This window comes from Rhipicephalus sanguineus, chromosome 5, assembly GCF_013339695.2.
Source record: "Rhipicephalus sanguineus isolate Rsan-2018 chromosome 5, BIME_Rsan_1.4, whole genome shotgun sequence".
Classification (NCBI taxonomy): domain Eukaryota; kingdom Metazoa; phylum Arthropoda; class Arachnida; order Ixodida; family Ixodidae; genus Rhipicephalus; species Rhipicephalus sanguineus.
This window is the reverse complement of record NC_051180.1, coordinates 6,524,085-7,061,066: the sequence shown is the minus strand read 5'-3', so window position 1 is coordinate 7,061,066 and position 536,982 is coordinate 6,524,085. Positions and strand designations below refer to the sequence as shown.

Genomic DNA, 536,982 nt, shown 5'->3' with positions numbered 1-536,982 from the left:
AACGAACACTAAAGTGAAACAATGGATCAGTTTAGATTGGCAAATTGTACACTGAGAACTCTAACGCCGTTAATTTCACCATCATATGTTTATTAATAGAGGAGAAAAACAAGGTCTTAGTTTAACTTTTGAATATCGCGCCGAAATCACCGCACGTGACGTCACGAATTTCAAAGTGTCTTTGTCGTATTTCGGCGAGATTGGCTGAAGGAAATTTCCTGAACCTTGGCATGTGAAGTCGATGGCCCCCTCAGAAGACAATGTACTATCGGCGTCAAATAAAACGCGAACAGCGGAGCGCGTGGCCCAAGCATTAAGGCCTGAATACACGTGCGCGTTGCAGTGCGTCAGCGCGTGATTTTTTGACGCGGCGCCGCGCCCTCTCTCTATGAAGAGAGAAGGCGCGCAGCTTCGCGTGATCGCGCGCCCGCTCCCCCCATAGGGAGAGGGCGCGACGCCGCGTCAGAAAGTCACGCGCTGAAAGTCACGTGCACATCCGGTTTGGCAGCACTGTGCGATCCCCTTATTGTGGGATTTTTCGCTTCTGTCGTAGTTATGACATGGTGATAAAGGGGGCGGGCGTGGGCGTGCGTGGCGCTTTTGGCCGTTTCACTTTTTTGTTCGCTTGTTTCGCGCTATTTTACACGCTTATATTTTTCTATTTTTTCCTCTCAAGTATCAGAAGTAGAAGAGAAGCCAAACTGTTTCACTATAGGGGAATCGCGCAGTGCTGCCACACCGGATGTGCGCGCCTTTCAATCGTGGTGACTGGACGGCGAGCACTTAATACCGTCGCTGATGCTTGTGGCACGTGCTCCGCTGTTCGCGTTTCATTTGACGCCGATCCTTCATGTTTACTGATTAGGAACTACGTAGGACCTAGTAGACGCTGTTAAAATCTGTGACGTCACGACATTTTCGCACCCGTTCTTTTTTTTCTTTTTGTGAGTTCTCATTTACCAAGCGTCTTCTCGCAGCAAGCATGGGGATTTTGGAATCGTGAAAGACTGATTTAATAGTATGAAAAAAATCCATTTTCTCTTTAGTGTCCCTTTAACACTTAATTTACGGCACATCTACGGCACCTGCTCTACTCCGCCGAAACAGCACTTGTTTCCCCATTCTCTTCTTTGCTTGCTCTAGCGAATGAGCCGAGAGGAACTGTTTGACACACTATACGTCACCGCTGACAACTTGACTGATTTATTATTTCCTCCCTTTCCTTCCTTCAACTAAGAGTGACCAGGACGATTTTGGATGTTCGCATAGCGCTGTATTTGCTCATAAGCCCTGACGAAGACCGGTCCACCGGTCGAAACCGTTGGCAAATAAAATTAGGATAACCGCTTAGTTGTGTCTCTTCTCTTCCTATATATATATATATATATATATATATATATATATATATATATATATATATATATATATATATATGGTAAAGAACTTCTTCTGGCTACCGTAACCAAAATTGTGGAAAACTTCGTACTATATATAGGAAACAAAACAAATATTTATTTTATCCTAACAGTTTCGGCTGGCCGTCCAGCCTTCTTCGGAGGATGTAATTGAAAACATCATCCGAAAACATTTTCAATTACATCCTTCGAAGAAGGCTGGACTGCCAGCCGAATGCTCTCATACGTTGGAGTGATCTGCGCCAAGCGTTGCTAACGGTCTTTGCGGGTGAAACCCGAATACATCAAAATGAAACACGCGTGGCAATATGCTGGCGCGGCCAAAGTACGGCTTCCCGCTAAGCGGAAAGGCGTTCCGCTGTCGCGTGGCGGAACAGTCGGGCCCGCCGCGTGGTTTTCCGACCGCAGAGAGCGGATTTCCAGCGCGTTTAGCCGCTTTCGCCTCCTTCGAGGCCAAGAGCGAATGCCCCCTCACCGCTTCGCATAACATCACGACTCCCACCACGAAGCGTGAGGATTCTTTGCTTTTTTTCGGTCCTCCCTTTCTTGCTCGCCCTTCGTGCATTTTACGAAGTATGTTAGCTGTTCCATTTTAGATGAAACTCAAGAAAATGCCACCGGGAGGCGGGCTCGTCGTGCGGGCCGCACTCGTTGCGCGTCGCAAGTGGGCGCTGGTGCGCGCGCCTGGGATCGATTCGCACGCCAGCGACGTCACGTGTCAATGCCGGCGAGACTCCGTTCAGCAATGGCGCAGCACGCAAGCCGGGCAGCAGGCGGCTACTCGCGGTGAGTGCACGCTTCGTTACTGCCGCTCGTCACCGTCGCACCATCCTTCCATCGCTTTCCATCGCACCACCCAGCTTCAAAGTCAAGTGGCAGAAGAACGAAATCGCGTGTGACACCACCGTATGATGCTGCACGTCGATAGGCCTCCGACACGACGAACACCGAGCTGCAAGGAGGCTCTGATGCCATCTCCGCTCAACAAGAACGGTGTTCATTTATTCCTGCTACCCTACACAGTCCCAGAGCAGCATTGAGGAGGGTTTTACAGTGTAACAAATGAGGCGTAAGACTGAACCGCACTGAAGGTGGAACAAAGAAACGCGAACATTGGAAGGAAAAAAGAAGCACCGTATGCTATATTGCATTATGTAGTGAGAGGCAAAACGGGAAAAGCGTCGTTATACAAAGTCAAGGGAACACACGCAGTTCGCGAAATTTAGCAGGATTTGTTTATCGAAACAATGTCAACTGGAAGGTTATTTCATAATGCCTTGGCGCGCTGCGGTGAGAATTAATGAATGATTCTGTGAGGCCGAAAATGCGCCTGAAACTGAGATGATTACGAAGTCAACTAGATGTGAGTGAAGGAACTTGAAGACGACTAGACCACGAGTTATCTCTAAAGAATGCATAGAAGGGCTACAAAGCGGAATGAATACGATAACGTGGCGCCGTACACACCCGAACAAGTACAATAATATCGATACGGTTTTATACGCGCCAAACCTACGATTTGATTATACGAAACGCCGTAGTTGGGGGGCTCCGGATTAATTTCGACGATTTGCCGTTTCTTAGCGTGCTTACCTAACGACAAGTACGCGAGTGTATTTCGCCGCCTTCGAAATGCGCGCGCCGGGGACGGAACCCTCTAGCTGTATACACAGTTGACCTGCGGGTGCCCGGACATGTGTATACACACGCACGACAGTGTTGCGGGGACAGTACATTTAAGCAACAACTTGATAAATATGCATGACAGAGTAGAACACACCGACGTGCATGCGATGTGAAGTATGAGCGATCGATGCGGTCGTGCTTCTTCTCAACGAATGTGCCGCGTCCAGTTCATTAAAGAAGACCAGTCAGAATGATGGAAAGTTGGGCGCTTGCATTTTGGAAATAAACAACGCAAAAAGAAATCAAATGCAGACAGAGCGGGAGAACACGCGACGAGTGCTGAATCACAACTGAATTGAATAACAGAAGAAGGATGACGTATACACACCCGGTTGGGTGCTGCAGTTTTCGTTCGTGCCGCAGCAGTGGGCTGCGCGTGGCAGTCGTGTCGATGAACCATGTCCTTTTCTACGTTGGGCCGAGCACGGGAATTAAGGTTTCACTAAAAAAATATTTTCTGAGCCAGCAGAAATAGTTGCGGTATTATTAAACGATTGTGTTCTCGTTGAAAGCGCCGGCACCCACGCAGGGACTTTATTGAGGCGTAAGCCTTATATGCCTCGTCAAGCGGGAAAAGTGACCGTCGGTGACAACAGACCGAAAATCGGACCGAGTCATACGAGATGTCTCAGATCGGCGAAATTTGTGAGGTCGTCATGACACACGGCGACCTAACATCCTCACTTGGTCAAAGGCGATCCCGTAACACCACCTGAGACACTGCTTCAGGCATCGACTGAGAAGAAACGGCCTTCCAGTCGCGTTATTCGATTGCCTGCCATAGTTGCTATACTTTAAATTTACTCCAATGACTAAACCATGAACGAAGATTACAGCCAAGCGGACAGGCTTTCGTGCCTCACTGCAAATCCCAGGGCTATCGGTTTCCTGCATGTTCAGAAGAACTGTGCGGTTGTTGCGAGAGGCAGTGAAAATTATAGAGACACTTTTTTTAATGACTGAGAACACTATAACGAGCATGTCATGACATATCTTGCAGCACTGAGGTGGTAAGAGCGGAACCTGAAGGATATCGCTTTAACGGAGGACGATAAAGCACTTTGAAATAAGCAGCATCGGGATTCCGCTCCCAAAGTGCGCTCCTTTACATCGAGCGAGAAGTCTGAAAGTGCGGTTCAAAGATGGCCCGCCCCGAAATTTGCCCCCGGTAAAAGCGGTGGCTTCCGATATCATCTTTCCGCAGGTCAGAAAACATCGCTGGCGGGAAGTGACCGCGTCTATTTAAAGAGCGCCGCTGGTTGGCCGTTTGAGTTGGCCGCTGCTTCGAAGCCACCAAGGCAAGGTCGATTCAAATAGGTCGCGCAGCTTCGGGCGAAAAGCGGTTCAGAACCTATTGCCAGGAACATCAGCAAGGGGAGTTAAGGGTGCTGCGATTGAAGCGCGACTATGTGTGGAGGTAAGAAGCACTAATAGCGAAAAAACAAGTTTTATTCAAGGGCGAAGCAATCTTAATGTTTTACAAATGACATATTTATTTCCCGAACAATATTATATAAAATCAATGCGAAAACATTTTATGACAGTGTCCAAAAACCTTTTTTTAGCGCCCTCTGAAGAGAGGTGCACGTCATTATTGTTCAGTGCAGCCCTTGCGGTGTTTGCAAAGGCGTGCTCGTAAAGTTCGACTGCGACGACACGCCCTTCGTGTGTTTTGGTGTTCCACACTTGCATGCGTTCTCTGAATTATTGTGGTGAGAACCTAACTTTTGATGTGCGTGGAGTCGTGAGGTGCGTTTCATTGTTAGTGAACGTTTTCCGGACGGTGTACAACGGGACGACGCGGCTAACATTTAACGCCGAGTGCTTGCCTCCCTACACGCGGAAACGACGTGCTGTGCAAGGATGCAATGGCAACACGCCTGGTGACCCATGTCTTCTAGATAAGAAACTGGGACAACGGTTCGGAATACTGTGCTCGCTGGATTTTCGTGAATCAGTATTCATGTGGCCCAGTTCCCTTCGCGAAAACGCAGTGCCTACTATTATTCCTGCTATCGGTGAGCAGAGCGCCAAGTTATCTATCGCGTCACAATTCGCATGCCTGTATACAGGCATGCGAATTGTGACGCGGTAGATAGGAGCAGAAGGCAAAACATAGTGCACGTAGTGTCCGCGCACTTAATGTACTACTTATTACGACACTTGGTGCTCATTGTCTGCAATGTCATAAAATTGCGTTCTTGTGACCATTGAATAAAACAGAAATGTCATCATTTTGGAGTGACTGGGAGTCACTTTTTTTTTTTTTTGTTAGAGCTGAAGCACACAAGCAGTGCGCACTTTAAGGAACCTGCGTAAATACCGGATGTGGCTTCACATCCGCTTTATTTTTTGTTCCGCGAGAAGTGTTCCCTCCTTACACAGATGGTGCTAAGCCCCATGAGCAGCTGATGAGCCGCCATTCTCTTAACGTGTGGGCTTCCATGGAGGCTTCGCTACCGGTTACATTTACCTTGACCGAGGGTGAGAACGAAGGCACTGAAGCTTTTAAAGCGGCTGAACCTCGAGTCTTTGGAGAAGGCCGTCAGGAAGGGTGATGTGCTTTCTGCGGTCTTTTTTACGGTAAAAACCCACAAGCTTGAGTATCCCATGCGAACCATTTTCAGGGAAACAGATTCCTGGCAGAAATTAGTCATGAGGTTTCTACAACTATCCCTGAAGTCCCTGACCATTGATGATCCTTTTGGCATTGACAGTTCCAGGGAGGTGATTGATGTCTTGAAGTCGGCAGATATGACAGCGAACTCAGCGTTTTCGGTGGACATAGAGGAGCATGATTACTCCGTTCCCCATCAAGAGCTGTTTGTGGCGGTTCAGGAACTTATTGAATGCAATGAGGAGACAGCTGTTCAAAGTAGTTGCGGCCTGTCGCGTAGTCAGGTTTTTTTTTTCTTTTTTTCGGAAGGGGGGGGGGGGGCACTCCTTGATCTGAAGTGGGGGCCGTAAAGGTTGTATTTCAGCGCCCTGCATTTTGGCCAGCATATGCAAGCGCGTTGCGCGACATGGGGCTAGTAGGCCCAGGTGTAATAGTGCGCATTTCACTAGATTCAGCAGGTGCGACACGTGCATTATCTACAGTATTCCCTTGACCTGCGGCAAAGAATATATTGGTCAATCGGGCAGGTGTGTTAATGATAGGATGCGCGCCAATTTACTCCCTACGGGCACGGGTGGAAATCTACCGATTCACTGCAAGGTGTGCGGTTGTGCCCCTCTATTCAGCAACGTTTCGGTGACTGGAAGGGCTGAAACACAGAAAGAGCGTGAAATTCTTGAGGCGTTTCAGATCTACAAACTTGGTCCTGATAAGTGTGCGAGTGCGCCATCTGTGGTTTTGAATGACAAGGAGGTCCGGTTTCTTGAGAGTGATTCTATGGGACCTTTCAGTGTGATTGCTTTTTGCGTGCATGCTCATATCGGTTTCTACTGTTCGCGTTTTCATCGAATTAAAGTCAGTTGATAGTCCAGCATTCTTCCTGTCCCGGTCTCTTTTTCTTCTCTCGGTTTCTTCTGCTTTCTTTTGGGACTGTTGGCATTCCCTTACCAAGAACCATGTACCTACTTGCCAAACAAGCCACCCTAATAAGAAAGCTCTAGTCAAGCGTAGCGCGAATGCGCTTACAACCGCTACGTATGATATTCGCATCACCGCCCCGTAGCGTGCACTTCGTGGCGATGAAACTGATGTCTCTGCTCTAACATGAGTGCCGACGTTATCGGGCCACGAGCTACCCTTTACACGCCAGTGTACTCGGCGCACCTGGTGAGGAAACGATATGCGCATAACTGCCGAGTTTACACGAAGACGTCGAACCACCTCGTAGCGCTTGGCTCGAGGCCGAAAATCCGGCATAGGCTGCTATACTCGCTATCTGCTATGCAAGAAATTGATTCCCACAATGCGTGGGTTTTACGTTTCGTTTTTAGGCTGAGTAATCAATGAAGATGCTTTCTACCTTAGAAATAAGTAAACGCCTTTATTTGTACGATTACCAATAGCTTGCTCTGGATCGCTTAGCGCATCTTTGTTTTCGTATTGTGGCCTCCGCTGTTATACAGTTCCTGTAGCGTGCAGCCGGAGCCAATCGCGGAGGCCACGTTTACAATGACGAAATCCAAGCCCGAGACGCGCGGACTTTCACATTTCGCTGACCGAACTTCTTGCATAGCTTCCACAGCGTTGGGCCTGATCTATGAAACGTAGTAATTGCGCTCTAAACACATTCGCACGTGTAAAGTCCCTCGCGCAGAAGCGGAATTTTCCGAGGCACACATTTGTATTCGCGCTTACCGTTAGCCAGGTGTTTTGAAGGTGCGAGCGACGCGCTACCGTGTTTATCACTCGATCGCAGCGAACGCTGGAGTCGCATTTTCGACACGCTTGTCCGTCTGTTATCACAACCGCCATCTGACAACGCGAGCTTGGAAAGAGTGCACACGTTGCTGGGGGACATGAAAAATCACAGCATATCCACGGAGTGAATGATGATGAGTGGGCGAAGCTGCGGAGGTTCATCGGTAAACCGTGAATCTTCCGTGAATTCTGCCCAGTACATCATCACCGACGTGAGATCGGGCGCGTTTATACTAAAGGTTCGATGAGAGTTATGACGACTTGCAGCTCACTTTAATTTTACATGTACGCTGTGAAGTTTCATTGTTTAGAAAACCATTGCTTTAGAAAACATCTGGCGTCTTTCGTTAAGCAGCTGGCGTCTTTTCGTTTTGCTTTAGAAACATCTGGCGTTCTTTCGTTCTGCTTTTACAAAACATCTGGCGTCTTTCGTTGGTTTATTTCATCAATCAACGGCGTTTTGAACAAAATTTTTATTGTTTAATCACGTACAGGAGAAATCTCACCAGGCACTACCTTGGAGGTAAACAATGGCTGCTAATGGGAATGAGGGACAGAAGAAGTCGGCTTTTAGCTAACACTTACACTTCTACTTCTACTAACGTTTCCTACTGGAACATGCCAATGGCTGCTAATGGGGAATGAGAGACAGAAGAATTCGGCTTTTAGTTAACGACACTCTGCGAATTTTTTATTGTTCAACAACGCACAGGAAAAATCTCCCACTGGCACCACCTTGGAGTTCAAGATCTGGTACTAGCGTTACGACTGGTTACGCACTACGACTACGAGGGACGAACGGGTGCCGCTTTAAAGGGGCCCTGCAACACTTTTCGAACATGCTCAAAAAGCGCTGCCGATCGGTAGTCGAGGCTCCCGAGAACACGCGAGCCAAATATTACAGCGATGCGCACGGCCTGGAATTTACAATAAATTCGCAAAGTCAGCTGAAAATCGCTCCCTCTTCTCTCGACAAATGATGTATTAGTCCGCAAAATATGACGCGATTCTCGGCAGTTCCACCATTGGCTGATGTTATAATCACGATAACACCCTCATTATTACTTTCGTTGTTAATTTTGAGTTCAATAAGTAGATAATATGTATGTTTATATTCTGTTGTCGCGTTAAAAACACCGAACAAACATTAATACTAGCACTTCCGGTCTCACCGACAGCTCGCCTGCTCGTAGTTGCGTGGTTCCGTTTTCTTCGCCATGCGCAGTGCCGAAAACGTGAATATTTCTGTACTTTTGACCATCGCCGGTTGCCGTTGAGAGTGGCAGCCGTTCGAGTGTTGCCTCGTCAGCTGAGAACTGCATCGTCGGCACGTTCTCACGACCGACCGAGGCAGGGGCGCAGCGTGTCTCCAATAACAATGCCGGCGTCCGGTAATGGCGGCGCTTCGGGGTCGTCTGCCAGTGCCGTCTTACGAGGCGGTGTATCGGAGTATGGGCCGAAACCGATCTCAGCTGTCATTCGTTCCAAACTAGCGCGCAGGTTTGCTTCCATGGTTGGCAGAGCGATGAAAACACTACGGCGTTCGAGGTGCACACCCAACATTACCAAACCGACGCGCAGTTTTCAAGCACGCGCGATATCGGCTCCGCTCGACGAGAACGACGCAAGCCGACCGGAAGTGGCGGCAGAGACCACGTGGTTGCGCCCAGACGTCAGAGAGAAAAAAATGAAGAAAAAAACTCCGCCGGCGCTCTTGGGCGGAGCCTCGCTCCTCTGCGCTGCCTCCCTCGACTAGCTGCCTAGCTTTCCGCGCGCTCGCGGCGTTGAGTTGAGGGAGAAAGCTGCGGAACGTGACCTCTATAATTTGGTAACACCACTTAGACTTGACGGATTCGAAAAATTTTTGCGGCATATGACTCGTGAAGAGTCATACGTCAATAATGAGACTATTCCAATATAACTAAGAAAGGTGTTGCAGGGCCCCTTTAAGGAGCTTCGCCCCTAAAAGCGTCACGAAGTTTCCATGAACGCGCCTAAACGTGCGGCTGTGGCGTGCAGAGCACCCCTGTCGTAGCCAGGACGGTGGGTTCAGCCGGCCAAACTACCGACTACAGCACACACCATTGTTCGCGGATTTAGTGCAATTGAAAATTATTCCTCCGGTGCAGGCAGCACCGAAAGGGGGCGGTGTTCTAATGGAGTTGCGCATTCAGCTGTCATCCAAGAAACGCATTTTCAGCCAGCAAAGATTTCGTTCCCACAGTCCATCCAAATGACTGCGCGTGATTATGTGCCGCCCACATCGAAATGCGGCCGTGAATCAAACCGTGACCTCGCACACCACAGCAATGGAAGAGGAGTCACACGAACCACTGCACATGAGACTTCAATGGCAATGGAGTGGTTATGGTGCTCGGCTGCTGACCCGAAAGTCGCGGCTTCGATCCCTGCCGCGGCGGTCGCATACCGATGGAGGCGATATGCTAGAGGACCGTGTACTGTGCGACGTCAGTTCAAGAACAGGTCCACATTTCCGGAGCCACCCACTGCGGCGTGCACCGCGTAATTGCACCTAAAACATCAGTCATTATTATTATTATTATTATTATTATTATTATTATTATTATTATTATTATTATTATTATTATTATTATTATTATTATTATTATTATTATTCACCTCAGGTTCTCTGAACATTCGCTTCGATTATATGTAGCCTGCACGTGCATTCTGAGCAGCGTACAGGCTCACTTGTGTGAACGATGTCGGGCGCTTTGTTTCATATTCACGCAGACCTGTGTCGTAGCATGACATTCGATTTACTGCTTACGGGAGCAGCCCTGTAATCAGTGCATCCAGGCGGAAGCCTCACGCACCGCTGCGTTCGGTGGCACCGGCGGAGCCTTGCATAAGCGGCTATCGCTGCGGCGCACTTGCATGTTGTTACGATCGGCCCCTGCGCCGAAAAGAAAGCGGCGTCGCCTGTCCTTTGAACCGGGCGCCGAAGCGCTGCTTGCTTTGACAAAGGTTCAAGCGTTTGATTGTCCTCCCGAGATGGGACGTGAGGCGCCTTGCAGTCCGGCCCATCCGGGTTCGGCCAGACGACCATAATGGTTTCCTGTCGCCAAATCTACCTTGACGAGACAGCGGCGTCCGCGCGGTTGACAACCAGCTCCACTAATTGATCGACAAGGTGCTTCGGAGCTGCAGACCTTTTGTGTCCGAGCGTGGGACCCATCGCCCTACGGCCTTCACATGGCGGGGACCACTTGTTGCACCCTTTGGTGCAACAGCAGCAGAGTGCAGTGGCCACACCCCAGTCGACGACGCTGACCTGGGCGAGTGTGGGTGGCACCCTCATTAGTGTTGTGTGGGGCGCGATTGGACCGTCCCAACTTGCAGAAATTCCCCCATCTAGGGATCTGGGGAAAGAGACCCTTTAAAACGAGCCCCGCGGGCTCATTCGAAGCGCAATCGTCGTCATGTAGACACGAAATCCTCGTCCTGTAGGACGAAATCGTCATGTTGAAACAAACTGCTCGCCCATGTAAATAAAACCTCTGTTAAGTTTGCCTTCCTCCAGCCTCTTCTTCCAGCCTCTTCCTCCGGAGTCTCTGGTGCCTGCAAAGGCCGGTCGCAACAATGTGCTTTCTACTAAAGCATCTGAACGCAGTCGCTGCACCCAGTGCCGCGTTTGTGAAGATTGCAGCTGAACATTAAATTAGGCAGGAGGCACCCCGTCACAGTATGTCGTCCACTGCCAGTGGTCGACACACTGTGATGTTTCGTCCCTCACAACTATACATGTTAAAGGAACGCATGGGTGTGAAGGCCAGTCAGAGTCGACAAAATCATTTAATTATGCATCTAGACTTTTGTCAAGAACGACTGGTACAAAGGGCGATAGACGAATAATATGCTGCACTACAACAGGTACGGTGACTGCGAAAAAAAAAGAGGCCGTTGCTTGTTATAAGGCATTATTAACTGCATAATAACTCCGCTACTGGCAGCACCGGTATGCACATTACGCACGTGCGTAGTAAATTGCGAACCAGTGTGTACAGCATGGGACGCCACCTTTTTCTACTTGTGTAAATTCACAATAACCACAGGTGTGCGCAGGGTCCTCCATTAAGAGTTCCTCCCCCAACACTGGCCGCCGAGTTCGAAAGAAAGCAGGCTTCGCAATGGATGCGAAACTGAAAATGCGCCTCTCTGCCTTTTTAGCGGCCGTCACACAATACGAATTACGTAACTAGTGTGTCGTTTAAAGCTTCCAACCCATTACAAAGGATCAGCCATAATTCTTCATCGTCATCAACCGTCGCATCAACAAAGTGCACATAACGCCCTACAGATGGTACCTCGCTTCTCCGCAGAATGACGAGTAATGTCGTGGTGGGTGCTTCCCAACTTCGCAAAAATTATGATTTATAGTGTAGTGTGTACGTTGCTAATGTACTTTTACTAGTAGCCCCAACGGAATTTATAACGAGCTCAAGAAATGACGCTGTTCCAGCTTTCGCTGTGACTGTGCTGCGTTTTCCGCGCAGGCCTGGCGTTTTTTCTTTCATGGTATTTATTATAATGCGTATTTGAAATTATCACAAACGCTATGACGTAGTGATGCATTCACTTAGCGACAATAATTGCGCAAGCACTGCACAAGCATTCAAAGGCTTTCAAAGGCTTTCAATGCACAAGCATTCAAAGCATTCAAAGTGGTGAACGCGGAAGGAAGGAAACGAGCTGTAGCGTTAGGCACAGAAACAAATTTGTGGAATGCACAGAAGGCGTTGTTTACGGCATTCCCCTCTCCTGCAATAGGAACTACATAGGCCAAACGGGGAGCTGCATTAATGAGCGACTAAAAGAGCATAATTACGCTGTATCGCTGTTGACACACCCTGGTCATTTGGCTTCCCACTGCGCAGAATGTAAATGCAAGGCGATGTTCCCTGACACAAAAGTTTTGGCACGATTTTTCGACCAGACAGAGAGGGAAATCACCGAAGCATTTTACATGCACATCAGCGAAGGGTGCGTTAGCACACCCTCGATCGCCCTTTCTCAAACAGAAATTAACTTTTTGAAGGAAACCGTATTACCGCACGCGTAATCTCTTGACACGTTTCGGTGATACTGTTTAAAGCCATCATATGTTTATTTTTCTTGTTTTTTGTGTCATACTGCCTCATCACTGAATCACCTCCCCCCACCTCGTCATTTAGTGTGCCTTCTTTCTTGTACGTACATAAGGCTGTACGTTATCGAAATAAAGTAGTTGTGAGTTTGCGCATCATCTTGTGTTGTTTTCCTTGTTTCTTGGTCCGTGTCCTCCGGAAGCGCACTACAAGTATGAATACGTACCGACTAGCCCCTGTTGCCGCCCTACTTACATGCCTATATACTGTGCAAGTCCAGAGAAACAGGAAAAGTTCTTCGAAGCTTGTCACACAGGGAGGCTGGTAAGGATGAACACCTCATCAAGATGAGCTGCCAGTCTGGTCTGATATTAAGTTCTTCGTAAATGTCCTTTAGATGGAGGGCCATACGCATCAAATGCATACTTGAAACAGTGGTTAGTTCTGCATTACGGTCTCGCATGCGCGTTTTCCACAGACTGTGCAGTCCCATAAGGAAAAACATGTCGAAGGGCACTTCATCAAGAGACGTTGGGAGAAGGTAACGTGTAGTATGTGAATTAATGTTAAAATATTTTTTAACTGTTCGTTGAAGAATGTCCCAAAGCAGAATGGCATCTTTGCAGCTAATAAAATAGTGTTTTGTTGTCTCTGGAACATCGCAGAGACGACAGTTAACTGAAGTACCAAAAATACCTTTCCTCTGCAACCATTATTTCACCGGCAGTGTACCAGTATGGAATTTGTAAAAGAAGGTTATGGTATGAGGAGAAAGGTACATTCTCCGAACTCGTTTTATTACATCATGTCCTGGAAGGTCAGAATATAATGAGCGGTAAAGTGGAGGTGGAAAAAACATGGATAACAAATCCTTCTCTTGCGTGATACTGTGTGTAAGTATTCTATGGAAAACCGGACCTTGAGAAACCGAACAGCGATGAAAACTTCCTGCATAAATCCCCACAAACACGGGCGTACATAGAAATCTGAAGAAACAGTCAAGTCAGGTAAGGCATTAACAAATGTAATCTGCAAGAATTATCGAATTATGGGACGGGAACTGTCGCGAAAAAGTAGAACCGTGAAACAATTTGTCATAGGTATAAATGAACTAAACCCAGCCCTCCCTCCTTAACTGGCCTGAATCGGTTGTCCCGTCTCACTGGTTCAAAAGTCGAAGACCACAGGAAAGTTGCGAAAGTCCGTTGAAAGCGCTGTATGTAAGATCGAGCGCAATGAATAAGTTGCAATACATAGTATAGCTCTGTGGCTAAAAATGTATTGCAAGCTTCGGCTCTCCCAAAGATGGAAAGGCGATGTGGAACATAAGTCTGGCCCTGTCGTTCAAGCTTATAGGAACGCGTTCTTTCCAGTAACGTGCGCTGAATCTGTACGCATCTAGCGGCACACCGAGGTACTTAGGTGGAATACGAGTCCAATTAATTCCTGCGAACTTCTCCGGCATACTACTCCATGATCCAAACCATAATCCCAACCTTTTAGATGTGTTTAAACGAGCACCTGATACGATGCCGAATTACTTATTGTAGATACCACATTCTCAAAACTTCGTTTGTCTGAGCAAAAGAAAGCTACGTCATCTGCATAAGCCAATATCTTAACTTCATTGCCAAATATATTGAAGCCGCGAATACTGTTCGATCGTATTGTGCTCAGGCATAGCCAAGGGCGTCCGCAGAAATTTTTCCAGGGGGGTGCATCCATGGGGGGGGGGGGGGGGGGGGTAAGTCACTACTGTGACTTGACCGGCAAGGTTAGTCAATAATATGTAATAACGTGCAAAGTTGGCTGGCAATCTTGAAGGTTGTTTCACACGGATATGCGGACATTTTGTGTGCTAACGAACGTGTGCAGCTTATTGCTGCTGCCTAGAAAGATATCCGAAATTCCAGGGGGAGGGCAGCCGCCCCCAATTGCACCCCCTCCGGACGCCCATGGGCATAGCGGTTCAAGATAAAGTGCAAACAGCAGTGAGGACATTGGGCAGCCTTGCTTTACAGAAGAGCAAATGGATACCGGCTTTGACAGATGGCTATTAATAATTAGACGAGTTGAACAGTCATTGTAACAAAGTTTAACGCCTTCCAGCAGAATAGAGCCAACATTTGCATGTTCCAGAAGGGAAAACAGAAAGGAATGACTGACACGGTCAGAAGCTTTGGCAAGGTCTACCTGTAGCATAGCAAGCTGTCCTTGACAACTGTAGCAATACTGAAGAAATGTTCGAGCGATGTGTATATTTGTTTGTATGGAGCGACTCCTAATTCTACATGTCTGGTGAGAACCAATAAGTATTGACATCACAAACTGTAACCGATTTGATAATACTTTAGCAAAAGCTTTGTAGTCAACATTTGTCAACGCTATTGGCCTCTAGCCTTCAACGAAACGAAGTTTTTCCTTTTCAGAACTTTTTGGAATGAGACCAGTATGGCTTTTGCAAAAAGACTGCGGGAGAGTCTTCATGACGTAACTTTTTTCTAAATATATCCAGCAGAATAGTACTGAGGGTTGTTTTGAATGAGAATTGAAACTTGAGCTAGTTGGTACGGATTCATCATGATTTAAGTAGCGCACTGACGGACAGGACAGAGAAAAAGAAGGTGCACAACACGAGCGCTAACTCGCAACTGATTTTATTCGGAAGAACATGCTAATATAAGGTGAAGAACAACACAAAAAAAGGAACAGAAAACATATAAACTTTGTAATCATCTGCAGGTTCCGCTTAGGTATTGGAATTCCGCGTCACTTAGCGCGATAGATGGTAGACTGATACATTTTTTTCCTTTCCTTTGAATGTGGAACGCTTCGATGACTTCTCTTGCCATCTGTTGTCTATGACGTGACAGAATCATAGTGTCGGCGAAGAATGGTGTGCAGCCGCATTGTTTGCAATGATTGAATGATTTGTAAAATTCAGCAGGAATCCCATCAGGACCAGGTTTTTGACAAAGGTAGTTGATCAATGGCCTGCTTAATTTCCTCTAACGTGATGGAACTACTAATGATTGCGCAATCATCTTCGCTCAATGGGCTTAACAGAGAAACACAACTTGCTTTGTTTTCGCCACCATGGTCATCAGAAAGAGCACTAAACAACACCTTGTAGTACCTTTCGAATTGCAAGATAATGTCTGTTGTATATGTTAGAAGAGCACAGTTAGAACGCAGATCTGGAATAAACTTGGACATTGCGTGGCGCTGCTCATCAAGTAAAGCTTGGCGCGTCGGTAGCTCAGAATTCAAAGTCCTGCTGTACCGAGATCGAATACGTGCACCTCTGTAGCGAGCAGCATCATAATTTTGTACCTGGCATTTAATGCTTTCAATCTCATTAATGTATGCGCCTCGTTTTCGCATTCAATCTCGTAAAGGTTACAGAGGCTTTTCAATCTCTTTTCCTCGTTCTTTCGATAGTACGATTTGACAGATCCAATTTCTATAGCTAGTGCAGGAACCTCTTGCTTAAAAAGCTCCCAAGTAGCGAATACATGCAATACTTTAGAAAAAGAATTTCTCTCCGCCTCTTTAACTCTATTATCGAATTCCTGATCTCTTAGGAGGTCTGAGTTCATCTTCCAAAGTGCCCACTGTGGTCGGAAGTGAGTTCGGCGGCTTGCACCAATTTTTGCGATAACAATCCAGTGATCCGAAAATGAAACTGGCTCAGTGCTGCACGAAAGTTCCCGAGGTAGGAGCGATGAAGATACGTAAATTCGATCAAGGCGAGCAGAGGAGCTTCCCTGAAGTCGAGTATACGCGGTCATTTGACCGAATGTACCGATGTCAGTGAGCCTTGCATTATCTATGATACCACTTAAAACTTGACCACTGCTGTCTCCGTGACTATTAGGATTGTTGCGATCACTAGGATTGCATACACAGTTAAAGTCGCCATTAGTACAGTGAAATAATCACAGTTAATTAGATTGGACATATCTTCAAATAACTGAGCCCGTTTTGAAATCTCATTAAATGCATACAAGGTGATAAAACGCCACGGCACTCTACGCAACACAAAATCGCAGCATATATGTACCTCCCTTCACTGTCAACGTGAGTAGTAATTGCTGAACAAGGTAGACTCTTTCTCAGAAACAACCAGCAGACCGCAGACAGACCCTTTGCATGTGAAACGCAAACGTTATAATCGGACAGGAAGAACCGCAGGGTGTCTTCGTCCCTCTCGATCTTTGTCTCCTGCATGGCGACAAAGTCGAGTCGTTTCCCTGTAAAAATCCTGCGGAGCTGCGCCTGTTTTTGGAAAGGCCTAAGGCCACGAACATTCAATGTTGCAAAGAGAAGTCGCTCGGACTGCGCCATGATGACTACCAGCAGTATGCTTACTATCCCTTGTGATCACTTCTTTAGGTCGCCGCCGACGGTGATGCTTCTCTTGAACCCCCACCAGGCCTCCTCAATCGCGACCGTCGACAATTTCCGTTGTGTTTCGATGTTCGGCGACGGCGCGCCTTCCTATTCACACTCGTTTGTGTCGCTCTCCTTGCTTGAATCGGAGCTGTACGTCGCGCGGCGCTTGGGAATCGTCGCATCCACAGAAACATGCATGTAGTCTTCTGACACCGTGGCAGGATGAAACAGCTGCTGCGGAACTGTCGCGCTCTTATCTGGTGTTTCTTCACTGGAAATCTCTGAAGGTACGGCCTGTTCCTTAACAGGCTGGTCAGGACAATTTTGGTGCAACTGCTTGCATGGTCCACTCGGTTCTTCGTTTACCGCAGCTTTCCCGGACGCATCGACTGTTGTTTTCTTGCGCCTTCAGTAGGCGTTCTGCTTAATCCTGTAGCATCTGTGCTTGACGAAGTGTCCCTCGTCGCGTCGAGAACTTCTGTGGAATCCATGATATGCTCTTGCAAGTTCTCATCTGGTTGCCGCGTGCGTTGTCGTAGTTTTGTTGGCGTGAGTCATGACACATTCCTCAGCTGAATTACCAAAGCGTCGACAGTCGTCGCAGCTGGGAGTCCTGCAGTTACGACGAATGTGCCCTACCTTATTACAGCGAAGACAAAGTGGTGGCCGGCTAGGAATGAGGACAAGACTTTGAACTCCGCAGACTGTCAGGAGATGTGGAATGTCACCCACTCGGACTCCATCGGCAAGGGACAATACAACATCACGATTAAGAGTCCGCATTTGCTCCATGTCCGCTACTTTCCAGCTTTCTGTTGATGTTGACTTGATCTTCCCGAAAACATGCAGTGCATCTCGAATTTAGGTGTCTTCTAAACGCTCAGGAAGCAACAGGAGCTTCATCTTTACTTCTGTGGGTTCCGGGTCAATCACAGGGCATCGACAATTGGTTGGTCGGTTGATCCTCAGCTACTTGGCGCAACCCACCGTGGGGGATCGGCCATGAAACGGGTGGTACCTTACTTTAGAAATAAAATTGTTTTAAAATCCGAATATGTTTAGGAATGGATGGTATAAAAACAAATTCACTGGTCCAATCCAGATTTTCAAAAAAAAAAAGAAACCAATAGGTTAAAACAGTGAAATTGTACATAAGCTTAACATTCTATTGTTTTTGTTTCCTGTAAAAAATCGCACACGGCTTCGCAAACGTTCCTGTGGCTAAAGCCCATTTCAGTTGCACCAAAGGAAAGAACCACCGGAAGGGATAAACGTAAGCCCATTCTTCGGAGAGGTTGTTCTAGCAATCGTTTTCTTTGATTTGTGAACAATCTGCATGTTAAAAAGAAATGATGCAGAGATTCCCTCTCGTTGCAGTGGGGGCATAAGGGTGACTGTACCAGACCCGACCTGTGTAGGTAAGAGTTCAGAGGGGGAACTCGGCATCGTATCCTGGTAATTGATATTTCTGCCCTTCTAGAGCAGCACCAACGATTTTTTCATGGATACTTAAGGTGGGGAAACTCAGATGTTGCCAAAGCCGATTTGGCAAAGGTATCCGACGTGGCAAACTTTTCAAATCGCGCCGCTGAGACAAACGCCAACGTCGGCAAATAGAGATTATGGGACCATTATGTGATGCCACCGCAAGTGCATCTGCATATTCATTGAGGGTTAAACCCTTGTGACCTGGTACCCACACTAAGCGGATAAGACGATAATGTCTTGGGACAAGAGAATAAAATACTTCTAAGGCATTTGAGAAATTAGGTGCAGTAAATGCAGAGCAGATAGACAGACAGTCTGTCAGAATGACAGCTTCTGTATTAATAGGGGTAATTTACGTGAGGCTAGGACAATCGCAAGCAATTCCGCTTGATAAATAGGCGTAAAGTCGGGTAAACGAATTGAAAAAGACCAATCCAAAGCTGAGGGTGCAATTCCCACTCCGGCCTTTTCTTCACAAACTGAAGCGTCAGTCGCTATAACGATGTTTGTCGAGGGCTCTTCACGAGAAATTCACCACGTTTTCGTCATTGTTGACTTGCACGTTACCATCCATACGTGCGACATTTGGAACTGACCTATCAGCTGATTTCCTTTAGGTCGATAATGTTCCTAAGAGCATCTCTGAAGTCTTGAACACGGCAAGGCCGACCAGCCAAGTCCGCGTGTAGAAAACCGAGTCCACAACCACCTTACCGGTATACGAAGTAGGGGCAACACAACACGGTAGTCTTTACTGCTGGCTGAAGCCTGAGCAGCACCTCGGCTCAAGGTCAATATATCCTTTGAGGCGGAGAACATAAAAAACGCGACCTCTGCTTTTCTAATAAAGAGTCTCTCTCTCTCTCCCTCTCTCGCCACCGTTCGGTCCGTCGTCTTCGTCGTTTTCCCCAGAGCCACGCCGTTGCTTGAAACTGCTTTGAAAAAGACCCCATACAGGCGTCATGTCAGGCAAGGAATCGCGTTACATATATAATGTAGCGTGTCAGAAGAGCAAAATAACAACCAGGCGTCACACAATGCTAGTTGCGCAACGAGTGTGTGGCTTAAAGCTTCCCACCCACTACAAAGTGCTCAGCCATGATTCTTAATCGTCATCGGCCACATGCAGCATCAACAAAGTGCACATAATGCCTTACAGATGAGTAGCGGTACCTCGCTTACCCGCAGAAAGACGACGAATGACATATTGGGTGCTACCCTACTTCACTACTTCACAAAAATTATGTGATTTATGGCGTAGTGGATAGCTGGCACGCGGATACCTTGCTTGTTTTTTTTGTTTGTTTTTTTTTTAACACGAAAGTGTTTTATGCCGGGGTCCAACAAGTACATCCGTCACGGATATGACGTTGATAAAATGGACGCCAACGGGTGAGAAAGAAGAAAACCAAGAAAAAGATACCTAACTGGGAATCGAACCCACGACGTTGCGGCCGCGACGGCATGCGCCCGACGCCCTACCGACTAAGCTAAGTCGGGAGATGCTAGACACGGCGCGAACGCGCCTTATATCTTTCACACATTCTCTTTCGCGGCAGGCGGAGCGGGGCGGTGCCGCCGTCTGTGAGATGTGAAAAGAAGTAATGCTTCACGATCGACACTTACTAGCGCTTACTCCGAGATTGCACGCGATATCGGAGGTCATGGTTAAAGCGTCTCGATACCAGAGAGGTAGACTGGCCGCTCTGGCATCGCCGAGGCATCCTTGGCGCAGTTACGTTCTTTGCCTTTGGCTTCGTGTTAGCATGCGTCGGCTCATCGGAGTAGTGCAGCTTCCACGTGCACCAACGGGATTTCTCCGCCGCCGACTGCTTCAATTGCGAGAGCACCGACTAACAAAACTGCTGCAATACGCGTTGCAGAAAGGACGCGATTTCGACGGGCGAATGTCGTGCCTTGGTGGAGCGAGAGCAGCGCCTGCGAGACAGAGGCCAGCGGGACGCACGCGTTCGCGGCTCAGGCTACGAACCTCTACCTCCCGTGTTGCTGAAGCGCAGTGTGTGTTAGTGTGTGCATGAGCACAGGCGTCGGCTACCCATTACTAGAAAGCGCACACCGTGCCGTTTCTCTCCTTAATTGACGACGCTTTGAAGAAGTGCATACCGGGTACCAGTGTTGATTATGAGCTTGTTGATATCATCCTTACGCGGGATTCACGATTCGCTGTGTCCAAATATATGTTCACACCGTCAGCTACCACAACGGTTTAATCATGATCATGGGCGTTAGTCGTCGCGATAGAGACATGCTGTCAACATGGGTGCATCCACGTCAAACGCTGCTGTAGCTGCCAAACATGAATAGACATTGTACAAGCTCTCATATATCATTACACAATAAGCACTACTTCCGTGAAGACACGTTCCACTTTCGTGTTATAACCGATTCCTATGACAGAGGGATCAGCCATGTTTTTAAGATGCGTCCCAAGAGAGTTTAGAAGGGCTCTGAAAGGCCGCTCTTCTATTGCTTTCGCTGTGACTGTGCTGCGCGTTGCGCGCAGGTGTGGCGTTTCTTCTGTAGCGGCAGATATCTTATTATGACTATAGACATTAATTACAGCATTCATTATAGAAGCTAGAATAACTAATCTTTTAGGTAGAGGGTACAGGCGGTCCGGTCAAATGGGAGAATTCAAGTTCTGCGACGACGCCATTGCCGCTTCGTGGTTTCCAAAAAGCGGGTGTTGCAATTTTTTGCGGAGTGATGAAATACGACCAATCTCGCCGACTAAACTCAGACCGAAGCACCGAAGAGCGCGAATGCCATACCTCTGAAGACGTCCACCATGACCATGCATTTCCATTCTTTATGGTTGACTCTTCACCTGTCATGTGTGACACACGAGCTAATAAGCAGGACAGAGGCCTCTCTGGTATACATCGTATGGGTGGCTAGAATGGGTCACCCTTACGGAATGGACCACCCTATACCAGCGTGGCCCCAGATCAGACTTTCCGCGACGCCATTGCGCCCGTCTTGCAAGACCTGTGGTGATATTGAACATTATTTGTTTAAGTGCATTGAACTCGATAAAGATTGGCAATGTTTGTTTGAAGCACCCCAACGTTTAGGCTCGCCACATGACCGTGCGAATGATAGCGTGGTCACTAGACATTCAGGAAGGAGGCGTCGCCTCTACTTTTCTAGTTTTTAAGCGTTAAAGACCTCGCATTAACTGGTGACACTAGGTGTGGTGATATGCGGGCCCCGCACTACCGTATGCGGGCTAGCTCGTAGGCCACCGGCGTGTTCTTTGTTGCGCCTTTCTGGTAGCCAGCCCGCGCTTCGCTTTTCAAAAACGGACATATTTCATATTTTCAACACAACCTGAAAAGAGGATCCCGCGAATCTCGCAAGGCCAGGTCCGCAGGCAACCTACAGCATCCTGCCACAATGACGACACACCACCCGCCGGCTCGAGCATGCGGCTCCGCTTTGTGGAGAATGGCCCGTTGCGTTTCGATCCAGCGGCCGTGACCCCGGGGGGAAGGCAGGGGCGCTGCACTTCTGTAGAAGTGGCTATATCCCGCGGTGGGAACCTTTTTTTCTCGCGCCGGACCCGTTGAGAGGTCACGTGCGCGGATTGAACCGACGACAATGGGGACGCCTCGGTGACGAAAGGGGAGCCCTTCTGTTGTGTCGAGTATTGACAACGTCGCCGAGCCCGAGCGCATGTCGAGGTCGGAGGCGTCGCAGTTCCAAAAAAAAGGCACGTTGTGTGCCATCGGACGCGGGAGCACGTGCGAGTTATCTAGGCCTCGCTAGGCACCACATTTCGATGGGGCGAAATGTAAGGACAGCAGAGGCACAGAAAAAGTGATGACAACACACGCGCTTGTGCGCCTCCCTCTGTGCTTGTTTGTGCGCGCCTTCCGCTGTGCAACACCAACTCGCCCAAAAATCAGTGTTCATGCAATGACACCCGTGTACGTGCATAAATGAGAAGGATGGCACTGTATACGGGAACGATAGCAGTGGTGTCCCGCCATGCGCGTTACCATGACAAGCGCAGATCGACGCTTGCTCACTGTGTTCGTCTCCCAAGAGAATGGCAGTTGCGCTCTACGGCGGTTACGTTTAATGATAGGAGTTGATCAGGTCGCAAAAATTGCAAGGGCCCGCTTTTTGGAAATCTCAGTAGCAAGGAGTTCTTCACAGGATGGACTTCCCCGAGATGACCCGACCGCCTGTATCGCCTCATTAGGAGGCTAATAATTTAATTTCTGTAACTACCGTCGTAATTAACTTATTTAGCTTTCTTAATGCGCGCTGCGCCACAGAAAAGATGACCGTAAAGGTCGCGAGCGAATATCGCAGTTTCCTTATTCTTTAGGAATTTTTGGACACGCTTCACGAAACACCTCGTAGTTATCATGTTAAAGAGACAGGGCGTGAAAACACGGACACTATAGAGAAGTCAAGACACCACAAATGCCGACTGAAAAGCTGCACAACGGCGGAAAGAAAGAAGGCACGAAACTTATCTGCGCATGCCCATGCAATAGGCGAACCTATCAATCCGGCACGCGTGGTGGCCTACGTGAAAGATAACTGTTAAAGCATTTGATTTCTTCTTTATGCAGGTTAATCGATGGCTGGCTCATGCACGCGCTACCACTGTTATCGATATGCTAGGCCTCAACCATTAATACACCAATACACCTCGTAGTATTGTGGTGAACTCTAAAGGCTGCGGAAACTGTAAAGGTGAACCTGCTGCAAAAGGACACTCCTATCCTCTGCACAAAAGAGGAGGGAGAAAAGGGCTCCCCGCAAAGAGAAATATAAATGCGTGCAGCTTCGTCTCTTCGCCGACAATGGACCTTTCAGTCGCGCGCGCCACCATGCGTCAGCGCAATGCATCATGGGAAAAAAAGAGCGCTGCGAACTCCGTCGTCTGCGTTAGCTGCGGGCTCGCCGTCGCTTCACACGGCGTCTCCGGACACCATAACGCGGTTATCACGCGTTCTTACATCGTGCTTGTCGCAGTAGGCTACGGAGTAAACCACGTTCCATCTGTCAAGGAATATAATGCGGCTCAACTGAAGTTAACCGCAACAATGTAAGTAACCACTTCGCTGACAGCTTACGCCTTTCATGTGTGGCGTGAGTCCGTAGCTGCAGGAAACCGTTTGCTCGTAGCGCGTTCGCGCAGAGCGGGTTTATACAGGAAATGTATCGCACACGGACGATGCAGAGCTTGGTAGCATGAGTGTTTTTCATAGCCCACGTCTTCGTGCGTTTTTGCTAAACTTTCAATGTCGGACTTCGACTACATATATTGGTGGTAATGGCACTTAGAAGCGCAAAAAAAAAGAACGCGAACACAAGAGAGGAGAACCAGACGGGACTACAGCTATAGTCCTGTCTAGCTCTGCTTTCTTGCGTTTCCTGTGGTTTTTAGAACCACCATGAATCGTTACCAACTCGCTCGTCCAAGTAACTGCATATATATATATATATATATATATATATATATATATATATATATATATATATATATATATATGTTGCATTGGAACAATGACAAGAAAGTGAGGTACGTTTTTTTTTTTTGTACGTTTTATCGCAGTTTCCTAATCGGAATGCACTAACGTGGTTATACGTTCCCGTAGAATTTCTTGGCCGTATGTTATGTCTCTACGGGATGTGTTGCGGTGCGCCCGCAGAGCCCCCGTTTTGATGTAACGTATTAACACAAGCCACATATATACCATGCCTTTCTTCACAGAATGCGGTACCTACGTAACGATCCTTGTTTTCTTGTATACGCGGCGACCGAAAGCGGAGTTGGGATTTCGGTCGTCGGCGTGCTAGTTTTGACTACAATGCGCGGGCACCCCCTTCCAATCGTGCATTCTTCACTTCTCGCAGATATTAGGCAGTACCACTTTCCGCGCACAGCACTCGATAGCGCGATATTGGGTTTTAGTGCCGGAAACCTTAGGGTCACCGCGTTCTTCTAGCCACAACCAGGGAGAGTACAGCAGAACGCAAGAGCTCGTGTACACAAGGCCATCGGGGGCCCCGGCGCAAGCTATCTACACTGTAAAGGAAGCAAGGGAATATGCTCCTTCCCCGTCAGCGCCTTTAACTTCTCACTCTGATTCTCACTCTGAGCTCTCCGATTCTCTGATTCTCTGATTCTCTGATTCTCACTCTGAGCTATCACAGCGAGTGCAAATCACGGCTCGGCGAACCTTTCGTTTATTTCGCCATACATGGCATAACTATTTTGCAGGTGTGATATCTCGGCAAGGGCCATGACTCTTTTGTTTCCAAGGGTCCCTAAGTACGCCTGGAGACAGCAGATGACATATTGCCACGCGCGCTTCTTTTTTAATTTTTATGTAACCGGTCCGACCGTTACAAGTGTAACGGTCGTACGAGCAATACACAAGCGTGTATTGCTCGTACTTTGACTTTTCGTTCCCTGGGCACAAGTTCGCCCAGTAGAGTCTTTAATAGGCGGAGTGCCGGCTTCTTGACCGTCACGATCGACCACGTGACAATATTTTCCGTCGTCATTCTGCGAGGCCAGTGTTACTACCCACGAAGCCAGGCATGGCACAAACAAACACGCCATTTAAGGCTACGGGATTTGCCAAGCAGAGAAAGTAGAGGAGTGTCCTTGCCGGTTTATCCGCCACACACGTTCCCTCTTGTCGTTTTCAGAGAAATACTGTAGCGAAATGTGTGCATGCTTCATTGTGTTCTAATCACAACCTGGAAGACAGCCTGCCTCTTGAGGGAAGTGTATCACGATAGGACAAGCCAGTTGTGATCACGCGGCACAATAATTAATCAGAGGACGCGAACACACAGTAGGAACAACGTTGGGCGGCTCTCTCGTCTCCCGCGCGCCCGCGCTTTTTTAAATGCGAAGCATGTCTTAGCAAACCTTAGGCACTTTGAGTGTTTCTATCTACGTATCTCTCTATCTAGCCGCCTAGGTCTGGCTGCTCTCGTGATCGCCTCCTTAACTTGGTGTAGACCAAAATTGGCATGGGAGGGCAAGAGGATTTGACGAATATCTCTGTCGGGTCATGACATGAATAACGTGAAAATCCTGTCGCCTACGTCACACCCTTTCCTCCAGACACGTGCGGCACATACCCGTTTACCACGGGCCGCGGTGTACGGGTATGCGCCACAGGTGATGACTGTTTATATCCACCCAGGAACGGCGAGAACAGACAGGCGAGAACTTGAATGCGAGAGCGTTAAGAAAAACCGACATCGGCAGCGTTGACCCGACAATTAGAAAGAAGAAACATTAAGATCCCAGCAGGAATCTAACCCAAGCATTCTGCGTGGCAGCCACTATACTACCACAGAGCCACTCCAGGTCAGGAAACTGCTTTGGAAAAACAGCCTATGCGGGCGTAATGCCGGTGCAACGTCAATTGTGGTTGTGGTGCTGGCTATCTAATTTTATAAGAAAACAATAAACACTACATATGCACTCGGCGTCATATCAAATTAACGTCTGTGGTTCCAGTGTTGGCACCGCTTTTATAGCAGTCTGATAAACATTACATTTGTATTCTTATGATTCAGCAAGCTATACTGAAGCGTTGCTCGACCCCGGAGGAATACATTAAAGAAAGTTACGTAGGATATTCACATCACTGCACCGTAAAGTGCACTTAGTTCCGATAATACTGGCGTATGTGCTCTAACGTGAGTGCTGACGTTACGTCACACCGTGAATTACCCTTTAAACGCCAGTGTTGTCACCGTGCCTGGTAATCCCACGATGTGGACACAACTACCATACTTACAAAAGCACGTCGATCCACCTTCGTAACGCTTGGCTCAAAGCCATAAAATACAGCATAAAAGTGCTTGCTTACTGCTTCGCATGAAACCGATTCCCACAAGGCGTGGAATCTGCCGAATTTTTTTTTTCCCACAGGACCTTGCGCGCCCGCTAGAGAATAGCACGGCGCTGCGGTTTACGGAACGATCCATTGGTGACCCGAACATGGAGCAACATGGCGCCGTCACAAGCCCCTTAGTGGCCGTTCTGGATGTTAAACTGCCTCACTTTCGGACCGACGATCCGGCACTCTGGTTCGCCCCAGTGGAATTGCAGTTTGCTGCATGCCGCATCACCGCCAACACCAAATATCGCCACGTGGTGGTCAACATCCTGCCTGCGACAGTCAGCGAGGTGCGGGACTTTCTTGCGCCACCAGCAGAAAGCGCCTACCAGGTACTCGAGGTCACCCTATCAGAATCGGAGCGCCCCCAGCAGCTGGTACACGTGGCCGATCTGTGCGACCGCCGACCTAGCCAACTGTTGCGACATATGCAGCAACTGGCTGGCAGCACAGCAAGCGTCGACAGTCGCCTATTGCTAAGAGTAGGGGAGCAGGACCTTCCCAAGACGCCCGAACTCTGGAATAGACTCTAGCCTTCGCCACGCCGACTGTTGTATCACTATCAGTGCACGCCGAAGCGGCCGAAGCTCTACCTGCTCGAGATGCGAGAAGATATTTCTGGCCTAGCCGCCACCGTCGCGGCGCTTCAATCAGGCGGCAACCAACGCACACAGCAGCGTGCCGCACCACCAGAGCGACGGTTGCGCTTGTACTACCGTCATTTCGGCGATGTTGCACGGAACTGTGCGCGGCCCTGCGAGAATTCGGGAAACGTCTCGGGCCAGCACTGAGGGCGACCAGTGCCAACGCCTCACCGGAAAGTCTCCCATCGGTCTTCTTTCTGACTGAAAGGCGCCCGTTTCCTGGACGACATTGGGGCAAACGTCAGCGTGGTGCCGGCTTCGCCAGCCGATCGCAAGTGTGCGTCACCCCCGCAAGGTCTGAACACGACCATCAACGTATGGGCACCGCTCTCTCCCCCTAGACCTCGAGAGAACATCTTTTTTTGTGGTGGCTGATGTAAATTTTGCTATCCGGGGAGCGGACTTGCGCTTCTTCAGACTGCTTGTCGACGTATGCAACCGGCGTATCCCCTCTCGCACACAGGTACGCCTCAGCCGTGGTAGAGTAGCCGTGGTACCGCCGGGCACCGCCATTCTTCGCGAGCTCCCCGAGCTGACGCGGCCGCCACAGACCGGCGGTGTTGTCTAACACAACGTCTGCCACCCTATCGTCACCACAGGCCCACCACTTTACGCATGCGCGCGCAATCACGCGGCTTAGCTGTGGTTTCAAGCTCTGAGTGGAAGGTTGAGAAAGGTCACAAAAAATGTTGCAGTGGCTTAGCTCGGCTATGCCAGGATAACGTAGCGTTAGCAAAGGTTCAGCTAATTATTCTTAGCTTTCCTGATTGTCTAGGATTAGCTTGATTATCATGCTTACTGCCGCTCCAATGACACACACACGGTATACGTATTATGTGTCACATGTATATTTATTTTGCCAGGCAAACACTTCGGGGTCCGATGAGTTAAGCTTCTCCGCTCTTCTGCGCCGTTGAGTAGCATTTGCGCTCTCCTTCTCCATGGCTATACCACATTGGCAAACACCAGTCAGAGTCGCTATCCAGCAGCTCCAGCGCAGTGTCAGACGGCGACTGCACAGCGAAGGCGAATGAATAGCTGCGCGCGCGCCGGCGATAATACATCTGCCAAGGCTACGACGTCACTCCTCTGGAAAGCGCAGACCGGCGGCGGCGGAGTGCGCGGGAGCTGCCGGCTCCGTTGCGTGACATCACTGATCCTCGCGCATTCGCAGCACGGCTCTTGAGGATTCACGCGAAACTGGCTCGGTTAGGCCAGTGTAGCTAACGCGGCAAAAGTTTGATTCCCCATCGATCACTCGCTGCCGCTCCCACCGGTGATCCACCGCGAAGGCATTAGTGAGCTTTTCGAAAACGGCCGGTTTTGTGTTTTAGGAGCTTGCTCCGCTCGCGCCTTGTCCGTTGTCGCCGGCGTGTACACTCTCCGGTGATTTCATGGATGCTCACTAGATGGCGCGCTTTGTCCGTTGTCGCTAGAGTTACTGTATATGCTACAAAGGTAGCATATACAGTAACTATAGTTGTCGCTAGAGTTACTGTATATGCTACTTTTAGGTAGCAGAGTTGCGCCACTGTTTTCCGGACGCCGCTCGCTCTGCCTTCGATGATTCCAGCAACGCTATTCGCCGAGCGCCGTCACGTTGTCATAGGTGGCTCCTTTGCGCTGCGGAGAAGCCAATACTGCCAACACTTCGCAGGCGACGCCGACACTCCGTAGATTTAGACTTGTGCGCCGGACCCAAAATCACCGGCGGCGGCGCGCCGGCGTTTCCACCTCCGGCGGCGGCGCGGCGCGGAGGGGGGAGGTCGAAGCGGTGAATGCGATAAGTACACGCCTTAATGTTACATGAACGAAGGCTAGCAGCTTACTCTTTTTGCTCCGATCTCACTTAACTCTACAAAACGCTGGTGTATGGCAATGGCCGCTCCCGGGAGAGAAGCGGTTTTTGGTCAGTTTGTCTTATCAGTGGTCCGAGCGCGAAGCAGTGAGATCACAGCGCTGACAGCGCGTAGAAGGTATACGAGCCGTTCGGTGGGGAATGTCTGCCGAAATAGCACGCGTGCCAGTGTCTTATCAGTGGTCCGAGCGCGAAGCAGTGAGATCACAGCGCTGACAGCGCGTAGAAGGTATACGAGCCGTTCGGTGGGGAATGTCTGCCGAAATAGCACGCGTGCCAGCGCTCTCGACCGCGCCCTTATAGTCAAAGTTCACAATTGCTGCTCGAGTTACGCAGTCCCTCTCCCCAGACATCCCTTCCTGCTCCTTCGCCCAGCAAATGACGGGCGGGGCGTTTCCTTCTGCTTGAGGAGCAATCGAAAGCAGGACTCGCACGCGGGTTGTTGTTATTCAGTGTGACGGATATGGCCAGCTTGTTTTATCTCTGCTTTAGCCATGTTCCTTGCCAACGCTCGCGAGCTTTTACTCGCAGGTAGAACATACAATGCGCGGAGCGATGTTATCGATTTAGAGTTTATACGGAACATGAAGGCGACGGTGAAAACCTGTTTTGAGTGTCCATACAATTGCTGACGCAATAAAGAATATACAAAAATCGTCGAAGCGGGCTCGCCTTTTTCCTGGAAAGCTGCATCGTCTCCGCTGTAAAGAGTGCATCCGTTGGAAGAACCATATAATCCGGCGCCTTTTCTATTTGTTTCGTCCTCGCCTTCAATACCCTTCTTACAGGGGACATCTCCTCGCCACTTATTTCTTCATAAAGCACGCGTACAATGTCAGCACCAAGCGTTAAACCTATCATGATTTCGCGCTTGTCGGCTACAGTCTGTTATCTCTGCATGCGCGGTCGCAAACGCACAAAATGGAGCGAAATCAGTTAATCGCGCACGATAGTCGCGCGAGAGAAGCAAGAGCGGGTGGGCGGCTGCATAACAGAGCATATATGGGAGACGATTCACAACTGTCATTTCACGTATATGGACCAGGCGAGAGTATGTACCCTGATGATGTCACGTGAATCACTGTCGTGGCATCATGAAGTGCACCAAAAGACAAGAAAGGCCAAGAGAGAATAACGCGCTCGTTGTTTTTGTTTTTTGTTATATTTTCAGAGGCAGTTAGGGGCCCTTTAAAAAAACTCGCACCATCTCCCGCTAAAGGGGACCATGAGGCGATGTGAAGCAACGTTTCGGCTTGTCGAGCCCGCGTTTCAGAGGGGGGAGTGGAGAGGGAAATTGGAGAGGGGAAGTGGAGAGGGGGTAAGAGGAAGGGGTAGACAGTAGGAGAGGGGAAATGGAGAGGAGTGGAGAGGAGGAAAGGGAAAGGGGGTGGAGAGGGGTTAAGGTGAAGAGGAGGTGTGGGGAGAGGGCTTGCGCATGCGCAGTAACGGTGGTCACGCCGCACACCACCACCACCGGATTGAACTCCCCCATAAGATGCTTCGCATCTAAAGACAGGGCATGCAAACACGGACACAGGAGAGTAGTCAAGACACCAAAAACGCCGCTAACAACTGAAAAATCACACAGCGGCGGAACCGAAGGTAGACACAAATATTTATCTGCGCATTGCCACGCAAGAGGCCATACCTATCAATGAAGTGCGAGTAGTGGTCTACGTGAGAGCTGGCTGTTCACTCTCTCGACTTTTCGCTTATGTCCGTGTTTCCACGTCATGTCTTCTTAACATCCATACCTACCAACTAGCTCAGCTATATTGTAAGTTTGCCATTCTCTTTACTTCTGTATTTATTTAACAATTTACTCGAGTAAGAAAGAAACGAAAAAGTGTACTAACGCACCGAGATATATATATTACTTATCTATTTTATTAATTTATGCACAGTGTACTAGTTCCAAGACTCCAAGAATACGCTATCCAGCGAGTTGGGTCGTCGCCCTTTAAGGCTGGAGGACGCGGCAGCGTTAAATATTTCTGGAGAAGAAAAATATACTACAACTTCTGGGGAGCTATTCTCGATGCGGTCATCCAAAGGAGATGTCCACAGTCCATTTCGGCAGAGCGCATTCAGTGATTCGAAAAAGCGGTGAGCCGTGATGTCACCTCGCTCTTGACCACGTCGCCGCACCGAACCCGCCAGCACATTCCTAGCGTAAGAAGAGAGTGGACGAAATGCACAGAAACAGGAACTGTTCAAGTCTGAATTTGCATATGAATGTGTCCCAGATGTTTGAGAACGATGCAGGGAATGCGTACCGGCCTTACAGCTGCGTTAGACGAGCGGCAGCATTAAACCTAAATCGATGGCTAACACGATCAAAAGACATATGAACCGAAAAACGGATCTCTGAGGGCCGCGTTCATTGCATTGAAGCGCATTCCGTCCCTATCATTTGTGTCGAGAGTGTTTGAAAGCTTCGTGATGTCATGATGGCACTGCAGAACAAGAACCGGAAACAGGGGGCGTGCTTCTCGCCGAGCTCCCGCTATTCAGCGGCCGCTGAAAGGGATAGTTCATTACATATGGACACATCGAGAAGAGCTTCTCCGGCGAAGTGCTGTGTTTTATTTCCAGATTCCACGTGCGAATTAAAAGAAAAGAATAACGGCGGCGCACCGCAATTATTGCGCGGCGGCGGCGGCGGCGGCGTGATTGGCGTGATCACTCTTGGGACTTCGGCGGCGGCGCGGCGCGGCTCAAGGGCGGTTGACATCGGCGCTGTTGTTATTAGACAGTTATAGTTTAGTGTTAGCGTGATAGGGAGCGGGGGTTAAGGGAATATCGTTTCCGTGCCGCAAACGTTCGCTGTGGACAGCCTGTTTTAGTTTAGCGTGATAGCGTTTACGTGCCCAAGCTGGGACGGTGGCGCCATCTAGATGAGGGTGAATGCGTTAAAGAAAAGTGAACAGAAAAAACTGAGAATTCTCGCCTGTATCACCGCACAACGCATAATTACTACTCTTTTTCTGTATATTTGCTTGCGTTCATTGTTTTAGAATGTGACGAGTGCAATAAAAGCCCCATGAAGGTCTGTTTCCTTGTCCATGTGCATTATAAATTGTGAAGTACAAAGCACCAGCTGCGCTTTGTCCCTGTGTAATTGCTTAGTAATTGCATGCTATGGAGCGGGTGTTGATATAACTATTATTTACGTGAATTTAATGCAGCTTTCAAACCTTGAGCAAAAGGAATGTTGCAAGCGACAGGGCTCTTTAACCGCGCTGTCGCTGCCGCGGGCCGTGATTGTAAGCATGCGCGCATGATACGTGTGACGCACGACCACTTTCGATCGAGCCCTGTGCGCGTCTCCTGCCTTTATCGTGTGTTTTTCATTCCGTTTTTTTTCTTCTTGTTTTTTATTTGTTTTATTATTTTTTGTTGAGGTCAGGACACTGAGAGTGTTCCCCCGTTGCAAAGGGGCAGGCCGCCAACACATCATCGTCATCGGCGCACACCACGCTCGCGCATGCGCTAGTTAGATAGCTGACCGCTAGAGGGTCGCGCCTCTCGTTTGGCGCGCTTCCTTTTTCTTCGCCGAGAGCCCGCTCAGTGAACACTCTTCGTTGCCGCTCCGCAGCATGAACACCCCAGCCAAGGCGGTGTGTTCATGCTGCTGCGCGGCGGGCTCGCCGCCAAGACCCTGCGGTGAGAGCCCGGGAGGCCAAGCGAAGAGGGCTAATGCACATATAACAACGTTCTCGCGTCTATATAACGCCTAGTGCGCGCCGACGGAAGCGCCATAGGCGGCGAACTCAATCATTGCTCTCGGGAAAACAAGCAGACGGCCGCTGTGGTTTCCTGCGTCGTTGTACGTGTGTTTCCGCGTTGTTCACGTTTCCATAGTGAAATAAGCAACGTTCGTCGTATGTGTGGTGGCCGAAAATTCAAGGGATGTCGAATAACAATTGCTGTGGAGTGGAGTGCTCAAACACCTACAAAAACGCGCCCGGAACACGGTTTTACTCACTTACCGCAAGGCCTCCTGAGCAAGAGCGATGGAAGCAATGGATCGCCGCTGTTCGTTGGCAAAGACGAGCCGCTTCGTCATTGTGCGGGTTAACACGTCGCTTCTTGTTCTAATGCTTTCGTTCTGCCATATCGGTGCTCGCTGGATGCACTCGATCATGTTGACACTGGTAGACGACCAAAGTTATCAGCCTGAGCATGCGTTGGTTCGGTTCGGCCGCCGTGCATGGCACTTCGCTCAAACGTTCTATATTTCAGAAGTGTTGTAGTTCGGGCGAGTTGGTCATCCATGAACTTAGCTTGTACTAGCGCGGTACATGTACCGCGCTATTACAAGCTAAGTTCTATATTTATTATTTACAGAAACAGAAATGCAGCAATGGTTGACTTCAGAAAGAACAAGAAGTGATTGAGACGTCCCCTTTGTAAACAAAACAAAGCGGATGTTCACCACGAGCTGCACCTCATAGCTGGATCTTGTTACGCTGGTCTGCGCGACGCACCTTTGATATTCACCGGCATGACAATTCACTCCACGCGGACGTTCGTTCTCCTCCGCAGTCGGTCATCACATGTCTTCTCGGCGACCCTCTTCAAAACTTGTCACTGTCATCTCTTGATACTTAACTCACAGCACTAGATCATCAAACAACACGTCTTCTGCGGTCGAGCGAACGATGCTATCACTAGAACGACATAACTTCTACGCCGACTAACTCTTCACTGACTGACTCTGCCCCCGCGCGCTTGCTGCGCTTGCATTGCTTGCATCCTTGCATTGCCTGTATCGGCAGTATCGGCTCGCGCCTGGGTTCGGGAAGGTGCGTATGATTCGTCTGTAGCGAAAGCTAGGGAAAGGGCGAGATCCTCTCACCAATTCGTCTGCGGAATCAGACGGCGCCGCTGGCTCGGCTTTGCTTTCTCGAATATCCCGATCTTTCGCGTTCGTTGGCTGTGTCGGTGGCGTGTTCTGCGGAGAGGGTAAGAGGCGCGCGGGCGCGCTCCCGGCGCCTTTCTATACTTGTTTTTTCGATGCGCGCGCTCTGTCGCGCACGAACCGTCGGCGCCAGGCTTTCATGCCGTCGTTCGAAATCGGCGACGTGCGCTTAGTTAAGCGCTCGTTCGTGACAAACATCGTGCACAAGTCCACTTTCGTAGAGGCCCGCGCCTTTCCTGCAGCTGCCAGTGCAGAATTAGTTGTCTGGCAACCGTACGAAGGGGAAATAGCAGCCGCGAACTTCGTCCATCTCCTCGCAGCAAAGCTGTGCAAAGCGCTGTCGTCTGCTCAGCTTCCCGCACGTACTGTCGGCGGCGCTCGCTAGGTGGCTATCAGTGGCGCCTCTATAGGCGGTGCACAAGGCAGAGGATGGTAGAGGAATGTGTACGGAGGATTCGCGGGTTACCCGATCATCTCCGAGCAAGCTCCTCTAACATGATTCACTTCGTGAATATGGCGGTGATTTTTTAAATGATGCATCGCGATACATGGGCGAAATGTCCTATGGCGTCATCAATTACGTCATGCCGTGACGCCACAGATTGTCGTAATTTGTGACGTCGGCATGACGTCATGATCATGATGATGGAGTCATAACAGGGCATCGTCGCTTCGCGCAAGGATCCCGGAGGTAGTGCAACAACAGGTGAGCTGCAGAAGGCATCGAGCTTTTAAAAAAAAGTGCGATTGACTAACAACGTCGATGCAATATTAAATCAGAGAGAGGGATAAAACTTTTTATTGAGATCAGAGGGAAACTCGTCGGGTCCCTCACGCAATCGACTCGAAGACGAAAGCCATCTTCTTCTTCTAAGTCGACGCACTTAGATTTACTGCATATGCTACCGCAGGTTAAGATGCCAGATACAGTAACTCTAGATGTACGGAACCTCCGAAAGCTTTCTGCAACTAGCGTGGTTTTGCAATGCCTCCAGGATCGGAGGCATTGTAAGCTTTCTGCGCCTCATCTTGTTTTGCAATGCCTTAGGGATCGGTCCACCTTTGACCAAGCAATGATGTCATGGGATGAAGTCATAATCACGTCACAAATTTTTACGATCTGTGACGTCATATGGTGACGTCATCACGTGATGAATTTTTGCATCACTCGTGTTGACGCCGGTCAATTTTCGCGTTCGATGAGGCATCTAAGGCCTCATCGTCACACATTTTTAGCTTACTATTTTACTTTTTTTCTTTGACATGGCGTCGCCAAAAGATATCGCACATCAGAACGATGGCGCTCACCTGGCATTTTTACACTGCAATGCACGATCGGCTCGGAATAAGTACGATGAGTTCACCACCTTGCTAGATGAATTTTCCTTTAGGTTTGACATTATTATGGTTACGGAAACCTGGTACACATGCGAGGAGGAATTGTTTAGATTACCAGGCTATAATAGCTTTTACTTGAATAGATGTTCCCGCCGAGGGGAAGGTGTATTGCATTTAATCTCGGAAAAGCTATCTTGTAGCTTACTCACTGAATTTACAACAATCACACCGGATTACGAAGCTCTAGCACTAATCCAAGATAACCATGTTTATGTTGTTCTTTATCGCCCACCTGATGGGTGTGTTGAAAAGTTCTATGTCTTCCTTGAAAGGCTACTAACTTTTGTAGGCACAAATAGGCTGTTGTGCGTCGTAATAGGTGGTGTCTGTAACATCAACCTTTTACAAAGTAATGCAACGTCACGTTCATTCCAGCTGTTGCTTGATTCTTATGCATGTACAGTCACATTAAACGAACCAACGCGTGTCAGCATTCACTCTGAAAGTCTTCTAGACTTATTTATCACGAATAATAGAAACGACTGCGTGACATCAGGTTCTGTTATATCGGATATGAGCGATCACTTCCCTATATACATGATATACAAAAAGAATACGGTTTCTAGACAACTAAAACCAAGTCCTTTGGAACCCTATCAAATACAGCAAATCAACTCAAAATCTTTGGAGCAATTTAGACAACATATTGCAGTGTTAAACTTCAGTGCCCTGTATAACTGCAAAAATGCTGATGAGGCTTACGATACCTTGATGCATCTTTTAAAAAATGCATATCACTATTGCTTTAAGCTAAAGACTGTGAGAGCCTCAAAGAAAATTCGGAAGCCGGGGTTAACAAGCGAATGCCATGAAATGATTCGTAAAAAGAATGCTTTATATCATAGATTTATCAAAAGTAGAGACAGCAGTGATTTGGCCAAATTCAAGAAATTTAGAAACTCGTTAAACAAGACGTTACGTAACAAAAAGAATGCTTATTTTCTAAGGAAAAATTTTGCAGCGCGAAATAACACAAGGGCGAGAAGGGAGGACACAACACGTGCGCTAACTTTCAACAGAAAGGTTTATTTCAACCGAAGCACGAATATATACAGTGGTGATGCTCAAAGGCTACAGCAAACGCTACGCTACATCTGGCTGTAGCGTTTGAGCATCACCACTGTATATATTCGTGCTTCGGTTGAAATAAACCTTTCTGTTGAAAGTTAGCGCACGTGTTGTGCCCTCCCTTCTCGTCCTTGTGTTATTTTGCGCTGCAAAATTTTTCCTAATGTCTTACCAACAAGGCCGAATTTCTCCCCTTATTTTCTAAACCTATTTGAGAGGGCAAGCTCTCGTAGTGATGTTTTATGGCAGGAAATAAATCGTCTGATGCACTCTGGTACTCGCCAAACTAAAGAACCGGAGCTCGTAGTGCATAATGAAATACTTAGCGGTGAAAAACTGGCAAATAGTTTCAACAAATATTTCACGACTCTGGTCTCAAATAGCACGTCAAGTGTGAACAAACGCTCTATTTTGCAATTTATGGGCACATCAAATATGAAATCTGTGTTCTTAGAACCAGTAACTGAACAGGAAGTACATTCCACTTTTATAGGCCTCAAGAATAGTAAAGCGCGCGATATTGATGACATTCAAATTGGGCCAGTTAAACACGTACTTGACCTTCTAGTGCCTCCACTTACCTCTCTGTTGAACTTCTGTCTAGCCACAGGAGTTTTCTCCGAGAAAATGCAGCACGCTAAAGTTAGCGTGCTGTACAAACCGGGAAATAAGAATGATTTCTCAAATTACCGTCCAATCGCAATATTGCCTGTTCTTTCTAAAGGGCTAGAAAAGGTTATCTGTAAGCGAATTGTATCTTTCTGCGATAAGCATTCTTTGATTGCGTCAGAACAATTCGGTTTTCGTCAAGGTGTATCAAGTGAACACGCTTTACTAGCACAAAAAGAAATCATCTTAAAGGGATTTGAAGAAAAGAAGCTAACAATGGGTATATATATATTTATTTTTCTAAGGCGTTTGACAGAATATACCATCAAACTCTGTTTACTAAACTAGAACATTATGGTTTCCGGGGTGTAGCCCTAAATCTCGTAAAATTTTATCTAGGGCATAGAAGGCAATGTGTAAGCATTAAAGATAAAAGTTCTTCACTATTAGACATAAACACCGGTGTTCCGCAGGGAAGTGTGTTAGGCCCCGTGTTATTCAACATCTACGTAAACGACATAGTAAGAGTTAGCGAGAACGTCGAATTTTCAGTTTACGCCGATGACACAAGCTTGTTCCTCCAATCCGACGACGTATCTAATCTTAGTATACTAGCTCAAGACGCGCTAGAAAAGCTACAAAAAATGGAGTGAAGTGAATTCTCTTGTTATCAATGCTGCTAAAACAAAGGCTGTTCTATTCAAACCACCTAATAAAAAATATATAACAGCTTAGACTTACACCTCGGTGACAGAGAGATTGGGATTGTACAAGACGTTAAAATATTGGGGGTCACTTTCAGTGAAGACTTAAACTGGGATTCGCATATGTATGATGTTGCCAAAAAGCTTGCCAAGGCATGTGGAGTGCTTTCAAAATTCCAAGATATAGTTTCTCCAAAAGTTAAACTCCTTATTTATAATGTCTTATTTCACTCGCACGTCAATTACTGTACCCTCGTGTGGGGAAACACCACGCAAAAGAACAAACTAAAATTGATCAGGCTACAGAAGAAGGCGATACGACATATCGCAGGTGTTCCATACGACGCTCATACGTCAACATTATTCACAACATTTAACGTGCTCCAAGTAGAACAACTGTACAATTTCAATCTTCTTGCTAAATACAAACATGGTTTGAAAAGTAAAAACAATGTTCTGACACTGTGTCAGCTAAAAGATTCATCCGCAACACCTTACAACATAAGAAAAAGAGACACATGGCACATACCGTTTTCGCGAACGAATTATGGCCTTCAAAGTCTTAAGCATATCATGCCAAACTTTTTGAATTACCTGAACAACAAGGGCATAACGCCTGATACGCTGACAAACAAGCAGTGGAAAGAATATTTAATTAGAAGCCCCAGACATCGTCTCTGAATGTTATCAAGTAATCTCGAGTTCATTTTCACTATGTATTATGTGATAGTACTATATTCCATTTGATATTTTGTTTGATTAGAAGTGCATTTTTTTCTTTTCATATGTACATCTGCAAACATGAGCTGTTTCATGTACTTGTGTTTTCGTCATGCATACTGTTTCAAGGTAGTGTTTCTTGTATATATATAATTGTGTTCATTTCAGTTTTTTCTCAGATTATTCTCCCATATTTATACCGTATTCTTCAGTGTTTGCCGATTTTTTACATTACCTCTGCAGTTGAAATTTGCTGCTAATTTTGCTGATATTTTGCTTGCTTGTGTTATGCTTTCTTGTACTTTTCCTGTTTACCTGCTTGTATTTTATTTCTTTTTTTTTTCTACAGGACCACGTGTCTGCGGCCAATCTGCTTAGGGTCAGGAATCCCGTCAAGCTGCATTTTAGCAGCTTTTAATTCCTGTCCTTGCATCTTTTTTTTCTCACTTTTTTTAATCTGATTTGCATTTTGTTTTGTGTTGACCATCACCATTGTATGAAAATATTGAATTCATTGTACCTTAACATTGTACTTTAACATGATTGCTGAAAAAAAGATTGCTACATAAACTGAAACAGAAATATGGTGGGTCCGTCAGCACGGTCTTGCAGGGCGTCTGGTCAGAAGTTGTTCTCTTAGCGACTTTTTCTCGTTCGATAAGGGTGACCAGCAGCGGTAACGGTTGTGGCCTTGGTTGCAGGCCAGACGGCGGCTGTGACGTGCAAGCCGAAGATGGTCTGCTGCGGCTGCGCAACCCGCACCTCTCAAACATGGTCACTGATCACCTCTACCATCTAGCCCTAAGCACAGATACGCACGACCTGCAGCATATGTTTGGCGACCTCAAGGTGAGAAGACTGAGGCCTATTGCCCTGCGTCCCGCAAGAGATACGAAAATCTTCAAAAGTGTCCCGCATTGCACACCCTATTATTATTGCTCGGTAGTGCCTAGAGTTAGGCTGCATCTGGCCACGCTGTTAGCAGCAAGCACTCCTAGCTTTCGAAAAAGTCGGCTAGCCACGCGGTTCACGGCGGCGACGAATATTTCCAGCTCCAGCTATAGCCCTTTTCACAGGAGACAAAAAACGCCGCCATGCTGGACTGCGCACGGGAGTACAAAGGCTGACGTCACAGCCTCGGCAGTGCCGTTTTTAGAGGGTCACGCCTATATAGCGCAGCCCAGAGAGGATTACGGCGGCTTTAATTGCCGGGCTTTAATCAGCAACGCGCGGAAACTAAGCCACAGCTGTTGTAATAATATCTGGGGTTTAACGTCCCAAAACCACGATATGATTATGAGAGACGCCGTAGTGGAGGGCTCCGGAAATTTCGACCACCTGGGGTTCTTTAACGTGCACCTAAATCTAATACCCGGGCTTCGAGCATTTTCGCCTCCATCGTAAGGCGCAGCTGTTCTGTGAGTGACTATATTTTATTTGACGAATTTTTAAGCTTAACGTTAATAATGCAGTCTCGTGTCGGGGCATATTACAATTATGTATAAAATAGTTTCGGTTACACAGATACGCATTTGAATTTAAACTTGTATTAGTGTCCGTATTTCCACGTTTCAGAAATGAGACATAAATATTGCAAGAGAAAAATTCGCGCGACAAGTTAAAAAAAATAAAGTATTGTGGTTCATTTCTTATCGTGTTGTGTAAAAAAAAAAAAACCGGCGGCAAAGTTGTTCTTTCATGCACTTCCATTATTTTCCATTTATGTCATAATTACTACGACACAGTCACAAATAATGTCGCCTATACCTTCCATATGGCTTTATTAAGTTTCGTCTAACAAAGAAACGAACCCTCGATTCATCTTTTGTTTAATGATCGGTGATGAATGAGTCCCGACTGTCTGAATCCGCGATGTGTTGCACTCCGGAATCAGTCTTTCTCGTGACGAAATGTCCGCCCTCTTCCTGTAACGGGATGGCGTTCTGTATCGAGAGGCCGTCCGTTAGTCGTTGCATAGCAAAGGAAGAGGGGACAAATTTTGTGCAAAAGAGCATCGCACGGTCATTGCTCTCATTCTTTAGACGTGTAAAGGACTAAACTAAGTGCGTCGTAGACAACCAATCCAGCGGCTCTGTAGTCTGTAGACTACAGAGCCGTTACAATCCTTTAAACAACCCTTTAAACGTGACCGAAGTATGTACACTCGTAAATGGTGGATGCAACCTTTCCTTATGTTGGAATCTTTAGAGAGGCACAGTAGATAGCGTTTGTGTTCTTTACGAAGTGACGCCGGTCTCGCCTAGTCGTCTTCGCAGGCCGAAGCCATCGGAGTGGCACCGCGCGATGGGGAGCGGATGGATTGATGGCATCGGCTGGTGTTTACCGTTCTGAGATGAAGCCTTTGGTCGCACTGCGTGGCCTTGAGGAACACACCATGGCTCTCGCGTATGGGCAGTGCGAAACGACGCATTTAGGGCACGGAGGGAACCACCCATGACAAGTAGCCACAAATAAATAAACGCATTTTAACACTCGAGCGTCATGTTAAATGCAGAGTCCTCAAGTTCAGCGTCCGAGATGCTGAAGGATAAGTGTTGTGACAATTGTGAAGCCAGATGGGCCTTCGTGAACTGAAGTTGTCGATGACCTTGGGCTAAGTTGCAATCACAATTTCCCCAACTTTTTTGCATCACCTCGTGCAATTTCTTTATTCTTAAGGCGCTCTAGATAACGTACTTCCCGTCTCCTCGCCCTCACGCAGTTTGTGTGCATGGGCGGAACCCCAGCGCGGATGCAAGAGTTCGCGCACTTCGTCAAGCGTCGCCTGGGCATCCAGCTGCCGACGGGTGCTGAGCTGTGCGATATCAGCCACCGGTCGTACCGCTACGCCATGTACAAGTGCGGGCCCGTACTGTCGGTCAGCGTGAGTCCATTTGCTACATCCTCCATGGCGCACACTTTGCGGTAATCCAAGTACAGCAGATAAGACAAAATATATTGAAATTACCGTAACGTAACAGTAGTAATTCAAGCAACTTAATTCAAGGCTTTCAGTTCGAATGCTATGCGACTTTTCTGTGGGGCTCGCTCGTTCCCGTGCGTGAGGTCTGCAACTCGGGTTATCTTTTCTTTGTTATTAAGCGAAGCCTCTGTCATTTCGCTGGCGGCGGCAACAACGTACGCGGAAAGCCCGGCGAGTGACCAAAAATGCGGGTGAACAGAAATGCGGCCCTCGAAAGTGCGCCGGTCACACGCGCATTTTGTGCATGCGCCGTTTTCCAACAGATGGCCTCCCTCTGTCGTGGGCTTGTCGGCCGTTTGTGACGTGGCAGTCTCACTTGTCATTTCACCTTGCCATGCTTCATTGTTGCCTTTCATTGATACATCTAGTTGTTTCACGCATGACCATCGTTGTTGCCTGTAGCAACAGAAGTGTTGCATTGCTGAGCACGTGGTGCAATTTCCGGCACGGAGGAAGGAAAAAGCTACGATGGAGCATCGCACTATAGGAAGGACAGAAAAGAAAGAAAGAAAGAAAGAAAGAAAGAAAGAAAGAAAGAAAGAAAGAAAGAAAGAAAGAAAGAAAGAAAGAAAGAAAGAAAGAAAGAAAGAAAGAAAGAAAGAAAGAAAGAAAGAAAGAAAGACTTGGAGCTTCGCCTTCGAGAGTAGAACGCAATAGCGTAATCGGGCCCCGTGCGCATCGCCTTCAACCGTGCCGCAAGGAAAGGAAAGTCTGTGCGCATAACAGTGGCCATTTCAAGCTATCCTCGAATGCCTACTGCAAGTACAGTTGCGGAGTGCCCGCTACGCCACAATTCTTCCATTTCCCACTATAGAACATTCTTATAGCGTCTCAGCACTTTATCTGTTAATAATAAGAAAAAATGGATACTAAATGCACAAAAATAGGAGTTCAGTGTAGCCAGAAAGTAGCCACGGAGCTACACGAGGTCGTAAAGTAGCAAATTTGGCGCAAAGTAGCCACCAACGGCAACCCTGGCTTCGCTGTCCTCGGTGCTAAGTGCAACAGAGCAGAACAGCACAGTTGGTGCGGTCATTCATGGAGGTGTCCTCTCTGTATACGTGTAGCATGTCGAGGTTTTGACGGACGCCCGTCTGGTCGGGAAGTAACGCCATAAAAATTAAAAGAGCGACACTGACCACGCAAAGGAATGCGAAAAGAACGTTTCAGCTCCCCTGACGGGAGCCTCGTTCACAATGAAAACGAGGACGCGTGAAACTGTGTTTATGAAGGCTTTAAAATGTGGCATAAGCAACGGGTGTATGTATGAGGAAGGTTCACACGTTGCGGGACTAGTTGATGATACATTCTTATTTCAAATATTGTAGCGCTATACATTTGACGAGGACAGGACAGAGAAGTACATGACAGGACAGCGTCCGTCCTTTCATGTACTTCTCTGTCTTGTCCTCGTCAAATGTAGCGCGACAATATTTTAAATATGAAGAAGGGTTCCGTCATCTCAGTTCGTTAGTAGGGATTCGTCATAACAGAAGGCATGTGAGCAAGCACGGACACAAAAGAGAAGAGATCAAGACAAACGCCGACTATCAAATAAAAAATTACACCATCTCCCGCTAAAGGGGACCATGAGGCGATGCGAAGCCGGAGCACTTGCACGATCGCGTTCCGTTGGCGGTCATTGGGCATGCTACCGACCTCGCGTCGTGGAACGCGAAGAGGGACGCTACGCGCGTCGTATCTTCCATCTAGCCTGGCCGTTAATTCTCACAGGGCGAGCGGGGAACGCGGTCGACAGGCGGGCGAGAGGGGGGCAGCGTAGGAGAGGAGAGAGAAGGGGAGGGGACGCGCATGCGCTCGAGCTCATCGCGGCGTTGCGCAGGAGAGAATTTCGGCATGTCTAGCCCGCGTTTCAGAGGAAGAGTGGAAAGGGGGAGGGAGAGGGGAAGTGGAGAGGGGGATGGGAGAGGGTATGTGGAGAGGGTATGCGCATGCGCAGTAAGGGCGGTCACGCCGCACACCACCACCACCACCACCACCACCGGATTGAGCTCCGCCTTAAGATACTTCGCATCTAAATGGCCCACTGCGGCAGACAACAAACTATACGCATAAAAACTCATCCGCGAGAGGTAAGAGGCGTCACCTGTCAATCCGGCGCACGCGGGGTTCTACGTGTTCAGACATTTGCAAGATAATCGAAAGCTGACTCACGCATGCGCTTCCACTACTAACGATATGCCAGGCCTTGACCATTGGACGCGTTTCTTCAATATTGTGCCTATTGTATACTACTCGGCCTACGAATTTGGCTGAACAAAAGTATGTTACTACTACTACAGCTGTGTCGCACTTACTCCGTCGACATTCTCGTATCTCTTGTGTTTGCACTCGTACATTCTTTTGTGATGTACAAGTGCGCGTGTCTCATCGCAGCATGGCATGGGCGCTCCTTCCCTGTCCATCCTGATGCACGAGGTCCTCAAGTTGATCCACTACGCTCGCTGTCGTGACGTCGTGCTCATCCGCATAGGCACCAGCGGTGGAATTGGTGAGCTACTGTTTCTCCAGTATCTGTGCAAGTTTGTACGCAACAAAGCCTGCGATGTCATTGATGCATTCTTGCACTCTTAAATGGGTGCCGAAACACTTTTCCACGAAGTCATCGAATCACCTCAGCATCGAAGTTCATTGCCTCGCGAATCGATTGCAGCAAGCACATTTTAAAACATTCGAATCCGTCAACAAGGAGCGGAGATTATTCGCACGCTTGAGGCGCTCTCTCTCTCTCTCCTCTTTCCTCCCGACGAGCGCGCTGGAATCTACACGGAGAAGATGACACGGGGCCACATCAACGCGCGTCATGAAGCGCGTTCGCTCACTGCCCCCCCCCCCCCCGTGTGATTCCGGTTTGCACTAGTGTTGCTACTGTGTAATTAGCACACTATATAGAGCGCGGCGCAGGCACGGGGCGGCATCCTGTGGGAAGAAGCGCATCTGATACAAACGCCCTTTAGATTTCCCTCGGCTACCACGAGCAATCTACGCCTCTAATTACGAATTAGAGCCGACACCGGCGGCTTCGAAGAGGGCGAGGATGGGCCTCTGCACGAGGACAGAGTGCCTGAGAAAGTGTCAATCATACAAAATTTGGCTGACCTATTCATAGCAGCGTTTGCTGTTCGTCGAATTTTCACCAAGCCTGAAGGGTGTCTCAGGACGGAAATCAGCCACTGTTTCACTCATTCCGTATTTCATGTACACGTAATTGCTTCGAATTGCGAGCTGCAATGCGTAAAGGTTTCACAACGCTGGGCGGTTGTGCGTACAAGACAACAAGCATTGTGTTCGTCTACGTTTCAAAATTAGTGTTAAGCGCACCGAAGACGCAGACAATGGAAGTGGACAGGACAGCGCTTACACTCGCAACTGATTCTTTATTAGTCAGAAAAAAATTCGGCAGATCCCACGCCTTGTGGGAATCGGTTTCATGCGAAGCAATGAGCGAGTAGCTGTGCTGCATTTTTTGGCTTTGAGCAAAGCGTTACGAGGTGGATTGACGTGTCTTTGTAAGCGTAGTGGTAGTGTGCACATCGTGGCTTTACCAGGAACGTCGACTACACTGGCGTTTAAAGGGTAACTGATGGCCTGACGTAACGTCAGCACTCACGTTAGAGCACAGACATCAGCATTACCGAAACGAAGTGCACTTTGCGGTGCGATGATGCGAATATCATATGGAACTTTCATTAGCGTATTCCTTCGGGGTCTAGCAACGCTTCAATATAGCTTGCTGAATCATATAAGTACAAATGTAATGTTTAATATACTTCTATAAAAGCGGAGCCAACACTGGAACAACAATCGAAGTTAACCCGGCATGACGCCTGTATCAGGAGAACATATGTCATGTTTATTGCTTTGTTATAAAATTAGATAGCCAGCACTGCAGCCACAGTTGACGTTGCACCGACATTACGCCTGCATAATGTCTTTTTCCAAAGCAGTTTCAAGATGGTGTTGGGGCTCTGTGGCAGAATATCTGACTTTCTTAGCGAACCTTTCGCACTTTGAGCATTTCTTTCTTTCTTTCTATCTATCTATCTGTCTATCCGCCTACGTCTAGGTGCTCTCATGATCGCCTCCTTAACTTGATATAGACCAAAATGTCGCGTATAACCCTTTCCTCCAGACACGTGTGGCACACACCCGTTTACCACGGGCCACGGTGTACGTGTATGCGCCACAGGTGATTGACAGTTTATATCTACCCAGGAACGGCGAGAACGGACATAGGTGACTTAAATGCGACAGCGTTAAGAAAAACCGACTTCGGCAGCGTTGACCCCACAAATGGAAAGAATGAAATCAGAATCCCAGCGGGAATCGAACCCAAGCATTCTGCGTGGCAGTCAGGTATTCTACCACAGAGCCACGCCAGGTCTATAAACTGGTTTGGAAAAACAGTCTACATGCAGGCGTAATGTCGGTGCAGCGCCAGTTGTGGTGCTGGCCAGTGATGTAAATCATGGGGAGGGGCAGGGGCGTAGCCAGAAATTTTTTTCGGGGGGGGGGGGGGGGGGGGTTCAACATACTTTATGTATGTTCGTGCGTGCGTTTGTATGTGTGCGTGCCTATATACGCAAGCAAAATTGAAAAATTTCGGGGAGGGGTTTGAACCCCCCAACCCCCCCCCTTGGCTACGCCCCTGGGGAGGGGGGGTGAAATCAGGGGGGTCCTGATCCCCCTGGTGGTCGGGCTTGGTGGGACACCCCTTGCAAATGTCTCCCCTTGAGATGTAGCTTTCGAACATCACATTTTAATTACCTGACAGTTAAATACAGCACACTAGGCTATACAGCACAGTTCAATACAGCACTAGGTTATTCCTAAAAGGTATGCACGACGGTGAATGGAGCTGAAGTTAAACAAAAGCTGTACCCTAATGTGCTAGCATTTGCACTTGATTGTTTAACCCGAATGCCATGTTTACTAGAAATATTCCAGAGCCCGTTTAAGAGTTAATGAAAACCTCACTTCACCAACGTACGCTGTTTCTACTAGTGGCTGCTCATCAGGGGCGTAGCCAAGGGGGGGGGGGGGTTCAAACCCCCCCCGAAATTTTTCAATTTTGCTTGTGTATATATACACGCACACATACAAACGCACGCACGAACATACATAAAGCATGGTTGAACCCCCCCCCCCGAAAAAAATTTCTGGCTACGCCCCTGCTGCTCATTGCTGTTAGATTAAGCTCCCTGGCCCGGCGCCGAGGCCCATGCTCGCTTTATTTACTTTATTTCAAGGCATGACTTTAGTTTTTGCATAATTAAAAATAAAACCTATATTTCTAAAAAACAAAACGGCCGCCATGGCAGGATGTGTGTCTCCCCTTGTGATTTTTCTGGATTTACGCCACTGGTGCTGGCTACCTATTTTACAAGAAAGCAATGAACACCGCATATGTACTCCTACGATACAGGCGCCATATAACATGGACGTCTGTGGTTCCAGTGTTGGTCCCGCTTTCAGAGCAGTCTAATAAACATTACATTTGTATTCCCCTGATTCAGCAAGCTATACTGAAGCTCGACCCCGAAGGAATACATTAACGAAAGTTACGTGTGATATTCACATGATTGCACCATAAAGTGCACTTAGTTTCGATAGTACTGACGTATGCACTTTAACGTGATGGCTGACGTCACGTCGTGCCATAAGTTACCCTTGAAACGCCAGTGTTGTCGACGTGCCTGGTAAGCCCACGGTGTGCACACAGCTACTACACTCACAAAAACACGTCGATCCACCTGCTTAACTCAAAGCCATAAAATACAGCATAGAAGCACTCGCTGACTGCTTCGCATTAAATCGATTCCCGAAATGCGTGGGATCTGCCGAACTTTTTTATTCTTTGCATTCATCGGGTCAACGCTGCCGATGTCAGTTTTTCTTTGCGCTCTCGCATTTAAATTACCCATGTCTGTTCTAGCCGTTCCTGAGAAGATACAAACTGTCAATCACCTGTGGCGCATACCCCCTTACTGTGGCCCATGGTATACGGGTATGTGCCACACGTGTCTGGAGGAAAGGGTTTGACGATGTACGCGACGGGATTTTCACGTTATTCGTGACATGACATTCATATTCGTCAGACCCTCTTACCCTTCCATGCCAATTTTGGTCTACGCTAAGCTAAGGAGGCGATCACGAGAGCACCCAGACGTAAGCAGCTAGATAGATGGGTAGATAGAAACGCTCCAAGTGTATGGGGTTCGCGAAGAAATGCTTCGCATTTAAAAGCATATAGAGCAGACACATGAAACTTCGCACATGCCTAACAAAGCCGGACGCAAAAAGAAAAAAAAAGCATTCGTGTCAGAATTACCACAAACATTTTTTTTACGTTACGTATCACTTATTTTTCATAACAATCACTACGTGCTAGAAACGCGTTCTCTTTATCATGCAGCACAATCGGGGCTTGACTAACACAGTCAGCAAAATGCGACATTTTGTGGTTATCAAGATGTATCGTCAGGTGTCGCAGCATCTCTCGACTCGTGAGAAGTATCAAGGCTCCTTCACACCTGCGACTTGCACCTGTCGCGCGGCCATTTGCGACTTACGCACCCGTCGTCACACAGAATTCACGATCTTCTATAGCACTGACATTGCCCCGGAAAGTAAGCTGACCAGCTGTTCCTGCGCATGTGATTGGTTGGAGGTTTGCAAATGCAGTCAAAATAGTGATGCAGAACTATCGATGGTACTATCGAACTGTCGATGGTCGAAAAAAACATGGCTGATCCCTCCGTCATAGGAATCGGTATAACACGAAAGTGAAACGTGTCTTCACAGAAGTAGTGCTTATTGTGTAATGATATATGAGAGCTTGTACAATGTCTATTCGTGTTTGGCAGCTATAGCACCGTTTGACGTGGATGCACCCATGTTGACAGCATGTCTCTGTCGCGACGACTACGCCCATGATCATGATTAAACCGTTGTGGTAGCTGACGGTGTGAGCATATATTTGGACACAGCGAATCGTGAATCCCGCGTAAGGATGATATCAACAAGCTCATAATCAACGCTGGTACCCGGTATGCACTTCTTCAAAGCGTCGTCAATTAAGGAGAGAAACGGCACGGTGTGCGCTTTCTAGTAATGGGTAGCCGACGCCTGTGCTCATGCATATACCCAATGGGCCATGAATGTCCACCGGATATCCAGCGGACAACAATTAGTGGACATTTGGATGTCCTGCGGACATCCGCACATATCCTCCGGATGTACTACGGACATCCGTTGGAGCTTAAGGCGCAACCAAGGTGGCCATCCAGCGAATGTCCCATGGACGTCAAACATCCATGTCCCATGGACGATGGACATCCCTTGGACACATATTTTTGCTAATATTGGATGTCCGAGGGATATCGATTTTTTTAATTTGATTGGACGTACCATGCCGGCACCAGATGTGGTCGTCAACCTCTTGGGTCAGCGCCATATTCAATGTTGCTGCAGCATTTATGTGTTTTTACTGCAATATTTAATAAATGCTACAACACACAAAGAATTAAGGCATCGATCCTGAAGGAGACCTATCATACTGGTGCACAGCTAGGAAAAGACAATGTTACAGCTTTCATTTTTATTCACAGTAAAGCAAAAACAAGCAAAAAACAGTGGGATTTGGTCTTGTGTTATCACAGTACAACAGCTCCTGCATTCACAGAACAAGCACTGCAAAGCCTATCTCCAATGCTTAAGCCCAATAGCCTGCAAGTGGATGTAGTGTCACCAGCTCTAGTGCGTCTGAAAAAACCTCGAAATGTTGGGGGTGATCAGCAGATCAATTCAAATCTTTAAACATTTTCTAGGAAAGTATACTTTAGTAAACCTAACACAGACAATACCAAGTACTAAAAGTATACAACTGCAAAGCACAATATGATGAGAAACTTGCCTCTTGCCACCAGAAACAATAAATAAGGGCACTTTAATTCACAAACATAATGCCATGAATCTGTCACAGCCGTAATTCTTGACAAGCACAACAATATCCGTACAAATGGACATGGCTAAAATTCAATGGCTTCTACATATACAAATAAACCTCTAAAGCATCTAAAAGATGAGTGCATGAGACATACATCTAAAACATTTAAAGACATTAAATTTAAACATAAAGACCAGAAGCTCTGGAGCATCACAACACTATGACAAAGTGAGGGCATAAAACATCTAAAAGTTCAATCTGCTGCCATCAATATCCCCAGAACGACCAGGGAATCAGAAGCTGGGCCGTGGCGAAAGTTTCAGTCAGTGTCTGAAACAGCAAAAATGCCATGACAAAGACGATTGTCAGACGCTACTTGTGAAATGGGATTTTTATAGGCATCTACTGTGTAACATCTCATTAGCATGGTTTCAGTCGGCTGCTAAGTGGGAATATACATTTCTACACAACTAAGAACAAGGACAAACATGTGGACAAGGGCAGCAACAAAGATGGTAAAACAAGTAAGGAACTTTGGGGCCTTTCTTCCGAGCTAGTTTGTGCAGTGTACAGGAGCCTGGCTGAAGATAATACAAAGAGTATAAAGGTAGGTCACAAGCTCAACACAGATTTCACCATATCGACTGCTTAGAACACTTACACATTGGAATACAGGCACAACATACATTTTTGTGCACTGTTCAGGATTTTACATGATGCGACAATGTGAATTCCATTACCTGCTGCTTGCTCAAGTTGTCCTTGCTTTGACTTCTGAAACCTGGTGGCAAGGCGCTCGGGGGCATGTCGGAGCCACGATTTGATAGAGGCCTCAACGTCGGCAGAGGTTGCGTTTGGCGCTTTGCGAGCAGCATCTGAAATTTACAAGATTCCTTACTCAACAATAACAGTTGTCTTGGTGAAAATACAAATTTCAAGAGTCATAAACAGTCTGCTGAGCCTACAAAAAATTGAGAAATAAATTACTGCCTACTCGAAGTCCTTCCACACATAATAGATTTGTTATATTGAATAGAGTTGGGCACATCAGTGACACTTGCTTTTTCAAATGATAACGAGGCAGAACACGAGCCAAAACAATCAAATGATTGCTTTACATTTTTTATTTCGGCTGCTATTTCAATCACCTCACACTGCCTTGCACTGAAAGGTTGCACAGTGATCTTACACTTTATTTATGCCCTTCGCTTTTTACCAGACAAACTATAATATTTTAAGTTTTTAGCCTCTAAAGCTAAGCCTGGACCTTTAGAGTGCTACCAAATTGTAGATTTTTTACCATGTAGGCTTCTTTAGCCAACATTAAAATTTAAGTGCACAGTGAAATTGCAGCATCCTTGCAGTGCTGAAATATGCAACCAATAGCAATAGTGATAACTGACACTGCAAACTTACAAAATAGATAAACGGGTAGCACTTAAAAAAACAGACCAATGAGCATGTTTTTGTTTTTCCTGAGGAAGGCTAATTCTGTGTAAAACACAAAAGTAAGATGTATTATACAGCACACCTGTTATGGCTTTAGCAATCTTCAAGGCGGAGAAGCTCAGTTTTCCTTTTCGACCCCTCCAGGAAAATTGTGCCGCAACCTCGTCTGTGATGCAGTATGACAAGATTCTTTTTGTTGCCCAGTAGGCATCTTTCCCACCAAGCTGTGCCAACTCATGAACCTGTGTACAAAAGAGAAGAAATTCTATTCAACAAAGAAACTTGTTGGATGATGTGAATGTTTTAGAATACGAAAAAGAGTATTAAGTCATAAAGCAAGTAAGCAATGTACGAAAAACCCATGACATTCTTGATATTGCAAAACAGCAGTGTTTAACACCTTGAATATTCATTACGAGTTCGATGAACTGAAAAAAAAAAACATAACCCCCTTACCAGGATCTTAAATTTTCCAGCATCGAGCTTGTCGTCGAACTCTTGTAGTTCTTCAAGACTGCTTAGCGGATGGCCTAAGAGCTCTGCGCATTCGGTGACTGAAGAAGTGGGAAGCATATCGCACAACTTGTTCAGGGTGTCCGCTTGCTGTTCCAGCATGAAGCGAAGCGTGTTCAGCAGTCGTAGCACATGCCGCTGGAAGTCTGAAAAATATTGTAAATAAACGCTATTAAAACTTAGTAGGGTTCAAGAACATTTTAAGCAAACCATTTTACTGAAAACTGCATTCATATCTTTCAAAATGTGCGTACTCTTCTCTACACAACAATCATGAGGCGAGTTTCGTGGCCGTTCTTGCGCTGTCTGTTCACCTGAAAAGCACAATTTCAATTCATTAGTAGTTTGGAGTAACTGGCTAATGATTTATTTAACTTTGACCTCCCTTATCTGGCACATACCTTCATCAACAGTGTGGTTATTAGACGTACCTTGTGGCGAGTTTGTCTCTGACAACTGGGTCCCTGCAGTGTCGAAGAACGAGAGCAGTGAGCCACAAGAGCCGCTCTACTTGTTAGAATTTCTGATGTGCAACAGATAGTGACAAAGAGCCTAGCAGAGCAAAGAAATTACCGATAGCAAAGGTTTACTAGTTCAATTATAAAACTGAATTATGGAGGTTAACATATTTTGGTTCATCCACTTGCTTCTACAATGCTTGAGAATTCATTTATGCATGGCTCTTAAGAAGCTTTACAGCTATCTGTGGTTCTAACCTATAGGTTAGAACGACAGAAAGTTGCTAAATTAGTTACACACAAAAAATAATAAATACGCACGTAAATCGTAATTTTGTAACGAGACAGCTGTATATGTGTGAGAATACCTGCTGTGCCTTTGTCTCCCTGGCCAAATGTGGGCATACTTGTTGCTTCACTCGAGGTTATTCCTAGAAAGCAATACGTGTAGTCCATCACGTAATGATTCCTATTAGCATTAATCGCAGCCATACACTGGCTGTGGAGCACAGTATACTCCTATATAAAACAAACTTACAAAAGCTCCAGTATTTATACTGAACTTCAAAGCTACAATTCCACAGTTCATTGTTGCAGAATGAATTTCTTTTGTAGCAATCTGCTACAATTGCATGAATGTCACAATTCTATTCATGCTATACTCCATGATAAACATTTCTGGCAAGTGAATAAATGCCAGAGGGGCAACTAGCAAAGTTTCAGTGTACATGCAAGGTAAATACCTTGTTCACACTTGTCGAAAACAAGTGCTGACTAGACATTCAATGTGAAATTACCAGAAAAGCATTCCAAGCGTTGCATTTATTTTACTGTGAAGTTGGCAGTGCACTGCTGAAACACAGGGGAGAGCGAGATGGACGAAGCACTTCGTCCCATCTCGTCCTACTTGTGTGTTTCAACCGTGCACTGCCACCTTCGTTATGAATAATTACCAACACGCCCACTCGCCCATCATTTTAATTTCACTGTTTGGAAATATGCTTTGTAAATTTTAAAATCCTATTGATAAAGGAACATGAGCATTGTCAATAACAGGCTAGCTACGAATGCATCTAGCAGCCTGCTTTTCTCTTCTAACGAGGAGTTATTCAATGCTGGTATCCAAATATTCAATGCAGATGAAAGAAAGGAGGTGGTGCATTGTAACATCAGAGGGTTGAGAAAAAATTGGCCTCATGCACCAACTGAGTGCTTGCAAGGCTAAAGCTACGTCCTTAATGCAATGATCTTGAAAAGTAATGGCAAATACATTTTACAATACCAGATGGAAAATTATTTGGGATAGGTGGCAGTCCTGGCTGGCTTGTGGCAGAGTCTTCCTCCTCCTCTTCACCGTCAGAGTCACTCCAGACTGCTGGTGGCCGTCTACGCCTCTTCAATGGAGGCATTTCAGTTTCACTGGCCAGGTCTGAATCGAACTGAATGTCATTTAGCTTTTTCCGGGCATGTTCATAGGTAACTGAAACAAAGTGCAAAATGTGATCAATATAATCACCCCTGGCTTAAGGCGTAAGGTGACTGAAATGCGCTTACCGAACAAACCTTTCACAGCAATTTCATACTGCTTCCACCATGACTGTGGTGGATGCTGCTTCTTTGCCATTTTCCCAGCCTTCTCTGCTTTTACATTATGCGGCCAGACGCACACGCTCCCGGTGACCCAAGTAGTTGGCACAATTTCAACCTCTTTAGAGGCAGTGAACTCCACAATAGCATAGCTCATCTGGAAAAGAATTCTGAATTGTAGTGCCACCATTGCACAAAACAGCACTTCCTAATTTTTTGTCAAGAAAGCATTTTAACTTCGCAAACAATACAAATTTTCATTACTATAAGCACACTGTTGCTTCAAATAAGAATAGTACCATGGAAACTATGTATATAAGTGACCATTACATGCTCAATCATGATCAGGCTTTCACAATTACACAATAGCAGAGAGCTACTCAAGAATTAAGTTGAACATAGAATACACTGACCTGGCCTAGGAGAAGCATGTTTCAAAATAATTTTTCAAGCTTTGTCAAGCTATAGCTCTCAGCGTTTGGCAAGCTACAAAGGCAGACATCTGCTTATACGACAAAAATATAGTCATGTTGGCTGTTCAAAAATAAATTTTGTACCAAAATGCCTTCATCGCAACATGATAAAACCTTAAGTCAAAGCATCGTTGACAAGCCATAGGAAATGTATTTGCACATGAAGCCAGACATTTAGAATCGGGAGATGAAAGGTTTACATGTCAACAGCAGAAAACAAGCTCCACACTTCAACTTCAAAGTTCAAGTAATAACGCTGTGTTAGATACCAAAATAAGATGCTACATGACAGGCCACAACAGTTTTTATAGAACTGTTGTCAATGGTCCTGCTAAAACGCTTTAAAGGATCCCCACGTAAGATGCTTGGAAAACAATCTATACTCACCAACATTTCTTGGGAATCGAAACGAGCAGCTGTGAGCCAACAAAGGATCTACACATACTTTCGAACAGCTGCAGATGCCCAAATTCCTCAATATTGTGGCACGGTCTAGTGGCATGAAGAATTATTTTACAGCAGCCAGAAAAAAACTTCAGTAAGGCCTCTCATTCGCTACCACACTCATACAAGAGCTTGTGTGAAGGCAAATAAGAGTATTCAGGGAAAAGTCAGCACCAGAACAAGTTCCTCACTGCTACGAGGAAAAAGCACAGAACACGACACTAAAATGAGCTAATCTTGGAACACATACTAAATGGTATGCAACTCTGGCATTACTACAAACTGCGTCTTCCATGGGAGCTTGACCATTTTTCGCACATTGCTCACAGGCCACACTTTGAGGTCTGAAAGACCTGAAACAATATAAATATCAAGTCTTGAAGATTCAAAGGGGTGTGCGTAGAAATCTTTTTTATGCAAAAATTCTTGACCAATGATGCAAATCTCTTCTGTACCCCTCATGGAAGCAATGTTTCTTGCAATAATAATATGTTCACCCTGCATGCAGCAGTTGTCCGGCTCTTCTATGCCCAGCACAAAATTTTGATACTTCAGAGTTTTGAAGCATGGAAGGCAGCATGTAGGAAGGAGTGGACCATTTTCACAAGGTTGTCTGGGAATAAGATCATGTTGCCTGCAAGGCACTTCAGAAGCAGCTGATTGTGCCTCTGCCATTCTATTTGCAAGTTGTTGTAATGGTTTCCCATGTTTGTGAAGGTGTCTCTTTAATTGCTTCATATTGTTTTCAAAGGGAAACGCACTGAAGCAGTCCAATGCACCATGGCGTTTGACGTCATCAGACAAGTGTAACAAGCAATGAACATTGAACGACATGTGCTCTTTTCCATACAAATGGGCAAAACTGGCAACAAAATGTTTCAGGAGTGCCCCGGCATAGTCAGCATGTTGACTGCACAACTGCTTGTTAACCAAAATTGACAGCGAGGCATGGAGAAGCAAGAAATGTTTATAAATGTCATCTGCGAGAATGCCGTTGAGAAGAAGAGGCCCTGTGTAGAGCAGAAGAAGCCTAAATTCAACAGCCTTCCATCTATCTAACTCATCGACACCCCTAGGCCTACGTGGGAATTCACGCGGGATGTAGCGACGCAAGGCAGCGCTTTGCTGATTGAATGTATGACGTTGAAGTGGTCCCAGTCGAACATTTAAAGGACCTGAAAGCCACAGGGAAAAAAGCTTTTTCACAACACCTAACAGAACAACATGCATATAGTCGAGAGGAACATCGCACACAGTGTCAAGAGGCAACTCAACAAGAATTGATGTTCCTCTGTGATGCTCGGAGTCGTGCTGCTGCCTGAAGCTAGCATTTGTGCGGAGGGGACAGTCTGAATCGGGGAACACAACCTTGCCTCCAATGTATGCACCCTCAACACAGCACTTGGGACAGCCATTGTAGCCACTGTGGCCTTTGGTCATCATTACGAAAGACCGTGCTGGCGCATCACAAACAAGAGCCTTCAGACAAACCTCAATTGGCTTGCCATTCACAACAAGCCCATTCGCCAGCAAATACTGCAACTCATCAACAAAAGCTCTCAAAAAGGCATTGGATGAATGCGGCTTTGAAGGCCCCGCATAAGCCCCGATAACAAATGGCCCAAAGCCCTCACCACAGTTACTAACTCTACATTGTATAGGCCAAAGTTGCATTCTTGAGCTTTTTGCAAGGGGCAGACCATCTACATTGACAATGAGCGAAACAATACTAGGAGGGTCTTTCACGAACTTCAACGAATGTTTAAGCCCGGCAGCGAGACCAAAATGACAATATTCGCCCGGAGACAGGGCCACCACGGAGTACTCGGTGTTTTCTAGTCGCGGCGTTTTGAGGAGTGCACGCGCGTCATCAGGGAGGTCAAGTTCGGAAAAGATGCTGTAACGTTTATGCAGCTTCAATAGCTGGTTTAATGCTTTGCGCTTTATGTTATTCTCAACTGCCCATTGACGCAGAGCCTCTCGAAAGCTTTCTTTTTGCGGTGCTACTTCTTCTGATGAAAGAACGGGCACAGAAGAAAAATGCGAGTTTTGACATGAGGCTCCAGGCAAATCATCTGAATCACCTGACGAACTATTTGACGATTGTGTGGAATCGGCATCACGATTCGCAAAATGGGCGATTTCATGCGAGGCACTACTACATTCACTATGAACAGCTAAGTCATCATGTTTTGCAACTGCCAAACGTTGTGGCTCTCCTCTACATGGCTGGGTGGCGGAAGCCGCACACGCATTGTCTCCCAAACACTCCTGCACAGCGCACAAGGGTTCAATTAGCAGATGTGTCCTCCTTGCTTCCCGCGATGCCTTCTCCGTAACGAGCTTTTTGCGAGGCCTCTGCATGTTTGTAGAAATCCTAACAAAATTTGATAGTCACAACTGTCACATGGCTTCTAGCGACTACAAGCAAGAAAGCAGCTGGTTGCATACAAGGGATAACAGCCTTGACAAGCGCGCGGTCCCGCTCACCTTGGTCAAGTAATACTCAGACAAGGAGCTCGTCCACGGCCGCAAGTCAGACACGGGATCTCCAGTCGTGTAGAACCTCTATGGAGCGTGAAGCCAGGTACGCAGTTCTCGAAGAGGAAGTTGTTGAAAAGCCCGCTTCGCGTTACCAAGAAATCATACAAAAGAAATGGCGGCCGTCCCCTACAGTGTATCCCGCGCTACTGTGATGGCAGTGATGATGATAGACGCAATTTTAGTTTTAAAACGACATAAACGTGAGCTCAATAGTGTAATAACTCCACTGTGCATAATTTTAAAGTTATAAAATGTTGCGGTAAAAACAAATTTACTAGCAGCTGAAATGAAAAACAGTGGCGATTAAACAGTGGCGGCCTACGTTTATGGATGGCGGTGGCAGTTATAACAGTTGGCAACTATGATCAAGCAATGGCGGCGCGCAGCAACAAATTGTAAACACGCAAGTAGAGTGACCTAGAATTGGAGAGTGCCCGGAACGATCGAACAGCACGCATACAAAACCCCGCCGACGCATGCTTGACAGGCTCCGCTGTGCGCTCAAGGCTCATTCACACTAGGCCGACTCGGCACCGATTTTGGTCAGCCGACTGTGCGACAGCAGTCTACATGACGGAAAATGCTGTCGCCTACCTGCGCTACCTGCGCGTCAACTTCGGTGCTAAACTGAGAAAAATAAAGGTTAATAAAGCAGTAAAAATAGCGCTAATGGCACACGGTTGGTCAACTCATTATTTATGTTTCAGCCTTCGCGCGGTCATGCATAGTCAAAAGATCTGATGGCAAGCTGCGCTAAGTTAGACGACAAAATGCAGTCCCGTTCGAAAACGTAGACCTATAAGGCCATACAGATATATGTTTTCAAACATGCATGCGATAAAACGACGTACTCGGGTGCGACAGAGGCGACGTCCCTTGGCGGTCCCTGGGTTATCCGGGTTGAAAACATCCGCTATGAATCCAGTGAGGACATCCCTGGGACGGCCGAGAAAAGGACCAAACGGACGTTCGGAAATAGCCGAAAACATACATCCGCTCTATGTCCTACGGACGTCGGGTTTTGGACGTGGACGTTCGGCTTTAGACGGGACGTCCAACGGACATTCATGGCCCATTGGGTATGACACACACTGCGCTTCAGCAACACGGGAGGTAGAGGTTCGTAGCCTGAGCCGCAAACGCGTGCGTCCCGCTGGCCTCTGTCTCGCAGGCGCTGCTCTCGCTCCACCAAGGCACGACATTCGCCCGTCGAAATCGCGTCCTTTCTGCAACGCATATTGCAGCAGTTTTGTTAGTTGGTGCTCTCGCAATTTAAGCAGTCGGCGGCGGAGAAATCCCGTTGGTGAACGTGGAAGCTGCACTACTCCGATGAGCCGACGCACGCTAACACGAAGCCAAAGGCAAAGAAAGTAACTGCGTCTAGGGTGCCTCGGCGACGCCAGCGCGGCCAGTCTACCTCTCTGGTATCGAGACGCTTTAACCATGACCTCCGATATCGCGTGCAATCTCGGAGTAAGCGCTAGTAAGTGTCGATCGTGAAGCATTACTTCTTTTCACATCTCACAGACGGCGGCACCGCCCCGCTCCGCCCGTCGCGAAATAGAATGTGGGAAAGATATAGACCAGAACACAGCGAATTCCATGCGCATCGCCATATTTGCATCGCGCGTCGCGCCATCTATCGCACACGCGACGAAACAACATGCGCGGGCTGCCACGCCAGCAGACGCTACACAGAGCAAACGTGAAACTCCCGAAACTCAGCCCGTCGGAGAGCGTGTTTCGCGTCTTGTCTATCCGGGACATTTTGGCTGATTTTATTGGAACATCAAGAACAACTTGCTCATGCAAGTCCACAATGTATACAGTAAGTGCTGAGTGGGCTGCGGAAGCAACCTCGTCAGATACGTACGCTGTTACATTTGTAAAAAAACGTTCTCGCTGTAGTACGCGTGAATCGTAATTGCAGTGCAGCTCGAGAAAGAGTGAAACGATGTTTTGTTGCCCCATATTACAAGTTGTGCACAAAGTTTTGTGAAAGCTCATTATTTCAGCATGCATCGCGTAATAATTAGAGTACGCTTTACGGGTAGTTTCGCGGAACCTAATTTTTGTTTCACGAGCGCTCTTACAATAATGCGTCTTGCTCACAAAAGCGGGCTATCAGAGAGTATAACCTGCAGTATCGTTCAGCGATCCCTTTTGGAAGCTACCTGCGCGATTTATTCTTGTAACGATGGTGCTTTAGAAGCGAAACTGTGCTACTCTTAGTTAAGCCGGTTAGCTACGCCTGCGACGTAAAGGACACTGGCGCGAGTACGGCTTACTTACGTGCCAATATATGTATTATGTGCAGCTGAATGCCTCGAGTCCAGATAAATTTGGGGACATCAAACACTGAAATGAAAGGACGAAATTCTGGCAAGCTGTTGAGGAGCACCGTGCCATTTATTACCTTTTGAAGACGAATTCTCGAAGGCGTGGATGCCATCAAAAGCACTAAAGTTTAATACTATGCTGAAAATGGCAAAGCATGCTGATTGCTTGTGCATGAAAGCGCTACCTTGCTCCAGATTTTCGTCAAAGGAAACGCTCAAAGGTATGAAGTGCACCCCCACACAAAGCTCGCGGCTGCCTTCAACCCAGCTGCGTGTCACGCAAATTAGGTTCGCAAAATGAAATAGGTGGGCATCACACTGTAGAATACACGCAGTTAGTGTACTTACTCGCGCATTTTCACTCGGCTCCTAGTTTTTTTTTTTTTTTTTGCTTGAATCGCAGTAATCCACTCGTGGCGAAGCTGAAAACACCGCACCGGCACTATTTCCGTGGCACGTCGTAATCGTCGCAGACAACGCTAATATCCTCTTGTTGCGCTGCTTGTTTTGGCATCCAAAGACGGCGCAGTAGTGCCCAGACGAGCTCTTATACGCTGAAGCGGCGTGAACGGGTACTTTTTCGCACTTTAAAGCCTCAGAACTGCAGCTTGCCCTGTTTACTTGGTGCAGCCCGCGCGCGCCTTGGCAGCCCCGTCAGCCCGGCGTCTGGGTGCGAGATTATCCGCTCGGCTCGCCAGCAGCCTGGGTGCGAGACAGGCGGGCTCTGGTGTGCCTAGCATCTCCCGACTTAGCTTAGCCGGTAGGGCGTCGGGCGCTTGCCGTCGCGGCCGCAACGTCCTGGGTTCGATTCCCAGCGGAGTATCTTTTTCTTGGTTTTTTCTTTCTCGCCCGTTGGCGTCCATTTTATGAACGTCATATCCGTGACGGATGTACTTGGTGGACTCCGGCATAAAACACTTTCGTGTTAAAAAAGATGGCTGATCCCTCTGTCATAGGAATCGCTATAACACGAAAGCGAAGCCGAAGCGTGTCTTCACAGACGTAGTTGAGCGTTTGTGGTGCATTGTTTCGCCCCAAGCGCGAAGGAATAAATGCTACAGCATCAAATTGTAATGTTACGCGAAGAACGGCTAGCCGCTCGAAACTTGCAATGCGCTGCTCAAGCAGAAAGGACGCGTGGAACGAACATACACAGGATGAGCGCGAACTGACTGTCACATTCGTAACATTTCTGCGTGAGCACCGCGCTCCTTTCGCAAAAGCGGCTGCTGCAGTAACCCAAGTGATTTTCGTGCTCTCAACGCAATGCGTACAAACCACCGCGATCACCAGATAAACGCGCGCACTAGCGACCTCGCCCTGTAAAGGCGGGCGCTCGTAGCAACGGCGACGACCTTTAAAGCGCGCTCTTCTAGAGTGCTTACGCTCTTCGAGCCCTTCGCGCCACCTCGCTGGTGATGAAAACACGCTATGTAACACAGATCTCCGAGTACCGCCACCGGCAAATGGTGTATATAAATAGCTCGCCGTTAGCATGGCGGAGCGTGTGCCGTCCGTGGCCGAATCGTTTCGCGCTGCGCGCTGCGGAGCGAGGGATCGTGAGTTCGATTCCCGGTGGCGGAACTTTTTATTCTGGTTTTTTTCTTTGCCCACTGTTAGTCTTTATATTTTACAACTTCATATCCGTGACGGAAATACGTCAGTGGAGCCGTGGTGAACCCCGAAATAAAACACTTTCGTGGTAAAAAGTACTATCGATAGTGCTATCGATAGTAAGAAATTCGATGGTATTATCGATAGAGTAAAATCAACAGCGCGAACTCATTGCAGAATAAACTCGGTTCCCCGCGCGCGTGGTACATCGTAGAGCCGGAGGAGCAGGCTGAAGGGCAAGAAAGTTAACATGCTTGTGTTTTTCGCCAGAGTGCTGATACATGATCATAAAGTCAAACTGTTCAGCTGTAGCGGAAAAGAAGCCGTTACATGTGGTGGAACTGCGCGGCTTCAAATTTATATTGCATTTTGGGATTTCAAAATTTAAAAAATATCAAGAACTAAGTTTGTTATTTGTGAGGTGTAACTGGTTGCTTTTGGATATGAATTTATAGATGGACATATTCAGCCATTTTCATTGCGGAAATAATTTATTTCTCTCGCCAAAAATTGCTCATAAATTAAGCGACGCCGATGGCAGGCTATCGCAAATATTTTGGCAATATGGCCGGCCAGCAACAGCATCATTATTCACACCACTATCGATAGTATTGTCACTTGGTTGTGGCGGTGAATAATGCTGCAGCGAGACTGGGAAATACGGGGTTCTTTATTTGGGCGAACTCGTGCCCAGAAAATCAAAACTCAGAATAAAAGCGATACACTCGGCGCACTGGTAGCGGCGAGAACAGTCGTCGGCCGTCGAGTAATCTGATCATCGGTGGAACGCATCGTCTTTTATACATCAGTCATCGAACGTTCCAGCGTTATCGCTGGTGCTCGCGTAAGCTCTCGAATAAACTTGACTATTCGCGTCCGGCGCGTAATCTTAACAGAATGACCTCAAACAACGTGAAGCTTCTCAAACATTACGGCGCGGTCTGCGTCAAACGTTGCTAACAGTCTTTGTGGGTGAAACCCGAATACATCAAAACAAAGCAATAAACATGCGCGGCAGTAATACCGCTAGTAATATTAACGATGGTACTACTGATTGCGCTATCGATAGTTTGTTTACGTTATCGATAGTTTCAAAACAACTATCGATTCTGTCGACAGTCGATTTACCGATAGTTCTGCATCACAACTGCAAAATCGAGCAGCGAGCGACTGAGCCAAAGCAGTCGCTTTTCGACCAAAACGGCCATTTGCGACTCTTGGTCGCGGGTGTGAACGAGCTTTCAGGCTTTCGCCTTAATATGGAGACCAGTCAATTCCTGCTGTAATTCTTTTGTCTTGTTTTCTTCTGAACATGCGATCGACGCCTCGTTGACTTCAGGCATCCCGGCCGGTTCCGTGGTCGTGAGCACCGCAGCCGTAAATGGTCTGCTCAAGGAAGAGCTCGAGCTGGTGAGCCTCTCATGTCGTCAGACGTTTCGCCGCCGTTGCAGTAAAACGCTGGACACACGTGTTTTGCCGCGGCGCAGCACGTTCTTGGAGGGGTGGTACGGCGGCCGTGCGTGCTGGACGGCCGGCTGGCCAACGAGATCGTCGCCGTGGGACAAGAGTACATGGCCGGCACCAACGTCGTGGCTGGCAAGACGCTCAGTTCGAACGACTTCTACGAAGGTGAGGACCTCACGAACTGTGCGAGTGTACGGGGAGAGTTGCTTGTTTGGTAAGTCAGTCGAATAACGCCTCTAAAGCTTCGAATAAATCGAGAGGGCAGAGACACAGAGGTGGCTTGCCAACTAGTGACGTTTATTGCCGAAAAAAGATCGCTCCTCCTCAGGTCCGGAGAGAGCACGCGCAAAGCGTGCCTTAACTAAACCCACCTCTTATCTAAGCCAATCACGAGGCCAAGTTTCGAAAAGTGGTACCACTGAACTCCACCAATATAACTGGACGGCGCATCACCGCTACTCGAGGCACAAGCTTGCGAAGCCACACACAAGCTTGCGGAAGTTCCCCCGCTTGTCCTGGAAGCTGCCGACTGCAATGCGCGCTGTCTTGTGATTGCGTTTCTTTAGTTTTTCTTTCTTATTTTTTAAATACCACTAGCTTGAGGTTGCTAAGCAAGACAAGAGAGCATGCGACGGCTTCAGATGCAGATAAAGTTTTCGCTAAATGCACGTTTTAACACGAAACGATATATACATCGGTCTGAGTCTTTCTCGAAGTGCGCCTTTCTGCCAGACATGCTTGCACTTGACGTAGCAATTCCGTGCTTTGATTACGTTTATTTCTTTAGAATATGCGCAGTCATCGCAAGTTCACGACGTCTAGGTTTGCCGATTGCGTGTATTTCACTTTTGGTGCATAGCGTGGCGGTTCACTTTCGCCTACGACGGAAAGACTTCAGAAATGCCGCCCTGTCTGTCCCCAAGTATACACACGCCTGTATAAAGCAAGAGATAAATCGGAGAGTCGTGATTGACCAAGAAAGGCACTGTTCAGCTTCTGTGCGTAGATAAAATGTAGTAGGCAGGTGCCGAACAAATGCACTACCATTAAGACCCCTTTCGCAATCTCTATGACGACAGCACGTTTGTTTAAACACCATATCCATAAAGCCGCGTCTGGTCGCCCAACGCCACACTTTGCCTAGTTAGTGACAAAATTTCACACGTTCTTCTTCAAGCTCTTTCACTGTCATTGTGACACCAATCCGACGAGCAGAACGTGTACATGCTCACTTCTGTGGCTCGCGAAATGACGGTAACAGCGAAACGCGGGAAATTGCAGTTCGTTGTCTAATCCGCTACACGCACGCGCATGGTAGCCGCAGCGCGCTCCCTCAGCCAGTCGGCACGCTATTTATTAAGTTCGGTTTCTTTTTGAGCACACCTCATGCATAGCAGAAGATAACGGCTTGTGTAGACTACCGCGGTACTCACAATGCTGACAGACTTCTGTTTGACGCCTTCACTGAGTGCCACGTCTCGCAGGGCATCCGTCGCCTCGGAAACACAAAGCATGCGCTGTCACTTCGCCAACGAAAGCGAAGGAAGAGCCTCTCCTTTCTCGGGGAGGTCGTGCACGAGATCCCCGCTACTACCAGCCCGTCGTATCTCACTGCAATTTCCTAGCAAAATGAGCAATAATGAATACGATTTGCTTGTACCTTCGCTCTTCCCTGACATCATTTCCGATGGGCTTGTACAGTTTACAGTGCAAGAGGCAGGCATTGTTTCAAAAAAGGCTACCGCCAGTGGCAGACGGTATAAAGGCTCGTTCACACCGGCGACTAGCAACGGTCGCGCGACTAAGTTAGTCGCAAAGCGACTGGTCGCAAATGGCCGTTTTGGGTGCAAAGCGACTGCTTTGGCTCAGTCGCTCGCTGCTCGATTTTTCAGTCGCGCGACTGCAGTCGCAAACCTCTGAACCAATCAGATGCGCAGGAACAGGACGCCAGCCTATTTTACGGGGCAACGGCAATGCAAGCTGTGTACGAGCAGACGTGAATTCTATATGGCGACGGTTATAAGTCGCACGCAGGTGTGAACATCGGTCGCTTTGAGTAGCTTTTTGACTTCCAGTCGCAAACGGTCGCGCGACCATTGCTGTTCGCCGGTGTGAATGAGCCTTTAAGTAGCACGTGTCACACAATCTGCTTTTCTGCCTCTCGGTTTCTTCCTGTTTCCGAGTTTTAGTGTCTTTCTTCGAGTGTTCCATCGGCACGCTTTATGTGCAATTTGCATTTAGTACTAAGTACACCCTTTAGTGACTCCGAATATTCACATTTAAATTAGAAATGTCATATCTTAAGGTTTAATTTCGATGTCGTGAGCGTTTCTGCATTCTGTCCCCGTCGCACTGGCTGGGAACATACTTTATGTATGTTCGTGCGTTCGTTTGCATGTGTACGTGCATATATACACATGCAAAACTGAAAAATTACGGGAGGGAAAGGGTTCCCCCCCCCCTTCCCGGCTACGCCAGTGTTTAGCGCAATATCCCAACACTGTCGTTACGGAATATAAATTGAGGCCTGAATGAAGAAAGACAACAATGGAGAATGTGTAACCACAGGCGATTATAAGGGTGTAAAATCTCCTAACACCAGCTTGTTTTTCTATAGTCCTCTGGCAACCGTGTAATTTACACTTACAATTAACTGACATTCTCATCACAATAAACATCAGTCTTTCGAAAACGAACAACGATGGCGTGTGGCGTCTCTTTCGTCTCCCAATAGTTTATTTTTGGTGCCGAAACCCGGGAACTGAAGCGACCATCACTTCAGCATTACAAAGAGGCCATCATGCGTCGGCATTCCGACGGACTCTACCGTTAACACAACGATCCTTGGAGGTGCAACCGCCTTGCACTTCACGGTTCTAACAACGAGGCCTAACGACGCCACAAGCCACGCCCTGTGAAACCGAAAGCTAAAGCCAGCGGCGAAGAAAGACTACTTACCTCCGAGGTCAATCGTGGTGCTGAAAGCAACGCAACGACTGAGGTGCGATGGAACGACTTAAGAAAAAACCAAGCGCTCTGAGAACCCAAGCGACCAAGTTGACATCCGAGGCAGATTCATCGCTAGACGCACAAGCAGACGAAGCGACACTGAACGTGCTGTCAGCAAGACTCGGCGCCCTCCTAACACAGCCGAACGAGGTGGACGCTGCTGTCGAGCCGCTTGTGCCAGACGAAGAAGCCGAGGAGAACTACGCACGTACAATCGCGTTCAACGACAGAATAGTAACCTACGTCGCAAGGCTCAGCCAACAAGCCGGAGCTCAACGAGCGAACGCCTTCACAGCAGCGGAGGCGTCACGGGCCCCTCGCAGCGGGAACCTGAGAGCCAACGGTTCAAAGGTGAAGTTGCCGAAACTCGAGCTGCAGCGGTTTAGCGGCGCCGCCACGGAGTGGCAGCCCTTCTGGGAGCAGTACCAGCAAACCATACACGACAACGACGCTCTTTCCGACGGAGAGAAGTTTCTGTATTTGCAGTCGGCGCTTTCTGGGAAGGCAGCAGCGGCGGTGGCCGGTATACAAGCGACCGCAGCCAGCTATAATACGGTCATCGAGCTTTTGAAGGAGCGTTTCGGACGCACGGATGTGCTCATCCAGGAGCATCTTACGCAGTTGCTAGACCTCCCGGGCAGGAGGAAAGAGACCTACGTCGCCTCTATGACCACATGCAGTGAAATATAGCCGCTCTCACGGCACTTGGAGTTCAGACAGGCAGCTACGGGGCAATGCTCGCCTCCGCACTACGGCGAATTCGGCCAGGCGAACTAGTGGTAGAATATCACAAACATTGCTCTGCAGAGAAAAAAGAGGATAGCTTGTGCATTGCGAGTTTGCAATGTTTTCTCAAAAACGAAGTGGAGAGCCGGGAAAAGGCGTTGCAGGTTGGGCAGAGAGAAGGCAAAGGCAGTAGTACAAAACCACGTTTTGATAACGAAAGGTCCAGAGCTCCGAGGGCGTCAGCAGCTTCACTCTTAACGGCTAGTGATTCCAAACAGAAAGAGCATTGTGCGTTTTGTGCCGCTAAGGATCATGTGACGAAGGAATGCCAGACGCCGCTTTCTCTCGAAGAAAGAAAAGGGGCACTCCTCAAAGTTGGCAGATGCTTCCGCTGTTCTATTAAAGGGCACACATCGCGAGAATGTCGCAACAAAGGAGTAAAGTGTAAAATATGCAGTAAGAGGCACTTTACTCAAATGTGCAATCCTACGTGGAAGTCTGCTGCTAACACAGCAACCGAATTGCACTTTGCGACAGGTAGCAAAGATGAAAAAACGACAACTGTACTGCTGCAGACAGCTCAAATATGGGCAAAGGGTACCCAGCCAAGACTGCTCACCTGTGCACTATTTGATGGTGGAAGCCAGAGAACATTTGGGACAGAAGAACTGTCACGTCAGCTGAATTTGGAAGTAGTTGGTGAGGAAGACATTACCATTTCTCCCTTTCGAGGAGCAGACAGTGCCATTAAGAAAAAGCGCAGGCGAATGCGGCTTTGGTTGAGTCAGTATGACAGAAAAGAGCACTGTCTCGAGGCCTTGGAGATACCTGAGATCTGTTCTGGCGAGCTTCTTGTGCCAGAGAAGGTGATAAAAGAGGTTAAAATGAAAGTGGCTGACCTAGCTGACGTTACCTTGCCGCCTGCACAATTAGAGCAAAATGGCATTGGTATACTGATTGGCGCTGACTACTATTGGAGTCTAGTGACCGGCGCAGTGCAGAAGCTTCAGGGTGGCCTAGTTGCAATTAAAACACACTTCGGGTGGACACTGCAGGGCACAGCGCCGTACAGCAACACCAGTGCAACGGTAGCTGTCCTTCGAGCCGTTGTAGCGGAAAACATTCACATATTTACTGATGCAAGCCCCAAGGCATACGGAGCGGTTGCATACTTGCGGGTTTGTCGACTTGGCATTCCAAATGCAAATTTGATTTTGTCGAAATCGAGAGTAGCCCCACTAAATAAGCTTTCCCTTCCAAGACTTGCATTGATGGGCATGCTAATGGGTGCCCGACTGAAAGACTACCTGGCCCGATCATTTAAACTACAAGTGGAAGAGTGGTTTCTGTGGACGGATTCAACCATCGCACTTCACTGGGTCCGGGGCTCTGCGGGGCAGTGGAAACCATTCGTGGCTAACCGAGTGATGGAGATCCAACGGCTCACAGATCTAGACCAATGGAACCACTACCCAGGGGCAGAAAATGCAGCTGACCTCTTAACACGAGGAGTTTCACCTGAAGTGCTCAAAACAACTACGGTTTGGTGGCATGGACCTTCATGGCTGTCCCAGCCCTCTGCTGAGTGGCCACACAGCGAAACCGTCTGTGAAGGCATAACTGCGGAAGAAGAAGGAAAGCCACTTCACGTTCACACTGTTGCGCAGTCGGTGGAAAAATCAGCCTTGCCTTTTAAGCAATTTAGTTCCTTGACTAAACTGATGAGAGTTGTCCCATGTATGCAGCGATTTGTGCACAACTCCAGGTATCCCCGCGAGAAAGAGCAGTGATTTCTGACCGCCGAACAAATAAACAAAGCTCAGATATGTCTGATCAGAGAGGTGCAACGTGAGGCTATTCCCGAAGAACTTCAGTGCATTCTTCGCTCGGCAAGAATACCGAAGGGCTCACCACTACGTGATCTGAATGTATTCCTAGACAGTCACGGAGTATTGAGAGTTGGGGGACGTCTAAGAAATGCCGAAATGCCTTACGACACCAGGCATCCGATTGTGCTCCCGCCGAATCATCCTTATATTGACCTAATAATTGAAGGAACGCACAGACGCCTTTTACATGTTGGGCCTTTTGAAACGCTTACAGAACTAAGAGAACAGTTCTGGATAATGAAAGGCAGGCAGGTAGTAAAAAGGACGCTGAAAAGATGCGTGACCTGTGACCGCTTCAACTGCAGAGCCGCCACTGAAGTAGCGGCTCCTTTGCCTCCTGAGAGAGTAACAAAGGCGTTGCCTTTCGAGGTGACAGGCATAGATTTTGCTGGCCCGCTCTACACAAAAGATCAGGGCAGAAACAAGAAGAATTACATTCTCCTCTTTACATGTGCGGTCACAAGAGCGATACACCTTGAATTGGTAACAGACATGTCAATCGACAGCTTTCTCAAGGCGTTCAGAAGATTTGTGGCAAGAAGAGGATTGTGTCGAGTTATTTTCTCAGACAACGCAAAAACCTTTCTACGAGCATCTATTGCCACGGCAACTATGGAAGATGGGAGTGGTCGCCGAGGTGTTAATCGGACGTGACGGGCGGATCAGGGCCTGTATGGTGCGCCTACCAAGTGGGACTGTGATCCGAAGACCACTGCAACCTTTGCATCCTCTGGAATCTTTACGTGAATGAGCTAAGGCTCATTGGGGGGGTGTATGTAAAATCTCCTAACACCAGGTTGTTTTCCTATGGTCCTCTGGCAACCATGTATTCCGGAACTCTTACAACTGGCATTCTCATCGCAATAAACATCAGTCTTTCGAAAAGAACAACGATGGCGTGTGGCGTCTCTTTCGTCTCCCAATAGTTTCTTTAAAGGGTACTTGCTTGGGCCAGTTGGTATCTATTCACAGCTTGTTACGTTATTGCGCACCATTTTGAGGACGAAGACTGTTCGTGTGGTTCAGTCTTCGTCCTCAAGCGGTGCGCAATAACGTAACAGTGTACAGGAGATTAGAACAAGTAGGCCGTGATCATTCCCGTTTGAAATTCCAATACAGTTCATCATCATAGACGCGCAATTTGCTAATATGAATATCGTAATATTGCTCGTCTTTCAAAGAACAGTGCGAGTACTTTTGCTCTCTAAGTTTTAACCGTCATCCAAGGGAGCTATGTCGCGCACGTTCTGTGATAGGACGGAACGAAACGTCACGAGAGGGAGTAAACGGCCAATAGGCGAGCTGAGGGAATTCAGAAATGTTTTCAACGAATGAGGAAATATAGAATAATTATAGCTGCAACGTCGGTACTGGCAGGCACTGTTTTTCAAAGCTTAATATTGAAGAGCGCGATGACATTAACCATTAATTTTTGCTAATGTCTTGGTTTGACGCTAGGTGGTGTCACAATTTCTCGAGACGTTCGGTGGTGGGCACGGGGCTGGTGGCAATTTTCGCAAACTATGGGCGCGGGATTGGAGTAAGCCAGACACAAAGCAGGCTAATTCGATTCTCCGGAGCAGGCGCTTACGTTTCTATCCAATCGATCGAAGTCGTCCGGAAACCGTTCTGTATCCGTACTATCGAACAGAATGGTGTCTCCGTCCGTTGTGTGCCTGTTCTTTGCCAAAATGATTGACAGTACTGCCGTTTACGGTTGCTATTCCCACGTATTGTTATTCCCACGAGCCTTGACCAATCCCGTGCAACTCCGTCTCGTGACGCTTCGTTCCGTTCTATCACAGAACGTGTACAAGATTACTCCCCAAGCGTTTTTGCCGACTACGTCACGACGTGTCCCACTGTGCAACAGCAGCGGCCGGATGCACACTGAAACGTCTCCTTGCGCGGTGACCTTGAGCGTACAAAAACCCACGTGAAGTGGACAGGGAACGGCTTGGCGTGACGCCATCACTTGACGTACCGATGACGTCACCGACAGCCGAATTTCGACACGTTTTCACATGACGTCACATGAAGACGTCGTCGCGTGACATCGTCGCAGGTGGGCTGATCCCGAAGGTAGTGCAAGGAATGAGATCGACCGAGTCGTAATTCAACGCATGTCTCCCACACTGCGCGGCTCATTATGTCCGGTCCCCGCGGTTGTTGTATAAGTCAACGCATTACCAAATGTTCTGCCTTCAAGTGTTCGAGGATATCACATGCTGCTGAGCTTTTTAACCCGCAGGCCAAGCCAGATTAGATGGAGCTATCTGCCACTACACGGAAGATGAAAAGTTGGCCTTCCTCGTGAAGCTACTTCAGCTAGGTATCGTCAACATCGAGATGGAATCCTCGCAGTTCGCAGCAATGTGCCATCACGCCGGGGTCAAAGGTGAGAGACATTTTACCAAGCTGTCCAGTAAACTGAATTTGGCCACTCTTTTGCGTGCTTATACCACAGGCACGCCAGATGTCGTGGCCAGTGCCTCAGGTTCCAAGGAATGTCCAGCGAATCTAGAGGAAAATTACGGGCCGCAAGTTGTCATATGACGGATGGTGACGAATGGGTTAACATTGAAATGGGCTTCCACAGAGAGCTGCCGCGCTTGTGTTTGTCCGCTTCATCAATGACCACGCGCGATCAAATGATAAAGCGACGTCTCGCGTAAGAAGGGCCACGTGGTTCACCGACTAAAATTTGCCCAGTTTCCATCCACACGTGTCGGGCAAAGAAGGATGCTAGAGCACCCATATGGAACTTATGCAAAATTGCTGCCATCTGTCGGAGGTTTGACGAAGCTACCGATTCGGCGCCATGTTGGAGGCTTGTGTCCGAGCCTTGTATCGGCTTTGATAGAAATCAATCGGGGCATAAGAACATCAGGCAAGATCGTAAGGACCTTTACACGTTACCGGCATTTCCTAATGAGAACGAAAGTTTGTCACCGAGTCACACGTGCCGTCGTTGAGAAGGAAGCGATGTGCTAGGTTATAAACTTTGTTGTCAGTGTAGCGAGTGAAGCGTTGTTAGCTATCTGAATATCCTGCGTGTAGTGTAGGTTGGTTGGGAAGAGGTTTTATCGCGTTACACTACTAGGCGCAGCGATGACAGCAAGTAAGACAATGCTCTTCACCCGTTTCAAAGCGTATTTCATGAGGGATATCCTACGTCCTGGTGTATTGTGCATCTAATTAATTGTAAATAAAACGTTGTCCTTTTTTTTTACTTTAAGAAATATATATATATATATATATATATATATATATATATATATATATATATATATATATATATATATATATATATGTCGCTGCTGAAGTCACCCACGTAAGTTATGTGTGGAATTTCTGCACGATTAAAATGTAAAGTTACGCATCTCACGAACGTGAAAAGTGAACCTGAAAAGTGTTAGTTGCTTCAAGACGCAGGTACCGATCAGCTCGTATTCTATGCAAATCCTTCAGACATGTGCTTGTAAGTAACACAGTGTGCTAATATTCGCGTTCACATCATCGCTTTCGGGGCCTACTGGCGCCAGGGGCGTAGCCAGAGGGGGGGGGGGGAGGATCAACCCCCCTTCCCCGAAAAAATCTTCGTCTCTGACTCGCGCTTTACAAGTTCAGCCCGTTGCAGCAAGACAGTTTTACGTCGCTGACTGAACGCTTGCGAAACTCAGCATGTAACCATCAACAGCGCACTCACCGTCGAATACAACCCATTTTCCGGAACAGCATGTTTTAACTTTCATACCAAAAGTTCCACACACTTGAAGCATCTGTTAACGTTTCATAGCGCACAGGGGGAAGGGTGCAGCATTTTTCCAAAGGAGGATCAGCTTTTGGGAGAACCTGATATGTCTTCTTCTTGGGGCATAAATTTTAAAAAATTAGGGGGGGGGGGTTCAGGACATCCGGGCCACCCCTCTGAAGTTGGTTGAAAAATACGCATGGTGAAGCAATACGTGGGCAAAGCGCAGTGACTATTCTGTGGTCCAGACCACGGAATAGAGTGCGGCTTTATTCTGTGGACCAGACCACAGAATAGAGTCCCAATCTATTCTGTGGACCAGACCAGACCACAGGGTAAACTACAGCTTTGTTCTGTGAACTAGACCACAAAATAAATTGCAGCTTTATTTTGTGGACCACACCAAAGAAACTTGTGCTGTGGACCGTGCGCACCAGACATCGCTGTAGCCCAAACAGCCAACCTCTCTTGACGACGGGCTTCTCTCACAAGTGGGTAGGGTTTATTCTGTGATCTAATTCACAGAATAAGCACTGCGCCCTCCTCTCTTGACGACAGCTTCTCTCGCGAATGGCAATATTCGCTCGCAGCTTTGTGAATAAGTCCGGACCAAGGAGGCCATTTCCGGGCATAGTACGCGAGATGGAAGACACTTATGCGTGAAAGGTTCGAAATACGAAGGCGAAGCCCACCTTTGGCATGCTTGCTGGTCTGACATGCCAAAGCAGGTAAACTTGTCGTGAATTGAAGCAGCAAAAAGAAGGCGTATAATAACAAATGACAGCGGTTCTAAAAATTTCTGGACCTGATCTATCGAGTGCGGGACACTTAAGACACTTTCACCACAGTACATTTGTGTCATGCAAACAGAAAATGTGCACTAAGATCTGCAAGGGAGACTGAAATTTTGAGCGATCCCCCCGATTGTGCGAACACAGCCACAGATCTCCTTAAGAACAGCGTCAACGCCACTGCGAGAAGGGAATCATAACAACAAAGGGCGACACTACTAAAATACTCTGGCCCTGATCTCTCGCGTCAGGACACACTTCAGTCACTTTCACCGCAGTGCATTAATGTCGTGCAAAAAAAGTGCACTGAGATTGGCAACGGGCAACTTTAGCTGTTTCTGTAAAGTTTTCAGACGTTGACGATCATACAAGTACTCGTAATTATACGGCGAGTGCAAGTGCGCCTAATTAAGTGACAAAGTGTGCTGTATCCAGTGACAACTAGTAGGTTCTCGCCAATCTTATAGCGCTTTTTTTTTTTTGCTTCACAGGTGTACTGCGGCGAAAGTGGCTTAAGCGTGGCGTACTGAAGATCAAGGCCAGAAAATTTTATATACGCTGTCATTTGTTATTATTGTTTTATTTTTGCGGTGGCGTTAGCGTTCTTTTACGGGTGATTTATGGCCGCGCCCATTCAGAAGAATTGCTCAAAATTCGAGTCTCCCGTGCAAATGTTAGTGCACTTTTTCACATGACACAAACGTACTCATTCTAAAAAGACAGGGCGTGCAAACACGGACACAAGAAAGAAGTCAGGACACCACAAACGCCGACTAACAACTGAAGAGACGCACAACGGCTGAAAAGAAAGAAGGCACGAAAACTTATCTGCGCATGCCCATGCAACAGGCGAACATATCAATCCGGCACGCGTGGCGGTCTACGTGGAAGATAACTGTTAAGGCACTTGATTTCATCTTTATGCAAGTTAATCGACGGTTGGCTCACGCATGCGCTACCACTATTCTCGATATGCCATGCTTCAATCATCAGGCGCGTTTCTTCATTTCTATGCCGGTACAATACTGCGCATTCATCAAATTTTGGCGTGCACTTACAATCTCGACAATGTAAAGATAGATTAGAAGGTGAGCCTCCTGTTAGCGATCTCTTATGTTCCAACAATCTCTGGTTAATGCATCGGCCCGTCTGTCCTACGTAGAAGCGGCCGCAGCTGAAAGGGATCTTATATACCACACTCGTACGGCAATCAGTGAATTTTTTGGTGTGTTTTACGAAACAAATATCGGTCCGCTTCTTGTCTTTTACTCCCTCATTCTTCCTCTGCACAGCGGCACAAATCTTACCTAGCTTATTGGCAGCCGTGAAAACAACATTAACGCCATATCTACTTCCTACTTTCTTTAGCCTGTGAGATACGCGATGAATGTACGGTATACCTACCACACGTTTCTTCCTATCGCTTTCTACAACCATGCTCGGACTTAACACAATAGACTTCTTTAAACGTTCAGCGACCGTGGCCACTGCATCACGAGGATACCCTACATCTAAAAGACGTGCAACCTGTGCGTTAAAGCTATCACTCATTTTGTGCTCACACGACTTGGTGCATGGGCATGCGCAGATAAGTTTTCGTGCCTTCTTTCTTTTCAGCCGTTGTGCGTCTCTTCAGTTGTTAGTCGGCGTTTGTGGTGTCCTGACTTCTTTCTTGTGTCCGTGTTTGCACGCCCTGTCTTTTTAGAATGAATACTTACCAACTAGCTCAGCTCTCTGTTATTCTAAACAAACGTACTGTGGTGAAAATGACTTTAGTTTCCGCACGCGATAGATCAGGTAAACAAAATTTTAGAACCGCTGTCATTTGTTATCATTATACGCCTTCGTTTTGCTGCTTCCGTTCACAATAACAAGTTTATCTGCGGCTGATATCAATATTGGCATATGACAAAACATTGGAATCTTTCACGTATACGCGTCTTCAATAGCGATTCACAAAACGGCGAGCACATATTGAGATTCGCGAGAGAAGCTGTTGTCAAGAGAGCTCGAGCGTTGGCAAATCGAAGTCTTCATGGGGTGGGTTCAGTTCCTTCTGAGGGCATTAACAGTGCCTGTTCTGTGGACCAGACCACAGAATGAACCCTCGCAATTTGTGACAGAAAACCGTCGTCAAGAGAGGTGGGCTGCTTGGGCTACAGAACATTTCTGCACAGCCCACAGCGCGCAAGTTTATTGTGTGGTCCACAGAATAAAGCTGCACTCTATTCTGTGGTCTGCACAACAGAATAGTCACTGTGTGGGCAAAGCGTCCCACCAAACGCTACGTTTGTTAAACCAGAAGGCGGAAACTCCCTATACACAAATTTCACAAGGAGGCTGCCATTTTTAAAGCACTCCACCGCCGCAGCGCCGTCTATCGTCTGCGACGTTTCGCCGCCCTTCCGGTGTGTGGGGTTCCGCGGCGGTGTATGCAGCGTATGCGCTCGGTTCACAAGGTATTGCTGTTCTTCGCGGTACACGGGCAAAACAGGGCAACGCTTTTCGAGTGTAAAGGCGCTGATAAATACTCGCTAAGCTTGCAGCTTCAAAATGGCTGAAACAGCAAGCAGCGGCGGCCCACGAGACGTTCCTGCAGCAGCGCCGACGATGAGAATAATGCCAATGCAGTTCTTAAGCAGCATGTGTAAATTGGTAATTGCTTTGTATGTTTTGTTATAGCTGGCCGGGTGAGGTTCTTGGAATAATCACTATAAAAGAGCGTTAACACTTACGACAACTGTCGAAGTATAATCGGAGAAACGTAAATGGAGACGAGCGAACACGTAGGCCATTGTCTGGCTGCGCGCTAGGTGCGCGGATTAGTGTTTAAGATGGCTCCCGGGTTTCCGTGCCGTGATTATTCAAGTTCAACGTAACTCTAATCCCTAACAGACCATTTTGGTTCCGCTTGGCACGTTGCAATACAATGTTCACGGAACGACAGGAGCACAAACACCGATGCCTGTGTTTATTCGTGTCGCCGTCGTAGCTTGTGGCCTCTGATCGTTGCACAGGATAAGGAACAGAAGTACGACGGGTGAGCTCAAAGTTCGGCGTAGAAACAACGCCGATGATAAAATAAAAATAAGCCTGTTGCACATCTGGAAGCGTGGCATGGCGTGAGTTCGCTTCGGCGTGAGCCGCCGCCACTAGCGATACGCCGAAAGGGCGCTCGTTTTTGGTAACATTACTGTCAATTTGTTTTCTGGCGAGTATTTCAGAAGCATTACGACAAGCGCACGTGTCCAGGTAACGACCTGGCTTTAACGAACGTGGGCCGATTATACACGACACCCAGACTGCCGCGCGAAAAAAAAAGTGCGGTTGTCATAACGCTACCCCAGTTATTGTCACAAAATTGACAAGTCGAGAAAGAATGTGCTCTCGACGAAACGTTAGAAACGCGTACCTACGCCAAAGAACACATGTCATGCAGGCCTTTCTGTCATGTAGATTGAAAAGTGCCCATTCAATAATCTCGAAATTGCACGCACTAAGATGGAACATTTTCTAGCCGCAGCCATTGTAAATCATGTGCTGTAGCATAGAAATCGGAGAGGTTCATGAGAACAACTCTTGGCCAAGCATTTTGTGTATTAATCGTCAGCCTTGACATTGGTTCTCTTTGATGCAGATGATAAAGTGTACCAGCACCCAAGCACAATCACAAGCTGGTTTGGTGACTTGGAGAAATGGCCATAAGTGCAGACACCCCATATAATAATATACTATTTGTCGGAGAAGGCGTGCGACCTGGAGAAGCGAAGTCATTTAAAAACATAGTGCACTTCGCATGCCTTGGCTGCCAGTCTTTCAGGCTTCCGTAGCTGTTGCCGCAGCCAAACACAGCGCAGTGGTAGCTTGTCGACCTGTTCTCGTCCGACATTTCGATTTGCGGCAGCACAATTGTTTCAGCGCGTCGAAAAATGGAAACACGCTGACCTCTCACGCACCACGCAGTGCAAAACTCGGGAATCCGCACACACCAGCGGCAGCGGTCCGCCGAGGTGGAGAGAGAGAAAGCGGTGAAAATACACCGGTTCGAGGCTACGCTCCTCCTCTCCGTGAAAACGGTCTATAGACAATTTTCGGCAGCTGGTTTGTTCAATCAAAACTAGATGGCGCCACCGCACCGTGGCCGCCCTACCATGGCCTTTGGCAGCACTGCTCAATAAGTCTCCAGCCGCGTCGCGTCATCACGGTCCCCATAGAGTTTCTTACAATAATACCTAGAGGGGAATCTGGCGCTAGCGTCTACGCGTGCCCCTTGAGCGGCGCTTCAACCACCATGGGAATGATGGGAAGTACAGGCTTCGGATTTGCTTCGGATGGATTAGGTTCTTGAGATTCGCGACGCTTGTTTGCCGAGTGCAAAACAAAGCGAAATGAAGTTATTTCCAATTAAAACTTACTTCATTCTTTTGTACGTTAAATTGATTACAAAAAGTTTGCGTGACCGTGAGATGGAACTGAAACCTGGACAAATTTAACCACCAGGGTATGCATTGCTCTGCAATTGTGTTCCAGATTTGGCATCACAATATAATGAATTATTTTCTTTACACCAATTAAAACAAACGCGCTTGTGTTTCCCTCGAAAGTACGCAATATCTATTTATATAAATAACAGTACCGTATTGAGTGAGAAACACTTAACGTATCATCTGCTGCGATGCCAAGTGCGTCTGTCCAAGTGGCCTGCCTCCAAAGCATCTCTCGTTTTGTTGTGAAGTGAAGTCAGAGGATCGTGACGGTGCGTCTACTTAGCTTCGGCGTCGTTTTGCAGCCGATTTGAAAGAGTTTTGACAAGTAGCGCTCATAACAAAACGTGAACTCTATGCATTTCCTGCACTGGCATGGGACGCTACATCTATGCGCAGCGAGTGCACGACGCTTCGCTAAAACTGTCAAATACAACCTGTAAAGCTGCAACGTCGCAGAAAACCAAGAGATCTAGTGAACTTCAGCCTCTTTGAACAACAAAGGAACTGCTTGAGTGCTTTGCAACGCACCCCACTGCCCACGCCTCGCAAAGAACGAAACTGAAACTAGAAAAAGATTCGTAGACAGTTCGCTAGCTAACAAAATCCAATCCGAAGCCTTCCCATCATTCCCATGGTGGTTGAACGATCGCAGCGCCAGTTTCCTCTCTATGTTGTTGTATGAAACTCTATGACGGTCCCCATGGCGTCTGCGTGCACGCGAGTAAATGCGAGCAGACGGCAACGCCGGAAAAGTCAACATGGCGGCACCTGTGGATGCAGTTTCCTTCCGCCTCGCATTTATCACGTCGCCATCAATGGCCCGTAAGTTCGAATCCTACGCATTCACTTGCTTTGTATCTGAGTCCTGAAGCTTCGAGGGCAATGTATTCGTCGGTATTTTGCAGTGTTTCTATGATTCATTCTCATATTCTCGGAGACAAGGGTTCGCAGGCGTGGCTAAATAAACACAGCTGATCTCATTAATAGAGACAAAGATACCTGACGCTTTTTCCCCAGCGTGAGCTAACACAAAGCGATAGCCGATTTCACCATTTATTTACTGCTGTGAGGACAGTGGGCGAGTAGCGAGCGCGAGTTCGGATCGAAGCGGGCGAGCGCGTCTGCATGGGTGCTGCCATGTTGGCTTGTAACCCCAGCTACTGGCGGTTGCTAATGCAAGAAAGGCATACGTCATAAATGCGAAGTAGATTAAAGATATCACTTGTCGCTGTGGCGTGGTACGTACCGTTATCACCGCCGTTATCACTCACCGTTATCAACTTTGAGGCAATTACATGTAGAACTATGTTTTGCTGCGCAAGCATGTGACTTGCTTACACCCTGCTGCAACCAGCTTGTGTGGTACGGCCACGGCCGCTTGGCTGGCACAACGCTTTGGCTGGGCCGCTGGGGCAACTGGCTGGGTGAAGGCCAGTTATGATTACGTGATCAAACATGGCAGCGTTTGTGCCCCACTGCGGAAAGTTGTCTATACATACAGTTTCATACTATAAAACCTAGAGGGGAATCTGGCGCTAGTGTCTATGCGGGCTCCTTGAGCACCGATTCAACCACCATGGGAATGATGGGAAGCACGGGCTTCGGATCTGCTTCGGATGGATTAGGTTCTTGAGATTCGCGACGCTTGTTTGCCGAGTGTAAAACAAAGTGATATAAAATTATTTCAAATTAAAACTTGCTTAATTCTATTGTACGTAAAACTTATTACAAAATGTTTGCGTGAGTGTGAGATGGAAGTGAAACCTAGACAAATTCAACACCAGGGTTAGGCAGGGTATGCATTGGTCTGCAATTGTGTTCCAGATTTGGCATCACCAAATAAAGCATTATTTTTTACAACACTTGAAAACAAGCTTGCTTGTTCTTCCCTCGAAAGTACGCATTATCTATTTATAGAAATAACAGTACTGCATTGTGTGAGAAACGCTTAACGTATCGTCTGTTGCGATGCCAGGTGCGTCTGTTCAAGTGGTCTGCCTCCAACGCATCTCTCGTTTTGTTGTGAAGTCAAGTCAGAGGAGCGTGACGGTGCGTCTACTTAGCTTCGCCGTCGTTTTGCAGCCAATTTGAAAGTTTTGACAAGATGCTCTTATTAAAAAAAAACGTGAACTCTATGCAATTTCCTGCACTGGCATGGGACGCTACATCTATGCGCAGCGGTGAGAGCACGACGCTTTGCTAAAACTGTCAAATACAACCTGCAAGCTGCAACGTCTCAGCAAACCAAGAGGCCTAGTGGTCTTCAGCCTCTTTGAACAACATAGGCAGTGCTTGAGTGCTTTGCAACGCACCCCACTACCGACGCCTCGCGAAGAACGAAACTGAAACTGCAGAAAAAGATCCGTAGACAGTTCGCTAGCTAACGCAAACCAGTCCGAAGTCATTCCCATGGTGGTTGAACGATCGCAGCGCCAGTTTGCTCTCTAGGTTGTCGTAATTCACCTGCACCAATCGGAACCGGTTCACGGCGGTGCAGTTCAGTGGTGCAGGCACGGTGCTTCACTAGAAACGAATGACGAGGTGCCGACATGGTGCAGACCTTATTCTTGTTCGCTTAATTTACGTCGTCCACGTAACGTTTACAGGTGGCAAACCGCACGTGGACAGTCTATGAGGCTCAAACACTTCGGCAAAACACGTCTCACGTTAATAGAGGTGGGTACAGCGCCTACGCCTGAATTCTGCGTCGTCTGCTCAGCTGCTAGTGCGCACGCGCAAGACTGCACCAAGCCGGCAGTGTATATGGCCTCGAGGCAGTGGCGCACCGACGGGGGGGGGGGGGGGGGTTGTAACCCCCCCTGAGGCCGACCTGAACCCCCCCCCCCCCCTCCCGTAACTGCTTCATGGTCATTGTCACCGAGAATCCAACGTACACGTTCAGGTGGCCTTGTTAACGTTATCATTTCAATTCAAGAGGTGGTTTCAGGTCGAATTTCCTTCATTTAATGTGTTGTATTCAGTCATCTACTCCTAAACAGAAAGAGCGAAAACCGCAAGTTCTGTGACTGTGTTCACTTCCAGTGAAGCAATTTTGGACGAAAGAGAAGATGCTTTCACGGGTCGTCGGTTTGACCCCTCTTCTTTTCCTGCCCCCTCTGATTACTGCAATAGAGCAAGGAGATAGTTCGGAATCTTCGAAACAAGCTATTGTTCTTATTCTCGGGGGAAGTCTAAAACGGGACGGTGTACAATGATAATGCGTCGCGTGACTTAGCCACAGACGTCGGTGCACAGTGCATGTGACATCAAAAACTATTACGTATAGCAGCTAATCCAGCTGTGTACGCAGTGCTACATACATGTATGTCCAGAACAGGAGTTCGCAGTGTTGTTTACCGTTTATAACATTATTATCCGGTTCACACAGGTTCACACCTGCACACACGCCAATTATATTTGGTTACTGGGACGCTTCTAATGCAATTAGAGATTAGAATATCAAGTGCCTAAATAACATTAAATTGTCGGTGTCACATGGCTTGGTTTAATGGCCCTAATGGAGCGACGACAAAGTTGCGCAACAAGTATATGTTGGTTTTGCCTCGAATGTGCAACTTTTTCAAATTCTACGTCACAAAACTCATTTTATAGAAATAACAAGCGTTTTCATGTACATTCAATGCCTTGCTCCCTATGGAATCGAAACTCGCTTAAGCGTGACGAACATTTCCTGTTACGATGCCGATGGCATTGTCATTACTTTTTCTCAAATCCTTGATATTATAGTGAACACGAATTGTGTCCGTCACGGAGCACCTTTCTTTTCCTTTAAATACTCAACAATATACGCTCTCCTGCCGACAAACATTCTTTTTTCATCTAGATGGGTTCTACAAAACATAAAATGAAAATGAGGTGGGATAGCCACTTCAACCAACAAGACCACAATTTCGATCAAGCCAAACTTTACATTCTACAAATTTACGGTCACCACGGGAGAGGAAATACATGGAATCGTATTTGATACTATTTGATACACAAATTTCAATCCCTACACCCATCAGGAATAAATCTAGCTCGTGGTAATTTGGAATCACTAAAAGCCATAGCATGATTTCTATAATATTAAGAGACATAAAGTACGCTCAGCCTTCAAATAACCTGGACAAATATTCTATTCGCAACATAAAATCCCTACTAGCCTCCATCATACACTAACAATGTTCTTTTTTAAAAAATTTTCAAGTTCTCCGCGCCTTATTTCGACTGTACCCCCCTGCCTTTTTTTTTCTTTTTTTCCCCTCCTCCTTCTTCTTACTGGACAGCCGCCCAAGTTTTGAGGCCATCGATGACACTTGATGCGTATGTCCGCCAATGACTTCACCCATTAAAGGCCAACTCCGGCGATTTTTCGAGGTCGATGGATCTCAGTGAAATTCGCTGGGTACGTTCCTTTGCACGTTTCCGTCATTTATGCCAAAATACAGGCTTGAGACATGCGCAGATTGTTTCCAAATGAATTTTAAAGATTCTCTGCAAACGCTCTCCTGGCTTCCCACAATTATTGGCAACATTGCGTCTGTGACGTCAGTGTTGGCAAGGCGGCGGAAGTGACGCAGCCGAGGGCACCGCTAACTTCGGCGCTTAGGCCGCTACAGCGAGCGTCTGCTGTGCACAAGGCGACAGCGTTGGTTTGGCTGGCGCTTCGCTGGTCGTCCCGGCTGTCACAGTTTTCATACTCCGCGCCGGCGTGACCGGCATGCCTTGCACGACTTCCGGTTCGTTCGTAACAACGTCTACGTCATACGCAGACAGTACACTCGGTTGGGTTTCGGTTTCGGTGTTGCGCTTTTTTGCTTATTTAAAATTATTCTCCAATTTGCCGAGTATTTCTGCTATCGGGCCCGTAACAGGAGCGTCTCAGGAACATAAAAGCACCATTACTTTGACATGGCCGAAAAATCGCCGGAGTTGGCCTTTAAGCACGTGTGGGCTTCAAAAGTACACCGCCCACTTGCCCCACCGTCTTGTGCAGCCCTTTGTGAGTGCTAGACGCGCCGCCCTTTCCAAGTTGCTTCCTTTCCTGCAGCCTTTCCAAGTTGCTTCCATACTCCGCTCTTTTCTTTGTCGAGCCTTCTACGGCTCTCGCTTTGGTGCGGGGTGCCGAAAAAAGAAGGAAAAAGATAGGGTGCCGAAAAAAGAAGGAAAAAGAAACGGTCTTGTTGACATGCCCCCCCCCCCCCCCCCCCCGAGCGCGTGGCCCGCAGCCGACGACGGGGACGGGCGGTTCGTGAAAATGTTTTCAGCATTACGAGCACAATAGCGCGTTCTCTGCCTTCTCCAAAAAACTGGCCACCGGAAGAGCGAACCCGAGGCATCCTCAACAAAACTGCTTGTACTGGCTGCGACGCCCGCTGCATCAGCGGAACTGAGAACCTGTAAGAAAGAGGGGAAAGACGTCCACAATTTTGCAAAGATGCAGACCACCGAATCAATTTTCTTGAAACTGTAGTCCTCGCAGCTGAAACCAATTACCAGAAATATGAATGCTGGCAGATACAAGCTACCCAATCGTGAACCACGCTGCAGGCAACCCACACGTAGCGTCTTCGCTTTTCCCTGCGCAGAGCCTAAGAAAATAGAAAAAAAGATGTCTGCTTACAGCTCACACAGTCCGGCACTCCAAGTATCCCCCTTTCTCTGTCTCTCATCTAACAGTTTACCTCGACACATCCACACGCCAAAGGAGCTCCCCACCCCCTTTTACTCTTCAACTCATTCCCAACGGTCAAGCCCAAGCACTCCTCTATTCTTCTGCTGACGAGCACCGCCGCCTCCTGACTCACCCTTTCATACCGGCCGAACAAGAAAAGAAGCCTTCTTCGTTTGTCTCGCTCCCTCGAACTCTCAAGAAAGAACTCTATGGATTCCGAAACGTAGGGACAATGCTCACTCAAAGTTCCAAAGATAAGAGGCCGTCGGCGGCGCTTCGAAACAAGTGTTTTCTGTTTTCTTCGGGGCTTGCGTTTTGTGCAGGCAAATGGTGTCGCCAGCGGGGTGGTCGCGCATTTTTTCTTAACTTTGTTGACAGCGGACGGATGAGGTGCATTGGAGCGGCGAGAAGAAAGGCGACCTCGTAGTACGCGGCTCATTCGTCAAAACGACCGCAAACCCCGGAGGCCGTACAGCGTACAGCTCGAGCACATGACGATATTAGTTTAAGCACATACACTGTCGTACTGTCGTTCCTGCATTTCTGAGCAAGCCTTGGAGCAAATAGTGTGTGCGTCGCCAGCCATGCCGCAGTACTGCACACACGCAAGGACCCCAAGCAAGCACGAATGCTATGCGAAATCCATACGTTGCGAAGACGGGAGGAGTAAGACGACGTGGCAGAATGAGTAAATGTTTTGAAGGCGGTGGGACAAGAAAAAGGGCTTTGGAAAATGCGAAAGGTATATTGGGGTGCCACGTTTTCTTTCTTTTTTTTTTCAGTAGGCAACTCTCGCTCTCTCTCTTTTTACCACTTCTTTTTTGTATGTTGTACATCGGACGGAAAAGTCCGCTTTGCTAGAACTTGCTTCTGTGTCTGCTGCGCGAGTCTGCGTCGACAGTGACCTACCACACCAGACATCTCGATGACGTGTCAGTCGAACACGATCCTCACCTACTTCCCGACAAAGATTCCGTGTTCCATTTCAAGAGAAGCAGCAAAAACACCGGAATGCCCGATTACGGCCAAGAAGGAACCGATGACTCGGCACATAGCGCCTTCGGATGCGTCAATCGATCAGTCACTTATCAGAGGGTACTTCAGTCGCCGAACCTGTGCACCCGAATGACATGGCAAATCGGTAAGCGTGGCTACAACAGTTTATCCGTGAGCTGAGAATTGTATTGTACGTGTGCTGCACTGACCTGTGCATACTGTTTATAATCAATGCCAGAAAGTTTACAATCAATATTTACGATACACTTTCAGATTTGTAGTTTGGCGAGGCTCGAAGGAAGTATAATATAGGATGTTCTGCTCGCATTATGCACAAAATTCTCAGTTGCAGAATTTTTCAACTGCTAAAGTTGCCAATGGGGCTTGTTTGTATGACATTTCCTGATTACTGTGGCTATCGGACACAAGACACAATAAATGGAACACAAGAAAGGCACACGGCGCGGGGTGTCCTCGTGTGCTTTTCTTGCGTCCGATTTGTTTGCGCTACCATAGTAATCATTTGTTTTATAACAGCATTGTGCGATCGCCAGCCGGCCCGCGCGTCAGCACCCGTATCACTACATGGAGCTGAAAAATTTACAAAAACAAGTATTTGCCAGACACATTTGTTGGAACTATATTACGCGTTGGTTTATTCAATATGCCGTTTATTTTCTACGTGCGCTGCTTCACTGAGTGGTTTCTCGGCCCTCTCAAGTATTTTCAATATCTTGCTGCAAAACGCTGAAAGATCATCATCATCATCACATTTGATATTATTATTATTATTATTATTATTATTATTATTATTATTATTATTATTATTATTATTATTATTATTATTATTATTATTTGGTATCACATATTTCATTTGTCGTTACATTCCTGTAGTCTTCTCAGAATTTCAACCCCCCCCTGAGAGAAATCCTGGGTGCGCTAATGCCTCGAGGGCCACCACAAGAGAGACCGGCGCTGCTATCGCTATGACGTCTTAAACGACATCACTTGACTCGCCTTGCCGCCGAAAGCCACGCCAACGCTGCTAGCTGCATCTCATCCCCGAGGTCGAAGTTCTGTTTCTTGCTTCAGTGTGCTTTATTGCTCAGTGCCGAACTTATTTGACCTAGCCTGGTATGACTTTCCATGCCCCAAAACCAAGAAGCAGCGAGCTGCATGGTTGATAAAGTTGAGAATGGGGAAGCAACCCACCATTCATTATCGCGTGTGTAGCAAGCGCTTTCGCGAAGATTTTGTGTACTGCGTTGGAGCTAAACTGTTCGGTGAGTAGGACTGTACACATAGGAATTTACAATGTTCATTAACGCCAGGCCAGAAAGGGCGGGGAGAGTGATTTTGTCCTGATGCGGTTCTTCTGCGTTGCATACTCGAACGTGGTCGGCCTCATACACTGCCTCTCCTTCTGTTAGCAGCCCGTGATGTGCAGAGCTGCTGGTCCACGAATCAGTTGATACCAGAGACCGGCAGTGTCACTGAAAACGAGATACGGTATTTGTAATTAACAGTCGAGGAAGCGATGCACACAGATTGCAACGTGCTCGTATGATATCACATCAGTCAATACACCCCGCACAGAGAAGCACGTGTAGCGGAAGCGAAGCGTGGATTAAGGAGACAAAAATATACGCGGTTGAAGTTCCACTTATTAAAATATATCTGTTGTAAATCATCGTCCGGCAATAATTCTGGTGAAAGTGGCAAGCCGCACAAACCACGGTTGTTCGGAACAGTACTGTTGTTGCAGCAAAAGAGCTCATTGCTAGCTTTATGAAAGGTGACGCGAACTTAATAACCAAAGTCAAAGCATCGCTTGCGCTCGGCCATTTGATTACGCGCTCAAAACTAGGGCGATGTGTTGCCGTGAATCGCACGCGGCAGTCCACGCGGATCGAAACGTTACCTCTAGGCCGCGTGCCTTCCGCGCAAAAGCAAGCTTCAACAGGAACGCGCAGTCGCGCTTGCCTCAGTAAACATAAATGTACGCGAGATGCGAGAATGCTTCGAGTTACAGATTACTAGGCGAATTTCATAACTCACCTTTTACCAGAGTGCCTCTTCACGTTCGGCGTTCATGGCGCCACGCGCACGCTCTCCGTCGAAGGTGCACGACGCGACGATGACCACAAGTTGGCTCGCTAAAAACCTTTGTTGGCAAACACCCTAGGTTGTTTCGCAGCTAATACAAACACATTCAACGCTGGCAAAGCGAGAAAAGTCGTGAATGAACAGCCTGAATCACTGGAGACGCCGAACACTTCGTGCATTCGGTACCACGTAATGTCGTTTTACATGTCACAGAGAGATTCCGGCAGACGGTGTGTCCTCGCCGCCATCGTGAACCACCTCTCCTGCACCTTTTGAAACGAATGGCGTGGTTCAGAGGCCGCCATTGCTGCACTGCTGAAATGAATGGAAAGGTGCAGCACCTCGTGGACGGCGAATCGAACGGACCTTATATGCCTCCCATGGGGCGCTCTCGCATGCTGATACGCTGCGGCAGCGCCGCTTCCACCACTGGCGGCTGCCGGGTATCCAACTAGGAATAATCCACTAACAAAACATTGCTTTCATGACGTCACTGGTAAGGTTAGCAAATACAGGGAAAGGGCGCGAAACCGAGAGTAGGAGGGTTGCCAGGAAGCTCTCCTTTCCCACTTCGCATGCAAGCGGAATGTCCGCTGGCCGCTCGTTAAATTTAGTTCATTATTTCTTAAGTTTTGTTCGTGTGTTGTGAAGTGGACAAACTAAAGCTGACCGATTTCTTAATAAGACAAAACTCTATCAACTCAAGTAAAATTTAAATTTTTTAATCACACGTTTCGTACTAAAAAAAACACAGACGTAGTGTAAAAGTGTCAATCTGCAGTAGCAGCTTTAACTTACAACTGAAATATGCACATAATGAGCAAACATTGAACCCAGAATACCAACGCGAAAATTATTAACAATCACGAGCAGGCCACGTCGTACTGGACTCAATCACGTCTGTTATGACGGCGCACATATTTTTCTTACAGAACTTGAGTACCAAACAAGACAGAAGTTCAGGGGAAGAGGAAGAGGAGAAATTGTTGAACAGGAAATGACGCTGGATTTTGGCAAGTTGACTTGTCTTCGTCAGGGCAGCAGTATTGCCTTGACGAAGGAAAGACCAGTTGTCAAAACGTTGGCTCCAGTGACATTACTGTTAAACAATATCTCAAAGCATCAGTGAGTCCATTGCATGTATTTAAGTGAAAGTATTGGAAGTAAACACCCACAAAGTTTCAAACTGGCTACATGCATTTCCATGAACAGGAGGGAGGCTATCTAAACTACATGGCAAAAGTAAAAAGATGAACATACTGTGTAGCCGAACCAACACGCATTCAAGCCTTTCATTAAACGTATTTTGCCGTCAACAGGTAGGCTGTCGTCATGATGAATTATTCTAGAGACACTGCGCTTGCAGAGACTGCAAAGAACTGGGTTTACTCACGTAGTACTCATGCAAAATGAATATCTGCTCAAATAATGGACCCAAATACTTGTGCTCATCCGTTGTCACTCGGAAACCTGAAAAACCTTCGCGCAACTGAAAACCCCTGGGTTAACACACCACAGAGCCTCGCAAAACATGTGATGCCCCGATTTAGCCATCTTCGTGTAATGCATGGTTGGCCTGCTCGAGGCTTCCGTTCGCTGCACGCCATATCTAATGTCTTATCTTTCCCGTATTCATACTTGGCACGCAAACCGAGCGCGATTCAACTTGTGATATCGCTGAGCGAGTGGCAAGGGGGAGCAGAGGCTACGAACAAAAGAAGTCAACCACTTGCCGCGCTTCGCCCGATTTAACATTCGCTAAGTAAGGAATTAAAAAAAAGACAAGTAAACAAAAGAACAGCTCTTTACGGTTCAATCATACTTATTTATTTGTAAAAACTCGTGAAAGACAATAAATGCGAACATCAACCTCACTTCGTTCAATCAGATCTCAGGATGCCCGGCAACCGCTACGAGCGCGCATGTTCCTTGAAACCGAAACTGGCGCTCAGTTTCGGTTTCAAGGAACCCCAGAATCGAAAACAAACTAAAACAATGCGTTCCTGCACAATCGGTCCGTTCGCTGAGAATCGATGATGCGCACGAGCTACCCGTCTAACATGCAATCGTTATCGCAATGTAACAAACAAGGTTATTACGTCAACAGCAGTGCAGGGATGCACGAGTAGCCGCGAAGGAGCTTTGAAGCTCGTACACGAAGCCGCTTTGTCTGCGCCTGCAAGCACACGGCACGAAAACTGTCTCGTTCCAGCACGATACGAAATAGTGTTCTCATATGAGCGCCGATGTTGTCACATATCGCATCTATTAAGAACGGCGAACGTAAACACGGCGTTAGTCGTAAGCAGTAGCCGGAGCAACGGAACGATGTGCTGCTCCTCGTCGGCCGCGAGGAAATCTAATAATACGGAGGTTAGTTCCCTGCCAACCTTTCTTCAGCAACCCAATTTCCCCAACATGAGCACCACGGCGCACCAAAATATGTCGGCATTGCCGTTCCTATCAGCTGCCACACGTTGATATGTACAGTCGCGCTCAATATGACTTGCAACACGGGAGCGCATGGCCTCACAAGCTTTAAGATTACCCATGGCTCCCACTATTACTTATTTCCACAACTAAACACTTCTCATCTATCTTGGGGATGCTCCCAAATAAGAGAGTATAATTTAGTTGTGTAAATTAAGGCAAGTTGTAGCCATGCGCTATCCTTGAACTCGTGAGTCCACGCGCTCCCGTGTTGCAAGTCATATTGAGCGCGACTGTACGCTCTTTGTGCATACATTCAGAGCGCGCTTAGCCTTCAACATGGCAGCAGATTTCGCATAAGGTCTATATTTCCCATACCGGGGTGTTGCGCGCTGCGACGAAACAGACAATAATAAAATAACGTAATACCAACACGGACGAAAATATATTGTCACGTGGTTGTGACGATGAAGAATGCTGCACCGCAACTGGGAAATACAGAACGTTTTATTTGGGGCGAACTTATGCCCGGCAAACGAAAAGCCAACGTACAAGCTATTCACGCTGTATAGACTGATGGCGGCGAGAACAGTCGTCGGCCGTCGAGCAATCCGATCAGCTGTAAGGCGCGTCGGCACTTATAGTACATGCGGCATCGAAGGTTAATAATTGTTGAGGTTTAACGTCCCAAAACCGCGACATGATTATGAGAGACGCCGTACTGAAGGGCTCCGGAAACTTTGACCACCTGGGGTTCTTTAACATGCACCTAGATCTAAGTACACGGGCCTCTAAAATTTTCGCCTCCGTCGAAAATGCGGCCGCCGCGGCCGGGATTCGATACCACGACCTGCGGGTCAGCAGTCGAGCACCTTAACCACTAGACCTCCGCCACGGGTAGCCATCGAAGGTTACAGGCTTATCGTTGGTGGCCGCGTTAGTTCCAGAATAACCTGTGCTGTTCGTGTTGCGCGTTCAAGCTTATCAGAACAATCCAGTACAATCGGGAATGTTCGACATCCCGGCTCGGCGTGCGCAAGACAGTGGGTACACGTGCAACGGGCGACACCAGATTACACCGATATGGAAAAAAGAAGGGCGCGTGACAATATATCCTTAATATATGACCTATATTTGGAAAGCTGAACAGTTCCCGTGCCTTCCTTAGTGAATTGAGCCAAAATAGATGCAGTAACCGAAAAAGATGGTTGATCCCTCCGTCATAGGAATCGGAATAACACGAAAGTAAAGCGTGCCTTTACAGAAGTAACTGAATGTTTACTGTACATTGATATAGGAGAGTTTGCACAATGCATTGTGCAAACTCTCTTATATCATGTATCATATACATGTATATTGATGTCTGGCAGCTAAAGCACCGTTTAACGTGGATGCACCCACTTTGATGATTGGTGGTACATCTCCATCCCGACGACTAACGTCCATGTTAAACGATTAAACAAACCCTTTGGTAGCTGTAGTAGTTAACGGTGAAAGCGTAATCGGAGAACGAGGTTTGATAGCCAGAAGAGCGTCGTATATTGGACGCAGAACTTGATCGCCATCCCGCGGCATGTTAAAATGTGATTGAACACCACGGCCTGACTAGGGGGAAGCGCAAAGCGCGTCGTGCCGCCTCGGTAGCCCGGGGAACGCGGTGTTACAGCCAGGTGAGGCAGGCGCGCGTCGCAGAGCTATTTTTGGTTTGGATTGGCGTGATGCTACGAGCAAAGCCGACGCTTTTGCGACGCTTGGGCTAAGATCGACACCTCGCGGTGTGTTAAAGCTATAGTGTACTAGAATAGTTAAAGCATTGACAAAATTGATTTCTATTGAAAACGCGCTGAATGGGACGGACGTGTAACGCGTTGCAGGTGCTAATCGCGGAGGCCACAGTAATGACGAATTACTTTACTTTACCGCTCCCAGAGGGCAACACCACCTCGCCGACCGGGAGAGTGGTAGATATAAAAGGCGCGTTTGTAAAGCCTCTAGAGTCTGTGACCGTGCCGCAATGGATAGTGTGCCCGGCATCTGTTACGGACCGAGTCATCGTGGGTTCGATGCCCGTTGACGGAGCTTTTGTTCTTTGCCATCTGATCGTGTAAATTTTTTCGACGTCATTTCCGTGACGGAAATACGTCACTGAAGTCTTGGTGGACCCCGGCATAAAACACTTTCGTGTTAAAAAATACACAAGAAAATACCGCCACACTTTTACCAGTGGATTGGGATAGGATAGTTGCCTGTCCTAATTTTCTTTCCCTTCCTCGATGGTTGTACCCGCTTCTACGCCTTAACGCGTCGATCCTCTTTGCATGCAGGCGCAGTTGTGTGCGTCACCCTCCTCGACCGAATGGAAGGAGACCAGGTGACTGCATCCAAGGATGTCATGGCCGAGTGGCAGCGGCGGCCACAGGAGCTCGTCGTTCACTTTATGGCTCACAAGCTAGGTGTGACGCTGTGCGCCTGAACCTCATATGATGCGGCCTTCTCGTAGAAAAGCACACCACACCAGGGAACATGAGTGTTTATCGCCGTTGAGAAGGTTATCGTGTTTATAAAATGTTTGCTCAAAAAGTTTGCGTATTAAAATTTATTATTTCTGCCATTGTGAAAGTGGCATAATGTCTCTTGCCAAGTTGGCCGGCGGGCTAAGGGTTAAACACACCCTCCCTCGTCAGCACACCTATGCACCATGTGGCCACGGTTGCCAGGTTTGGCTACGTTGCGCCAATTTGGCAACTTTTCTAGGCCGATGGCGGCGGAAAAAACGTCTTGGTTACCTTCCCCCCTTACCAGAGCCAAATTATGAATACCTGGCGACGATGCAGCCGCTGTCGTTCCAGTATGAGGCACCAAAACATCGTGCCCTAAGTGTGTACCCTGCTCCCGAGATTAAATTTGGCCATAAAGAAGCAAAGGCTTTCGAGTGCGTGGCTGGAATTGAGTACGTTTACATGGGACCCGAATTTTCACACCACCTAATGCTCAATGCGACTTTAAACCGAATTTGGAAGTGAACAGGACAATCGTAAGCGCTCCGTATTCCCCACAGAGGGCGCATCGCACACAACGACATGTCCAGCAAACTGCTTGTGTAATTTCTTGGAACTAGGTAAGGACTGCGACACAGGAATACTAACCGCTTGGATTTCGTCATCACGCAAGAAATAATCCTGAAAGTTGGTTGTGGGAACCACGCGTCGGCTATGTCGAGATCGTGCTGCAGTGGCGGTGCGCGGTTTAAAAGGGGTGGCCCGCGTGGGGACTGGTTCCGTGGCTGCCCAGAAGGATGGACGCGAAGCCGGGAAGCGATGTCCAGGAGCCGGGGCAGCCGCGATCGGCCGAAGCGAGTGACAGCGTCCATCCAAAAATTGCCGGTGCGCATGGTTCCCACTAAATGAATACTACTAAATTTTGATTAAATCAGTAACTGTGAATTTCAGCACACTCATGGTGTACTTATTTTCATTGTCACCAGCAGGCTGTTAGTTGCAGTACTTTTCCGAAAAATCACGCAAAACGCGTAAACTATTGCAACAGCGGAAGACACTTCATTAGCCCTGAGAAGTTGGGGTGGCGCCGCCTAGCGGGAGGCTTGGGTGACGTCACGGCACGGACTCTTCGACGCCCGCCGTGACGCACCGGCATATCATGCGCTTGCTTCGTAAGCTGTTCCGCTGTTCGCGCTTGCTTTTTGCCTGTCTTAATCTTCAGAAGAATGACGAAAACAGCATTGATAATGTTCCGAAAACGACGAAAAGCTTTACATTTTTTCTTCACAGTTGCCAACGGTTCCCGCGCTCCGTCGTGCACATTGTTGTGTCGCGCTGCTAACCTCAGGGATGGATCTGATTCCCGACCACAGCAGCCGCATTCCGAGGGTTGTGAAAAGTAACATCCCTCTGCTTAGATACAGGAGCACGTCGAAGAATTCGTGGCGGTCAAAATTAACCTGCAACTTGCCTCACAATCATGTCGTGGTCTTATTGGCACGCAAGACACCTTACTCACATTATTAGGTTGCGTTGTTCACCGGCGATTCCTTTAAAAAATATGATGGCTTCGCCTCCACAAGTGTTATTTGCATCGGACGCATCCGCGATCTGCGGACAGCGTTTCTGCCGGTGTGCCAAGCACCGCTCACGATTACAAAAGAGCATGCAGTATTGAGTTCGCAAGACATTGCGAAAGCGCTCGCCTGAGAATAACGCCGCAGTTGTGTTTGTTTTTCTTGTGTATTCGCTCACTCATCATGTTGCTTACTTTCACGTTTTCCTCGCAATAATTTCGGGGCTTCATTTAACTACAAAAACAAGTTGGGGTTAATTGCGGAAACTTCTTACTGCTGTCAGATTGTGTCTTCATGCAGCATCGCTGCAACGGCGCTGTTACACTTGTATAAGTACTAGTTTAGATAGCCAGCTCATAAATTATAATTTTCCTTGTATTTGATTACCCCTGAGCATCATCAACCTTTATGCGGACATGACGTGCCAGACCATTCATTGACTCATCGAGGCGAAGGACGTTTGATACGCGGGCCACGTCGCTAAGAACGCCATCGAAACAGTTCAGAACGTTCATTTCGACTTTCAGGCGTTTGTTTTGCAGACGATTGCTATCAACAGTGCTCCCACGTGAATTTAACATTACCGCTTGTGACCCGGCTGTTGATCGGACCAGTAGTTCATGCAAATCGAGGTTTACGGCCACATAATCCCAGACGAGTGTTGAGAAGAAATGTTTACATAATCCAAGTATACTAACATCTTAGCATTTCCGAAACCATTGTGCGTGTGGCAGTATTATTTTGTTTAATGTTCCGAATGTATTTAGTGATTATTTGTGGTAAACAGATACATCTAAAGTCTCCTGTACACTGTAAACGAAAATATACCCAGCTGGGAGGTCTCGGGGCATGATACTCCCACTTAACTCTGGTGACCTCTCCCCAACTCGAACACATCGGAATGTATACCGGAGTATAGACGTTCATTCACCGCCGTTCTCCTACCGCGGGCGTTGGACGGAGGAAAAGGGGCCCATTCCCTGATTATACTCCGGTGCTCATGCCGCAAATACTCCGGCGCATCGCTCAGCGGCTTTCATTGGCTGCTGGAGGAGTGACGTAGGCAGCCGCGCCGGGCGCCGGTCCCCAGAAACTATTGCTAAAGATCTTCCCTTTCACCCGGACCGTCACGGGGGCTCTGACCGACACTTGCCTTCCCACGGTAGAGGTTGGGCGAGTGGGACCCCTGCGTATATGATCTGGGAACGGGATGATGACCAGACTTGTACCGCCCTTTGCTGGACTGGACGGTGCAGCTAACAGAAGGAGAGAGGGTGGCCGGCGCGGGGGGAGTCGGCCGCCGAGGAGTGAAGAGAGACGTTCAAGCAACGGTAGATGAAGGATCCTTGTTTAGCTCTCTAACAGTTGTAAACATGTAAATAAACGTTTTGTATCATTTGGAAAGCTAGCATCATCAAGTTATTGAAATCGAACCCTTTTATAACAACCAACATGGCACAGGCCAAGCCACCCGAATCGAAGTGCAGCGAGGATTGTGCGAAGCCTTCGGCCGCGTTCGGAAAAAGGAAACCGTTCCTGCACCTTGTGGACAATGCAAGCGACTACAAGCGTCAACGAAGGTTGTCATCGACAGCATCAAGTTGCGGAAACCTTAATCATGTGATGGTGCCGTGCAGCAAACAACATATTGTGATCTTGCGAGTGGCGAACAAGCGGACGGTCGCGGGTGCGGCGCAAAACTGCTGAGTGAGCTCTTTTTTAAATGCCTGCGTCATTTTTGTCGAAAAGTTCTAAAATTGGGTACTGTTATGTTGATAACCAAACAGGTTACCAAGACTAGGCTAGCATTACAGGATGGCAGTAAAAAAATCCAGCGGAAATTTGAGACATAGCTGACGCGGTTTTCACTCCGAAGCAGACCGAACAGACTGAGTTGAGCCACGTAAACTTTGAAAGCTGAAAAAAGCTAGGTGATCACAAGCTCCGCTGATGGCTCCAGCATTGCAACACTAGTGCAAGTTGGCCACATTTTTTTTTAATCGAGCCTTTCATGTCCGGGATGCGTGGCAACGCTTGTGGGTGTGATGAGTGACGTACGCGGGTGTTCAACGTGCGCGCCATTACAAGATCGAGTAGAAGTAGAGGACGACGAAACTAGCATGAGCGCTGAAAAGTAAAATGACAAAGAACAGAAAGACCCAATCAGAGAAGGCCACAGAGACCATGGAAAGCAAAAATTAGAATGCCTGAAGAGAGAAAGTCGCCAACAGTGAAAGTCCATGGGATGCGCGAGGAAGAAAGGGAGAAGCGTGGTGCCGAGATTGGGTGGACGAGAGGAGCACCGAAGAATACGGGCCACGCTCTCGGCTGTCGGGTTCCGGACCCGAGCCTTGGTGACCAGCTGAGCCCGGAGGGACCTGCCACGTACGAACAGGCCATGGCGGCGCGTCTCTGACGAGTTCCTGCTGCGTGATGTCCTGTGTCCGTGGACACGCTGAGCTGTCGGGCTTCGGGCGCGAGCTCTGGCGTGGTTGTCCGGCCGGGACGCAGCTACGGATTCGGTGCCTCCTCTTCGACGAGCAGCCTTTGAAGGCTAGTGGTCTACGCACTCCTCTCCGAAATCGGTCAACCACTTTGGACCTTGGTGAGACCAGCATTCGCACGTCGTCTCTCCGCTACAACTAGGAGCTGTTAGTTTAGGACTGATTTTACGGTTTAGTTGGGTATTATTATTTTGGGTTCAGTGTGATGTGTGCTCGTTTTCAGTGTATGTATTAAACGTTGTGTGCAAACGTCCTCGTCCTTTCGTGGGTGCCTGTGGCGACGTCTCGGACACTCCTTGAATAAGAACCTGCCCGTTGTGAAACATAACAACGTAACAGTGGGCATCATAAACGGGTATGCGCCAGAGACATTAGGTAAATCCCACTACTCACCACTGGTCCACTAAAAATGAAGGTAACAGCTAGCCCAACAAACTGATGTGTGCCACAGAAATCTCTGCGGCCCATCGGAGAATTATCATCATAAACGCGTATGTGCTACAGAAATTGGGTAAATCCCACTACACGCAACTTCCACTAAAAAGGAACAAGGCAAGCCCAACAGATGGCGTACGCGTTGCCACAGCCACATCAATGTCACGTGATACCTTGTGGTTATAAAAATGAGTGTTTAATAAAGAGCACTGGTAGAACCGGAAAATCCAGGGCAGTAACTAAGGGGCGGTTGAGGGGTTTCTGACACCACACCCCGAAATTTTCTCATGCTTTGACTTTTCGGGTGATACTAAAATACTTTCACGCCTTCACAGCGACCACCAGTTGCCAAAGTTAACTGTTCTACACACAAACACCCCCCCGAAAAGATTCCTGGTTACGGCCCTGGGAGCATCTTAAGCGAATGCTGCTCTGTAAACCTGTGCATAAGAGCGGTATGGTCAAGATGCAATAAAACTATACTACCGCCTCAAAGCTTAGCAAAGAGCGCTTAACAAAGAGCCGTGTGATATCGGAAAGACATGGATATATCCTGACGAAGGGAACGCCACCAGCTTCGCCGTTTCATCGGTGTTCGCGAAGCACTTGATTTTTTTTATTAGGGAGCTTACATAACCGGCCTATCATGTAGGCTCCCTATTTTTTATATTCAAAGAAGCTGTTACTTAGCATCCACAGCACGAAACGCTTGACAGTCACACCGGCACTATGAGAATCACGAGCTGAACTGGGACCTTCTCAGAATCAACAAGTTTGAAGCCGAGTTCGCGTGTCAATCAGTTTGATTGACAGACGCCCACGGCAACGAACGGGCCCGCCCACCGCGCGTGCTCTTGCCGAGGCGCAGTGCTCACGCCGCAAATCCAGCGAGCGGCACCATTCAGCTATGCGCTGAATCGCACGGACGCTGCACGCACGCACGGAGAACTAAAGGTTCTTTCATAACGCGGCTGGACCCTCGTGGAGGCCGAGGGGCTCGGCCTCTCTGTCCCGACGCGGGAGCGGCCCGCATCAGTCCCAGACTGATTCCTCAGGACCTCAATAAACCATACGCGGCTACGATGTCTCGCATTCAAATTCACCACTCTCATGACGTACCGCTCAGAGCCGCGTTGCCGCCACGAAGCAAGCGCTCTGGTGACATTCGCGGCAAGAAATGTTACTATTTATCTTGTTTGCGGAGACATTGTTTCTACCGATTCGTTACTGCTGAAAAATCTTCAGACGTCTATTGTACATGACAGTAATTTGTCCATTTATTTATCTGTAATATTCAATAGAAGCGAAACGAGCTGCACGAGGGTGCTGCGTGTGCACCTTTGTCGCCTTCGAGAGTGGCAGTTTCCATGCTCCAGGTGAAACAAAAGAACTTGTCTGAGGACAAACGCCCACGAACACGCCTGTGGGAGGCGCAATGTTCAGTTGGCAAAAAGGCAGTGCGACGCTGACGGTGCTGCACTGTTTCAAGGGACACTAAAGTAAAACAATGATTCGCTTTAGACTGATGAACGTTACTATGAAAACTCTAATGTAGTTAATTTCACCATCATAGCTTTAATAATAGAGCAGAAAATCAAGGTCAAAGCGTCATTTTTAAATTTCGCGCCGAAATCTCCACGCGTGACGTCACGCATTTTCAAAGTGCGTTTTTTTTTCATATTTTGGCGACATTGGACCAACGAACAACTCGGTGCGGCGGTGGCGTCTGTATGTCGGTGAAGAATATCATAGCATGTGATCTATTACAGCAATTTACGGCAATTTTGCTTAATGTGGAGTCATTGTGTATCCAGGCCGAGGGAATTATATTTGCTGTGCGCTATCGTCCACCTGACGGTATTGTTGAGGAGTTTCTTACTTTTGCAGACCGGCTGTTAGCATACGCATGTGAAAACCGGCAAAAAGTTATCATCGGTGGTGACTTAAATATCGATATGTGCGCAAGTAACACTAGACAGCACACTTTATTGAATATAATCGCTTCTAACGGATGTATAAATGTTATAGAATCAAGCACTAGAATCACACACTTCTCTGAAACTACATTAGACCTAATCATCACAAATTATGATCCTTCACTCCTTAAAAGCGCTGTCCTCAATGATCAAATTGGAGATCACAACCCAGTATGCATATTCCTTGACCGCGAATTACAAAAACCTATTAAAAAATTCGGCAGATCCCACGCACTGTGGGAATCGATGTAATGCGAAGCAGTCAGCAAAGAGCTGCACACATCGCCTTGTTTGTCTTTGAGCCAAATGAAATTATTGATGCCATGGCATCTAGTCCACCATATATCGCATGTGTGCCATGCACGCATGCATGCACAGTCTAGAGTACACCATGCCAATGAAACGCATATTCTGGTATATAAATGCATGACCTGCCGTTTATGTTCATCACGCACTCGTGTCATGCCATACCAATTTTGGTGTACATCTCGTTAACAAAACGGCCAGAAGCGCACCATGACAGTGGCATGTAAATCATACCGTACATGACATGCATAACATGATTCGCATGTTAAGACCTCTCATTTATGTTCGTCATACAGTCACATCGCGCAATACCAGTTTTGGTGTATATCAAAGGAGCGAAATGGCGGCGAGTGCACCATGAGTAGAGCATGTAAATCATGCCATACATGACATGAATATTTTGTTTTTTCATGTTACCACCTGTCACTAATGTTCATCATACAGTCACATCGCGCAATACCAGTTCTGGTGTATATCAAGCTATCGAAGCGGCCGCGAATGCACCATGAGCGTGGCATGTAAGTCATGACATACATGGCATGCATGTCATAGTTGTCATGTTACCACCTGTTATTTATGTTCTTCATACAGTCACATCGCGCAATACCAATTTTGGTGCATATCAATCTAGCGAAACGGCCACGAGTGCGCCATGAGCATGGCATGTAAATCATGTCGTACGTTTCATGCATGTCATGATGATCATGTTACCACCTTTCATTTACGTTCGTCATACAGTGGCGTCGCGCAATACCAATTTTGGTGTATACCAAGCTAGCGAAACGGCCGAGAATGCACAATGAGCGCGGCATGTAAATCATGACATACATAACCTGCATGTCATGATTTCCATGTTACCACCTCTCAATTACGTTCGTCATGCAGTCGCGTCGCGTAATACAAATTTTGGTGTATGTCAATCTACTGAAATTGCCGCTAGCGCATCATGAGCGTGGCATGTAAATCAGGTCGTACATGACTTGCATGTCATGATTTTCATGCTACCACGCCTCACTTACGTTCGTCATACTGTCGTGTCACGTAACACCAATTTTGGTGTATATCACGCAAGCGAAACGGACGCCAATGCCCCATGAGCGTGGCATGTAAATCATGACATACATGTCATGGATGTCATGGTTTTCATGCTACCACCTGTTATTCATGTTCTTCATAAAGTCACATCGCACAGTACCAATTTTGGTGTATATCAATCTAGCGAAACGGCCGCGAGTGCGCCATGAGCGTGGCATGTAAATCATGTCATACATGGCATGCATATCATGATTTTCATGTTACCACGTGTCAGTTATGTTCGTCATACAGAAATGTCTCTTCATACCAGTTTTCGTATGTATCCCTTCATTTAAACGACCGCGAGCGCCCCGAGACCGTGTCATGTAAATCATGCTGCACATGACATGCGCGTCATGATTTGCATGTTAGGACCTGTCATTATGTTCGTCTGAACTCTTGTCACGCCGTACCAATTTTGGTATACGTGAAATTAACGGAACGGCCGCAAGAGCCCAAAGGCCGTGGAATGTAAATCATGCTGTTCATGACATGCGTGTCATGATTTTCATGATATCACCTGTCATTTATGTTCGTGATAAGGCCATGTTATGACACACCAATTTTGGTACACATCCGATTAACGGAACGGCCAGGGAGCCCAAAGGCCGTGGAATGTAAATCATGCTGTTCATGACATGCGTGTCATGATTTTCATGATATGACCTGTCATTTATGTTCGTAATAAGGTCATGTTATGAGACACCAATTTTGGTATACATCCGATTAACGGAACGGCCAGGGAGCCCAAATGCCGTGGAATGTAAATCATGCTGTTCATGACATGCGTGTCATGATTTTCATGATATGACCTGTCATTTATGCTCGTGATAAGGCCTTGTTATGACACACCAGTTTTGGTACACATCCGATTAACGGAACGGCCAGGGAGCCCAAAGGCCGTGGAATGTAAATCATGCTGTTCATGACATGCATGTCATGATTTTCATGATATGACCTGTCATTTATGTTCGTAATAAGGTCATGTTATGAGACACCAATTTTGGTATACATCCGATTAACGAAACGGCCAGGAGAGCACAAAGTCGTAGGCGGCTAGATAGATAGATAGATAGATAGATAGATAGATAGATAGATAGATAGATAGATAGATAGATAGATAGATAGATAGATAGATAGATAGATAGATAGATAGATAGATAGATAGATAGATAGATAGATACGCTCAAAGTCGCAGAAGTTCGCTAAGAAATGCATGCTTCGCATTTAAAACACAACAATCGTATTCCAGGACGTCAATGAACATACTATGGCAGCTTTCCAAACAGAGTTACAGCAATTAAGTTGGGAGGACGTATTTAAGTAAAGTGATGTCGACAGAGCATATAATACCTTCATTGAGAAGTTCCTTGTAGCATATGAGAAACGCAGTGACTATTCTGTGGTCCAGACCACAGAATAGAGTGCAGCTTTATTCTGTGGACCAGACCACAGAATAGAGTGCAGCTTTATTCTGTGGTCCACACAAAAATTGGCCGCGTATCTGCGTGCTTCGCTGCAAATGTCGTGTAAAGACGATAGAAGAGGCGCTGTGTGAGATATGGACGCCATCTGGCAATACGTCGGGAAACATGAGTGCTGTGTTGCGTGCTGGTAGTCCCGGCGCAGCAGCAGGCGAAGACCTTTGCAGAGAAACGTCCGCACTCAACGAGTACTCTCCACACACTCTTTTATTTACACGTCGCCTGGGTAAAACAGGAACGCCAGAGCGGCGCCCACAACCGGCAGCCTGAAGGCCGCCCACAACGCTGCTTTTTCATTTTTTAAATATTTTTTTCACCTTCTTGGCCTTCTCAAAACTAAAGTTTTTCAACACCAACCCATGGCATTCGTACAGTACAATACAGAACCGAAACCGAAACACAACAATGAGCTCGTGCGAAGGGCACGGAGGAAGGCAAATTTCAGCGCAGTCGCATTTTCAGCTTTGTTGAAACAGCGCTCACTAGACGACGAGGAAGTAAAAGAAGGCACAGGACAGGCAGCACTGCCTTCTTTTACTTCGTCGTCGTCTAGTGAGCGCTGTTTCAACAAAGATGAACGCATACCAACTCGCTCAAGCTTCCATTCTTATGCATTTTCAGCGCAGCTTAAGAAACTAGGGTCCTTAAAATTACGTATGTATGCATTTTCTATTAAAGGAACACGCCACCTAATACTTACCTAGTGATGTTGCACCTCAGATATGCATGATATTTACTTTTTGATCGACAACGTTCACAAGTATGAACAGCCGTACCAGTTCAAGACGGCTGGCCCTTGGGCAAGTGGTCCAACTTTGGCCGAGTGGCTGAATCGAGGGACGTGCCGACAAACAGAAAGACAGACAGAAAGACAGACAGACAGACCAAAATTTCTGCGTTTAAGCAAGGGTCGGTTTCTTCGTATACCTCCCATAGGACGCGAAATTCAAACGCTCCGCCGACGCAAGCGCCGACAGCGCCGAGAGCGCTATTGAGTTACGCCCCTTGCAGAAGGCCGCCAAGCTCAAAGGGCGATGACGTAGAGATTACGTTGCTTACGTCGTCAGGGCAACAGTAACAACAGCCGCTCGCCTCCACCCCTCTTCCTCCCTCTCCGCGCGCCGTTTTCTTTCTTTTTTTTTTTGTGTGCGCTTGCTTTTTCTCCTCTCCCGTGCCGCGCAGCGTTTTTTATTTTGTACGCTTGCTTTTTCTCCTCTCGTATGCCCCGCGCCGGGACTTTTTTTTTTTTGTTCGCGTGCGCTCGCGCGCGTGCTGTGCTTGGCCGCGCATTCGTGTGCGCTCGCTGCCAGCATGTGCTAGAGCGTAAAGGATGAATCCACCTACAACATTTCTGTTACCTCTTTTACAGCGAAAGCTGTTATGAGATCATTTCTCCGGCCGTTTTTGGCGCCGTAGTTGTCCGCCGCCGCCGCCGCCGCCGCTGCCGCCGCCGCCGCCGGTGTCCGTAACCAGTATCGCTCGAAATAAGAAAAAAAACTAAATAAGAAAAAAATTTCAGGATGGAACGAGGTTCGAACCAGGGCCCTCTGCGTGGGAGCCCAGTATTCAACCTCTGAGCCATGCCGGTGCTTGAAACTGCTTTGCAAAAAGGTCCTATACAGGCTTCATGTCGGGAAGGAACCACATTAGCATATGCAATATAGCGTGGTAGAAGATTAAAATAAGCACCAAGCATCGCACAACGCGAATTCTGTAACCAGGCGTCAAACAATTGCGAATTGCGCAACGAGTAGGTTGTTGAATGCTTCCAACCCATTACAAAGGGCTCTGCCATAATTCTTCATCGTCATCAGGCGTAGAATCAACAAAGTGCGCATAATCCCTTACATGCGTTTAGCTGGTACCAACGCTCTCTGTAGAATGACGAAAATGGCACAGTGCCTGCTGCCCTACTTCTAAAAAATTACAATTATTTATAGCGTAGTGGGTTCCTCGCAAGTGCACTTGTATTGGTTGCCAAGGAAGCCCATAAGCGCATGATCCATTACCTCGGGGTCTCAATAAAGTTCTTCGCCCCCCCCCGTCTCTCTTCCACGTCAACGTATACAGCATGACGGGAGAGGGAAATAGCGACCGGGCGTCACCCAAGGCAAATTACATAACTGGTGGGCCGTTTAAAGATGCCAACCCATTACAAAGGGCTGAGCCATAATTCTTCATCGTCATCAGTCGTCACGTCAACAAAGTGCACGTAATGCCTTACAGACGTGTAGCTGGTGCCTCGCTTCTCCATAGAATGACGAATAATGGCTTAGTGGGTGCTTCCCAACTTCACAAAAATTTTGATTTGTGGCGTAGTGGGTACCTTTCTAGTGTACTTGTATTGTAGCCCCAAGAGAGCTTAAACGGGCTCGAGAAACGCCGCTCTTCCAGCTTTCGCTGTGACTGTGCTGCGGTTTCAGCGCAGGCCTGGCGTTTTTTATTGTTCTCTTTCCGAAACTCAAGATGTGCATGTAATGGGGCACGATACAAGTTCAGGAGAAGAACAGAAGGGAAGAATTCAGTGTGTGCATGACTGAACACAAAAGTTCATTGTAAAACTTAGAAATTAAAAAATCGAACACATTGAAAAGTGTAGGCCCTTTGACGTACACACATATAAGAAACACGATTTTCATTTGGTGCAATACTGAGCAAAGTGCAGAGGAGCCTCTGATGAGAGGTAATCATGTAGTTTAAAGAAATGTCAGTACATGACAAAAACATAACGAAGCGCAAAATATGTAACTATGAAATAATATTGCAATGATTTACTTATTAACCGTTGAAATGATACGAAACACACAACAACCACTTACATATTTGCATAGATTTTGCACAAATATACATGAAATGCTGGACACCTTCACCAGATAAACAAAATGAAAAAGATAAGATTTAGCACAGTAAGTAGTACATTGCGCTAAAAAGAGCAAGACACAATATATGGTACTTGAACACTACTTGAATGTAAGTTGGTGGCAACGGGATGCAGGCCATGGTCAGTTTATGCAGCAGCACATGACATTCGAAGAAAAGCATATTACTCAACGACCAGGTGAAATAAGCCAATACGCAGCTTTTCTTCCACCGCGAATAAAATGCCTAGCTGAATATAACGCCACTGAAGGGAGGACGTCATGTCGGGTACACTGAGCACTTCATTGTGATAAACACAAATAGTAAAATTCTGCATATAGGACATGTCTCATGCCTACACATGAATCTTTAGGGCGGTTTTTCCATAGGTAATAACAGAGACAATATATAAACACGCAAGCTACTTCTTCAGCCGTAAGTACATAGCATATTCACGCACCGAGAAGAAGCACGGGACAGAAAGCTGGTCCACTTGAGTTGCGGATCCAGACTTCGCAGAGAGCTGATTCTACAGCTGTGAACCCCTCCTTGGCAGAGTGTCGGAACGGAACGAAAACCGAAAACGAAAAACGAAAAAAACGATATTGTTGACCGGAACGAAAACGTAACCGAAACGTTATTTATTATTTCGTTCCGGAGTGAAACCGAAATTTTTTCAATCGTTTTTCGGTTCACGAGAAAATTTCGCAGTCCGGAACAACTGAGCTCATGCAATGTGAGCATATCTCAGGGTATAGTATTAGCGCGTACCTCAGACAGGAAATCCAAAGCAACGATATGTTGAAATTGTGCGAAAAACCAGAACAGTGGCAACCAGAGATGTTCATATTAACGCAAGTGGACTTTTGCGCGCCTGTCAAGCAGGCCAAAGTGGAGAGGGCATTGTCGGTGCTGAAGTTTGTTACAGCGAAAGCTGTTATGAGATCACAACAGCTGATTTTGGCTCCATAATTGTCCGCAGCCGCCGGAGTACGTGACCGCTATCGCGTGGTATAAGAAAAAATTAAATGAGAAACAAATTTCTAGGATCCGCGCCCTCTGCGTGGCAGTCGGGTCTTCCACCACAGTGCCACGCTGGTGCTTGTAACTCCTTCGCAAAAATACTCTATACAGGCGTCATGTCGGGCAACGAGTCGTGTTAACATATGTAAAATATCGTGGCAGAAGAGTAAAATAACAACCAGTCATCACACAATGCTAATAGCGCAAAGAGTGTGTGGTTTAATGCTTCCCACCAGTGTTGCGGAGTTATCACTCCGGAATTGGGATGACTCTGGAATCTTCAACATTTTCGCGACCCCGCAATGGAATGGGGACAAGGCTCGGAAGAATGGAATGGGAATGGAATTACGTCTTTTTCCGAAAATAGAGGATGTTTTCGTCTACGTGCTGTTTTTCAAGCTTCAAAAGTTAGTAAGTCAGAGCCTCGCAAGTTAACACTAAAGCAGTATTTTTAAAATGGCTTAGCTGATTACAAGCACGGTACATTCATAAGCAACGCGCCTACTACAAACGGAGAGGTTAGTGTACAAACAAATGCATTATCCCCATAAGCGTGCGCAGGGTTCCCCTTAAGGGGGGGCGAAGGTTCGTCGCAGCGCCCCCCTCCCTAATATGTCAATGTATGCGGCTGCCTTTGCGCCCCTCTTCTCGCCCCCCCTACAATGTATAGGGCTGACTTTGCGCCCCCCCTTCTCGCCCCCCCTGCCCCCCCCCCTGCGCACGCCTATGATTATCCCAGCAGATACCGAAGGGAGAAACAAATTACCCCTGCGCGTTGGTTCCCATTGATACCCCCACCCAAAAGTTGCGAATACTCTATGCACAGCCTGATCTTTATCTCACGAGCAGTTTAGTACCTGACACACGTAAATAACCTTTGCGACAAGCAAGACATTGCAGACCTGCGCACAGGCGAACACAGAAAGTTCTCCTCACCCCATCCATGCTTGCGAGGCGCGCTTGACAAGCGTGAGTGCTGACGGGCAGTGCGGCCCAGTGTTCCGTATTCGATGCAAAGGCGCTTTTGTCAGCATAAAAATGCGCTATGTCGTCATTTTAGCATTATCATATTTAAGCTTAAACAATATTGAAACACCACCATTCGTTCAAACATGTTGACCACGCAAATACTATCGGTAGCGGGAGAACTGCCCCTATGGGAATTAGTAGGGTGGTTGTACTGCACGATATATGTCACCAAGCTACTATTCCTCGACCTTGGCAACGTGTTTTGCGTACTTTTGCAGTTCTTAATGCATTTGATGACATCAACTTTATGGGGCGTTCATTCTTAACTCTATAAAACTATCAAGATGCCTTTCCTACGTTGAGGAATTACAGGAATGGAATCGGACTGCCAGGCCATTCCCTGAGTGCCAATGGGCTGTTTTTTTCATTCCGAGGAACTGAAAGGAATGGAAGTGCGGCAAGTTCTTATTCCCCGGAATGGAATTGGAATCGAATGGAGGCGCCCATTCCGCAACACTCCTTCCCACCCACCGCAAAGTGCTCAGCCATAATTCTTCATTATCAGCCACAGCACAAAGTGCAGATAATGCGTTACAGATGTGTAGCGGGTACCGCGATTCTCCGAAGCATGAAGAAAAATGGCATAGTGGGAACTTCGCTACTTCAGAAAAATTGCGACGATTTATGACGTAGTGGGTACGTTGCATGTTTACTTATATTAGTTGCCCCAAGAGATAACAACGGGCTCTATATACAAAGTCCCCTCTTCTAGCTTTTGCTGTGACTTGCTGCGTGTTTCACGCAGTCCTGGCGATCCTTTTATCACAACAGCGGTCTAGCACATCAGAGAGTACACTCAATGACGTGCTGCTTCTGAGATCGTGCTCACTCCCTTGACACAAAGAATTAAGCCAACTAAAAAAATTTTTATTTTTCTTGTGAGAAAATAAATACTATGACTTTGAAATGAATACTGGTGTGTGCTAGTTGGTAGGAATACGTGGTACAGTTACTTCCGCTCCTCTGAAGAACGTGTTTTACCCTTGTCCCACTTTCTTAAAACTACATCACAAATCCAATGCTTTTTTTTTAATGATTGCTTTACCTTTTTCATACTTTCTTTTTTTATACAAAGAAAAAAAAAACGTTACGAACCGTTACGGAACGTTTTTTTTTTCGTTCCGGAACAGAAACGAAACGGAACTTTTTGCGGTGAAACGAAACTAAAACCGAAACGAAAAACATTTCGTTCCGACACCCTGCTCCTTGGGCAAACGCATCAGTTCTTGCCTTCTCGGATACTCCGAAAACGTTTCCGTCCTGAAATAAAGCAATTGAAAACTATTAATTCCAACGATACAAATTACGCAGTCGCATGAGGCAAACGTAGTTTCGTCGTCTCGGTTCAGTGCAAGCTGCGATACATTAGGCAGTTTTAGAATAGCGTACGCTATGTTAGCGTTTGCGGCTCGCTCTCTCCGTCACTACGGGAGCCCGCAAGCGGTTAGCGTACGACGCATGCACAGTTGCGCGAAAAGCCAACGCAAAGCTTTTCGTACGCTATTCTAAAACTGCCTATTGAGTCTCAGAAACGCGTATTTAAACGATGGCGAGTGATAAACAGGCAAAAAAAGCAAAACGCACTTCCATCACGCAGTTCTGTCATAGACGCAAAAGTTAAACTATGAGTCTCAAGTGCTTTAATTTCATTGCTTCTAGGAACAGCGATATTAACTGCAACATCGTGCTCTTCACGATTCAGCCATATTTAAAAAAACAATAACTGTGTTGTCCAACTGCAACTCGTATATGTGTGGCTGCGAACGCAAGCCGCATGCTCACCTTTAGTTTTTCGGAACCTCGAAGAATCTTGCGGAACTCGGGCGGTCTTGAAGTATCCGTGCACCGTTGCATGATGTACGAATGGTGCGTGCCGTTAACCACAACGGCGGCAAGAGCGCACAACACGCAAACACCACAAAAACTCCACACGCCGGCCAAAGCTCGCTTCATGTAACGGAACATCACGAAACTTCATGTCAAGGCCAGCGACTAGGACGGGCTCCTGTATGGCGGCGACGGAGCACGGCTGACGTAACGACCACTCCGATAAGTCTCAAGAGCGAACAATGACCCGCTAACCACAATGGGAGACTTGCAGGTGTCCGCCAAGCGTAGCCTGCCTGCACGGCCAGCCTGGTGCCCGCTCTCAACACTCGCTTCGTGCTACAACGGAACTTTCGAGGAATTCAAAACTAGCGTCGCGGCGCGCGCGCGGCCTCCGCGGGGCGCACAGCTTTGCCGGCACGGCGGCAGGCTGCCATTGGCTGCTTTAATTTTGAATCTCCATGAACACTAGCGCCAATTTCGCCTTCAGTTACGGCCCCTTTTAAAAGGCCGCCGAACTAGCAAATTATTCAAGATGGTGTCGGTGACGTAATCATGACGTAATTCTTTGGGACGCCGGAGCGGCAGTGTTTCCGGGTATTGGTTTAAGTTCCCCAAGAAAGACTATCGTCTTTAATAAACTTGCGCGCTATGGGCTGTGCGGAAATGTTCTGTTGCCCAAGCAGCCCACCTCTCTTGACGACGGTTTTCTGTCACAAATTGCGAGGGTTCATTCTGTGGTCTGGTCCACAGAACAGGCACTGTTAATGCCCTCAGAAGGAACTGAACCCACCCCATGAAGACTTCGATTTGCCAACGCTCGAGCTCCCTTGACGACAGCTTCTCTCGCGAATCTCAATATGTGCTCGCCGTTTTGTGAATCGCTATTGAAGACGCGTATGCGTGAAAGATTCCAATGTTTTGACATATGCCAGTATTGATATCAGCCGCAGATAAACTTGTTATTGTGAACGGAAGCAGCAAAACGAAGGCGTATAATGATAACAAATGACAACGGTTCTAAAATTTCGTGAACCTGATCTATCGCGTGCGGAACACTAAAGTCACTTTCACCACAATACGTTTGTGTCATGTGAAAAAGTGCACAAACATTTGCACGGGAGACTCGAACTTTGAGCAATCCTTCTGAATGGGCGTGGCCATAAATCACCCGTAAAAGAACGCTAATGCCACCGCGAAAAGAAAACAATAATAACAAATGACAGCGTGTATAAATTTTCTGGCCTTGATCCATCGAGTACGCAGCGCTTAAGCCACTTTCGCCGCAGTACACCTGTGTCAAGCAAAAAAAAAAGCGCAGTAAGATTGGCAAGAACCTACTAGTTGTCACTGGACACAGCACACTGTCACTTAATTAGATACACTTGCACGCGCCGTATAATTACGAGTACTTGTATGATCGTCAACGTCTGAAAACTTTACAGAAACAGCTAAAATAGCCCCTTGCCAATCTCAGTGCACTTTTTTGCACGACATTAATGCAGTGCGGTGAAAGTGACTAAAGTGTGTCCTGACGCGAGAGATCAGGGCCAGACTATTTTAGTAGTGTCGCTCTTTGTCGTTATGATTCCCTTCTCGCGGTGGCGTTGACGCTGTTCTTAAGGAGATCTGTGGCTGTGTTCGCACAATCGGGGGGATCGCTCAAAATTTGAGACTCCCGTGCAGATCTTAGTGCACATTTTCTTTTTGCATGACACATATGTACTGTGGTGAAAGTGACTTAAGTGTTCCGCTCTCGATAGATCAGGTCCAGAAATTTTTAGAACCGCTGTCATTTGTTATTATACGCCTTCTTTTTGCTGCTTCAATTCACGACAAGTTTACCTGCTTTGGCATGTCAGACCAGCAGGCATGCCAAAGGTGGGCTTCGCCTTCGTATTTCGAACCTTTCACGCATAAGTGTCTTCCATCTCGCGTACTATGCCCGGAAATGGCCTCCTTGGTCCGGACTTATTCACAAAGCTGTGAGCGAATATTGCGATTCGCGAGAGAAGCTGTCGTCAAGAGAGGAGGGCGCAGTGCTTATTCTGTGAATTAGACCACAGAATAAACCCTACCAATATGTGAGAGAAACCCGTCGTCAAGAGAGGTGGGCTGTTTGGGCTACAGCGATGTCTGGTGCGCACGGTCCACAGCACAAGTCTAAGGTGGCTCTAACAAGTCTGTTTGGTGTGGTCCACAAAATAAAGCTGCACTTTATTTTGTGGTCTAGTTCACAGAACAAAGCTGCAGTTAATTCTAGCCACCCTACTACAGTTTACCCTGTGGTCTGGTCCACAGAATAGATTGGGACTCTATTCTGTGGTCTGGTGCGCAAAAACCGTCGTCAAGAGAGGTGGGCTGCTTGGGCTACAGAACATTTCAGCAAAGCGCACAGCGCGCAAGTTTATTGTGTGGTCCACAGAATAAAGCTGCACTCTATTCTGTGGTCTGGTCCACAGAATAAAGCTGCACTCTATTCTGTGGTCTGGACCACAGAATAGTCACTGCGTATCAGAAACATTTCACAGAGAAACAATATAAGCGAAATCATTCCGTAAACCATGGATAACAAGAGAGCTGTTGAAGAAAATTAAAAAAACGCGAAAAGTTGTATGCTAGGTTCATTAAAACTCGTGAACATGCTGACCTTAAGGAATTCAAGGTGTACAGGAATAGAATAAACAAGGAAATAAGAAAAACGAGAGATAACTACTTTCTGGAATCCTTTTCATTTTGTGAAGGGAACTCGAAAAAAGTCTGGAGGAACCTTAATAATATCATGGAGCGTACCCAAATGGCAGAACCTAAGAAAAAAATTCATGTAGACGGCCACTTATTATACGGTACTGATATGGTGAACGCGTTTAACGATTACTTCCTTAACAGAGAAACACAACCGCACATGAGCCCTGGAACCAACCCCTCTTTGTACTTAATCGCAAACACAATATTTTTTCACCCAACTAACGTTGATGAGATCTGCGCAGTATTCATGGCAATGAAAAATTCTAAAAGCTGCGATTCAGGTGGCCTACAGATCCGTCCAATTAAACGTGTTATTCATGACATAGCGCCTGTCCTATGTACACATCTATAACAGAGCTATTACTGCAGGTATCTTCCCGTCGGAAATGAAGACTGCCAAAGTCACACCAGTGTATAAAAAGCCTGACAGGCCCAACATTCAAAAGTGTCGCCCTATATAAATTTTGCCGCATATTTTCAAAGGTCTCGAAAAAATCATTTCGGCTCAAATGTCATCATTTTGTGAAAAACATCGTATTATCGCGAAAGCTCAATGTTGATTTAAAAAAAGAACAAGTCCACGCAATTAGCACTTTTAGATCAGAAAGATCACATACTGAGTAACTTTGAACAGAAGCTGCTGACAATAGGTATTTTTGTTGACTGCACTCAGGCCTTCGATCATATCAACCACAATATATCATTAGGAAAGCTCGCGACCTACGGCATCAGGGGTATTCCATTACAGTTCATTAAGTCCTATTTGCATGAAAAAAGGCAATATGTACAAATAAATAACTTCAAGTCATCAACTGGTAATATAAAAACAGGCGTTCCCTCAAGGTAGTATCCTATGTCCCCTGCTTTTCAATTTATATATAAATGACGTTGTCCTAATCTACAACAATGCTAAGTATATCATATATGCAGACGACACGAGTGTCTTCATTTCATCTCCATGTTACACTACACTAATGAAGAGCGTCAATGAGTTTCTCCGGAGCATGTTGACTTGGCCAGCAAAAAATCATCTAAAAATAAATTGTGATAAAAGTAAAGCTGTAATTTTTCACGCCAAAGGAAAAAAAATTCCATACAATCACACCCTGGTTACGAACAACAGAAACATAGCAATAGTTAATGAAATCAAAGTATTACGAACATATTTTTGCAGCCCATTAAACTGGGATCAACACATCGACTTCGTTACAAAAAAAGCTTAGCCGTATCCCAGGAATGCTTAATAGGAATAGATATCGCCTACCCACATCTGTAAAACTATTAATCTATCACTCGCTATTTGCAACTCACATCAACTATGCACACCTCGTGTGGGGCGCACCACAACTGAAACTAACCTTTAAAAAATATATCTGTTACAGAAGAAGATAGTGCGTATTATAGCAAATGTATCATACCAACATCACACTGAGCACCTCTTCATGCAGTACAACATCCCCACTATCTATTCCTTATACAATCGTTTCCTGCTTCGCGTACGGCACACCAACATAAACTCGGAAAATAGCGTGTTCGACGAAATAGCCAGCCTACATAAAAATACAGCTACCTATACTACCCGTTATGGTGAACTATGGTTTCTACCAATTTCAAAAACAAATTATGGCATGCAAATGATAAAACATAGATTACCGAGATTGCTGAATTCACTTGAAAATGCTGGTTTTCTAACCTCAAACAAAACACGGTCTCAACTGGTTTCGCTTATTCGATCACTTTCAACGATTTTTTTTTTGTTGGACATTTTTAGTTGAAAATTTGTAGAACATGTTTGTTGAGCACTTGTGTTGAAATGTCGGACATTTTTTGTTGAACATTTTTCTTGTTTTTCGAAGTTACCGCAACCTGTAAGAAGTGTATACTATAAGAAGTGTGTGATAATGCTGTGAAACCACATTGTCCGATAATCGACTCCTTCCTTACCTGTACTTATAACTATGCACTTTACATTATTTTGTAATTTTTTTTGCTTTTATTGTGTAATTGATGTCGCTCACTGTAGATGAAATCCTGATTTTAAAACGCAATCACGTCACCTATGCCACCTCCGCCACCTGCTGCCACCATATAGCACCGGGGGCTAAGAGCTTCTCAAGCTGCCTATAGCAGCTTTTATCTTAGCCCCTGCCATTGTGTAACGACGTTTACAATGGAAAGAAAGAAAGAAAGAAAGAAAGAAAGAAAGAAAGAAAGAAAGAAGAAAGAAAGAAAGAAAGAAAGAAAGAAAGAAAGAAAGAAAGAAAGAAAGAAAGAAAGAAAGAAAGAAAGAAAGAAAGAAAGAAAGAAAGAAAGAAAGAAAGAAAGAAAGAAATTTCCTGAAACTTGGTACGTTAAGTCTCTGGCTCCCTGAGAGTAAAATGCACCTCATTTTTACCGATTAGGAACAATGTAGATCCTAGTAGACGCCGGCAAAATCTATGACGTCAAGGCTATTGGTGCGGGAACATCAAGGTGGATCCGCATTTTCTTTTTGCACGTTTTCTCGCTTACCAAGCGTCTTCTCGTGGTAAGCGTGGATATTTTGGTATTGTGATAAAGTAATTTACTAATACGAGAAAAATCGGCTTTCTCTTTAAATGTTGACTGAGTAGAGGCGCTTACGCGTTCGCACGCGGTGTTCCTTTGAAAACCGCCGCAAATACCGCACATATATGTTTGTGACGCCCCATGCGCGTTCTTGCAGCCGTTTTTCTCAACGCTGCTTTCGCGCGCTCTGCACTGTCTGCCTTCACGACCGCCGTAGTGCGATCTCGGAGAAAACTCGTGTTCATGCTCGTGTTCGCGAGAAGCTCGGGCCATCCTGCATAGCACCCCAGCTCGCGTCGTCAATCAGGCAGGGCTTAAAGTCAGGAGGGGGGACCCCCCCCCCTTCATTTTTAATACGAAAGTGTTTTATGCCGGGGTCCACCAAGACTTTAGTGACGTATTTCCGTCACGGAAATGACGTCCAAAAATTTATGCGATCAGATGGCAAAGAAAAAAGTCCGTCAACGGGCATTGAACCCACGACCGCTCAGTCCGCAACAACAGATGCCGGGCACGCTATCCACTGCACCACGGTCGCAGACTCCAAAGGCTTTACAAACGCGCCTTTTATATCTACCACTCTCCCAGTCAGCGGGGTGGTGTTGCCCTCTGGGAGCGGTAAAGTAATTCGTCATTACTATGGCCTCCGCGATTAACACCTGCAACGCGTTACACGTCCGTCCCATTCGGCGCGTTTTCAATAGAAGTTCAATTTTGTCAATGCCTTAACACACCGCGAGGTGGCGATCTTAGCCCAAGCGTCGTAACAGCGTCGGCCTCGCTGATAGCATCACGCATATCCAAACCAAAAAAAAATCACAGCATATCCACGGAGTGAATGATGATGAGTGGGCGAAGCTGCGGAGGTTCATCGGTAAACCGTGGATCTTCCGTGAATTCTGCCCAGTACATCATCACCGACGTGAGATCGGGCGCGTTTATACTAAAGGTTCGATGAGTTATGACGACTTGCAGCGCACTTTAATTTTACATGTACGCTGTGAATTTTCATTGTTTAGAAAACCATTGCTTAGAAAACATCTGGCGTCTTTCGTTAAGCAGCTGGCGTCTTTTCGTTTTGCTTTAGAAACATCTGGCGTTCTTTCGTTTTGCTTTTACAAAACATCTGGCGTCTTTCGTTGGTTTATTTCATCAATCAACGGCGTTTTGAACAAAATTTTTATTGTTTAATCACGCACAGGAGAAATCTCACCAGGCACTACCTTGGAGGTAAAGAATGGCTGCTAATGGGAATGAGAGACAGAAGTCGGCTTTTAGCTAACGCTGCGAATTTTTTATTGTTCAACAACGCACAGGAAAAATCTCCCACCGGCACCACCTTGCAGGTCAAAGCGTAAGACTGGTTACATACTACGCTACGAGGGACGAACGGGTGCCGCTATAAGGAGCTTCGCCCCTAAAATAGCTTTGCGACGCGCGCCTGCCTCACCTGGCTGTTACACCGCGTTCCCCGCTCATGCGCTCACCCCGAGAAAAATCGCGGCCGGGCTACCGGGGCGACACGACGCGCTTTGCGTTTCCCTCTAGTCCGGCCGGGGTGTTCAATCACATTTTAACATGCCCGGGATGGCGACCAAGCTCTGCGTCCAATATGCGACGCTCTTTTGGCTATCACACCTCGTTCTCTGATTACGCTTTCACCGTTAACTACTACAGCTACCACAAGGTTTTGTGTCATCATTTAACATGGACGTTAGTCGTCGGGATGGAGATGTACCACCAATCGTCAAAGTGGGTGCATTCACGTTAAACGGTGCTATAGCTGACAGACATCAATATACATTGTGCAAACTCTCTTATATCAATGTACAGTAAACATTCAGTTACTTCTGTAAGGGCACGCTTTACTTTCGTGTTATTTTGATTTCTATGACGGAGGGATGAACCATCTTTTTAAATCATTTTATAAGGAGGGGCTCGCCCCCCCCCCTCGGCAGGTCAACTGTCACACTGCGGCACCCATTTGACAAGTGCTGGAGTCGATTTTTTTTTTTTTTTTTGCAGTAGTGCTTTGAGCAGAGGAATTACAGCTCACCCAATTACAGCTCTCACGACGTCATCCTGGGATGGGATTTTCTCTCCCGCCACGATGCCGTCATTCACTGCGCACCAGCCGAAATAGAACTCTCGCCGTTCTCAGATTCGACGCCGGCAGACAGTCCATCGGCTTCGAGCAGATTTCACTCGTCAAAGACGATAACAAAGTGCATCTAAAGTCGTCAACCAGGCTTGTAGCCAGGGGGGGGGGGGGGAGGCTAGCCCCCCCCCCCCCCCTGAAATTTTGGTGATGTAGGTGTTTTTACCATAAATAAATATTAAAAATAAGTGTTTTTCTGAAATAGTAAAGGTTTTCAGCAAGTGCCCCCCCCCCCCTCCCCCGGAAAAAAATTCCTGGCTACGGGCCTATCGTCAACGGCTGTGACAGCCCAGTGCGCCGGTCTCTCCGACACCGTTGCACTCCTTGCGCCATGTGACCGCGTTTGCACTGCAACCCATTCCTATAGATTGTTAGGTTGCTGCGAGGGGAATGTCTCGGCAGAGTGGAACCCCTCGAAGACGCACAAGTTATGGACGCACGCGATGATCGACACGCACTGTCCCAATTCCAGTACGTTCAGTGCTGTTTCCACGTCTCATATGCAGCTTTTCTGGACACCAACGGCCTAGTTCGCGTGAACGACACCACGTGGCGTATCGACCTTAAAGAATTCAAAAGTCCCGCCATGACGTATGCAGTGACGCGGCACTAAATAAAACAGAACAAAAAGAAACAGTACACACGCCCCGAGACTGTCGCTTCACCTCGGTGCGCAGAAAAGAGAGCGCTGTTTGTCGGCGTTATCTCGACGGCGACGACTGGCAATGAATCGGCAGTTTTTCTAGATGTGCCATGCCAAATATCTGGCCGTTATAGATGCGCCCACGATGCATGAAGAGAATCGTGTTTTTATTTGTTTGTTTGTTTCTTTAGTTTCTTGCGCTGCCGTACCGGTGGGATATTGGAGCAGCATGCTGCTTTCCGAGTTTCTTTTTTCAGCTAGTGGGAACCATTATGTTTGGGTACGAACAGAATATTGTGGTTGCATAATAAACCGAATTTCCTTTGGTGTACCACTTGGGTGATGCTCGTTTGCTCCTTGCGTTACCTCTAATTAGAACTGGATAAGTTTGAGAACGCTAGGAATGAGAGTAAAAAAAAGGAAGTTAAAGATAGTTTTTATTTGTTTTCATTTAGTTCTTATTGAAATGCGGCTGCCACCGCAAGCTTGGCGCCGTCTAAGCGGGTGTGCAAAAATGATACAGTCGTTGAAAGATGATCTTGTACACCGGAAAATGTGAACTTGGTTAGTTTTTTTTGTTAGGAATGAACGTATAGTAGAACATATACGACTGACGTGTTGTGTAATATTCTCTAGATCTGCCGTCTATCCCGCTAAAAAAGGCATTTATCTATCCTAATTGCATTTCTTCTTTCTCTTTCTTTCTTTTCCCTTTTTTTCTCACGGTCGACTGAGTCATATGCTCGAGGTGATTGTCTTGAATTCTGTTGGCGCAGATACACCAATAGGTTACTCTAATGGGATGGAAGCTCTCCTGAAGCTCTCCTTTCATGTTCTGTAGGCGCAGTCTCTTTCAACTTTGCACTTCAGCAAGCACAAAGTCGATCATGAATCACCTACTGGCCCAATCGTCCACTTTGATCAGCACAAAGAAATTCAGAAGAGCGAATTTTGGCGTTTTTGCGCTGACAACAACGATTGTTAATGCAACATAATATAGTAACTATTCCGACAATCTCTCAAAATCAAGTCTTTATTCTGTATCACTCCTGATGTAGAATACAAAATGCATTTGACTTGCTCAACAACTGGTCACAAGACACATCAGAGAAAAGCGAATCCTTTAATCCCCCCTTCTTTCGTCCACCCAGCATATGAAAATTTCTTCAGTTGTGAGTGGAGCTCCTTCTGTTGCCACGAAGATGTGCAGGCGTTCCAAAGGAAATCTTAAGCCTTTCTTTCCAGGAGGTTCCCTTAAGAGAACAATGGTGTTTATGAGCCCAGGAATTTTGATTAGTAGTTTTTCGCTCGTAGCAATGACTGAAAAATACCAGCCTTCAGCGAGATAAAGCCTAGCGAAATCTGCTTTTTCCCATAATATCTACTGCTTTTCAAGCAGCAGTCTTCTTCCTTTGAAAGCCCAACGGAAAATGACCCATTTCGAATAGAATGATTACAGCTCCGCTCGAGGGTCTTCAAAACCGGAGCTTTTTTTTGTACTTCATGATGCAAAATATCAGCCGCGTATTGAATCCTGGAATCTTCTGGCTTGATAGGAATGTCAAATCTGTGAAGACATTCCTGGTTGGGATTCTTTTTTGGCTCAAACGTGTAGGCCCACCTTGAAAGTCCCTTCCACTGTATCGGGTAGTCTTGTCTCTATTGTAGATAAGGAAATCATAGTAAAATAGATAGTAAGAAATATATAATTCAATATTAAATTTGACTGCGACATAAAAGTTGCAATAGAAATACGCGCGAAAGCGACTAAGAAAAATTAATAATACTTCAGAAGACACGATAACTGGCATGTGGCCTCGACTTTAATAATAGGGATATCTGCACACAGGTGTGAAGTCTGGTTAATGTGCATCCATAGCACAGTGCTATCATAGATGCACGCGTTTTAGAAAACACCCTCTAGACATGGTATTCCCTCTCAGCTTTGTCCGAGTGGAAATAGGTTCAAGAATTGAATTCCTGTCAATCTGATAACATGTTATTTTTTTTCTTAGATTAGGCCCCAAATCAGCCCTAAATGGTGGCTCTGCGCTGTACAGCGCACACGAGTGCTGTACAGCGCAGAGCCACCATTTAGGGCAGATTTTGTAGTGACGCGGAAATTACCTCCTTGATAGTGAGAAAATTCAAATATGTATACACAATAACCTTCTCAATATTCACTTATGGACAAATATTTGGGATCGTGGACCATGAGGAGCATGAGTGCATGAGCCCACGCCTTTTTAGAGTAAATACTTACTCTATCACTATATATATTCTCGATGTGCTTTCTTAAAGGGACTGACAACCGACCGAAATGCGTCACAAGACCCTGGCTGTGAATTACAGTGACATAAACGAGCTTTTTTTTCACCATATGATTAGGATTTGTATTGTTGAATTGCGCTTTGAAAGTCACAGCGGCATGTCGCGTTGCCTGACGGTCAAGCCTTCATATTGCACGAATGAGATGTGCAGAATGCTGTACGCAGTCCGCTGCTATTTACTAAAGAAAAAGATGCGTTTAAAATTAATCCGCACGTTATTACGCATTCTCGATTTATTCTGTGCTTATAAAAGAGTAAAAGGAGTTGACGTTGAGAGGTGGCGTTGCCTTCGCGACTACTAGTGAACGCATGTCTAGCAACGGCGCATGCGCGCGGCACTTTCTACATTGAATGAACTTCCAGGTAGCACACATCAAAAACCGGAAAAAATGCATTCCATAACGTTTGGGCTGTGGCATGGACTTCGCAAGACACTGAGGCGGTGTCACGGCTGAAACGTTAGTAAAGGCATCTTTTCTTTTTTAGTGAGTGCTACCCGCAAGGCATTCTCTACACACACGCACACACACACACTATATATATATATATAATATATATATATATATATATATATATATATATACATATATACATATATATATATATATATATATATACATATATATATATATATATATATATATATATATATATATATATATATATATATATATATATATATATATGTGCGAGGATGAAGTTCAATGGATCCGGTGGGAAATGCAGTCGAGAAAGGAAGACAAAACGTGCCAAACAAGCTTTACTAACGTTTCGGCAGGAGGACCTGCCTTCGTCAGAGTATATATATATATATAGTGCATTACCGACACGTTAGTCATAAACCTGAGGCGAACAAGCAAGGCGAGCTTGATGTGTTCATTAGTTTGATGAACCGTAATTAGGCTTGGCTCGGGAACACAGTGCGGAGGGCGGTCTAGTGAGCGTCGAATACTTGGCTCATAGAATCGGTAAGCAGAACTGTAAAGCGAAAAGCGCTTGTTAGTTTTGAAGTCTTCTTCCTCGCTGTTTTCATTCACTCTGTTGTACATTGCTGCTAATATGGGTACCTGTTAAGGGAAAGTCATCAGTAAAGACAACATGCATGTGAGCATGCCTGGACTTTCCTCTTCGTTACTCCCTCTTATTGCTCTTTCAACGGCGTGAAGTGGCGTTGCGGCAACAAAGGCAGTGTGTAATCGGCTAATATTCCCTATGAAATTACGTATGCTTTTCAGGAAAGCAGCGTACACTAAAGAACGTGTTGAAAGGGTGTCGTTTCGCCTCAAAAAACAGTCCTGATATTGTGCATGCCTCTCGATTGCATTATCACCGCGCGCCCTGCACTTCCAGGTCACAAATGGCATGCACGTTGTGAGCGTGAGACAGCATTCTTCATAGGCCTCCAACGCTCAAGTTTGCGCAGCGCCGTCCACCGCCCCAGCGGAGAGAGCGGAAACCTCCGGTAGCTCGGACGGGTCGCTCTTGCTTGATTTTCCCATTGCGCGCGCGGAGAACGTACTCCCCGGGGCTTTTATCCCGCATTTTTCACGCTATGGGTGCCGTTCCTTCGTTGTACTCGAAAGCAGGCATGCAGTCCTGCTGCATTGTGAACTGTCACAAAAGTTTAAAAATGACGAACAGCCGAAAACTGCTCGTCAAGTTCTACCGTTTCCAATGCGAGGAGCAGAGGAGTCAAGAGTGGATTATGGCAGTTCGCCGCGATGCTTTCGCGGTCTTCTCACGTTGAGGCAATTGAAATCGTACACAGTATTACGAACTATTAACGGGTAGAAACGCGATGATCGTGCTCATTTGAAAGGAAATTCGTTTGCGAACCGAAGTTATAACAAATAGACAGCCGCTGTACGTTTCAAGATTTCGCGCTGGCTTTCCGAGTCTAACATTTGTAATGTGACAGCAGCGGAGCATGTGGACTTAATACACCACAGTTTAAATAACGTACCGTGAGTACTAAGTGTTTAATTCAGCTGATTGCAGTATATTTCCCGTCGCGGCTCACTGTAAACAGAATTAAGCTTCATGTTTGCACTGAGTGTTTATATTGGCCTTGCATGCGACACGCCGTGATTGCTTAGCAGGCTGAAGCGTTGCGCTGCTAAGATCGTGGTCATGGGTTCGATTCACGCATACGGCAGCTGCATTTCGATGGGAGTGAAATGCAGTAGCACCGGCGTACTTGGATTTACGTACACGTTGAAGAACCCCAGATGGCCGAAATTAATCCGAAGTCCCCCACCACGGCGTGCCTCATAATATTGTCGTGCTTTCGGCACGTAATATATAGCCTTGCATGCGCGTGAGCTGCGGGCAATATACAGGTGCCGCTTTGGAAACGACCTGAAAAAAGATCCCAGGCGGCAATTAAATTTTCGATGGCTTCGCGAAATCCGACGCGCTTATCATCGGGCACAAATCTCGGCATAATCATAAACATGCGCGATCCCAGTGGGTATTGTATAGTATGATGCTGACCAAGCGAGCTGTCGAAACAACCAAAGCGACATTCGAATCGGCTTTTTTATAACACGGTGCGTGATCAGGCGTCGATATTATTCGAAATGAAACACACCTCTGCGAGAAACATGCATGGTCGAAGTGGGCATGAAATGTTTTTTTTTTGCGCGTATCATTATGCTGTCAAAGGGAGCTCCAAAAAAATCCAAGTGATATTAAACTTGCGATCCGACGTTATCATCCCATGCAAACCTCGGCAAAAGCGAAAATCCCACGAAACTGAACACTGCGGATTGCGATGCAGCCAGTGACTCAACAGGGCAGATGTAAATTTATGCTCTTCACACTGAGCTCATAATAAATTTAAAGCCGCACGACAAACTTGGCATCCAAGCAATCGAAAAGCTATCAATAGAAAACGCACGCGAAAGCGTGGTGGATGTTTGCTGACAGCTCCGAGTAGACACGACTGCCGCAACGAATGTGCGTTTTACCGGTAACATAATTACAGATATCGCGCAGTCACCTCCCTATTCATGTCAAAGAAATGTGCCCGTTCAGCATCGGCACGCACGTAGCCCTCGTACAAACAGCATTGTCCTTGACGACCTGCTCTGTCCCGAAAAGGTGGTCGATCAACCGTCCTCCTCTGGTAAGATTTCCACCGTTAAAACGTTTTTTTCCATCTCTGGGATCTTTCTAAACCTTCAGAGCAAGCGACACGTGAAGCTGCACGTGCACGGCGAGCAGAGAACAGCGCGTGCAGGGTGCGTGAACGTGCTGAGACAGCGCTGTCAAAAGGCAGGCGCGGGGAAAGGAGCGACCGGTTTTTGCAAGAAAGGCGGCGGATGGATGGATGGATGGATGCTATGAGCGTCCCCTTTATAACGGGGCGGTGACATGTCTGCCACCAGGCTCGAAGGCGAAAAAAAGAAAGAAAAAAAAAAATAAACTTCCTTGTTTCAAGTTGTCCTAATGCCTTATCTACATTGATTAAATCTACGTTATTATACCAAAAAATATAAATTCACGGTCCATCTCTCTGCCTCTTAAGGCAGAATGACCTTTTTTTTTCCCAGTTATTTATTTTTGTACTTTATCTCTACTTTTCTGCCACCAATACTCTAACCGTCTCTTACTTATTTCTATCGCGGACGTGTTCAGCTTTCCATTGTTGTCCCTAAAACCCAAGGCTTCATGTAGACTCGTGCCCACACGTATACCTGGGTGAATATCGCCACATTCAATCAGTACATGTTCCATCGTTTCCTTAGTTCCCCCGCAGCATGTACATTGTTCTTCTTCGTTACTGAATTTCGCTTTATAACTACGCGTTCTAAGGCAGCCCGACCTTGCTTCAAACAGTAAAGCGCTTCCCCTTGAATTATCATAAAACCTCTCCCTCCTTATTTCGTTTTTTCCTTTTCGGTAGTTACTCAGAGCCGGCTTCTTTTCCATCGCTGTCATCCAATAAGTCCTCTCCGCCTCTCTGACCTTCCGCTTAATGCTCCTTGTTGTCATATCGCCCGCACTGCCAGCCGTATATTTACTGGTGAGCCTCCTAGTTCTTTTTCTCCACTGCGTGTCAACGCTTTTTCTATACAAATACCTGAAAACCTTCTCTGCCCATCTACTCTCCTTCATTTTCCTCAGCCTCTCTTCGAATCTCATTTTGCTCTGCGCTTCCCTCACTTCAAAGCCTGTCCATCCCATATCACCCTTTACCGCCTCATTTGTCGTCTTCCCGTGAGCGCCCAACGCGAGGCGGCCCACCGTCCTTTGATTTACATCCATTCCTGATTGCACCTCTGACTTCATGCACACCACTGAGTTCCCAAATGTAAGCCCCGGAACCATCACACCCTTCCACAGCCCTCGAAGCACCTCGTACCTATTGTATCCCCATAAAGCTCTGTGCTTCATAATTGCAGCATTCCTCTTTCCCTTTGCTACCGATGCTTTCTCTTGCGTGCGACGCAGCGCCCCCTGGCCGAGCTTGGGAGGCATAGGCCTCCCAAGCTCGGCCAAGGGGCGCTGCGTCGCGCGCGTTTCGCCGCCTTTCTTGCAAAAACCGGTCGCTCCTGTCCCCGCACCTGCCTTCTGACTGCGCTGTCTCCGCACGTTCAGGCACCCTGCACGCGCTGTTCTCTGCTCGCCGTGCACGTGCAGCTTCACGTGTCGCTTGCTCTGAAGGTTTAGAAAGATCCCAGAGATGGAAAAAAACGTTTTAACGGTGGAAATCTTACCAGAGGAGGACGGTTGATCGACCACCTTTTCGGGACCGAGCAGGTCGTCAAGGGCGATGCTGTTTGTGCGAGCGCTACGTGCGTGCAGATGCTGAACGGGCACATTTCTTTGACATGAATAGGGAGGTGACTGCGCGAGTTCTGTAATTATGTTACCGGTAAAACGCACATTCGTTGCGGCAGTCGTGTCTACTCGGAGCTGTCAGCAACCATCCAGCACGCTTTCGCGTGCGTTTTCTATTGATAACTTTTCAATTGCTTGGATGCCAAGTTTGTCGTGCGGCTTTAAATTTATTATGAGCTCAGTGTGAAGAGCATAAATATACATCTGCCCTGTTGAGTCACTGGCTGCATCGCAATGCGCAGTGTTCAGTTTCCTGGGAGTTTCACTTTTGCCGAGGTTTGCATCGAATGATAACAACGTCGGATCGCAAGTTTAATGTCACCTTGGATTTTTTTAGAGCTCCCTTTGACAGCATAATGATATACGCAAACAAAAAATAAATAAATATTTCATGCCCACTTCGACGATGCATGTTTCTTGCAGAGGCGTGTTTCATTTCGAATAATATCGACGCCTGATCACGCACCGTGTTCGCTTATTCGAATGTCGCTTTGGTTGTTTCGACAGCTCGCTTGGTCAGCATCATACTATTGCCGCAAGTCTTATATTTCATGAGTTGAAGCTTCACCCACAAAGACTGTGGGCAACGCGCTGCGCAGGCCTCGCCGTGATGTGTAGGAAGCTTCGCGATTGTTTTGGAACAATCCGTTAAGATTGCGCGCCGCACGAGAATGTTCCAGCTTTGTCGAGAGATAACGCCGCCAACAGCGATATCGCTGGAAAGTTCGATAGCACCTGTATAAAAGCCGACGCACTTCGCCGCTTGTCAGTTGATCGACGGACGACGCCCTGTTCGCCGCTATCATTGTACAGCGTGTATTGCTGTAGTTCTAGTTCTCATTTTCCCGGCCACAAGTTCGGCCAAATAAACAGTTTCATTCTGCAAACGCCGACTGCTTTCCTCGTCGACGTCACGACCACGTGACATCTGGTGGAGGTGCTGCTCGTTCATGTTCCGGACGCCCCCGACAAGCCTTGAACCCAGCCCACGTCGCGAAGAAGACACCGACACCATCAGCGGCAGTCGAGCCAGCCGCAGACTGGAAGGACTACCCCCACAATACGGACCCCTACCGGACAAGACCAGGATCACAACGAAGAAGACAACAGCTACAATGACAACCGCTGTGGCGCCTACAACGGTCGTCATGCATCAACCGAGGGAGCCGCCGACATTCCGCGGATCACCATGCGAGGATCCAGAAAGCTGGCTGGAGGCATACGACCGAGTCTCCACGTTCAACAACTGGGACTGCGACGAGAAGCTACGCCATGTCTACTTCGCCCTTCAAGATGGCGCAAGGACCTGGTTCGAGAATCGAGAGTCCACACTAACATCATGGGACCTCTTCCGCACCGGATTTCTCAACACCTTCACGAGCGTCATCCGGAAAGAAAGGGCTGAAACCCTTCTCGAGACCCGTGTACAGCTCCCCAATGAAAACGTCGGACTGTACACCGAAGAAATGACTCGACTATTCCGCCATGCCGATCCAGCCATGTCCGAAGAAAAGAAAGTTCGCTTCCTGATGCGGGGAGTGAAGGAAGAACTCTTCGCCGGACTTGTGCGCAACCCGCCGAAGACGGTCTCGGAATTCCTTTCAGAGGCCACCACAATCGAAAAAGCACTAGAAATCCGCACTAGGCAGTACAACCGCCGCATTCCTACGACGACCTACGGGGAGGTTCAGGCGCTGCAGTCTGATGACCTGCGTGACACCATCAGAGCGATTGTGCGGGAAGAGCTGCGCAAACTGTTACCTTCGCCGCAGCATCAAGTGCATTCAATCGCCGACGTTGTCCGCGAGGAAGTCCGGCAATCGCTTGGAATTCCCGAAGCACCGCAGGCTCAGCCGGAAGCAATGAGCTATGCTGCTGCAGCCCGACGCAACGCCCCACCCCCTCGCCCACGTCAAGACGCCGCGTCGCCGCAGCAGTTCCGCCGCCAGGCACCGCCGCCACCACCACCGACGCCATACCGCTCGCCGACAGGACAACGCTGCGCCCCCCGAAAGACCGACGTTTGGCGTGCCCCTGACAACCGGCCGCTCTGCTATCACTGCGGGGAAGCCGGCCACACATACCGCCGATGCCAGTATCGACAGATGGGGCTACGCGGATTCGCCGTTAACGCGCCGCGCCCGCAGCCAGGCGAACGGCCTCGCGACATCGACGACTACCTCACCGGAACACAGTGGGAAGAACGACGAGCTTCCCGCTCGCCGTCGCCCGGCCGCTACATGTCACCGCACCGCCGGCAGTACACTGGCCCAAACCGGGGCCGGTCGCCTAGCCCGTATCCGGGAAACTAAGGGCAGCAACCGATGGAGGTGCGGTTGCTGTACGACGAAATGCCGAAGATCCTCCGCGGCCGCCGACGACGACAACGCGACGAGACCTTCAGAACACGACGCAAACCGGACGGAGCCCTCCCGACGAAACTTCGCGGCCCGAAGAAAACCTGACGACGCAACGTAGAAACAGCGGGACAAATCGACGAAGCCGTGATCCGACGCCACGACCTAACCGCAACGCAAGACGACGAACTAGCGACCTCGATGTCCTTATCGACGGCCACAGCATCACAGCTCTCGTCGACACCGGAGCCGACTATTCCGTCGTCAGTGGGCCATTCGCCACCAAGCTGAAGAAAGTAAAGACCGCTTGGAGTGGACCCGAAATCCGGACAGCTGGAGGCCACCTGATAACACCGATTGGTGTCTGCACGGCGAGAGTCACCATCAATAACCACACTTATCCTGCGAGCTTTGTAATCCTACAAAACTGCTCCAGGGATGTGATACTCGGAATGGACTTCCTAAGTGACCACGGCGCCGTTATCGACCTGAGGTCTGAGTCGATAACACTAACCTCAGACAAAGCGCTCCCGCCCCACCCGACGCCTGGGAACCATGCACTGAATGTGATAGAAGAGCAGGTGACCGTTCCGCCGCGCTCCAGCGTCATTATTTCCGTCGGCACTGAAAAACCTGCAAACCTTGAAGGCGTAATCGATGGCGATCAGCAACTACTCCTGAATCGTCAAATTTGCGTCGCAAGAGGTATCGCCGAGCTGCATGACGGTAAAGCAAAGGTACTGCTGACAAACTTCAGCCACGAATATAGGCACCTCAACATGGGTACGACGGTTGCCTACATCGACGAATGTGTAGCCGCCAGCGATGCTTTCACCCTCTTCGATGCTGCTGAACCTGCTTCGACGAATAGAGGTCCCGAACCGGATTTTGACGTCAACCCGAGCCTTCCGAAGGTCAAGCAAGACCAGCTCAAAACCCTGCTCCTGCAATACAAGCACTGTTTCTCGTCGTCCTCGCGGGTCCGACAAACGCCCCTTGCTAAGCACCGCATTATAACAGAAGAAAATTCTCGACCACTCCGACAGAGCCCCTACAGAGTTTCGACACGAGAACGTGAGGCCATAAAGAAACAAGTCGACGAAATGCTACGCGACGATATCATCCAGCCTTCAAAGAGTCCGTGGGCGTCACCCGTAGTATTAGTGAAGAAGAAGGACGGGACACTGCGCTTCTGCGTTGATTATCGGCGCCTGAATAAAATCACGAAGAAGGACGTGTACCCCCTCCCACGGATAGACGACACCCTGGATCGACTTCACAACGCAACGTACTTTTCGTCGATGGACCTCAAGACCGGCTATTGGCAGATCGAAGTAGATGAAAGAGACCGAGAAAAGACCGCTTTTATAACACCCGACGGCCTCTTTGAGTTCAAGGTCATGCCTTTCGGTCTTTGCGCGGCACCTGCGACGTTCCAGCGCGTCATGGACACCGTACTGGCTGGATTGAAGTGGCAGACGTGCCTTGTGTATTTGGACGACGTCGTCGTGTTTTCCTCGACCTTCGACGAGCATCTCCGGCGGCTTGAGGCAGTACTTCAAGCAGTCAAGACCTCTGGACTGACCCTGAAGCCAGAAAAGTGCCGATTCGCATACGACGAGCTCCTGTTTCTCGGTCATGTGATCAGCAAGTCTGGAGTGCGCCCAGACCCGCGGAAAACAGCGGCGATCGCCGACTTCGCGCCTCCCACCGACAAGAAGGCCGTCCGCCGATTTCTCGGCTTATGTGCCTATTACAGACGCTTCGTCAAAGGCTTTTCACGCATCGCCGAACCACTCACGCTTCTCACGAAGACTAACGTGGAATTCAGGTGGGAACCGGAGCAAGTGCAAGCATTTGAGGAACTTAAACGACGCCTGCAGACGCCACCCATACTTGCGCATTTCGACGATTGCGCCGATACTGAAATACACACCGACGCAAGCAGCGTAGGACTCGGTGCCGTCCTTGTGCAAAAGACGGACGGGCTTGAAAGGGTTATCAGTTATGCTAGCCGGTCATTATCCAAGGCAGAAGCCAACTATTCCACAACAGAAAGGGAATGCCTCGCCATCATCTGGGCTACGTCAAAGTTTCGCCCCTACCTCTATGGCAGGCCCTTCAAAGTTGTCAGTGACCATCACGCCTTATGTTGGCTAGCTAACTTGAAGGACCCTTCAGGTCGTCTCGCACGATGGAGTCTGAGGCTTCAAGAATTCGACATTACCGTCGTGTACAAGTCCGGACGAAAACACTCTGACGCCGACTGCCTCTCTCGTGCCCCCGTCGACGCGCCGCCGCAAGACGACGACGATGACTGCTTCCTCGGAACTATAAGTGCCGACGACTTCGCCGAAAGGCAACGAGCCGACGCGGAACTGGGGGGCCTTATGGAGTACCTCCAGTGCAAGACCGCCGTTGTTCCGAAGGTATTCAAGCGAGGACTGTCGTCGTTTTTCTTACGCAACGGCGTTCTCCTGAAAAAGAACTTCTCGCCACTTCGAACGGACTATCTTCTTGTCGTGCCCTCATCATTGCGACCAGAAGTCCTCCAGGCCCTACACGACGACCCGACGGCTGGACACCTCGGTGTTTCCCGCACGCTCGCCAGAATACAGGAAAAGTACTACTGGCCACGCCTTGCTGCCGACGTCGCCCACTACGTCAAGACTTGCCGAGATTGCCAGCGACGGAAGACACCGCCGACTAGGCCAGCGGGACATCTGCAGCCAATCGAACCACCTCACCGGCCGTTCCAGCAAATCGGGATGGACCTACTGGGGCCGTTCCCGACGTCGACTTCCGGCAACAAGTGGATCGTCGTAGCAACTGACTACCTCACCCGCTACGCCGAGACAAAGGCATTGCCCAAAGGCAGTGCCGCGGAGGTAGCCAAGTTCTTCGTGGAGAACATCGTCTTGCGTCATGGCGCTCCAGAGGTCCTCATCACAGACAGAGGTACCGCCTTTACAGCGGACCTAACTCAGGCGATCTTAAAATACAGCGAGACGAGCCACCGCCGCACCACCGCCTACCACCCGCAGACCAATGGCCTCACCGAGCGTCTAAATAAGACCATCGCCGACATGCTCGCCATGTACGTCGACGTTGAGCACAAGACGTGGGACGCCGTCCTTCCGTACGTGACCTTCGCTTACAACACGGCCGTCCAAGAAACGACGCAGATGACGCCGTACAAGTTGGTCTACGGAAGGAGCCCGGCGACGACGCTCGACGCCATGCTACCCAACGTCACCGACGAAGAAAATGTCGACGCCGCCGCTTACTTACAACGTGCCGAAGAAGCTCGACAGCTGGCCCGCCTGCGCATCAAGACCCAGCAGCACACCGACAGCCGTCGCTACAATCTTCGACGACGCTTCGTCGAGTACCAGCCCGGCGACCGTGTCTGGGTCTGGACGCCAATACGACGACGCGGACTAAGCGAGAAGCTTCTTCGACGATACTTCGGACCGTACAGGGTACTTCGACGTCTCGGCGCACTCGACTACGAGGTTGTCCCCGGCGGCATCACGAACTCTCAGAGGCGCCGAGCTCGACCCGAGGTCGTGCATGTGGTGCGCCTTAAACCGTACTATGCTCGTTAACGCACCTGAGGACTCTAATGTTTGCTTTCTTTATTAGTTTTCTTTAGTATTGCATGTATTCATGTTCTGTTTTTAAGCATCGGGACGATGCTTTTTCAGAGGGGGGCATTGCCGCAAGTCTTATATTTCATGAGTTGAAGCTTCACCCACAAAGACTGTGGGCAACGCGCTGCGCAGGCCTCGCCGTGATGTGTAGGAAGCTTCGCGATTGTTTTGGAACAATCCGTTAAGATTGCGCGCCGCACGAGAATGTTCCAGCTTTGTCGAGAGATAACGCCGCCAACAGCGATATCGCTGGAAAGTTCGATAGCACCTGTATAAAAGCCGACGCACTTCGCCGCTTGTCAGTTGATCGACGGACGACGCCCTGTTCGCCGCTATCATTGTACAGCGTGTATTGCTGTAGTTCTAGTTCTCATTTTCCCGGCCACAAGTTCGGCCAAATAAACAGTTTCATTCTGCAAACGCCGACTGCTTTCCTCGTCGACGTCACGACCACGTGACACTATACAGAAGCGTAGCCAAGGGGCGGGGGGGGGGGGGGGGATTTTCAATTTTGCTTGCGTATATGTACACGCACACATACAAACGCACGCACAAACATACATAAAGTATGGTTGGACCCCCCCCCCCCCCCCGAAAAAAATTTCTGGCTACGCCCCTGATACTATACAATACCCACTGGGATCGCGCATGTTTATGATTATGCCGAGATTTGTGCCCAATAATAAGCGCATCTGAATTCGCGAAGCCATCGAAAATTTAATTGCCACCTTGGTTCTTTATTCAGCTCGTTTCCAAAGCGGCATGCAAGGCTTTTTATTACGTGCCGAACGCATGACATTAACACGAGGCACCCCGTGGTGGATTAACTCGGATTAATTTCGGCCACCTGGGTTTCTTTAACGTGTACGTAAATCTATAAGTACGCCGGTGTTACTGCATTTCGCTCCCATCGAAATGCAGCTGCTGTATGCGTGAATCGAACCCATGACCACGATTTTAGCAGCGCAACACTTCAGCCTTCTAAGCAATCACGGCGTGTCGCATGCAAGGCCAATATAAACGCTCAGTGTAAATATGCAGCTTAATTCTGTTTACAGGGAGCCGCGACGGGAAATGTACCGCAATCAGCTGAATTAAACACTTAGTACTCACGGTACGTTATTTAAACTGTGGTGTAATAAGCCCAAATGCTCCGCGCTGCTGTAACATTACAAATGGCTGACTCGGAGAGCCAGCGCGCAATCTCGAAACGTACAGCGGCTGTCTATTTGTTGTAACTTCGGTTCACAAACGCACTTCCCTTTCAAATGAGCACGATCATCGCGTTTCTCCCCGTTAATAGTTCGTAATACTGTGTACGACAAAAACTGCTTCAAGGTCAGAAGACCGCGAAAGCATCGCGGCGAACTGCCATAATCCGCTCTTGACGCATCTGCTCCTCGCACTGCTTGCATTGGAAACGGTAGAACATGACAGGAAGTTTTCGGCTCTTCGACATTTTTAAACTTTTGTGACAGTTCACAATGCAGCAGGACTGCGTGCCTGCTTTCGAGTACGACGAAGGAACGGCACCCATAGCGTGAAAAATGCGAGATAAAAGCCCCGGGGAGCACGTTCTCCGCGCGCGCGTTGGGAAAACCAAGCAAGAGCGACCCGTCCGAGCTACCGGAGTTTTCCCCTCCCTCCGCTGGGGCGGCGGACGGCGCTGCGCAAACTTGAGCGTTGGAGGCGACCGTTGCATCGGGCGAGGAGGACCGGACTGGCAACCAGCGCTTTCCTCCTTTCTGGCTTGTGCGCGACGGCGCGGAGTGCGCGGCTGGTGCTTGGATGAGTGGCGTTTTCGAAGAATTTTTGCGTGTTTTAGGCCGACCTGCGGATTTCGTTCTCTTTTATTGCGATGTCAACCAGCGAAAGGTCAACGGAAAACCACTGTGCCGTTTTTGGTTGTTCTAACAACTAGACAAAAAAGGAACTGCTGTCTGAATAAGTATGCGACGTGCATCACCAAACGCGGAGTGTTTGCGGTTGTGCGCACTCTTCAAGGTACATCGTTTGTGTTACGTTACAGGTTTCTAAATTCACAAGTGCCGCAATATATCCGGAATTGCCAGTGTTTCACGCAGTCAAATATCAATTGGATATGGCCAGATTTGCGAACAAACATAAGCGGTCAAGTACGGCCCTCTCCGGTAGAGTCCAAAACGTCTACGTACAACTCTAGTAGCCACCAGAGTTGTTTTCGCTTCGTTTTAATATTATATTTTATTATGATGTGTTTGGTCTAACAATTAGCTTCGTAGCTCGGCTCAGCACGGTGATCGCTGCAGTTGATGTATACCGGTATTAGCACGGACGAGAAATCCCTCACTTCACAGCGGGGTAAACGACATCATACATTTAATTATTGCTGCGTACCAGCCTTGTAAAACTCGAGCATTCAATGAACACTACATGAAAAGGACGTGGCGAGGTCTTTGTCGTGAGGTTGCAACTCCCGTAATTCAGCAGGGTGTATCGTATACGATGACCGATATGAAACCGAATAGAAAAAAAAAAGAATTCTGCCGCTTCGTGTGTAGAACGACTACCTCAGGAAGACAAAATTTTACGTGGTCAAGAACCGTGTCCGACAAGCCGCGCAATGATATACAACATAGTTAATTCTTTTCTAAGTGCGATACAAAAACAACGTTGTTACGCTTGTCTAGTGTTTCTTGAACTGCCGATTTTGCTGCTTAGCTTTGCGAACGACAGCAAGAATTTCGCAAGAACAGTACATCTGGTATACGAAAAAAAAAAAAAAATGCGAATAACATCAGATGCCGATCAGAGGCTCGAGCCCGGGCGCGTTTCGTGCCTCACCAGCAGAAGAAACTCTCTAACCATCTTCACCTTATCTCCGCCGAAATCCAATCAAATATCACGACTCTTAAAAGAAAAAAGAAAAATAAGCGCGCCGGCATGTTCACGTCAGCATCGCTTTTATGTACCAGCACCTCCCTGTAAACAGCTCTAACTTCGTCCACACCGGTGGACAATAAACGAGCGGGTAATAAGCGGTCATTTAAAAGTTGAGAAAGAAGATAGGCAACTGTTTGTAAGCAACAAACGGGTGCCGCGCCATAAAATCGATACTGCGTGTTCACGCACGACCACATGTACGAGTGGTAGTCGGTGCGACAGCATAAACGCGCCATGAATGAAAAAAGAAAACTAACTAAAAGATTACAGTCCAAGAAAAAGATTCATTGTATACCCTAGAGTGGCGGAACTTGCTTGCCCTGCTAGAACGAGTCGAAATATTTGCGTGGTTTTCCAAGAGATAGTGCCGAAAGTGTATGACATCAACCACTTGTGACGCGTTCGCGCCGCCATATATTAACATCATTGACTCTCAACGGATCAAACCTTTTCAGGACGTCTCACAGATTCATTTCCTGCGTAGACCGCATCTCTTGATACGAAATTCAGCGCGCCAGAAAGAAAAAAACCGACTGCAACTGCAGCCGCACGCATACCTTCCATACAAACGCGGAGCTTCGCACATGCCAGTGGGTTGCCAGACCAGAGACGGCGCTGCCCGCTAGGCAACATGGCGGCGCCCACGAAAAAAAGGTCTATAGGAAAGGGGCGAGTGCCGAGAATTCAAGAAAGGAAACGCAAGCCAGCAGCAAAGCAGCCGGTTGAAGATCTCTCCGTCGTTGCTATGGCAACGGCGCGCGCGGCCGCGCTCGCTTCCGAGTCTGCTTGCCTACCGTTTCGCCGTCTGTTCCGTGCACACCAGTCGCCGCCGCCGGCCTGCGCCAGTCAGCGAGGGGAGGGGGGTGTTGGGTAAATGGAGGGGGCACTTGCTGAAGGCCTTGACAGTTTAAGAAAAACACCTATTCTCATTATTCTTGTCGGTAAAACACCGCCTCCGTCAAACCTTTGGGAGGGGAGGCGGGCCGTTGGGACATGCCCCCTAGCTACGGGCCTGGCCTCCGGACTCCTAGGTGGCCCCGGTCGGTCTACGAAACTTCTTCCGAAGTACCACGGCCCGTACCGTGTGGTCTAGCAAGCCTTGTACTTCATATACGCCGTCAAGTCGCTTGAGACTTATTGTAATCAAACAATGTCGAGGCATGAGATTGTGCATATGGACCTGCTAAAGCCTCACTGTCACTGTGCAGCTGTCCGTAATTAGCCAGGATGGCTCTTTTTCGGAGGGGAAGTAAATGTAATGCAAAAGAGCAGCACTACTTGAAGAAGCAGAGAACGCTGCTCCCGTAGAAAAAAGGCGACGATTCAACAATACAAGCTTTGCGTTGGTTCTACTATTACTGGTTACGTTTTGTATTGCCTTCTTATGGTTGAGGTTAACTAAAATCTGGGTTCCTTTTCTTCGTTATTAGGTAATGGGTTGTGTAGTATTAAAAAATAAAACATTAGAAGTTTACTTGCTCCATTTCCAAAAGCGAAACCGAAACTGCAGCAAATATCTTGGTTGCAATGCTCCAGCGAAAAAACAAGCAACTAAATCTTCAACAGTGTTGTACTAGTAATAATAATTGCTGGAGTTCTACATGCCCAAACCATAATATCTTTATGAGGCGTGCCGTAGAGGAGGGCTGCGGAAATTTCGACCACTTCAGGTTCGTAACGTGCATCTAAAACCAAGTACACGAACCTCTACCATTTTCGCCTTGTTCAAAAATGCTGGAGCCGCCGTCAAACCTGTGCCCTTTGGGTCAGCAGCCGAGCACCGTAACCGCTGTACCACTGCGGCAAACATAAGCAATTCTGAGAGAGACAAAAAAAGAAGAAAAAACCGCATTGGGATTCGAATCAAGGCCCCAGCGATTGCGCGCAAACAGCCAGCACGGATGATCAACCCATTCAGCCACAGCGCGCGGCGGCTAGCCCGTGATACTATAAAGATACTACGGTCAAACTCTCCTTGCAACGCTCCTTGCAAGTGTCCCCACCTTCCAAAGAGCAGGAACGGAATGCAAAAGTGAAAACAGCTGCTTTCTGTTTGCAAAAATGCGCTGTAGACCACAATTCGATGTTTCACAGCGCAAGGAACGAGGACGACTTTGGAAAACACACACAGCGCTGAACTTAAAACTGATTATATTTTCAAACTTACAGCAATATATATGCGCTCTTCACCAGGAAAGAAAAAACAATAGAGCAAATGAAGCATACAAAACATTCCAGAAAAAATCGTAGAAGCCCAAACAATTTTTAAACGTCATAAAAAGGTGCACGAGTGCAGCTTCGCTTGCTCTTTCGAGCAACGAAAGTGACTTTCTCGTGATCGTAAAATATATGTGATATCGATGATGGGTTGTTGTTTCCTGCGACTACAATTTTCTGTACACCAGGCCTGCAATTGTCGCGTGACCAAAATCACGTAACATCGCACATCTATTTATGTGACTACAATCACGTAACAACTAGCCACGTGACTAAAAATCACGTAAAATCAAGTAATTATTCTCGCCACTAAAGCAAGGTGTGTGACCGGGCTAGTTGGTATTCCATAGTGACGTGAACAGCGCGTGTGATACACAAGGACGAAGAACCGGTCAGCGCTAGTCCTCGTCGGTTCTTCGTCCTTGTGTATACCACGCGCTGTTCACGTCACTATCGCCACTAAAATCCCGTAACGTCACGTAACTATTAACGTGACGTGTTGGCGCCAAAAACTTCGGAACAACCGGGTGGCGCGGGGCAACCTCAGCGTTCGCACTGGACTCTAATAAAGATGTACTTTCTCTCTCACGTGACTAAAATCCCATCACGTAACTACTAGTGACGCGACATTTCCCCTTCAGAACCACGCAACAAGTGCGTAGTCTGGGGAACCGACCGAAACCTGAGAAGAATAGATTATCCAAGCCTAGCCATATTCTATAATACTATACTAGCAAAAACTTTGCACCGCTAGCAATAGCTTGGTATTACTAGCAAAACCTTAGAAGAAGCCAGGTCGAACGCTAGCTCCGCTTTCGGTTCCAGCCTTGCGCAACCAGTACATGCTGCGCACATTTTCATTTACAGATGTTTAAAATGGCATCTTATTGCGGTACGTTAAGGTGGGCTGCGAGTGCGTGCGAAAAGCTGCTGAATCACAGGATTTTCGTTTTGTAACTGGGAGCACCAGTCCCTGGACTTCCCGAAAGCTTTGATCCACACACGTCATATCACACGGACCTATGCGTTGCAGCGCACAGTGCTTTGTGATGTTAAAGGAGAAGGCATGCTGTTTTTTTTTCTGTTCACGTAAGGCGATAGATATGACAAGAGAGGAATAAAAATCCCAGTTTCACCGCAAGGACGATGCAATGAGTGCGATAGCAACAAATGAAGTAAAGCTGCAGGCAGCTAACCCTTCTAGATGCAGCCTCGCGTAACTCTATAAATTGGTGCTGTAAGAGAACACAGCCACTCCAGGTAGGAAAGGGAATTTCGCACAGCCTCTTTGCGTTGAGAGCGCAGCATGTAGAAGGGTATATGAGCCGTCCGCTGGTGCTTGTCGAGATAGCGATTTTGATTTCATTTAGGTTAGGGCGAAATCATTGCACTGCTGTTTGAAAAAAAAAAAAAACAAATAATTTTTCCTATTTTTTGATTGCCTTAATTATCTGTTGGTTTCATTAGTAGTGTGTAACAAAAAAAAACCTCGAAAAATTCCCCTTCGTTCGTTAAGATTACGACAAACACTTGCGTTAGCCCTAAAGTAAAAAGCAACTGCAAAAACGTCTAACTTTGTCATTTAATTACTATGCCTCACTTGTCTAAGCTTAGTTCGCTTCCTTTACGTTGCTGAATTGTTGGTACCTGAGAAGGTCGTAACGACATCATGAGAAGGGAGAAATGAGTTTCCACCACAATACGCGTACAAAAGTTCGAATGAGCTTTGTTCACCATAACTTGATCGGGCGTTCTGTTCCTTAGGACGTTTATAAAAGAATAAAGTAAGAATTACAAATGTAGATCTGAACGATGTGATACGCGTGGAGTGTTTAAACATACACTAAAAACTCATATAATAAAGAGAAAAAGAAACGGCAGCTCCAGATTACAGTCAAGAACCGAAACCGAAACGAAAGCTCTTTTTTTGTTTCGGCGGCGACATCCTGTGCGAAGCTGTGGAACTAAGTCACGGGCTGAAAAAAAAACACTCATCCGTTGCCAGGAATCGAACCGACGACGGCGCGGCTATGCCGCGCTCTGAACTTGAGCGATTAGCTCGCTCGGCCACGGTGGACGCCTTGTCGCCTGGGGGTAAGCAAGGGTTTATCAATTTACCACAAGCATTTGAAAGACCGCGTTTCAAAAAACGCGTTAGGGAACAACGTTATGCCAACTGCGGCACGTTGAGAATGGCTTCAAACGAAAGCCGAATGTCAGGACTACATGTGATTTCCTGACCATTAACATAACTTGCTTAGTTTTACGACAGTGACCGTTTTTGTCTCGAAAAACAGGCCACATTTTTCGCCGTTTCCATAGACTCCCATTGTACAATCTTTAACTGCTCTGGGAACAAAATTGAAGCTTACTGCAACATGATCGCTGCAGTCCTCTCGTGCGTAGGTTCCCAGAAGCGCTCTGTGGTCTGCGTTTTTCAACATTCACTCTCTACACTTAATTATTCGGGGAAAACTCACCAGTTCCATTGAAAACGCGCTAGCTTCGCGCCGGGGCCGCCAGGGGCGCTGGCTGTTATGTTTCCACAAAAGCTGGATATGGATTCGTCACCCGCCGATGTATTTGGTGCTGACAACCTTACGCTGGTCCAGCGTTCCGAGCTTCTGTGCCTGTTGGAAGAATTTAGTTCTTTCGATATCGCGCAAACTTCTCTCCGCCGCACGTCCACTGTCACGCATCGCATCAACACTGACGCCCAACCACCACTGCGGCAGCATATCGCGTATCTCCCGCAGAACGTCGTGTAATTAACGAAGATGTCGACAACATGCTTCGACGCGATGTTATTCGACCTGCTTGTACATGTTTTGTAACTATGTGGCAATAAACTTCAACTTCAACTTCGACTTCAATCAGTTCCTGGGCGTCTCCCGTAGTTCTTGTTGCGAAGAAGGGTGGTTCCGTACGGTTCTGTGTGGACTAACGACGACTCAACAGGATCGCTCGCAAGGAATTTTATCCACTACCGCGAATAGACAACGCGATTGACAGCCTGCAAGGAGCAGAAGTATTTTCATCTGTCGATTTGCGCTCAGGCTAGTGGCAAGTACCCATGGCTGATGACGTTCGACCGAAGACGGCCTTTGTCACGCCCGACGGCGTGTACGAATTCAACGTCATATGCCATTTGCACTGAGTCATGAGCCTGCGAACTTTGAGTGCATGATGTATACCGTTCTGCGTAACTTGAAATGGCACACGTGCCTGTGCTACCTCGACGACGTCGTCGTTTTCGCTCCGGTATTCCCCACGCACCTTCAAACCCTGCGGCATGTTTTGACGCGTTTGAGCAACGCAGGCCTACAACTGAATCTAAAGAAGTGCCGATTTACAGCACGGCAGCTATATAGGCTATGTCGTGTCCAAGGAAGAAATTCTCCCCGATCAAGCCAAGCTTCGGGCCGGACGAGTTCCCCAAACCAACGTCCGTCAAAGAACTGCGTAGTTTCGTAGGACTGTGTTCCTACTTTCGACGCTTCATTCGAAACTTCGCCACTGTCATACCGCCGCTGGCGAAGCTCTTTGGAAGTAACGGGCCCCTCAATTCGTGGTCGTCACTGACTCGTCAGAGTGCAACGACGCGTTCGCAAACCTCCGTCGTTTGTTGACGTCCCCGGTCCCTACGGAGGTACACACGGACGCCAGCGGTGTTGACCTCGGCGCTGTCCTTGAGCAGCGCGAACCAGGTTTCCCTGAATATATCGTGGCATATGCAAGTTATGCGCTCACTAAAGACGATAATAATTGCAACGTCACGGAAAAAGAAGGTCTGCTGATCATCTGGGCCCTTACGAAGTTCCGACCTTATTTGTATGGTCGCCCATTTGATATCGTTACCGACCATCGTACAATGCGTCATTGTAGAGTCCCTAAGACTGTATCGCCCGCTGGGCACTTGGCCTGCGAGACTACGATATCCGCATGCTGTACCGTAACGGACGCCAGCATGCTGACGCCGATCGACGCCCTCTCGCGCTCCCCCTGGCCCGACGACAATGCCCCTGCTTAGTATCTCACTTTGCCTTTTCTTCCATCGACCTTCACACAATCGCTAACGAACAGCGCAAGGATCAGTGAATCGCCCCGCTGATTGACTTGCCCAGTGATCCGCCGGCAACACCAATCACTCGCGCGTTGCTTCGTCAAGCCCCACTTCGCCATTCGCGACGTAACTCCGCAGTCTGCGTTCTGATATGCAAGTTGTTCCACTCTGATCAGCAAAGCTCACGCTACACCGCATTCGACAACGGTATATTCCTGGCGAGGGATGTGCCGCTACGTGCAGAAGTTCGTTCGCTCCTGCCTCGATTGTCAGCGCCAGAAATCTTCGATGCACCTGTCGCCAGCAGGTCAGCAACCTTTACCTTGCCCTAACCGTCCGTTTGGGCGCGTGGGCATCGATTTCTATGGTCCAATTCCTCTGACGTCGGCTGCTAACCGCTGGGCTATCGTCGCTGTAGTCCACCTTATGTGATACGCTGAAACTGCCGCCCTCCCAGCGGCTACCGCGCGCGATGTTGCCTCCTTCCTGCTGCACCGATTCATGCTGCGTCACGGTCCACCCCAGGAGCTTCTCAGCGATCGAGGCCGTCTTCTTGTCGGAATTCGTCGAAGCCATTCTCAAAGAGTGCCACGTTGTTCACCGCAAAACTACTGCCTACCACCCGCAGAAACCGAACGCTTTAACCGTACGTTAATTCGGTGACATGTCCTCAGCGTATACGTCGCCGTCGACCACACACATTGGGATACCATTCTGCCCTTCGTCACCTACACCTCAATACTGCCTCTCAGAGCCCTATTGCTACTACAGCGAAAGCTGTTATGAAATCATCTCAGCGGCCGTTTTTGGTGCCGTAGTTGTCCGCCGCCGCCGCCGCCGCCGCCTCCGCCGCCCCCGCCGCCGCCGCCGGTGTCCGTAACCACTATCACTCGAAATAAGAAAAAAAAAAATGGAACGGGGTTCGAACCTGGGCCCTCTGCGTGGGAGCCCAGTAGTCAACCCCTGAGCCATGCCGGTGCTTTAAACTGCTTTGGAAAAAAGGTCCTATACAGGCTTCATGTCGGGAAGGAACCACATTACAATATGCAATATAGCGTGGTATAAGAGTAAAATAAGCACCAAGTGTCGCACAACGCGAATTCTGTAACCAGGCGTCACACAATGCGAATTGCGCAACGAGAAGGTTGTTGAATGCTTCCAACCCATTACAAAGAGCTCCGCCATAATTCTTCATGGTCATCAGGCGCAGCATCAACAAAGTGCGCATAATGCCTTACATGCGTTTAGCAGGTACCACGGCTATCCGTAGAATCACGAAAAATGGCATAATGCCTGCTTTCCTACTTCTCAATACTTACAATGATTTATAGCGTAGTGGGTTCCTCGCAAGTGCACTTGTATTGGCTGCCAAGGAAGCCCATAAGCACATGATCCATTTCCTCGGGGTCGCAATAAAGTTCTTCGCCCCCCCCCCCTCACTCTCCCACGTCAACGTATGTTTACAGCATGGTGGGAGAGGGAAATAGCGACCGGCCCTCACCCAATGCAAATTACATAACTGGTGGGCCGGTTAAAGCTTCCAACTCATTACAAAGGGCTGAGCCATAATTCTTCATCTCCATCAGTCGTCGCGTCAACAAAGTGCACATAATGCCTTACAGACGTGTAGCTGGTGCCTCGCTTCTCCGTAGAATGAAGAATAATGGCATAGTAAGTGTTTGCCAACTTCACAAAAATTGTGATTTATGGCGTAGTGGGTACATTGCTAGTGTACTTGTATTAGTAGCCTCAAGAGCGCTTACAATGGGCTCTAGAAACACCGCTCTTCCAGCTTTCGCTGTGACTGTGCTGCGGTTTCAGCGCAGGCCTGGCGTTTTTTTTCACCCTCCTTCTTATCATACGGCAGGCACCCGTCGACACAATCCTTCCATACAAGCCGGATCCATCTGAGTGTGCGCCTATTTTTGCCACAGCCAGACATGCTGAAGCATGTCGTGAGCTTGCTCGAACCTCTGCTACGCATGAACAAGAGCGGCAGAAGAGCATTTGCGGCGACACGACCACTTCTGCGCCCACGTTCCTATACCTGGAGTGCTCGTATGGCTCTCGGTCCATACCTCTGCAACTGGCCTCTCATCAAGACTATATACTGCCCATGTACGAAGGCCCCTCCCGTGTCGTCGAACGCAGATCATCAGTCAACTACCTGATCGAAACCATTCAACCATCTTCTGACATGCACCGTCGAGGGCGCGATATCGTCAACGTGGAGCGCCTCAAGACCTACCATGACCCGCTCATAGTGACAAGCTGTTAGGTTGCCAGGCGGCTCCGTTTTTGTACCCGGGGTAATCGTAGCAAATCCTTGGAACGCTGTGGATGGATGGATGGATGCTATGAGCGTCCCCTTTAAAACGGGGCGGTGACATGTCTGCCACCAGGCTCGAAGAAAAAAAAAAAAAGCTTCCTTGTTTCATGTTGGCCTAATACCTTATCTACATTGATTAAATCTATGTTATTATACCAAAAAATATAAATTCACGGTCCATCTCTCTGCCTCTTAAGGCAGAATGACCTTATTTTTCCGCCATTATTTATTTTTGTTCTTTATCTCTACTTTTCTGCCACCAATACTCTAACCGTCTCTTACTGGCTCCTCTAGCCTCCTCTAGCGCAGCGCCGTCTAGTGGGTCGTTCTCTTCGGCTGCTTTCTGAAAGAACGCCGCTCGTGCTAGGAGTCCGTGCTCCGCCTCGACAGTCGCCATTGCGCAATGTCGCCGAGTGCCGTCCAATCAACATCTTTAGGCTTTTTTTGTAGTTTTTTTTTTAATTTTTAACGCGACAGCGTTAACGAGCTCGTTTCGCAGAAATTCCGATGTCCGCATCGTTGGTTGTGAGCGAAAAATCTTCATCTTGTCCGTGACCAAAAAATCGATAAATATGCAAATAAAATAAATAATAAAAAACTTCTGTTAGTTTAAAAATCAAACCCAGGCCGTCTGCTTGGCAAGCAGGTGTGCTACCACAGAGCCACGATATCGCTTGAAGCTGCTTCGGAAAAAAAAAAATCACAGCATATCCACGGAGTGAATAATGATGAGTGGGCGAAGCTGCGGAGGTTCATCGGTAAACCGTGAATCTTCCGTGAATTCTGCCCAGTACATCATCACCGACGTGAGATCGGGCGCGTTTATACTAAAGGTTCGATGAGTTATGACGACTTGCAGCTCACTTTAATTTTACATGTACGCTGTGAATTTTCATTGTTTAGAAAACCATTGCTTTAGAAAACATCTGGCGTCTTTCGTTAAGCAGCTGGCGTCTTTTCGTTTTGCTTTAGAAACATCTGGCGTTCTTTCGTTTTGCTTTTAGAAAACATCTGGCGTCTTTCGTTGGTTTATTTCATCATTCAACGGCGTTTTGAACAAAATTTTTATTGTTTAATCACGCACAGGAGAAATCTCACCAGGCACTACCTTGGAGGTAAACAATAGCTGCTAATGGGAATGAGAGACAGAAGAAGTCGGCTTTTAGCTAACACTTACACTTCTACTTCTACTAACGTTTCCTATTGGAACATGCCAATGGCTGCTAATGGGGAATGAGAGACAGAAGAATTCGGCTTTTAGTTAACGCGCACGCTGCGAATTTTTTATTGTTCAACAACGCACAGGAAAAATCTCCCACCGGCACCACCTTGGAGGTCAAGATCTGGTACTAGCGTTACGACTGGTTACGCACTACTACGACTACGAGGGACGAACGGGTGCCGCCTTAAGGAGCTTCGCCCCTAAAAATTACACCATCTCCCGCTAAAGGGGACCATGAGTAGATGCGAAGCCGGAGCACTTGCACGATCGCGTTCCGTTGGCGTTCGTTGGGCATGCTACCGAGCTCGCGTCGTGGAACGCGAAGAGCGACGCTACGCGCGTCGTATCTTCCATCTAGCCTGGCCGTTAATTCTCACAGGGCGAGCGGGGAACGCGGTCGACAGGCGGGCGAGATGGGGCAGCGTAGAAGAGGAGAGAGAAGGGGAGGGGACGCGCATGCGCTCAAGCTCATCGTGGCGTTGCGCAGGAGAGAATTTCGGCATGTCTAGCCCGCGTTTCAGAAGAAGAGTGGAAAGGGGGAGGGGAGAGGGGAAGTGGAGAGGGGTATAGGGGAGGGGAGGGAGAGGGAAAGGGGAGAGGGTGAGTGGAGAGGGGAAATTGGAGAGGGTAGATGACATGGGGACTGGTGAGGGGGAGTGGAGAGGAGGTGTGTGGAGAGGGTATGCGCATGCGCAGTAAGGGTGGTCACGCCGCACACCACCACCGGATTGAGCTCCGCCTTAAACCATTTAGCGCCAATGTTCCCAAATGGGAACGCCACACGTGGTTATTTTCTGAACCCATAATTGCTGAAGTTGGCAAGAAAAGTGCTAGTATTTGGTAACAACACCTTTAAAAATGCCCAAAGTTTTATTTGGGCGCAAGGAAGTTTCCTTTTTAGTTTCGTATTTTATGTTATGCGGTGGCAACTTCAACAAACTTTTGGCGCGAACACGGCGGTGCGTCGCACGAAGTGTTTCTGCGAAAAAATGTGAGTTTTTGAACTGCATGGTCAGATTTGTATATTCTAGCATCTTTTTGAATGTCTTTAGTATTAGGACACACTAAATAGAGTAGCTGCTTGCATGCATAACGCAAATATGGCGACAAATGTGTGCATGTTCCCATTTGGGAACGTTGGCGTAAAGCGGAGAGTTGGAAGCGGCCGCTCTGCAGTTACGTTTATCTTAGTTTCAACGCGTCTTTCTTCATCCAGATGCCTCGAGAAAGGTTCCTTACGCCGGCGGAAGCGGTGGAAATGGTTCTCGCCAACGATTATGCAGAAGTAACCGATGTTGTGGTTCTGCCCCCACCGAGTGCGGACGACATTCTTACGGATGAAGAGGAGGGCCACAGAGATATTGCCATTGTCAACACTCTGCCGAATGATGTTGCCGGCGAAGTTGAAGTCCACACGGCTGATGCCGACGAATGTGAAGCAGATATGCAGGAACAAGCGCCTCCGAGACCAAAAAAACCGTGTAAAGATCCTCGTGCCTGGAAGTGTACTACACAGTATTCGGGCGCAATAGTAGAGACTGAGTTTCAGCCACCTCAAATGACCGATTCCGAGCTTGTCGATGAGGAGCCGTTTGATCTCTTTGCCCGCCTACTAAACAAGGAAATCATAGGTCTGATAACCGACGAATCCAATCGTTATGCCCAGCAACAGAACGATCACAACGTGAGCATAACCGAACATGACATACTTCAATTTGTCGCCATTCTATTCTTGAGTGGTTACCACAAGCTTCCACGCTCTGACCTCTATTGGTCGAAAGCTGAGGACCTCAGTGTTCCTTTGGTGGCAAACACAATGAGTCGCGCAAAGTTCCGGTTGATAAAAAGATACATCCATGCGTGTGACAGTCAAAACCTTGAGAAGGGTGACAAAATGGCGAAGATTAGGCCTCTGCTTAGGCTTGTCAATAGCTCCCTTCAGCAGTTCGGAATTTTTTCGAAGAATCTGAGCGTGGACGAGCAAATGGGGCCATACTTTGGCATGCACAGCTGCAAGATGTTTATGAGAGGAAAACCTTTGGTTACAAGGAATGGGTCCTTTGCTCTTCATCAGGGTACCCTTTCAACATTGATATCTACTGCGGCAAAAACGACGGCGAAAGCACAAATGTACCGCTTGGAACACGCGTTGTTTTGAACGCTCTCAAGTGTGTTGATGTGCCGACAGACCATGTAATTTTTATGGACAATTTCTTCACATCACATGCTTTACTGCAAGAGCTGAAAGAACGCGGATTCAGAGCCACTGGAACCGTAAGGGAGGTCAGGCTGAAGAAATGCCCACTTCCGGATTCGAAGGAACTAGCCAGTCAAAGCAGGGGATCTTTTGATTTTATGTGCGATGGCGACGTGCTTGCTGTGAAATGGAATGACAATAAGTGTGTGTGCGTTGCCACAAATTATGATGGCATTCACCCGACCACCACAGTCACTCGCTACAGCAAAAAAGAGCGAAAGCGAGTTCCAGTGCCCCAGCCGAAACTAATACAAGAATACAACAAGCACATGGGTGGTGTAGACCTACTTGATAGGTTCATCAGCGACTATCGTCCTTGTCTACATGGGAAAAAGTGGTATTGGCCATTGCTGAGCAACCTGCTTGTAACACTGCGTGTTGCAGCCTGGAGGTTGTATACAGAAGTAGGAAGTGAACCACCACTTGACCAGCTGCAGTTCACGAGGCTCATCGTCCAAGGTCTGCTGACAAAGAGGCTGGACACGCGAGAACGACCTGGTCCTTCAGGTGCTCTTGTCTTCCACAGCAAGGAAGGCCACGGCCACCATTTGGTGCCCTTGGGAAAGCAGAGCAGGTGCCGCCAGTGCACCAAAAACACAAGAATGAAGTGCCAGACGTGTGCCGTCCCACTCCACATCCATTGTTCGCCTTTCTACCACACGAAAAAATAACGCACGCGTGGAGAAACACGCCTTGTTTGCGACCCGCGAGGAGAGAGTAAGCTGTTCCAGCGTACATACGCTTAGAGCCATTGTTCCCATTTGGGAACGATCTGTATATCATAAACCAATGATACCAGTGAAATAAAATTTATTTTTCATGTATATTTCCACCCTCTAGCCAAGCTAAAATAGTTTGAATTATTGTTGCTACAACACATCTAGTAGCGGCGTTTAAAGGGTTAAGATACTTCGCACCTAAAATCACAGCATATCCACGTGGTGAATGATGATGAGTGGGGCGAAGCGAACTCGCACTGCAGCACGGCGATGGCATTGGCGCGAGCGTGGTCCTTCTTCATGGAAGATAGTGTAGCGCACGAGTGAGACTCTCGTGCGTGTTCGCCTGTGTGGCATTCTTTCTTCTTTACTGCGCGCGTTCTGGTATGCAGTAGAAGAGGAAGGCGACGTTGACGAGTGACAACACGCGCGAGAGTCTCACTCGTCAACGTCGTCTTCTTCTTCTACTGCATACCAGAACGCGCGCTTCTCACGAGCTAGAGGTGGCCCCAACTAGGTGGTTACAAACCGGTCACAGAGGAAGGACAGACCCACGGCTTTAGGAGCTTCGCCCCTAAAAACACAATATGAATATCATGTAGTACATGGAGTCTCCTTAACGCATGCTGCATGGCAGAAGCGTAGAATCGCACCAGGCGTCAAAACATGTAAATTGCGCAGCGAGTGAGTGTTTTAAAGACCCAAACATTACAAAGCGCTCAGATATATTTAATCATCAGCTGCCAAAGCATCAAGAAAGTGAGCAGCTGCGTAGGTTCGCGTGTCGCCTTACGGACGCGTAGTGGGCCCGTCGCTGATTTGCAAAAAGGAAGCAGTAGGCATTCTAGGATAGTTTGAAACGGTCAGTGTTACACGCGCAGTCGTTCGTTTCCTTACGGCACGGTTGAGGCATGCACCGAGAACCGAAGCGAGGCTAGCAGTTGAGAAAGGGGCGCGCACGGGGCTCGATTACGCTATATCGCGTTCTACTCTTGAAGGCGAAGCTCAAGCGTCCTCCAAGTTTTTTAGATTGTTGTGCGCTGCTGTCACAACCGACAACATTCCACAAAGAACAAGAACACCACAGTAATATTTCCACTTTACTTAATGAACTCTAGAGATGGCAGAACCATTCCTAGAAATAATTAAGTTGCACTGCTATTTGCTTTTCTACACTTCTTAAATTGTGAGTAAATGAAATTAAAACTGGCATAAAGTAATGACATTACATTACTATTATTTTCGAAAAATATAATGCTCCTTTGAAATTACTTTAACAGAAATTCATCATTCATGCACTAACATTCGTGCTCTTTTCTTATAGCAGAGAGCTTTGTTGACGCTTGAGGTTTCACGCTCAGGTTAACTTGCATTTGCTATATTTCCTTTCCTTTTCTATTATTTTTGTTGGGGGGGGGGGGGGTTGAATTTGAAAGCGAACGTACTCTGTTTTAGTGAAGAGTAGTTGAAAACGGTGATGAGTAATTCTCTCGTATCAGCAGAGCAAAGAGTACTATCATCATTGGCCGGCTAATGGCTTGCAGTGGGTCGAGCCGTGTCCCCCGAAGAGGCACCTTCAGAGGAACATGGACGAGGCCGGTGTGCGCATCGAGCAGCGTGGCCGCGCCGTGCTGCTGCTCACCAGCAGTCGGCTGTACGCGCTCGCGTCGCTCGTGTTGTTCGCCGCCCTCGTGGCCGTCGGCCTGGTCGCCTACTTCATGCGACTCGTTGCCGGCGTCTCCGCAGCACTCAACGCATCCACAAGCAGCGGCGCCAAAGCCGCCACGGACTTGACACACAGGAGCTCCCCGGCCATGTGACCACTCGTCGTCGCCATCTTGCGTCACGAAGACACGCTGCTGCGACCACATTGCCAACGTTCCCCGGAAGCGTTTCTTGATGCGAGCTACTGAAAGGAAACCCGTTCATGTGTGCTTTTATTTGTGCCCTCTTCGTGCCTTGCGCGCTTTCGTCCCGAAGCACCTCGCAGGGTGGAACGACTTTCCTTCCTGAAACCTCTTCGTCGGCCAAGTCCTTTCCTGTCCGTCGGGCGAGAGACTGCGAGACACCCTTGACAACAACGGAAAAGCTAAGCCGCCTTTTCCCCAAAGTTGAAACTCGGCATTATTATTCATGGATGACGAAGTGATTCCTACTGACACAATAAAAAAAAAAATAATCGATCATCGATAGCTGCTTGAGGGACTCGGTTATTCGCGCCCTCGTCTAGCTCGCAACGTGAATCTCGTGTGCTGTACTTTTGATCAACGTCCGTTTTCGTTTAGGTTTCTAGAACGCGTTAAAAGAACATACCTAGTTGACGCGCAGACTCCCAACAGCGATTGTGCATTACACACGCGCACACACGCGCCGCGTATGTGTGCGAAACCATGTGTTCCGGTAGAGGAACACATGATTTCTTGTCAAACTCGGTACCGCCGCCTTCACAAGGGCCCAACTGGCGCACCTTTTTCAAGAGACAAGAAGTGTGATAATCTAGATACAGAAATTTAACAAGAAAAAAGGAACGCACACAAGTGACATATTCTTACGGCCTGCGTGTGCACCTTCTTGTCCCCATCTTCATAAGTCTCCGCGCTAAGAAGACTCACAGCAGCGCACCATCATGAAACCGCGCGCATGTGTGTGGTATAGTTAACGAAACATACCCAGGTATTACAGTATATACCGCTAGACGCTATATAGGGATGGTCGAGTAGTTTGTTAACCTATTAATGATTAATCGTTCACCGGTTTGGTCATTTATCAATTAATGACTGTCGGTGAAGGTTTTTTCATCGATTAATCGACATTTCAATGACATTTTTTTAGCGCAACAGGGGACAGGGAAGAAATCTTGGTAAGAGAAGAAGGACACATATCGACTGACTTTATTTCGGAAAAACCCCTTAAGCGCATGCGTGCCGCCACTGCGTCCCTAATCAAGCATTGAATCAAAAAAGCTATACTCGCTATGGAATAACAAATAGATAGAAGTATCGCTAATACACTCCGTAATATGACAGTCAACTCTCTTCCCAAGGTGTCAGCACTTCTGCCCAAATCTCGCGAAGCCGCGGTGCACATGTGCAAGCTACGCAATGGACGGGTAAAAGCGCATGATTTTCATTTTTCAAGGATAACTCATGTTACCGCGCACGGTCGTTAATGCATTTCCCAGTTTGACCTATGTAGGTCTTCTCACACGATAGCGGCATGGCACACACGACTCCGATGGGCGCATTTTACGTATATATGGCCTGGCATGTTTCTTTTGGCATCCCTGCTTTTCTCTTAATTGCTTTGCGCTAAAAAATGTCGTATGCGACACAACACCAACTCTCCCAACAGGAAGTTTTATTAATCGACATTTGCGACGGCACTTTCAAAAAGGCTGAAACACGTTATTTATTTATTTATTTATTTATTTATTTATTTATTTATTTATTTATTTATTTATTTATTTATTTATTTATTATTCACACATAAAATGCTAGTAAGGTAGTACCCAAAATTCAAGAAAATACAAGTAGTTTTCGTAATAGAACACAAAAAGGACAATGATCAAGAATGAAGCAATTTGCATGTTAACAAGATGCTTGCCAATGGCAAATAAAATTTCGTTAATGGTAAGGAGCGAATGTTACCGGACAGCGAATAAAAATCTGTATTAAGGCCCGCGTTGGTTTGCGTGCCTTTTCTGTCCTCGTCTATGGCGCTGTTCCCCTATACGGTATGTTGAACCGACTAGCCGACAAGTTCACCCTTCAAATTTACACAACTTTATTCCAAGGTACAGGATAATATTCTATTATAAGAAGGAGAAGGCGATAATATGTTCATTTGTGTATATTTCAGTAATACATCTTAATTTGTGTGTAATTAACGATTTATTTATCAAGGCGAAAGCCTTAAATGCCTCATCGAACGCGCAAATTGACCGTCTGCGTCCCGCGTCAGCGGCGTCGGGCACAGTACGAGTGATGCAAAAAATCATCGTCACGTGATGACGTCGTCATGACGTCACAGATCGCTAAACTTTGTGGCGTCATGATGACGTCACAAATTTTGGCGTGCCATCACGTGACGCAATGTCACGTGACGATGTCATCACATGACATCGTAGTTTGGCCAAAGGTGTGCCGATCACGGAGGCAGTGCAAAATCAGGTGAGGCGCCTTCGATCCTGTAGGCAATGAAAAACCACGCTATAGGTGCACAAAACTTTCGGAGGGTGGCGGGGCAGGATCAACGCATCGACTGAGAAGAAGAAGAAGAAGGTCACAATATCCATTACAGCTCACAGCGCACACACGGACGAAGAACAGACACACGAAGACAAGCGCTCACTGAATTTTATTTCCATATATGTACGTACAGAATTGCACATACGCGAGTACATGCTGTCGAAAACTTCCTTTGACAAAGATAACGCGTAATAATTTGTCACTCGATGTCAAGAAATGCGTGCATGACGATTCGCTCCCCGCAAGAATGATGGCTCCTTGGGGGATAGCACTATAGAAGGTTTACTAATCGCCTTTTTTTCTTCAATTCCCGCAGCTTCAATAATCATCCTTTTTTGTTCACTTGACGTTTTAGCGATAACAGTAGTGGCACTAAAGATAGGAGTACAGCCGCACTGTGAACAATGCTGCGCGAAAAGGCCATCTCTATCTCCGTTTTTTTGACGGTGTTCTAGCAGACGCACGTTGAGGGACGCCTTCCTGTTTGTCGCCCCACCGCATGAAAGAGGTATGTCGCAGACCACGTGTTTAGTACACTCAGCGATCGGATCCCTATGCTTAATACTGCAGTCTTCTTTCTTATTCACAGGACAGGTTAGCTTACATAACTGCATCAGTTTATTGGGAGCGGCAAAAAAGAACTGTCACCACTGATTTCTCGCCGATTTTCTTTAAGCGGTGCGAAATCTGATGCACATATGGGACTACCACGACTTTTCGACTTCGTGGTTCTTGTGCATCCCTAGTGTTTCCATGCGTAGCCCGACGAATTCTTACCTTCTTCAACATGCTTTCTGCTACAGAAATCAGCAATTCCTTCGGGAACCCTGCTTCCTGAAGTCTCGACACTTGCGCCGAAAAGCTACTCTGAATACTGTGATGACACGACTTGTTGATGGCATTCCAAAAACAAGTGCGTGCGATGGCTCTTTTGATCCCTTTACTATGAGATGAACGGAAAGGCAAAAGTGACTTCTTGGCACGTGGTGCATAACACCAGCAAACATGACTCGCTGAAGAAAACCTTCACCCTTTGACCATAACTCATGAGCTTCCGCAGGAAGGTGTGATTCACTTTTCAGACTTAAAATTAACGTTATCAGCGAGTCATGCTGCATCAGTTAAACATACTTGCATGACTTACCTAACAAAAACGCAAAATTATAAGATCGCTCAAAAAGTGAGGAGCTGCGTCAAAACCAGACATTTATGCATGTCCTTTCAAGAAGGCGGTTTCCATACCGTGAAGAGTTAATCAAGACGTGCTAACGCACATACTAAGGAACCAAGACTCTTGCTGTTTCTTTCAGACCTCAGGGTCTGACAGCTTGCACGGGGCCGAGAATAGGGCATTAAAATTGTACTTGCAAGAAACTTTCTTCAGATTATGCGAAATCCGCTTTACACGTAAGGTATTGCTAGCGTTGGCTGTCTTTCACTGCACCTAGTGTTATCTTTTGGAGAGGTTCGTATTTCGAAGCCCTCAAGGGCAAATAATATTTTAACGCGAGAGCTTTAAACAGCTCGCTTCGCAGAAATCCCGGTGTCGGAAAGATCAGCGTTGTCCGTGAGCGAAAATTCGAGATGCAAGTACAGAAATAATATAAACCATCGGTGGGAACCCAACCCAGGCCCTCCGGGTGGCAAGCAAGTGCTCTACCACAGAGGCACTCCAGTACTTGAAAGCGTTTCGAAAAAAAAAAACTTATACGAATGTCATGTAGGGAGTCTCATGTAATATTGCGTGTCAGAAGCGTAAAATCGCACCAAGTGGGAAAACATGTCAGCTGAGCAACGAATTGCTGGTTTAAATGCCCAACTGTTACAAAGCGGTCAGTCATAATTAATCATCGTAAGCAACATCATCGACAAAGTGTGCAGCTGCGTAGGTGCGCGTGTTGCCCTATACGCACGCGTATACTGGGTGGGTACTTAGCCAATTTGCAATAGGAACAATTATGTCGTAGTGGGCACTTGGCAACTGTACTTGCAGTAGGCATTCTAGCAGAGTTTGAAACGGCCAATGTTCCTTTCCACAGACGTTCCTTTCCTTGCGGCACGGTGTCCAGCGAGAAGCGAAGCTAGCCTATAGCGACTGAGTGTAGAAAATACGAAGGTAAAGAAAAGGAGCAGGACCGCCCTCAGCAGAAACACGGGAAGAAGCCCTCCATGGAGGATTCGCTCGGTGGATTTCATGCGTGGTGGTCGCGTCGTCCGCGATGCCGAGTCTTCTCCGCCTCTCGCCGATCGTCGTGCCGCTACGAACGGTTGCGTCGTCCGCTACGCCGTGCACCTCGGATTGAGTTTCGACTCTCTGTGATGTCCGTGCCTCTGGCCGATCGTCGTGCCGTGACGGTTCCCACGTCAGCCAAGCCGAGCACCTCTCACCGATTAAGGCCCGCCTTTCCGTGATGTCCTCGTGCACCGGCTCATCGTGCCCCGTCCATGAACTCCGCTGACCGGATCTCCCACTCCTACTCTTTCCTATTACTCTTTTAATCCCTCCTTATCCCTTCCCCCTGAGAGCTACTGCTGAGGTGTCATCCTTGAGATAGACAGTTGCGGGGCTCTCATTTTTCTTCACTTCCTGTTTTTTTTATTATTATCAAGAATCACTCCCCCCCCCCCTCCATGGAGGTAAGTGGGGTTCGAAAGACGAAAACCGCAAGCGAGGAGGAAACCCTCTCCCTAACTCGGAAGGAGGGCCGGCGGCTCGAGAGTCGAAATGGGGGCAGATGCGACCCAAAGACTGAGCAAAGAAGACGTTTTTGTATTGATTCTGTGAATATAGTGAGTTGTTTCCTTGTTACTAAAGCTTTCTCGTGTGACTTTCTGACGAGGTTCCGTCGAAAAAGTGTAATGAACAGAATATACGACATGGTCCCGAAACCGGGATGGAGTCATCGTCTGAGAGGTGCACAACGGCCCGCGAGAAAGAACAAAGGAAAGACGACATGGAGAAGCTCAAGGCACAGAGTACCATCATAATCAAAGAGGCTACCACAGCGTTGGAAGGTGCAGACGCCTTGCAACTATCAGCTCTTCTACAAAGACTTGAAGTCAACAACAGCGAACTGCGACAGGTCAACAACGACTTGGAAAGCTGCCTTCCGGACGACATCTTCGAAGAAGACTACGCGAATCTGTGCAGCACGACGACAGAGTAAACGACACCATAGGTCTTCTGAAGGCAAGAATTGCAGCTTCTCTCACAAGTGGTCCGACAAGCAACGTGCAAACAACGCAGCCAATGCACACAGTGCATATGCCAGTCCAACACCATGGAATCAAACTACCCAAGCTGAGCATGGAGACCTTCAGTGGTGAGCTATCCTCTTGGAAATCATTTTGGGAATGTTTCAAGCAGGCAGTGCATGACAACGACGGCCTATCGAAGTCACATAAGTTTCACTACCTAAGGTCCCTTCTCACTGGACCAGTAATGGCCGCCATCAAAGGGCTGCAGGCGACATAAGCATGCTACGAGGGTGCCGTAGACATACTACAGCGCAGATACGGCGACAAAGAAAGGATCTAACAAGAGCATCTTGGAAAATTAAGAGCACTGCCACAAGTATCTTCGTCGGCTGACGTAAGGGGACTGCGTCGATTGTTTGACCACATACAGATGCACATTCGTGGTCTGCGAGGACTAGGTGTCAGCGCATCAACGTACTCTGCGATGTTGTGTGACATATAATCTTATCATCGCTTCCTGAAGACATGATAGTCGAATTCCATAGACACGCAAGCCGAGCCAGCAAGTCTAACGTATCTACAGTCGAGTCGGAAGGACAAGAGTAGTCCTCCCCGAGTGTAATGGCGACCGGCGTCGACGGAAAGCTTTCCGAAATTCTCGACTTTCTCCGTTTGGAGACAGAAAGCAGGGAGCGATGCAGGGAGGTGGCACATTCCCCGATGGAGAGCAATAAAGCCAAACAAAGATTCCAAGAAAATCAAGAACGACGCCAGCCACTTCGAAAGCCAAGTGCGGCCGTTCTTCACGCTAACCCGGAGCGGGTGAGGATGTGTTTCTTTTGCGAGTCGGGGGAACATGACACCGAGGCCTGCACGGCTCCTGTCCCTCTGAAAGAAAAGTTCGAAGATGGCACGAGCGGGGCGCTGCTTTCGCTGCACAGTTGGAAGTAGTTGGAGGGCACCAGTCAAAGCAGTGTAAAAGAAAAGTAAACTGCGTTCACTGCAATAAACGGCATGCCTCCTCCGTGTGCAACCCCGACTGGAGAGCAACAGAAGTTAAGGAGGTACTCACAACTAACGTGCATGCAGCCTCAAAAGAAGGAAAAGACAACGAAGTTGCTCTTCAAACGTTCCGTACTTGGACCCTTGCCGATAGTAGGTGGGGCTACCTCTGAGGCGTCATAGACGGCGGCAGCCAAAGGACTTTTATTCGAGAAGATGTTTCCAGAATACTCCACTTGAAGACATTGGGAACCACTGAATTCCACCTAAACACTTTCGGCAGCACTGAGGCTAACGCCCAAAGTCGCCGTGTGGTCGAACTACGTGTCTGGGGTCAGTGCACAGGAAAAGAAACGACTATAGCGTTCCGCCAGTCCCCGTGGAGCATGCCTTCGTACAACAGCTGGAGCAAGGAGGAGCAATAATTGCTGACAAACTACTTTATGGGGGCATGCCAGCTGTTCCCGGAATTGGATTGTTAATTGGAGCTGACCACCTCTGGAAGTTCCTAACCGGGGAAGTTCAACGTTGCGAAGAAAACCAGGGGCTGGCAGCTATCAACACAACATTCGGTTGGACATTCGAAGGCCCTTTCAGCGTGAACACCAGCTTTGTTGTGGCATCAAATGTCTGCGACGGCAGATAATGTGGAAACGACGCTACAGAAGTTTTGGGAATTGGACGCCATCGGCATCTCAGATAAAGCCCAAAATCCCAAAATTGAGTATACAGGCAATACCAAGATAACAAAGAAAGCCGGGCGATATGAGGTAGCGTTGCCGTGGAAGAAAGAAGCAACAGATCTGGCAGACAACCGGAATATGGCGGTGCAAAGGCTTAGCAAATTGACAAAGAAATTGTGTCTCAATAAAAAACTCCCTCAGAAATATGACGAATCAATCCGAGTCTACCTGGAATAGGGGCATGCGGAACACGTGACGGAGTCAGCGACGCAGAACCCAGTGTATTACATGCCGCACCAGCCAGTAATTCGGAATGACTCGACTACTACGAAACTACGAGTGGTGTTCGATGCCTCATCACATGAGCCGGGACAATCGTCATTGAACGAGCATCTCGAAAAAGGCCCGAACCTGATCAGCGACTTGGGGCGAATGCTGCTGCGGTTTCGTTTACACAGGGTGGCGCTCGTCGCAGATATAGAAAAGGCATTTCTGCAAATCGAAGTACAACCTGATGGCAGAGATGCACTAAGATTTTTTGTGGTACAGTCTCCCACCGCTCAATGGTGACGACTTGCCCGATATTGAAGAATGGAGGATGGCGAGGATACCATTTGGCACAACGGCAAGCCCGTACCTACTGACAGCTACCCTTCTCCAACACATCGATAAACAGACAGGTGAGCTTCAAGATACAGCCGCTATACTGAAAGATTCCTTTTACGTGGATGACTTGGTAACCGGCGCTGGCACAGCAAAAGAAGCACTAAAGATAGCCACAGACGCCAAGGAAATAATTAAAGATGCCGGTATGCACCTGCGAAAGTGGTCGTCAAATTCAAGCGTGGTTCGTGAGAAACTTCGGGAGGGCAATTCCCAAGACCAAGATGAGGTATTATTGCCATGGATGCCTACGAGTGACTGCATGACAATATCGATGGGTGCAGTGCTCAGTGCTGTCAACACGGGCGTCAGCTCAAAACGGGTGTTACAGGCGCCCGCCCGAGTGTTTGATCCTTTGGGTTTATTCGCCCCGTTAGGTGGTTACAGCTAAATTGTTTTTCCAAAAACTTTGGGAAAAGGGACTGAGATGGGATGAACAGCTTCCAGAAGACCTGGAGCAAATATGGAAAGATTGGTGTATGGACATCCCCAGCCTACGAGGGCTCTGGTTCCCGCGCTGCCTTTCACCCAGTCAAACAATTTCATGGGAGCTGCACATCTTCTGTGATGTAAGCCCGAGAGCCTACGGTGCCTGCGATTATCTGCGAACAGAGAGTAACACCGAAGGGGTGAGTGCAGACCTCATTTTTGCCAAATCCCGTGTTGCTCCCCTGAAGACGATCTCCCTGCCGCGACTTGAGCTGTTGGCGGCATTAATTGGGGCTCGAATGGCTCTTTAACTTCAGAGCGTAATAGGCCGGCCCGTGCCAGTGTGCCTGTGGTCAGACTCTACCATAACACTCTTTTGGATAAAGAGCACAGCCAGAGAATGGAAACCATTCGTAGAGAACCGCGTGAGGGAAGTACAGAGCTTGAGCAGTCCGGAGGAATGGAGGCATTGTCCAGGAAAAGATAACCCCGCTAACTGCCTGACAAGGGGTATGACGGCCAGTTCCCTGCGTAAAAGTAGGCTGTGGTGGAACGGACCAAGCTGGTTGGCCGAGACGCCAGATGCATGACCTGTAATGAAGGAGGACAATGCTTGCTTTAATTCAATAATCAATGTAGAAAGGCGGAAGCACGCCGTCGGACTGTTGACCGAAGTAAGCCAAACGACGCCTTTTTTGTCGGCAGACCAGTACAGCAGTTATGCACGACTATTAAGAATAAGTGCATGGATAATTAGGTTCATTAACAACTGTCGGAAACGAACACGTAGCACCGAGGGCAATCTCACCGCAGTTGAACTGCACGAAGCCAGAAATTATTGGATTCGACACGTTCAGCAGATGGGCTTCGCGCAAGAGATTCATGCCCTTAATCAGGGGAAGAGCTTACCTGGGGTGCTATGCAGGATGGCCCGAGTTTGGCGAAACTCGGTATCTTTCCGAGCTCTGGCGACACCCCCTTTTGAACAAGCTAATAGTACGAAAAGGTGAAATCCATCCCTCAGCGCGCGCTCCGTTCCATTGGTACGATGGAATGCGGCGTCACGTCGAGGGCGGTCGAGATGGTTGGGCGGTGTCGTCAAACTTCTTTCATTTGTTTGTCGTTCCACTGAGTGCAGACGTGCACCCATGCAGGAAAAATGGCAGAAAGCTCTACTAACTATATTTTTTATGTGTGCGCGGGCTGTTTGAATTCATTTTCAAGCGTTTAATGTCTGCAGCAACTATCCTTTAGAATAATCAGCACCGTGGCCTCCGAGATTAGTTCCGACCGAGCGCCTTACAACACCGCGGCTAGAGCTAATCGCCGAGGCCACGTGTATAATTACCATGGTCGGCCAGTACATTCTAGCGCGTTGCTCGGCCGGCGCGCGCCCTCGTCGCTCTCTTCTTCGTCGTCTGCTCGGTCCCAGAGCACGTGCGCCCGGCTGATTAGCTAATTGGTTGGGCGGTATACCTAGCTAAATCAGGACGTGCTATGACGAAGCTGATTAGGCCAAATCTTGCTAAGGTCGAGCTAACTAAGCCACGTCTTACTAAGACCATGCTAATGAAGTCGTGCAAAGCTAAGAACAAGGTAATTGAGATCATGATAAATAACATGACGCTAATTAGGAGCGTGTAATTAAAACCAAGATAATCAAGACCTTACTCGCTGAGATCGTGTTAATTAGGATCGTGCTAATTACGATTATGATAATTACCTCTGGACTATTCAGGACCTTGCAAATTAAACCTGTGTAATTAATGTCGTGGTAATTAAGACAACGATAATTATGGTCGTGCTCATTAGGATTACGCTAATTACCACTGTACTATTCAGGACCTTGAGAATTAAACCTGAGTAATTAATGTCGCGGTATTTAAAACATTATCAATTAATGCTAATTAACACGACGATAATTAGGAGCGTGTAAATAAAACAAAGATAATCAAGACATTACTCACCGAGGACGTGTTAATTGGGATCGTGCTAATTATTAATATGCTAATTACATCCGTGCTTAATTAATATCGTAGTAAATAAAACATTAACAATTAAGGAAGGACTATTCAGTATTATGTCAGTTAAGACCTTCCTAAGCAATAGCACCAATATTCAGACCGAACTGACACGGTGATTACACCGAAGCAGACCAAGCAGACTGAGTAGACGAGCCGCGTAAAAAGGTGGAAGAAGCTAGGTGATCACAAGCTCCACCGATGGCCCAAGCCCTGCACAAGCGCTGCAAGCTGAACAAATGATTTTATATGCAAAGAAGCTGCTGAGTAGCGTCCGCCGCCTGAAACACTTGACAGGCACACCGGCACTATGACAGTCACGAGTTGAACTGGGGCCTTTTCAGAATCAACGAGTTTGTGCCCGAGTTCGCGCGTCAATCAATTTGATTGACAGACGCCCGCGGCGAAGAGCGGGTCCGCCCATCGCGTTTCCTCTTGCCGAGGAGCAGTGCTCACGCAACAACGCCAGCGAGCGGCACGATTCATCTATGAGCTTAATCGCACAGACTATGCACACACGCACGAAGAACTAAAGGTTATATCATGACGTGGCTACGGTGCCTCGCATTCACTTTCACCGCTCTCACGACGTACCACTCACAGCTATGAAGCAAGCGCCCCTGGTGGGATTTGCGGCGAGAAATGTTACTATTACTTGTTTGCGGAGACACTGCTTCTACCGATTCGCTAATACAAAAAAAAATGTTGATACGTGTAATGTAAGTATAGCAGTAACCTGTCCATTTATTTATCTGTAATATTCCAGAGAAGCGAAACGAGCTGCACCAGAGTGCTGCGTGGTCGCCCTTGTTGCCTTCGAGAGTGGAAATTTCCATGCACTAGGTGGAACGAAAGAATTTTCCGAAAGAGGACAAACGCCCGCGAGCACGCCCGTGGGAGGCGCGATCATCAGTTGGCAAAAAAATAGCGCGACAATCATGCTGACGTCGCTGCAGTGTCAAAATGTTGACTGAGTGCGGCGCTGACGCGTTCGCACGCGGTATTCCTTTGAAAACCGCCGCAAATGCCGCGCATGCGTTTGTGACGCCATTCTCGTTCTTGTAGCGTTTTTTATCAACGCTTCTATCGCGCTCTCCGCACTGTCTTCCTATCATGACCGTCGTAGGGCGGGCTCGGAGCAAGCTCGTGTGCCCGAGAAGCTCGGGCCATCCTGCATAGCACCCCTGCGAACAGCAAAGTCGCTATGTTTCAACCTTTTCTCGACATTGAAGGGCTGCTGCGTGTGAAAGGTCGCCTGCAGTTCTCCTCGGAGCCTCACGACACCAGGCGCCCTGTGCTACTTCCAAAAGAACGTATACTGTCACCAAACTTCTTACACTCGACGATCACGTTAGGATGCTGCATGGAGGTGTGCAGACGACTATGACAGAGCTTCGAGAACGTTTTTATATACAGAGGTGCTGTCAGCTGGTGAGAAAGGTAATCTCAAGTTGCCGGATATGCCTGCGACACCGACTTAAGCCAGCTACTGCACCGACTGCAGCCCTTCCTAAGGGTGAATTGCAATCAGGCCTTTGGAGTAGTCGGCATTGATTTTGCCGGCCCTCTATATACGAAGACAAAGAATGACAGCGCCAAAAGCTACAATGCGCTCTTCACCTGTGCCACCACGAGAACAATTCATTTAGAACTGGTCAAGTTTATCTTCGGAATGTTTTCTACTGGCACTCAGGCGCTTCATCGCCCGTAGAGGGCTGCCAACAACAATATACAGTGATAATGCCTTGACATTCAAGCGAGCTTCGAGGGACATTCAAAGACTGTGGAACATCCTGTGAAGTCGCGAAGCACAGGACTACGGCAGTCTGCAGAGAATAACCTGGAAATTCATCGTGGAGAGAGCCGCCTGGTGGGGCGGTTGGTGGGAACGGATGGTGAGATCCGTCAAAGTTTCCTTGAGGAAAATTCTCGGCCGCAAAGCCTCACTTTTGAAGAACTTACAGTACTGGCTGACATAGAAGCTACCATCAACTCGCGCCCACTGACATATGATGGACAGGAGCCTGGCGAGGAATGAGTTCTGACTTCATCTCACCTCTTGACAGGGAGTCGAGTGATAAGTTTGCCAGAAGCAAGAGCCGCAGCCGTCCCTTCTTCGACGGGAAGCGACATTGGTCGACGTTGAAGGTACCGTCGATCGCTAACAGATGCCTTCTGGAAGCGGTGGCGTAAAGAATATCTGCTACAGCTCAGATCCACGCACTGCATTTCATCTAGTGAAACTAACGCGCTCAAGCCTGGCGATTTGGTCATCTTGCAGGAAGAGCGCTCATCATGACATATGTGGAAAACTGGCCGCATTTCTGAGCTGTTCAAAGGGCGGGATGGAGCCGTGCGGTCTTGCATCGTCAAGTTGCCCTCCGGGAAGGCCGTTCGGCGACCTGTACAGCTTCTATACCCGCTGGAGACTAACCTAAAATGAGCGACGCTCATTTGGAGGGGAGGATGTAGAAAATACAAAGGTAAAGAAAAGGAGCAGGACCGTTCTCAGCAGAAACACGGGAAGAAGCCCTGCAGAGGGAAGTGGGGTCCGAAAGACGAAAACCGCAAGCGAGGAGGAAACCCTCTCTCCAACTCGACGGAGGGCCGGCGGCTCGAAACGGGGGCAGATGCGACCCAAAGACTGAGCAAAGAAGACGTTTTTGTATTGATTCTGTGAATATAGTGAGTTGTTTCCTTGTTACTAAAGCTTTATCGTGTGACTTTCTGACGAGTTTCCGTCGGCAAAAGTGTAATGAACAGAATTTACATCATGAGAAGGCGATGTGCACAGACAGACAGACAGACAGACAGACAGACAGACAGACAGACAGACAGACAGACAGATAGATAGATAGATAGATAGATAGATAGATAGATAGATAGATAGATAGATAGATAGATAGATAGATAGATAGATAGATAGATAGATAGATAGATAGATAGATAGATAGATAGATAGATAGATAGATAGACAGACAGACAGACAGACAGAGAGACAGACAGATAGATAGATAGATAGATAGATAGATAGATAGATAGATAGATAGATAGATAGATAGATAGATAGATAGATAGATAGATAGATAGATAGATAGATAGATAGATAGATAGATAGATAGATAGATAGATAGATAGACAGACAGACAGACAGACAGACAGACAGACAGACAGACAGACAGAGAGACAGACAGATAGATAGATAGATAGATAGATAGATAGATAGATAGATAGATAGATAGATAGATAGATAGATAGATAGATAGATAGATAGATAGATAGATAGATAGATAGATAGATAGATAGATAGATAGATAGATAGATAGATAGATAGATAGATAGAAACGCTCAAAGTGCCAAAGGTTCGCTAAGAAATGCTTTGCATTTAATATATACGATGCATTCCCACACACAATACTCGTTTCAGGTTTTTCGACACCAGTATCTTTATTTAGAGCAACACTCCGATTTTTTTTTTTTTTAATTCGTGTCAGTACTTCTTTAAGTACATGTAAAGAGTTGCGTACGCGTGAGTGGCAGCATGGATGTTCAGGAAAAAGATTATTCGCGTTGAGTATATAGAGAGAGAAATAGATGAAAAGGAAGAGGCAGGGAGGTTAACCTGGTGCGAGTGACCGGTTTGCTACCCTGCACAGGGGTGGGGATATAGGGGTCGGAAAGAGGACAGAGAGAGAGTGAGATAAAATTTAAAAAAAAATAAAAAAAAAACCGCACGCATGCACACACATGCAGGACGTCCTATCAGAGCCGTTCTGAAAGACCGGTTGAACGCAGAAAGCGCATTAGCGCCTGCACAGCCTTCTTCTGTGACGTTAAGTCCTGTCGGTCGCGCAGGATTCTTTCTTCCGAAAGAGTTCGGTCGTCCAGTTTATCAAGCGCGTTGCAAAGCGTCTGTCTGCGAACAGTGCTGTGGACAGTCGCACAGAATATGCTCAATCATTTCATCACTTCCGCAGTGGTCACAAGCTGCGGTGTCGGCCATTCCTATGCGGAACGCGTACGCGTAGGTAAATGCGTCACCCAACCATAACCTGTACAGAAGGGTAGCGTCACCTCGGCGAAGTCCTGGGGGAATGCGAAGGCTGAGAGTTGGGTCTAGGGCATATAGTCGTGCGTGCTGGAAGTGTGGCTCGTTCCACTGCGACGTGGTGCGTTGGCGAGCAAGCACGCGGAGCTTCCGTGCAGCGTCAGTTCTGGAGAGCGGTATTAAGAGTTGATTGTTTTCAGTACGGGCGGAACGAGCGGCTTGATCGGCCCGTTCATTGCCGATAATCCCACAGTGACTTGGAAGCCACTGAAAAGGTATTTCGTGCCCTTTCTCAGTTAAATGGTGCGTCTCTTCTGCAATCTCAAATACTAGTTGTTCGTGCGGGCCGCGTCGTAGAGGTGACAGAAGAGACTGCAGTGCCGCCTTCGAGTCACTGAACATAGTCCATTTTTATGCCCGTTCATTACTAATGAAATGTAACGCGACACGAAGCGCTGCGAGCTCTGCTGCCGTCGATGTCGTAAGGTGGGATGTCTTGAATTTGATTGTTGTGGCTTTGATCGGTATCACAAGTGCTGCAGTTGAGCTGTTTGGCAAAACGTAGCCGTCGGTGTATACGTGTACATAGCCTTGGTACTTCTCATATAGCAGGAGTAAAGCGAGCTGTTTAAGGGCAGGCGACGACGTATCCGCTTTTTCCGGATGCCAGGTATTGTTAGGCAGATGTTGGGCTGAGTCAGGCACCACGGAGGAATCGAAGGTCTCGCAGCGGGCATGAAGCGTGTTGGTAAAGACTCGCGATACGCGGTTACCGTTTGGCAAAAAGATGTGCGTGGTCTGTCTGCTGGTAAAGAGGCTAGGTGGTGGCTACAATAATCCACAAAGCTATATATGCATCTTAATTAACATTATTAACTCTCAAAGTGGCAGCGCGACTTGAAATGCAATGCATACTCGATATTATTTAATGAATATAATATACCACCGGAAACTGTGAACAAGGTACTGTGCAAGCTGATCATGGTCAGCTGGAATAAAAGTCCTTGCTAGGTGTTCACTACACTGCAAGATAGCGCACGACTGTAGGTTAAACAAGCACATGCAAATCGCTCCAATGTGGAACAGACTAAGTAGGCAAGGAAGCATGACAAATGAAAACACAAATAATGCACAAATGTCAGTGGGTACAGGGTGTGATCTGTATAGTTGCTGTCCCATACACAGAAACGTTTCATGTTGACAGTGCTGACATACGGGCAGTTCGAGCGCATTGGTAAATTATTTAAATCCGTGTATTGTCGAAACAATGAGAAAAATATTGGCGAAGCTTGCACTAAGCCCCGCAAGGCTTGAAACAGTGACACTGGACAATTCCGAACACTCATCTGGTTGCTTGTAGGTGGTTTCTAAGCCTTAGCTAGGTGATGTAGGTTGTTTCTACGTTGCTGTGAGGGTTCGTGGACGCAGGAACTCAGACGTGCAGAGTCGAGACAATAGACATAGAAAATTACTTTATCATTTCGGACGGATCAGAATTGACAGACATAAACAAGTGACACAACACACATAAACTTACACCACTGTCCTATTGAGGCTGCTGTTTGAGCTTTGGCGAAATGCCACGCACGGCCTTCTCTGCAAACGTCTATGCACTGTACGGCACCCTTGTGAACCAATGCTTGCGAAGTCGTCGAAAACTCACTCGTACCGTTGCTACGAACACAGGCGCCGGGCAGCGCGATGAAATGGTCGGCAAGTAGCCACGTCCTGGAGACGTCGACAATCATGCCGTTTCGGCGAACGCATGCAGGCTCCGGGCAGCATGATGACCTGGTTGTCACGGCCTTGCAAGAAGGCACGTCGCAGGTGCTCGTAAAGGGTATACTTCTGGTACGCTGCCGGCGACAGTGTGTGACCGTTGCGTCGACCTTGCAGGCGCGGTTGCGACCGCATAGCGCGAATGGCCTACCATACGGGGCACGAAGCCCCAAACGCCTGGTCGAACGCCGCGTTTGCTTGCTTGCTTATACCTCTGTACTGGCTCTTACCCACTACGGGGGATTGGCCAAGAAACCGGCGGTTATTGTCGATGAAAAATGAAGGCCTAGGCAGGGTAAAAGGAAACGTGATTTTTTTATTAAAATAGGGAAATTTTTTATACGCAGTAAAATTTAAAAAAAAGGAAAAAAATTGATGATTTTTCGAATCATTTTAAAATTATTCATAATAGATTATTCTTAAGTAGGTTAAATTAATGTTGTTTAATAATGACATGCTGAATTTAAGCTTGGTTTCGGAAGAGAGCTTATCAATGACTTAGCAAGGTATACTCCTTGTAACTCCCAAATTCGCAGAGGGCATCGCAGACGTTCCTGTCGCTAAATTCCAATGAAGCAGCCCCAAAGGACAGAATATTCGAAGTACTAAGTGGGATTCCTAATTTTTTTAACAAAATTTCAAAACACTTCCTTTGATTTTTGAAGCGACGACATATTAGTAAGAAATGGTCGATATTTTCAGGTTCATTACAGTTGGAGCATAAAGGGGATGGCACCAGACCAGACCTGTTTAAGTAGAAATTAAGCGGTGGTATACGGCATCTTAATTTAGTTATGGAGACTTCCAATTTACGCGTTGGACACCGTTTATTATCCCATGCGAAGTGCAAATGCGAAAATTCTGGATTCGGTATTGTAATCTTTATGAATTCTCAAGAAGACAAAATTTCCTGAACCTCGCCGCTGTAACATAAGCTGTTATAGGCACGACTGACAAAATCGGACCATCAAGGGATGCTCGCGCGAGTGAGTCAGCCATTTCATTTATAAAAATACTGTAAATAACGAGGACCCGTGGTCATAGACGTCTTTACTGTGCAAGGGCTAGCTCCCCAATCCTCCTTCGTTCTCTTCCCTCTCGCGCCTCTCCCCGAGCCCATGCCCCACTTCTTTATTTTCAACAAATACCACGATGATCTGGCGCCCATATCAATCGCACTAGACGAATGTTTGCAGGGATAAATGATTTAAATGTATTTAGTACAGCTGATTCGGACGACGATGAGAGGGACGAAGATACGGATAACGAATCAGTCACTATCACAGCTGTCGAATGAGTTGCTGGAAGTTTTCGTAGAGCTAAAATAATAGCCGTTAATTCCGCTTGAAATATGGGTGTATAATCTGGGAGGCGTAATGAATATGACCAGGATAATGACTGAGAAAAAACACCCACACCTGCTTCCTCATCACTCATAGACGCATCTGTTGCAATCATAGCATTAATTCCTGATTGAGACAGATGCTCTTCTAATAAGCCAATCATATATTTGGAGGGCAAATGTTTAGCATTCGTTGGAAAGATGTCATCGAGTTCTATTTGCGCATTGCCGATGGGCTTATCTGATGGAATGATTTCTAATATATTAACATCTATAGTAGGGTTTGAACGAACAGAACTTGAGGCTTATATACACGGGATCAATGCTCATTGAAAAAAACACTGGGTTCGGCCAAAAATACGAACTGCTGCCTTCTTAAAGGGACACTAAAGGCAAATAACAATTTATGTCAGAGTGAAAGCTCAATGTATGACAACTTCTAAAACGGCAATATTATCAACAGCAGTGCCCTACTTACCGAGAAATTAAGCTAAATGTATTACATGATGAGCGCCACGAGTGGGACATTTTCGAAGTGATCCCGATGACGTATGAGAGTCTGCCTACAATAAATCATTAGTAATCAAATTAGCAGCAATAAAAAAAGAACCTTCCGTGCATCAAAAGACGTAATAAAATGCTGTTTGTTCATTTCCGTTTGATTCATGGAAAAAAGAACCTCTGTGGCGTTGCCATGGGGAACGGCGCGCGTGGTTCAAAGGTTCCGTTTTCGCCGAACTGCGCTTCGCCCGGCGCCCTGCTTCGCTCACGCGGTCGCGTCTCAGTGGTAGTTTCGGGATCGCGTACTGCCGCGTGTGTTTTGCGCGCTCGTGAAAGTCGCTTTGACAGAAAGTTCGACAAAATGCCGCATGCAACGACGCCGGCACTACGAGCCCTCAGCAGATACCGCGTTCATCGGGGCTCAAGTCGCTGAATGGGCCTTTTTCAGGTCTGAACAGCGCCTCTAGTGGAGATCGCTGAAATCGAAACTGGGGGTCCATGGCCTCCGAAGTAGCCCGCCGCGTGCCGGTAGACATTCTCGGAGGCCTGGTATTTTTCGGGAAAATTTGCAAATCTTCCACGCCAGGTGGCGCTCAGTTGAGAGATGGACCGTGAATTTATGTTTTTTTGGTATAATAACATAGATTTAATCAATGTGGATAAGGTATTAGGCCAACATAAAACAAGGAAGGTTTTTTTTCTTTGTTTTCCTTTTCTTTTCTTTTTTTTTTTTTCTTCGAGCATGGTGGCAGACATGTCACCGCCCCGTTATAAAGGGGACGATCATAGCATCCATCCATCCATCGCCACGCTGTGACCCTCAAAAAACATGGCGCGCGTGTCGTCACCGCCGCCGCGCATGCGCAGACTACCCTCCTGAAAAAGGCCCATTGGAGCCCAGCGTCGCGAGCCAATGTCTCGTTGTCAAGTTCTCCGTCCACATCCATTGCAGCGATTGCGGCAAGCTTCGATGGCTTCGATGGCCGTTGTTGCTGCTGTGGGTCCCGCTACTTTCGCTCTGCTGCCACTAGTGTCGGCGGCCGCGCAGTGAAGGCGGGCAACGTTGGGCACGGCAGCAGTGACGTATTAAAGTCGGATTTCAGGCGGGTGATTTGAAGTGCGCTAACGCGATGCGGACCACGAAAACGTGATTTTATTTCAAAATAAGCACTTCCTTGGCATAAAAGTAGCACTACGAGGTTTCTGGACCGCTATTTCAACAATCAACGTCGACTTAATATTTGCCTTTAGTGTCCCTTTAAAGTGGATTCATAAATATTTAAACAAGTTTTGACTGTTAAAATACGAAATCTGCAAGCGAGAGTGGGTATCCGAGCTTCTTGATACAAAACGTTGTTAGCTGTAAATTTTGGAACACCTAGACAACTGCGAAGAGCTTATCGCTCTAAAAGCATCAAGGGGTTTCACTTGTACGCTGGGTCCACCAGAGTATAGTACACAACCAAATTCAAGGATCGGGCGAACGTACATGCGGTAAATCATGATCAGCGTATCTCTGCGTAGACTGAAACGGAGCCGGCCATGTCTACTTATCATCCCAACAGCGCGTGTAGCCTTAATTTTAATATATTCAATGTGATTACGCCAGCTCAGTTTTTCATCATATAGCACACCTAGATATTTAATACAGTCAACTTGGGGGATTCTTTCTTGATGGTATATAAGAGAAATATTAACTGGCACACCCAAAGGAAAAACTATTATGGAACTTTTCGTAACGTTTAGTTTCATATGAATATCATTAAACCAGGTTTCCAACGTTGCTAAATATGACTGTAAAGTTGAATGGAGTAAATGTGTATCACAGCCAGACGTGAAAAACGCAATGTCATATGCGTATATGTATACTTGTATTTTATCACACAGCTGTATTGAACTTAACGAAATATTAAATAAAACTGGCGAGAGAACAGAGCCCTGGGGGACACCTCTCGTTTGGCTATATTTAGATGTAGAAACACCTCGTTGGGAGAAATAAAACTTTCTATCTTTTAAAAAATCATGCATCCAATTTGTAATAAAATGCGGGAAATTTAAGTTTTTTAGGGCATTAATGAGACTAACGTGTTCAACACTATCATATGCCTTGGCTAAATCAAGGGTTACTAAAGCTGCATATTGCCGTCTGTACCGAAAAGCTTAATACGAGCCTCTAAATCGACATGCACACACCATATCGAGCAACCGGGTCTAAATCCAATCTGGCACGAGCTGATTATTGCATTATCTGTTATAAACTTCATAATTCTTACGTATAATATTATTTCTATTTATTTAATTACATGTGACGTTAAAGCGATCGATCTAATGTTGTCCACCTGCATTCCTACTCCCTGTTTTTTTTTTGTTTTTTTTTTTAAAGGGACACTAAAGGCAAATATTAAGTCGACGTTGAATGTTGAAATAGCGGTCCAGAAACCTCGTAGCGCTGCTTTTGTGCCAAGGAAGTGCTTATTTTGAAATAAAATCACGTTTTTAGTGGTCCGCATCGCGTTAGCGCGCTTCAAATCTCCCGCCTGAAAATACGACTCTCATACGTCACTGCTGCCATGCCCAACGTTGCCCGCTTTTACTGCGCGGCCGCCGACACTAGTAGCAGCCGAGCGGAAGTAGCGGGACCCACAGTAGCAACAACGGCGCTGCGGCAAAGACTTGCTCGGATGGGCACATTCAAAGCCGTCACCAAGTTGCGGTTGGACTCGTAATCCTCAGTACGAAAGTGCAGCGAGCACACACGCAGAGGTTTTGACTGTTTAGCACACTGGCGCAATGGCATGACACTAAGCCACTTCGAGCGTAAGGGTTCATTCCGCGGCACCCAGTGAAAAGACACACTGGTTTCCTTGCTGCAGCACTGGCGTTGTGCACCATTCGGGCATCCGGCAATATCACACGCATGCGGCATTTTGTCGAACTTTCTGTCAGAGCGACTTTCACGAGCGCGCAAAACACGCACGGCAGTACGCGATCCCGAAACTACCACTGAGACGGGCGAGGCACAGTTCGGCGAAAACGAAACCTTTGAACCACGCGCGCCGTTCCCCATGGCAACGCCACGGAGGTTTTGTTTTCCATGAATCAAGCGGAAACGAACAAACAGCATTTTATTACGTCTTTTGATGCTCGGAATGTTCTTTTTTTACTGCTGCTAGTTTGATTACTAGTTTGTTATTGTAGGCCGACTTCCCTACGTCATCGGGATCACTTCGAAAATGTCCCACTCGTGGCGCTCATCATGTGATACATTTAGCTTAATTTCTCGGTAAGTAGGGCACTGCTGTTGATAATATTGCCGTTTTAGAAGTTGTCATACATTGGGCTTTCACTCTGACATAAATTGTTATTTGCCTTTAGTGTCCCTTTAAGAAGCGGAACAATTTTTGCTAGTCTCCAGTCAGGAGGAACCCAACTATTTCTAAGTGAGTGATTGGCGACGTTTAGCAGATCTTCTGGGGAGATGTCGAATAAAAAAAAATGTTGCAGTGGCTTAGCTCGGCTATGCCAGGATAACGTAGCGTTAGCAAATGTTCAGCTAATTATTCTTAGCTTTCCTGATTGTCTAGGATTACCTTGATTATCATGCTTACTGCTGCTCCAGTGACACACGCACGGTATACGTATTATGTGGCACATGTATATTTATTTTGCCAGGCAACTACTTCGGGATCCGATGAGTTCAGCTTGTCCGCTCTTCTGCGCCGTTGAGCAGCATTTGCGCTCTCCTTCTCCATGGCTATACCACACTGGCAAACGCCAGTCAGAGGCGCTATCAAGCGGCTCCAGCGCAGCGTCAGACGGCGACTGCACAGCGAAGGCGAATAGCTGCGCGCGCCGGCGCCAATACGTCTGCCAAGGCTACGACGTCACTCCTCCGAAAAGCGCAGACCGGCGGCGGCGGCGGAGTGCGCGGGGGTTGCGGGCTCCGGTGCGTGACAACACTGATCCTCGCGCATGCGCAGCACGGCTCTTGAGGATCCACGCGAAACTGGCTCGGCTATAGGCCAGTGTAGCTAACGCTACAATATTTTCAACATTCCGGACGTAACGCCGTCTGGCCCTGGAGCTGTGTTAGGGAGAAGACGAACGACGTGCGCAAGTTCTTCCATATTTACTTCAATAAATTCGTTCACGAATGGAAATTTTACCAACTTTATTTGTAGCTGTGATGTAAATCTCTTTTCTAAGGCTAATGCAATTTCAACTAATATATCTTCCAATTCCTGGGAAAGGATAGCTGAATCAATATTTACGGGCGCTGCGACAGCCTTACGATTACGGAGAAACGTAAATAGAGCTTTTTTATTACCACTCTTTGATAGAAAATTATATCGTTTTTCTTCATAATCGTCTTTTGCTAATGATACTGTTCTTTTAAACATATAGCTTTAGCGTACAAATAATTGCTCCAATTAGTAGGGCTTTGGTTTATAAGGAGTTTTTTCCATGCAGCTTTTCGGCGTCTATAATCTCTTGCACAATCCGAATTCCACCAGGCAGACATAGCATGTCGTTTTGTTGAAGATACAGTGAACTGTGATTTTTTTATTGTATGTTTTAAAGCTGAGCAAATACTCATAGCTTTAACATTTCTTTCCATACTGGTCAAGGAAGACAAAGTTGACTGCAGATTCTTTTTAAATTTAGAGTAATCTACGAAATTTTGCACCTGATAAACTCAAGTCACTAATGGAACGTTAATTTCAAGTACAAGTGGACGGTGATCACTGCTTGCAGTGGTATCAAGAACATTCCAAGACGAGATAGAAACGTTTCAGCTAGCAAATGCTAAATCTAATACCGACCTCGAGTTGCGTCGAACAAATGTGGCAACTTTGGAATTTAAACAAATAAAATTGTTCGCGTTAGCCCAGTCCCACAGTCGTTTTCCCGGTGAGTCTGTGCGGAAACCCCAGGACACGTGATGAGAATTAAAGTATCCCCCTGAGACGTCCCCCTCGGTTACCGACCGCCAAAGAGAGGGAAGACCACTCAATCCCTTTCCTAGTTTCCCTCTTGGCAACGCGTCTCAATAACTCTACACACAGGGACTCGTGCTGGGGCCGGAAAGTGAGAGGCTACGACTTGTTCCTATTTACTGACACATTTAATTGAATAGTAATTGCAAATGGAGTACACACATGCTGCCCGCATACAACATCTACACAAAATTATAATACATGAATAAAACACTCGTGATGCGTGACACAGGATACATGATCTAAATAGCTGCTACAATGCAACGGCGCGAACAATCAAGGTCATAGAGTTAAAGAAAACATAGCGCAGAAACAGGACTCAGTAAAGGTAACACACGAGTACACACAAAACGAAGTTACTAGTGAATAAAACCCGCGCAATGTCTCAACACGCCGCCTCCCTTCCCGCAAAGTTCGTGAATATAGAAATGGATGTAGCTCATCTCACGAGTGAGTCCATGATGCCGCAGGCCTAGGGGCTTGTTGTTCGGGTCGGCTCGGGTCGAGGCTCGTGAGTTGTCTTCCGGGTCACTGTCCCACTTGTCCAGCTACTCGCGACTCTCGATCTCTTCCGTCCTCATCGTCTCCATCATCCCCTTCATCACCTCCCTCAGTCATCATCTCGTCGTCTCTACTCTCTATCTCATTCCATCCTCTGCCTCGGTCCTCATCTCATCGTCTCTCATCTCGATCTCATCTCCTCGCATTCCATTCCGTCCCGATCGTGGTCCCGCGGCCGCTTTTCGTAGACCCTGACTCCGCCCTTCCGTGACACCCAACCAATTGTCACCATTTGCGCAAAATATTTCCTTGTCGGCCAGCTTGCATCGGCCCGACGACCGCCCCCATAGCCCACAACCACGCAAAACCCTCTCCTGAGGCAAAACAGAGCAAAAATGCACAAGCGCAAAACTTGGAGAGGGCAATCGGCAAACTTTCCATAGATAAGGGGGCGCCCAGGAATTTCACAGGCCAAAGAAAGCGCGCCGCCTCTTACGTCCAACGCCGCTTGCGGCCTGAATGTCCAACGAGACGGAATGTACAACGAGACTGAATGTCCAACAGTGGACATTCAGTCTCGTTGAACATTTCGTCTCGTTGGACATTCCGTCTCGGTTGGACATTCAGTCTCGTTGGACATACAGTCTCGCTGGACATTCAGTCTCGGTTGGACATTCCGTCTCGTTAGACATTCCGTCCCGGTCACAAATTTCACTTTTCCGTTTTCGTTCCACACATCCCAAGATTTGCTGTGAAAATTTTCCGAATGTGCCCTAACATTTGCGACGTGAGTGAAAATTCGTTTCGTCGTGATAGGACGTGGCGCTGAGACTGCGTATTACGTACGGCGCGTAATACTGCTCGATACCCAGTCTTGTACAAATGGCAGGGATATATATATATATATATATATATATATATATATATATATATATATATATATATATATATAAACAGAGAGAGAGTGAGAGAAAGCGCAAGGACACGAGGGAATAAAATAAGGACACAAGAAGCAAAAAAAAGTATTTAAAAATAAGAAAAAAAATTTAAAGAACTCCCTTTTGCACCCGTTTGCTCGTGTTCATATAGCTTGATGCCTTTTCAACAAATCGAGTTGAAAGTTTGCGCTTTTCATGCTTTTGTTATATGCGTCCTCCCTAAAAATATGTACCTGTAACTTTAGTACAGTTTAACAACTATGCAAAACCAAATAGCCCGGTACCTCACCTTGTTGAGTAATCGATTAGCTTTCAGTTTTTTCTCCGTAATCCGTTAGATTTTTTTAAAAAGTAATTGTAATCGCTGACGCTCTTTCACTGTAATGCGTCCAAGTCTGTTCCCGACCCAGTTTTTTTTTTTTTTTCACTTGAGCTTCACAGCACTAATATCGACGTCATTGGAAGAGTAATAGAAAAGCTCGTGTTCAGGCCGGTTCTGAAAAGTCCTCAAATGATTTTAAACATCATAAAAACGGTTTTATTGTCGCCAACGATTACCTGTATGCTATGTGTTGTAATGAAAAATTATTCACGCGAAGCACTTCGCAAAACGCGAGCAGGTTTGCCTACTTCGGCGATAAGCTTAGAAAAAAAACGCCAGGCCTGCGCTGAAACCGCAGCACAGTCACAGCGAAAGCTGGAAGAGCAGCGTTTATAGAGCCCGTTAAGCTCTCTTGGGGCTACAAAACAAGTACACTAGAAAGGTACCCACTACGCCATAAATCACAATTTTTGTGAAGTTGGGAAGCACCTACTAAGCCATTATTCGTCATTCTGCGGAGAAGCGAGGCACCAGCTACACGTCAGTAAGGCATCATGTGCACTTTGTTGACGCGACGACTGATGACGATGAAGAATTATGGCTGAGCCCTTTGTAATGGGTTGGAATCTTTAAACGGCCCACCAGTTATGTCATTGGCATTGGGTGACGCCCGGTCACTATTTCCCTCTCCCGTCATGCTGTATAACATACGCTGACGTGGGAGAGAGACGGGGGGGGGGGGGGTTGAAGAACTTTACTGAGACCCCGAGGAAATGGATCATGCGCTTATGGGCTTCCTTGGCAACCAATACAAGTGCACTTGCGAGGAACCCACTACGCTATAAATCAGTGTAATTTTACTGAGACCCCGAGGAAGTGGATCATGCGCTTATGGGCTTCCTTGGCAACCAATACAAGTGCACTTGTGAGGAACCCACTACGCTATAAATCATTGTAATTTTTGAGAAGTAGGGCAGCAGGCACTGTGCCATTTTTCGTCATTCTACGGTGAGCGTTGGTACCTACTATACGCATGTAAGGCATTATGCGCACTTTGTTGATGCTGTGCCTGATGACGATGAAGAATTATGGCAGAGTCCTTTGTAATGGGTTGGAAGCATTCAACAACCTACTCGTTGCGCAATTCGCATTGTGTGACGCCTGGTTACAGAATTCGCGTTGTGCGACGCTTGGTGCTTATTTTACTCTTCTACCACGCTATATTGCATATGCTAATGTGGTTCCTTTCCGACATGAAGCCTGTATAGGACCTTTTTGCAAAGCAGTTTCAAGCACCGGCATGGCTCAGAGGTTGAATACTGGGCTCCCACGCAGAGGGCCCAGGTTCGAACCTCGTTCCATCCTGGAGTTTTTTTCTTATTTCGTTTTTTTTCTTATTTCGAGCGATACTGGTTACGGACACCGGCGGCGGCGGCGGCGGCGGACAACTACGGCGCCAAAAACGGCCGGTGAAATGATCTCATAACAGCTTTCGCTGTAAAATTTAGCAGTTCGCAGCCGATGGCCTGATGCTCTCTTGACTGGCCCGGTGCAGCGGAGCTGTAGGTCACGGCTCATTGCACGTCACTCTAATGTGGTGTGACGTCACTAAAACTTTCGTTACGCTTCCTACACAGTGACGTCGGTGTCAGTCGCGCTAGCGATGGGTCTCGATCGCGAGAATGAGCATTTATACAGACTTTGGAAGTAAATTAAAATATATTCTAAACGTTTGCTGCGTGCAATACTTCGTGCTGAGCGTCCTTGCTTACAGAGAAAGCCTACAGCAGGCTTTTTATAGCCTCAAAATTTGGTGACACCACCTCTTTAACGGCATGGTCTTTCCTAGACCGGCCTGCAGTTCTCTTGTAGCCGAAATGCCATGACATGTTTCCATGAAGGTAGTCAAAACTAAAACTGATATCTCACACTCTGCATGCTTCATAATCATTTCGTGGTTCTGGCGCGTAAATCCCAAGAATTTAATTTTAAAAGAAAATTTCCTCCCTTAGCTTCTTCGACCCGCATTCTTTAAGAGGAAAGAAGAATTGTTCTAGGGGCTCGTAGAAAGCCAACAATCAAGCCAAGGAAAGCATAGGTACGTTATTTGTTGATTTTTTTTTACTGTAGTGTAATGAATATGACCTAAATTGAAAGGACCTAAATGGCACGAAAAAGCACACTTTCTTTCGGTGGGATTCAAACCCACAACTTTCGCATTACGCGTCTGATGCTCTAACAATTAAGCTACGACGGGGGGCGCTCCCTCGTCCACTTTGTTTGGTATTTACGTGAGCTTGATCCCTGGGAGTGTTAGCAAGCGCAAATCGTCGCTGTAATTAAAAGGTTGCGGGTTCGGATCCCACCGATGGAAAGGGTACTTTTTCGTCTACTTGGATTGCTTTGAATATGGGTTATAATTATTACATTGCAGTTAAAAAAGCCCCAAATAATGTCCCCAATGTTTTATTTGGCTTAATTGGCTGTTGGTTTTTTAACAAATAAGCGAGCTCCTCAAACAATTCTTCTTTCGCACTTTCATAGCAAGGGCTTCGGCCTGCCTCGTGACGCTTTCTGGCAAAAATAGTGTTTCACACTCGCCGCCTATATGAAAACCATATGAAAACTAAAAATACAAAATAGAAATAAAACGAACAAAACTTGAAATTATGATAAATGCAGTAAAGCGAATACGGAAACGAAAATACGATGTCCGACGCCACAGACAGTCAATATTTGCAAAACACACACAAAAAATGCGATCTTCCGTTAGGCTATCTTAACCCAATGAATCAGTTGTCTGAGGAATTTCAAACGAGGGCACGTTTATCTCTTCTAAATTGGACATTCCGTCTCGTTGGACATTCAGTCTCGTTGGACATTCCGTCTCGGTTGTACATTCCGTCTCGTTGGACATTCCGTCTCGTTGGACATTCCGTCTCGGTTGTACATTCCGTCTCGTTGGACATTCAGTCTCGATGGACATTCCGTCTCGGTTGGACATTCCGTCTCGTTGGACATTCAGTCTCGCCGGTCACGTGACCCATTGGACATTCAGTCTCGTTGTACATTCCGTCTCGTTGGACATTCAGGCTCAGGCTGTTCCGCCGCAGGCTGTTCCCATCGCTCCCGTTTCTGCTGCGCCAGACGACCGCATGTCAAGGTCGTGTTTCAACGCTGGTAACAGGCGTCTTCGGTACGGTTCCCCGTTGTTTCCGCTTCTTCTGCCCGAGTGTCGCAGGCGGTCATTCACGGAAGACGCGGTAATGAGCCCTGGGAGCCATGGAGGGAAGGCTGGCCCGGCCCGGCGGGGCCGGCACTGGGCTATCTATCGCGAAGTCGCATGAATGAAATCAATAGGCGCTCCGTTTTTCCCACGCCATAAAACTGAAGGGTGCGCATGGCGCCTCGCCGCCGCAGTGACCGCCGCCCGAGGACGCTGCCGCCCGATGCTGGTGTTCGCGTGGTGGGCCCCGCGAGGACCATTGACAAAAGCTTTCAAGAACCCCGCTGCGGATTGCTGTCTTCGTCGTCTCCGGTGGGAGGGGGAGGGGGTCTTCTTTTCTTCGAGGCGTCGGTTAAGAGAATGGGTGTAAGCACTTTACGAGGCCGGGGGTCCGGTCAGCCCAAGTCGGACGTCACACCCCCGCAAGTAATATATTGTTTTTACGGAAGCTCAGAGTCGCCTCAAGAGCGCTTTCATCTGTACCCCAGCTGCAAAGTAGTTATTGACTATTCATAGTGGCGCGCAGCCAGGAAAGCTTATTTCCAAAACCAAACCTTCATAATCAGGCGATATTGCTTTGTAAGCTATTTTCGCTCTGACAAAATTTTGATGAGATGAAAAAAAAATTACACCATTTCCCGCTAAAGGGGACCATGAGGCGATGCGAAGCCGGAGCACTTGCACGATCGCGTTCCGTTGGCGTTCTTTGGGCATGCTACCGACCTCGCGTCGTGGAACGCGAAGAGGAACGCTACGCGCGTCTTGTCTTCCCTCTAGCCTGGCCGTTAATTCTCACAGGGCGAGCGGGGAACGCAGCCGGCAGGCGTGCGAGAGGGGGGCAGCGTAGGAGAGGAGAGAGAGGGGGAGGGGACGTGCATGTGCTGGTGCTCATCGCGGCGTTGCGCAGGAGAGAATTTCGGCATGTCTAGCCCGCGTTTCTGAGGAAGAGTGGAAAGGGGAGGGGAGAGGGGAAGTGGAGAGGGGGGAGGAGAGGGGGAGGTGAGGGAGAGTGGAGAGGGTATGCGCATGCGCAGTAAGGGTGGTCACGCCGCACACCACCACCACCACCACCACCGGATTGAACTCCGCCATAAGATACTTCGCATCTAATTAATCCTCCACCAGGTGAGTTTCTGCACGGCGCGCGCCCAGCCACCTTGGCATTCCTCTTTCTTCACACAGCTCTGGCATTCGAAGGCGGTAAAGCCGAAACTGACTCATCACAGTTGCTTCGTCGTTGCTAGGCTTTAGGTGATGCTAGGTTGTTTCCATACGTTGATTCTCGGCGCATGGAGGTTCTAGTTAAACCACAGACAGTCACAGGCACGACACGGATGTCCAAACTGCAGAGACAGAACCTCGCGCTGAAACCAAGCGTTCGCAGCTCTCATAGATCCATGGGAACGTCGTCGTTGGCGTAGGCCTTCCATCGCTTCGGGGCCTTCTCGCAGCCGCCGCTGCCTTTCCCGTTCCCTAGTATTCTCTCGTGTACGCACTCGGGGTCTTGGGCTCGCCGCCGTCGCTTCGCAGCCATTTGTTGTTGGGCTAATTGTCCCCCTTCATTTTCAGTGGACCAGTGGTGAACAGTGGTATTAACCCAATTTCTGTGGCGCATACCCGTGTATGATGATGAGGATAGCTAGTTTTTTGGTTCGCCGGACAAGGAACGAGTTGCTAAACAGCTTCGCTGTTAAAATTTTCGAGCCTTTCTCGTATATCCGTGAAGTGCGGGCAAGCGAAGCTCGGCGTGCCTAAACTACAACTTTTCTTTCTTTCTCTCGGTCATTTCTTTCTGTCTCTATCCCCGGCGGAAGCGAAACGGCTCTGACTGGCTGCAGGCGTGGCGTGAGGGCGCGCCTACGCAGTAGGCATATCGCGCCTGATGACTCACATTCCGGCGCCGTAACGTGAGGCCATGCGTACATATCCAGGCAAAAATGAAATGTGGCAATGTGAAATGACAAGTGACCTCGATAAAACATCAGCACCCGTATTCACAAAAACATCTTACGCATAAATTTTCGTAAGAGAATGCTTCAGCCAATCACGATGCGGGACATATCATTAGCGAAGCCGGCTGACCAATAGGAAAGCTCACGTACGAAAGGGAAGCTTTGTGAATTCGGCCCCTGATTACACCATATCGGAAACGGCCGATCGCCGAGAAGCCCACGATCAAGAGAGCCTCCATTGTTGTAAAACGACGCATACAAACACGCGTGTGGGGGCCGCATTTCGCGCCAGCTTTTTCGCGCACGACAACGCCGCCACCGAAATATGTAACTCAAAACAAGCTTCGCTTTAAAAAAAAATGTTGAGTGCATAAACTCGAGGTATTTCATTCTCGCTTCCCCAGCCTGGATGCATTCTCTCCTGCGATAAGAAAGTGCAGTCTCGTGATGAAACACCGCATCACTTGGTTGGTGACTTCCGCGCTGTGCTTCAATGGCGCTGCCAACCGCACTTGGCTTATATATATTGACAGGTACGAAATGAGGTCCATAATGCTGAGCTTAAGCCGAAACTGTGCGTGAATCAAGGCATCTTCCATCGGAGCAATCAAGTAATCATAATACTTGCTGTTGCTTTACGTGCCAAAAACCACAACATCGTTATGGGATATGCCGCAGTTGAATCCGAATTAATTTCGACCAGCTGGAGTTCTTTAACATGCGCCTAAACCTAAGTAGACGGGGGTTCTTTCATTTTGACCCATCGAAATGCGGCCGCTGTATACGGAATTCGAACGGAGAAAACCATTCGGCCCGTCACACCGAAACAAAAGCAGTGCAGGCCAAGTTGAGCACTGACATCGGCAGAGACTGACTGCACTGACACGAGCTCGAATCTAACAGCGGACAAAATGCTCGCGCACGTGGGTGTTCGAGCAGTTTGAGTGGTTTGAGCGTCAAGTGCGGTGGCGCGACCGGCCAGGTTCCCGCGTCTTCCTCTTACACGGGTGCCGCGAGATGGCGCCACTGATACATTGCCTAGCAGTACAGTTAGCAGCTTTGGCCAACGTTTATAGAACCAGGTCAGTTGCAAAACTGAGCGATGTTGCTCGGCGCCGCCGCCATCAGCGACAGATGTGGCGCTGCTGTCGCAACAGGATTCACTCACTCCGGCCGGCGTTGCGGCGCGTCGCGTCAGTATCCGTGGAGGCTGCTTTCTGCGCGAACAGCTTGGCGTTTTCTGTTGTGCTTCGGATATGCTGCGTGTCTTCACCATGGCGACATGTTCTGTTCCGAGACACCCCGACATTTCTTGTGTGCCTAGGGTTACCAACTCTTCAATGAAGGGAGTCGGGACGGGTCGAGGGGGGGGGGGGGGGGTCCAATGGTTCGGCCTCTTCAGCTGGCTACGTGCTGCTCGCGACACTTCCTCTTGCTGGAGAATGTATCCGTAAAAGTTGTCGCGTTTCGCACAGAAGTTCAGAGAAAGTAACTGAAGCCCTTCGCAGCCACCGCTAGCCACCGCAACATTGCTTCGTGCGTGCTATTCGTGAGAACTTTGTGTTCTGGAGCGTGACGCGCGTTGTCGGGCGTGCGTTGGATCACATAAAAAGTTATAACTGGACGGTACGGAATAAATCCGGGACATATAGCTGCCCCGACAGGGACGGCTCGCAACGCTGTATAAAAAGTCGGGACAGCCCCGCGAAATACGAGACGGTTGGTAACCTATTTGTGCCCCGCGTGACCTTGACCAGCGAGCGACGTGGGATCGCGCCATTCCTCGTATGGACAAGAAACTGTCCGACATATCACTTGTATGTGATATGCACATTCATGAGGAAGACATCCTGAAGACTTTCACTCACACGGTCAACGATAAGAATTAAGGTTGAAATCGCCAGCGGAAAGGAGCCTCGTCGAAGATTGCGTTCCAAAGATATTCCCGAACTTGCCTTGATTTGAGTGATTCTAAAAATTGTGCTGTAAATAATTTTTTACAGTTAATTAGAGCTGTCTTGATAAGGTTTAATGCCTGAGACTGTAAATAAGTTGTGCCGTTTGTGTGCATCACACCATACATGCAATATCTGAAAAATTGTTTCTCTGCATTACGTGCGAAAAATAAATACATTTTTTCTTTCTGTAGCAGGACTGAAATTGTGGCGTGCAGTACACACTCGGCGATTTCACCACTCAATAATTACAAGTAACGACAGCCGCGGTACAAAGTGAAAACTCCTCACTTCAAAAAAGTGAAAGTGAAGAATTATCGAAAAAAAAATAGCGCGAAAAACTACGGAGCACCAGAAAAAGGACTACACAAAGATTTATTCGTTAACACCAAGAAATACTTGCACAGTCAAAAACGAAAAGATATAAGTACCAACACGCCCAAGCATCCGCTTTATCTAAATAATTACGCTACGAGAATGTGCCATATAGTTAATTTCTTATAGGGTAATGGACAGACTCGTATGCTATGCTATCAAGCGTCAGTTATCTTGGACGGTCTTGAAAGCCATAGCTTTACTGACTTTGCCTTACCGCTGCTAAATATTACTCAGTTTTACATTGCAGCGGCAGCGCAACGAAAAATCGCGATAATATACAGTTGGCGAGTAAACAACCGAGCCCTTTCTGAACGGCTACCCCGGCGTTTGCCACGCAGACTACGCGTTTTCGTCTGCTAGCGGAAGCTTGTTGCGCCGCCAACGCCACCAAACCGGAAGCTGTCCCGGCGCCGCGCGATGGGTTGGCTGGCACGAGACTAAAAAGCCACCTAAACATCGCCCAATATTAGCGGTGTAAGCATTTTTCATGTTGGCTACCTTGTGCTGCCGAGCAAAACTAGCGCCGTGGTGTACCCAGAAATTCCCTAGTCAAGTTGGCGAGAGCAACGAGAGGCCGAGTGGCCGAGTTGAAACTTGAAGTTACTTGATGGCGTGTCTTCTTTAAAGATTTTGTGTATCTGTGTCATGCTTCGTTGTGTTACCTCGCGAGTGTTCGCTTAGAAGTGACTGAGATTGCTAAGACTATCAGCAGCCTCAATTACGACGTCATCGACTCTGCTGTCAGTTTGGATGAAGCGCGAAAAAAAAGGCACACATACAACCACACATACTGCGCTACGTGTGGGTGCATGTGGGCCTTTTCTGTCCCTGTCTTTCGCGCTGCTCCCTTAAGTTATGTTGAACCAACTAACCAACAAGTTCACTCTTCAAGGTATCAGTGGTGTTCCGACGTAAGCGCCTGGTATAACTCAGTGCGCTCCAGAATGAGGGATTTGCCTTGCTAAGCTTCACCGCTGCACAGTGGCGTTATGCGAAGAAAACTAAACGTCACGCTGTGAAGCTCTAGCCCTTCGTGGCCGAGAAGGGTTCGCTCCCGCAAAGTGGTTAATAAAACATTTACGGCTTCGAAGCAACTTAAAGGAATCAGTCATCTCATGGGACTGTCCGAGACGTGTGAATATTAAAGCTTACAGGTATATTTTCGATTTGCGATAATGGATATATCGAATTATTTCGCGATCCCCTTCGAATCCGATGTGTCCGACGGTCTTCAAGTGAGGTGAAACTTGAGGCACTCGAGAGCGTGCGTTGCGTTAAAATGTCCTTGTATGCCCTGCTTTATGTTACGTCGCGAGTGTTCGCTTGAATTTATACAGATTGTTAAGACTGTCAGCAGCGCTAACAAACCCATCATCTGCGCATTTATTATTTGACCTGAAATGTAGTAGCTGGCGTTTGAAGTAGACATCCGTAGCGGCGCCTCGTCGCAATTGTGCAGCAATTGTGCGATCACGCTTCAGACCACCTGATTCATTGGTGTCTTGTAATAATCTCTGTTGGCATAATTAAGTTTCTCCATGACACTATTCCAAGCTATTCCAAGAAGTGGCTTGGTCTGTTCTCTAATGTAAAGGTTGCTGCTAATTCGTTTGCCAGGTAGAAGAATTGAAGAAACCTTTGCTATGCACTTGCGCATTTATTAGACGTTTGGGTGCTCGTACGGTGACTGGAGACTGCGTGGGAGCCTTTTTTTGTATTAAAGAAGACAAGGCATCAGGTAACGTATGTGGCCGTTACGATTTCCCTGCTGGTGGGCTTCGCTGCACAGCGAATCGTCGATGCACAGTACATGCTTTGTGGCATAACACAGCTGCAATGCCATAAAGCTGACTATAGTGAATCTGTCATCTTGTAGCGCGTATATATAATGTAAATTATAATATATAGTGCGTTGAATCCAAGGGACAGTGCAAACATGGCGTAAACAAGCAGGGTACGAGTCAAAACATGGGCGGCGTGCGCAGCACAGATTTCTTTGCGCTCCACAATGAAGGAATTGCTTTGTATGTTTTACCGCTACACAGTGGTGTCATGCGGCGAAAACTAAATGCCACGCTGTGAAGCTTGCTACCTGTGGCTGCAGTTAGTTGCCGGAAAGATGTATCGCCAGGTTGCTTCAGTGACGCAAAGTGTCTGGTCCGATACGCATACGTTTCACACGAGCAGGTTGATGAAAAATAAGTAATGGGAAAGCTTTAACGGCTTCACAGCAGCTTTAGAACGAACAATTGTCTCGAGGGACAGTCTGAGACGCATGAATATTTATTGATATATACTGAGTATGTGCAGCACAATCTTCGTTTCATTGAGTTGCACATACTCAGTATATATCAAGACATGTACCAACTATATTTAAGCTTCAGACAGGCATTTTATGCATTTTTAATTACGGGTATATCGAACTATTTAGTGATGCCCTTTGATTCCGATGTATGCGAGTTTTACTGTATATACACTTAGCCGACAGTGTGCATTTGTAACACATTGGTCGGTTGAGCGAAGCATTATGTGGTGAGGAGCATTGATTTTCCTGGCGTAATTTTTTTTTTCATTATATGATATTTAGGAGATGTTCTTTTCACTGATGATAGGATATGTGAAAAGCACAGCAATGAAAAAAAAAATATTTCATAAACAACAGCTAGGCAAAAAAAGTTATTCACAGTGGTGTTCCATATATCGCGGCTTGATACCGCACGCATGCGATGGGAGCCATGCATGCATATGCGACATATATCGGTTGAGGATGGCCTAGATCCATCACCACGATGTGTTCGGTAGGCACCGGGAACTCCACTGATCTGATGAGAAAATAAGCAATCTGCATCACTGCGCCTATAGTACACACATACTGTGCTCCAAGTAGGGAGGCCGGCTTCGGCGTGACGCTCGATCGTTCGCGTGGTGGCTCGATCGCCACAAGCATTCGTTTAAAACAAGCAATAATATTGATTATTCGGTGACTATCACGGAATAATTGGAGCTAAACGTTTTTCTAAGGCACCTTTTGGGAAAAGCTGGCTTTTCTGGAACCACAAAACAAGACTCAAACAGCAGCTCATATGAATATATAGCACGCTAGCTGTTCCGATCATGTCTCAAACTTCGTCGTCCAAAAAGAACTAGCTTCGTAAACTAATGCGCTTGATACGCCAGCAAGGTTAACACAAAAATGAAACCTAATGCACTGTGTGGCTATGCCTGCGCAGTGATATCATTGAGCTGAAACAAAACTGACTCCCCCTCCTTGCGAACTGCGTGCCCCTTATATAGTCAAATAGTGGCCCTTCCCAAAGAAAGCAGCGAGTATGCACCTTAATTCGTGTGTCCATTAAATCAAGCCATCTGCATTTCCATGGTTAAATCGCATGATCAACGTCTCGCACGCACATAGAGCCACGGGACTAGGCTAGGTACATCTCGCTTGGAATTTCCTAGGGACAGCACCAAAAAGTGGTCTGGCAACACGGGCATGTTTTGGTGGCTTTTTAGTCGCTCCCGGTTGGCTGACGCGGAATTTCCAGCGCTCGTAGGGGGCCGCCATGTTTGGCCGACCGAGGCGCCGCGGTGCGAGCATTTGCTTGGGGGCTGCTGAAACGCGCTGGCGTACAGCGCGGTGCACCACGTTTGTGGCTCTCAGTAGCGGGCGATGGCAGATTCGCGAGCGCTGCAGCCGCTCAGTCTTCTCTGAATGTCGGAACGTGCATCTTCTTTCATGCGACAACATTTTCGAACAGTGGAATTGTGCCAGGGAGCTTGCCAAACATCGCGAGAACGTTCAGCAACATCGTCACGAAAGTTTGAATAGTTGCAACGCCGTGCAGTTGTCAACTCTCTCTTTTTTTTAGAACTGTATCATATCAAGAAACGTTTTAAACTTACGCATTTGCGTATGATAACGGCCAGATGAAGCCTAGTAAGCTGTATCTTCTTTTTTTTTTTTTTCTGAAAGGCAGCAGCGACAGATATTTTCGTGCCACGCTACCGTCCGACTTTGTGCTGCACGATGGCTGTTTTGTGCTCTCTCGCAAAATGCAACGGGATGAATTTAATTAGGCGATTATTTCAGTTTTTAACGCAGAACGCTGTAGCGGAGATTACGTGCGGCTTCATTAATTACTGCGAAAGGATGGCCTGGCATAGTGTCCGAAGCCTCTTGTAGCAAAGCTAGACGCAGCGCGCATGCCGGCCCCCAACCTCTGTGTTCTTAAAGAGCAGTCTGCAAGAACACACCGTCGCACAGGTGCTTTGAATCACTATCAAAACAGACGAAGATTACGTTTGAGTCCGATATTGATTTAGTTCGATCCTGACCAAGCGGCGCACACGCGTGCGCTTTCTGTCGCGAGGTGCCTCGTGCAGGATATACTTAACTGCAATTGAAGGATCGCCCCTGCAATGACAAGATCCCTGTCACACGGGCACTTTCGATCACAATTGAGCCGGATCAGGATTTATCGCCTCGACCTTCCTTTGCTGTCACAGTAAAACTTCGTTGTTATGAAACCACAGGTCGACATACCTCGCGGCTGTGAGGTTCAAAATACATATGTTCTATACACATGAAGTTGTAAAAAGTGAAACAGTTCGTTACATCGAGGTTTACCTGCGCCTTTTTGAACAAATTTACAACCAAGGTGGCCGCATTTTGATTTCGGAAGCAAGATGAAACAACCGCGTGTTCAAATTTCTGTGCATGTTAATAACTGAAGCTTGTTTCCTCTCGGCAGCTGCGGTGGCCCCTGTAAGTCTTCAGGCAAAATTAAGAGACATTTGTTAATTGGCTTCGCAGTTTGAGAAAATATCTGGTGAGGTGCATGAATACTGTCTTTCTCATTTCAAGATTCGTCGTTGTCGTTCTAGTAATTCAGTTTTTTTTTTTTTTTTCATCCAGCAGGTGGTCCTGTTTTAACCCATACACTTGCAGTGCAGCCGTTTGAATAGGTAGAAAATATAGCCTCCTGAGCAAAAGCACCAGCTCACTTATTACTTGTCGAAATCAAGGGCCTTGAAAACGTCTGGAATACACGCTGCACAAACACAAGCCGCTCGTGTTCCCGTGAACGTCGCAGGTCTGTTGCATCAGCCGTTTCCTTTTTCTCTCGTTGTTCGGGCACCCCGACGGCGCAATGCCACCCGGACGAATTTTTATACATTGCAATGCCGTTCCTAGTACGCGGCAAGCAAGCAACTAAGACTGCAACTTTCTAACAGCTCTGAAAGCACTGACACAAGCGAACACGCGACGCAAGCGCGGCTATCACCTCCCGCCATCAGCAGCCCCCGCCGTCGTCTGCACCACCAGGCGGCGCCTGGTGTCGAGAGTAGCGGCGCGGCTGACACTCGCGCTACGAGGCTAAGAAAAATCTGGTCTATAAACGTTGGCTTTGGCTGCGTTGGAACAGTATAGTGATGCAGAACTATCGATAGCACTATCGATACTATCGATAGTTGAGTCGCTATCGAACTATCGATGGTTCAAAAAACTATCGATAGCGCTATCGATTGTAAATTGCATAGTACTATCAACAGTACAAAATCAACCGTGATAACAGCATAAACTTGGATTTCCCATTGCGTGGAAGAGCATGCTGGCTGAAGAGCAAGGCAGTTGACATGCTTGTGTTCCATCGCCAGAATGCTTGGTTGGCACACGACAATTAAGTTCAACTGTTCACCTAACAAGCCGCTACATGCGGCGCAACTGCGTGGCTCCAAGTTTATATCGCGTCTTGTGATTTCAAAATAACACCGAATTGGTGGCGGAACGCTTGGGCGTCAGCTTCCAGTACGGGAGGTTCCGGGTTCGATCCCCAGTGCCGGCCGCCCACCCAGCGGTTGCAAATGGGTACAGCCGGGCTTCGTAGTGGTCTTACAGTGCCACTGTGGTGCGGAGCTTAAGACGCCTGGAGGATCCCCAACCCGCTGCACGGGCTCAAGGGGATTTCAAAATAAAAATATCAAGAACGAAGTGTAACTGGCTACCTTTGAATATAAATCTATTTTATGGACATATTCCGGCATTTTCAACGTGAATTTTGAATTGTAGTTATGCCCCCCCCCCCCCCGCCCAGAGATCAAACATAACCATAACACAACGGATAAGTTATTCCCTGCCTCCCTCGAAAGGATTCATTTGTCGTGGCTGCCGCTCCAGTAAAAAAATCCTGGCGCCGTCCCTGCCGCGAAGTAAAAGCACAATGTGAGTTGAAAGGCGGAATTGTCCATATCTAATATATGAGTGATTCTGGAGAAAATTTGACGTCAGGATTCCAACAACAAATCGACCCCGACCTCCAGAGTGACTAAAATATTGACGCCGATTCTGAAATATAGAGCTTTTGTTTCACGGTTATGTTTCAACACATGTAGTGACCGCATGGTGTGCCTCGCAAAAGAAAAAATGATTGAGACCATTCATGTCTGCGTAGCTCATGAATACACTTATTAAGAAGATGAAATAAATATGGGACGAAGACATGTGCGGGCCGCCGGCCTCTGACGTAGGTGATTTAGACCCCTGATATAAGTGTTCATGGTACAGGACACAGAGCTCGCAAAAGAAACCGGACACCTCTTTATTAATTGTGATGATTAAAGGATTACTAAAACGACTATGTGATGTTAATACGCAGAAGAAGGTCTTGAAGTAGACTGGTATGAGACCTCCTTTTCGAAACCATACATAAAAGATATGTTACAGCAGTTTACATACGTCGAGTACAAAGAACCAGGGTGTCGGAACGAAATGTTTTTCATTTAGGTTTTAGTTTCGTTCCACCACAAAAAGTTCCGTTCCGCTTCTGTTCCGGAACGAAAAAAAAATATTCCGTAACGGTTCGTAACGGTTCTTACTTGTGTGCAAATATTTGAAGTTAAAGTAATCATAAAAACATTTCATTTGTGGTAGAGTTACTTGCGCGCTCCTCTTAAGAAAGTGGGACAGGGGTAAAACGTTCTTCCCGCGTTATTCGGAGGGGCGGAAGTAATTGTACCACGAATACCGGTTTGTGCTAGTTGGTTTGTACCAACTAGCACGAACCAGTACCCTTCAAAGTCATAGTATTTATTTTCTCAAAAGTCAATTATTTTTTTAGTGGGGAATTTTTTTAGTGGGCTCAATGCTTGCTGTCAAGGGAAGGGAGTGAGCGCGATCTCAGAACCAGCATGTCATTGAATGTACTGTATGATGTGCGAGACCGCTGTTCTGACGGAACACGCAGCACAGTAACAGCGAAAGCTGGAAGAGCGGCCTATAGGCCGTTGTAGGCTCTCTTGGGGCAACTAATACAAGTACACATGCAAGGTACCCATTACGCCATAAATCATCGTAATTTTTCTGAAGTAGGGAAGCACCCCCTATATGCCATTTTTCGTCATTCTTCGGAGAAATACTCGCGACACATCTGTAAGGCATTATGTGCACTTTGTGCTGTGACTGATGACGACGAAGAATTATGGCTGAGCCCTCTGTAATGGGCTGAAAGCATTCAACGGCCGACCTGTTGCGCAATTCCAATTGCGTGAAAACAGGTTGTTATTTTACTCTTCTGCCACGCTATATTACCTCTGTTAACACGATTCCTTGCCCGACATGACACCTGTATATAGTATTTTTGCGAAGGAGTGTCAAGCACCACCGTGGCTCTGTGGTTTAATACTTGACTGCCACGCAGAGGGCGCGGGTTCAGATCCCACCCGATCCTAGGAAGTTGTTTCTCATTTCATTTTTTTTTCTTATTTCACGTGATAGTGGTTACGGACACCGGCGGCCGCTGCGGCGGCGGACAACTACGGCGCCAAAATCGGCTGTTGTGATCTCACAGCTTTCGCTGTAACAAACTTCAGCGCCGAGCGCCGAGAATGCCCTCTCCACGCTGGCCTGCGTGACAAGCACGCAAAGGTCCACTTGCGTTAATGTAAACATCTCTGGCTGCCACTGTTTGCGTTTTTCGCACAATTTCAGAATATCATTGCTTTGGAATTCCTGCCTGAGGTACGCGCTAATGCTGTATCCAGAGATATGCAGAATTGGTCACGTTGCATGACCTCAGTTGTTCCGAATTGCCAAGTTTTCTCGTGAACCGAAAAACGATTTAAAAAATTTCGGTTGCACTCTGGAATGAAATAATAGATAAAGTTTCGGCTACGTTTTCGTTCAGGTCAAAAATATCGTTTTTTTTTTCGTTTTTGGTTTTCGTTCCGTTCCGACACATTGCAAAGAACAATAGCTGGCTTTTAGCCTGAATACTAAGATTAAGGAATGCGAAATGAGGCCTCCTTTTCAAACCATACATGAAAAACATGTTACAGCAGTTTATATACGCCGAGTAAAAAGAAGAATAGCTGGCTTTTAGCATGAATACTAAGATTAAGGAACGCGAAATGTGCAAATAATAAAGATACAGGAAGCGTTGCGGGGAGTGAAGGTTAATAAACAATGTAAAGGACATGAAGTACAAAGGATAATTTGGAAATGCATGTGCATGACACATAATATGACAGAATAAATCATATGACGTACATGTGCTGGAAAGGACATTTTCATGGCAAGGGTGTTAAACAGTGTTACAAAGAAAACAGAGTGAATCAGACTAGAATAAATATAGCACACTGAAAGTGTCCTACATATGGAGGATATTGAAGTGATGAATATGGGCTACACATGATTGGCCAAAAAAAAATTCTTTTAGGCAATAGCGTCGGCGGGGGGGGGGGGGGGGAGGTGCCAAAGGGGCTCCCCTCCCCCGCCGCGATGCAACACGGGTTTGCATCGCCCAAGACAATATCCTTCCGACGTCCATGCTCTTAGGTGGTTCTTGAATTCGTGAATTTTAAGTGTTCTGGTGTCGAAAAGAACTGTGTTCCAGAGAGCGACAGATGATAAATGGGCGTGCACTGAAGAGAAACGAGAAGTGAGGAGATGAGAAAATGACGGATGAGACCAGGAGTGATAATGCGATAGCAATTTTATTCGAAATCGCGAGAAGGGTGCCTGCGGATCATTGGTGTACGGAAGCGCAAACTAGTCAGCATGATATACAGTTTCTAAGAGTGATTTGGTATAGAAACCAGGTTTAGTGTAAGAGTTGGAATAAGAATAGTGGGCAGATATGTAGTGCGTCCAAAGACGGGGAAGTGGTCAGTGATGTCGATTTGTAAGGAGTCCCGCATGAGATGGACAACAAAGAGTTAGACAATGCGTGCTCGATTACAGTGCTGGAGACGCTAATTAAGAACTGATCAAGCAGGGACATTAATAAGACATTAGTAACTAAAACCATGAAAACAAGATGAATAACTCACAGAGTTCAGGGATGGGTCCATTATTTTTGTATACCAACCATAAAAGTAATATTTTTATTTTCTGAAGATAGCCTTGCCATTATTTATTCGCAAGAAACACAACAATCTGAACCTACGGAAGAAGGAGATCGGTAAAGGCAACCAAAGATGAAATATCTATCATCGCTGTTGAGAATTGGTAAGAATCGAATTTCAACCAAACTGGTTCGGAGTTTTGAACATTTAGCGTGAGGTCGTGCCTTGTGCGAGGTGCCTGACACGATGCTGATAGCTGCTCCGCGATAGTCCGTGCTAAAAAATGCAACAGGACACACCGCTACTCGTGCAGTAGCCAAGCTGCCCGCCGGCGAAGCGATTTGCGAGATTTGGACAGCCGCTCTACAGTGAACTACCGCGCGCCGCGCCGCCACGCCCAGCCTCTAGTGACTGTATTCTAGGGACCGTACTGTAGCCACGCCTAGGAAAATAAATAGGAAAAGGCGCAGTGGCGCCACCAGAAACCCTAGCGGCAGTCCGCGGTGAGTTCGCCAGACCGTTCTCGGAGGCGGGCGGTTCGAATTACGCGACCGATATGCGGACAACTAAAACGTAGTTTTCCTTCAAACTAGGCATTGTCTTGGCACGAAGAAAGCGCTGCGAGATTGCTGGAACGCTATTTCAACAATCCACGTCGACTTAATAATATTTGCCTTCAGTGTCCCTTAACCTGCAATTGAAAACCAGCGTGCACTTCATGGTGCTCCGCGCGTGGCGTAGGGTTGCCTCGATGCGCCGACGGCATGAGGGCGCACGACAGAAAAGCTCGGAAACAGTGTATGCAAATAATACGGAAAATGGCTACTAAATGCGCCAGATTAGAAGTTCAATGTAACCAGATAGTAGGGATGGAGCCCAGCTGAAATGTTAGTCGCCAGATGGGTTAGTAAAGTTTTGCGCAAAGTAGACACCAACGGCAACGCTGGTGTTTACGGCCGCAGGAAAGGATAGACGACGGCCACCGTTAGGAGATTGCTCTTAATGTGTCGTGCACATCGACAGACCATTCGGTCTTCTGGCCGTAAAGATTTATTCCATCATTCCGAAAACGTGCGATTGCAAATGCAGAGGACGCTTGGCTAACGAGGCGTAGCCAACGCTTCAGCTGAAACACCTGGACGCCGTCCACGAGTGGAACATGCATATCGAACTATATTTGCAATCACGCGCATATTCCACTCAAGTGGCCTTCGTGAGCTGCTGCAGTTTCCTTCTGTTTGTCATTCAAATATGACAGCACTCGTCCGAGGCTTGCTCAGGCAGTCAAGAAGCGTCTGCCATTACGAAAATCGAGAGTCGTTGGCAGTAAACAAGCAGTTTTTATCCAGCGAATCGTCTTGCGACTCCGCCAACCAACCAGAGTCACGGAAAAAACGGCGCTTCCCAGACTTGATGAACAGGAGTACAGCATAGAGACCTGAACAAGAAAATAACCTCAGAAGCTTTAGTTGGTCAGGCGCAAGGCTTACCAGTTGGTAAGAGCGCTATAGACTTCCTGGAAGTCTTTGTCCTGTCCGAACCTTTTTTCCCTCAGGTTTTTCACGCTAGTTAGTTGTAACTACACGTGCATCAACGCCAAATAGTCCAACTTCATTAAAGGAGAACTGACAGGAATTTTTAATATTTTTGGATTATTGCTCAAAATATAAACACTGGGGTCGAGAACCCTGAAAAGAGTATCGTGGTGCCTGGGAATGCATTGAATATATCTTTAATACAGCTGCCTTAAAAAGGCACTTTCGGTTTCGATATCGGGGCGGCAGCTTCGCAGTGACGTGTAAGTCAGTGGCGTAGCCAGGGGGTGGCACGCCGGGCCCGTGCCTACCCCCCCCCCCTTTGATTTTATTTTGTTTCCATAGCACACACAGCACGAAATGACACTCGACCACATCTGCCTGCCCAGCTCCCGCTTCAGATCAAGGAGGTGCCCCCCCCCCCCCCCCCCCCGAAAAAAATTTCTGCCTACGCCCCTGCCCGCGACGTACAAGCAGCAGCTCTGTCAATCGCACGTGGTGCACGTAAACAACGAGTGAATGGACTTACAGTGAATAAGACAGCAATTTCTGCGATTTAGGTGGCGTGCATGACGCAGAGTTGGCAAACCCAGTGAACTGCGTTGACTCGTCGTGATAATGACCATTGCGGTGTAGCTGACTTGCAAATGCTGTGCGACGAAAACTTGAAAATCCAAGTGAAATATTTTATACGCATTGCCTGGCTCCGGTGTGTGCAGAGCGTTAACACTGCATACCAAGGAAACTAAAAATGTCCCTTATGCGATACCTCAAGGTCGTGTTAGTACTCCTTAAAGTGTTAAAGCCGATTAAAAAAGAAAAGCTTTTTTTTTCTAGTTTGGTGGCGCACAGGTCATCGCCCCGTTGGGGGCGCTCATAGAATCCATCCACGCATCCATCCGAAGGTCCATTTCGCTAGCGCCGCATTTCGCTTCGCTGCTTTGGGATCGAACGTGACAGGCTAGACCCGTGCGGGATAATTCACATCTTATCCGCGGCTTTATGGCTCTTTCAATACGAGGCCACCTCCCCGATGGCGATGAGGTTTGCAGGAAACGGTGCCCCCCCCCCCTTTTTTTTCTGCATTTCTCTTTCTCTTCAGATGAGTTGCAACAGTGCTACTGCGGTCGCGCGCAACCCGTGAAACCAGGTGGGACACAGTCTCCGCCGTGACCCGTTGGGCTCGTACCGACAAGCACTTGTTTATCATACTGCGCCAGGCGGTGTCCAGCAGCATATTCCGATTCCAAGGGGTTACACAAAAGATACCCCCGGAAAGGATGAAACAAGCATATATAGAGACAAATGAGCACAGGTCGCACAAAGGCACAATGAAGTGACGCTGATGCGACGACATTTGTCGTCCTTTCTTTCCCCCAAAAAAGTCCAACCACTTGCGGACCGGTTTGACGCAGGCCACCCGGGCTTGCCTTTGTCTTAGGTGTGTATCCAAAATAACACTGTTGAAGATCTTCCCTTTCGCCAGAATCGTCGCGGGGTCTCTGGCCTGCGCTTGCCTTCGAACGGAAAAGGTTGGGTGATTTGCTGAACCGGATGGCACCGCTAACAAGAACAAGAGACGGAGAGAGAGTGACACTTTGACTTGGGCGAATTGGTACATACTTTGGACGAATGCAGCGCGATCACAGATAAACACAGTCGGCGCTCAAGTGTGTTTATTTGTGTCTCCTGTCTTCGTCAAAATCGCGCTGCCGGCCCCGGGGAGGGGGGGGGGGCGGACAGTGATGAGAGACTTTCGAACAGCGAAGGACGAAAGACCCCAGTTGTTAATATATGTAGAATAAACTTCTTGTATCATTTAGAAACCTCAGCGTCATCGAGTTATTGATAGTGAACCTTTTTATAACAAACAAAAACCCGACAGCAGCCGCGTTCTCACCACGACAGTCCGCGAACTCCATAATGACGCCGTTCGCTTGATAGGAACGCGGCCAACTTCATGGAACTTATCACTTGAATCCGCAGCCACACTGAGGAGTGTTCTTTATCCCCTAAAGCTCATCGATGCCAGCGTTTTTTCTTCGGCTGAGTCACATTCTGTTTGGGTAATGCTGGCGATTCATCCTAACAGCAATTCGCAGCGCCCTTCGCTCGGAGAGGCGGTGACGAAGGTCTCGCTTCTCGTGCATTCCTTCAAGGCACGTTTCGAGTCTCGTTTTCAAGTGAAACGAAACCGTGCGGCGTCAAGACACTTTGCAAAATAGTTACAGCCTCTACTGCAGAACAATCTACTTTCATCACACAACACTCGCCTTTACTTCGTTTCAGCTTTTTCCTTTGTACACTATAGAAATGGCTATGAGGCATGACATTCCCGCAGTAATATTTTAAAAGGGATTTGTGGTGTTCCCGAACCTTCAATAGAATGTGGAGGTGTCAGCGAACTTATAGCGACAAAAAAAATTCTGCGAACGAGAGGAAGATATTCTTGCAGGCGAGCCAACTTGCACATTTATGCACAGTGTCAATTGGCAAAAATATGTAAGGTGGCTTTCCTGCTGGAATATTTTGCAAGAAGGTAGGTTGCCTGCTTGCGATTTTACGCGAGCGCGTCGATCCGCTTCGTAAATCACGGCTCAACGTTAAGCAATGCGAGATAGGCAAGCTCATCGGTGACTGCTGTTCTTTCTCTCTTGTTGTTATTCATTTCGCCCACATACATTGAGGTGCACAAGCGACGGATGGATCAACAGCAATGGTAACGAATAAGAGGAGGGGATAAAGCCGGCACAATGTCCAGAAAATAATGACCTGTTGAAATGAGCAAACGCCATGTGAAGGGGGACGCAACTGAACAAAATATGAGCACAGGAACGGAAACAGCGAAAACACATTGGAAGCAGGTCATGTGGCAACCACAGTACCAGTCTCCAGATTCATACGACTCGGGCAGCAACGCGCGCGTCTAGACACTCGCAGGACGGTGGTACAGCCGCCAGTCGCCTGTGCCTTGTCAATGCGCACCGCTGTTTCCCGCCAAATTTGAGAGTGGAAATCCTTGGCGTAAACAAAGGCGATGCAGCCACTTTCCTTTCACTCCTACGCTGTAAGAAGCGCAGTACAACGTCAAACCTACAACATTAGGACTGCAATCCAAAAAACCTGCAGCTGCTGTGGAAGCTCTCCCATGCTTTTCGCCGAAAGAATAAAGAGAGAAAGGAGTGAAAGGTGAGACCACGCGTGAGACTAAAACGTTTTAGCAAGATGCGGCAGTGACGGTAATACCCTACGTTCTAGTAACTTCGGCAGCCTAATACCTGCAGGTGCATCGTTTCAAGAACCTCTTACCTTTGAGTTCTTAAGCGACAAGCTGCACTGGGAATGCCAGAAAAAACGGTGACGTGAAGAACACTGTTTCATCCCGTCGGCGGCAACAATCCAAAGGTTCCTACAGGCTTTGTTTCGTTGTCATAACCTTCTCTGGTTCAGATAGGTCAGCGATGTGTGCAGTCCAGCGTTGCCTTACGCCGCGAGGGGACTTTGTTAGAGGAGTACTGACACAAAATGTTGAAGGCGAGTTAACTTGTGGGATAGATTTGTGTGGACACACATTCATCACCTACGAAATATCGATGGATAGTATTGCCTAGAACATATTTAAAATCGATTTTAAAGTGCGTGTAGCGCCACTGCACGCGAAGCTCGCCTTTAGTTTTCGTGTAACCAACCAACCACCACCTGCGCCACGAGTTTGTGCTGGCTGTCACGATTCTTGCGAGCGCTCTCTTCTAGCAGACTTTTTGAATGGGAAGAGGGGGCACACTTGCACGGGAGTGCAAATGCTGATGTCTCCTCAGCAGAGCATTTTTGGGGGGTCACGCATACTTACAACGCCTCAGAGGGGATTATAGCAGCACGCAGAAAGCCTTCGTTGAAAAAAGTCGACGATACGGTGCGCCTGCGGCCTGTTAAGTTTCGGATGCGGGGGCGGAAAAATGCGGCGTCCAAGGTAAAAGTGTTTTGTGATGTCGTTATACGTAATGGGTGCGTCCCGGTTGGCTTCTAACTCGGCGAGATGAGGTTTCCCTGTGACGGCGCGGTCGGTACACATATCCAAACCTCGCCAAGCTTCATGTTTTCTATCCCGACGCGTACCCCAGCGACACGTGCCCCTCGTGCGGACACACGGCGACACTCACACCACGGCCACCTGGATCGGGGCGCGCGTCGGTGTTGCTCCGGCCGTCCCATTCGGACGGAGGAGGCGTAATTGCAGAAAGGGGCGTGACCGCTCCTTTCGCCGCACCGCGGCGCGCGCCTACTACCCCTCCATTCCTTTGCGCTCTATGCGGGAAGGTTTGCGGCGCCTTGAAGATATCGCTGTAGAGTAACCGTGAGTTAGCATAGCACTTCCCCCACCCTCACAAAAAGCACATAAAAGGATGAATGGCGGCTATCGCTATATTCTTTACTTTTTTTGTGTGTGTGCGCCAGTCCTTGTCGTGATGATGGTGACCGAAGCGAAAACACCCGTGAGTCACATTTCAAGAAAATTGTTTTGGTGTTCTTAAGTGCAGCATATCAGTAAAAAGTATACATGTGAAGGAAAGCACGAGATTTATTAAAAAACCTTTTATTTTTCTGAGTGCTTCCAGAATAGGGGAAACGATCCGAAGGTTGGTTCCGCTGCTTAAAGGAGGCTCGCACACTCAAGGCCGCAGCATCCCTTGGGATGCTGCGGCCTTGAGTGCGCGAGCTTTACCTGCTGGAAGGAATGCCACTTTGGCGTCGAGGCAACGTAATCTTTCTTGGTGTAGACTTACAGTAAGGCACGCAGCCGTACGGCACGTTTCTGAAAAACACGGTAAATGAGGCGAGCGAGTGAAAAACTCGCAGCTACAGCTAACAGGCGTAACCTCGTGGTACGCAGACTAAAAACAAATTACTTGCCTGAAGTCAATGTGGTATGACAATGTGAAACATCTAAAGAGAGAAAACTTATATTCACGTCTTTCTTTTATTGTGTGTTACGTATTAACACGTTAATTAGTGCAGACCGTTAGAGGCGTTTATTTCCGTATTACATGTGCACTCTGCCCGTAATTAATTCAGATAGAGTTAAACGCCTCTATAAACTGCCCGTTCACATTAAATACGACACGCACCAACACACCAGAAAAACAATTGATGCGTTTTGTTAGAACACGCACAAAAAAATAAGAAAAAAAAAGCAGCAATACTAGCGAGAAACGTCCGCAACCGACCTACGGCCGTCGGTAAATCGACGCTTATGTAACGTCGGGCCTTGGTCAACCCGCGAGCGGCATGCACTCGGCATCGTCGGCCACGGTGTACGGGCCTACATCGGGTGCCGACGCAGGCCCACATGAGGCCAATGTCAATCCCCATGACCGGCCCTACATTGGTTGCCAAGGTTGAGCCAACGACAGTGTGTTCGCCAGCGACGTCAGGCCGACATTTTGCCAAGGATAAAATGTTGCTTGGGAAACGGGCTCTTTCATGCTGTCGCGTTAAAACGACAAGCGATACCAAAACGAGAGAAAGTGGCCATTGCGCGACCGACCCTTAGCTAATTCGCAAGCGACAAGCGTCGCTCATCGCTTTCGCGTTCAAATTCGCCTACATGCGGCCTGCGCTTAAATAAGAACGTCGCATTCACATCACTGTTGTATCGTGGAAACTTCAGAATGCAAAGAGACGTGCCCACATCAAAATGTTGCCTATCATCGGCAAGGAGAAAACGACTACAGCATTATCATTACCGCAACTGTTTTCCAGTTAAGACAGCGCTCGACCGCAGAAGACATCTATGCAGTGCCGACGACGACGAAATGTATTTAGAAAGAAGCATGGCGCGCGCCGGTCCAGGCGGCCGTGGGAGAAACGAGTGCCAAAACAAAGAATGAGAAGCACGGAAAATCACGTACTCGGCACAATACATGTGTCATGGCACTTATGTAGCGGCCGTGGTCATGGCACATGAACGCGCCGCGCCACACGAAGTCTCTTAAGCACGCTGCTTGGCTCTATCTCGATTGTAACATGCTACAGAGAACAACACTCACTGTGTAAAGCCCGATTAACAATACATAATAGCGTACCTTGATTCCAGTCACCACGTGCACGATGTCCAGTGTGCATTTTTCCAAACACATCTGCGGCTGTCTACGGCGCGGTCAGCGCGGCATCATTCGCAAGGGGGTGGGAGGAGAGCGCCGCGTCGCGGCGCGCGTCTGAACTACCTCAATTACAACTTTTCAAAGGGGCGCGCGCCGAATGGGACGGCCGGAGCAACACCGCCGCGCGCCCGCGCGCCCCGATCCAGGTGGCCGTGCTCACACACATGCTCTGGGAGTGTAGAAACGCTCATCCCGGCTCTACCTCACACAAGTGGGAGACGTCCCTCAGAAGCTCGCTTCTCGCCGACCAGCAATGGGCTGTCCAGCAGGCCCACGAGGCGGCCGCCAGGTATTCTCTGTCGGTCCCTACGTGGGAGACGCCCGCTACGCGCTGAGCGCGTTCTGCAGGACGTAAATAAAGTTTTTCCAATCCAATCCAATACGGTGCGCATGTGCACGTGGTTTTGTGTACTCACATAGTCAACTATGTTTTAGGAAGTTGAAATGGCTCCAGACGCAGTTTGAAGAGAGCTCAACGTTTCGGGATCGATTCGATCCCTTCCTCAGGAGGTGACTGCGTTGGTCATGGAAGCATGGCCGCGTCTTGTTCTCTCACCATGGCTCCGGCTTTCCCTTTCCCTCACGCTTCGGAGGCCGTGAACGTATACATGCCTTGCACGTGACGTCACAGACAGGTGCTCGGCGCTGGAGCCCCAACATGGCGGCCACCGTGACTTTTTTATCTCATTAGAGTGTGTAAGTGCAGAGGAGGACACCCAGGTGTTCGGTCCCCGCGTTCTTTTGTGCTCTCCCCGCTTTCTTTTTTGTTCGCCAGCCACGCCAAGGGGGAACACAAAGGAACGCGGGGGTTTCGGTGTGAATGATGCTTGGGTGCACCGGCACTAGCCTGATGGCGAGCCTAAAGTCCCTAGAAACAGGGAAAAATCTAGGGACTTTAGGCGAGCCGTCACCGTTTCTTGCTCGGCGCGTTCGAACAAAAGCTCACGGAGCGTCTCAACCCGCTGGTCCCCCAAGATGGCGGCCACGGTGACTTCAGTGCAAGCTATGTTATTAGCGAGCGGTTCACATTTGCAGGTGTATACTGAATGTGCGGAGACTCGAGCAAGAGACTTCTTCGCAGATTCCTTTCTGTTTCTAGAACAGAAACGCCGTCAAAGTAGATTTTATGGTCGTGCTTCTCACAGTGCTCAGCAAGAGGGCTGCGCTGGGCTTCCATCTTCCTGACGTCATTCTTGTGTTGGCGTATTCTCTCCGGGAAACACTTGCTCCCGCCTATGTAGCTGGCTGGACACTCAGAACACAACACCTTGTAGACTACGCCTTGGTGATGGTCGGTCTTTCGGCCTCGGTAGCAAGCGGATAAGCGTCGATTCCGGTTTGTGAATTACCGTGACCCCTGCTTTTCCGAAGACCCTGGAGAGCTGTTCACTGATGCCCGGCACATATGAAATGACGACGCGCTGGGCCGGCTTCTTCGATTCCATTAGGAGGGAGGGAGGGCGGTCGCATAGTGTGTCTTTCGCTGTCTCTTTGCGGTACGGTAGCTGCCCTCTCGATACACATATAACTATTTACATGATAACTATTCTGTGTTCACTCCGCGCTCTCTGAAACCGAAACTACGGCTACAAATAATTAACCGTCGCGCGCTCGAGGAAACGAGCTTTCCATCCGTAATAAGTGAGTCGTAGAAAAAACAAGATCCAAACTTTTTGTGTCAGTGCTCCTTTAAGCTGCCACCCTGTTTTGCTGAGGAAGCAAAAGGGGGTGAGATGAAATTCTTGGACAAAGAAGAAGAGAGAAGCACAGGATAGTAACCGTCTCCTCGTCGAGAAGAACATCTCAACCCTCCTGTCCAGGAGAGGGGGCTTAAACTAGCAGAACAGAGGCTCGTCGTCGTTGGAAAAGATGAAAAGGGGGTGAAAGAAGTTCGAGGAAAGACGAGGGCACCATCTAGAGTGCCCAGAACACAAACTGCTAGGCTGGGGCAACTCTTTAGAAAAACCGGCGGGTGTCCGCCGGCACCGGGAATCGAACCCGGTAGCTTCCGCATTCGGCTTCCTCTGCGGTTTGGGCAGTAGTAGCCGGGGCAACCTGACAAAGGAGGTGGACACAGGCACTAGAGGGAAGAGGGGGGGGGGGGCGGCGTGCCACACAGTGTTTGGGGGGGGGGGGGCGATCGCCCCTACCGCCCCCCCTCTGGATCCGCCACTGGTCTTGAGCGCTGTATGTAGAAATGGCATTTGTGAAAAAAACTTGGAGCTTCGCCAATAGGAATAGAACGCGATAGGGTGATCTGGCTCCGTTCGCATCGTGTTGTTATTCGCTTGCCGGGCTTCGCTTCTAAGTGGACCGGACGCCTCCACCGTGCCGCGAGGAAAAGAACGTCTTTATAACAGTACTACTTTAAAAAATTCAGACTATATGATCCGCCCGACTCTTGGCCAATGAGTTGGCCAAGAACACTTGGCCCTTGAGTGGGTGATCCCAGGAGCGTCACAATCAACATTGGCCGATTGAATCTATCCATAGAATACATGACTACTGCGATGGCAGTATAGCGAAATGCCCACTGCGCCATGAGCCGCCGCGCGTTGAAGCTGTTGTTCATCGCATTTGAGCTCCGTGGCGCACCTTCACTGGTTGCGCGATGGACCTTTTCCGGGTCAGTGGAGATCGCTGAAATCGAAACTGAGGCCTCCGAAGTTGTCCGTCACGCGCCGGTACACGATCTTGGGGGCCTAATTTCGCACTTCTGCTTGCGTAATAATTTGTATGCTTGTGACACAAGGTGTCGCTCCTGTCGTAAAATCCCTCAAGGACTTTTTCAGACTTCATCCCAGCTGTTGCCGTAGGGTGTATATTCTAGTACACTCTGGTTGCCGCGCTGTGACCACTGGTCAGCGGCTGTGACACCCCCCAAAAAACATAGCGTGCGTCTCGTCACCGCAATATTACATGTGTTAATGGGACTCCTCACACGGCATTTTTTTTAAAAAGCAGTTTAAAGCACTGGCAAGGCTCTGCTGTAAAACACCCGACTGCCACGACCTATCACTCTAAGAAAAGGTCGAGTACTTGGGGAGTATTTCTGCTACACAACAATAATCGTGATTCGGCTTGCTCGCGTTTCCTTTCTTAAAAATCCGGCTCTCGTCACTTTCCTATCAAGAACGCTATGTCACGCTGATAACGCGCGCGCCGTTCGTGACCGGGAAGTGCCGGGACCGCGGTGATAACGCGAGGAAGGTACGCGCGGTGGATGACGATTATCGTTGTGTAGCAGAAATACTCCCCAAATACTCGACTTTTTCTTAGAGTGTAGCTTCGATCCCCGATCTAAAAGTATATTTTTATTAAGGCTAAAGCCTTAGATGCCTCATCAAACACGAAAATTGACCGTCGGCGTCCCGCGGCGTCGGGCACAGCACGAGCGATGAAAAAAAACATTTATCATCACGTGATGACGTCACAGATCGCGAAATTTTGTAACGTCACCATGACGTCACTAATTCTGGTGTGACGTCACGTCACATGATGCCGTCATCGCATACACCGTAGCTTGGTCAAATGTGGGCCGATCATGGAGGCAGTGCAAACCCAGGCGAAGTGCCTCCGATCCTGGAGGCCGTGCAGAACCACGTTAGGTGCACAAAGCTTTCGAAGGGTGGCGGGGCGGAATCAGTATATCGACTGAGAAGAAAAAGATGATGGCTTTCGCCTTCAAGTCGTCTTAGGTGAATGCGCATAGGACCCTGTAAGTTTTTATTTATTTATTTATTTATTTACATATATATCTACATTTTTTATTCACGGACAACGCCGATTCTTCGCTCACAATCAATGACACCGACATCGGAATTTCTGAAACACGGGCTCTTTAACAGAAGATCAGAAAGCTGCATGGGCGGTCTGGATGGGCTTCCGGAAACGGCTGTACACACATTTTTTTTTTTTTTAAGTTAAATAAAGTGTAAATGCACTGCTCTGTCGCTTATGTCTTACAAGTGCGGTCACTGGCCATCAAAAGAGAGGCAACAATAAAAAAGCGACACTCAGAGCGCACCAGTTCAAGACTCATCATGTTCCCTCGAAGACCACTGCCTGTATCCATATATTTTTATCAACAGGCGCACGTCTGTGAAAAACGCATCTCAACCCTCCCCTAAAAATTCGCGTTTGTATGTGTTTAGACACACACACAAAGAGAGAGAGAGAAGAATGCGCCGGCCTTTCCGTAGAATAAAATAGTGGGAAACGAAACCGATCTACACATGTCACCGTTCTCTCGCCCAAGCGACGTCAGCAGCGCAAGGGTTTTCCAGAGGAATCGCGGAAGCCGTGAAATACGAAGACTCGTTCGAAGCAAAACGGAGCTGTCCGCTTTATTTGGCATGACACGCATCGGCCAAGCCAGCGCGCCCACTTTTACTCTATCACAAATCAGGAACAGGAAAAAGCGGGCTTCAAAAACGGTGACGGCGTCGCTTGCGCGCCCGGTGCTTCCTGCGGAGCCCGCGAGATGGCGGAGCCTTTCAGCGCGGCGCGCGACTAGTGTGAGGGCAGCCGATAGTTTTTCATGCCAGTCCTCGTGAAGCCGCTATGGCTGCAGGGTCAGCTGCAAAGTTAACCGCGTTTGTGGGCAAGCTCGGCACCTGTACCAAGTGTTTGCGCCTGCCAAGACTGAGTTCGCACAGCGTGCGGTGGCATCATGCTTCGTCGCTTGCTCTCCGGCAGGTAGGGGTGCTCCGCCGGCAGGCTTTCTTCTTGTACCGAAGGCTAGGCCTACCTTTCGACGTCGTCTGCTCTTGTGGTTTCACGAATCGTTCACTGTGCATGTGACTTATGCGAGTTCATCGCGGCCCCGTTAACCTGTTCGTGCAACGTTCCAAGTAAGTCTCGTACGCCTGTAACGCTTTTCCATGAGCGCCATACACGAGAGAACGCGAGCGAGATGCAAGTGATGCGGGCTAATTCATGTAACTAGGGCTGCGTGTCTGCTGCCCCTTAGGCAGCGCAGTTTGGGGGGCTCCCTGACCTTGCGCTTGAAGCTCCCATTTCGAGCGACTCGGCGTAAGCCACGCTCAGCCAGTCCACACCTGTGAGCATGTTAACAGCGCGGTGAAAAACCACTCGGCCGTGTTGAACCTGAGGTTCGTTCGACGGCTAAGGTCAGGCGCGGCGGCATTTGTTGCCTGGCTGCAATCGGGTCACCGTGCAGGAAGAAGCCGTTTCGAGAAACGTGTCATTTCTCTCCCTTCCCTGCAGTTCAGGGCACACTATCGGCGAACACGTGCGTCGATTTTTTGTTGGCGCTTTGTTGTGGTGGTCGCTGTTCGTTGAACCCACCAATTAACGCTTCGTGCCATCGGTTCACGCTTACCGTTCAATTTCGCTCAAGAAAAGACAGGCATTTTCAACACCGTGGGCAGCAGTCTGCGTCGAATTTTTATTTGTTGCAAACGTGCCATATATTACGAGGGAAGATAGTCAGTCTACTGGCTGACATAACGAAATGACTCTCAGAAAGACGACGGCGAAGAAACCCTGTTTGTTATTCATTCTTCGCAGTCGTCATTTTGTGTCTCCATAATGCCGTATACGCCAGCCCGCCGAGTTGGGCAAGACCAGTGATGGATCCTCGACCTTGGACTTTCATCCTCGTGACAGTGATTGATCATCGAAGAGATTACTTGATCAGAACAGAGCCATCGGAAACATTCCACTCCTTGAGCGCATTTCTGATTTGGCACTCACTGAACGTGGCGTCATGAGAAAGCGCGACTAAGTCAAACATAGCGATAGCATTTAAAGCTTTTCTGCTTATCTACCCTCTGAGCAATAAAGATAAAAGCTGCTGGAGTTTCCTGGAAACACGTTTTTTAACAAAACAACTCTGGTTCACGGCACACTTTTTCTCGTTCTGGGTGCGTTCACACCACCACAGAGGCCCTTCAAGACTACTGTGCGAATGCCCCACCGGCCCTGACAGAGACACTAAAAATCTGATAGGCAGGCACCAGTGGTCATTGGAAAGAATGCTTCGTTCTGCTACTGTGTGATCGAGGTTATTTAGTTTGAAAATATGTTTGCGCATGTGAAAGGAATAACGCAGTCAGTGTAGGTATTACCGAGAGGTTGTGTGTCGGATGTAGCAACATGCGCAGTATCGCGTGCCGATACTGTCAAGAATGCTGGAACACCGAATTTGTTTATTCGGCGATTGCTCGTAATGTAGTGATATGAATGTGGCATATGGAATCACCAGAGTAATACCTTTCTGCTTGAGCGTTTCGTGTCATGAACACCTTTAAAGATTATTCCACTGTTCTATATCATATTGCTCACGACTATACATATTGATGATACCTGTGAGCCACACGCGAAAGCACTACCGGCATTTGCAAAATGCAATACCTGCATTCAACGAAGGATGGTTGAAGCTTATCGTTTTTTACCTGCGGCACGAGCGACCTTGTCTGATCAGTGTATCCTATTTTTCTGGATGCCGACTTTAGTCTCGCGTAATCTTTAAAGGGATTCTAAAGGAAAAACGTTTTTTCTCGTATTAGCAAATTACTCTTTTCACGATATAAAAACACCACGCTTGTAAGGTGGCTGTAAAGAGGCCTAAAATAAGTCGCTGTAAATTGCGTAAAATATACAACGGCTAAGAATATGGCAATGATGCAAGAGATGGACAATGCTAATGGACATGTGCATCCCGTTTGCACTCATAGTCATGGCGCTCTTTGGCCAACCATGGCCCTCGCGCCAATAAACTCCATCAAACACCACGCTTGGTGTCGCGCTGCTAAGCTCGAGGGCGCGGGTTCGATTCCTGGCCACGTTGGCCGCATTTCGGTTGGGGGCGAAATGCAAAGGAGACCCGTGTACTTAGATTTAGGTGCACGGAACACCGAGTGGTCGAAATTCCCGGAGCTACGGCGCCCCTCATAATTGTGTCGTGGTTTCGGGACGTAAAACCCCAACAATTAAAAATAAAAGTTGGGGGACGCTTGAGCTTCGCTTCAAGAGCAGATAGCGTGATCGGGCCGCGTGGCCTCTCGGCCTGGACCACGCCGCCCGGCATTGGCCGTTTCACATTATCCAAGAATGCCTACTGCAAGTTCAGCTGCGCAGTGCCCACTACGCCACAATTATTCCTTTTGCGAATCGGCGAAGGGTCCACTGCGTAAGGTAGCACGCGAACCTACGCAGCTGCCCACTTTGTTGATGCTTTTGCTGATGATCAGATATGTCTTGAGTGCTTTGTAACGGCTGGGCCTTTAAACCCCTCAGTCGTTGTGCAGTTCGCATGTTGCGAATTCAACACATTTTCCGCGAAACATCACATGCGTTAAGGAGACTACTCGCATTACAAGACATTGTGTCGTGGATCTGTGGTAGAGCAGCTGCTTGCCACGCGGAGTGCCTGGGTTTTATTCCCCCCCACTCGAACCGAAGCTTTTTTATTTATTTATTTGTATCTATCTCGAATTGTCGCTCACGTGCAACGCTGATGTTTCGCTCGCAACCAACGGCAGAGAAATGCCAATTGGCGCGAGGAGACTGCTTGTAAGCGAGAAAATGCGGGACGCCACCTTGAAGTTCCCAGTTCTGACTGGGTTTCGTGGCTGGTGCGAACACGAGTGGGCAACTGGGCATCGTGCCCGGAACAGTCAGCAGGACAAGTCGATGGAAGAAAATACTTTTATGTACAAGTATTTACATGGCTCCGATCTCTAAATAACAAGTTTGGGGTCCACCCCTTCTTTCTCGTCTCGACGCGGTGGCCACCAATCCTGCAGCACTGGCAGGTGCATAATGAAGAGGTTGATACCTCGGATGACCCTTTTTGGGAAATTGGCGGCTCGCTTAGACGCACCTGGAGGCCACTCCGTCCCGCTTCAGGAATGTTGCTCTAAGTCGCTGAGAAGCGTGGGAGAAGTTCAAGGGAAAGCGCTTTACTGTTTGAGGCGAGATTCGGTAAACAACAATTCACGTGCTGTGGGGAAGATATAAGGAAACGACGGAGCGTGTTCTGATTGGATGTGGAGATATCCACCCAGGTGTGTGTTTGGGCACGAGCCTACGTGAAGCCTTGGGTGTTAGGGTCAACAATGGAAAGCTAAACACGTCCACGATAGAAATAAGTAAGATACGGTTAGAGTATTGGTGGCAGAAAACTAGAGAGGAGACAAAAATAAATAGTGGGGAAAATGAGGTCATTTTGCCGTAAGAGCTGGGCTGTGAATTTTTCTTTATTTTTCTATAGTAAGATCGAATTAATCGAAGTAGACAAGGCGTTAGGCCAACTTAAAAAAAGGTTTTTTGTTTTTGTTTTTGTCGAGCCAGGTGGCGCACATGTCACCGCCCCGTTATAACGGGGACGCTCATAGCAGCTATCCATCCATGGCGTCGATGGTCGGGACCGGCATGGCAATCGCACAACATCCCGCACCAGTCGTCATGACGTCATAATTTCGACGGCGTCTAGTAGGGCCAGCGTAGTTCGCAATCGGTAAAAATTAAAGGCATGCATTGTCTTCTGAGGGAGCCAGGGACTTAACATGTTAATCTTCAGGAAATTCCGTTCAGTCAGCGTGGTCAAAATATGAAAAAAAAGTAAACGTTGAAATTCGTGACGTCACCATGAGGAGACTTCAGCGGGAAATTTAAAAGTGAAACTTTTCACATTGGTTTTCTCATGTATTACGCAACCTACGGTGGTCAAAACACTAGGGTTTTCAGAGTGTAATTTTCCAGCCTAAACTAAGTTGTTGTTGTTACACTTTAGTGTCCCTTTAAATTTTACATCGTGCTTTTCGACAGTGTCATTCGCATCCGCGAATTGCGTCGACCGCTCCTGGACTTGAGCTAGGAAAGCGAGTTGATCATTTTATTTATGTCGTAGGCATACTGGCCCAGAAAAAGAAAAGAAAAAGTGATGAAGCTTCGGACCGCTCAGCTGGTCGAGCAGTGGCACGCGGAAACGCTAGACAGATGGAAAGCGGCCGGCGCAGCTAAGCACTGATGTTCACGATTGAAATACGCAATAATACTTTGCACTTTACCAAATTCACTTGATCTGAGACGTGCTGGCGCCTGCGGAAAGCTTCGCGGCAGTTGCTGCTGCCTACACAATTTTCCCATGAGCGCTTGCGCGCCCCTTGGCGGCGCTCGTGTCCTTGACAAAGCTGCGATGCGAATGTTAAAAGAAACTGAGCCTGTGGAAAAAACATAACGATGCTTACGAAAGTAACACTGCAAACCTACAGAACTTTTAAGCAGGAAATAGCCAGAGAAAGTATCTGTGGTAATGGTAGGGGTATCTCTTGTTTGAAGCCAGGGCGGGACCAACCGAGCCAAGTAAGAAGGGACGTTATGCGTTGCGTGTGGAGTGGAAGAGGCAACGGCTGACCACCCGATTCTTTTCTGTAAAGGGCTTCAGCCTACAGTTCAAGGCAGTGTGGCTGACTTTTTCAAAGCGTTGTTGTTTAGGGAGAGTGGAGGCAAAATAGACTTTCAGCGGGTAGAAATTACCAAGAGATGGTTATCTGACTGGTGGCTAAAATCAAGGCAGGAGTGAAATGTAGCCCCTTTGCTACGTATAGAGTTGGAACTCGACCGTGTCAAACGGCTAGGTAGCGTAAGCTGCCGCCTAATCAGTAAGGCCTTGGCAATCTTTCCAATATCTATGGTGACCTGGTCCTGGCCTGAATAGACAGATCTCACCAGATGATCTGCGCCATCTTAGTTGGATTACTCTGAGCACTGCTGGTGCGGCTGCGTGCTGCAGGTAGGTATATTGCCGTTTGGCATGAATCCTCGGCACAGAAGACAATTGAACGCTGTGTTAAACTGTGTCCGGACCTCTAATGTATGGTATTTTACTTCAGGTTACACTGCATGTCCTAGAGTTAAGAAAAAAAAAAAAAGAACACTAGACAACGCTTACATGTGGCCAGGTCGTCTCGTCGTGTTGATGCGCTCGGGTCGCTTCGCTGAATAAGTATTAGTACATAAGAAAACGAGAGATCACGTTCCTGTCGTCATGAGAGGAAAAATCCTCTGCAGTGAACGTCAGCACGCGAGCGATACAAGTTACAGTCTGCGGAAAGTAACTTGCCCGAAACGGCGTAGAGCTCTCCGCGACTACGAAGAAGGGAAAAAAACAAACCGATGGGACGAAAAAGAAAAAAAGAAAGCTTTTTGCGCGTCTTTTTTGTTAAAGCAGGAGTTTCAATGTACTCTGCGTTGTCAACGCAGTGCTTCGATCACAGTGATGCGTTAAACGTGAACGAATATGAGACGGTCGCCGTGAAGCAGGTTAGAAGCGAGTCCGCGGGGCGACGACTGGCCGCATGCCGTTTGCAAAAGTTTAACGTCACGTAAATCTCGTGAACGGCAAAATATTTCCTGCTGCACAAGGGATGGATGAGTCAGGAAGAGGTTTCGGTGACAGTGCGGCGGATGAGCAGTATAGCCCACTCAGGCCGCGGCGGCGGCAGCCGATGGCTCGGCGCCGATATCGTCGCTAGGCCTACCGCTTCGAAGTTGCAGTGTACGGTACGTTAATAAGAGCCGACTAGGCTCATATAAGAAGCTAAGCTTTGCTACCGATGTTACTGCTTTACACTGCGTTCGCGATAATATCACATTTTGAAAGGAATAGGGAAATCCCGGCGGCGAAGTTGGCTGCGATGCCGGCACGGTCGAGTTTTCGCCGATGCACTTCATGGCGCCAGCTGTACACAGCATGCGGATATCAGTTTGGTTTGTATCACATGCAGGTATCGTTGACAGTCGTCATCGCTTTTGACGAGAGGTCGGTTTAGGTATCGCTATATATTTGAACGATCTCTGTTTTGCCCGGAAAACGTTGTATCCAATCTGTCGCCCCGGCGAGGGGATCGAGCACACGTTGTATGAAGTTTTGCTGTCGCTGATCGGCCCATCAGTCGCGCAGAGAGCTTGTTATGACGCAATAGAGCGCTGCTAAATTACCATGCATTATGCACACGGAATTCACAAACACGTCGAAGAATACGTTAAAGTGCGCGGTATAGTTGCCGCTCCGTCCGACTTGGTCGACTGTCGCACACATTCCTGTCGGAGCCTGGCATCCTTTGAAAACACGTAAAATCCGAGTCCTTTTGCTTCAGGTTGCTGTTGTAGCATTCCAGCACGTGAACCCAGCCATCGCCATTCATCCAAATGCGGCCGCTCAAGCTCGTTAATGCAGCTCGCCGATGCACAAGCTGTATGCAGCTGAACCAGGCTGAACGAGTACTCCAAGTACCGGCATGCACTGCAGCAGCGGTGGCGTCGTGCAACTCGCGGCGAGATCGGTCTAAAATGCCCGGTAAAAGCTCTCGCAGGAACGAGAGGGAGTTGTATTTTCGAAACGGCGAGGTGCGGTTTGTTTTGCATCGTCCACAGCTCGTGGTATGCATGTCGTACAGATCTTGGCTTTCTCCTCGGTGCGCCAGGGTCATCCCCGTGTGTGATTTCAAAGAAAGTAGTGCTGAACACGCTGAGCGATAAAAAAAAAAAGCATTATGTAAACGAGAAATTTCACTGGGAAAGCCAACATTTTTTTTTTAAGTGCGAATTACCTGAAAAGTTAAAGCTGAAATTTGGGCTAGTTGGTTTTGACTGGAATACATGTTATAGCGGAACAAAACATAGACGCAGAAAGTTGCACACAGATGCAACTTTCTGTGTCCATGTTTTGTTCCGCTACAATGTGCATTCAAATACCTGAAAAGACGGACATTAACCCAGGAAGTAGCGATATATAATATATCCGTATAATTGAATCTCGATTGCATCAGCATATTATTTGGTGTGATGACATGTGGGCATTTAATAGGCGAAGATAAACGGGTGCACGGCCGTGCAAGCTCCGGCGAACGTTGCTGTACAGCTCACCGAACAACCCTGTTGGAAACAAAAATGGGCCCGATGTCGGTTTATTGGTCTTTATGAAATGGAGAACGAGGTTCCTCTCATTGTGCAGCAAGCAAGCGTTTTTTTTTTTGTTGTTGTTGTTGTTTACAAGGAGCAACATCGTTGTGCCTGGAATATATATCTGTAACATTGCAGTGTTGTCGAGCACATGTTATGCGCAATTATATTCTTGAACGTAATTCCCCGATGTCATTTGCAGTAGTCCAGGATCTTACCCGCCTCGGTGGTCTAGTGGTTATGGTGCTCGACCGCTGAGCCGCAGGTCGCGGGATCGAATCCCGGCTGCGGCGGCCGCATTTTCGATGGTGGCGAAAATGTTTGAGGCCCGTGTGCTTGATTTACGTGCACGTTAAAGAACCCCAGGAACCCTCCACTACGGCGTCTCTCATTATCATATCGTGGTTTTGGGACGCTAAACCCCAATAATGATTTTTATTATGATCAGTAGTCCAGGCTCTTGTTTTCGATAAGGTCTAGTGCGACGAACATGGCAGAGCATTGAATGACGTGTGGCATTGAAGTAAAATAAAAAGAAATTATTGCGCATGCGAAGAAGCTATACACTCACAGCGGCAAGAGAGTGCTAGCAACTCTTTTTGCGAGAGTAAACGCTTGTCCCATATTTCACTCCCTTTTCAGGAGTGCTGGGAACTCTCTGCTGCACAGAGTAGGCATGCTCTCTCGACAGAGTTCTGGTACTCTGGCTGAACCAGAGTGAACAAGCGCCCTCGCCAGAGTAAAGTCACGCTTTTGAAATGGAGTACATAGACTCTCGGCTGGAATTGCGCTACTCCCTCGCAGAGTTTTACAATGCTGGTTGGGCTAGAGTGCATGAACTCCCTCCAAGAGTAGAATCACTCTTGCTGCTAGGACTAACGTTTAAAAAAAAAGGAAAAAAAAAATCCTTCGTACGTTTTCTACAATGTAACAGTGAACCTGGCTGAAATGCCTCAAGCTTACCTCACACATACACAGAACTCACATCCGCACACTCATTCATACACAACACAGCAACACTGAACATAGGCACTACTGGCGCTGCGCACAACCATACACCCGGTAACCGGTATATATATCCATGATGTCTGGCCCCCCTTCCAGTGCCAGTGGCAACAGCTCTGCTGTGCGTATTTACACAGCAAATATACATGGAACACGTGTAAATATCTAATGATCTGTTGTGATACTGTTGGCACATCGATCTTTTACTGTAAAACAGCATAATATTCAACACTGTTTTCATTCGTAAATTCCAAATATCAGCTGGGACTCTATGATATCGGCTCAATGCCGTACAGCCGCTCATGCCCAAATCTGAGAGTTGTAGTCACGCGCTTACAAATACACTTGCGGCGATCTTTTACCAGGGCTGGCTGATGAATACTTTACGACGTTACGATCTGGCGTCCGCTCAGACATGCGATGCCGCGGCAGGCGCGGCACGTACGCCAGAAAATCAACGACGGTCAACATCACCACAATGCAAGCGCATCTCTGGCGATTCTCGCACTTTCGCTCAACCTCGGTTGCATTTTAATGCATTCAAAGCTTTCGACGATAAAATGCGCATTCTTCAACCTTCGTCCGCAACTTGCGCCGAGGTCGGTCGCACTCAATATGACCCTTACGACTCCCAGCGAATGTAGGCCTAGCGCACCTGCCGAGTCCGTGTGTACATGCTGTCGGCGCTTCTGGGTTTAAGGATACGCAATTCCGACGTGTAAAAATGAGTGTACAGTAGAGCTTTAGTATCGGTTAACCTGAATGAACCATTTTTTCTTGCGTACGGTGTTCGTACAAGAAGCGATGGGCATCGTTACGACGCCGCTTTCAGCAAACGCACCCCGGCAGGCACCGAAAGCCGCCGGGCGCACTCGCCGGCACTTCGCAGACACAGACTTGTCAATTAGTACGCCTTGTTGAACTAACATGATGGCATACTTTCTTGCACGTTCAATTTGGTGTTTGGCGATCGGTTATGTATGTAGTTGCACCTATCGATTCAGATGCAAATCAGTACATTGACACGGGCGCTGTGCGGGTGTATCGTCGATAGCGCGAGAAAATACAGGTTATTGAATGTCATTCGTGGTCGTCAGCTGTTTTGTGTGTTATGAAGACGCGAATTTTATTTGAAAAGGAAGATCGCGTCTATCTTCAGTATGCGACCCGTAAAGATGAAGTCGAGCGGTGAACTCTATCTTGACTAGTCTTTTTACGGCAAGAGTGCTGCGTTGGGGCGTGGCGTAGTGGTAGAGACCTCGGCTTGAGAATCTTATGGTGGCAGGTTGGATGCCTCCTGCCGGACGTTTTTTTTTTTTTTTCTCACGACTCTTCTTTTATTGCAATAATGCTTTAGTGTCTACCTTATTCCAGTGGCAATTAGTTTGTGTCCTAAACTAAGTTGGCGATGAGTTAGAATTTGCCGGTGTTCGAGGCTTCGAAGCATGCCTCTGTTGGCGTTTCAGAAACCAAAGGTTTACGATCACAAACTTTCTTTTGTTATTACTGAAAGCTATCCTATTAACTTGCACAATAAAGTGACATCTGTGGCGTCTACGCTCGGAGGATTACGGTTAAGAGACAGTTATATATCGCTGTGCGGCGTCGGCCAGAAGCTCGCGCTAGTTTGTACTCCGTCTGCTTAGGAGGGAGTTCCCGACCCTGTTCACGCTACGTCGGGGAGGGAGTTCCGTGGATTGGGAACTCTATCTGAGTAGCAGAGAGGAATTCGCGGTCTCTTTTACTCTGCCTTCAAGGAAAGAGCAAGTTCCGCGGCTAACTCTCCACTACTCCCCCACGGCGTTAAAGAACTCTGGCGAGAGTAACACAGTCGCTCTACCCTCGCAGTACTCCCTCTACATCTGTGAGTGTAGCGAGCACTCGAAGATTACTACGTTGTAGATATGCAAACACCATGCCATTATTTCGGATCAGCAGTACCCGGTGCGATTATGGAGCACTGCTTCGACATGCGCCATGTCCTTGCCGCTCTAACCATCGGCGAGCGAGCCCGACGAGCTTCGCAATGGATGCAAAAAAATCACAGCATATCCACGGAGTGAATGATGATGAGTGGGCGAAGCTGCGGAGGTTCATCGGTAAACCGTGAATCTTCCGTGAATTCTGCCCAGTACATCATCACCGACGTGAGATCGGGCGCGTTTATACTAAAGGTTCGATGAGTTATGACGACTTGCAGCGCACTTTAATTTTACATGTACGCTGTGAATTTTCATTGTTTAGAAAACCATTGCTTAGAAAACATCTGGCGTCTTTCGTTAAGCAGCTGGCGTCTTTTCGTTTTGCTTTAGAAACATCTGGCGTTCTTTCGTTTTGCTTTTACAAAACATCTGGCGTCTTTTGTTGGTTTATTTCATCAATCAACGGCGTTTTGAACAAAATTTTTATTGTTTAATCACGCACAGGAGAAATCTCACCAGGCACTACCTTGGAGGTAAAGAATGGCTGCTAATGGGAATGAGAGACAGAAGAAGTCGGCTTTTAGCTAACGCTGCGAATTTTTTATTGTTCAACAACGCACAGGAAAAATCTCCCACCGGCACCACCTTGCAGGTCAAAGCGTAAGACTGGTTACATACTACGCTACGAGGGACGAACGGGTGCCGCTATAAGGAGCTTCGCCCCTAAAATTAAAATGACGCGTTTCTCACAGCGGCCTTCCTTCGGTCCCCGGCTTTGCGGGCCGGGGTAAAGGTTGGCAGTTCTTCTGATGCAGCCACGCCTCTGGTTCTAACGTAAACGAAGTGCTCACAATCTGCGAAGGCAGCTTGATCCACCTTAGCTCCTGACATTCCAAAAGTGCGCAAAAAGAAGACAGAAATGTCGATGGCCTGCAATGCACGAACGATTCATGCACTAGACCTCCTCCTCTTTTTGATAGCGAAAATTGCAGGCATGTATGCGGACATTCGTCACCCAAAGCTGTCAGCATAATCAGCCGTGCTCTTGATAGTTTCGCATGATACGATGCCAGCGTTTTGTCGGCAACCTTTTTGTCTGATAAGCGTGTGGATAAGTATTGACAGTAGTATGAAAAGACAATAGCGATGGGTACAACAGTGACAGCGCAAAAAGGTGGGCTCAGATATCCGCGCACGCCAAGGCGGCCACGCTTTCACGTGGCGGGCCGTGCCAACACCTGAAGCTTGCCTTCTTCGCGTGCACTCACGGCAATAATAATTGTTGGGGGTTTTACGTCCCAAAACCACGATATCCGTAGGGAGCCTGGTGTTCTTTAACGTGCACCTAAATCTAAGTCTACTGGCCTCATTTCGGCTCCATCGAAATGCGACCATCGCGGCCGGGATTCGATCCCGCGACCTTCGGGTCAACAGTCGAGCACCGCACTCACAACGGTCGAGACTTGCAATATCCAACATGTGTGCCCCGGTGTGTCACACACCGGGTTGTCAGCAAAACGGTGCCACCTTTATGGCGAAATATGCCGAGGCAAAATGCGCGGTAACCTGTATATAGCTGCAGGCCCGTCACTGTTTGGGAAGAATTTTGTGCAATTCTCCTGGTCTTGGCACATCATTCAGTTCTACCACTTCAGGCAGTCATGCTAGGTGAATGCGGCTTTATGGTATTCTTATTAAATGAGTCCTGGCACAAAAACACATTTCGACTGGTACATCGCACGGATGGAAGCACATAGGTGTCATCTGTACAACATCACCACAGATTCAACCTAAACCTTTGTTTTAATTGAGTTTTCAGGTTCGTGCCAGCGCCAAATTGGAAACCCAGCGACGTCGTCGCGTTGAATGAGCGTACGTGGGATGTGTGCCTTCAGAACACAGCGTTGCCCCAAGTAGGAGTCGCTAAAGCGTTGCATCAAGCCACTTACATTTTACACATATGCACTAATATAGCACGCATAAAAGCAAGCAAGCATGTGCCAGCAGTGCCATGAAGGGCAACTTCAGTGGTCAGTGTGTCCAATTCAGTAGTCGCGCAAATGTTGCGATGCTTTATAAATGATCGAAGCGAAAATGGTTCGGCAAGTCTAATAACGACTGCTCCAAAGCTCACGGAAATCGTCGCCTCAGCTGAACGACGACAAACACAAAATCGCACCCGAGATTGGTGCAGTGAATCCAGCTCGAAGTCGCGTACGCCCAGGCGCTACAATGATTGGACGAACGGGCGCCCCAGTGCGATTTGATGAATATGACATTACACGGCTCCTTCGCCCATCGCCGCACCATAGGTAAGCGCCGTGGTTTGAACATCGAAGAAACGAGCAGCGCTCAGCCACGGCCGCTCGACATATACAAGTAGCAACATCTGGCTTAGCAAAACGTTTTCTTGCGCTAGTTGGTTGATGACTACTGTGGGAAAATTGTAGAGGGCCGACAAAGAACACAGGAATGGCGACATATCGCCAGTCCCGTGTTTTCTGTCGGTCCTTGTTTTATTTTGCGCTACAAGTTTCCCCTAGGAAAATCGGGCCCGGCAGTGCATCTTGGGGGTCACGCATATTTAAGATTGCCCAGAGGGGATTATGGCGGCGCCCAGGGAGTCTTCGTTAGAAAAATGCATAGCGCGGAGACGTTCGAGCGCGTCTACGTACGTTTCCATCAAGTGGCCGTGGCTCTACGCTGACGACGAGGCATAAGGTGGCCAGTGCACGTGACGTCACTGGTATTCGCGGTCGCGTGATTGCATTTGTTCACGAGGAGGACGAGCATGTCACGGGCCCGTCAAGTGCTCTCCGAAATCGAAACTGCTACCGGTCGTAACGTACGACCGCGTAATTAAGCATTCGTCTCACGCGGGGGCAAACGAGTTTCTTTGCCACGATTAACGACTGATTAAGAGCAAGAAACAGAGGTTCGCACATTTTGTGTCGGCACTCGGCTTATACCGAGTGTCTTACGCAACTGAATGAAACCGACGACATGTTTTTCCATGCGGCGCTCCTTAGGGTACGTTTTTTGTACCGCCCTTCAGCTAATGAAAATATCTTGCCTCCTGGCGAAATTGCGAGGCATTAAAAGAAAAAAGAAAAAGAAGCTCTCTCGTACCTTGTACGCAGGTTGTGTCAGCGAATATTGCTTACGTAACACGATCACTGCAGTACTCCCTCGAAGTGTGCGAAAGCACAGAATGTCTCACGTTAATTAGAACCGAATATTTCAAAATGGAATGACACTAACGACATACATGGTTTGCCGCCACGAGTTGGGACATTTCTTTATAGTGCACTCAATGGGCTAATGGAGTGAGTATCAGTTATGAAAAGATTTTAATATAGGGCCAAGTGCGTTTCGTTACGTTGTATGGGGCATTCCTAAACGGCCTATTCAGTTCTTCTTTGTGGCATGGTGATTACGTTGCCTCGACAGGGAGGAGGACCTCACAGTTAAGCACTGCTGTCTCTCCTGCGCTGTCGGCGATTCTTTGCTGCCGTCGTGTTTTTGGGAACACTTAAAAAATGTGATGTCACACGAGCCGAGGAACCAGAACCCCGTGCGGTTCTCCGTGCATTGAATGCTCGCGGCCTGCGTCTCTCATGCATGGGCCTGTCCTAACCGCCGGAATGCAGCGTGTGAGCAAGGCCGTGGAATGATGAACTTGCAGGTCAACAGCTGAGCTCGTGTGGACGGCCGCGTTTCGTGCCTCGGAAGGAAATGGGACATTCCTTATCTGACACACTTTTATTCACGGCCGCAATAGTGAATTTTATTTGGGTTGCGGTCCAGTTCCGGCGGCCGCTTTTCATTGTGACGTTTGTCCATCAAATAGAGCTCCGGCAGAGAACAGTGGACTTCTCGACAATTAACCACTACGCCGAATTTCCCTCTAGCTAATTCAACCTCATTAATTGCTCAAACGGATGAATTGACTTTATATCCGATTTTTTTTTTACTCATTTTTAAACGTGGTGCTTCTATTTCCCTATACGTCCCGTGCAATTTTGCCCATTTTGAGGCACCGTTTTCTCAGTGACTAAAAGGGATATCCACATAATACATATATCCATTTCTTCCAAATCTTCCGATCTCTTAACTGTACCAGATTTATTAAAATCTGACTAATATTACAATTTTGGTGATTCTTTTACCACTAGGACCTAAATTTTGAGTTCATTTGCATCTTTGGAAATTTGTAATACAAAAACTGTAAAGTGCATAACTTCGGTTCTGGTACAGTAGTTGTATGCATTTATGCAGAACACGAGAAAAAATAATGGTACCTAAGTAATAAAAAACATGGTTTTGAGATAATCGAGTTTAAAGTAAGGAAACAGTTGAAAAGCAACCATCTTTTGCCACAAACACCGTTCAACAATTTTGTCTAGTAGCTACAAGCTTGGCAATCATTGCCAAAGTGATTTTCTCACTTTCGAGCCTGTCGTCTTGCCTGCATTGTTCTTTTGTGAACTGTCGTGCAGCTCAGTCGCAATGTATCGTCGATTTTGGTAAACTTGTTCCAAAAACCTGACTGTATTTTGGCCAGGCTCCAACCTTAATTGTTCCAGAATTTTGGCTCGTGCGATACTGCCATAATTAAACGAAATAACACCCAGTGTCGCAATCATTAAGATTCCGAAGCCTAAACAGAGACAGCAGACTCTGCGTCGCAATTCCCATTAGCTCAGCACTTGCACAGCACAGTTTGCACGCGCAATTCAGTCCTAATTGAACCACAAATACAGTAAAACCTCGGTGATACGAATCTCGCAGGGTTACCAAAAATATTCGTATCATCCGAAATTCGTATCACCAGAAAACATGCAAAATTAGTACGCGACAAAAGAAAGTTGGCATACGTTTTGATTTAGTGTTTCTCAAGGCCGCAGCAACGTCATGAACAGCTCTGAATGATTGCCGGTAAAGTTTGCAGACGTCAACTATCATACTTGTACTCGTAAATAAGCGGTGCGTGCGCGCGTGTGTAATTAATGAACCAGATGTGTTGTGACGCTTGACCGCTAGTAGCCCCTTCCTAATCTTACTACGCTTTTCTGCATAACATCAGAGAACAGAGGCGAAAGTGACTTTAGAAGCGTTTTGCACGCGATAGATGAAGGCCAGGAAGTTTTAGAATCGCTGTCCTTTGTTACTGTTATTTTATTATCGCGGTGGTGTTGGGGCTGCTTTTCGGGAGGTTTACGGCCGTGCCCGCACAATTGGGAGGTCTGCTCAAAATTCGGGAGTCTCCACGTGTGCGAGTACGTTGCGATGCCCAGCTCCTTCGCCACGACCTTCCGCTTCGTCTCTTGGGGCCTTCGTCCACCTTTCATGGTACTTCGTGATGGACCTGCCGCGCAAGTTTCGGTTTTGTTTCATAGAACGTCTGATTGCGAGGGCATGGCTTGCATCGACGTGGCAGGCACGCGTTAACACAGTGCAAAGACGCTGCTGCCGCGAGCACTGCGGCACGAAACGCGTTGGAAGAGAAAAAAAAAAAGGAAAAGATCTCCATCTGTAATCTAAACGCGAAGGCGCATAAAGGCCTCCAAGTTTCGCGCGCCCAATCTCGGAGGCAACGAGGCACCGTTGATAGTCGCGCAGCGGGCATGCCCGCGCGTGAATGCCGCGACAGTGCGGGCGCCTGTTCGTTGTTCGTATCTGTGCGCTGGCGTGCGTTCGTATCAAACGTCGCGGGGTGAAAATCGGTTCGCAACAACCGTACTCCAATACATTGCAGGCTAATGGGCATTGGCCGGGACCACAGAAAAATTCGTATCACCCCGAAATTCGTACGAGTCGTCATCGTATCAACCAGGTTTTACTGTATTCATGTCCATTAGAGCATACGCGTTGTCACCCTGCACGCGATTCGCCTCGAAGGACGTTGAAAAGGCTGAGAGGTTCAACGGTAAAGAGCTTGCTGGTTCAGCACCCGAGTATGTCGCCGGCATTCATTCGCATTTACAAGAGAGCTGGATTGGTTGGCACGAAACTTGCACTTGCTGAAGACCTTCTTTACCCTCAGCATCTCGACAGGCACAAGGTGCAATCAAGCTGGGAGCTGGAAGAATTTCAATTCTTTCTCAAGCTCAACAAACTTTAGATCGGCCAGACGGTTGTCGTGAAAAATAATTTAAAACTCTGTGTTAGCTGCCTAGCTTCCTCTGTATGCGTTGTGCAGAATGCAGTGTGCATCAAAACGGAAAATTGTCATCCGAGTTGGTCCCTGCGTGACGCCTTCAATAAAGGCCTGTCAATCTGTGGAAAGCTCCGTGCACATAATTCGGCACCCCTGACACATTCTGTATTGCACATGGAAGCAAGTGTTTTTCGTCCAGGAACGCGATGAGAGCGGCTGCTGGTTGAGCTCTTTCGATTTGTGCCACGTCCGCCAGTGTTCGCTTCCGGCACGATCGGCTTTATCGACGCCATAGAGTTTCCTACAATACTTACTAGAGGGAACTCTGGCGCTAGTGTCTATGGGAGCTGCAACGCATGACGCTTCAGCCAGCATGGGAATGATGGGTAGTACACAAATTTGTCTAAACTTCGTACTTTCGGCTCCGTTTGGCTCCGCGTCGGCTGCATCCGCTTTGTCGCAAAACGAAGTTCAGCAAAAGTCAGCAGTTTCACTTCGGTCACGAAGTTCACAACGGTCTATTCTTTTATCCGAAACAAAAGCCAAAACACACAATAAACAAAGCCACAAGTACAGCCGTCCTTTTTATGAAAGGGAACACGCGAGCGCGTGGCAGATAGCCTCGCGCCGCCTATGTGGCGCAGTGCAGTGGCGAGATATGAAAATAAAAGGAGAGAGTGGTGTCGTTCCCGACTACTGCCTACACTCCCGTCACGAGCGCCTTCTTGTTGATATCTACGTTCAGTTGGCGCATTTCAGCGAACAATGATTGCTTTCGATAAGAATTGTTGCTATCACAGCTTCGGAAGCATTCAGGAGAAACGAAAAGCAAAACAAATTTTGGCACAGATCAGGCTTGAACAACAAAATAAAGCGATAATAAAGAAGAAAAACTGCAAGAAGGGGTGCATGCAACATACGGAACGGCACCGCTCTCTCCTTTTAGTTTTCACATTTCGCCACAGCGCCGCGCCACATGTGCGGTACGAGGTTATTCGCCACGCGCTCGCCTGTTCCCTTTCATAAAAATGACAGCTGTACGTTTGAAGCCGCAAGCACGAAGACTAGGCAAATTTGTGTACTACCCATCATTCCCATGGTAGCTGAACGATCGCAGCGCCAGAGTCCCCTCTAGTTAATTTTAGGAAACTCTATGATCGACGCAGCCTCTGGACCACTCGCTGCTATAACTTCGATCAAGCTACGGTAAAGTGGTGCCGTGTCAGAAATCTCACGAGGCGAACGCCATATCTCCTCGGTCGGTCGTGAAGGGCACACCACGTGGTGTTTCACTTTCGCCCTTCATCAGGCGACCATGTCGTGTGATTACGTCGTCAGCTGTCACGATGACGTCATAGAAACATTTTTGCGTTCGACGGTCGCTTTGATGAGGCGCCTCAAAATGATCTGCGAGAAGCGCGGACCGACGCACGCAAACACGACCCTTTATTTATTATTTCTTTTAGGCATGGTGAAGCACTAATGGGGAGTTCCGCGCGTTAAGTTTAAAGAAATGCACACTTTAGATAAGTTGTGCAGCGAAACAACGTTCAAAGTTGCGATTTATGTTCGTTTTTCGTAGCTCTAGCTATCTGATTCTTAAAGGGTCCCTGAAACGGGCTTTTGAAATTGTGTACGCGATATTGGCCAGCCTAAAAATACGAGAACCAACAGGGACAGTTTGGCAAGTTGGTGCAAATTCATATTTGAAAAAAAAGCGCGAGAAACCACAGCGAAATGAACATGGCACGTCGTCCCTTGGTGTCTTGATTTTTCACGCTTTCTTCAAGTACGGGAACCGTTGTCTTCCGGCGCGCACGAATGATATGGCGTCGATCGTCGGCACTTCAGGCATTCTCCGTGTGACAATACTTGCAAGGATTACGAGAAGGCCTCAACGGAGAGAGGCGTCCTTACCGTCGCCAGCCCGTTCAGGACCGCCCTGCGCGAGCTGGTTCCAGTTGATACCCGTCTGGCTGACCAGACTCTTCCTCCCATCTCTTCGTCTTTATTCGATGCCAGGTCCAAGCGGAGTGACTAAAAGAATAGTGTAAAAGTAGAGCGCGCCGAAAGGCACTGATGAATTATTCCCATCGACGAGAGGACGAATCTGTCCGCACGGTGAGAGGGAATAAATTTTACCGATTTTCCGCCTACATTTCGCCCTCACTCTGTCTGAGTGAGTCGACTCACGAGTGAATTTGCCGACCCGTGACTGTCAGTAATTGACCCGAATATCTAGCACGGACTGTCATACGCGAACACTTCCGCCGGGCTACCTTATCACTGCCTTCTGCGTATTAACCTTGAGCTCTACTCTTCGGTCTTGATTCATTTTTGCTGAAGAGAGCGGTGGCGTATGCAAACCGTAAATGACGCAGATATTTCCTATTCCTCCCCAATATAGACTTTTAAGCATGCAGTGGTGGTAACCTTTATGGACTGGGTTGACAGGAGAGAGCCGGCCCCTTACAAAATCTAGGAGTCCCTAGTGCCCTGTGGCTTCTGCTGCAGCACGCTGGTCCTCTAGGGTCGAGCAACCGAGCAGGGCAGCTCTCTCGGGCAAGGGGAGGGAAGTGTGTGCCCACACCACGTGGAAAGGATCCGCGAACGGGTGGTCACTCCCCAGAGAACGAAATATTTGAGCATCGCCGGGCACAATACTGTATAGGTGTAGAGGAGCCAGCGCTCGTCCATCTTGGGCAGGCCCGGGGGTGGTGGGAAGCGGAGCCATGTGCATAGCGGCGGTGATTATTTCTCTCAAAGAGGATCTGGAGGCGATGGAGGCGGGTCCGAGATGCCTCGTTTCCAACCAGCCCCGTATGAGCAGGAGTCTAGATTTGGGCGTGTCTCTGAACCCCTTGGCGATCGGAATTTTCCTCTTCTCTACTGGAGCTGTGAAATCGTAGTAGATATTGGCTTGGGCATTTGGTCCAAGCACTTCTTGACGAGGTAATGCCGCTAAAGTTGCTGGTATCTCTACTGAGCCGCATGCCTTTTCCTAGTTTACGAAAGCCATTTACACGACCACGCAGGAACCTTTCCGCAAAACCTGGTTGCAGCTGAGGCCACTTACATTGCACAGGAATATCGCTGCAAGGAAAATAGTTTCGGCTGTCGAATTTGTATACTGTATCCATTCGTATGTAGTCGGTTTTATTTAGTTGTGACGAACGGGTCTTTTCAAGAAATAATTATCTCTCTCTCCGCATTTGTTCCCTTTGATTGTGCCTTTATGCTTAATTAAAGGGGTGGTGCCATCAAATTTCGAGGCTATAACAAGCCTGTTGTGGGTTTCCTCTGTATGCAAGGACACTCCACACGAAGGGTCGGACACAGCAAACGTTTAGAATATATTTTAATTCGCTTCCAAAGTGTACCTAAATGCCCGTTCTCCCGATCGAAACCCATCGCTAGCGCGCCAACTCTGACGTAGATGTGTAGGAAAGGCAACGAAAGTTGTAGTGACGTCACACCAGATCTGCTGTAGTGACGTGAGTGACCTCCGGACCTCCGCCACCTTCGCAACGTACGTACCGGCTGTAGTGAGCTAGAATATATTCTAGTTCACTATAGTACCGGCAAAACATCGGTTGCTACATCACTCGCCGAGTTTCGATCGCTTCCTGGTTAAGTGCGTCACAGCCTTGTGTGGCCACGTGACCAAGCCTCCTACACTTCTACGTCACTACCCAACCTCGGCGCCCAGAAACCGAAACCGAAAGTTGTCCACATCAAAAGGCGATATTAAATTATTTAGAGAGAATACATGAATCTTGGTGCGTGCATCATGCTTCCTGGAGCTATAGAAAACGCTTACAGCAAAGAACGCGCAAGCCACAAACATGGTGGCACCACCCCTTTAAGTATTCTTCCTTTTTCCAACGAATTTCTTTAAAGGGGTACTGACACCTTTTTTCGAAAGCGAGTTTACTCTGCCATACAAATCCCCTGTATGCAGAGTCTGCTCTGAGCAAGTGTGAAGCTCAGCAAATGCTGATAAGATATTTTAATTTGATATTGAAGTCAATTTTTCCATGGCGCACCTACTGACATCGACACTAGCTTGACGTCAGGCTACAGTACGAATTCTGGTGACTTCACGCAGCAGTCTGGCTAGTTGCGATGACGTTAGGTACCAATACATCCAAGAGGGCCGCTTGTGCGTCATCAAAACTTTCAAAATGGCCGCTTGTGCGTCACCAATAACGGAGCCACGGTGCGGAGCGGCCGTGGAAACGTCACTATATATTGCGCGAGCACGTGACGAGAAGCTCATGGCCATTGTGACGTCAGGGTACAGTAGGAACCGAAACTAGCTTTTAAAAACATACTGTAATTACTTTTTCAGGGCGCACTTGCGCTTAGCACTACCTTTCCAGACTCTTGAGGGCTTGACCTTTCATTTGAAGCAAAAAAAAAAAAACTGAAAACATTCGTGTCAACACCCCTTTTAAGTGCAAGTGTGACTCCTGTGAGGCATGTTTGTAAGCTTAACCGCAAGTTGTCCTCATATGAGGACAATGTGAATTTTTTTTTCTGCTGATTTAGAGTATGTTTATAAATATGCGAACTTTAAAAACTTTTTCTATTGCTCAGTATTTATGCACGTATAAGAGGGTTAAAATACGCAGGTCTAAAGCAAACACCAGTGGGGAATGAAAAAAAATGCCCCCACCTCCCCGAAGGGAAACGTGAGGAAATGCGAATGCATTTCTTGCGCCGAGAGTACACGGCGCAGTAATTTTAATGGCGTAAATTAATGACGAGACGAGGATTTGTACCGTAACCATTTATTTACACATTCATCAGCACCTGTTTGTGTTGTCATTGTACCTGACGGCCATAATGTCAGCCTTGTGGTCGCCGTTGGCGTTTCACAGCGGCGTCTCGAGCACACATTTCGAGAGGCGCCCAGCCAGCGGACGGGAGAGTGGGGCGCAGGGAGGAGAGAGAGCGAACGGCGAGAGAAGGAGCGGCGAAGCACTGCACCCAATGCCACCTACAAGAGCGGTGCGGAGCCGGCGCGCGCCCGCGCAAACCGCGGTGAGGAGGCGGAGCGCGCGCAGTCACGTGGGGTGTGACGTCGCTGCGCCGTTGCTACAGACGCTCCTCTCCTTTCCTCGCGCCGTTGCTATGGGACGGCGGATTCAGGGTCGCTTATAAAGTGCATTCACACTTAAAACAACGTGCAGGTCTCGACAGGCGACGTCGACAGATAGGCTCTCCTTGCGTGCGCCAAAACTGTTTGTGTTGACAACGCATGCGCCGTGTGGAGCACGCGCGCGACGTTATGCTATTTACGAGCGCTTTGCGCTACGCGTGCTTTCCACCCACGTCACTGCCAGGAACTCTGGCGGACCGTGGCGTTTCTGCGATCGCTGCAGAGACATGGTGCTGTGTTCGAACCGCAGCAGAACGATGAATCTCCTGCCAAAATTCAATCAGTGCTCGCTAAGCGCGAAGCGGCGCGGTACAGTCTGGCACGGCACACCAATGTCCGAGCGTCCATTTCACATCACGTCAGCTCGAAAACATTTTTAAGCGCGAAGCTTCTATGAGTTACGCGAGAACCCGGCGAGTGTATACAGAAAAAGCGTACGTGTACGCAAATATGCATGCCCTCGAAGGCGCGCCCTTTCACATCGTATTCTCCAATAACTGATGCTCTCTCGATCGCGGGCTTGTCCGATCTTTTGTCGAGCATTTCACGTTGCACGCTTGCTTGCATTGTTGCATATTCTTGCAACACAAGTGGGTGGCGGGAAGTAAAAAGGGAGCGATGCCAGGCGCCCTCATTCTCCCGACAGGGGAAGGGCACACGTGGCCTTCGTAGCTATATAGCCCGCCTGTCGACGGTGCACCGACGGCCGGATACAGCAGAAAAGAATAACGAGGTCTTGGTTGCAGTCGTTGGGGAGCCTCGTTCGTAGAAGGGTCATGACGCTCGAGACGAGGTTCCCGTGCAAGTCCGTCGTCGCACATTCGCACCTTTACCCGATTAACTTGGCGTCATATGCCGCGGCTCTCCGCTGGGAGCAGGCGGCATTGCGCCGAGCAAGTCGCAAAAACTCCAGAGACACTTGGAGTCAACTGACGTATGAATGGCACAGGACGAAGCAAACCAAGGCAACGGCTGAATACGTCGCTTGCAAGGCGTGCATACCAAAACTGTCTGCAATGCTCTTCACAGCGAAAGACTTGATTTCTCGCATCAGTAAACCATTACAATTTCGTAGTACCGAAAGCGCCATTCTTACCGCGAGAAGACGCTTGGTGAGCCAGAAAACGCGCAGAAAGAAAATGCTGGCCTTCGAGTTCCCGCTCGCCGTGACGTCACAGGCTTTGACGGCGTCCGCTAGGACCTACGTGATCGCCTATCGGTGATCGAAGGAACGGGCTCGTTTCCATGGTTACACACAAGCTAGTGAAATTTCCGACAGTGAAGCCGTAGTCTGTTAGTTGTAGTCTACTAATTATGATGTAAAGCAAACAAGTAGGCGAGAAGACAACTTGCCGCCGGTAGGGACCGAACCTACAACCTTCGGATAACGCATTCCCGGTACATGCGCCGCTGTAGCTCAACTGGTAGAGCATTGGACGCGTTATCCGCAGCTTGCAGGTTCGGTCCCTATATCTATAGCGGCGGCAAGTTGTCTTTTATTCGTACACTTAATTCTTCCCATTTGTATCATAATTAGTACACTACAGTTGAGAGGCGACGTCGCCTACACTCTTAAGAAAAAAACCGAGTATTTGGGGAGTATTTCTGCCACGCAACAATAATCGTCATCTGGCTTGCTCGCGTTTCCTTTCTTGAAAACCCAGCTCTCGTCACTTTCCTATCACGAATGCTTTGTCACGCAGATAACGCGCGCGCGGTTCATGACCGGGAAGTGCCGGGCCCGCGGTGATAACGCGAGGAAAGTACGCGAGGCGGATGACGATTATAGTTGCGTGGCAGAAACACTCCCCAAATACTCGATTTTTTCTTAGAGTGTATACAGTCCTTGGCTTCACTGTCTGTTGGTTTCATCATACTTTCTATCGGTGAGAAGTGTTTAGATTGTGTTCTGAGGGACCCGTCATTGAATCAATGAGGCCAAAATACGCGTCAAATTGGTGGCGTCGCACTGGCGTTCACGTGGCGCGATATTCAAGAACGAAATTTTCATCTTTCATTTCCTCTTCTAATAATTAGCCTGTGATGGCGAAATTAATGGCAATTATGTTCTGAAAGAATAATTTATTTGGCTAAACTTAGTGTCCGTGTTGAAAGGACTAGATTGAGAAAGGTCTAAATTCTTGAAAAACATTGTGTTTAATTAAGTGGAGGATCCGCTCGGTTGGAGGCAGCATCTTTTTGCTACCATCGTGGGCGTCAGACTTTTACATTTGACCAGCGTCGTGCTGAGCCTCTGCTTAGCGCTTTTTTTTTTCGTTTTTGCAAAATGACAACCGCGTATTGTTTAATGTAGCTCAGCTGCTGTAAATCTTCCGCCACGTCAACCGTCAAAACTAGGCCAGTGCAATCGCACCCATGACCTCGATATCAGAGCCAAAAATATCCGAGCGATTTCCTTGTCGAATGTGCGGCGTCGCCAAATGCGTCATGTTGAACGCAGCGGAGTGAATGTCCGAAAGCGTCTTTCTGCGAATACCAAGTGGTATCTGTGGAACGTGGTTTTTTCAGACAGGTGGGTTTCGGTGCCGCCATATTGGGCTGTTAACCTTGCCGTTCCGTATCTTTAACAACTAGACGGACAGTGCTATGGTGGACGCATGAAAACAGTTGTGTTGGTGCATTCGACGTTTCGTAATCATATTATAACATTCATGTCGAGATATACAAAAACAAAACAACACATTCGTTTAACGTGCCTGCAGGGCTGCGTATGTTCTTCCTACGGGAGCAAGGGAACGTGTGCTGCTGCAGTCTGCTGGAGGTGCTTCTGCCCCTTCCCGCGTTTGGGATGGCAAAGCGGAGGACAAGACGCTTCTTCGCGCTTCACCCTTATTGGCACAAAAAATTTGCATTTTGTTTTTTCTTGTTGAGATCAGTAGGCCCACTTAAAGACGGATGGAAACCGCGACGGTTGATTACTTGGAGACGTTTTTTATGGTGCCCAGACACAGTTGCGCTTCCACAGAGCCCAGACAGAGGCGCTACCAGGGTGTCTTTTCTTTGTTTGTAAACGCAGCTGGCCACGTGACCACAAGAAACAGCGACAAGCGCGGCAAGCTCACGTAAAGAGCTGGCAGCCAACACACTCTAGTCGGATACAACATTAGAAGGCAGCGGCATTTCCTTCTCAAAGGCGGATGAACACAAGCCTGACCAATGGGCACGCACTCGGGACTTACGTCATGAGCGGACGGCCGGTGGCTCCTCCTCGGCGCGTGCATGAACGGGGCGATCGGCAGCCGCGCTTCGGTTAAAGTTGTATCAGACTATAATGACGTAGGTGGTTGTTGGTTGATTACGTCAGCGCCGTGTGTGTCACATCTTCCTTTCATCCTGTGTGTTATAAGCGCTATTTTATATTTATTGTGGAAACCTACCAACTCGCCCAATGTGCCTGTCTTCTTTATTAAAGCTAAGTCGGTGCCGATGTCGCGAAATGCTCGTATTGCGCTCAATTGCTACTTGCACGGCGCACACTTAAAAATTGGTCTTAAATGGCTACATTTATCGTTGCTCTTTTGTAGATGTGCGTGTGTCCACACAATTTTAACTCCTTTAGAATTGTAATTCCTACTAAAATCGCTAACAGCGCGCTGGAGCCCTCAACACGCACAGCTCTGTAACCGAAACGTCAGTTCAGTTGTTAATGTTGCACATTAACCGCATAAAAATAACTTTTTCCCTCGCTATTCCGTTCGCCTCATAATCAGGTCGTTGCTAAGAAACAAAAACCACTGCAAAAATTGCCACTAATTTGTGAAAATTCTCGCGAAGCCCGCGTCAGCATCGCTTCTCTCTTCTTTTTGCGCGCTATTTTCAGATTCAGGTTACACTAGTGCGATGTTTTCTTCTGTGCGCGTGATGCTGCCTCTCATTTGGCCGCAGTGTTCCCAAGCGTTGTTCCCAAGTGCGACGCTGTACGTCCGTGCTGCACACTCCATCGCAAAAAAACATGCAGCAACGGGAAGTATTCGGAAATAGATTACGACGTGCCTGTGCGTCTGCAGGCGAGTTATGATCGGGCCGCCATTATTGGTTCGCATAACCTCAAACCGCGCCATCGCGTAATGTTTGCGGTCGCGCACACGCCCGGCTACGCGTCTCAGGTTTGTAGAGCGCGCTCCGTTAGCTCCGTAATCACGCGCCGGCAGTCGCCTTTGAGTTCATTCAGTTTAGAAGAGGGCGCTCCTTCACTTATCGCGCCATGTCTGTTTTATCGAACTGTCCGCACGAAGCAGAGTTGTGTTGCAAGTACCGCATGTAAGCGGATCCGGGCTTTTTTTTTTTTTCTCTCAAAGTCGCTTCTATATATATATATGTGTGTGTGTGTGTGTGTGTGTGTGTGCGCGTGTGCGCGTGCGTGCTTTGGTTAATAAGTTGCGCAGTTTTCTCTGTGCAAAAATAACTAAATTTATTCTTTTAGATTCCCTTCATACTTGAGCGGCTTCTTAATTATAATTAAAATATCTTCAAGAATGGGGAATGAGAAAGCTCGGCGGCATCTGGCACCTGCAAAATAAGCAAGCATCAGCAGCGCATACTGACTCCGGTCGCTCACACTGCAGCGCGATTCAATTATCCAGTTGATGGGGCATGAGCAAAAAAAAAAAAAAAAGAAACAGGTGTCATCGTACTTCTGAATGCAATTCTGCGAGACACCATGGCCATGTTCGACTAAGATTCTTGGCACGACACACATTTTCACGAGGCACCTGTGCGTGAGGCCACCTGCTCGTGAATCGGTGAAGGTTCACCTTGGTCTAGTCGTTTAGTTGTGCATTGCGAGTCTGTTGCAATGCCAAAGACGCGTGTATTTTGCCTACTTTTTTTTAGGCAAGTAGGTGTGAAAATGAAATATACCATTGTCGTGCCTGCGGCTCTCAGTGCAGTGAGTGAACTAATGTTCTGCGTCGCGGGTAGACTTATTTGGTTTGAGTTCGCATATCTTTATCCTTTGACATCCCAAGTTATGTTTGAAAAAAATAATTCCAAAATGCTCTCTTTTTAGTGGTTGATTGGATCGGCACATTGAACAAACACGCGGAATACACTCTGAATGATACATTTCTTTGTGTAACATTTATAAGCATTCTTTCAATTCTAGAGACAGTTGACTTCACTACACTAAGATCGTTCCAAACACAACGTAATTCTGTGGCCTGCTTGAGTTGTGACGAAACTGTCCCAAATAACTGACTTTCACCCTTTATGAGGGGAGCCTTTAAACCCTGTCTACGATGGGAAGGTTTATAAAACGAACCGCAAAATGACAGGTCGACCGTGAAGTGCTCTTCCATTGGGCCACTCCTTTCCCGGTGGCGCTGAGCGATCAAACGGTGGCCGCCATTGTGCCACGACACACTGTGCAGAGAATGCCTGCAATTTTATTCCCGCAGTGGCCGGCGTCACGCGAGAGACGTACTCCGTTTTACTGAACGTCGCCCATTGACAGCAACATTCGCCAAACTGCCCAGCACTTGTGAAACTTCACCTGATGTCCGGGTGGAAAAAAAAAAAAAAAAAACTTCGCTACCAGGCCCGACCGAGCTCTTTAGAGCAGCGTGTTCTATAGAGCAATAATCTTGCTGGCGCATTTCTCACTAGCAAATAGTTTAATCATCGGGATGTCGTGTCAGCAATGACAGCGCTACTGACCCTCGGCAAGGAAGAGTGGCGCCACTTGTGGACATCGCGTTTGAAACGTGCCACCAATCCACAGCCAACTGCGGGTCGCATTTCGTGGGCTATCCAAAACGAATACGCCTCGCATTCCGGGACGAAAACGGAGCAAATGGCCTGCGACGACCAGCCACCGGTCCACCACCCGCGGCTCCAATTCAACCCTAAGTAACTTATCAGGTGTACTTCTGCGAAGAAACTGGTGGCGTGCACCGGGAGAGTGGTAGTAAATATTTTTTGTGGTTTTAACACATCACAATATTCCAAATAAGAAAAAAAAGAAACGATTCAAGGAATCTTCGCGTGGGTAGCAAATCGGGATGGCCTCTGATGCCTGCAGCGATCGCGCTTAGCTGTTTGCGTGTGTGACCAAGTAGCTTTGCTGCCGAAGGGGACACGCTCGAGATCACTGAACACGCCGAAAGAGGACCGTGGTGTCACGCTTTTGAGCACAGCTCGTATCGCGTCAGCAACAGAGCTTTCTTGTTTCACGTGTACACGTCTTAGGAGGACAGGTCCAAAGCAAGAGAAATGTGACGGGTAACGAAGCTTTCATAGACGCCCATACGTCCAGAAAATGGCTCATCAGCTGTTCATCGGGCTTAGCGCCATCTGTGTGAGAAGGGAATACTTCCGGCGGAACAAAAAATAACGCGGATGTGACGCAATATCCGGTAAAAGTGACGTCATTTTGCTGGCACTGGCGCGAAATTTGACCTCAAAATAGTTTTTTAGGCCCCTGAGTGCTAAGGATTCGCGCTACGGCGAGCCGGCAAGTCCTTCGGGAATGCACTTGAAGCCAACGCTAGCTAAACTAATACTGACTCATGACTAAACAGCGGCGTTTAAGTGTACCACCGTTAAATTCGCCTTGGTTTTACCAGGAAACCTCATTCTTGGAGCTTTTATTCTGCGTTCGTGTCATCTTCCACAGCGGGATTAAAGTAAGCAGCTTACTGCCTCTCATGTTTGCAGCGTTGCCTATTTGCTTCGCACATGCGCAGGGGCCTTAAAGGTCGCATTGCTTATGTGCTTCACTTCTAACGAGAAGAAATGACGCCTGGTCAGGCCAAAATTATGACATTAGTTTTATTCAGTGGTCGCAATAACGCAGTTTTATCATTACACAATGAGCAACAAGTGTCGTAATAAGTACAAAAAGTGCGTACACTACGTTTTGCCTTATGTTCCGATAAATTAACCTTACGTGTAACGTATACAGGCATGCGAATTGTAGCGCGACAGATAACTTAGCCATCGGCTCACCGATAACAGGAAATATAGTAGGCATGCACTGCGTGTTCAAGAAGGAAACCGGGCAGCAGTAATACTGATCCATGAAAATCCAGCAAGCACACTACTCCGAACCGTTGCCCCGGTGTCTTATCTAGAAGAGATATGTGCCCAGGCGTACGCCTTGAACACCACATCGTTTCCGCGAGTACCGACGACGTTAAACGTGTCGTCCCGTTGCCCGTTAACACCGTGATCAACACGTTCACCAACGATGAAACGCACCTCGCAACTCCGCGGACACCAGAAATCGAATTCTCACCACAATGATTCAGAGAACGCATGCAAGTGCGAAACACCAGGACACGTGAGAGGGCGTGTCGTCGCAGACGCGGCGCCTTTCCATGCACCGCAAGGACTGCAATGAATACAATGACGTGCGCCTCTCTTCAGGTGGCGCTAAGAAATATGTTTTTCGTAATAATTAAACGCTGTCATACATTCTTGGCACATTGCACGTACATAATGTTGTTCGGGAAATGAATGTCATTTGTAAAACATAAAGATTGCTTCGCCCTCGAATAAAACTATTTGTTCGCCCCAAACATAGTCGCGCTTCAATCGCAGCACCCATAACTCCCCTTGCTGGTGCCGTTGGCAATAGGTTCTGAACCGCGTTTCCCTCGAAGACCTATCTGGATCGACCTTGGTCCAAAGCCTGCGTTCAAACCTATAATAACACCAGAGACTAGAGTGAATCACGCAGTTTGAAGCGGGGTGGGTGGGTGCGCAGGTCTACACCGGAGCCTGTCCTCTTTTCATCCGGAAGCAGGGACAGCCTTTGATGGGAGAACTTTGTTCAGAGATGGTTTAGCCTCTTCTGCCGGACGGAAGTCTACTGACACGCTGACCAAACTAACGGGACCAAGTGCGGGAACCGGTCGTCGAGCTTCCTGGCGTCTATGGGAAAGTACCGAAAGTGGGCGAAACACAGCGGGCGGCGAAAGCGGGGCTTCGAAGCAAAAAAAGCTTCCGGGACGCCGCATTCCGTTTCAGCCAAGGTCACTCGCGGACATCGACCCGGCCGCCGCCATTCGGCCGAGAAAAATAGAGGCCGCCCGCTGGAGGAGGAAGACGACGACGGCCGGCTCCTCCGTGAAACAACGAGAAAAACCCATTACGCTCGTCGTATTAGTAATCTCGCAATACCGAAAGCACCACTCTCACGCTTGGTAAGAAAATACAGCCAGGGGCGACGCCGCCGTCGAGGTCCCGCACCTGTTCGCCGTGACGTCATAGATTTTGACGTCGCCTGCCTGCGTAGTCGTTTATCGATCAAAAAAGAAATTGTTTACATTGTGTCCTAAGGAACACGGATTTAGGATAGCAGCGTGACCAAAACACGCAGAGACTTTGAAATTCGTGACGTCACACTGACGTTCAGTCCCTTCAAACCGAGTGCTGTCCACAAAACCAAACGTTTACTAAGCCGAGATATACACTAAAGCTCCCGATGATCGCCCAATTCTGATGAGGCCATCCGCATGGTCCTCGAGATAACGTTTTTGGGAAGGAAAAAAAAAAAAAGAAAAACAGACCGCATTGCGGCCAGCAGCAGAGAACAAAGCTTCGGGCTGACCTCGACGAGCCTCCTTTGATGCGACGACGTCGTGACTCGCTGCGAAGATTCGCGTGCGGAAAACCGACGCCGTTATGTGCCGCATTTTCCAGCTCACTAGGCGCGCGTCAGCAAAGCGGGCGACGTTCTCTGTGGATAGTTTCCTTGCAACGAAGCTGTGTACGGCTAGAGTTCCGTGCATTTTTTTCTATGCGTCAACAAAGTATTTGCCTAACTTGCACCGGAGGCGCAATGCTAAAGGGACAGCGGAGTTGAGCACCTAGTCCCGTTTTCTCTGTCCTTTTTGTTTCTTGCTCAATCCTTGTCTCCTTCTCGCATAGAGTTAATATACTGACTCTAGAGGAAAAGCTCGCCACAGGGCCCATGCATTGAAACCTATAACCACATGGGTTCCGCCATGATGGAACAAAACGATCGTTGCCAGCGTTGCCAGACCCTGAGACGCTCGCTATATTTGACGCTAGTAATCAGTTTTAATCTACCAACCTAAGCCAGCTACGCGCTGTTCAGAGAACATCAGCTGTGTTTTGATGCGTGAAGCCGTGTGTTAGTGTACGGTTGTCTGTGCAGCTGGTCCGGTTAACAACAGTTAAAATTTCCACCTGTTTGGGCATGGTTTTTACTAGGCACTCCCTACCAAAGTTTCTCCGTTCGCTGGCACAAAGGTCACTCGACAGATTCGCAGCTCGAAGCAAAGTCCGTAGGCCGTGGTCGCGCGCTGATTCGACTTGCAATGACGAGACACCTGTATCCACGTTTTTTTTTTCAGCTAATTGCTGCCGTACTTCATCGCAGAGAGCCGTAAAGCAGAAAAATGTCGATTGCAGCATGCAGCGGCGAATGTGAGTGCGACATCTCCCGAAAGCTTCAATCGAAACTAAAGTTACACGGCCCACGAAGCATTATCGCCGTTAAAAAGTCTAAAAAAAATCGGTTGCGACTAGTTCGTACATAACTTTCAGGGCGTGTCTCATCTCTTCTTTGCCGTCCGTCCTGGTTTGCACTGATGCACTGAAGTTTCCAGCTCGAAAGAAAAAAAGGCTGTCACATGAAGTCGAGTGGTATGCGGCGACAGAAAACGCACACAACGGGACACTATGACAACTACGAGATACACGACGCGAACGAAGTTTCAGGGGCTTTAACACGACGCGCAAACCGGCGCAATCGGCGGCAAGCACACACTCGCGTACTCGCGAGTGTTGATATGGTGGTGCCATCTAGTTAACCAGCCTGCAAACGCTCCATTCCGCGCGCAGTAAATTGCATAAATAGCCGTCGTATTCTTTCGTAGAAGTATTCAAAATAAACACAAAACAATATCCGCAAGTTTTTAATTGTGCAGATGCTTCTTTAGGATTCATATGTGATGGCAAGAATGACAACGTTCCAAGATGTCAGCGTTCTTGTGGTTATAGGTCTCGCGGCCCAGCTTTTCCTCTAGTCAGTGTATTAACTCTATGCCTTCTCGGTCTTCCATGCCTGGATAGCCGAGTGGTTAAGACGCTCGATGTCGCATTGTGGGTACGCGGGTCCTAATCTCGCCTCGCGAAGAAAATGTTTTCCCCCTAGAATTTCTCTATCTTCATTTCTTTTCCTCTCGCCCATCAGAGTTATGGTATATCGGGGCACGTGTTCTGGGAGCGGAGCAGATGAAGACGTCGGTTCATGATGATGATAGTTTTCTGTTCGCGACAGACAGATTACGGCCGGCTTAAACAGCTTCGCTGCTAAAAAGTCCACCAGCGGTCCATTAAAAATTAATGGAACACACGGTATTACAGGAAACACCAAGCCAGAAGTAGCATGCTGCTCAAATGGAAAACTTTAAAGGAGCATGCGCTACATTCAAAACAGACATTTCGGATTTAGTTGCAGGGGTTAGCCCTGGACGATCCACAGTAACCAAGAAGCCGCATTTTGTTGACTCTCAGTGTCGTGTACTACACCTTTACAGAGAGAGCTCAGAATGGTTTTGTTTCCTACACCTGGCGACAACTTTCAGTGGCAGCACAGCCACAGCTACGTGGGCAGAGCTTCTGCACATGTGTCACTACGCCAAGTAGACCGTTTGCAGGCGATTGTTTACAGGCGCAGGAAAACGTGAAATCGACACCAGATAGCCCGAAAACTAGGAACGGCAAAAAAAAAAAAATCCTTTACAGGATAAGCCTTCTTTCTTACAATGCAAAAAGTCTTGAACATAACACCTATTTCTTTTCTTTGGATGTTTTCTTGCATGTTACCTAAAAGTTACCGTTCCCGGATTAAATGCAGCAGCGTAGTAAAATGTGTTTCGGTTCCGTAGCCTTCGCTGTGCTGCCACAGAAAGTTGTCGCCAGGTTATAATGACTGACCCCGCAGTGAGGATGGCGACCGCCACAACGGAAGCGCACTAAACACTACGAAGGCTAAATAAACACTCAAGTGAAATACTAAGCAAGTCGATGTGGGTTGTTCCAGGAACCCCGCGGTGCTTTTTCCGTGCCAAGTGCTTAGTTTGAAAGAAAGCCACGTTTTATTGCGATAGCAATTATATGGACACTCTCGGCTGGTTTTTGCTGCCGGCGTCGCCGTCATGTCCCGTATATGTATATATAAGCCACAAAGAAAAATTCAGAAATACTTTCCGACGCGCGGAATCGAACGGGCGACCTCTCGCTCCGCAGCGCGCGGCGTTAGACGGTTAGGCCACGAGGAGTACAGTTTTTCAGCATGCTAACGGCGAGTTATTATTAGACCTTTTCACAGGAGAGAAAAAGGCCGCCATGATGGGCTGCGCGCGGGAGTACAAAGGCTGACGTCACAGCCTCGGTAGTGAATTTTTGGGGGGTCACGCCTATTTAGCGCAACCCAGAGAGGATTATGGCAGCGTCCAGGGAGCCGTTTGTGAAAAGGTGTATACATCATGTACTTCAGCGTGCTTTCTTGCTCACCAGCGAGATGGCGCGAGGAGCGCGCTTTAAAGGTCATCGCCCCGTTCGTAGCGTTGCGCGCGCGAGCGCCTCCGCGCACTTCGCCCTACAGGGCGTGGTGCATTGAGGGGGGGTGGGGTTGTATGTCTTGTGCTTTCACCGCGACGTCCGCGCTGAAGTTACAGAGCGTACGAAGGTCACCTCGCTCGCTGCAGCGGCCGCGTTTGCGAAATGAGCACGCTGTTCAAACAGAAAGGACAATTGTGACACTTTATAGTTCGCGCTCGTCCTGTGTGTGTTCTTTTCGTGCGTCCTTTGCGCTTGAGCGACGCGCTGGAAATTTCGAGCTGCTTTCTGTTTCTCGCGTTACATTCCAATTTGTTGCTATAGCATTCATTTTACATAACAAAGCAGAAAACTGGGCGAGTTGGTATGTATTTATCGTCACAGGATAGCGCGCACTTACAACGGGGACAAAGGGAGAAGATCACGACAACACAAACGCTAACTTTCAACTAAAGTTTATTCAAGGAAAAACGGAAGAGAAGAAAATAACACAAAATACCGCGCATGCGTCACTGCGCAGAAAACATAACTAAATTATAAGCCACACATAATATCAAAGCCTAACAACATGGTAGTTGATAACCAATCTGTTCACCGTTGCAAGGCGCTAATCAGTGTGGCCAAGAAAAGACAGTTCTTTATCTGTTAGTGCCAATGACGTCTGGCTTACACATCTATGTCCTTTTTTTATTTGGAAGGCCTCACAGATCTCCCTTGTAGTCTTGTCCTTGTGACGGAATAAAACTGTGGTGCCTGTGAAATCCGCGGAGCACCCGCAGTCCCTGCAATGCATGCCAAGGTGTGTAGAAAATGTAGGACCTTTAACTGCATTCCTATGTTCATTGAGGCGCAGATTCAGACATCTGCCCGTCTGGCCAACATAAACGCGGCCACATGATAACGGGATGCTATATACGACTCCCGAGGCGCAAGGTACGTGGCAGTAGGTGTGGTTAATGCTGCAGGCTTGACTGTTCCTAGAACTCGACTCTATGCGTCTGCGCACCGCGGGGCATACGCCGCGTACCTTGTGTTCTGCGGAAAACACCACCTTCATCTCGTTGCGGCGAAACTCGTGACTTTTAGTGTTCCACATACCGTTAGTGCAATTCAAAACTGGAGCATTTGCCATGCCCGCCTTTCACTGACTGGTGATAACGGAACTCTCGTCGTTCGCAAAGGCCTCAACGTCAGTTTCTTCCATGAATACTTTTGCTGTATTTTTTGTAATTACCCCATTCATGTAGCCATAGGAGGTCCCCCTGTCAGTTTCTCTGAAACTTTGGGACCTCCTGCTGTAGTACGCTAACCATGTAACTCAACTGAACTATTCAATAAACTTGACTCAAGTTCCAGAATGTCCCACATTAATTTCTCAATTACTGAAGCGCAGCTGTGTATAATATTGGCTTTTTAGATTTAAGCATTGACCTGTCACTCGTGACACTACAGCTCTGAATATTGTTGTATGTTAAATGCAATCGTCACTCACCAAAGGACCTGTTTAGTTAGGAGTGTGACCGACATTTGTATTGCACCCATTTTCAAGGACAGCATTGCAAGTGCCTGACATTGGGCACGATTACATTGCAAAGGTTTTTCTTCGCATGGGATACAGAGCACACTGCTTTGCACGATCATCTACTCTGCTTATGTAGTATTGTTCTTTATTTTATAATTTAGTCTTCTTCTCACGCCAAGTCCATGTGGTTTTAGCTGAAGAAGGTGGCTGGTAAAAACAAGTCCAGCTCTTCTTTCTTTATGTCCCATGCATTCTGCGCACTAGAAGTGAAGAAAGATTAGTAATCATGTTACAGGGGCACTGCTGTTCTCCCTGCAACCCTGACAACCAACATCACAGCATTTTTTTTTTAAATATCGGTTACATATTCACTATTCTAGCTCACTTGATGTCAGTTTGAGCAGAGTTGCATACCAGGCCTCTTCTATTAAAGAAAGCATGCAAATAAATCCGTATTTCCCTGTGCCAAGGCAATGCAGTTTTTCTAAAGTGACAGCCGGTTCTTGCTTGCCTTGTTCCTGTTGTACTAGTTGATGGAACCACCTGTGACTCCATTTATAGTTGACAGAATCAAGGAGATTCACGGGGCAAGTCCACTAGGGAGGTCATTGTATGTTCACTTACAAAGGTGATGCCGGGCCCCTTTAAGTGACAATGTGCTACTGTTAAAAAGCACCAGTTTTTGTACAAGTTCCTTGGTATTCCTCAAAAACACTAACAAGAACTTTGTGCGTTGTTAAAGGGACAGACAACCGCTCAAAACACTAATTGAGATAATCCCGCTAATGGAAAGATTGTCTACTGTATTGTCTATCTTGTTAAATGCAGATTTATATTTTTATTTCCTCACTCAAAATTACTTTCGTGCCTCGCACAGCAAAAAAGTGAGGATGCACTTGATGATGATCAGTTGACCTTCTACTGGTGTAAGCTAATAATTGTCTCTATATTTGCGTTGAAATGCAGTACACTTCTTAATATCTAACTTAAAGGTGCAGATATGCCTTCGTTTGTACTGATTTTTATAATTAAAAATAGTTGTAATTGTCAATATGAAGGTAGTTAACCACAGTGAAAGCAGAACCGTGAGCGTTGAGCGTAATGAACAGTTTGCGAGGAGGGCTATCGGCTTTGCTATTGCTTCGTAGCGTTGCCGGAGGACGCCTTTGTACATTTTTAGAGGCTTTTCAGATCGAAAAATACTGCTTATAAAATAACCATGTGCTTTTGGGATCAACCGTTGCAGCTAAAAACACTACGAAGGGTGAGCGTAACTGGGTAAAAAACTGGGTTGGAGAAAAATCGGTTGTCAGTCCCTTTAAGGAGCTAGCAGGTACAGAAATTCAAAAGACCAAAACTAACATGTCAAGAGTGCTGTTTCTTAGGCTAGTTAAAACTGCATGCTGGTTTTTGGATGCACTTGATGAAGGGTATCACAGTGAGGCACAAACGGAGATGTGTGGTTTTCTCGTGTGCGTCACTGTGTCCTTGTTTTCATCAAGCACGTCTAAAAAATACAGGGAAATGAAAGGACATAACAAATATGAAAACATTGTGTGGTGACGCAGGAAAGGAGGCTGCACCCCCTTGGTGGTTGCCAAGCGAGCTGCTGCAGATGCAGGCACGGTCCCTGTCGGACATTCATGACGGCGGCCCCCTGGTCTCAGGCGCCCCTGGTTCAACAGCCAGGCAGCCTGCCCGAGACCAGCACAGACCCATTCGAGCTGTCCAAGCAGGACCTGGCTGACATCTACGATGCCATTAAAAAGGTACACACACCCACTGCTTGGTCGTGCCGTCTAAAAAAACAAAAAGCACTTGAGGCAGAACAACAAAAAAACAGCCATATCATAACTTCCAGTACTGTGTTTTACAGTCTAATGAAGCCAAGGAAGATCATTATGGCATAAATGGAAAGAAGTTAAGGTGGACGAGAAAAAAAAAACTAGGCACTTGCAGCTGGTAGGGACGAAACGCAGAACCTCCGGATAAAGTGTCTTACACTCTACAACGGCCATTCCCCCGTCCACTTTATTGGGTATTTCTGTGAGTGTAATCACTACGACCACTCCTGGTGGTCGCAGTGATCTTTTTGTTACAGCCTCCATCTGTCAAACACCGCTGCACACCCCTGCAGCAGGCAGTGATGCAATTTCCTTGTATGATTAAAATATTAAATCTTATCCATATTCTCTGCTTTGACGTGCACTAAATGTATCTCCAGCCATCGTTCTATGAAAACAAAAATCGTTATTCACGATGACCAGTGCAAATGAAACCAGAGTAGAGATGACACAGCACCTGTGTCGCCTCTTGTTTTGTTTGCATTGGTCATCAAGAGTTTATTCCAACTCGCCCCATTCACTATTGTCAAAATAAAAGCCAGGTACTTGGAAAAGTGTTGGAGGGCCCCTTTTTAAAGTGACTAAGCTGACAGTCGTATTCCTCCTTGATGCAGGAGCTATGGGTGTCAAAGCCTCAGCTGAATGAAATTGCCAGCTACTACTTTGATGGCCAAGGAAAAGCATTTCGCCCCATGATCTGCACATTGATGGCCAGGGCTGTCAACATTCACGTGCACAATAGAAATGTGTAAGTACTAAACTGTGCCACGCAGGTTAGTGTTTCAGGTCAAGTCACAGCTTGTCCTTCATGCAGGCTTCTAGATTTCCAAAAGAAAGTGGCATTATTGTGCGAAATGATCCACACTGCCAGCCTTGTCCATGATGATGTCATCGATACCTCCGACACAAGGCGAGGAAAGCCCAGTGTCAATGTGTTATGGGGACAGAAAAAGGCAAGGTCAAATTCTTCACTTTGCATAGTGCTGTTATCAGGCCTTTTGTTTGCACGTAAAACCTATGAACACACACAGAACACACGTCTTTGTGGAGAAACACTTTATGACACATAAAATATGCTTTTGTAGGCAATTCTAGCGGGCGACTTTGTGCTCTCCCGAACAGCACAGCTGCTTGCCAAGATTGGGAGCAATGATGTCAACAGTTTCCTGTCTCAGGCAAGTAGTATACACCCACTATCTGGCGTCAAGTGCTTATAGGTAACGGTGCTTGCACCGGAAACAAGAGCTGTACTACAAGCCTACTAGACATGGTTCCCAATGGCTGGTGTTTTTTTTTTCCCCCGAGTGATCCCCTTCTCACTGCTTCCAATGCCTGCAAAGATTACAGGTATAAAAGAATCAGTACAGGCAGCAACTGAGTTCACCCAAGTCTTTTGGGGGATGGGCGTACAATGGCAAACAGCTGCGTACAATCCTCCATCTGGTTGTCCTAACAGGTTCTTGTGGACTTAGTTCAAGGAGAATTCATGCAGCTGGGTTCCAAAGAAGATGAGGGGGAGAGATTCTCTCATTACATACAAAAGACATTCAAGAAGACTGCCAGCCTTATTGCCTTTGCCTGCAGATCTGTGAGTGCTTGTTTCTGCATTGTTCATAGACTCAACTTGCCATGGGACAAGTTGCACCTAAACGCACATGCTAGTTGGATTATAACAGCCTTTCAAGAGAGGCAACACCTTGATCCCACAGGTATCCATACTTGGAGGTGGAGATGACAAAATACAGGAAGCAGCCTACCAGTATGGCAGGAATGTTGGCATTGCATTTCAGGTGAGCTGCTGTTACACTTAACAGTGCAAATTCACTGATGTGTTGTGCATTGACTTTCAGTTGGTTGATGACCTCCTAGACTTTGTGTCCAGTCAGTCTGACCTTGGCAAGCCTGCTGCTGCCGACCTCAGGCTAGGTCTTGCCACCGCGCCCGTCCTGTTTGCGTGTGACAAGGTATGCTAACGCTTTCTGCCAGAGTTCTTCGATTACACTAGCTGTGAAACTGACGCACAAACACTGCAGTCTTTTCTGTCATTGTGCAACTTACCGCAGCAAGAGTTATGAGAAGTGCTATGGCTACAGTACCATCTGCAAAATGTAAGCATATTGCTTGTGGGCTTCTGCAACACACAAAAACGCCATTTTCTTGATTGTTTTTCCAAGCACCGGGGGTGCTACAGTCAGCAGACCTCCGCGATTGTTTGATACATGGAAGCCTATGGGGAGTTCCGCGACTCGTACGATTGAAGCACTCTGGCTTTCTCCATTGCCACTTCCAATAAACGCTGTTTTGTTTGCAGTACCCCGAGCTGAACGCTATGATAATGCGGCGCTTCTCAGAGCCCGGAGACGTGGAGAGGGCCTATGAGGCAGTTCTGAAGGTAAACCGGCACACTTGCGCTTGTCTCGCCACTGACGCTACCTCTTCTTTTCCTAGAGTGATGGCCTCGAGCACACACGGCTGCTGGCACAGAAGCACTGCAGCGAAGCTGTGCGGCACCTGGCGCCGTGGGTCGAGTCACCGGAAAAGCAGGCGCTCATCAGCATCACCGAGAAAGTGCTCAACCGCAAGAAGTGACCGTGTACATACAAACGGAGCCTACCGACAGCCTTGGACAACTTACGCGCGTCAAGAGCTGTTCCGTATATTTTATTCGACAATCACAAGAAATCTGACAAAGTGATTTTCACGGATGTGATGTGATTGAAAAAAAAAAATGGTGCGAATGAACTTTGCGCATATACTTGCAACAACAACGAAAGCTTATATAATGGCTCCTTTTGTTTGCCTGACCTAATCCTTATACCAGGAAAGAGATAACGTAGTTGTACATAAGACATGTACATAAAAGTAATGAGCTTGGCTATGAGAAGAAAAAAAAAAAACATTTCACTCTGTGCAATTGCAGACTAAGATGGCATAATTGCAGTGACGAATATTACTATTGTATGAAAAGACTTCACCAATATATTATACATAATATTGCGCGTTATTTATCTTCTGCAGGTCGAATGCCCTTGCAGAGTATATATACTACTTTAATAATGATGTTAAAAAAGTAACCTGTACATACAAGTATATGACATTTTGGGAAGTACATATTAAAGCCTACTGCTGCAATTGAAAATCAGGGAAAAAGAGGAGGATTGTTAAAGAAGTTATGCATTCATTTTTAAGCGATCACTAACAAAGCGAATAAACACTAACAAATGTCATCAGAGTCTGTGTTCCTTTGGCAACTTTCAATATATATCTCACAAGAGCTTATGTGTACCATGTGCTCTTGTTGCATACCTCTTCAAAAATTCCTTTACATTTTTTCCTTGAGACCCCTTTTGTTAATGTGGTTAGCAGGTAGCTCTTTTCACACACCTAAAAAGTATCCAACATGACAGAACCTATGGATGGCTTGCAGTCTGTACCAGTAACTTCTGCGCAAAAAAGTACACGGCAGACAAGGACTATCGCTTGTCCGCTGTGTACTTTTAACATTATGGAATACCAACTAGCCCGCTCCCACATTTTGCTACAGCAATGTGCTGTGCACCTCCAAATTCAAAACGTGGAAACTTGTGCCCTTGCGAAATCTGTTCCTGCTGACTGAACAGCACTTTTTTGGTGGATGCTGTCATATGGAAAAAATGCAAGGCACACATTTGAAAATATGGATGACTCGTGCAGCAATTATTTTATTTGCACTTCATAATGAATTTACTTCAAAAAACTTCACAGCCCTGTAATGCTTGAAGATGAGGAAAGATTCATCATACAGTGAAGTATACTAATGGAAAGAAGTGCATCTTATCTATACTTTTGAATAAGCAAAATATGAAAGTTAGTGGCAAAAACCTAACAAATTGACAACAACTAGATGTGGCTTTAGCTACAAACTTGGTGTACCTTGAGTCTATTCCCTCTTTCAATTATATGTAAGATGTTAGTAATAAACACTGTAAACTTAAGATCATGAATCGCCAACTGAACACCCCCAGACTGACGAGTGGACTTTTGAAATTGTCAATACATACAAGTTTGTATGGCAGGCACAATATCGCAGCTCGCATTACGTAACACATTCACACAGTACTTATGCCAGTGTTCGTCGCTGCTCAAGACTGATTATAATCTCTTATTTACTGCAACCGTAACCACACAAAGCCAGTAACCCTACTGCAGAAAACCCTAACAAGCCTTACTTTCCTTAGGAACTGCTTGCTGATGATGTGACATCACTAACTATGCATCTATAGCTTGTTTTGTTGCCATGTAAAATACTTTCAAGTATCAGCAGTTTTTTTTTTTTTTAAAGGGGTATGCTGCTCTTTCAAAACTTTCTTTTTATGTCTTGAACAATTTTGATGAAACTTGCTGAGTAATGTTATGTACATTTGTGTGCTGCTTTCAAATATTAAAATATTTTTCGAGTACAATGCGTAGTTTTTTAGACATTTCATGTTTCTTTTTCTGGGCAAAAATTTTCCTAAGCCGAGAAAAGTATCAAGCAGCTCAGCATAGCAACCATTTGGAATGAAAACTGTATGCAATAAATTAATAATGGGTGTTTTAAACTCATTTGAACAAATATTATGGTTACGTAAATTTTTGTGAGTGGATAATAATAATAATATCTGGGGTTTAACGTCCCAAAACCACGATATGATTATGAGAGACGCCGTAGTGGAGGGCTCCGGAAATTTCGACCACCTGAGGTTCTTTAACGTGCACCTAAATCTAAGAACACGAGCCTCAAACATTTTCGCCTCCATCGAAAATGCAGCCGTTGCGGCCGGGATTCGATCCCACGACCTTCGGGTCAGCAGTCGAGTGCCATAACCACTAGACCACTGTGGCGGGGAATTTTTGTGAGTGCACTCCCTGGTAAATGTTTCACATAACTTTTGGTGAAATGGATTCAGAACAGCTGTCTGTTTTATTACACAAATCTTTAATTCCAGATTATTGTAACATGCCAATGTATATTTTGTTACTCTCTCAGGTTAAGGAAATTTTTGCTCCCGAAATGGCAGATGGACTGTTTGATATGTTAAAACTACATATTGTACTAGAAAAACAGTTGCATATTTTAAGTGTGTACACACATGTACATAAACACAGCAAATTTCATCAAATCAATCAAGAATTTTTAAAAAAGTTCAAGCACAGTGTCATGTCATCACTGACAGCTTCAGTATATAGGCAGGTCAACTCTACATAGCATCACGTAGACCATGAGAGTCTTCTTACTAGCTACTGTCATAACCACTACTGGCATTATTAGTTTTCTTGCCTGCCATCACCAATAATAGTGCCTAGAAAGTTCAGGTTATACAATACAAAGTTTTGCCACTAAATTTTTTCTTTTGTGCAAATACTTAGCTGCACAAAAATGACCAATAGGTGCACCTGCATGAGCCTCCCACGAAATTCCCAATGTGGTGAAAACAAACAAAACTGCGTGGCTCCAATAATGTATGAAACTTACCACATGCCAGCACGTTTTGCCGTGTAAAACACCACCAAAGGTTTAAAAAACAAGTTTGCCAAAATTTCACTTCTTCCACACCAAAGTAACAAAAACAAGTTTATTGTATGGGGCAGGAAAACATGCTCTGCAAACGGTCCTCTGGCTCGCAGTGAAACCCCGCCACATATGCAATACATGTGGTGCCACATGTTAAGAGCATGACTGACTGCCATAAGCAGGAGACAGTTTACCTTTTACGAATGGGCTCTTTCCCGCTGAGCAGCTGCTTGACGTCATCTGCATCGAGTGTCTCGTACTTGAGCAGTGCCTCGGCCAGCAGCTTGTGCTCTTTCTGGTGCGTTTTGAGGATTGCCTTGGCCCTCTCGTAAGACTCCTGCCGGAGAAGGTGGGTGCAGCTGTAGTCTTGCTCTCTTGGCATTTAAGGAGGCCTTATATGCCTCATCAAATAGGAAAGAAAAAGGTGACCATCGACAACACAAGTGTTAACAGAAATCCGAATATGAAACACTGAATGTCGATTAAAGCACAGCAAATTGACTGACATTAACTTGGGGTGGTTTAAAGGTAATTCAAAGCAATTAAAATACCAAAAGTTAATGAACAAGCAAAAATAAAATGAAAAATTGGGGAAGCACGCAGTAAAATAGCCACACTGGATGGCTTTTGCCTTTGAGTTGTCTTAGGCACAAGAGGCCTTGTGAGTTGCCAAGGGTGAAAGACACACTTACATGCAGGAGTCTCTTTATCTCGCCATCAATAACTTCGGCAGTGTTTGGTGCTAGTTCATTCACAACTATCAGTGAACTGTGATCTTCTTCAAACGTTCTCACACCAACCTGGGACAAGGAAAAAAAAGATAAGTAACAACACTCAAGTCGGAAATGCAAGCAGAAACTGAAGCCACGATCTGCACAAATGAAACTTTGCTTTGCCATAAGCTCATAGATTTCCTATTGTGGCACTTGTATCTCAAGACACTCGCAATGAGAATTTTTCTGCCGCAGCACTGGCTGTCTAGGAAAATGGGTAATACAGCACTCAATCATCATATTGCCTAGCAAGAAACCTGTTTTATAAATCACAGGGGCAATTCAAAGTCAACCCAATTGTCTTCTTGCTCTTAAAATTGGGGCTCAATAAAGTAGTCACCTATGAGTGCACCTGCACACAACCTATTTTGGCAAGTTGGTGACTATTGATATTGAAACCACAGTAAACACAAAGAACAATAACACAGCAAAGCTAGCAAAGAGCAGCCTTTCATGTAATCAATGTGCCAATTACATATTCTACTTCTGGACAGTTACTGTTATCCAATCACGTTTCTGTCACCAATCATGTCTAACAATCACTTTGTTCACAAGACAATCCTGTACCAGGAGATGCTGCTTTTAGCATCTTTCTTTGCAAACAGTTGAATGCTCACAGCCTGACAGGTGTGCATGTTTCATCAGGCAACAGAGCAGGTTGCACGAACCGTACTGTTTAGCATCTTTCTTTGCAAACAACAGTTGAATGCTCACAGCCTGACAGGTGTGCATGTTTCATCAGGCAACAGAGCAGGTTGCGTGAACCGTGCTGTTTAGCATCTTTCTTTGCAAACAACAGTTGAATGCTCACAGCCTGACAGGTGCGCATGTTTCATCAGGCAACAGAGCAGGTTGCGTGAACCGTACTGTTTAGCATCTTTCTTTGCAAACAACAGTTGAATGCTCACAGCCTGACAGGTGCGCATGTTTCATCAGACAACAGAGCAGGTTGCGTGAACCGTACTGTTTAGCATCTTTCTTTGCAAACAACAGTTGAACGCTGACAGCCTGACAGGTGCGCCATGTTTCATCAGGCAACAGAGCAGGTTGCGTGAACCGTACTGTTTAGCATCTTTCTTTGCAAACAACAGTTGAATGCTCACAGCCTGACAGGTGCGCATGTTTCATCAGACAACAGAGCAGGTTGCGTGAACCGTACTGTTTAGCATCTTTCTTTGCAAACAACAGTTGAATGCTGACAGCCTGACAGGTGCGCATGTTTCATCAGGCAACAGAGCAGGTTGCGTGAACCGTACTGTTTAGCATCTTTCTTTGCAAACAACAGTTGAATGCTGACAGCCTGACAGGTGCGCATGTTTCATCAGGCAACAGAGCAGGTTGCGTGAACCGTACTGTTTAGCATCTTTCTTTGCAAACAACAGTTGAATGCTCACAGCCTGACAGGTGCGCATGTTTCATCAGGCAACAGAGCAGGTTGCGTGAACCGTACTGTCAGCACTGCATTCAGCATCTCTCTACACTGTTCTTTTTCCACTCGACAGCTGCTCCTGGCTTGTTTTACAATTTCGCCATCAGTGCCCAGGCGTTCGTGACATTATTGAATGTTTGTTGCATGGCTGAAGGAAGATGTGGCGCGCATACTGCATACATACAACCCCCGACACGACACAAGTGCCCCTGCACATTTTAAGAGAAAGCACTACGAAGTGCTACATAATTGTACGTTTGTCTCCTATTCTTTTTATTTCACAAGCACCTCGTGTGTAAAGTTGAGGTTTATTGAGGTGTCTCATTAGATGCTGGCTTTTAAAAGCGCAGCGTGCAGTACAAGATCCACATTACCTCAATAAAAATCAATAAAAATAAGGGCTGGAGCCAGAACCGAAGCCAGGCATTCTGCGTGACGGTCAAGTATCCTACTGCTGAGCCACACCAGTGCATGAAACCGATTTGGAAAATGACCCTGTACAGGCATCATGTAGTGCAAGGAGGGGCCCTCCTACACCATTCAACCCCCCATTTTCTAAATGCGGGTTGCCTAGACTGAAGTATGGACAGATGAGTGCAGCAAGAACAGCAGCAATAGGGGCATGGGGCCATGTGACCACGTTTAACTAGCCAGTGACGGTGCAAGGTGCCGCCGATGGAATGAGCTGTGTAGGGGAAGCATGTACGCTAGTGTTGCTTGTCCTGTCTAATGTATTGCCATAGTAACAAACGTGGTGCCTGACTTGTCAGAATTTGAGCTTCGTCCTTGCAATGACACTCCATGTCACTCCCTCCTCTCATTCTGAGAAGGGAATTGTGGAATGACAAGGGCTGTGAAGCATGGCTGCCCCTACCGGTCAAGCATCCCGGGACTAGAAAAGTTATTTCGTGAGTTTTCGGTAAACCACCCAAAGAACCACACGGTAAACCACCCGAGGAAATCGTTGCTAGCACTTGCCCGTCTCTCTTTCTAAAACATTTGACGGAATATATTGAAACTAACAATGCATAATAAAGGTTCCAGTGGTGTACTAACAACACTTTATAATCACAAATTTATTGCATTGCACAGTAGAATCTCGTTACAACGAACTTCGCGGGACCGCCAAATTTAATTCGTTATTCTGAAATATCGTAGTACTGAAAAATGATGTCGGTAATGTAACACAACACCGAAAATAATATACCTTTGCAGGAGGTGCACGTGTTGGGGCGTAAACAATGAACGAAAACACTGGGCACCGAGTGGAAACAATTTACTGCTTAAAAAAGTCCTGACAAAAATTACTTAGTGCAATTCAAACACGACACACAAGAAAGGTGCACAAGGGACAAGCGCTACTTGCAACTGTTTATTCCACAACGTCGTCATGAAACATATATATACCTTTGGCACATGCGCAGACCCGTTCATTGAAAAAAAGAAAGAAATGAAGATGACAGATTTTCTATCGCATATACGTGTCGATGAAGCTAAATTCGTTCGAGTGCAGAGTGACGGAAGGTTCGCTAACGCACCCCCCCCCCCCTCTTCTTAATGAGAAATGCCTCCAGTAACATGCGGGCTTGCTCATTGCGGCTTTTGCCAAGAATCTTTGCCCCGCGAAACAATGCCTCACAACCACAAGAACTCACGTGATCTACTAGGTGCGTTCTTTCCTTCTTTTTTATGTTCAGGGCATGCTCTCTAAAACGGTCATTTGCACACCTTCCGGTTTGACCGATGTAACTCTTACCACATGACAGTGGTATATCATAAACAACGCCACAGGTAAGGCGAAAGGTGCTTTTTTTGGCATCCTCGTCTTGTTGTTTTCGCAGCAGTTATGCGAGGGCAAAGTCGGGCGAGCTTGTTGGGGGCGGAGAACACCACTCCAACGTCGTGCTGGTTTGCAACCTTCTTGAGGTTATGCGAAACCTTATGTATATAGGGAACGACTACTAGAGCACGTTTCTTTTGGGTGAAGTCACTGGCGTCTGTGTTTATGCGTTGTTTGCACTTCTGCAACAGAACAGCTGTGATCACTGTGGGCGGATAGCCTGCCACCAGCAGCTTCGATACTTGTGCATCAAAGCTCCGTTGCATCTCGTGGTGGCACGATTTCTTCAGTGCAGACTCGAGGCAAAGTGATGCAATGGCTCTTTTTACTGTCTTGGAGTGAGACGAGTCGAAAGGTAAAATCCCTTTCTTTGCCCGAGGTCTATACGACCAGCACACGTGTAGTCCCGAATAGCTAAAATTAATATCTAAAAACTGCAGTGCTCTGCACAGGAAGTTTATGTGTAAAGGACAGTCCCTTCCCATGCTGGTTAAAAAGCTCTAAAATCCTGTCCACCTGGTCCTCGTATAAACAGCGCTAAGTAATTTTTGTCAGTACTATGCACCAACTAGGCCCCCAAAAGGTCCTATTAAAAATGTCAGTAATCTTCTTCTGGCGAGTAGAAAGCAGGCGCTGGTGCATGTATGCCTACACATCCACAACCTTCCTAAGGATGTCTTCAGGTACATCCTTGCAGCACCGAGGTACGATCGGGTCTTCTCAAGGAACACCACAACATCCGAGCTGGAAATAGTCTCTTCCGTTGTTCCAGACTCTGCATCTCCAGTGTCGTCTTTGTCACTGCTACAGCAATCTTGCTCACGCACTTGACTCACGATTTCTTCGCAGGTGAGCTCTGCGGACGCAGCCGCTGCGCAGTCACTGTCTACGTAATGCTCAAAGGTTACCGCAGCGTCTACCGGGAGCTTCTCGGTAAGCTTATTCCAAAGCTCTGGGTCGAGCTCCGCTTCGTCATCGCAGTCTCGTGGTGTAGGCTCGCAGTCTTGCGGCGTAAGCGAAGTCTCGAGGAGACCTCCCTTTCGCCAGCAGTTGCTAATGGTGCTTGCCTTGACATTCCACCACAACCCTGTCAGCATTTCTGCAGCTTGACGGATGTTGACCTCCGTGGGCAGCTTCAGTCATATGTTAATGAGAAGGCGCTGCACAAGTCGCTTCCGAAATTCGGCCTTCACACATCTTATTATGCCCTGGTCTAAAGGTTGGAGCAAAGATGTACAATTCGGGGGCAGAAATTCAAGCTGCACATTGCTCATACGCACGTTCACAATATGTGCCGAGCAGTTATCAACGATTAGAAGAACCTTCTTTTGTTTCTTCTTCATTGTGTTGTCGAACTGCAGCAGCCACTGCGTGAACAGTTCCCGCGTCATCCACGCTTTCTTATTTGCCCGATAGTCGCAAGGCAACGAGACAACATTTTTCAAGCAGCAAGGCTTGGCAGACTTGCCAATAACGATAGGCTTGAGTTTTTTTGTGCCTGTGGCGTTGCAGCAGAAGAGCACTGACACGCGAAGACGCGATTTTTTTCCGCCCTTGCATTTTTCACCTTTAAAGTTCATTGTCTTATCGGGTAACAGCTGATAAAAGCATGGCGCTTCGTCAGCGTTGAAAACGTCGTCTGGACTGAACGTCTCGATGATTTCCTGAAAGCGCTCGTTCCGCCAGGCAATCGCACTTTCGGCATCGGCCGCCTTTTCTTTCCCGCACGCGACTTGCCACATGATGCCGTTCCTTTGCCGGAACCGATAGAGCTATCCGGCACTTGCGTCGAAGCCAGAGGTGCCCAAAGCGACCGCGAACTGTAGCGCCTTTCCTTGAATAATAGGGCCTGACAAGGGCACACCGTGTTGTCTGGCATCCTTAAACCATGTGAGGACGGCGTCGTCGACGGTTTGGTAGTTGCCCAGCCGCAAGCGTTTTCTTGAGGGAGCCAGCTGTGATTCTCGATGTAATTTCACGGTCTCCTCCCGATCCTTCAGTATTGTTGCCACTGTTGATGGCGCAATATCACGCTCCCTGCATGTGTCCACTTGCTTTTTTTCCAGCATTCAGCTCCGTCAGAATGTCCACTTTTTCCTTGAGCGAAAACTGGCGTCGCTTCTTTTTAATGCTGGGGCCAGGAGAACTCATTGCCCGAAAAGCGATCGCACAACACGATCTCAACTTCGCAGCTCCAAACGACAGCAACTGGAAACGTGGTGAGAACAGCGGCAACAGCGGGACTAAGCCTACGACGTTTGATTTGGTTTGACCGGTTTGTGACAATCGCGTTGATGTCAACACTGATGGGGCTGCACCCGTTGAACCGAGTTTCCCGGCGCATATCTGCTGCAGATGATGATAGGTGTAAGCTTCAGTGATTTCCGTACCGAAACATTCATGGAACTTCGTAATAACAAAGCATCTTGTTGATTTCGGGGTTAAATTACGTACGTTAATCTGAAATATTCGGTATTCTGAAATTCGTAGTACTGAAAGTTTTTTACGTTGGCAACATAGGCATTTTGGCGGGGATTTCAAAAAGATTCACTAATCTGAAAATTTCGTTAATCTGATGTTCGTAGCAACGAGATTTTACTGTATACACTTTTGTAAAGGACACCTTTGTATTTGTTCTTCATGTAACCACCCCTTATGTAATACCCCCCCTTGGGGTCTTTAAGGTATTAAGCTGAACTGAACTGAACTGCAAGGGTGCAGCAACATCAATTCAACAAAGGGGATTACTTGCACCATTTTAACAACAATCAAGAGCATGTGTGGAAAGAGGCAGCTCGCAAATGTACAGAAGCAAGAAGAGGGAAGAGAGGGAAGCCTTTCGTATGGACACCCGGCCTGCGCAAGCAAAAAAGACAGAGGTGAAATGGCAGCCAGCACCTCTGTCATGCTTTGTAGTTGTAGTGATCTTTTTTTTTTGTTGCAACGGGCGTCTATTTGAGGTTCAATGACAAAGTGCAGAAAAGAAAAAGCGAAACCCAATAATATTCTCAGTTTCGATGCCACACCACAATCACTTCTAACATTACATTTCCCCAATCATAGGCTTGCGCTCTTCTCCATCATTTCCGCCCCGAGACATATTAGTGCAAGGAATAAAACAACCAACACTAGGAAGGAGACGAAGACCGACGCTTTAGATTTTAGGAGTGTGCAAATACTTTAGGGGTATGCAAATATGCTAATATGAATTGAATAGTGAAAGTTCGGTACAACTACCCAATTTGAGAATTAAAGACTGGCAATGAACGATGCAACAGTGAAGAGGCCCACTCTGCTGTATTCAACTTGTGCTGCACTGATGTTTCCACTTTTGTGTTGCGCAGACTGAACGGACCTACAGATACCATTTACCATAAATATAGAAGGAAGCAGAACGTTCTAAGCAATAGAATCATTGCTGCGATCTACAATCTAATCATGGGACATGCCATAGCGTAAAACAACAAAATAATGTGACCTATCCGACATTCTTTAATGTGCAATAAAATAAAAGTACATAAGTATTTCTGTATTTCATGCCCCTTAAAATGCAGCAATCAGGTTGAGTACGGCGCCCAAAACTAAAAAAAAAACGCTATTTTACTGCACTAAGCTAGTGGTAACATAGCTGCATTCTTTATGTGTCGGGTATAAAAGTGTTGTGCAACATAACAAACTGGCAACATTACAACATTACAAACAAGTGGTTTGCCTAATATTCCAGCCCATTCGTGGGGGCTTTCTCAGGGCTATGTCTATCTATCTAGCTGTTTTCTGCCACTTTTCAATTGAAGTCCTTTAAAAAGTACCAGGTGCTGGGCAAACTAAAAGAAAAACGTGATTTCCTCAAGCACAGCAGCCCAATGCGTGACCACTGCTCTGCCAATACTGGCAGGCAGTGAGGGATTGGTTCCGAAAAGTTAAAGGGGCCCTGCGACATAAATCAAGCATGTCGTTTTGATTACTTCTAGCACTGTGGAAAGTGGCAATACCGAAAACAAAGTTCTTTTCATTGTATTTCAATGGAGAAACCACAGTGATTTCAGCCTACAACGAAAGCCAGGCTATTTTTGTGATAGGAAATGATGTTTAATTAGGTGGAAGTGATGACAATTGCTGGGTGTTTTGATTCACTTGAAATGACATGTTGCATTTAATATTCATATGGTCCCAGCTAGGCCACACTGTTGTGTGCTAAAAATTATACAGTCGAACTCCGCTACAACGAACTCCGCTTCAACGAAATTTCCGGTACAACGAAAAATTCTCGGTTCCCCGTCAACAGTCCATAGGAGTCAATGCATAAATATGCTCGCCACAACGAACACTTTTTCTGCTGCCGTTCCGCTTCAACGAAATTTGACGATGCCATTCGGGCTCAAAAATTTAATTTACCGTGCAATAAACACAATCTCGGACATTTTGATGCATTTTAGAACATAAAAATACGAATTCAATGTCTGAATCGCGTGTTGGAACCACCAGAAACCGCCGCTGTTGACTGAGCATGGGGGCCGCCATTGCTTGATAGCGACGGCGATCAGACTGCCCTGCTTTCGCAACTGGCTTGAGTTGCTTCTGAGTCGCAGACAATCCGAAGCCAAAGCTCAATTGTTGACACTGGGGCAGCGTTGCCAGATGGTGAAATTCGGCACCAGATTGGGAAAATCTGGTGAAAATTGGCGGCTGCTGGTGTTGAGGTGCCGGAACAGCTACACCAGACAAAATCTGGTGAAAAGTGGTGAAAAATGTTGAGGAATGGCTTGCCACTACAATTATTCGTATTTACACCGCGTTGTTGCCGACGACTTGTTGGCCCTTCATCCGCATCCCACGGTAGCGCCAGTTTCTTGCTGAAACTAGCACTCAAATCTACAAACCATCAAACCAAAGCCGGCCGAGCCATAGAGTTTTCGTGAGCAGCCCGATCGTGTGGCGAAGGTCGCGGGACAGTTCGCGGGCCTGCTGGACGCCACCGTGTCCCTCTCCGCTTGTTCCTCTTGTCTTCAATAAAGTTTATTTTCTCCTTCTCCTTTTTTATGCATATCCACCTTTATGGCTCTAGAAGGTGACGGGCCCTAAGGAGGTTAAAAAAATTCTAGAGTGGAAGCAATCGAAACTTCTAAGGAGCGAATGTGAAGCCAACGTTCGGGCACACTTTACCTGAAAAACATAGCCTTCCCGTCTTATGTCCGACCGTGACGTAAATGCTATAGTTTAGTCATTGGTCGGTTACTATCCCGAGGAAAGTAATATATCCGAATGAGTACGTATGTGATATGTCTAATAAAGCTTGCCAAGACATTGATAAGGAAGCCAGAAACACAGAGGCTCATTGGGAAGTATCTGTCCGGAACAATTAGCCATCGAAGGTCCGTATTCAAAGCCAACCTTTTCTTTACCTCTTATTTTCTGTATAGCTTTTGGGCCCTTAACACGCGCGGATAAAAACAGTAAACAGGGCTAAATGACTGAAGTCGGTTTGTGGACACTGGCTTCATCATACGAAGAGAAAACGAGAGCTAAGGGCACGGTGTAAGATATATGTAGAGTATATCTTACACCGTGGGTAAGGGTAAGGTAATTGGTTTTAAACTAAGAGCACATGTGACAGCTGACTTGCTACTTTTTCTTAGCTGACGTGTTATCGTTCGGCTTTTCCCCTCCAGCATCTTTTTAACATCCTTGGGTGGGCCACCCAAAAACCTCCTTGCCTGTTTCTAGGAGTGCGCGAATTAATATTCGATTCGCCATTCGAATCGAATAGTGCATATCCGAAATACCGAATATTTTTCCAGTATACACTATTCAGCATGGACGGAAAACCCCGAAGTAACGATACGTTGGAGCATTGAGGGATCATTTTTGTACACGCTTACATGTCTAACAACAGACCCAACCACGGCGGGCTCGTTTGTAATTTATAGCTTCCAAAGGCATAGCGCATCCAAGACGGGACAAGGCGAATGACACGTAGACAGGCATACACATCAGGGGGTTAGCCGGGGGGGGGGGGGGGGGTGGCAGGGGCGTAGCCCAGGCACGTAGGCAAGGGGGGGGGCCCGGGGGGCCCGGGCCCCCCCCGAAATTCGTCCGGCCTTCTATACTCCCGGGAAACTTTTGTTTTATTTTTGCCATGGAAATACTTTTTTTCGGACAGTTAGGCCTTGGGCCCCCCCCCGAAAAAAAATCCTGGCTACGTGCCTGGCGTAGCCAGAAATTTTTTTCGGGGGGGGGGGGGGTTCAACCATGCTTTATGTATGTTTGTGCGTGCGTTTGTATGTGTGCGTGTATATATACGCAAGCAAAATTGAAAAATTTCGGGGGGGTTTGAACCCCCAACCCCCCCCCCCCCCCCCTTGGCTACGCCCCTGGGGGGGGTTGGGAGTGTTCAACCCCCCCCCTGAAAATGGTCAATTTTGCTCGCGTATCCATACACGCACATATACAAAGGCACGCACGAACATACATAAGTAGGTTGACCCCCCCCCCCCCCCCCCGAAAAAATTTCTGGCTTCTCTCCTAGCTGATACACATCGCTACATAAACAATGATGTGTGTTTATGCGTCATTCGCCTTGTCCCGTCTTGGATGCGCTATACCTTTGGATGCAAGTGTTATCGTGATGTAAATTTCATGCAAATGCAGTTTTCAACAATTATATTTATCTGTTTCTGGCGCTAAAGCCATTACGTGATAACTGGTTGGTTTATCTGTCTCAATAAATGTTTAGCTCGATGTGCGGTGTTCGGTTAAAGAGTGCTTAATTCTTATGCATCAATTTTATTTAAAGGCTGGTGACAAAGAGCCACCTTGAATACCCTCGTCACTGCTGTATTTCAATGTATAGTTACAAAATAACCCGAATGCTCCAGTCGCTGATGCGTACGCCTACCTCAGCATACATAATTGTAGTAGTTTTTGTCGATTAAAAGTAATCGTAATGTTCCTTTGTTAAAATTTGTGAATATTTCTTGCAAAGGAAGTGTTATGGTGTCCTGGAGCTGTTCCGAAAATGGTTACCTAACTATTCGTGCGTCACTTCGCGACGGTGGATGCTCCTGTTGAGCGCCACCGCCACGTGCAGGCGCGTCTTCGTTTGCGCGCACCCGCCGCGCCGAGGAATTGTGTGCCCCCCTCCCCTCTTCCCCCCTCGCACACACACGTACAAGAGATAGCTACACCCCCCCCCCCTCCTCCCCTCGCTGTTCTCCCCATCTGTACATAGCCCATTTCATCCGTCTTCGGCGTTTGTTTCTTTGCCTGGGGCTCGGAAGAGCCACCTACGGACTATGCAACTTCAATGGCGCACCATCCACCCTCTTCTTCCCGTGCTTTCTTTTTTTTTTCTTCGAGAAGATAACCCTGCTCCCTCCGCCGCCCTCCGTTCACACCACCGTCCCGTTTCTTCTATTTTATATACCTCGTTTTTCTTCCGTTCTCGTATTTCACTCCGCGGCGCCTCGTTTGTTCGTTCCCGCTCTTTTCGCTGCCCAGAAGTTTGCCCGATACGGGATGTTGTGGGAAGCGCACGCCTGCCTTTTTCAATGGCAGCGGAGGGGCCTTTCGCGAAACAAGCATCGACAAGGGTACTTGAAACGAATGCATGGCTGAAGCTAATTGCTGCTGCAGGACACACAAAGGATCCACTGAAGAATGCACCGAACGTTGCCGAGTCGGCTGGACTATTCCGGCACCCACAGGTCAGGCGACGCTCCGAAAATCTTTGTTTTTTTGATATACGAATGCGCAGAATGTAAAAGTGCAGAAATATCCAAATCACTCTCCTTTGTAATAAGATCATCATAAACAACAAAAATATTTTCTCTGGGGCAGGGCTTTTGCAAAATAAAACGCTAAAAAGAAAAAAAAGTGACGTCACAGTCGCCATATTGAAGTGTTGGTGAAATCTGGTGAAATTTTGTTCTAGGGTTGGTGTCGGAGCCCTTTTCCAATCTGGCAACGCTGCACTGGGGTACAATCGCGAAACGATAGCTTTTCCGATGCCTTTCCAATACTTTTCGCGCGTTTCGCGCTTCGCTAGTGGTCAGAGCGACGGTACATCCGCCACAACCGCGTTATCGACGCGAGCAGCCGTGGGGTGCAGTCGCGGTATGGTGCCTTTTCCAATGCTTTTCGTGCTTTTCGCGCTTGGCCAGTGCGACCGGTGTTCGGAGCAACAATTCGTCCGCGTTATCAACGGGATCAGCCAGCCGCGAGTGGTGGATAAGAATAGCATAGAATAAGGCGTAAGTCATCGCTCCGCGATAGCACGCCTGCATGACGCCGTTGTCGGCGAATATCCAGTGTTAGCGTGTTGGTGCAACTGTGCAGTTCGTGTTGCGCGCCCGTGCTTGTTTGATTCGTTCGCGGAAGCCGTTGTTTCTGCGTGCTTTTCAACGTGACATCGCTATGCATATATGAGAATCGCGTCGTAACGCTGCTGGGGACGCAAAGGAAGCAGCAGACACTTTTTGAATGTTGGAAATAAAAGTTTCACTGTTCTACTAGCTCAGGTCAGCCATATTTTTTTCGATTTCACTACAACGAAATGTTTGCTTCAACGAACATTTTTCCGAGCACCGTCAATTTCGTTGTAGCGGGGTTTGACTGTAGATACTTTTTATACTTCTCTAGATACAAAAGGATTTCTGTTCTTAAATTTAGAAAACAACTGCAAAACGACGCTAGGTGTACTGTGCAATGGCCACCATGAGGCGTGACTTCCAGTATATATCTCTATAATAGGCACACAATGATTGGAACCAGCCACTGATGTCATTGGCTGAGCGAAATGTGAAAGGGAATGTTTGTTTCTCATCATCTGCTGGGGGTTCTGAAATTTGTAGACTTCAGTCCCCTTTGCACCTACGCACAAGCATGGCCGGTGCAATCTCAGAGGTCAAGCAAAGAAAGAGAGACTCTGCGGTTCCCCTGCAAGATGTGCAGTACATAATTCTGGCTTGGATTTAGAGCGGGCTTTGTAATGCTGCAATCTGAGTAGAGATCATGGTTGCACACAGTTAACTGTACCATTTAGGTAGGTCTCACCAGATTATTTGTTTTCCAATAGCCAGAATTGGAGGCGCTATGCTGTTTAGAAAATGGGTGCACGGTAGATTTGGTTGCATGCTGTTTGAATTCACAAAAAGCTGGTTGTTTATTGGATATCAGGGCACCATGGCGAAACAAAGCAACCTCTCGTTTAATTTCAGCCTGACAGATCACTGGCACCATCAAGGTGGAATAAACAAAAGTCTGCTGTAATAAATTCCACACACATGCCATTGAATGCTGCGCCAATCTCATCAACTGAGTTACATAAATGACGATGAAACAGCGTACCTTTTCAGACATGCCCCACTCCTTGACCATGTTAGTGGCAAGTGCAGTTGCCTGCTTCAGGTCACTTGAAGCACCTGGCATAAATATGCAAAGCAAATGTTTACATTTATGGGTGTTGCTGAAAAAGACAATGCTACAGGGAATTCCATCATTTACTCATGTCCCTAATATAAGTGGTATTTACATCAGCTAGCTATCCATCAAAAAGAGTGAGCATTAATTACACAATCCTCCTCGAAGTCTGACTTGTATCGTAGCTTCCTCCACTGATCAACCACACACTGTCGCTTTCATGTTTTATGATAGGGTGGAAAAATTAAGACGCAACAAAGACAAACACACAGCACTTCCACAATAAGATGCGAGGCAGAAGCAAGCACAAATGCTGGCCCTGGCTAGCAGCCTAAAATGCAGCATGCAAAAAAACCCCAGCAGCAATCACACAACTTCGTCCTCATCATCTGTTACTTGTCCCGTTAATAGGGAGGCAATCGCCGGGCGGATTCCAAGGCCTGGCATATCGGCCCCCCTAAACGCACCACGAAAGCGCGGACAATTTAGAGTTGGTCCTTTTAGTGCACCAGCGAACGCCGGTTGTGGTCCAAAGACCGAGTCAGAGCCAAGAGTTGACACAAGTAACCCGTCCACGCAGCCGCACTACTACCTTCTTGGCCTCCTTTTTTTGCCGTTCATCGACTGAGTGGAACGGCCTGCCCCATTCTATCGTTGATATCACCTGCCCATTATCATTTGCTCAAAAGCTTAAGCACTAATTTCTTCTTATGTTTATATGTGGCTACTAGTTATATGCATAGGTGGTTATTGTGTATATTTTATGAATGTACATATTATTATTATGTATATATGTCACCCAATTGTAAACCCACCCCTTATGTAATACCCCCTTTGAGGGGGCCTTTAAGGAAATAAAAGTGAAGTGAAGTGAAGATAACAGAAACAAAATATATTCTCAATTAAGGCAGTACAAGCATCACACATACATGCACTCTCGGCTGGTATCAACTACAACTCACAATACAACTTAGATGTTGTTTCAAACAACAGGAACAAACAAACAAATCGTGCTACAAATGCAATCTCATGCATTACAACCTATTCAAGAACATTAAAGTCCTATTCAAGAACATTAAAGGCCACCTGCACACTCGGGCCTGTGCGTCATCTGCTTCATGAATCTGTACCATGAACTTGTAACACGAACCAGTACTACGCTGTGCCATGGCTGGTCTGGAGGCATGCGCACTCTCTCTCCCACCTGACCTTGGCCGTACAAAACATTTCTGGCACTTGCCACTAAGATATGACGCATGCACACTCCGAACATGCAAAAGGCAAATCGTCGGCACTCTCACCCACGCAAACTGCATCGCCACACAATGCATGAATTGATAACAGTGGGCTTTGTTTTGCTAATTCTAAAATGCTGACACAGTACATAATTGCACAGCGTGATCAAGTTTTTTCAGACAAGCGCACTTACTGGCTTGTCTGAGCATTGTGATATGCACTTCCTCTCAGTCACAATGTATGATCAAATAAAGGTTGCGCCTGCCTATCCGTACGCCGCTACACGATTCCCAAAACAAGAGGCGGTACGCCGCCATTTACATTCACATAGTTACCCACAGAAACGGCAGATAAGTTGTTTTTCTCAGGCCTACGGGTGAACACCCCACTGACAGCATTGGTGCACAAACTGCAGCAGCAGCAAGGGATTTGAGATACATAATGAATTTCCTTAAACCTACCTTTTCATTAGTGTTTCTTTCTCGCATTAAATGCAGCTATTGTATGCGAGGACGATGAAAACAGAAAGGCGAAACTATGAGCTTTTGAACTCTACCAAAAAGGCAGCACCCCACGGCGGGAAAGATGAGAGACTGCTTCATAAATTCTAGTTTTCATGCGATTTTGAGCTCCTTTCTCATAGTTCGCACTGATTAAATTACTTTTTCAGGCTCAGTGCAGTTTCAGCTAAATCGCTTTGACATAGTATGGATAGAAGGCAGCACAGAAAATTGGCAGCATGTTACACTCTATGTAACATTTGAAGGCGAAACCTGCTGCACACTCGGTAATGCATTAAGCTACACAATCGGGGACCAGACTTCCTGCAAGGCATAATGAGCCACAGTGTAAGACACGCATTAAATTACCTTGATCTCAGTCAATTGCAGCCCCCACAAAGCTTTCTGCATCTCACATGGTGTTGCAATGCCTTCAGGATCAGCCCACTACTGACTGAACGACAAAGTCAATTGATGGCGGACATCGTGTGACATCAAGATGACGTCACAAATTTTGGCTATAGCCAGATGACATAGCAGATAGTAGAAAGATGGAAAAAATTTGTGAAGTCATTACTCGCTCGGATAAGGCCACGCGAGTTTTTTGGATGGGGCTCTCAATTCTAACGGAGGGGAGTGCCAACTTAGCTACTTTAGGCCTTAATAAAGACATTGAAGATGCTGGGGAGGGCAGCTCCACAAGACACTCCCTAGCAAAACAGCCAGTGGCCTCCCTTGTGCACTGTCTGGTAAACAGCTGTCGCATGATGCTTACGATTAAACTCTTGCCCTTAGTCGCCAGCTGCTCTGGAGCATGTGACAATGACGACAGTGAGACCCAAAATGCAGCGGAGGGTGCTAAGGCCCACAAGCACAAACCAACCTTAACTTAGCGCTATAAGGTGCACTTTCATAAGGAGGGGTAAAGCATGAGGAAAGATCACAGAGCATTTAAAAAACTCTTCTTATTCGGTTTTATGCAGCCTTATGGCCTTGTCGTCATAAGGAACAAGCATGGGAGTGAGGTTATGAACTTTTTCAGGCTTCAAGGTTGGTTTATTAGCGAGAAAAAAATGTCCACATGCTCCTTAAAACAATAAAAGAAATGCAGAAGTGACTTCATCTTGTAACGCACTGCCTGGAAATTGACAAAGATCGAGGAAACAAAAGGCGCACACAGGGTGATGTGCATCACCCTGTGTGTGTCTTTCGCTTTCTCTGTCTTTGTCTATTCCTGGCAGTGCATTACAAGATGGAGCGGTACCAACTAGCCCCCATTGCAGCTACATTAAATGCAGAAATGCATGCCCGTGCAAGTTGTGGAAAAGCACGTCTCTTCAGGGCATGTCATGTACTCTTTTTGTTTGCTAACGTTTTACCATTGTTATAGCAACTGGCGGCTCACGGAGACCGCCGTGCAAGTGCCATGTGGAAAAAGACACGCCGATCCATGAAGTGGCAGTTTTACAGAAGCTCCAACAGATGCATGAAGTTTTTATTGCGATAGCAATTATACGGACGCTCTTGGCTGGTTTTAGCCGTTGCCATCATGCCCCGGATATGTATATGTATATATATAGAAATAAAAGGCACAAAGAAAAATAAATCTGAAGAAAAAAATTCCAAAGCGCACCATCGGGATTCGAACCTGCGACCCCTCGCTCCACAGCGTGCTGCTTTAAACAGCTCGGCCACACGCCACCGGCTGTTTACCATAACAATGGCAAGCTATTTATACACACCATTTAATGCTAACGGCATGCAGAGCTCGGATGTGCTTCAGCATGTGCGGTATCACCCGCGAGATTGCCCGAAGGGCGCGCTTTAAAGCAATGCTCCTACATTTCCCTTCAGTTTGAAAGCTGTCCTTGAGACGCGTGCTAAAAAGTGGCCCATTTCTGTACCCACTCACGATGTGGAACGCTGAGTAAACAATGCGTCAAACGCCACCGCGCGGCAGGAGACTCGGAGGGGTCACTGCACGAGCCGCAGTTTTCAAGAAAAAAATATCTAAGAGCGTTGGGTTGTAGCACGCTGTTCAAACATGAAGTAACAACTGTAACAGTTGCTAGTTTGCACTCGTCCTGTGTCACGGCCGGTCTGGAGGCGCGCGTTCGCTCCCTTCCTTACGGCCTGAGCAGCCGCCGGGAGTGCAATGGAACTTTTTCTATACAGTCAAGATGGCGCGCTCCGCGTGAGGGCGTCGCGAGCCAACCCCCCAAAGCGCGTTGCGCTGCATGCGCTTCGTATTGTAAACTAGCTGTGCCCGGCCAATTTCTTGGGCTAATTACTTCTTCCGGTTGTAGGAAGCGGGGAAGGAAGTACAGGTGCGTGTGGGGACAGTGTGGCTTTCTCGCCACTCGGCAAAAGAAGACGTGCACGCAGCGCTACAAACCACAACAATCTTTATTTTTAAAGACCTGACCACCTTATATTCAGTGGAGGCGAAAATGCCTGATTCCCATGTTCTTAGATTTAGGTGCACGTTAGAGAACCCCAGGTGGTCGAAATTTCCGGACAGCTCCCCTACGGCGTCCTTCATAACCATATCGTGGTTTTTGGGGTGGCCATGCATGCTGATGCAGATATTACCAAGTGCGTCCTTGTGCACACTTTCTACAATGAGACGGGTAACCTCATCTTTATGGCGAGCCACTGAGATAGGGTTGACTTTGTAAGCATGATCGGTGCGACTAGAAGTATGACATGGCGGTAAAATATGTGATCGTCACTACAGTCTCTTACCAGCAGTGTATTCCTTTATGCGCAATATATTGTTGCAGTACCAAGGCGAACATTCTGTTTCCCATTGAAAGGATTCTCTGAAAGGCTTTTATGTTTCCTCTTCTTCTCCGGCATGCATTATTTCATCTGAATATTTTTCTCATTTCTTCACATGCGCACTGAAGACTGCATCTGGACTCGTGTGAGCTTGGGATTCTGTATGTATGCAGGGACTCAGCGTAGTGGGGTGCGACTTGGGCTTTTATTCTGTTTTTGTGTACTTTAGTGCTTGTCTGAGGCTATATGAGCGCATGCTAATTCATGTTATTCTTAGCTTGTGCGTTTATTTCTATTTTGAACAATGTATTATTATTATTATTATTATTATTATTATTATTATTATTATTATTATTATTATTGTTGTTGTTATTGTTGTTGTTGTTTTTGTTCCTGCTACTGTGATTGCGACTCAAAGCTACTTGTGGAAAACAGTGGCCGTGGCCATTATGCAGTGACTTTCACCTTTTTGAAGTATTTGTTTCAAGATTAAAACACGAATTAGGATGCCTTCAACAAAAAACGTGCAATTTTTGTTATTTTCAAGTACAGCGACGACCGGCATGTATATTTGAAAGAAACGTTTCCTAAACCATTTTTCCCAAAGAATAAGTTTTGCGTCATTTCTTACGCCGGCCAGTGACGGATCAGGCAGCCGAGCCTTCTGGTGCGACGCACGATCACACATGCGCGCCAAATGCAATATTCATTCTCTTATTTATTCTCGAAGCTACACAAAAATAAAAGAAAGGCTTCGTTATAACCGCGTAAATGTTCTGCCGAACAACAGAAGCGGGCGTATGAGCGGCTTGCGCCACACCTTTTGAAAAGCGGAATTTACCAGAGTGATCATATATACTTGCTACCATATTTCTCGTGAAAGAAATTTCAACGGCGCGGGAATAAACACGAATGCATGAAAAGGAGCTGACACGGACATTTTCGTGCATTCGTGTTTATTCCCGCGCTGTTGAAATTTCTTTCACGATGAACTACCAAGTCGCCCACACTCTCACTAATCGGTTTACCCTATTTCTGTTGCATTGGTACCATGCATACCAAATAGAGTAACTTCAGAAAGGGCCGCAGTAAGTCTGAAGCCAAGCACTCCCTGCGCGCGCTAGCCTCCGCAACGGTCGGGAGCGGGTTGGCTCGGAGCGCCCCCACGAACTTGCGGCCATAGGTAGAAACAGCCCCCCGTGCGCAGGCCGTAAAAAAGGAGCGAGCGTGCGCCTCCAGACCGGCCATGCCTGTGTATACCTGTGCATTCTTTTCAAGCATCCTTCCTTGTCTTTGAGCAGCACGCTGCAAGTGTTGAGCTGTGACCGTTGTTAGTTTGCGGTCGTCCTGTGTGGCTTCTTTTCGTGAGTCCCTTGTGTTCGAGAGGCGCGCTGCAAGAATCGAGCTGCTTGCTGTTTTTCGTGTGACATTCTAATTTGTTGCTATCGCATTCATTGCTTTGCCGTTGCGGCGAAACTGTGACTTTTAGGAGCTGGCTTGCCAGGTTCTTAAGCTGGGGCAAAGTCCCGTGCTGTAAGTGTAATCTGAGTTCCAGAGGCGACCGCTACAGGCGCAGCTCGCACGAAAGAGAAGTCTTCTTCCTCTTGTTCTTCGAGCGCCTTGATGATGATAATAATGCAGGCAAAACCACATATAGCATAGCCAACTATAGCATGCGGCGCTCACTTCACTCCAGCTGTGTGCTTCGATACTCATAACATGACCGAAGAAGATAAGGCGGCGGAGCGGAGGGCTCGCAAGCCAGCTCCTCAATCATCATTCACTTCATGGATATGGCATGATTTTTTTAAGCATTCAACAAGAGCAACGTGCAGCCGTACACTGAGCAGCAGTTTTGTGAGCGCTGGGAAAAAAATTACACCATTTCCCGCTAAAGGGGACCATGAGGCGATGTGAAGCCGGAGCACTTGCAAGATCGCGTTCCGTTGGCGTTCGTTGGGCATGCTACTGACCTCGCGTCGTGGAACACAAAGAGGAACGCTACGCGCGTCTTGTTTTCCCTCTCGCCTGGCCGTTAATTCTCACAGGGCGAGCGCGGAACGCGCTCGACAGGCGCACGAGAGGTGGGCAGCGTAGGAGAGGAGAGAGAGGGAGGGGGGGGGGACGCGCATGCGCTGGCGCTCATCGCGGCATTGCGCAGGAGAGAATTGCAGCATGTCTAGCCCGCGTTTCAGAGGAAGAGTGGAGAGGGGGAGGGGAGAAGGGGAAAGGGGAGAGAAAGTGAAGAGGGGAAAGGGGAAGTGGAGAGGAAGTGTGTGGAGAGGGTATGCGCATGCGCAGTACACCATCATGCCGCACACCACCACCACCACCACCGGTTTGAACTCCGCTATAAGATGCTTCGCATCTAAAAAGACCCCTTCCTGCAGCGGAATGTCTCCACTTCCTTGTTTCCCAAGCTCCTCATTATGGCAGGTGTGCAATCTATAAATAAAGACTTGCCTGGAAACCTGGCTACACAATAAAACTGTTCCATACTTGCAGTGCTTGTGTGGCATCCTAGAGCCTATGAGAACAGCCTACCCGCAATAAAATCTTCACACATTCAGCAATGCAGGACACTGTGGCCTGAGATATGTCCACCACTCACACTCGACCCCAAACCCAGGCTGCACACTTGTCCAGCAGGCGATGTAACGGCACAGCAATTGTTGCCTTGTGGGGTAGGAAAGCATGGTAGAAGTTGATAAGCCCCAGAAGAGCCTGCAGTTTGGCTATGTTCGTGGGGTGAGGCATGTTTAAGATTGCCTGTACCTTGCTAGACACTGGAGGGATCCCTTTGGCATCGATGAGGAACCCCAGAAGTTCCACATGATCCACACCAAAATTGCACTTGTTGACCTCAACCCGACTTCCTGAAGTCAACTGAGGGCACGGAGGCGGTGACAAAGCTCTTCTTGCCGAGCACCAGCGTTGATGATGTCATCAAAATACGAAACACCACAAGGTTTCTATCGGGTTTTGAAAAATTCCTGGTGTGACACTTATGCCAAACTGTAGTCTTCAGATGCAGAATGCCCCCTGGTGCAAAACTATAGTTCGTGCTTCCACAGCTTCCTTGGTCACTGGTACGCCTGGGCCAAGTTTAGTTTAGCGAATACTTTTTCACCCGATAGGTATGAAAGCAGATGGCTGATCACCAGCACTATGCGCAGGACTGCAGGGCCTTGTTTTGATTAATACACTTGCAGTCAGTGCAAATGCAAATGTCCCTGTTTGCCTTCAGAGTAGTTACAATGCAGTAAAAGCTCATTCATTCGGATTTCACGAGACTGTGAAAAATGTCCGAATTAACTGAAATGCTGAATTATCAAAAGCATCCACAAAATAATAAACATGCGTCTATTACATCATAGACTTTTACTTTCATGATCAATACGAAAATCCTTTGCTTATTTTGTATAAAAGCAGTGTAAAAGCTGCAATTTTCGTCATGGCACTGCTTCGTTCAAACGACACCACGGCACAATACCCCCTATGTCTTACCATATTTACTCAAATGTAACGTGCATTTTTTTCCATATTTTTGCTACCTGAAGTCGACCCTTGCGTTACAATCGAATGCCAAAATTCAAGTTGCCTGAAAAGTGCAATGATGCCCACAATTCTTTTTAGTTTTAGTTCTTCCTTCCTGGAATGTCGCCCCTCGCACTACAATCGTCGTTGCGTTACAATCGAGTAAATATAGTAATTAACCTGAAATGTGTTCTGCACCCCTCCTCTATTGCGTACTGCCCCCACCAACACCACCACACACACATAACTCTTTTACCAGCAAAATTTTTTAGCACACAAGTAAATGATAAATGCATCGAACTTTGAAGGTAATCCACCTACATCTATATTGAAAACGAAAGCTTCATTGGGTTGAGCATAACAATGTCCATTGATGGCAACATCGTACGTAATTGCATCATCATGCCATATGGCGGCGCAGCCTTTACAGACAATGTATCATTCGTTCACGATGAAGCAAACTCTCTCATCGGAATCACTCTCATTGATAACAAAAATGTAACTGTGTGTAACCCATAACAAACAATAACTGTGACTAGCACTGTGGTGTACAGTGCTGTGCAGTGTTGTGTATAGCGCACAAGGGACCTGCAGTACGGCACAATGAAGGTGCCAATGAGGCATGCAATATCTGTCGGCCAACACATGCTCTGCACAAGCACGTCAGCCGTGTAAACAATGGCATTACCTACAACCTGCATAAACGAAGTTAGCTCTGCACAAATGTCTGTGTCGGCTCGTTTCCACAATTTACCACCCAGTTCGGGCAGACAACATGTGCTGAACATCAATTGGAAACTTGTTCCTCATAGTTTGGGGATTTGGACTAATGTCTCAGCCCTGTGGTGACAGAGTATACATCAGCCTTTACTCGCTTTAAACCAAATAGGCAGAACAAGTTTGCAAGTTCTCCGTGGGAATGCAGTCGTACTGCCTTAATCCAGATGCTCCTTTGCATTTTCTTTTGGGAAGCTGAAGGTCCCCACTTGCGATGGCAAATAAGTCCGGGATCACAGGATCACATCCTGGCACTGCACAGCAATGCCCGAGTCGCAGGCACTTTAGTGGGATTACAGTCGAACCCGACTATATCGAACCCGTTTACAGCGAATTATCCTGTATATCAAACAAATTCTGAACACGGTATAATTACAGTGAGAAGTCGAGCCCGACTATATCGAACCCATTTATATCAAATTATCCCGTATATCGAACAATTTCTAAACACGGTAAATTTACATCGAGAATATATAGCAAAAGTTACTGTTACATCGAACGAAAATAGCAACGACAACCGATATATCAAACTCCATGCGTCTCAAAAGTGTCCCAGCAAGTTGGCTTTCCCTCGCGGTGGCGGGAAAACTGCCAGCGCCTCCCTAGAAAAAGTGGTTTAGACCCGGCTGTGGACGGGCGAAAACCCCCCTGCAAAAAATGATCCTGGCCTGCTCGCAGCGCTTACAGCCAATCAGAGGCCGTCGTGCTTTCTCCGAGGCACAGAGGCAGTACAAGTGAGTGCCATTTTTTTCTTTCTTTATGCTTGCGTGCCTGCTGCTGCCTCTTTTCCTCGAGTCCTCATTCAGCGTGGTCCGTGTTGGTGGTGTTGCCTGTTGGCGCTCCGTGAACTTTCTTGGCGTGTTGTCGTCATGGCTTGTGCAAAGAGGCAGAATTTGCCCTTCGCCGTGAAATACAAAATCATAAATCGAGTCGAGCGCGGTGAGAAGAAGTCCGACGTCACCGCCGCGTACAAGATTCCAAGGAGCACCTTAAGTACTATCCTGAAGAACAAGGCAGACATCAGGGCCAAGTCGGAAAAAAGGCCAGGTGCCCGCGGCGCCCGACGTGTGCGCACTGCTGTGTACGAAGATGTCGAAGCGGTCGTTTACAAATGGTTTGTGGACGTTCGGTCGCCCGGGTAGTATCAACGGATCGACATTTGACTAGCTCGTCAGTGCGGACGATGATGTCGCCATCATGGGCCAGCTACAAGATGAGGACTACGTTGCAGACTTCGTGCCGACCACGAGCCAAAGTGACAGCAATAAGGAAATTGATGATAGCCTGTTGCCTACATCCTCCAAAGTGATTAGTGCACTTGCGTTGGTCCGGCGCTATAGCGTGAATATGGAAGGTTGCGGCCTCAGCTGCTCCAACTCGTTGGACAACGTGGATGCGTGCATGCTGTCACAGGCAGCGAAGTCGTTGAAACAGAAGAAAATCCAGGACTATTTTGTTCCAGAGTAGGGCACGCAAGTAAGCCACCATATTAATAAAGTACCTTTCTTATTGGCATGTGCCTTTGTGTCATCAAATCCTATAGCGGGCCTATATCAAATTATGCCATATATCGAATTAATAAACATTTTTTGGAGAGTTCGATATACCCGGGTTCGACTGTATATAGCGAAAATTACGGATACATCGAACAAGAATAGCAGTGACTCCCGATATATCGAACGTCAAGCGGGGCAAAAGTGCCTCCGGATGTTGGCTTTCCCTCGTAGCGGTGAGGAAACTGGCGCTTTTCCCCACCGAAGATGTATATGGCCTGATTATCTCATTGGTGGCTACAATCAAGGCACGAGTGCAAATTCCTTCACCTACATAATGCTAGTATTTAACTTTATTACGGCTAGGTGGCGTGAGCCGCCGCCCGATCTAAAGGGTACAGCCTTATCCATCCATCTATCCATCCACTCCAAAAGTGGTTTAACCCGGTGGCACATGATTCGCTCTCCCTATTGTGACCGCGCCGCATCAGTCGAGCCGCTGTCACCCCCCTGCAAAAAATGATCCTGACCCGCCCGCAGCGCTTGCTGAGACAGCCAATCAGGGCCTCTTCTACTCTCGTCGTGCGAGCGCGCAGGTCATGCGAGTTATCTCCCTTCATTTCTCGTTCGTTGTGCTTCGCACCGTGCGTCTGCGCCGTGATGGATAGCGCGAAGTGGCAGAATTTGCTTTTCGCCATGAAGCTCGAAATTATACATCGAGTCGAATGTGGTGAGAAGTCTGACGTCATGGCAGCGTGCAAGATTCCGAGGAGCACTCTCAGCACGATTTTGAAGAGTAAGGCGGAGATTAGGGACAAAGCGGAAAAAGACCCAGTGCCCGTGGCGGCCGACGCGTACGCACGGCCGTGTATGAAGACGTCGAGGCAGCCGTGTACAAGTGGTTCGTCGACGTTCGGTCGCGCAACCTCCCCGTGTCCGGCCCCATGATCGAACAAAAAGCATGGCTTTTCTTTTTGGCAGGGAGAATTTTCAAGGTGGCTCCGGTAGGCTACAGCGGTTGAAATAAGGCACGAGATTGTCGGCAAAGCAGTTACTGGCGAAAGCCGAGCTGTGGACTTCGACAGTGAGAACAAATGGATGCAAGAAAACTGGCCCGACATTACAGCAAGATATGAACCCCGGGATATCTTCAACGCCGACGAAACCGCTCTGTATGTGAATTTATGACATCCAATTCTTCAGCAGGCTTATATCGAATTATGCCCTATATCGAACTGACAGGCGTTTTTTTTGCGAGTTCGATATATCCGGGTTTGACTTTATTAAGGCCTTCAAATGTGGACAGTGACCGTCATCAACAATGCAAATGGTTGAAAAACCAAGGAAAAAGGCGACCGGTGTGCCTCGCAGCTACATGCATCATATAAAACACCTACCGTCCACTAAAGCGCTACAAAGTAGGAAGTACTAGAGAATTAATTGGTAGTAACTTAAGAGTAATTAAAAATGATGTTGAAAAAGTACAGATGTTAAAATAGTGCACATTTTATGGCTTTCACCATCAAGTCGTCTTAGCCAAGCAGTGAAACACGCAAACTTAGTCAAGCTTTCACTGCAAGCGCAATGTTGCCACAATACAGTAAGAGCTGGCAATAGAGTCTATTCGCAAATACCCATCGACTGTCACACCACCAAGCGGATGTCAGGAGGAGGGTTAGCAGACGACAAACTGGCAGTCGCTCCCTTGTGCGGCTGTGCTAGCTCGATTGTCAATGCGTTGGTTGGAAAGAAGCACTATGACTCTGCATGTTTTGTGCATCCTTTAACAAACCGGGCCCTCCGTGACAAGATAAATTTGGTTCTTTCTTGCGAGATGCAAAGTTTTCATGAAAATAAGTGGTGAAGCACCCTGGGCAAGTCGTGCTGCCAATGATGGCCCACAGTGTACACATTTCAGCTACGCGAAGATTTCTGTAGCCACGCAGGCTAGTGAAATGTTAGTGTCTGACCTTTTCTGTTGAACCTCGCCCCATTTTGCTTAACAGTAAGAGCTCATTAATTCGAACTTGAAGGAGACTATAAAATCGTTCAAATTAAACGGAGTTCGAATTAGCAGGAGGGCGCTAGAATGAATGGACATCGCGCCGCACTGCACGGGGAGAACCCAAAGAAGCCACCTCTGGAATCATTATCGCGAATTAAGTGCAACTACAAGCTTGTGGCAGGTGATTTCATAAATGAATTTCATGGAGCTCTAACAGCAAACAGAATTAATTGATCAGCCAGTGATACGCCAGAAACAAGCACCGACATGCATTCATGTGAGCAGTGAGCCTCAATGTTGAAATATACGACGTTATTTATGCTCCAAAACACTCTTACTAAATGCGAAGCATTTCTTAGGGAACCTCAGGCACTTTAGGCGTCTCTCTGTCTGTCTGTCTGTCTGTCTAGCCACCTACGTCTGGGCGCTCTCCCAGTCGTCTACATAGGTTGCAATATACCAAAATTTGCATAGCATAGGAGGAGTGTATGACGAACACGATTCACTGGTGATGATATGAATAACGCAAAATACCTGCCGCATACGTCATGAAACCCTTTCCCTCAGTCACGTGTGGCACATACCCGCATACCAGAGTTCATGTTATGTGGGTATGTGCCACAGGTGATAACTGAGTCTCAACGCAGTAACCGTGAACGTACACACTGACACGGAAGGAAAGTTATAATAATAGTAAGTGTTGGGGTTTTACATCCCAAACCACAATATGATTATGAGAGACGCCATAGTGAAGGGCTCCGGAAGCTTTTACCACCTGGTATTCCTTAACGTGAACTGACATCGCACAGTAAGCGTCCCTATAGCATTTCACCTCCATCGAAATGCCACCGCCGCGGCTGGGATCGAACCCGCGACCTTCGGGTCAGGAGCCGAGTGCCGTAACGACTACACCACAGCGGCCGACGCAAGGAATAGGCAGTTGAAGACAGAGCACCCCTGGAAGACGCTGGGCTACATTCCACTCGCCCACGTGGTCCGCAATGTCGACCACGTGGATTACGCAAAAACCAGGATCAATGCTCCCTACAATAACTCTGCCGACAGGACCATGTCCCTCATGATTACCGGTGATTTCAGCATTGATTTATCAAAACCCAACAACGCCTGGTTCTCAGACGGCATGAAATACGGCATGAATGTGGACAGGGCATCACATGACCCCGGTGCCACGTCCAGGACTGAAGGTATCATTTCTTCGTAAAAGCCATCTGCGGTTTCCACTAGCTCTACTATACCTCGCACTTCACTACACTTAGACCGTTCTTAGCCGCGATCACGAACGGATCCGATAACAAGTCCTGTCCAGCTGCTGGCGCTCACTGATAACAGTGATGATGACCTTATTCAAGAACTGCCAAGAACCCTTCCACACATGCACATGGGTTCGTGAAACGTGCATGCGTTCTCCGTCATAATAGATAAGTATAAGCATAATAACTAGGGGTGTGCGAATATTCGAAATTTCGAATATTTTTCTAATAGTGTTTGCTGTTCAATTTGATTCGCACTGGAATTTTACTATTCGAACTTCCCAAAAACAAATACAGTCAACGTCTCATTGAAAGTTACCCCTGCAGATTTTCAATATGCTTCACCTCATTACACTCGCGACTAAGATATCCCTAGTTTACTCGCGACTAAGATATCCCTGATCGGCGAGCACCGCACGCAGATTTCGGACGCTACGAGCAAGGTCGCTCACTTTCCAGCCTTTTTCTTCAGTGGCCAAATGGCAGTGAGGAAAAAAAAAAAGGAGGCAGCATGAAGCCTTGCGGTCAGCTTTCACACGGTGACCTTTCCTGACGCCGTTCTCTGTAGCTACGACCGCCTACGATGAACCAAACAATGCCTTGGAACGCAAGAAGGCATAAATGCAAGAAGTGATAACCGCAATAACTTTCCATCACATAAAGGTTCACTGCGTCCCTAAACTCGTCCACGCCACAATGTGCCGCAAAAGGTCGTCCGTCTTTTCGGTAACGGCAGAGACCGGTCGACCGGTGAAAACGACTTCCGCGCGATTGCGGTGATGCCTTCGCGCATAAGCATCAGAAAAGAGCGAAGGCGAGGTGGTGGCCGTCGATGAATGTGCAGTTATGATTTATAGCTGACAACCTTATATCACAGTCGTCTGTAGATATCTTCTCAGCTGCGCGTGTGGCATACGCCGTACACTGTGCGGATTGACGGCGGTACGAGCGCGCCATGCTGCCGTTCGCAAGTTCGCCGCCGCGTCGTGCGAGACCACTTTGAAGTGCGCGTCACTTTGTAGAAACTAAAGTAGCTCGCTGTTGTTGCGCGGCGCGGGCACCGAAAAACGTCGATGCACTGACAGCGAGCGTATAGTACTGCGTGTTTGACTAGGTGACAACTCAAGTGCGCCACGCATCGTCGTGCAGGGCCGCGAGAGCATCGCGGAGACGTAGAGTGCGCGTTGCTTGCAAAATGCTTGTTTTCGCCTTGTTGAACGAACAGGCTACTCGCCGCGCCCGTGCACGGTCCGGAGTGAAGCTGGCCCGAAGAACATACAAACGCGCGCATACGTTGCGACTCCGTGAGTCACAACGTATGCGCGCGTCACAACGTATGAGCAGGCGACGCGCTGCACGCAACTAGCCAGGGATGATCGGCTCCACGTGGCAGTACCGCACTTCAGTGAAACAGTGTCAGTTCATTGCAAAGGCGGGTAATTAGCTCGTTAGCACGTAGCGGGCGTCGCTTCACGACGCGAGAAGGCTTAGCTTGTCACTGGAGGGGTTGTTATAAGATTTTAATAAAAATGCACAGAAAAAAAAACGGCTTGGCCGCTGAGTGCACGTTTTTAAAGGCGAGTCCATATACAACAAACTACTGATACAGCGACCACTTTTCGCGACACTTTCGAATTCGTTATAAGCGGGTTCGACTGCGTATATCATTTGCACACTTCTCTAGCGTCATTCTGTAACGCTTCGCACAATGTAAAAAACTGCGACACAGTCATCTTCCTGTGCATGCTTCGCATAACATCAATTCCCATGGTACGTGGGATCTGCAGAATTTTTACATGGCAGAGTTAACGCAATCAAAATTAAATATAATGGGTCATTTGAATTTGCTTGCGTTTCCTCGGTCGCAACCCCACAAGCATCGCTTGCAGCTTGCCTAAGAGCTCCAGTGCAGCGTCCGAATTCTCATCTGCGTAGAAATGCTACTGTTTCATTGTTTTGCATTTTCAACACATTTTGATCACTGCAGGCCAACTTCTGCAAGGAGCGATGAAAACCAGGGGCTCCCAGTTCGAATTAACCATTGTGGATACCGACGCATTCGAATTATCGCGAGTTTTCCCCCAGAGAAATACACAGGGCTCTGCTGGGACCAGGGCATCAGTTCGAATCAACTGCGAGTTCGAATTAACCCTTTGACGGTTTACGTCGTACACGTACGGCATCACCTAACAGGCACCAAAGGGTTTACACCGTACCTGTACGTCATTGCCTGTACATTTAAAACGCGTGCCTTTTTCGATCATTTCTCTTGCTTGGCATGTGCTGCCACATTTCGGGAACAGTACGTGGATTTTTTCTAGTGCCGATGCCTCTCAGTTTCTTTTTTACGCTCTATTACAGCGGTCCGCTGGCTAGTTTCGGTTTAATCCTTCGGCCGGTTCCTGCTTATTGCGCCCACAAAACTGATGGCTTTTTGATTTAGAATGCTTCAAAGGTGACGAATTTGTTACTATCTCATTTATTGCTTCCCGGTAAGTGATTACGCCCGTTTCCGTGCAGGCACTGACTGACAGAAACGATGCCGCTGTAGTTGTGTTTTCTGTTTCGGGTACTCGCAAAAATCGTTTCCGTTTCATTGGCGATAAGACGAATGATTATTATACCGTAAAAACCGGAATATAGGTCGAACCCCAAACTTTGAATCTCCAAAAGAGAAATTTAAAAAAGTCGCAAAGTATCGCGGCGCACCATTACCATGATAAATACGCGACACAACCAGCTGCACTGTGGTGACATTTCTTTTTATTTGGACACGGATATGTAGTTAAACGCCAGAAGGCCACAAAGTGCTGTCACTCAGACTCGTCTGAACTTGAGTCGGACGACGCCTGCTTGTCACTAGTAACGTCCCAGAGTGCATCGTTCTCCGTTCCATCCAATGTGTTGCTGATGCAGCATTTGCGAAAAGACTTGCACACCATCTCTTCCGGGAGAGATTTCCATGCTGACGATACCCAGCCACAAATGGTCGCGAGAGGTGGACGTCGTAGGCGGCCAGCGTGGGTCTTGGGATTGTCGCCCAGCATCCACTCATTGTAGAGCTCGCGTACGCGATCTTTGAAGAGTTTGTTGAGCACTACGTCCAGTGGCTGGAGGATTGATGTTAGTCCCCCAGGGATCACGACAAGATCCGTCTTGCCATTGGACAGGGCTCCCTTTACATTGGCCATGAGGTGGCCTCGAAATGAGTCGTGGACCAACATGCTCGGTCGCTGAAAAAGTGCACCGGGTCACCGATTCCACACGAGCCGGATCCATTGGAGCATGAGGGACTCATTCATGAACCCCTTTTCTCTGGAAAATGATATAAGGGGGCAGCTTCTTTCCATCGGCTGTGCACGCGAGCATCACTGTAATGCTCGTTGCCCGTTGTCAAGAGCTTCACTTGCTTTGATCCTTTAGCCGTCACAGTCGTGTTCGAGGGCATATCAAACCAGATCGGAGTTTCGTCAGCGTTGCCCATGTGTCCCATCATGTAGCAACGCTGTCGACGAAGCTGTATGACGAAGCGCTGATACTCGACCAGCTTGTGGTCGAAATCTTCGGGCAGTTTTTGGCACATGGAAGTACGCCGCCGCAGCGCAAAGCCCTTCCGCTTCATAAATCGGTGCACCCACGATGGCGAGCCCTTGAATTGCGCCCTCATGAGCCCAGAGTCACGCACTATCTCGAGAGCTGTCACACAGATGCACTCCGCTGCCATGAGTAGCGACCTTGCACGCAGCTCCCGGACGAACTCGGCGAGTAGCGTTTCCAGTTCGGGGTGCACTGCAGTCCGTCCACAAAACATTTTCTTTGGTTGATGCAGGATGTGATGCGCTGCTTTTGGCTCCTCCAGTACCGGACGCTTTTCTCCGATGCACCGAATTCCCGTTGTGCCGCCAGGTTGCCGTGTGCTTCGGCATACTCGATAACTTTTTTCTTAAAGCCTATCATAAACTGCCGTCGGCTACCACTCATTTCTGAAGGAAACAGAAAAATAAAAACAGCGGATAACCGAAGCAGCCACACTTGACAGAAGAAAAAGCAAAATGGTGTTGCCCAACGGTGCCACCAGCCCGCTGCTGTTGATGCTCACGATGGCAATGGAGGCTTCTGACTTCAGCTGCCCATTGTTGCGAGACTTCCACATTTTTTTCTGCCAATGACCATATATCAGACGAGGGTCGACTTTTCATCGCGTTTTTCTGAAAAAAAAATTCGACCTATATTCCGGTTTTTACGATAGGTTTCAAGCTTGTTTTTGCTTTCCGGAAGTGCTCACAACTACACAATTTTCTTCAGTGCACTCACCGAATCATCGCTCAACTGGCGAATCAAAATTTGATTCAGTAAATGTCAGCCTGTCATATGAGGCATTACTTACGAGTTGAGATTCAGATGTTGATGAGTGAGCGGCATTTCAAAAGCACGCGTGGTGAGACGATGCTGACTGGATAAAAAGTGGCTTTTCTCCCTCCGTGTTTCCACTTGACGCCACTTCGTGCACTTATTTTTGTATGTCTATGAACTACACAGACGTTCATTGCAACGCATAATTTTTTAACAGTCATATACGTTTTTTTTTTAATTTATAATTTATCTTGCTGTTACTCGTGAAAAAACCATGTGCATGTAACAACACAAAAGATTTTTTGTCACTTTACAGTCACCCCAAAAAATTTTATACAATTTTTTCTTAGATAGATTCGTCTGAATAATTTAATTCAGCAATAAAAAAGATATTCACATTTTTTGGGATGCATTTTGCAAAAAAATAGACCCTCAATGGGTTAATGAGCTGTTAATGTATATAGCATCCGTCGGTGATTTTGTAGTGCATGAAACCCATAACATTGTATGCGGCGAGTCACATAAGCTCACAATGTCTTCTATAACTGAATATATCAGGGCCTTCGTAATTAATAGGTGATACACTAAATTAAAAGGTGTTATATTTTGTCATAAAAAAGAGCTGTATGAATCGTGCTAGTGACCGTTCAGTGATTAGGGGCTGCGCTTGCTCCACGGCTATCGTTAACTACGATGAAGTACCTGCCGCGTTGTGGACTCAATCTTATCCTCAGCTGATGCATTCCGACAGAGATTAAATGTGATTGATTGATTAATGGAATCACTGTATAACCACATTAATGGACCCCAGCTGGCCAAATTTGATCAGCAGTCCCACTCTCAATGTCTCCCGTGCATTTCGTTCATAGCCAGCGTTGCGCTGCTTGTTTAATACTTTGTTGATAGGTGGCAGCACACTACAAACAAAGTGTTCTGTGAGCCGAGAATGCGGAGCAGGCGAGGCAGCTCTCATGGGAAGAAATTTTTTAGATTGATTTTGACAATAATGTTGAAAGAGACTGTGCACCTTGGCGACGAGGATATTTCACTGGACATTGCATTGAAGGCTGTGAAAGCACCAATAGCGACAGCACCGATGAAGATGCTGCAGTGAGTCTCTTTAACGTGCTTCGCTGGTTAGCAATCTGTATGGAAGGTTTTCCACAATCGTAAGTCACTCGAGTGTACTTGATGTGCAATAGTGTTGAGAACAAAATAAAAGCATAATTTTTTGTGATGAGATGCATGTAGCGCAACTTTACATGCTGCCAACAAGCTAGACAAGCGGAAGCAAAACATGTAATCACGTCCACAATAATAATAATAATATCTGGGGTTTTACGTCCCAAAACCACGATATGATTATGAGAGACGCCGTAGTGGAGGGCTCCGGAAATTTCGACCATCTGGTGTTCTTTAACGTGCACCTAAATCTAAGCACACGGGCCTCTACCATTTCGCCTCCATCGAAATGCGACCGCCGCGGCCGGGATCGAACCCGCGACCTTCGGGTCAGCAGCCGAGCACCGTAACCGCTATACCACCGCGGCGGACCACGTCCACAAACCGCGCCGCTGAGTTGCCTAATGAATTTGACCCTTACCGTACGAACGTTGTCATTGTTCAGAAATTCTTCGACGTTGTGAAAAGCAAGCGTGTGCATTTGTTTCTAGGTGCTGATAAAACGTGAAACATCTGAGAGATGTGAACTATGCACTCCGCGTTCCTCCCCACGCAAGTAATAATGACGGTGCAACATGTTTAGAAACCACCGTCAAACACGCAGTCCCGTGCAGCGCAACGATGGCGTTACTATACTCAGCGAAAACTTTTCTTGTCAACACTGTGGAAGCTACAGAACTGAAACGCATGCCTGCTACCGCGCCAAAAAGCAGTACTTAAATTTATCGATAATTTTCTCGTTTGCTTTGCTGAAATAAACACTGCTTTATTTGTTATGAGACTCAAACAGTTGTAGGGGGTCGTAGGTAAAATACAGTTATTGTTCACTTTGCATGAATGCCTTCCTTTTCTTTCCATTTCTTGGACAGCACCACATCTTCAGCACACCCGTTTTCCAAAGTAAAACATGGCGTCTATGACATAGTGGGTCAGTGTGCAGCTGCAAATACACTGTTTAGTTCTCTGAGAAAAATATACTCGTAATATGACACTAAAATGTACACTGAACAATCGAAATGTTTCTCCCATTCACAATTTTCGTGTATATAACTTTCTAAACACGTTAAAGATGCGAGCGAGCAAAACCGAAATCAGCTGCAAACTGCCGTACTACTTGCGAAGCAACACGAATGTGCGGAAGCTCCGCCCCGCCTCCGTAGCCTTCACTCCACTGTCAAGATACCGTATATTGCAGACTATAAGTCGACCCCCCAACTTGCAACCCCTTCTAGGGGAAAAAAAGTTGACTCCGAACACAGCCTCATGCTGCGGCCATAGCTCACCAATAAGTTTTTCAGAAGAGGGAGTAATGCAAAGAAACATTTATTTGCCCATGAAACACTGCTTACGATTCGTCGTCACTTGAGAGAAGGACGCAGTCACGGTCATTGCCATCATGCGAGCCACTGCTGCTGCTCGCCGTCGGAACGGGTGCCAGTGGTGCTGAGATGCCGCATGTGGAAAACGCTGCACGGACCATGTCGGTTGGCAGTCCATACCAGGCATCGTTGACCCATTGCGCCCCTTCACTCAAAGAAGTGTGCCTCCTCAACCGCAGGGTATCGTCCAGACTTCGGTCCCCGAAAGGAGCGGCGTGTAGCAGCGCATGCGAAGATCCTGGTTCTTTGTTTTCTCCATTCCCTCACGCACTTTTCCGACACATCAAACTTGCGCCCTGCTTCAACGTTGCTTTCCGACTCTGCGTAGAGGATCGCTTGCCTCTTGAAAGCAGCGGTGGCATCTTCATCTTGGCGTCCATTTGGCAGCGTCGCAAATCGCGCACACCACTGCTCGCAAGCGAAGTGAAATGCAGAAATGGCGAACAGGCGTGAGTGCAAAAAGACGCGAAGACGCTTGTGGGCGCATGTGACTGGTCATGTGGTTTAGTTCCCCGCGAAGTGTTGCCAGCCCACATGGCGCTGCCAGCTTTTCTGTGGAACGCCGATGGTTTGTCAACGAATCATTTCTATTGTATGAAAATAAAACTGCAGGGCGCATCGCAAGATAAACTCCTCTTTATTCATACAGCATTGTCCGCCCTCTATCAAAGGTTTGAAATGCTGCTTTCGAGACCGTGTTTCCCAAGCAGTTCGCATTAATGCTGCGCGGCGGTGATTTTTAAACGCGCTCCGTAGTTTCGCCTCGCGTGGTTTCGCTATAGTTTCATGATCGTCGTGGCAGATTGCAAAAATGTCCAGCTCCGGAAGCGGCGCACGCGCGTTGGGAGATAGCTGTTGTCGTGACTCCGCTGCCTCTGCGGCTGATGTTATCGATGCGTCGAATAGCAGGAAATCCGAGGACGACGACCTTTCGTCAGACCCCACAGATAAGTCGACTTTACGATTCCGCGTATAGGTCGACCCCCGAACTTTGGAAGGTCATTTTATGAAAAAAAAAAAACATTGACTTATAACCGGCAATACAGTTGACTCTCGTTAATACGAAGTTCACAGGGACCGCAAAAAACTTCGAAATAAGCGGAATTCCAATTAACCACAACGAACGAAAAATACATTTATTTCAAAGCAGTTTATGAGGAAAAATCTGTGATTGTCGTTTGCTTCTGTTTGCTGAATCTTGCTGCAGAAAGCAAGTCCTGCAGGCTGTATATGTGCCCGAGTGCTTCCTCGGCATTGCTCTCAGCAGCGAAAAACTGCTGTGCGAGGGCAAGGCCTGCGGCCACATCAGCAGCCCACAGTAGTGGCTCACTTTCGGCGTCGTCGTCGTCAACCTCAGTTTCGTGACTAGCCTCGCTGGGCCGAACCATCTCCACGATCTCAGCGTCCGACAGCGCACCGCACCTTTCTACCTAACTGTCAGTGGCAACATACTCCTCGAAAGGGATGTCGCCGAGAGCTGGCAGGAGACCGTCGACGTCAAGCTCACTTGTACCTTCTTCCCCCACTGAACAAGACGAGTCATCATCTGCACCACTTGCAATGAAGCCGCACGCCCTAAAGCAGTTCGCAGTGGTTTCGTCCTCTACGCGACCCCACGCTCACGCCAGCATATGGATAGCACTGAGAAGGCTCACCTCATACTGACTTGCATTGTCCATACACAACAGCATCCACTCAAGAAGATGCTTCCTGTACAGTACTTTCATGTTTTTGATAATCCCCTGGTCCATTGGTTGCAACACCAATGTAGTGTTCGCTGGCAGGTAAGCGACACGTATGGCACTCAAGGGCGGCACATTCATGTGTGCACTGCATTGGTCTACAAGGAGCAATACATTGCGTTTAGATAACGCGAACTTGTGATCCAATTTTGTCAGCCAATCCTTGAATATGTCTGCGGTCATCCACGCTTTTTTGTTACACGCGTAGTCGACAGGCAGCGCTTTCACGCCCTTGAAACATCTAGGCTTAGCGGCTTTGACTATCACGAGCAGGCGGCATCGCTCAGTGCCCGTCATGTTCGGCGCTATTAGTACCGACACTCTTTCTTTGGCACTCTTCCCTCCAGCACAGTCATCGTCCTTAAAGGTCAGAGTCTTCTAGGGCAATATTCTGTAAAAAAGTGCTGTCTCCGTCTGCATTGAGGATATCTTCCGGCCGATATTCTCCCAAGTATTTGCGAAGCTGATTTTCCCTCCACGTAGCACATGTTGCAGCGTTGACAGCAGCCCTTTCCCCGTTCATGCTTTTAAACACCATGTCATGGCGTTGCTTGAAGCGTGTGAGCCACCCATCGGACGAAGCAAAGTTCTCGATGCCTAGCATCATCGCAAGCGATGAGGCTTTCGCTGCAACGATATCGCCGCTGAGAGGAAGTCGGTTGCTTTGCGCCTCCCGAATCCAGATGAGCAGCGCTTGCTCCAACTCCAGGTGGGCGCCGGTGCGCATTCGCTTGCGAGACATCTTGAACTGGTCATTTTCGAATGCATCCGGTACCGAGCGCTTCTTCAGAACGTTAGACAGGGTATTAGGCTTGATGCCATATTTCCGTGCAATATCTTGCTTGGCGGTGTCTCCTTGTTGAACTTCTTTCAAAATTTTGACTTTCGTCACCAAGTCAAGCGTCCGATAAGGCCCGCGAGTTGCCATAGTCGCGACTGCACCTAAAATGCACGTGGAGCTTCGTCGCACGTGGAAACGCTGAGTCCGCTCACGACCGTGACGAGATCAACAATGAGGCCCGGAACCGGAACATTCTCACTGCATTTGCATAACTAGCCGCTTCATGATCTGCGGCGCTGCACGCAGCTGCGATGCCATCAGCTGACGCTTTGAGCTGCGGCGTTGTGGTCAACTGCGATGCCCTTGGGTGTTGGTCGTACACGCATTGTTTTGCACTTTGAAAATAGGAAATTTAACAAACATTACGATTTCCTCCGGGAATTTGATTGAAAATAAATTCGAATTAACTGAAATTTCAGACCTCCAGCTTTCAATTACCAAGCATTTCTTCCTGTTGAATTGCATGCAAAACTGACAGGACCCCCACTCCACTTCCAATTAACCAACAATTCCAATTAAGCGACTTCGAATTAGTGGGAGTCGACTGTATACGGTAAGTTGTCACCGAGTATAGTGGCCTATTACTGTGGAAAATCTGTAAGGCACGCGCAGTACGTATACTTGGAGTACCATTCAGTTCATATGTTTTCTGTAGCCCACACAGGACTTCTCAAAGCATCGTTGATGCGCGGTAACGGAGCCGAAACATAACCTTTCACACCGCAGCAAAAAATGAGGTGGCGAGCATTTAGCACTTTACATAATTTTGGCCTGATATCCATTTCGGTGCAGTTCATGACTTCATTCAGGGAAAGTGGCACAGGGCGTGTGTCTGCACGTCCTATCTTTCCCTATGCTAGCAGACTGGTTGACCCTCCTCCATCTTGAATCACACAGCGCGTCACCTACAGTTCGTGGGCATTGCGAATAGTGTGAAGCTTAGAGCGAGAAGCGTTGTTTTTAGGTGGAGGAGCGTTGCTGCACGTGCTTGTGCTAATGACAGGGAACACGGATATGGGCAGAAGGTGAGCAAACACATTCCCTCTCATGCGGCAAGTGTGTGGTAGGCGCTGCCAGACGAGTACCTGAAGTGATCTTCTCTGAGCCAAACACCAGCTCCTCGGCTGCCCTGCCTCCCATGAGTGTGTCCATAGTTGCCAACATCTGGGCCTTGGTGACGTGATAGTGCTCCTTCTCCGGAATGTACGCAGTCTGCACAGGAAAAGAGTGTGGCACGAAATGAAAGGCAATCATGTCACAGGATAGGAAAGCACATGCAACAATCCTTCCCCGCATGCTTCAATTGCCAGCACACTATACTAGGCTGTCACTTTGTCCAAAATGGTTAGTCATCACAAGCTACTTTCACAGCTGTGACATAAACCATCACCAAACCTCTCTTCATAATGGCATACAACTTCACATAGCGGAAGCACGTCACACCACATTCATGTTGACACAGGCCAGACGAATATGAACAGTAACTACAGCCTCATCTTGACAAATTGAAATTGCTTCAACGGAACAGCCACTTAACCGCAACAACCATCTCATGTTTTGTAGGTTTTATATTCATCCAATGAATATTCATTTTTGCAATTCTGGATAAACGGAACGTGAGCATCACTGGAAACAAAACTAAACAAATCTGGATCACAACATTGCATCAACGACATTGCAACTTGCGGTGGTACTCCGACATTTTTTTTTTCCACTGACTGTGGCTGATCCTTTATTGCTTCTGCTAAAGTCACGCTCCTGGTTGATTCTAGTGTGTTTGGTCAGCAACCTTCCTGACTGTTTCTGATGGCAGCACCCAAATGCTCACACAGTGTGTGCTCACTGTGCCAGAGGCAAAGCTGAAAGTTGTAAATTAATTCGAGAGTTGAAGCATCACAAAAACGGCCCTTGCTGTGAAGTACGACATTCCAAAAGGTGCCCTCAAAAGGATCCTCCAAGAAAAGAACAAGCAGCTGGACACTTATGCAAGTTTTTCTCAACAAAGGAAGAAAGCATTGTCAGTGAACCACGAGAAACAATGCTAAATGATGAGGCCAAGGATGGTCTGCGGTGAGAATATCGTTATCAGTGGCTAACCGACTTTCTGTTCTTGAAATTTGTTTATCCTGTGCAATGAAGTAGCTGCTGTAAAATTTCGCGGCCGAGATAGCCTGCGTGATCGATTCCCGTGAACGTGCGTATATCATCTGCAAAACATAAAAAGTGAATATAGCTTGGAAAGTATTTTGAATGAATTTTGAAGTTTGCGTGAGCAATTGACACCCTCGGGCGATTGACATCCTTAAAGGTGACCCCTACTTCCCTCATGTGACCACGCTACAAGTTATGATGACGTCATAGCCACCATACCTTTTTCTGCCGCGTTCGCTCCAGCCTCCAGCAGCCTACTTCTCGGCGGCTGCTCGGGAACTGCACGGAAGTGCATCACAGTTCTGTGTGCTCACGTGATCGAGCACTGCACCCGCTACGTGGTGATAGTTTCACCCGGACGCTTGTCGTTTTTGAAACCGAAACTGATACTGGTTGGTAATATGGAACCTGTGATTAATTATCTGTCGCACGCTGCAGCAAACGATGTGCCGTGTTATGACTAACGGGTCCCTAGCAACACATTGCAGCAAAAAAACGCGAGGCCAAAATTTTTGTGTCAATACCCCTTTAAAGGACGCACTCTTTACGGTTCCATGAGCGGTCAGAACGAATGCGGCCTGAAGCCGTTTTACCCCCATTGCCACCCATAGGTCGGCAAACTCACTCATGAGTCGACTCACTCAGACTCAGGTCGAGCCGTGAGTCTGAGTCTGAGTGAGTCCAGGCAAGTAATATTTACGTGAGTTTGAGTCCGCGTGAGTCTGGCTGAGAAAAGGTTTAGTGAGTCTGAGTCCGAGTGAGTTCGCTTGAGGAAAATATTTGTGAGTCTGAGTCCGAGTGAGCCCTAAGCACGAAAAATATTTCTTGAGTGAGTCCGAGTGAGCTCCACCTTTCATTGCCGACCTATGGTCCTATCTACTCATCTTCAGCATTACTATCAGCCTTATGTCAGCTTATGTTAACACTCAAATATATTCACACATATCTCAACGCACAAGCGTGCATGCGCTACCTCAATATTTGTTGATGAGAAGCGTGAGTTAGGGTAGCGGGGTGCCATGACCTCCTCCTGCAAGCTCTTTCACGGGAAGTTCTTGATAAAAATATCTCGTGTGAGTCGCGTATTTCATAAAAATGTCCTTACTGGATTGAAACCACTGGTAACTTATATTTGAAGGTACAAGATCAAAAGGCGTATCGTAGAGCACCGATTATGTGAGATATTGGCTCTAAAGAGTATTGACACCATAATCGAAAAAGCTAATTTTGCGCCAACGGACTCATGAGTCGACTCACTCAGGCTCACTCTGACTCAGGTCAAGCTGTGAGTATGAGTCTGAGTGAGTCCAGTTGAGAAAAAGTTTAGTGAGTCTGAGTCCGAGTGAGTCCGAATGAGGAAAATTTTGGTCAGTCTGAGTCCTAGTGAGCCCTCAGAGCAAAATACATTTCTTGAGTGAGTCTGAGTGAGCTCAAATATTTTTGCCGACCTATGTTACCACACAATTCCTTCACGTAGACGAGAAAATTTTCACTGCATTTTGCATTAATGAAGCCATCGCATGCCGCATCCACACATCGGGAGTCTGTGGGTAGAGAGAGACCCACGCACTAAATACTCGTCGTCTAGTGCAGCTATAACCTTCTTTGTTTCCGAAACCAACTTTGTAGTTCTGCTAGCACCCCCTCTACCCATGCCTGCAATATTTCCTTCACAATCTGCATCACCAGCCTGTAAACCACTGATATCAATGTTATGGGATGGTAGCCATTTACGTCAGAAGTGGGCAATGCGACACGGACAGTGGACAAGGAGTAATTAATGAGATGCCATTGGGACCTTCCAATGTGCCACTCGGAACCCTCTTCTCAGCCCTTTCCCACTCTCGTCGTTCAAGCGAAGCCACTGCACTAATTGATCTATCCTTGTCTGTTCCAAGTACACGCAGTACTTCCTCGGTCGTTGAATTATTATGTCATCAACGTTCTTATATGTTCCATTGGCTCATCCCCTTCTAGCCCAACACCTTGAGCTGTAGCTATAGCCTCTGCTCTACGCTTGTCTTATTACTCAGGGAGTGGGGACGTTTCCGAAATTTTGAAGCTGCTTTTCTATCCTTTTTGCTTACTTCTGCCAACCATTGGGCCCCCTTTCTAATCAGCTCACTGATCAAACGGGACGCCTCCCTTCTACAGTTTAAGAAGTTATCACAGTTTCTTTAAATGTAAGCTTCCGGTTCACCCCTCTGCTCAGAATACCTGTGTTGCAGCAATACTTCTTTGCAGACTAGTTGGTTCATACTTGTAAACTCGACTTGCTGCGCAACCAGCAGGAAAGACCTGTGTTCTCTGCAGGCTTCCCCATGTTTTACCATCGCCCTCTTAAACTCCTCAATTTACCAGTGCTTGGATTTGTGCTTTCTTTTTCCTGTGGGCCTACCTTAGTGAGCTCTAGCTCAAACAGTGTTGTTAGATTCATGTAAGTCGACTCTATTTTAGTGTGCTGGGAAATCACTTTCAACTTGTTTGGTTGCTTTTCTGAGTAAAAATTCCCAGTAGTTCCTCATTTTGAAGACTGTAGGATTGGGCGTGTTGGCACAACATGATTATGAGTGCAAATCAGCGCAACCAACAGGAGGGGACAGAAGAGAGGACACAGAGCGCAGAGTGTCCTCTCTTCTGTCCCCTCCTCTCGGATGCGCCAATTTGTACTCATCCTCATTTTACCTCCTTCTCATTTTCGTTTCTCTTCTAAAACTCAGCCTGATATGTTCGTGATCACTACCTAGCCTTCTGGAGCCACATCCATCTATGTTCATTACCTCTAGCCTATCATACATCCTATATAACATCAGTGCATAATCTATTGTTGACTGCAGACTTCCTCCTCCCATGTTGTGTGCCCTTCACACTTCTCAGTGCTGTTACAAATGACTAAATCATGCCTTTCACAATTATCCAGCAGCATTTTTCCTGTTGGGTATGTCAATCTTATACAGTCGAACCCACTTATAACGATCCCACGTATAACGATCTATCTGTTATAACGACCATATTTGGGTGCACTTACGATTTTCCAATGCTAACCATTGAAGCTGTGTCCACATATAGCGAACATTTTTCAAAGCCTCCTACTTTTACAACGAACACTTCAGACACGGTCGCGGTAAAAATATGGTGCATACGAAGCGAAAAAAAGTTAAAACAGGCCTTCTAAAGCGTGAAAGGGGCGTGCGTTCGTGCGTGCCCCGCTCCAGTTTATTCGCGACTAAGATATCCCTGATCGGCGAGCACCGCACGCAGATTTCGGACGCTGCGAGCGAGGTCGCTCACTTTCCAGCCTTTTCTTCATTGGCAGAATGGCGGCGAGGAAAAAAAAAAGGAGGCAGCATGATGCCTTGCGGTCAGCTTTAGCATAGTAACCTTTCCTGACACCGTTCTCTGCAGCTATGACTGCCTACGATGAACCAAACAATGCCTTGGAACGCAAGAAGGCATAAATGCAAGAAGTGATAACCGCGATAACTTTCCATCGCATAAAGGTTCACTGCGTCCCTAAACTCGTCGACGCCACAATGTGCCGCAAAGGGTCGTCCGTCTTTTCGGTAACGGCAGAGACCGGTCGATCGGTGATAACGATTTCCGCACGATTGCGGCGATGCCTTCGCGGATAAGCATTAGAAAAGAGTGAAGGCGAGGTAGCGGCCTTCGATGAACGTGCAATTATGACTTATAGCCGACAACCTTATATCACAGTCATATGTGGATATCTGCTCGGCTGCACGTGTGGCGTATGCCGTACACTTGTGCGGATTAACGGCGGTACAAGCGGGCAATGGTTTCGTTCGCAAGTTCGCTGCTGCCGCGCCGTGCGAGACCGCTTTAAAGTGTGTGTCGCTTTGTAGAAATGAAAGTAGCTCGCTGTTGTTGAGCGACGCGGGCGCCGAGAAACGTCGATGCACTGACAGCGAGCGTATACTGTGTGTGTGACTAGGTGACAACTGAAGTGCGCCGCGCATCGTCATGCAGGGCCGCGAGAGCATCGCGGAGACGTAGAGTGCACGTTGCTTGCAAAATGCTTGTTTTCGCCGCGTTGAACGAACAGGCTACTCGCCGCACCCATGCATGGTCTGGAGTAAGGCACGAAGAACGTACAAACGCGCGCATACGGCATGCAGCAAGCGGCCTGGCAGTGACTGCCGAGTAGGCGACGCGCTGCACGCAACTAGCCAGGGATGATCGGCTCCACGTGGCAGTACCACGCTTCGGTGAAACGGTGTCAGTTCATTGCAAAGGCGGGTAATTCACTTATGAGCACGTAGCGGGCGTCGCTTCACGACGCGAAAAGGCTTAGCTTGTCACCGGAGGGGTTGTCATAACACTTTAATAAAAGTGCACAGAAAAAAAATGGCTTGGCCGCTAAGTGCACGTTTTTAAAGGCGAGTCCATATACAACGAACTACTGATATAGCAACCACTTTTCACGACACTTTCTAGTTCGTTATAAGCGGGTTTGACTGTATGTGCGCATTCATGTCTCCTAGTATAACTATCTCGCACACTTCACCTAGTTCATCAGTGTCATTTGCTGTGTACTCTACCATTTCTCGGTTGTCCTCCTTGGCATTTCCTCCAGTCCGTAGGTATACAAAACCAAGGAGTGTCATCTCCCCTGCCATTTTTCCTTTTAGCCATAAACATTCCTTGCACTGCTGCTTGACCGTTTGACAACTTGTAGCATTACGAGCAAATGCCCCAATTCCAAACCCCTTTCTACTGCTCTCTGTTCTATCACACTATTCCCATGCACAGTGCAAATCACCAGGTGGTTGCTCCATGTTCCTAAGATGTGTCTCTAGAAACCATCAGCTCCTCCTTCCTCAGCTGCTCTTCTGCCTCCTCCCACTTGAACCTATTGCTGCCACCTTGCATGTTAATTTACCCCACATCTGAATTAACTTGGACCTTGTGCTTACATCAATTTCATCGGCTATTCGCCACGAGATTGGGCTAGAGGTGGCAGCACCGTCGCCGCGTTAGTGTGGATAGGCGGTTGTCGGCGCGTATACAAACGCACACAACAGTGCTTCGTTGTGAGCGATTTGACCCGATTTCCGGCAAACAAATTGCGTTGACTGCAGCTTTCTGGTAATATGTGCGCTCTTCATTCCTTAATTGATGCACGAAGCGCGCCGAACGTTACTATTACTTGTGAGAGAAGCACATTTTGCCAACGAACGGGGTTGCTCGCCTTCGGCAACAGTCGGCGTTTTCGCAATGGATGACGTTTTCTTGTTGTTTTATTTGTACATGTTCAACTTGTGTTCCATCTACTACGCACTGCTGTAGAGCGACTGAATTAAGTATTTACTTCTTGTTGATCTGGATACCCCGCAACAAAAAGAGAACCCATATTCCTGCACGATGAGTTCAAATAGCACTTTGTACACTGCGTGTTAAATATTCTTCCGCATTTCTTATTCAGTTCTCCAATGCAGGACAGTTGATAGGTTTACTGAGAAAAGCTATGTGGCTGGCAGCGCTTTAGCGCTACAGAAGCGTTTAACACGCACACGCTTGTTTTTATTCCAGTAACAGTACACAAAGGTAACTGTACATCACGGAACTTTCTTCGATTGATTACTTGCACGACAGTAGTGGAACAAAGGCCTGGTTATTTCACAGGACCAAAGTACGTTTTTTCACGCGAATAATGTGCGCTGCTTTCCGTCAGTCTATTACAACGCAACACAGACGCTCAGGATAATGTAAAAAAAAGATGTGGCTTCGCGTCAAATTACTACGACATAAATGTAAAATACGCCGTTTATAATAACTTTGACCATCAGTGCTCTTTAACACGTATCTTAATCTAAGTACACGGGTGTTTTTGTATAAATTTCGCCACAAGTTAAAATTGCGCAAGGCAACTCAGTTTTGCGATTTCCGTGTCATTCTATTTTATGTTCTTTTTAGGGGACAATTTAAGTACCGAAGTGTCGGACGTGACTTGACAGAAATATTTCTGTGTAGTGGGACCAGGACCATACACAACTCAAACTCATCGCGTAACCTATAAACGACAGTCCCGAAGTTATACACTCAAACCTCGTTATAACGAACACGGATATAACGAATTATCGGTTATAACGAAGTAAATGAAGAATAGTCTTGTCATAGCTACAGTGTTACAAATAAACGTTCATAACGAATTTTCGAATATAACGAAGTTATTTTCGTGGCAGATGCTACTTTGTTATAATGAGGTTTGAGTGTACATCTAACCACAACGCACAAGTGCATGAGAGCCTTTTTTTTTCCCACCGAGCCGATAAAAGCCTACATTCACATGAAATTTAATGCTTTAGGACAACGCCAAGTGCACTTTGCAATGTGCTTGAACCACAGAGCGGCACCTACACCGATATGACTCTCGTAAACGGAGGGTACAACGACCACACACAGCACTCCCGACAAGTGCACTCACTGATCTTATTACAGTATATATACAGCCGATCAAGGTCAAATGCTGCTTTACATAGTGTGAGGCTTACATATGAGTGGTTAAAGTTGCACTAACGCACGGAACAAACCACCTTTTGAGGTCCTAAATGACGTACGCGCACATGCAAACACAACGTGGCTAGCAGACGACGCATGGAGCAAGCCACACTAGGCGCGGTTCAGTCAGGAGCCGCCAGGTAGCGACTCCGCTCGATCTTGCGGCCAATAGACTCTTTGTTTCTTGAATATTGGTGCCTCTCTGGGCTCAACCTTGTGTACACTGGTGGCCTCAGTGCTATCAGTCCCCCTAAAACAGCTGCTTCTTGGCGACCCATCCTACTACCTACCCTTCTGCCCATGGCACCACTTCAGTGAATGCCATCCTGTGCAAAGGGGCAGGAGCCAGGCACGTACACGTCCTGGTTAACCTCCATTATGCTGAACCCAACTTGCTGGCTCATATACCTGATGACACGGTTAGCCTCAACCACACTCCTTTCCATACCGCTAGACTTCCCCTAGACTTCTGGGATTGTGAATATGGACATGTAGAGAGCGCACAGGAGGAACCGAGAGCTACAACATCTGGTTAGGAACTGTTTATTCTTTCCCAAAAGCATGAGCAGGCGCGCGGGTGAAGCAAAAGGGAAAGAGGAGAAATAGGAGAAAAGGAGCGCGGTTCGACTTGTCCCGTCTTCCCCGCGCCGCCCGACCGGCGGCAGCGGCATAGCACGAGAGTTTTTGTTTTGTTTTTTTTTGCGATGCCGCGGGTGCCGGCTTCGGGGCACAATGTAAGAGGATGCGCTACAGAGCTCCCCCCCAAGTGAGGCGACCACTGCGACGAACGATTGTTATAGCTGCAGGCAAAGTGGGCCCCAGTGAACCCTGAGCGCAGGACGGGATGGGGGTGAGTGACAAAGGGACAGAGGGGAGCAGGGCACAGTGAGGCAAGACGCCGAAACAGAAGAGACCGCGTTTTCACTGTACGCTGGCTTCAGCCGCTCGAGTGCTATAGTCTCCCGCGATCCATTCATGTCCACAACAAGGTGCGAGGGGAGGCGCTCCAGCATGAGGAAGGGTTTGAGGTAATGAGGCTGCAGTGAACCACGCACAGGCCCGTACTGCACAAACACGTGTGATGCTCTTTCTAAGTCTGGCATGATGTAAGCTGCCCGGGCTTGGTTGGGATGTGTCGGCTACGGTCGAAGATTCCGGAAAGCTGTGCGAAGCAGGCTCACATATTCGCTGGCTGTAGGAACGCTTGGGGGTGTTGTGGCGTCGAAAAAGTCGCCGAGAAGGCGAAGTGTGGTGCCATAAACAAGCTCTCCTGTGGCTCCCGACAGCTCTTTGTATGCGGATCGGATGCCCAGAAGAGTGAGGGGAAGTGCCTCGACCCATTTGTTTCGGGACCCATGCGCTATCAATGCCGCTCTGAGGTGCCGATGAAAGTGTTCGACGAGGCCATTTGTTTGGGGGTGGTAAGCAGCTGTTCTCAAACGGGCCATTCCGAGGAGCTTTAGAAGTTCTGCGAAGAGCGATGACTCAAACTGACGTCCACAGTCAGTGAGTATTGTTGTCCGGCAGCCAAAACCGTGCAACCCAAGTGGAGACGAACGCTTCTGCGACTGTGGCTGCCGTAATGTCAGCAAGTGGCGTTCCTCGGGCCACCAGGTAAAGCGGTCAACGCATGTCAACAAATACCGGTGGCCTTGACAAGGTGGAAGCGGCCTGACAATGTCAACGTGCACCATAGCGAACCGTTCATCAGGTTGCAGGAAACGGCGGGGGTGGCGGTACCGGGGTAGCGGTGAACTTTAGCACGCTGGCAAGGTGCACGCGCGCGTCCCCAATCTCGAACGTTCGCGTTCACGCGAGGCCAGACGTATCGAGCCGCGATGAGCTTTTGCGTTGCTCGAATTCCAGGGGCGGGGCGAGATTGTGCAGTGAGTTAAAGGCTTGCTTGCAAAAGGCGACTGGTAGAAATGGCCGTGGTGTGCCTCCTGAGGTGGAGGTATCACAAACAATGGGTACACTTTGAAAGGTCACTGGCTCCAGTTGCAGGGAAGTCATCGCTTTGCTCAGATATGTCAAGTCCGGACAGCTCTCTTGCACTGTTGCGAGCTCTCGGAGGTTGAATGGAAACGAGGTTGTCGAGCTGTTCGAACGACTGCGCGTGATGGCGTCCACGCAGCTGAGAGCGTCCGCCGGGGCGTATCACAGCCGCTGATGTGTCGAATGTCCGTGGTAAACTCCGATATGAAGGAAAGCTGGCATACCTCGCGTGGCGTGTATATGGACTCGGAATGACCGATGGAGTAGGTCAGGGGCTTGTGATCGGAGTAGATAGTGAAAGGGACACTAAAGGCAAATATTAAGTCGACGTTGATTGTTGAAATAGCGGTCCAGAAACCTCGTAGTGCTGCCTTTGTGCCAAGGAAGTGCTATTTTGAAATAAAATCACGTTTTTAGTGGTCCGCATCGCGTTAGCGCGCTTCAAATCTCCCGCCTGAAAATACGACTCTCATACGTCACTGCTGCCATGCCCAACGTTGCCAGCTTTTACTGCGCGGCCGCCGACACTAGTAGCAGCCGAGCGGAAGTAGCGGGACCCACAGTAGCAACAACGGCGCTGCGGCAAAGACTTGCCGGATGGACACATTCAAAGCCGTCACCAAGTTGTGGTTGGTCTCGTAATCCTCAGTACGAAAGTGCAGCGAGCACACACGCAGAGGTTTTTGACTGTTTAGCACACTGGCGCAATGGCATGTCACTAAGCCACTTCGAGCGTAAGGGTTCATTCCGCGGCACCCAGTGAAAAGACACACCGGTTTCCTTGCTGCAGCACTGGCGTTGTGCACCATTCGAGCATCCGGCAATATCACACGCATTGCGGCATTTTGTCGAACTTTCTGTCAGAGCGACCTTCACGAGCGCGCAAAACACGCACGGCAGTACGCGATCCCGAAACTACCACTGAGACGGGCGAGGCACAGTTCGGCGAAAACGGAACCTTTGAACCACGCGCGCCGTTCCCCATGGCAACGCCACGGAGGTTTTGTTTTCCATGAATCAAGCGGAACGAACAAACAGCATTTTATTACGTCTTTTGATGCTCGGAATGTTCTTTTTTTACTGCTGCTAGTTTGATTACTAGTGATTTATTGCAGGCCGACTTCCCTACGTCATCGGGATCACTTCGAAAATGTCCCACTCGTGGCGCTCGTCATGTGATACATTTAGCTTAATTTCTCGGTAAGTAGGGCACTGCTGGTGATAATATTGCCGTTTTAGAAGTTGTCATACATTGGGCTTTCACTCTGACATAAATTGTTATTTGCCTTTAGTGTCCCTTGAACGATCGGCTTCGAGCAGGTGGCGGAAATGGCGCACAGACAGGTACATGGCGAGGAGTTCGCGGCCGAACCACTGTAGCGGGTTTGGGCGGGGTTCATGCGTTTTGAGAAGAAGGCAAGGGGCTGCCAGTCTCCATCAACTTGTTGAAGAACCGCTCCCACCGCTGAGCTGGATGCGTCGGTTATAGCGCCAACGGAGAGTCCGGATTTGGGTGAACAAGGAGGGTGGCTTCGGCCAAGGCACGCTTAATAGAAAGAAAGGCGTCCTCCCGCACTGTCCCATGCTAGTGTGGCAAAGTGTTGTTTGCCGGAAAGCAAACGATCGAGCGGTTCCTGTAGTGCGGCACAGTTTCTTATGAAGCACAGGTAAAAATTCACCTAACCAAGAAACTGGTGGAGCTTGGTAAGCGATGTCGGCTTGGGAAACTCTACGATTGCATTCACTTTGTTGGGAAGTGGGCGGATGTCGTTGGTGTCCACATAATGGCCCAGCAATGCGAGAGCGTGCACTCCGAATTCACTCTTCCCGCTGTTGATGACGATTCCGTTGGCTGCCAGCCTCTCAAAAAGAAGCCGGAGGTGTTGCACATGCTCTTCGAAGGACGAGCTTGCTACAAGCAAATCGTCGACGTAGGCACACACGAACGGTAGTCCGCGTGTCACTGTGTCAATGAAGCTCTGCGAAGTTTGCGCAGCATTTCGAAGTCTGAATGGCATACGCAGAAATTCGAGAAGCCCGAATGGTGTCGTTATGGCTGTTTTGGGGATGACTTCTACAGCCACGGGCATTTGGTGGTATGCACGAACAAAATCAATTTTGTTCATCATCTGGGCCTGTAGACTCGCTCCGATCACGTTCTCCGGCCCGGTGGGGGGTTGAGGATCGGCCCCGTTGTCGTGAACGGCGTGGAGCATAGTCTTGTCATGTGGCTGCCACGATTATTTCTTCGAGCCTGTCACAGAGGTGGTCGATGTGGGAAGGCAAGGCGGTAGCGGTTGTGAAATTAGAAGCAGCATGATGATGGGGGTCATGTAGAAGTAGTGCTGATGGCAGCGACTTGCAAGTGCTGCGTCGCCACTTCCATGACTTTGTTGGCGAGTGCGGCGAGTGACGGTAAATCCATAGTGGAAGCGGTGGCCAGCACCATTTGCACGTTGGACGGCAAGCGTTGGAGAAACAGCTCGCGTAGAACCGCATTGTCCATCGCGCGGGCTGCTGCGAACCGAGGAGCTGCATCAATCTGACAAAGCAGCTGTGTGGGCCTCCGGTCGCCGAGGCTCCACAGTTGAGAGCAACTGTTGAATTCACATCCGTTCCGATGCAGCGGTTCAAGGAGGTTCGTCCTGAAGGAAACCGGTATGTCGGAGACCTCTTCTGCTGCAGCAGGTGGCAGTTCACTGACGCACTGGTGGAATTTTTGAAGCTGCGATGTTACGCGGGCAGATGTGGAACTGCGATTCGCCTGCAGGAACCAGATGGTTGGGTTGTGCTCCCAGTATTGTGGCAGGCATAGGGATACCACAGAGACTGCGTCACCGCGGGCGTCTGCAGTGTGGGAATTCCGGCCGATGTTAGGGGGATCTGCCTGATCTTGTGTCATGCTGGTTCTTAGTGTCAGGTGTGCGTCCAGCTATGCGAGGGACATGACTCTAACTTGAATTAAGGGCGTGTATGTAACAGGGTCACCAAATGGTAGTGCGCACGCAGGAGGAACCGAGAGCTACAACATCTGGTTAGGAACCGTTTATTCTTTCACAAAAGTGCGAGCAGGCGCACGGGGCGATGCAAAAAGGAAAGAGGAGAAATAGGAGAGAAGGAGCGCGGTTCGACTTGTCCCCTGTCTTCCCCACGCCGCCCGACCGGCGGCGGTGGCACGGCACAAGAGTTTTTGTTTTGTTTCGTTGCGATGCCGCGGGCGCTGGCTTCTGGGCGCGACGTAAGAGGATGCGCTACAGACACATGCACACTTTAAGACACTCCTCTGAGTTTGCGCAACCCAGACTGCATAATGACAAGATTTTCACCCTCCATGCTGACCCCTCCTAAGCTTTGGCCAGTGCCTCAACTATGCACTTCCCTGACTGGGCCTCTCCTGTCTGTCTTCACTCTCATGAAGACGCCTTCCTCAACCCTAACTACGATCAAGGAAATTCCTACATTCCACCACTAGGACCTTCCTATGCTCACAGAGTTCGCCTCCAGCTTGCGAGTGTTGTTCACTCCAGCTTCGCCCCCACCTGGCATAGATCATTGACTCGGGGAACGAGCCTGCTGTCAGCAGTCCTCGCACCACCCTGCCCGAGGGCACTACATGGAGCAATGGAGCGTTCGTGGAGCCTTCCCACCAGCCTCTGCCTGAGACTTCGTGCTGTCCTCGCCCTTCACCTAACACTGCTTGGAATCAAGCGCCATCAAAGCCTAGAACCGCTCTCCAAGCTTGGACCGTCTTTCCCGTTCCTCCTTGAGCTCACCCACTATTTGCTCTAGCAGGTTGGCCTTACCACCCTCACGCTCAAGCGACCCTGTGTTTGGAGCTCAATCTCGCTCCCTCCTCAGCTCCTCAGCGCTAGTCGCTTTTGCTATGAATTGCACGCTGATATTATGACATCTTAGTTGGGCATGGTGAAGGTAAAAACCTCAAGGCACTGCGCCGACCAAAATGAAAATTAAAACACACAGCAAAGACGTTTCGGCTCCCTCGAGGTTTTTACCTTCACCATGTATCATCCCGAACAGAGGGGCTTCCGTCAAACATTAAACTTCTGTCACGTATCTCGGGAGCGCTTGCAACGCGGAATGGAATTGGGAGAGTGAGAGAGGCGGGAGACCGTGGCGTCACTGCAAACACACTTTATAAAACACAACACTGCAACAAGAAGTTAACACCACAAATTTACATCAAAAGGTACGTTAGAAAAGGTGACGCTATAGCGCGCAATCACTAACAAATCGCAAAGCCTACACGCTATGCTTAACTTCTACACACTCCAAAGTCTGGCCACTATGGCGCCTCAGTCTCGCTACGCGAATCGAACGTTCTTACGGTTCGTGTTGCCCGTCGCCTCGATTCGGTGCGAAGATCGACGCCCGGCTCGTCGTCGCCGCTGCTGTCGACGTCTTTGGGGTCGTCGTCGTCGATCCGCCGCGTCGCTAGTCTTCCTCGTCGCCGGTCCTCCGGCCCTTCGTCGAGAACATCTGTCTCGTCCAGTTAGGCCTAACTCCTGGCCTCCCCTTGGTGCCACCGTGTCGAACTGTCGACGTGGCTCTCCGGTGATTGCCGCAAGCCCAGGACGCCTCGCTCGGTAGACCCCGAGGTCGACGGCCACCCTCCCGGGGCATGCACAACGCTGCCTCCAGAACCCAGCCCTGCCGTTCCCGTCGCGGACGCGACGCTGGCTTCCACCACCTTGCTCCTCGACGACTCCACCGAACAATGCCCAACTCTTCTTCTGTGATCCCACACCTCAGCTCGGGTCGCGTGGCACGCGCCTTTCTCCGGCCAATGGCTTGCGACGACGTGGCGGGGGGTGCACACCATCGGGTACTTTTCCATTCCCCGCACACCATCGACGCCTTGTGCTGTCCGGCACGCGTCCCGTGCCCCTTTACTCATGACAACTTCTAGTTGGGCAGACGTTTATTGGCCTGAGGACCGGCAGTGAACAGGCACAGCGCCACCCAGACACGAGGATGATGATGAGACACAGCAAAGATGAGGATGCATAGTGAAAACGTATGATGATGATGATAATATATAGATGAGGAAGACGTATAGGCAGTGCGCAGCACCTATAGAGGCGCCACCGAAAGCCGCGTAACGGCAGCCATTGGAACCACAGGCGGGCTTCGTGCCGCAGACGCCTGCTTGACTGCAAGCATGGGTGATGTGCGCGCGCTCGATTGCCGCTTGTGCACATCCCAAATAATTACTTCTGCGGTGAGAAAGTGCGCAAAGGAACCGCACCTTACAATAGTGGACATGCATACCATTTCACAGCTTTATGGGACGACATTCTCACCATGCGTGCCAGGTGTTGCCACAGACCATGGCCTCTGAGATCCGGCATGCAATCTCGGAGGCCATGCACAGATGAGCCTCAACGAGCTTCCCTACGAAGTGGCGCTCATCGTAAATATGCCGCTTTCTTTATAACGTCCCGACCGCTAATGACTTCATTTGTTGACGCGTAGAACCATTGTTTTCTATGGATGCACTAGCTTCATTTACATGCCATGTGTCTTATAGTAGATTTTGAGGGAGCGCTGTTGCGCCGCGAATGGTTTTTGCAGGTGCGGCCACGTGAAATGTCAGCGTTGGTAAAACTTCCAAACCAGCCTATAAACTTGAGAAAAATAGCACGTACAGTCAAACCCCGCTACAACGAAATTGACGGTGCTCGGAAAAATGTTCGTTGAAGCGAACATTTCGTTGTAGTGAAATCGAAAAAAATATGGCTGACCTGAGCTAGTAGAACAGTGAAACTTTATTTCCAATATTCAAGAAGTGTCTGCTGCTTCCTTTGCGTCCCCAGCAGTGTTACGACGCGATTCTCATATATGCATAGCGACGCCACGTTGAAAAGCACGCAGAAACAACGGCTTCCGCGAACGAATCAAACAAGCACGGGCGCGCAACACGAACTGCACAGTTGCACCAACACGCTAACACTAGCTATTCGCCGACAGCGGCGACATGCAGGCGTGCTATCGCGGAAGCGATGACTTACGCCTTATTCTATGCTATTCTTATCCACCACTCGCGGCTGGCTGATCCTGTGATAACGCGGACGAATTATTGCTCCGACCACCGGTCGCACTGGCCAGCGCGAAAAGCACGAAAAGCATTGGCATTGGAAAAGGCACCATTCCGCGACTGCACCCTAGGGCTGCTCGCGTCGATAACGTGGATGTGGCGGATGTACCGTCGCCCTGACCACTAACGAAGCGCAAAAAGCACGAAAAGTATTGGAAAGGCATCGGAAAAAGCTATCGTTTCGCGATTGCACCCCAGTGTCGACAACTGAGCTATGGCTTCGGATTGTCTGCGACTCAGAAACAACTCAAGCCAGTTGCGAAAGCAGGGCAGTCTGATCGCCATCGCTATCAAGCAATGGCGGCCCCCATGCTCAATCAACAGCGGCGGTTTCTGGTGGTTCCAACACGCGATTCGGACTGAATTCGTATTTTTATGTTCTAAAATGCATCAAAAGTCCGAGATTGCGTTTATGCATTGTAAATTAAATTTTTGAGCCCCGAATGGCGTCGTCGAATTTTGTTGAAGCGGAACGGCCAGCAGAAAAAGTGTTCGTTGTGGCGAGCATATTTATGCATTCACTTCCTATGGACTGTTGACGGGGAACCGAGAATTTTTCAGTTGTACCGGGAATTTCGTTTGAAGCAGAGTTCGTTTGTAGCGGAGTTCGACTGTATATCATTTGATATTTTGCTATTCAGAAAATACTGGCTGCAGATCCTAGTGTTCTTCGTAGGCTCCCAGGGCTCTCCATACTCCCTAAAAGGTCCATAATCTTACAGAAGAGTGTATGAAGCACGCAATAATTAAAAGTACATATTTGTAATATTCAGTTAGAAAGCAAATGAGAAGAATGGTCATAAATACTGCTTCTAAACCACGTGCTTCATTGCAATCATTTTCAAAGGAGATACAAACTACAACAAAGCAAATGAAAATATATTCACTAGTTTCACGCAAAAGAAACAAGAAAACAGCAGTAGCTAGCACACTAACAAGAATAAAGATAAACTTGGAAGGTTTCAAAATCGACCCCACCCATCATACAATTTGTGTAAAGTGAATGAGCATAAGTGGCGGACATCAGGGCTTAAAGTTCGGGCGTTTCCCAATACCATGAAGTCGTGTTAAGAGGCATTCAAAACGAGGTTTAATGTCCTGTCCAAGACCTTCAATGCTCACAGGGGCCAGGTTGTACAGCCAATATGCAGATAGCTGAGGCGAGCGCACAGTGAACTTTCTGCACCGAAGATCGCATGCCAGTGCGATTGATAGGTTGAGCATGCAGACGACTCGTGCAGCACGTGTGATTCAATCAACGCTTATCAGACGTCACCTGCTTTTTAACACAGAGTCCTTTCTTTAAAGCAACTTAGTGCAATTACTTCTTCGTAGCTTTATTCCGAATTGTTTGGCTTAGCGCTTTGCATCATTAGATTTTACAAAGAGAGGCATCGCGTCTTATGAGTAACAACAACCTCATGGGCATTCAGAGTTTAGATGAGGAGACCCACTGTAAACATGGTAGTGCTCAGTAAAGGCCCTAGCGATATAAATGGAGAAATAAAGCACGGTTATCGTTCTAACACTGCCGTAAACAAGCGCGATTGCTTACCTTCTGTGTCGAACAGCGGCTATCCACTGCTGCCGTCGCTCATGCTCGTGAAACAGCACCGGAAACTTGTAAAAGTGTGTTCCTGGCGAGTTTTTGTATGTGTTCGAGCAGCCAACTATGCAGCAGTTGTTTCTGGCCATTGCTGAAGGCTGACAGAAGCGTTAAAGTGCGATTGAAAGCGCAACTACTCCAGCATCTACAGCCCTCGCCTTGACGCTCACGGGAACACTGCTCGCCCAAGCCCGCCTACACTTCCGAGCCGTGGCAACAGGCAGCATTGTCGGCGCTTTGCACAACGCCTATATAGCAAATGCCCAATATTTACAGAAAGGTGGTTTACAGCACCTATTGCCCGAATGTGTGGTTTTGAAAAAAATCAACTTTTTTGCTATTTTTCAGTTTTCAAAGGGCCTTAGAAAGACTCACGTGTCCCAGCGAGGGGCCCCTCGGAATAATGGTGACCTTGTGCAGTGGATGGGCCTCCTTGGAATAGTGTGCCACTAAGGCATGCCCACCCTCGTGGTAGGCAGTTATCAGGTTGGCCTCTTCATCAGGGATGCGTGACTTGCGCTCCGGACCTGCCCAGTTTGCAACAACAATCACTTCTAGCTATTGCAAAAACATTAGAAGCAAAATAGGCCATAGCACTACAATACTTTCATGTGTAAAGGGACCCCACATAAATAAAAGCTATAGGCTGCACCAAAGACACTTAGAAATGACTGAAATATGAACCTATCATCCCTTTGTAATAAGGAAGTTAGTCGTCAATGAGGTTTGTGCAGCTCCAGTAGGAAGCGAGAGGCCCTCACCCATGAGCACCTTGTCTCGCGCGCTTTCCAAGTAGCGCATGGACACGGCTGGTGCGGCATCAATGGCTGCCCTCAGTGCCGCCTGATTGACCACATTCTCCAGGTCGGCACCTGTGAAGCCCGTTGTGCCCCGTGCGAGGACGTCCAGTGACACATCCGAGGCCACCTTGACCTTGCCCAGGTAGAGCTGCAGAATTTCCTTGCGACCTGCCAGGTCTGGCACAGGCACCTGAACTTCGACATCAAAGCGGCCCGGCCGCAGCAGTGCCCTGGGCAGAAGAATCAGAGGTTCACTCTAGGACAGGAAAAAAGCAGCATCCTATATACAGTAAACTCTCGGTAGACGGAAATCTCTGAAATGGAACAACTGGCTCTAATGTGATTGGTTTCATACTAGACTTCCGCACCCCTGTTCCTCCCTCAGTAAATGGAACTCCTGTTAAATGGAACATATGTTTCTGGTCCCTTCAGGTTCCATTTAACGAGAGTCTACTGTATTTATGTATGTATGTATGTATGTATGTATGTATGTATGTATGTATGTATGTATGTATGTATTATGGGGGCGCTCGGCGGCTGTGAGCGCGTAGAAGACGACGACGATTGCGTGTGCGCTCGTGTCACGCGGCAGCTGCTGGCAGCTGGCAGTTGTGGCCGAGGCTTGGACCAGTAAAGATGTGTCTCTTTAGGTCTCGGCCTCATCTCTAGAGGGTTCAGGGCTAGCTATAGCCGTAAAACCCTACAATATATACACACACTACGAAGTAGAGGACGTGCAAAACAAAATCGTTTTTATTTTTCCTACGTTTCAGCTGGAGACAGGGCTTCTTCAGGGAAGTTGGTTCCCTGAAGTTCCTTGAAGAAGGACGGTCCCCAGCTGAAACGTAGTAAAAATAAAAATGTTTTTCGTTTTGAACGTCCCTTACTTCGTAGTATTGGTTCTACTGGATCTAAGGACACTTCTATCCCCCCCCCCACACACACACACGCACGCACACACACATGCACACTGCCATTAGCAGAACACTGGCATACTAAAGTGTATACAGTCAAACCAGCATATACTGAACTCGCAAAACATCAGAAATTAGTTCGATATATCGGATAATTCGATATACAACTTAATAAAATTGTATTTTCAGTGCGCAACTTCGCTTCACTGCGCTGTTTCGCGATAATGTAAAGGCGCCTCCACAACAATATTCATGTGTATTTTTTCACGCTTTGTAGTAGGGGATGCGGGGTTATATGCAGGGGCGGGTTATACGTGAGAATATGTGGCATCGACGTAAACAACGCCTCAAAATTCTGACACACAGCTGACTGTACTCGTGGGGTGCCAGAAGCGTCTAGTCTGCCTTGGCTCTAATGTCTGTCCTTGTTTTTCAATATCGTACTCAGCGCGCTTCTTGCGATGCTGTACACAGCGGCAACGTAATGTTTCTTTTCCCCACGTTCCACTGTGTTGACTATCACCAGCTTTATGAAACAGCAGGTTCTTCGGTTTTACAGCGTCCATCACAATAACAAAACGAGCGGAGAAGCGAACGGCGACCCAGCACGACGGGCCCGCGGTGCAATCACCAGGAATCATGGGGTAAAGCACGTCATCATGGCAAAAGGGAAAGTCTGCTTCCATGAGGAAAACCCCCAAATTTTTTAGGGAAAGCCACTGCGTTAGAATAGGTTAGGTGTTACCGACGCTTCGCCTCTGCCGCGCAGCCTCCAACACGGAGACGCATTTCGCATTTTTTCCGACAGGCTGCGCTCGGTGTATCGAGGCTTCAGGTCAGCCGCTTCAACGGGGGCCGCGTCACTTACAAAGCTGCATTTGCGACAACTCTTCAACTGCTGGCCATTCGTTTTTATCAGGGTAACCACACATATCACTCTGATTTGAAAGTAAATGCACAAGAAAATTCAGTGGCCAACAGATGGAAAGGAAATATAGCTTCTGCGAACAGCAATAATGAGTTTACAGGTGAACACAAATTTCAAAAATATTTTAGCTCGTGCACAAATAATTCCACCGCGGGAAATTGGGTGAGGCCGCCGCGACGAACTGGATTAATAATCACTGGGTCAGCAGCCAAGCACGTTAGACACTGATCCACCGTGGCAGACCCGAACTAGGTTAGTCAAAAAAAAAAAAGATATTCCCTGAAAAGAAAGCACGGGTGAGGTGGTGGGGGGGTTGACGTTTCACTAAATGGTGGGTTGTCAGAAGAAAGCGACACATTGACAAAGGTAGGTTAGAAATTCCTCTCATGCATTGTCGCTGTGCATGCACCATATCGGATGGATTCAAGCAGCCGCCTTTGCAAAGTTTACACGTGCTGGCTGGCACGTGGTAATGAAGGTTAACATCCATTTAACGACCAATCCATCATGACTCACCATGTGCCATTCTGATAGTGCCTCTCGTTATTGTCACAGACATGCTGTTTGTTTGCAGTAGCAGAAGTAGAACTTTGTGCCCTCGCTGGGTGCACAAACGTGAAATGGTCGTGTCGCGCTGCCGCTGAAGCCGACGACCACCATATTGCTCCAGGCAGAAAGCGTGTGGGTCGTCGCTTGAGCTCGCGCGGAAGTTCCACAGATTGCGAATTTCTCCACTTTTTTGGTGACAAGCGAGTGTTGTGGATGTATCATTTTTTGGACTGTGATCCACTCGGTAACCACATTTACAATTTGTCGAAGATTGTTAAGCTGTACATAAAAAATGCGGGCCTGCGCGGAGCGCACAGCACAGTCACAGCGAAAGCTGGAAGAGCGGCCTTTCTAGAGCAGATTCTAAACTCTCTTGGGGAAACTAATACGAGTACACTTCCACGGTACCCACTACGTCGCAAATCGAAATTTTTGTGAAGTAGGGAAGCAATCACTATGCCATTATTCATCTTTCTGCGGATAAGCGAGGCACCCGCTACGCATCTGTAAGGCATTATGTACACTTTGTTGATGCTGCAGTGGCTGATGACGATGAAGAATTATGACAGCCTTTTGTAATGAATTTGAAGCAATTAACTACCTGGTCACTCGTTGTGCAATAGGGGATATTCATAATGCTTGGTGCTCTGGCAACACTGGGCGTGTTCGCCATTTTTCAGTGATGCTACCGAGGACTTCTGATTTGGAGCAATTTTTTGGAGCAGCAAAATTTCCATTTCGGAGCACTTTGGAGCAGCAAGAATTTCCATCTTGGAGCACTTTGGCACAGATAATTTTGCATCTGGGAGCACTCTGGAGCAGCTAATTTTAAACATTGGAGTGAGAAGCAAATTGCATTAACATTCTAGCACATGAATAATTATTATGGGGCTCTACGAAGAGCTAGAAATATTTCAATTCGTTGCAAATCTCATGGAAAAAAGTAGTCTCAGGAGAACTCCATATTTTACTCGATAATGCATTGAAAAATAAGGGCTCATGCAGTTGAGTGTTCTGGATTAACCTCTTCGGTGATTATTTTCGACACTAGCAAATAAACACAATACCGGATCAATAAAATTGTACCTTTTGAAATAAAACTCTAAATACATCTATGTGGTTATCAGCAGACATGGTTGACAAACGGCGTGACGTACAACAGTGCCTCAATGCCAAAGAGTCACACGGTCCCTAACGCATTCCCCTAAGATTACTCCAAGGCAAAAGCCAGGTTCTTTTTCTTCTCGATGGATGTGTTGATCCTCCCCCTCCCTCTCTGCAAGCTTTCTGCACCTCATCTGGCTTTGCACTACCTCCATGCGCACCGATCACGGAAGCAGTGCAAAGCGACGATGTCATGTGATGACGTCATCACGTGACATTATGATAAATGACGCCATGGTGACGTCACCAGTTCTGACGATCTATGACGTCGTGATGACGTCACAAATTTTGGCGATCTATGACGTCATGATGATGCCATCAATTGATGATTATTTTTTGCATAAATTGATTGACGCCGCCGACGGTCAATTTTCGTGTTAGATAAAGCATGGATCTAAGGCTTTCGCATTAATATTGCGTAATGAACGTTAACAGCCTGGCCATTAACAACCTGGCCTTACATACCAAACTGTCCTCCATCATGTCACCTCTGTGCCGTGCGCGAAACAGCTTCACTTATCATCCACTCACAGAGTGGAATGGCTCCTCAATTTATTTTTAATTTTTATTGTGATAGCAATGATATGGACACTCTCGGGGGTTTTTGCCGTCGCCATTGCCGTACTTTTCCGTATAAAGTCCAAACTGATAACATCACCACGCGCATTCTACCTTCTGGTAAAAGCTCGCGAGCGCCGGCAACGAACGCAGCTGAAGCGGAGATTAAACGAGCAGGCCGTCTCCGTTGAACGGAAAGCGCATGCGATAACATCTTCCCGCATGCGGGCCTGCCGTCGATTGCTCATCAAACAGAAAGGAAACATCTCTCTTTGATGGGCCCGCCGTCTTTCGTAAGAAGCATGAAGAGACGCTAGGGGAGGGTTGGGGGGACTGCATCGCTCGAAGGGTGCAGTCGCTGGCACGCGCTATCTCGAGGCTTCAGGAGACGGCTCGTAAACCTGCTGTGCTCTCAACGCCTACTTCGCGTTTACAGAACCACAGCACGGAAAACAGCTTCGCTTCCTGGAGCGGCCATATTCCCTTAAACCAACGTTTTGTCGGGTTATGTGAGATCGAATCAAAAAGAGTTAGCTGCTAGCCTAACTCGTATAACAATAAAATTTGTTGGTATCGCACTCATTGCTTCGCCCTTAGGCGAAACTGACTTTTTTTAATCGTCACTATTGACCCTGGAAAGCGAGGGGCGGTCTTGCAACATGGCATCCGCTTCACTGTGGGCCGTCAGCGATGGGCCCGCTACTGAGAGCTGCGCATATTAAAACGTAATTGCGGCTTCTCCGACCAGGAGGCATGTTTTTATTAATGAGATGACATTTTCTTAATGAGATGACAGCAAGCAATATAATTCGATTCGGAACCCTATAGCACTGATGAGCTCAAAAGGGCAGGGCCTTTTAAGGGGCATATTTACCGCAGAGAGATTACAAACCCGGATGTGCTGGTGGAAGGAACTGCAAAAAAGTTCTTCTGGATGAACATCCATGGATAAAGTATATCTGAGGAAAAGTGTCAATGCGGTCCCACCGCTCACGTGCTCTTCCATAGACGCAAAGCGCGGGAAATTCGATATTGTCCCATATATCTATTGCTAGTGATCCTAGATTTCATTCCGCGATGTCCAGAAACAAAAGTAACAGACTTTTTAGTGGCACGCGTGTAGTTATTACTGAGCATTGCTTTCATTACGTGCCGTGCGATGCTTGAAACAAGCTATCAGCAGCGTTTCAGGAACAGGCGACATCCGCCGGTCAATCGCCGCCGCACTTTCACGCTGCCGATTGGCCTAGACGTCACGAGCATCTTGGAGAGCGTGCTTTGTTGTCGAGCCGACTTGCACAACATAAGCTGCGTTGGCACCGTGCATGGCTTACTCGGCACGCATACGTGAGCACTGTTTATTCAGCGGAATAATTCTTGGTCCGTGGCTGTGACTTTTGGCGGACCCAAGGTCAAGCTGCACATGTTTAAATGACGCGCCGGCGGTTCCCCCCAAACTCGAGACTCTGGCTCAGTTTGGCGCAATTTTCGTCGATATTATCAGGATGGCGCAGTAATACGATTTGGCGCACTTTGGTGCAGTTGGCCCAGGAGTGGAATCACTGCATTTTTTGTTGGGCCCCTGGCGGAATCGTCTGCTAGCGTCTCCATAAGGAGAGGCCACGGAGAGGCTGAGCCGCAGTCTTTGGCGGAGCTTTCGGACCACGAAAATACGGCCGTTTCTTTCGTCGTCCAGCGCCGAACGGTCAGTGAACCTCACTGTACTGCCACAAATCGACAGGAACGCAATATCGGAGCTCTGCGCGCTTCAAAACTCATCCGGACGGCAGCTGCACGAGGCGCATCGCTTCGCAAAGCCGAACTGCTGTTCTCTAGTGGCGTGTGCTTTCGATCTGAGGTAAGCGGTCAAGAAAGTGTTCATTGCAGAGGAGATGTGACTCTCAAACTTCCAAGATAACCTTGCACAGCAATACATCTACATTGTATTCCCCACTGCGATTATAAGCACGCGTTAGATATCGAAACTACGTTGTTTCTGCGCGACCTGTGCAACGCTGTGCTGCGTTCCTCGACTCATTTCTTTAGCTACATGTATCTCTACACCCTTCGCAATAGCGTGTGTTGTAGTTTTTCGAAATGAACAAGGTGTGGACATGTGCATGAGCGGTACGCCGCAAACCAAACAAAAATACTGATCGCGCGTTTGAACTGTGTACAGAGAGAGCGGCCCGAGTAAGGCTGTTTAATGCACACTGGTTGTTTATAATGCCTTGTGGTCGTAATGTATCACGCGGATTTAGTACTGTCATTCTGGTTTTCTTGAAAGTTATACGTGTGCATTCACTGACATATCTTTTTAAAATATTGCGCTCTTTGCTTTTGCATGCCACAGAGGCGTGCATTAACGCGCGCCGCGCGCTATTGCGAACAGCGTACAAGCATACAAGTGCCCGCGATCCGCGGAAAGGTGAGCACAATGATCTGCCCGATCCACCTAGATCTACCGAACAAACAGCTCCATCTGTAGTACGGCTCCGTAACTCGCTCCGTGTTCGCAGCGCACGCTAACCGAAGGAAGCAAAAGAAAAATAAAAGCTGAGGCATAAGGTGGTGTAAAGCGAAGGGCAGACGCGGCATGCGGACTATGTACTTTGGCGCACACTGCCTTGCTAAGCTTGCAAAGCGATGGCTGTGTGGATCTTTGCGATTGGGTCTCAAGTGGTGGCACTGATTTACCGCGGACGCACGCAGCAGCGTCTGTGGCACTGCCTACACACGTTTATATACGTAAATCATTGCTTTCGTCGATCTGCAACACCAATAAGCTAATGTTGATCAATTATGCTCTCTCGCGCGCGTGCGACGTCGGCCGTTTGTTTTAAAATGCCTACATCGTAATATATTGTTCTGTAAGTGTAGCTTATGTTGCAGGCGAGCAACTAAATTGAACGGAGAAATAAGAACTGAGGTTGAAGAGCGCTTCTGCGTGCGCCGGTCATTTCCGAACTTAAACACGGTGCCGATCTTGTTGACGAAACAAGTTCGCATCGGTATATCATTTTTGTTCGTTCATTTAACTGATAAATTCCATTAAAATTAATGCTACCTTGTTCCTGGCATTGTCAGGGCTCCCTCGTTGCCTGAACAGCGCACAAAACATTGGGAAGTCATCGCAGAACGAAGATAAATAATCAGCAACGAGCACCTGAAAGGCTGCGACACGCGACTGGTTTCGTTTTCACGCCCAACAAAACATGGCGGATCGAGCTAACTGGATTGTGGACAGATGGCGCGGTACATTTTGAATATCCCCTATTAGCATTGTGTAACACCTGGTCATTATTTTACTTTCTGACACGCTATATTACACATTTAACGCGATTCCTTGCCCGACATGACGCCTGTAAGGATGTTTTTGCAAAGGAGTAGCAGTCACTAGCATGGCTCTGTGTAAGAATACTCGACTGCCACGCAGAGGACCCGGGTTCAAATCCCAACTGAGCCTGTTTATTTTATTTATTTCATTTTTTCTTATTTCGCGTGATAGTAGTTACGGACACCGGCAGCGGCAGCGGACAACTACCCCACTGACGTTGTGATCTGATAACAGCTTTCGTTGTAAAATCAGACTTCACCACATTTCAAAAGAAATCAACCGGAAAAAAATCCGGCAGATCCCACGCGTTGTGGGAATCTGTTTCATGCGAAGCAGTCAGCGAGCACTTCTATGGTGTATTTTATGGCTTTGAGCCAAACGTTACGAGGTGGATGAATGTGTTTTTGTAAGTGTAGTAGCTGTGTGCACATCGTGGGCTCACCAGGCACATAGACAACACTGGCATTTAAAGGGTAACTTTATGGTGCAATGTAACGGCAGCCCTCACGTTAAAGTACATACGTTAGTATTACCAAAACTAAGTGCACATTATGGTGCAACCATGTGGATATTACGTAACTTTCGTTAATGTATTCCTCTGGGGTCGAGCAATGCTTCAATATAGCTTGCTGAACCATAGGAATACAAATGTAATGTTTATTACACTGCTATTAGCCCCGAGAAGTTGGGGTGGCGCCGCCTGGCGGGAGGCGTGGATGACGTCACGGCAAGGACGCTTCGACGCCCGCCGAGACGCGCCGCCATATCACGCGCTTGCTTCGTGCGCTGTCCCGCTGTTTACGTTCGCTTTTTGCCTGTCTCAAGCTTCAGATGAATGACGAAAACAGCATCGATAATGTTTTTAGTAAAACGACAAAAAGTTATATGTATTTTTTCTTCACAGTCCCCAACGGTGCCCGCGCGCCGCCGTGCACACTTTGAAAGGGGTGATGAGATTTGTTGTTATGTCGCGCTGCTAACATCGGGGATGGGTCCGAGTTCCGACCACAGCAGCCGCATTCCGACGGATGTTAAAAGCAACATTCCTCTCTGCTTAGATACAGGAGCCCGTTAAAGAATTCGAGGCGGTCAAAATTAATCTGCAGCGTGTCTCAGAATCATATCGCGGTCTTGACACGGAAGATACCTTATTCACATTATTAGGTTGCGTTGTTCACGGGCGATTACTTTAAAAAATATGATGGCTTCGCCTCCACAAGTGTTATTTGCATCGGACGCATCCGCGATCGGCGGACAGCGTTCTTGCCGGTGTGCTAAGCCCCACGCACGATTACAAAAGCGCATGCAGTATTGAGCTTCGCAAAATATCTCGAAAGCGTTTGCCCGAGAATAACGCCGCAGTTGTTGTGCTTGTTTTTCTTGTGTACTCGCTCACTCATCGTGTTGTTTAGTTTCACGTTTTTCTCGCAATAATTTCGAGGCTTCATTTCATAACATACAAAAGTTCAGGTTAATTGCGGAAACTTCTTATTGCTGTCAGATTGTGTCTTCATGCAACATCGTAGCAACGGCGCTGTTACACTTGTATAAGTACTAGTTTAGGTAGCCAGCTCATAAATTGATTTTCTTTGCATTTGGTATACCCCTGAACATCATCAACCTTTATGTGGACATGATGTGCGAGACCATTGATTGACTCATTAAGGCGAAGGACATTTAATTAATACGTGGGCCACGTCACTAAGAGTGCCATCGAAACAGTTCAAAACGCTCATTTCGACTTTCAGGCGTTTGTTTTGCAGGCGATTGCTATCGACAGTGCTCCCACTTGAATTTAACATTACCGCTTGTGACCAGGCGGTTGATCGGACCAGCAGATCAGCAAATCACCCTAGTATACGGCCACATAATCCCAGACGAGTGTTGAGAAGAAATGTTTAGATAATCCACGTATACTAACACCTCAGAATTTCCGAAACCATTGTGTGCGTGGCAGTATTATTTTGTTTAATTTCCCGGATGTATTAAGTGATTCTTTACGATAGACAGATTCATCTAGTCTCCTGTAGCAGAAAGTGCAATTCTGTCAAGTCACCTAGATAATCTGCAAATGCAGACATAACTTGCACGATAAACCGCAATGTAGTTAATGAATTGAAAACGTCTTACGTTAATTTGTAATCTTCGGGACGCGTGTTCTAACCGTGGAGTCTACGCCAAGTTGTAATGAAGTTAAAACCATTAGCGTAAATTATTTAGCACCGATGTCTTGGAGTACGCGGTGAAAACAACGAATGTCTTGCTCTCGTGCAGCATCACCATTTTCACGGTGAATCTTCCGTTCGGACGGGAATTCGCCCATTATAAGATATATTATCCAAACTTCCTACAGTTTACTAAGCTTTCACTAGTAGCGTAAACTTCTACCTTCTCCCTTGGGAGATTTGCTTCGCAAGAATGAGCAGTAACCACCACCGTATCGCGAAAGAGCGGGTACGCGGCGGGCGCAGAAAAAGGCGATCCTCGGCCGCGGAGCAAGCGAGTCCTTGCCGTGACGTCACATCACCGCGACTGCCGCGCCGCCAGTGTTCGTTCTCGGGGCTAATAAAAGTGGAGCCAACACTGGAACCACAGACGTTAATCTGATATGACGCCTGTATCGTAGGAGTACATACGTACTGTGCATTGTTTTCTTGCAAAATAAGATAGCCAGCACCACAACCACACTTGACGTTGCACCAACATTACGCCTGCATAGGATGTTTTTCCAAACCAGTCTATATACCTGATGTGCCTCTGTGGTGGAATACTTGATTGCCACGCAGAATGCTTGGGTTCGATTCCTGCTGTGATCCTAATATTTAATCTTTCCGTTCGTCGGGTCAACGCTGCCTATGTCGGTTTTTCTTAACGCTCTCGCATTTAAATTACCAATGTCTGTTTTTGCCGTTCCTGGGTAGATATAAACAGCCAATCACCTGGAGCGCATAACGGTACACCGCGGCCAGTGGTAAACGGCTATGTGCCACACATGTCTGGAGGAAGGGGTTTGACGACGTACACGACAGGATTTTCCAGTTATTCATCTCATGACCCGACAGTCATATTCGTCAAATCCTCTCACCCTCCCATGCCGATTTTGGTCTATACCAAGTTAAGGAGGAGATCATGAGGCGTAGGCGGCTAGATAGATAGATACGTAGGTGGAAGCGCTGAATGTGCCAAAGGATCGCTAAGAAATGCTTCGCATTTAAAACTCCCAGAGCGGAGTAAGAACGCGACTGACAAGGACAGTTATTTTTAAAAATTTGTAAACGAGCATAAACAAGAGCTGCAGGAAGCTAGTGAATTAATCTGCTTTCGCATTTCTTCTTTTGCTGTGCTTACTTTTTAAGGGCACGTGTTTCATATGGTTAGTTTTGTCATTGCATTATGCGTAAACGAAAGCTGCAGCAAACTAGTCAACTAGTCTGCTTTTGTATCTTTTCTTCTGCTGTGTTTAGTTTAAGGGTGCGTGTTTCATACGGTTAGTTTCATGACTGTCTGCATTATGATGCATTTTGAAGTTATTGTGGCATTTGTTGCATTATCGATTCATGTATAAACCACATTGTGTATGCTTCTTTTTTCTTTTGAAGTTGTACAAAAGCCGGAGCTAAATAAAATTTTATGTACCACTTATCAACTCTGCCGTGTGCTTCATTTCGTGAATGCTGGAAGCAAATTCTACTTGTTATCAGGCACGCTTCAGCCCATGTATTATGGCGTAAAAAACTGCCTTCTTCAATCTTGCAGGACAAAAAAAAAAAAAAGACACACATTCGGCCAAATAAGTGACACTAACTGTTCCGTTCTCATGCTGAAATGCCCCCGCGGAAGCTCACAATTACGCTGCCCGCACTCGAGCTGCGCTCCCTCTTGCCTGGAGCAAGATGGCTGCCAACCGGTTTCCCAGGCTTCACCCGCTCGCATTGGCACATACAGTCGAACCCACTTATAACGATCCCAGATATAACGATCTATCGGTTATAACGACCATATTTCGGTGCACTTACGATTTTCCTATGCTACCCATTGAAATTGCGTCCATATATAACGAACATCTTTCAAAGCCTCCTACTTTTACAACGAACACTTCAGACCCAGCCGCGGTAAAAATATGGCGTATACGAAGCGAAAAAAAAGTTAAAGTAGGCCTTCTAAAGCATGAGAAGCGCGCGCTCGCGCGTGCCCCGGTCCAGTTTACTCGTGACGAAGATACCCGAGATCGGCGACCACCGCACGCACTGCTTTCAGACGCTACGAGCGAGGTCGCTCGCTTTCCGGTCGTTTCTTCAGTGGCAGAATGGCAGTGGGGAATAAAAAAAAAAGAAAGAAAGAAATAGTAGGCAGCATGAAGCCTTGTAGTCAGCTTTCGCATGGCAACCTTTCCTGGCGCCGTTCTCTGCGGCTACAACTGCCTACGATGAACCTATGCCTTGGAATGCAAATATCCATAAAATGCAATAAGCGATGACCGCAATAACTATTCGGCGCTTAAATGTTCACTGTGTCGATGTCACAATGTGCCGCAAAACGACTTTCATCTTTTCGGTAACGGCAGAGACCGGCCGATCAATAATGATTACGACTTCCGCGCGATTGCGGCGATTCTTTCACGGATAATCATCAGAAGAGAGCGAAGCTTGGCGATGTGGCGGCCGGCGATGAACGTGCCATTATGATTTATCGCCGACAACCTTATCACAGTCATCTGCAGCTATCGGCTCGGCTGCATGTGTGGCGTAAACTGTTCGGGGTGACGGCGGTACAAGCAGTACAAGCGCGCGATGTCATTGCCGTTTGAAAGTTCGCTTCCGCCGCGCCGTGCGAGATAAAGTGCGCGTCGCTTCGTGTAAACGAAACTAGCTCGCTGGTGTTGAGCGACACAGGCACCGAGAAACGTTGATGCACTTACAGCTAGTGTTTTATTAGGCGGCAACCCAAGCGCGCCGCGCCTGTCGTGTAAGGCCGTCAGAGCATCGCGGAGACGTAGAGTGCGCGTTGCTTGCAAAATGCTTGTCTTTGCCACGTTGAACGAACAGGCCGCTCGCCGCACCCGTGCACGCTCCGAAGTGAAGCGGGCACAAAGAGCGCACAAATGCGCGTACAAATGCAAGCGGCCCGGCAGTGATGGCGTGAGCCAAGTAGACAACGCGCTGCACGCAACTAGCCAGGGACGATCGGCTCCATGTAGCGGTACCGCGGTTCAATAAAACGTTATCGCTTCACTGCAAAGGCGGTTTAATTCACTCGTGCACGCAGCGGGCCTCGCTTCACAACGCGAAAAGGCCCAACTTCTCACCGGAGGAGTTGTTAGCACTTTTCAATAAAAATGCCCAGAAAAAAAAAGCGGCTTGGTCAATAAATGCATGTTTTTGAGGGCGAGTCCATTTACAACGAATTACTGATATAGCGACGAGTTTTCGCGGCACTTTCGAGTTCGTTATAAACGGGTTCGACTGTATAGGAGACCTCCACTCCAGAAGTTTTTTTTAAACCTCCTTGTATTCTGCGGAAGGATCGCGAGTTGCAAACGACAGATTTTGTTTGTGAAAAACATTTTGATGCGCGATTTGTCACCAAATCATGGGAAGCGCTATATAAAGGTAACGTTTTTGTGAGTGCTCCGAGGAAGGCGGCTTTGGCAAAAGACGCGATCCCAACAATATTGCCTGGGTGCCCGAGCCACCTAATCAAGACTGTGAAGAAAAAGAAAGCACCTGCGACCCGTGTTTGCCTTCCCGCCGAGAAACGCTGTGTTAGTGGTGGAGGTTCATCAAGCTCCACTCCTGCCATCGAGGAGTCATCGCTGGATAGTCGAGGCTCCGATCCGGAATTGCTGAAGCGATCTCAGTTTCCTGTGCCACCACTGCCAAGTGCAGCACCGAGGCCACCTTTTATCACAATGTCTGCATGTTAGTTCTGTGGCTGTATTGGTGCTGCTGTTCGTGATGTTCTATTCATATGTTTGTAATTAGCATCCTACAATAGGGAACAGATTTGGCTCCGAAACATTGGAAAAATACAACAATTTTTTTAGTGCAGCCCCTTGAAAGTCATAATTAACCAAACCAGAAAGGCAATTCTGTCAAAATGTTTAGCTTCAAAATCAACTAGCATGCAACAAGCTCTCAGCCATATCAGTACAGGGCACACAGAGCAAGCAACTTCATTTCTGCAGCACTCACTTGTCAAGGTCATCCCTACGGTTTGTAGCACCAAGAACAATCACTCCTTCGTTTTGCCTGAAACTAGAGGGGGAAAAAAACACTCTGAACTTATGCACATTTTACCAAAACAAAGCAAGAAGGCTATATGCAATTATGACATGGCAACCTTGTTTGGATACACGACTTACTTTTGCCATTTCTGTGTACTATTGGCAACGTGGAGACCACGAACACCAAGCTAATGGTAAACTTAACATTTACGTTACCTGAAGTTCCCTTAAAGGGTCCCGAACCAATTTTCCGAGTGATGATCGAGTCGCCTCACTATCAGAGTTTATTGCCACACGAATCGACTGCCACACAAATTTTTCAAACCTGTCAAACATGAGCAAAGCTACAGGGATATGTTGCATTCTTTATGTGCTTTCTCTCTCCCTTCCTCCTGACGAGCGCGCTGGAAGCTACACGGGAAGAGACGACCATGGGGGAAAGAAGCTACGTCACGCGCACGTCGACCATGAGCCCGCATCATGAAATGCGACTGCTCTCTCCCGCTGCGATTCCAGCGTGCGGTAGTGTTGCAACCGTGTAAATTTAGCAGACTATAGAGCACGGTGCCCGGCACATGGTGGCACCCCCCAGGCAAGAAGCACATCTGATCGAAACACCGCTCTTGGTTTATTTCAGTTATCAGTCAATTTCGTCGATCTGTTGTGTGATGACAAATTTGCTGCATGACTGCCCTCCAGAGAATGTGAGTGCAGGCCTCTGTGAGAAAAGAGGGTGCTCGAGAAAGCAGCATTTCACGCTTCACTCTGCTTGAACTCGGCTTGCCATGCACTGCTGCGAGATTTGGCTGGGCTATTGACAGCAGCGTCTGCTTTCCGCTGCATGTGTTTTTTTTTTACCAAGCACGAGGGGTGGTTCCAGACCCCTTTAAATCAGTTGTGAGCGACATATTCTGCTACACATGACCACTTTGATGAAGGCAGTACCATGTTATAACGAGATGTAGGACGTGGGGTATTTTGGCAGGAATTTCAAAATATTTTTTTACTTTCTTAGGAATGCTTGCCAACTATTGCATATGGGTTGAGTGGGTCGTCAAATTCATTTTATGAAGAAATACAGGTAGCATGACTTACTGCAAAATAACTAGATAATTATTTACCAACGTTACTAGGAACAAACTCAGTTTAAAAGCTCCGCCGGAGAGGCAGTCTGCGTGGCGGTCGTGAGAACTAGTGGCGCTGCAGTCACGTCTAGCTCCCACGGCTGGCGCTTGCTGTGATCGGCGCCGCCGATGTACGAGCGCACGTGGGTTACAGCGACGTCTGCGCTTTGTTAGCTCGTCATTTTTGCGACTGTTCTTGACCAGGCGTAGCGTCTTGTACGAAGACACGTGCATGATGTACGAAGCCTAACGAGGGCGAACAGATTCACAGTGCGGTATGGCCCGGCTGCAAGACCGGCTACCGCAACGACGACTCCGCTACACGACACTTCCACTTCACGACACTTCTTCGGACCTCCAAAAAACCCTACGCCATTCAAGCCTTGCATCGCAAAGATAGAAAGCTTACTGCGAAATGCAAGGTCTGTGACGTTACTTTTGAGAGTGACGACATTGTAAAGCACTATCGTCGTGTCATTGCGGGACAAGAAGTTTTGATCCCACGTGGAAAGTGGGAACTCGCGCCTGCTGCCGTGCCGCGCTTGTTCCCAGCACTTCCACTCCACATTTTAAAGCCAAAATGTTCGGGACCAAGGCGCAAATCCCCCCCCCCCCAAAAAACGCACGGCGTCCCGCGAAAGCCCAGTGCCCAGTTTGGAGGAGCCGCCAGAAATAGAACAGCAAAACGAAAGGTAGGCGATTACGTATATACGCTACCGAGACTGAGAGTTGCATCACACTGACATTCGCATAGGCATGCGCAGGGTTCCCCATCAGGGGGGCAAAGGTTCATCGCAGCCCCCCCCCCCACCCTACTAAGTTAATGTACGGGGCAGATTTTGTGCCTCCCCTCTTAGGTGATTAGGGGGGGTGGCCGCCCTCCCCCTGCCCCCACTGTGCGCACGCCTATGGACATTCGATCAGTTGTCAACTGTCACTACGCCTTCAAAGCAGTGGATTTTTTAGAGATTTTACGACGAGGTATCGAACAAGATGTGCGGAATATTTTACACTCGCCGGCTCGGGAACGGACTGCTCAGCGCAAAAATTTGACACGGTAATCATAGAAAATACGAGGACCAGCGCTGGTCCTCGTCTTTTCTATGTGCACCGTGTCAATTTTTTCGCGCTGAGTAGTTTAATAATGAAATATCAACTAGCCCAATCCCACACTTTGCTTCGAGAACGCTGACTTACTTGTGCAAAAGATAATTGTAGTTGACGAGTAGTTTAACTGCGTAGTGAACGGCTACAGCACGAAACGCAAACGGCTGCCGTAGAGTGTAAGAAGTGCTGCGGGCATGGAACATCTGCTCGGTAAAGTTGAAAAACTGAAGTTGTGCGAAGGAGTCAATACTGACGACTCTTCTAGCGATACAGTACGCGCGAATAACTGCTCGGTGCTCACATCACGGCCGATCTGTTCGAATTGTTTAAGACACCGTAGAAGGATGCGACGTAGAAAGATGAAACACCGAAAATACAACTATCCGCTGAAAAAAATTGCTCAGAGACGACATCTATTTGATGTAATCGCACACTGAGATTTCAAAGAGTTCTCGTAAAATTTTCCGATTTTGGGTCAGTATTCCTTTAACCGTCGCGAAAACGTGTCTTGTAAACATTGCAAAGCATTGGTGATGTTTTTCGAGAAAGCTTTTTCAATAAATTGTAGACAACATGAGTACTGTTCTTCTAGAACGTTTTTGTATCTCGAGTAAGTACGCTTCTTTGTACACGATAAAGGCTTTTACAAACGTGCTGGGTTGTTCTTGGTCTAGATAAAACGGCAGCGGCTAAAATTGTGATGGTAGTTGAAAACCCTCATTCGCTTAGAAACTCCTATGCTTGGAAGTTAAGCGCAATGTAGACAGCTCAAATATAGACTGAACATCGATTCTTAGCCAATCAATGAAGAACGCACGCAGGCCAATGCATACATACGACCTTATGCATTGTCACGTGTTATCTCGGGGGTGCTTGCAAAAACGGATCGGGGAGAGAGTGAGACGGGCTCAGGAGACTGTGGTAGGACGGGCAAAAACAACAAAGTTTATAATGAGCAAAAAGGTAACATACAGAAAAGAGCGTAAGAACACTGAACAATCCAGCAAAAGACCTATTACATTTGACAAAAATCTCAGTTCATATCTAGAACTGCAACTAGCTAGGCTTAGCTAAGGTTCCCACTCAGTCTGGCCACTATGGGCCTCGCGGTACGAGAAAGCTCTTACAGCACGTCGCGACGACTCGATATTCCCTTTGCGTCCGTCAATCTCTCGTCGAGACCGTCGCCGACGTCCTCAGTAGTCCTTCGAGTTCATCGTCGGTCGCCTTCGTCCAGCCTACCGCTGGCTCTCGTCGCGTGTGTCCCCAGTGGTCTTCTCCGTCCTCGGTCCGTCGAGGTTAGGCCTAACTGGGCCTGGGTCCCTTGCTTCAGGACTCCACGGGTGACAGGCGTTGACTGCACTGTGGTCTGCAGCCGTCCTGCCGAGAAGAGAAGGGCTGCTGGCGATCCCGGAACTGCTGTATTGAGGGGCGACGTGTCCGGGCAGCCTCGCTTGGAGCCTTCCAAGGTCGATGGCCACTCCCCGGGCCTTGCGTTCCGCCACCTCCAGAACCGAGTACCAGCCGCTTTCGCCGCGGGTGCGACGCTTGTTCCTTCCTCGATCTTCTCCGTCCGGTGCCCCACAGCACAGTGCCACGATCATCCTTCGTCGTTCACCATCACGGCTCGGGTCGCATGCCACGAGCCCCCATCTGGCCAATCCTCTGCGTCGACGTGGCTGGTGCGCGTGCCATCGGGTGACTTTTGCTTCTCGCTGTGGGAGAGCACACGCGCCCATTTCCTTTCCTTAAGGCTGGCGCGATTGCGAACTGACGGTGGTAGCAAGGGACCACTAGGAGAGGAGCACCGTCGCCCTTTCCTGCCGGACAACCCCTTCTTCCCCGTCACTCTGCGCGCCAATCCTCGCTTCCCGGCTCGCGGGAAAGGGAACTCGCCCTGCGAGGGAAACAACCCTCGTGGTGGGGAGGGAGACGGGAGGTGAATAAAACAACGGGCATACGAGCAGACGGTCTCTCGTGCCCTGCTGACCTACGAAGGAACATCTCACCGCCCCGAGACCCGCGAAGCCGATCATCGACCGAAGGTGTAAGCCATACCCTTTGTTTTTCTACGAGAGCGGGACTATCCCTCTATGCGACATTTACGCGTTATTGCTAACGTAGCAATAAAGTGTTGTTTGTTGTGCTAGCCTGTTGCCTTATTCGCCCGAACCCGTCGTAGCTGCGATGACGCGCGCTACGGGAAGGGGACGTTGACACGGTACGACTATTTGCGGCTGGGGACCGGAGCTAGGCTTCTGCACCAGCCGTACATAGAGCGGACCCCCTCATCTGGCGCCCAACGTTAACGAATTTGGCAACGGGCTAGTTTTGTGGACCGCGAGCGACTACCGACGCTCCGTCAACGTAGGACAACGGGCATGTCTGAATTCCAGGATTTGTTCATGTTGTCTGATGTCGCGTCGCAGAATGTCGATCCTATGGCTAACGCGGGGGCATTGTTTGGACTTTCCGACAGCGTAAATTTTGGTTGTTTCACGCGGGACAACCAAGGTGTTGCAGCGACCGCGTTAGGAGAGATTAGGCCTACGACGGAGAGCGCCACGCCGGGCGCCCCGTCACCTCGCGACGCGAACAGCGAGATGCCGCCACATGTTGCTTCGGCACAAGCCGCAGATGTGGTCGCGTCTTCGGGCAATAGTGTGCCCTCGAGCGAGGTACTCTTGCAGAATGCACTGTCAGTTATGCAGAGCTTAGCCAGCGCGTTGCAAAACACAGCGCAGCCTCCTTCGCAAAGTGCGGGACCACGTGTCAAGGTAGACATGCCTACTACAGTGGCTACCACGACTGCAGGAGTGCGAATGAGTACCTCGACCGACTGCTCTACTATCAGCAAGCAATGGGGCTTCCCGACGCCGAACTTCTCGCGCGTGTGGTCCCGGTGTCGCTGACAGAGCAAGCGGCCCGATGGTTCCGACTGACCGGACATCGCGCCCCGCACGGCTAGAAGAGTTCCGCGAGAGCTTCCGCGACGAATTCCTTCCGGCGAATTACGAGTGGCGTTTGAGGAGGGAGTTGGAGCTACGCACCCAGCATCCGGACGAATCCTTGCTGGAGTACGTACGGGCGATGGACGAACTGTATCGCCTCGCTAACCCTCTCGCCACCAACGCGGAGAAAGTCGAGCGCGTTACACGGCAAGCGCACCCGACTTTTGCGGCTCACTTCAGGGGATGCAAGTTCGCAGACCTAGAAGAGCTCGCCGCCGAAGCGAAGCGCATACAAGGGGACATCCTCGCGGCGCGAGCGTACCGCCCGCCTCCACCCGCAGCTGCAGTCACTCGAGCCTCGCTGCGCGTGGAACGGTGGCGCGGTCAGTTCAGAGGCGTTTAGGGGTAACGCGTCAGCATCGTTCGCTGATGAGCACGTACTCGCGCGGTTGGGAACTGTCAGACCGCGCTTTGGACCCCTACGCTTACGCGCTTTCGTACGGCCCGTGCTGCGCTGCACGTGACGTTCCGCGGCAGGAGCACGTGGTCGAGACGAGCCCAGACGAGCGGCGCAACGCGGAGCGAGGCCCGCCGGATCGTGGCGACGAGCGCCCGGGCCGGCGTGGTTTCCGTGGTCCTTGCTACCAGTGCGGCGCACCGGGGCACATCGCCCGCGAATGCGGCCCGCACGCCGGTTCAAGGAGCGAACACGCGGTTCGGGAAACGGACGACGCCGCCGGTGAACCACGTCGGGCACCGCGCGGCGATCAGTAGTCCTACCGATGCGCTCGGATCACTAGCACCTACAGTCTGTCGCGCAGGTAATGCCGTAGACTCGCCGCACCGTTAATCGAGTTAACGATAGCTCGAAAGAAGTTTGTAGCACTTTTGGATACTGGGGCAAGCGCTTCATTATTTGGGGACGAGGTGTTGCACCATCTCTGCGAGAACAATATCCGCTTGAGACAAAGCAACACCACGTTCCGCCTTGCTTCGGGCACAGCGCAATCGAGCGGTGCGGCTAGACTTGTGATCCGCTGGGAAAGACGCGTGAGGCGACAACGCTTTGTCCATCTTCCCGGTTTGTCAATGCCTCTAATCCTGGGTCGAGACTTTCTCGCCAAGTCAGGTATTGTCATTGACATTGCAAGAGGAGGTTACCGAGAGCGCGACGGCGACGCGCTAAAGCTTTTCTCGAAAGCACCCGCATTGACAACGGCATGCCAATCGCAAGGAGCAGCGCGAGTGAGAGAGGAGGAAAGCGCGCGGAGTAAGCTAGTAACCCCGCCAGAGCAATGTGCCGCAGGTACAGGGAAGGTCAGTGCACCCGCTTTTGGCAGAAGCACACAGCATGCCAGAAAGGGAAAAGGTGCAGCTGTCGTCGCTGTTGTACGAGTACGACGCGATTTTCACTGACCGCCCGGGCCGCACTACGCTGGTCAAGCACACAATTGATACGGGTGACGCACGACCTTGGAAATGCAATCCCCGACCACTTAGCTTGGCTAAGCGGAAAGCACTTGACGCCGCCTTGGACGAAACTCATCGACACAGGCGTGGTCGAAAGGTCAAACAGCCCATGGGGTTTCCCGGTGGTTCTAGTTCCAAAGAAGGATGATACATATCGCCTTTGTGTAGACTACAGCAGCTGAATGAGGTTACGAAGAAGGACGCATACCCTCTTCCATCCCATTTCACGTTAGTATCCAACCTAGGCGGGGCGGAAGTACTTTACGACGCTCGATGCTGGTCGTGGATATTTTCAGGTCGAAATGGACGAGCGGGACAGAGAGAAGTCAGCTTTCACATGCCACAGGGGACTTTTTCAATTTAGGAGAATGTCTTTTGGCTTGGTGGGGGCTCCCGCTACTTATCAGAGGCTAATGGACCAAGTTCTGGGAGATGCAAAGTGGCAGCACGCCCTCGCATATCTAGACGACATAGTGGTTTACTCGAAAACGTTCGCATGAGCCACTTGCGCCACTTAAGAGACGTTCTAGAAAGGCTGGGTCTGCGGGCATCACTCTGAACCCGAACAAAGCTCAGATAGCGGCGACCCGAATAACATTGTTGGGATTCACGCTTGACGAGGGTCGCATTTTGCCGAATAAGGGTAAGCTCGAAGCGATAGTCAGCTATCCGTCGCCGAAAGACATCGGCGAGCTGAGGCGCTTTCTGGGGATGGCGAACTTCTATCGCCAATTCATTCCAGACTGCGCGGCAGTGCAGGCGCCTTTGACAAAGCTCTTGAGGAAAGGCGAGCGTTGGGCTTGGGGTCAAGAGCAGGAGGCGCACTGCGTCGCCTCACTAAGTTGCTGGCTAACACGGCTGAACTGCAGCTACCCCGATTTGAACAGGGAGTTTGTGATTCAAACAGACGCAAGCGACCTGGGGTTAGGAGCAATTTGCTTCAGGAGCATGGAGGTGCCCTCCGACCGATTGCGTTCGCGAGCCGTTCGTTGAACGCCGGCAGAGAGGAACTACTCGGTAACAGAGAAAGAGTGTCTCGCGATAGTTTTCGCTCTCCGTAAGTTTGACTATTACATCGACGGAGTGGCGTTTGTTATTGAGACAGGACCACATGGCGCTCACGTGGTTGAGGCGCTTGAACGAACCAAGTGGCCGCCTGGCTCGTTGGGCATTGCTTCTGCAGCGTTACGACTTCACCGTACGCTACCGCAAGGGCAAGAACAATGCCTCGGCCGACGCACTATCGCGTGCTCCAGTCCGTCACGAGACTGACCGGAACGGACTGTGAGCGAGACAATCGAAGTAGCGCTAACGGAAACAGTAGAACAAACGTCAGTTCAAGGCACAAGCGTGAACCACGTAGAGGCTGTCGTTAGCGCGGGGATTGTTTTCAGCAGAAGGGAGCTGTTAGAAGCTCAGCAGAAAGATCCGTTTTGTCGAAAAGGTGTTCGACGGGCTCCGGGAGCCAGGTGGCCAGGCCACCGCGCACACGGGGGCAGCTGGTATTGCTGTCGGTGCGGAGCGCTCGGCAACAGCTGGTAATGCTGTGAGCGCGCTGGATTCGTATCTGCTGGATTCTGATGGCGTCCTGCTGAGGTACATCCCATCCGACGATGACACAAGTGAGTCATTCAAGGTCGTGATACCGCGCAAGTTGAGAGGAGCACTGCTTCGCTACTTTCATGACTCGTGCATTGCTGGGCATGCGAGCGGCCCTAAGACTTATGCTAAGTTGTGTCGCCTCGCTACCTGGCCAGGCATGAAGCGGGATGTGATTCGTTACGCCCGTTCATGCCACGTGTGCCAAAGCGTCAAGCCCCGAGGCGGACGACCGCCCGGCCTCATGCAGCCGATCAACAGCCAGACCTCCCTGGCAAATCGCGGCATGTGACGTAATGGGGACCGTACCCCACAACTCCTAGCAGAAACAAATTCTTGCTGGTGATCACGGATCACTTCACTAAGTGGGTAGAACTTTTCCCCCTTAGCAAGCTGACGGCTCGGTGATCTTGGATAAGTTGATGGAGGTTTTCACCAGGTTTGGTTTCCCTGAGCAGTTGATAACAGACAACGCGTCTTATTTTTACTGCGAAGGTGTTTGTTGACACGTGCGCTGCGCTTGGCATTAAGCACAAGAAAACAACCACCTACCATGCTCAGTCGAACCCCACGGAACGAGTAATCGCAACATCAAGCACATGCTTGTCGCGTTCTCTGAAAGCACAAGGACTGGGATACCTACCTTCCAGAGATCGGGTTTGCGTTGCGATCGACTGTGAATCCGCTCGACTGGGTATGCGACCTTCTTTTCTAAACCTGGGGAGAGAACTGCCGAATCGATGGAGACTGTACTCGCGGATCGCAGTGGAGTGCCAGTGGCGTTCATCAGCACGAGCTGAATACGCAGCGCAGTTGCGCGAGAAGCTAGCGGAAGTTTTACGTAAAGCACGCAGTAATCTCGGCACTGCTAGGGCACAACAGAAGGCGCAGTACGACCGCTCGCATCGGAACGTACACTACGAAGTGGGCGATCTGGTGCTGCGACGCCATCATGTCTTAGCGACGCTAGCAAACAGTTTGCAGCCTCGCTGGCACCGAAATGGTCGGGCCGTACCGAGTGCGAGAGGAAGGTTTCCTCGCTTGTTTATCGGCTCGCGAACATGAAAGGCAAACGAGCGGCGGACCAGTGCACGTATGCGACTTGAAACGTTACGTGTCACGGGAGGAGCATGGGGACGACTATCAGTCCCCCTCCGAGCCGCGGCCGGCGGCTGGGAACGCTCGAAACCGAGTGAAGAGCCCCGAGCCGCGGTACTTCTTGCGAAACAGGGCGGAGACAACTCTGCATGGTAGGCCGCGTTTGATATGTTCTACGCGGGGGTGCACCGATTCACGCGCAACATGATCTGCGAGTGTTAATCCTTTTCTGTTGTCGACTTTCACCGAACAGATGGACCGACAGCGGAAACTCAGTAGCCGCCGGGACGTCTCAGAGAGACCAGCTCCCCGCGGCGAGCCCCCCACACCTCCATCGCCGTCGCGGCCCCAGCGCGCACCAGACATCGCAGCAGACGCCGTTGCGGAGGACCCCCGCAGGCGGACAACGCCGCCCGTACGCCCCGCCACTTGACCGCCGCTACCCGGCTGCCCTTTCTCCTAACCACCAGCCCAGCCGAGAGAGCCGGGCCGCCTCGCCTCAGAGCCGCTACCGGGATGTGGCCACCTGGACGAGCCAGGATGGAGTGGACCCCCGGTGGCGTACGTTCATATCGAGGCCCTGGCGCCGGCAGGAGAGGGGCCCGCTGTGGGACGCCTCCGGCCCGCCTGTACCGCCTTTTCAGGCAGGACGGTGGCGGATGCGGACCGGAGGGCGAACGGGGCCTGCCTCCCGGTGCCCGCAGGGAACGCGGCTATGTCCGTGCGGCGCCGTAATGGTGAACGAGTCTCATGCGCAGAGTAAGCTGCACCGGCGCCGCACGGGACAACACCCTGCCACCGAGCCGCGACGCCTCCTGAGGAAACGCCCCAGCGAGGGGCCAGGGCCATGCTGGCGGCGGGGGCCCCGGGAGGCGGACTTCGCTCAGTGGCTACTAACCTATAGCCACGGCCATGCGGCCACAGCGGGTCCGCCCTGAGGGGCTGCCGGCGGAGGGCCGGACGGCAGCGGCGACGGAGGCCAGGACGGCGGCGGCAGCAGCGGCAACGGCGGAGGCCAGGACGGCGGCGGCGGCGGCAACGGCGGAGGACGCGACCGTGGCCGCGCTGGGGGCTGCGGCGACACCACTGGGGCACCGGCGGCACCCACGGCAGAGCCGCCAGGGCAGGAGGGAATGGACGTAGACCACGCCCTCCTTGCCTTCCTCGATGACGAATAAAAAAAAAAACATTTTTTTTTATTCTCATGGTTCAGTCTCTGTCGTCCGAGGGCTTTCTTAAGGGAGGAGGATGTGGGAGAGCACACGCGCCCATTTCCTTTCCTTAAGGCTGGCGCGATCGCGAACTGACGGTGGTAGCAAGGGACCACTAGGAGAGGAGCACCGTCGCCCTTTCCTGCCGGACAACCCCTTCTTCCCCGTCACTCCGCGCGCCAATCCTCGCTTCCCGGCTCGCGGGAAAGGGAACTCGCCCTGCGAGGGAAACAACCCTCGTGGTGGGGAGGGAGACGGGAGGTGAATAAAACAACCGGGCATACAAGCAGACTGTCTCTCGTGCCCTTTCCCTGTGACCTACGAAGGAACATCTCACCGCCCCGAGACCGCGAGCCGATCATCGACCGAAGGTGTAAGCACATACCCTTGTTTTTCTACGAGAGCGGACTATCCCTCTACGCGACAATTTACGCGTTATTGCTAACGTAGCAATAAAGTGTTGTTTGTTGTGCTAGCCTGTTGCCTTATTCGCCCGAACCCGTCGTAGCTGCGATGACGCGCGCTACGGGAAGGGGACGTTGACACGGTACGACTATTTGCGGCTGGGACCGGAGCTAGGATTCTGCACCAGCCGTACATAGAGCGGACCCCCTCATCGCGCACCGTTGCCGCGCTTCCACATTTGGCACGCGCCTCGTGCCCTTCCTTTACTCATCACATGCATATCCACCTAAGTAGTCGCAAATGAGATGCGCGAGCGTCAAATGAAAGAATGATAATTGTTTGAGTTTGCAACTAGTACAATAAGAAAGTTGCCACGCAGTCGCCGCGAGCACCTGCGCGATGGACCGCCGCTTTATGCCGTTGGCAGCAGACGACGGGCCAGATAGTGGCGCAAGACGGGACCGCAGCGCCGCTAGTTCTCGCGACCGCCGTTCGGACCACCTCCTCCGCTGGCGGAGATACGGAGCTTTGAAACCGAGTTTGTTCTAGTAACGCTGTTATTTACATTGTAACTGCAATTCACTGCTATGAAATGCACTTGCTTTAAACTGAGCCTCTGGAACCTTGGCATCAAATTATGTAAATTTCACAATTTATAGACAGTTGATCATACACATGTCATAAAGAGATGCCACTGCAACAATCTCATAACTGCTACCATTTACAAACGTCAAATAAACAGTTGAAATGAGAAGCATTCAAGCAGCTGGATACCGTACCCATCCATTTCGGTCAGCAACTGGTGATGGTCTGATTCGCGTACGGATGCAGCACCGAGTTGGTTCTCTTTGCTCCCACCGAGTCGATCTCGTCGATGAACACCACACAAGGGGCTCGCATCTTGGACCGTGCCTAAGAAAAAACAATTACAACAGAGCCAGTGAAGCAATAGTGATAAGGAACCACACACTAAAGTACAAGATTGCTTATACGAAACCACTGCTGAAACATGAATTTCCAAGTCGAATAGCTGCTTCCACACATCAATTTTTCCAACTCTTTTTGCATTCAGCTCAGCATACTACAAAGAAAAACATTGTAAACACAAAACTCGGTGGGTCTAAAACTTGCGTGCAGGGCCTGTTTAATGAACCTCTGTGACACCTTGTATCACCACAAAGTGCAAGGGTGAGCTTGTAGGAGACAATGGTGACGGAATGCCAACGTTGTGGCCATGCCCTCATCGCTGCTTTATTGAAGGACACCCAGAGACCGGAAGCACAGCAATGGCTTCTAGCCCGACCAGAGCACTCTTTTTTGTCCCACGGTGGAGAAGACCGCAAAGGGTTCAGGGTGGCTTTGAAAACAGAGGTTTATGCGGATGAGAAAGCAGAAGCGGCTGACATCGTGTGCGGAATAATGTGAGGTCGAGGCAAAAATGAAGAAAATGATGGCTGCCTAGGATGAACTCACGATGAGAATCGTAGGGCTAGAGAATGCCTTGGCAACAGAGCAAGAAAAACAAAGGCCATAGCAGCAAGGCTCAAAGCAACCGAGGAAGAGCAATTCAAGGTCATCAAGGTGAACAAAGAAGAGGTAGGCGCAGGCGGAAAGATCAGGGCATCGACCCCCAGCACGGGAGAGGCAAAAAGGGAATCGGACGGAATGCACTGGCCGGTGCAACGACCACAAGGCCTAGCTTTCGGGAAGTAGTTTCGAGGGAGGGAGATGACAAAACAGCAGCCGTGACTCATGCTGGTGACCAGGTCAGTAGAGGTCACTTCAGAAGGAAAGCTTGAGCGTGTTATTATTGCTGGCGACTCGAATTTGATAAAATGCACAGAGGCAATCGAGAAGACGGTGAAGGGCGATAAAAGAGCTTCAGAGCACTCGGCTAGAGCTCACGGACGCAACCACGTGCTAATTCCGGGAGGGCTAAATGGCCGCGTTTCTTGGCGAATGAGTCGAAAGGAGGGTTTCAAGGTAGTAGAGATAAACAGGGAGGAGCACACGTAGGGTGGTCTGAGGCTTGATCACGAAGTGGCTTGGCCACTGGCAGGATGCGCAATAGCTTTGTGTGGGGGGGGGGGGGGGGGGGCACGCGGGCCCTTCGGGTCCGGGGTAGATGGTAACAAAAGAAAACAACCAGGGAGATTCTTTGACAAGCAGTATTGCAAAAACCAGGAAAAAGGTAAAAAAAAAAAAAAGAAGTCACGTGTTGCAAGATTACATAAACATGCAGGTGGCAGAAAAAGGCAGAATGGTGACAGACTGAGGAGCAGTTAACACTTTCGTGACCGCGCCTATTCCCATCGATAGTACGTTATCGATGACTTCATGTTCAAGTTTTGGCACTCTCTGAGCGGGTTCTGGACAGCTAATGCATACAAAGGGTAAAAACATTTTTTAATCAGTTTTGTTTGCGAGTTCGTTTTTTCCACCGCGGGGAGATTTTAGAGCTCGTCGCAGTCGGGTAGGTGAGCGCTCGTGTTTCAGACTTCGCGTCGACGTCGCTCGCGGGTGCTCCACAGAAACGGCGAATTTCGACAGATTCCGATTAATCTGAGCGGGAAATCTCTGGATGATGGTAGCAGCACACACGGAAGACGACCCGATTCGCCAGGCTTCAGTACGGACGGCGAAAATACGTCAAACCTCCCCAGAACATCAGCAGCTATCCGCCAGTAAGTTTCGTCTTCTCTCGGTCAATTTATCGCTGCCGCGTCGATGTAAACCTATCCGGTGCATACTAAAAATAACAGCTCTTATCAGCAAGGGTTAACTTCATTCGGGCGGGAGCATTGGCACCGGCTGCAGAAAGTGCACAGTTATCTCCGCGAAGACGGCGCGGAGTGGACTTTGACCCAATGCTCCTGTGCTGCGCGGCGCCGTCTTCATGTTGTTTTTCACACGCAGAAGTCGTCAGAGAGTATGCAACCACACAGATAAGTATGCGTGGATGCGTACTTTCGAAAAGCCAACATATGGTGAGAGGGACGGATCCATGGAGGGAGGTTACTGAAGAGAAGATGAGCAAGTTCGTCTCATCCATGTGTACATGGTAATCGTTGAGTCCCGCGCTTTCATTGGTTGTTGGTGTAGACGACACATATTTCCAGGCCTTCGTCCACCGTCAGTGATGCCACAGAAAAGGTTCAAGGCTTCTTGAGTGTCTCGATCTGAAAAGGACACCATCGCATCCCACGAGAAGCTTCACCACGTGTCTTCTCTATTGCAACACATGAACGATTCTCAGTGATGGCTACCGAGGACTTCTGATTGGAGCAATTTTTGGAGCAGCAAAATTTCCGTTTGGAGCAATTTGGAGCAGCAAAATTTCATCTTGGGAGCACTTGGAGCAGATATCTTGCATCTGGGAGCACTTTGGAGCAGCGAATTTACATCCTGGAGTGCAATACAGAAGCATATTGCATAACTTGAGCACCTCAGTATTATGGGGCTCTTATGAAGGCTAGAAATATTTCGATTCATTGCAAATCTCAAGGAAAAAAATCATCCCAGGATAGTCGTGCGCACAGGGGGGCAGGGGGGGACGCCCCCCCCCCCTTATCACCTAAGAGGGGGGGCGCAAAATTTGCCCGTACTTGACCCTTCCGATAGCAATTATATGGACACTCTCGGCGGATTTTGCCGTCGCCGTTGCCGTAATTTTCCGTAAAAGTCCAAATTAATAACATCACCACGCGTATTCTAGCCGCGGGTAAAGCTCGCGAGCGTTGGCGACGAACGCGGCTGAAGCGGAGATTAAACTAGCCGGCGTCTGTCTCCGCCGCACGGACAGCACATGCGATAACATCTTCCCGCGTGCGGGCCTGCCGTCGATTGCTCATCAAACAGAGAGGAAACGCCCGCCCGTCTTTCGTAAGGAGCATGAAGGGACGCCAGGGGAGCGGAAGGGGGCGGACCGCATCGATCGAAGGGCGCAGTCGCTTGCGCGCGCGCTATCTCGAGGCATCAGGAGACGGCTCGTAAACTCTGTGCTCTCAACGCTTACTTCGCGTTTAGGACTAACACGCGCTATCCGCACACCGCGCCGCACGTGGCGGGAAACCTGCCGCCCGCAAACGGAGGAGGAAAAACCGGAACGGCGCCAATCGTCGCACACAGGGTACCGGTTTTCCTTTTCCGTTTGCGAGCGGCAGGGTCCCGCCACGTGCGGAGCGGGTGTGCGGATAGCGCGTGTATAGTCCCTTAGAGAACTCGAGAGCAAGGAAACGCTTCGGTTCCTGGAGGGGATATATTCCTTAAACCAGCGTTTTGTTGAGTTACGCGAGATCGGATCCAAAAGAGTTAGCTGCTAGTCTTACTCTCTTTCACAATACATTTTTTTTTGTATCGCATTCATTTCTTCGCTCTTAAGCGAAACTTAGTTTTTTTAACCGTTAGTATTGACCCCTGAAAGCAAGGGGCGGACGTGTAACATGGCGTAGCCGCTTCACTGTGGGCCGTCAGCGACGGGCCCGCTACTGACAGCTGCGCATTTGCGGCTGCTCCGACCAGGAGATATGATTTTACTAATGAGATGACATTTTTAAAAAAGTAAGCAAAAAATTCGAATTGGAACCCTAGCACGTGAGCTCGAAACGGCAGGGTCTTTTAGGGGGGTATTTACCGCAGAGTGATTACAAACTCGACGCGTGCTGGCGGAAGGAATTACGAAAAAGCTTTTCTGGATGAAGATCCATGGATAAAGTATATCTGAGGAAAAGTGTCAACGTGTTTCCACCGTTCGCGTTGCTCTTCCATAAACGCGAAGCAAGGAAAGATTTGATATTGTCCCATATATCTACTGCGAGCGATCCCAGATTTCATTCCGCGATATCCGGAAACAAAAGTGACAGACATTTTAGCGGCACTCATGTAGTTATTACTGAACATTGTTTTCCTTACGTGCCGTGCGACGCTTGAAACGAGCTATCAGCAGCGTTCTGGAACAGACGACGTCCGCCGATGAAATCGCCGTCGCACTTTCTCGCTACCGATAGGCCTAGACGTCACGAGCCTCTGCGGAGAGCGCGTTTTGCTGTCGAGCCGACTTGCAGAACAGAAGTTGCGTCGGCAACCGTGCGTGGCATAGTGGCTTACTCGGAAAAGCACGTCACGGAAGCGCTATTTATTCAGCGGAATAATTCTTGGTCCATGATTGCGACTTATTGGCAGCCCCAAGATTGAGCTGCACATGTTCTGACGCGTCGGCGGTGCGATTGCCGGTGATAGAACGCCTCCAAACCGAGACTTTGGCGCAGTTTGGCGCAAATTTCGTCGATATTATCAGGATGGCGCAGTAGTAATACAATTTGGCGCACTTTGGCGCAGTTGGCGCAGGAGTGGAATCACTGGATTCTTCTACACTATTTGTAACCCCATCGAAACCTTTCAGTGGATGAGAAAATGGTGAATCATGAAGGTCGGTATGGTATTCGGCCGTATATGAGTGAGAAAGAGGTCAAATGAGGTACAATTATGGATTTTTGCAGATTTGGAACAGGCTACAATGTTCATTTCAACTAATACACAGGAAAATTGAAAAACTACCAGAACTGCAAACTATGCTAGGATAGTCGAAAAAATTTTTTTCCGAAACATGTGCAGCCAGCCTTGTTTCACCGCGTCGAGAAACTGCATCGCGAGGGTGGCATGATAGGCACTAGTGCCTATATTCTTGCATTTGTGTAAATAAATCTTTGTACTTACAGAAGCTTATGAATTCCACCATTATTCTCGAGGGTTTCGCGGTCAAAACGTATATTTTGATTTTTTTTTAATGTTTACTCTTCCAGCGTTGCATTGATGTTGTTATGAATCTTTTGTTTCTTTTTGATGTAATTTTTTGTTTGAATTTCTTTTATATATTTGAAATAATCCGTTGTTTGAAATTAATGCCGTTGAAAAGACCAATTCTTCTTCTATCATTTGATACCCTACACTTTAGCATCAATTATTTTCTGTGGCAGGAAAAAAATATTCCTGGACTAGCCAAAAACAACTGATTTTTCCGCGGTCACGAAAGCGTTAAACAAAGAACTTATAAGTGTTTTATGCGGTTACAGAGAAACACACCTTAGAGACTTGAAAGAGCTGTTTGAAGCTAGATCGGGTTGTCTTAGAAGCATAGTTCAAAAGCGAGATTCAATAAAGAAGAAAAATGTACATGCTGTAGGGAAACTAAGGAACGACGGAGCATGTTTTAGTTGAATGTGGAGATATCCACCTGGGGTACGCTTGGGTACTAGCTTACATAGAATCTTGGGTTTTAGAGACAACAATGGAAAGGTAAACATATCTGCAATAGAAATATGTAAAGTACGGTTACAGGATTGGTGGTGGAAAAGTAGGGATAGGGATAAAGGACAAAAAAAAATAATAGTGCAAAAAATAATGTCATTCTACCACAGGGTAAGGCAAAATTTAAAAAACATGGTTGATCCCTTCGTCATAGGAATTGGAATAACACGAAAGTAAAACGTGCCTCTAGAAGTAAGTGAATGTTTACTGTACATTGATATAAGAGCATACCTGCCAAGTTTGGAGAAATGGAATCCGGAGATCTACACAACGGGGGGGGGGGGGGGGTGAAGTATGCCGACCGCGGGTGGGTGGGGTACTGCGATAGCAATTATATGAACACTGTCAGCGGGATTTTGCGGTCGCCGCTGACCTGTACAGAGTCCAAACCGATAACATCGCTTACGCATCGTCTGTTTCACGTGCAAGTAAATGCGCGCTAGCGCTAGGGACGAACGCGGTTGAAGCAGAGATGAAACCAATACCCGGAAACACGGCCGCTCCGGCGTCCCAAAGAATTACGTCATGATGACGTCACCGACACCATCTTGAATAATTTGCTAGTTCGGCGGCCTTTTAAAAGGGGCCGTAACTGAAGGTGAAATTGGCGCTAGTGTTCAGGAGATTCAAAATTAAAGCAGCCAATGGCAGCCTGCCGCCGTGCCGGCAAAGCCGTGCACCCCGCGCCGGCCGCGGAGGCCGCGCGCGCGCCGCGACGCCATGGCGACGCTAGTTTTGAATTCCTCGAAAGTTCCGTTGTAGCATGGAGCGAGTGCTGAGAGCGGGCACCAGGCTGGCCGTGCAGGGAGGCTATGCTTGGCGGACACCTGGTCTCCCGTTGTGGTTAGCGGGTCATTGTTCGCTCTTGAGACTTATCGGAGTGGTCGTTATGTCAGCCGTGCTCCGTCGCCGCCATACAGGAAGGAGCCCGTCCTAGTCGCCGGCCTTGATATGAAGTTTCGTGATGTTCCGTTACATGAAGCGAGCTTTGGCCGGCGTGTGGGGTTTTCGTGGTGTTTGCGTGTTGTGCGCTCTTGCCGCCGTGGTGGTTAACGGCACGCACCATTCATACATCATGGAACGGTGCACGGATACTTCAAGACCGGCCGAGTTCCGCAAGATTCTTCGAGGTTCCGAAAACTAAAGGTGAGCATGCGGCTTGCGTTCGCAGCCACACATTTACGAATTGCAGTTGGACAATACAGTTATTATTTTTTTAATTACGGCTGAATCGTGAAAAGCACGATGTTGCAGTTAATATCGCTGTTCCTAGAAGGAATGAAATTAAAGAACTTGAGACTCATAGTTTAACTTTTGCGTCTATGACAGAACTGCGTGATGGAAGTGCGTTTCGCTTTTTTTGCCTGTTTATCACTCACCATCGTTTAAATACTCGTTCCTGAGACGCAATAGGCAGTTTTAGAATAGCGTATGAAAGCTTTGCGTTGGCTTTTCGCGCAACTGTCATGCGTCGTACGCTAACCGCTTGCGGGCTCCCGTACGGAATAGCGAGCCGCAAACGCTAAAATAGCGTACGCTATTCTAAAACTGCCTAATGTATCGCGCTTGCTCTGAGCCGAGACGACGAAACTACGTTGCCTCATGCGACTGCCGTATTTGTATCGTTGCAAATAATAGTTTTCAATTGCTTTATTTCAGGACGGAACGTTTCGGGAGTATTCGAGAAGGCAAGAACTGATGCGTTTGCCCAAGGAGGGGTTAACAGCTGTAGAATCAGCGCTCTGCGAAGTCTCGATCCGCAACTCAAGTGGACCAGCTTTCTACCCTGCCCCCAGTGCTTCTTCTCGGTGCGTGAATATGCTATGTACTTACGGCTGAAGAGTAGTTTGTGGTGTTATATATTGTCTCTGTATTGCCTATGGAAAAACCGCTCTAAGGATTCATGTGTAGGCTGAGAACATGTCCTATATGCAGAATTTTACTGTTTGTGTTTATCACAATGAAGTGCTCAGTGTACCCAACATGACGTCCTCCCTTCAGTGGCGTTATATTCAGCTAGGCATTGTATTCGCGGTGAAAGAAAAGCTGCGTATAGGCTTTATTTCACCTGGTCGGTGAGTAATACGCTTTTCTTCGAATGTCATGTGCTGCTGCATAAACTGACCAATGGCCTGCATCCCGTTGCCACCAACTAACTTTCAAGTAGTGTTCAAGTACCATATAATGTGTCTTGCTCCTTTTTAGCGCAATGTACTACTTACTGTGCTAAATCTTATCTTTTTCATTTTGTTCATCTGGTGAAGGTGTCCAGCATTCATGTATATTTGTGCAAAATCTGAGCAAATATGTAAGTGGTTGTTTGTGTTCGTATCATTTCAACGGTTTAATAAGTAAATCATTGCAATATTATTTCATATTACATATTTTGCGCTTCGTTATGTTTTGTCATGCACTGACATTTCTTTCAACTACATGATTACCTCTCATCAGAGGCTCCTCTGCACTTGCTCGGTATTGCACCAAATGAAAATCGTGTTTCTTATATGTGTGTACGTCAAAGGGCCTACACTTTCCAATGTGTTCGATTTTTTAATTTCTAATTTTACAATGAACTTTTGTGTTTAGTCATGCACACACTGTGAATTCTTCCCTTCTGTTCTTCTCCTGAACTTGTATCGTGTCCCATGACTGCAAATCTTGAGTTTCGGAAACAGAACATAAAAAGAGGTAACAGAAAATGTTTGTAGGTGGATTCATCCTTTATGCTCTAGCACATGCTGGCTGCGGTCAAACGCGAATGCGCGGACCAAGCACAGCATGCGCGCGAGCGCAACGCGAAAAAAAAAAAAAATCCCGGCGCGGGGCATAGGAGAGAGAAAAAGCAAGCGTACAAAATAAAAAGCTGGTCGTGCATGGGAGAGGAGGAAAAGCCAGCGCCACAAAAAAATAGAAAGAAAACGGCGCGCGTGAGGGAGGAAGAGGGGGTGGAGGCGAGCGGCTGTTGTTACTGTTGCCCTGACGACGTAAGCAACGTAATCGCTACGTCATCGCCCTTTGAGCCAACGCCTCACTCTAGAAACATGCCTGCGGCGTCGCTGGCTATCCCTTGTAGCCGCCCTGCCGTCAGTTGTCGTCGCTTGCTGAGGGATGGCGCCACCTTCTCCCCTCTTGCCTTCAATGGTACTGGCAACACTGGATGGTGTGGACATCGTGGCGGGAGCGGCGGCGGCTGTTCGGCCAGCGCGGCGAAACGTCTATTCACGTGTACTTAAAAACTGGTTTGTGTGCTGGCCAGTTCGATGAAATTTTAGTTTCTTGTGCGTATATGAATGGTTTCAGTCACTGCGTAGCTTTCACAAGTAGCTTAAGAAGCCCACAGCAGTTCTTTTCACAGGTTCACGCTCTCATCCTTGCATGTATACTCGCTTCGAGCAGCATGGTTATGCTCGCGTAATTTGCTGAGTGGCAGACGCAAGGCAGGTTCAACGACAACATGAAAGCGATTTTCTAGGTCACGTTAAAGAACCCCAGGTGGTAGAAATATCCGCAAGTCCTCCACTCACAATCATATCCTGGTTTTGAGACGTTAAACCGCAACAGTTAATTTTCCTTAATTACAATTTAAGCACCTTTCGGACAAAGGCTTGCGGTCAAGGAATTTAACAACTGCATTCCTGTCGCTAGTGCTTACGGCATAGTTGGTGAACAGTGGCTTCATGAACTTCGTTGTAATGAGTTTCAGGAGAACCTTGCGATGTCGCTGTCTTCATTACCACAGCAGAGAACATTGAGTTCCATGAGCGCTGCCACACTTCTCTGAACACAAGCGTCCAGGGGCTTTGTGAAATGGTTTCTGTGCGGAAGGACGTGGTCTACAAGCTTCCGAAGGCCAATCAGCAGCTTTACGAGCTCCTGACTCGGGTAGAAGAGCCCGCCTCGATCTTGGTGGGCAATGAGGCCAAGGAGAGGTGTCTTGCCTTTTCTGGCCCTGCAGTAGTGCGATGCAGTTCGAGCAAAGAATGTTTTCACTTGCCGCCCTCACGATGAGCCTCCAAACCATAGCGACACTGGCTTCGTCTGGACCTGTTATGCGAGGTGCCGATGTTTGTCCATGTGGTTCTTCAGGATGTTCACAGCCTGGTCGAGAAACCTGGATCCGGTGGCAGGCATGGAGGGGCTGTGCTGAGTCGGAAGCAGCTGCCTTGCGACGAATGATGTTCGAGCTCTGAACGTTGCTCTGGTCAGAGGCAGCAACGATGCCTGTCTTCAGCATTTTTCAAGACCGCACATCGCGCTCTTTACGTCAAGGACGTCATTAGTGCCGGAACTTCGACGCAGGAAGCCAAACATGGATTCGATGGGGTCGCTCGACATTTTGCGTGTGAGCACGAAGTGAACCTCCTTCCACAGTCAGCAAGTGACGAACGCACTGCACATTTGACTTGGTCGCAAAGACAAGTGCGTGATACGTCTCCTTGCTTTAAAAAACTGCCAGCTGCGCTTTCGGTTCCTGAGGTCTTCCATATAAGCTAGAAAAGTACCCTCGAGCCACTCTAATCTAGGGTCGTCTGCTTCCGTAAACTGACGGGCGTCGGCGTTGTTGCAGTGGATGTGCTGTTGGCAGTTGCTGATGTCCATCATTGTGAACCACCTCTGCATCATTTGCATAAATTCAATTGTGGGTCCTTCTGAGGCGAAGTCTGCATCACATGAGTGGCCGGCCTGATCTTTGAGGTAGCTAAGAGCGGCAAGTTACGGCAATTGAAAACAGTTGAACTGCTGACCTGACGTTCATTTTTTCAATGTTTGTTGGGTACACGTGTTTTCTGGTCAGGAATCTTACTGGCCTCACTGTTGAGTTTTTTCTGCATTTTGTACAGGTTTTTCACATACCTTGATGTGATCTGCTTTTCTTCGCCAAAGTCCTTTGCCAGGAACTGCGACCTCACATTTTTGATGATGTGGCTCTGTCCGAAAGAGAGAAAAATCTGCTTTGATGGATCGGCAGGGTGCGACGCCTGTATGTTCGCCTTGCCTCGCACAAATGTCCATAGCTGCCACATTCACTTTATGGTTGTCAGTCACCAGCCGGACAATGTCGAACCCGATGTCGGCCGTCTTCCTGAGTACGTGGCGTACGACGACTGCCAGCTGTTCTCCCGTGCAGCCTTTGGTAAAAAAATACCCTACAGGTATCTTGAACCTTGCGTGCAGACCGCACAATAAAAAGCATAAAAGAGAGTTGGCTAGAACTTCGTCCTCTGAGTTGGGACCAATGTGTTGGAGTTCAGGGCCCATGTCAACATCACCGACAAATGCATCTCTTTGCTTGTTATAGATCAGTTTTTCTCGAACCCTCATTTCGTCCACCACGAGACCGCACACCTTGGATTGAGGAGTGTCCAGATTTTGCAGCTCAGTTTCCAAGCGACAACGGACCAGGTCGTTGAAGCCAACTTCTCCGGTGACTGTTCCAATATATTTCTGGAGAGTGGTTCGACATGGTAGTCGGAGGAGCCCCTCAGACCTGATGTGCTCATAGGTCTTAGTCGACAGGTGTCGCAAAACGATACAGTGTCGGATTGTGACTTCAGACCATTGTGGTTTTTCTTCCTGTAATTCTTCACTTGGTCTCGAAGCAGCACTGCTTTTGCAATTCCGTCATCTGCATCAGAGGCAACTTCTAAAAATGCACTCACTAAGCAGCTTTCCTTAAGCTTCTGCAGCTCCTGCTTGTACGCGTCCACAGTTCTGGATAGTCTATCAATTTTTGCTCTCAGCTCGCGTTCTTTTTGTCTCCACCGTTTTCGCTGGACGAAAAATGTGGAAGAAGACGGTGCTGGCACTGTCTGCGTGTTGAATGACCGCTTAGCTCGGACTTCCTTTTTGGTTCCTTGTTCTTCAAAGCTGTGGCAACATTTGTGATCTTTTCTGTATTTTCTGCAGGCTCACGCGATGCGCCTGTCGGTGCAATCACACCATGTTCAAAGGCGAGTACACTGCTTCTACGATCTGGGAATTGCCCGCTGGTTTGTCCAGCAGCTCTTTGCGGTATCTGTAGCTCAGCGGGTTGTTCAGTTGAAGGTGCTGCCGTGCTTTCTGCCACCAATTTGTCGTCTTGCTCATCTCCACAAACTGGCACGCAAGACACACTTGGGGAAGGCTCTCGCTTGCGTTTTTCGGTTCCTCGATTCTCCTGTTTCGCCTGAGAGCCGCATTTCTCCGTGCGCGGCGTCTGGCACTGAACACACTGGGAACTGCATCTGGCTTCAGTTGACGTCGCTTACAGTCGTCTCGAAAATCAGACGGCTTGAAGTGCAGGCTGCACACAACAGTGTAATAAAAGGCAGTATTAGGTACCGAATCCTCTCGCGCTATGGCAGTTATCCATCGCTCCCGCGCAGCGCTGTCGGATGGTAGCTCATGGAAAGTCACTCCGGGCTCCTTTTGTCGTTCGCTTGAGGTGCAGCGCGGGACGCAGCAATAGCGCATCGCGCTTTACGAAGCACATGGAACACACGGAACAAATACAAGAAGTACGCAAGTGCCAAACGAACGGAGCAATTGCGAGGAGCGAGTGGCATCAGTCGGACAGACGGGTTAAAAGTTCTTCTGTTAATAAATCTGCGAAACTAGTTCTCACAAAAAATAATTTAAACAGGCCTTAAATAGCATATGAAAGACCAAAATCACTTTATTTGGAGCATTTCATCTTCAGCATTGCGTGCATTTGTTTTCGTTTGCTGAAACAGTTGAAAACATGCGGAATGCGTCGTCTGCCGCAGAGATGTCGTCTGCTACGGCGCGCACTCCGGCCGCGCGGCCGCGCGATGTTGTGCGCATGCGCGCTCATGTGTTGCAAGCGGCCACCGCAAGGATCGCTAGCTGCTGCCCTCATGAAGGAGGGAAAGGGTACGGCAGGAGCTTTTTGGCTCACGCGGCAGGCATCTTTGTAGAGGGAGGCGTTGTTTGAGCTTGGCGGCCTTCTGCAAGGGGCGTACGACGCTTGGGCTGAGGTCGCCCCCTCGCGGTGTGTTAAGACATTGACAAAATTGAAATTCTATTGAAAATGCGCCGAATTGTACGGACATGTAACGCGGTGCAGGTGCCAATCGCGGAGGCCACAGTAATGACGAATTACTTTACCACTCCCAGAGGACACCACCACCCCGCCGAGTGGTATATATAAAAGGCGCGTTCGCAAAGCCCCTAGAGTCTGTGACCGTGGCGCAGTGGATAGCGTGCCCAGCATCTGTTGTTGCGGACCGAGCGGTCGTGGGTTCGATGCCCGCTGACGGAACATTTTTTTCTTTGCCATCTGATCGTGTACATTTTTTCTACGTCATTTCCATGACGGAAATACGTCACTGAAGTCTTGGTGGACCCCGGCATAAAACACTTTCGTGTTAAAAAAACACAATCACTTTTCTTTTTTCTTTGCAATTTGGGAAGTGTATTTTTTGTGCATATTTTTTATATCCGTGCTTTTCTTGAAATTTTTGTGGCTGAAAACCAGTTTTTCGGAAAGCAAGTAGCGAGTCAACACGCATCCCAGGACAAGCCCCTCGTATGTGCTCTGCGCTTACGGTCCAGTTTTTTAAAAAAGAAACTTCCTGTACTAAAGCCAAAATGCTTGTCTGGAGTCAGCTGTATATAAGAAATTGTCGGGAAACTTCTAAGGCAGTCCGAAGCCGCTGTGCACCTTTTTATTCGCATTTGCTCTTTGGAGAGCGTCTGTTCAAACACTTCTAGCTCCCAGCTTCATTGCACCTTGTGTCTGTCGTACTTGTCGATAAGTTGAGATGCTGAGTTTAAAGAAGGTCTTCAGCAAGTGTAAATTTCGCGACAACAGTTCTCTTGCAAATGCAAACAGATGCCGGCGACATACTGTGGTGCTGAGCACTGAACCAGCAAGTTCTTCACCGTCGTACCTCTAAGCCTTTTCAGCGTCCTTTGAGGCAAATTGCGTGCAGGTTAAGAACGGGTATGCTCTAATGGACATGAATATTATTTGTGATGCAATTAGACCGAGCTGCGCGTGCAAACTGTGTGATGCAAGTGTTGAGCTAATCGGAATTGCATTGCAGAGTCTTTGCTGTCTCTATTTAGGCTTCAGAGTCTTAAAGGGGCACTGACACAAAATTTCGTGGCCGAGATAGCCTGCGGGATCGATTGCCGTGAACATGTGTATATCATCTGCAAAATATCAACAGCGAATATAGCTTGGAAGGTATTTTAAATGAATTTCCAAGTTTGCGTGAGCGATCGACATCCTCGCTCTATTCACACTCTCAAAGGGGACCCTGGGGACCCCTTGCATCTGTCACGTGACCACGCTGCAACAAGTTATGATGATGTCATAGCCACCATGTTTTATTGTCGCTTTTTCACCCAGCAGCCTACTTCTCGGCAGCTGCTCGCGAACCGTGCGGAAGTGCGTCACAGTTCTGTGTGCTGACGTGATCAAGCGCTGCACCCGCTAGGTGGTGATAGTTGCACACGGAGGCTTGTCGTTTTTGTAACCGAAACTGACACTGGTCGGTAATGAGGAGCCTGTAATTAATCTGTCGTGCGCTGCAGCAAACGATGTGCCATGTTATGACTAACAGGCTCCCAGCAACACACTGCAGTAAAAAAAATGTGAGGCCAAAATTTTTGTGTCAGCGACCCCTTTAATGATTGCAACACTGTATGCAGTTCCTTCGTTTAACTATGGCAGTATCACACAGCCAAATTTCTGAAATCATTAAGGATTGAAGCCTGGCCAAAACACAGTTATTTAGCTGAAAGAAGTTGACCGACCACAATTGACGATACATTACAGATAGAGCTGCACGACAGCTCACAAAAGAACAATGCAAGCAAGACGACAGGCTCGAAAGTGAGAAAATGACTTTGGCAATGATTACCAAGCTTGTAGCTACTAAACAAAATAGTTGAACGGTGTTTGTGGCAAAAGATGTTTGCTTTTCAGCTTTTTTTCTTACTTTAATCTTTGTGCGACAGCGGAACACATACGTCCCACTTTTCTGTCTGCAGGAAAAATTTTTTCCCACATCACCCGTTGCAATTAGCGTAATGATAAGTCACTCCTGTCTTACCTAAGTCTCAAGGAAAAATCTTTTACCACACTTTCGAAGGGCGGAAGTAGTGTTACAGTGACGTTGAATTTTGATCAATTTTTCATGATAGCTTCTGAATTTTCTTCTTCTTCAGATAGAAAGAACCTACTAATCAAAATACCAGATGATTTGCTCTTTTTCTGGTTTTTCAGAGAGGTGATTTTAGCTTCCAGTCATCAAATGTTTGTGTAAATTTGCGAAATAACTTGGCCGATAAATGCGTCAAAATGCAATCCCCTGCGAAATTGTGACGCTCATCATGCAGCGTAATTGCAGATATTGTTGCGTGGAAATATTTTTCTTGATATCATATACCTCTTGAACACATTGAACGTGCACACATTCAAGCACAACAGCCGTACTCAACAATTTCGACAGCCAAAGCAAGGACAGGCAAATAGACAAAAAAATGGTTGGTGCATGCGGTGAAATAAGCTTTACAGGAACAGACCACAGCGCTATGACGGCTCACAAGAGGCGCAGGTGCAGGTGGTGTTTCACTGCTGGAAATGAGATCCGCACAGCTTTCTTCGGCACACCCTGAGAAGCGATACTCCGTGCCACTTGCTTTGGCCGTTTCATCCCAAATACCCGTTGATGCAATCTCGAGATGCAAATTAACTCAAAATTTCAATCCTGGTGGTACAAATTTCACCAAAACAGTAATATTAGTCAGATCTTAATGAATATGGTACAGCTAAAAGAACACAAAATTTGGAAGAAAATTATATATGTATTATGTGGATACCCCTTTAAGTCACTGAGAAAATGGTTCCTTAACATGGGAAGAACAATTTAATTGAAGTAGACAAGGAATTCCACCTACTTCAAAAAAATTGCTTTTGCGAGCTTGACAGTGCACAGGTCACTGCCCTGTCATAAAGGGGGCGCTCATAGCATCCATCCATGCATCTAATAAGAGAGAGGTCGGTGTTCTTTTGTTGTCTGAAGCGTCACTTATTAAAATTGTTGCCCGTATTCAGGTCCCCGTTTTATTCTGCCCAAATTGAGCGCACAGTCTGTCGGTTACTTTTCAAATAGGCAACCAGCTTCTGGGCCCACAGCTGTGCAATGCCGTGTCTTTTCCATGACTCGTTTGATGCATGACGATGCCAAACAAACTATAATAATACTCACTGAATAGGTCCCTGACCCTTCGTGCACCCTGGCCAACGAGTATTTCGTCAAACTCCGGACCAGCAGCATGGAAGAAGGGCACATTAGCTTCGCCGGCCACCGCTCGAGCCAGCAGGGTCTTGCCAGTGCCTGGAGGCCCCACCAGCAGCACACCTGCAAGCAGGCAGCAGAGACCACTGTCCTCCTTCACATCGGTGCAGTTGTCCTTTCTACTGTACTCACTGCATTAATGGATTCTGCTATCCTCCCTTTTTTTTCTGCTGTATGATGACTCACTTTTAATATGCACAACTTAGTGTCAAATCTGTATCAAACTTTCTACAGTGCACAATTAAGATTTCAACAAGTCACACAAAGCTTAGCAGTCTACTACGCACCTTGCCTATATTAATATACATAATTTAAGTTCAGTAGACTACCCCTTGTGTTGTCTTGGTGGTGGGAAAAATAACGCTTCTAGCTTTCGTGGTTCCAGAGAAAATTGGGTCAAACATTACAATGTTATGAGATAATTGACGTGAAAAAAGACCAATTATAACAAAAGTTAAACTCTAGAAATGCATGCTGATGTTCAGTACCCACTAGCCTCCTTCACAGTTGGTCTGCTGCTGTTTTGCTCAAGTCCAAGGAACACATTCCTTGGAAATTTCAAAATTGCAATTCTTGATTGATTTGGATGAAATCTGCTGAGTTTGTGTATGTTTGTGTGACGATTTTAATTATGTAATTATTTTTCTAATAAAATATGTAGTTTTAAAAATATCAAACATTTCATGCGTGTTGCTGGAGACAGATTTTCTTCATAAACTGCAAAAATTATAAAGTAGATCAACAGATCAAAATTATCTGGAATGAGAACTATATGCAATAGAACAAGAATGGATGTTCTAAACCTATTTTAACTAGAGTTATGGCATGTTGAACATTAGCAAGTGAGTCAATGCCAACTTGGGAATTTGCTTACGCATGTTCAACATACCATTAACTTTTGTTCAAGCGGGTTTACAACACCAATTCTTGTTCTACTGCACAGAGTTCTCAGTCAAGATTATTGTGCTGAGCCGATTTACTTTGTAACTCCCTGTCACGAGTAAGAGTGCAACAAGAAGAGGAAAAAAGGCAGCTGTTGGGAGAAACGAAGCGCGTGGCGAAAACGAGAAACGGAGAAGAAAAAAGAAGAATCAGAGAGGAGTTCGAAAGAGTGCGTGCGGAGGAGCAGCAGCGGCGGAAGACGAAAGAGCGGGCTTGACGGATGTGTGCGGGAAGCCGGGCAGTCGTGGCCTGGAGACGTGCATGCGGATCATGGAATCCCTGGTTAGACCTCACTGCTGTCACCCGTCTGCACCCAGAGTCCATGGCCAACCAGCCAGTCACCTGCTAGCGTCTTCGGCTCGGCACGCTGCAGACCACATCAAGTGCGACGTTGGTCTGGCGCCACGTTATTGAAGAAGCTCCGTCATCACAACGGAAGACAACAGCTACGCCGCGTCGACACTTCGTGGCCGACGTCTGACACCACGTCGGGGGAACGGCCGCCGCATCACAGTGGACGGTCAGGACTTTTCCGTTCTCATTTTTGTGAACATTCTCTAACTGCTATTTAGAATAGATGGCATTGCTTGTTATTTGTATATGTATGCTACTGTGTGTATATAGGGCTGCTGTGCTTTAAGTGTTTTGTTGTGTGTTTGATTCTTGCATATTAGATAAATCATTTGTGTTGTCCAGAGTTGTCCTATCTTTTTCTAGACCACAGAAGTTCGTGACAATTGGCGAGCCTTCCAGGATTCATTCCTGCCCAGTCACTGATTCTTGGTTGTTGCAGAAATGGATTGGGACAGGATATTAAGTCGTTCATGAGCAAAAGCTTAACCAAGAGCAGGGCTTAAAGTTAATCACAGAAGAGAGAGCACGCACTCGGAAAGAGCGCGTGCTCTTTCGAACTCCCCTCCGATTCTTTTTTCTCCTCAGTTTCTTGTTTTCACCACGTGCTTCGTTTCTCCCAACAGCCGTCTTTTTCCTCTTCTTCTTGTTGCACTCTTACACGTGACACTCCCTCAGTTCGGGGAAAAAATCTTGCTTCAACAAGGCACATGAAATGTTTGGTGTTTTAAAAACTAAATATTGTACTAGAAAAATAATAGCATAACTGAAATCCGCACATATACAGGGTATCCCAACTATCATGCAGCATGATTTAAAAAGGGGGGAACGCCGTTACGTGAAGCAAACCTAGTGCATATTGTTCCAAGTAGACTGGAGTAGACACGACTAATTTTTCTTTAATGAGGTCTAATTAATTAGTAATAATTATATTGATAACTCGACAAGTACTCACATAATTATTAAAATGTTAATGAGGCATATGTAGGGATGTTCAAATGACATCTAACTGCACTTTTTTCAACAACGTACTAATTGCGTGCTCATTTTTTCCCGCTGATAATGAAAGCCTGCGAAATATGAAAAATAACACGTGACTACGCTCCCACCCACAAAAGAAAGCAGTGCCCTCAAATGAGCTCACTGCAAGCAACCGCTTCGCCTGTCGTCCGTTGCCAGAGACAGCGTTTCGCCCTTTGGCAAGGGTACAGGCCGGACACCAAGATGCATCGCAATCTTGCAGGGATTCATTCCACTCGATTGTAACGGCACTATCTATCGACAGACTGTTCTCATTGATAACACAGCAAGATCGCCTTTCTTATTACGGTCTGACTGTCAGATCAAAGCGGCGCGCTTTTTCAGCCGGGGAATGGCAGACAGGGCGATCCATATTTTTTTCGTTCTACATTTTTTCCTTTATAGTGGCTACCTCACAGTGAGCATGTTTGAGGGCGCAGCTTACTGAAGCACGCAACAGTCTAGTCACGTGTCATTTTTCAGGTTTCGCGGGCTTTCTTTATCAACCGGAAAAAATGAGTGCACAATTTGCACGTTGTTGAAAACAGTGCAGTTAGATGTCACTTGAATATGCCTACATATGCCTCATTGACATTTTGATAATTAGGAGAGTACTTGTCGAGTTAAATATGACTAATTAATTGAACCTCATTAATGAAAAAAATGGTGGTGGTTGCTCCAGTGTACTAGGAACAATATGAACTAGGTTTGCTTTGTGTAACACCGTTCCTCTTTTTTTAAATTGTGCTGCGTGATAGTTGGGACACCCTGTATATATGTGAACTCACCAAGTTTCACTAAAATTTATCAAGACTTTTAAAAAAGTTTCAGAAAGGTGTCCCCCTTTTAACAATTGTGGGGTTGCACACGCAACCCACTGTCTTCAACGCGGCGGCACCTCGGCTTGTGCTACGTTTGTACGCGCAGTGGCGAGGGGGGTTGCGTGGGAGAGGGCACGTGCCGCTCCCGCAGCCCTTCGCGCCCTGCTCCCTGGCCGAAGTCGAGATGCCCCGTTTTCCCTCCTTGCCCTTTTCTGGAGAGACTCCTCTCCAGACCCGAAGAGACGCGCGCGGCTTTCCTGGGGACCGCCTTGTCTTTCGACTCGAGCAGCGGTGACGACCACAGCTTGATCGAGTTGGGAGCCACTCAGACGCCATCACCCCCTGCGCAACGCCCGGTCTATTGTGAGGCAACTTACTGCCTCAGGGCCGGACTGCGAAGCCACGAGAGGTGAGTCGAACCTTATCGCTCTCAATCTCGTGTGCTTCCCATTTTGTTGTTGTTTTCCCGTTGTCGTGTGGAACTTCTCCGCCGCTTCGTTTTATCTGTACTTTTGTTGCGTTGGTGGCGCTTTTGGCACAATAAACTGTGTCAGGCAAAGAACTCGTCTCTGTTACCACTGGCCTGAAACCCGCCGCGGTCGCAACTTACGCGAACCGCGGGATAGGGGGTCACAGCTCTGACTGTTAGGGCTGCTGCGTAGCACCTAGTAGCGAGTAACTACACTCCTCTAGTGCGCTGTGTGATCCAAAGACGGGGCAGTTTCGCACGCGCGGATCTGTTCGTTACAAAGTAACCCCTATACAATGCAGTCATGTTCCATGTCTTCCATGCAGGCATTTATCAAGAGGTTGAGCTAGTTGTTGCAAAACTGGTTTCAAGGTCACTGTCAGGCAGTAATTTATATGAATGTAAGGATTCATCGTGCTCTTGTTGAAAATACCCCATATGTCTGCAACCTTTAGAATGGATGCGCATCTGCGGATTCCATGCAAAAGTATGGCCCACACCGCCTTGCATGTACTGTCCAAGCTTCCGACACGTCTTCTAACGGCCAAGCCATGAAGTTTGTCAAGCACCCTGTGTCAGAGATCACTTTGCCAGCTTACTTCCATAATTTTCTTTTTTCAGCTTTCACAATTGATGATGATGATATCTGATTTTTTAATGGTGCAAGGACCAAAGAGTGCCAGGTCATGGAACAAGAAACGTGAACAATGATTTCGGTAAGTGGCTGTATAAGGGCCTTAAAATTCCACACGCTAAAAAGGCGGGTAAAACATAGCAGTATTAAAACCATGGGCATGACATGAAATGTGTGCAGTGAGAATCAGTGGCATACAGTCGTCATGATAGAACGATAAACACATGGTATGAGCACGAATGCCTCGTCAATGCCCTTGTGTCCAAGGGCCGTGAAGCAGGTGCTTTCAGTAATGTAGCTACCGCAGCAGTGACCTCTGTTCAGAGGTCGCGCTGCGGATTACCTGGGTTTAGCGCGTGAAAAATATTGAGATCTTTTATGAATGAGAACAATGAATCAAGTTTAAAAAGCGGATCCCGACTGATGAACATAGATGGATGAAGTGGTATTTGCTCTCGGTAGGGTGATGGGAAGTGCTTTTTTCTAATAGGGTCTAACTCACTGCATTGAATGAGAATGTGCAGGACTGTAAGTGGTTGACCACATTTCTCGCACATGGGTGGATCACCACCGGACAGAAGGTATGTATGTGTACTGTGTGTGTGTCCTATTCTTATCCTGGTAAGTGTTACTTCTGTGCGGCGTGACTTTGATAGTGGCGGCCAATACGCGATATGTGGCTTGATGAGATGAAGATTATTTTGTGTTTGCCTGTCCCACGACCGCTGCCAGTGGTCTCTGAGCTTTCTTTTAAAGAAAAGTTTCAGGTCAAGTGAAGGGACTGCTATGGACGTATTGGCGGCAGCGTTTTCGTGGGCAGAAGCAGCTAGCTGGTCCGCTAACACGTTTCTTCCGATCTCGCGGTGCCCTGGCACCCAGCACACTACATGGTGTTTCAGCGTGTAGAGCGTACATAATAGGGAGTAAAGGGACACAAGGACAGGATTTTTATGTTTTTTCAAAGTTTTTTAAAGCTTTTACGACACTCAGAGAATCCGTGTATATGACTGTACGTATTAATTTCAATTCTTTAATGTGTTTAACGGCCACAAGTATCGCGTAAGCTTCTGCGGTAAAGATACTTGAATTAGGGTGCAGAATACCGGAATCGGAAAAGGATGGACCAACGGCTGCACAGGACACACAGGTGTGAGACTTTGAAGCATCCGTAAAGAATTCAGGACAGGTGTATTTGTGCTGCAGTTCGAGAAAGTGAGTACATATATGTGCAATAGGTGCGTGTTTCGTTACTTCTACAAAGGAAATGTCACAGTCTATGAGCTGCCACTGCCACGGCGGCAGATATGAGCGGGGGCCATCAAACGGTGTTCATGAAGTGGCACACCCATTTCCTCAGCAAGGGCCCTCACACGAAGTGAGTAGGGCTGTCTCACCGCAGGACGATTGTTAAACAGGGCAGAACTCGACAAATCACTGACGGTAGAGTGAGCGGAGCGTTCTTTGTCTGCGTTCACTTTCAGGTAATATAAAAAGGACATGCAAGATCTCTGCAGGTGGAGCAACCACTCGTTGCATTCAACGTAGAGGCTTTCTACGGCGCTCGTTCAAAACGTGCCCATACAAAGGCGAATGCCTAGATGGTGAACAGGGTCAAGCATCTTCAAGGCGCTTGGTGTCGCAGACTGATAAACAACGGCCCCGTAATCTAGGCGCGTGCGAATGAGGCTTCTGTATAGATTCATCAGGCACTTCCTGTCACTGCCCCATGCAGTGCGTGACAGCACTTTTTTGTAGACTTAACCTGAACCCATTTTCGTCTGCCCATTTAGACACCTTGTTCAGACAGAGCTGAACATGCCGCTCACACATAGCAAGACTACAAGACCTAAAACCGATCTGGACATCATCCACATACATGGAATAGAATATGTTATGTGGGATGCAGAGACGTAAGGAATTCATTTTTATAATAAAAAGGGTGCAACTCAGCACACCACCTCTGGCACACCAGTTTGCTGCACAAATGGTCGCGATAATACATTACCCACTCGAACACGGAATGTACGATTGGACAAGTAACTTTCAATTATTGTTAATATCGTACCTCGTACACCTAACTGTGAGAGTCTCTCAGTACTATTCCAAACCGCCATGTTGTGTCATATGCTTTTTCCATGTCAAGGAATACTGAGAGAAAAAACTGTTTATGTGCAAATGCTTCGCGGATTGCAGACTCAATGCGGATTAAGTGGTTGGTTGTTGATCGACCTTCTCGAAATCAGCACTGGTACGGATCTAGTAATTTGTTTGTTTCGAGAATGTGTATTAACCGGCAGTTGATCATTTTTTCAAAGACTTTGCATAGGCAACTTGTCAGCGCGATGGGCCTGTAACTTGTGACAGACGATGGATCTTTTCCCCTATTTCAAAACAGGTATCACGATAGCCTCTTTCCAGGAAATAGGGATAACACCGGAAAACCATATGGTATTGTAGAGGGAAAGCAGTGTTTTTTGTGTTTCATGGGATAAGTGTTTCACCATATTGTATATGATGTATGGGGTTTTATGGCGCAAGGGCCACTGATGGCCAAAGAGCGCCATTACTAATGATGGGATGTTTAGGCTTGTCAGTGATTTGCATTGTCATGATGTAGGATGGCTGTAAAGGGGCCTTAAAAAGACGCGCTCTGTACAAGCGTAAAAGATATATATACAGTAAAATTATGGCGATGAAGTATGGAGTGGTCTGTGGTTATTGAATGGGTGAGGAGCAATCATAATTGCGGAAGGTGAGAAGCGGTGACTAGCACGTGTGCCTCCTCACTTCCTTTGTATCCAAAGGCATGGAGGCCAGTGCGTTTCTTTGAAAGAACTACCGCAGTATCGGCCTCTCTGGAGAAGCCGTGCTGCGGTTCCCTGGGTAAATAACATTAAAACTGTGTATGTCTCTGAAATAACGGAAGAGTGAGTCATGGTTAAAAATAGGTTCCCTGCCTATGAACATTGAAGGGTGAAGTGGAAGATGTTGGCGGTATGATGGGAAATGTTTTTCTCTGATATCTTCTAGATGCGCGCATTGAAGGAGGATGTGCAGGACAGTAAGTGGCGCACCGCATTTTTCACACATGGGTGGGTCACCACCGGACAAAAGGTGTGCGTGTGTACTATATGTATGTCCTATTCTAATTCTGCAAAGTGTGACTTCAGTGTGACGCGACTTCGATACCGGTGACCAGATGCCAAGACGTGGCTTGATGACGTGTAGCTTATTTTGTTTATGCCTATCCCATGTACTCTGCCAAAAGGCCCTGAGCTTCCTTTTGAGGAAGGGTTTTAAGTCTAGTGCAGGGATGGCCATGGATGTATTAGGACTGCTTTCGTGGGCGGATGCAGCTAGCTGGTCCGCCAACACGTTGCCTTGAATCTCGCGGTGGCCTGGCACCCAGCACACTACGACACGCTGTTTAAGAGCGTAGACCGTGCATAGGAGTGTGTAGAGGGAGATGAGGACTGGGTTTTTGTGTTTTTTGAGAGTTTTGAGGGCTGTTACCACGCTTAGAGAATCGGTGTATATAACTGCCTTATGTAGTTTTAATTGTTTAATGTGTTTAACGGCCACAAGTATCGCGTAGGCTTCTGCCGTGAAGATACTTGAATCAGGGTGCAGAATACCGGAATCCGAAAAGGATGGACCAACGGCTGCATAAGATACAGAAGTATTGGAATTTGAGGCGTCTGTAAAGAATTCTGGACAAGTGTATTTGTGTTGTAGTTCGAGGAAGTATGCACGGATATGTGTAATAGGCGCGTGTTTTGTAACTTCCACGAAAGATATATCGCAGTCAATACGTTGCTACTGCCACGGCGGGAGTTGTGCAGCGGGAGCCATTAGACAGTGTTCAAGAAGTGGCACACCCGTTTCCTGAGCTAGGCCCCTCACACGAAGTGAGTAGGGCTGTCTCACTGAAGGACGGTTGTCAAAAAGTGCAGAGCTGGACAAATCATTGACAGCAGAGTGTGAGGGGTGTTCGTTGTTTGCGTGCACCTTGAGAAAATATGTGAACGATATGTAGGATCTCTGCAGGTGGAGCGACCACTCATTGGATTCAACGTAGAGGCTCTCTACGGGGCTCGTTCGAAAAGCGCCCGTAGAGAGACGGATGCCCAAATGGTGAACAGGATCAAGGATCTTCAAGGCGCTCTGTGTTGCAGACTGATAAACAACGGCCCCGTAGTCTAGACGTGTTCGAATGAGACTTTTATACAGGTTCATTAGGCATTTCCTGTCACTGCCCCATGAAGTGCGCGACAACACTTTTAGGATATTCATAGTCTTCATGCACTTATTTTTTATGTATTTGATGTGTGATATAAAGGTGAGTTTAGAGTCCAGAATGACGCCTAGAAACTTATGCTCTACCTCTACAGGTAACCGCTGGCCATGCAGGTCAATTTCGGGATTCGGGTGGAGGCCTCTCTTTCTAGAAAAGAGAACACAGGTGCTCTTTTGTGGATTTAACCGGAACCCATTCTCATCTGCCCATTGGGACACCTTGTTCAGGCCGAGCTGGACCTGCCGCTCACAAATCGCGAGACTGCACGATTTAAATGCTATTTGGATGTCGTCAACATACGTGCAATAAAACATAGTTCGTGGGATACAACGATGCAAAGAGTTCATTTTTATAATGAAAAGTGTACAGCTTAGTACACCACCCTGTGGCACGCCGGTTTCCTGCACGAACGATCGTGACAAGGCATTACCAACCCGAACACGGAATGTGCGGTTTGACAGATAACTTTCAATTATATTTAACATCCGTCCACGTATGCCTAAGTGTGTCAGGTCTCTCAGTATGCCGAACCGCCACGTCGTATCATAGGCCTTCTCCATATCTAGGAATACAGAGAGGAAGAATTGTCTGTGGACAAAAGCCTCGCGGATCTGTGCCTCAATACGTACGAGGTGGTCAGTGGTGGAGCGACCTTCTCGGAAGCCGCACTGATATGGATCAAGCAGCTTGTTTGATTCTAGGAAATGTGTCAAGCGGCAGTTAATCATCTTCTCAAATAACACCATATTGTATACAATACGATCAGAACCTGGGGCAGATTCGGTGCAGCAGCTCAGTGCTGCCTGCAGCTCTGCTAAGCGGAACGGTTCATTGTATGCTTCATTATTAATTGATTTTCTTTCCAACCTCTCTCTTTCCACTCTCGTTTTGTACCTTTGAAAGGTTTTGGAATAGTGTGTAGAACTGGATACGTGTTGCAAGTGTGCTCCCAGAGAGCCAGCTTGATCTTCCAGGCTTTCCCCCTGGGTGTCAACTAAGAGTAAGGAATAAGCTGGCTGACCTCGAACTTTCTTAACGCTATTCCATACCTTGGCCTCATCTCTATAGGAGTTAACACCCGATATGAACCTCTGCCAGCTGTCCCTTCTGGCCTGCCGGCGCGTCCTCCATCCTTGAGATTTTATCTGTTTAAAATTGAAGAGGTTTTCTGCTGTGGGGGATTCGCGCAGACGCCCCCACGCTTTATTCTGTTTCTTTTGAGCCTCGCGGCCCTCGTCGTTCCACCAGGGCACACGACGTTTGCCTGTCGCCCTGGTTACTTCAGGTATACATTTAGAAGCGGCATTGATTATAAAAGCGGTAAAAAAACTCTACAGCAGCGTCAATACTTAAAGCAGCCATATCCGCACACGAGATATTAGTAGTGTTGTGAAACTCCTCCCAGTTGGCTCTGTCAAGGTTCCACCAAGGAGCCTGGGGTGGAGATTCGTTCTGTCGTGTTTGGAGGAGTATTGGGAAGTGGTCACTCCCATAAGGGTTTTTAACCACTTCCCAGTTAAAATCAAGTAAAATAGATGCAGAGATGATGCTAAGATCGATGGATGAATACGATTTATTTGCGAGGCTAAAAAACATGGGTTCTTTTCTGTTGAGTAGACATGCACCCGTAGAAAACTGGAAATTCTTTATGAGGTGGCCTCGCGCGTAGGTGCGAGAGTCACCCCACAGGCTGCTGTGAGCATTAAAGTCACCGAGAACGAGATAAGGCTCGGAAAACTCATCAATAAAAGATTGAAATTCGTGTTTGTGTAGCTGGTAGTGTGGGGGTATATATACTGAGCAGATAGTGATGAGTTTATTTGCAATTATAGCTCGAACGGCTACTGCTTCCAGTGCCGTTTGGAGCGGAAAGTGCTGACACGCTACGTTTTTGTCTAGTATGATGGCTACACCGCCAGATGATGCAAGAGTATTCTGGCGGTCTTTCCTAAAAACAACATAATGACGGAGGAAATTGGTCTGTGTAGGATTAAGGTGTGTCTCCTGCACACACAGTACCTTTGGACGAAATGTCGTGAGGAGTTCTTGTATATCGTCAAGATTGTGTAAAAGTCCTCTAGCATTCCATCGTAATATGTTGTCCAATTTGAATGTCTGTGTGTGTGCTGTGTGTCGCAAAGGAAGGAGAGTCACTTATTTTACAGAGCCTTTGCCAGGCCCTGTGATTAGGGTTTTGTCTTTTTTTGGAGCGGTCGAGGGATGCTCGCCGCTCCTTCGGCGCAGCTTGCGCCGGTAGACCAGTAGTGTCCTTCGCCTCTTGAGAGGCGACAGACAGTCGCTCTACTGAGCGGTGTTTGCGTAGTGTAGACTTCGCCGCGGTCGACGAAGTCTTTGCCCCCACCAAGCCGGAGGTCGATGGGACCCCCTTGGTCTCGTCATTGCCCTGGCTGCTGCCAGAGCTTGTGGAGGCCACTGGTGTGGACTGAGTGACAGTGGGCAGGGCAGCGCAGGCTGCTCCCGCCGTAGGGGTGTCATGAGTAAAGGGGCATGGGGCCCGTGCCGGACCGCGCAAGGCATCGATGGTGTGCAGGGAATGGAAAAGTACCCGATGGTGTGCACCCCCGCCACGTCGACGCAAGGCAATGGCCAGAGAAAGGCGCGTGCCACGCGACCCGAGCTGAGGTGAGAGACCACAGAAGAAGAGTTGGTCATTGTTCGGTGGAGTTGTCGAGGAGCAAGGTGGTGCAAGCCAGCGTCGCGCCCGCGAAGAGAGCAGCAGAGCCGAGTTCTGGAGGCAGCGTTGTGTATGTCCCGGGAGAGTGGCCGTCGACCTTGGTGTCTACCGAGCGAGGCGTCCCGCGCTTGCGGCAGCCTCATCACGCAGGTCTCATGGCCTCTGTGGCACTACCCCAGCTCGACGAGACGGCAACCCACCGACAATCACCGGAGAGCCACGTCAACAGTTCGAGCCAGTGGCACTGAGGATAGGCCTAGGGTTAGGCCTAACCGGACGAGACGACGTTCTCGACGAAAGACCGGAGGGTCAGCGGGGGAGACGATCAGCGAGGCGTCTGATCGACGACGACGACTCTTAAGACGTCGACAGGAGCAGCGACGACGGGACAGAGCATTGACTTTGGAACTGGATTGAGTCAGCAGACTCCACGAACGGAGTAAGAACGTTCGATGTGTAGCGCGACTAACTGAGAGGCCATAGTGGCCAGGCGCTCGAGTAGAGAGGAGCTAGACATAGCTCGAATGTTTTGCAATTGTCTGTTAGTGATTGCGCAATAGCGTCACATTTCCTAATGGTACTTTTTGTCGTAAATTTTGAGTGCGTGTTAGTGTTCTGTTTGCCGTGGTGTGTGATAAAAATTTGTTTGCAGTAATGCCACGGTCTCCCAATTCTCTCTCTCTCCCAACTCCATCACATATTGCAAGCGCTCCCGAGATACGTGACAAGGGGCGAGTGGCGTTAGCCTCGGCACGCTAGGCGTGGTCCGGGCAACTGCCAAGGGCCTTAGTGATGCCGCCCCTCGTTGCACCACTTCGGTGAAGGATGTTTTCAGTGGGAATGACGATGCAATCCGTTGTCTTGCTTCGCAGAATGCTTTTACCTTTACAGCGATTATTTCCTTTTCTTTCTTCCAGGCCGGGCAAGCTCTGGAGTATGCGGGGTGACTGCCCTCACAGTTTGCACAATGGACCTCGTCATTCCTGCAATCGTCAGTACTGTGGCCGGTGGTGCCACACTTATCACAAATAAGCTGCCCTCGGCAGCTCTGCGATCCATGACCAAATCTCTGGCACTTGAAGCAACGCCTCGGGTTAGGGTATGCGGTCGGACACGAAGTTTCACATAGCCGGTTTCAAGAGTCTTGGGAAGTGTGGTTGAACTGAAGGTAATTATTAGATGCTTTGTTGCGATTTCGCTGTTGTTCCGTCTCATTTTGATTCGCTGAACAAGAATTACACCTTGGTCCCTCCATCCATCGAGGAGTTCATCTTCGTTCAATGTCATAGAGTCTTCGTCCGACACTACGCCTTTCACTGTGTTCAACGTTCGGTGTGGACTTACAGATACAGGTATGTTACCAAAAGCTACTAGGTGTGCGAGTTTGTTGAACTGCTATTTGTCTTTTAGTTCGAGCAGCAGGTCCCCACTTGCCATCTTTGTGGCCTTATAACCGGCTCCAATCGTCTCTTTTAGGCTCTTGGCCACTAGGAATGGTGAAATAGCTCTAGCTTTTGTCGTCAGTTGCTCACAGTGAAGCACATGAAATTTCGGAAATGTTTTTTGCTTTTAGGACAGAAGAGTGACATTGCGTCAGTGCGTACCCTTATCGGGGCACGATCGGTTGAAGAAGGGTTGAAGGTTCCCATAAAAAAGTAATTTGTTCGGAAACGGCGCCTACCACCCACCACGGAGCCCAACAAGGGGACGTCGCAGAACATGTGAACAAGTCTGCGCAACGCCAGTAGTGTGCCGTTCCTATAACCAAATATGGTTTACCCTAGGTAGGATAGCCACACAAGGTTAACCCTTGCCGCCAGGAAAAGTGGAAGTAAATGGAAGAGAGCATAAGTCAGGAAAGATTAAAAGTGAGAGGTAAAGACGAAGATAAGGGGAGAGAAAGAGACAGGAAGAGGCGACTGCCGATTTCCCCTGGGTGGTTCAGCCCAGGGGTGCTGTCTACGTGAAGCCAGGGCCAAAGGAGTGTGTTGCCTCTGCCGGGGGGGGCCTTAAAGGTCCAATCACCCGGCGTCGGCTCAACCCCCAGGATCCCCTTTTTCCCGGACACGGCAAAGCCACGCACGGCGAGGCGTGGGAGGGGGTCGAAACCCCCCCTTTAGCTCGAGTCCGTGGTGTCGCTACACACCAAACGCCTGCTTGCGCAGACGCCCCTGCGGGGTTTCACAATTGTGTGCCCCTTTTGTTTTGAATGTGGCCAATACTGTAGTGGATCATACCAACGAAGTGATTGGGTAGTGGATCATACCAACGAGGTGACTGGCGCGTGTAGGGGAGTCTAGTGAAAGAGAACAAAAAGGATGGAGTTGTGTTGGATTGTGTTTGTCTGAGTTGCTCTTGTACGTTACATTTGGTGGCAGCGGTGACAACGGTAACCCATGCTTACACGGAGCAAGGCTTCCGCGGCGACAGCAATAGTCGGTGGTTCAGCGATGAACCCTATGGAGGACGATACGTCGTCGCCGGCCGTGGGACCTGCTGTCCCGACTACGGAGGGAAGCTTGGCAGAGGCCGCGGGAGCCCCCGTCTCATCAAACATCCCGCCACCCGCACCCCGTCAGCCTCTTCCGTCGGAGTTTGATGTCCAGGGCGCACCAACTCACCCTCCACAGTCAAGCACCGCGCCCAGTCTACCTATGGCAGATTGCCTACAAGCCCTGGCTTCACAAGGTGAGGCCGACAGAAGAGCCCTCATGCAAGATTTCGAGACTCGCTTTGCTACTCGCCTGCTATCTCTTGAGACCGCGCTTGCCCAGCGTACCTCCACGGCAGATGACGTCGTCGCAGACCTGGCTGCACGGGTCTCTATCATCGAGGCACAGTCTAACCGTCAGCAACGCGTGTCTACATCGGTCAAACAAAACAACATCGGTCGAGCTCAGTCTCGGTTTTTTGGAGCACACCTTCTACCACCTACCTTTGATGGTACCACATCGTGGGCAGCATTTCTGGTGCAGTTCGAGTCTATTGCTACACTAAACGGCTGGACAGTTCAAGACAAAGCCCAGGTGCTCGTTCTGCAACTCCGTGACGCCGCGGCTGAATACCTCGAGTACATTCCCCAAGACATCCGCTCGAACTATGAAGCACTGGTGTCGGCGCTCGAACGCCGATTTGGTGACCGTCATCTTCTTCAGCTCTACCTCACACAACTGAAACACGTCCGGCAGGGTCGGCGAGACCTTCAAGAACTCGCTGCTCACGTCGATAGCTTGTCCCGGAAGGCCTTGTCGGGTTGCCCTACCGCAACCACGGACCTTATTGCTGCTAATGCCTTTGTTGACGCCATCAATAACAGAAACGTCCAGCGCTTCGTCCGCCTTGCTCGTCCGATCGACGTACCATCAGCTCTAGCCGTCGCTCTTGAGGCAGAGATACAAGAACGCTCGCAAGCAGCTGAAGGTCCGTACCGGAGGCCAACCTACACGGACGTGCCCTCCGGGGCCCGAAATTCTCCTGCTCGGCTACACGAGCATACAGCGATGTTTCGCTGCTACCACTGCAACGACGTTGGGCATTTTGCTCGTAACTGCCCTGGAATGTCCGAGTCGCTGCCAAACTCGGTTGCTCGTGCAAAGCGTCCCTTGGGAAACTACAGTGCGGGCCGCCGAGGGCAGGACCCCGCATGATGACTGAAGCCCCTCTCCTTTCACTTGGCCCCTTCACCGAGATGCCAACTCTGCCGGTGAAGCTTGGAGATCCGCCGCAGCGTGTTGAAGCACTTGTGGACACAGGGGCTGCCTTCAGTTTTCTCACATCGAGTTTCTTGTTTGGAAGATTTTCGGTGAACCCTGCACAGGTCGATCGACCCCATCTCATCCTGGCTGACAGAGCTGCTCTACCTAGCCTAGGCGAAGTCTCCTTGAATGTGTGTGCGCTTGGGAAGAAAGCGAGACATCGGTTCCTTGTCGTCCCAAACCTGTGTGTGCCAGTGATCTTAGGCTGTGATTGGTGTGCAGCGTTTGGCGTTCGTTTGCACTTTAGCGGCACTGATTGCACCATTGACCTGATATCTACCACGTCGATACCACCGCCGGCAACTCTTGAAGCCTCCAATAAAGCTTGTCCTTGGCAGTCGTATTTCCCGTTTCATCAAGTAATTTACAGCACTGTTCGCAAAGTCTGTTCCGTGCTCGCTGCCAACTACCGCATGATGAAAAGTCTGATTACTAAATTTTCTTCGCAATTCGGCATTCCAAACACGAGGACATGTATGGCCGTCGGTGCAAACAGAAGTGAACAACCCGAAGTTGGAAAATCATCACCTCTTTTGCATCCTGTGATTACGGCAACTTCAGTTACCATACCCTTGTCGTCTGCTGCGTGGGTGCCCGTTTACAGCCACGCAAAGTCTTTTGCCGACACGGACATTCTTGTAGAAAGCACCGTTTGCTCCCGGCCTGGAGGTGAATTCGCAATGCCACGGGCCCTCCATCACTGTTCCGGCAATACCTTTGCAGTGCTTGTCTTCAATCTGTCCGACAGTAACCTGCGCGTGCCGTCAGACACCGTTCTCGGTACCTGTACCTACCTTGAAGCCCCGTCTGTCGTGGCAGTAGTGCAGCCCGGAGCACCTTCTCCACCAGCTACTTCGCCCTTAGATTGGAATGAATTCAACTTCGGTCCCAACTTAACTCCGTCACAGAAATCAGAGATACAAGCACTTCTACGAAAATTCCGTAACTGCGTGGCCATGTCACCCAGTGAGCTCGGCCACACTCCCTTGGTGCAGCACAGAATCGATACCGGATCTGAAATTCCTATTTGACATCACCCGCGGCGAGTCTCTGCCTCTGAACGCGCAGAAATCGCTAAGCAAGTGGATGACATGCTTAAACGTGGTATCATATCACGCTCGTCCAGTCCCTGGTCGTCCCCCGTAGTACTCGTCAGAAAGAAAGACGGCACGATTCGTTTCTGTGTGGATTATCGACGACTAAACAGTGTCACCAAACCTGACATGTATCCACTGCCTCGTCTTGATGATGCCCTTGACCGCCTGCATGGTGCCAGTTTTTTCACTACGCTGGATCTTCTTTCTGGCTATTGGCAAGTGGAACTAGACCCAAATGACGCTGAGAAGACCGCCTTTACAACTCCCGACGGACTATACCAGTTTAACCGCCTGCCATTTGGCCTCTCCAACGCTCCTGCTACATTTCAGCGATTAATGGACCGGGTTCTTGGGCATCTGAAGTGGTCGATGGCTTTGGTTTACTTAGACGACATCATCGTTTATGCTCCTACGTTTCCCGAACACCTCAGGCGCTTGGAAATGGTCCTGCGTGCTCTACAAGACGCTCGTCTTTGCATTAGGCCTTCAAAGTGCTTCTTCGGCTTCTCGGAAGTTACTTACTTGGGACACGTAGTCAGCGCCAAAGGCATCAGCCCTGATCCGACCAAGCTCCAAGCCATCGCCTGTATTCCGCCTCCCACCACGGCTAAGCAGCTTAAAAGTTTCCTAGGCTTTGCTTCATATTTCCGGCGCTTTGTCCCTGACTTCGCTTCCCGCGCAGCACCTCTCAACGAATTGTTGAAGAAAGAAGTTCGCTGGAAATGGGGTCCCGATCAAGAAGCTGCCTTCCGCGACCTCCAGACTGCCCTTCAGGCGCCACCGACACTCGCGCACTATGACGAGAACGCGCCGACTATTCTACACACGGACGCCAGCGGGCTTGGCCTCGGAGCTGTTCTCTTGCAACTTAACGAGGACGGCCAGGAGAGGCCGGTCGCTTATGCTAGCCGCCGGCTCAGTGAACCAGAGAGCCGATACCACGCCTCCGAACTTGAGTGCCTGGCGGTAGTTTGGGCAGTTGAAAAATTTCGCCCGTACGTTTATGGTAAAAGCTTCACGGTCGTTACCGACAACATCGCCCTTCGCTGGCTTCAAACAAAAAAAGACCTCAACGCTAAGTTAGCCAGGTGGGCTCTAAAGCTGCAAGATTATACCTTTTCTGTTGTCCATCGGAGTGGCGCTCGCCATCAGGACGCTGACTACCTTTCTCGCCACCCGACAGCTCTCAACGGCACCTCGCCAGTCACCGCAGTGTTTGATTTACGCGCCACACAACCACAAGACGCAGAAATCCTCGATATAATCCGGCGGTTGTCCGGGGAAGTACGCACTCCCAAGCGTCGTCGTGAAAGTCTCGCTGCGTCTTATGTCGTCCGAGATGGAATCCTTTTTCACCGAAATCATCGGGATGGGTCGTGTGTGCCTGTCGTGCCTGCAGCCATGCGACAATCGGTGCTGTTCATGTGCCATGACACCCCGACTGCCGGTCACCTCGGGCTTCACAAGACACTGGCACGCATCAAAGAGAGGTTTTGGTGGCGACGCATGCAGACTGACGTCTCCCGCTACGTTTTGTCGTGCACGGTCTGTCAGGCACAGAAGGCCGTCACAAATCCGCCACCGGTCCCCATGCAACCTATTCATCCTCCGGAAACGCCTTTTGAGATAGTGGGACTTGACCACATGGGCCCGTTTCCACGTACGTTGCGCGGCAACAGGTTCCTCATCGTTGCCACGGACTATCTCACGAAGTGGACCGCAATCAGGGCCGTCCCTAACTCTTCGGCGCAGCACGTCCTCCCGTTCATAAACGAGTGCATCGTTTTTCGGCACGGTGCACCACGCTTGCTCATCACCGACCGCGGCACGGCCTTCACGTCGCGTGCATTCAGAAACCTATTGAATAACCATGGAATTCAACATGCAGCGGCCACCCCTCAGCACCCACAAACAAACGATCTGGTGGAACGTACAAACCGTACCATAAAGGACATAATGTCGTCGTATGTGAGTCCTAGTCATGACAACTGGGACGAATACGTTGCCGCAGCTGTCTTCGCCCTCAATACGTCACAGCAGGAAATCACACGGGAGTCACCGTTCAAACTTGTCTACGGAAGGACGCCAAGGCTTCCGCAGGAGAGTTTCTTTGGGTTGAGCACAACGGCGCACCACCGTCCGGACGACACCAGTACTGCGGAGCACCTTCGGAAGGCTCGCTTTAGAGCGCACCTGGCCATAGCGCATCACCAGGCGAAATTCCGCTCGCCTTCCCTTGAGAATTACACCCCTTTCAAACCGGGAGACCTAGTGCTGGTTAGACGCACCCAGCATGCTCCACAGCGCTGCCAGAAGTTTATTCCCCGGTTTTCGGGTCCATTTCGGGTGGTGAAAGCCCTAGGCCCTGTTACGTTCCGCTTGGAAGTTATTCCAGAACTGGGCACCAAAAGCCGAAACCGTGTTTTTCCCGCCCATGCAAGACAGTTGAAACTTTATGTGCCGCGTGATTTTTGTATTCCCGCCTCTTCATCTTCAAGCTCCGACTCTGGGGAAGAGGGGGTGGCGAATGTAGTGGATCATACCAACGAAGTGATTGGGTAGTGGATCATACCAACGAAGTGACTGGCGCGTGTAGGGGAGTCTAGTGAAAGAGAACAAAAAGGATGGAGTTGTGTTGGATTGTGCTTGTCTGAGTTGCTCTTGTACGTTACAATACATTCTAGCTTGCAAATTCCAGCCAGATATGCTTTTGCTGCTTGCACTGAGAGGAAGCCTTTGCTATTGCCATCTCCTTTACCTACGGAACACCATGCAGCTCCAGACTTCTTTAAAAGATTGGCAAAGCTCCTCTGGTCTCTAAGCCACCGCTAGCACCTTCATAGTTCCACTGGCAATTACGTCCATGTTCCACGCCACAAGAGGTGCCTTTAGGTGTGCACATAGCACAATGCTTTCTCACAACTTTGTCAGAGTTGGTGGCAGACACAACGCAGCTATTTTAGTGTGCACCCCCGCTTTATCAGCTTCTGTCTAAAGCAACGTCCTTGTCCCTGTTACTCAGCTTTTCTGCTTCTTTCGCAGCACGTTTCATTGATTCTTCAGTTGCAGTGTTGACACGGTCAAGTAGTTCTGCATTGTACAGTGAAATTAGAACAAAAGCAGAGAGCAGAAAAGACAGGACAAGAGAGACAAGACTGAGGGAGAGCTCACTACCAACTGGTTTATCATGAAAAAATTAGGAAAACATACGCTCAGTACATCACAAGACCTGCTACCGATTACGGTAAAGAAGCTCAAGCTCTTTCCTCCTCAAACACACAGACATTTGGCTGACACAATCAGTGCCCTTCTTCTTCATGTGAAATGCCTCAAAAAGCTTGCGTGCAACAGTTTCCCTGCTGCCACCTTCAGATCGGCAAACAAAGTCACGCAGCCACACACCAGGCAGTGCACGGAAAGATGCGTGCCCTGATCATTACCAAGCGTCAACTAAGGCTCACGAGCCATTGGTTGACACACCTGGCCATTTGGCCAATGGCAACTCATGCACAACCCCCGCCACACAATCCACATAGCGCCTGGAGTGCTTGATTCCACAGATCTCTTTAACCATCGCCAGATATGTGCACACACAGCTTCGACAGCTTGCACAGTGCTGAAAAGACGATCAGCACATGGTGCTTAGTCGCCACTTTTTTTTAGTTATGCACTACTTTGTGGATGTGCGGTATCACCCCTGACCTCTTATCGCTTTTCTGTGTTGCTTTCCCACTGCCCATGCCTTTTACCTTCTGCAGCAATGACTGCACAGTAGCAACCAGGATAATGTCCGGATAACCTGACAACTGCTGTTGTTGCGCTTGTTGATAAAAACTGCCGAGGGCTACATGGATGCAAAACTTTTGGACAGCGGACTAAACTAAGCGACACACTCACATGCTTTACAGTCTTTGAGTGAGCCGAAACGGCAGCACAGGTTTGCAGGAGCATGGATTATAGGTCCAGCAGACATGGGAGTGTGACAAAAAAAGATTCACATCTAAGAACTGCAATTGCCCTTCTGAAGGAATCTCATGTGTGAACGATACATGAAATTCCTTCAGGCACACACGTCCCGTACTTTTGTCTCTCTTGCCATATCTTTCTTGCGCTCTGCTTTTATTTTAAGACCATGAACCAAAGCATTTTATTGTGTACAGTGAAAATTTTGTAGCTGGTTTCAGCAGGTTCAGTATGGCACACAAAGTATTCAGCGCAGTTGCTGCTTTCCCGATGGGCTGGAAGGCATAGACCCAGGGTCTCAAACTCACCTCAGCTAGCTCCCTGCCAGGGTGGCCTAGTGGTTATGGCACTCGACCGCTGACCCGCAGGTCACAAGATCGAATCCCGGCTGTGGCAACCGCATTTTTGGTGGGAAGGAAATGCTGGAGGCCCATGTACTTAGACATGGGTGCACGTTAGAGAACCCCAGGTGGTCAAAATTTCCGGAGCCCTCCACTACGGCGTCTCTCATAATCATATCATGGTTATGGGACGTTAGACCCCAACAGTTAGGTATTATTATTATCACCTTAGCTAGCGGGTCGCAGACACAAAATTTAGTCCCACAAGGGCCAGGACAGTGAAGAAGGCAGAAGTGGAGTGAGGGGGTTGGGGTAGTCTGTACAAAATGTCAGCTAAACGTTGACATTAGGCGGCGTTTCCTATATCTCATATATGGGTCATTTCTGAAGAGAATTTGGCGTCAGCACTCGAACAACATAATGATATTGATCTCCAGTATGACTAAAATCTGGATGCCGATTCTGAAACATGCAGTTTTTGTTTCACGGTTATGTTTCAACACATGACAACATGGGATGCCTCACAAAAAATGTGCATGATACCAATCATGTCCATGTAGCTCATGAATCTACTTATCAAGAAACTTTTTTTAAATATGGGAGGAAGACGATCATGCGCAGGCCAGGCCACTAGCAAAAGGTCCGCAGGCTGCAGTGTTTGAGACCCCTGGCATAGACAATCCACGCATTGACTTGACAGAGGCCCGCAATTGTTTGCTTCCACGCCTTGAATTGTTACATCGCACAGTGCTTTTCAAAGTTGAGACAGCAGATGCAGATGATGCAAGCTCTTGCTGCTGCATTTTCAACCAGCTGCAATTCCCCACTGTACACTTGAGGCACAAAGCTTCTGGCAATCGCACAGGACAGATGGTTATAGGGATTTATGACTCCACCTTTCTCTGGATCATACTCCAGACCAACCAGTACAAAAAAAAACTTTTTATGTGGGTCTTGGTGTAGTTCTAAATGCAGCTACGCTACCGTGAAACCTGAGGAAGTGCGTAGCATCCCTTGGTGCTTCCAACCCCCTTGTCAATCATACGAAAAGGCAGGCGCATAAAAAAGGGCATTCAAGCTCAGTGAGTGCTGCATCTTGGTCAATCAGTGAGCATACCCTTTGGCAGCTTTCCTCCAAGAGAAGAGAACTTTTCGGGGTTCTTGAGAAACTCGACTATTTCTTGCAATTCTTGCTTGGCTTCGTCAACCTATGAATAAAGAGAAAGTGAAATGCAGGAAATAAGGTTCCAGCCTGTTCCAAGATTGATGAGCCAACAAGAGCATTGACTTGCAGATAATGATCAAGGGTCTACTTAGGGGAAACAGCCATACAGTCAAGCCTACTTTTAATGGTACAGGTTTGAACAAGATATCGGATATATAGTGCAACACGCTTATAACAAAATTGACAAAACCAGAAAGTTCCATCATTATAACCAATTATCGCTATGTCTGGACCAGCTAAAGAAGAAAACTTACACACACTCCCCTGTGCATGTAGGCTAGGTACTCACCAAGATATATAATAATATAATTGTTGGGGTTTGGCGTAGTAGAGGGCTCCGGAAATTATGACCACCTGGGGTTCTTTAACGTGCACCTAAATCTAAGTACACGGGCCTCTAGCATTTCTCCTCCATTAAAAATGTGGCCGCCACAGCGAGATTCAATCCCGCGACCTTCGGGTCAGCGGTCTAGCATCATAGCCCCTACACCATCGTGGCGGGTACCAACAACAAATGAGAAGTAAGCCAATGCTCTTTCTTGTTGTTTCTCTCATTTTTCATGTCTTTTAATGTTTCACTAAAGTGAAACATTAAATCAGTTTAAATAAATAAATTGTTCTTTCAGAACTCTATTGTCATTAATTTTGCCATCATTGGTCAATTACTAGAAGAGGAAATGAAAGTCAAAATTTCGTTTTTGAATTTGTGCCAAAACTTCAGCACCTGAACGTCAGTGCGACATCACGAATTGCAGCCTTTTGCGTATTTTCGCCCCACTATTCAATGAAATTTCTGAAACTTGCTACATTAAGCCTTAGGTCCCCTAGACACACAATGTGAACAATCTTTACCGGGACAATCGCGCAGGCTCTATCAAACGTTTTCAAAATATATGACGTCACAGTGAACTGATGCAGGAACCTCAAGGCAGTGGCACCACCCATATATATATATATTTTTTTGCGAATTTTCTCGCTTACCAATCATCTCACGGTAAGAGTGGTGCTTTTGGTATTATGAAATTGTAATTTACTAATATGCGAAAAATTGTTTCTTCAGTGTCCCTTTAAAAAGTCGGGAGAGGCCCTGCCCAGATTACCAAGGCGTGGCAGCTGGTTGCCTTGGCGACTAATGAACAGTCTTGATCAAAAAAGTTTCCATACTTCTAAAGTGCGTATTTCTTGATCTAAATAAAACTTCATGTCTTGTAGACTCATTTATTAGAGCTTGCGGGATGGGAACGTCACACAACATGCCTGATAGTGAGAGAAAAATGATCACGTGCCTTCTATAGCACAGCGTGTCGTATGCTACTGTGCAAGATTGGCAGCCACAGACTGTCACATTAAGGAACCACCTGGGGTTTTTTAACGTGAACTTAAATCTAATGTAGTGACGAGAGGACGACGACGAAGCACACGAGCAAGCAAGCAAGCAAGCCACAGTGTCAATAGTAGCATGGAACATGAGCTCACGTTTGCCCGGATTTCGGCTGCTTCACGCCCGCCACTCTCTGACGCCCTACTCTTGAAGTCTCTCGACTTTCCCTGAAGACTCATCAATAAACCACGTCACATTTGGTGGAGGTACGTAAATTCCCAGTACCAACCTGGATCTTCGCTCCCGGGAACTCCCCCCATTCATGACCACATTGTCAACATGGCCAAAGAGACCTCTTCAGTCTGGACCTTCGGCAGTCCACGTCACCTATGGCACCGTGTATTGCCAGAGAGATCCGCCCATCTTCACCGGCCCAGGTGACTCGGACGTGGAAGAATGGCTGTGAAAATTCGAACGTGCAGTTCCAGCAACAAATGGGACGGCCAAATGAAGCTTAGTTACGTCCAGTTCTACCTTGCGGACATCACCCAACTGTGGTATAACAAGCACGAAAGCAACATTCCCACTTGGTCCGTCTTTAAGACTTCCATTACGGACGTCTTCGGTTGGCCATCGGGTCGCAAGCTTAAGGCAGAGCAGCGCTTGCATCAATGAGCGCAGCAACCTGGCGAGAACTTCACGGGCTACGTTGAGGATGTAGCCTTCGTTTTTCCGCCGTCAAGACATGTGGCGAACACCGGACAACAGGCCCATCTGCTTCGCCTGCGGTGTCGTTGGACATGTCGCTCGCCACTGCCGCCGTTGCCGACCTTGTTTCTTCGACACCGTGGCCACGCCTGATCCTTCGTCGTCACGCACACCACCCAGGTACACCGCTGATAATCGACCATCCTTCTCCAATCGCTGATCATCATCTCCTCGACAACGCTCTCTGTCACACATGCGTCGATGCTCAGCTACAGAGGAGGGAAACTGATTGCTGCAGTTCCGGAGGCAAGAGCTGCATGCAAGTCGAACTGCCCAAGTCCTCCATGCGTTTCACCGCAAAATGTTATTGACGTGGATGTTGAAGGAACCGCTGCAGTAGCGCTTATTGACACAGGGGTGCCGTTTCCGTCATCTCTGAGACACAGTGCCGCAAGATAAAGTTGACAATGTCACCATCAGGACTAATGCTCCGTACTGCCAGCTCACAGTGCATTGCACCGTCAGCTGTTTGCACTGTGCGAGTCATCATACAAGATGCACTTTACGTGATAGAGTTTCTTGCTACCGTCTTGCTCCCACAACATTATTCATGGGTGGGACTTCCTATCGAGTCATAGCGCCATCATAGACTGTTCTCGTGCAGAAGTAGCTCTTACGCCGCTGCAGGCCTCTCTTTCGACGGACCCTCCTCACAAACTTGTCATCGCTGAAGTTGCAGATATTCCCCCAAAAACGTGGAGCCTTGTAGCACTGACCTGTACGACCAAACCAGATGGAACAGCACTCTTCGTCCCCTCGGAAGTATTTCTTTGTCGTCACGGCTTACAACTGCCCTTTGCAGTACTATAGATTAAATCTGGCACTACGATAACGTTCGTTGCCTACTCGTTGATGTTCGCCGTTACCTTGCTTCACGGGGAATCTTTGGGGCACGAACAAGACGTCGACCTCTTGCGTTCCCTAGACTTCTCTGAGGACCAACCCTACCTTCAGCTGAACGCCATGACATCACCTGTTCCCAACCCTTCAGCCCCAGATAATTTCCACCCTTCTATTGCCGACGATCTACCGCCATCGCATCGCAGTAATCTTCTCGCTCTCTTGCAAGACTTCCACTCGTTTTTTTATTGCACCCAGCCAACCTTGGGTGCACAATGAGCGTCACACACCACATCGACACCGGTTCACGTACTCCCTTACGCCAATGACCCTATCGAGTTTCCGCAGCAGAACAGCAAATTATCAACGAACAAGTCGACAACATGCTTAAACACGCAGTGATTCAGCTGTCCCAGAGCCCCTGGTCCTCTCCTGTTGTACTTGTGCACAAGAAGGATGGATCAATAAGGTTCTGTGTAGACTATCACTGCCTCAATAAGATCACTCAGAAGGATGTGTACCTGCTGACGCGCATCGATGATGCTCTCGACTACTTACAAGGAGCAGAATATTCCTCGTCTTTAGATTTACGCTTGGGTTATTGGCAAGTACCGATGGCTGACACCGATTGTGCAAGGACTGCTTTCGTCACTCCTGATGGACTCTGTGAGTTAAGCGTCATGCCATTTGGATTGTGCAGTGCCCCGGCTACTTTCGAACGGATGATGAACAACATACTTCGTGGCTACAAATGCCACACCTGCCTTTGCTCCCTTGACGACATTGTAGTCTTTTCTAGGGATTTTCCTACTCACCTTATTTGCCTTCGTAAGATTTTGACGTGCCTCACCTCAGCTGGTCTTCAACTTAACAACAAAAAGTGTCATTTTGTGACACGCCAGTTGACAAGACTGGATCACGTCGTCTGCAAGGAAGGCGCTCTTCCGGAGCCAGCGAAACTCCGGGCCGTTGCCAAATACCCCAAGCCCACTTGCATGAAGACGCTTTGAAGTTTCATTAGGCTGTGTCCTTATTTTTGCTGATTTGTCCACGACTTTGCTTCCATCATCACCCCTTTTACCAATTTTCTGACAACCTCTAATGGCTTGTCTGCTTGGTCAAGAGAGTGTGTCACATCTTTCGAAACACTACGGTGCTTACTAACATCGCCTCCAATACTTCCGTCCCTTCAGCCCTGATGGGCCAACGAAAATCCATACTGACGCCAGTGGCTCAATAGAAACAGGGACACAAAGAATACGTCGTCGCTTATGCGAGTCGAACTCTCAAGAAACTCTAGTGCAATTATTCGGTCACTGAGAAGGAAAGCCTTGCCATAATTTGGGCTTTGGCTAAGTATCGTCCGTAACTTTATGGCCGTCCTTTTGACATCGTCACGGACCACCATGCTTAATGTTGGCTCTCGTCGCTGAAAGATCTGTCGGGATGCCTCGGTCGTTGGGCGCTTCGGCTGCAAGATTACAACATTCGTGTTGTCTACCGATCAGGATGCAAGCACTCTGATGCTGATGCGCTATCCCGCTCACCGCTAGAGTCCGACATGGCTTCTCCATCAGCTTCCTTGTCGCCAATCGACGTCGCAGACATGTCATCGGAGCAACACAAGGATGCATGGGTTTGCCACATGCTCGACTTTCCGGCTGATCCAGCAGCTTACCTCACTTCAAGGACTCTTTGTCGCCAAGCGCCCCATTTTGCTATTCAAGATGGTCTCCTCTATCAGTGGAATTACACGTCTGATGGCTGGAAGTGGCTGCTTGTGATACCTCGCCACATGCTCACAGAAATGTGCACACACCGACCCGCAAAGCGCTCACGCCAGCGTTCTTAAGACCTACAATTGCCTACATCAGCGATACTATTGGCACGGAATGTATTCATTTGGGTGCAAGTATATCTGCACTTGTACCGCCTGTCAGTGAAGAAAGGCTCCACTTCAACGACTGGCCGGTACACTTGAGCCTCTCTCGTGCCCGGCGCATCCATTTGACCGCGTTGGTATTGATTTATACCGCCCGCTTCCCTCGACCACTTCTGGGAACAGATGGATCATCATCGGCGTAGACCACCTCATGCGTTATGCAGAGACTGCAGCTATGGCCACAGCGACAGCCAGAGAAGTTGCGTTTTTCATCCTACGCAACTTCGTCCTGCGCCACGGCAATCCACGCGAACTTTTGAGCAACAAAGGATGTGTTTTCCTGTCCAAAGCTATTTAAGCATTGCTCATTCAGTGCAACATCGTTCACCACATGACGACCGAATACGATCCGCAAACCAATGTCCTAATTGAACAATTTATTCGCACTCTCGGTGATATGCTGATGATGTACACCGCATCAGACCAGACCAACTGGGATATTATCCTTCCTTTCGTGACATATTGCCGCATGGTTGTGTGAGCACCCACGGGTAGAAGAGGACAAAGAAGTTCGGATTGAGCCGCTTCTTGGCCTAACCAGCCCAACGCGCAGAACAACGCAAGGTTGTCATCATAAGTGTGACAAGATTGGTGGAGGAGCTGGGTACGACGACTCACGACTCACCCCATGCACAAGACCCCACCTGGTAGCCGGAACACAAGCCCTGTGCCTGTGAACACTCCAGTTCACAGAGCAAGCCGCCGCCAACGAGGCTTACCACCGGAGGCACCGGAACAGCCTACTGACACAGTGACTATGACTTCACCTCAAGCCGCCATGGAAGTTCCTACGTCTTCCACGCCGATCTACTGCACCGTTCAGAATCCGCTGATGCCTAGTCCCTTTCACGGAGAGCTGTTTGAAGATGTGGATGACTGGCTGAGTGAGTTTTAATGTGTCGCAGCGATCAATTACTGGGATGACGCTGCAAAGCTCCGCAACGTCTATTCCTGCTTAAAGGACGGCGCCCGAACATGGTTCTTGAACAGAGATGATGTCCTGACATCTTGGCGCGAGTTCCAGCATCGCCTCTTGGAGACCTACAGGAGCCCCAACCGCCGCGAACGTGCTGAACGTGCACTGCAAGCACGCATTCAGATGCTGAACGAGACTGTCACGATGTACGTGGAGGACATGACACCGCCTTTCAAGTGGGCGGATCCTGCAATGCCAGAAGAAAAAAAGCTGCGCTATCTTATGCGAGGTGTGAAAGAGCAGCTTTTTGCTGGTCTGGTGTGGAGTCCTCCAAAGAGTGTAGCCGAGTTTCTGACTGAAGCCGCAATGATGGAGAAAGTACTTCATCAGCGGTCCGCCCTATTCGACCGGCAAGTGAATACCGCATCGTCTCCCGAATGTCACGCCACCCTTGGGGGCAACAGCATTGAATGGATTCGCGAAATTGTTCGCTCTGTCGTCCGCGAAGAAATGCAGCAGCTGTATGGGCCGAGACAACCAGAGGTAGGCTCCGTCACCTATGTTATCCGGGACGAGGTCCAGCAGGTGCTGCACAACCTTCACTATCAACCGATGCCTACCAATGTGGAACCGGCTCCTGTGTCCACTGATATTCGGAGCCGTACGTATGCCGAAGCCTTGCACATGCCGGTCTCTTCCTTGCCGGTCGCTAGCCCCGCAGTCCCGATCCAGATGATGCCGCCAGTTGCGATTCAATCAGCACACGCTGGTCTGGACATCAACGGTCGCCGTGCACCTACGCGGAAGTCTGATCTCTGGCGTACGTCGGATAGAAGATCTCTCTGCTACCATTGCGGTGAGGCCAGTCACATCTACCGCGAAGGCTCGTACCGACAGCTGGGACTGGGCGCTTTCGCCATTGATTCGCCTTGTCCCCAAGTTGGTCAGAGGCCAAGGGAAATTGAAGAATACCTCGCCCAGCAACGTGTACCCTTCGCACGACGTCAATCGCGGTCTCCATCTCCACGGCGACCCGCAGCCATTGGGCCACATTTCGGGGCGACGGCACGGGGACGCTCGCCAAGCCCTCGTCGGGAAAACTGAAGGCAGCGACCTTCGGGGGTGAGGTCGCTGCGACTCAAAGTGCGGAAGACCTCCCATCGACGCTTGCGCAAAACGCTGAGGACAGTAAATCCCCGTTTGAGTGCAGTGCCAGAGAAACGCCGGAATCTACATCTGAACACAGTGACCGAGTCTCGCTCGACATTCCTGTGCTGATAGACGGTCTTCAGGTCAGCGCATTGGTGGATACGGGTGCAGACTATTCAATTAGTATTAGTGAAAAATTGGCCACTAGTCTTAAGAAAGTGATGACGCCTTGGAATGGAACACGTATTCGCACAGCTGGAGGACATGTTGTTACACCATTGGGTCGCTGTACCGCAAGAGTGAAAATTCGTCATCAACATTTCTGGTGACCTGCCTCGTCCTCCGCGACTGTTCTCGTCAGCTCATCCTCGGCATGGACTTCCTTCGTGAGAACGGCGCGATTATAAATCTCCGCGAACGAATGGTGACCTTCTCGACGCAACGGGCAACAACAATGGGCAACAGATCAAGACACCGATAGCTGTTGTAGACCTGCACTGCATGTTGCTGACGAAAGCGTGACGCTGCCACCACGAGCGACTGCTTTCATAGAGGTCACTTGTGAAGATCTCCGAGATGGTGACGCGGTCGCCGAGAGCAACCTATCACCTTTGCTGCTTCAAGGTGTGTGCGCAGCCCGAAGCCTTGTGCGTGTTTGTGACGGACGGTTACAGATACTTGTGACGAATTTCAACTTCGAGCACCGGCATCTTTACTGCGGCACCACCGTGGTCTATGGAGACCCTGTAGCTGACGTCACAGAGTGCTTAGTGTCCAAGGAAATTAATGATGGTGACAGGTTTCTGGACCACATCGACGTCAATTCGAAGCTTTGGGACGAGAGGAAGGCCGCACTTCACAACCTTTTGAAGGAATTTCAATCTTGCTTCGCCTCTTCGTCTCGTGTCGGTCAAACGCCCCTCACGAAGCACCGAATTATTACCGATGATGTTCGCCCAATCAGACAGAAACCTTACCGTGTCTCTGCTAAAGAATGCGAAGCTATACAGACACAGGTAAAGGAGATGCTCGACGATGGTGTTATTCAACCATCCAGGAGCCCGTGGTCCTCGCCAGTTGTTTTAGTGAAGAAGAAAGATGGAACGCTACGATTCTGCATTGATTACAGGAAGCTCAATAGCGTCACAAAGAAAGACGTTTACCCGCTTCCATGGGTCGACGACTCTTCCGACAGGTTGCGACACGCCAAGTATTTTTCATCGATCGATTTAAAGAGCGGCTATTGGCAGATAGAGGTTGATGAGCGAGACCGAGAAAAGACAGCATTTGTAACTCCAGATGGCTTTATGAATTCCGAGTTCTTCCTTTCGGCCTCTGTTCTGCTCCAGCCACTTTCCAGCGGATGATGGATACCATTCTCGCTGGCTTGAAGTGGCAAAGCTGCCTTGTATACCTCGACGATGTGGTTATCTTCTCTGAGAGCTTCGAAGAACATCTCAAGCGCCTAAGAATGGTTCTGGAAGCCATTCGTTCTGCTGAACTCACGCTAAAACCCCAGAAATGCCATTTCGGGTATGAAGAGAGCTGAAATTCCTGGGACATGTCATGAGTGCGGATGGAGTTCGGACCGATCCGGAGAAAACTGCAGCCATCACCGCCTTCCCTGTTCCGTCAGACAAGAGAGCAGTGCGACGTTTCCTCGGCTTGTGTGCTTATTATCATCGGTTCATTGCCAATTTCTCGAAGATGGCCGAACCGCTCACGCGACTCACCCGAGATGATGTACCCTTTGCCTGGACTACAGAACAAGAGGCAGCTTTCGCAGAGTTACGGCAGCGAATGCAAACAGCACCTGTTCTAGCCCATTTTGACGTGGACGCTGCTACTGAAGTACACACAGATGCCAGCAACGTCGGACTTGGCGCTGTCCTTGTACAACGACATGGCGGCGCTGAGTATGTCATCGCTTACACCAGTTGTACACTCTCCCGAGCCGAGGCCAACTACTCTACTTCAGAAAAGGAATGCCTCGCAGTCGTGTGGGCGATGGCAAAGTTCCGACCTTACCTCTACGGCCGTCCCTTCAAAGTGGTGACTGATCACCACTCGCTGTGCTGGCTGGCCAATCTCAGAGATCCGTCTGGCCGTCTCGCTCGATGGAGCTTGCACTTGCAGGAGTTCGACATCACGATTGTGTACAGGTCTGGGCGCAAACACGAAGATGCTGACGTGCTTTCTCGAGCACCTGTGGGGCATCCCGATATGGACTTAGAGGAGGCCGATGCTTTTCTCGGAGCAGTCAGTGATTCTGACTTCATGTCAAGACAGCGAGCAGATCAAGAATTGCGCCCTGTTAACGATTCCTTAGAAGGCTGAAACTCCCACGTTCCTCGACACATTGCTTGCCAGCTGTCATCATTTTGTCTTAGAAGGGGCATCCTTTACAAGAAAAATGCGCGAGGTAGTGACAAAGCCTTTCTCCTCGTTGTCCCAGTCGACATGCGTGATGACGTCCTCCTTGCGTGCCACGACTATCGGCTAGCGTACACCACTACGTGCAAGGCTGCCGCGAGTGCCAGCGTCGCAAGACGCCCCCTGTGAAACCCGCGGGCCTTCTCCACCCGATTGCACCACCGTGGACTCCATTCGACCTTGTGGGAACGGACCTTCTAGGGCCCTTCCCTTTGTTGTCCACTGGAAACAAATGGATTATAGTGGCAACCGATTACTTGACCCGTTATGCCGTGACAAAGGCGTTACCCCGCGGCACGGCGTCTGAAGTCGCGAAGTTCTTCGTGCACCACATCGTCCTGCGGCATGGCGCGCCGTCATGTGTGATTAGGGACAGAGGGACATCATTTACGGCACAAATGATGGAAGACATTTTTAAACTGAGCTGCACAAGTCACCGAAAAACAACAGCTTACCATCCACAAACAAATGGACTGACGGAAAGACTTAACAAGACCATAGCAGACATGCTCACAATGTACGTGGATGTACACCACAAAACCTGGGACGAGATTTTGCCATACATCACATTTGCGTACAATACAGCAACGCAGGAAACAACGCGATTTCCACCTTTCCGCCTTATTTACGGACGCAACGTGCAAACCATGCTTGATGCTATGCTTCCATGCGATAATAGCGATGAACTTGCTCCAGACGCCGAGCAATACACCCAGTACGCCGAAGAAGCTCGTCAAGTGGCTCGCGTAAACATCAGTCACCAACAAGACGCAGATGCACGACGTTACAACCTTCGCCGTCGAAACGTCGCCTACCACCCTGGCGACCGAGTGTGGGTATGGACACCTATCCGACGACCAGGCTTGTCTGAAAAATTTCTGAGCCGCTATTTCGGACCATACAAGGTTCTCCGATGTGTCAGTGACCTCACCTATGAAGTATTTCCGGACGGTGCAGTGTCTTCACGTCGACAGCTTCGGCCCGAAACCGTGCACGTCGTACGACTCAAGCCGTACTACACACAGTAGCCCTTGTGCTTTCGCGCTACTTCTGTTACCATGTGACTCCTGTGGTTGTCTTCTTTGTATTTTCCTGTTTGCACATGGCGCAAGTGTCGGTGCGTCATCTTATTTTCCCTGCGGTTACTGGTACTCGGTCTCTGGTTCTCTGCGTCTGCGCGTGTTATAGTTATTTTTTTTTCTTTTACAAGCATCGAGTCGATGCTTTTCAAAGGGGGGACTAATGCCACATGGTTGTGTGAGCACCCACGGGTAGAAGAGGACAAAGAAGTTCGGACTGAGCCGCTTCTTGGCCTAACCAGCCCAACGCGCAGAACAACGCAAGGTTGTCATCATAAGTGTGACAATATTTATACAACACTGCTACGCAAGCGACCACAGGACTCTCACCGTTCCTTCTCTTATACAGACGCGAGCCATCATGCATGCTGGACACCATGCTTCCTTACACACCTGACACATGTGAGTACAGTCCAATTTCCGACGTTGCCAGGTATGCAGAAGGTTGCTGACAGCTGGCCTGTTCATTTACGACAGAAGACCAAGGTCGCCAGAAGCGTAGGCGCGATGACGACCGACCTCTTGCTGCTTTCAAGACAGGTGCCCTCGTCTGGCTTTGCGTCCCGCCAAACACTCCTGGGCTTTCCTCCAAGTTACTGGCCCGATATCAGGGCCCCCTACCGCATTCTTGCTCGGACTTCTCCGGTCAATTACGAGACCGAGCCCTTGACACCATCTGACGACTTGCGCTGGCGTGGCTGAGAAATCGTCCACGCTGTCTCGCATCAAGCCATATTATGACCCCACTATCTTGTCAACGCCTTAAGTCGCCAGGATAGCTCCGCTATTCATCGGGGACAATTGCGACGTGGCTTATTGTCGAGTCTTCATGGAAAGTCGAGAGACATCAAGAGTAGGGCGTTGGAGAGCGGCAGGCATCAAGCAGCCAAAATCCGGGCAAGCGCGAGCTCATGTCCGATGCTACTATTGACAGTGCAGCTTGCATGCTTGCTTGCTCGTGTGCTTCGTCGTCCTTCTCTCTTCACTACACTAAGTACAGTAGAATCTCGTTAAACGATAAAAAATATGTTCCATTTAACTAGAGTTCCATTTAGTGAGAGATGTTAGGGGCAGTTGTTCCACTTAAGTGGGATCTTGTTTTCAGATGCAGCGCATTGCCACCGATGCTCACTGCAAGCTCTCTTCCCCTGGTCACAACGAAAAATACACAGTCTCAGTACACGACCACACCTGCCACTCGTGTGCATGGTGGTTTTTCCAAACCTTTATCACTGTAACTTCATTTTGGAGCAAAACAATGTGTCATGGATCAAACATGTGGGGCATTTGTATGCATTTCTGTTTCACAGCATAACCTTGTTTTTGGACACAGCGCAGAGCTACCAGCGCTTACTGCAACCGTTGATCACTGCTAAAAAAAATGCACGCATTGTACATGGTGTATCAGGAGCTCACAATAAGAACAATAACAATTCTGGGACTTTACATGCCAAAACCGTGACACGATTAAGGCAGCCGTAGTGGAGGGCAAAAAAATTTCGACCACCTGGGGTTCTTCAACTTAGGTGCACATCTGCAACAGCTGGGATCAAACCTGCACCTTTCAAGTCCGTTGCCAAGCGCCATGACCACTACACCACCACGGCAGCTGTCAGCTCACAATAATTCTGCTGCCATAGTAGAACACCATAAACAGTTTCACGATTCATTCTGATGAGCGGCAGATGCATACAGCTGATGCAGACCATCACAGTTCATGTGTGGGCTTCGTGGGCAAAGTCACCAACAGTCCAGCATCGTGAGTCTAGATTGCATGCCCACTGGCGCATGCCTTTGATATACCACATGCCGTTGACCTCTAAAGTTCCATCCTACTGTTGTGCGATGATCTTGAGGGCAGACGAGAGAGGGGGACGCAATCAGCTTAGAGTCCCTTTGACAAGAAGACACGTCATGTGTCAACAGGTTTCCCGAACAAAATGACAAGATTCTTCATATGGGGAGAGTACCGCCTGGTTTTTCTCTGCAGAGAAGCGTGCAATAATAAACGGAAAATTGCAAAAGGAAACCGACAAGTAGTGGAACTAATCTGGCTCTCCCACAAAAACAAGCATGTGTGCATTCCTAGCATGTGCATACTTGCATGCCGGATTAGCACAAACAAGTCTGTCCACTTTGTGGGGATCCAAGGCGCACCCAAAGCCTCTACACGGGCATTTCTCTTTCCTCTCCCGTTCTCCCGCGACGGCAAGTGGCACCATCTTGAGCTAAGCGCCGGCTCTCGCGGTGGCGCTGCGCGCGGTCTCAGAGCTGCGAGATTCAGCGGGACTGAGGCACGTGTGCACTGGAACTCTCTCTCTCTCCTCGGAGGGTGCTAGGTAAGCACGTGTTTCCTTCTGGTCTGACGTCCCCTTTGGGAATCGCCGAACTGTAGCCTGCCTGGGTGCTTCGGCATCCTCGGCGGGCATGTTTGCCCGAGTGTTAGCTCCTGTTCCGTACATTAAGCTAAAGAGCGGTGCCTAGTGCTCGTGTGTGGTCGTACTACGCCGAGCCGCACTTCCCGGAGGCCCACACGTACAGAGATTTGCCCTAGCTCTCGTGACCAGGCCCAGTGGTCATCTCAAGAGTGCGCAGCATAGCCACGAGGGACCTTTCCCTGAGCGGCGTGTCAAAGCTCACCTTTGCCAGCTGCCATGTGCTCACAGATCCCCCTTGGTGTACCGTTCGCACGGGAAGCACTTTGCTTCCCCGCGTCCCGGAAGCGGACGTGTGCTGTGTGTTGAGGTGCCGCCAAAGGTAAATAAAGTGTTTGTGTGTGTGTTGTTACATCGAACACTGTGTGTTTTGCCGCGCGGCGCTCAACGCCTTTGCTAGCTGAGCGCGCGCGGATCAGTGCGCTACACGTGAGCAGGTAAAGGTGGACGCGGCCCTGTGGCTCACTAAGCCTGAACCCGTGGTGGTCTTCGACTCCAGTGAGTATCGAGGCTACCAGAAACTGTAAGACTTCAAGTTGCCTACAATTCAGTGTGGATGATTACTGGCACCTTTACACTTGGTATCGCTGAATTGTGCAAATGATGGCATGTAGACATTTGCAGTCAGTTAGCTATTCTCACCTCTGAAAAAAATGACCACTTTTCTAGTCTTCGAGTGAACTAGACAGTTTGGAACAAAACAAGGTGTGCAATACAGGAGGTGTGCTAATTCTCTACTTATGCAAGTATGTTATGTGAACCATCCGACCAAGGAAACAAGACTGCCTGATGATAGATCCAGGGACGATTCTCTTGTAGGACCTATGATTTTTAAGTGACAACGCAAATTTCTGGACCAGGTAATATAGAGCAGTGGTTCTCAAATGGGGTTCCGCAGAAACCAGGGGGATCCGCGGAGACTCTTTTAGATAAAAGCCACGTACTTCACGCTGCGTGCTGTCTTGTGATCCTCCCCCCACTTTTCTTTCTCTCACCGCAAGGGGTCCCTCATCTATTCCACCGGTCCACAAGGGACCCCGAAAATTCATGGCTGAGAAACACTGCAGTAGAGACTCTCACACTAAGGGGACGATGATCCACAGGGCTATCGACACCAAGCATTGAGAAGGAACCAGCAGAGTTGGACGTTCTGAGCTCAAAGAGAGATTCTGAACAAAGGACAAAGACTCGGCTGCACCTCTAAGACCGACCTGACATGATGGACAACTCACCTGGTCATGTCATGAAATACTAACCCCTCCTTCTGCCCAATAGAACACAATGTAAAACCATTCCTTAGCAAGGATGTTACGCAGAGTTCTTCAATCATACACTTAAGAAAACTGCACATAAGCTCTGTGTATGAAAATGTGGACGCATCATTGGTCACAATCGCGGAGGTCTCTAGAGTGCCTCGATGTCCTCCTCGCCCGCCCCTCCGTATAGAGTGGAGACATCCTTTGACTGAGCTCCTGTCGCCAAAACCAGTTTTCGTAGTGCTGGCCACCATTTTCACGCCAAGCACGCGTGTCGAGATGCGGCTACAACGTGGCGGTAGTCGGCAGGAATTTGATGCGGGTTTAACTACGGCGTTCTTTGAGCGCTTTCATGCGAAATGCCTGGCTCCTTTGTGCAGTGGCGTAGCCAGAAGGGGGGGGCACACCGGGCTCGTGCCCCCCTCCTCCCCCCCCAAGAACTTTTTTCCCATGGGATACAGAACACAATCTGAAACTCTACCCCACTTATCTGCACAGACCCTATATCAGATCAAAAAGGTGCTCCCCCCCCCCCGAAAAACATTTCTGCCTACGTCACTGGCTGTGTGCCACTGTGCTCAAACCACTCAAGCAATGGTTGGCGACTGTTCAACTTTCCGAGGGACCCAAAAAGGAGAACTGTCTCGGTGGCTAAGATCAAGCGCGATAATTGGCAGCCTAACACCTCGTCCCTGTGAACTGTGAGTATTACGCAATTCCTCCAAAATATTTGTTTATCCTGCAATATTTTTGTAGCACGAGGGTGGTGACTGAAAGACCTTCCCTTATACATCGCATTCGGGAGGATGTTTCTTGATGAGAGACAGCGTACGAAGTAATTTACAAGTTACGCTAACTCTTAGCTGTGAGCGTAAAGCATTCAGAAAACAAATCCCATTGTAAAGTTCTGCGCGCGTCTGTACCAGTTTTAGAAATAGGGTTTGGAATCCTAATTCGTACTCAACGCATGCAAACTTGCACGTGACGTGGAAGACTACCGAAGCTGTTTCTTTTCGTACGCCAAGAGGCTGGGACGCCATGCTGCGCGCTGTCTTCTCTAATTATAGTAATGTGTTACCGGTTGGACCGAGAGCGTATTTTCAATGAAATCACCCCTGAAGGTTGTGACTGCATACCTAAACAAGGTTCCACGGCCGAAGTTGGCAGGATGCTGTCAGCGACACGAAGAAGCTGTGGAAAAGCTGCTAATTTCAAACTCCGCGAGGCTGAGGCTGCACGTGCACCTGCGTCAAGTCGCGGCGAAGGGAGCTAACAGGCATGCAAGCAAGACATGTGCAGGAGTGAGCCTGCAGTGAACATTGAAATCGTGTGTTGGTGTATTAGGCACAATTGAGACATTTTCGTTTCTCTTTGTGATGTATATTGTTTTTTTTTTCTTCGCTTGTCAAGTAGAGCCGGAGAGGGATATGGCTATTTTACGTGTTGAAATTTATTAAATTGTCATTTTGCTAGCTTATTATCTTTTGCCTCAGGAGTTCTGCCAAATACGTGTGACAATTAAATGATAAATAATAGATAACAAAGATATGCAATTGGATCAAAACACTGACAGCGATCACGTATTCATTGGTCATTTATTAATTGGTTACCTTCTGTAGACATTTCCTCAAGTAACTTTATCATCACTGCTGCATAATGACTGTTTTGAACCAGCACAGCTTCGCCGAGCAAACCTTCCTGAAGAGCGGAAATGCCAAGTAATATGGTGATTCGAACCTCAGTTACCCATTGCTCTACACTAAAGCCTAAGCAACGCGTTATTTTACAGTCGCAGAGCAAGATCAGCCGGTGTCAAACGACACCGTTTTCGTTTTGAAGTAAATAAGCTATCACGCCAACAAGCGGTCACAGGGCGTTTAAAGGTGGTTTCAGGCAGCAGCACATCATCGCGTGAAGCGGCGAATTTTATAGTGCTGTTAGACAGTAAACTATCAAAAATAAGATTTAATAAACCATGATAACACATTAATGCATTTCCGGAGTATTATAGTCTACGCAAAGCCTCCATACAGCCTGCAAACAGCTCACACGCGCGCCGTCAATGCGCCCCTAGATCGGAGCCGGCGTGAAAATGGCGGACGCCGTAGCAGACGACGCGGTTGTCTCCACTCCCTACGGAGCGGTGGGCGAGGAGGACATCGAGGCACTCTAGAGGTCTCCCGATTGCAGCACCACCTGTACATGGAAAAACAAGCTAATAAATGGTATTTTTGTATGTTGCGTTGCACAAGCCCGCAAGTGATACCGCATTGATGAAACAAGCCATGTGTTCACATTTAGTGGTTTACATTTTGCAGACAACACTGCAGCCATTTAATTCTTCAACCTTTCTTGAAAGTACTTCTCATAATTCTTGCTGGGGTGACTCGTGCAATGACAGCGAAGACTGCACCAATTGTGTCAATGCACAGTGTGTTTCCTGTTGTCATTCCCAGGTGGCACGTCATCTTGCTATCATCCAAAAATTTGTCCATGGGCATGTCTGGATTTTGGAACGAAATTTCGCAACTGGTATGATTGAAGAACTCTGATGCAGAGGACATGTTTATGTTGTTTTCTGTGTGTGACCATTTCAGGAGTACTGACTCTCTCTAAGATGCTTGATGTACTAAGCTTATGTACATTTTTTATTTTTTTGACGCTATAACTGGTGTTTTTTTTACTAAGCCTTTGTGGGTTTACCAATATTTCTCGCATGACAACAGAAAATATTCTTGATATTGAAGAAATTTTCCAAAAGAAAGTGTTAAACAATTTTCACCAAAATACAGCCATTAGTTTAGGGAAAAAAAGTGGGACGTATGTGTCCCATGATGCGCTTGTGAGACAGTGGGACAGCACTGTCCCATTGTCTCGTGAGTTCCTTGCATGAGACAGCCCAAAGCATGTTGTACGTGGTTGCATTTCACAAACTGCGCACAAACATTTCTTGCTGACCTCATTTGCAAGTGTGTAACACAGCCTGCAGCTGGGCCTGTTGGGCCCAGTGCCTCTGGCCTGCTCGCACAACACACCCTCCATTTTCCTCGCAATCGATAAGGACAAACAGCTTATCTACAGCTGAATTTCAGCACATACAGTGGACTGCGACCACAAATCAGAGCAAGCAACATATAATGTGATCTCACTGCATGCATTGAATTGTGCGAGTGCATTTACAATTTCTGCATCACATTCATTAACTTCATCCTGGTTTGAGGTACAGTCAAATCCCACTACAACGAAATTGACGGGACACGCAATAATGTTTGTTGTCGCGGAATTTCGTTGCAGTGAAATTTCATCTATAGACCACAAAATTCGGTAAGATCTGATGATGATGACTTGTCCTTTGGTCCCAGCAAGTGCTTGCATTGAACTCCAGTGATGTGATTGACTGAAGCTGTTTTGGAGCAGGTTTTTGGAGCAGCAAAAAGTGCGTTTTGGAGCAGGTAAAAGGGCTTTTGGAGCAGCCAAAAACGCGTTTGGGAGCAGGAAAAACAGCTTTTGGATCAGCTAAAAGCTCACTGCCAAGGGGAAAAATGAACCGTGTCAAGCAAAACAGTCAAATAAGGAGGAACTGTTTTGAAATAAAAAGTTCTGTCCAATAATGGCTGTTTGCATAACACCATTGGATCACCTAACAGCCCCGTAAGCGTAAACATTGGACAAGGGTGTCGATGCAGGCGGCCATTGGTGTTGCGGTCTTATAATGGCTTAGAGTGGCCAAACTAACAATGCAGGTAGGGTTTCCCAACTACAGTAGAATCTCGGCGATACGAATATGAAGGGGGAACGACAATATACGTATCCCCCAAAATTTGGTATCATCAAAAGACTAGCAAGACCTGTTTTCAAACCACAATATAAGCACAAAACATTTATTTCTGTCAAAAGAACTCGCGTATGCCTTTCTGGGACACACGTGAACGGACAAATAAGGGACGGCGCAGCTGGCTGCCGCGAAAGCGCGCATCAAAGCTTCGCATGAGGCCAACTGAAAACTAAGTGAAGCCCGCTCCACCATAGTGACAAGCGAAGATCGACACGAAAGCCGAAAGGCTTCGTGCCAGGAGCGTAGGCAGAAAGTTTTGTCTCGGGGGGGTGGGGGGGGAGGGGGGGGACGTGCGCCCCCTCCTGGCTACACCACTGCTTCATGCCTTTTTCTACGACTATATAGCCTTTAATCTACCGCTGCATTAGCCGCGTATCTTCGGAGCTCGTAGTCGCTATCGATGATCGCGTTGATAGAGACCGTGGTTTGGTGCGCGGCGGTTGCGGCAAACGGTAGTTCCGTTTTCAATCCGCCTGTGCTGGCTGCGCACGTGCCTTCAAAACTACGTTCTGCGTCGCCTGTATTGCTATCTATAATCGCCTCTGCCGCTGTTTTGTCCGCGGCATTTGCGGGAAGCAGCGCCACTTGGACTGGGTGGGCGTTGGACGCACGTGCACTTTCGGAGTCCCGTCAGTTTCGCGGTCGCCATACATGATAGTGTCAAGAGCGACTGCGGTTTTGCCCACAGCGGTTATGGCAAACGATAACCACAGTTCTGACAGTGTGCGCACTGGCCGCGCGCGTACTTCCAAAGCTAACAGCATTCTGCTCTCGGCCGTCGCTCGACGGATTCGGTACCAAAGTTCGTGTCACCCGCTGCAACGCGGAAAAGTGTTCGGAACATCCAAATTTCGGCCCATTCGACACAGTGGAATTCGGCTGGGAAATTTCACGAATTCGTATCAGCCGGTTACATTTACATCAACGCCTCCTAAATTGGTTCACTTGGTTTCGCAAAGAGCCTGGATCGGATTGGGTTGCAATATTTGTCATGTCCAAATACGTCTGATATGCAGGTCTTTGGAGTTTTCAGTACACCTGCTGAATTCCGATGCGTCTTCGTGGCCTCAATGTGCCTCTTGTGTAGCATGTCGCTTTATCGCTGCAAAACCATGCTGTTATTTCTGCTGTGTAGCTACCCCTAATCGTGGTCAGCCGTAACCGTAGTCAGCTTAACCACGGTTAAGGTTGTCCGTGTGACAGGGGTATAACACTCGTTCGAGTAGCGGAACTTAAAAAAGGGTGCAAAAATAAGACAGGCGTGGACGTCGCTGTACTAACAACTGAAATTTTACTTCTATGTTGCTGCGGCGGTGCGCTCACACCAGCTCGCGGCGAGCTGCTCCTTCCAAGGTGCATTTTTGGGGGGGTCACGCCAATTTGCAGCAGTCTGGAGAGGGTTATGTCGGTTATGGTTATGTCCCCAGAAAGCGCCGGGCAGCGTGCCGAGAAAAATGATGCACAAACACATTCCTCTCGCGGCACGAAAATTTTGCCGCGCGGCAGCTTTGGAGTGTCGCGTTTTGCCGGCGGCGGCGCGCTACGCACGTTTTTCCGCTAGTGTGCTTATAGTTTGGCGCAGTTTTGGCGCAAGACAGCAGAGATGTAGCAGGATGTAGCAGCTTTCACGTCTTGGCGCAGTTTGGCGCAATTGGCGCAGCCATCACATCACTGAACTCTCGCTAACTCAGGCATACTTGGCCGCACACCAAGTGACCATATTTTGTCGCATATAACATGCACAAAATATACTGAAAATTTGGAGCTAAACTTGGGTGCAGGTTATACGCGAATTGCGGCGCGAAAGTTGGCTTCACGGTAATGCAAGGAAGGCAGCCTTGCGTCAATACGTATCATTTTTTCTTCCGCGGTTTGTAGTCGAAGGTGCCAGTTATATGCAGGGGCGGGTTATACACAAGAAAATACGATATTCAGACTATCCTCGGAGCGTGCCAAGGGCGCAGCGCCGCGGACGAGCGTGCCAAAGCTTCGCTAGTGGCCAAATGAAAACTAAGCGCCAAAGTTTCGCACTACCATACATAGGTCGGCAAACTCACTCATAAGTCGACTTGCACAGATCTACTCAGGCTCAGATCGAGCCGTGAGTCTGAGTGAGTCCGGGTGAGTAATACTTTGGTGAGTCTGAGTCCGAATGAGTCCGGTTGAGAAAAATTATAGTAAGCCTGAGTCCGAGTGAGTCCAGTTGAGGAAAATTTTGGTGAGTCTGACAACGAGTGAGCACTAAGGGCAAAAAGCCGGCAGATCCCACGCATTGTGGGAATCGATGTAATGCGAAGCAGCCAGCAAAGAGCTGCATACATCGTCTCGTATGTCGTTTAGCAAAATGCGTGCCATGGTTTTCATGTTAACTCCTATTATTTATGTTCGTCACACAGTAACGTCGCGCAATACCAACTTCGGGGTAGATCATACTAGCGAAACGGCCGCCAGCGCACCATGAGCCTGGCACGTAAGTCATGCTGCACATGACATGCGTGTCATGATTTTCATATTAACTCCTGTTATTTATGTTCGTTACACAGTCACGTCGCAAGGTACCAATTTTGGTGTATATCAAGCAAGTAAAACGGCCGCCAGCGCCCCATGAGCGTGGCACGTAAGTCATGCTGTACACGACATGTGTGTCATGACTTTCATGTTAACTCGTGTTATTTATGTTCGTCACACAGTAACGTCGCGCAATACCAACTTCGGGGTAGATCATGCTAGCGAAACGGCCGCCAGCGCACCATGAGCGCGGAACGTAAGTCATGCTGTACATGACATGCGTGTCATGATTTTCATGTTAACTCGTGTTATTTATGTTCGTTACACAGTCACGTCGCAAGATACCAATTTTGGTGTATATCAAGCTAGCGAAACGGCCGCCAGCGCCCCATGAGCGTGGCACGTAAGTCATGCTGTACAGTACGGTCCACTGTTAAAGGGAACACTCGAATGAGCAACCTTCATTTTGTTGGCCCCCTAGCAGCTAGTGGATGCGCAAAGATTGTTCGTACACGTTACTGGTCGATCATAAGGGTTCGCAACTGTCAACCACCAGTAGTGTTATGCAGATCTAAGCCACTATGCTCTTGCAAGAGAGTGAAATCTGGACTTGCCCGAAACGCGAGTGTTCCCTTTAACAGTGGACCCGTCTGTACATGACATGCGTGTCATGATTATCATGTTAACTCGTTTTTTTATGTTCGTCACACAGTCACGTCGCGCAATACCAATTTTGGGGTAGATAAAGCTAGCGAAACGGCCGCCAGCGCCCCATGAGCGTGACACGTAAGTCATGCTGTACATGACATGCGTGTCATGATTTTCATGTAAACTCGTGTTATTTATGTTCGTCACACAGTCACGTTGCGCAATACCAATTTCGGGGTAGATCAAGCTAGCGAAACGACCGCCAGCGCCCCATGAGCGTGGCACGTAAGTCATGCTGTACATGACATGCGTGTCATGATTTTCATGTTAACTCGTGCTATTTATGTTCGTCACACAGTCACGTCGCGCAATACCAATTTCGGGGTAGATCAAGCTAGCGAAACGGCCGCCCACGCCCCATGAGCATGGCACGTAAGTCATGCTGTACATGACATGCGTGTCATGATTTTCATGTTAACTCGTGTTATTTATGTTCATTACACAGTCATGTCGCAAGTTACCAATTTTGGTGTATATCAGGCTAGCAAAACGGCCGCCAGCGGTGCGTGGCATGTAAATCATGCTGTACATGACATGCGTGTCATGATTTTCATGTTATGGCTTGTCATTTATGTTCGTCATACAGTCATGTTACGCCATACCAACTTTGGTGTACATTCGATTAACCAAGCGACCAGGAGAGCACAAAGTCGTAGGCAGGCGGGCGGACGGACGGACGGACGGACAGACAGACAGAGACAGACAGACAGACAGATAGATAGATACGCCCAAAGTCGCAGAAGTTCGCTAAGAAATGCTTCGCATTTAAAAAAATATATTTCATGAGGGAGTCTGAGTGAGTTCCACATTTCACATTTTTGCCAACCTATGGTCCTATCTACATAACTTTAGCATTACTACCATCCTTATGTCGGCTGATGTTTATACTCAAGTATACTCACACATACTTCAATGCACTTCCGTCAGCTCAATACAGTAGACTCTCGATAACTCAAACTCGAGGGGACCTCAGGATTTTATTTGAATTATCAGAAGTTTGAATTATCAGAAGTTCTCATAAATATGACTCAGGGCAACACACCAACTAACACTGCGATGTTTATTGTTTCTCAGTGTAGCAGCAACATCATAGACTGCTCTGCATGACTGCCAGTAAAATTTTTAGACATCAGTGATAATACTGGTACTTGGTATTATACAAGGCACGCACGGGTGTGTAATTAAGGGACGAAATGTGTTGCGCACCACGACAGCTGCTAGCCCCTTCTAATTCTTAGGACACTTTCTCGCATGGCATACCACAGAGAAAGTGACCTTAAGAAACGTTTGGCATACGATAGATCAAGACCAGAACGTAGTTTTTTTTTCCCCTTGGTCAGCACGAGATTATTGGTGCGCAAGGTTCGGCTAGTTTGGTCGTTTTTGTAGGCAGGCAATCAGCTTTGTTTGCGCCTGTTAGTAACAGAAAAACGTGAATGTTCGGCTAGGAGCAACAAAGGCAGCAGATATTTCCAGACATGGACAAGCAAAAAGTTTGAATTAACCAAATTTGTGCAGTGAAGCAGTTTGAATTAAGCAGCTTTAAAATACATTGAAAACATAGTGGGCCAACCAAAAATTTAAGATTTGTTTGAATTAACCGAAAGTTTGAATTATCAGAGTTTGAATTATCAAGAGTCTACGGTATTTATTGATCAGAGGCGTGAGTTGTAGAGTGGGGTGGGGTGGGGTGGGGGTGGGGTGGGAGGTCCAGGCACTTGCCCCCGCAAACTATTTCATGGGAAGTTCTTGATAAAAATATCTCGTGTGAATCATCTCTTTCAATAAAAATGTCCTTACTGAATTGCAACCTCTGATGAGTCGTATTTTAAAGGGGTCATGAAGCACCCCTTGGGCTGATTGAAAAAACACATCCTGCGGAAAGCTGACACGGCTATGAACTGCTCTGCCAAATATTACAGTCGTGCGCGCCGCGTAATGGCCACAAGCGGAGCGCGAAGTTGCCGTTTCCCCAGGCACCCTCTTTTCAAACAGAGGCCGGTTCTCACTCTCGTCAGTGGGCGGGGCGTCTGTCCACTGTACGTCGCAAGAGACATAGCATGCTTATTGGCCGATAGCCGACGTAAATCGAGAGCGGCGTTCGGATCAGATGCGCTTCTTGCCGCGGGGTGCCGCCACTTGCCGGCGCCGCACTCCACAGTACACGGTAGCCGCACTCGCGCAAGCGAATCACGGCGGGAGAGCGATCGCGTTTCATGACGCGCGCTGGCGTAACTTCTTTCCCCCATGCCATCCCTCCCTGTCTAGCTTCCAGTGCGCTCGCCGGCACGAGAAAAGAGAGAAAGCGCTGGGAGCGTGCGCCAAACCCCCGTAACTCCGCTGATTCTTGACGGATTCGAGAAATTTTTGCGGCAATCGATTCGGGAGGCAGTACACTCCGATACTGAGGCCATTAGATCATTACTTGGAAAAGTGGTTCATGACCCCTTTAAGGTACAAGATCAAAAGGCACCAACTAGAGCATCGTTCATACGAGATATTGGTGTAAAAGAGGAATTGCACCATGGCATAAAAAGCTAACTATACGCTAACCGACCCATGAGGCGACTGACTCGGACTCAAATTGAGCCGTGAGTCTGAGTGAGTCCAAGTGACTAATATTTGGATGAGTTTGAGTCCGAGAAAGTCCAGTTTAGAAAAATATTAGTGAGTCTGAGTCCTAGTGAGCCCTAAGGGCAAAATATATTTCATGAGTGAGTCTGAGTGAGTTCCAGATTCGTTGCCGACCTATGCTACCATAGCCATAAGCAAATGACAGGAAAGCAGTAACGCTTTGTGCATTTTACGGCTTCGGTGCCTTTAATCTTCGGCTGTGTTAGCTGCGTACCTTTGGAGCGTATTCGCTATCGATGATCGCGACGATAGCAATCGTGGTTTCTTGCGCAACGGGTGCTGCAAACGGTAGTTCCGTTATCAATTCCTGTGCGCTGGCCGTGCGCATGCCTTCAGAACTGCGTCGTCGTTGCTATCTGTCATCACGTCTACCCCAGTTTTGTCCACAGCATTGCGGTAAGCAGCACTGCTTTGAGTCGTTGCGCGTTGGATGCGCACATACTTTCGTGGTCACCCATGATCGCGTCGATGCGACCGCACTTGTGTTCACAGCGACTGCGGCAGAATGTAGTTACGCTTGGCCTTGGTTAGCGCTGGCCACGCGTGTGCCTTCATAACGCCACGGTTGTCATTCACGAACGCAGGGCTAGTGACGATGACTGGTAGTTTTCTTTTGAGCGCTGCATCACAAACATGGTGAGAGTTCCTGAAGAACGATCCTACCGCGGCCCGCACGTGCATCAAACCCACCGGCAGCATCATGGTGTATGGGCGATCTGCCACCGACCATTTCAATGGCGAATAATTTACTGGGATGTGCGTGTGGTGGCAGAAAGCGTCTCTGATGGAGACACGGGTGTTGCGATGCAGCTGCAAGGCTCTGGAAGTGACAAGCCAACGAGAAATCGCTGAGTTGCTAGCGGAATTTTGCTGCACTCCTAAGCCAGTTCCATTTCTTCATGTGGTAGCACTCGCAAGTACTTCGTTGAAGCGGAAGTATCCAGGAAAAGTATTCGTTCTGACGAGGCATTTTTTGCATTGTTTACTATGGGCAGCTGATGGGGAATCTAAGATTATTCGTTGTGGCGGAAATTACGTTGTAGCAGACTTCGTTACAGCGGGATTCGACTGTATCAACATTTCTCTTTCAGCTTTTATATTCCTGCTTTCTTTCACTTCCTGACTGCTCGTGAATCAATATTGTCATTCCATTCAGACAGCCCCCTGATTTTAGGAAGAGTGTCCCAGTCGCAGCTTCTCGTCTCCTTGCCAGACATCTCGAAGTCGTAAGACTAAAGAATACTGCGCACAAAACTGGGAAAGACATCTATGCACGCATGCCTGTTTTCTAGTTAGGCTTAGCAAGAAAGTGCTACATTTTTTGTTTGAGTATGCTTCAACGCAATTATTGGCCAATATACTGCTCTAATTTCGAAATACAATTGATAGTTGCAAGCTAAAATCACCGCTCTCAACACCCTGGGAAGGCAGAACTTGCCACTTATCTTCAACTATAGCTTTCTTCCACGCAATGTGAGAAAAATTCACAATTTAATCTACAAAACAACAAATTTCGATTCCACATAACAGTGCTGCCACGCATCATGAGCGTGCGACATATTGTTTGCTTAGGTTTTTAAAGGTTTGTGATAGATGGCAGCAGAAAAACGTTGTGCTGATTGCAACAGGCAAAGAAAGCTTTATGTCTAGCAGTGGGACACATCTGCCCCATTATCCCTCAAAGGTTTAACTCGGTAGCATGCCTTTGGGATGTGAGGTGTCTGCACACTCCCAATTAACGCTGTCACAGCTTTTCAGCAGAGCATGGGAACAAGCTTCATTACTACGAAAATAAAAGCAGCCCACGGCACTATCTACTGACACGAGCACGAAGGAGCCTTGGCTATAAAACACTCACCCCTTTGACATCATCAAAAGTGACATCAATGTCCTCGGGCATCACTTCATTTGTTGTGCCAATCAAAACTCTTCTGAAAGGACCCCCTGAAAATGAGAGGGGAGAAACAACAGATGGAAGCTGCAGCGTATGCACAATCATCAGACCCACTTTAGCATCAAGCTCACCACACCTTGAGGATAAGCACACATGTCCACAACCTTGTTGATACTGCACAGTTTAAAGTTAAGTTTCTAAATGCCGTTTCATGGCTGTTACAAAACCGTGTGCTCTGTATACTATAGGATTTCCTTTTTGGATTTCTTTTTCTTTGAAGGCATTGCTGTTGGAAATGGTCAAGTTACGATTTGGTCTGTTTAGAAATATTTATTAGTGATGTTCAGAAATTAGTTCTGAGACAATGTCTCTGCATTGGCAGCATGATGTCTGAAGTCAAAATGGATTTATGTGTCAAGTGTAAAAAAAGGTGTGTCGTCTTGCTGTAGGAAAATGTGCTGCCAGACTACATACTGCTGTTTCTGTGCTGCTACTGTTATTCAATGCTCGCCAGGCAAATTACTGTTGCATCAACCATAACATTTTTTCAAATAAATTTTCAATACCATGGCCTAACACAGCCTGATGCCAATGTTTTCAATGTGTCCTATCGTAAAATGTGTCCAGGCAGCAAGGGATCACTACATAGCCTTGAGACAGCACTGCAGGTGAGATATGAAAGAAACAAAATCACACAATCCTGTGGGAGTACAGGGTAGTAACTAAACTGACAAATAACCAAGCTTAATTTTGAATCAATTCACAAGTAAAATATCCTTTCCAAGAATCTCCACACGTGTTTTGTATTCCAAAGTTTTATCCCTCACACACATATATGGTGTGACTCTCCCTTATTGGCCGCGAAATCGAGCGGAGTCTCCACCTGGCAGCTACTAGCTGAACTATGCGCCGTGTGGATGGCTCCTAGTGTTGTCGGCTAGCCACAGCGGGTTTGCATCTACGCATACATACTGTGCATCCCCACAGGGCAGTTTGCTCCGTTGTGTTAGCAGTCTCAAATGCTTGTACATATGCCCATGACAATGTGCAGAAGCAAATGGCCTTGCTTCGCTGTAGTATATCATGCACTGTAATATTATCAGTGAGTGCAGGTGTCATGAGCACTATGTGTGAACATCCTACGCTCCCTTGGCCAAAACTGCTGTAAACTGCTGGTGCCGCCCCGCGGTTTGAAAACACTACTAGGTACTACTAAGTGCATCTGGCATTGTCCTAAACAAGAGGAGTGTTAAATATCCAGGTGTGAATGTAACGCTAAAGTGACATCGTCTCGCAAAGTGTTGGCGATTTCACAAACTTTGTGATACCACAAAACATTAACAAGCATCTGCAAAGGCCACTCAGCAGTAAACAAGAATAAGAGTCTAAGCCATGCACATCTATAGCAGTGCACTCGTTGTTAGGTATATGATAGCATGACTGTACTTTAGCAGTTATGTGGTAAGCTTTAGGTGTGCCTAAGATCAGGGCTTAAAGTCTCCCTTCATTGGAGGGGGGGCCTCAAAAGCGGCAATATATATATATATATATATATATATATATATATATATATATATATATATATATATATATATATATATATATATATATATATTAAGCGTTAAGAGAGGTGTTTGCGATGATCACAGTGCAGTGAAGCCAACCGTCGCTAGAACTGAACAAATGCTTATCAATGCTATACAGATACATATGTTATTCCGAATGTATTTCGGGCATTTATTCAACGTGTCAATCTAGTCAAGCATTAAAAGAAATTATTTTGGGGACGATTTTTCAAAGATAACTCGGGATATAAAGGCTTAAAGTAAGTAACATATTAGTTGACTCACTGGATTCAGAACCTCAGGCACGACAACGCTATATTTTATTTTCGCAACCACTTGCCTAATAAAGGAGGCAAAATACATGCGTCTTTGCAGTTACAGACTTGCGATGCACAACTAAAGGAATGAAAATTGAGTGGCAAACTAAACAGAGCAAGGTGAACCATTACTGATTCACGAGCAGGTAGCTTCACACTCAGGTGCCTCGTGAAACAGTATGCTGTGCCAAGACGCTCTGTCGAACAGTGTGGTGACCCGTGCTTTCAGGAGGCGTTGCCCAAGGTGTTCAGCGCCTCAGTGAATTGCATTCAGCAGTCGATACATGTTTTCTTCTATTTTGCTGACACCCCGTCAACCAAACATTCACGATTAAATCAGTATTCGGTAAATTGCAGAGTATAATTTCCCTGCACGAAGCACTACTGTAAAAAATTTCAACTCCAGCACTTGTCAAATGGGTGCCGCAGTGCCACCGTCGAACTGCCAAGGGGGGGCCGGGCCCCTCCCAAAAATATGGAGGTGGGGCCGGGCCCCCCCGGGCCCCCCCTGACTTTAAGCCCTGCCTAAGATGTTACCACGCGGTAGCATTAAAGAGCCCGTGTCACAAAAATTCCAGTGTCGCCATACTATTTGGTTGTGAGCAAAAAATCGGTCTTGTCTGTGAGCGAAAAATCAAGATAGGTGCAAATAAATAAATAACAAAATCTTCGGTTCAAATGGGAATCAAACCTAAGCCTTCTGCGTGGAAGTCAGGTGCTTTACCACAGAGTACTTTACCACCAGTACTTGAAACTGTTTCGGGGCAAACCCCATACGGGCGTCACATACTGCGATGTGTTCTGTTAACACATGTAATATTGCACAACAGACCGGTAGAATCGCACCAGGCATCACACCATGTGAATTTCACGAGTGTATGGTTTAAAGGCCTACCAATCACAAAGCATCAGGCATAATTTATCCTCATCAGTAACAGCATGCACAAAGTGTGCAGCCGCGATTCTTGCGTACAGACGCGTAGTGGGCACTGCGCTGATTCGCAACAAGATGAATTATGGCATACTGGGCACTTCGCAACTGCATTTGCAGTAGGCATACATTCTATGAGAGCTTTAAACAGCCAATGTTATGTGCTCAAACATTCCTTTCCTCAGGGCACGGCTGAGGTGTGCCCTGAAGAGTGAAGCCTGACAAGCGAATGAGCCAACGATGCGAAGGGGACCTAATCACGCTATCGTGTTCTACTCTTGAAGGCGAAGCTCAGGTGTCCTCAAATTTTCACTGTTCGGTCCTGGCCTATTTAAGATTTGTGCTTGCAAGTGAAGTCTGGCACTTTGCTACTTCAACTGTCTCCAAAAAGAATAGGAAATGCAATACAATATTAGGTGAATACTCCGCATGACACGGAAGTCGTAAAACTGAGTTTCTGATGGCTACTATAAACCATCTGGGGCGAAATTAATTCAAAAACACCCGTGTACTTAGATTTAGGTACACGTCATAGAATACCAGGTGTTCAAAATTAATCCAGACAGTGTGCCTCACAATGGTATCGTGCTTTTGGCACGCAAAACTTCAGCTTTATTTTTCTGTATCAAACTTGAGCTTTTGTGTGGTGCTGAGAGGTTGACGCTAGGAGGCGGACATTATTCACTTCCAGAAAACATACTTTGTTGCATCACTGTCATGCAGGTCATCATAAAAAGTAAACACTGTGCTGAACTGTTACATTTTTATACTGTTACTGGAATAAAAACAAGCGCGCATGTGCACTAGAGCACTGCACGGGCCATGATTTTCAGCCCGGGCCCGGAACTCATTCAAGTTTACCCGCCCGAACCCGGCCCGGCGACTCAAAGCGAGACCCGGGCCCGGCCCGAAACTGAGAAATAATTTCGCCTACCTGGCCCGGCCCGGCCCGACCACAGATCAGGCCCGACTGAGGCCCTAACATGGAATCGACAGCAAGGTGTTTTTAAGTATAGCACCTATCTACGCTTTGTTGGCGCATGTTTCGCTGACAATTATACTTTAACCTACGATAATTTCTTGTAAGAAGGGGCTCACGGTGGAAACAGTTGAGCAGACACACTGGGTACAATGAATTTTGTTCGCCATTGGTATACTGTACCCATTTTTGCTGCAAATACAATGGGGATCATCAAGAGCGTTTTGTATAGGGTATTGTAGCAAGGAAAGTGATTTGCAGCACGAGTTCAATTTCGATAGGGATCGCAAAAAAAACAGATGAGACAGACAACAGAACGCTCTCTTCACTTCGTTTTTATTGCGCTCTATTGAAATTTAAAGCATGCTCTCACGACAAAGCCAATCGTGCATCCTCCCGGATATGTAGCACCTGCCTTCAGCATAGTAGCACCTTGCCACAGCAAAATAAATAGAGGAAGAAAGCCAAATTTAGTACCTTGTTGTAAATACACTAATTTAGATAAAAGTTATAACGAACCGCGTGCACCACGTGTACTCTTAGAAATACGCATAAGCATGCCGACAGGAAGGAAAAAATATTGGTCATTGCATTACTTTCATATATCACACCACTGCTGGGACATACAACTTATAAGTTCTTTGCTGCATATTTTCTAGTTTTATTTCTTCAGATGTTATTGTGCGAAAAATCTAATTATCAAGAGATACCGGCTTTCAGCATGCCATGCGCTCCATCACATATCCTGCCGCGCTAAAGTTTATCGCACTGCTCAGCGTCGGCAGTCTTTGTTCTTAACTTCCGCCACTGGAGCAAATGTAGGATGCTTTTGTGGAGCTCTGTAGAATGGATATCCAGCTGTCCAGCTCATCTGTACATTTCTCTCGTTCCCGAACGTCAGGCCACTCTTCAATGTCATCTATACAACTCCTCTATGAGGGCTTCTCCTTGCAGTTTTCAGCAGTGGATGTTATGCATGGTTTGCACCGTGTTCCTTTTTTTTTTCATATTATAATGGTACATGCCTTCCTAATGATGTTGTACTGGTAGAAGGTGGTCATTGGTCACCCAGCGTGTGTGTGTGTCTTCTCTTCTTGCGTGCATGTCCTGAAAGGCTGGGTTCTTCGATTTTCCAAGTGGTCATTGGACTACGCAGGTAAGACCAGCAGGAGGTGGATGAAGCAATTTTGGTCTATTTTCAGGTTTCATTCCAGTGGTAATAAAGATGCCAATAAGCTTGTCGCTACTTAAACCCTAACCACACGTATGCGTTACAATGCGTCAGCGTGCGGCGTGTAGACTCAGTGCCACGCCCTCTCCTTAGGGAGGGAGAGGGCGCACATAGGGAGAGGGCACGCCACGCGCTGACACGTTGCGACGCTTATGTGTGGTTAGGGCTTTACTCATTCAATGTACGTGGTTCGCGATAAAAGGACATCGCCCAGCACGGAATTCCTAATTGTCTTTTTTCAAGCCAGATATTTCTTCAAGCGAATATACTTTGCCCCACAGCTTGTTGAACGAACCTATGCTATTCTTGCACATTCCAACGCTGTTACGGCAGTATCATGTAGCTTTAGCACTATATAGCGCAGGGGTCTAAAACATGCGGCCCGCACATGACTGTCTTCGTGCCATTTTTTAAATTTTCTTTATAAGTACGTTCTTAAGCTACGCAGGCATGACAGGTCTAAAGCATTTTTTTTCTTGAGGTACCCCCTGCGGCCACAATGAGTTGATACATAACCGTGCAACAAAACTCTATATTTCAGAATCGGTGTCCAGATTTTAGTCATTTCGGAGATAGGAATCGATATGTTGTTGGAATCTTGCCGCCAAATACCCTTCAGAAATGACCCATATATGAGATATGGAAAATGTCTTTCAAATGGCAACGTTAGCTGACATTTGGTACAACCTCTTCCTTCCACCACCCCATTCCCGCTCTTACCTTCGTCACTGTCCTGGCCCTTGCTGGAGTAAATTTTCGTGAATGCGGCCCGTTAGCTCAGGAAATGTGAGACCCCTGATACAGCGGAACAAGAAGAAAGCTCAGACGTTGTCAATGTATGCACACAAAGCTGGCTGTGCATGTCAATCTCGCGTCACATGACCACTGGGAGCCGTGAAGGAGCCACGGAAAACAAATGTGTCTTTATAGGGATTCAATGTAACGAGCCTCCGGGCAGTCGTTTCAGTTTAGTGGAGGACTGCAACTTTCAGGAACGTTTTCCCGCTTTGGATCTCTATGATTGCTCTTACGATGATAAGTTATAGATATAAATTTATTATTGTACATTTATTACTCGATTACAGAATAACAATTTGGATATAAAATACTAGCGTATGCAAATAAACCACAGAATAGGGAGGTGTTAACTTTTAAGTGCCTGGTCTATTTGCTTTTAGCTCGCCCGTTTTAGATAAATCAAGCAGCACCATATGCAAGCAGCAAAAGAAGTTCAGTACTTGTCTCTCATAAAATTTCTCCAAATAGCTTTCCCGGCATAAAAAAAAAGCGTTTTAACGCGATAGCGTTAGAGAGCTCGTGTCACAGAAATTCCGGTGTCAGCGTCGGCCACAGTGTCGTTGGTTGTGAGCGAAAAATCGTCCATGACCGAAAAATCGAGAAAGATGCAAATAAAATAAACAATAAAAATCTTCGTTCCCATTGGGGATCGAATCCGGGCCGTTCGCGTGGCAAGCAGGTGTCCTACCACAAAGCCACGATGTTACTTGCAACTGCTTCGGAAGAAAGCACTACATAAATGCCATCTAGTGGAAGGAGTCTCCTTAACACATTTAATGTTGCATGGCAGAAGCGCACAATCGCGCAAGGCAACGCTTAACTGCATCAACTGTTTCAGTGTGATTTTCGTGTGTGAAAAACTTTGAAGTACACAGGCATGTCAAGACCAATTTCACATCTTTCGCACTCCCATCGGCTCTCGGACTTCTTGCCGTGTGCCTTGCAAACTAAGCACAGCCTTGAGGGATTCTTTATTTTGTTCGACAGGTGTCACGATGAAACTGAGCCCATTCGGTGATTTGTAGGCGCATTGGTGAGGTCATCAAACTACGTTTTTTGCGCGACGCCATTATTTGAAAAAGCTGGTATAGTGCAGCCATCGCCGCCAAAAGCACGACTTACAAACAGCTCCAAGAATGGACAACTATATCCATCTAGCGGAAAACATATAAAAAAAATCCCCCGCACCTCCCCGAAGGGGATCGTGAGGAAATGCGAATGCATTTGGGTGCACCCGATGAGTGCGCGATTAATTAATGAAGAGAGACGAGAGTGTGCATGTACAGGCGTAATGCTCGAGTTGCATTGCGTTACACTTCGTCCTAGTGGTATCGTTGCCGCGAGAGATTCGACTTCACCGACTTCCATCGCTATCAAGACACCAAAGTGCGCGCTCCCTGCATGATATATATAAGTCCGAGCGCGGAGAGGAGGAGCACCCGAGCTCTCTCTCCGCCGAGCGAGCTCCGCAATGCGAGCGCCCTCACCGGGTACACTCCTCCTCTCCCTTACCCTCCGCTGCTCCGCGATGCGAGCGCCATCACACGCCCGCGCGCTCCTCCTCTCCCTTACCCTCCGCCGCTCACCACCTGCTCCGGTTGCTAGGCGCGGCGCAGCTGTTGCTAGGGGCGAGGAGGAGCGCGCGCGGAGAGATCTGTGCGCACGCCGGCCAGGGACGCAGGACAACCCCCGACTAAGAAATGCATTCGCATTTAAAACAGCAAACATTAGATAATGTGCTGCCATCCGTGAGATGTTGTGACATGTGTTGTCTCGACCATGGCCTCCGAGATGGGAAACGCGCGGAGAGCCGCGTGCCCGCCATCTCGGAGGTCATGTCTCGACTACAGCAAAGCCTGTATGGTTCCGCCGTTCTAGGACAGGGAAGTGGCCACACTGCACAGTTTGCTCATCTATGAGTGCCGGTGGGACATTCATGTCAAGTAGTCACTCCCATGTCAGGGTTGTCTTGGCGACGGTGACGCTTGGCCTCCGCTTCTCGAGCTCGAAGTTCTGCGTCATTTCGGCGTCGTTGACGCCTAAGATCGGCTTCCCGCGCTCGTAGTTGGGGATTCCATATCACGGCGACGACGCTTCGTTTCAGCTTCCAGGGCTCTCAGCAAGGCATCTTCAAGGCGTTGTTGGAGTTTGACCTGCGCTTTCCTGGCCTGACCACGTAGCACGAGTGCGCGCGTGTCTGTGTGCGCGTGCGTGTGTGTGTAACAACACACATTAATAAGCATGCACTTAGTGGTTCGAGTGTGCCCTAGGGGCCGGATTTCACTATCGCGTTCAACTCTTAAAGGCAAAGCTTAAGGGTCGCCCAATTTTTTTTTTAAGATAAAATGTGAAACATAAATGTATGCACAACGCATGCCGAACAAACTTAAAAGGACACGAAAGAGAAAAATGATTTTTCTCTTTCTATGATTTTTATTATCAGTAAATTACTCTTTTACAATTTCAAAATCACCACGCTCGCCACGACAAGGCTCTTGGTAGACGCGATAACGCGCAAAGAGAAAATGCGGGTCCACCTTAAAATTCACGCAGTAGACGCCATGACATCATAGATTCTGACAGCGTCTACTGGGGCCTACGTAGTTCCTAATCGGTAAAAATTAAGTATATTGACGGGGCCATAGACTTAACATGCCAAGTTTCAAGAAATTTTCTTGAGCCAATGTCCCGAAAATACGACAAATACAGTTTGAAAACCGTGACGTCACGTGCGGAAATTTCAGCGCAAAATTTTAAAAAGGAACTTTGACCTTGATTTACTCCTCTATTCATAAACTTATGGTGGTGAAATGAATGACATTCGAGTTCTCAGAGTACACTTTATCAGTGTAAACCGATTCAATGTTTCACTTTAGTGTCCCTTTAAGAACTGAGCAAAGTCCATGCACAGCCCGACCCGAGCCCGTCACCTCAACCCGGGCCCAACCCTAAGACCGGAGCTTCATGCCCGAGCACGGCCCGGGCCCGCCATGAAAAGCACTTTACCTGGCCGGTCCAGGCCCCGGTTTTCGGGTAGGCCCGAGCCCGTGCAGTGCTCTAATGTGCGCAACACCTCTGCAGTGCTAAAATGCTGTCAGCCACGTAACTTGCCAGACTAAAATTATGGACTGTCCTACACTTTATGGACAACTGAAAAAGAAAAAAAATGCACATAAGTATTCATGCAAACAGTATAGCAGGTTGCACATAATGCTATTTCAACTAATGGTGCAGGAATAAAGGTTTTTGTGTGTCTGAGCATAGCCAGATGAACAAGAAGTGCTTAATTTGTTCACTGTACTAGGCAGGATACAAGCTAAACATGTACAAATGAAGCAACAAAAAATGTCATATTGCGAAAACACAGACTGTCACTGATGGCCATCACACCGTTCATGTCACGTATCTCGGGAGCGCTTGCAATGTGTGATGTAGTTGGGAGATAGAAAGAGTTGGGAGACGCCATGGTGGCACTGCAAACAAAACTTTATCTAACACCACGGCAAACAAAACACTAACACGCACTCAAAATTTACAAAAAAAATTCAACAAGTGCAAACATGCTGAGTTAGTGCGCAATCACTAACACTACAAAACATTTGAGCTATGTCTAGCTCCTCTCTACTCGAGCGCCTGGCCACTATGGCCTCTCAGTTAGTCGCGCTACACATGGAACGTTCTTACTCCGTTCGTGGAGTCTGCTGACTCAATCCAAGTCCGAAGTCGACGCCCAGTCCCGTCGTCGCAGCTCCTGTCGACGTCTCCGGGCCGTCACCGTCGATCAGACGCCTCGCTGATCGTCTTCCTCGCCGACGCCTCGTTCTTCGTCGAGAACACCGGTCCCTCCCAGCTAGGCCTAACTGTCGGCCTCTCCTCAGTGCCACTGGCTCGAACTGTCGACGTGGCTCTTCGGTGATTGTCGGTGAGTCGCCGTCGTCTTGCCAAGCTGTGGTAGTGCCGCAGGTGCCTCGAGAACTGCGTGATGAGGCTGCCGCAAGCCCGGGACGCCTCGCTCGGTAGACCCCGAGGTCGACGGCCACCCTCCCGGGGCATGCACACCGCTGCCTCCAGAACTCAGCCCTGCTGTTCCCGTCGCGGACGCGACGCTGGCCTGCACCACCTTGCTCCTCGACAACTCCACCGAACAATGCCCAACTCTTCTTCCGTGGTCTCTCACCTCGGCTCGGGTCGCGTGGCACGCGCCTTTCTCCGGCCAATGGCTTGCGTCGACGTGGCGGGGGTGCACACCATCGGGTACTTTTCCATTCCCCGCACACCATAGACGCCTTGCGCTGTCCGGCGCGCGCCCCGTGCCCCTTTACTCATGACATTGGGCCCCCTTTTAAGAGTTTTTTCGTAAAAAACTGCTCTTGTCCTCCTCTTTAGGGTTCCAGCCCTCTACTCTTCCGTTGGTCTTGTAACTTATGACCTGTTCCTCTTTTCCGTTCACATGTACTTTCACTGCACCATGGTCATTACCACGCACTTTCGCGAACACATCACACCATACACAGAACCGTTCACAATGTCCACGCGTTCATCGTCCTTAACGCTATACTGCTACACTCACAGCACAGAAATAACTGCGCACGAAACGCAACACTCACTGTTCAAAAATCTTTACCAGTACACTGTCTACCGAGCTCTACTAAGTAATGTCCACAAATATCCTCAAAATTCTTTTCCACTTCACGGAATCTGTATACCACAATAGCAGCCACCAGTTTTATACATGATGCTTCAATCTGTGCTTTTTCACGTTTCGTGTCTTCTTCAGTTTTTTCCGGCGTCTATTCGCTGCCCAATGTCTCGGACGCTCACTTATGCTGATGCCTCTGTTTCTTTTCACCCGACGCCCCTTCGACCTAACTTCCTCAGGCAGCGTCCTCCCCTTATGCCTGGCTCTCACTACTAGCATCAACCTCTTTGCATACAAATTCTTACACCCTACTATGCGCGTTTTGGGGGCATTCTTTTTAGTTCGCTTTACGCGTCTGCCCTTGCCAAGTTCTGCAACCTTTATGGCGTCCTGATAATTACGACCAGCTTTCTTTGCTTTCAGAGCTGTCTTCACTTTCTTGAACTTTACGCTTGTACTACCGTGCGTCTGAGGCTTTCCATTCATCCTACTCCTCTCTGGTGTTACCTGCCGCGAACGCTGAGTGCTTGTTCTTTCAACAGGCATGTCGCTCAGCGAAACGCTGTCTTCAGTTTCTATGTTGCCTGGATGCTCCGCATTTTCTTCTATGCGCTCTTCAACAATACTGGCATGCAGTTCACTAATCGTTTTACTACCAACCTCTGCAAAATTTGAGCCTTTTTCCTTCTGCTCATTCCTTAAAAGACTGATCTCCGCTGCACTACTAGCGTGCTCACTGCCCTTTTTCTCCTTGGAGACAGAACTCTGAAACTCAGGAACACTGACTTCTCCCAGTGAAACTTCTATGGGCCTTCTCTCATCCTGTCCAATACCCTCTTTGGGAGACTGACTTCTCCCAGTGAAACTTCTATGGGCCTTCTCTCATCCTGTCCAATACCCTCTTTGGCTTGTTTGGCTTGTGCCAATCGCAGTTGAAGCTCGAGTTCCTGCTTTTCTCGAGCATAAGCTTCTAACACTGCGGCGTGTTTTGCCTCGAGATCGGCTTGTTTTGCCTCGCGTTCGGCGCGTAGTGCCTCTAGCAAGGCTTTGTGCTCCTCTCTCTCATTATCCCACTCTTTTCGAACGCGTTCCTTCTCGTCCTCAATAAACTTTAGGGCTTGCTCCTTATTGAGCTTGCTCTCCCGAATGACTCTTGATACCCTCCCCCAATCCATCCTTGCAACCCCTGACGATACGTGACTGGGCCCAACGCTGGAAAAATTCTGGCACAGGCTCGCCACTTATTGTGTCACGTATCTCAAGAGCGCTTGCAATGTCGGAATGGAGTTGGGAGAGAGAGAGATGAGAGAGACTCGGGAGACACCGTGGTGGTACTGCAAACAAAACTTTATCTAACACCATGGCAAACAAAACACTAACACGCACTCAAAATTTACAACAAAAATTCAACAAGTGCAAACATGCTGAGTTAGTGTGCAATCACTAACACTACAAAACATTCGAGCTATGTCTAGCTCCTCTCTACTCGAGCGCCTGGCCCCTATGGCCTCTCAGTTAGTCGCGCTACACATGGAACGTTCTTACTCCGTTCGTGGAGTCCGCTGACTCAATCCAAGTCCGAAGTCGACGCCCAGTCCCGTCGTCGCAGCTCCTGTCGACGTCTCCGGGCCGTCGCCGTCGATCAGACGCCTCGCTGATTGTCTTCCTCGCCGACGCCTCGTTCTCCGTCAAGAACACCGGTCCCTCCCAGCTAGGCCTAACTGTCGGCCTCTCCTCAGTGCCACTGGCTCGAACTGTCGACGTGGCTCTTCGGTGATTGTCGGTGAGTCGCCGTCGTCTTGCCAAGCTGTGGTAGTGCCGCAGGTGCCTCGAGAACTGCGTGATGAGGCTGCCGCAAGCCCGGGACGCCTCGCTCGGTAGACCCCGAGGTCGACGGCCACCCTCCCGGGGCATGCACACCGCTGCCTCCAGAACTCAGCCCTGCTGTTCCCGTCGCGGACGTGACGCTGGCCTGCACCACCTTGCTCCTCGACAACTCCACCGAACAATGCCCAACTCTTCTTCCGTGGTCTCTCACCTCTGCTCGGGTCGCGTGGCACGCGCCTTTCTCCGGCCAATGGCTTGCGTCGACGTGGCGGGGGTGCACACCATCGGGTACTTTTCCATTCCCCGCACACCATAGACGCCTTGCGCTGTCCGGCGCGCGCCCCGTGCCCCTTTACTCATGACAGTTCACTAGCAGATTATCATACGATTCATATCTGTACAGTCAAACCTCGTTAAGGGGAGATGCGGCTCGAAGACACTTTTTTTTAATATTCATCCTAGAGCAATGGAACTTGGGGTGTTTGTAGAGATTTTTATGCTGAGTTCAAATATATAATTCGTTGTCTTGTAAGTTGCATACTTTTTGTTTTGCACCATGACAAATGTGTAAAACATAGGCCTTGTAGCCCCCCTATATCGATCCTTAAACTTCTATATATTTTGACAATTGATGACTCATATTGCTCCAACTGAACTGTAGAGTGCCGAAAACTATCTAGAAAGTGCACATAAAATATTTACTAGACGTGAAAAATTCAAACATGGGAAATCCATATTACCCAGACCCCAGTAAATGTTTACTTGCAAATTTTCTAATATGTAATATTGAGATTTCGAGGAGATAACTGCACTCCTTACACATTAGAGAAAATTTGGGCAAAATTTCATGCAGATCTGAGCACCAGAAGTACCAAAAACAAGAGGGGCATGTTGAAAAAGTTGCCAAAAAGTGTGTTTTGAGAAAAACGAAGTTTAAAGTTAAAATTGGATATTTATTTATGAAAGAGGTAACGAAATCCGATCAAAATTGCACACAAAAGAGGTAAATTGTTCTTCTAGTAGCCAGTGCCACTAAAATGAGCCAGCGCCATAAGTTTCTCCTTCACAGCTCTTTCGAGCAGAGTAGCTATGGGCCTAGTGCGCTGCAGTTTTGACTGAACAAGTGGCGCCGCCTGCGGCGCAGCGCGCTACTAATCAGTCGCGGCTGAGAGTGGGTGCGTACGGGCGGAACCTTAACAGCTCGAAAGGACGAAGCTAATTCGCGGTCAAACAGGATTGTAATTATGCTATTGCTGCGTGCATGGCTGTCGCAACAGCTACAGAAACACTGGCTGTAAGCTGCCAAAAATAAAAATTATATGGATTTATATGGAAAGCTCACGAGAACGAGCGATGACAGCGTCGGATGAGGGCGGTGCGGCGTGCGAGATAAACAGACGTTCTTCATTTTTTTAATGCTTTCCTTGCTATTACTGCGCATATTTGCTCGTCGTGGTTATAAACTCTGCCTTCTTTTAGCTAAACTTTTAGCCCCGATGGAGGTCTTCGCCAGCTTGTGAAGCACCGAAACCGCACATGCAGTGCCCACTTCTTGGGTAATGATGAGAGAAGCTGGAAAGCGCTGCACTCTGCCTGTATGTTCCGACACTTATGCTTGCGTGCTATGGGAAAGGCGACAGCGTGACCCTGTGACATCTCTGTATCTAGAAGAGGACGCGGGTGATGGCCAGAGCTGCAGGCACATGATAGGTCTGCGCAAGATGTGTGCTCGCACTTGTTGACAAACACAGACAAGGCGGCGCCGTGCTTACACCGTCTGCGGCACACAGCCTTGCATGTGCACCCTCCTCCTACAATGTACAATTGGTGATATATAGACAGCTGAGAAAATGTGCAGAAATCATCGAAAAGCCCGAAGGAACAAGCGAATGTAAAAAAGCGAGAGGAACGAACAAACTTTTCTCTTGCTTAGCCTGAACACCAACTAACACACGCAGGCTGATTAAAAGCGAGAACGCCCGCTGAATACCGAGAACGGATGAAAAAGTAAAAGGAACCTCTGCTAGTATTAAATGGGAAAAAAAAAGCACGAGCCGAGCGAGCCAGGCGTTTTCGATGCTGCTTAATGGAGGCACATCTTCTTTACAATGCTTTTAATTTAATCTAAACAATACAAGACCTTGATGAAACTCTGATAACCCGACAACGGATGCCCTAGTCGACGCACTTCATCTGAGCAACACACTTGCAACTGACTTGGAAGGGCCCCTTTGCACACAGTTTCCTCCCTAACACCGTAAACATGATTACCGGCGTAAAGATCGCTGCCGCGAAGAAGCCTGCTTTTATTTTAAATAACTTTCTACGTATTCAGTTCCGCGGAATCCACACAATCACGCGCGCTGCTCGTTTTGCAATGCCATTGCTCTGCTCCCACAGAGCGGCGTTCGCAGCATGTCATGACGGGATCACGCTCACGGCCGCTACTCGCGGCGCTGACTGTCCTAGCGCCGCAGGGCCACCATACCAGCAGTCTAGGCCTATTCGCCCCGAGATCGGGCTACAGGTGGCCGCACCATCGCCACGCTAGTGTGGAGAGGCAGCCGGCGACTTGTATCCAAATGCACACAGCGGCACTTCGTTGTGGGCGGTTTCAGCTGATTATCGAGGAACAAAACGCGTTGAGTGCAGCCTACTAGTCATATGTACATTTTCCATTGCCAAATCGATGCATGAAGCCCGCCGAACATTACTATTACATGTGAGAAGCGCAACGTGCCAATGAACGGGATGCTCGTCCTCAGCGACAGTGCATCTTTTTGCACTGTGACGTTTTTGCTGTTTTATTGTACGTGTTTAGCTTGTGTTCCGCCTACTACGCACTGCTGTTGCGAAAGTGAACTAATTACGTATTTTTTACTTCTTGCTCATCTGGCGACCGAATAGCACTTTGTGAACTGTGTGCACTAATATGCACCTGTATTTTTCTTACTCAGTTATCCATGATATGTAGGACAGTTGATGATAAATTTTGTCAGAAAAGCTACGTGGCTGACAGAGCTTTAGCACTATGAATATGCTTCACACGTAGGCACTTGTTTGTACTCCAGTAACTGTGTAAAAAGGCAACAGTTCAGCACAGAGCTTTTTTTCGACTGATTACCTGCATGATAGTGATGCAGCAAAGGGGTGCGGTTAATTTATGGGACAAATGTTCTTTTTTTTTCCAAGCCAATGATGTCCACTGCCTCCCATGAATCTATAATAACGCCACACAATAGAAGAAGATAATGTAAAAATTAAAAAAGATGAACTTTTGCGCAAAATTAGCGTGATATGACTGTAAGGCACGCCGTTTTGGATTAATTTTTGACCATCCGGGTTCTTTAACGCGAGCCTAAATAAAAGTACACCGGTGTTTTTGCATGCATTTCGCCTTAAGGTAAAACCACACCCAGCAAATCAGTTTTATCACTTCCATGTCATTCCATTTACTGTTCTTTTTAGGGGATTATTTATGCACCGAAGAGCCAGACTTCACTTGTCATAAATATTACCCTGTAGTGCAACCACGATTGTACGATAAAAGGGGATCTTAAAGGGACGGACAACTGATTTTTCTCGACCCATTTTTTTACGGCGCGACAGAAAGCTCACCCTTCGCAGTGTTTGTAGCTGCAGTAGTAAATCCCAAAAGCACGTAGTTATTTTACAAGCAGTATTTTGCGATCTGAAAGGCTGTACATACAGATGTACCTTTTCTCCAGCAACCCAGAGAATTGATAGCGATGCTGCCAGCCCTTCTCGCAATTTGTGAAAGCTATCGTTGTTCTGCTTTCGCAGGAGTTCCTGTAACTATGCTTAACCACCTTTATTTATAGCTTTTCAAATATTTTTGAAAATAACAAGCTGTTACAATGAGATGATGTGGCATTATACACCTTCACTGTACTTGTACCGCGTTGTGTGCGCATGCGTCCAAGGTTGCCTGCGCCTGTGTCATGGGTGGCTTGTCCCGGCGTCGTTACTCTCTCAATGCACGAGCCAAGCCAAGTAATCGAAAACGTCACTACACATATGCGCGGCCGCGCCGAGTAGCAGTGCACGTCATATCTAAGACAATGTATAGGTAGCAAAATTATGTCGCTCCAAAATCTTAGCGACCTAAAGTGCGATCTTGTACGCGTTCCAAAATAAGCACGGAGGCATGGCGTTACATCTAGCTGCACGCGATTGGTCAATGCAGGGCCGTGACATCTGTCGTGGTTCACATTGGCCATTCGCGTGCGGCTGGATGTAACGCCACGCCTCCGAGCTTAGTTGGAATGCGTACAAGATCGCACCACCAGAAACTGCGTGCACGGTTGCATGAGCACGCTGAAAAGTTGCTCAAGACGCGCTGACGAGCATGGGATCATAACGTCACGCGAAGGCAGCGCCACTTTAATGCATACTACTAACGGAGGCCTATATATATGCACATTATTATGGAGCTATACCTTTTAATATAAAGAAAGAAAGAACATTTCAATACTAACAAAAAAATCGTTGACCACGTACAGCAATCAACGGTCACGTGGCCGGGTTCATCGGATCGTTCATGTTCTTGCCGCCAAAGGCACCACAGGTCATTTTTCACGACTTTCAATCAAGAAATAAAAATATAAATACACCTCTCACAAAAAAAAAGAGGGTTGGTTCGAGTCAATGCGATGGACAATCTTTCCAACAGTGGAGTCATTTCATTTCTTGTTCTGGGCAGGTGTCGGTCCCTTTAAGTACATCTGAAGCTCGTCGCGTAACTGACATAAGACAGTCACTATATTATACGTCTAACGAGCGTGACGCGCAAGTGCATGACTTAGAGCCTTGTTATTGTTTACCACTGAGTTGCTACAACGCTGAATTCACACAATATTTAATACTCCTCATGTTTCGGACGACGCCAAGTGCACTTTGCGATGTGCTTGAACCAGAAAGAGGCACCAACGCTGAAATGATTCTGGCGAACGGAGGGTACGACGACAATACACAGCACTATCGACAACTGCACTCGCTGATCCTATTACAGTGCATATACAGCCTAACAAGGCCAAATGATTCTGTACATCGTGTTCGCCATACGTACAAGCAGTTAAATTTGCGGTAACATAACAGAACAAACCGCCCTTTGAGGACGTGCATGACGTATGCGCACATGCAAACACATGGTGGCTAGCAGACAACGCAGAGAGCCATCCACACTAGGCATGGTTCAGCTAGTAGCCGCCAGATCTCAGGGCTCGATCTCAGGGCGAATTGCGCGAGTTCCTGCTGCCGTAGGTTCTGCTTGCAATCGGTCCATCATAGAGTTACTGTATATGCTATTTTTAGGTAGCAGAGTTGCGCATAGGTCTGGCTAGCAACCACAGCTATGCAGCGAAGACGCACTCCGTTTTTGCAGGCAACATGCCTACCGGGTCACCGATCGACATGTTTGGCGAGTCGAAGAAAGGTGATTAACTTTACTGTGAATGACTAGTGTCAATCCAGTTCGCTGCAGCGTCGGCATCGAGAAATACAAAAATTGGCCCCAGCGTCAGCTTCTCCACGTCGCATGGTTGCTAGCGGCGTTTCGAAGACAGATGCGCAACTCTGCTACCTAAAGGTAGCATATACAGTAACTCTAGTCCGTCACTCGCCGCCCCTACACTGGCCTCCTCGCTCGAAGCAACTCGCCGCAACGTATACGTCATCGAAAGAAATGCATTCGGGGAACTCGCTGTTCTCTCATTGCAGTTCCAGAAATGACGCAAAAGTCCCCGATCCGTACCACGTGATTTAAAAGCCAGTCGCAGCACTCGAAAAGCGCGGCAAAAGCATGCTTTCTTTATTATTTCTTGCGCTTCTGCAGCGCAGGAAACCGTGGTTATTTGATGATCTCCTCATGCAATCCCCAATGGTGAGCATTATCGGCCACGAGGCGCTATAAAAAAAATAGAAGACGACACACTTTCGGTCAAGATTAACAGCCACATTGTGCTTTTTAGACACAATTTTAACGCATTTCCAGTTGGGTCTCGACTTCGATTTTTATTTTCGGAGCAGCAGAGATACTAATCTTAAAAAAACAGGTGAAAATAAAAAATCAATCATTTTTTAAAAAACTCGCGTTTTTCGACCCGCATCTCCCCTTAATATGTACCCGCTTTAAACGTACTAACGGTTAAAATGTAGTTGCAACGAATCTGTGACCAAGTCCATTCATCGACCGCTTAAGCCACAGTGGATCGTCCTATGCCTACTGGTTAGTGCGTACCCCGCTATAACTTTTTGCGGCATAAAAGTGTACGGCGCCGCTGAACTTGCCGACGCCACGATGTACCGCAAAAGGTTTTCCGTCTTTTCGAGAAATGCGGAAATCGGTTGATCAATGATCTCGAATTCCACGCGATTGCGGGTAATCACCGGGAAAGAACAAAGGTGAGGTGGCGGTCACTGGCTGACGCGCCAGTATGGCTTATCGCTGACAACCTCATCACAATAAGTATCTTCAGCTATCTGCTCAGGCACACGGGTGGCATAGCGCTGCTTTAAGCCAACTACACGCTTTTAATAGGCGACAACCTGAACGCCCTGGGCCGCTGGTCCCTGCCGCCTCGTTGTGCAGTACGTGTTCAAGTGCACACCGCTTTGCAGAAAAGAAAGCAGCTCACTGTTGCAGAGTTGAGCGTTGCGAGTCGCGGGCGCCGAGAAACCTCGCTGCATTGACGCTATCACCCTAAACGCACACGTACGGTACAGCAAGCGTAGCGCTATTGTAACCATACTGCATGCTTTTGTTAGGCGACAACCCAAACACACATTGCTTGCAGGAAGCTCGCCATCGCCGCGTTAGCTCAACAAGCTACTCGCTGCATCTGTGCATGGTCTGGAACGAAGTGGGTACGAAGAACACTTCCATGGCAAACGCTCACGTGCGGTACAGCAAGCGGCCCGGTAGTGGCGGCGTGAGCCAAGTAGGCAATGCGCTGCATGCAACTAGCGAGGAGCCAATCGTCTCTTCACGGCCGAACCGCGGTTCGATGAAACTGTGTCAGTTTTGACTTAGTAGCAGATTGCGGTATAGACGCGTCCTCATGTATCACGGGAAGCTGATACTGTCCGTTCTGTCGTTATGTCAGTTGCTGCGTATCCCGGACCCTGCAATAGTTTCGAAATGCTCCTTGGTGTCGACCCCGTGCGCTATCGAACTGTCGTGCGTGAGAGTGCCAAAATCTTTTCTGCACTTTGGCAAAAATAAAAAAAAGGCTTTGTGGTGAGTACTTTAGGCAATATTTAATATTTGCTATGGCAACGTATTTATTTCTTTGTTGGCGACAATGGCGCATGTCAGAAGATGCAAATTTGTACTTGGTGGTTAATGCGTACAACCGTTTAGTGCGTAGCTATGCCGCATTCCCGGCAGGTACGTATTAACAAGGTTTCACCGTAATAGGAACATTAGGCGGGTTTTGTGCATTAATGTGGCAATGGAGAGCATGTATAATACTAATAGGCTGGAGTCAATGCGTTTTATTCGCTGACAATCAGCTCGAACCGCTCAAAGGGAAGCCTCACTGTGTACATTTGGATATGTGCCACTGACCACCTATGCACACTAGTGCAGCAACAGTGTGCTGCCGCCTGTAGCCCGACCTAGCAGCGAATACTGCACCAATGTGCTGTTTTCTGATGCCAGCTCAAAAGCAACATGCAACTTCTGGTGAGCAGAAGAGTGTGCCAGGATCAGGCCACACCACTGCTGTTGTCTTTGTTTACTCATAGCCACAGCATTTAGCTGGACAAAGCTAGCCTGTCTGCAAAAAGTGAAGAATGAATGTTTTCCTGGTACCAGAGAGCTCACCCATGAAGGAAAAAAGAATCGCCAGGATCAGGATGATGCCCAACAGATCACGAAAGATGTTGAACACCCGAAGCTTGGTGCTGGTGCGGCCCTTTGGGTCACACGCCATGTAGCCCTCAGCAAAGGCCACCTGCAAATGGGCCTCTGCTCAGAGAACTCCACAGCACACGCGTGGGTGAGGAAGACTTCAACGAGTGCCCACCCTGAGTCTCTGCTGCTCCTCCTGGGTCAGGTTTTCATCGGACAGAAGCGTCTTGAGACGTTCACTCTGTTCCGTTTCAGAGTGTACTTTCTGTTTGTCCTGCCAACAATGAAACAAGCTGTCACTAGACTAACCCAATTTATCTATGACACTGCAAGGGATACCATATATATGTATTTTCTCGTGGTTTCAGCTCCCTGGTTATTTAGACATCCTTAGACTGTCTGCTTCAGCTCCCTAATTATTTATTTATTTATACATAAGCCTCACAGGTTCCAGTGTCTGGAACTTTGCACGAGGGGGGGTGGGTGTTACAGCAATAAACAAGCGCAAGTAAATGGTATCATCATCAGCCTGTCTACGCCCACTGCAGGGCAAAGGCCTCTCCCATGTTCCGCCAATCAACCCGGTCCTGTGATTTCTGCTGCCACGTTATACCTACAAACTTCTTAATCTCATCTACCCACCTAATTTTCTGTATCCCCCTCACGCATTTGCCAACTCTTGGAATCCAGTCAGTTACCCTTAATGACCACCGGTTATCCTGCCGACGTGCTACGTGCCCGGCCCATATCCATTTCTTCTTCTTGATTTCAACTATGATGTCCTTAACCCCCGTTTGTTCCCTGACCCACTCTGCTCTCTTCCTGTCTCTTAAGGTTACACCTATCATTTTCCTTTCCATCGCTCGCTGCGTCGTCCTCAATTTAAGTTGAACCCTCTTTGTAAGCCTCCAGGTTTCTGATCCGTAGGTAAGTACCGGTAAGATGCAGCTGTTATATACCTTCCTCTTGAGGGATAGTGCTAGATTACCATTCATGATTTGATAATGCTTGCCGAATGAGCTCCATCCCATCTTTATTCTTCTAGTTATTTCACTCTCATGGTTCGGCTCCGCGGTTACTACCTGTCCTAAGTAGACGTACTCCTTTACAACTTCCAGTGTCTCGCCACCTATCGCAAAGCGCTGTTCTCTGCCAAGATTGTTCCACATTACTTTAGTTTTATGCATATTAATTTTCAGACCTATTCTTCTACTTTCCGTATCCAGTTCAGTAATCATGAGCTGTAATTCATCTCCCGCGTTACTCATCAATGCAATGTCACCAGCGAATCGCAGGTTACTGAGATACTCTCTATTAACTCTTATCCCTAATTCTTCTCCATCTAGGGCCCTGAAAACCTCCTGTAAACACGCGGTGAATAGCATTGGAGAGATCGTGTCTCCCTGCCGTACGCCCTTCTTTATTGGGATTCTGTCGCTTTCTCTATGGAGGACTATAGTGGCTGTGGATCCGCTGTAGATTTCTTCCATTATGTTTATATAGGCTTCGTCGATGCCCTGATTCCGCAGTGCCTGCATGACTGCTGATGTCTCCACCGAATCAAATGCCTTCTCGTAATCTATGAAGGCTATGTATAGGGGTTGGTTGTATTTTGCACGTTTCTCTATCACCTGATTGATAGTATGAATATGGTCTATTGTTGAGAAGCCTGTACGAAATCCTGCCTGGTCCCTTGGTTGATTGAACTCTAATGTCGTATTAATTCTGTTAGCAATTACTTTTGTAAATAGCTTGTAGACAACGGACAGTAAGCTTATGGGCCTGTAATTTTTCAGGTCCTTGACGTCCCCTTTCTTATGGATCAAGATAATGTTGGCATTCTTCCAAGATTCTGGTATCCTCCCCGTCGAGAGACAGTCCGTATACAGGGTGGCCATTTCTAACATAACCTCTCCACCGTCCTTCAACAGGTCTGACGTTACCTGATCCTCACCAGCAGCTTTGCCTCTTTGCATTCCCTTTAGGGCTTTCTTTACTTCTCCTGTCAATACTGGTGGGATGTCAGATTCCTCTGGGCTATTACTGCTTCTTACGTTATCATCCTGACTGTCTCAACTGCTGTACAGATCTCTGTAGAACTCTTCCGCTACCTCAACTATTCTATCCATATTGGTTGTGACCTTGCCTTCCTTTTCCTTGTCCCTTAATGCATACATCTGATTTTTGCCTATGCACAGTTTTGTCTTCATAGCTTTGAGGCTTCTTCCGTTCTTTAGAGCATGCTCAATTCTCTCCATATTATGCTTTCTTATATCGGCTACTTTACGCCTATTGATTAACTTCGAAAGCTCCGCCAGCTCTATTTTGTCTGTTGCATTTGAGGCTTTCATAGCTTGACGTTTCCTAATGAGGTTTTTCGTCTCTTGGGATAGCTTACCAGTGTCCTGTCTAACGACTGTACCCCCGACCTGCACACTCCTTAATGATACTAGTCAAATTATCATTTATTGCGTCAACGCTAAGGTCGGTTTCCTCGGTTAAAGCCGCGTACCTATTCTGAAGTGAAACTGAATTCCTGTACTTTCCCTCTCAGAGCTAGTTCATTAATCGGCTTCTTGCGTATCAGTTTCTGCCGTTCCTTCCTCACGTCTAGTTGAATTCTAGATCTTACCATTCTATGGTCACTGCATCGGATCTTGTTAACTACTTCCACATCCTGTACAATGCCCGGGTGGCCACACATTATGAAGTCTATTTCATTTTTAGTTTCGCCATTTGGACTCCTCCACGTCCACTTACGAGTAGCCCGTTTTCTGTAGAAGGTATTCAAGATCCGTAAATTATTGCGTTCTGCAAACTCTACTAGTAACTCCCCTCTGGCATTTCTAGAGCCGATGCCATATTCCCCAACTGCATGATCTCCAGCCTGCTTCTTGCCTACTTTTGCATTAAAGTCGCCCATCAGTACAGTATACTGCGTTTTTACCTTACTCATTGCTGATTCTACGTCTTCGTAGAAGCGTTCAACCAGTTGATCATCATGGCTGGATGTAGGCGCATAGGCCTGTACCACCTTCATCTTGTGCCTCTTATTAAACTTAATTACGATACATATCACCCTCATTAATGCTATAGTATTCCTCTATATTGCCAGCTATATTTTTATGAATAAGGAACCCCACTCCTAGTTCTCTTCTGTCAGCTAAGCCACGATAGCATAGGACGTGTCCGTTCTTCAGCACTGTATAAGCCTCCTGTGGCCTCCTAACCTCACTGAGCCCTGTTACATCCCATTTAACACCCTCTAATTCCTCGAATAGTACAGCTAGACTCGCCTCGCTAGATAAAGTTCTAGCGTTATACGTAGCCAAATTCAGATTCCAAAAAAAGTAAATGTTATAAGAGATGGTAAATTCAGTAATTTCAAATATAGAAGATATATCCTAATTAAATAAACAAGGCAGTGGAAGAACCATCAAGAGAAACACGCGAGGACATGGATGACATGTGTGCCAAAACCTACATATATGCAAATAGAAAAGCACACGAGAAATATACTTTATACACTAATGAAATGTAAATAGAAAACAAAGTTTACACAGTAAAAACTAGTAACAGTACAGCAGGAAGATAGAATGAATTCACTCGACAAAGCACTCAATAAATGAGAAGTCTATTAAAAGAAGAATAATGTTACCTAATTTCCAAAATTTATTGCGTCACATGTGGCCCCAGGCCTTCCATTTGCCAGATCTTAAATAAAGTTATTTCACTCACTCACATGTGGTAACAATAGAGCCAGGAAGCCCGTTACAAATTTCAATGCCGTGAGGCAAAGCAGAACTGTTAAATGCGGGCGTCCGGCTAAACAGACATACAGTAGACTCTCGTTTAACGAAACCTGAAGGGACCAAAAAAATGTGCTCCATGTAACAGGAGTTCCGTTTACTGAGAGAGGAGCCGGGTCCAAGTATGAAACCAATCATATTAGGGGCAGTTGTTCTGTTTACTGAGAGTCCACTGTAGAAAGCATATGCTATTACTGAAATGGCTCGAGGAGCGATATGGTTTGAAGGTGACTGTATATTATTTTGTGTAGTAAGCTGATTAGAGCGATATCCCTACGAGACTGTACATATGGAAGTTAACCCTTTGCGGTCCGTTGTCGGGCAGCGCCCGACAACGCAACACGGCCGTAGCGGTCCGCTGTCGGGCCCCGCCCGACGGCGGCGGTGGAAACCTGCAGTAATAACCCTGGCCTGCACACAGGGGAATGCTTTGAGCGGTATCATACGTTGCCCAAATATCACTAAAAGAGTTGCCTGCAGAATGCAGGAGCAAAAATAAATATCCTGTGCGTTTCTCTTCCACAGCTTGTGTTTTTATTCGCGACGCCAGAAACTGGCGAAATAGTTTCGGACCGCTAGAGCCGGAAAGTGGGTAAAGGTTTTGGACCGCAAAGGGTTAAAGTTTTTCCAGTAGTGGAATGACAAGCGCTGGCTGTTCTCTATAAGGATGGGCTGGAGTGCATACGGCACACATTTGAATATCTTGACAGGCAATTTACCACTGATTCCGAAGCAAAAAGTGTACAAACATTGCACATAGTAAGTACTAATGCATGGGGCTAAAACGTTGAGAATAACAAAGAAACTCGACAGAACCTCACAGCATGCAATGGAACAGGCATAACGTTAGGATATCCGAGGACAGACCTGAGAACAAACAGGGGTAGCCAACTGACATTAGGCAAAAGAAAACATTGTCCTGAGTTGGCCATGCAATGCACAGGACCAGTGGCCAGTTAGAGCAATGGAGTGAACACCACAGGATGGGAGAGGTCCTGCAGTGCACAGGCCGAGGATGGCCAGCCCCTGAAGGCAAGGCTTACCTTGTCTTTTCTCGTTCTGAGGGCCAGGAAGCGCTCATTCAAGTCGGGAGCCTTCATCATAAGGGCTGAATGGCCTGCTTGCCTACTTCTCGTCTTGAACCCTCGAATTTGGCAAGATGTGTACACTGCAAGGCAGAAAGAGAAGGCCACCAGCAGCTGATTGATTCTGTTTTCCACACAAATATAGAAACATTGGAATACACATGGCACCACTATTATAGAAGACCACTTTATAAATTGCTCCATATCGCATAGAGGAAAGGTCTACCGACCAGTGCAGCCTTGTTTCAATGTGCTGCCATCATGTGCTGTGGTCTGACTGGAAGATGTATTAGCGCTGAAAATATTATGTACCGTAAAATCTCGAGCAAACACCTCTACCCAGTGATGGAAGTGACATTTTGCTTTTTGGAGCACATTCTGGAGCAGAAAAAATGCTAGTTTGGAGCAGCTATTGGCATTTTTGGAGCAGATGGCAAAATATTCGAAACGACTCCTGGAGTTTAAAGCATTATTTAAGCATCTCATAAGTATTAATACTTATTATTAAACATATTGCACGCACAGTTATCACTGCAAATTGCAACAAACAAATAATTAAGCAGATGGGTGGCCACTGAACACCAAGTAAGATGAGCTATATGCTTAAATTTTTGGGTACTTGTGGCAGAAATGATATAAAACTGATAAAGCTAAGCCCCAAATCATATAAGAAACCACAATCACGTACAGCAGTTTATAATCGGCAATAGAGCAAAGCAATCTGTTATTTTCATATTTCACCAATATAGTCAGCATTTAAGCCAAAAAAACAAAAAAACAAGGAACTAAGTGCAGATAGGTTGAAAAAACAGCCTTGCCATTTCTTGTGGCAAAAATGAGGCCAGAGCTGACAAAGTGATAAATGTGACAATGCCACTACTTGAGGCACTGTCAATATGCTAGTATCAAGCTAGTATAGAAACTCCATACTAGCATACTATACATACTATACTTGCGGACTTTTCTTGGCAATGAAGGAAAGGCTACGGGGGTGGAGCTACTGCACACATACTGCTCCGCGAAGTAGTCCAGCTTGGCACACGCTTAGAATTTAGTTTCAGTTTGTGAACCATCCGTATCTCCTGTGACAGCTGTTCAATTATTCGAGCGGCCATGGTCGAAAAATAACATTGCATACTATTTCAGTGGTGGGAATGCCTTCCAGCATTTTGGAGCAGCCATTGGAGCAGGCAAAATCTGCTTTTGGAGCAGCTACCCGTGTTTGGAGCAGGTACGGACTTTTCATGAAACACACAGAGGAAGAAAATTTAGCCTAGAATTTAGCCAAGGTGCCTAGAATTAGCCAATTTAGCCTAGAAATTCAGCCAAGCTGCAAAGAAAGCCCGCGAAATACAAAAAAAAAAAATTCCACGTGACTAGCGCACTCGCGCGCCGTGATCGTGCTGCTCCCAGCCGTGGTAGCCACCATAGCCGTGGTTTGACCGAACGAAATCAGCTGCTGCCGCGACTCGCCGGCTCCGTTGCAGTGGTAGGCCGATAAGTTGGCGGTTGTTGCTTGGCCCATGCTCGCTAAAACTTGCACCGTCACGCGCGCCAACTGGCTGACATGGGCCAAGAAACGACCGCCAACTTATCGGCCTACCACTGCAACTAGCTGTGACGAAGCCGGCGAGTCACGGCCGCAGCCGATTTCGTTCGCTCAAACCACGGCTGAGAGCAGTACAATCGTGGCGCGCGAAAGCGCTAGTCACGTGTTTTTTTTTTTTGTATTTCTCGGGCTTCTTTGCAGCTCGGAAGAAATGGTACACGTGAGACTTTCTTTCTCGCAAATAATGCAATGGGAGTTTAGGAAGACGCTCTCGAACTTTGCAAATCCCACTTCTTGCCTAAAGTCAATATTTAGCAATTGAGTTAAATAATCCTAATTAACAAATTATTCACAAAACAAAAAAATATCAATAACGCATAAGGTGGCTTTCAGCAATATGTAAATGATTTCACTCAACTGCCTCTAATATTGCATTTTTTAACCCTTAGCACAAGTTAGCTGGGACACCCGACACACACACACACCCGACACACACACACACACACACACACACACACACACACACACACACACAAACACACAGTTACATTGCGTGCCGCGATAACGTTTTACGCAATAAAAGTTTACTGCGCCGCTGAACTTGCTGACGCCACAGTGTCTTCCACCTTTTCAAGAAGTGCAGAAATAGGTCGATAAATGATTCCGACTTCCGCGCGATTGCAGCGATGCAAGCATAGGGAAAGAACGAATGTGAGGTGGCGGCCACCGACGACCGCGCCAGTATGACGTATCGCTGACAACCCTGTCGCAATAAATCTATTCACCTAACTTCTCGGGCATGCCTGTCGCGTCGTGCTGCTTTAAGCCTACTGCACGCATTTAGCCGCCAATCGTTGCTGCTCGTTGTGCCGGACCGCGTTCACACGCGCAAAGCTTTGTAGAAAAGAAAGCAGCTCGCTGTTGCGGAGTTGGTCGTTGCAGATCGTGCACACAGAAACCACGCTACACTCACGCCATTACGATAAACGCACGCGTACGGCACAGCAAGCGTAGCTCTGTCGTAACTATACTGCACGCTTTTATTAGGCGACAACACAAACGCACCTCCGTCCGCTGCCAGGACCGCTAGAGCATCAGCATCGAGGAGTGCGCATCGCTTGCAGAAAGCGAAGGTTGCGGCGCGGTTGCAGTGCTGCTAGGGTAGCTAGGGCTAGGGTACCAGTGATGCTGTACCGTTGCCACTAATACTGAATTGGATTGCGTCGGCTGTCACGACGGCTGGGACGCTAGTGGCGCCATTAACAAATGCAGCAGCTCAAGATCGCGACCACGACGTACATCCACTCACGAAGCGCGCTGTCCACGAAACATTAGTTTCGGTTCCTAACACCACGTTGTGGCGCAGCAATGGCGCAAATTAGGCAAAAGAGACCCTTTTGGAGCAGTGTGGAGCAGCAATTGCCAATTGGCGCAGATTGGCGCAATTGGCGCAGGTTTCCCACCACTGCTATTTGCTTCGTCTGCTTAGGCAGCCATTTGTTAGTGAAATTCGTCACAAGCTCCTTTGGCGAGTCATTGGAAAAGCTAGAGGGTGACAAGCGCTCACCTGAAGACAAAGACGCTACTTTGACTGTGAGGTGCAAGTAAAAGGTGCAACGTTTTCACATGTGCAAAAACATGAAATGACACTGCGTAAAGTAAAACAAATAAAAATTCTATATCTCCTTGGTGCGTGTTGCACCTCTTTTCAAACAGTGTCTCGTAGAAAATAGAGTAATGTTGTTGTTTTTAATTCTCACGCAGAAAACACCGACGCATTTGTGGGAGTGTATTCTTCAGTGGTAGCACATGCGTAGTTTGGATCTGCAGCCTTCTCTTCATTGCCAAGAAAAGCTGCCTGCGAGTATAGAATGATAGTAGACAACTTGTTTTTTGTTTCGTTTAGGCTCGCTGGATGATCATGTGCTTAAAGTTAATTTTCAGTTTACCAGTGCCATTTCGGAGCAGGTCCAGAGCAGTTCCTAACAAAAATTACAGTTTGGAGCAGCATGAAGCAGCATTTCTCTTTTGGAGCAGTTTGGAGCAATTGGAGCAGCACTTCCATCACTGCCTCTACCCATTTTCGAGAGATTTGACATTATGTGCAATGACTGAGCGAGCACCCCGCCCCCCCCCCCCCCATCCTCTCTCACCATTTTTTTTAACCTGTTCTCCACTACAGAATCTAGCAACCCAAGTACTAAGAGTCTTTAGATATGTGCATGATTTATTAGTACTTTTACAGTGTGGGTGCCTCGGGGCTGCATTCTGAGTTGTCACATACTGTCGGAACATATGAAGAATGTCTTTCCCCCCTTGTCATAACACATAAAATTTCACACGAGGTTTCCCCCCAGTTCAGTAAAAACAGTAAATTCATGCGTATTCAATAAAGCATTTCATTAGAAGCATATGTATGCGTTCGTCTTATGGCGAATTCCATTGGGAGAACAGGAGCACTCAAAAGCACCTGAAAGTTCTCTCTTCAGGGCCGGCGTGTTTCAGTCATCGAACAGGAGTAGGGGCACTGTCATCTAGTCATAGAGCGAGAGCGTTTTTGCTGTGCCGAGAGCATTCAGGAGCAGTTTGAAGCGCTCTCGCCTGAAAAGCGGAGTAGTCAGAGTACAAAGAGAGTCACGTGACTTTTACACGTCTCATTCTCCTTATCTGTTTTTATTTTACTTAAGGTAGGTCACCACCTTCAAAAAAGCATTTCTTGAAAAAAAAATTTGGTTTTTTTGGATTTACCATTTTCAAGCTCCCTGTCTATTCAAGAATATTTAGCAAAAAGAATTATGTAGTTACCTTGAGCCATTCGAAAGTTATGACCATTTTTCTACTCCTTCCTACACACATCTGAAACCGAAACTGAAGGTTTCAGATTCCAGAAGTCCTGCCATCACGTCATAAATGTCTCTTCGTATACATATTACCAGGCCCGTAACCAGGGGGGGGGGGGGGGGGGGGCTTACAGTTACGCGAACAGTCATAAATTTCCTTCTAATGAACATTTTCAAAAACTTTTGTGTGCTATTTCTGTATAGGTGGAACTGTGCGTTCAAGCAGAATGATTGAAAACAATTGTCAACTTTTTGTATATGGCCAACTGCGTGCAAAACAAACCTGCAAGATATCAACTTCATCAGTCTTTTTGTGATAACGCACCTTAGCTTAGAGATGTGGTGATCGTGGAGGTCTTAAATGCACAGGTCGCCGTCCCAATTACGTGCCTGCCAAGTTGCATTGGAATCGCACCTACCATTTTTCAGTTATGACTGTTGACACAACATGCATATTTTGGCACATTTTTATTTTTATAATTTTTATTTTTTACAATTTTAGCAATTTTTTCATTTTCAAGTTTCAAAGTACCTAAGCCCAACAAGCCAAAACGATCATTATAACTTTTGAACTAAAACCATAGAATTTTTTCTCAAAGGTGGTGACCTACCTTAAGCTGGCGAGCGAGGTGGCCACATTGGCAGCAAATATGTATAGTTTGATACCACCAATATTGGCCGTATTGTCGCCGCTTAAGTAGCGACGACGGCAATGAAGTGTACACACCTATGTTTGCTGTATGTGTTGTTGCACAAACGTACTACTTTATGGCAAATGGGGATAATGGCAAACATGCGACCGACAAATTTCACGCGTATTGTACTGCTACACAAAAGTATAGAAAGCTGGGCGAGTCAGTATGAATACATTTTGGGAATTATTCAGCATGCACACAACAGACCAGGACGTCTGTCTTCTTTCCTCCCGTCCTTGTCTGTTGTGTGCACGCTGAATTCTTCCCAAAATGTATTGCTGTCCCGCAGAGAATGCCAGAGCTTCCGATGTTCTGATCGCATGGTATATTTCTCCTCACTCGTCACCATAGGTCGGCAAAAAAATTGGAGCTCACTCCGACTCACTGAAGAAATATACAGTGAACTCCCGTTAAGACGAACTCGGTTAAGACGAATTCTCGAATTCTCGCTTATACCGAACAACAAGGGACCACTTGTTTGGTTTCCCATAGACTCAATGGAAAAATGAACCCCTCAACTGTACTCTTCTGTTAAGAGGAACTTTCGCGGTGATCGACAAAGCTAGCGTTTCTGCCGAACGAACACTGCAGTCTTGGTGGGGCATTCAGGCGACCAAGAAAAGGCAAAAAAGATTTTTAAAAAGCGCTTCCAGGGGCAAAGACGCGAAGCAAATCGAGACGGGGAGGGCGCGAAATAAACGAAGAAGACCGGTCAGCGCACAAAGCCGGTATCCCCCCTCACCCCCAGCCTGTGGGTGGAGGAGGTGTGGGCTTTATCAGCAAAGAAAGCAACAAAAAGAGTGGGGGGATTTACAACTTGGACCCCCAAGCCATTGCGACCTTTTGTATCCCCCCCGTTCTTCGGTTTCCCAGCTGGAGAACAAAGGAGAAGAGAAGAACACAGGAGCTTGGGGCCCCTCCGCAGTGGTCAGAGGGGCAAACGCAAGGGGAGTGGGAAAAAAAAAGAAAGCGACAACAGGAACAAAAATAGTTTGTGCATCACAATCGGGTACGAAACCGAAACCACGATTGCGGCGCACTCCCGTACATCAGAGAGGTCAAGTGCATTGTCATCGCCATCACACAATGGCGGCAGAGCACATGTATTTTTTGGTCAATTCGCGTTGGTTCGCGTAGGACCTGTGTGCGTTGTATCTGTTCCCAATGAAGTGGAAATTGTGATGAGCAATTTTGATTGTGGAAGCGCACGACAAAGGAAGGCTATTTTGCACAGTGAATATAGCTGCGTCGTGTTTTTTTCGTGTGCGCGAGGCTTGTGACCGTGTGTAGCGCAATGGGATATCTTCAGCTGCACGTCAATCAGGAAAAGTTACTACGGGCCAAAAACGGGAAAATATCCGGACCTCGAAAAAAAACTTGCAGACTTTCTTGAGCAACTCAGTGTATAATGACTTTGTCAAGGCAACCACGCGACCAAGGCGTATCCACAAGTGATCTTAGAGCCAGCAAAACAGGCTCACAGAAGACAAGGAACTGTCAGGACAATAAATTTCACATTCATTGAAGGAAAATTGCGCTTGTCTCTTAATTTTTTTTCTAATCGTCAAAATAGCAGCGTGTTACAGTATTATCATTAAAATGTGGTAGCAAATATCTTCATGAGCATTAATTTTTATTTTTGAACCCGCAAAATCGGGTGCTCGTAAGATTCGTGTAAATACTCTGCTTGAAGACATAGTTTTTATCTAGATGAGCCAAATAAATGCTTTTTCTTGTCTTTTTGCCCCCATTGTAAGTCTACTCCATTCAGTCTTTTCAAGTAACATATTTGGATGCACTTGGCATGTTAGCATGTCTCTTTTTGAAGGCACTTCTGAAACGCTGAACTCCTGATAAGACGAACAGATGACCACGGTCCCTTCGAGTTCGTCTTAACGGGAGTCTACTGTATTTTGCTCTGAGGGTTCACTCGGACTCAGACTCACCAAAATTCTCCTCATCTGGACTCACTCGGACTCACTAAACTTTTTCTCTCACCAACATATTACTCAGCCGGACTCGCTCAGACTCTGGCTCACGGCTTGATCCGAGTCTGAGTGAGCCTGACCAAGTCGACTCATGAGTCTGCTGACGCAAAATTAGCTTTTTCGATCGTGGTGTCAATGCCCTTTAGAGTCAACGTCTCACGTAATCGGTGCTCTATGATATGCTTTTTGATCTTGTACCTTCAAATACGATTTATCTGTGGTTTCAATCTAGTAATGACATTTTTATGAACTATGCGACTCACACGAGATATTTTTATCAAGAACTTCCAGTGAAAGAGTTTGCGGGGGGGCGGTCACGCCCCCCCCCCCCCCCTCTAACTCACGCATCTGATCAATAAATATTGAGGTGGCGCATGAACGCTTGTGCGTTGAGGTATGTGTGAATAGATTTGAGTATAAATGTAAGCAGATATTTATAAGACTGATAGCAATGCTGAAGATGAGTAGATAAGACCATAGGTCGGCAATAAAATGTGGAGCTCACTCAGACTCACTCAAAAAATATAATTCGCGCTTAGGGCTCACTCGGACTCAGACTCGCGAACATTTTCTCAACCGGACTCACTCGGACTCAGAATCTCAGAATCACGAAAATATTACTCACCTGAACTCATTCAAACTCAGACTCACGGCCCGATCTGAGGCTGACTCATGAGTGAGTTTGCTGACCTATGGAATTCGCCATTAGAAGCTCTTCCGCCGCCATCCTGAATTTTGGACCATAACCGAGCAAGCGCCCCCCTCCAAATCTTGTCCGATTATCTTTCACTGAGGGGGCTTGCTCGGGATTTCACGGTAATGTTTCGTACAAGTATACAGAAATATAGCTTGGCTGTGCAAAACTATCACATGGTGAGCCGAAGGACAGGGTGGAGGAGAGGAAGAAATGTCGCTAATACTGTGCAGTATCCATGGTCAGATTCAAAGAAGTGCCCCCCCATTACAAAGCAGACGTCATTTTCAATGCCAAGAATAACCCTAGCACCGTATGCTCAGCTCTGCATCAGTGCCTACGCAATAAGGGGTTGCAGAAGAAAGCCTCGTGTTGCATCAAACCCAGTATGCCCTTTGCTCCTGTGTGTTTGCAATGTTTTCTACCATATTCCTACGTGGACAGAGTTACCCAGGGAAACTTGTCCCTGCCTGAATATCAGGCTTACATTTCCACCAATGTGGGAGCAAACCTGAACAGGGTGTCTACCGAGTTGACCATTTCTAAATTCCCTGAGTTTTCCAGGTTTTCCCTGAGTGTTTTTGCTAAAATTCCCTGAGTGAAATAGAACTTTGTTTTATGTCAAGATGGGTAGACACCATGTCACTCGACGATGTCACTCTGCAGTACGCACGTAAAAAAATAAAAATAAATTAACCCCATTTGAATAGTACAGAGAACGGTTAAACCTCAATATAGCGAAGTTGGTAAAAGTGGTAATTTACTTCGTTATATCGAAATTTCGTTTTACTGAAATTCGACCTTTCATGCAAGGCATAGTGTTATGATCGAACTTCACGGCTTGGTGCCGCTGGATCGTCGGAATGGTATGGCGGCCTCAGCCCTGCTTTCTTCGACCTCAACGTTCCCCGAAACGCACCAGATGCGGCGAGGACACTGCACTTGTGTCCTGAACCCTTCAAGGCTGGCAGTTCCCTCTTCAATCACCTAGGACACGCTTCGCTGACTTTGACGGTTTTATGGTCTGAAGGTGAACTATTTGCAGTCGAGGCTGCTCAGAAGAGGCAGTCGCTTGTGCACTGCTTTGTTCCCGCTTCTGCGAGATGCATCGAACAATTAGCCGAGCGCCAGAGATTCCTCATCGGGCACCTTTCCCACATTATGCAGTGTCTGCGACTTTCGGTGACCCGACCGGCAGCTGGCCGTCACCTGCACCGGCGACGCATCGAGGCAAGGAAAGACTCGCAACTGTCAACACACCTGACATCACGGCCAGTTTTCAGGAATGTGCGTCGCAGTGATCCGTTCATTGTGTGTTGTATCCGTGACGTCACGCCAGCCGAAGCCGCCGTTATCACCACTGCTTCGCTCCTCGTCAGCTGTGGTTTCGCGAGTAGCTGCCGACGCACTCCGACGTTGTGCAGACCACACACGATGCGATCTCTTAGCATTCTGTCCAACGAAGCACCAAAATTGCAGGTGTCCGCTATCTGTCGAATCGCCACGATAAAATCCTTGACCGGTTCGCCGGGCAGCTGATTGCGGGTGAAGAACTTATAAGACTGTGCTATCTCGTTCGGTTGCGGCGAGAAGTGCTGCTTAAGCAAGGCTATCACTTGTGGGTACGACAGTTCATTCACCTTATCCGGAGCACAACGTCCGCTCAGTACGTCGACGGTGTGGGTGGACAGTGCAGTCACCAGCAGGGCCCGCTTCTTGTTGTCTTCCGTGATGCCATTACCCTCAAGAAGGCTTCCAGCCGAACCTGGTACGCGGGCCACTTGTCGCTCGTCTCGTCGAACTGCGGCGGGCTGGCGTATCCTCCCGTGGGTGCGGCGGCCATGACGGACGGAGTTGACGCCCCGCTTTCATCCCATCTTCGTCGCCATTTATAAGAACACACCGGGGCCGTGGCTGGGCCAAGACAAAAACTTTATTGCGATAGCGCGGTTTAATGTAGCGTTGTGCGAGAGGGGTTAAGGGGAAGGGAAGGGGAAGAAGCAGTGGTGATAACGGCGGCTTCGGCTGGCGTGACGTCATGGATACAACAGTGTGTATGGTTCCTTTGTGGCTTTGTGACCGGACTAGGAGATGGCCGTCCACTGCGCCGACAGCGCTATCGAGGCAAGAAACCACTGCACGTGACAGCACACCTGACAACGCAGCCTGTTTCCAGAAATGTGCACCACCGGGATCCCTTCTTTGTGTGTATAGTGTCTTTTGTTCGCCTCCCAGGCACCGTCCGTCGTCCAGGCGCGCCGCTTCTCTCTTTCCTGGAGTGCGAAGGAGGCGGTGCTTATTTTTCGTTTAGTGGGCGGAGATTAAGACGACGTGTTGATTGGACTGTCATGGACTTGATTGTTTTCTCCAACAGGGAATCATGGGAAGGTCCAGGCTTTATAACGCGAGCGTCTGGACGCTCCAAGCATGCTACGACAGGCTACTAGAAGCCACCACGAGGCTTCTACATGCTACGTAAATAAACATTCCTGTTATCAGCTCCTGAGCTCTACTTCTCCCAGAGGCCTGGCTGCTCCCCGGTCCTATGGGCAGACCCCCGACTACATCAATAGTTACCGAAGGATTGATATTAAACTGAAAATGCTACAAGAATGCTCGACTAATACAACACCATGAAAAAGTTTTTTTTCTTGCGTGAAAAAAATTAATTTTGTTGAGTCTGAGGTGGAGCAATCACAATTACATGCCTTGCCAGAGTGTTACGTGTAAAGACAAAACAAATGCAGGTTTAATGCACTCTGGAATTGCGCTTATTCTGCTGCTGGGGCTTGTCAAATCCTCGCGCGTTTCCCAGATCAGCGCGACGCCTTTGCTATCATGTTGCCCAGCCAAACCATTTGCTTTCCACGTACGTGCAACATCGAAAACCGTCGCACGTTAGAAAAAAAGAGTAACAGTTTCGCCATGAGAGCGAACTAGTGAATCCGATAGCAACAAATAGGAATTTTATACGAATATAGGCTAGCAGCTCACTCCTTCAGGAAACGCAGCCGCTGTAGTAAGAGAAGTGACCTATCTATGGCTCAGGGGTGGTTCCAGGTGTCTACTTTGGGGCGGGGGGAGTACAAAGGCTGAAGCCACCGCCTCAGCAGTGCATTTTGGTGGGTCACGCATATTTACAACAGCCCAGAGGGGATTATGGCGGTGCCTAAGAAGCCTTCATTGCAAATATGCAGAGAGAAGCAGGAAAGGGTAGAGCGATGAGAGAGGTAGAGAGCAGGGACAAGATTCTTTTTACCCTTGTTGGGCAGTGGTAGGCAAAGCAACCTGACAAAGGAGGTGGACGGCAGGCACTGAAGGGCGGGGGCTGGCACATGCTTTTGGGGGGGGGGGGGGCGATCGCCGCCACCGCCCCCCCCCCCTTCTGGTTCCGCCACTGCTATGCTTCAACGGAAGTTTTGCAATTAGAGCACAACACCTACAAAGGTGTCAGCCGTCTGCTGATCCCTCTAAAGATACCGCGGCCCACGCGACCACGCCCGCTGGTACAAAGTACGCACTTCCTGTCGACTCACACGAACAACCCTCCAGCTCCTCCATGTACCCACTGCGCGAAGGAGGCGGTCGGCTCGTTTCATCTCCGCTCAAGCCCCGTTCGTCGGCAGCGTTTGCGCACTTTCACTCGCACAAAGAGTATACGATGCGCGGGGTGAGGTAATCGCGATTTGGACTTGATAAGGAAGATCATGGCGAATTCAAAAAATGCGCCTGAAGTGTCTATATAATTCCTATCACAAAAAAAAAAGCAATATAGCTGCAGGCTAAGATCGCATGAAAGCACGGCAACAGCCTGAATTACGGCACATGTGATTATGGTGGCCACGTTTCTGTTTTCCGACATCGCGTGCCGAATCGAGCAAGTGGGACCCGTGCCGGTGTCGCGAATTTCAGTCGGCACTATACCTTGGCTCTGAAAAGTTTTGTAATTCAGCTTTGTAGCAAAACATCCACATAAGCAGTGGTGTGGCTGGTAATTGAGAGCTGCAGCCCCCAAAAATATCGGTTGACTGCCTAAAACTTGTTTCAGCAGTGCCCTCACCGGAAAAAAAAAAGAGAAAAAAAAAGAAAAAAAAAAGCTTTCACTTGCTGTAAATGGGCCTGTTAGTTACGCTCACTCTCGCCTGGAAATTTATTCTATTCTTCACGGAGTCCTAAATAGCAGGGGTGTAGCCAGAAATTCTTTTCGGGGGGGGGTTCAACCATACATTATGTATGTTCGTGCATGTGTTTGTATCAAGCAAAATTCAAAAATTTCGGGGGGGGGGGGGGGGTTTGAACCCCCCAACCCCCCCAACCCCCCCCCTTCTTGGCTACGCTCCTGCTAAATAGCATCTTTGAAGCTCGGGATCAGAGCGAGAGAGCTCTCAATAACCGCCAACAAGCGTCGTCGTCTTTTTTTCTCACCGATCGGGATGGCTTGCAAGATACCAGCCTTGTCGACGACATTCACTTCCTGAACGATCGCAATCGCTTGCAAGATAACTCAAGCTCGTTACATCTACTAGTACAACTAATCATGCCTTGTTACTTGACACGCGGTGATAACAAAAACACCATATCGGTCGCTAACGCACAGCACGCACGACAAAGAATACAGAACTACACCGCATAGTCACAGAACACCCTGACAACATTGCGCGATACAATGTGTCGTGGTTCGCGGTTCCCGCATGCCACGCATTAGCCACATTCTCTTCCACTCCACCGCTCCGAAGGCGAGGAGAGCATCGAGGTGCGCCCCTTCCCTGCAGCCGCAGCGGCCGTTCGATTTGAAAAATGCGTTCACAAAATCTCGAGCCAGCGTTACCGCGACTTTCGTTGCCTTTCAATGAAGTTACTGTGGATTTTCCCTGATGGGAGCACAATTTCCCTAAGTTTTTCCTGAGTATTTCCAGACTATCCAAAATCCCTGAGAATTCCCGGTTTTCCCGGTCGGTAGACACCCTGCTGAACTGAAAGGCCCTTTAGTTCTTCTTCTAGCACCATGACAAGCTGACTAACCAGGGAGATTGTTGAGGCCTACTACACTCATAGATATGGTTCTCCATGGGTCAGTCAACCTTTGGTAGGCTTACTAACCAGTGAAGTGGAATTCCTAGGTGGGCCATTCTACGCTTAAATTATGGTAGCACCTTTGAAATGCACGATCGGCATGGCTGGCTGACACGTGCTGTATTCATGTGCTGAATTTTGTTTCAGTTTTTGTTGCTTATCAATGCGGATAAGCGATAAAATTTTATGTTTGTTAGATTGCATATTTGAGCACACGGGCACCTTGGTGTTTGTTGCTTTTTCTTGGTGAATGATAAAAGTCGGCTGGATTTGAGAATAAACATTAAAGTGAGTGAATGCACTGTCCGTTCTACTTTCTTGTGCCTTCATCTTCAGTGCATTCATGCATGCTTATAAACTCAGCCAAGTTTCAGTTCTTACCACAAATACATCTGGCACTTAAGGGCAGATGCTACTCGTAAAATCACAGTTTTTGCTAAAGTTGTCACTCTTGACATTTTACTCCGTAAGATTATTTTTTGTCCTTCAACTCGTATTTCCCTGAATATGAAGACTGAATTCCAATGAGAAATTTGTGAAAAATAGATTTCATTCAGCCAAGGTCACCCCCTGCCTTATATATGGCAGCACCAGTGTCTATTAAAGCCCCTATACTTCGTAAAAGTACCGCCATCTGCTCTCCCCTCCGCCGCCTCCTCTCCTGCGCGCTCTCGCGCGCGACGGCGGCGCCCCCTCGAACGCGCCACGCGGACGCGTGAAGCTTTCAGGCCGGTTGCGCGCTGGCGCTGCCACTTCAGCCACAGCTTTTCTAGTCCAGCCGTGGTCGCGTGCCATGTCTCGCATACGGATGTGTGTAATGACTCTATTATTTCTGCGTTCATTTTCTCAGTTGGTGTAGGTGTGCGCACCATCTAATTCCCTTACAGCGCGCCAGGAGAGCTGCTGCAAGCAATGTACAATTTGTAGCAAATTACATGTCGTTTATGGTTCTTTTCGGAGCGCAGCGTTTCCCCGTGTATTTATTGCATCGGCAAGAAATATTTACATGGCAGCTGTGATGTCAAGCCACGCCGTTTGGGAAGGAATAGTTCCCGTGCGTATAAACTATCTCTATCATATATAACTGCAGCAATGCCTGCAATTCCCATGAAGGTGCTCGATCAAAATTTCATGACATTTCACATATGTTACTTCTCCTCGGCCTGCCCGCCGCGGTGATGTAGCGGTTTCGGCGCTCGCCTGCTGACCCGAAGGTCGCGTGTTCGGTCCCGGCCGCGGCGGTCGCAATTTGATAGAAGTGAAATGCTAGAGGCCCGCATACTGTGCGATGTCAGTGCACGTTAAACAACACCAGATGGTCAAAATTTCATTTCCGGAGCCCTACACTATGGTGTTCCTCATAATCATATCGTGGTTTTGTGAAGTGGAAGATTTATGCTTCAATAAATTCAGTTGTTAGTCTGCGCTCGTCCTGTGTACTACTTCTTCTTGTGTTCCGTCAACCGCGCAGTTTTTTACCATTCTATGTCATACCAACTAGCCCCCCAACGCACTTTACTCAAGTTAGGTGGAAATCTTATCACAGCAGCAAAACACCATAAGCGTCGGAGAACGTTCTAAACATGAATGAACGTTTATTAAAATAAGCGCATGGCTGCACTTTAATTGAAATTTTAAATTTATTGCTTTGATCTACTGCGCGTCAAACAGGCATCTGCTGCAACTACCGCAGCGTGTTGAAACTTATGCGCTAAATCTGTGACGCGATAATTCATGATGACACGCCGGCCGATAAGCCGCGGTCCGCTGAACTAAAGCCCCGCTCATGTTCCAAATTTGCAAAAAGTTCTGACTGTCACCCAGAAGTGGTTCGCCAAATTAGACAATATGATGGAGGAGCTGCACGCGAATGCACTGCTTTCGATAAATCCTGCGCGCTAGGTTCTTTTTTTTTTTTGCTATCGCACTTTCATTCCGACGCTCGCTCCGTCTTCGCCCTTCCATCCGCACATCACAGTGAAAGGTTAGTAGAATATGTGGAACACAACCTAGTGTTCTAGTGCACGACATTCGTTCTTTCAGAGTTATTAATATGTGGGGTTTTACGTGCCAAAACCGTGATATGATCAGGAGGCACACCGTAGTGGAGGCCTCCGAAAATGTCGACCATCTGGTGTTCAAGACAGTCACTTGCTCGAGAAAGTGACTGCCTTGGTGCATGACAAATAACACGAAATTTCGCGTGACATTGAATAAGTAATACACCACATATCTCACGCGGCAAAGCAAGACGCCTGTCAAGAGTAAAAACGCACGAGCACTCACCTCACAAAGCCGCGCCGATCTCGGCTCGAAGTTTGCTCGACCGATTCTGTGGAGCCAGATTTTGCGACGACCTGCATTTTCTTTTCCGCACGGAATGCAAAAAAACTTTTTCCCATGGGTGTCACGGTTATGGCAGCCAAACGCACAGCAACCCGGCATCGCGACAATACGAACGAGACGCACACGTACGCTTCAAACTTCGTGCACTTCACATGGGGCGAACACACAGCGCATGGCACGTCGGAGCGTTCAACATGGTGCCGAGAGGCGAAGGAGACAAATTACCGAGAAAGAGGGTGCGCGCTACCACGTGACCGCAGTCGCCCTATCAGAGGCGTGGAGAGGAGGAAGCGGCGTAGATCAAGAGAAAGCTGTACTTTTCCGAAGGTATAGGGACTTTAGTGTCTATAGGTGCAAGAATACGAAAGCTGTCCACAAGCAGTTCATTGACATTTTCCGGAGGAATATGAAGAGATGTCTCCTTTAAAGAGACACTAAAGGCAAATATTAAGTCAACGTTGATTGTTGAAATAGCGTTCCAGAAACCTCGTAGTGCTTGTTTCTTGCCAAGGAAATGCTTATTTTGAAAGAAAATCATGGTTTAGAGGTCCACACAGCATTAGCGCACTTCAAGTCAGTTGCCTGAACGGACCTTCTGACGTAGCAGTTGCCGCGCCCAACGTTGCCCACCTTTACTGCCCAGCCACTGACGTTAGTTTTTTGCGCAACAGCGGCCATCAACCTCACCAAGACGCATCCACGGGCCACTCTGAAACTGTGTAGTTCACTGTAACGGAGCTTAGCTTGGCCAGCAGCAGAAGTAGAGTATCAACAGTGCCAAAATAGCGAGAGCCAAGCACACACAGCGGTACGTTGTGGTGGCCTCGAGCTCACCGGAGCCGAAGACTACCGCGGGTTCAGGCTTAGCGAGCCACAGGGCCGCGTCTACCGTCGCCTGCTTACGTTTAGCGCACCGCTCCGCACGCGCTCAGCTAGCAAAGGCGTTGAGCGCCGCGCGGCATAAACACAGTGTTCGATCAAATACAACACACAAACACTTTATTTGCCTCTCGGCGGCACCCCAAACACACAGTACACGTCCGCTCCCGGGGCGCGGGGAAGCAAAAGGGCTTCCCGACGCGGACGATACACCAAGGGGTTCCGCGGAGCACGTCGCAGCTCGCAATGGCGAGCTTTGACACGCCGCTCGGGAAAAGGTCCCTCGCGGCTATGCTGCGCACTCTCGCGATGACCACTGGGCCTGGTCGCGGGAGTTAGGGCAATCTCCGTACGCGTGGGCCTCCGGCAAGTGCGACTCGGCGTGGTACGACCGCGCACGAGCACTAGGCACCGCTCTTTGGCTTAGCGTACGAACCGGAGCTAACACTGAGGTAAACACGCCTGCAAGGATGCCGAGGCACCCAGGCAGGCTACAGTCCAGCGATTCCCAAAGGGGACGTTGGACCGGAAAGAAATACGTGCTTACCCAGCGGCGTCCGAGGAGAGAGAGAGTTCGTCCCGGCCTGCCCGCGCGTCAGTCGCCGAATTTCGCGGCTCTCCGACCGCGCGCAGCGCCACCACGAGTGTCGGCGCGTAACGCAAAATGGCGCCACTTGCCGTCGCGGGAGAACGGGAGAGGGAAAGGATTCGAAATGCCCGCGCAGTGGCTTCGGGCGCGCCTCGGATCCCCACATCCTCCTCTCCTTAAATCACCCTATACCGGTCTGCAAAGGCAGCCGGTCGTCGCCCATGCATGCAAAGGCGTTATGCAATGAGCAACAGCTAACCTCAGCCCAGGCCCACAACTGCTGCTAATTACTCTACAAATAAAAAAGGAAAAAAAAATAATAACACAATACACTTGAAATACACTATACTATACAATATGGTGCTACGGAAGGGGGTAAAAGAAATTAAGACGAGTGTTCGTGATGCTCACACGGGAGAGCGTCCACGGCGCGAAGGGGAGGCGGCGCGTAATGTTGTTGGCCAGAGTGCGAGGCAAGAGGCCTGTTTGAGGTCCGCATGCCCGGAACGGGCTCACCTTCGGCTCGACGCTCTTGTCGACTACAGACCCGCGAGTCCGACGAACGCCGCTTCGGGGGTGGTTCGGAGGTCCCGGATTCCAGGCTGGATGACCAAAGACCTCGCTGGGACAGCGAGGTCTGCTGTAATCCTGACGCCAAACCAAATTGGCTGCAAGGCGTCCCGGCGTCGGCAGAGAGCCCGGCGCAGCTGCCATGTCAGCTAGCCTCGCGCAGCAGCCGTGAGGCAAACGGCAGCAAGGCTTCTCGGCGACGGCCGCGACAAGGACACAGCCGGGCGGTCCGCCTGACGTCAGCAAGTTCCCGAACACCTCCCGGGGTCCACGGCGATAGGGTGAAGGTGGTTTCCTATGGTGTCGTCACCACGCCGCACACTTCCAGGGCACGCACAGATGCACCACGCACGTACACACACGCACACACACCTCCGAGGTCGGGCCTCTCCCAACGCGCCACGCGATGGAAGGCGCGAAGCGTCCTTCGTCGCTCTCCCCCCGCGTAAGCACCAGTATTCACGCCCCCTCCACAGGCGAAAGAAAAACACAGCGAAAAGCAAACAAAACAAAATGACACTCCATACGCGGAAAATACGAAAAAAAAACACATCAAGTATAAACATGAACACTCAAACAAACCAAAATAGCAGCAAACTGGGCGGGGGCCGACTTCTTTGCGAGCACTGGCTGTAAAGAAGCTAGCCTACTGAGGTTAGACAGTAAGGTGAGGGCCTTCGGTTGCGGAAATAAGTCCGCCGTCCGGCGCGAAATCACTAAGGTGACCGCTTCCTCAGATTATACCGGTGCGTGGTCCGAATGCGGTCCGCCGTCCCGGGTGTGCCCCGTCGCTTGCGCGCAGTGCCACTGGGCGCTGGCGGGAGCTCGTCAGACCTCGACGCAAAGGCTTTCGGGTCTGCGATGTGGGCACGGCTGAGTTTTCCCGAATGGGGATCTTTCAGCAAGTACGCGAGCGGAGTCCAAGCTTTCTCCACTCGGTACGGACCAAGCCACTTAGGAGCGAGCGAGGCTGAGAACCCCTTGCTCGCGTCACTAAGAGCGTGGTTGCGCTTCAGGACAAGATCACCTACCTTAAATGAAAGGTGGCGATGTTTCCGGTCATACTGGGCCTTCTGCGCCGCCCTGGCCGATGCCAAACTCTGCCTTGCTCTACTGAGAGCTCGACAAAGCCTGTCCCGAAGCTTTGATGCGTAAGCAGAACAGTCTGCTGGTGCTTCCTCGTCTCCGAGCTGGCATTGCATGACACTGGTCACCGGATTTGCCAACTCCCTTCCGAAGTTGAGGAAAGCAGGAGAGAAACCAGTAGAGCGACTCTCGGAGGTTCGGATTGCGAACGCAAGCTCACTCAAATGGTCTGCCCAGTCCTTTTGACTTTCAGCAAAGGCCGCCAACATCGGTTTGAGCGTACGATTGGTTCGCTCCGTCAAATTGGACTGGGGATGGTAGGGCGAAGTGGTGCAGTGATTAATTCCTAGGGAACGGCACGTATCACCAAACACCCGAGCGGTGAAATACGAAGCGTTGTCAGTGATGAGCCTTTCCGGAAAGCCGAACCGGCAAAACACTTCCTGTAGCTTCTCGAGCACCGCTCGCGCTGTCACCTTCCGAAGAGGGAACAACTCTACCCACTTCGAAAAATGATCCACGACTACCATCAGATGTATGAACCCCTGCTTGCTTCTGGGGAACGGCCCCATTAGATCGCAGGTGGCTACTTGCCACGGACGCTCACTGACAATCGGTTTCATCAGGCCAGGCGGCTTGCCACCCCTTGATTTCACCGCTTGACAGACATGGCAGGAACGGCAATAGCGGAAAATGTCACGCTTCATGCCAAGCCAGGTCACAGTCTTGCTCAGTTTTGCAAAAACTTTGGAGCCACTCAGGTGACCGGCCATGGGTTCGTCGTGAGAGGATCGCAACAGTGCGGCTCTCAGACTTTTGGGCATAACCACCTTAAAGGGGTCCACAGACTCCTCATCGGTGGCTATGTATTTCAGCAGGAGCCCGTCATGGTCCAGCAAGTATGTATCCGCGGGGGACCCAGCGACACACGCCGGTTCCCGTCCCCCTGCGCCCGCCGCACTACCAGCAGCGTCACAGCGCTCCGTCTCCCTGAGACCGTCGCTCAACTCGCGACAAAACGGATCACCTTGCTGGGCCTTCAGTAGCTCTTGCCTGCTGAAAGCGATTCCCATTCTCCCAAAGGGGAGCCTGGTATCGTTTTTACTCAGGACGGCAGCCAACGCTGCCGCTTGCGTCGGCGTCATGGGTTCACTTTCGTGTTGCTCACCCTCTCGCCCGCTTCGCGGCGCGCTGCTTGCCTGGCTCGCGGAAAGGGTTTGCTCGTCGGCGCACTCACCCTTCTCTCCGCTCGGCGGCTCGGCCGCCGTTTCGCCCCCAACGCTTGCTTGCGCAAAGGCACCGCTAGCGGTTGTCGCACCAGAATCCAGGTTCCCGGTAGACACTGGGGCACGGGATAGCGCGTCAGCTACCACGTTAGTGCTCCCCTTCCGATACTGCACTGAAAAGTCATAATGCTGTATTAGGAGAGCCCAGCGCGCCAGCCTGCCCGCAGGCTCACGGAGCCGCATCAGCCAGCTTAGCGCGCTGTGATCTGTTTGCACCACGAACTTCGTCCCATCCAGGTAGACGTCAAACTTACGCAGTGCAAACACGATGGCGAGACACTCCTTCTCAGTCACGGAATAATTCTTCTCCGCGGGTATCAGCGAGCGGCTGGCAAAGGCCAGCGGCTGCAACACGCCATCGTATTCCTGTAGGAGAACTGCTCCTAATCCCAGATCACTCGCGTCAGTCTGGACAACAAACGGTCTGGTCAGGTCGGGGAGCTTGAGCTGCGCTGTCTCCGCAATGGCGCTAGACAGATGGCAAAACGCCTCTTGCTGCTCAGGTCCCCATCGCCACACCGCAGACTTACCCAAGAGCTTGGTCAAGGGCGCCTGCACTCGGGCACAGGACGGAATGAACGACCGGTAAAAGTTGGCCATTCCAAGAAAGCGGCGCAGGCCGCGTACGTCCTTGGGCATGGGGAAATCGAGGATTGCTCGAAGTTTCTCCCGGTCTGGCTCAATGGAGCCTTCGCCCAGCGTAAACCCAAGTAGCTGAACTCGAGTCTGCGCTAATTGGGCTTTCGCGGGATTTAACGTCATCCCGGCAGCCCTCACCCTCCCAAGCACATCGGCAACATGGGCCAAGTGCTCTTCGAAGGTTCGTGAATAAATCACGATGTCGTCGAGGTAGCACATGCAGTATGACCACTTTGCTTCCCCGAGGACGCGGTCCATGAGTCTCTGAAAAGTCGCAGGAGCATTACAAAGACCAAAGGGCATACGAGTGAACTCAAACAACCCTCTGTGGGAGGTGAACGCGGTCTTGCACCGGTCACGCTCATCCATCCGGACCTGTAGGTAACCTTTGGAGGCATCTAACGTGGTGAAGTACCGCGCAGTGCCGAGGTTTCCTACGATGGAGCTAATCGTGGGGAGCGGATAGGCATCCTTACGAGTCACTCCGTTCAGACGGCGGTAGTCTACGCACAGGCGATGACTGCCGTCTTTCTTAGGCACCAACACAATTGGAGACGCCCAGGCGCTGGACGAACGGCGAACAATGCCAGCTGAAAGCATATCGTCCAGCAAGCCGTCAATAACCTGCCTTTTGGCCAGGCTGACGGGCCTGGGGTTACACTTCAAAGGAAGCGCGTCGCCAGTTTCGATCGCGTGGCTCACCAACTCAGTACAGCCCGGCTGATCGGTGAAGAGCTCGTCGTACTCGCGTAACAGGGCCGACAAACGAGCCTTCTGTGTATCATCCAAATGAGTCGCACAGGCGGTCAAAGGATGCGGAGCCTCTGCGTGTCGTGCTGCTCGATCCCGATGGGGATTTTGAGCCGACGAGCGCATAGCGCAGGGGCCTGCCCCCAAACTTTGCACGCGACACGGTTCCGACGCCTCTACTGCACAGGCAGTTGTATACGCCGGCGGGCTGATGAACGGCTTCAGCTGGGAAAAAGGTCCGTCGCGATAGCCTCCATTCGCAATGTCCACAACGACACCGGTTTTTAGGAGAAAGTCCCGACCGAGAATCACAGGAACACTGAGCCCTGGAAGATGAACGAAACGCGTGCGTCTCCTTCGATCTCCCCATGTGACAGTCAACCTTGCGGCGCCAGCCGACTGGGCCACGCCTTTCGCGAGGGTGAATGTCGTTCGGCTGTCCCGCAAGCGCACCGAGTGCTTCCGCAAGTGGGACAAAACCTGTTCGCCAAACAACGAAGCGCTCGCGCCCGTGTCTAGCAACGCCGAAAATTCGCGGCCGGCAATAATGACCGAAATAAACGGCGCGTGCGCACCAGCAAGACTGCTTGCCCGGTACGCGGAGGGGAGAAGCAAGGGTTCGGCCGCTCGTGCCTTCACGAACGACCCGCGCCCCCGTTTCCCTGCCTAGATACGGGACACTCCCTCGCTATGTGCCCTCGCTCGCGGCAGCGGAAGCAGCGCATTCCGTCCCGGGAAAGGGAAGATGCGCCGTCGCGGCCCCTCTCCCGAGGAGGAGCAGCCTCTAGCGGCAGGGGTCGGTTCGCCTGTTGATCAAAGGATCTGTTATGACGAGTGTCACCCTCATCGATGCGTTGGTACAGTGTACTAGAAGGGGAAGTGTGCCGTGCGCGGCGCGTTACAATGGAGGTGAGGGGGCCCTCGCAGCGATGAAGCAGCTTTGGTACAGCTTGGGGACGCTAGGGGCGCTGCGAGCCAGAGGAGCGTGTGTGTTAGCACGTGTTGCATTGCCAGTTTGTGCTGTTTACGCGGGACCAGTGCTTCGTCGCCCGTACTTCTCGCCGCATTGTGCTGTAGTTGAGTGAAGAAGTGGCGGTGGTGTCTGCGCTTGTCTACGGGAATGAAAAAAAAATGACGGCCTACGGGTTACCATTCGCTCAACTCTGGATATTGCAGAGTACCTTAGCTCACAGTGCAGTTTCCGTTATCTTCTAACCTGTAGGCTGAGTCAGGACAAGTTGGAAAACTTGTTTGGGATGGTGCGACAATGCAACGGCTGCAACGATCACCCGACACCTACCCAATTTTTGGTCACTGTGAATGCACTGGCCTTTTACGGTGTAGCACAGCCACCAAAAACAGCCCACGAAACACGAAACCTCTATAAAACGTTTTATAGAGGTTTATAGAGGTTTTAAACGTTTTAAAGAGGTTTTAAAGAGGTTTTGTGTTTCATGGGAGGAAACTGCAGTCCTGAAGTGATCAATTCACTAGTTGGCCACTGCAATACCAGGTCAAGCCAGGATAAGCCAAACCCCATAAATGCACTTGACTATGATGGGAAGCTCGATGACGTTGAAGCTGTTTTGGATTTTCTTCCACCTGAAGATCATAGCAGGTGTGTCACTCACCACAGCTCAAGCCGCCTAATACATTATGTTGCAGGCTATGTTGCTAGGAAAGTTGCCAGAAAAACTGCTTGTAGTACATGTAATGGGCTCTTGACAGTGAGCAAAGAGCAGGGCCATTCAAATACCAATAATGACTTCATTACACATTGTGATTATGGCGGTCTGCTATACTCATCTTCTGGGCTTTCCGGTCTTGTGAGCGCTTTAGAAGAGTCGTTTACCGTTTTCTTCAGTTCAAAGAAAATGAACGCAGAAAGCATGCAAGACTTTGCCATGTTCCTCCAAAGTGTTGACCTGCCAAAGCCAGGGTGTGACACACATCACAAAGAGCTGACACTAAGTATAGCGAAATTTTATGTACTTCTTCGTTTTCGATTCTATGCTAAGTCATTGAACAAGGAGCGCAGCTCTAAGAGACAACAGGCGAAACACCTGAAGCTGAGGCGATGTAATTGAGCTGCTTTCTTGACAGGTGGGGTTAGTAGTAACTGATAATTTCTGGGTTTCTACGTGGGAAACCACGATATTATTCTTTCGATAAGTTTGTGTCTCGTGAAGATATTTTGGTTTAATCGAAAGGAACAGCTGGGCTGAAAAAATTTTTGAATTAGAAATAAAGTTCAGAATTATGTTTGTCTGTCGGTGTCTTTCCTTGCGCGCGACCAGTCGCAAAAGTAGAAGCAACACGCAGATGCATCCGCATGAAGCTTCCCAACTGTTTAGCATGCAAAGCAATATAAAAGATATAAAACATGCATTACCGAACACAGTCATATGCATTAAATAGAGATGTTTAAGCTCTATGAGTTAATGCGTTAAAATTCATCCAATACCACTTGAAGGTATGTCACTACTTGATAGTATTCCTGAATTAAAAAAAAAAAAAAAGACAGGCTCGACTGGCAAGAAAAAATTGTAATCGGGTGCTTTTTGTACACGCTCGTTTTAGCGAGAAAACTGCTGCCGCCTGTGTGGAAGGGCTAGATTTCCTGATGAGGTGGCGTTGCAGTGGTTATTAATCGCATAAACAGCCGCACTTGCGCGGCGACAACTCTGAACGATACAAAAAACAGCCACGCAAACCACTCGCAGAGGTATCACCGCGGCGAGCGTAGCGCTCCTGTGGCCAGTAGCGCCCTCTGGTGGCGCGCGGAGCGGTCATCGCAAGAAGGACCCTCTTTCCGGCGCCGCACGACACACTTCCCCTTCTAGTACACTGTAGCGTTGGGGCGGATTGCGTCCCTGCTCGCGCGCGTCGAGTTGCGGTGCAGCACAGGCTGCTGCGCGCCTCGCGTACGCGTAGGGATCTAGAGCGCGATCGCTCAGCTCCCAACTGTGCCCGCTTCTAGCGGGAGCCGCAAAGGCAGCTCCGGCGGGCTGTTGCCGTTGGGAAGAGGGCACGGCCCCTCCCCACGCGCAGCGCGGTTCAAGGGCCACGCTGGCTGGCGGTGGCGGGCGATAGGCGCGCGCGGCGAGAATGTCGCCTTGAATGCGCTTCGCCTCGGCGGCCAATTCCTCGAAATCTCGGAAGCGGCTGCCGCGCAGGTACGCCGAAAAGGTCGGATGCGCCTGCCTAATCACCCGTTCGACGCGTTCCTCGTTCGAAGCTCTGGGCTCAGCGATAGAGAAAAGGTCTTCCATCGCGCGTACGTACTCCTGAAGCGACTCATCAGGAGCTTGCGTGCGGAGCTCGAGCTCGCGCCGCATCCTACTCTCGTAGTCAGCGGGTAAGAATTCGCGCAGGAAGGCCGCGCGGAACTCATCGAGGGTTGCTGCTCGGTGGCCTGAAAGCCGATACCACCTCGCCGCCGTGTCAGTCAGTGCAGCCGGGACGACGCGTCCGAGCACCTCCTGATCATCCAAACCCAATGCTCTCTGATAACGTGACAGAGAGTCAAGGTAATCTCGGGCGCTGCGCAGATCACCGTATCCGCTGTAAGTTGGCACAGGCAATATAACAGCGGGGTGAGCGCGTTTCGGAACGGCCGAAAGCGTTTGTACAGCTCCCGAGAGCGCTTGGATCATTTGAGCGGCATTTTGCAGCAGCGTCTGTGCACCCGCTTCAAAGGAAGCTGTCGGTGCGTTAGCGGCGCGGTCGAGCGATGGGGAACTGTCTCCGAGCTCGATAAGGGGCGCGGCTTCAAAAGGGATACCGGCCAGCGTCGCGCCACTCTCGGGGAGCGCCTGTCGTTGTTCACAGCCGCCGCTTGGGGCAGCCTCTCGTGAAATGGCTTAAAGTCACTGTAACGGGAAAAGTACCGCGTTCCTTTTCTCTTCGCCGCCGCGCCCTTTCAGCGGCTTCGCCACATAATTGGGCCAGCTCGCTCGCCTCGCTAGTGTCTCCCGGCCGCAGACGCACGGCGCTTTGGAGGGCGATTGTTTTTATAGGCTCAGGAAAGCGTACAGGAACATTACGACATCCCGTATCGTTTTGAGACTTCATCGAAAGCCTATCGAGGCATCGAAGAATGCTCGGGTAACGCCCTCTTTGCCATTCCCAGCGGGAAAAAGGATGTCAAACGACGGGCTGTGTGGCTGCACAGAATTAGGCGGGAAAAATTTGTTCCCACGACTGATACCCGCATTGTGAGGTAAGCGCTTCATTGAGAATTCGCGAATGTTTCGGGGAATGTTGGCGCCTACCCTGCACTAGTGCAGCTTGTTTCGCGTGGTTGTCGCAGGAGGTTCATGCACAATAACATTTTATTATGTTTGGCGTAAAATTGACGCCTTTGGGCTCACATATAATGATCAGCGCGCTATGAAAACTGACTGCTACAGATTGGTACTGCCTGACGTGACTGTATGACGAACACAAATAATAGATGGTAGCATGAAAATAATGGCTGATGCTCTCGCGGCCGGTTCGCTTGCTTGATATGCCCCGAAATCGGTATTGCGTGACGTGACTGTATGACGAACATAAATACCGTGCGGTAACATGAAAATAATGCTACGCATATCATGTAAGGCATGATTTACATGACATGCTCATGATGCACTCGCGGCCGGTTCGCTTGTTTGATATGCACCAAAATCGGTATTGCGTGACGTGACTGTATGACCAACATATATACTGTGCGGTAACATGAAAATATATGGTACGCATGTCATGTAAAGCATGATTTACATGCCATGCTCATGATGCTCTCGCGGCCGGTTCCCTTGTTTGATATGCACCAAAATCGGTATTCCGTGACGTGACCGTAATGCGAACGTTAATAACAGGTGGTAACATGAAAAGAATGGCACGCATGTCATGTAAGGCAGGATCTACATATGCCATGCTCATGATGCTCTTGTGGCCGGTTCGCTTGCTTGATATGCACCAAAATCGGTATTGCGTGACGTGACGGCACGCAAGCCGTGACGTGACTGTAATGCGAACGTTAATAACATGTGGTAACATGAAAAGAATGGCACACATGTCATGTATGGCATGATTTACATGCCATGCCCATGATGCTCTCGCGGCCGGTTCGCTTGTTTGATATGCACCAAAATCGGTATTGCGTGACGCGACTGTATGACCAACATAAATACCGTCATGATTTTCACGTTAGCACTTGTCATTCGTGTTCGTCATACAGTCACCTAAAGTCACCTCATTTCAAGCTAACGAACCACCCGCCATCGCAGCATGAGCGTGGCAAGTAAGTCATGCCGTACATGACATGGAAGTCATGATTTTCATGTTACCACCTATCACTAACGTTAGTCATACAGAAATAGCTGGTCATGAAAATTTTGGCATATATGCATTTCATTAAACGACCGCGAGCGCCCCGGAACCTTGTCATGTAAATCACGTTTTACATGGCATGTCTGTCATGATTTGCACGTTATAACCAGTCACTTATGTTCGTCATACACTCTTGTCACGCCATACCAATTTTGTTGTGTATCAAGCTATCGAAGCAATTTTGTTGTGTATCAAGCTATGGCATGCATGTAATTATTTTCATGTTATCACCTTAATTTAAATTTGTCATACAGTCATGTTATGTCATACCAAATTTGGTGTACTTCCCATTAACGAAGCGGCCAGGACAGCACAAAGTCGGGGGCGGATAGATAGATAGATAGATAGATAGATAGATAGATAGATAGATAGATAGATAGATAGATAGATAGATAGATAGATAGATAGATAGATACGTACATAGCCACAGAAATTCGCTAAGAAATGCTTCGCATTTAATAAATGCAGACAGCCGAGCGCGTAAATGCCGCGCAGTTCGCATTTCTTTATCGCGTTAGTACGCGTGCGTGCGCATGTAGGCAAGTGAAAATTGCCGCTATTTCTTTCCTAATCAGTCAGAGAACAACGGTATGCTTCATTCGGGGCTGCAAAAGCGCACGCAATGCGTAAAACATGCGTTACTCCACGTGAAATCAACACCGCACCGCCGCAGCTTCGGCGGCGCTGGACCAGGTATGGCGGCGCGCACGACGGTCGCGTTACTTTTCCCGTTCCAGTGACTTTAAAATGGCTAAGCCGCTTGCGGCTAGCGGTACAGACGCGCGCTCGAAGTGAGCTTGGCTGCTTGCTTGCATAGCAACCAGCGGGCAAAAGTCGGTGACGGCTGAGGCCGCGTTTCCGACCTGCGCTCCGTAAGCTCCGTTGGGAGCCGATTGGGAGCGATGTGACATGGAACTGCCGTGCATTCCAAAGGGAGCAGTAGCGGTCCATTTTGCTCGTGTGCACTGTTCGGGTTGGGCAATGGCCCCGTTCCCACAACACGCTACATCTCCACTGGGAGCTGGTACATAGCGCCTCGCGTCATCCCCACTGGGGGTTGTGACAGGGGAGGGTGCTGGATTCTGCCCGAAGGGGGCACTGGCCCTGTTCTCGAGCAAAGCGGTATCTGCTAAAAACGACAGCGGACAAAACTCACGCCTAGCAGACATAACGCGGGTAACACGGCGAGCCTGATACGCAAAGGCGTGCTGACTCGACTAAGTCTAATCAAAGGCTTAATGAGCTTTTGATACCGCGTTGGGCGCCAGTGTGGTGGCCTCGAGCTCACCGGAGCCGAAGACTACCGCGGGTTCAGGCTTAGCGAGCCACAGGGCCGCGTCTACCGTCGCCTGCTTACGTTTAGCGCACCGCTCCGCACGCGCTCAGCTAGCAAAGGCGTTGAGCGCCGCGCGGCATAAACACAGTGTTCGATCAAATACAACACACAAACACTTTATTTGCCTCTCGGCGGCACCCCAAACACACAGTACACGTCCGCTCCCGGGGCGCGGGGAAGCAAAAGGGCTTCCCGACGCGGACGATACACCAAGGGGTTCCGCGGAGCACGTCGCAGCTCGCAATGGCGAGCTTTGACACGCCGCTCGGGAAAAGGTCCCTCGCGGCTATGCTGCGCACTCTCGCGATGACCACTGGGCCTGGTCGTGGGAGTTAGGGCAATCTCCGTACGCGTGGGCCTCCGGCAAGTGCGACTCGGCGTGGTACGACCGCGCACGAGCACTAGGCGCCGCTCTTTGGCTTAGCGTACGAACCGGAGCTAACACTGAGGTAAACACGCCTGCAAGGATGCCGAGGCACCCAGGCAGGCTACAGTCCAGCGATTCCCAAAGGGGACGTTGGACCGGAAAGAAATACGTGCTTACCCAGCGGCGTCCGAGGAGAGAGAGAGTTCGTCCCGGCCTGCCCGCGCGTCAGTCGCCGAATTTCGCGGCTCTCCGACCGCGCGCAGCGCCACCACGAGTGTCGGCGCGTAGCGCAAAATGGCGCCACTTGCCGTCGCGGGAGAACGGGAGAGGGAAAGGATTCGAAATGCCCGCGCAGTGGCTTCGGGCGCGCCTCGGATCCCCACAACGTGATACCGAAACTGCCACAGAGACGTGACGACACGACCGCATGAGCGAAGCACAGCTCGGCGAAAACAGAACTTTAGAGCCACTCATGCCGTACCCCATGGTAATGCCAAAAGGTTCTTTTTTCTATGAATCAAATAGAAACTAACAAGCAGCACTTTATATTACGTTTTGCGATGCATGGAACATTCTTTTTTTTATCGCAACTAGTTTGATTACTAGTGGTTAATTGTACTCGGGACTCTTGACGTCATCGGGATCATTTCCAAAATCTCCCACTCGTGGCGCACACCATATCCTACATTTACCTTAATTTTTCTATTAGTGGAGCACTGCTGTTGATAATATTGATGTTTTAGGCAATATCATACATTGACCTTTCACTCTGACATAAATTGTTATTTGCCTTTAGTCTCCCTTTAACAATGACACAATCTGTGCCTCAGAAACTTCAGCATCTAGTTTTCTGCATCCAGAAGGCAGGGGCAATGGAACGAGCTGTCAGAGCGATGGACAAACAAAGTAATATCGCCGTAAATGTAGCCCTTCAATGTAGAGAGTACTTACATGGCCTTGTTACCAGCGGTGATGCAAATCTATACGAAGAAGTCCCTAAAAAAAGACAAGGCAGCACACTCCTCTTGAGCTGCTCCCTGGTGAACCCTGAAAAGAGAAGAGTGGCAGGCGTAACAAAATCTCATGACTCAAGAATCGCCTGTTTACTGCGATTGTACTGACACTAGCGGCACTGTATGCCCAGCTGCCATTGTCACTAGTATGCTGCACTGATTATGACTTCACAAGCAGGGTTGAAAGGACTCCAGCGACATGCACTGCATTTGACTGCCCAATCCTGGTGGACATATCACCCCACTACACTAGACTGGCACAGCCGCATTCAGCATTCTGGCTCCCACTGCTGGTATGAGAAGGTTATATGTAGTGCACCGAAGCATCCTTGCATAAACAGTCAAATGCCTTACTTTCACTCTTCTCTGCGCATTAAAAAAAAGAATTATTTATGTATGCCTCACAATTTACATCCCCCCCCCCCCTTTTTGGGTAAAACATTCCATCAGTGTTGCGTAGCATGGGCCGTATCATGAGGCAACATCGGCACATGGCAGTATATATATCAGGGTTCTCCTCACGGCGGGTGGCGGTGGAAATTTCACCCACCACTCTGCTTCCCCGCCCACTTCTCCAGTTCACTGCCCACCACTTTCTATAGACCGCCCACTACTACGATTGACCCCATTGAAATGCATGCCTGAGGAACCAATAAATAGCAACTGTGCACGCACAATGCCTCCAGCCACCTGTTTATGTCAAAAGGAGTTTGAACAGGTGGCCTTGTGGTTTCAAAGATCGCCAGCTCACAAGTGGCCTTGCTTCCGTTTTTTATGTGCATCGCAGATGCTAGAAATTAATTGTGAATGTGCATCGAAAACGGGAAGCTTACAAACTTAAAATTCCTAAACCTAATATCATATGAAGTGTCATATCATGGAGTTTTGGTGTCACATTACAAAGCTAGAAAGTTGCATCTAAAATTTGCATAGCGCAAATAACTATTTTGGCAAAAACACCCTACATGTGCCTCAGGCGGCACCGCAAATTTCCCGCTGCTGTCGCAATGAGTTCATTGTCCACCCATACTTGTTTGAGCCAATCGTGCGTGTATACAAGTGACGACTGGAGATTCTGCCAGATCTGATGACACTGCACAGGAAAGCGTACCCCAAACCGCAACCTTCACCTGTGATAAGCACAGGATAATAATTGTTAGAGTTTTACGTCCCAAAACCACAATATGATTATGAGGGCCGGGTATGGGTTATTCCGCAGCGCGTCATTGTCTTGGGACCAAGAACGGCGGGAGGCCCAAAACTCGTCTCCGGTAATTGAGACCTCCCTTCCCCCATACTACACAAATCGCACAATCGGCTGGACCCCACGCCACCCTACTAAATAACAGTGCACTTGAGAATCTGCCGGTGCGTGCAGCAGTGCGAGAGCCACGAGCCGGCGGATGCGTGTTGCAATACGAGCCACGGGCAGAGGGCGGGGGCAGTTGGAGACCGGCGTAAGCAGCGAGGTGGGGCTCAGCGCCATCCATGCTGGGCCATACTGTTCTCTCCTTCCCCACCCCCCTTTTGTTTTTCGATTGTTAACACCACACTACGGAGCACAGAGAGGCAGTCTGGGCTGTAACCACGCTGTGGTAGGATGGTGAGGCTCGGTACTGCGCACATCCTCGCAGTGCCCTGGGCTCTAACACCAAGCAAGGTGTAGAAGAGTGAGGGCCTGTTTGTTGCACCCTCTGTCAAGTGTAAATTACAGTTTTCCCATGTGCAATTACCCTGTATAATCGTAATACAGTTCGTTCATAATTAGTGTAGGGCTCTGGAAATTTTGACCATCTGGTTTTCTCTAACGTGCACAATATATTCGAATTCATGGCTCATCACCAATTTACTGTTATCAAGCCTATCACACAGACAGTGATTATGGTCGAGGCTGATCCAGATCCCAGCTTTATCTGCATCAGGTGCTGCTACCTGGACAGTTTGCATCGCGATTTTCATTGATCCGATGACATTAAATCGTGATTGAATGTCTTGGTAGCGATTATAGGCTGCCGTCTCCATTATCGTATCAGTGACTGCTGTACAGTGTAACAGCGGTAATTCTCTATCTTGATAAAGAGATATGATCGGAGTCGGGCTCGAATGAAATTGCCTGTCTGACATCGGTGTGGCATAGCCACTTTGTTGGTCTATCAAGCAGGGCTCTGATATATTCAATCATGACCAAGAACTGTCGCTGCTACATGGGTACAACTACCCAGTTTCTAGTAGGGTTGATTTCATTCAACATGGCAGTGCAATTGACTGCCTTACATTGTGACCAACTGCATCTTAGACCGGGCACAATGGAAAGTGCCCATGTCACAGCCACGACCTCCTCTAAATACTTACGACCTGCTCATCGGCGCTCCCCCTACGGCGGCGCGCGGTCCTGAAAGCTTGCGGATAGGGACCGAAAGTGCCGCCAGCACTTACCCCCATAGCAGACGATGCGGCGGCTTCGTTTACATTGAGCGCACGCTGGTCTTGGTTTCCTGGCGCACTAGTGAGCGCGTAATTGTCGTCTTTTTTCAAGTTTCTAGCGTCTAGACTGACTGATTCACAGAGTTTTACCGTCTCAAAGCAATACTCTGGCTATGCGAAGCACCGTACGTGGAGGGCTCCTGAATAATCTTGACCACCTGACCCAAAATCTAAGCGCGCGAAGGCATTTGCATTATGTATCCGTCTACGTGCGAGCAGCGGGAACGTGTAGGCAACAAAAAATCAAACAATATACAAAGAATGGCCTGCAGAATGCAGTCCTTATATTCCTGGCGTTATTTCGTGCAATGGTGCCCTACCTTATCGTTCTCTATAGCTTTATGTGCAAAAATAATTCGTTCAAGGGCTGATGGTGGGTTCATCTTAAAGCCGAGTTTCTGCAGGACTACGAAACACTGTATTCGACGCAAGCGGTCGCCCGAATATCAACTAGTATATCACACATATCTTTTTATCTACCCTCCTGTCTTCCTATATTTTAGTTTTACTCAGGTCTGGGCAGAGATACACAGAAAAGTATTCCTAAATACAGATATCGAAATACATGTGCTGGGAGCCTCAAACACCGGTTCTGAGACACATATGTGTTTTTGACATAACGGGGTATTTCCGAAATGCTTTCGCAAAAAGACGAAAAAAAGTATACCGTGATACAGTTACAGGAAGACAGATACAAGAATGCAAATACTAGAGTATACATTACTAGACATCATACTAGAGTATACAAATACTAGACATCAGATCTGTTTTGCTGAAAATGTTGCACTGGATGGCAATAGCTGCTTCTGCAATTGTGCCTGTCAGCGGCGTCGGACGCTTTATGAGATGCGCCATTCTGCATGCGTGGGGAACCCTTCGCCGCCCGCACTGTGTCACAGACCGGCGGCGTGCCTTTGCTTGGATTAGGACAAAAAAAGTCTTCCTTTCCCCTTTTGAACACATTGAGTTCAGTTCCGACAAAAAAAAGTAACGATATATGATACCCGTGTCCTCCACTGTATCGCGATATGATCGATACGTTTGTCGTACAAGTATATTTCACTACTGAGATACAAATACCATTTTGCAAATCCATCTCGATACAGAGATACAGATACTCAAAAGTATCTCTAAAATACTACTGAAATACTCTTGCTGCCTAGGCCTGGTTTTGCTCCTATCATTTTTCGTTCCATTGCATGCGTGGTTCTTAGCTTCTGTAGTTGCATTGTCACTCTCCAAGTTACTTCAGTGTATGTTAGAACAGGCAAACTGGAATAGTTAATGTACACTTTCCCCTTCTGTGACAGTGGAATTGTCAGCCATGAGTTAAGAATGCACCCACTCTCATTCTTTGTTAAATCTGCTAGACATGAGTAGGATCTCCGGTATATTTGACCTAGAGTACTCTTCTACAGATTCTCGTATCGAGTTGTCCGTCGCGAACACTCTTTCGCTGCACATGTAGTATTATTTTGTCTTCTGCATATTCATCTTCGACGCTACTTTAACGCGTTCTCAGTTTAGGTCTGCGATATATTTGTTTTGCAATTCGTCACTATCATTGCTGAAAGAGCGCTCGACACCCCGTTCTTCAGAAATGATGGCTTTCGTAGTATCTCGTACAAATGTATACATAGGAAAATCGGGATGTCGCCTAATGATGCACCGGGAACTCTGCGTACATAGCTGGTACGAGTTAAAAAAAAAACCGTAGACCTTTGAAAACGCAGTAGCGCACCATTGGGGGAATGTACTGCTACCGTTGCCTATAACGTTGCTTCTGATTGCGCAGTCACTGCGAGGTTATCGCGTGTCACTGATGTCATGCAATAACTTCCGAATGTCGCAAAGGCGAGCGCCTACTATACGCGCCGAACAAGCAGACCCTGCGGAGGCAGCAACCGATAGCGAAGCCCGCAAGGTCGCAAGCTGGCGATGCCATATGAGCATAGATGGGGGTCAGTTGTGGCGCCGCGGCGTGCGGTGGCAGTTTGGGGAACTAAAAAAAACTGGCGACACGGGGAGCGGCGGCATGAGCAGGTCGGAAGTTTATAGAGGAGGTCGTGGTCACAGCACACAATCCTTAACACATTCAATAGCGATTCAAAATGAGAGTTTTGCGGAAGAAAACTTCTAGCGTTGCATTCAGACGCGTGATAACCAGCGTGTTGACAAATAAATTCCGCCCATTAATCAGTCTCACTGTTCAAGTTTGGTGGCACAGTGGGCTAACACACCGTAAACCGCTTGGGGCTGCGATGACGTTAGCTCGAATCGCATGCTCCTTGTAAATTCTTTGGGGGTTTTCTTTTTTGAAGTATTATTCTAACATTAACATTACTGCTCTGAAGGAGCACCAATTTTTGTTCAAAAAAGAATCAGGGGCACCGCTGACACACTGAGCTCTGGCAGCATAGTGAAACGAGCAACATGGCGAGAGCGCCGAAGACCACTGTGAAGCAGCGACATATGCTATTGGCTCCACAGTGGCCTACGAAAACCACAGACACTGCCAAAATAGAGTCAAATGTGCACCACGAACAACACAATGAACATACTTTATCAACTGCGTATCCTTACATCTGGGCGTAACAATAGAAAACCGCATTCGCGGAAGTGAGGCAGCACTGAGAAGTGCAGTGTTGTGGCGATAGTGGGCCCTGCCGCAACTTCCAGTGCTCCACAATAAGTTACTGATCAGAGACCACACTTTTTCTTCCTTTCATGAAGGCAAGTCTTGGCAGCAGCGAGATCCTCCTCTTGTGCAAAAATATGAAAGGAACGCAGTCATGCAGACTTCATGGTCAGGCATAACAACTGTCTTTGAGATGCAATTTGCACGCTGCCTCGGTAATAGTACTTCTGGCATAACACGCTTGCTTTTGAAGGTTCGACGAATTTGAATTTAACAGTAGCAAGTGACTTTGCAGCCATCTTCTGATCTTCAGGGAATATGTTAAGCGAGACTTTATCAGGACAGTAGATGCTATTGCAGCCAAATGACACACAAAACTCAGCACGGTGAGTCCAGTTAGACATCGCGAACAGGCCGTAGCAAAGGGCATAGAGCTAGCACTGGTGAACTTGGTATCGCAAGAATCTGTAAGTGCAGGTAACGGTGCAAACGAATAGACTGATCTTGCACGTCCCTTTCAATGACGTCGCTTCTCTGTGTTTCTCTCTATGTCGTTCTCCTCACCCAGGCTCCGCATGCAAGGAGGGCATTCCCACAGCCAAAGCTTGTGTCGTTTAATTCAATATCACAGAAAAAAACCTATGCAGGCATGGTTATAAGAGGCAAATATTTGAGAATTGCAAACCGCCTCGGTGTCCCTTTAGCTCAGGCAACTCTGGAGTGCTATACTTTTAATGCTGATATTCCTTGTCATTGCACTAGCATTATGAGATACACTTTTCCTGCTGCGCAGCAGCTCTTAATTGCATGCTGTACATGCAATCTACACGTTTCAAGAGTCACAGCTTCTTATAGTGAAGGGCTGAACTGATTTACAAATGAAAGTTCGGTAACATTTATGTCCAGAAGCATCAATAAATTTGCCCCAAAAAAAAACTGTCATCCACAGCTATGGCTCCAGATTAATTGTGACTAGCTGAAGTACCTAATAAACACGAGAATCTAAAAACATGGGCATTTCTTCACTCTCACTGAAACATGACTGCCACAAAGAGAAAGACTGCCCCTGCAGCAGGTTGCAGAACAGAGCGCGCACTATGAGGCACAGTGCAATCGCCAAACACTAGCCGATCACTACCAGTCATAGACACACAGGTCGTTACAATAGACAACACACAATGATCAAAGGACTTGCCATTCTTGTTTTCAAAAAATGTGTCTGCAGAACACCATGAAACATGCCAGGAGGGCCTGTGTTGCACAGTTTCAATACATGGGATTGCTAGATGCCTCAACTGTGCTTCTGTCAACGAAAGTCTCGCAAGGTACTGCAAACTAGACTTGGGAAGCCAGGAAAGCACCTAAGAAAGAAAGAAATACTCATATAAGTCACAAGCCTGAATAAATTTTAAACTTGCAGTATGCTTGACCTTTAATAGTGTAATGCACTATCATTATCAGGCCACATGCGCACTGCCTTCTCATTCGAGTGCCATGTCTCACGGCGGACACCTCATCCAAGTCCAGAAAAGGAACATCTGTGTGCATGACATTGGCTGTTGTAAACTCTCCAAGAGACTGCAAGTACAGCTCCAGAGTAACCACCACACCACAATTCACCATTATGCAAAGTCGCGAAGTACACACTGTATGTGTGTAAGGCAATATCAGCACCTAAGTAGCTACACACTTTGTTGGTGCTCTGGCTGATGATAATTAATTATGGCTGAGCCCATTGTAATTGGTGGGCTGCTTTAAACTGCAAACTCCTTACCCAATTCACATGGAGTGATGCCTTGTGAAATTGTATGCTTCTGCCATGCAACATTAAGCAGCTGTTCACATGTATTTTCTAGAGTCACTGGAAAAATGTCGGAGTATGACATCTCTTATCCGCGTGCTGCCGGCAGTGCAATTGGCTTACTTGCGTCACGTGACCTCTCACTCCCATATCGTTTCCAAGCACTTGGGGTGTGCACACATTGAACGTACAGCATGGCCAGACATTTAACAGTGCCACGATCCCGAGTACTTTGTCGCTTTCCTAGACACATCATGCAGATGCCAGAAAGCAGGCATCAAACTTAATCTGGGAATCTATCTTTTTCATTCTGTGCAGGAAAATCCTCAAAGAGCAACATTCTACGTAGCTGCATAGAAGTCGGCAGCGAAGAATTCACCCCCTCGAAGAACACTCATTTCTGCAGTAACTTCCACAAAGTTTGCTTGACATGCGACAGGATACTTCGCCTTTTCAGTTCACTCTGCTGCCCAGTGATATTGAAAACGACGTGCTATCACCTTTCAGTTGCTCGTGCATACATTTCGAGTAAGTGTGTCACACACTAGAGAGAAACAGTAAAATTATTCAAATAATACCTGTTTACCAGCAGACCTTGATGGCTCCTGTGGCATGATCAGTTGCAATGGACACAACTGAAGCATGGCCAATAGATTGTGCATGAATCTCTGGTGATAGACTTGGCATCATGTAAAGCTATTAAGCATAGTTACTGAGGAGAAATTATACTGTCACGCTGTACCGCACTAAGTTTAATTGGTCTGTGTGAAATGGTCAGATAAAAATATGTGTTCGCTGTCAAAGCATTTCCTGGGCCATTTGGCATTGTTACATATATGACATCAAAAGAAAACCCAAATTTCATGGTGCTAGTGTCCTTTTTTCACTTTTTGTCAGAATCTTGTAGCCTTCTCACATACTCAAACTGATCGGATAAGCATATCTAGTAAATAGATACCTTTTGCATGCATAATGTGTTTAACCTATATACACACGGTGTTGTTTTAATGCGTGCTTTATAAATTTCCAGACTATGTTATCTGTGACCAAAAGCAAATCAAGTACTATGCACTATGCTGAGGAAGCTTTAATAAGAGTGGATGATGAAAAAAAAAGGTTGAAAGTAAAGGCAGTACAGGAACTGAACCTGTTTTACAACAACAAAATAGTTTCTCGGAACAGAGTAAAATATATGCAAATACAACGCAAGGTTGAGAATATTAAAGAGACAAGAAATAGGAAATAAAGCGGCACCATTATAATGCACACACATTTATTTAACCCTTTCCCTACCGAGCTTTTTATGGTCAGTAGTGATACACAAATACCAATCTTTTTTATTTTCCTAACTGGTTAAATGCATGTTCAAACAACTAAAAAAAAATAATGAAAGGCGCTTTATTTGCCAGGTACAGCAAACAAATATCTTTTTTGAAAATATGCAATGGATTGGCTTCTCTGCACTGCACCATATGGAGGGTACGGAGCATCTTTAGCCCTCTGTGCAGAAAATGCCTCCTCAAAATTAAAAAAGTTAACTGAAGTGACAAGTGAGGCCGTGAAAAGAAACCTTGGATGCTCCGGTGGCATTTTGCTCACTTCTGTCGGCTCAATCGGTGGGTAAACAATCCCACACAGAAGCGTAATAACTGCAGTAAAAACACTGCGAACAGTCTGTACCATGTGCAGAAGGTGTTGCCTACTTTATCACCTTGTCATGTGGAATACAGTACATTGGACAAACAGGCAGATGCCTGAATGACCGCATACGAGAACATTCTAACAATGTAATCAACAAGTGGCCATCTTGCCGCACACTGCATGCTTTGTGGTTGTAAGCCCATGTTTGAAAGAACTAAAGTGATCGCAAGGAATTGAGATCACATGACCAGAGAAATTGTTGAGGTGCCTGAAAAGACCAAAAGCAAAGGTTGTGTGAGCTGCCCATCAGTTTCGTAGTCTAAAAAAGAGATAGTGTTATTGCTGCGGTAGCGGTGGCACCGTTGCTGTAAAGCGATATGTGACACCCTTTCCTTCCTTCTTGTACATTGGTATTTATGCCGTTACCATGCGCAATAAACCCCACTTGTTAGTGTAGCACTGTGTTGTCCTCGTGTCTTCTTTTGCATGCTCGTTTTTCCTTGTGCTAAAACATACGATATGCAACACCGACCAGCCCAGCAGACGGTTTTATTGAGAAAGTTTTAACACAATAGCGCTAAGAGTCCATGTCGCAAAAAATGTGGTGTCGGTGCGGTTGTAAGCAAAAAAATCGGCGCTGTCTGTGAGTGAAAAATCCCAATGGATGCAGAGAATAAAAATCAGGGTTTGCTCGAGAATCAAACCCAGGTATGCTACTAAACAGCGACGCCAGTACTTGACACTGCTTTGGAAAAAGACCCTACACATAGTCATCACATCGGGCAAAGAGTCACTTTAACAGATGTATAATTCTGTGTGGGAGAAGTGCACAATTGCATCGTGTGTCAAACCATGTAAACTGATTAACAAGTGGGTGGCTGAAAGCCGCCAACCCATTACAAAGGGCTGAGCTATAATTCGTCACCCACTGCCTCAAGAAAGTACACAGATGCACGCATTGCCTTACAGACGCATAGCGGGTGCTTTACAACTGTAAGTGGAGAGTTTACAACAGCCTATGTCACGCGCACAGACTTTCCTTACCTCACGGCATGGAGCATGGAAAGCTAATGAGGAGGCAATGCGAATGGGGCCTGATAAAGATATTGCACTGCACTCCCGAAGGCTAATCCTCCTCCAAGTTTTTCAGCTGAAGTCATGGTGGGGGATTGAAACTGGCTGCACCACCTCACTGGCAGCAATGGCCCGCCATCCAAGGTGGTTAGACTCTGGGAAAACAATGCTCCCAGGGATGCTATTCTGTTGACGATGATTATTGAAATAGCACTCCAGAGACCTCGTAGTGCTTGTTTCATGCCAAGGAAATGCTTATTTTGAATGAAAATCCCGTTTTAGTGGTCCGCACAGCATTAACGCACTTGAAATCGCGCGCCTGTAGAAGCCTCCTGACGTAGCATTTGCCTTGCCCAATGTTGCCTGGCTCTACTGCCCGGCAGCCAACGCTGTGGTTTCTGCTCTGAAGGGCACATTACACAAGATCACATGGACACGGCATTTTGTCGAACTTTCCATTAGAGCGACTTTCATGAGGGTGCAAGGCATACGTGATGACAAAAATACCACTGAGGCGCGACCGCGCGAGCGGAGCGCAGCCCTGCAAAAACGGAACTTTTGCACAACCCGTGCCGTTCTCCACTGTAACGTCAAGTATTTTCTTCCAAGAATCAAACAGAAATGCACAAGCAGCATCTTACTATGTCTTGCAATGCTTGGAATGTTCTTTCTTTATTATAAGTAGCTTGAATATTAGTGATAATTTGTACTCTGGACTCTTGACGTCATCAGGCTCGTTACAAACATTTCACTGGTGGTGCATATAGTGTCCTAAATTTACCTTAATTTCTCGATTACTAGAGCACTGCTATTGACAATATTGATGTTTTAGACGTTCTCAAACATTGGCCTTTTACTCCGACATAAATTTTTATTTGCCTTTAGTGCCCCTTTAAGAGAAAGCATCATGATATTTCTGCTCAGCAAAAAATGGTTTCCATGGCCGTTTATATTAACATGCAAACCAGTTACATGCAACTGTAACACTGAGACAGGCATTCCTCTATAATGCGAGGTGTGCAACACATAGTGACCCATTTTAGTTCACACATTACTCACATTGCCAAAGCTTTCAGAGCACAACACATTGCTCTCACGGGCTTGTCTCCCATGCCGCTGGCAACCTTTGTGGTTGGTGCGGCCAGTGCTTTTGTTTGCAACCAACGATGCAACATGGCTCAGCGGGAACAGCACCTGAACAAACAAGTACTCATGTGTATTTTCAAGAGCAGGGTTTTTAAAGCCAGAAAGAAATTATTAGCTAGTAATTTGCAGTATGCCAGAAAATACTCACTAACTACAGCAATGCTGGTACGCATGTTTTGCACATAGAACAATGAAGCCTCATTTGTACAATGGTTAATCAGGCTACTTCCTGCCAGAGAAGGACAGTCCACTTTTTAGGTAGGACACTGAAACCAATGATAATATGCAAGGCTGAGATCAGCCCAGGGTGTGCTGATGAAAGATGCCATGTTTGATAACATGTTGATAGCTGTCCAATTCTGCTCCACAATGTGCCATGCACACATGAAATGAGGAAAGATGCATAGGTGACATCCACGAGTAGAGTGCGTTAAAACAACAGGCAGTGATGCAAACTGCTGACCTCCTCGCAGCTGAAGGATCTGAGCACTCTTAGGAAAACCAGAAAAAAGCATGAGGAGACACCAGTTCACAATCTGGCAACAACGTGCACCACATTAAGGGCCAGAGTGATGGCTCGTCAAGTCCAAAAGTCATTGAAACTCTTGCAAAGCTCGCAAATGAATTAAATAGCTTCGAGTTTCACAACCAGTATTATCTACAAATAAATGGCACTGCAATGGGTACTCGAATGGCACCTAACTACGGTAATATTTTAATGAATAATCTCGAAACTAAACTTCTGTCAACTTATAAAACTAAACCATTTCTTTACAAACGCTTGTTAGATGATATTTTTATCATTTGAACAAACATTGAAGAGGACTTAATTTTATCGAATCTTTTAACAAAGCCCATCCTAGCATAACGTTCCTTTATACATGCTCAACTACTGCAATCAATTTTCTCGACGTCTACATAAAGGTAAAAGACGGATCATTTATTAGTAACGTTTACAAAAAGCCTACAGACAGGCAGCGACAGCTTCACGTCAATGGCTGTCACCCTCGTCACTGCAAGACGAGCATCCCATACTCGCAGGCCAACCGATTCAGAAGAATTTCCTACCGTACCGAAGACTTTGAGGCTAACGCAGAGAAATTGCGCAACGTACTTGCAAGGCAACACTATCCCCCACCTATAGTCAATGATGCCATACATAAAGTGGCAAACCTAGATCGCCAGCAGTTGCTGTACCAGCAGAAAGAATTGAAACAAGAGGGACGAAAAACTTTGTTCTAACGTTTGGAAGCACCCCCCAACATAAACAAAATTCTAAAGCAGCACATTAACATCATACAAGAGAGTGAACGGCTATCAAAAATCTTCTCTTCCCCTCCGTGAGTTGTATATAGACACCCCAAAAACATTAAGGATTATCTTGTACATTCGAAAACTGATAAGACACCCGTAACTGGATATCAACCATGCGGCAAGGCTTGCTGCAAGCTATGCAAACACATACAGACAACCACCGTGGTTGAAAGCAGAAATTCCAATTTCAAATATCTTATTCACTCAAACCTTAACTGCGACAGCCCTAATATAGTCTACTTTCTCGAGTGCGGAGTATGCAGTATTGAATACATCAGTCAGACTGCCACGGCCTTCTGCACCCACTTTAAAGGGATCGTGAAACGGTTTTTTTAAGTTTTGTCAGCGTTTAAGCAGGGGCATCCCCAAATCATTCACACCAGAAATTAAGCGACGCACTGTCTACCAAGGCCGCTACGGAATTTATATCTATACCCTCCTCCTCACCACTGCCTTGCACCCTCAACTCACAGACACCCTGACATCGCCGGTGATCGCAGCACTCTCAGGAGCGCACTCGGCGGTTTGAGCTTCGCCCAGTCATGGCCTCAGATATTGTGCGCCGACAGGTTGCGTGCAATCTCGGAGGCCCAACAAAGACGAAGCTCACGGAGTGGTTGATATCTGCTCCGACAGGTGGCGCCACACTACCAGCAGATCTTATTTTATTCTCCTGTACGGCGACAATCTGCAAAAGCATGCGGACAAACAAAAATAATTCGAGAACGATCACCGATAAGCGTAAACTCGGGCAATGTGGTTGTGTCTTCAGGGGTGAAGTTACAGCCACAAAAACGTGAATCGTGGCATTGAACGGATAGCGAGAGCGAGACACTCATTGCAGCAACGAGCTGAAGGGATTCTGCTCGCCAGATGCCTCACGAACATTGCACGATGTTGCAGCTTTACAAGTCAACAATTGCTAGAAATTGCTAGATATGTGGTACACAACACGGCTAGGGAAATTAATTATGTCCAAGAAAAGAAACCTCGAGATAAACACTGTCGTTCAGCTCACGTCAACACGGAGTACGTTGTAACACAGGCAGACGACGCTCGCTGCCCACAGGAGGTTCAGTGACGTGAACTGGACATATCCAATCAGATCAGCCGCCTGCATGACGTCGTGCTTCCAATACGACGCGCACTGGAAGTGGGCGGTTTGAAAACGCGTTTGGCTGAGCCGCTGTGATCGGTGGCGATTCGCAGCTTCAAAGCCTTGTAATAAATTACACAGTTTACGCACAGAGCTTAAATCAGTCTGTAAATGATCCTTAGGACTTGCTCTACCGGCTCAATGTGTTCGTACAAAATCGCCAAAACCGTTTCGGGGTCCCTTTAATAACCATCGTTGACATGTTCATTCATTCCCAGATCTACCTCTGTCTCGGCATATTATTTCCGAAAACCACCCGTTTGATTCCATCTAGGTTGTACTCTCACCAAGCGGTCTCTCCAGTACAAGGGAGCACGAACAGCGCGAATCATATCCTACTTATAAATTTAATACACTGAAGGCTGGACTAAATGTCAATCCGCGCATACTGTCTTTCATACGTGCTCCCAAAGACTCCAGATAATAATAATCTTAATTGATGCTCTCTCTTTTCCTCTTGGATATCGACAGGAGCATACCATTGGGCATGCAACACCCGCACGTGCATTCCGAGAAAGGGTGGGGACGTTAGCTATGGAATAAGCCCCCACTGCCCCCCACACTCGAGTAACAGAAAACGTAGACCCCTCAGCAACATTTCAGCAAAGCAAATTTTCCATTCTCAGCCGAAACATCATCTTGAGCCACAGTCTGTGTTTCATTGACTCTACCTAAATTCTACACTTTTCTCAGACTTGTACTAATCATTTCAACCATACATCCTTTCTTTAAATGCTTATCCCTTCTTGAGAAGCCTCACCCCCTCATGAAGCCTCACGAACAAATAAAGAGGGGGACAGGGAGAGAGGTGAGGATTAACAATGGACAAAAGGAATGTACTTACTCATTGTTCCCACCAGGGTTAGTATATACATTTTTCCTCTTTTTTAAATGCGGAGCATTTCTTAGTCGCACCTGCGGCGTCGGCCGCCATCCACACCCCCACTGTGCATGCTCGGCTCGTCTCGTGGCGGCAGCAAGCCTCTACTCTCTCTCCCTCCCTCTGTCCCTCCCTACTCTCGATCGAACGCGGGCGGTGTGTATATAAGCGGCAGAGCGCGCGTTCGGAATTCAGTCAAGGGCGTCCTTACTTGGCTTTCGCTTGACTTGACGCTTTGCTTGACTCGAGTAGATGCGATGGAAGCAACAGTACCTTCAATCAGCGTCCCACTACTTGTTGAAGGCAACGTTACCCCACCCTCACCCTCGTCGGGGTCAACAACAGCAAGCAACACAGAAGACAAGGCTGCGAAGAGACGAGCATACGACGCTGAACAAAGCATTTGAAGCGAGCTGCGGACCCAGAACTTCGTGCACAAGAAGCTGCTGCGAGACAGCAACGACGGGCTGCAGATCCTTCACTCGGGAGAGAAGCAGCTGCGAAACGGCAACGACGGGCTGTGGATCCTGAACGTCGTCCTCGAGAAGCAGCAACCGTTCATGAACGTTGAGCAGCAGATCCATCACTCGGGCAGCGCGACGCTTCTGCGAAACCCAATTACGCAACATTCACGCGTTACCCCCACCACTCTGCGACGCATTTACTCGAGTTCCCCCCGTGGGAAGATGCGGGCGACATTTTTTGTTATTCGAGAATGCACGTTTTCTTTTTCTCATTCCTTCTTCTCTCTCTCCCTGCTCAGAGGGCGATTCTATATAAGCGTACCGAAACCTCGTAAATTTTGTTTTGATAAAGATTGGTCTCTGAAAACATTGACGAAGAGTTTTTTAGAGGCATATATCCTTTTCCTAGTTGTCTTACAGCAAACGAAGACAGCCACTTCATCATATATATATATATAAAGGAAAGACTTTTAAGAGCTCATTTTTCTTTGTTAGACACAATATTAATGAGAACTAACAGACAATAATACATATATATATATATCAGTGATGCTACCGAGGACTTCTGATTTGGAGCAATTTTTGGAGCAGCAAAATTTTCATTTCGGTGCACTTTGGAGCAGCAAGAATTTCCATCTTGGAGTACTATGGAGCAGGTGATTTTGCATCTGGGCGCACTCTGGAGCAGCTAATTTCACATCCTGGAGTACAATGGAGAAGTAAGTTGCATTTACATTCAAGCGCCTGAATAATTATTATGGAGCTCTTATGAACAGCTAGAAATATTTTGATTCATTCCAAATCTCGTGGAGAAAAATAATCTCAGGAGCACTCCATATTTCACTCGATAATGGAAAAATAAGGGCCTCATGCAGTATAGTGTTCAGGAATAACCTCTTCAGTGATTATTTCCGATGCTAGCAAATAAACAGAATATTGGATCAGTAAAATTGTATTCAGAGTGTTATTTCTTAAAGTAAATCTTATGTGGTTATCACAAGACGTGGAAGACAAATGCCACGAGGTACAACATTGCCCCAATGCTGATGACTCACACGGCCCCTAATGTATTCCCCTAAGACGACTCCACGGTGAAAGCCAGGTTCTTTTTCCTCTCGATCGATCGTACTGCTGGGTGCAACATGACGTCACACATCCAGCCTCAGAAACCCAACCTCCTTCAACACTCCCTTCCCTTTATTTGAGGCCTCTGTGCTGAAGCAAGAGCATTCTTGCAGTGCTTCCAGACCATCGTTTGCGCATTCGCCGGGTTGCCTGGAAGATGGAGATCCGCTTCATGTCGAGCTTCCCCGAAAGTGCCCGAGAGTGTGTCCAATGGGGGAGTACATGATATACCAAACTTCGTTTTCCTTTTCCAACAATGCTGTATATATGGCTGGGATGTTCCGTTTGTACGCCAAAAACCCTCTAGTGCCCTCTAAGGAGCAGTGAAAAAAAAAACTTGGTCAGTCCCTTATGCATTCACTTAATTAAAGCGACTCGAAGGCGAAAGCCATCTTCTTTTTCTTCTCACTCGATATACTGATCCTCCCCCACCCCACTCTGAAAGCTTTCTGCACCTAACGTGGTTTTGCACTGCCTCCAGGATCAGAGATATTGCAAGCTTTCTGCACATCACCTGGTTTTGCACTGTCTCCATGATCGGCACAACTATCACGGAGGCAGTGTGAATCGACTGTCATATGATGATGTCGCAAGTTTTGGCAATCTATGGCTCATGGGCCATGATGACGTCATCACGTGATAATTTTTTGCATCGCTTGTGTTGACGCCGCCAACAGTCAATTTTCACACTTGATTAGGCATCTAAGGCTTTCACATTAATACATTCAAACCTCATTATAACAAAGTCACATCTGCCACAAAAATAACTTCGTTATATCCGAAAATTCGTTATAAACGTTTATTTGTAACACTGTGTCTATGACAAGACTATTCTTCATTTACTTCGTTATAACCGGTAATTCGTTATATCCGTGTTCGTTACATCGAGGTTCGAGTGTATTGCGTATTGAAGGTTAACAGCCTGGCCATTAACAATCTGGAATTGCATAACAAAATGGCCTCCACCATGTAACCTCATCAGCGATGGGCCCCCCGCTACTGATAGCAGTGACATATTAAAACCGAATTGCGGCTGCTCCAACCAGGAGGCATGCTTTTCAGGAGATGACATTTCTCAAAATGCAAGCAAAAAATTCGAGTTGGGACCCTAGCACTCACGAGCTCGAAAGGGCAGGGCCTTTCAGGCAGTTTTTACCGAAAAAGTGATTACAGACCCGTATATGCTGGTGGAAGGAATTACGAAAAAGCTCATCTGAATGAAGATCCATAAATAAAAGTATATTTGAGGAAACACATTCCCACCGCTCACGTGCTCTTCCATGGACACGAAGCACGGAAAATTCGATATTGTTCCATATATATATATTGCTCGCGTTCCCAGATTTCATTCCGCGATGTCCAGAAACAGAAGCAACTGCCATTTTAGTGGCACGCGTGTAGTTATTACTGAACCTTGCTGGAATTACGTGCCATGCGACGCTTGAAACAAGCGATCAGCGGCGTTTCTGGAACAGAAGACGTCCGCCGATGAATCGCCGCCACATATTAACGGTACCGATTGGCCTAGAGGTCACGAGCCTCCGTGGAGAGCGCGCTTTGCCATCAAGCCGACTTGCGCAACAGAAGCTGCATCGGCACTGAGCATGGCATCGTGGCTTATTAGCTCTGGATGCAAGCGTGAGTGCTGTTTATTCAGCAAAATAATTCTTGGTCCGTGGTTATGACTTTGGCGGCCCCAAGGTGAAGCTGCACATGTTCTGACGTGCCGGCGGTGCGACTGCCGGTGATAGGCGCTCCCAAACCCGAGACTCTGGCACAGTTTGGTGCAATTTCCATCAATATTATCAGGATGGCGCGGTAAGTCCAATTTGGCGCACTTTGGTGCAGTTGGCGCAGGAGTGGAATCACTGATATATACAAAAAGGTATTATGAATGCAGGCGCACATACAAAGGCAAAAAATTTACATTTATTCGATATTTCGACGGGGTTCCCAGCCAACGTCGTGCGTGTGCATTTGCACACAAACACACACACACACATCCAACTGAAATTGACCACCAGCCATTTGTAGCATAAAGCTACAAGGAAAACCATACGAATTTCTTAGAAAGGTAAGCCTCTTAGCTGAAGAAAAATATGTCCTTCACAGGAGATCGAACCTATGACAAAGACCGCACCCAGGAATTTTTTTCGGGGGGTGTTTGTGAGTATAACGGCCAACTTTGGCAACTAGTAGTCACTGTGAAGGCGTGAAAGTACTTTAGTGGCACCCGAAAAGTTGAAGCATGAAAAAATTTCCGGGGGTGTCAGAACCCCCTCAACCACTGGCCCTGCCCACGACCAACGCCTTTCTGGCACAGTCGCTCTACCATTTGAGTTACCTAGCATGGCAGAGCCAAGGTGAATAAATCGACAATCCAAAGCGCATGGACACTGTACAGAATGTCTTTGCGAAACATTTATTTACGTATTTATTTCAAAGTACCTCACGGGCCTCATATGGCAAGCACTGATTGGGGAGGGCATCACACATAAGCACAAAGAATGTTTACTATAATAGCATGCCTGTAAAACAGTGTGAAAAATAATGGGAAAGCAATGCTAAGAATAGTCAGAAAACAAAGAAAGAAAATATCTAAAGACAGCTTCACGCTAGTGTTGCCAAGCCTTAAGGAACAGCGGAGCTGGGCGGCCTTCCTTGTTTCTCTCTGTATCTTCTTTTCTCTTCGTATCTTTCTTTTTTCCTCTCTCCATTCCTTCTTTTGTCTATTTCTCCATGATATGCTTTTCTCTCCCCTCGTTCTTTCCCTCATCCTCGCCCTCACTTCCCTTTCGCACTCCCTTGGTATACTATATTATACAAGGCTACGTTACGCTTTGCTAGCGTGCCTGGATAGCCGAGTGGTTACGATGCTCACCTTCGGATCGTGGCTACACAGGTTCAAATCCCGCCCCATCAAGAAATTTTTTTCGCCAAGAATTTCTCTCTTTCTTTCTATCTCTTAATCTCTTTCTCTGCATAGAGTTTCCTAAAATTAACTAGAGGGGACTCTGGCGCTGCGATCGTTCAGCTACCATGGGAATGATGGGTAGTACACAAATTTGCCTAGTCTTCGTGCTTGCGGCTTCAAACGTACTTGTGGCTTTGTTTATTGCTGTGTTTTGGCGTTCGTTTCGGATAAAAGAATAGACCGTTGTGAACTTCGTGACCAGCTTTCATTTGGTGAGCCTAAAAAAGTTAAAGTGGTGAAGTGTAACTGCTCATTTTTGCTGAACTTCGTTTTGCGACCAAGCGGATGCAGCCGACGCGGAGCCAAACGGAGCCGAAAGAACGAAGTTTAGACAAATTTGTGTACTACCCATCATTCCCATGCTGGCTGAAGCGTCATGCGTTGCAGCTCCCATAGACACTAGCGCCAGAGTTCCCTCTAGTAAGTATTGTAGGAAACATGTTTCTCTGTACCCATTCTCTCAGTCATCAGAGTTATTCCATCCCACACGGGACAAATCAGCGCACATGTTCTGGGGGCGAAGCAGAAGATGAACAGAACAAAGAGGACTAACATAGTGCATGCCAGTTCATAATGAGTTTTCTGTTGACGGATTACAACCAACGGCTGACGTGAACAGCTCTGCTGTTAAAACAAAGTTCATGCAGTGGTGATCTAGTCAGTTTAGGATTTGGAGCAATTTTTGGAGCAGGAAAAGGCTGTTTTGAGCGGATTTTAAGAAGAAGGAACTGTGGTTTGTCGCAGGTTTGAAACTAAAAAACTGCGTGCTGGAGCAGGTTCGGAGCACACAAAATGGAGTTAAGGATCACTTGGAGCAGTACACCCCCGACACCAAATTTGGAAACTCTAGATGCTTGTGTTGTTTGATAGTCCTGCAAGCGTGGGCACTTCTGACCGATTATGAGTTTATTAAAGAATCACAGAATACAATGCATATATGAAGGTGCAATATTTTCAGGAGGAGGCCCAAAAGTAAGAATTGCGGGAGGGCCTCCTATCAGAATTGGACAGAAAAAAAAGAATTAGTAAGTACAGGGAATAAACTGAATGCACATTCACAAATATAGTAAAAGATATATGGAAAAACTCAATATGGGCAACACAAAAACCAAATGATAGACAAATTAATGCGATGGAAGCACGTAGGTTCAGGAACAGCATAAAAACACATGGCAAAACATCAATAAAGGCAATGCAAAAAGGGAATGGTATGCTAATTAAAGTGATGAGAGCAAGCATGTTTTCAAAGATGATCAAAAATGGTTTAGTGATAACATTCTTAAAGGGACACTAAAGAGTCTTGTGTAGTTTATTTCACCACCATAGGTTTATTATTAGCAGAGAAAACCAAGTTCAAAGCTTCATTTTTAAATTTCGCGCCGAACTTTGTAATTCGTGACGTAAAACATTTCAAAGAGCATTTAACGTATTTTGGCGCCACTGGCTCGACGAAATTTCCACAAGCTCATTTTATCACGTCTCTGGACCCCTCAGAGGACAATGTACTTTGATTTAACTGATTAGGAACTACGTAGACCCAAGCAGGTGCCGTCAAAAATATGTGACGTCACAGCAAATGGTGCGGGAATTCCAAGGTGGCGTCGCCACCTGTATTTTCTTTTTGCGCGTTTTCTCGCTTATTAAGCGTCTTCTCGCAGCAAGCGTGGTGTTTTTGGTATCGTGGAAGACCACTTTACTAATGCGAGAAAAATCTTTTTGCTCTTTAGTGTCCCTTTAAATCAGGGCTTAAAGTGTTCCAAATGGAAATTGTGCTGAAACAAGCAGTTTGCTTGCCATAATTTGTAGCGACTTTCAGTAGCAGAAAATTATTTGACAGAGCAAACCTGGTCGCATTCTTATTAATGAATTGAGTGATGTTGCCTTTAAGATATATTAATTTGGTTTTAAAGTAAGCGTGGGTGCTCATCTGAGTTTTCAGTACCTCACGACATCGCCACTAGTATGACGGAGACAGAGGACCCGTGTGACGTTCCATTCCGTGAGTAAAGAGAGTACTGTCGACGTGCGGGGCACTCTCTGACTAGCGAGGATTATTGTTCGTCACCCCTCCACTGTTAGGCCTAGTCTCAGCTTAGTTCTGACTGCTTCAGCCAGGAATGCTTTCTTTTTTTTCTGCGTGAGGGTAGGGGGGCACGTACTTAAAGGGGTACTGACACGAATATTTTCAGTTATCGTTTTTTTGCGTCAAATGAAAGGTCAAGCCCTCAGGAGCCTAGAAAAGGCAGTCCTAAGCACGAGTGCGCCCTGCAAAAGTAATTGCAGTATGTCTTTAAAAGCTAGTTTCGGTTCCTACTGTACCCTGACGTCACAACACGGTATGAGCTTCTCGTCACGTGCTCGCACAATATATAGTGACGTTTCCACGGCCGCCCCAGACCGTGGCTCCGTTGGTGACGCACAAGCGGCCATTTTGGAAGTTTTGATGACGCACAAGCGGCCATCTTGGAAGTTTTGGTACTAACGTCATCACAACTAGCCAGGCTGCTGCGTGAAGTCACCAGAATTTGTACTGTAGCCTGACGTCAAGCTAGTGTCGACATCAGTAGGTGCACCAAAAAAAAATGACTTTAATATCAAATTAATATGTCTTGTCAGCATTTGCTGAGCTTCACACTTGCTCAGAGCCGTCTCTGCATACTGAAGATTTGTATGGCAGAGTAAACTCGCCTTCGAAAAAAGGTGTCAGTACCCCTTTAACAATACCAAAGCACTGCGTGCAGGGCCCAGATTTGAAAACTGCGCTTTTTCAATGTCACCAAAGCTTCAGTGCACATGGTCTTAGGCCCTCCCCCGCTGTGGGGCGCTGGTTTCTTGTGGTATTTAGGTGGGCATTTCGAATTGACACAAAATCATTCTCAATTAACGATGCTAGCATGAATTATACCATGCGTTTGAGCATATACGATTCAATTTTGGGATGACCAGGCACAAAGATACAAATTACAGTAAAAAAGTCGTAAACAATACTTTCACTGTCAGGGGCCCTTTAACACGAAAAAATGTTATGAGCTGGCTTGACCACAATATACAATATGAGTATTGCTGTGAAGCATTAGTCACAAGGCGAGCATGGCCCATACGGCTTCTATGTGTGATAGGTGTCAAAGAGTCATTGCAAACAGGAAATTCAAATTAACCAGAAAACCAGCAGCCAAGCCACTTATAAAAAAAAGAAGAAAATGTCGTTGCAAACGAAAAGTTTCTGTTGTGATTTTCTGCTTGCACAGTACATTTTATCATCACCCCAACTTAGTACCGCTCATGCTCCATCGTACTTAATAAGTAATAACTATTAGGTGTGTAAATAATTGCACAACACGTACTTCTCGCGTGAGAGCCACTGTATGCACTAGCACTGAACGCCGACCATGCATCGCGACCCTGAAGACACTATCGGAATGCTTCACCACAATACATACATGGGCATTTAGGCTTAGCTTTACAATCGGTATACCAAAGAACTTTGTGCAGTGCAAGTGACATGCAGTATTAAAGAGGTCCTGAACCGCTTTTCAAAGTAATCGTCAAATTACCTCAGCATCACAGTTTATTGCCTCACAAATCAATAGCCGCAAAAACTTCTCAAATCCATCGGGCACATGCAGAGTTGCAAGGATTTATCGCAAGCTTTAAGCCCTTTCACTCGTCCCAACGAGCACGCTGGAAGCTACACAGTGCGGGATGGCCATGGGGGGAGTAAAGTTACATCAGCGCGAGTCATGACTTAGAGCGCACATGATGAAACACGATCACTCTCTCCCGTCATGATTCCTGTGTGTCAGTGTGGCCCACTGTGTAATGTTAGCATACTATGGAGCGCAGTGCCAGCTTGTGGTGGCACCCCATGGCAAAAATCGAATCTGATCCAAATACCGCTCGATTTATGTCGGGTACTGGCCGATAGCATTCTATCTGTTGTATGACACCAAACAGCAGGCACTGGCGGCTCTGAAGAGAGTAAGCACAGAAAAGAGGGTGCCTGAGAAAGTGGCAACTTCACGCTCTGCTTCTAAACTCTCCTTGCCACTCATGACTGCAACATTTGGATGAGCTGGTCATGGCAGTGCCTCCTTTCCGCAGGATGTTTTTTACAGCAAACCTGTATAAGGCTAGGGTCTGGCGGATCGCGTCTGCGGACAAGACGACACGTAGAACAACAATTTTCAGCGGCGGATATATATATCGGTCTATATCGGCTACAAGAGTCATTCTCATTCTGAAGTTGTGATGTTTATTGTGTAGCCGTGGTATGCCGGAGAAACAATGAGCTTACAAGGAGACGCGGAGAGAAAGAATGCGCCCGAGACGCCAAAACGCCGAAAGCCAGCGACGAGATGACAGCACTGACGCAGCCGGTCATTTCGCTCGTGCCACCACGAAGTTAAGCTTCCAGACAAAAAAAAAGAAGAAGAAGAAGGAGAACAGATGTACTTCCAGACAAAATGCCGGACTGTCAATAACGGAGGTCAAAATCGCACGACCTGGCGGTGCCGATACTTTGGTTAGGCCTAATGTAATAAAAAAATGTATTGGTGAAGAGAGCGAGACGGGAGGGCGTCTGCAGCAACATGGAAAAGCTGTTCGTATCTCTGGAGCCAGACCAAGACTATGTTGGATCATGAACGCTCCACTGCTGCATAAGCAAGTGGAATAGCGAACTTTGGCGCAGTTGGCACAAGTTTTCCACTTGAATGGGCACACAAGGTGCAGGGATATGGTATTGTAGCAGGATGGCGCAGGTGGACCACCCTTGTTTATGGTAACATAAAAAGTGGCGCACCACTCACATATAAGAAAAAGAACACCTAAAGATGCACATAGCTCATGCACATAAACAACATCTTAAGTTACAAAAATGTGCTTGCAAGGCAGCACTAAAGCCAAGAGAAATAGGAAAGAAATGTTAAAAGTTCCCAGGTAGACAGTTCGTGGCAGCATATTGGACAGCACATTTCTTGCATGAGAAAAAAAAAATTTTGCATGACACTTAACAATGTAATTTATGACATGTCAACATGTACAGATGAATATATACAGATGTGTCAGTGTTTCCATAGATACGAGTCAAGCTTCAATTATTATAAAACAGTCATGATGTGCAAGACACGTGTTCCAGTGGCAAGTTTGATGGCTGGTGAAAGTATCCATGGATCAAGGACAGGAGCACTATGTCATGTCGGATACTTATTGTTTGAAGGTCGAGCTTTATTTCAGTTATACCTGATTGGCGGTTGTAAATGGGGAAATTAATGGATTGCCTCGATATTGGATGGTCCTAACATGTGGATTAACCCTTTCTAGGTTTGCCTATATTTTTGGCATGGTGATATAAAAACCGGCTGTGGTATATTGATATAAACTACAAAGAAATAGTATAAAACAAATTTCATCAAAATCAAGCCAGTAGCTTACTGAAAAAAAGTGGGCCATATATGTCCCACTGACTCATGAGGGTGTTATCAAAAAGTGTTTCTGTCCCACTGTTTCATGACGGCACCATCTCGCGATTGAATTGGGTGTCTGGGATGAAACGGCCGAAGCAAGTGGCACAGAGTATCACTTCTCAAGTTGTGGCGAAGAAAGTTGTACGGACCTCATTTCCAGCAGTGAAACACCACCTGCACCTGCGCCTCTTGTGAGCCGTCATAGCGCTGTGGTCTGTTCCTGTAAAGCTTATTTTACTGCATGCACCAACCATATTTTTTTCCCATTTGCCTGTCCTGGCACTGGCTCTCGAAATTGTCGAGTACGGCTGTTGTCCCTGAATATGTGCCTACTTTTCAGGAGGTATATGATATCAAGAAAAATATTTCCACGCAACAATATCCACAATTATGCCGCATGATGAGCATCGCAATTTCGCAGGGGATTGCATTTTGACGCATTTATCGGCCAAGTTATTTCACAAATTTACACAAACATGTGATGACTGGAAGCTAAAATGGCCTCTCTGAAAAACCAGAAGAGGAGGAAATTATCCGGCATTTTGATTGGTAGGTTCTTTCTATCTGAAGAACAGAAAAATTCAGAAGCTACTTAAAAAAACTGATCAAAATTCAACACCATTGTAACACTGATTCCGCCCTTCAAAAGCTCGGTAAAAGAATTTCCCTCGAGATTACGAAGACTTGGGTAAGGTACGAGTGACTTAGCATTGCGCTCATTGCAACGGGTGACATGGGAGAAAAAATTTTTGCCGACGTAAAAGTGGGACGTATGTGTCCCGCTGCCACACAAAGGGTTAAGTACTCATAATAGGGAGACCGCATAGAGAACTCAAGCTGCGGACCTACGAATGTTAGGAATGCTAATTTGCAGATCTTAAATTTGGAAGTGTTGGCACATATGGTTATTATATGAGAGGCTCAGGAATTGACTGGTGCAAGAACCTGAATATTTATATACTGATACTTGAGATACCACGTTTGTATTTATACAATAGCAAAAGTTAAGCTTTGAGGATTGACGCGAGAATGTCACTGCTTTACATTTCGAAGAGTTAAGCCTCATTTGCCAGGCTTCACAGCAAGTGTTAATGAGTTGAAAGTGCTCTTGAAGGTTCAGATAATCGCCATGGTTGCTAATTGGTCGATATAATATAAAATCATCGTCTTAACACATACAAGCGAGTACTCAATAATGCGGTATATGGTACGATATGTCAGTAATCGCCATGAACCGACTCAAAGGAAACTACTTTATGCGCTCCAACGTTTCTCATATCAGATATGCAAGTATTTCTGTACCGTACAAGCTGCAGCTTAGGTTAGGATAGGTGGCTTTAGTTCAGTCTCGCAAAAACAGTACTCGCATAGCAAGTAGTTGTTGAGGCGCTTGTAAAGTGTGATTATTAGCAGTCCACTTCGATAGATCAGCCCGGTATATGCATTTTAACAGCCTTATAAAACAAAACCTAACCTTTGGACGTGCAATGAATAAACAACACGCAGTAGAAGCAAACACAAGGCAGCGCCTGAACACATCGACAAGAACGGTTTCATTGATGCGCAAGCTTCCAGTGATTCCGTCCGTGAAGGAGCGTGCGAAATGTTCGTCCTCTCATTGTCTTCACCGAACGAACAATTTGACGAGCTGCGATAGAATCGCTAAATGCAGTGCACTCACCTGACCTTGCAGGCCTACAGCATTGCACATGGAAAGCATTATCGGTGCTTTTTCTAGGTTTCAGTCAAAGTTGGCGCTACGTACAATCTGTTACGCAATATGACTTAATAAATAACGCTAGCATACGCAAAATTTGGCAAAATCATGCGGTTTCATCGAGACACGACGTGATCACCGGCACCGAATGACTGTAGCCCGCCATAGTTGAGTGTAGTCGTGTAGTGTAGTCGCTGTTAGTAGTACACGAAAAGAGGCAGGCACCGCAGGCACTCTCCGCGTGGCTCCGCTGCGATCGACCACGCGTGAAGACGCACGCGCAACGTTCGTTTATTTAGTCTGTGTTTATGACCCGCAAGTACAGTGCATACTACTTTTTTTTGCCATAGGTGCAAAAGCGGTCTCTGAAAGTCCTCGCCGCTAGCTCTCGAGAACACGGGCCGATCACAAAATGTTTTGGATCCGTTCATTCGTAGCCACGTCCAGGGCTTGACATAGGCCGGCCCTACTGCGACCCTCGTGAAAATAGCGCTTCGTTATTCTGACGGCCGGCGTTGGGTCGCCCTGGGCGCACGAGACAAAATGTGGCAAAAGCGTTCGGCGCACCCATATAGCCGCTTAAAACCGGCTTGACTTGGCTTGAAGTGTGTAAATAGGTGGCGGCAGAGTAGCGTTCAGGCTGCCGTTTATGTGGCTTGTTCTCGTGGTGGGTGTTGGCAGCGGCGGCACTACTGGTGGTAGTTTTGAGCGTGAACTGTGTGGATTAGCGGTTAGCGGCATTGGCCGCGGTGTAACCGAGGGGACATGGTACTACATGGTTGCGTTGTGTAGAGTGCTGTAGAAAGTGATCCATGTGCAAGTCGTTGCCGCTTTTGTTTCTGCGATGTCCCTGTGTTCAGAGGACCGCCGCCAAGCAACGGTAACGAGCTGTACGAGCGTGAGATAAAGGCCATGTGTTATGCGATTTGTGAATGTCTGTATTAGTAGTAGCGGTAGTAGCAGTAGTAGTTCTTGATGGAAAGGAAGAATGGCACTCATTTGTGTCTACCTTGTGGTGACACGGCTACGCGCCCTTAGGGGTGGGGGGAAGTGGGTAAAAAGAAAAGTAGGAAGAGAAAGAAATCGAAGCTGCAGCGTGCCTGAAGCAAGCAAAGAGACAGCATAGATGGGGGAGCGGTCACAGGAGTTCACGGACAGGAACCGATGCGGCGAGCGGTCTTCATGATGGCATCGCGGACGAGACGGGGCCCGATCGGCGAGCGGTCTTCGGTGAAGACATCGAGGTCGATGCGACCGTCTGGCGTCGCACAGCGTACTGTGGCCTACGTGGATGTGTGGTAAGTGCGTGCGTTGCGTGGATCGATCGCTTACAGTTGGACAGTCCTATTGGCGAAGTGTATGGAACCATCACTTTTATTTAAGTTCCCTCTTGAGTAACTGCGCGAGACATACGGAATGCGCAAGTTGGAAGCGACGGGATATGAGAAGGCGTTCACCTGACGTATATTGTCCGTGTAACTTATGCTGTCATCGATGATGACAGTCGGTTTTCTGAGCAGTGTCTATTTACGTAGGTGCATGCAAATGAACAAGGAAGTAAAACGGAAAATTTATTGCTGGGAGCTCTAGTTTTGTCCAGCTTAAATTGCCGAACCCTAAACGTCTTTCTAAAGTCAACATTGCCGCAACACAGCCGTGTCATGCGGCAAAGCGCGCGCAGAGTTTTGTGGTAAAGCATACTTAGTACGCGCGCGCGTGAGTGTGCAAAACGGAAATCCAGCGCTGTCATTAGGACTCGTGTGTGTGCCTTAATTACACACGCGCCGTCCGCTGCTTCATTAGTGGCGATGCGGCGGACAGCACCGCCACCTTTGGATTTAGCCTATAACAATTTACCCCGTAAAAAACATTTTGTGGCAAGCGATTGGCAGTAAGCTTCTGGTTCATTGTATAAATAATTCAAAATTGTTGAATGGCCCCTTTAAATAAGTGCAAAATACCTGTGATAGACTCCAGTGGTACTCCAGATTTTGCGCCTTCACGTATAAACTCGTAACTGAAACTGATAATTAAGGAAACGTACACTCAGGCATAGGTGATGAGCAACTTTCTGAAAAGCAGTGGCTTATGGTTCACTTTATCGAGTTTTTACGAGTAATCAAGATAAAGAGCTATTAAAGAATGGTCTAGAATTATAGGTGCAGTTTGTCAAGGAAGCAAGTTTAGCTTTGCAAGTTGCACTCTTGCATTTATGGAAACCATGCTGTGCCAGAACTAAGAGCAAGGTGGTTTCAGCAAACTTATAATGACCTTACATGATAGCACGTGTTCAAACATATTACAGGGGCTGCTTGTTGTTGGCAAGATGGAGTGGTAATTAGGCAAATGCCTGTCATCAGGTGTGGAGATGCATCGCATTCCTGACCATCAAAATTGCTATGAAGGGGATGCCAAAAATTCTTGCAGGCATGAGTACACAGCAGGACTTATTAAGCATCTGTTTAATGAGGTTGGCACTGGGGCTAGCAGGTATCTTAAATAAACTGGTCACTTTATTAACACCCCCAAGGTCAATAATTATTGGGTGCACAGCAAGGTATGGATGAGGTAGGATTATGCAAATGGGGAAATTAGAAGTAATGAAATCAATGAAAATATGTTGTTAATGCCTATACAGTCTCAATGCAAAATAAGGTTTCCAGCACGGTGAATCTACTTTTGCCGATACTTTTGGTGGCATAATTGCAGTTTATATTCACTGGTTTCATGCACTGTATATCAAGCATCACTAAGGACAATCTGGTTTTTCCATGGTTAATTTACTGATTAAAAAAATAACATAAACAAGCTACATACTATCTTACGGCTTGATCAGGCACACCACGTACAGGTAATTTGTGACTATTTAGTGAATTGTGTCGGGGAGGTCTGTGTAGGATATCATAGTAATCTTTTAATGATCTAGCTTTGTTCGTGCAATGCTTGAAGCCACTTTTTTAATTAACAATTGCTAATGAGCAAACAAGTTCCAATACCAGGATTGGCCTTTGGGTGAAGCAGGTGGTTAGAGTAAGCTCAATTACAAGCCCTGCAGGAACTACCTATAGGGTGAAACTTCCTGTGCACCAAGACTGAAGTGGGAGAAGGGGTTAACATTTCAAGAGGGCATCTCCTGGGCATCATCCCTCCCTAGCCACAAACTTGTATGGCCAATATTTAGGAGATTCCTATGAGACAGAACAGGCATAAATGTTGCTTCTTTATTGCAAGATGGCACATCAGACCTTTTCAGAATTCCTTCATTGCAAGCCCTTACATTTGCTTAAAGATCTTTCCGTGCTCGGTGCCCTCTTTTTGTTCCCACACAGTTGTCTCAAGCAAAAGTATGCAGCTTGTCACAGTCCAGCTGGTGCCACACAGAGATGGCTCCAGCCATTGTGATGTGTACTCCACTAGAGCTGTCAGACACTGTAGAATAATAGTCTGGTGTGCATGCTAAGGGCATTGAAGATGTAAACAGTGACCACTCCTGCTTGCGTCCCTTGCACTGGTTCATTCCTGTCACACACCTGCACTGGATTTTGACAGAGACGTTAGTACTGGCAATGATGCCGCAGTGGTAAGAAGGTGTACACCCACAGGTACACCACGGCAAAGCAAGCTGAGGTCCATATTGAATATACTATTCTACATGCAATACAATGATAATATAAGTACTCTTGCATTCATTTAGTGTTAGGCATTACATAATTTTGCCTAACTGTGACATTTTTTGCTTATCATCTACATAGTTTTCCAGGTTGGTCACAGTACAGAAAGAAAATTTTCTTTATGCGAACAGTGATATCCTAAATTTCAGCACTTTTTTGTCCTAACAAAGGGAAACTGAATGTCATCTTTGGCCTGTGATCTTACAGTAGCTTTAGCAAATGCCCTGTTGTCATCTTGTGTCAATGATGCCACCTGCAATAGTTTAACAAAGCCTATAACTCTGCAAGATGGTACATAGCTTCAGGGAGGAGTGCAGAAGTGTCACTCACATAAGACAAGAAACACAGGACATGTATTAACTTCCATCTATCTTTATTTGTAGCTTTGCCAGCAAATATGTAAGGAAAGAGACACATACTCATTATGGCAAAGGGCAATGTCACAGTCATTTAATATAAAGAAACGTCACAAAATAATGCCTAAGAAACTTTTCTGCCCTTGTAAGTTTCAACAGATGTGTCACTAAAACATGCATTCCTCTTTTCGTAGCATGAAATGGTTCCAATAGTTCACATGCATTATATCCCAGCCCTTGCCCGGAATTGTTATCTCATTCAATCTCATCTTAAATGCACTGCCAATGGTTCCAATAGTTCACATGCATTATATCCCAGCCCTTGCCCGGAATTGTTATCTCATTCAATCTCATCTTAATGCACTGCCAATCCTGCAACAATCAGCCAGATTTGTCACTCCACTCTTAAAAGCCTGAAAGTCCACTCCTAACATCCCCCCATCCACCTGCCCAGCGTTCATAAGCCGGGTGGGTTATATCCACTGAAACATATTTGATACATTGAATATAATGCCTCAAAGAATGGTAATGAAGCTCTCATATAGGACCGGATTAACAGTGCTTAGGGCCCGGTTCAAAAAAACAAGGGAGGGCCCTCAGCCCTGCCCCCACTTCTTCGCCTAAGTAATTCGTCATTCTTGAGACCTGAGCCTTTTTAGAAGTCGCCAGAAAAAACACATGCCGTATTTACTCGAACAATCTTCGAAGTGTATATGAAGACCGCCTGGGTGTCCACTTTCTTGCAGAGCACGTGCAGAGATTTTCATCAGAAGTGAACTATACGAGGATCAGAATTGTAATAGTGCGGAAGCAACACAAGGGATGAGAAGGATGCAGACAAGCGCTAACGAGGAGATGAATAGATATAGACAGCATCAGTCGTGTCTATTGAATTTTGGGGGGGGGGGGGGTACGGCCCTGCTGTAACTCCCCCACCCCCAAATTCTCATGGTTGTGGGTGCTTTACCAAAACTAAATAAGAAAAATGGGTGTTTTTCATGGCCTCCAGCAAGTGCCCCCCCCCCCCCCCCCCCCCCCCCCCCCCCAAAAAAAGAATCCTGGCTTCGTGCCCGGACAGCATTAAGAACTATTGAGCTTGTTGATTCATACTGAAAGAAGGGTAAACTGTGCCAGAAGTCAAGATGAAAGGAGGAAACACATACGACACTTACAAGTGCACTATAAGTGTCTTATGTGTTTTTTCCCTTCGTCTTAAATTTTAGCGCAGTTTACCCTTGTTTCAAAAGACATCTTCCCTCAAAAATCAGAAAGTGCAATCACAAAAAATGGCTTCCTCTATCTGCTTCACCAATTTGACAGTGCACACTTTGGTTGCCTGCTGCGTGAGCACTGTCAAAGTAGACAGGTGGACCTTTCTAAGAAAGTGTTCGCACATCCTTGCAGTAAATACGCTACCATTCATCTGGCTATTTTGTGATTTCGTCCAGCAACACAGATTTAAGCACTGCTAAGTCATCATTTTGATACAAACGATGATATTATTTTGTATCATGCCGATTGAGCATAACTATAATTAAATGGTTTATTATTCATATGTTTCCATCATGAGGGGACCTACATCATTTAGAAAAAGGTGGTGCCTGCAAAAATTAGATCGATACTGAGCTTTCACAAAAATGTTTTTAGAACACACTCGAATAAACAGTCATACATACTTTCATTCTTACATTTATGTATAGATCGTTCAGTTTTAAACAGCTCATACATTTACAAATTTGCAACCAATATCCATTTTTATAAAAGAAAGAAACACATTCATAATTCACATGCATTCTCTGCATGTGCAGTAAAATAAGAATTTACATATCACAAAATTTTTTTTACTTCAAGACAGTGTAAAAATTAGGCTAAAGCGTTTCGCAGAAATTATACCTTGAAATGGGGTGACCAAGTTTTCTCTCTTTATTAATCTTTTCAGAAAAGAAAGAAAAGTATGTGCGTTTCTACAAGTGTTCTTGTGCCTTTTGCTGGAACAGTTTGTTGATGAGATCTACATTGACCCTCCTAAGAATCTCCGTCCCCATGTTCAGCAGCGATAAATTGCTGAGGTGGCTGTCAGTCATTGTTGAGCGAAGCCTGTTTGTGACCAAAGTCAGCCTGCTGAATGATCGTTCGCCAGTGCAATTCGTGACCATCAAGCGCAAAAAATTCTAAGAGCCTCCTGAACATCTGGGAATGCACCTTCAGACTTTTTCACGAATTAGAAGTTTCAGCATGTCTTCCACAAAAGAATAGCCTTCGTTGCTCACAAATGAAATGAACTGTTCAAGCCCATTGGGAAAGGTGCCACCCACATAAGAATGATACTTTTTAAATATGCAGCATTTATTTGAGAACTGCAGGCACTTAGAGCGTTTCTATCTATCTAGCTACCTATGTCTGGGTGTTCTCGTGATCACCTCTTTAGCTTGGTGTGGACCAAAATTGGTATGGGAGGGTAAGAGAGTTTTGAGAAATATGACTGTCTGGTCATGACATGAATAACGTGAATATTCTGTCGCGTATATTGTCAAACCCTTTTCTCCAGACACGTGTGGCATATAGTACCTGTATACCAAAGGCCTCGGTATGCGGGTATGCGCTGCAGGTGTCTGACAGTTTATATCTACCCGGGAATGGCGATGACAGACATTAGTAACTTCAATGTGAGAGCAATAAGAGAAACTGACATCGGCAGCATTGACCCGACCAATGCAAAAAATAAAAATTAGGATCTCAGCAGGAATCGAACCCAAATGTTCTGCGTGGCAATCAGGTATTCTACCACACAGCCCCGCCAGGTCTTGAAACTGCTTTGTAAAAAGACTCTATGCAGGCATAACGTCGGTGCAACTTCAACTGCAGTTGCTGTGCTGGTTATCTAAGTTTACAACAAAGCAATAAACATTACATATGCAAACCTGTGACACAGACATCATGCCGGGTTCAGTTCACTTTATCACCTTAAAGGCCCCACTTTCTTGGAGGGGCATTACATAAGGGGTGGGGTTTTATTCAGGTTAACAATAAGCAATGAAGATTGTTTTAATATTGAAGATGATCAATAACACGTTCTTTAAAGGCAGATGATGAAGCGATGATCACGATGTCCCGGGGGTGGTCATTCCAGTCTGTGGCTGCTCAAAAAAGAACGAGGCAGAAAAAGTAGAGGTGCACGGTGATGGGCGGGCAACCTGAAATGGATGACGGGTTCAATGAGATATGCGTGCTGCGGCTGTTATATAAGGTCACTGGTTGAGCAAAGAATGAAAGAATTTGTGAAACGAGAGTTGCAGTGCGGCGACGCAAGGGGTGGCAGTCCAGATTTTGCTTTCAAAGATCAAATACTGATATCATATGAATAAGATGAGTGATTGAAGCTAGCGGCATGATTTTGTACCGCTTCTGATGCATTGATTAAATACGCTTGTTGTGGGCACCATATGGCAGATGCATATTCTAATTTTGGTCTAATTACTGATTTATATGCAAGTAATTTTACACATGGGGGTGCTAGGTGGAGATGGCGCTTGAGAAAACAGGGTGCTTTAGTGGATGCTGAAACTATTAGAGCGATGTGGGTGCACCATGATAATCATAGAACAAGGTTGCTCCAAGATATTTATAAGATGTACTGATTCAATGGGGTGTTAGCGATAGAATACTGGAAATGATATTGGCTGTGGCGATGGGAAAAAGACACAAGTTCACATTTAGAAGGATTAAGGGTCATTAACCATGTGTGGCACTAATTAAGCATGCTGTTAAGATTTGCACAGTCATCGGCAAACATGCAAATGCTGCAAGTTACATGATCGGGCAAGTCGTTAATATTTATTAGGAATAGGAGTGGACTAAGGACAGATTCTTGGAGAACACCTGATGTGACTGGGAGAGAGTTAGACAGGTGACCATTAACAAAGACTGACTGAGAACGGTTAGTCAGAAACTCTTCAATCCATTGAAGAATGTTAGGGGCGAAAGAGCAGGTGTGAAAGTTTTAGGAAAAGGCGGCGGTGAGGAACTTACTTTATCTAATGCTTTTGCATAGTCTAGAAAGATTACATTGGTCTGCATGTTACGGTCAAGGTTAGTGTGCAGGTTGTGAAGAAAGAGTGCTAATTGTGTTTTGTAGGAGAGGCCTTTACGGAACCCATGTTCTCTATCACTGGAACTAGGCCACGCTGGCGCTGCTTCACACATAACTTTTTGCATTCTGTTGTTTCCCCTGCTCTAACATAACACTTAAGGATGGGTAAGTTCCATCCCGCACCACATTATTAAAATTACAGGAGTTCAAGAAACTTACGTTTTGAGAGTAGATGACGTGTTCCATGATTTTACAGTGGGCTCTCAGTAACGGAAATCTCTTAAATGGAATTGCTGCTTAAATGGAACAATTTCTTTTGGTATGACTGCTTTCGTAACCGAATGTTTCAACCCAGTTCATGTCTCAGTAAACAGAACTCCTGTTAAACAGAACACATTTTCCTTGTCCCTTCAGCTTCTGTTTAAACAGAGTCCACTCTAGAGGGTACACTAGTCAATGAAATGGGGCGGTACGGTAGTTCAAGGGTGAGTCTCTGTTACCTGATTTGTACTCTGCAACGACCTTCCCCGTTTTCCAGTCATCTGGAATGATTCCTGAGGTGAGTGACTGTGAAAAAAAGACAAATATGCAGCACAAATTGATCTAGGATTTTTCAGTAGCTTGGAATTAATTGAGTCCATACCGGCTGATTATGAAAGTTTCATGTTATCAGTTACGGATGCAATGCCTTCTTCGAAAAACGTGATAGGTGGCCTGAATGCTTCGATGTTAACTGATGGTGAATGTGAAGGTGTATCAGGTGCTTTAGTAAAGACAGATGTGAATGTGCTGCTAAATATTTCCCTACAATCATGGTCCATGACTGGTTTGTGCGCGTCGTTAGTCAGTGTGATGTCATGAGTGTGCTTTACATTTAAAACTCTACAGAATTACCTGGGGTTGCTGGTTAGAAGCTTTGGTAAGTCATTGTGATAAAATGGATGCTTGGCATTCCGGATCTCAAGTAGATATTTTTTCAACCTCAAAGTATCTGTCCCAACCAGTGTTGCGGAGTTGCCACTCCGGAATCATTCCACATTTTTGTGACCCCCAGAATGGAATGGGGACAATGCTTGGATGAATGGAATGTTAAGCGCCTTTTGCACGGAATGGAATAGGAATGGAATTAGGTCTTTTTTCCGAAAATACAGCACGTTTTCGTCTATGCGCTGTTCTTCAAACTTCAAACATTAGTAAGTCAGAGCCTCAAATTTAACAATAAAGCAGTATTTTCAAAATGGCTTGGCTGATTACAAGCACTGTACATTTATAAGCAATGCTTCTACCACAATCTGTCCTTATACAGACTGTGTTGCTCTGCAGTTTGTCTCTATTCTTCGCGTAAGTCTGCAGTTTTGTCTCTATTCTGTCGTATTCTTCGCGCTTGTCTCTATTCTTCGCCATTGGTATCCATCGTGGGAAACTACGGTGGCAGTATACACCCCTCCCCCCTTACGCCTTGTGATTTTTTTTCCCTTTTGGACCCAATAAAGTTGTTTCACTCACTCACTCGGCGGCGCCTCAAGTGGCCTGCTGACTCCCCACCCTTCACTTCATTGCTTTTGCTTCTGTCGCCGTTGCTAACTCGGACGCATATTCGAAAAAGCACTTCTCCAAGTTGTGATGCGTATTGACGCTGGCGAAATGCTTGTGTTCACTGGAAGCTTTCGTATACCAGCTTGCCCGCCGTCTCACCTCATACTCCCTCCACCCTTTTGCAGTACTGTGCCCCTGTCTAGGCGCTCCAGACGCATGGCAAAACTGCTTAGTCTTCTTGAACACTACTTTTTGTCAGCATAAAATAGGCTGTGTCATTTTAGCATTCACACATTTAAGCTTAAACAATGTTAATATCACCATTCGTTCAAACTTGCTGACCATGCCAATGCTGTAGGTAACAGGAGAACTGCCCCTATGGGAATTAGTAGGGTGGTTGTACTGCAGGAGATATGTCACCAAGCTACTATCACTTGACCTTGGTAACGTGTTTTGCGTACTTTTCCAGTTCTTAATGCATCTGATGACATCAGCTTTATGTTCATTCTTAACTCGATAAAACTATCAAAGTGCTTTCCTACATTGAGGAATTACAGGAATGGAATTGAGCTGCCCGGCCATTCCGGAGTGGGAATGGGCTAAGTTTTTCATTTTGAGGAATTGAAAGGAATGGAATTGTGGTAAGTTCTAATTCCCTGGAATGGAATTGGAATGGAATGGAGGCGCCCATTCCGCAACACTAGTCTCAGCCAGTCCGGGTGCCACTGCGTTTGGCCGAACGGAACAGCCGTTTTATTTCTAGCTGTTTTAAATGTACGGGAAACCATGGCTTATTGTGATTAGTATGAAAGGTAACCCTCGGAATGAACATGTTAGTGAGCACAGTTAATTTGTTTTTGAATACTGACCAGTTTTCATGCATTGTGCGAGTGTGAAACATAGAAAGAGAGGTGTTAAGGTCTTCAGTTATTGCATCCTAGTTCCCCCCATCGTAAAGACATATTGTTTTCGCAGATGTGTGCTTTGGAGCGACACTGAATGAGAATAGAGCATGTATGATTTTCTGGTCGCTAATTTCTGGGAGAACTGATGGATGAAAGGTTCTCATGACTGTTAGTGTTAGGTTTAGGATGTTTGCTGTTTCTTGTGTAACGTCAATTGGTGTGGGTGGGGTTAACGTCAATAGTTGGTTCCAATGTTGGCTCCACTTATATAGCAGTCTAATAAACATTACATTTGTATTCTTATGATTCAGCAAGCTAGATTCAAGCATTGCTCGACCCCCTGGTAATACGCTAACGAAAGTTATGTGTGATATTTACATCGTCGCACCATAAAGCATACTTTGTTTTGATAATACTGACGTCTGTGCTCTAATGTGAGTGTTGACCTTGACATTATGTCAAACCATAAGTTACCAGTGTAGTCACCGGTAGATGCCAGTGTAGTGGATGTTCCTGGTAAGCCCATGCTGTGCACATAACCACTGCACTTAATATCAATCCACCTCGTAACGCTCGGCTCAAGCAAAAAATGCAGCATAGACAATTACTCGCCGGCTGCTTTGCATGAAATCGATTCCCACGAGGCGTGGGAATCTGCCGAATTTTTCACAAGGTTCATTTACTACAGTCGCCTCTGCCCTATCTCTAATAACGCAATGCATGGCTTTGAGCTAGTGCAACGGTTTTGCCTAAGACTGAAGAAACTGTTAGCTGACTTCATGATTATGCAACTTATGCAACGAACAGCTTTTTGAAACAGTCATTATCGAAATAGATAATCTCTGTTTCAGTCAGGGGTTATCAGCAGAAGGCTTATTTTCGAACCATGCCATGAAGTCTGACATCTTTTCCAGTCCTTGGGGGACGCCCTAGACCCGGAGGGCCCGGTTCATTTGAACCTTTTGAACCCTGGATAACCCGCCCCTACTCTCAAAGATTCATAGAAAAACAGTTATTGCATATTATCATGTTATAATGCAGCTACCACTCTGCTGCACATTTAACCAAAATAATTGATTTTTAATCAAAACTAATTAAGTTATGCCTCGAATAAAATGTCACTCATTTTTCTTTAAATGAACTTTACGAGAAGAGTAAAAATGGTGAGTGTTTTCCCACAATTTTTTTGCAAGGCATAACTGCCTCTGGGCATTACTACAGGGTTAATGACCAGGCTATGCAACTATGCTTGTGGAACATGAATATATCTGAATCATACAAATGCTTTGCCGTAAATTCCCGAGCAAGCGTCCCCTCCCTGCTTCGGGGATTCAAATATGCAACCTCTTCTCCCCTCTGACTGCACTGTTTCATCATTGTTTATATTCGCCAGACGAGAATGATGAAAACAGAAAATGTGTGCGCTTTCAATAAAGCATTTGATTAGGAGCACAGACGTGCATTCTTTATTCTTAGTGGCTCTTCCACCGCCATCTTGAATATTTTTCCATGACCAAGCAAGAGGCCCCCCCCCCCTCCAAATCTTGTTAGATTTTCCTTCACCGTAGGGGGGAGGGGGCACTTGCTCGGGATCTCCACGGTACACACCACATGTAGTACAAGTAAAACACCTAATCCTATGAAGGTTCTGTTAAAATATTTTATGATCATGGCACAGAAGCTTCCTGTAGGCAACATGTAAGGCCAGCATAGAGAATTGTACACATCAGGAAAATTCCGACACTGTAAATATTGTAGGGGTGCGCAAATATTGAAATATTCAACGATTTACATATACAAAATTGCATACTATTGTGTTTGATTCAATAACGATTATTCCTAAAATTGAATTTTTTAATAGTTTACTAATCCTTTGAAACTGAAGTGCACCAAAATGAACAGAAAACTTGCACAAAAGAATGATTTATTTCATCCCTGCTGGAACATTAAAGCAAGAACATGAGAGCTTATGTCGTTCAGCTGGCTACCTCGCTTTGGGAAAATGACTTAACCATTACAAGCTATACAACAATCATTTACCCGTTTTGAACAGTTCTGATTATCTCTTCTAGATCCCTGTATTTCTGCTTTGAAAACTTAAAGGAGTCCTTAGCTATGCCCTAAAAAGACTGACAACCAATTTTTAAGGTGCTTGCTTTTTTATCGCAGCGAAATCGTGCTAGCAACAGGGCGAAAAGGTGATGGAACACTGTGTCAAAATTTGTTTGCCGATGGAGTCTTATATGCAACACATGTTGAAATCAGGGGCCAACAGCCATTGAATGCATCTTCGCGCCAGATTCCGCCAACAACGGAGCACATGTGTGCAACACCTGAGAGACGCTGCATGCATGCACCACAGTAAATGCAAGCTCTCTATTGCCGTGAAGGAAGCCTCACTTCTCAGGATCAACTCTTTTTACTGCGTAATAAGCAAGAATAAAGTGGGGATGCAGTTTTATATACCGACTGTAATTTTAAACCACGAATAATGATTATCTGAGCAGCAGTGCACAACATACAGCAATTTAAGTACTTCAAAACTCCAGTTACCAATTAAGGCTTCACCACCAAGCGACACCGCATTGCGGTTGCTGCAATTTTCAAACCCAACTGAAACATACATATCCTACTAAAATCGTGGAAAGGGTGCTCAATTCCATCACTATAATTCAGGGTCTTTCCAGATACACAAAGGTTCATTTGTCGGTCCCTTTAAGATAAAGAAATGTACGTGAAAGCCATGACGTTTGTTAGTCTAACAAGGAACCGAAGGAATCCAACAGTCCACGAATGTAATTTGGCAGAGGCTGTAAAAGTTCACATTAAACCAGTCATTCATACCCTACCATGCCAATTTTTGCACATAACAAGTGAATGAGACACAAGGGCAACCAGCACATCATGCGCCACCCACTCTCTCTCACCATTAGGTTGGGTACCTTGTGTTCTCAGCCATGGCTTTGGTGGTAGCAGCGCTGTTTCAGGACATGATACGTTTGCCAGTCAATTTTTTTAAACCATATTTTCTGTATCTGTGCCATAATTTTGTACCGCATTTTCTGCCACCATTTCGTCAGTACAGCCTTCACGTGAGTCTTGTAAGGCTTGCACATTAAAAAAGCCAACACACCACACATATTTTTACTTTCCCTTCATGTCAATAAACTTAAAGTGATAGCGGTACAAGCAATCCAGTAAGCACGACATATAACATATCTGTGTGGATGTAGACTGCAATGCAAATTCATCGCAACTATGCGCATTTTAACCTCATGAGAGCTATATTTTTTTCAACGCCCAATTGGCCACGAAATCAACATCACAGTGAAATTCAAACTGTTGAACTTGAAACATTAACATACTTTTCAAGATACCTCTCTACATAGTCGCCACTCAAACTGAAACTGAAACATTTCTCATCGTGTGGTATGAATTTTACTATGCCCTCACCCTAGGAGGCAGCCACCTGGAGGCTATTTTTTTATTTCAAGGTCCTATCGGTCGCATAATCAAAGCTTTCTATTTAAAAATTGTAGCGCTATATTAGACGAGGACAAGAAGAAAGGTACGTGACAGAACGGGCGCTAACTCCAACTATTTTTATTGAAACAACCGCACCGCATTTTATAGCAATAAAGACAAGGCACGCATGAGCATTCATGAGGAACAGAGAATGGGGTGGGATTCGTGCACGCTATCAGTTTTTGTTTAGTACCCCATATTCACTAGCACGCAATGATATGGATGTGGTGCTGACGCACGTGTCGCCTTTCTGTGTGATGAAAAACGCTTCTGATAGTTCGCGAGCTAATCTATCTTTACTTCTGCTTAGGATTTTTATTTTCTCGAGCCGTGGTTCACAGTTTCTGTAAGTGCTGCAATGGGCGGGTAGATTCTGGAACGACGCGGACTCATCGCCTAGCGACCGTTCATGTTCCTTGGCGCGCTGGTTGATGCAGCGCCCAGTCTGACCTACGTAAACCTTGCCACATGAAAGGGGGATCTCGTAGACCACACCCGTGGCACACCGCGCATACGGTTTGGCGTGTTTCGTTCCACAGCCGGGAATCACCTGGTTGCTGCTGCAGACCTTGGGGCACATTTTGTCTAGCTTATGTGGAGCCGAGAATACGATAGGGACACCGTACTTGTTGCCAACCCTTTTTAGGTTGTGGGTGACCCTATGCATGTAGGGTATAACCACAGGATTGTCGTCCCTACGTTCTGGTCTCCGCGGCTTCTTTGGCCTCCCCTTGAATTTCTGCAACAGTGACTCCGTCACAGCTGTTAAGACGTGGTCAGGGAACCCTGCTTTTTGCAGTCTGGCTACCTCACCCTTAAAGCTTGCTTGCATCATGTGAGGGCAAAACTTGATTAGTGCCGATTCGAGCAAGAGGTCCGCAATTGCCCTCTTCACCGTTTTTGACTGGGCCGAATCAAACGGCAAAAAATCTTTCTTAGCTCTTGGCCGATAGCTCCAGCACACACATCGTTCATCGTACTTGATGTAGAGGTCCAAGAATTGTAGACTATTCTCTTTAGGAAGCTCGTATGTGAATTTGAGCCCTTTGCCATGCTGTCCAAACATTTGTAGTGTCCACCGCGATGTCTTCATACCGGGATGGAATGCCTTTTCTTAGAATCACCAAAAAATCGTCGACATATCTAAAAAATCTGTAGGACTGTACCGTCGTCAGTTAGTCGTGCTAGAGCATTGTCAATAGATGCTAAAATAATGTTACATAAAACTGGCGCAACACATGACCCTATGCAAATTCCCTGGCGCTGTATGAACCGTCGGTTGTCAAATTCTATAAAAGTTGCATTAATATAAAATTCTAACAGAGACATAAAATTATCGACATTCAATCCAGTGGCGTTCTGAAAGACAATCGTATTATTGACTTCTATACACTCACGCACTGCAATAAACAGATCCTTGCGGGGTACTGAATAGAACAGGTCTTCTACGTCTATTGAAAAGGCATAACCAATTTGTCGCTCTTTTTCTAATGTGTTGACAACAGTCATTGAACTTTCTGTTGCAAAAGGGTCTAAAATTTCCAATTTCTTCAGGTGCTTCAGCAAAAAACAACTAATATGCTGCTGCCAGGCTCCTTTTTCGCTGACTATTGTCCTGAAAGGTGCATCGGGTTTGTGTGTTTTAACAGCAAAAAATACCGACAAGGTATTCCCTCTGGAATCTACAATGGCCCTAGACAGGTCCTGAAGTTCCATGGATTTGCGCAAAGACACTGCCTTTCCCTTGATGCATGTCGTGGACGGCATCACATTGACAAAGTTCTTTGAGATAGCCAGTAGTGCCTTCTCCCTGTAAAGCCCGGACGGTATGACTACAAAGCATCCATCCTTATCGGCCTGCAAGAGGGCAATTGTGGACCTCTCGCTCGAATCAGCACTAATCAAGTTTTGCCCTCACATGATGCAAGCAAGCTTTAAGGGTGAGGTAGCCAGACTGCGAAAAGCAGGGTTCCCTGACCACGTCTTAACAGCTGTGACGGAGTCACTGTTGCAGAAATTCAAGGGGAGGCCAAAGAAGCCGCGGAGACCAGAACGTAGGGACGACAATCCTGTGGTTATACCCTACATGCATAGGGTCACCCACAACCTAAAAAGGGTTGGCAACAAGTACGGTGTCCCTATCGTATTCTCGGCTCCACATAAGCTAGACAAAATGTGCCCCAAGGTCTGCAGCAGCAACCAGGTGATTCCCGGCTGTGGAACGTAACACGCCAAACCGTATGTGCGGTGTGCCACGGGTGTGGTCTACAAGATCCCCCTTTCATGTGGCAAGGTTTACGTAGGTCAGACTGGGCGCTGCATCAACCAGCGCGCCAAGGAACATGAACGGTCGCTAGGCGATGAGTCCGCGTCGTTCCAGAATCTACCCGCCCATTGCAGCACTTGCAGAAACTGTGAACCACGGCTTGAGAAAATAAAAATCCTAAGCAGAAGTAAAGACAGATTAGCTCGCGAACTATCAGAAGCGTTTTTCATCACACAGAAAGGCGACACGTGCGTCAGCACCACATCTATATCATTGCGTGCTAGTGAATATGGGGTACTAAACAAAAACTGATAGCGTGCACGAATCCCACCCCATTCTCTGTTCCTCATGAATGCTCATGCGTGCCTTGTCTTTATTGCTATAAAATGCGGTGCGGTTGTTTCAATAAAAATAGTTGGAGTTAGCGCCCGTCCTGTCAAGTACCTTTCTTCTTGTCCTCGTCTAATATAGCGCTACAATTTTTAAATAAGAATGTATCACCAACTAGCCCCGCAACGTGTTTTAATAATCAAAGCTATAATGAAAATTTGACGACGCTGTGTGCACAGCTCCTCTCGTATGCCCATTGATCGTGCGAGGTCGCAGTTGCGACTTCTCAGCCCACTGTGGCCATATGAACATGCCTCTAACAATTGAGTGTCCCACTGAGTGTGAAGTGTGTGGTGTCATTTGATTTCTTCATGCAGCAATACAGTCAAAATTCATCGTCGAATGAGTAATGCACATGGTAGAGCTTGCAAGAGTAATAGCAATGTGCAGAAAAAATGCAGGAACATTGAAGCAGAATTTGTTCACAATGATCTCCACACAGCAAGCAGCATAGAGAATTGGCTGAAAGCACAGACAGCTGCTTTCTATGATGAGGGCATAAAGAAGCTGGTACCACGCTACAATGAATGCCTTAATTGCAGAGTTGTACGAATAGCAAAATTCTGGGTGCAAAGTGAATTCGAATATTGAAGATTGAGTGTGAATCGAGTTGAATATTTCTCGAATATTTTTCTAATACTTCAAAGTGAAATTACAGAAAAAAGGTTGCACTGAATCCTTAGCTATTCTACGAGATAGCAACACGAAAGTATTTTTTTTTTTTTGCTAGGTTGGAGAAGCGCTGGAGGGGCGGTGTTTCGTAGTTGTCAAGACCGAGGCAATGTAGAAGCCAAATTGTATTTATTTGCATAACTTGCTGCAACCAAGCTGGCGTCAACAACACTTTACTTGCGAAAGGATGCTATTTTCTCATCCTCACCTACTCTTTCAACATCTGTGGAAGCCCAATTGATGAGGCTGGACAAGGGCGTGCTCCCCTGAAGTGAAATTTCGGATGCTGAAAATTCTCAGCATCCAATTTTCCTGACTTTCTGCCCAAATTTCACGTCCGAAACGGCATTAATATAACTCGGCCTCTACAGTGCCTATCAGCTCCATGTTGGAAGCAGTGTCTTCATGAGTCAACACATTTGCAGCCGTAGTTGTCTGTAAGGCAGCTTTGCCGCAATGCCAGAGCGTGATGGGGTGAAGCATATGATATTGAAAATTTTTAGGGGCCACTGTCAATCAGATGCTGACTGTATTTGTCCTCAAGAAGTTTGAATAATTCAAAATAGTCAAAATTCCGGTGGGAATCGAATATAATAGCAAACAATATTCGAAAAACATTCGAATATTCACACACACCTACTTAATTGCAGTGGCAGCAATGTAGAAAGGCAGCTGGAAAGTGTATCTAAATGTGCCAAACATCAGCGTCTTGAATTGCCCTGTGGTTTTGATTTTGAGCCCCATTGGAACTGAAAAAAAAATTGCTCCATATGTTTAAAACAGGCACATATTGTAAAATGGCTGGTGATAGGCCAGCAACAAGCTTGGCATGCTTGACTGTTATTAATATTGTGCACACAAGATATAGTTTTGGGAGGCACAGCTATCAGAATGAACCCTGGGAAGCCAACTTTATCGCCCCCCGAGCAGTAGTATCACAGCATTTCTTGAGAAACTGGAATCAATTTTCTGCGTTTTGTCGGGGCACCAAAATAAACCAGTGATTATAGTAGGCGACATGAACATAAACACATATGTTATGAAAGACAGTGACTATAGCTATTTGTTGCAGTCCTACAACTACCGTAACTTAATTACGTCACCAACGCGTATAACTGAGGTATCGACGTCCTTAATTGACCATGCACTGACAAATCTGGACACGGGGGTCACCGGAGGCGTCTACCTGGAGCCAATCTCGGATCACCTACCTATATTTGCCGCTTTAGATTCCCCAACGAGTACCACGAAAACGAAAAATAAAATCGTAACAAAAATAGATTACAAGATATTACGAGAAGAAATTCGCGGTATTAAATTCAATGAAATATACAACGAGGATATCGACATCGAAATTGATAACCTAATTAAATATCTAAAAATCGCTGTAGAAAGGAGTAGTCGCAAGGTCAAGAAAGGCCGCCATGATAAACCTATGTGCCCCTGGATGACAGAACAGATACTTCAAACACTCAAGGCTAAAGAATACTGGCATGACAAATGGTGCCATAACAAAGACAATCCCTACTACTTACAGCAATTTAAAGTACAGCGGAATAAATCTGTCGCTATGATTCGATCACGCAAAAGGAAGTATTATACTCAACTAATTAGACAGACCGCTGGCAACACGAAAAAACTGTGGGAGATAATCAACGAAATCATAGGTAAACAACGTAAGCTAACTGTGCTTCCCGAAACCATTGATGAAGACGTTGTAGAAAATTGCAACGCATATTTCGCAGGTATTGGTCCATCCCTGGCTGAAAAATTTAATGACTCGGACAACCCTTCTATATCGCAGAGTCCTGTGCTTAACAACTTTGTTATGTATAACATTGAGCCTGAAGACGTGATAGCAACAGTTAATAAAATGTCTACCTTCAAAGCTTCCGGATTAGATGGTATTCCTATTCGTATGATTAAAGAGAATATAGACATACTAGGACCAGTATTGTGCCACTTGTTCAATCACTCCGTCAGCTGCTCCAGATACCAATCTCAGCTGAAGATTGCTAAGGTTGTCCCAATCTACAAAGACGGAGACCGCAGTGACCCTGCAAATTACAGGCCAATATCCTTGCTCAGTACCATTAATACTATATTTGAAAAAATTCTGACCAGTCGGTTCCACAAATTCATTGAAAAATATCAGGTTATGTGCCCGCAGCAACATGGCTTTCGTCCGAATCATTCAACCTCGTCAGCAGTGTTAACGTTAACTCAAAAAATTAATGTAGCTCTGCAAAATAATATACTTGTGTGTGTCATATTTTTAGACCTGAAAAAAGCCTTCGATACAGTTGATTACAACATACTTTTACATAAACTAAAACATTATGGTTGTCGCGGCAGCCCATTGGATCTGCTTACTAGCTACCTCCATGAGCGAGTGCAGGTGGCAAGAATGAACAATATTACGTCATTACCAAAGAATATGCGCACTGGAGTTCCTCAAGGATCCGTCCTTGGGCCACTTTTATTTTCATTATATATTAATGACCTCCCACAATCATTAGACACTAGTGAAGTTCTTATGTACGCCGATGACACTTGTATTGTTATAACAGCTGACAACATTTGTGATCTGGAAACTAAAGCAATCAAAGAATTGAAAAAAGCAAGCGAATGGTTTGTGATGAACAAACTTACTATAAACGTCAAAAAAACTAAATATGTGGTGTTCCGAACGCGCAGCAATATCATGCCTCCTAAATCACTAGATTTACGAATAAACGAATTTCCACTTGACGAAGCCAGGTCATTTAAATACCTTGGTGTAGTATTCGATAACAATCTGCACTGGCAAGAGCAAATAAATGCAGTTTGTACAAAGCTTTCCTCGGGATGCTACGCACTCTCACGAGCGCGTCATCATCTCGACACTAATACTCTGCGTATTTTATATTTCTCACTCATCCACAGCCATATCTCCTACTGTAATGAATCATGGGGTGCGACATACAAAACTTATCTTGAACCTGTACGCAAACTTCAGAAACGAGCCCCGAGAATAATTACCAATTCAGGCTACGACGAGCCTAGTCTGCCCTTGTTTATAAAAATGAATATTTTGCCCTATGATAAGGTACACGAATTAAAAATTGCCACATGTGTTTTCAACGTTGTTAAAAACAACCTGCCTTTTCATGTTTCTTTATTTTGCACATCCTCTCGTGTGACCAGAAATCAAGTATATGGAAACTTTAATCTTCCCCCAACAAAGAATGCTTATGGACAACGTTTGCTACAGTTTTCAGGGCCGAAAATTTGGAATAAATTACCAGCAGAAATAAAACAAGCAAATAATTTTCCATCAGTGCTAAAAAAATACTTACTTGCTCTGAACAGTGTTTATCAATGTGAACAATCATGATGTCATTTTGGTGTGTGTGTCAGTAACTTGCTGAAACCTGTTAAAAAGACCATTCTCAACCAGTGATTTGTTTTTTGGGAGGATTAGCCAAGTATGTTTAACCTTTCATAAAAATGTAAGAATTTGCCTTGCTTACACGTGTTTCGTAAGTTTAGCTAGAGCTGTTAAATACAATCGTGCACTTACCCAAACTTTCGCTTTCTTTTTGTTCGCTCGTGCAAATTAAGGATGTACGATTGCTATCTATATGTATGTATTATATCTTTCTTTTGTACATGGAACTTTTATTTATTCATCTTTTTGGACCCGCAACTAGCCTTTGGCTATGGGTCCAACCAGTTTTGATATTTCTGTATGTTTGACGTCTGCAAATAAAGAATTGAATTGAATTGAACCCTGTGCCAGTATGGCTTTTGGAAGAGGGGCCCCACCTACAGTGAACCACTTTTTTGTTTATTAGTGAACGTTTCTATGTTTGTGCCCATTCTTGGCTGTCCTGTGACAATCTTAATGTTCACAAGACAGCTCAAGTGTATAATTAAAGAGCACACATTCTCCCATAACAGTGCCCACTTGGAGTATGCCTGAGAATACAACATTCTCATGAGCTTTTGGGAGCACTTGCAAGGTGATGGGCACATGAAAGCATTGGCTCATTGCTGAAAGATAATCGACATGCCAACAGTTGTGAATTTAAGTAATGTTTTTTTTGAACCTGCAATTGGAGAAGTCAGTTATCCATTACCTCTCTTGCGTGTGTGTGCAGCATGTCTCTAAGACATGCGAGACCCTACTTTATAGAATTTAGATTGATTTTACCAGGATGGCATAGTTATTACTAGAGACCGGATTTTAGGCAAATGCCTATTTTGTTCCTTGCACTCCTATCGCGCAACTTTGATATATGAGCATGAATTACAGGTTAACAAGGGGTTTTATAGTGTCTTTATAGTGCCCATAATTGCCTATTTGTGCTTAAATGCTTACAAATGCCTATAAATGCCTATTTTCAAAATTGGCGCTTATATGAGCACTATTTAGCCTCAAGTTTTGCTCCCGGGTGCAGTTTCAGCCCGTTATTCATGTTACCGCGCAACATTGACTGTTCGGAACTCTGAACTCCGGGGTTCAACCTAGTCCTGATTGTTCAACCAACTCCCAGAAACAATCGCTAGCAGCAGTGAAGTGGGACATGCCGGTGAGCATTCGCTGCCGCACTGATATGGCGAGAGAAACGCGAGACCGCAGAGAGCCGTCAGCGGCAAGTGAAAAGCAAGAAAAAAGAAAGAAAAATGTGATGTGCACGCAGCTTTTTTTTTGTTTGTAATTTACTTGTAAGGTGTTCACTGCAGTAGCGTAGCCACAATTTTCTTTTTTTTCAGACGGAGCGGGGGGAAGGTTCAACCATACTTTATGTATGCTTGTGCGTGCGTTTGAATGTGTGCATGGTTCACAGCCTGTGGATCACTGCCAGGGGAGGAATTCCTCCCTTGTGGTCTTTTAGTGATCTGGCTATCTGCTCCTGCTCTGCCCTTCCCAGTAATGCCGAGAAGACACCCAGGAGTGTGTTGATTCGACTGTGGGCACTTGACACCGCGCAAAACAGCAGAGAGGCCGTGTTCTACGAACCATGCGGTAGAAAGCACAATTACACGCCTAGGTTGAACTGTTGGCTGCTTTGTGCCATCTTAAGCAATGACATTTTTGTTTTCCTGTCGTAGATTAAGGTCGCGCACGTCTTAGTTTGAAATTATTTGCATTTATGTGAAAATTTATTGTGCCTATATTTGCCATTTTGAAAGCCTAAAACGTTGTTTTGCCTGCTTATTTTTGGCGCCTAAAACGAGCTTTTTTAATGCTTAAAAATCCAGCCTCTATTTATTACCATTTAGCACACTTTGGTGCAGGGCAGGAATCACTGCCACACTAATCCTGTTTAATCTTGTTTATTTGCCAGTTTTAGAGTGCTAATTTGTTACTTCACCTAGTTTTTAGTACCCCCAACTATAAGGTACATATATACAGTGAGTGATTTATTTTTATTTTAGCAACCTGAAGTGGAGCTGCTGCTCTCAAAAACATCAGAGCTGCAACCTCCGGCATTGAAGCAGCTATAGTCATTCAGCCATCATGCTGTCTGTGTAGCAAGTGTGATTGAAACAGAGCCTCAGATCAGGAAAAGACAAGCCAGTTTTTCACACTAAAAAGTGTAACTTTCAAGGCGAAAGGAATAATAATGCAAAAAAAAAAAAAAGCAACCAAAGGAACCAATGTGAACCAAACTACTAAGACAAGTAAGGCACATTAATTAAACGAAGCTCCGTCAAATGTTCAAAACAAAAAAGAGTCACTGGTAGTTCCGATGCTGGCGACGACTGCAGTGGTGGACTCACTGTTGGCAGGTGTATTCATTGGCGGTGCGCGACACTTGTGAAGTGGACGAGGAGCCATGCCTGCCCAGAAGTCGTGGAAAGAGGAGAGAGAGAGAGAGAGTGAATAAACATCTTTATTTGGTTATCATTTAGGTGAGTCTTCACTCATGGTGGGCTGGCGACCTCCGAACGTGAGCAGAGAGATCTGCCCACATATGCACCATGGAGGCTGGCATCAGGCCTTTGTGATGGTCTCGTGGCTGCCAACTGGCAGCATAAACGCGATCGCCAACCTAGACAGTGAAGTCCCACAGGCGATTCAGGACCAGGACCAGGACATGGTGGCTGGCAGCAGGCCCTCCGAGTCAGCCTGCTTGCATTCCAACCCATCGTCTTTCTCTACTCTTTTTTTGCCTCTATCGACAGCCGTGCCACCTTATAATGGGCCATGATCTCTTTTTACTAGGGATGGGCGAATATTCGGGCATTTCGAATATTTTAACGAATATTGAAGTATTTGAAGTCGCTTCGATACGAATGTAGATTATTCGAAATGAACGAATATATGTATACATTTGACCGCACATAACTCCCTGTAAAGGTGGTTTCACTATTCACTATCACTATTCGCTTCGAACCTCAAATTTACTATATTCGCCCATCCCTACTTTTTACTCTTTTCCACTCACAATTGCCAACCCCTGCTAATGTCGTCCTGTTCGGTCCGATACATGTGTCTGTTGTGCGTTGCTGCCGTTGTTTCCACATCACTGCATTTTGCACCACTCGCTACACCACAACAGTGCAATAAGCACACCACACTGATGTCACTCAGTCATCACAAGGTCTAAGTATAAGAAATTACTTATATTAAGGGGAGACGCTCCTCGGAAAACTTTTTCTTTAAGTATTTGTCACAGCTCAATAAAGCTTTCACCATTTATAGTGTTTGAGCTCCTCTTTTCAAATCTGTTTTTATTTTTTTTATATAGCTCATTTGGTTAATCTTTTGCAGACCATGCATTTGTGAAAACAGTGCATTTTTGTGCAGGCTTAGGCAACAACAGTGAGCACCAAAAACACTAAAAAAATAGCTCATATTGCTCCTAATGAATTAAGGAATTGAATAAAGCAAGAAAACATAGGGTAACATATGTGTGTTAGCCTAGAAAAAAATTCCAATGCTGTGTTTCAGTTTTACCATTCTCAAGGAAGAAACTTATGAAATCACCTTGCTGAATATGCTTGTGGAAAACTGTGAAAGTTATTTCCTTGAATTCAGGACATGCTAAACTGTAAGCATGCCAGATTTCATTACGATCCGACTACATAAAGTGCACAAACTTTAGTGCACAAACTCTAAAAATGCAGCAAAACGAAGAACTGAGAAAAACATGTTTGAAAGCTAGACTACGGTGGATGCTACGCTAGACTACGGTGGGGAAACGATTTTTTTTTCTGTATTTTCAGCAAGAAAGCCGCGTTGTCAAACTGGGCTCTGGGAGAAGAGGGTTAGGCCTACATGTCCGCGAAAATTCAAGAGCCGGCAACGCCGCAGAGCGAAATGCCGCGTGCATGAAATTTGGGTAAATTCTCGCTTTCAGGAGCCACCACGAGGGCTTTTATTGCATTTTTTGATAACTTCTAGTTGATTCTTAGCTTTGATTCTTTAATATAATAAAGAGGAGGCTTGGGAATACAAAGCACAACAAAACACAAATTCAACTTTTTCGAAAAAAATCGAGATTTTTCGACCCGCATGTGTATAAAGCAACGGCCGCAAGCACAGCAGCAAAAATACAGTTGTTACTACCGTATTTTCCAATGTATAAGACGCCACTTTTTTTCAGAAATTTTCACTGGTGCATCTTATATACGCACAAAGTCGCGATCTTGAGCGACCAATATGTCCATATTACATGCGCAAGTATGATAAGTTGCGCGTGACAGCATTCGTAAACAGTTACTTATTCTTGTTATTATAATGACCACGGACTGAGATGGCGGCTCCTTGCTGTTAAAGGAGCCCTGAAACACTTTTCCAAGTAGCCATGGAATGGCTTCGCTAAAGAAGCTTATTGCCTGGCGAATTGACCGCCGCAAAAATATTTAGAATCCATCCAATATGAGCGGAGTTACAAAAATTTGTCGCACGCTGCAATTGCTTTCTCTCTTTCCTCAACCCGACGAAAGCGCTGGAAGCTAAGCAGAGAGGGATGGCACGGAGGAAGGAGATACGTCACATGCGCCTTGAGCGCCTTTTCTTTTTTTTTTCTTGAAACGTGCAAATTTTCACTGCTATCTTGCGCGCGCAGACACGTGGCGGCCGCAGTTGCTGAAAAGGGTGCCATGCTCAAATCAGCCAATGCTGGAACTGTGGACAAACACGCAATTATTCGTGGACTAACACATCATTTGTCGAGATAAGAGGGAGTGATCTTTAGCTGACTTCGAGAATTTATTGTAAATTCCAAGCCATGTGCTGCGCTATATTATTTGGCTCGCGTGTTCTCGGGTGCCTCAACTACTGGTCGGCAGCGCTTTCTGACCATGCTCAAAAAGTATTGCAGGGCCCCTTTAAATCAGCGCGGTGACCAGGGAGATTACAACTGCAATACCGGCCGCCCCACTCACGCATCAACTCATGGAACTGATGCACTAAATTAAAAGGGTCACCCCACTGCACACTAGTCGAGTATCTCAAGACTATAGACCGTTTTCACGGAGAGGAGGAGCGTAGCCTCGAACCGGTGTATTTTCACCGCTTTCTCTCTCTCCACCTCGGCCGACCGCTGCCACTGGTGTGTGCAGATTCCCGAGTTTTGCACTGTGTGGTGCGTGAGAGGTCAGCGTGTTTCCATTTTTCGACGCGCTGAAACAATTGCGCTGCCGCAAATCGAAATGTCGGACGAGAACAGGTCGACAAGCTACCACTGCGCTGTGTTTGGCTGCGGCAACAGCTACGAAAGCCTGAAAGACTGGCAGCCAAGGCATGCGAAGTGCACTATGTTTTTAAATGAGTTCGCTTCTCCAGGTCGCACGCCTTCTTCACCGACAAATAGTATATTATTATATGGGGTGTCTGCACTTATGGCCATTTCTCCAAGTCACCACACCAGCTTGTGATTGTGCTTGGGTGCTGGTACACTTTATCATCTGCATCAAACAGAACCAATGTCAAGGCTGACGATTAATACACAAAATGTTTGGCCAAGAGTTGTCCTCATGAACCTCTCTGATTTCTATGCTACAGCACATGATTTACACTGGCTGCGGCTAGAAAATGTTCCATGTTAGTGCGTGCAATTTCGAGATTATTGAATGGGCACTTTTCAATCTACATGACAGAAAGGCCTGCATGACATGTGTTCTTTGGCGTAGGTACGCGTTTCTAACGTTTCGTCGAGAGCACGTTCTTTCTCGACTTGTCAATTTTGTGACGATAACTGGGGTAGCGTTATGACAACCGCACTTTTTTTTTTCGCGCGGCAGTCTGGGTGTCGTGTATAATTGGCCCACGTTCGTTAAAGCCAGGTCGTTACCTGGACACGTGCGCTCGTCGTAATGCTTCTGAAATACTCGCCAGAAAACAAATTGACAATAATGTTACCAAAAACGAGCGCCCTTTCGGCGTATCGCTAGTGGCGGCGGCTCACGCCGAAGCGAACTCACGCCATGCCACGCTTCCAGATGTGCAACAGGCTTATTTTTATTTTATCATCGGCGTTGTTTCTACGCCGAACTTTGAGCTCACCCGTCGTACTTCTGTTCCTTATCCTGTGCAACGATCAGAGGCCACAAGCTACGACGGCGACACGAATAAACACAGGCATCGGTGTTTGTGCTCCTGTCGTTCCGTGAACATTGTATTGCAACGTGCCAAGCGGAACCAAAATGGTCTGTTAGGAATTAGAGTTACGTTGAACTTGAATAATCACGGCACGGAAACCCGGGAGCCATCTTAAACACTAATGCGCGCACCTAGCGCGCAGCCGGACAATGGCCTACGTGTGCGCTTGTCTCCATTTACGTTTCTCCGATTATACTTCGACAGTTGTCCTAAATGTTAACGCTCTTTTATAGTGATTATTCCAAGAACCTCACCCGGCCAGCTATAACAAAACATACAAAGCAATTACCAATTTACACATGCTGCTTAAGAACTGCATTGGCATTATTCTCATCGTCGGCGCTGCTGCGGGAACGTCTCGTGGGCCGCCGCTGCTTGCTGTTTCAGGCATTTTGAAGCTGCAAGCTTAGCGATTATTTATCAGCGCCTTTACATTCGAAAAGCGTTGCCCTGTTTTGCCCGTGTACCGCGAAGAACAGCAATACCTTGCGAACCGAGCGCATACGCTGCATACACCGCCGCGGAACCCCACACACCGGAAGGGCGGCGAAACGTCGCAGACGATAGACGGCGCTGCGGCGGTGGAGTGCTTTAAAAATGGCAGCCTCCTTGTGAAATTGGTGTATTGATAAAGCTTAACCAACCAACCACCTTTTATTCTGACATTGTAGCACCCACGATCTACCAGTTACAAAAAAATTCACAGCATATCCACGGGTGAATGATGAAGAGCTTGGGCGAAGCTCCTGAAGCAATCATGGTTACACCGTGAAATCTTCAGTGGTTTCGCCCAGCAGTAATCAAAGCGATTGCCCAGTACATCATCAAAGGCGTGACAAACACTGTATATATTTATACAAGAAATTTTATTAATCGTAAGTGGTAGCTAGACGTAGCTTCCGATCCCCCTTCATTATAACGGCTTTATGGTTGGTGATGGATCGGTGATGGGTCGTAGTGGGATGTTTGCAAAGACGAAGTAGTGGGCAGTTTGCAAAGGTGGCTTCCGTTCCCCCTTCATTATAACAGCTTTATGGTCGGTGAAGTAATGGATCGGTGATGGATCATACTGGGATGTTTGCAAAGACGTAGTGGGCAGTCTGCAAAGGATCGGTGATGGGAGATACTGTTCGGGAGATACTGCCGGTTACGCCTTACGCCGGACGCATGACAAGGTTAGACTAAGAGGAGCTTCGCCCCTAAAACGAAAGCACCATTTCGTTATCATCACATCAGTTTCCATGTGAGACTTCAAGGCAGTGCAGCAGTGGTCACAGCTTCCCGCCGCCGTTTACCTTTTGTATGCGTCTGTTTTGGTGTTAAATACAGTGTCAAACGTGCAGCGCAATCGTTGTTCACGTGTTCTAACCTAGCCTCATATTGTCATGAAGGCAACACCAGGTGCTTACAAGGCTCGGAGGCCGACAACGGCAGCCCAGCGATGCTGCCTACCAAAGCGACAGAACTTTTGGCAGTGAACCGGATGATGTGGCTTCGAGTGAAGTGGAATAAATATTGGTTTTCTACGCATTAAGACAGTGTTACTTGCAAGTTTAAAACTGCTGCTTGCGGTTATTCAGTGCCGCGTGAGACTACACATTTTGTAATGAATGTACTCTCCGTGTGTCATGGTGTTTTATCATGTTCACCGAGTTAAAAGTAGGTGCGACTTATACATCATCTTTTCCTGCGAAAGTCGTAAAAAGTAGGGGGTGTGACTGATACAAAGGAGCGACTTATACACTGGAAAATACGGTACTATGAACCATGATTATATGCCTGTTGGTCCGCGGGCATAAATGCCTGTACCATGAAATGAAGCAGCTTTGCTCAACTTCATATCATGGAACGTTTCTCTATCCGCCACCCGAGAACGCGCTCTCTAGCGGTCAGGCTCCGCCGAGAGACTTGAGTAGTATGAAACTAATACAGGCCACACTAAACTGCTGCATCAAATAGCAGCTGGGCTAATTGAATTGAACTCTGTCACAGCAAACATTAGGACTGTTACTAGGAGTGATGTTGATCTTTAGGAAATGTACTGAACATTAATGATGTGTTAACTGTAATGTTAGTACAAAAAGAGAGGTACATTATAACAAAACCTAACATTGTAGTGAGATCTTATAACAGCTGGAAACAGCAATATAAATTATGGTCAGCTGCCTGCATCACCGTTCATTCTACTAAAGTATGTGCTTCTACATTGTACAACTAAGCAAATGACCTCAAGCACTCAGTCACAAAGAAAAAAAAACTTCTTATGCTTCAAGGGACACTAAAGGCAAACAACCTTTCCTCGTTCGAATGATGAATGAATGTTTAAGAACACCTAAACAGCATTATGTACACGAGCGCTTCGTTCACAGAGAAATTAAGTAAATTTATGACTAGGCTTGCACCACCAGGGATATTCTGCTAACTGTGTGTGGTGACATATTCAAGTCCCAGAAAAAGACACTTATACTTAAACTGCCAATCGTAATAATTCCAGTGCATTACAACCTGGAATAAAATGCTACTTGCTTCTTTATGTCCCCTCTTCTCAACTAAGAATCAAAGAAATCCATGACTACTTTCAATCATCACAAAAAATTTGGCGGTTGGCGACCGCTTCCCTCAAGTCGACTCTACAACAGTATCATTGAAGTTTATCCACAGCTTCAGACAGTGGTATCTGCTCACAACTATAGCTAAACCCTCCTTCTTTGCCACCTGCTTCTGCCTTTCGCACGGCTGCCTGGACTGTCAGCCAGTAAAAAGAAAATGTCAACAGGACCTGGTTGGCAGGTGGTTTGAATGTTTGTAGTGGCATGCTGACCACAAAATGTAATTTTTGCTCAAACTAAGCATTTTCTTACCATGAAACAAACACAGCGCCATTTCTTGATTGGTATGTTAACAGTTCGTGTCGATTTACAATTTGCCTTTAGGATACCTTCAAATGCTTTCACATATTCTTATGCTTGGAACATCTAAAAAAGTTGTGACATGCATTGATGCATTTTTCACTAAAATACAGTGCAGTCCACTTATAACAATATCGAGAAAAACGAAAAATATGATCGTTATAACCGGTGATCGCTATATCTGGACTGCCGTCAAAAAAAAAAAAAAAAAAAAAACGCGGGACGTATTTCTGTAGCTCCGATCCCGAATTTACCACTTGCACTAAAGAACAGATGTTCTAGAAAGCAGGATGTCAAAAACAAAGTTTTATTTGAAGCTCCAACGAGAGTGTCAAGCTTTAGGCGCACCTAAATAAGTCTCAACATGGTCTAAAGAGTTTTGAAGTATCCGTGCGCCATTGCATGATGTACGAATGGTGCGTGCCGTTAACCACCGCGGCGGCAAGAGCGCAAAACACGCAAGCACCACAAAAACTGCACACGCCGGCCAAAGCTCGGTTCATGTAACGGAACATCACGAAACTTCATATCAAGGCCGGCGACTAGGACGGGCTCCTCTACGGCGGCGGCGGAGCACGGCTGACATAACGACCACTCCGATAAGTCTCAAGAGCGAACAATGACCCGCCAACCACAACGGGAGACTTGCAGCTGTCTGCCAAGCATAGTGTGCCTGCACGGCCAGCCTGGTGCCTGCGCTCAACACTCGCTTCGTGCTACAACGGAACTTTCGAGGAATTCAAACCTAGCATCGCGGCGCGCACGCGGCCTCCGCGGCCGGCGTGGGGCGCACAGCTTTGTCGGCATGGAGGGGGGCCCGGCAGGCTGCCATTGGCTGCTTTAACTTTGAATCTCCATCGACCCTAGCGCCAATTTCGCCTTCAGTTACCGCCCCTTTCAAGCGGCCGCTAAACTAGCAAATTATTCAAGATGGTGTCGGTGACGTAATTCTTTGGGACGCCGGAGCGGCGCGCCAACTTGCTTTTCGCCTTTTTTTTTCTTTTCTTCCTCTCCTTTCGGTGCGATTGTGGGCCACGCGCGAGCGGCGGGGCACAACATGTACTTTAACAACGTGAAGCGGCTAGCGCCATCTTGTGGTGCGCTGCGCAAGCTCGCGATGGCACTCAGCGCGTGGGCTCCGCGGGTGGGCGCGCGGCGCACGCAGCGCGGAAATGGCGGCAGATACGAACTCGCGTAGGTGAACGTTTCGCCCCGTCTCGGCATCGTTCGTTTCAGGGGAACTTGGAGACGCATATGAAACGATTATTATATACAGAAAATGCCGGCCAGACGGCAAATTTCGATCGTTATATCCGATATGCGGCCAATAACATATCGTTATATATGGTTTTTTTCCTCATAGACTTAATGCATAAAATGACACACATAACTCGACCCATCGTTATAACCGATATATCGTTATATGTGGTATCGTTATAAGTGGACTGCACTGTACCACAACAATAATAATTTTCTGGCCTGTGTTACACAGCTCATTTTATGGGCCAATATGCATCAAAACTCATTCACTTTTTCTGCATCCACTAAGTTTCCATAAGCAAGATGCATATACCGTATTCACTCGAATCTAAGCCGATGTTTTTTTCGAAATAACGATGTGCGAAAGTGGGGGGGGGGGGGGTCGGCTTAGATTAGAGTACAATGAATAGGTTTGTTTCTTTTCTGGCCTTGCGAATTTCGGGGGTCGGCTTAGAATCGGGGCCGGCCTAGATTCGAGTAAATACGGTAGTATAGTGCTTAACATTATTTTTTGGACAAACTAATCCTGCATTAAGTTATTTTGCTGAATAACACAGACCAAAGAATGCACTATTAAAAATCTTTGTGGGGCAGAAGCACATGAGAAATGCAAAAATATTTTTTCATTTTAAAACACAAATGCAAATTACCATACATTACTGCAAATGTCAACTGCAGCATCAGTGCACTTGATGCTGCATCAGAGAACCTGATGACTTTTGTAGCAAAAGTAGAACATTCCTTTACCGCAGCAACCTCTCAGATATACAGTAAAACCTTGTTAATTCGACACCCGTTAATTCAGAAAATCTGATAATTCAGACGCTTTCTCTGGCCCCAGCCAGCATATACATCGTTTAATGGCATCAAACTCTCGTTAATTCGGTCGTATTTGGCGGCAATCCGGTTAATTCGGACAATTCTCAGAGCACGCCAAACCCGAAGCCCCGCAATTGTGTGATGCAAAGGAGCAAAAACGGCGTTAGCAGATAACCAAAACTAAACGGCGCAATCTGCATCACTATTACCATCAGCACGAACCATACGGTAACGACGTTTCTGGTTAATTCCAGGTCGGCACGTGTCAGGTAAGTTAAGAGAGGGAGGTCTTGAGCCGTGGTCACATTGTGAACATAGCTGTGACTGGCGAGAATTGCGGCTATGCAAGGTGCAGGATTTATGTATTCATCAAGAAAATGAAAGCTTATTGACACAATACACATTTCTTTATTCATTTCTTGGTACTTTCGATATTCGGAATTTGGTTCATTCGGACATTTTTTCCGGTTCCGTAAGATTGAATTAACGAGCTTTTACTGTAATTACTTCCCAACTTCACTTGCATCAAAAAGCTTATCCACGAGCACTTGATTAACCGAAGCAAGTACACCTGCAGTGCCCTTTCACTATCAAAGGACATCCAAGGACATGGCTGAGGAGCAGGACTTCTTTCAATGACAGAGTGTTAATAAGCTAGAGCTGGTATCCATAGAAAGGCCTAAAATCAATGGCTGTAGGACTGTAGGGTTTCAGTTTAAGGCTGATTTTGAAATGGTTTAATTTAAGCGCTGTAATTTGAACATCACTTTTGTACAAAGAAGCAACGTGATTTTGTTTTCACCCTGGGCACTCGCATCGTAGTAACAGGGAAATGCACCATTTCATTGTCTGCCAGACATAATATTAAATGACTGCGCATTAAATTCTTGTCAAAAGCAACGGTGCAGGGGTCGACGCCAGATGCAATAGTGAATGCATTAGCAATGGCAAAAACACCGCAGTCGTAAAAGTTCTCTTGACGCTGTACTGCCTTCGCGTGAATGGTAAGAGTGTTTGAAGCAAGACTCATTATATTCATTACTTGAGTTGCAACACTCGGCTCTATGTCCTGGTCTAATGAATCGTACAAAAAAACACTGTTGTCAGGGGCTCCATAGTTTGTCACTGTGACCCAATGGCTGGGAATATGCAGAATTTGAATAAATTTGTCTCGTTTCTTGAATTTCGCGCTCTCCCCAAGAAGAACATCCTGAAAATTGCACAAACCAGGAAACTGATGAGAAATAATATATTGCGCTGCATTTATAATTGCATCTGACAACCACCCTGTGCCTCGCAAGGCCGCTAACTCGGAGGAACTTATTCTGTAAGGATTGCAATTACCTGAACCAAGAATAGCGTCAGCAATGGGGTCACTAATTTCTTCCACTGTTTTACCAACAACAACTGACGAAGAAGCTTGCTGTTTAATGTTTTTAGGAACATCTAAACATCGTCTCTTTTCTTCTTGTTTTGTATCATGTGCTTTTCTCTTACGTGGTCGGCCGCGAGCGGATTTAACTAGAGGTATGCTAAGCACCGTCAGTTGCTGCGCAATATTACCAGGCGAGGAGCTAGGGTCTGATGTCTTCGCAAGAACCTGACATACTTTATTCTCATGCGAGACTACAGTAAAGTTAGTTATATCTTCTGGATCTGATTTAAATCGATCAGCTTGCTGTGTCAATTCCGATTTATCTTCTGTGGAGCCATTCTTCATACAGTTATTATCTACAGACTCGGCCATTACATCATCGGTCAGGTCTACACTTCGCGAATTGCTTAGTTCCTTGAAACCTTCTGCATATTTTTCTTCACCACTTGCTCGTTCATTATACTGCATCATATTAGAAAGTGGTGAATCACATTTCATATTTGTTGGATAAGTCAGAAGATTTTGGAAGAAATCCTCACACTCGCGAAGTTTTTCTTGTAGTTCAGTTGCACTACACTCGGCAAGTACATTAGCAGCTCCCTGTGAAAGTTCTAACAGACGTGCACATGCATATTTATACCTAGCCTCGACCGTATCAAGCTTTGGCAGAGCCTTTTTTGCCACGCTTGTTTTTAAAATGCTTCGTTTGTGTGGTGACATTGTTATGTCAGTCTGCACAAAATCGGATTTTAGCCAGCGCTTTAACACGCAACTTTCATCAAAAAGTTTCATATTATTTTCTGATCTAGCTGCAAGAATATGCCGGCAAGGCAGCTGGTACTGCATGTGAAATGTGCATGTGCACGTCCTCATATTATTGCCAACTTCGTAAAGCTTATTGTCAATGAAAACGATGCATTTCCCACCAGAGACAAGACATTCTCCTGGATTCTTCATAAACAATCCATATTCTTTACATACCAATCTCCTAGCATATTCAGTGCATTTTGCTGACACTTCCATGCAAAACTTATCAGCCTTACTGGTGTCAAGGCAAATTTTCATTTCTTTATACTGTGTATGGCTGACTGCAAGAGCATCGTGAGTTACATACCTTATCAAAGCTTTTACTGCTTCTACTAAGTGCATGTCACGTGTTAGATAATTCTTTAACTTTTGATTATGGCTCTCCATTCGATTGTTAGTATTATTTCCTAAACTACATGCATTAGCACGATAAGCATGAACCCACATGCTCTTGCAACTGTGCCAGTTTTTATAAAAGTATTCCAGGAGGGTTTTGTCATTTTCAAGTGCTTCCACCAAATCTTGCAAATGCTCTTGATATATATCCTCAGTATGAGCAAAAACCAGTTTCGTAATTATATCTTTTACATACTTTTTATCTAGGCTGTGTGACTTATGCTGCATCACCTTGGTGTGTAAATACTTTAACACGTGCCATGAACACAACAAGATTCTACATCCGGGCAGAAGCTGCGAAATTATATTCATTTCTTTTAAGTCTTTATCCATTATCACAATTTTGCACTTCTCCTTTACAACAGGATTCAAACGTAGGAATGTCTCCAGGAAGGAGTTTAATATTTCTGACGTCTCCCGCTGAACAAATGCATAGCATACAGGCCTACCATGGCTAGTCCCATCTTCACACAGTACCGAATGCAAGACAAACCCTTCTTTATTAACTTTATACGTACCATCCAAGAACAACACTTCAGGATATTTTTCGAGTAACTGGGCCATATGCTCTGACTGAAGCAATATATACAAGAGATCATTTCCTGCATTTTTTTCGATATGGACTTTCCATCCGGAGTTTTCGGAAATTAATTCGTTAATTTTTTCTTGCAGTAGGGCTCCATGATGTGCACTGTCCTGTATTTTTTGAACATTTCTATGCTTCAAGTTCCTAATGTCCTGTGAGGTCACGTACTTTCCCATTTTTCTCAGAACGGCATCCTTTATATCTTTAGATTTCGCATTACAGCAAATCAAGTCTTCAAGTTGCTCTTTTTCGGAAGCTGTCAGTGCACGATTTTTTGTATACCATACAAAAATCTCGGGGCCTACTTTATGATTGTGCACATCAACGACACTTGTAACTTCATAATACGGCTGCGGAGTAGACCGCAGCACAAGCTTAACTTCAACATTGCATTCTGTACCATTAAAGTGCTGATTGGGCCGAATATTTTGCCCTCTTGGGTTTGGGTGTCCTGCGTGGCAACAGGCAAACTTAACTCGAATATATGGAAAGTCCGCTTCGCTTACATCTTTTTCAACACAAAACGGATTTTTATCTGATTTACCTATACGCATCGGATGGAACCCTTCCTTTTTCCACACCTCATAGTTAGCCTTAAACTCTTTATAGGTACTAAACTTCATACCTACAGACAGATTTCCCCCACCTGTACAAATGTGGCTATGTGAGAATTTTGCTGATCCTGCCTCCTGCTGCTCAGCATGGCCTTCACCACAAGGTGAGGAAGCGCTGGGGTAGGCTGTGTTGCCGCCCTTGTGCAGGACCTCACCTTCTGACCGGGGGCTCACCTTGGATGTCACGCCACAGGCGTCAGGTGGCCCACAGTCAGAAGCTGGGCCCTGCTCAAAAGCAGCAGCGGGCAGTGGCACGGCAGCACGCCCAGTCTCTGTCACCTTGTGGCGAACACTCACGCCACCCACAAGTGCAGGAGCACCTGCAGGATTCTTCTTCCTGCGCCCTTTCTTACTTTTGCTCTTGCTAGATCCTGCCTCCTGCTCCTCAGCATGGCCTTCACCACGAGGTGAGGAAGCGCTGGGGTAGGCTGCGTTGCCGCCCTTGTGCAGGACCTCACCTTCTGGCCGGGGGCTCACCTTGGATGTCACGCCACGGGCGTCAGGTGGCCCACAGTCAGAAGCTGGGCCCTGCTCAAAAGTAGCAGCGGGCAGTGGCACGGCAGCACGCCCAGTCTCTGTCACCTTGTGGCGAACACTCACGCCACCCACAAGTACAAGTGCAGGAGCACCTGCAGGATTCTTCTTCCTGCGCCCTTTCTTACTTTTGCTCGTGCTAGATCCTGCCTCCTGCTCCTCAGCATGGCCTTCACCACAAGGTGAGGAAGCGCTGGGGTAGGCTGCGTTCCCGCTCTTGCGCAGGACCTCACCTTCTGGCCGGGGGCTCACCTTGGATGTCACGCCACAGGCGTCAGGTGGCCCACAGCCAGAAGCTGGGCCCTGCTCAAAAGCAGCAGCGGGCAGTGGCACGGCAGCACGCCCAGTCTCTGTCACCTTGTGGCGAACACTCACGCCACCCACAAGTGCAGGAGCACCTGCAGGATTCTTCTTCCTGCGCCCTTTCTTACTTTTGCTCTTGCTAGATCCTGCCTCCTGCTCCTCAGCATGGCCTTCACCACGAGGTGAGGAAGCGCTGGGGTAGGCTGCGTTGCCGCCCTTGTGCAGGACCTCACCTTCTGGCCGGGGGCTCACCTTGGATGTCACGCCACAGGCGTCAGGTGGCCCACAGTCAGAAGCTGGGCCCTGCTCAAAAGCAGCAGCGGGCAGTGGCACGGCAGCACGCCCAGTCTCTGTCACCTTGTGGCGAACACTCACGCCACCCACAAGTGCAGGAGCACCTGCAGGATTCTTCTTCCTGCGCCCTTTCTTACTTTTGCTCGTGCTAGATCCTGCCTCCTGCTCCTCAGCATGGCCTGCACCACGAGGTGAGGAAGCGCTGGGGTAGGCTGCGTTGCCGCCCTTGTGCAGGACCTCACCTTCTGGCCGGGGGCTCACCTTGGATGTCACGCCACAGGCGTCAGGTGGCCCACAGTCAGAAGCTGGGCCCTGCTCAAAAGCAGCAGCGGACAGTGGCACGGCAGCACGCCCAGTCTCTGTCACCTTGTGGCGAACACTCACGCCACCCACAAGTGCAGGAGCACCTGCAGGATTCTTCTTCCTGCGCCCTTTCTTACTTTTGCTCGTGCTAGATCCTGCCTCCTGCTCCTCAGCATGGCCTGCACCACGAGGTGAGGAAGCGCTGGGGTAGGCTGCGTTGCCGCCCTTGTGCAGGACCTCACCTTCTGGCCGGGGGCTCACCTTGGATGTCACGCCACAGGCGTCAGGTGGCCCACAGTCAGAAGCTGGGCCCTGCTCAAAAGCAGCAGCGGACAGTGGCACGGCAGCTTGCCCAGTCTTAGTCACCTTGTGGTGTATCCACACACCACCAACAAGTGCAGGAGCATGGACAGGGCGCCGTTTCACTTGCGCATCGACAGTGTCAGTCGAAGCCCTGGTGCTTGCCCCTGCAGTGATTGGCAGTGGAGGATACCCATGAGCAGTGTCTGCTTCTGTGACCTTCGGTGTCACTGCCGTCATGGTAGCAGAAGCAGACCTGCGCACTACATCTGCCCACATCTCCTTGCGCGGAGATGAAGGGGCTGCAGCAACTGCCAGGCCTGCAGAAAGAGCTGGAAAGTTGGTTAGGTTAGTCCAGTGCTGTGCCAGCACTTTTTCCTGATCACCATAGTGGAAACGAAGCTCCATGTGCTCCTCTTCCTCCTGGCGCTGCTGGCACACTGCACCATCGTGGCTTGCTGGAAGGTCCTCGCATGCACGCTTGATTGCCTGACGCAGCAGGCACCCCAGAAGCTGAAACACAGAGGAGCACATTTACAGTTGAACACATTAATAACGAAGGGCCCATGAATGAAATTCTCATGGCAACAAAGAATCTGGCTTCCCCAGAGAACATCCATAGATTACAACGCGTTTGCCCTTTCACACTCCCGCAATAATGAAAGTTTCACACAATGATGCGCAAGCTTTTTTTTTTCTCTCTATATCTCTCCACACCTTAGCTAGGTGGGAACCCAGAGGTTCGAAAATTGCAGCACGGCCCATTCAACAAGTTGGTCACATACATTTCTGCCAACAAGCATTGGTGCAACTACTGCTGTATATGTTCGGTCAAGTGATGATGATAGCAACAAGTGTGCTTTTTTTCTGTGAGAAGTTTTTTCCAATGCCTCTGTTGGCAACTACGCCAGCAAATGACGTTTCAAGTGCCGATACCCAGGACAGTGACATCATGCTCAGAGACGTTCTGTAGACTGCCTAACTGCTTGCTGTCGCATGTCTCTCAGTGTGCATGCCACAATCTCCCGTGCAGTTTGTTGCCGGTGGTGGGGTTTATAGGCAGAGGAGAGTTGCAGGCAAGAAAATGCGGTATCCATACCGCCATCCCACTGCTCACTCTCGTAAATGCATGCAGGAAAGTCTCCTCCTGTGAGCGAAAGCCAACTTCTTGAGGCATTTCCCACTGCCCGATGTTCAATATATCAAGTGTTCTGGCTATTTTTGTTCAATGTAGCCGTAAATTTTCCTATGCACTGACTTGTTCAAAAGTAGTTTGATATAAACAATAATTTAATTCAGCCCAGTTGGATATAGTCAGGTTCGACTGCACATACATAATCAGGCACAAGTAGATTAGTCACTCATGTAGTAAATTGCAACAGAGCAGCCTGAACTGTGCAGGCAGTATAAGGTATGCTCCACAAACACAACAAACATATAATGCCCCTCATGCCTGACAATAGGGCAACTTTTTTTTGTCAATAGTTGTCTTCTTGGCCCTTTTTTGTTTTGAACAAATAAACTAAATGAGTGCAAATGCAACCTCACACTTTATTATTTTTTTAAAGCAAAACGCTTCATACAACTCTTAGTCTTCCAACGTGAATGACACAATAGAGTCCACAGACACCTCTTGCAGTAGCAGGGAGGTAAGTGCCCCTTCACCTCACCCACACAAAAGCTAGCACAGGTGCACTATGCTCTCTAAGATGTTCATTCACTCATCTCTTAACTTGGCCAACATAACACTTTTCACAGGGCAGCAACATGCCAGTGTACAAGATGTGTAAATGGTTTTTCCATGCATTTCTGAAACTTACCAGCACGTTTGCGCCAGCTTTTCTGTGGCACAGAACAATAGAGAACAGTGCAGAGCCATAACTAAGGGTGGGTTAAGGGGGTTCTGACACCCCCCGAAATTTTTTCGTGCTTCTGGGGTGATAGTAAAATATTTACATGCCTTCACAGCAACCACCAGTTACCAAAGTTAGCTGTTCTACACACGAACCCTCCCCGAAAAAAATTCCTGGGTACGGCCCTGAAACACTACACCAGGCACTTATCAAGCCATGGCAGAGGTTGTGCTCATAACGTGCCGTCACTGGCTTCCTCAGTAGTTATTTTTCAGCTCCCTTACTCTGCAAGCCGTAGTAAGGGAGCTTCTGTTGCAAAAAGCCTTTGCCACGGAGGCCTTTTGCAACAAAAACACATGGTTGCACCAGAAAAGTCTGCCTTTTGGAGCCTCTCAAATATACTGTGACAAATGAATATACAGCATAGTCCACTTTTAACGTAAGCTGCCGATGTCGCAAATATCCGCACTATAAGTGGCACCGCACTGTAACCAGAACAACGTTTCTGAAAGGACGTGAGCAAAACATGACCAACAGGCAGCCGCGCGATTTCGACTGTCGAGGCATGCAACTTAGGGGTAAACTTGCAAATGTTCAAAGGTTAACATGCGCGTACCTGCGGTGCCGAAATAACGATCGGATTAACGCGGAAACAAACAAAAAGACAAACAAACAAAGAGTATCGTAGCGAAAGCCGCCGACCAACTTTTCGGACCTCCTCGTTTACGCGGACTTCGCCGCGATAACACACTGCGCAGAAACTAACGAACGGCTATTAAAATGCATGGTGTAACCGCATTAAGCGCGCACAGACGAAGACGAAAGACGAATAAAGGAACACAGGACAACCGCTTACTGGCAACTAAAAGATTTATTGGTCCTTTATTCGTCTTTCGTCTTCGTCGGTGCACGCTTAATAACACCGTGCATTTCCATGCACGTGCGCGATGTAGAAAACCATGAACCACACTCTAGTGTAGTACAATTAAGCACACCCTCGTTTTGTTAAGCATTTCAGTCACCCGTAAATGCAACAATTAACCGCACAGTGTTTCGTTGACTCGATCGGTACAAACCCTCAACTTTGATCGTCCACAGCGACTACCGACGTTCGGTCGTTAAGCCTAGCGTGCGGGTTGTAACGCCGACGTGGAAGCTTGCCCAAGGCAATAAAGAAATCAGGCGTAACGCACTCCCGAGCTGAACAGCGGGTGCAGCACGCGTGAAACGAAGCTTTGGTTCACGGTCGTGCTCGTGTGCGTGGTCGGCAGGCCACAACATGAAAAGCACGTAGACACAGCGCTGTGTCCACGTCGCCTTTCGTCCTTGTTCATCTGTGCGCTCAAAAAGTGAAAGGCCACAACAGTGCGCGCACCACAGAATTCCACAACACGAGTCGCTCACCTGGCTACCACGTTTCGTCGGGTGAACGCCGTCAGCCTTCAGCATCCCCGTCAAGTCGCGAGTGCCGTCCACGTACACGTAGCCATTCTTGTGGCACAGCGCCTGCAAAATGGCATTCGTCTCCCCGGCGTCCGTGTTGAATGTCTCCAATTCTTGAACAGACAGCGCCCATTTGCACTTGCGCAAACTCGCCTGTCTCGGCAGAATTGCAGACACTACCACACGGATACACGGATTGACGTCAAGAACTCTGGAGATCAAAGCTCGGAACCTGGCAATCAGCGTGAGTGGTTCTTCGCCGACATTATTAGTGCCAACATGAAGAACGATCACCTGCACGTCTGCCAGACACTGAGCAATCAAGGGGAACAATTTCTCAATCCGCACACCGCTGAATGAGCGAACCTCGACATGTGTCGTGGGGCTCAATGTGAAAGACCCTGCGAGGTCCTTCAACATCGAGTCTCCGGCAACAAGTACACGAGTCATGCTGAGGCTAGCTTTTCGGCAGCCGCACACAAACACTTAAAGCACGCTTTCAGAAAACAAATAAATTCAAACAAACTGCAATGCAAAAAGTACAGACAAAACTGGAAGATCACAGACTTATCTCGCTCTGGTCGCAGAATCCGACGGCCGTCAACTTGGAATCGTCCGCACAGTCGACAGCACCACTGACTTCTACAAGCAAGCGCACAGTGCGCGTCAGTAAAGTTCCGAAATCGGAGCTTTGGCAGGTTTCGCCGCTATGCTTTCTGCGCACGGCCCCAATGGCGGGCGCAAGGCAGTACGGGAAGGCGGCGCAAGCCGTTGCGGCCGTCGAAATTTCGTCTGCTAGCCTTGCGCCCTTGACTGCAGCGCGTGCGAGCGTGCGGCATGCGATCACGTTGTTGCAAGAACGGCGGTTCTTTTTTTGTGTATGTGTGTACGGAACGTGTACCCAGAGCACCATAGATCATAGACAGGAGGCAGAATCTTTCGTTTGTAATTGTACATGTTGAAAAAATACTTCTTAAACGGGGAGGGCTGCGCAGCTGGGCTGGGTCGTCCGGCGCTTCCTCTGCAATTTTTCATGGCGGAATTTTTTTACGCGATAGTGTTAGGGTACGTACTCACTAGCGGCAAAAACGCGCGCAACACGCCACTTGTGGCAAACGCGTTCGCGGCAGGCACGTGCGTTCTTGTTCCCGTTTGAAGGTCTTGAGCCGTAGTCACATTGTGAACAAAGTTGTGACTGGCGAAAATTGCGCCCTCTGGGTTGTCGCGAGACTCCAGGCATCGTTGTTAACTGCGTCGCTTAAAACGCTAATGGGAACACGAACGCACGTGCCTGCCGCGAACACGTTTCCCGCGCGCGGCGTGTCGCGCGCGTTTTGTCGCTAGTGAGTACCTATTCCTAAAGAGCTCGTTCCGCAGAAATTGCGGTGTTGGCGGCGTCGGCGTCTCTTGGTTGTGAGCGAAAAACCAGCGTTGGCCGGTCGTGACTGAAAGTTCGAGGTAGATGCAAATAAAGATAATTCCCGGGGTTTAACGTACGCCCCATAAACCACGATATGATTATGAGAGACGCAGTAGTGGAGGGCTCCGGAAATTTCGACCGCCCGGGGTTCGTTAACGTGCACTTGAATTAAGAAAATGGGCCCCAAGCATTTTTGCCTCCATCGAATATACGGCCATCGCGGCCAGGATTCGATCCCGCGACCTGCGGGCCAGCAGCCGAGCACCGGTCCACTAGACCACCGTGGCGGGGAGCTAGCCGGAGGGCGTTTGCACTGGCTTTCCTTGCGGCACAGTTGAAGTCAAGGCAGGCTATTGATTGGGAAGGCGATATAGTGTGTGTTTGTCTGCGTGTGTTCGTGTGTGCGTGCATGCGGATATATCACTATCGCCTCCAGCTTAAAGGTCCCCCAATTTTTTTTCCCGCATTCATGCGCTTTTATGAGTGTTAACACATTTTGAACCGGCAGAATGACGATACACACTACGCACTGGCTTATTGCACATTTATGCGTCGTTCGTGCGTTCTTTCATCGCCATGACATAAGTGGAATTTATAGACTGTATGAGGTTGACTGCTGAATGTAGCTCGAGCAAAGAAAGAGTGAATGCTGCATGCAATATAGGAACGAGCCCTCGTTAGAGCGCCATGAAAGCACTTCCGCGTGCACAGTTGCATGGGAGGAACACACCTGTGCACAGCCATAGAGAAGGCGCTAGCACAGCAGATAATCGAGAAGAGCGCGTCATAAGCAAATAGCCTGTTCGTGGTTGATTACACCTAACACGTTAATCAACTCTAGTTATTGTTGTTCTTTTACAAACGAGAGTCAGGCAATACGAGAGTCGGGCAAATCCTCGGGCAATACGAGTTTTTTCCCACAAGAAAATGTAAGTCAGACAAATGCTAATAGTGATAATTTGAAGCTTAACATTTCAAGCGGCACTCTCTTTTATCTCTTTTATATTCGTACATATATATATATATATATATATATATGTGTGTGTGTGTGGTGTGTGTGTGTGTGTGTGTGTGTGTGTGTGTGTGTGTGTGTGTGTGTGTGTGTGTGTGTGTGTGTGTGTGTGTGTGTGTGTGTGTGTGTGTGTGTGTGTGTGTGTGTGTGTGTGTGGATAGATAGTACAGACCACTTATAACGTAACCGCTTATAGTGCGGGAATGCGGTTGCCGGAAAATAAAACGTGGCAGCAGCGCGCCGTGGGCTCGCCGAGTGAGGGACGAGAGCGGTTATCGGCGGCGCGCGTTCAGCATGGAAAGTGCGCCTGTGTCTGCATCTTGTGCGCTTGAGTTTCCTGTCGGGAAAAGCGTCGTCGAGGGGTGCAAAAAATATCGCGCTTGCGGACTCGTCCTCAAATTTAGAAGCTTATGGTTTGATGACGCGAGCTTTCGCCGGGCTTTTGTCGCGGTTACTCTCCCGGCCGCGATCCCAGACTTCCCATCACGCGCGCTGCTGCTTGAGTCAGTGCTTGAGTGCGATCTTTTCGATGCCCGACTTTCATGCTGCCTTGGGCAATATTACCGCGACAATTAACATGCCAAGCCGCAGCTGCTAGGCCTAATCAGCGCGGGTGTTCAAAGCTGCGATTTGGTACGGAATCAACAAAACTCTTTGCGGTGGCTGCACTTGAAAAAAAAAGGGGGGAATCATATAGTTATAGCGAAAATGCGGGCATAGGAGGCATGTGTAGCATTCAAATGGTGATTCGCGCTACGATTGTAGTGTCTACATCGGGCGCGCGCCTGTGAAATCTAAAGGCCTGAACACACGCACGCGTTGCAGCGCGTGACTTTTTGACGCGGCGTCGCGCCCTCTCCTTATGGGGAGAGAGGGCGCGCAGCTTCGCGTAGCCGCGCGCCCTCTCTCCCCATAGGGAGAGGGCGCGGCGCCGCGTCAAAAAGTCACGCGTTGACGCGCTGCAACGCGTACGTGTGTTCGGGCCTTAACGATGCACCATTGAGCGCGCGGAATTTCGGTCGTGATTCGACGTGAGCTCGCCTGAAACGTAGTCGGCGAACTTCTGCGATGGCGTTTTCTTTTGTTACTTTTTTTTTACTGCGTATACACATTTTGTTGGCAGCGCGGGTCTTCGGATGATAATTTTTCGACATTCGGAAACTTAAATTGTTGTAAGCGCCCCTCATCGCATCCCTCGATTGTCGGACACGCGTGGCTGCATGCTCAGCACGTTTTGCGCAACTGCAGCCTTTGAAAAACGATGTTTTGTTTGTAGTTGCGGATATTCGCCACTCCGGTGACTTACGTTATACGCGGTCTATATATATAGAAGGTCTTCCTGGATTCGGTAGAATTATAGATGCTCAAGTGAAGTGGACGAACGAACGAAAAACGATGCTTTATGGCCAACGTTGCGGCCGGGGACCGGCCTTCGTCAGGGCACACATGCATATGACTGTAATGCGTACGTCTTAAATAAGGACATGGCAGGGTGCGCCCCATGTGCACAATCACTGCTAACAAATTTTTACACAGAGGCATTCACTGTTAACAGACAGATATTCAGACATGCGCAGTATTTTGTATGGTGATAGCATAAATAGCGGAGTAGCAGTACATATTGAAAATGTGACAAAGCAAAGTAAACCCAAACATAAAATAGAGATAGTATGTAGGGTGGTTGAAATATCACCACAGTTGTGACACAATGAAAAAATAAAAATAAAATCTATACAATGTTGATAAGTCACATTTGTTTGCAACGAAATGTACACGAGCAAAATACCAGCATCGACGTCACATTATGATAGCAAGTTTACATGCGCATTCTGGTCACCTGAATGATGAGCTAATGTCACTGAAGATTCGATCACTGGCAGCAAACAACCGTGCACGCGCACTACGATGATTAATTTATCTGTTCTACTGGCAAAAATGTTAACCTGCCCGGATTCTCGTTGATCCCAGATGCTGGCATTAAATTTATGAATAAAAAAAGATTCGTGAACCTCCCTTTCGTAGTGCGATTTAAACCCGGATTCGAGTATTGTGGCGGTTAGGTTGTCAAAAGAGTGGCCTGGCGTAGCGACGTGCATGGAAAGGGGAAGGCTAGGCAGGCCCAAAACATGCGACTTATGATTATTAAAGCGCAATCGGAAGGTGTCTCCGTTTGGCTAATGTATTGAAGGTTACACGTTGAGCATTCTAGCAAGTAAATTACATTGCTCGTGTCGCAGTCGAAATTGCCTTTTATTCTTAAAGTAAAGTTTGATGCAGCGCTCTTAACTATTTGCGATGTCGTCATGTGGGGGCACACCTTGCAACGTGTCTGTTACACGGATGACATCCCACATGACAGGCGCTGTTACTTTAGATGATGTTAGTATGTCCCGTAGGTTTCTCGATCATCGATAGACTGCTCGTGGAGGCTCTGGAAAGACGTCTTTGAGACGATTACTCTGCATTAGTATGTTACAGTGCTGTTTAAGGATGACGTTAACATTTGGAATCGACGCAGAATGTGTCAAAACTAAATTGGTGTTTTTCGTTGCGCAGTTTGTTCACCCGGTTTTTAGAAGCGCCCTGACGAAGGCCGGTCCCCGGGCCGCAACGTTGGCAATAAAGCATCGTTCTTCGTTCGTTCGTCCACTTCACTTGAGCATATATATATATATAATATATAATATATATATATATATGTATATATATAGTTGTATATATATATATATATGTATATATATATATATATATATTATATATATATATATATATATTATATATATAGTATATATATATATTATATATATAGATATAATATATATAGGGCTTAAGTTTTTTAAGGAGGGCCCGGCCCCCTCTTGGCAGTTACAACGGTGGCACTGCGGCACACCACTTGACAAGTGGCTGGAGTTGAATTGTTTGGCAGTAGTGCTTTGTGCGGGGAAATTATACTGTGCAATTCTCTGAATAACGATTTAATCGTGAATGTTTGGTGTACAGGGTGTCAGGAAAACAGAAGAAAAAAGGTATCAAAACAGGTATCATCGTACTGCTGAATGCAATTCATTGAGACGCTGAACACCCACGGGCAACGCCTCCTGAACCACGAGTCACCATCCTGTTCGACAGAGCGTTTGGGACAGCGTGCTGTTTCACGAGCAGGGTTCGTAGCGGTCCTTGAACCCTTGAAAACCCTAGAATTTTCAAATAGCATTTTCAAGGCCTTGAAAACCCTTAAATTTTTGTAGGTCCTTAATGTCCTTGAATTTTGTTGATACACTTTTGTTGAGCCATTTTATAGCAGTTGCATTTTGGATAGTTCTGTGCGAATAATCGAGCTCATATTACACGGTTCCAATTCGCTATGACATTAATTTAATATTTGAAAGTATTTTAAAATGAACGAATAGGCATATTCTACCACATACATGTAACCCTCCATGAAGATGGTTGCACTGCAACACGGGACTGCTGTGCCAAGAAACCACCTTGTCAGGGGAACTCCGTCCCAGCGTGAAGCCACACTTCTGCACTTCAGTCATTCTTTTTATTAGCGTCTTATATTGCCTAAGTATGAAATTTTAAAACTTGAAATATTTTTCCACATATAATTTGCATCCTACTACGCCTAGAAAGTTATGTTCGCATGAGCCTACTTTTGATCACAGGGTTAACGAGGATGCAGTGGAGAGGGAAGGGCATATATGCACACACAAGGAACGCAAACATGACAACACGGGCAGCGCTTCCAACTTACTTTGCGTCATTTTAGGGGCAATTATGTCACACAGCAAGTACCAACTAGGCAATGAACACGTTCACCTGATGAGCATATATGCACACACACTCACACATTCGTATGAATGTGTGAGTGTATGTGCATATATGCTCAACAGGTGAACGTGTTCATTGCATGGCTGGTACTTGCTGTGTGACATAATTGCCCCTCAAATGACACAAAGTAAGTTGGAAGCGCTGCCCGTGTTGTCATGTTTGCGTTTCTTTCCTGCGTTTTTGTGTTGTATTAGTGGCGATTATGCCATCTATATATTCATATACGGTTAAAAATTCTAAGGCTGGCAATGCACATTTTGTGTGTGTGTCGCGTACACACAGGCCCACGCAATACATCCATATTGGGAGGTGAATCAGTTTAAGCAAACTAGCAGAAGAATACTGAAACCTGCAGAAAGCAGTGTAAACAAAATATGAGCGAAAAAAGAACTGAGAATTCCTTTAGTTAGCTGAGAATTCCTTTAATTGTGAAAAAGTGCCTGCTTTGGCTCGTGTGCAATGAAGGATGTGCTTCATGCTGTAAAGCTGGCGTTTCCTTTTTCTATGATCTCAACAAGTGTTCTTTCAAGTCCTTGAAAATTCTTTGTTAGGTGCTTGAAAGTCCTTAAAAACCCTCGAATTTTTTCTTCAATGTTGCTATGAACCCTGACGAGGCACCTGAGTGTGAACCTACCTGCTCATGAATCAGCAATGGTTCACCTTGGTCTGTTTAGTTTGCCACTCAATTTTCATTCTTTCAGTTGTGCATCACAAGTCTGCTCTAACTGCAAAGACGCATGTATTTTGCCTACTTAATTAGGCAAGTGGTAGTGAAAATAAAATATAGCATTGTCATGCCTGAGGTTCTGAATCCAGTGAGTCAACTAATGTTACTTACTTGAGCTCACATATCTTTAAGCAATACATCCCAAGTTATTTTTGAAAAATCGTTCCCCAAAATAACTTCTTCAGTGCTTGAGTGGATTAAACACGTTGAATAAATGCCCAAAATACATTTGGAATAATAGATGTATTTGTATAGCGTTCATAGCATTTGTTCAGTTCTAGAGACAGTTGGCTTCACTGCACGCAATCATCGCAAACATCTCTGTTATCGCTTAATTTATAGCATATATATATATGTATACTACAGTGGAATCTCGTTGATACGATTCTGCATAATACGTTTTTCTTTTATTCCCGGCCAACACCTTGAAAATAATGCATTTTCATGGGTTTAATGTGATCACATTTTTGCCTAAATTGCGATAATACGACGCGAAAGTGAACGACATATCTAGAAATCCGCATTTATTCTTCGGTATGCCAGCGCACACCGTGTTCCAAGAACCCACAATCTTGCGCGTTGAGAAACGTGACGCCATAGTGCATCTGTTTTGCGGCGAAAAGATCCGCTGCTAGGCGATCTTTTCTCGAGATTATAACATATATTGCGTGCTTTATGAGGGCCCCCTCCAGTGAAGGGAGACTTTAAGCCACTGTATATATAATATATATATAATATTGCTATATTTACATCCGCGATTTTGTGCGATCAGGCTGACATAACGATCTGTGCACAGTCGAGCTCCTAGCTAGGTGGCAATTGTCATGTCTGCATCCAAGAGCTGTTTCCTGGTATGATAAGCGTTTAACTTTTGGGAGAGGATACGATGAACAACTGCACTAAAATCAGCTTTCGCAACCATTTCAGTCGATCTGTGTTCTGCAACAATTCCGCCAGGTCATGATGAAAAAAGTAACGTATGCACAGGAAAAAACAATGTAGAGTCCCTCGAAAATGGGGCAAGCAACGCTCGGTGTGGGCGTACTTCTTTCTTCTTTTTCTATATTTTTTCTCTTTCCCCTCTCTCTTGTTCATTGCATGCCTTTTTATTTCTTTGTTCCTTTCCCTCTTTATCTTTTCCCTTTGTTCCTTTCTTTCTGTCTATCGACCTTTGCTTCATACTTTTTCTTTCCAGGTGATAATATTCCATGGTGGTTTTAACTACTTTTAACGGGAACCATCTGAGACCAAGTGGAAGCCAACAGGTTACCCGCTGGTTCGTGTTGCTTTCCAGCACGAAACACTCCAGCCTGAAAATAGAACCAGCTGAAACCAGTTGGTCTGTAAATGGAATCAGCTGAATCCATTGTCCTTATAGTAGAACAAGCTATCCAAGAAATAAAGCCAGCTGGAACCAGTTGGTCTGGAAATGAAACATTTAATCTTGAAACCGGTAACGAGCTAGAACCACTCGGTTTGGAAATGAATTAAACCAGAAGGATGGACTGCTGGGCAAGTTGGTTACTCACCTTAGAACGGATTCAAGCGGGTGATTCATGTGTCGCAAAACCCCGGTTGCGTAACTTTCCCGCAGAGTTAGACTACCTGGAAGCTCATCACTGAAACAATCTTTGTCTCCTCATGGTTTTTTAACACGCGTTCATCTAACCACATATATATGTTTGTTGTTTCAATAAACTCTGAGTAGATAATTTGTGCCGTGTGTCGTGTTTCTTTCTCCTGTGTTATTTTTCTTTCGCGCACCACCATTGTAAGAATTAAACCAAGTGACCTGGAGCCCGAACGTACATACTAGCTGATCGATGCTTGAAAAACGCAGAAAGACAGGCACAAACAAAGGTATAAAAACAGGACAATGCGCTACTAACAAGTGAATTTTATTTAGAATGTGCACTTATAATGAAATCCGGTAACCCTCGCCATGACGGCCGATAACAGACGGTTGCTTAAAGCACCACATCATCCGCTGGCACGTGTCTTTGTAAGTACCCCTATCTCAGTATCATGCAAACTGATAGAGGGATGGCTATTGCACCTCAAACCCTCCCGGCTGATGTGAAAACCCTCAGTAATTTCCCTCTGAGTTTTCCCGAGATGCCTGTACACCACTGTGGTTATTTTGAACACAAGTCTCAGTCCTTGCAGTGTATGGCTAAGTGTGTGAAAGACCTGCCGATCAAGGATCGAGCTGTGCTGTTCTCTTAGGTGAGTATTAAGGCACCTTCCAGTTTGCCCCATGTAGACCATTGCACATGATATGGGCAGTTCTATATACACACCTACTGCACAAGGCACGAAAGGCTTGCTGTGTTTCACATTGCATGTCTTGTCATTTCAAGACAGACCTTCAACACGCCTGCTGAAGATCTGTTTTCAAACATGAATCCGAACCAACTTGCTCAACTTTCAGTTGTGCTAGCTGATCTAGCTGGAACCTCTTTGTTTGTGTACAAGCAGCTGCATCCAAGGCTAATCGCACCCAGCTGGATTCAGTGTGGAATTGATACAGCTCAACTACAGGAAAGAAATTAGCTCATGCAGGTTGTCTCAGAGACCACACGCTGATCATGTATTGTAACACGAGCTAAGTTACATGACAAGAAGATATAAAATTTAAGGCTTGGTAGTCTGTCCATACTTCTTCACCAGAGGTTCTTTGCCATATGGTTAAAAATGAGAACACTGTCACAAACAATGCTGGCTATTGCAATAGGTTTGGTTGCAAGTCAAAATTTTCAGTTCTGCTGGCATCATACGCAGACTGAAGGTATGCCTCCACAACAGCATCGTATGTGTCCTCAAACTGACTCATTCATATGTATGCCTGTGAAAATATTAGACTGTGTGTGCTGCATCATTGTTACTTCTGTCATTGCTAGTTGTTGACACTGGTACAAGTTGGGACCAAAAGCCAAAAAAGTCTGGCAGGGACAAGCTGGTAACTGATTTCAGCTGGGACCAGAGGTAACTGGTTCCAGCTGATCTAGCTTGGAATTGTTCCATAACACTGTTCAACTGGTTCCAGCTGGTACCGCCTAGAACCAGTTCGAGTTTTTTCAGCCGGGTTCCTTCTTTCTCTGGTATAAAAACCAATTCAGACTCATATGGCTCAGATATGTTCGCCTCTCCTTATGGGCATGCACCTTATCCTGGAATGCCTGAAGCACAAGAGAAGAATTAGGTCCGTATACATTGCCTTCATGATGGTTGTTTTTTGTACAACCAATGCCGACGACATCCGCACTTCTGAGCCAACAAAAGCTTCGCTTAAAAAAGGCACACTGTATTTCAAGCTGCATGAATGAAACAGTGCTAACAATTAAAGCATAGTTTGTGTAAAGCACACTACGCACTGCACAACCAAATATTGCTGTGCTTGGTGTCACAAGTGATTCAAGGGACCAACGCTCCCTTCTGCCATATTGCCTTGTACCTCTCTGCCAGAGGAGGACGTGGCACTGCGATTTATGGAAAAGTCTAGAGCTACTCTGAAAAGGTCCCAACTGCCCTGCCTCATATTGCCGTCACGCGATCTTTTGGAGATAAGAAAAGGCTGCATGAAAAATGAATATTCATGCATCAGTCTTTCCCTGATATGTACTTCCTAAGAAAATACAAAATGTCCTCAGGATGTCCTGAAATGACAAATATCCTTGTCCTGTAGGTCATGCTGAGGACAACCTCAGGACTGCCTGATGTACTTGAGCACACAAAATGCACTTCGATTGTGGAGGTCTCTGTGAGGACGTTTTAATACTTCTGTGAACAGTGCAAGAATGGAACAATGATTTCATGAATAAAATAACAGGCGCTGTGTTGTGAATGTAATGTATGTTATATGTATCTACATATATAAGTCTCTATATATATAAGACACACACACACACACACACAACATACAGCTGAACCCCTTTATAAGAGACATGCATAAGGGAGCAGCTCTTGTCCCTTATAAAGGGGTTCAACTGTATATATATATGTATATATATACATATATATATATAATATATATATATATATATATATATATATATATATATATATATATATATATATATATATAATATATATATATATATATATATATATATACACACACACCACACAACATTGTAACGAGAAATAGACAACGCCCGTACGCTGGCCAGCTGTTTCTAATCTCTCCTTGCTCTAGCTGCCCGCGTGCCCAAAACTCGATGTCGTTCTTCGTCCATCACAATATATATATATTATATATATATATATATATATATATATATAGAGATAGGATACTACACAGACCACCACACACGCATGGGCGTCGGCAGGAATTTTGCCTTGGGGGGGTGCAAACCCGTGTGCATCGTGGCTGGGGGAGGTGGTGGGGGGAGGAGAGCTGGCATAGCTTGGTGTGGGGGGAAGTGCCGGTGTGGTTTGAGGGGGGCAAGTGCCCCCTTTTGCACCCCCTGCCTACGCCCATTCCACACAACAATACTTTAAGCCATCACAGGCTGTCACGGCGGGTGAGAAAGGATATATACATTGCTATGTACAAAGACGCAGTTCCAAGTGTCGCTAAAAAACTTCGGTGATTGACAATCAGCAGATCACTGCAATCGCTTGTTCCATTCTATAAGTGCATGGGGCAGAAACGATGGCTTGCCTTCATGAATTTTTGTAGTATAGAGTAAAATAGCATATGAATGACTGTTAATAATGGACACTCTAGCTGAGGGTGCAAGTAAAAGATAGCATCTCTACTTTTAGTGTTTTACTATACAGTTGGTACGGAAACTTCAAGCGTACAATTTCTCTGCGCATAGACAGCTTCTTATGGTTAGCCCTGCGAAATAATGCACTCACTGATTGCACCCTCTGTAGCACGAATAAACAAACCTGGCTGCCATTTGTCGGATCTGTTCTAGCTCATCAGCTAGCTTTTGACTGAGTATATCTCAGATCACACTAGATATACTAGAGTTGGCCACAGGTCCTATTTTATAAGCCATCAGCTTTGTTTCAGGCGTGGCAGTTCTTAACTGTTATCTCAGAACTGCACGGCTTACGTTCAGCCAAAGCACACATATATTTAATAAGCTTTGTTCCAGGTTAGATTTGCAGTAATTGTAAGATCCAGATATTTTATGAACAAAAGAAGGGGAATTTAAGCGCTCGTTTTTCTTTGTTAGACACATTAATTAGAACTAACAGACAAGAAACCCAAGTAATGTATAGGGGATGGTATTTGTAGTAATTATAGTGTAAAGTCTGAAGAAAGTAGAGGACGAAAGATAACTTGCCGCTGGCAGAGATCAAACCTGCGACCTTCGAATAATGCGTCCGCTGCTCTACCACTGAGCTACGGCGGTGATCACCTTACTCTCTCTCTCTCTCACACACACAAACACACAACACACAACACACGCACGCACGCACACGCACACACACACCAACAGATGTATGCTATTGCTACACAGATACCACAAGGTCAATAAATAGCATTCAGTTGGAGACCGGCTCTCCCAAACTTTTACTTTAAGTTTTGCAAATAGCTATGATAATTCAGTTCTGACGGTAAATTGCACAACCGGCTTTGCATTGAAACCCTTGCCATCCCTCATATCAACCAGCTGCAGTTCCTTCCTGTGGCTGCAAGGAATTCAACTACACAATTTTCATTTTAAGCAGGATAGAATGATAACTGCAAACAACAATATTATACGTGCATACTGTAGAGGTGAAGGAGCAAGGCATTCACTAGTGGGACACTCACTTGGTGCGAAGCGTGAGGGCTGTTCGACGCGGAGCTTGCGTACTGCAGGGCGACCAAAAACTGCTGCAACATAGGTTGAAAGCGGCCTACGTGGAGAATTCGGAATTGTGGTTGTGGAACCACAGGCTGGCGACATCTTTCAGATAAAATGAGACGTACTCCAATTTCGAGAACTCAGACTCGCTAAACTTTCTCAACCAGACTCACTCGGACTCACCAAACATTTTGCTCAGCTGGATTCACTCAGACTCATGGCTTGACTTGAGCCTTAGTGAGTCTACTCATGAGCCCGCTGGCATTAAGTGAGCTATTCCGATCATGGTGTAAATTGCTATTGAATGCCAATATCTCAAACTAATGGGTGCTCTACGATATGCCTTTGGGTCTTATACCTTCAAATATAGAGTTCAGGGGTTCAATCTAGTAAGGAGGTTTTTATGAAATATGCGACTCACACGACATATTTCTATTAAGAAAATTTCCGTGAAAGAGTTGGGAGGTCATAGCACCTCCTCCCCCCCCCCCCCCCCCCCACTCACGCCTCTGATCAATAAACAATGACATGGTGCATGAACGCTAGTGCGTTGAGGTGTGTGGGAACAGATCTGAGTACATACAACGTAATCCGATATAAGGCTGATAGTAATGCAGAAAGCTGAGTGGATAGGCTCATAGGTCGGCAATTAAAGGTGGAGCTCACTCAGACTCACGGTCATGAAAATATTTTGCGTTAGAGGCTCACTCGGACCTCAGACTCGCACAAATTTTTTTTCAACCGGACCTCAACTTGGGCTTACACTCACCAAAATATTACTCACCTGGACTCACTCAGACTCACAGCTCGATCTGAGTCTGAGTGAGTGTGAGTGGAGGGTCGATTCATGAGTGAGATTGCCGACCTATGCATAGTCTTAGAGACCTACATGGTTCTACATGGTCTTAGAGGAATACGCGCAGTAATGTGTGTGCCTTTTGTAAAGGGTGGTTGGCTAACACCCACTCTGTCTGAACGCTTTGTAATGGGCGAGCCTTTAAAACTTGACTCGTTGCACATTCACATTTTTTGACGCCTGACACAATTCTACACTTCTGCCACGCAATATTAGATGCGCTAAGAGACCCCATTCATTACATGACATTTATGTAGTGTATTTTAACGTAACAGTTTTCGAGCAACACCGTGCTCAAATACCATAAAAGAAAGAAAAAAGCAACACGTGGCTTTGTGGTAGAACACCTACTTCCTACGCAGACGGTCTGGGTTCGATTCTCACTCGGTCCTATTTTTATTATTATTTTATTTGCAGCTTTTGAAATTTTTCGGTCACGGACAAGATGACGATTTTTCGCTCCAACCAAATGGCGCCGACACTGACTCGAAGCACGTAGTACATAGGGCACTTCAGAAACTGTGCAAAAAGAAAAATTCTGGTGCAACTCCTTTTTTGCTGTGGTACACAATGTGCACCACCGCCAGTCCGTGCTGTGCCAGCCGCTCTATCTGACCTATTTCTTCACATACACTGACCACTTTAGCTCCTTCCTGTCTCTTCTGTTGTTGTAGATAAGGACAAGCACCTCAGTTTTTTCTGAAATTTCTGCCCATATATCAAATTGCAGCGGTGAATCAAGGCAAACCAATAATTCGGGTGCCACTGAAATACCTGTAAATGCATCATGAAATCCATTCAGGTATGAGGTATTAGCTGTTCTCCTAGATATTGTAAACTCGGTGTTCTGTTTCGCTTCCTCACTGTCTAGAGCATCGATCTCACCATTCTTTTCTTTGGCCCTCAATGGCAGGAACGTCTTAGCCACAGTTTTTACTTTCATTCCCACTGGTACCGAAGCCGGTCAAAAAGGACAAAAAAGAATTTCAGGGCCTTCTCCGTTATAAGACGTTGTCTCATGATGTAATAGTTACCCTCAATCTTGAAAACACATTTATGCGTACCTGTTATGTAGTTAGGATTAGCAAGGAACTGCTTCATTTTTCGTTAAAGTACGCTTCAACATGATTATTGCCCAATTTACTGCTACACTTATCAAACAAAAATCCATAGATTCCATGCTGAAACTTGTTTTTCTCAAAATTCGAAAAGGAGAACCATTCCATAAATCTAGAACTTCAGGTTATTTGCATGCATGGAACGAAATTTTAAAAACTTTCTACAAAGCAAACGAATTTAAATTCTACGCACCACCCGATACCACGTGTTGTAAACGTGTGAAATATTTTTTCCTCGTTTTCTAAATGCTTCTGACCCACAGCAGCACAATATCTCTGATGGCAACAAACAGCTGCGGAGCACGCTTTTACTGAAGAAGAAAAGTGGGACAGATTCGTCTCATATCCCTCAAACGTTTAACCACATCATTTGGGTTTGCCATTGTGGTAATGAAGGCAACAAGGGCTAGCCAACTTTTGGCTAGCCTTTGGAAAACTACCCGTCACTTCGGAACGTTTAGCTAATTTCTTCAGACTGTGCGAAATCGTATGATAGGGTATGACAACTAGGTGCTTCGTTTCTCAACACAGTACTGCGAAGCTTACGAAACAAGCAATCTGCAAACAGAAGTTTGAAACGTCCGAGGGGGATACCTGCTTTAAGTACAATCTCATCCGACTTGATTTCCATGATTTGTGGCTCAACATTATTTACTTAAAACATGACGAAAAACAAATGGGTGATGGATGCCGTCTTTTGACCTAGCTTGGAATGAGCGGATTGATATGGTAAGACACGCTTTTCATACGTGGCTAGCATGCCCAACATATGCGGTTTGGAATGAAAAGTGAACAGGATATTGAGGAATTTGAATGGCATTGCCTCGGGTAGTTCATGAGCAAGATGAATTCAAGGCCTATCCCAAATCTCCAAATGTGAACCCAATGATAATTGACCTTGGGGTGCTACTAAGTGACCAGTTTATTTAAGATACCTGCTAGCCCCGGTGCTAACCTCATTAAACAGATGCTTTAATAGTACTGCTGCGTGCTCATACCAGCAAGAAATTTTATGGGCATCCCCTTCATAGCCATTCTAAGACTTGGAAGATCATGCAGGGATGCGATGCATCTCACACATGATGACAGGCATATGCCTAATTACCACTCCATCTTGCCAACAATAAGCAGCCCTGTAAGATGTTGAACACGTGCTATCAGGTAAGATCATTATAAGTTTGCTGAAACCACCTTGCTTTTAGTTCTGGCACAGCCTGGTTTTTATAAATGCAAGAGTGCAGCTTGCCAAAGCTAAACTGGCTCCTTGACAAACTGCACCTATAATTCTAGACCATTCGTTAATAGCTATTTAGCTTGATTACTCGAAAACTCGATAAAGTGAGAAACCATAAGCCACTGCTTTTCAAAAAGTTGCTCATCGCTATGCTGAGTGTACGTTTCCTTAATTATCAGTTTCAGTTCGGAGTTTATACGGTGAAGGCGCAAAATCTGGAGTAACCACTGGAGTCTATCACAGGTATTTTGCATTTATTTAAAGGGGGCCATTCAACAATTTTGAACTATTTATACAATGAACCAGAAGCTTACTGCCAACGCTTGCCACAAAATGTTTTTTTTTACAGGTAAATTGTTATAGGCTCATTCCAAAGGTGGCGGTGCTGTCCGCCGCATCGCCACTAATGAAGCAGGGGACGGCGCGTGTATAATTAAGGCACACACGAGTCCTAATGACAGCGCTGGATTTCCGTTTTGCACACACACGCGCGCGCGCGCACTAAGTATGCTTTACCGCAAAACTCTGCGCGCGCTTTGCCGCATGACACGGCTGTGCTCGCATGTTAACGTTTAGAAAGACGTCTAGGTTCGGCAATTTAAGCTGAACAATACTAGAGCTCCCAGCAATAAATTTTTCCGTTTACTTCCTTGTACTTTGCATGCACCTACGTAAATAGACACTGCTCAGAAAACCGATTGTCATCATCGGTGACAGCAACGCCTTCTCACATCCCGTCGCTTCCAACTTTGCAGTTCCGTATCTGTCTCGCACAGTTACGCAAAACGGAACTTAATAAAAGTGATGGTTCAAGTACCTTCGCCCAAATGGACTTTCCAACTGTAAGCGATCGATCCACGCAAAGCACGCACTTACCACACATTAACACGTACGCCACAGTACAAGGTGGTGCTCACACGACATTCACACAATCACGTAACACATGGCCTTTATCTCAGCTCGTACAGTTCGTTATCATTGCTTATAGATTTGGAAGTGGCCACTGAACACGGGGAGATCGCGGGAACAAAAGCGGCAACGACTCGCAACGACTTCTACAACACACACAACGCGACCACATCCCCACGGTCAGACGCGGTTCTTTAACATTTAACTCAAACTCAAAACCAACACCAGTACGTAGTGCCTCCTCTGCCACGCCTACCACGCAAGCCACAAAACGGGCCTGAACTACGGTAGCTGAAGGCCTTAACGCTACTCTGCCGCCACCTATTTATACACTTCAAGCCAAGTCAAGCCAGTTTAAGCGGCTATATGGGTGCGCCGAACGCTTTTGCCACATTTTGTCTCGTGCGCCCTGGGCGTACGAGACACTGCCCATTTTAACTCAGCGCAGCCGCGCTAGTACACTGTAGCCGCGCAGCCGTCAGAAGCGCCATGATATCTCCGGCGTCATCACCAAGGCGTGACGTCACTGCTTCGCCGATTCACCAGACTCTCTCCATACACTTGAGAGCTCACGGCAATAAGTATCAATGCGCATGTGCAGAGCTTCGTGTTGCCAGGGCTAGGCGTCGCTGATTGCGCCGCGCGGATGTTCGGATACACGTGCGGCATATACGCTGACACGCAAGGACACGCTTTCGATAAAAGAATCGCGCGGGTTGCCTGTTGCCACTGCGGTCTTTGCCTTCAAATAGCGAGAATGTGACACGTGAAATGTTTGGTCGACGAGCCTCACCTTCACATGAAGAGGCCGTACACCCTGAGCATTGGCACATTTGAGGACCTTAAACAAGCCATTGCGGTGTGCCCCATCTTGGGAAACCTCGTCGCGCTGTCTACGTCTAGATTTTCAGGTACGTACGTACGTGAGTGTTTTCGTGTTCAGATCCTGAGTGAAACGTAAAGTGTTTGTGTGAAAGATGCACTCCTTGGCATTGCTGTGCGGGATTTCAGCGATAAACTAGGTGATTGTGTCGCTAAATGAACGTCGCTAGCATGCGCTTAGTTTCTAATTGCCGCAACGTACTTAGTTCAATTCGCGCTTCGAAGAAAGGCAGTACGTAGTGTTTGCTTATATTTTACGTCAGTGGAGGCACGTCATTGCCTGTATGTTCAAAATGCGCACCTTTTCCGATTATTTTCTTTCTTGGCATGTACACTGCGGAAGTACGTAGAATTTTTTTTCATGCGCCGATGTTTCTTTGTTTTTATTAATATTTTTTTTTCTACAGCGGCACGCCGCTGCCGCCTGCGCTTTCGAGCGCGCGCGCGGTGCTTTTAGATGAGTTCTTCGGGCGGTTATCGCTTCTCGAGCCGACTGTGTGCTTTCTAAACTTTTTAAAAGGGTGACCGCTTGTTACTCTCTCGTTTATTGCTCGCCGGGGCGCGATTACACCTGTTTCCATGCGGTGCTAAATTACACGAACGATGCCGCCGTGGTTGCGTTTCGTGTTTTGGGGACTCGGAAAACTAACTCCGTCTCGTTGGCGATAAGACGAAGGATTATTACTCGTTTTGATTTCCGGACAGGCATAGAACCATACAGTCTCCTTTCGTGCGCTCGCACCGGTTGCTCTCTGCCCCCCCCCCCCCCCCGGTTACGGCCCTAGCACGGGTTGACATGAAAACGTTGAATAGAGCACCATTTGATTGGTTATTCGAAAGTTTCAAGTGTTCGCGCCCTGATACTTTGTGATGTTTCTCTTCTCGTATATATTCTGATGATTGTGCCAAACGGCATTATGCACTAACGAGTGTGTGTGCTGACGCACTGATTTTGTGACAAAGCTGGAAGCAAAATTAAGAATGTTTTACATAGGTTATGGACATGAACTTTGATGAGTACGTCGACCTTGGCCCTGGTGATGATATACCACACATGGCAAAGATTAAATTGGCTGCCTTTCAGTCGCCCACCTCTGGATGGCTCGTCATCATCGACATGTGACGTTGAGAATGCTGAAGAGCAGGTAATCAAAGTTTCACTTTTGTGCAAATCATGACAGCTGCATTTTTTTCTTTCGTGTACCTTACGACACGTACTTGAAAAAGTATTGCGCAACCTACACAGTATGCTATCACTTGTTATAGGGGCCTGAAGAGCAGCTCTCTTGATCTTCAAGAAGCTTCGGGCATCGAACGTACTGAACCGTATAAGAGAATCACTCTTAAAAGTATCTAAACCTGGCAGATGTGATAGGGACTGGAAATGTAAGACTTCTTAAAATTTTGCAATTCCTACATGTTAATCTACAGTATACACTATTTTGGTATTTAGCAAACGTTACAAAGCCAGTTCATCAGCATAGAGTTTCTGAAGTTTCTGTTTCTCTTATGTGTGCCATGCATTTATGGTCTTTAAACTACTGTTAATGTAAGGCATAAGACATAAGTAGTTAATGTAGGAATGTAAGACAAGTAAACTGCCCAAGTTAAATTTACATTGGTGACATGTAGGATACTGTAGGCCATTAAGTAAACAAGGTGACTTTGTTCTCTTAGCCTGAGTAGGTAGTGAACATTAATTACAAAGACCTAGTAAAGTTTCTGTTTTCTACCTAACATTATCAGGACTCGTGGAAGATAGCGCTCGGAAACAAATTCAAGAATGCAAGGAGGCATATGACAGGAGATGAGCGCCTAAAGGAGAATAGACAGAAGTTTGCCACAAAGAAGACATCCACAAGGGAATTGGATGACAAACTCCGAAGGAACAAGAAGGCGAAGATGGTAAGATGATGTTTCCCATGAAGCATGCGCCCTTTGGGCTTTATGCGTAGGATAATAAAGTAATTAACATTTAGTGCAGAAACAGCACAAGGATTAACAAAGAAAGATGTGTACTAATTTTCAACAACATAGTTTATTGCACCCAAGGAACAAATTTATACACAAGTTCTGCTTACACGCTGCACCAAAATGCCATGGGCTGAGATATGTATCATTTTTAAAGATACACAAAACTTATAACTCGCTCTTCTTCACTATCACGAATGTCAGTTCTCTATCTGTTAAAGACAAGAGCCTAGCGCATGCATATCCGTTTACCTGCTTGCCCATTTTTGCCGCTTATATTATTGATCTCGTTAGTTCACTCTTTTAGTTTAGTTTAAAACCTTTCTATTCTTAAGAAGGGCTCACAATTACACGCTGTTAAATGTAACACCAGCCATCCATTGTTTTCGTTCTTTAAATTGAAATGCTCTTTTACTGAGTTGTAGAGCTTGGGAGTGTGAATCCTTCTTTCAGGATAGAAAAATTTTATTAATAGATATGAAAAAATACGATAAGAAAAGCTGCAACAACTGCTAAGTAATGTACTGAGTGTGTAATTAGTTCATTACTGTTTTTGCAGGGAGGGAGCGTTCGAATAACACCCTGTATTTTGTACGATGGGGCTGATCTTCCATATGCAAGGAACCTTTCGCTCCATGCAGACAAAGAACTCATGTTCCGTATGTCGAACGGTGAGAAAGGGTACTTGTACTGATGTCAGCACATTGGCTCCTGAACGTAGAGTACGCCCGGAAGGCCTTCAACGTTCTTGTGACCGTGGAATGGCTGCTCGGTCAGCGATCAACCTCACCAAGAACACCAGTTGTTAAGCTGTTGAACGTTTTCAAAAAAGCTACAAAATAGGCCTTAGCTTCCGCAGGGACAAAATCCAAAAAACATATATTGAAAACGAAATAACTACTCATTGCATGATGAAAATATTACTGTTAGTATAAATTCAGTTTTATCGCGTGTGGTACATGTGACACATGTGACAAAATCGAGTTTATACAAAGTAATCTTTTCATCATGTAATGTGTAGTTATTTCTTTTTGAATATACAGAAAAGATTACTGTAGTGATACTGGCACTTCATTTCAAGTTATTTTTTGCTCCAGTTTCTTGTGACATGTTATGAGTCATTTTGTTCCTGCGGATTTTCAGCATGTTCTCACAGGTCTTTTTGACTCAGTGCTTTGTGACTTTTTTGCAGCATGTATAGTAACTTAGATCATTTGCTGTTGAAATTTTAGCATAACAAAACTGCCAGTACTTTGTCAGTAAAATCAGTGTATCGACTATTGTTTTGGAATTTGTTAGTTTTATGACAATCTTTTAGTTTTGCAACGATTTCTCTTAAAACAAATAAATACTCATATTTCATTCAATTACCAATGATTCTGTTGTTTTTGCTTGGAAAGGGATAAACCTTAAAATTTGTCTGAGCACGCCTATGTAAAATTTCATTCTACTGCTGTGATGCAGGTCATGTTTCTGCAGTGCGGTTGTGATCAAACCATCCCTATTACACGTATTTCCTGCATATTATGGCATTCAGTATGAGCTGTAACATGCACGCCATAGTCAGATTGCTCACCTGTTTTTGTTAGAGCCGCAATCCATTGCTTTTGAGTAGGCGGGAAAAGTTTCATCATTGCAGCAATGTGCACAGTCTTTTACTTCACTCATGTGCTTTCCCAAAAAAGAGAAAATGGAAGCCTGCTGAGCAAAGCGTCATTCTGAGTCCTTATCGTGTCGCATGAGTTATGTGAGTTATGGAGAATCGCTGCTCGTGTATCAGCTACAGCTGTTGGGTGGCAGCGCTAAGAAAGTCGACTATATACAGCCACACTGGTATGGGCACTGCTGCAGTTTTTGAAACTTTTATCAATCCATTTTTATCAAGGTATTGCGCATTTCTAAATCATCTCCTTAACAGGAGAATTCTTTCTCAGCTGCACCTGAAGGGATCGGATCACGCTGATGTCTAATGCCCCAAGGGGCTGGCTGGGAAGAAGTAGCATGTGTGCTTCCCCCTCTTACAGCCACCCTTTCAAGGGTGTTTTTGTGTCACCCCACTCGAACGGGTGTAACTTATTGTAACACCCATAGTTTAGGGGTGTTCATAAACACCTATTAAAGTAGGGTGTAATCTGTCCTTACACCCTACGTTTTTAAGGGGTGTTTCTAAACACCTTATGTTTAGGGTGTTTCTAAACACCCTAAAAGGGTGTTGCCCATGGGACAAAAAAATACACCCTTAAGGGTGTAAAATTTCTTAGAGTGTACGCACGCTTGCAAACGACCAAAACAGCTCGAGTGATCGCGACTCTACGCATTTGCCACCGAACTGGCGGGCCTCAGATCCCGCTTTGCGGAGCCGACGTTAATTATGCAGCAATCTGATTACGCCGACGCTCACGCTGGCAAAGCAGGGCCGCCCAAGCAAACGAACCTGCCTCCGTTGGAAGCAAAGGGAAGGTGCGCGAGACAACACCGTGGCCGGTGCTCTTACAGCAGCTGTCGCACATTTAGGCGCTCCAGCCGCTTCTCTTTTCTCGGCCCTCATTCGTGAGTCAACAGCGCGGATGTCGCTCGCAACATCTTTGTTCTTTCTCTTTTACCTTGCGATGGAGAGATGCTTTTGTTTCCTCGTCTGTTAGCTCGTGCTGTAGCCCAGCACGCTTGTCCTTTTTCATGTTCTCTCGTTGCAACGCTTCCATTAATTGCTACGCAAGTACGTGCTTGCTCCGTTTGCGCCGAAAGTCGTTTAAGCTACTCGTTCTAGCTGTCGTATAAGAGAGACGCGTTTCGAGATAATAAACTTAAAAGATTCTCGTTATCATTAATATAAATCTACTGGTCGTTTTCTTTTTCTAAATGTGGTTAGGGATTATGGGTCCTACAGTTCTCAGCGAATTAAACGAAAGCGTGACGATGTTGTCTGCTGGCTCGTCTGGTAGAGTTCATAAGGTGTCCAAAGCTGGTATCGGAACATCGCATTATGCTTGGAACGTAAGTTTTGGCAAACTAAAGGACTCTTTGGACAGGCAATAATTGTGCGTCGTTCCTTGAGAAAGTAGGGCTTCGTGTCGCTCTGTTACTTTGCTTCGTACCAGTTACATACGTTGGAAATCGGTACTTCGCTAAGTCAGCGGCGTGGGAACTTTACTAAGATCACGCAATGGGGAGAATAATTTTATGAGCCGTAACACCCACCAAGGTATCTTTACTTATAAAGGAAAAAAAGACAAAATATCAGACGTGGGGGCACTGGTGACCAATGCAGTAACCTGACAGCGGCTCGGCTGTGTGATAGTATATGTATAAATAGGTAGTATTCTACACAAAAACTCTTATGCACAAGTGTTGTCTAACTCTTACGTCGCTTAAAAGAAAAGTCAAGGCAGTTTGTTGAAACTTGCTGACCATGTCTATATTAGGTGTCACAGGTGATATAAAGGGCTACGTTTATTGCTCTGCTGAGTGCAGTTATTCGTACCGAACTTCCTTACGTCCATCTGCTGCTCGAAAAATATCTCCATTTTTATCTTTCTGTCGTCCTAACTTTGAATATTGCTCGTTCAGCACCTTCCCGTCGGGGGGAAATAATTTCGCATTGCGCGCCTACTTTCGCATAGTAACAGAAAGTCTTCAAAGTCGCAAAAATATAAGACATAATAGTAAAGAACACGGCGAAGAAAACTTGTAGAAGTGTCGAGTGCTTCCGAACTGCTTACGCGGTAAAAACTTCGCTCCCGGAAGCCGTAAATTTTTCTTTAGTCAAAAGCGTAATATTTGCTGTAACGTTATAGTAGACGATTCCGAATTAAGAAGACAAGTCTAAAAAAGAAAGAAAGAAAAAAGAGATAGAGAGAGGAGGAGGGGGGGTCCTAAGGTTTAAAAAATGAAACAATATACAGTTTGCAACAAAGCCGTTCTGCTAAAGGTGCGTTGGATCGAGGAGATAAGTTACGCCGAATATAAGATATGAACTTTGAAGCTTTCTCGAGAATTTAAAAAAAAAAACAGAAAGTCACCGTACTCGTAATTTAGAAATGCGAATTGCGGCTTTAGATTGAAGATATACAAACTAACTTGGCGTCCACTTCAAATCAGTTTGACATATTGAACTTAGTAAAGTAATGGAATAACCTTTTAATTAAAGTGTACGTTTAAAGACCAGAAATAAACAAGTCCTTTTTTTTAATTTTTGGAGCAAAAGAATGGCCCCAACATAACGAGTTTAAAGTCTGGCCAGCTGAAGACAATTTTTCAGTGTTTAGACGAAAAAAGTTGTCGCAGCATCTTTCCACTGATATCTCCTTACGCAACACGCGACCAGTTCAATACTTCTGTTCCTTGTGTTATCAATGTGTGTCTGACACTCCATAGAATAAGCAGCTGACCGCGGACATTATCAATGTTCGTGCAGCTAACGGAGTTAAATGACACAAAGGGAGCATGGTCTCCTTAAATTTTGAATCTGTCTTGAATTAACATCTTTTAATACATACAAATATATTTAAGGACGGATCCAACGAGATTTTCATTGCTTCATTTAGGTAGCGCATACATTAAAGTTTAAAAATGCGATGACGTAACCGAATTCCTGCCATTATTGTGGCGTAGCACAACAATGAAAATGTTTTGAGTGGCGAATCAATTTTTGCCGCAACGTATGGTGGTGACAGTGCATGTTGTGGTGTTGTGTACTCTCTTAATCATGTCCCGGTTAACTGCTGGCAATATCCACGAAACGAGACGAAAATGTCCGGTTTCCTGGCTATATCTAGCATTTTAAGCGGGACCTGATTAAGAGTGATAGAAACTGATTTAGCCCCGCACTCTGACGGATTTCACGAATGCAGTTTGTATATATTACAAACACTCATTCGTAATTCAGTTTCGTGCGGCGTGCGAGGAATGTCTCCAATCTAATCTTTTCGCAGGTCAGAAAAAGGAAAAAAATAATGAGTAGAGCACTAAATCCAGAACGAGGAAGAAGAAGAGACTGGGAAAGCAAAAAGAAGCACGCACCTAAACATTGTAAAGACTCTGGAAACAGCCTCGCCCTCCACCAACCCTCTTTCCAACTCCTCTCAGTCAAGGAGGAAGATCCCGTGAGTTCCTGGGCACGTTCTGTGTCGTTCCTCGAAATTCGATTGGAAATACACCGTACATCCGCTTGCAGGAACAAGATCAGGTTGACTCGCCCGGCACGACTCAGCATGAAGCGGAGTACGGTATCGATAGTAAGACCGGGAGTCCGGAAACGGAAGGGACAGAGAAGAGCTTGTTAGGGAAGTTTCAACATTCTGCCGTCGCACTCGCGGCTATTAAGAACCGTGCGGAACGGGGTTTGCAATCGATAAATCCTTGTAACTGAAAGCCAAGAGCCGCAGTACTGAAACTCAAACGCTTCAAATGAGTTTCGCATAGCGGAGAACACATCCCAACGTCAAGTAAAATACATCCGCGTCGTCATTGTTGGTTTGCTAATGAGAAGGTCGCGATCACAATGCATTGCGAAGAGCTCCGTCAGTACTATTTGTAGGTACGTACTTGACATTGTATCAGGTATACTCAAGCACAAGTATACGCATGCTTGAGTTAGTTGGACACAGATATTTGTTTCACTCACTCTGAATTATTGTTCTTTTTTTAGATACCTTCGCAATCTTAGTTCCGAAGGTATCTAAACAAACTTCTTGAGCATAATTAACGCTCAAAAAATTTATCCGATCGAGAACTGCAACTATTTCAGTTTAATATATTACATAGGCGCCCATGAATTTCCTCATATAGTAATAAGTTGAAGCGCTATGCTTTTCTGCGCTATAACAGCGCCATGGTCTTTTGAGGCTACGTTCAATATTACAAAGTTAACGTATGTAAAGCCGCTCCGTCAGCTTTGAGTACGGTTTCATTTAGCGCAACTTATAGTAACTGCTTCGAAAAGTCGTTAGTCGTTAGGAGCTCGCAAGTTAATTAATTAAGTTTTAATCAATTAATCTGGACGAAACGCCTCAAAGCAAGCACAGGAGCTGCGAGAAACTATACTGAACGGGAGGCTCCACATCACTTCAAGTAACAAAGACTTGACATGTTCCCGAATATAAGTTCAGCAGCACCTCTGAGGCCGAATTCACAAAGTTGTCCGTTCCTAAGTGCCATTTGCTGTTGGCAAGCCGGCTTTTCTCACGATATTTCTTGCGTCAGGATTGGCTGATATTCTTTCTTACAAACTATGTGGAAGCTCTCTTTTCTTCTTTTTTTTTTCTTTGTGTGTGTGAATGTGAACGAAGGCCTTGAATTCTTTCTCTTCTCATCGCAAAGCGGCTGCTGTGAACACCTCTCGAGATCTCAAGGCCATGCTCCCAGGCAAACTTCATTTCCGCCGAGTTTTCTTGGCATCTGCTCTATTTGTGGTCGTGGTTATTATATTCCAGCCTGTAGGCAAACAGTACTCGCACCTCAATAGCGATGATGCTCGTGCCTCGATAGCACGGTCCTCTCTATAAGTAGCATCTGGAGACTAGCAGGCTTACGGGCTCAAGTTTTGTGGCATATTTCCAGGGGAAGGCAGCGCTCCGAAATATTCGGTCGTGTTTTTTTTTTTCATTTTTTTCTTCTCTCTCTTTTTTTAAGGAATGAAAGTACATGAACCCACCGGCTCACAATCTCTGGCACTGTAAAATCCGCGCGAAGCTCGTAAGCTGCTTTCAGTTATCTTCGGACATCTTTCTTTCTTTCTTTCTTCTTTCTTTCTTTCTTTCTTTCTTTTCTTTCTTTCTTTCTTTCTTTCTTTCTTTCTTTCTTCTTTTGATATTTCTCGCTTCCTTCATTCAGTTATGTTCTCAAGGTGCGTTTCATTTGGTTTTCTCCGCATATCGACGTCCCAGATTTGTTCCCCGAGGGGAATTCCCTTGCAGGTCGCACAGGTCGTTGTATCCACGTTCACGGGCACATGCCGATTTATGGCAATGACACTTCTTGCCTGTGTTTTTTGTAGAGTGCCAGTCCCACCCTATACTTCCATAGCATGGCGTCACGTTCAACGATGCATATTTTTTTTTCTCTTTATGACTTTGCTCGATTCTGGGTGCAGTAACCAGACGTTCGTGCGTGACCTTGTTCACTTTGAATCGCTCACGTTTCTTATCCCGTTACCGCTTTTTTTTTCCTTCTACACCGTCTCTGTCTCTCCTGTGCAGCACACGCACGTTTTTTTGTTTTTTTAACACGGCCAAGGGGCAATATGGTGATCTTACAGTGCCATAAACCTTGCTTCTGACACGTATACGTGCCGAGGCAGATGTTACGCAACGGGTGGCAGAATTCGGGCGAACGAGAAGAAGAGGTTGAACGCCATCTTTCTGCCGCACCTTTACTTTTATACTTTCGAACTCTGGATAAAACGGTAATGTTATTTTCGGCTGTCCCTCTCAACAATTTTTTCACGGGTTTCTTTTTTTTTCCCTAAAGCAAAGAAAGAAAAGAGAAGGGTGTTGAGCAAATAATTAGAAAGAAAAAAATACTTTCCTTGTCTGGTCGTTGCTTACAACACACTGTGTTGCAGGCGTGGCAGTATTTCACGTGAGCTATAGGGGCTTTCCTGTTTTCTTTTTTTTCCTGTGTGAGTGCGCTCATCTATGGACGGACACACTGGCATGCCGTTCCTTCTTGAGTAACGCCAGTGCCACCTTAGACTCTACGGTTGGAAGATAAGGTGAGGGCCTTTGTTCTGTCTTGACGTCAAGTCGCATTTGTTAGGCCTCATTTACCCGTCACGAAGGCACTCTGCAAATAGCTCTCGAGCACGACACCTCGACTCTTCGTGCGGTACAGCTTAGCTAACGCGCCAGTCCAACAGTGAAAGCGAACGTTGCGTAAACGGCCGACCAAGCGCTGCTTCGAATTACGCAAAAAGAAGGCCTTTATTGCTAATTACGAAAGAACTGTAGTTGGCATAAATAAAACAAAACGCGGGAATGGCTCGGGTGTAGCGAAGCGGGAGATATGCAACGAATGTGCACCCCTAGCTGTCGTTTCTATGTGGATAGTTCTTATTCTCGGTTATCAAAAATTCATGGGCGGCACCTCAGTGTAGTGTGACTTGCTATTCGTCCCGCTTTGCGCTTATCCTTGCTGAGAGCTCGATTTCCTGAATTTAGTTGGATGTTTCTGAAGTTACGTAGAAGTTTCGCACACTATAGAATATGCCTAACTTTTCAGAGAGAACTTTAAACCTAAAAAACAATGCATGACAAACACACAGAAAAGAGAACCAACACAACCGCAACTGTCAACTGCATTTCAGTAGGCGGAGCTTGCACACGTTGCTACGCGCACGAAAAGAAGCATACGGCAATGTCACACTAGATGCATGTGCATTAAAGCGGGGTGCTAAAGAATTTATGTGCTATTTGCACTAGCCGAGGATATCGCGCACGGCATAACGGCCCTTCGTGAAATGCTTCGTACGGGTGGTTTACACCGTCACCACGTATTGTAGCGTAAGATGAACAAACAGAATGTCGCATGAACGACCGGTTTTAGTAGCTTGCGCAAAGAAAGAGTGAGAAGAAGGGCAAGGGCGCCTTTTGGCAGTCAATCTCACTGCATGTGGCTTCGCGATGCGCTTCTCAATGGTAAGTGTTCTAGTTATGGCATCAAGATGTCAGCAGTTGCGTGGAGACGTATAAGGGTCCCACCTAAGACATGTCGAAATGTGCGGTTCTTAGACCTATACCGCGTTGGCCATCTGTCCACTTTCACGAACAAAATATGCTTGTGCACGCGCAGCGGTGATCTAGTGCTTATGGCACTCGACTGCGCTTACCCGAAGATCGCGGGAAAAAGCTATAGGCAAAGTGCTATAGAGGTCCGTGGGCTTATTAGATTTAGGCGCTCGTTTACGAACCGCAGGTTATCGAAATTTCCGGAGCCCTCCATTACGGCGTCTTTATATTCATATCATCGTTTTGGGACAAAACCGCAACAGTTATTATTCCTATGTTTGTGGCGTGCGTGACGTGGCTAATCAGACAAAAAATAACTAAAAAGTAAAAGAAACCACATATCGGCGAACGTTAGCTGGGACATCCTGTACAGATACGCTGCCTACGTAACTTCTCTGCAGTAAAAAAAAAAAGACAGAAAGAAAGGAACGTCGTCCTAGGCACACATCCGCCTAGTATCGCTTGTCTTGCAGCCACGAGTGTTTTTATCACTTGGTTTTCGCCTGCTCATTAGCCGTTACGAAAAGCAGTAATTGTCAGATCGCCATAATTGTTTTGTTTGTTTGTTCTTATAGCGTTACGGTATGAAATGCGTTTTCTGTTTTTATTATTTCGTACTGTATAGCGTTACTCGGCCAGATTCGAAGGTCATCACACTCAATTTGCCATTAGCGGCATTGCTCGCAACCGTGCTATGTCAGAAAGCCAGCAGCAGTCTCTGCTTCGTCGTCGGCGTTTTCGCCAGACTCACAATTTCATTTCGTTATTAATTGTTCCGTAAGAGCCATCCTTATACTTTGGACCGTACTTTGGACCACCGTGCCTCATACTTTTATCTCCGGATTTATATGCTTACGAAAGGCCATTAGTTATAAGCCTTGGATGGGTATTGCTTGTCTGGCTTGACCCGTGAGCTCAGCGCTGATTCACGTCCTTCTTTACATATTTTGCGAAATGCGGTCGATGTTGCAAGAATAACCCGAGTTATAGGAGGTGGTCAAGTTCCAAGTTCATGACCCAATAATTTTTCATCCTTTCGCCCAGCTCAGGAGCACTGCTCTATGAAGATGATAAAAGGCAGCACAATGTGGAAGCCGTTGACTATGGCACTTTTCTGACGACAAGAAGGCCAGGGGGAGGGGGAGGGGGGTGCCCGCTGTCTGGCACTAGTTTACATCTCTGGCTGTATTTAAGACCTTTGTAGACCACCCAATGGCCAGCACTTACGAAGTGGTGCTGTGGTTATCGCAGCTCCATGCACAGCACGTATAGATAGATTGTGCGTGCAATGCATATACGCAATATATCTATACAGACACCACTACTGAATGTATCAGTATAGCTATATAAAAAGGTGGGACAGAATAGTTTATGCATGTTCATAGCAGATATCAAAAAACGAAGAACGGGACGTAGTTTCTGGCATCTCATTTTCTCAGTTTTTACTGAAGGGCGCTTAGTAACCGAGTACGCAAAAGCTCACGTTTAGGACCTGGAGGTCATATGTTTAGAAGTGCACAAAGGAAATTTAAATAGGAAAGCTGTCTGGTGGCGCACCCCTGCGCCTGCGCGACCTCTACTGAATCAGGGCTAGTCACGAAAGGTCGAGGAAGGTAGGACAAAGCGCCAACAAAAAGAAAATACAAACGGTGCGCGTGAGGACCATGGGTATGGCACTGAACACAGCTTTTGAAGCTCGGCATCCAGCACGCAATCCTCTGCTGCTACGTCTCGTATCTTCTTCTTCCCGCACTACTTTTTAGCGTGTGGGGGAAGCCACCTCCATGTCCGCTTGTAGCTCTTTGCACCGCTTGGGAACGAAGACAACCTTTACCACTTTAACTGTATTTTAACATACAGTGGCCCTGCAGACGATTCAGTGAAACGCTGCGTC

The 536,982-nt window shown here is 47.4% G+C and overlaps 5 protein-coding genes across 6 annotated transcripts; 2 read left to right on the top strand and 3 right to left on the bottom strand.

Annotated features, from left to right (window-relative positions):
• The first annotated feature begins 2,022 nt into the window (after positions 1-2,022).
• On the top strand, positions 2,023-90,543 carry LOC119393153 (uridine phosphorylase 1-like). The gene is made up of 8 exons (XM_037659976.2): positions 2,023-2,201; positions 39,004-39,151; positions 41,025-41,186; positions 43,683-43,797; positions 62,015-62,085; positions 62,163-62,304; positions 70,015-70,161; positions 90,326-90,543. The coding sequence occupies exons 1-8, from the start codon at positions 2,137-2,139 to the stop codon at positions 90,472-90,474; spliced, it is 999 nt and encodes a 332-aa protein (XP_037515904.1). The 5' UTR covers positions 2,023-2,136; the 3' UTR covers positions 90,475-90,543.
• LOC119393151 (uncharacterized) lies at positions 48,764-56,857 on the bottom strand. 2 transcript variants are annotated; one of them, XM_049416126.1, is made up of 10 exons: positions 56,669-56,857; positions 53,229-53,418; positions 52,957-53,154; positions 52,043-52,105; positions 51,648-51,680; positions 51,471-51,530; positions 51,160-51,362; positions 50,786-50,945; positions 49,995-50,129; positions 48,764-49,584 (listed from the first exon to the last, which is right to left on the bottom strand). In XM_049416126.1, the coding sequence occupies exons 2-10, from the start codon at positions 53,416-53,418 to the stop codon at positions 49,574-49,576; spliced, it is 1,053 nt and encodes a 350-aa protein (XP_049272083.1). In that variant the 5' UTR covers positions 56,669-56,857; the 3' UTR covers positions 48,764-49,573. The 2 variants fall into 2 exon arrangements, with proteins under 2 accessions (XP_049272083.1, XP_037515902.1); XM_037659974.1 differs by lacking the exon at positions 48,764-49,584 and having other exon boundaries at positions 49,607-50,129.
• A 108,795-nt stretch (positions 90,544-199,338) lies between the features above and the next one.
• Positions 199,339-238,847, top strand: LOC119393150 (all trans-polyprenyl-diphosphate synthase PDSS1). The gene is made up of 10 exons (XM_037659971.2): positions 199,339-199,521; positions 235,652-235,852; positions 236,542-236,675; positions 236,742-236,880; positions 237,013-237,102; positions 237,384-237,515; positions 237,637-237,717; positions 237,778-237,891; positions 238,239-238,319; positions 238,376-238,847. The coding sequence occupies exons 1-10, from the start codon at positions 199,387-199,389 to the stop codon at positions 238,514-238,516; spliced, it is 1,248 nt and encodes a 415-aa protein (XP_037515899.1). The 5' UTR covers positions 199,339-199,386; the 3' UTR covers positions 238,517-238,847.
• LOC119393149 (ATP-dependent zinc metalloprotease YME1L) lies at positions 233,092-465,972 on the bottom strand. The gene is given in 21 exon segments (XM_049416127.1): positions 233,092-233,343; positions 241,655-241,797; positions 242,153-242,260; positions 254,848-254,921; positions 279,102-279,228; positions 296,778-296,929; positions 297,164-297,432; positions 310,844-310,906; positions 322,620-322,644; positions 322,647-322,740; positions 323,942-323,948; positions 338,363-338,519; positions 359,959-360,049; positions 385,749-385,834; positions 405,906-406,047; positions 406,120-406,218; positions 410,797-410,921; positions 439,850-439,945; positions 446,229-446,394; positions 450,609-450,743; positions 465,755-465,972. Coding segments are annotated over 21 exon segments (2,373 nt in total). The 5' UTR covers positions 465,794-465,972; the 3' UTR covers positions 233,092-233,168.
• Positions 465,973-493,863: 27,891 nt separating this feature from the next.
• On the bottom strand, positions 493,864-502,872 carry LOC125758527 (collagen alpha-2(I) chain-like). Its single transcript, XM_049415850.1, has 3 exons — positions 502,834-502,872; positions 501,638-502,759; positions 493,864-493,899 (listed from the first exon to the last, which is right to left on the bottom strand). Exons 1-3 carry the CDS (start codon positions 502,870-502,872, stop codon positions 493,864-493,866), a joined length of 1,197 nt encoding a protein of 398 aa, XP_049271807.1.
• Positions 502,873-536,982: the final 34,110 nt, after the last annotated feature.

Bases quoted from the DNA above. Each gene is read 5' to 3' on its own strand.
- LOC119393153 (XM_037659976.2), top strand. From the start codon at position 2,137: ATGCCGGCGAGACTCCGTTCAGCAATGGCGCAGCACGCAAGCCGGGCA. The intron at 39,152-41,024 runs GTGAGAAGACTG...GCCCTCACGCAG, and splicing joins ATATGTTTGGCGACCTCAAG to TTTGTGTGCATGGGCGGAAC. The intron at 41,187-43,682 runs GTGAGTCCATTT...GTCTCATCGCAG, and splicing joins GGCCCGTACTGTCGGTCAGC to CATGGCATGGGCGCTCCTTC.
- LOC119393151 (XM_037659974.1), bottom strand. From the start codon at position 53,418: ATGAGCTATGCTATTGTGGAGTTCACTGCCTCTAAAGAGGTTGAAATT. The intron at 53,155-53,228 runs GTAAGCGCATTT...ACTTTGTTTCAG, and splicing joins TGCTGTGAAAGGTTTGTTCG to TTACCTATGAACATGCCCGG. The intron at 50,946-51,159 runs GTAAGGGGGTTA...TTTTGTACACAG, and splicing joins CTGGAAAATTTAAGATCCTG to GTTCATGAGTTGGCACAGCT.
- LOC119393150 (XM_037659971.2), top strand. From the start codon at position 199,387: ATGGCTGCAGGGTCAGCTGCAAAGTTAACCGCGTTTGTGGGCAAGCTC. The intron at 199,522-235,651 runs GTAGGGGTGCTC...GTGGTGACGCAG, and splicing joins CGTCGCTTGCTCTCCGGCAG to GAAAGGAGGCTGCACCCCCT. The intron at 237,892-238,238 runs GTATGCTAACGC...TTTTGTTTGCAG, and splicing joins TCCTGTTTGCGTGTGACAAG to TACCCCGAGCTGAACGCTAT.
- LOC125758527 (XM_049415850.1), bottom strand. From the start codon at position 502,872: ATGCTGAGGAGCAGGAGGCAGGATCTAGCACGAGCAAAA. The intron at 502,760-502,833 runs GTAAGAAAGGGC...GTTCGCCACAAG, and splicing joins AGGATCTAGCACGAGCAAAA to GTGACAGAGACTGGGCGTGC. The intron at 493,900-501,637 runs GCAGGATCAGCA...GATCCTTTGCAG, and splicing joins GCCATGCTGAGCAGCAGGAG to ACTGCCCACTACGTCTTTGC.